The following is a 444223-nucleotide window of genomic DNA, read 5'->3' on the forward strand; positions in this document are numbered from 1 at the left end:
TCTAGTTTGTCTTTCAGCTTAATTCATCTATCTTGGGTATATGCTGTACATTTTCAGAGCCTTCATTGCCTATGAAAGGTCCCATGATCTTTCATTGGTGTCATACATTTGTGATGTGATCTCGCAAGGTCCCATAAACTCCTTCTGGAGATGATGTCTTTAAGCTCCAGTAATCCATCATTTACCCTTCAGAAGATGATGCGACAGGAACTGAATTAGCTCTTGTCATTTCAATATCGGCACAATTCCCAGTTTTTCATCTGTCCATGAAAAGTTATCAGTGAATTAGTCAATTATGGATTTTCTTCCTTTATTAAGTTGCATGCAAGCCAGACTGTAGACCATTGTATGCTCTATAATTCCCTCTTGACTTCTGTTTGTCTAATCAGTATATACAGTGAAAGAGCTTCTTCAATACCAGCTGAGATTAGCTCCCTGATGTAATACTTAGGTTTTATTGTGGTGCCTCTAATTGTCTTTATTTGCTTTATTACACAATTAAGATTTCTGCTACGTTTCCATTATTTATGTCTTTAATACAGATCCAGCAGGTCAGTATGAACTGAATGGCTGAATGGTACAAGAGTTTTAATATTATGCTGGTTACATTTAAACCAACAACTACAAAATTTCTAGAAAGGTTGAGGGTGAGACCCTTGCCCCTGCTCTGGCCCCTTTATGCCAAGTCAAAAAGGATGGAGCAGCATAACTGAGCCCTAAAAAAGTCCCACTTCCCCTGGGGCAGGCAGGGAGGAGAGCAGCTGTAAGGCTGCCTTTTGAGACTCTCCTTGCAAGCGGTAGTGTAGGGGTCAGGCCAGGAGTGGGGCTGGGAGGGCTGGGCTGGAGTAGGGCAGCTTGGGGGGCTGCCGTAAGATGTTCCATCCCCTGGTCTCTCTAAGGTACCCTTCTGGGGTCCACTTCAGCCCCAGAGTAACCCAAGAACAGGCAGGTGCAAAGGTGGCTTAAATCTGCCATCACTCTCCTGTCCCTGGACTGCTAGTTCTGGGATGTGCCTCCTGGCCCTGGTCTACACTACGAGTTTAGGTTGAATTTAGCAGCATTAGATCGATTTTACCCTGCACCTGTTCATGCGATGAAGCCATTTTTGTCGAATTACAGGGCTCTTAAAATCAATTTCTGTACTCCTCCCTGACAAGGGGATTAGCGCTGAAATCGACATCGCCAGGTTGAATTTGGGGTAATGTGGATGCAATTCAATGGTATTGGCCTCTGGGAGCTATCCCAGAGTGCTCCATTGTGACTGCTCTGGACAGCACTTTGAACTCAGATGAACTAGCCAGATACACAGGAAAAGCCCTGGGAATTTTTGAATTTCATTTCCTGTTTGGCCTGCATGGCAAACTCAGCTGCACAGGTGACCATGCAGTCCTCCTAGAATGTTTCTGCGCAGGGGCGGCTCCAGGCCCCAGCATGCCAAGCGTGTGCTTGGGGCGGCAAGCCTTGGAAGGCACTCTGCTGGCGCTGCGAGGGCGGCAAGCAGGGTGCCCTCAGCCGCTTGCCTGAGGGGGGTTCGCTGGTCCTGTGGCTTCGGTGGACTTCCTGCAGGCCTGCCTGCGGAGGGTCTGCTGGGCCCGCAGCTTCAGAGGACCTCCCGCAGGCACACCTGCGGGAGGTCCGCCAAAGCCACGGGCCCAGCGGACCCTCTGCAGGCAAACCGCTGCAAGCAAACCCTCTGCAGGTAAACCGCTGGAGGCAGCCTGCCTGCCGTGCTTGGGGCAGCAAAATCCCTAGAGCCGCCCCTGTTTCTACGCTCCGTCCCTGAGGTTATTACAGATTAGAAGGCGAAAAAAGTGCACTTGCGATGACATGTTTTCCGAACTCATGCAGACCTCCACACTGATAGGGCACAGCGTAACGCATGGAGGCATTCAGTGGCAGAGGCCAGGAAAGAATTGTGGTGTTTGTTTAAAGCAAAAGTATCATGTCTTGCTAGCCATCCTGCCCGAGCCAGGTCGCTGTGTCACATGCACTCCACACTGTGTCAGCCTTGCCGGGGCATGACCGCTTTGTGAGCCAGAAGGTCATGGATATAGACATTGCATTAGGTAGCTCCTGAAGCTAGAGAAAACATTCCTGTGCATTCGGCAAAGTCTGTGACAAAAAAAGAGAAGCCCCGTAGTGTAGTGGTTATCACATTCACCTAATATACAAAAGCCGTGTAGTATAGTGGTGCTCACGTTCACCTAACATGCGAAATGTCCCCAGTTTGAAACCAGGTAGAAACAAGTCACTTTCCTTTTTCTGACTCCCCTCCTGCATTTCTAGTTTTAGAATAGTGAAATTTTACTTGGAATTATGTCAGTTACGAGTTAAATAATATGGAAACTCTCTCTAAGTTATAATCCCAGGTTCCTGACCCTTTCAGCTCCTCTGATAAATTAGCATATTTGTTGGGGAGGGTCTGTGAAATTTTCATGAAGCCTTTTATAGGGACTAAATGCTGTCTAGGACTCTGAAATAATCTTAACGTTGCCCATAGAGTACAATCCTTCATTCTGGACTTGTCATTCCACAAGTTGAACTGCTCCTTACTACTGTCCAGGCTTCATGAGCCATGGGAGTAAGCGATAGGCTGGGGTAGGTGCGACCGCATGGTGCTGCCAGCTGGGAGAGCAGCCTGAGGCAGAAGCCTCCAGCTCTGCAGGACTGAATCTCCATGAGATGAAACTTAAAGAAGAGAATGACCTGGAGTCATCCCATTCAGTGCTCTAAGAGGAGGATAGCCATGTCTGGGGCTCCTCCCGCCGGCTCCGCTCAGCCTCCCGCCACACAGGGGCTCCGCCCACCGGCCCCGCTCAGCCCGCCGCCGTTCTGGGGCTCCGCCTGCCGGCCCCGCTCAGCCCGCCGCCGCTCTGGGGCTCCCCCCACCGGCCCTGCTCAGCCCGCCGATGCTCTGGGGCTCCCCCCACCGGCCCCGCTCAGCCCACCGCAGCTCTGGGGCTCTGCCTGCCGGCCCCGCTCAGCCCACTGCCTGCATGGGGTTCCGATCATCCAGGCAGGCAGGGGGTTGAGTGGGTCCGGCGGACAGAACTCCGGAAAAAAGGAGTGAAATGATTGTCTGCTGTTGCTTTCACGGAAGGAGGGAGGAAGGGAGGGAGCCTGACAACATGTACCCAAACCCACACATGACAAAGTTTTTGCCCCACCAGGCATTGGCAGCTTAACCCAGAATACCAATGGGCAGCGGAGACGTTAGGAACTGTGGGATAGCTACCCACAGTGCACCACTCTGTACATCGATGCTAGCCACGGTAGTGAGGATGCACTTCTCCAACTTAATGTGCTTAGTGCGGACATACGCAATAGACTGTATAAAATTGAATTCTAAAAAATCGACTTCTACGAAATCAACCTAATTTCATAGTGTAGACATACCCTTAGATTTTACCCCAAGTAAAAGATTTGTGGGTCACATTCTTCGGTGTGGTCAAACTGCAGAGAATGCCACTCAGGGTGTGTGTGTGTAAAGGTGGCTAATCTCTCCCTGATCCTGCTGCTGCTCTGTGTAGGTCAGTTCCCCTATTCAGCGTCAGAGTGGCCCGAGGGTGACTCTCATCTATGCCAGGCTGCAGTGATTACATGGCTGAAAACGCAGCTGAGGATCCGCATAGCATAGGGAGGCCCCTGCCACATCAGTTTCCACCAGCCACTCTCCCTTTTCCCAGCTACCCCACCAGCGAGGAGGGTGAGGGTGAGCTCCATCAGCTCTGTGCTACCAGAAGGTCACCCTGACACTAGGCCAATTAGCTGTGGCACAGTCAGGCTGTCACAGCCAGAGTGCATGCAGCAGTTGCACTGCATTGGAGTATCTGTCTGTGTGCTCTTCTTTTACACGTCCACTAGCCAGGTCCTAGGCATGTCCTTTTTCAGAGCTGTATATCACAGGCAGCCAGCTGCCTCATCCCATGTCGATTTTAGGGATAATGCTGTGCGCGTTGGTAAACATTTAAATTCCACTCAGACTATACTCAGGAAAGAGCCTGGAGGCCTTGGCTTAGGGACCGTAAAGGGCCAGAAGAGAAATATAACCTATGGGTAATGCAAAGATTACTCTAAACCCCATTGAGTCAGGCTGTGGAGACGTACCTGTCCGCACTCTTTTCTCAGGGAAAATTTCTGCTTTACAAGCCTCTAGAAGCATTAGGTCAGTGATGGCTCTTCTAGGTACCAGCATATTTTTTGCTATAGGATGGGAAAGCACAGGGAATGAATAACTTCGAACTCCATCTTCACTGTATTGCCAGACCACTGGGGCATGGATTTTTCAGCACACAGCTGTCCTTAATTCCCATTTTACAGTTCAGTGTTTTTTAATTAATTGCATTTAATCAATGCTTTTTATGTTCAGTTATTTTGCTTGTTGCAGGTTACTTGACTTAAAGCCAAACTCCTAAAAACTCTGTCAAGAAGCAATTCTAAGAGCTTGAAGTTGGATCCGACATATGGGTTAGCAATAGACCTGTCTGGAGGACGGCAATTCCATTTGGTGGCAACTTGCAAGGTTTCAAAATTTCTTTTAGTTCCACACAAGGATGAAAACTGAGCCTTTTGAATGTGTTCACGAAAGAAGAATTGTGTTGAAACCATCTCCTTTTGGATCAAACCCCGAGCTCTTTGATCCAGGAAGGAAAGGGAGAGTGCCTGTATGCTGGCAGTGCAGATTCACATCCCTGCTGCAGAGTAACTGGGGTGGAGAACAGTGTTCTGAATTAGGGACTTGATCCCAGCTCCCCTACATCCCATGATAGTGCCGTAACCACCAGCCTATGGAGAGTGATATCTTGGTTGCTCTTTCCTTGTCTGTTGAACAATTCTGCAAAACTGAAACGTCTCAGCAAAATTTCATGTAGCTGAAAATGTTCTGACCATGTCTAGCAAGCAATTGGGATTTGCTGCTGAGAAAACCTTGGTGCACGGAACTGATTTAAAAGTGACAACCATTGCTGCTAGAGTGGATTAATTAGATTTGTGGCCCAAATTACAGAGATTCCTTTGATACCAGGTGTCTGCTGCCCTAGTTCACAAGCAAGGTGACATTCCTTGAGAGTGGAAAAAGTGCAGGATTTCTTCCATGATTAAGATGTTTACACTTCTCTTGCAACTGTGTGTGTGAAAGGAAATCAAGAGAAATAAAGAGTGGAGTCTGTCTGTAAAAGTCTAGATGTCATGGTGTTGTAGCTGTGTCAGCTCTGTGTAAGCTTGAAAGCTTCTTCTTCTGCATGGGTGATCGTAACTGTTAGAATAAGTTTCCAATATGAAAATTTAAGAGAAAAATTTGCTTTCTGCAAATATTCCTTAAAGTGCGTTTTTCTTCTGTGAACACTCCAGGCAATGAAATCTGTCTCTAGCAAAAGGGACATTTACACAGTCAGACCAAATTCTCTGTTTTCACTTTTTCATTTGAGTAAATATTTCCAGATATTGCTTTCAGGCTCCAGTTGTTACATTTTCCCCCAAGGTCCTCTCCTCATGCTCTCTTCCTTATTAGCTCTGCCTTTGCCCTCTCCCCTCCTCAAAAGTGTTCATGGGCCAGCAAAGCATGTGTTAAAGTATGGGGGACAGAATGATCTTATCTTGTTCCTAATCAAGGAGGAGAGATTAGAAAACGGGAACAAAACCAATGGGGATTCTTTGAGATGTTTTGATTGTTATTTTAGAACTTTCTCTTCACTTGGCAGGAACATTAAGGTTAGAATCTTTTCCACCTCCAGCAGAGGAGCAAGGAACCCCAGAGTGAGACAGCTGATGCGACTTATCTGAAACATTAACTGCCATGCTGGCCCCTATCTCTTGTGCATATAAATACTTGACTTCAGCGGGGCATTTGGGTGCTCCCATAATATAGATATTTGCTACGGCTACTAATTACTCACCTAAGAAAGGGCTGCAGGATTAAACGTGTAGTTTTATATATATCTTAATATTGAATCTAGGAGGAGAAATGATTAGAATGAATGAGAAGATGAGCCAACTGAGAAACAACTTCCAGGTGGAAAGGTTTGTTTACTTTCAAAAAGTACCTCACAAAACTCTGCCTCTTCTTTTTCTGTTAGAATTCCTAACACCTCTTTGTCTTTAATTAAACACATGAGACATTTGTTAATAAGAGGAAGAATGGCCAGAGAGGAAGAGGCTTTTATACAACAGGAGGAGGGGTACTGAAAAATCAAATAGCAGAGGGAGATGTAGCTGTGTTAGTATGTATCCACAAAAACAACGAGGCGTCCGGTGGCACCTTAAAAACTAACAGATTTATTTGGGCATAAGCTTCAGTGGGTTTTTTTAACCCACAAAAGCTTATGCTCAAATAAATCTGTTAGTCTTTAAGGTGCCCCCGGACGCCTCGTTGTTTTTGAAAAATCAAAGCACTCAGGAGTACTTTTAATTTGTAATGACAGTGTTAATGCCCTGAAGAAGTTAGACTTTGCCTGGAATCACTGAACCCAGAGAATTTAAACCTGCCTTGCGTGAAATCCTGATCTTTGAAGCATCACTGCATTGCAAGTGAAGCAAGAAATAACCCATGAACAGGTTAAGGGTTTAGGGAGCATTATCAAGACTTGCAAAATTTATGACTCCCTGCAGGGCATAAGAAAGCTTGTAGATATGCAGTAACTGTGGCAGAAGGCTTTCTAGAAGATGCTAGAAATCGTTCTGATACAGTAATAAGGCTCATGTTAAAAAATAGTTTCAAGCATTAGAACTTTTAACTCCTATATTCTCAAAAAATAAAACTGATGAGTAATAATAGGCACTAAGGTAACACAGTAATGGGCATGGTATAAAAATGCTGGTAGATTCAACACATGAACATTCTTGCAAAAAATGCTTGAAGTTTCCAAGTGCCAATCTGAGTCATTTGATTAGTTGTTCTGGATCGTGGTGGGTGCAGGGTGGATGGGGTCAATAGATAATTCTGTCTGACAAGAAATGTTGCCATTTTCTGCAGTAGTTAAATAAGGCATTGAGAACCTGTTCCTTACAAGTTACAGTTAAAGATTGAATTACCTCCCAGGGATCAGAGTGAGAGGAGGTAACATCCTTGTTACTTTGTGTATTCTCACAAAAAAGAAAGTATCAGCTATCCTGAATTTCCTGCTGATTACTTCTATAGAAATTTTTATGCTCATGTAAACAAGAGAATTAATTGTCGTCAGAGCTATGCTTATATAGGCTACAGTATATTATATAGAGTACAGTATGTTTAACTGTTTGAAATAATTTGACTTTAGGGGGAAAAATGGGTTGGAAACTCGTGTATAGTAATGATCCCAGTCAGTTGTGTTAATAAACATTTTCCATCATAAATTGCAAAATATGAAAACAATGGTTTAGGAGTCAGCTGCTCAGTTTTATATGAAGTATGATAATTAGAGAGAAATATCTCCATGCCCACTCCCATTCTGCCCCAGGGCTAATTGTATAAATTGACCAATCTGTAATCTGAAATTATGTATGCTGGGTGAATGGAACAAATATGTATTACTTAACAGGGAATAGCTGAGTTTGTGCGGAGTGACGTTATTAATTTCTGTTAAGTCCATTAATGGCTATTAGCCAGGATGGGTAAGGAATGGTGTCCCTTGCCTCTGTTTGTCAGAGGGTAGAGATGGATGACAGGAGAGAGATCACTTGATCATCGCCTGTTAGGTCCACTCCTTCCGGGGCACCTGGCATTGGCCACTGTTGGCAGGCAGGATACTGGGCTAGATGGACCTTTGGTCTGACCTGGTACGGCCGTTCTTATGTTCTTATGTATGTTATGTTCTTATGTTCCTTAACATGCACAGAAGAGAAAATCTTCAGTACAGGAAGAAATAGGCAGGCATTGTCTTCGAGGAAGGTGGCACACTTTAAATACAGTGATTCAAGTCCATGCACTAAATGCCCCAGAGTGAGAACCAGGGTTGTTGTCAATAATCCTGGGGGATGATTTTGGAGAAACTCTGCCTTTGAGGCTGGCTGGAAAGGCTCCCATTGACTTCACTGGAGGTTGGATCGGGATCTGAGAGTAAGAATTTCAAAAGGACCTAAGTTCTATCTTCAAAAGTGACATAGGCGCTTAGGATCCCAAATTGTATTGTAAGTGAATGGAATTTAGGTGCCTGAGTGCCTAAGTCATTGTTGAAAATGTGACCTAGGCTCCCAAGACACTTGGGTGTTTTTAACATGTTACTTGTAGTGCCTGGCTATATCCTTCTCCCTCAATGAGTCATCTCAGCCACAGCGGCCCCAAAAGCCTGGTCTCAGTGACACCACGAAACACAAGCTGTTTGTCTTCACTTTCAAGGTTGGACCTAGCTCCACCCTTCCTCTCATCTTCATTCGGGTTCCCAGCTCTGATCAGCCAATGATGCGAGCCTGCAACTCCCACTTGTCAAATGCTCAAACAAGCATCTTTGTGTTTTCTCACCACTGCCCCTCACACTTGGGAGAAGCTCCCATAAATATCAGATCTCTCCTTGAAACTCTCCTCTGCTGTGATGCCTGCAAAAAAGCTTGATAACGGCAAGGCTGCTGGAGTGCTCAGCCAAGTGCCTGCCATGTTGACCAGTGTTGTCTCATTGCTTACTTGTACTCTGCTGTCTGACTGTGTCCATCTGCTGTCTCCTGTTGAATACTTCTGTTGTAAGCTCCTTGGAACAGACACAGTCTTTTCGTTCTCTATTTGTACAGGGCCATGCACTATGGGGTCCTGGTCCATGAGGAGGGCTCCTAGGTGCTACAATAATACAAATACATAATACTACTACTAATCATTAATAATACATTGGTCTCACTCCACTGACTTCAATAAAACTATTCCCGATTCACACTAGTGTAAGTGAGAGGGGTATCAGGTCTAGCACACTTAGTATTTAAGAATGGAAACATCTTTCTTTTAGAAGTATTGATATCAGCGAAGTTGCAGTGTTAATCATTTCATGCTACTCTTTGCCTCTGGCTAGCAGAGTCTAGATTGCTCCATTTTATATATTTATTTCTATTACAATGCAAAAGCCTTGCTATCCAGTCATAGGGGATGCAGAATGTCATCATGTCCTAGAGTCCAGTCAGTCAATGCATTAGTAGCTGTTTGCCTGTTATAGAAGAGCATTATTACTATAATGAGTGCTGATGGGTATGGACAGTTCTTTGTGGGGAAAAAACTGCAGGTGATCCTCTCCTATTCCTTCTCGGCCCTCAGCAAACACACGGCACAAACCATCTGAATGCTAGCTACTGCTGCACAGCTAGGCATTTGTACATATGGAATGCTGATCCACCAGCCACACTTCCTGTGCTAGCTGCTTGGACAGGTCACATCAGGTTTGGCAGAGGATCCAGCCTGTTGAACAGTTTCAGGAAATGCTTTTTTTTTTCCTGTTGCCGTCCCTCAAAATTTGGAAAGACATCATGATTTACATCTTTTGTCAAGTGTTGCACAGAAAATGCATGCAAAAATTATGCCCCACTGATACCTCAATTCGGGACAATTCCTCAGATTTGTCGCCTAAAAAGAATGGCTCAGGGTTGGGAATTTCCCTCACATCCTCAACTGTGAAGACCGATGAAAAGAGTTCATTTAGTTTCTCCGCAATGGAATTATCGTCCTTGAGTGCTCCTTTAGCACCTCAATCGTATAGTGGCCCCACTGGTTGTTTAGCAGGCTTCCTGCTTCTGATGTATTTCAATATTTGTTATTACTTTTTGAGTCTTTGGCTAGCTGTTCTTAAATTCTTTTTTGGCCTCCTAATTATATTTTTACACTTCATTTGCCAGAGTCTATGCTCCTTTCTATTTTCCTCATGAGGATTTAACTTCTACTTTTTAAAGGATGCCTTTTTGCCTCTCACTGATTCATTTTTTTTGTTGTTTAGCCACATTGGCACTTTTCTGGTTCTTTAACTATGTTTTTTTTAATTTGGGGTATACATTTAAGTTGAGCTTCTGTTATGGTGTTTTAAAAAAGTTTCCATGCAGCTTGGAGGGATTTCACTTTTGCCACTGTACCTTTTAATGTCTGTTTCACTAACTTCCTCATTTTGTGTAGTTCCCCTATCTGAAATTAAATGCTACAGTGTTGAGCCACTGTAGTGTTTTCCCCGCCACAGGGACATTAAATTTAAATATATTATGGGCCCCATTACCAAGTGCTCCAGCTATATTCATCTCTTGGACCAGATCCTGTGCTCCAGTTAGAACTAAATCAAGAATTGCCTCTCCTCTTGTGGGTTCCAGGACTAGCTGCTCCAAGAAGCAGTCATTTAAGGTGTCAAAATACTTCCTCTCTGCATCCTGTCCTGAGGTGACGTGTATGTAGCCAATATGGGGATAGTTGAAATCCCCTATTATTATTGAGATTTTTATTTTAATAGCCTCTTCAATCTCTCTGAGCATTTCACAGTCACTATCACCATCCTGGTAAGGTGGTCGGTAGTATATCCCTACTGCTATATTCTTCTTATTAGAGCATGGAATTAGTATCCATAGAGATTCTGTGGTACAGTTTGGTTCATTTAAGATTTTTACTTCATTTGATTCTATGCTTTCTTCACATATGGCGCCACTCCCCCATCAACATGACCTGTTCTGTCCTTCTGGTATATTTTGTACCCTGGTATTACTGTGTCCCACTGATTAGCCTCATTCCACCAAGTTTCTGTGATGCCTGTTATATCAATATCCTCATTTAATACAAGGCACTCTAGTTCACCCATCTTATTATTTAGAATTCTAGCACTGGTATAGAAGCACTTCAAACTCTTGTCACTTTTTAGCTGTCTCCCATTACATGATGTAATTGAATGAAACTTTTTTTTTCATTTGACTGTTTCTCATCAGATCCTACCTGTATGTTATCATCTTCCATCCTCACCTCCTTACTAGGACATAGGGGAGGATCTATTAATGGAGATTCTCTAAGGGATGTCTTTGTCCGAACCACATGCTCCTCTGCACCTGTTGGCTTTCCCCCAGCCCTTAGTTTAAAAACTGCTCAACGGCCTTTTTAATTTTAAGTGCCAGCAATCTGGTTCCATTTTGGTTTAGGTGGAGCCCATCCTTCCTGTAGAGGCTCCTCCTTTCCCAAAAGTTTCCCTAGTTCCTAATAAATCTAAACCCCTCCTCTCTACACCATCATCTCATCCAGGCATTGAGATCCTGCGGTTCTGCCTCTCTAACTGGCCCTGCGTGTGGAACTGGAAGCATTTCAGAGAATGCCACCATGGTGGTTCTGGGCAAAGCTGAGGCTCAAACTTCTTAATTATTATTGTACTTAACACTTCAACCAGTGGCATTTGTAGAAAATCTCTGGCATGCTTTTAATGAGATTTTACATTTGCTTCATCATTTTTGGTGTATTATTTAATTAAAATTTTTTTCATTAGGTGGAGGAGTGAAATTTAGTAACCAGAGAACCCAAACCCTGAGAGAATCCTTGGCACACTGCTGGTGTAGTCCTGCCCAGCTACGGACATGTTTGATAGTCTCCTGGTTTAGGTACCTCATCCTTGGTATTTGACATTGTACAGCCTTGGAGAGAATGCAACAAAGTTAGGGAAACAAAGCTGTAACTTGAGAAGGGGCAGGAAGTTGCACAAGTTTCAACTCTGTTCTTAATCTCTGTCCCTACAAGATGCATTTCAAGTTAAACTATTACAGCACCGATGTTTGATGGTGAATGACACTTTTGGATGACACCCAGCTATATTTTCTAAGAAAAAATATGGTCTTATAATGGTGGCAACTTGCCACAAAAAGGCATTTATAATTGTTCCTCATGGTGCAAAGATAAAGAACATGAAATAGTCTTCCTAGAATAGTCCTTGAGACTCCTTCACAAAGTGATTCAGAAAGAAAATTGCATTAATACTTAGGGATGCAAAGTAGAGGAACTCTACAATTTCTTCAAAAGGCTGGATTTGGTGGCCACTAATATCCCATCTTTTCTAATATCTGTGATGCATAGTTCAATGGGACTGAGAGCACTACCTCCCAGCGCTATTCCATTAAGATAATTTTAAGCTAATTAAAAATAACTTCTTAAAATGATCATTCTGTAGTCATAGACTGTGCTAAAATTTAGAGGCTACATTGTAGTTTTCATACATAATAACAAAGAAATTGAATCCTTACTTTGTCTTCCCTTAAAGAAGCATTAATCAGATGGACAGAGACAGACAGACAGAAGAATCATGCAACTAGAAAGACATGGTAAACTTCATCACTCAGACACTCCCACTCATTTGTACATTGCCTCTTTAGATTACAAGCGTTTGGGGGAAGGGATCTTGTTGTCTTCTGTGTCTCTAATCAACTGTTCTATTCTGTTCAGGTTATTATAACACCCCCCCAGCCCACCCTCCATCACTGTAGTATCTGAGTGGCTTCCAGAAATGCATTAACTGATGTGACTAGCATCTGTGATGTCTGGTACTCTTTTCTCCTTTTTTCTCTCCAAGGGGAAATTGATGTGAGGCATTTTTTTTACAGTTTGTTTTAATTTTTTTGTTTGATTTCTGTTAGCACATTATTTGTGTTATGTAAATAATAATAATTAATAAATTGATACCAATAATAATACTGAACTTTTCCTCTATAAAACTTGTTCCAGGAAGAATGCATTAAACAAACGGAATAACTGTCTCATTCTGTCATAGCATGTACAAAGCTGAATGTGTAAGGTTCGAGTCCCCCTACCCTCTCACCTTTTGTACCTTGAGCGATGGCTCCTGTGGGTATATCCCCCCTGTTCAATTTATAAAGGTAGGTGGGGATGTGTGTTGTTGGAGCTTCTTCTTTCCTGGCTTCTACATTTCTGATTTATATTGATTATTACAAATAATTATCATTAATATTTACTTAGCTCTTTACATTCTCAGAGCACTTTATGGACATTCCTTGATGGATGCTCACAAACACTCAGTATGTGAGGTAGGCGAGTATTGTTTTCACTCTGTTGAATTTGATCCATGTTTTCTGACCAAACAGGGTTTTCCCTCTCAGCTTTCAATCACGTCATTATTTTCAATGCAGAAGGTAGAGAAGGTGGCAAAATGTAACTTCTCTGTTTGGCAGCTTACACAGATAAAAGACCAATAATCAGAGCCCTTCTGATCAAGAGCCAAATGAAGTAATGACGGAGGGTATCTTTCTAGACATAATCTTCATGACACTCCAGCAGAGGGAGGTCTTTCATGCAGCTATCCGCTATAATCAAGTTGTTCTCTAACAGCATTTCCCACAAAGATATCTCCATGAAGGAGACTCCCAGTCATTTGCTTGCTGTCTGTGCAGTTGGCAGCAAAGTTAACAGTTGTATAATTAAAGGTAAATACTGTTTACTATCCTTTAAAGCAAAAGTATGATTCACTTCTGTACATTCATACTACTCGTAACTGTTAGAGATGTTTTCAGAGTAACATTTAGCAATAATTTCTCTAATATAAACACTCCAAAATTTTGAGTTATTTTAACATTTTATTGTACACAGATGTGGTGAGTGTGTTCTTATTATCTGAATGTCTAGAAGTCTAATAAGAATACAATAAACAATCTCGGTTGATTCTGTGCACAGTTAATAATTGCTTTGATGTAATGAATATCCAACTGAGAATATTACCAGAAAAATCACCCTTGCCGTGACGATCTGTGCAAATACCATTCTCTGAGGTAGAGAATTTCCAATACAAAATTAAAATTGTAAACACTATTAATTTGGTAGTGGGGGGAATACCAGATGGCAGTCAGGATTTCTTGGCTCCTGCAGATGCATGCAAAATCCTGTACTCAGTCCCACTGAGGCCATGTGCCACTTGTAAAATGATTGAATTGTATATCTCTATACTGGCATTCATACAACTGCACTGACATACTTTAATACAGATGCATCAACAATGCACAAATTTATCTTCATGCCCAGCCACAGCTAACAATTGCACACATGCATTCGTGCGTGTATATTTGTACTCACACATTCTTACTCTTCTGCACATCCATACTCATGTGCAGTGCATTTGGTTCCCATATAGGTATACATATACAGTAAGGAATATGAGGGGGAGGCTTTACAGAGTCAGGTATAGTGAATCTAACTTCACTGTGGTGTATGTTAGGCCTCCATGTTCTATTTTATTTATTTATTTCAATTTCCATTGGTCCAACAAAGAGCATCCACCTGAGCTCTCAGGGTCTTTGTTAGTCTCTTAAAAATACATGCTTAAAATAAACAGACTCTATCAATTACCTCCGAATCACTGCACCCCAGAAACTACCATAAATATAACAAAAAATTAATAATCCCTCTAAGAGAAGCTGAACAAGAGTATTCCTATCACCACTACATAAGAACAGCCAATGGTCCATCTAGACCGATATCCTGTCTACTGACGGTGGCCAATGCCAGGTGCTCCAGCATGAATGAACAGAACAGGGTAGTTATTGAGTGATCAGCCACTGTTGCTCATTCCCAGCTTCTGATAGTCTGAGGGCTTAGGGACAGCCAAAGCATAGGATTGCATCCCCAACCATTTTGGCTAATAGCCATTGACTGACCTTTCCTTCATGAACGTATCTAATTCTTTTTTGAACCCAGTTACACTTTTGGCCTTCACAACATCCTCCAGCAATGAGTTCCACAGGTTGACTGTGTGTTGTGTGAAGAAATACTTTGTTTAAAACCTGCTGTCTATTAATTTCATTGGGTTGACCCCTGTTTCTTGTGTTATGTGAAGGGGTAAATAGCACTTCCCTATTCAATTTCTCTACACCATTCATGATTTTATAGACTTCTATTATATCCCCCCTTAGTCTTCTCTTTTCTAAACTGAACTGTCCCAGGCTTTTAACCTTTCCTGATATGGAAGATGTTCCATATCCCTAATAATTTTTGTTGCCCTTTTTGTACCTTTGCCAACTCTAATATATCTTTTTTGAGATGAGGTGACCAAAACTGTGTGCAGTATTTGAGGTGTAGGTGCACCATGAATGTATATGGTGGTGTTATGCTATTTTCTGTCTTATTATCTATCCATTTTCTAACGGTTCCCAACTTTTTTAGCTTTTTTGACCGCTGTTGCACATTGAGCAGATGTTTTCAGAGATCTATGCACGATGACTCCAAAATCTCTTTCTTGAGTGGCAATGGCTAATTTAGAACTCATCATTTAGTATGTATAGCTGGGATTATGTTTTTCAATGGCATTTCTTTGCACTTACCAACACTGAATTTCATCAAGCATTTTGTTGCCCAGTCACCCAGTCTTGTGAGATCCCTTTGCAACTCTTCTGAGCAGGGCTGGCTTTATGAACTGCGGGGCCCGATTCGAATACCCAGCAACAGTCCAGGGGTTCGGCAGCACTTTGGTGGCAGGGGGTCCACTCTGGGTCTTCCATGGCACCGAAGAACCCCCCCCCCCCGCCAAAATGCCGCTGAAGACCCCAGGAGCGGACCGCCGCTGAGTGAGTAAAAAAAAAAATTAAAAAGGTGCCTAAGGCACGGGGCCCTATTAGGCAAGGGGCCTGATCCCGAGGAATTGAGGGAATCGGCCTAAAGCCGGTCCTGCTTCTGAGTCAGCCTCAGACTTAAGTTTCTTGAGTAATTTAGTATCATCTGCAAACTTTACCTCATCGTTGTTTACCCCCTTTTCCGTATGATTTATGAATATCTTGAACAGTACAAGCTCCAGTACAGATCCAAGGGAAACCCCACTATTTACCACTTTCCATTGTGAAAAGTGACAATTTATTCCTACTCTTTGTTTCCTATCCTTTAACCAGTTACTGATCCATGAGAGGACCTTTCATTTTATCCCATGACTGCTTACTTTGCTTAAGAAGGCTTTCTGAAAATCCAAGTACACTGTATCAGCTGGATCACCCTTGTCCACATGCTTGTTGACACCCTCAAAGAATTCCAACAGATTATTGAGGCATGACTTTCCTTTACAAAGCCATGTTGTTGACTCTACACAGCAGCACCTATCTTTTGTTAGTTTCAGAAAGTATAATCTGGGTTTATTTGGCTGAAATCTGCATTTACTTCAACTAATGTATTCAAGAGACATGGTGGGTAAGGTAATATCTTTTATTGGATCAACTTCCCTCACCAACAGAAGTTTTACCAAAATGATGCAGAAACTAGTGTTGTATGCATTCTTAACATCTAAATTAGGTCTTGCCCTTTATAGAGATTATGGCTTTTTACTTGTAATCTATAGATGCACTAACTCATATTCTGGCATGCTGAATTCTAAAACATTTCCATTCAGATCTCAGAATGTATCAGTATTTTTAAAAAAAAAAAATCAGAAAGTTCTCTTAAAACCAGGCTGACTAGGAGCAGTTTGTCTAACTGATCCGTCCCCTCAAATATACTGTTCTGTGGTGCTGTGTTTCTAACATGCTATTTCTACTTTTAACATATATTTTCTGTACAACAGGTATTGGGGGTAGCCGTGTTAGTCTGTATCCACAAAAACAACGAGGAGTCCGGTGGCACTTTAAAGACTAACAGATTTATTTGATCATAAGCTTTCGTGGGTAAAACAAACCTCACTTCTTGAAGAAGTGAAGTTTGTTACCCACGAAAGCTTATGCCCAAATAAATCAGTGAGGTTTTTTACCCATGAAAGCTTATGCCCAAATAAATCTGCTAATCTTTAAGGTGCCACTGGACTCCTTGATGTTTTCTGTACAACAGTATGGGGTACTTCGGACAAAAAGGTAGAAAAGTTGTTTTTATTATTGTTGTAATCGCCATAATTTCACCATGTTTGCCCTTGCCCCAGGGCTAGTCTAGTCCTTTTAACTAGAGTAATTAGTTTTCATTTATAAACTTCTATTCAAATCTTGTTAATCTGGTCTTGGCGAACCCATATGGATATCCAAGAGGTTCATGCAGCAACTAGTCTAATTACAGCATAAGTATATACAGAATGTACACTACCTTGCCGCAGTTAAAAATACACAAAGATCTTCTGTATTGCCAAGATCTGACTGTATAACAAATATATATTCAATATTAATCGTGAAAAGAACAGCATTTCTTACAAGATTTGTTTTATGTTCTGTTTATTGCTATAGTGAAAGAAAGCATCAATAAAACCTGCAAGCATTCAAAAGAAAACAAGTTGAACTTGTTTTTAACATTAGCTATTATCAAAAGTGACTTCACACAAATTTTCACAGAGAACCTTTTAAAGTGTACATGTCAAGGCTATCTAGATAATAATGGCAAAAAACACCATTTGAGAATAAAAAAAGAACTTTATGAACCCTAAGTGGTATTGTCTTAGCCATTATTGTAATCAACATCATTTTAAGTATTTTTTCCCCTTAAAAAAAGACTTCGTACTATTAGGCGGAGGTTAATGGGTTGCTATCTGTTTTTTTCTATATATGATTACACAGGGGTTTTGATGTTTAGCAACAGTATCAAGCCAGATCAGTTATGACAAATTCATTGCTGCCAGAAACTTCCCTTGCTTACTGCCTTTCAGAAGAAGAGAACAAACTCTCTGAATATCTGCAGATCTTGTGGTAATGCTGAATGATAAACGGAGAAAGGGGGTTGGTGTTGAAGTAGTTAGGACTTAAATACCCGTTCTTAAAGAATCAGTATAATATCCATGGATATTCAAATATTCCCACTAAAATTGTGGATAGGATTGAAACCTCCCCCATGAAGGCTGCTACATTGGAATATGTCTTCCTATTTTACTATCTTTACCTAATTAGGCCTTGCAGATGCTCAGCTTCATGCAGTCTAACTGAGGACAATGGTTAAGCATGTGTTTAGGCTGTTTGCTGCCTTGGGGTAAGAGTGCTCAGCACTTTTCAGGAGTGAGCCTGAGAAGCACATTTTTATGTGACACAGAACTGCTGGTATCCAGGTTAATGTTTTTGTTTACTACCTTGGTATGCTGGTATCCAGGTTGAATGGCTTTTTACCCTACAACCACAAAAATGTTAAGTCATTGACATAGAGTTTAGAATACAAGAGATGGGCTTGGTTTGAATCTGAGGATTTATGGAAAACAAATTACAGTACTTGCCAGATCCAGCTTTCAGTGCCAGCTCAATGGAAGTAGGAAAATTAAAACACTACTTTTAAAATTGTATCTAGATTAAAAAGATCATTTAAATCATCTGATATACAGTTTACATAGCTTTAATCAGATCATTAACTTTTATATAGACGTAGTGGGCAAGAAGGCACCTATAAAGAACTCTAAAACAGCTTAATTTAAAACTTCAAACATGTAGCCTTTCATTTGCCAGTTGGCTGACATGTTTGAAGAAATGTAGCTTAAAAGGAACAAAGTTATACTATATTTGAAAACTGCATATCTCAACTGCAGTAGGGATCCACTACATTTTAACAATGCACACAGATGAGACACTCCAGATATAATGTTTGTTCCAACATTTGAATACATATACATGTGTAAACACATTTGAAACTCACATTGTAGATAAAAATAAAAACATAGTTTATTTCAATGTGCAATAATTTAATTTTAACTTTGCACATTTATTTTAATGTAAAAGAATTTCAGATATATGCATGTATTTCTATATGCAATAAATCTTTTTTTCTTTTAAAATATGACAAGGATATTACATTTACAAAAAAAATGAATGCAATTTTATAGCTGAGCTTTGTATACACACCAAAGGCAGGATATTAAAGTTATGCTTACTAATGCAAACAACATGTGCTGCCAGGGCTGGCCTTACCATGAGGCAAACTGAGGCGGTCACCTCGGGTGCCAGACTGTGGGGGTGGGGGGGCCACTAGGACCCAGAGTGTAGAAAATGGTGTCCGCTGCTGGTGCATATGTAGTCTCTTTGCTCGAGATGCACAGAGATGGTGGAGGGCTGTGCTGGAGGAAGGAGGGCACAAGAAACATAACAGGCAGGCAGGAGAAAAGGTGAGAGGGGCTAACATAAAGCAGCAGGAGCTACAGGGAGAGAGAGGAGGAGGAGCGTCTTATGTACCTCTACAGCACCCCCTGGACTGTTTAACACCAGCTTCTCAAGGAGCTTCCTGTTTCTTGCTGTTTCCCTGAACCCACCCAAAGAGAACAGGCAATCAGCTGAAGAAGTTGGAGCCAGTTAGGCCCTTAAGATGCTGATATGTTCCCTCACTCAGGCCCTGCTACCAGCCTGCTTATTTGTCCCTTTCAGTTGAGTGTTGAGAGCCACCCTAGCTGGCACAGAAGAGCAGTCATGAGTGAAAGAAGAAAACGCCCCTCTGGGGCAGCATTCAGAAAAAGAAAGAAAGCAAAGGAAGCTTTTCTAGCTAAGCAGGAAGGAGCTCTCTTGAGATACACAGACACAAATGTTCATGGTGAGCCTACCGGCCCCAGTGAGGATGTGAGTGGTGAGGAGATGCCTGATCTTCCAGTTAGTCAGAGTGCAGGTGACCTGGCAGCTACTGCAGCATCCATATCTCCATCTCAAATGGATGTAACCATGCACATTCCTGAAGAAAAGTGTAGATCAGAGAAGAGTGTGGTGGAGGTGCAATAAACAGCTGATGCTGAATTTAGTTCCTTAAGTCTAGATGATCCAGGACTGTGGACCCACTTGAGCAGTAGCCCGAGGGACTTCCTTGTACTGCCTGGGCCACAGCAAGTGAAAAACTTCATGTTCCCCAAAGACCATGAAAATAGAAGTTTCCATCCAACACATTACTGGTGTGAAATACCCAATGGTGACAAAGTGGAGAGGCCATGGCTTATGTACTCAAAAACCCAGAATGCTACCTACTGTTTTTGTTGCAAACTCTTCCAGTCTAATGTTCCAGCCACATTGGGTTCTACAGGAACAAAGGACTGGAAGAATCTGGCTAGAAATCTGGCATGCCATGAGAAGGCAGTGAATCCCCAGAGAGCATTCCATAGGTGGAAAGAGCTTGAGATGAGGCTAAGGTTAAAGGCCACCACAGATGATCTGCATCAAGAGAAGATTGCATGAGTCTCTTTACTGGCAAAATGTTCTGAAAAGGCTCATTGCCATTGTGATGATGTTTGCTGCCCAAACTAGCACTGCGTGGCACTTCACAGTCAAGATCAGCTGTATGTGCCAAACAATGGAAACTTCCTTAAAAGTGTGGAGCTGATGGCTGTGTTTCATGCTGTACTCCAGGAGCATCTAAGAAGAGTCACCACCCAAGAAATATACACACACCACTACCTTGGAAAAACAATTCAAAATGAGATCATACAGTTACTGGCAACAAAAGTCAAACAGAAGATTGTGGCAGATCTGAAGTCAGCAAGATATTACCCTGTTATTCTGGACTGCACACCTGACATCAGTCATACGGAACAAAATACTTTAATGGTGCGTTTTGTAACAACAACAGAACCTAGTGAAAATGTCCCTGCAATGGTAACTGTCAGAAAGCATTTTCTAGAATTTACTGACACTGATGATACTACAGGAGCTGGTATGACAAATGTGCTTCTTAAAAAGCTGGAAGATATGGGAATTGTGATAGCTGATATGAGATAATGGGCTACGATAATGGTGCCAACATGAAAGGAAAGAACAGAGGAGTGCAGACCTGGATCCGAGAGTTAAACCCCTCAAGCATTTTTGGCCAATGCAGTTCTCATTCATTGAACTTGATGGTCAGTGATGCAGCATCAGCTTCTAGTGAGGCTGCTGAATTTTTTAATGTAATTCAAAGCATCTATGCATTTTTCTCTGCATCAACTCATCAACGACAAATTTTGAAGGAACATCTGGGAACATCCTCTCTGACACTGAAACCACTGAATGCCACACGATGGGGAAGTCGAGTGGAGGCGATAAAGCTATCAAACACCAAATTGGGAAGATAGATGATGCCATAGTTGCCATTATGGAGGATAATGTTATGACAGGAACTGTTCGTGGGAGAACGGTGGCAGAGGGAAATGGAATCACCAGAAACATACATAACTTCAAATTTCTGTGTGGCTTAGTGTTGTGGCATGACATACTGTTTGAAATAAATGTTGTAAGCAAGAGACTTCAAGATGTCAACCTTGATATATCTGGAGCAATGGAACAACAGGACAAAGCAAAGTCATACCTACAATCTTACTGGTCAGATGAGGGATTTCAAAATGTTCTGAAGAGTGCACAGAAGTTGGCAGAGGAACTTCACACTGAAGCTATTTTCTCACCCATTCAGGAATACAAGAGTCACCAAAGAAGAAGACATTTTGATTATGAGGCACGGGATAATCCCATAAGAGACCCCAAACAACAATTTAAAGTTGAATTGTTTAACCAGGTGCTAGATTGTTCAATACAGTCAGCTGAAGAATGTTTCATGCAGCTCAAGGAACACAGCAGTATATTTGGGATGTTGTATGATATTCCAAAACTCCTCACTATATCTGAAGAAGACCTACACCAGCAATGAGCACTAGAGACAGTGTTAACACATGATGACATGCGCGATATGGATGTAAGTGATTTAGGTGATGAACTGAAAGCCCTTTCAAGATACATTTGAGCAGGATCAACTCCAAAGGCTGTTCTGGAATATATGTGCACAAATAAGATGATCACTCTCTTTCCAAATGCTTTTGTTGCTCTGCGCATACTTCTAACACTTCCTGTAACAGTTGCAAGTGGAGAACGCAACTTCTCCAAGTTGAAGTTAATAAAAATGCATCTATGTTCCACAATGACACAGTAGAGGCTGGTCGCCTTGCATCCATCTCAACAGAGCATGAGCTGGCCCAGACTGTGGGCCTTCAGCAGGAAGCAGTTCAAATCTTTGCAACCAAGAAGGCATGGAAAGCACCACTTTGATTATTCAAACAGATAAAAATGCCAGTGTTTACTATACAGACAAGAAAAGTTACATTTGCTGTTCAGGTGTTTGAAAGTTAAGTGTTACTTAAAATTTCTGAACAAGGCATTTACGTTGTTAGTTCTCCTTTATTGGGGTAGGTAGCAGAGCAGTACCATGAGAGGAGTAGAACAGGAAGAAAGCACAGTTGAGACTTTCGAAGTTTTAGCCCAAGCGAGGGGGCATGGGGGTGTCATTTGAGCCCCTCGCCTCAGGTGCCAAAATGTTGTGGGCCAGCCCTGATATGCTCATTGCACAGATATATACTATACAAAGCCAAATTCTGTCTTTGGATTTGTGTGTTTAAAATCTCATTGACTTCAATGGGATTTACACATGCCTGTCTCAGAGCAGAATTTATCCCTAAAGGTGAGCTGTGAAGCAAAACCAACTAAACTACATTGTGTTTGTACCCATCATTGCTTTACTGCTTCTTTATGATGTATAAAAAACAGTCTCAAGGAATTTTTTCTGCCTTTTAAAAAAACTAACATTAGAAATATCTGGTCGTGATGTTTTTGGTAGAGGACTTCAGAACTAATGGGATATTGACATCACAATGGACTGTGACACAACCTGAGCTGCTGGTTTCCTAGCCCTCAATTGCAGGAAAAGGAGATGTTTAGTCAGATTGTGCGTTAGGCCCCAGTCCTGCAATCTGATGCATGGGGGTGAATCCTGCCCCCTTGCAGAGCCCCAGTGAAATCAATTTATTGTGATGGTAATATTTCATCCCTTTTTACGACTTTCAGCAAAATCCTGGGTGGTCAAGACTTGATATTCCTGATACTTCTAAGGGAAAAACAAAACAAAAATCATTTGTGACTGATGGAAAACTTTATAAATCACTCTTTACTCATTATAAACTAAGGAGCAGTAAAGAACACAATTTAAATGTTTTCCTTTGGTATTTGCATAATAGATATTAATACAAAAATACTAAATGTAAATAATGACTTTAATTTCTTGACTTGTGTTAAAACCTTAATCCTAATGTATTAGTCCAGTTTCTCCCCTATCTTTCATAGTAAATGTCACTGTGTTTTATTTAGCTGTCAGCAGAGGAAGTAATCACACAGTAGATCCTATTCCACATTCTACCCATATATACACCGTAAAAGAGTATTTTCTGCATCCAGAAGGCAGCAAACGAAGCCAAGCGTTGAGAAAGTCCAGGTCCAGATTTTGCGTGAGCCACTGTTTTCTCACCCAGGAGAGGAAGTCACTCACATCGCAGCTTTTCTGTTAATAGACATACAGCCCTAGCGCCGCCGCAGCTGTAGAGCTGTCAGCGAAGAGGAGGAGGGGGGGAAAGAGAGAAAACAAGAGCTACAGAGGCAGCCGATTAAAGACCCCCCCCCCCCCCGGCACCCCACCCTGCAGAAAGACACTTTGCAATAGGCCGTGGTGGGGGATCAGCTGCTGGCAGAGAAGATCTCAGCCTGGAAAAACAGCTGCAGCAGCTCTGTCTGTGTAACCGACCGGGGCTGCGGGAGAGCGGAGCGGAGCAGCTACTTTTCTGGAGGAATTTCGTCCTTTTCTGGAGGGGCTGGTGCTGGTGCTGGTGCTGGTGCGGTGCCTGTCAAGCCCTGCGGCGAGGAGTCCCGGCTCGCTGCCCCTGCCCCGGTGGGACTCGCGCGTCCTGCTGGCTGCGACCCGGGGGTCCCCCTGCGCTTGGGGATCCGAGCTGCGCCTGCCCGGGGACGGGAAGGGACATCTCGGCTCGTGGGGACGGGAACAGTTGCTGCCCCTCCTGCCCCAGGGACGATCCCGGCCTGTCCCCCAGGCCTGGGGCTGTGCAGCGGGCAGGATGGGCGCAGGGGCAGGGCAGGAGCCCGTGGCGGGGCGCTAGGAGAGCGGCGCCAGCGCCTGCCCCCCGGACCAGGACAGCGGATGGCTCCGGGCAGCGCCTGAACCGGGCCCGCGGCCGGGGGACGGGGGGTCGGTCCCGGGGCAGGGCGGCTACACGGCCCGGGGGCGCTGAGCGGGGCCGGGGAGCAGTGGAGCTCAGCCCCCCGGGGGACGGGCCCGCGCCCCGCTGTGGGGCGGGGGAGAGAGCCGGGGCCTGAGGGGCACCCGGGCCTGACCCCCCCCGCCCCGCGGCCGTTGGAGCCGGGGGCGAGTCCCCGCCGGGCTAGTGCCGGGGTCGCGGGTCGCTGCCCCCGGCGGCGCCTCCATCTGCAGCCCGGCGGCGCCGGCCGGCGGGAGCGGGAACATGGCGGACCTGGAGGCGGTGCTGGCCGATGTCAGCTACCTGATGGCGATGGAGAAGAGCAAGAGCACCCCGGCGGCGCGGGCCAGCAAGAAGATCAGCCTGCCGGAGCCCAGGTACCGGCCCCGCGCCCGGTCCCCCGGCGGTGCCCGCCCGGGGACCCCCCCAGCCCGGGGACCCCCGCAGCCCTGGGACCCCCCCAGCCCGGGACCCCCCCAGCCCTGGGATCCCCCGCCCGGGACCCCCGCCCGCAGCCCGGGACCCCCCCTCACCCCTAGCCCGGGACCCCCCGCCCGGGGACCCCCCCCAGCCCGGCCGGGACCCCCCCGCCCGGGACCCCCGCCCGCAGCCCGGGGACCCCCCAGGCCCGGGACCCCCCCAGCCCTGGGACCCCCCGCCCGGGACCCCCGCCCGCAGCCCGGGGACCCCCGCCCGGGGACCCCTACAGCCTGGCCAGGACCCCCCCTGCACCCTCAACCCAGGGACCCCCCACAGCTCGGCCGGGACCCCCGCCCCCAGCCTGGGGACCCCCCGCACCCTCAGCCTGGGGACCCCTACAGCCCGGCCGGGACCCCCCCCGCAACCCTAGCCCGGGGACCCCTTGCACCCCGGCCGGGACCCCCCCTGCACCCTCAGCCCGGCCGGGACCCCCCCTCACCCCTAGCCCGGGGACCCCTACAGCCCGACCGGGACTCCCCCTGCACCCCCAGCCCGGGGACTGCCCACAGCTCAGCTGGGACCCCCGCCCCCAGCCTGGAGACCCCCCGGCCGGGACCCCCCAAGCCTGGGGACCCCCTACTTCCTGCCTAGGGACCCCCTACTTCCCGCCTGGGACCCGCCCCGCACTCCCAGCCCGCGATCCCCGCTCCTAGCCCGCGACCTCTTGCAGCCCCCAGCCCAGGGATCCCCTGCATCCCCCCCGCGACCTCTTGCATCCCCCAGCCCGAGGATCCCCCAGCTGGGACCCCCTCTGCATCCCGAGCCTGGAGATCCCCTACAGCCTGGCCGGGACCCCCGACTCCCAGCCTGGGGATTCCCAGCCTGGGGATCCCCTGGCCGAGATCCCCCCCCGCACCTCCAGCCCGAGGACCCCCTACTGCTCAGCTGGGACCCCTGCCCCCCAGGCCAGGGACCCCCTACAGACTGGCTGGGACCTCCCCCTTGCACCCTCAGTGCGGGGGACCTCCCGGCTGAGACCCACCCCCGCACCCCAAGCCCGGGTACCCCCTACAGCCTGGCCGGGATCCCCGCCCCTTAGTCCAGGGACCTCCCTGCAGGGACCCCCCTGCTCCCTGAGCCCGGGGACCCCCTACAGCCCGGCTGGGACCCTCGCCCCCCCAGCGTGGGGCCCCCCAGCTGGGACCCTGCTGCACCCCGAGCCCTGGGACCCCCTACAGCCTGGCTGGGACCCCTGCCTCCCAGCCCGGGGAGCCCCCGGCTGAGATCCCCTCCGCACCCCCAGCCCGAGGACCCCCACCTCCCGCACGGGACCCCCTGCACCCACAGCCCGGGGACCCCCTACAGCCTGGCCAGGACCCCCGCTCATCAGCCCGGGAACCGTTCGGCCGAGATCCTCCCCCGCACCCCCAGCGTGGGGATCCCCTACAGCCCGGCCGGGACCCCCCCGCACCCCCAGCCCGGGGACCCCCTGTCCAAGATTCCCCCCCCCCACACTCCCAGCCTGGGAACCCCCTACCTCCCACCCGGGACCCCCCGCACTCCCAGCCTGGGGACCCCAGGCTGAAATTCCCCCTGCACCCCCAGCCCGGGGTCCCCCACAGCCTGTCTGGGACCCCCGCCCCCCCAGCCCAGGGACACCCTACAGACCGGCTGGGACACCCCCTCTCACCCACAGCGCAGGGGACCCCCACAGCCTGGCTGGGACTTCCCGCACCCGCAGCCTGGGGACCTCCTACCCCCTAACCCTGGACCCCCCACACCCCTAACCCTGGGACCTCTTGGCCGGGATCCTCATACCCCCAGCATGGGAATCCCCTACCGCCCGACCGGACTCTCCCACATCCCCAGCCCAGGGACCCCCCCATCCTCAGCATGGGGACCCCCTACCTCCCGGCTGGGACCCCTCGCACTCCCAGCCCAGGGACCCATTACAGCCCAGCCGGACCCCCCTGGTACCTCCAACGTGGGAACCCCCACAGCCTGGGCTGGACACCCCCGCACCCTTAGCCTGGGGACCCCCTATTGCCCGACGGGGTTCCCCTGCACCCCCAGAATAGAGAACCCCCCCACCCTGGGGAGCTTCCCCAAGGCACTGGCTGGCCCCATCTGGCGCTGCTGGGTGGCTCTGCTTCTCATTTCTCCAGGCCCTGACAGCTCCTCAGCCAGGGGCCCATTTCTCAGGGACCTGCTACCCATCTCCTGTCCCTTGGTACCCTGAGCCAGCTGGTCTTGGGGAGCCCATATGCTGGGACCCCAAGGCCACACAACCTATGCTCTGAGACCCCCGGCAACAGGGTCTTCTTAGACTAGAGTCTTCTAAGAGGATATTTGTTGAGTCTGCTCTTCTTGCTCCTCTCCAAGGGGTATGCAGTTCTCCCCTTGCTCGCAGGCTCTCAGGGATCTTCTCCCAGCCTTGTGGTGAGCGCATGTCATATGTGAGATAGGGAGTGGCATGTGCCATGGTCAGAGCATAACCCAGATTTCAGGGATGAGGGCTGGTGTACATCAAGGTATAACTCAGCAGTGAGGTTGGAGGACTCATATCATGGTGTAACCCAACCTTAAGGTGTCAGGAGATGGTGGAGGGAGTGCAGGTACCGGCCATGTTAGAGTGCAAGTGTTTAACCCAGCCGTGCAAAAGTGCATATACATTTACCAGTCCATCTGTAGAACCGGCTTGCCACTTTGACTGTGTCCTTAGCCTACTGGGATGATGGAAAAAGAAACCAAAAAAAAGACATTTTACTTGCCCATCCAAAAAAATAAAAAAAGAACACTGTAAGAGCTTGGAGTAATAGAGTTTTGCCAGATAGTGTAACCTCAGTTCCTGCAAATGGAGGGTGTGGGTGGTGACAGGCATCCAGAGACCTAGCTAGAGGGCATAGCAGCCTTTTAACTAAATAGCTAATCCTACATGCACACAATCCCACAGGGGGGATAAAAGCAGATAGTCTAATTTAAGTGTTAAAGGGCCATCATTATTATTACTGTTACCTTTTTGCTGAGGAGTGATGAGACAAGATACGGTATTAATCTAGTTCTAGACAATCTAAGTAGGAAAAGGTATACAGCTTGCATGCCAATTACGTTGTGCATGGAAGATGCGGACCTGGGGAGAACCATCTTAGATAGCTTTTGATGAATACAGCGTATGTCGAGATGTGAGTCCACTGATCATATACCAGAGTGAGACCTAAATGAAAAAGGAAACACAGATCTCTTATAGCGTGCCAAGCTGTTATACAATAACTCAGTACTGCTCTGTTGTGATCATTATGATTAGTGAGTCTGGATTGAGGCATTTATTTAAAGCAATATCTGGGGGCATTTTTTGGCAAATATAAATATTCTCTTTCAAAAGAATTTTCTAGACATTTATTTGATGTCAGTATTTATGTAACTGGCTGAAAAACTAGTTGGTTGGCAATATAATACATTTTGGGTGTAATCTAATAAATTGATCCTCAAACTGTTGTGATCTGCAGAACCATTTTCTTGTGGTCCACAGAAATTTGAGAACAAAGCAGCAGAATGCGGGAGAGAAGACTCTTAGGAAATAGTTCCCAGAATGAATATATTGTATAATTATTGAACTAATACAGAACCTGATCCTGCAATGAGCTCCACTTGTGTGAATGCAAATTTCACCGTGATGGTTGGGGCCATAGCTGTCCCCTCTCTTTTTCCCTTTAATGGCAACACTAGATTTTCCTCTAAAACAAAATTCCCAAATTATGCATGCACTGTGGAATTCTCCTAAGATCTCGTGCTATTCTTAGCTATTCTTGTCTTAGTAGAGATATTTTGTTTCTTGGCATAACCCCCCCCCCCCCAAAGTTCCCTCCTTTGTTCTATGCATTATCCCACAAGTAAAGGTTTACCAGGCAAATTTTGAATGTAGTATAGTGTTCCTGACTGTTATCTATGCCATGTGTAACTGCTGTGGTGTTCTGATTCCACATCCCTACCACTCTACATAGACTTATGAAGTATAACATAAATAACAGATTACTAGAACTCATTTTTCCACATATTTACACAGCTCTGTAGCTCCATGCTTTGAATTCTAAGTTTTGCTATGAGGATACCAAACAGGGAAAACCCAAGAGGCTGAGAGACTGTAAGAACGGTGGAATTAACAGGATACCAGTGGGAGTAGAAAAACCGCACAATAAAAAGCTTGCTATTCATTTTTAAAGTCCAGTAAACGTTTTCTTACTGGAGAGATTTAGGGGCACATTTTTCTCTTGGTGTATGTAAACACTAATAATAATTTGAAGTATTTATATGCGTCAAGGGTAGAGTTTATCCTATAATATTAACCAAACTCCTGGAGACCTTATTCAAAATGTTTGTAGTACTACATTCTTCCGCATGATGGTTAATTATATTATTTTGTTCAGTGTCACCTCTCCGTGATGCTTTGTAGATATAATGGCATACATGATACATCTAATGATGGTGCAATCTTGGATGATGGTAACATGTAGGAGAGAACATGATTGGGAGGCTTCATTGAATAAGTATGTTTTAAGGAGATTATTCTTCTACTGCTGTTTGTATCATGGTAGAGTTTGGATGCCCCAGTCTGGATTGGGACCCTTTTGTGGCAAGTGCTGTACAAACTCCTAGGTAGACAAAGCCCTCGCCCTAAAGAGCTTGTAGCCTAGTGCTCTGATTCTGCAAAGAGTTAAGCATCTGACTTCAAGGAGATTGCTCATGTGCATAGTCTTTGCAGAATTGGGTCCTAAATTGAAGCCAGATGCAACAATGGAATTTAACAAACAGTAAGAGGGAAGCAGGGAGGGAGGATGAGGATAATTTTAATTAAGTTACATGGTGATAGAGGTACTGAATAGCTTGGTTGCAAGTTATTTTGTGCTGTTAAAATAAGCCTCAGTAATCCTCAGTTGAGCCATCCTGGTTTAAAGGAAATAAGCTACCAGAAGTTGCAAGTTGCAGGTATAAATGATGGCATAGAAAAGGCACCAGAGTGGGACTGGGAATGTTTAAGGAGACTTGGCAGGTGGAAAGAGGATGAAGAGGCATAGGTATAAATGAGAGCAGAGATTTAAGTAAGGGTGCTTTAAATGGCTGGGACCAAATTATCATCAGAACTTTTAACTGAAACCAGGGATTTCCTCATTCAATAGGAAATGTTGACAACTTTCCTGGTGTCAAATGTCTTCATAGTGAGCTCTGCGTTTTTTTTTAGATCCCTTTCATTAAAATGTACATGATATGCCAGGAGCATTTATAATCTTGTGTGTCACTGATACATTGGTAAAATTTTAAATAATATAAATCAGACAGTCGGATGCATGTCTGACACCCTACTTTACTGATAAACAGGGGTCCTAGTGTTCTGTGATAAAACCCCCCAAATTATCCAATAAAAACATAAAAATCCATGTTTTTCTGCAAATAAAATGAAACTCTGAACTTTAGTTTTTCTAGCCACAATATATATAGGTGTCAGTCGAACACAATGTTTTACTGTTATATTTACAATTTTAAAGCTGACAGCCGGAGCCTTGCTCATTCTCCTGATTATCTGAATTTTTGATTGCTCTGGCTCCGGTCCCAATTAGATCAGATAATTGGGGTTCCGTGGTATACGTTTTTATTTTTTCACAAAGTGTAAAAACTAAAGATTATCCATAAAGATGCAAATTCCGTGTTTTTCTGTGGCAAATGGATTCTATGATCCCTGCTGATAATTTAAGACCTTAATTTAAAAAAGCCAGCTGAACAGAAAACTTTTCTTTACAGTACAATTTTGAGACCAAATATTTTTGTGAATATATTTCCGATTTCTCTGGTTTTGTGATATAGCAATTTATCAAGCCAGTCAGAGCACAACTTTCAAATGTTGGGCTGCAAACAGCTGTTCTTTTACTGCAAAACTGTCTGTCATGGAGACTGACAATATCTATACCCTTAATCATTTGTTAGAACAGAAATAAGGTTTTTGGAATAGAACATTGACATGGGATAACTGGATCCCACTTTGGAAAAAAACAGTGGTTTTTGCCTCACTGCAATATTCTTTTTTTAAAGCGATACATAATTGTGGTAGTTATCTGTAACAGGCAGCCATTGTCTTGTGACAACGTGCTATTCCACTGACATTATCTCGCTAAGAAATATTGCAAATGTTTTACTACTATATTGCAGTGTGTCATTTGAATGCAGCTGGCATACCTGTTGTCATAATCTTATTTTCCTCAAATAAAACTGACACAAAATGAAGTGAGTTTATTGTAATGAAAATTTGAGGGGCATTCCTGTTTACAAGGAAATAACCATATTGCAGACAGAATAAATTCCAAGGCTGCCTGCCAAGACTTAAACTCTTCACCCTCAGAGTTTATTTGCTATTATTGGCAGTGAGTAGGGTTATTACTGAGTTTACGTAAAGAACCCTCAAATTATTATTTACTGAAATTGTTAAATATTAAAATTTTAAATGAAAGAGAAGAAAAAACATAAGCTTACAAATTGCTAAAGGAGAGTTGTTGAAAAAGTTTTTAAATAGGCATCACAACAAAACCCTTTGGTCCTACTTTCTCTATCTCCCTTCACTGGCCTTTCTTTCCCTTCTCTATTTCTTCCTTCTTGCTCTTTCTTTTGGGTCAGCAAAGCTCTTCTCCCCAGAACAACTGCAGTATATTTTATTTTATATTGTTTTTCCAATAAAGGTCCTGATTCTGCAATCGGATCTGCACAGGTGGACTACTATGGGGCATTGAGTGGGTGCGAGAGTCTGCAAATGCTGATTGGTTTGTAGGATTGGGGCATAAATTGGAAGGAAGAGGTAAGATTCTCCCATTGTAAACAAATAATGAAACCACCAGTGTTTGATGGTTATTCTGTATGCAAAGAGGGGAGGTTTGAGAGTAAAGAGGGATTTAAAGTTTTTAAAAACAGTTTCTCTTTCAATAGCTTCAGAACCCTTTAAAATTTTTTTTTCTTTCATGTACATTTTTAATTTTTTCTATCTCGGCTAAATGAGCAAAAGGGTAATGGGGCATTTCTGTTGCTGGCAAAAAGCTTGAAAATTCTGAGGCAGGGTAGGAGCAGAGAGCTTGTATTGACCATTCACAGCAGGGAGGGAGTTGAATAGTCACATTACAGGTACTGACAAAAAGCCATAAAGTGACTGTATACATGTTTGCATTCTACTTAGCAATGGCTTGGCCATTTTGAGAAAAGTGATTTACATTATGTACCATTATTGAGAAATAACTATATAATGATTCAGCAAATTGAAGAACCAGAACCAATATGAATTTAAGGAATTGCACCATTGGAAAACAGCTGTGCAGCATCCCTGAACTTTGTGACCTTTCTAATTCAGTTTCTGTGAATGTCACTTAAGTATGGTTTGCTCTTAGGATACAAATACAAAGGATTTAGTAACAAAGCATAAGCTACATCTATCCATGCATCTTTGCTTTTTCTGCCCTGTCACAAACACAGAAGTTTCTTGTCTCTTCTCCTCCTCTAACTTCTCCACTTGCTCCAGTGACCCCATCCCACCTCCTGTGTCTCTTTCCCCTTACAATACAAACATGAGTTGGGGTATGTCTACACAGGGATAAAAGACCCGTGGCACAGCTGCGACTGGCAGGTCAGCTGGCTAAGTCTCATGGGGCTTGGACTGTGGGGATAAAAATCGCTGTGTAGATGTTTGGGCTCCGGATGGAGTCCCTCGCAGCAAGGTCCCAGAGTTTGGGCTCCAGTTCAAGCCTGAATATCTGTACAGCAATTTTACAGCACCAGAGCCCAAGCGCCGCAGAGCCCAAGTCAGCTGACTTGGGCCAGCCTCAGGTTTTTTATGTCTGTGTAGACATGCCCTTAATCTCTCTCATCTTAAAACCTGCCCCCCAACTACCCATGATTCCACTAACATCTTCAGCTGCCACCTCTTCTCCCTTTCAACTTTCAGCTAATTGAATACAGTGTCTACAACTGCTGTCTGGAGTTCCTGTCCTCCAGTTCTATCCCTGACCCGCTCCTATCTGGTTTCTGCTCCTTGGACTCCACTGAAACTGCTTTTGCTAAAGTCTAATAACTTCTCCCTAGCTAGTTCTAAGAATCAGTACTTTATTTTCCTTCTCTTTGACTTGTTACCTGCCTTTGACACCATTGACCATGTCCTCCTCCTTGAAATCTTGCCCTCTCCTGGCTTCTGTGACTCTGCCCTCTCCCGGTTCTCCTCTTACCTCTCTAATTGTGCCTTCAGTGGATCCTCTTCATCCCCCTTCCAACTTTCTGTGGAGGTTCCACATCAATGTCCTGGGCCCCCTTCCCTTAGACTCATAGACTCAAGGTCAGAAGGGACCATTATGGTCATCTAGTATGACGACCTTCACAGTGCAGGCCACAGAATCTCACCCATCCTACCTTTACACTTTATCTCTGGATAATCTCATTTATAGCACAAATTTAACTGCCACCTCTGTGCTGACAGTTTACAGGTCTAATTCTCTACTCCAGACTTGTCTCCATTAGGAGCCTAACCCTCATTAAAAGGAATTATTTAAGTTTAGTACTAATGTAGGCACGAGGACGAATGGGTACAAACTGGATATAAGGAAGTTTAGACTTGAAACTAGACGAAGGTTTCTAACCATTAGGGGAGTGAAGTTCTGGAACAGCCTTCCGAGGGAAGTAGTGGGGGTAAAAGACTTTTCTGGCTTTAAGACTAAGCTTGATAAGTATATGGAGGGGATGTTATGATAGGATAGTTTAATTTGGGCAATTGATCTTGGATTATCACCAGATAAGTCTGCTCAATGGTCGCAGGGAGATGTTGGATGGGATGGGAACTGAGTTACTGCAGAGAATTCCTTGCATGCTGGCTGGTGAGTCTTGCCCACATGCTCAGGGTTTAGCTGATCGCCATATTTGGGGTCGGAAAGGAATTTTCCTCCAGGGTGGATTGGCAAGGGCCCTGGAGGTTTTTCGCCTTCCCCTGCAGCGTGGGGCATGGGTCGCTTGCTGGTGGATTCTCTGCAGCTTGAGGTCTTCAAACCAATTTTGAGGATTTCAATAACTCAGTCCTGGGTTAAGGGGTTGTTATAAAAGTGGATGGGTAGGGTTCTGTGGGCTGCCTTGTGCAGGAGGTCAGACTAGATGATCATATTGGTCCCTTCTGACCTATGAGTCTATGAGTCAGTGGGACTTACAGACTTTTGAAAATTTTACCCATAATCCGTATATTATGCAAGCAAGTAAGGCTGCCCACTCTTCCTTCTCCGCATATAAAGTGGACATTCTGGCCACTATGTCTTACATGTAATATTATTCTGCACAGATTAAATAATGATGGGAGAAAGAAAGTATTAGAGGTATTATTCTGCACAGATTAAATAATGATGGGAGAAAGAAAGTAAATTAGGCCCTGATCCTGTAAATATGCACATGCCGATCTTTACATGTCAGGAGTGCCATTGTCTTCAGTGGAACTACGTGCATCACTTTGCAATTAAGCACGTGCCTGAATGTTTGCAGGATTATGGCTTAATGATAAACCCCGATATGTATGTGTGTTGGGATAAATTCATTGCTGATGTAAGGTTGTGTTACTCCCATTGAGGTCAGTTGTACCCACTTATATCAGTAATGAAGTTTGCCCATTTCTTTAGTAGAGCTTCTTCGTGTGACGTCCTAACACCAAAATCTGTGGTTAATATAGTGGTGCATCTATAGGTTATGGGCACATTCTTAAAACAAAACAAAAATCCCAAGTTGTTTTAAAATTATTTTAGCGTTAAATCCAATTTATTTTATGGTCCGAATGTTGAGTGTGCCGGATTTTTTCTTCAGTATTTGACATCACTTTGTAGCTATTTATTTAAACTTTAATTTATTTTTCCTTTGAGTTTTATTTTTAGGTTAGCTTCAAAAGTCATCAGTAACATATGCTGGACAGTGTTCACGCACAAGAAATTCACATAATAAGCATTTGTGAGACAGAGGAAGAGAGGAAAAACCAGGAAAAATATTCTGAATTAAATTGTTTTGTATTTTAAGGGAGGTGTAAACCATTTTATTATTACACCATATACTATTGTTTGACGTGAGAGTTAAAAAGCAAGTAAAGGAAAAGAGTATGAGGGGTGAGAACTGAAAAACAGAATAATGACTGTAGAGATGGTGGTAAGAATCTGGGCCAGTTTCCCGAAGCAAGTCTTAAGTGGACATACTTTTGAGGTGTGGCAGTATGGATTTGTATTTTTCAAGGCCAAGGAGTCTAAATTGTACAGAGGAGTTGATGGGCTGGTTGGTGTTTCTGCAGCTTCAAAGCAGATAGATGACCAGATACATTAATATACACTGTCATTTTGTCATGCTCACTAAACATTAGGGATAGAGTTACCTCTCCATTCTGTAAAAGCAGCAAAGAATCCTGTGGCACCTTACAGACTAACAGACGTTTTGGAGCATGAGCTTTCGTGGGCGAATACCCACTTCGTCGGATGCATGTAGTGGAAATTTCCAGGGGCAGGTATATATATGCAAGCAAGCTAGAGATAACGAGGTTAGTTCAGTCAGGGAGGATGAGGCCCTGTTCTAGCAGTTGAGGTGTGAAAACCAAGGGAGGAGAAACTGGTTTTGTAGTTGGCAAGCCATTCACAGTCTTCGTTTAATCCTGAGCTGATGGTGTCAAATTTGAAGATGAACTGAACTCAGCAGTTTCTCTTTGAAGTCTGGTCCTGACATTTTTTGCTGCAGGATGGCCGCCTTAAAATCTGCTATAGTGTGGCCAGGGAGTTTGAAGTGTTCTCCATTCTGCTGATTTGGGGCATGGCTAGTATTGATTGGGTAGGCTGCAACTGCTGTTTTTGAAGTGGCAACTGTTTCTCTTGTTAGTCCAAACCCTGTGCAGTTACATTAACTTCAAATGCAAAAAATTATGTTTATATTTCATTTTCTCCCCAGCATACGTAAGTGATCAGACTGTATTGTTGGTTAATTCCTTGGCAAATGTCTTATTTAAAGCAAATTGTAGAGGTTGTATAGGGAGTGAATAGATAGACTGAAGATGGACATCCACAGAACAGAAACAGCACTGATATGCAAGCTCGCTCATATCCACCAGGCCAGTGTGCCTCTGCCTTCATCAAATCCTCTCTCTTGCTCTGAACTGAGATGCTACTTTAGTGCTAGCTGGGATGGTGTATTTTTCTGATACGAACACTTGTTAACCGTGAATTAGACTGAGATTACTTAAGGGCTTCATTCTTCTCCCAGTGAAGTCAGTGGCAGATACACCATTGGAAGGGAAGGATAGAAACCTATTAAAGGATAAAACTACTGTCATGTACTGATTCAAAGAAGTGACCTCATGAGCTAAAGATTCCGTATCCAATGCCAGTCCCCTGAGGCATCCAGTCGCTCACCAAACTTTATTTTTGAACTGGGAGCAATATTGGGATATAATCACCAAAAAGCATCTTGACCTGATGATGGCTATAAAGAAATTTAGCAGGATCATTAGGTTTTTCTTTAAATGGTGGAAAAATACATTACTCTTTAGCTTTAAATCTGTAGGGCAAACTTTACCAAAGAGTAAATGTTATAGCTGAGTTACAAAAGGGTTATAATAGATAATGATTGAACCATTTGTTTATTATTACTGAAAAAGTGCTGTCAATGTGCTTTCGCTCACTTAATATACCAAGCGAGTGTTGTGATGAAAGAATATCATGTATTTTGGTTTAGTGTAATTCATGGTAGTATCTAAGTTGTACAGCAGGTTAGTTTGTACATTCAAATACAGTAAACTATGCAGTCTGACGTATATCACACAGGTATGTAAGAGACAACGCTGGGCTGAGTTTTCAGTGGTTGTGTCCACATACACTGTTTTGGGGAAATCTCCCTTTTGCTAGGCACTTGAGGAAACATACAAAAAGAGATAGCCCTGTCCCAAAGAGCTTGCAGTCTAAGTAGACAAGAAAGACAAAGGCAAGAAGAAAGGAAGTATTCTTAGCCACATTTGATAGATGGGGATCTCAGGCTTAGAGAACTTAAATGAATCACTCATGGTCACACAGAAAGTCTTTGGGAGAATTGGTAATTGAACCTAGCTCTCCTAAGTCCCTGACCACATGACCATCCTCCTGTCTAAAATGAAATGCTACTCTCTCTGAGGCAAGAGGGAGGAATAGGAAGGCCTTTGGAGAGAAATCCCAATAAGCCCTCTCATGGGGCAGCTCGGAGGCTAAGGCTTATGTTTGTAAGTGTAGACCTGCCCTGGGGCTTTGTTATTTAATTATGAATAAAATTAAATCTTGGGACAGGGGGTGACATTGGACAATATCAGTGTGATATGTTCTGTGTTGGAAACAGAGGGGGGATGCCGCACCTAGATTTAGAGGGATATTTGAAGAAAATGCTAATGTAATCTTATCTTGTGTGAAATGTTCAGAGGTCGTATGGTATCTTATTAAGCTAGAGAGCCAGTGTCTAATGCAGACAGAGTGCTGCTGCCGCTATTCTTTTGGGAAATGCTTGGAACGGTAATTAGTGCTAAGTAAATTGCCTGTAGAGAATTAAAGAACTGCCATGATGAACATACAGAACCCCCAAATATAGACTTGGTATTTCTAATGTGAAATATTTTAGGCAGATTCATTTTTCAAAATAACGAACTTTACAAGAATAATTACTTGGGATATGACTGTCAAAGACCTTCCTTTGTGAAGTGCTTCCAACTGAATGCTGGGGCTGTTGCATCAAAAATGAACACGTGTAGCCCTTAATTCCCATTGAAATGAAATCAGCTGCTCATTTTGGAAAGCTTTTTTAAAACAATCTCCTTTAATTTTCTAATCAGTAACTACACGCTTTTTCTAATTTATAAGTGCCTATCAGAAACCTTCAGGTGCATAAATTAAATCTCATAGTTTAGTCTAACTAAATTGACAGTGTCAACAAATCCCCTTTCCCCTCTGCAGCAAGAGCAAACACAGCCCTTTTTGCACATTAAAAAGCACAAAAACCTCCTTAGCACCCCGCAGATTGCATCTCCAGGCAAATTAGCCCCTTTTTGAAGCACTCATAGAATCGTAGGACTGGAAAGGACCTAAAGAGGTCATTTAGTCCAGTCCCCTGCATTCAGGGCAGGACTAAGTATAATCTCTAGACTCTCCCTAACAGGTGTTTGTCTAACATCTAAAGAAACAGCTCTTGCCTTGATTATCAACAAAACCAAGCTCTGGTAAACTGGCAGGGGAAGCAAATTCCAAAGTTGAGGACCCTCCAGTGTGCCTGCAGTGTATCAATAGGAGGGACTGTCAACTCAAGTGCCATATATGATTGATCACCTGTTCGGGTGGAAAGAGAAGGGAGAAGCAGAATTGCCAGAACCCTATAGACAGTTTGTGAATCAAAACTTAAATTGTACCCAAAAACTAATAGTAAGCCAGTGAAGTTGATGGAGTGCAGATGTAATATACCGTATGTGAGAAACACTAGCCAATAAATAAGGTGCTGTATTCTGAAGCAGCTGGCGTTTCTGAGTGGTCATCAGTAGCAGCCCTATGCAGAGTGTATTTCAGCAATCTGATCGGGAGCTGAAAATGTCCATCCAAGAAGAAAGGTTGTAATTTCTTGGACAGGTGCAGATGGACAAATTGTACCATTGGCTGCTGCTACTATCTGGAAAAGAAGGATTAGCTAAAAACCCAACAATTATAAATCTTATTTCCAAATGTGAGAGAACCTCCTTGCTGAAGGGATCAGATATAACCTTTGCCATCTCCTTTAGATGTCTTCTCCAGCCAGCCAGTATCACTTTAGTGTCTTTTGGCACAGATGTCCCAGCATACATGACCTTCTACTGGGACACATTGCTAGTCAGCTGTGTAAGTGCTGCTCAGTTTCTATTCCACAAGACATATCACAACTTTTGTCATCAATCAGGAAGTGAAGGCAAGGGTGCAAACTACAAACAAAATATCAATTAATCTAACTTTAAATAAAAATAAAACAAAAACGTTGATAGGAGTTTTATTCCCAAGGCTTTAACTTGCTCATAAAATGTCTCTAGTTACAATAATACTGTAAATATAATTTGTTTTAAGCAACAGAGGGAGGAAATCAAGAAAGCAGCTTGCTTTGTCTGAATGGCTTGCTACTGCTGATGAAGACAGAAACATGCTTTGGAGGGAATGCTCTCTAGTGGCTAGAGCAGGAGATTGGGAGTCAGGGCTCCTGTTTTTAAAAAAATAAATATCCTTAGTTTGCAATCTAAACATGCAGCACTGAGAATCTGAAATGGAAACAGACTAAAAATAAATGTAAAATTTATTCCATTCTTGGGATTGGTACTGATTTGCTTAGTCACTAAGTCTTGCTGAAGTCACTTAACTTCTCTTTTCCTCAATTCACTAGAGTTGATTCCATCCCTTCATCCTCTTTTTCCTGTGTACTCTCTCCCTGGGTATTGCATAATTGCTTCTCCTCCTCACACAAAAAAATTCTACAGCTTCTTTCCCAGCATTTCATCTTCTTTTATTAATTTAACATGCAAGATATCTCATTACTTCAGGTTTTGTACAGTGTATCTGTGATCTACTGTAGATTGTTCGCTTTCCTTCCTGCCCCCTCCCTCTCACCTATTCTCTAACTTGAGCAACCACATCATTGTTCTTTTCCCTTCCCCAAGTTCACAATCTTAGGGCTGGTCTACCCTACGAGTTTAGGTTGAATTTAGCCATGTTAGGTTGATTTTATAAGCAATGCGGCCACACAACCAACCCTGTTCTTTTGACCTAAAGGGCTCTTAAAATAGACTGCTGTACTCCTCCTCGACGAGGGAAGTAGCGCTAAAATAGACCTTTTTGGTTTGAATTTAGGGGAGTATAGACACAGCGTTATGCAATTCGATGGCATTGGCCTCTGGGACCTATCCCCGAGTGCTCCAACGTGACCGCTCTAGACAGCACTTTCAACTCTGATGCACTAGACAGGTACACAGGAAAAGCCCTGGGAACTTTCGAATTTCATTTCCTGTTTGGTCAGCATGGAGTGAACTTGAGACACTGGATCTGATTGCTATATGGGGAGATACATCTGTTCAAGCAGAACTCCAATCCAGCAGAAGAAATGCTAATATATATGCCAAAATTGCATGAGGCATGGTAGAGAGGGGCTACATCAGGGACACACAGCAGTGCCGCGTGAAAGTTAAGGAGCTCAGGCAAGCATACTACAAGACAAAAGAGGCAAACGGTCATTCTGGGTCAGAGCCCCAGACATGCCACTTCTATGATCAGCTGCATACCATTCTAGAGGGGGGACCCTTCCAGTGCCCCACCACTGTCCGTGGACACCTGCAATGGCAGAGTCTCATGCAACATGGAGGAGGATTTTGTGGATGAGGAAGAGAAGGAGGAGGAGGTTTCGCAGCAGGCAAGCAGACAATCCGTTCTCCCTGTCAGTCAGGACCTTTTCATCACCCTCGCCAAGTTCCATATTCTCCTCACCCAGATGCCCAAGAATGTGTGTGTGTGGGGGGGAAGTTCCGGGCACCCAGCCACTCAACTCCAGGAGATGGCCCAAGCAACAAGGAGCAAGGTGCAAGGAGTAGACTGGGTCCCCAAGGATAACTATTGGCATTTCAATGTCCCCAATGGTAATTTTCTGGTCTGGGAAGAAAGTCGCTTCTTGCAGCTTTTCGAACAGCCCAGAGTTCCTAAAGATGCGAGCGCCATGCAACATATCGGTGAAATGTCCCTTGTGATCCACCATTGAGAAGTACCCCTTGTGGTTTATGTACTGGTTGGCAAGGTGGTCCAGTGCCAAGATAGGAATATGCGTTCCATCTGTTGCCCCACCACAGTTAGGGAACCCCACTGCGGCAAAGCCATCCACGATGACCTGCACATTTCCCAGAGTCACTATCCTTGTTAGCAGAAGGTCGCTGATTGCCTTGGCTATTTGGATCATGGTAGATTTGCCCACTCCGAATTGATTCCCAACTGACCAGTAGCAGTCAGGCGTTGCAAGCTTCCATAGGGCTATTGCCACTTGCTTCTCAACTGTCAGGGCGGATCTCATCTTGGTATTCCTGCTCTTCAGGGCGAGGGAAAGCAACTCACAACATTCCATGAAAGTGGTCTTGCACATGCGAAAGTTTTGCAGCCACAGGGAATCATCCCATACCTGCAACACCATGCAGTCCAACCAGTCTGTGCTTGTTTGCTGGGCCCAGAATCGGTGTTCCACTGTATCAACCTGCCCCATTGCCACCATGATGTTCCAATTGCCACATAACGTGCTTTCAGAAACGTCTATGTCCATATCCTCCTCACAATCATCCTTGTGCTGGCAGCTCCTATCCAGGCTCTGCACATACTGCAGGATAATGCTCAGGATAATGTGTGAGGTGTTTACAATGCTCACAACAGCAGTGCTGAGCTGAACAGGCTCCATGCTTACCATGCTATGGCATCTGCATGGGTAACCCAGGAAAAAAGGCGCAAAACGATTGTTTGCCATTTCTTTCAAGGAGGGAGGAAGGGAGAGGAGACTTACAACATGTACCCAAAACCACCCGCAACAATGTTTTTGCCCCATCAGGCATTGGAAGCTTAACCCAGAATTCTAATGGGCAGTGGGACTGTGGGATAGCTACCCACAGTGCACCACTCCGTAAGTCGATGCTAGCTATGGTATTGAGGACGCACTCCGCTGGCCTACTGCGCTTAGTGGGGTCATACACAATAGACTGTGTAAATTCGCTTTCCAAAGATCGACTTGTATAAAATTGACCTAATTTTGTAGTGTAGACATACCCTATATGTGATCCTGCTTCTTTTTTTGTTATATCTGAAAAATTAGTCCCTTCTTTTTTGTCCTGACTGCCACAACTCTGTGCTCTGGTAATTTCCTGCTTTGACCATCACAGCCTTCTCTTTGTTTTCCAGCCCCTAGTATCTCCCCATTGGATCCAAATTGATGCTGTCTAGATAATTTTCTATTCCCACTCTCTGATAATATTTCTCCCCTTCTTGACTGTCCAGGCTGGCTTCTCTGTCACATTCAGTTTGCTGTTTCTCCTCACATTCAGAGTTCTCCATACCTCTGCCCCTACTTATATCTCTGCCCTTAACGCTCTACACCATTCCCCTGAAGTGTGCCCAGTCTTCTCTCCTGACTGTTTCCTTTGTCCACTCCTGATTTTGTGCATTTGTTTTTGTTCCCTTTATTCTTGGAATATCCTCTCAATTAAAGGGAAAACATCACCTCAAAAATCCCAAAGGAAGAATGAAAAATCAGTGAAATAAATTTTACATTTATTTTTAGTCTGTTTCCATTTCAGATTCTCAGTGCTGCATGTTTAGATTGCAAACTAAGGATATTTATTTTTTTAAAACCAACTATTTCCTGTGGAATTAAAAAAATCAGGGGAACATTTCTATTGGTTTTAGGTTTTGTGAAAAACAATCCTTAATAAATCTGAATTTTGTGCCAAATTTGCATTAACCATGTCCTTTTAACCATGCATACTTCCTCTCCTTCAAAAACTTTAAAAAATACACTTGTTCTATGAAGTATTTCAGCTATAATGCCCACATCCCACTCAGTGTTTGTTTTACGTTGTACTGTATTGACTCTCTCATGCCTTTACATTGAGGGGTTTCGGGGCAGGAGCTTTATTTGTTTAGCATGTTTTAACTGTTCTGTGGTATATCCTGATACTGTCAGGTAAACATTTACCTCTGGAAAGCAGGTGTAAAGATTCCTGTCTCAGAGGTGCTGTGAAGCATATTTTAGTTGAGTTACTTCTGCATTTGGTTGAATGGCCCTCCTTAGTTCTGTGAAACTCAATTAATATTTATATTTCATAATACCTTTCATGCATATCCAGAGTGCTTTATAGATATAAAAAGACAAAAACCATTATGCATGGATCTTGATACAAATTCTCTACCATCCCAAAAATACATCTTAAAGATGATTTAAAAACCATTAAAATCAACAAATGTTTTAATTGCAGTGGGAACTAAGATTTGTGTTTGTCTCTCTTCTTCCTTCTCAGTGGCAGCATTCTGTTGAAAGGGCAAATCCTTGACCTACCAATTCAGAAAAATTATTCTTGCAAAATGAGATGCTTTTATATTAGTTTCAGGTTTTGGCAACAATTATTCAAGTGATACCCAAGACACATGGATAGCATAGCATAAGCACTCAACATCTTTTTCTTTCACTTGTCATGACTTTTCTTCATTCAAGTGATTTGTATATGTGAAGTTGCTTGGGATTTTGGTCTTGTATCCGCTTTAGAATGGGGGAGAACTAAGGAATGCCGTGTAGTGCTATAATATTGCCTGTCAAGGGCATTGTTTCTTGAGTACAAAGATCATTATGAATCACATAATGAGAACATTAGTTCATTCAGAGTATATGTATTGACAGATCTCTGTGTGCTTAATATAAACTTGAGAAGCTTTACAATTTTGAAAGGGGGCGGATGTTTTGGATCTTTGAATCATTTGGGTTGAGAGGACTTCTAGCGGGTCATTGGAGGAGCAAATTTCTTCAGTCTTAATTTGCTGTAATATGATTGTAAGGAAATGGTTGCTGTAGCAGCTGGGTGCTCACTGATGAAATTGGAAAAACAGAATACATTTATATTTACATGTCTGCAGTAGGTTTGGTATTTTAAAATCACTGATGCTTCTCCTAGGATTCAAATCAGTTGGATTATTTGTTATAAAAAAGACAAAAACTAAACAAAGATCAAAGTATATAACTATCTCTTGGTTCTCAAAATATTTCAGGGGTCACTTATGATCTCTGGCTCTTTAATGTTACAGATGATAAAGAAGGGGGAACTTTGCTATAAAAACAGTTTTTCATAATTTAGTTTGTTGTTTACCTTTGTACTTTATATGTAAAAGAAAGGAATTAATTCACTGTCTGTGTGTATTTTATTGTTTTTATCATCCTAGTGTTTGATGACTGTGTTCTTTGGGTTTTGTATCTTATTTTATTATCTGAATATGCATACCAGCTCTCTTATATTTATTACACTTTCCCTTCCTTGGTGAGTAAGGATGCCCCAGTGATTAGGGCATTGGCCTATGGCTTGGGAGACTAGAGTTCAGTTCCTTGCTCTGTCACAGATTTCCCGTGTGACCTTGGGCAAATCATTTTGCCTCTGTGCCTCATTTCCTCAATGCAAAATGGGGAATGATAGTACTGCCTTTCAGGGATGCTGTGAAGATAAATACATTAAAGGTTGTGAAGTGCTCAGGTGATGGGCCATATAAGTACCTAAGATGCTTTTAACTGTCATGAACCAAATATTATCTGAGGCCCCAATTCATTAAACTACTATTGAAGGTAATAGGACTGCTCACATGCCTAAAATTAATCATGTCTTTGATGTGCTCTAGATGAAGATGTACTATGTGTGTTGTAGCACTCAAAAGCCACAGCTAGGATTGCATCAGGTCCTGTACATGTGGTAGTCACATTTGGACAGGTAGCAAAATTATCTGTGAATGTAAACTTTTTTGGTCTTGCATCAGTAATGGTTCTACACATTCAAGTGTTTTATTTTTCAGTTTTAATTTAATTTTTAATAGAAATGAAAGGGGGAAAATGTGGGACCCCCAGGAAAGGAATATAACAGATATAAATGTTCATGTTAGAGCCTGACCCTCAGTCAGATGCAGGTGGGCACAGGCATTTGGCTGCACCAACCCAGCTGCATGATCAAGACCTATATTAGCAAAAGCGCATACAATTTTGAGATGTTACTATAATAAGATGCAGATTAGCATCTGGTAAAGCATATAGTTTTGTCTGTAAACTTGAAGAGAAATACTTGGTTGAATATAGACTGTCATTATTTAATCCCAAATCCAAATGAATTAACCACATCCATAATTTACCACAGAGACAGCTGAAAATAAATTTATGTAATAAGATTTCAGGATTGTCACTCTGAAACCTATTAGGTCTGTAGAGTCAGTATGAATCGGTGGAAACAGCTGCAGGCATGGTTGAGGGCTCTTTTTGTTCATAATATAAACAGATTGAATCATCACTTGTTTTCGCAGAGAGTTATCAACCAGTTTGACTTTACACGTTACACTTGTGAAGTGTACAGCTTCAGTAAGGCATGTATGAATGTCATGCCCGAGAGTCCTAGACCATTGTGGTATCAGAAATAACTCAGCCAATCACCACCCTTACCCTATCGCTAATTTGGATGCAGTTGTTTCAATTGGTTGTAGGAGAGAGACTGCAGGGATGGTGGATTACTTGGCACACTGCCTCAGTGAAGGCCACACCCCAGGATTGCCACTCACACAGAGCCACACCACTTTCCCAACACATCGCAATCCACCCACAGCAACAGAACCAGAATGCACAGTAACTCCCGAACACATAGCCCCTCACCTCCGCATAGACCCCTCATTTAGTACCCTCACAAATCCATGCAACGATCCCCACACAAATCAACACAACCAGCACACACGAGAAACTCACACATCACTCTGAAGCCTAGACTGTCTGTTGAATCAATGTGAAGCGTTGGGAACAGCTGTAGCACGACTGAGCTCTTCTTGTTTAGAGTATCACCAGATTTAGTTGTCACTGGGATCCATATTCTTTTATTGTCCATTTTATTCTCAGCCATTTTTGGCTTTTTTTTTCTGAAATCCCTTAGAATGCATCTGAATTCTGAGTGTATAAACTAATACATTTTTGGGCTCCAAGCGTTGATCTTAAAGGGTTCTCTGTTCTCTCTATAAACAAAGTAAAGATTTTGTTTCCTGTTATAGAATGTACTGCAGCATCCTTCTCTTCTAATTCAGTTCCTGCCTCTGAAACAGCTCTTTATTTCTGGGTGAGGTTTTGCATCACCCCCCTTGTCATAGAGTCTAAAGAATGTAATTGCTTCTCTTTGGGATGTCTGATTGGTAAATTTTGTCTTGGACTTAATTGCTTCTTAACAACACAGTCCTTCATTCACTCTCTAATGCTATATATATTTGCTTGTCTTGACTGACAGCTTTTGGCTACCCCAAGCTTCCAACTACTGATTGAGCTGAATGCTGAAGATAAGATAGAGGAGATGATGACCTCTTCCACATTTTGTTGCTGAGATTCATTATCTAGGGATCTTACTGGATCCTTTGCTGCTTCTGGATGTCCAGCTAACCTGGAGATGATGAAAACATGGATCTCTTTGGCTAGATCCTCATCTGCCAAGAATGGGAACAGTTTTCTCTCTTGGTGAACATGGATTTCTTGCAGTTTGCATCTATAATAAATCCCAAGAGTGGACACGACTAGATAACCTTAATAGAGGATGAGGTCAGCATGCTGGCGAGCCCCTCAGAGTGTTTCTCACTTGTACTTAATCTTCTTCCTTTAAATGGAAAAGTAGGACTTTACACTTGATCTCTTCTTTATATTTATAACAGAATGCTTGTCCTTCTAAACTAATCTCTATCCTTACAACAACAAGATGGAAATGATGTTAATTCTTCATAAAAGTTGAGGTGTATCCATTGTGGTGCCCTCTGTGTCAAGTACAGATTGTATTCCTACAGTTTATCTTTTTATGCCTCTAGTTTGAAGCACAAATAAACACATGTTAATATTGCCTAAATCCCTTTGCGGCTCGATTTGGGCTATGGCTGCTGGGTCTCTTCAGAGACTCAAGGTGGGTGAGGTAATATCTTTCATTGGATCAGCTTCTGTTGGTGAGCAGGAATAGCTTTTGAGCTTACACGTAAGCTTGAAGACTTGTTTTGCTTACCACCAGTGGTTGGTCCAATAAAATCTATTGCCTCACCCACCTTGTCTCTCTAATATCCTGGGACTGACATGACTACAACAACTCTTCAGAGTGTATGATCTTTAAAATGACTTTAAATGAAGATATATCAGGTATATAGTTATATAACAATGAAGTAGTTAACATATTTTTTGCATCTCTTTTATGAAGAGATGAAATTAGAAAGCTGGCAGTTGAGTGGCCTCTGAGTTTGACCTACCTTTCTTCTGAACAAATTAATCTGTAACTGAGCCACTATCATAGGCTTTCTGAGGCTGGTGATGGCTCAGGATGCTTTGCAGGCTCATGGTGAGCACTCTGTTTGAACAGCGTAGCCCTTTATTAGCTGCTCATCATTCATCCAGCTTACAACCATTTATGCTCAATATTTCCTTTTAAAAGTATTTATTTGTATGTGTGCATATGTTCATGTGTATGCATGCATGTACACGCAAACACAAGATAGCCATTCCAGCGGACAGTATACCAGAGTAATGGACTCCATCTTGGCGGAAATGGACAGTCTTGGTGAAAGGTATTAGGTAATAGACGTTCTTTACTAGAAGTAAAACAATCTATTAAAGTAGGATTATGAAACATTAGAATAATGCCTGCAACAACCTGGTGTCAACGGGTGATGAAAGAAATAGATGAATGTAATCTTGAAATCTGTGGAGTAAGCAAATGTTGATAGCCAGGAGGTGGCAAAAAGCTATTTAAAAATGAAAACAAAGGCATAATATACTTGAGGGGAAGGGAAGACAGAAGGGGGAAGATGGTTACCACTCGAGTGAGTAATATTAAATATGACTTACAGAGCAGGAAAAACAAAGTGGGGAGCCAAGTGTCAGTGGATTGCTCCAAAGTAGATTTCAAATACGAAACATGAAAATGACAATTATGCAACATTACGCACCAGCATACAACTACAAGGATGAGATCAAAGATCAATTCTACAGTTGCCTACAAACTCTGTTGACAAAATTCTCAAGCTTGACATTTAGTTAGTATTGGAGGACTTCAATGCTAAGGTTGGGCAATGGAGAATGCAGGAGGCAAGCACAGCCTCGGTTCCCATAATCTGATAAAACTGTGCCTGGTCTTAGGGCTCAATTAGTGTAATGCTATTCCCCTACAAAAGTATCCATAAAGTAACTTTGGAATTTCTCCCAATGACGTTTTCAGGAACCACACTGACCATCTATCTATGGGAAGGAAATTTAGATAAAGTGTTTAGGATGTCTCAGCATACACAAGCGCTCTTATCGGACCTGACATAATTATGTGTCGCAAAACTGAAGCTCAAACTAAAAAAAAAACTCCAAATCCCAAAAAGCATTAAGAAAATTGACACTAACAGCCCAATCAACAAGACATTATAGCAGCAATTTCAAATTGAACTGAAAAACAGATTTCAGGTAGTACAAGACTTAGATCTATTTCTTCTTGGCATATGCGCAATGTGCCTCAGGTGGCATATGACCAAGATTCATCACCGAATTTGGTCCGCTGTTTTGATCATTAGCTTCCCTGTCCCGGGCCATGTACTGATTGGGCGTGAGACATGAATTACTACAGGAAGTCAACACTGATATTTCTTGCTCTTTTCTGTGTGACAATATCAGAGATGTATGCAGTATTGTTGTAGCCAAGTCAGTCCCAGGATGTTAGAGAGACACGGTGTATCAGGTAATATCTTTTATTGGACCAACTTCTGCTGGTGAGAGAGACAAGCTTTTGAGCTTACACAGAGCTCTTCCTCAGATCTGGGAAACATATTTACTTTAGAAGGCAAAGGAATGCAAGAAGTGAGTCGATTCACATACCTTGGCAATAAAGTGTAAGCCAATGGGATTGTCCAGAAGGAAATAATGTCCTGAATTAGCAAGGTGACAGTTCCATATACCAACTTAAACAAGATTTGGTCATAAAAAATCTGCAATTTAAAGACAAACTATGAATTTCCAACTAAAAACTTACTTCTACCTTTACATATGGATGTGAAAGCTGGAAACCCCCAAAGGTATGGACAAACATCTAAATGCCTTTGAAATCAAATACTTCAGGAAAATACGAGGCACTAATGTCTTAGTTCTGGGCAATTACACCTATTTTCCCACTCTGTGGTCTATCAAGGGCTCCCCTTCTAGGCTTTTGGCTCCCTCGCTATTGCTTCTCTTGGGTGGATATGCACACCTCTCTCCCTTTTGATCAAGGTATTTTCAGGCTGCACAGTCCCCTACTATCCTGTGATATCTACAGCAAAAGTATTGAACTTAATTCAGTAAGATTTACCCAGGATATTGTAGGAGATAGCCCCACTCGCCCCAGCTAAATGGCATGAATTTATAACAAATACTGAGATTCCTCAGAATGTTCAATAACCCGTTTTCTCTAAAGTGATCCAGAAAATAACTTGGAATCATTTGGGACCTGCATTAAGAATGCAGCCAGCATGTCTACAAGGGCAGGCATACCATTGGGCAGTTGGGGAAACATGCAAAAGGAGCTGGCTGAAATAATTCCTCAACCGAGCACTACTTGGAGTGGGAAAGTTTATGGGACGTAGCAATGTAGAAGATGCAAAGAGCAGCCCAAGATAAACAGGGATGGCAGAGTCTTGTTTGTGCACTAAGTAATGTCCGATGCTATGGGAAGGATTCTGATATATATAAAAGAGGGGGAAGCAGCTTCAGTCACAGCTGTTTATTTAGCAGGTAATGAGAAAATGAATAGAACGAGAGTGTCTGTTAGTTAATTTAGTGTCCAGAACCTCTTATTTTTCAATTAAAATAATGTATAAGTCAGTTACATACTGCATAATTGTTAGGGTTACCCTAGTAATATTATAGAACACACACAAGTAAAGGGCAATCAGGAGCATAGTTTTATTCCTGTTTTCAGTGCAACAGTAATCTGTCAGCCATCCAAACGTGGATTATCACTGGCCTTTCAAGACTTTCTCCTGTGTTGCCCCAGGAGTTACTTGGACAGAAACACCCATCTATAAAATACGTGTCATTCTCTCTAAGAAAAAAATGTATAAAATAGCATTAACTCCTGCTGCACCTTGCATTGGATAAAAAATTTGAATGGAAACCCAGTGGACGATATGGGGCACTGGTGATGTGTGCTGTCTTTTGTCTTTATTGTATAAGAGTCAAGCTAACGAATGTTGTATCAGTTGCAACTTCCATCTGGCCTTTGCTTTTATCCCCAAATAGAGTATGTCACAATAATCTATCCTGGAGATGGTGAATGCATGGCCTGCTCTAGTTTAGATTTTCATCCAAGAGGAAATGCAGTTTCCTGTCCAGCTGGAGAAGACATTTCTTGCCACTGGTTTACCACAATGATAGATATGGTATAAAAAGCTAAATAGAGTAGAATAGTCATCTGTGTGACTGAATAATGATGGCTTTAATTGTGCACTATTTTGGAGTCCTATCTTGATAGTTAGAAGGCATTCTTCTTCAGTGGAGGGTCAGGTGTTTCTCCTCTTCTGGAGCATATAATTTCTTCCACTGTGCAAAAACTCTGTTTCCAGGGCAAAAAGTACTTGTAAGGGAAACCCAGATTAGTAATGGATTTCAGACTTTCCAATTTCTTTCTTATTTTAAGTGGCAGGGCTGAAAGATCTTGGTATATGGCTATTTTCTGTGTATGTATTTGATGGACCTCTTCTAAAGTGATGCTTTTTTTGTGAGCATAGTAGTGATGTCTCACAATCCTTGGGTCTAGCTGTGGGATGAGGGAAGGAAACAGGTCCCAGACAATACTTCAAAACTCTTTAAAAAGTTTTGCACAGACAAAATTAGGTTATCCTTCTCATTCCCTTGAGGGACAGCTTTTGAGGTGCATGCTGATTATATGCTCGCTAATTTGAAGGTAATGTGTTTTGCCTGAGTTTGTCATTTCCTGTCCTCCATCTTGTTCAGATGAACCATGAGTTCCATCTTCAGCTGTGGATGCTCTGTTGCCTAGGGACACAGTTCTTTTATTGTGATTATGGTTATTGATTTATTTTTGCATTCATTTTATTTCTATTACTAGCTCTTTGAAATTCAATTTAGCAGTGAACAAACTGTGATCTTTGTCTGCCCTTGGTGCCTTACCTGGAGTCCTGCTCCTTATCACCTGTTTTTAAAGAGTATCTCTCTATTTAAGGCACCTTATTCAGTCATACTGCCTGATACTCTAATGGGGAATGAGAAAGTGAAGAAAGGAGAGGCGGTGAAAGCACAGGGAGGGGACACAGTAGAAAACTGGGGTTGAAGAAAGCAGGCTGAGAGGAATATCAAAGTTGTGGTTCAAAAGGGGAAACAAGAAAAGACCAAAGGAGAGGGCGGAGCAGGTGCTGATTTTGCCTTTAATTCTGGGTTCTCTGTTTAATCAATGATCATTTGTAGATAGGTGAAGTATTTATGGACCCAATCCTGCTCCATATAAACTCATCAGGATTTATGCCTTTGACTTCAGTAAGAACAGTAGCAAGCCCAGTATTTTGGAGCTGCTAGAAAATTCACCAACATGGGATTATGTAGTCAATTCTAAGTGACTATTTGTCCAGATCAGTAGCTCAGATTCTGTACGTTTTCAATTTAGTGAATATTTTAATATAAAACTAATTTATTTGAAACATGTTCTTGAAGAAAATAAAAGCAGAACAACTTTTTGGCAAATATGTGGTATTTAGAGTTTGAAACCCTTTTTGGACTTGCATAGCCACTGATCACTTTACATTTACAAATGTGTTCAGGTTCACTGGCTGAGAAAACATCTTGTTCCTTTGACATTGTCCATTAGATCGAAAACTATTAGATAAGGTACAGACGAGTAATAGTCTTGAAAAGGTTCATTCAGAGCACAAACAGAATATTTTGTTGAACACTGACAAGTGAGATGTCTTACCTTTAATTACCTGCTTTAAATGTCTGGATAAAGATATCTTTATGTAATTTCTCTGAGCATACTTGACACAGCAAAGAAGAGCTTCCATAACTTCATTATTATTGTTAGTAATCATGTTTGTTACAGTAGTGTCTAGGGACCTACTAAGAACAGGGCCACTGTGCAAAAACAGTAATAGAGGGTTCCTGCTCTGAAGCGCTTACAGTGTAAATAGACAGGAAAGGGACATAACACACAAGCAGAGTAAACACTGGGGTGGCGATAAATATCACATTAGTTCCATTATTTATTTTTTGGCGGGGAGGCGTTGGACTTACTTAAGGTGGGATAAATGGAAAAGTAGAGGAAGGGAGAGGGGACATTGAAGGGAAGTGGGTGGGGACAGGGCATTGGAGGAGGAAGGCAGGTGGAATGATGCTGAGATGAAGAGCCTGTGAGGGAGGAAGCAGGAGGACATTGAAGGGAACAGCCAATCAGCACAGGTTCAAAACTGTAGAGAATACTCTGATGATGTCACCAGTGTCCAAAGGCATCCTTAAACTGCTGCTGCCCTATATTAGAAGCATTTCCTCAGAAACTTGATTCCTCAGCTCTCTTTGAAGTTACTGGAGTTTTGTAGCTCTAAGGCCTGATGCTGCAGACACACACATGAGTTTCGCAAATAGTCACGATTGCACAAATGGTATTACAGTGAGCATCAGGTGAGAAATAGACTGCAAAGATTTAAATTGTATGAAAATGTGTGTTGTAATAGACCAAATCAATACAAGGTATACTAGAAACACTAATGTCTCTCAGTAGTTTGTTTTTCAAATTTCCCCTGGCACAGCAGTAAATTTTTGGAAACATATAGGGACTAGGGTTTTAGAATTCAATCCTGTTTCCATTTAAATCAGTAATCAGCTCCTATCGACTTCAGCTGAAGTATGATTGAACCTTACATGAATGGTGCTAATATGCACCTGCTTTTTATATTTAAAAACAATGGGGTCTAAAAATGCCACATTCTTTATTGGAACAAGAAAAAGTGTGTGTGGGGGGGAGGAGAGTGAGAACAGGACGTTACTCTGCTACTGCTAACCTTTTCCTGTAAAATTCTCTGCATACAAGCAAATGCTATGTATTTAACTCATTAGCCATTTGTCTGCCTGAGAAAGGACAGTAGATTTGTGCAGCAAGTGGTATTAAAATGCATACACAATTGTTGTCTTCCGCGTACATTTTTATGGTACCATATTCTGCAAAAATAAATACCATGGTTTATATTTAAAAACACAGATTAAAACTATGTTAATACTATGTTAGGGTCGCAAAATTCAAATGTAAATTAGGCAAAGCGGAAGTTTAGAATCTTGTACTAATGTTAGATTACCCAAATTGCACATATATAGTGTTTTCTGTTATTGGTTAAATATTTACATTGAGTTACAATGTAAGCAAGTGAATGTGCAGTGTGAGCGGGTTAATATTGTGGTGAGAAACCTTTGTATCTATTTGTAAATACAGTGTACTGCTTTATTCTAAATTCATGATTTTAAAAGTTTATTAGCTTGTTTTTTCCCTGTTTAATTTCTCTCTCTTTCTTTTGCTTAGAGAGAGAAAGAAAAGGCTAAAATAAAACCTAAAAAGAAAAATACAAAAAGGGTGGTAGTCTCTGTGTGTAAATGAACTGAAATAATAACCATATTAGAGGTCTTTTCCTGGAGTGCATTCTGACCTCCACAGTTCAGATAATTTGAAAGCAATGGCTTGGCTTGGCAGTCAGTAGACCTGCTGGACTCCGTCCCCTTCTACCAGATGTGTGTTCTTATACTCTTCCACTCCCACCTCTGCATTTCAAGAAGAATACCCAGCAAGTATGGCAGCCCAGATGCTGAATGCCCTCTGTCCGTTTTAAATACCTGTATCCTGAAGGCCCTGAGTGTATGGGGTGGAAAGTTATAGAACATGAGAGTTTGAATTGACTCTGCAATCCAGTTATTTCATTTAAAAGAACCAAAAATCTATCCAAGAATCCAGTTTTGGGCAAAAGCTGCACACGTGTCTCGATCCTGTTGTATGCTGTCTTTCAGAGTGGCATATGCATGCACTAGGCATATATTGGAACTGTGCAAACATAGTGACAGTTTCATCCTTTATCATGCGTGTACTCAGTACAGTATTTTCAACTCTTAATAGAAAAATACAGGTTTTGAATGGGGAACCTTAGCAACATTACATTTCTTGGAGTAGGTTACTGAAATGCTAACTTTGAAGCATAAAAGCTCTGCCGCCATTTAGTCTGCGCTAAAAAAAGGAATGATTATAATGCGTAGTAGTATTATTTTACAATGGAAAAAGTGATTTTTTTCATTCTCTCAGAACTCAAACTGCCGGATAAGTTTCCACAAACCTTAAAAATTGTCCATTGGTTTAGGACCACACATGGAAAATTTCAGTGTAGAGGAGCAATGTTCAGAAAGTTATTCAGAGGTGGAAATAGAATTTTGAGAAAATAATTGTGTTATACTGAATACTGTATTAGTCAGATTGTTCAATTTTTTTTGCTCGAGCTACAGAATGACTTTATTTAAATGTCTGCTTGTACCGCTTTAGAATTCTAATATAGAGCTTGATCCACAGCCTATTGAAGTCAATGGAAAGATTCTTGTTGACCTCCATAGGTTTTGGATTAAGCAATAAATAGTCTTTAACTGTCATGGTTTGAGTTTCAGAGATGCATGCACACCTGCACCCCTACATTCATAAATCTGGTTACAAGACCTTTTAACCTCAAGACTCCTTCCCTCCAACATACGTTCACTAGCTTGTTAAGCAAGTGCAACTGATAAGTAACTGTTCTTTAATTTTTTGTCTTTCAGTATCCGCAGTGTGATGCAGAAGTATCTTGAGGAGAGAGGTGAATTAACCTTTGACAAGATTTTCAATCAGAAGATTGGTAAGTTCTGTTTTGAATCAAATGTCCTTGTTTTATGTTTTTAAGCTGGATTTGTTTGTTACTGTTTAGTGCAGCCTGTTGAAGATAGCACTGTAAACTTAGTTAAACATAGTATAGTACAGGGTTTGCAACCTTTTTGTTTCTAAGGCCTCCCCAACATGCTATAAAAACTCCAGAGCCCAGCTGTGCCACAGCAGCTGGTTTTCTGCATATAAAAGCCAGGGTTGATGTTATGGGGTAGCAAACAGGGCAGTTGCTCAGGCTTCGGCTTCAGCCCTGGGTGGCAGGGCTTAGGGCCCTGGGCTTCAGCCCCATGCAGTGGGGCTTCAGCTTTCCACCCTGGTCTCCAGCAAGTCTAACACTAGGTCTACTTGGCAAACCTCCTGAAACCTGCTCATGGATCCCAGATGGCCACAGACTCCTGGTTGAGAGCTGCTGATATAGTAAACTATGGACAGGACTTAAAAGAATGGTTGAACTTTGTTTAAGGTTGAAGAATTATAATTATCTATTGGCAGCCATTTCTGGGCCATTGAGTGAAAGATTGGAACTGTGAAGACCAAGAGTTTTGTATTCCTCTCATCTCTCAGTATTTCTGTTGCAGTCCAGATATATGATATATACCATCAAATCAACCTTGTTACTCCCAAAGATCATGGAGCATCCTCTGTGCCAGCATGTATCCCACACATGCTGTCTGTGGCACCTCTTAGGGTAAAGAAGTTTTCTGGACCACTGGTGGCTTTGGCACCACCCAGTTGGTGGATTTCATCTGATTACTTTCCTTCTGAGCTCAGAGTCTTTCTAATCTTCAGTGATGGACAGTCAGCACATGTTCTCTCACTGTTCATCATCAGATCCAAAGGATAGCTGCTGCTAAACCACATACTATTTATTTAAGAAAGAAAGAAAAACTATTACTGATAAATAAGAGTAAAGAAACACACTTGCTGTTACTCACATATAGATACACTAAGGGAAAGCTGGTTGGGAAAAATAATGTTACAGATTGTTTAACAGTTTTCTATTCCAACCAAAAGTACTGGACTGCAGAACAAACAGATCCTCCTTTTGACAGTACTAATGCCTGTTTATGTGGCTCAGTTTAGCACTTCCCTTTCTGAATAATTGATGTAATGTTGCATAGCAGAGGCAGAATATAAACAAGGGGATCTTTCAGCAGCACTGCCAAATAGAATGATTTTAATTCTCCACATCAGTATGGTATGAGTCAAATCAGACAGTTAAGGAACCAAGGAAACTTGTATTTGATTGTTCATTTCCACTCATCTGGTTAAATGTCGTTTAACTTATAGTCTGTTCCAAAGAACAGTACATGTGGCAATTATTTTTAGATATTCTGTTGTTACAGTACTAGTAGATAGTTAACTCTAACCTGAGAAATTAAAAATAGATGTCTTCTTATTTATCATTTATACTTTGGTGGCATCCAGTCAATAACTGGACCCCATTGTTCAGTATAAACTCATTAAAGATTAGTCTCTGCCCCAAATAGCTTACAGTAGAGTATTCAGACATAAAACTCAATATGTTCAAAGAGATGAGATGCATATTTCAGACATGTTGTGAGATTATATACTTTGCTTTTCCCTCACAGATACTGCTTATATTATTTACTTTTTTCATCCATGTTAAATACTTATATCTCTAAACTCTCATCCTTAACTGTGAAGCTTCTAACCAGTTTCTCCATAATAACAATTTTGCTAGAATGAAGTAGCATGGGGAGAGACAGCATGTCTTTTCTGAAGACAACGTTGGAATGAGGGGAAAAGATTAAGGATAAATGTGGGTGTTTTTAACTGAAGAGACTTTACGTTTTGCTGAAAATACTGTCTTTATTTTGGATGTTCATTTATTTTTTCATTGCTGTTTTCTACCTTGTTCTTTGCTACATTTGTTCTGTTTCTATACGTTAACATTATGGCTTATGGTAGAATATACTCATTCTAATACGCAATGATGTGAGAATGAAGACAGTATCTAATTGTTAAAAATCTAACAACTCACATCTGGTGTTTATTATTATTTATTTATTTATTTGGTTGTATTCTGGTTGTGCCTAGAGGCCACAGTTAAAATTGGGCCCCATTATGCTGGACAAACATGTAGCAATTTATCCTTATTCTAAGGAACTTAAAACCTAAGTTGAGATGAGGCACAATGAATTTTGCAAATGAAATTGGAGAGAGGACATAGGAAACCAAAATAAGACCCCATGGTTACATAGGTTGCCATTGCACTACTTGCCATTGCACTACTTGGTAGTTCCAGATGGATACAAAAATTAGGTTTTATTTTTTTAGTAAGTTAATATCAACTATCCCTGACTGGCTGACCCCAACTACCAGTGGTAGGCTGGTTTCTTGTAAGCAGAGGTGGGTCGCAGCAGTGGCAGCATCTTACAGCCCAGGATGGGTTTGGAGGAGGAGCGACCCATGGCCTTCAGATGCATTCACTATGTGTGTACCATGTGTAGAGCTGTGTGGAAGAACTCAGAGACAGTTGTGACAGAAGATTGGTGGATGAGGTTGGCATTGTGGACTGGCTGGAGGAGGTAGATAAAGGGCAAGAGTGGACAAGCAGGAAAGGGCAGACTTGTGAAGGACCTTATAAATGAAATGAATGTAATATTTGTTTTACATTTGAACATATGGTAAGAACATACAAGAAACACTTTGAATTGTAATAATGCATGACATTGTCAATGTGCTTTAATTCTATGTAGAGTTAAAACCGTATTGTCCTCTTCACTGACCCTGCCTGCCCCCCAGCCATAGATGATGAAACTCTGTTTTAATGACAGCACTGCTAAGTATAATAGTACATAAAAGGTTGTTACAATGAGGAGAGAGAAAAATTGTTTTTCTTAATCTCTGAGGAGAGGACAAGAAGCAATGGGCTTAAATTGCAGCAAGGGAGGTTTAGGTTGGACATTAGGAAAAATTTCCTAACTGTCAGAGTGGTTAAGCAGCAAAGAATCCTGTGGCACCTTATAGACTAACAGACGTATAGACTATAAGGTGCCACAGGATTCTATGCTGCTTTTACAGATCCAGACTAACATGGCTACCCCTCTGATACCAGAGTGATTAAGCACTACAATAAATTGCCTAGGGAGGTTGTGGAATCTCCATCATTGGGGATTTTTAAGAGCAGGCTGGACAAACACCTGTCAGGGATGGTCTAGATAATACTAACTCCTGCCTTGAGTGCAGGGGACTGGACTAGATGACCTCTTGAGTTCCCTTCCAGTTCTATAGTTCTATGATTTCTTTGAATAAGGAGCTGGGGGATTAGAGAGCTGCTGTGAAGGGACAGACCCTTTGCAGATATCCTTAGTGCATAGATTCTAAGGTGGGACGGGACCTTTATGATTCTGTAGCTTGATCTCTGGCATAGAATAAGCCATAGATTTCATCCAGTGATTCCTGCAGCTAGCCAACAGATTGTGGTTGAACTGGAGCATATCCAGCCTTGGATTTAAAGACTCTCACTGAAGGAAAATTTACCATATTCCTTGATAATTTGTTCAAACGATTAATCATTTTTACTGTTAAAAACGTGCATCTCTTTTTCCAGTTAGAACCTCTCCAACTTTAACATCCAGCCTTTGGTTCTTATTATGCCTTTGTCTGCTAAATTTTAAAGTCCTCTAATATCCGATACCTTCTTCCTGAATAGATAATTATAGCCTCTAATCAAGTCACCTTTTTATCTTTTCTTTGATAAACTTTGAGCTCCTGTAGTCTCTGTCATGTTTCCAGACCACAAATCATTCTTAAGTTGTAATCCATTTCTGCATCCTTTCCAGTTATTAAAGTGTGGAAACCAGAAGTGGACACAGTTTTCTAGTACTAGTCCTTGCAATGTCATATACCTAGATTATGTTGCCCCTCTTCTCTGGTTTCATGTTTCCCTTTTATTATGTCTAAGTATTGAGTTAGCTGTTTTAGCCACAAGCGTCCCATGGAGCTCATCTACTGTTAACTCTTAGGGTTAAGAGTCACGACTTTTTCTGCGTCACAACTTTCCAAAATACATTCCTGCAGCTTGAAAGTGTGATCTGTGTGTTTTGTTTCCAGATGTATAGCCTTGCCAAGGATCTCAGGGGATCCTTTGGTTTTGGAGGTCGAATCACTTGTTACTTGCTCTGGGGGGGGGGGTGGTGGGACAAGAGAAGAATGTGAAGGAAACTGAGTAAGAACTTCAGGAATATCCAGTTTGCAGTGGGGCAGCAGCTTCTTCAAGGATGAGATAGCCCTGAACCTTTACAGGATGTGCTTAAATTAGCGTAACTCTATTTACTTCCCTTTTATCGAGGAAAATAAGTTGCTTCATTTGCTTTAAACTGCTCTGGACACCTCTAGGATCATGGGATTCTTGTTTAACTGCTGTTTGATCTTAAACTCAATCGGAACTTGTGCAATGAGTTTAAGAGAACACACACATGATGTATCCAGCTAGAAAGCTGCTATACCAGCATTTAATTAAGTAGCCAATCTGTTGTGCCAGGCACAAGTTACTTCCTGTGTAATAGCAGCTTCATGGGGAAGTACAGTGTGTATCTAAGTGGAATGAATAACCACCTTTAACTAGTTTTCTCATTACCACATCCTGTTTGCTACACAACAAGTAGATTGTGTCTGCACTGGAAATAGACTCTTTTCCAGTTCTCAAACGATTAGTTATAATTCATAAATAGAATCTATTTTGCTATGCTTGATTATTAAAATGGTATTTTAATTTATTTTTGCATTATATTTTACTGTTGATCATGCACACTTGTAAAAATTGTTTCATTCAAGTTCTGATTTTGTAGTTGACATATGCAGCAGGTGCATTTTCTAAGAGTAAGAGATTTTAAATTAGGCAATAAATTGGAACAAATGCCATATACACTTACACTGCAACAAATCTAAAGAAGGGATCTTTCTTATCAGTGCAGCCAAATAGTAGATAGAAGATAATGTTGGTAAACTAGAGGCTCTGGATATGGTAGAATACAAAGCCTTTCAGCTCTTGGTCACTGATTTGGATCTGGTTCACATCTGTCTATCAAGTAGTTTGTATAGATGCTGGTGGTACTTAACAGTTTCCGTTAAAACACTTCATTCACAGTTGCTTGTAATTTTCTGTAATAACCTTTTGAGATGAAATTTCCATGTTTGGCTTTTTATGGACAATTTGAGCAAAACCAGGTTAGTTGTTTTGGAACTTGATCATAGTATAATACTTACCCTTTTCACATTGTTAAAAAAAGCTCTCTCATTTTCCCTTTGGCTTTAAGGTTAAACCTGATTTCCACCCCATCTCTGTTGTCAAGTACACAGGTGGATAAACATTAAACCTACTGCATGTCAGTAGTTCCAGTGAGAAATACGTTTGCTTAACTGCAGAAATTGTGGTTGTCATTTATCAATTTACATGAACATTTTCTTCCGTTTTGCGTTACCTTCCTTTCTGTTAGGGGGACTGTTCTTTCTAGGACTGGTTCACTTGGCTGTTCTTTGTGTTATCTTATGTTCAGCTTTCTCTGTATTGGAGCTCTATTCTAGGTTAAGAATTCTGCCATCTGTCTCAATGGTTCTTCCCACACATTCATGTCTGTTTTGGATCCTTTAGGAATTTCATATCATATTAACTCCCTTCAAGAGTGCTAGAGCGCAGGGTGATTATTCTAGTTTATGGTGGCTTTTCAGAGCAAAGTAGTGTTAATTCATCTTAAGCTCAGTGTACAGACAGGCCTTGCAGCTGTGTGAATGGACTCTGTAGTACAAGATCTTCCTGTCAGCTGTCTGCCACGAGCAGGAAGTAAACTTGCAGTTGAGAAATCCTCCCTGCCCTTTCAATATGGGAGCAAAATGTGGTGCAATCCCCTGGGTATCTAAATATAACACGTTTTGAAGACTCCCTCCCTAGTACATTATTTAAGCCCTTGTTTAATGTAAGCATGAGATCTGTGTGCCAGTGGCATTTTGAACTAATTAAATAATCCTCTGAAGAAAGAGCAGTGAGAGCAATAAAACTTGGTTGTAAGACAAAAACACCCGAGTTTTTAGTGAAGTAAACAAGGAGTGCATATAAAATATGTGCAATGTGTTAATGGTAACGGATATGCTTTTTTTTCTAGTTGCTTGTGATGACTTTAAAGTCATATGATGCTTACAAGTGGTCACAGAAGCAGAATGAATGCTATACAGATTTTCTCTTTTTTAGGGTTTTTACTGTTATATGTCCAATAGTGCTAGGCAATTCACAACATATAGAAAAGATGAGGGCCCCAATCTAGCAAAGACTTAGGCACATGATTAACTTTACAGATGTGAGTAGTCCCATTGAAGTCAGTGGGACTAACGTGTAAAGTTAAACATATATGTAAGTCTTTGCAGGACAGGGACCATGATCTGTGGGTTTATAATCCAAAATTAGACATAACTAAAGAAGAAATAAGGCAAGAAGTAGAGATTCGGGATCAGAGAAAGGGGGAGAATTTAACAGATACAGCGTGCAGTTGCTATACTTAGTTATACGTGTGTCTTAAAGGCCCAGGTGTGTATTAATTTATTCCAGGTGAAAAACTACAATTCTGTGTGTATTTTTGGTCAGGATGGGATGCAGAGGAGTGTAAAGAAGAGGAAATGGTAGTCATGGAGAATAGGAAGATTGAGAGGAAATATGAGATAGGGAAAGAAGAACGGCTGCGTTGTGCGTGCATGCATGCATATATATGTACAGTTCACTGAAACTAACTTGCTATTTGAGTCTCTTCTACTTTCTGTATACTAAAGTAGCAGAGACTACAAAAGTACCTAGATAGATATGCATATACTGTATTTGGTTTTTGTGTTTATGGAAAAGTGCATTTATTTTTTGGTTCATTTCAGACATTTGGAAGATATAAAACATAAGTGAGACTCTGTGGAAATTAGGAAGTGAAAAAAGTGGTAAAAAATGACACTTAAAGCACCCTGTAAAAACTGGTTTCTCTTTCCTCCTATTGTTATTTCATTGTTAGTACTTTTCAGTTTATGCAGCAGGTTCAAAAATCAGACTAGAACCTGGATTACGGCTGAGTTGCATGATTCTATTGGATATCAGTTGGACATAAACCTCTCCTTGTTAGTCTGTTTAGCAAAACTCATATTCTATATCTGTAAATCTTTGAAATGATGATTGGAAACAAAACCAAGAAACTGTGAATATATGACATTTTATTAGGGGTCTGTTTTCCTATATGCACAGATGTCCTTCCGATGTCAATGGGAATCATGCATACTGAGGTAGAGGAAAACAGAGTAAACTAGAAGTCATTGGAAGTGTAATTCAACATTATGAAATACCTTTTTTTTTTTAATTGTAGTTCTTACTCTTGTAAAAATCCTCACAAAATTAGTGTTAATTTTAAATCATTTCTACAGTTTTAATTTAATTTCTAGGCATTTTAGGTTGGTGAGTTTTTATGAATATATTTTTGTGTTTTTTTTAAATAATTTTGATTTTGGTGTGGGTTAAATTGCAAGTTGCTGTAGAAATAGAATATAAACTGTACTGTCTGTTGAGCCATTACCATTGACACTTTCACTCTGAACAGCCTGCAAAATTTGTGCAAGAGATGATCTGTCCAGACATATTTAAATATGTGAAAACTTGCTGTTCCATTGATTTTATTACATTTTCATCAGTTATTTGGTATGTTAAAGACAAATTTGTCTGGTGTATGTGCAGTGCTGTGACAGTTGCTTTATTGTGTTATTACTGATTAGCTGCAGTCTCATTGTTTTAGAAAACACAAAAATATTGTGTAGTTCAACCCATTTGGTTAAAAGTTGATTCATAAAGTAGAAACAATAAAGATTATTTATTGAAAAAGCTGGTTTCAGATGAGCCAATATGTATACATTAGCTAATTATACTTCTTGCTGGCTGGCATAAATTTCTTCTGGTGTACAACTATAGAAGTTATTTCTCCATGAAAAATCCTGAGGGTAGATGAAATGTGGCTAATTGGGAGAATTTCTTATACTGTCTAACTTGGTTCATTACATCTCTTTCAAGGGTTGGACATGGAGAAAACACCATACTTAGATGTTTTATAAAGAATATTGTTGGCGCTTGAGTGCCTGGTACCATACGTTATTTAAGTACTTTTACCTGTGCATAATTTTAAGGTAGAAAAAAGGCCTGCTTTTGTCGGTCCAGAGTTGAGTAACATCTGAAACCAACTTATAAAATGTTTTAATTCATTCTGTTTTTTTCATTATAAATAATTTAGATCTTGCTTTATCAGGCTGCAGCCTAAACCTTTTCTTGTTAAGTAACAGAATGATTGAATAGCTGAGGTCTATATAAAATCTGCACTTTTAGATATAACAGATAATATTATAGAAACTGGTGTTCTGTAGAACCCGTATACATCATAGTTTTGGGAAGGATAATGTCATATAAGGAAAAAGGGGAAAAACTTGTATCTCAGCAGAGCAGCCTAATTATACAACATTTCTTTTGTACTGTCAAGATTTCTGAGTGGACAGGAAGCTTTAAACACTAGAAGTAGGTTATTTTCTTCTCATGGAGAAATTAGTGGGTACACATACAGGAATAATAAATGATGTAAATCAGCCCTGTGATTTTTTTTTTTTAAAGTTTCTGCTGCATTGTCTTTGGTGACAATACAATTGTACAATTGTACCTCAATTTGGTGAGGTACAATTAACCTGGAGTAAGTGACTGGTTCTTTGGGACTAGGAGTAACCTGAATATTGTGATTTTTGGTGCAAGGGAGGGGCCATCCATCACAAAGGCAAGTTTGCCTGGGTGGCAGGATTGTTCAGGGGCACTCTGTGACTCCATGTTAAGGCTGTTATAGTGCCTGAGGAGTTTATTCTTGATATTTAGTTGATGAAATGTAACCATAGAACACACAACCAATTTGGAGTTTGAGCCCTGGTTTGAAGCAGTCTGCCAAGGGGATGGCACTCACAGTTGTGAGCCACCCAAGACATCTTGACACCAGGACCATAGGATGTTGCATGCTAGTCTTTTGGATTCAGTATTGCCCCTGTTGCAAGACACCAGTTTTCCTCAAGTCGTGTCCCTGCAGGTGCTCAACTTCAGTGCACGTGCACACTGTGCCTTGGATTGGAGATTTTTGTTAGCAGTGGCTGCTCGTCCTGTGATGCTTCCTACATATCTTCATGCCCTGTACTGAGGCTATATAGGGCTGTGCATGTGAACCACCCTCAGTTCCTTCTCAGCTGCCTTGAGATGGAGTTTAGTGTGTGCCTATTTTCCTCTTTAGTGATAGAATGCAGTAGATACTGTTCGTTTGTAGGATACTCAGTAGTTGAAACTGCTGTTCCCACTTTCCTTTTTCCCCCTAAAAAAAAAAAGTTGTTTTTTCCCCCTTTATTGAGGAGTCAATTTTTTTTCCTGTATCTGGGATGTTGGTCTCCCTGAATTTTTAAAGGTGCCTTTCCTGCCGAGAAGCTGTTCCCATCAGCAGTGGGCATTCTCAGAGTATTCCTTGTTTGCGAGACTCGCATATCTGCAGCAAGTGCGAGGTTTGCAATTCTTTTAAGAGACTGTCCCATAAAAAGAGGGATATTAATTACAGACTATTAACATTGGAGCAAGTCTTAAGACTGGCTTTGGACCTGGGCCCAGACCTTCTAGTTCTGTTATCAACAACACCCCCTACATTCAAGTGTGCCAATAAACAATACTACGTCCTGGCCAGGGATTCTGAGTTTTCATTTGCACACCCGGCACCAAATTCTCTTGTCATGGGTGCAGTTAATGAAAGGGAGAGACAGTATATTCCAAAAGCCACCCCATATTACTGGGACCAGAAGAAACTGGATCTTTTTGGTCATAAAAGCTACTGTTTGATGATATTACAGTTCAGGATAATGACTTAGAGCCCATTCCACTAGGGCACACGTGGTCTCTGCGTCTTCCTTGCTAAGCATCCCTGTGATAGCAAAGCAGCCACTTGGAGTTCCATAGAGACCTTCACCAAACACTGCTCCTTGGTAGAAGCATTGAGAGTGGGTCCTACTTTTGGCAGAGCTGTATTGCAATCTGTTTTTAGATAGACTCTGAGCACCTACCTCTGTGTGTCAGATTGCTGCTTGTGAGTCTGCAAGAATCTAATATAAATATGGACAGTGCTAAAGAAGAAAGAAAAGTTACTTACCTGTACAGTATTTGGAATTCCACGACCTGCCCTCTTTCACTGCTAGTATGGAGTCTTGTTACCAACTGGATTCTATGGTAGCAAAGGACCTGAATGATGGTTGGATCTGCATCACGATTTATGCATTTGGGATGGAAGCAGAAGAGCATTCAGGGCACATGCATGGTCCCAACAGATGCTGTTGGCCAAAAGACTCCAATTAAAACTGCGTGGAAACCAGGTGTGGGATGTACATGTGAACAGCACCTCTCAAAGAGCTCTAGTTACTGGGCAGGTGAGTAACTTTATTTGTTTAGGCATCTTGCAATTTATGCATGTGGTGGTGGCTCCAGCAATGGCAGCTCCTGGGAGACTCCCCTCTTTCCATTACAGCAGTTCCAGCAGATATTCTTCTGACAACAGTGGGTCCTTTGGAATCCTCGTATGGCCACGCCAGTGGCAGCAGGGCTCTTAATGGCCCCTCCTGGTCCTCTGTAATCTGTGTGGGAGTAATGTCCAGCTAAGTTCTTTCAGGTATCCTGGGTGGAGCCACGCACAAGGAGATGTAAATAGCAGTATTTAGCTGCTGGCTCTCCACACACCAGCATTCAGGAGCTCCATGAGCCCCAGTTTGGGAACCTCTGCACTAAAGTGTTGTGAACTGTGCTCATCCTATTGCAGGGTGACGTTCCATGTCAAGGATAAAAGTGTGTTAAATGCCTTATTTTCCACCTACTTGAGCTGGCTTGCTTTTTTGGAACCCCTTTCCGAATGGATTTCCATCTTGCGTATAAAACATTTAATGATATCTTAAACTCTGATGATTTTTGCTATAGTCATTCCTGTAAGCAGAAAACAGTTGCACGCTCATAAAGCTTTTAATCTATGTACTTTAAAGCACTTCGCAAGGACTAATTAAGCCTCAGAACACCACTGTGAGGTAGGTAAGTATTAGTTTTAAGCCTCTGCAATGTACTGTAATTAAGGCTGCGAGTTTGTCACGAAGGTCACGGAAGTCATGGATTCCATGACTTTCTGTGACTTTTGCAGCGGCTGGTGTGCCTGTCTCAGGGGCAGCTCAGGCAGCCCCTGTGCCAGGCACACCAGCTGCTGCTGGGGCAGTCTCAGGAGTTTGAATTTGGGAGGGGAGGTGCAGAGCCAGGTAGGGAAGCCTGCTAGCTCCGCCAACCTGCCCCCCTCCAGCACCAGTGGGGGTCCCAGCCCATCCCCTCCCCCAGCACCAGCAGGGGTCCCAGGCTGTGTGCTACTGCCCGCCCCCTCTCCAGCACTAGCGGAGGTCCCAGGCAGCACCCCACTCCCTGCTTCAACACCAGCACCTGTGGGGCCTCCAGGCAGCCCCTCAGTTTTAGTCACTGGTATTTTTAGTAAAAGTCATGGACAGGTTACAGGCTGTGAATATTTCTTTACTGCCTGTGACCTGTCCATGACTTTTACTAAACATACCTGTGACTAAAATGTAGCCTTAACTGTATATTAGTTGTACTGAGATTTCCTTCCCTGCCTTACTGTGCATGTACTGGTGGGGAAGAAACAGAACCTCTGGGTACTACTGATGCTATTCGTTTATGTCAGTGCCATAACTCGTTAGTAACAGGAGTAGAGCTCAAATCTCTGAGTTACAAAGTGTATTTGTAGAGTTATAAATTACTGTTACTCTAACTTTTTGTCACTTATTAATATTGGTCTTATAATTTACAATGATTAGGGTGTCGCAGGTACTGTTGCAAACAGGGGAAGTTAGAGACTTTTACTTTCTAGACAGTCATTGAGTTTATTCCTGCTTCTGAATCAGGGAACACGTGTGTTTATTATAAACGTACAAATATTTGATTATGTTTGATGGGACTGTAAAGGACTATTGCACAATAATACTCACGGAAGGACCATAGAGGGTCCAATAAACACTGTAAAGCTCATCTGGCAGAAGAACCAACTTGTACTCGTCTTGGGGTGAAATAAGGGACATGACCCTAAATCCTAGGGATCCTCAAGATTCAGTAGAAACAGAGCACTAGCTTCACATACTGTAGGAGCCTTTCTCTATCTTTCCTTGCCCTCTTCTACTGACAGAGTTCTGCTTTGCATTATATGAATGAAGAGATGGAGTCAAAAGCACAGAGCAGCAGTTAATATTTTTAGGTGCTTAAACTTTTTCACAGATATTTTCTTGAAGAAGGGAAATATGTTGAGGGAGAGAGGCTGCTACCTGTTTCTGAACCTTCCATTTGCAGCAGTTCTCATCTGCCCCCCAAGTCACAGAGTTCTGACTGTGCAAGAGAGAGGGTCTTCAAAGATACATGTGCCAGAACCACTATGTTTTTTCCTCTCCATTCCACTCTCCTTTACTATCTTCACCCATGTAAGTACCATCCACAGGCAAACTGAGTTTGTTATTTGGGTATTAGCCATACAGTAGTATATCTTGGATAAAGAAAGGTATGTCAGAAGCCACTGGATGTTTTATAAGGTCCTTACGATATTAAACCACCAGTACTAAGGAGAATGCTGGTTTCAGGAATCTGTGGAAAACAGTCTTATGTTGTGAAATTGTTTAACCTCTCCATTAAAACATCATTTAGTACTAAAAATAAAGCAGAACAGATGTAGCCTCTTTCTAAGAAGCAGCTGCAATCTCTTACTTAGAAAGTTTTCCATGTTCCTGTTCTTTTTTATGTCCTTGTACTTTGTTCACTTTTTCATTCCCCCCCCTTAAAAAAAAGTACACCAATTTGTATATCTTAAAAATTATAATTATGATACGTGGACATAGATTAGAGTATTTCAGAGTACATATATTTTTCATTGAATTATAGGAGTGCGTTCTAGAACTAGATAAGTTCATGGAGGATAGGTCCATCAATGGCTGTTAGCCAGAATGGGCAGGGATGGTGTCCCTAGCCTCTGTTTGTCAGAAGCTGGTTATGGGTGAAAGGGGATGGATCACTTGATGATTCCCTATTCTGTTCATTCCCTCTGGGGCACCTGGCATTGACCACTGACAGAATACAGGATATGGGGCTAAATGGGCCTTTGGTCTGACCCAGTATAGCCGTTCTTATATTCTTTAGAAAACCATCTGACTCATGTATGTGCTTTAAATGTTTTTTAAAAAATTTACATCGTTAAATACAATATATATTTCTAAATTTGAAGCATGCCAATCTGTGTCGTTTTACTACGAAAAGAAATGAATACTAAACAAAATGAGTTATTTTGAGAAACATCAGTTCTCTACTATCAATACTTTCTTTTCACAGTCACATAAATAAAGGCAAGAGTATATTTGTCTGTCAGTTCAATGCCTCTCAGGTGTACGTGATCATTTTAGATTCCAATTTACCTTTAGCAAATCCAGAACTGGTGTTACTTCATTGTGTATTTGTCAACAACAAATGATGAAAGGAGATAAATTGGACTGTTATCCATTTCTCCACAGTAACATCAATACCTGGGGTGCAGGGAGGCAACTGACAAAATAACAAGAATGGGATTATTTGAGTACTGTAAATGAATGTGAAAATGGGGATTTCATGGTTCACATTTATTTGCTATTAAAAAAATTATTCGTATTTCTTGAGGTGACACTTAGTAAAGGAATTTAACTCATATTCTCTGTAACAACCAAATAGCTGAAATGAAATGACTTGATTTGAATATAGTTGTCTTTTTAATGTGCACGGTGTTTACATCTTTTTTCAATCACGCAATTTAGTTGTCATTACAAAACAAACCTTAACACTCTAATTAGATGCTTTCTTTTTTCTGTAGATCAGTTATTTTTCTTTCACATCTTCAGCGTTGAATTAATCTTTGATATTTAGCCTTCCCTATGTATGTGGATCTCCTTTTTCAGGCATTTGGAATTCTGCGCATGGCAGGGAATGCAGAATACGAAAGGTACGTGTTACAGTGAGGTTCACAGAGAAGACCCCCTTTCCCCCCAGTTCTGTCATTTTCATACATTTTTTAAAAGACAACCTATGATATGTGTGATATGGAAAGGGGCAAATCCTGAAGCTCTTATTCAGATCATGGGTTTTTTTGAGGCAAACTCTAAGGGACTTCAGTGGGAATTTGAGTGAACAAAGTCTGAGCACATACACTGGGATTTTGGTTTTAAGTGATTCACAGCTGCACATTGGAAAGGCAGCACATTTTCATTTTCTTTGGAAATCCTTTTCTCATTTGAACTATGGTGTCAGCACAGATGCTTTGACGGCTGTCTTTCCGAACCTGTTGGAAGTACTAAAATCTAAGCTGCTGTCATTGGATGTGGAAAGCAATTTACAGTGTAGATAGTCATTTGAAATTTAGATTGCACAATTTACATCAGGTACTTGCTGCAGAAAACAGCTTTTTTCTACCTACATCTCTCTGGAGCAGAAAAATCAGTAATCTCCATATGTTGCTACAATAGGTTCCAAAAAAGAATCCCTAGTCCTCTAGCCAACACATTAAAATATGTTATGATATGCATTTCCCAAATTCTGTGTTCATTGTCTTGTTCAATTTGTATAGTAGATAACAAACAGCTTTTCTGCTGCGCTGTGCTCTCTGTATGCAGAATTCTGAAGGCATACTCAAACACATAGTAAATGGGTGACTAAGACAGTTTATTAATATGCCCATTGGGTGCTTACAGTTTGTTAAAAATATATTCAAAGGTATATTTGCAAATAGTGATTTTTCTTTACAGTACAATATAGCTTGAAATGTTCCTTTTGTCTTTATTGATTTCTACAGAGACATAAGCTAAACAAGCTATCTGGATAACTCTGTTTGATTAATTTGAGTCCAGTTGTGTGTTATGTTATACAGGTTCTTATGCTGCCCTCATCACTGTAGTATCTGAATGCCTGCCAGTAGTACTTAACCAACATGACTAACATCAGTCATGTCGTCCATTATTTCTCCCCTTCTCTTCCTAGGGGCAGAATGCTCTGTGTTGCTGTGTTTTGAGGGTTGAGTTGTTTATTTTTTACTATTTTTATTTCAATTTTTAAAAAAGTGTGCATGTAGATCTGTGTTTATATTAGAGAAAGCAAGTTGAAGAAAATATGCACTGGGGAATAATCCTGTACTGTCAGGAGAATAGCTTAATGTGTCCCAACAGGTCTTTTCCATCTCTCTTTGTTATGGCATTGGGTCTCCACAGTTTGGGGTAGGAGTTTTGCATTTTAATAGTAAACGCTCCAGAAATTCATGCTATCGAAAGGTTCCAAGCTATTGAAGAGCAGAGCCAAAAGCAAGTTTTATATATAAAAGATAAGTTAAATCTGCCTTGCTTCCAGTTAGAAATAACAGTGGAAGATGATTTCAGATACTGACTGGATTTATACATTGGCTGCTTATGTTTTCATCCAATTTTAGTGTTAATTGTTATGTGCTTAAATTCTCGTTTTACTTGGGATTTTTTTCAAGAGTGTTCTTTTGTTTTTATTTATTATTTTATATCCATGGAGGCTGTTTAGTTAGCACTGGGAAACAACTTGATATTATTTTTGTTTTATTAATTTGTGGTCATTGATTTACTGGGAAGATACTATATTAGCATTTTGGACCAGTTCAGCCCTGCTTCCAATTAATGGAGTTGTGTGCATTTATACTGGGGCTGAATTTGGTCCTTTGTTAACGGTTTGTGACTGATATACATAGCCAGTTTTGTCTCTTTCTGCTTTAGGAAGATTTCTTGTTGTTCATAAAATCATAGAATATCAGGGGTTGGAAGGGACCTGAGGAGGTCATCTAGTCCAACCCCCTGCTCAAAGCAGGACCAACCCCAACTAAATCATCCCAGCCAGGGCTTTGTCAAGCCAGGCCTTAAAAACCTCTAAGGATGGCGATTCCACCACCTGCCTAGGTAACCCATTCCAGTGCTTCACCACCCTCCTAGTGAAATAGTGTTTCCTAATATCCAACCTAAACCTCCCCCACTGCAACTTGAGACCATCGCTCCTTGTTCTGTCATCAGGTACCACTGAGAACAGTCTAGATCCATCCTCAGTGGAACCCCCCTTCAGGTAGCCGAAGGCTGCTATCAGATCCCCCCTCACTCTTCTCTTCTGCAGACTAAATAACCCCAATTCCCTCAGCCTCTCCTTAAAAGTCATGTGCCCCAGCCCCCTAATCATTTTCATTGCCCTCTGCTGGAATCTCCAGTTTGTCCACTAGGATGAACTGTGGCATATGAAATTGAAAGTAGATTGGTTTTGATAACGTTAAGAGTGTGTGCTTTGATTATTAGGCTTAAAATGAGAAGATACCTTCAATCTTAAATATGCCCCACCATTGTATAAGTGAAAGGGGGAAAGGAGAGAATATCTTTTAAAAAAACAGCAAAGGGGATGTCGATTACGGAGATCATACAGGAAACAGCTCATCTTAATGACAATTAAATGTCTAGCAAAAATGGTACATATTTGCAAAGCAAGGCCCAGTTCTCCCATTCTTAATCATATTGAGTAATATCTTCCTCCATTAATAGTTGTTTTCAATAGGACTTCCTGTGGAGTAAGGTAATGCTCAGCATGAGTAAGGGTAGCAGGATAAGGCCCACAGAAGTCATGTTAGAACACAAGAGTTTAGCAGCATTACAGCTAAAAAGAAGCAAGTTAATGTAAAGCAGTGGCATTTGCAGAGGATTGGATACAAAATTGCTAAGAGAAAATAAAATACATCAAATATGTTAAACGTCCAGTCAATAAACGTGCCAGTCCATAGCTGCTTGAGAAGAGCTCACAGCCTGTCACGGAATCACTGCATATCCATGGTAACCCACCTCAAGGTATCCAAGATTATCTGTCAAGCAGCTAGAGGGGAGTGATGAACAAAGTAGAATGGAAGGCTTGGAAACCACATGGTAACTTCATAGGGGGATGTATGCTTTAGTATAACAAAAACAGAGTTGATAACCAGATGTAACCGATAGTAAGCTCCTAAATATAGAGCCCTGGGCAAGGTCGGGGCAGCAATGGATCTATTAATTACAGGGTTAGGGTAATTATAAACTGTACCTGACGTCCAGTCTCACATTTCCCGATTCCAATCAAGAACAAATAATAAAAGGTAAAATCATTGCTCTGTTGAAGTCACTGGGAGTTTTGCCATTGATTTTCCTGGCATCAGGATTTCACCCAAAGTTTCTGAAATCGGGCTACAGAATAGTAATTTCAGGTAAAGAGAAAAGCTATCAAATTCCTCCATATGTGATTTACAAGTCAGAGGTCGATTGAAGAAAGTCCAATGTAAGATAGACATAGAAGTGAAGCTTTCTAAAGTGCAATGTATGTGAAGGGGAAACAAGAGTCTTGGAAAGCCAGAAGTCATTTGAACAGTATCTCAGCATTTCTGTGGAAACAGTTCCTGCATTCTGTGCTATCTGACAACTTGTCAGAGCTGGTTGATATTTTGGGCATAAATTAAAGAGGGAAATATTTTCCAAAGACTTTAGGTTATGCAAACATTATTTAGAGAGTGGAAATCTGGAGCCATATGATATTGTACTCCTATGTATATTGTTAATGTGGTCTGTATTTTAAGTAACAACAGGAAAGGCAGAAAAACATGCATTGTACTTTTTGCTCCAAACAGACACTGATCTAGTTGTTCTACATATTGTACATAGTATAGGTAGAAGCATTCTTTCAGGCAAAACTATGAGAAAAGCCCTTTCTGCTAAACATAATTTCTGGTTCATAATATTAGATTATCATCTTTAATCTTTGCTTTTTGTGTCTTAATCATCTTTTTCTGTGTGTCGTTAACTGGGCTAATTGTGCTACTCATTAGTTCTTGAATCTCCTACAGTTGTTATTATTCAGTGCTGCTTCTGTCAGTTAGTTTGGCTATTGATTTGAGAATTGTAGTTTCCAATTAATACATTTTGAACTTAAAACACGTAAAAGGAGATTGACTCCTGACAATGAGATGAACTCACTAAGGATGAAAAAACCAGGGCTGTGGCATTCTGTTCTTACTGTGAACTTCAGTTTGAATTGCTGCCTGAATTTGGGGCATGATGGAAAGTTATAAAAGTTCATATAGCATAACATCTGATTATACTGATTACGTGTCAGCCTCATAAAGGGCAATTACAGAAGTTGTGAAAACCAAACCAAGACTAAAGAAGGCGTGAGCAGCATGTTTGTTTTTGCAGATGAAACTAATAGAATGTGATAGAAAGCTTGTTTTCTTTCAAAGGCTGATAAGTCGTTGAAGCAACAGAAAAAGTGAACTAGACTTTCCTTAAATATTCTACAAAGTGCATGCAATTAATGTTGACAATATGGAAGGTAAATATCACCTAATATTAAGATATATGCAGAAATTCTGAAATAATTTGATTCCTGGCAGTTAAATTTAAAATGAGCTATTGTAATCTGGGAAAAATGCACTGCCCCAGGAGGCACTATAAAAAGAAATGACTATCCAAATCTGGGCTCTTAGGACCTAGGCTTGCTTCATTCAAGTCAAATGGTAACACTTCCATTACAGATTCCTGGGAGTCCACAGACTGTCTAAGATTTCCAAAGAGGTCTGCACTTCCTTTTGAAAATTTTTAGAGGTCTGCAAATTAAAAAAAGTTTAAAAAATTTAAAATGAAAACCACTGCATTAGAGAGACAAGGGGGTGAGGTCATATATTTTATTGGGCCAACTTCTGTTGGTGAGAGTGTCCAAGGTGATTTTAAGTGTGTTAAGATTTATATCCTGGACTTTCTCCTTGGAGCATATTCTTTGGTATCTGAGTGCCTGGCTGTAGATTACAGGTTTCTTGATGTGTTTGGGGTGATCACTGGATCTGTGACTATAGGTGTGATGACTTGTGGGTTTCTTATATATAGTTTGTCTGTAGCGTTCTGCTATTGAAGCTGATCGTATTATCCAGTAAGTTGATGCTAGTGTGGGAGTGATAAGGTTGATAGAAAGATAAAACACAAAAACACCATATCAGCTGGGGGTGAACTCTTTTCATAAAATGATCACTCTATATCTGGCTTCTCAGTTCTCATCCTCAAAGCAAATTTGCACAACACCTTCAAAAGACGAGCCAGGGAATTTAAATTCAAAACTTTTCTAGATACTAAAAATCGTGGACTGAATACAGACCCTGGATTTATGGCTGCTTATAACAATTTGTAACCCACTAAAAATTCCCTCCTTTCTTTCTGCCCTCTGACTGGAGCAGTGTTAATAGACCACTTCACCTTGAATGGTAAACACTCTGTTCCACCTTGTATTTAGCTGTGACACTCTGAGTATGTTTCATAGCCCTGAAGAAGAGCTCTGTGTAAGCTTCAAAGCTTGTCTCTCTCCCCAACAGAAGTTGGTCCAGTAAAAGATATTTCCTCACGCACCTTGTCTCTTTAATATCCTGATAGGGCTACAGCAGCATTGCTTAAAACTCCTGTTAGGGTATGGCTACACTTGAAATTTCAAAGCACTGCTGCGGCAGCGCTTTGAAGTGTGTGTGTGGTCGGAGCGCCAGCGCTGGGAGAGAGCTCTCCCAGCGCTGCACGTACTCCACATCCCTTACGGGTGTAGCTTGCAGCGCTGGGAGCCGCGCTCCCAGCGCTGTGGCACTGATTACACTGAGGCTTTACAGCGCTGTATCTTGCAGCGCTCAGGGGGGTGTTTTTTCACACCCCTGAGCCCGAAAGTTGCAGCGATGTAAAGTGCCAGTGTAGCCATGGCCTGAATTACCATGTGAGTAGAATTAGACAAGTATTCCACTGCAGAACTATTATTGAGTTCATTAATTGGTTATCCAGTGTTCATGGTCTAGTTGAGATTTTAATATTTTCATCATAAAAACAATACATCTGGCAGTGCTTCTGCCACTTGTTCTGATGGTATCACATTGTACTTGGATCTTGGAGTATATGTTTGTTCCAATTATAAACTATGAGTCATATTTGGAACTGATATGGGAAACTTGTGTTTTGGTGAATGAAATAACCTCACATACTTAACTGTAAGGTGAAATATGCACCCATTTTTATTATCTGTTTAAAGAAAGAGGGTGATATTCAAGGAACCAGTTCTTTTCCCCTGTAGGTTCTTGTGGGTTAATTGCAGTTTATCCTTTTAAAACAGAGAAATCCTTCTTTCAAAGGAAAGTGTTTGTGTGAAATGTACCACATAGGTTCTAGAATGTGTTACTTCGAATGTTATACTGTCCTCTATAGATTCCCATTCTTGGGACCTGTCCCATCATAAGAAAGAAACTGTGTGTGCTAACTAGCAAGTTTTAAGTGGCAAAATTTAGCGCCTCTGAGATTAGGCAGTCAAAACATATGTCTCAAGAAATGCCTATGTCTCATTTTATATAAATATCATGCTAATACCACTGGCAGATGATTTTTTATGCCTGAAGACCTCCAGAGCAAACATGAAGAACTATATTTTCACCTGTGGAATTGGTATTGTACAGTGCTGTTCAGGAAGGAGGAAATTTCCTTCTCGGTCCCTGAAAGGAATAATTGACACCTGAAGTCATGTAGGTTCAATTCCTAAGAACATTAGAGCTTAGACCATGGTCCTTCTTGCCTAATATTCTGTCTCTGACAGTGGTCAATGCCAAAGCTTCTGGGGTAGTGTACAGAGTGGATGGAGTGATCCACACCTGTCTTCTGGTAGTCAGAAGTTTGCTGTCACCCTGACCATGAAGCTGTGTCCTTGACCATCTTGGCTTCTAGGAACTGATAAATCTATCCACTATGAACTTATCCAGTTCTTTTTTGAACCCAGTTTTCCTTTGCCATCACATCATCCCATGGCAGTGCCATTGCACACATTAGTTGTGTATTGTGTGAAAAAGTATTTCCTCTTGTTTGTATTAAACCTGCTGCCTGTTAATTTTGTTGGGTGACCCTGGTTTTTGTGTGAAAGCGTGAATAGTACTTCTTTATTCATTCTTTCCTTCTTCATAATTTTATAGACCACTGTTATATCTCTCATTAGCCATCTCTCTTCTAATCTGAACAGCCCTAATCTTTTTACTCTCTTCTTGTATGGAAGCTGCTCCATATCCTTGATCAGACATTGTTGCCCTTCTCTGAACCTTTTCCAGTTCTGCTATATCCTTTTTGAGATGGTGTGACCAGAACTGGATACGGTATTCAAGGTGTAGGCGTACCATGTATTTCCATAGTGGCATTATGATATTTTCTGTCTTATTTTCTATTCCTTTCCTAATAGTTCCTAATGCACTGTTAGCCTTTTTGTCCGCTGCTGCTCATTGAACAGAAGGTTTCAGAGAACTATTCATAGGGACTCCAAGATCTCTTTACTAGGAGGTAATAGCTAATTTAGAACCCATCATTTTATATGTATAGTTGGGATTATGTTTTCCAATGTGCATTACTTTTCATTTATCAATGTTAAATTTCATCTGCCATTTTGTTGCCCAGTCACCCAAAATATTGGCCCTGTGTCCAGGTATGGGAGCAGGTATTATGGTCAAGTGCTTTTCCTGGACCCATTTTTTAAAAATTCAGCAAAATTGTCTTGCCACACTCTTGTCAGTGAGTTGCACATGGGGGCCAGGCACGGCCTCCAGTAAGTGGAAAGGCAGGCTCCATTGTTTGGAAACAGTAGGTATGTATACTGATTCACTCAACTTCTGTTGCTAAGCATTCTGCTTGTAGGTACACCATTGAGATAAAATGCTTTATCTTCTTTTATAAAACAATTACCATTTTTTTCTAAATATTGAGTGACACTGATGTGGAACCAAAGAAGGTTTTGAACTGAGAAGTTGATATGAAGTATCATATATGTACATATAGTCTAATTTCTGGTTTCCAGAACTGAGTTTTCTCAGAGTATTTTCCATCCGTTTCTAGGAGTAGAAGGATGCAGTTTGGCTAAGGAACTGTTAGGGTTACATTTCTTATTGTCTGTTTTCTACGGTAGATTCTCAAGTATTTTATCCAGCCTAATTGTGAATAATACGAGCAATGGCACTAAATTTGGGGGAAGGAGCTGCTTTTTACTGTAATTGGCTTTACTTTTCCAGATATCCATCCATTTTCTGGAATAATTAATACAGTTAATTATTCTATTTATCTTTAATAAATGTTTAGTAATTAAATTTTCTTTATGCAGTTTCATCCAGTTACTTCTACTTATTACTCCCTTAAACATCAGAAACTGGTCTTGTCCTCCTTAGCTCCTGACTCTTGTCAGTTACTCCTAGCCCTATGAGAAAATGAAAAGCTAGCAAGAAGAGATCAATATAATGGAGGCAGGTACAAAAAATGTTGTTGTTCCTCACACAGTCCTGCCACCAATCTTTACTTTTCTATAACTCAGTGAAAATTTTGGGAAAGTCTAAACAGGACAAAAATATTTAGCATAGCATTGATAGAAATTTTTTTGCTGGTATATTTTCACACTCTCCTCCTTCCAGCAGCTGCCTTTGTTTTCTTTTGAGTAATGACCCCATTGCTGGGAACATGCCTGAGATTTTTCTTTGACTGCATTCATCACCGTTTGTGCCACTTTTTAATAGCCTCTTAATACTTCAGTAATTGCATGACTGTAGTCTTCCTTAGTTCATTGTTCAAATACAGGTCCAATTAATTCAGCATTATTTTGCTGTGTGTTGTTCATTCTTTCTATCATGTACAAACTAAATTAAAATATTTAGCAAATGAACTTTAGTTCTGTAAGTGTAGCTGCTGAGAGATCCACAAATATGAATTTCACTTGCAATTTTTTAGCTTTTGTGAGGTTCACAAAAAAAAATTTATCAATTGGATAGATGGTCTAAGGCAATATTCAGTGGTCAAAGATATAAAAAAAGTCCTTTTGACTATCAGCCACACCATTACCTGCACATCTACTAATGTGATATATGCCATCATCTGCAAGTAATGCCCTTCTGCCATGTACATTGGCCAAACTGGACAGTCCCGGTGGAAAAGAATAAATGGACACAAATCGGACATTAGGAATGGTAACATACAAAAGCCAGTAGGAGAATACTTCAGTCTTACTGGACATTCTATAACAGATTTAAAAGTAGCTATATTTGAACAAAAAAACTTCAGAAAGACACTTCAAAGAGAAACAGGAGAACTAAAGTTCACTTGCAAATGGAACACCATTAATTTGGGTTTGAATAGGGGCTGGGAGTGGCTGGCTCATTACAAAAGCAGCTTTGCCTCTCCTGGAATTGACACCTCCTCATCTGTTATTGGGAGTGGACTACATCCACCCTGATCGAATTGGCCTTGGTAACACTGGTTCTCCACTTGTGAGGTAACTCCCTTCTTTTCATGTGTCATTATATAATGCCTGCATCTGTAATTTTCACTGCATGCTTCTGAAGAAGTGGTTTTTTACCCACAAAAGCTTAAGCCCAAATAAATCTGTTAATCTTTAAGGTGCCACCGGACTCCTTGTTGTTCTTTTGACCATAGTCCACCACATAAAGAAAATGTAAATTAAGATAAATGTTACAAATTAAACAAACTATTACGTGGATTTACGAATCCTGGCCTGTAACTCCTCCAGTGTGGGTTTGCAGAGACAGCATACGCAAAGAACTCTTGTCACTGGTAAACAACCTGTCCGTCTGTGCTTCTGTTTAAGCTTCTTCAACAACTATGCAATCAATAAAAAGTAACAAAGTTGATGGGCCAAATAAATGAAAAAGCATTTATCTTGGAAGAGGATGCAGTTTGCTTTCTAGATGTAAACCTGCATCAATACGTGCTCAATTTCTATACTAGCGTTTTTATTTTATTGAACTTTACATCGTTAATTACACATACTTTGTAATCAACAATATTCCTTACTACCACCAGCTGAATAACTGATGAAGTATAGGGTCTCTTCAGGTTTTCCTGTGGCTGGCTGGTCAATCTGTTCTCTGAGTGCATCCTAACGTTGTCTCCCCTAGAGTATTAGAGATGGAGGAGGCAGAGTTCTATGAGGAATGGGTGATCTGGCTCAAGTAAAATAAAACTGAGACAAACTTTTTTTTTTAAATTTCCTAAACTCAAAGTAATCTTAAATATTGAAAAAATGTGCCTTACTTCTAATTTTTTAAAATGTCATAATCTCCAAGAAAGGTGATTCTTGCTGGGCCGAAAGCAGGAAGTCATGGAAATCTTGTCAAGAAGCCTTGTCTAGTGAGACTTCCATCCTGATTACAGACAAAGAGATTTAAACTTCAGAATGACATGCAGATATGTTATCTGAATGAAGCATGGCACTGAAGATTTCTAATCAGAATCCCTCTATGGACTTGGGAATTATTGCATCTTCAGGATAACTGGCTAAATCAGAGGCAACCCCATAGGACAAAGCATATGTAAATTTGAAATCCAAGTTGGGTTTTAACTAAAACTAAATATAATAGTGCACCAAAAGGCTGATAGACCACTCTGATATGTGACTAGACAGTAAGCTTTGAATTCTAAGTAATGCTTTTGTAGGCTATGATAATAAATGACTCACAGAGTCATGCGTATGAATGATTTTCTTATTTCATTGATTTGATCTGTTAAATATGGGTTTCCTATGTAATCTGTGAAAGATTAAGGATAGGGGAGTTTCAAAGAATATGTGTATGCTTTGGAAAAATTAGATTTTTAAAACAATTTTGACAGCTACTATTGATTTTTATTTTAAAGCTTTTTTTTTTTTGCAAGTTGTGGGAAATTTGTGGGGGAGTCAGACAGTGGGGAAGTCAGACTGTAATTATTTAATGACAGTAGATGTTGAGATTCAAAAAGTTAAATCTTTATAACCATTAAGACAAATTGTCAACATCACGTCAAAATGTACAAAATAAATACCCTTAAATCAAACTCTAATAAAGATCTCAAGCACCATTTTTATTACTTTGCCTATCTGGAAATTTTGATTATTATTGATGGAAATATTGTTTTGTCAGTTTGTGTGTGTACGGTGAAATTGACCTTTACCAGTAAAAACCTGACATTTCCAAGCCTAAATGTATGGTTTGTGATCAGCACTTGATTGCTTTTGTTATATGTAACATTGCAAAAGTGATGATCTGTCACATTGGTTAAAAGAATACAGTATGGGCAATCTAGAGTAGCCTCTTATGTTTTTAAGTATGAAATTCTTCAGATTCAGTATGCTGGCTGTATTATCTCTTGATAAGGTAGCAAAGAATCCTGTGGCACCTTATAGACTAACAGACGTTTTGGAGCATGAGCTTTCGTGGGTGAATACCCACTTCTTCAGATGCATGATACTTGATAAGGTAGTCAATACTGATCTTTTCTTAATAGTAAGAAGTTGTTTTTGTTGAAATGTTTTTGTCCTCCCTCTGTCCAGCCAAGAGTGCTGTTGTCTTCTTTTGTCTTTTAAAAACTATAATACAGTAGTTTTCTCTACGCTTCAGCGAACATTTGAAGCAATAGATTGCACCTATTGTATAACTTTGGGCTGAGGTATGTTTATATCAGGCTATAATATGGTATTGTATTAAATTTTCTCCCATGAAAAACATATAAATCAATCAACCTTGAAAAAAGCATTTTCCTGTGTATTAGATGGTAGGGATGATTCATCTGTGGTTTATTTTAGTTTAACCAGGATAAAATGATCCCTCCCTCTCCGCCCCACCCCTCTTGGTATAACAAATGCAACATCCACTGGATTCTTTTATGTTAGAAAATAATGCATATCTCTTCTGATAAGAGGCAAAAGAAACATTACAATGTTTCCTCACCCTCAAATATTTGCATTGCTGAGTCAAACAAAGCAAGGGTTGCCCACAGATCCAGTAATAAATGTCACATTATTTCCTACAGTTTTGGTGTATTATGTTCCTGAACATATTACAAGACTTCAGCAGTTCTCAAACTTTTTCATAGTATGGGCCGCATGTTAATAGAGAGTCTTGCTTCTGGATCATGTCCGATTCCATCTTTGATTTGCATGGACTACTTCCCTTGCCCAACATCTCATGGCAACTACAGCAGTTGCTTACATGGGAAAGCAACATTAGCAAAGTGTTTAATGTGATACAGAAATAGAATCAATGCATTGTTTCTGATAGAGGAGGCCCATTATATTTAGTTTCATATAGGGAGTGGAAGAGTGCAGGATATTTTTCTGAAGTGATTATGAGTGAAAACAATAATCGTTTAACAATCATAGCATCTGGACTCATGGCATTTTTTACTAGGGATTATTGGTGATTTTAATGCTAAAGCTACATGACTGAATGTTGAATGATTCCTGATTAAGTTGTTTCTAAATTAATGTCTTTTCTTATTTTGTGTTTTCAATTTGTCTAATTATGATTCATGTTAGCAGCATGCTTTTTAAATCGTGTTAGCATTTCTGTTATAATTCTGTTTTTAAGTAATTTAAAAGAAAGCTGTGATGTAAGTTGCAACCTTGTATTTTATTTTGAAAAAGGAAGGAAAATGTAATTTAAGGTTGTTTAACTCAAAAATATTTGATTAAAATATAATTTGGTAATCAGCTATAAGTTAAGTCTTGACTCTTTGCATTGAGAATGAAACTGAAAACAAAAGATATTTAAATCAGACCTAGTCCTTTGCTCAACCTACCTGCTGGAAAAGAGAGAGAAAAACTTTTGTGCTCTCAAATGTGTTGTGTATTGTTGCTTTACAGAGTGGGACAAATGTTGGTTTGATACCAGAGCTAATATCAAATCCTCTTTAAAGGTATCTTTCTTTCAAGTGTATCGTTGAAAATGTCTTTTCCATGTTCAATAAGCCTTCTTCTGCACAGTATGATTTTCCCATCTCTTCACCGTGAGCTGCATAAATATCTCATAGATAATTCTGCCAATTCTAATCAGTTGTTTTCTATTGTTCAAAGATTAACAATTTTTTAAAAAGTAAGATGTGTTTGTGGTGACTAGAATCTCTGTTGTTTAATGAGGATATGGAGAATGTTAGAAAGAAACAAGTTTGAATGTAAAGTATGTTGCCTTTAGATTTAGTATTTAAAACTGCTAGGAATTAGTAGACTTTTCCAATTACATGTTTGTGATTTAAAGAGACTGATCTTGTCTCTGACTGAGACAATACTGGCACCCATTGAGGAGCTCCGGGACCGGGAAAACTGTTGTCAGCTTCCAAGCTACATGGCCAGCTGTAGAGGCCCTTTGCTGCCACCTATTGTTATAATAAAGAAGCTACTTCCAAACATAAAGAGAACAGGAGTACTTGTGGCACCTTAGAGACTAACAAATTTATTTGAGCATAAGCTTTCGTGGACTACAGCCCACTTCTTCAGATGCATAGAATGGAACATTTAATAAGGAGATATATATACATACAGAACATGAAAAGGTGGAAGTAGCCATACCAACTCTAAGAGGCTAATTAATTCAGATGACCTATTATCGGCGGGAGAAAAAAAACTTTTGTAGTGATAATCAAGATGGCCCATTTCGGACAGTTGGCAAGAGGTGTGAGGATACTTAACATGGGGAAATAGATTCAATGTGTGTAACGACTCAGCCATTCCCAGTCTCTCTTCAAGTTTAAGTTAATGATATCTAGTTTGCATATTAATTCAAGTTCAGCAGTTTCTTGTTGGAGTCTGTTTTTGAAACTTTTCTGTTGCAAAATTGCCACCTTTAAGTCTGTTACTGAATGACCAGAGAGGCTGAAGTGTTTCCCTACTGGTTTTTGAATGTTATGATTTCTGATGTCGGATTTGTGACCATTTATTCTTTTACGTAGAGACTGTCCGGTTTGGCCAATGTACATGGCAGAGGGGCATTGCTGGCACATGATGGCATATATCACATTGGTAAATGTGCAGGTGAACGAGCCCCTGATGGCGTGGCTCATGTGATTAGGTCCTATGATGGTGTCACTTGAATAGATATGTGGACAGAGTTGGCATCGGGCTTTATTGCAAGGATAGGTTCCTGGGTAAGTGTTTTTGTTGTGTGATGTGCGGTTGCTGGTGAGTATTTGCTTCAGGTTGGGGGGCTGTCTGAAAGCGAGGACTGGTCTGTCTCCCAAGATCTGTGAGAGTGAGGGATCATCTTTCAGGATATGTTGTGGATCTTTGATGATTCTCTGGAAAGGTTTTAGCTGGAGGCTGAAGGTGATGGGTAGTGGCGTTTTATTATTTTCTTCGTTGGGCCTATGCTGGAGTAGGTGGCTTCTGGGTACCCTTCTGGCTCTGTCAGTCTGTTTTTTCACTTCAGCAGGTGGGTATTGTAGTTGTAAGAATGCTTGATAGAGATCTTGTAGCTGTTTGTCTCTGTTTGAGGGATTGGAGCAAATGCAGTTGTATCTTAGAGCTTAGCTATAGACAATGGATTGTGTGGTGTGTTCTGGATGGAAGCTGGAGGCATGTAGGTAAGTATAGCGGTCAGTAGGTTTCCGGTATAGGGTGGTGTTTATGTGACCATCGCTTATGAGCACAGTAGTGTCCAGGAAATGGACCTCTTGTGTGGACTGGCCCAGGCTGAGGTTGATGGTGGGATGGAAATTGTTGAAATCATGGTGGAATTCCTCAAGGGCTTCTTTTCCATGAGTCCAGATGATAAAGATGTCATCAATGTAGCGCAGAGAGTAGGCGCATTAGGGGACGAGAGCTGAGGAAGCATTGTTCTAAGTCAAAATGTTGGCATACTGTGGGACCATGCGGGTACCCATAGCAGTGCCGCTGACTTGAAGGTATATATTGTCTCCAAATGTGAAATAGTTATGAGTGAGGACAAAGTCACAAAGTTCAGCCACCAGGTTTGCTGTGACATTATCAGGGATACTGTTTCTGATAGCTTGTAGTCCATCTTTGTGTGGAATATTGGCATAGAAGGCTTCCACATCCATAGTGGCCAGGATGGTGTTTTCTGGAAGATCACCAATGGATTGTAGTTTCCTCAGGAAGTTGGTGGTGTCTCGAAGATAGCTGGGAGTGCTGGTAGCGTAGGGCCTGAGGAGACAGTCCACATAGCCAGACAATCCTGCTGTTAGAGTGCCAATGCCTGAGATGATGGGGCATCCAGGATTTCCAGGTTTATGGATCTTGGGTAGCAGATAGAATACCCCTGGTCGGGGTTCTAGGCATGTGTCTGTACAGATCTGTTCCTCTATTTTTTCAGGGAGTTTCTTGAGCAGATGTTGTAGTTTCTTTTGGTAACCCTCAGTGGGATTAGAGGGTAATGGCCTATGGAAGGTGGAGTTAGAGAGCTGCCTAGCAGCCTCTTGTTCATATTCCAATTTATTCGTGACGACGACAGCACCTCCTTTGTCAGCCTTTTTTATTATGATGTCAGAGTTGTTCCTGAGGCTGTTGATGGCGTTGTGTTCAGCACAGCTGAGGTTATGGGGCAAGTGATGCTGCTTTTCCACAGTTTCAGCCCGAGCATGTCAACGGAAGCAATCTATGTAGAAGTCCAGTCTGTTGTTTCGACCTTCAGGAGGAGTCCATGCAGAATCCTTCTTTTTGTAGTGCTGGTAGGAAGGATTCTGTGGGTTACTATGTTTTCAGAAGCGTGTTGGAAATACTCTTTGAGTCGGAGACGTCGAAAGTAGGATTCTAGGTCACCGCAGAACTATATCATGTTTGTGGGCATGGAGGGACAAAACGAGAAGCCCCGAGATAGGACAGACTCTTCTGCTGGGCTAAGAGTGTAGCTGGAAAGATTAACGATATTGTTGGGTGATTTAAAGGAATCACTGTTGTGGTTCCTTCTGGCACGTAGCAGTTTCAATAGTTTAGTGTCCTTTTTCTTTTGTAGAGAAGCAAAGTTTGTGTTTTAAATGGCTTGTCTAGTTTTTGTCAAGTCCATCCATGAAACTTTGTTCCATTACCTGTGATATGTGACAGTCTAATAATTATTTTGTGTTCATTGTTTGTTTGTTTTTGTTTTCAAAACTATTCGCTAGTGTCCATTCAGAATGGAATGTGAAACTCTCACTGATATTAAAAGGAGTTAGGTATTTATCTATGGGAGAATAGACCCTCCTCAGTACTGCTGCTGTAGATTGATAATAGAAGCCTTAACTTTGCACATTACAAATCAAGCTTTTCTTTTTCTGCTTGACACATCCTCAGGAGCTGTCTTCCTCCTGCTCTCTCTCTCTCTCCTGTCTTTTTCTCGTGGGCGTAAAGTGACAATCTGAATACGTTAGCAGCATTGTAATTTAGTTTCAGAGGTCAGGTTAAACTTCAGTCATGTTTCAGCAGCATTGTTAATTAAATCACTCCTTGGTTCTCAGTTTTTCTTCTGGCATTACATTTTTCTGTGGTTTTGTTTCTACTGAAGTCAGTAGCAAACCCCCCTTTGATTTCAAGTATCAGAGGGGTAGCCGTGTTAGTTTGGATCCATGAAAAGCGACAAAGAGTCCTGTGGCACTTTATAGACAAACAGACGTATTGGAGCATGAGCTTTCATGGGTGAATACGATGCATCTGACGAAGTGGGTATTCACCCACGAAAGCTCATGCTCCAATACGTCTATTAGTCTATAAGTTGTCACAGGATTCTTTGTTGCTTTTCCTTTGATTTGAGTGTGATTAAGATTGAGCTATGTGTCATGTAAAATGAGTAAATAAAGCAGATGTGTTAGTTTTGGATTTGTGGCCTTATTTTAGCTAACTGACACACAACTTTGACTCAAAGCAGTGAAGTTGAATGTAATTCCCTGGTTTCATTCCCCATAAATAATCACATGATGATCAAATTGGCTTTCTGTTAGCCTCGAGACCAGTATCCATGCAGTGAAGCTCCGTAAGGTTCCTCCCCCCTCTCACCTCCCCTCAGACTGCTTACTTAAGCTAAATGCACCTGAAAGAAGGTTATAAAAGGGTTTGAAAAAGAGAGAGTGCAGATACTTTGTACAGACCCATTAAAGAGGATGCACTAACTATTCCAAATGTTCTATGGTTCTTTCAAGCCAATCAGCTCAGAGCAGTAAGGAATTGGGGGCTCTCTAATCCAGCCAAACAGTTTTTTTTTTAATTGAACAAGAAACTTGTGGCAGTGAAGATATCACTAGGCTATCATAAACTTATAAAAAATCATGTCTTCCAGAAATGTATACACATCCTGATGCTGCTGTACGGCTGTGAGATAGAACTTGGGAAAAATTAAGTTCTTTCCCCATGCCAGTGACTCCCATTGGAACCAGTCTAGATCTTAACCCAAATTGCAAAGCAGAGAGCTTTAAAGATTGGGTGAGCCATGAAATACAAATGGTTAGCCAGCTATTCAGCAAAGAAACTTTTCTAACTTATTTAGTGATCAAAATTACTTTTAACTGTCCACTCTTCCATGATACCAGTACTTTCAAATCAGCCATTATGTTCCTCAACTTTCTGGAAAAGCTGCTTTATACAGAAGGCTACCTTTAGTAGAAGTGATTTTAAGGTGATTCACTCCTATGCTAGGCTGTGGCCAATCCGCAAGCCAGGAATTGGTCTGGTGACTCTCAGGGCAGGTATGTCAACTTCACAGGAAGAACAGCAGCTCAGTCTGCTCAACATCACTCCAGGGTTGGAACTCTCTCTTGCCTGACAGTGGCAAGAGACCCCCACCCTCAGGTGTTAGCCTGCTCCAGCCTTGCTCTTCGTCCAACCCTGTTCCTCGTCTTGCTCCTGCTCCTGCCCTGTTCCTTGCTTTGCTCCAGACTTGCTCCAGCTCCTCTCTGGACTTCTGATTCTGTCTGTAACACAATACAAGAAAATTTCTTTATACTGTTTCAATGGTGCCTTATGCCATTCAGGTTAAAATATAGATAGATTGAATGGGAATACATTTTGGAGAAATTGTGCTGAAAGAGGAGATTTTATGCATCTATGGTAGATATGTCCAGGTCATTAAAGACTATTGGGATGAAATTCAAAAGCAATTATCACAGCTTATTGGATATTTATTACCAAATCATCCTTTGGTAACCTTCCTGGGCCTTCCTAGAAGAAATGGTCACACAAAAGGAAATGAAGAATTAATCCTTCATCTGCTAGTAGCTGCTAGGCTACTGAAAGCTTCTTATTGGAAAAAATGGTCTGGCTCTAGAGAAATGGTTTAAAAATATGGGCGGTGTTTGTTATGAAAAAATTAATGCACCAGTAATATACTCAGCAAGATAGAGGACAAATAAATACTTAGATATTTGGTTACAATTTATTCAGTAGTCAAAGTACATTCATCTGCAACAAACAAAACAAAACAAAAACCCAAGCACACCTGTCCAGGTTTTTTTTTAATAGTAACATTTGCTGGACATGCCTGGTTTGTTAAATATGGGTAATCAGAGATTTCACTCAATTTAATTAAACCACTAGAAACAATATGTCATAGGTAGTGTAAAGATGCTTACTCTGTAACTTAGTAACCTCTGTTAAATAGGGAGAGCCAATGATTCTATTACTGTATTATGTTTTTCTAGTCAAAAGCTCACTGTAATAATTATTGTATTTCCTCTCATATTTACGTGTATAGGATTTGTAAACTTCTTAAAACTGCCTAAATCAAGCCACAATTTAAAAATAAAATAAAAACAAGCAATGGGGAGTAAAAGATGCGCCACACTGACAACATTAAAAACAACCATCGCCAACAAAAAACCAACCTCATGCTGTGTCACGCTGTCTGGAGTGGCTCACAACTCTGAGTGCCAGTCTCAGGTCTGACCGTAGGGAAACAGGGCAGATGCTCCCCAGCTGGTGGTATATTTTATAATTAGATTTCACCAAGTCAGTAACAAATATTAGCCTTACCATGGAGTCAGGGAAAGTGCCCTTAGGCTCTCCAGCCAATCTTACCATCCAGACAAACTGCACTTTGTGATGAATGCACCTGTATTAGTAGGAGCATTGCCAGCAGATCGAGGGAAGTGATTATTCCCCTCTGTTCGGCACTGGTGAGGCAACACCTGGAGTACTGCATCCAGTTTTCGTCCCCCCACTGCAGAAGGGATATGGACAAATTGGAGAGAATCCAGCGGAGGGCAATGTAAATGATTAGGGAGCTGGGGCACATGACTTTTTAGGAGAGGCTGAGGGAACTGGGGTTATTTAGTCTGCAGAAGAGAAGAGTGAGGGGGGATTTGATAGCAGCCTTCAGCTACCTGAAGGGGGGTTTCAAAGAGGATGGAGGTAGGCTGCTCTCAGTGGTGGCAGATGACAGACCAAGAAACAATGGTCTCAAGTTACAGTGGGGGAGGTTTAGATTGGATATGAGGAAACACTATTTCACTAGGTGGGTGGTGAAGCACTGGAATGGGTTACTTAGGAAGGTGGTGGAATCACCATCCTTAGAGATTTTTAAGGCCTGGCTTGACAAAGTCCTGGCTGGGATGATTTAGTTGGGGTTGATCCTGCTTTGAGCAGGGGATTGGACTAGATGACCTCTTGAGGTCTCTTCCAACCTTAATATTCTATTATTCTATGATTTTATGAAAGGTTATTAGGTCACTCCTGTCCCCAAAGGGCCAATCACTTACCTCAAGTCAATGGATGCTCTTGTTCTCATGCCAAAAACAATCCTGGTAGCCATGGGCACTGACTTCTGCTGACGTTAGTGGGTGCTCGACCCCCTCCCATGGGCCCACCTTGACTCCACCCCTGTCACGCCCCCTCCTGCCCCATACTCACTCCTTCCCCCAAATCCCCCCCAACTCTGCCCCTCCCTGCCCCATTGGACTCCTTCCCCAAATCCCCACCCTGGCCCTGCCTCTTCCCCACCTCCTTCCCTGAGCGTACCGCATTTCTGCACCTCCCCCCTCCCTCCCACAGCTTGTTATGCCACAAAACAGCTGTTTTGCGGCGGCAAGCCCTGGGAGGTGAAACAGGGACGTGATGCGCTCAGGGGAGGAGGTGGAGGCAGAGGTGAGGTGAGGTGAGCTGGTGGGGCGGGGAGCTTGGCTGTAGGTGAGTGCAGAGCACCCACCAATTTTTCCCCGTGAGTGCTCCAGCCCCGGAGCACCCACGAAGTTGGCACCTATGCTGGTAGCTAGTTCTTTAGTAAAGTAACTGAAGATGTATTAGCTAAGAAAATAAATTAAAGTTATTGAGAAGTTAAATCAGGTAAAATATATAAACAGTTGAGTCCAAGTTTGTAGGTCCAAAGTGGTAGCAGAGATGTAGTAATCTGCTAGTTTTCCATAAATCTCTTAGGGTTGCCTAGAATGGCTCTAGGGATCTCTGTCCAGTTTCTTAGTATTCCTCCCTGATAGAATCCACCAGTCCAGAGATACAGGATCATTCTCTTAAATCAGCAGTTATAGATCATGCTCACAGAAGACAAGCTGACAGGTGCTTTTGCCCACATGGGCGCTTCCTTTGATGAAATATGCATCTTGAATCTTTGGCATCAGGTCCCTGCATCAATGACCACTTGCTTTGAAATTAGCATTTGTCTGCTGAAGTCCTTAAGCACTTATTTAGCTTTCACAAGATTTCTTAGATGAGTAATTTAGTTAGTGATATACATTATGCAATTGTCTTCCATTACATTACTATAGAAATAGATAAGTGAGAGCAATACAGGTAACATTCATTGGTTTTCAGGAAGTTTACACATGAAGTAAATTTTCAGCTTAATATTTAACACAAACCTTTGATATAGGGTTAATTAAGTACAGGATATAGATAAACGAAAACAATACAATCAACACCTCTGTTGATTTCTATTAGCATACGAGTGAATTAGTTTGAACTCAAACTAAGGCTCAATACTACTTTGATATTCACAAACAAGTGAATTGACCTATTGCTTTGATCTGAGCTGGTTTGTCAGTGTCAGAGCCTATTCAGCTGTACCTTAGTGTTTCATGACCACATCTGTCATTGGTTATGATTTCAGTGTGCACTTACTAAGAGCAAGTAAGGAAAAAGATATTGGTTGCTGAAGTGAGCTAAAAAGCATGTACATTAACAGCTCCTAGAGCAGGGGTAGGCAACCTATGGCACGTGTGCCAAAGGCGGCACGCGAGCTGATTTTCAATGGCACTCACACTGCCTGGGTCCTGGCCACTGGTCCGGGGGGGCTCTGCATTTTAATTTAATTTTAAATGAAGCTTCTTAAACATTTTAAAAACCTTATTTACTTTACACACAATAAGAGTTTAGTTATACATTATAGACTTGTAGAAAGAGACCTTCTAAAAACATTAAAATGTATTACCGGCACGTGAAATCTTAAATTAGAGTGAATAAATGAAGACTCAGCACACCACTTCTGAAAGGTTGCCGACCGCTGTCCTAGAGTCTTGGAGATAACCATAACAGTTAGCTCTGGCAAGAGAGATCCATGTTAAGCTGAGCAAAAAGATAGTTCGGGATAGCAGATAACAGCTCAGACATACATAAAAACAATATGTTTTTTGAACACTGCTTGTGAAAGAACACTCTGCTCAACATCCCATCTTGGAAATCATGGAACAAACTGCAGTAGTCATGTTTTCAAGTCTTTATAAATGTCTTTGAAAATAACGTTGTTATGTTGTTTATAAAATGTATTTGAAATATTGGGTAAAAAAGATCTAAGTATTAGTAGGTTAGAAAAGTGGTGCTGGTATTTTTATTACTATAAAATGTGGTTTGAATTGTTTAAAACAGGAAAATATATGTATAATTTCCCTCCTTATTTATGGAAAACTCAGAGATGGATATTATTCAGGGTTTCTGAAAAAAATTCACCTTTGGTCAGAGACCAGGCATGAAAATTTTCAGTGCACAATGTGAACATTTTATACAGTTATGAACAAATGAAAGAGGATTGTTTATTGCAACCCAGGGGAAATAAGTTAATAGCAATACTTATATATTACTATACATTTTCAAAATAGTGTATAGACATTAAATAATTGTAATTGATATACTTCAGCCATTAACAATACTTACAGAGGTACAAACAAATTCCAAAAGAAGATTGCTTACTCTACATCCTGCCTGGAAGTGACCATGTTAATTCATGTTTTTCTCTCTAAAGTATTTTTTGTTTTTTTTTAGGATTTTTGCTTTTTAAAGATTATTGTATGAATGAAATTGATGAAGCTGTCCCTCAGCTGAAATTTTATGAAGAGGTAAGAAACCCTTTATCTTCTATTGTTGTTCTATGTCATAAGCTTAATTACTGGCTTGCCAGGACCAGGTGTATTTGTGTTTGGGGGGTGGGGCTTGGTAGGAAGAGCATATGGGTAGCACTGGTTGGGGGCATAATGGAGGAAAAGGGGGGGGTCTATTATGGTAGGCATTGTTCTGATACATTTCAGTTTCCTTAAGTAGATTAATGATTCCTAAGAAATGGTGGTAAGTAACATTTGGATCTTACAACAACAGTGCTAGCTTTTTAAACATATATCAGAGCCTTTTTAAAATAAAATGTTAGAACAAAGTATTTAATTTAATTGGCTTTTTTGTATAGTTTTCAAATCATGCTTGTAAGGTGATTACGATGTTGTCTTTGGTATCACGTTGATAACGATCGCACATTTAAACAGTACAAAATGAAATGCTGAAAGGAGAAATTATTTTGCTGGCTTATGTTTCAGCTGTGCTATCATTTGGCATAACTGTACATATTGAGACTCAGTCTTTTTATTAAGCTTCTTGTGTTTTTGTAACAGTGGATTCATAGAACACTTAAAGAAGTGCAGTTGTAATAGATATCTTCAGTTGAAGACATGTTGAGTTTATTTGGTCTTTGGTTTCATGATGCCACTGCAGTGTGCAGGCTTTTGGCTGATGAAAATGATAATGTAAGAAAAAACACGTTGACTGAAACCTAACCATATTGGCATTTATCAGGTCCATGCACCCGAAGAAGGTTTCAAAAATACCAATAGGCTGATGGGAGGGCTGGGGGGAAGAATCATGATTTATGATTGGAATAGTGTAGGTATATGAATTCCTTTTCCTCTTGAGCATATGGTGAAGTTATTGTATGTATTGTACTGAAGCCAACTATTTCTGGATACTGTGACTCATTCTAAAGCCGAAACCGAAAGCCAGCTGCAGGCTGGACTATTAGGATTGTCAGGCCTCTAGGGTATTTTTATTCTTTACAGATTGATTCAAACATTTTTTTTTTAAAAGAGCAACCTTTAGTATACTTCTTTTAAAGTTACATTTAGGGGCTATATTCTTCCTTCAGATGTGCACATGCAATCTCTGTTGACATTACTGAATTGCGTATCTTGCACGTCAGTGAGTTGCATCAAGTTGCATACCTAGTTGCATATCTTATTATTTAGTATTTATTTAACAGTAGACTGAGGGGCACCAATCACGACCTGACCTCATTGTGCCAGCTGTTATTTCTGTATATACATATGAAGACTGACACAGTCTCTACATTTTAATACATTTATAATCTAAGAAGACAAGTGGGGCATAAAGATTTATAGAGAGATGTATACAATTTTGATATACATTTACATGATTTTTGTTATTATAAAAACGCAAAGTAAGAGTCAGCTATCTGCATATACCTCTTAATCTAGCCATCAGTAATTGGTTGAGATCTAGGAGACAGGCTGATATGGAATATTCTGAATATCACCATTTCTCATCAAGAAACTTCACCTGGGCTAGGCAAGGTGGGTATGTAACATTGCTGTAGAATGAGGATTCTGTTTGGTTTTTTTTAAGCTTGAATTTTATTATATTTTCCTGCTCCTTTTCTGCAAAGTTTAATCAGTAACTTAGAAAATCAGAAAATAAAACGACAAGAAAGTTAAAATGAAGACAAGAAGGTTAAAATGAAGACTGTCTCAGTTCAGACCCATTCAGCAAAGAGTTGGCTGAAAAATGTGGACTTGCACATTTCTCAGAAGCTAAGAAATATGGACTCTGACCAGCTTGCTATTCATAGATTCTAAGGTCAGAAGGGACCGTTGTGATCATCTGGTCTGACCTCCTGTATAACATAGGCCAGAGAACTTCCAAAAATAATTCCTGGCACAGATCTTTTAGAAAAACAGCCAATCGTGATTTTAAAAATTGTCGATGATGGAGAACCCACCACAACCCTCAGTGAATTGTTCCAATAAGTAAGTACTCTCACCCTTATAAATGTACACTTTATTTCCGGTTTGAATTTGTCTAATTTTAACTACCAGCCTTTGGATCATATTATACCTTCCCCTACTAGATTGAAGAACCTATTATTAAATATTTGTTCCCCATGTAGGTACTTATAGACTGTAATCAAGTTGCCTCGTAACACTTTGTTAAGGTAAATAGATTGCGCTCCTTGACTTTATCATTATAAGGCATGTTTTCTACTCTTTTAATCATTCGTATGGCTCTTCTCTGGACTCTGTCCAATTTATTGACATCTTTCTTGAATTGTGGGCACCAGAACGGAATACAGTATTCCAGCAGCGGTCGCGGCAGTGCCAATTGCAGAGATAAAATAACCTCTCTGCTCCTATTCGAGATTTCCCTATTTATGCATCTCACAATCGCATTAGGTCTTTTGGCCACATTGTCACACTGTGGGATGAAGTTCTACCATTAGGGATTCTGTCTCCAGTCTTCAGAAACGCACATTAGAGACTGTCAGCAAAAACACTTCAGTTTATATCCATTGTGATAATGGCGTACATAGAGAGAAAAATGATATCTAAGATAGTCAAGTCCCAAATAATATAGGTCTTTATATGTGCAGATTAAAGCCAACACCTTGAAATGCACTTGGAAGAGTATTGAGAGCCAGTGTATTGGATGGGGCATAGGTGCAGTGAGTGCATGTCATCTCGCTCTACCAGTTGTTTGGACTGCTGGATTCTACACAAACTGAAGCTTCCTAGTAGTTTGAAAGAGTAGTCTTAAGGAGAATACATGGTGTTGAATCAATCTAGCGGTAACAATTGCATAATGGATTATGCAACAGTGAAAGGTAATTAACTGCAGATGAGATATAAATGACCACAGTTTTGCAGTGCATGGAAATTCAAGATCACTGGCACTGTGTACAGAATTTTAAGAACTATGGCGAAAATAGTTGCTGCATCTTCATGGCCTGGAGCATTCTATGTGGCAGAATAAAAAAGTCTTTTCAGTTGCAACTGGAGTTGAATTAAGAGCTTGACTCAAGAATGAAGTGTGACTGCTTGTAACTCACTGCATTAACGTGATTGATTTTTGTTTCTGTAGTTGTTCTGATCCAATTATAAAATCATTATAGTCAATTTAAAAGGCATTTGAATTTGGAGTCGTAAAACAGGGTCCAAACTTACCCCCAAGGTTGCTAACCAACTTGACATGAAGTGAGACACCAACAGAGAAAGCAGTCACATCTACAGTCAGTTTCTGTAAATAATATTCTGTGCCAATCCGCATTAACTCTGTCTTGTCTAGACTGTTTTTCAGCCAGTATGTTTTTGTTTCTCCGTTGCGTGATTTAAACAAAATCACTAAATTAGCAAACTGCACCATCTGCACTTGTGAAAAAGATGATGTAAAGTTGAATTTTATCCATGTATTGTTCACACTGCAGCCCCAAATGCTTCAAACTTCCTTGGCAGCCTCTTACATGTAGAACGGAAGGGGCAACAAAGTATAATCCTCTAGGACTTTGCATAAGAGGGACCTTAGAGTGATGAATAATTACTTACTATCACCTTTTGAGACTTCTTATAAAGGAACAAACAAAACTATTGCAGAACAGTCCCATCAGTTCGTGACAGATTCTGCAGGTGGGTAAGCAGCACCTCGTGAGTAATGTTATCGAAGACTGCTGATAGATTTAATAAGGTCAGCTGTTTTCTGTTGCCAGAAGGAAATAGTTGACTAAGGATACTAGTACAGCCTCTGTACCAAAACCAGACATCAAGTTAGAGTACTAGGGATCTGGTATATCAGAAGAATCCAGATGAAGCTGGTATTGTCCTTCCATGACTGCCTCAAAAGAGAACTTTCAAAATAGGATAATAACTAGCAAAGTCATTAATCATAGAATCATAGAATATCAGGGTTGGAAGGGACCTCAGGAGGTCATCTGGTCCATCCCCCTGCTCAAAGCAGGACCAGTCCCCAACTAAATCATCCCAGCCAGGGCTTTGTCAAGTTAATGTTAAGTGATTGCTTCTTCCTAAGCTGTTGTTGGTCTAAAGATAAATGCTTAGAACTCCAAAACTGCTAATTTGAGTTAAGAAATGTTATACATTGTAAAGAGGAATACTGAATACATTTTTCTATGATTTCCATCTGTTTATACATATAAGAAATTACTGTAGTATCTAACCAAGAAAGCAGTTTGTATAGATACTATTTAGAAACATGAGTTATTGCATGTCACTTATTTATCTTTGAAAAAATTTGAAGTTGCACTTTAAGGGTTAGAAAAACATGGCCTAAAAATATTTTAAAACGTATTTTTAGAGAAGTCCCCTTTAGATATTTTAAAAAGAGACTTGCTGTATTTCCTACAGTAAAGTATTATGTTTGAAAGCTTTGAAATGTTTATATGTTTGATTTACTTACCACATTTTTCAGGTAGAATAATTTTAATAAATTGTTACATAAAAATTATCCTTAGATGTAAAAAGGTTTCACGCTGAAGGGATCTCGTATGTTATTGCAACGTGAGTCACGATCGTGTGTTTATCTGGATGAATGATTCATCCAGATCTGTCAAAAATCATTTTTTAGGTGCTTGGTAACTTAAGCATTCTAATTTCAGCATTTGAAAAGATATATTGTCAGATAGTATTTCTGAAGGTGAGCTGTGGTATTTCAGTCTGCCAGAGGACTATCATATATGAATCAGTAATACCACCATATTTATGGGACAGTACAGTAACTCATGAGGGAGCTGTTACTACTATATGTCAGTTATCAGATAAACCATGACAGTTTGTGAGCTCTGCCCATCATCGTGTTCCTTTTGGCTCTGTGTAGAAGTGTTCTATTAAATAAACCTGTAAAATTAGCTGAATTTGTATGCCATCCATGATCTGAGATTAAAAAGTGTCATCTTCTATCATCTCGCTTGCCTGCAATAGAGTCAGAATATTCTTGATGACACATTCTCATTTCCCTAGATGGAAAGAAAGGAGGTAGTTGGCCCAGCACTGTTGAATTGGTTTACCATTTGTGACTCAATGTGACATTTATTCTTAGACTATTGCTGCAGAGAGGCTAATGTTGGCCAGTAATAAGAGATGACAGTGTTTGTGCTACACTTTCCCAATCCTTCAAGGTTCTGATTCAATCTTAGAACATATTTAAAAACTCTTAAGTGGTTATAAAATTTTATTATCATGCACAGGTTTAGGAAGAAAGCTCTTCTGAGCTCCCATCACAAGAACATATTCTTCACTCTGACAAGGATTTATTCCAACAAGCTATTTGAATTTTATCCCCTTGAAGAGTACGTGTTGTTTAATCTGTGTAGATGGAGTGCAACAAATTCTACTTGAATTTTGCAAGGCTTCTGTGAAGAGCATGGGAATTATCTTTATTAATTATTATTGTTATATTTCTATATCTGTGTATCTAGCTTTAGTGATTGCTTTGTGGGCTAAAAGATAAGTAAAGGGTAAATCCTACAGGAACTCCCAAACAATTTGTAGACGGAATTCAATTGCTTGGTGCTCAGAACGACAATCCCAGGAATGCACCGTTTAAAGTTATCCTCCGGAGAAATGCATAAGCCAGTTTGATCAGTTTCAGGGGCCCTACTCAAAATCACAGGACATCTTCAAGCAGGAACTCTGAACAAAGGGACTTTGGAATGAATAAAAAGAAAACCTGTGACTTGAGAGATACAGAATGGAACATCAGACTTTCTGAGAGGCAGCAGTTGCAGGGGCAACCTGTCTCACCTAGCCCAATGCTTGGCGGGCCTGAGTTAAGTGGAACCTTCTTAAACTCGCAAGGGAAGTCTAGGCTTAGGTAAGACTATGTGTTTAGGCTTTTCTTATTTTTAACTCGATACTCTAATTGCTATGGGTCTTTGGATTCATAGTACGTTTGTGTCACTTTAATCAGACTCTGGTCACAAGCTCCAAATACAGTTAGAGCTGTGTCATTGTAACAGTTGGTAAAAATGGGGACTGTAACCAGAGACCCATTTTAAGCATGGGATGAATTGTGAAATTCTACCCTGAGAAAAATGTAGTTACTTGTAGGGCTGCACTTGAGAGGGACTGCAAAGGGATCTAAATTGCTGCTTGCCCTGTAACCATGACAGCTTCCAAAAGAAAAATGTGTTCTGAAATGGCGGCAAAACATACCCTTTTGTGTCCGTCAGTTTTAAATCTCCTGAACTACTTGCTTTCTCTTAAATCTGGATAACCTTTTCCACATGTTAAAGTGGTGATCACAGATCCTTGTTTTTTCCCCACCTGTATGAAAACTTTTTCCAGAGTCTGGTCCATGTGTTCTCTCCAAGTGGAGACTCACCAACACCAGCCTGTCCAACGTTAGTCTCAATGACAGATGTGTGACTGGACACTACATCAACTGTGCAGCCTTTACTTTGTAGGTCTGGAAGTACAGGAAACCATAGTGCTCTGTTCCTTCTTAAAGAGGCTTTGAAAAGGGCCAGATTGAGTCTCAGCCCTGGAATGCTTTGATTTCCTTGATTCACAAGCTGATGGATGGATCCAGTGCAAATCAGCATACTCGGTGCTTCATTTGTATCCTGGGTCTTCACAGAATGAACTGGAGGAGCTTCAGTAGATCAAAACTAAAGCCGTCTTTCGGGGATATTAAATTATCTCTTTCTTTTCCTTCTTCTCCATGCCCTAGTAGGAGTCTTGCCAGTAATCCTCCCATTGAAAGATTTGCATTGATAAACTCTTCATCAGAACAGAATGGATCTGAGGTCTTTCGGGGTTGACCTCGCTGTCATGAGACAAAGTCTAAGGTTCATCCTAACAGAACCTATATCTTATGCCTCTTCCCTGGATTTCTTACTGCTTTAGTAGAGCGAAACCTGTCTGTAAGTCCCCGTGGTTATCTGTTGCTCTCACCTCGATTTATCCGTCTATACTATCTCTTCTGTGAGAGTGCTCCATGGATGTTCCCAAATTTGTTATGACCTAGTCTGTTCCTGTATCACAGAATGAGCATTAAGACTCTTATCTGCCATGTCTAATGCAGTTTTTAGACCTTGATGAGGCAATAATCTCATCTCTTTATGCAGCACTAATGCGGCTTACTCACTAAACAAAAGTCATAGAAATTGCAGTGAATTTGTAAACCAGTCATTCTTATATTTCTTACAGTATTCTCAAATATCTTAACCTAAATTCTGTTGTTCTGACTACATATTTAATATGGTTAATTAAATTATAAACACTATGCTGGAAGCAAGTTCACTTAAATTTCCATTGCAACTGGTGGTGTAGTGGTCTATAGTAAACAAGATCAAACACAAGATCCTTCTGTGAAGGGGCTACTAGAAATTCCTGAAATAGGTCATTTTCCCCAGCAGATATCGATAATACAGTATCTCCTCTTAAGAGAAAGTCAGTGCAGTAGCCTCTTCATCATAAAAGTTGTTTTCCACTCTCAATATTTTAAAAAGCTGACGTAAACAGAGAATTCTTTTTTCCATGGTAACTGATTAGAAATTCATATAACTGATTCAGCTCAGCCCATTGAGAGGCCTGAATGCTGCCCCAAATCCCAGTCTTCTAACAAACACTAGGAAATCACATTTGTTTCAGAAATAGCACAGTATCTCAGTAGTTCCATTCTGTAAAAATGGGATTGCAAGGACTGTAAAATGGGATTACACTCTTACTACTGTCATAACAGGGAATGCACTTGTTATCTATATTAAACCTGTTGAACCCCTAATGTGTTTTATCCAGTTCTCTCAGTACTTGCACTCAGGACTCTGGCATAAAATTAGAAGTTAATTTTCTTCAGAGCTACAGCCGAGCTACGTATGAACTCTGATGTGTCCAATATCAGTATTTCTAGTTAGAGATCTTCATTAAACAGGGTGATCTGATCACTCACAAACTCCATCTCTAGTTTCCTTTGTTTTGTGGTACTTCCTACTTATAGGTGGTGTGTGTATTTCAATGTATACATATAATATTAAAGTGCTACTGCTAAGGCCTACAGCATAAACAGTGTTGCTCATTTGGCTTCCACGCTGCTGGTTCTACTTTATGCATATCCTCCAAATACATCTCAGAAATTGGGGATCAGCATTCGTCATTGTAGGAGAACCAGGGTTGGTGCTCTGACTGGGTGGAGAAGAACAAAGAAGGCCTCCTCAAAAATAGTCAATCCGATACATATTCCTCTGCCTGTCCCATCCCAGCTGCCAAGTCCATCAGTTCCATGATCACCTTCGCACAATTTACAGCCCAGCTAATGGTTGAGGGAGGAGTGTGCATATGTTTTTAATCCAGAATTTATTAAATTTTCAAACAAAATTCTTCATACCCCATTTTAAGCACCACAGTCTGAAATCAAATTGGTTACTCCAATCAAAAGTTACAGGGGGATAGCAAATCTCTTCTCGGATTGGAATCCGGAAGTCATCCTTAACTATAGAATTGCAATGAGCACCTCCATAAACCCTGTCCTGAGAAAGGGATGAAGGGAAATAAGGTTTCTACCACAGTGAAGAATCTTTCTTTCCTTAAACAGTGTAAAGGTTTAGAAATAGGTTAATTGACTGATTCCTTTTCTTTCATATTACAGATAAAAGAATATGAAAAACTGGATTCTGAGGAGGAACGTCTTAGCAGAAGTCGGCAGATTTATGACACATACATAATGAAAGAGCTGCTGTCTTGCTCACATGTATGTATGCTGCAGTTTCACTCTATAATTTTCATATTTAAATATTTCCTTTGACTTTAAGTTCTTTAAAATATTTAATAATGGAAGGATAGTGAACAGAGGAAAGTCTGACAGGGAAATTACACAAAACACTGTTCAAGGAGTGACAATAGCAGTATCTATTATGGTAGCAGTGTCTACTAACTCAGTTGGTACTCTTTGTATAGCATAGCCTTATTTGAAAGAGTGGATAATCTACAATAATGACATGATCTGAGCCAGAGAGAAATTTATCCTGTTATTTAAGATCTTGAATCTGCAAGTGCTTATGTCCATGCTTTGCTTTACACATAATTCTGTTGAAGTAAATGGGAATACTCATGCCTGAAGGTAAGCATGTACTGGGATGTAAGTGTACATTTTTCTTAAAACTTGTGGGACTACAAAGAACCAGCTGATGGTTTCATGTGTTCTGTATTCCTGGTGCCTTGCAATTACTTGATGGATAATCTCCACCATGCATGGCCTGGTCTGTGATTTTTTTTTTTGGGGGGGGCTTGGAAGTAGGGATTGGCGTAACTTTCAAAGTGTTATGCAACAGGATGTTTAATAGACACTAAGTTACTTTCATTTTGAAGTTTGTGTATTTTTCATATAAGCAACATTCCTTTTTAGTTGAAAACTTGTATTGTGACCTCAATAATTGAGAACTTAAATATCTCTTTTCCAGCTATTTGTCTAAAATCTTACTTTTATTTTTCCAAAGCCATTCTCAAAGAAAGCTGTAGATCATGTACAAACTCACCTTGCCAAGAAACAAGTGCCACCAAATCTTTTTCAGGTGAGATGAAAGCACTCAGAATGTCCAGGTTTTATTTAATTATTTGAATGTAAGCAAATTCAGGAAACCTCCTTTATGTACATATTATAATTACAGTTGTGACAAGAATTGGATACTGTATTTCAGAAGTCGATGAAAACAAAATGATACAGGGAAAGATTTCTGTATAGAATAATCAGAGAATGTTTCTAATTTCATTGTCTTTTTGAAGATAATAAAAATTGTGGATTAGTCGTCTTTAGCTAGAGGAGTCTTTGAGTACATTTTTGAAAATAGATTACTAACTGTTCTATAACTTTACTGACTGAAGGGATCTAATATTAACATTTTATTCCTGCTTTCCTCCAAAATCATGTGGGGATTTAGAATGAACAATGATTACAGCTCGCTCTTTTTTGGTGAGATCAGTGGTTTTTATACCTATGGTTGAGGAGTGTGCCAGCAGACTAGCAGTGTTTGAAAGAAATCCGCATCCCTTGGGGGCTTGTGGCACCAGGAGAGAGTCACCTTGGGCAGTCGGAGTTTGGGCATGTGGTCAATCCATTTCCCCGCCTGTGATCATTAATCTGCAAGGTGCTGAGAGCACTGGTCCTGGTCCAGGAAAGCATTTAAGGAGGCTCTTGAGTGTAAGCATGTGAGTAAGGAATGGGAATATATAAGGGCGCTGAGTGTAAGCATGTGAGTAGGGAATGGGAATATATCAGGGCGCTGAAGGTAAGCATGTACCTAAGTGTTTTTCTGGTTTGGGGTCAGAGGGCTCAGCAGCTTGCAGGACTTAGCCCTTAGTTTCTCTCACTGAGGGCTCCTTAGATAACTGTGAAACTTTCATTCAAAATAGAAGAAATTCAATTAAAAATATGTACCCAGTTTCAGTTAACCACTTGGTAGTGTTGCTTTTTCACACATTGTCCTAGAAATTCAGGTCACGCTCCATTTGGATCTATGCTTTCATATGCTGGTTCCAAGTGCATTCTAGGTAACCCAATTAGCAGAGTGTGAGGAATTTCACACAGACACTCTAAGTGACAGTGGGCTGTAGTTGCTTTACCAACCACTGATAAATTACATTTTTTAAATATAGTGTAGAATAAATCCCTTTTACATCAGGTCCTTATGCTTCCTTTCAACATAAATCAGATCATCAAGTACAGAATTCAACTTCATGTTTCAGAAATCTAAAAGCATAGCAATGCACATACTTTTCTGTTTAGTGGATCCTTTGCCTCTAGCTAACTTATATTATATAGCACCATATTTTTGAGGTATATGAGTACATGGCTGGAGTTAGCAATATTGCAGTTTCACACGAGGGTTTTAGGTGTTGGTGTCAATTTATAGTTCTTACATTATTCTAAATACAGTGGGAAATTGCATTCCGAAAAACGGCTATTTCTCCTCCTCAGAAATTAGAGTACCTTTCTATAAAATGCTGTAAATGTTTTAGAATTATAGGATTTCTATGTCCACAAATTTAGCACCAAAGTAAATAATGGATTTTGGTTTATTGGTTTAAAAAGTGCACCTTTTATGTTTTTTATTTATTCAAACAAATTGAAGGTGAAATAAGTATTTCGATATTATTACAGTTCTAACACAAACTGACCTAAGCAAGAAAATTCAAATTGAAGTTGTTTGATCACATACTTAGACAAATTAAAGATGGAATTTTTGCTTTAATGCTGAATGTCCTGGCTTTCTGTTAATATGAACCTATGCGATGTGGCAGTGACTGCAGGTTTAAATTAATTTGCTGTACTTTTATAGTAATTACATTTACTGTAGCATTTAAAGTACTGTTATATTAAACCTATTTGACAGTCTTACTGTGTCAGTGGATTGTCTTTGATGTTAGAACCAGAGAGACTGACAAAGTGGTATCTATATTATGTGATTTGAATCTCGTGTAACCACTGCTAATTGAGTTGAGATTTGAAATCATTGTGCACTATGTCAAATCAAGTAACAGTGCTCCTCTTTCACTTGTGAATTAAAGCTGCTGGTAGTAAGGTAGAGGAAATAAAGGAGAGGGAAGAGAGAAGCACTAATAAGGAAAGATTATCTTGGTGTTCCTGTGCTGGCTGGTCTTTGAGTTTCACAGCCTTCACCATAATTTCTAAACTGTTATTTAATTTAAATAAATGAGAAGCAGTGTTTTCAGCCTGATAATTCTGGTGATTAATCCATAAAGTTTCAATGCTCATTTCCTGTTGTTGGCTCATGGGCAAAGACAGCAAAATTCTCTCCAGTCCCTCCCAGGAAAATGCTAAGGCCGCTGATTCAGAAAAGCACTTGAGCAAATGCTTGTCTTTAGTGCAACTACAGAGGTTCTTAAAGTCAAGGCCATGCTGAAGTTCTCTGCTGGATCAGGCCATAAGCCAAGAAAGTCACCACAAAATATTGCAGTTACTTAGGGGCCCTTTTCTGTGGGCACTGAGGATGCTCAACACAGTTGTTCTTGCCAGTGGGCGGTAAATGCTGGAGCCTAAACATGTAATTTGTTTTCACTGGACAATACTGCATGTTCAGGTTATCATACATGGAAAAGTTAAATACAATTTTGTATCTTTTTTAGCCATACATAGAAGAAATTTGTGATAGTCTCCGAGGAAAAATATTTCAGAAATTTTTGGAAAGGTACGAATCTACATACTATATGAACTACTGTGTAATCTCCTGCAGTTAGACTGGTCCCTTGAGTATTATTGCAAAATAAGGCTAGAATTGTTTAGTTAATTAATAGTGTATTATCAGCAAGCTTTTCCAAAGAACTAGCCTTGATACAGATACCATGTTAAGTATCAGGATAGCCCAGTATTGTATTCAGTGTAGTTGTGACAGAACTTGTAAGGATGTTAAGATGACACAGTTAGTGGACCACTCCACTGCACCGTGTAACAGTAATAATGGACTTCTTACAGTTTGATCTTTTAAAAGTCTGAAAGTCTCTAACTCCATTCATTTGAGTGATACTCCTACAAATAAACTACAGTATTATGGAGGTGAGCTATACAGCAATTCTTGTATGTAGCCCAAACCGTTTACAACTAACAGTAACTGTCCTGTAAGGAAATGTAAGGCGGCAAATCCAGTTAATTTTACAGATCTGAATAGTGCTATTAACCTTAATGAGACTACTGGTGGGAGTAAAGTGCACAGGATTTGACCCCTAATCTGCTACTGACAAATCATATATCAGATTATGTAGCCAAAATAATGTCCTCAAAAGATCAGTTTTTCCTACCCTGAAAATAAACATCTTATAACTGATATAGCAGCAGAAGACAATTATCCTGTAACAACATTCAATAGTATTGACATCTTCTTTATTTCAGGATAAAATAGGTTTACATTATTCCTCAATGTATATTAAGGTTAATTAAAATTTGAAGTTACATTGCATGCTTTCAAGTTTAATTATCTTGCTTGTGATACAGTTGAAATATTTTTTAAAATTTCCTGAAAATTGACTGTTAGGAATAGGATCTAAAGGAAATTATGTAAATAAATATGGGTGCATTTGTAACTGAAGAGAGAAAATAATCAGATATATTTTATAACTCGTTATTAAACAAAACATATTGAGAGTGAGTTGCTAAGAAACAGTCTAAATTAAAATAAGCATAAAAGATGGCTAATCTATGAATTTTTTTAAATGGCAATTTTAATCTTCATAAATTACCTTGTGCTGAATTTAATTTTCAAAACTAGAGTACTTGGCATTTTTCACAATACTTTCTGTAATTCTTTTGGATAACCTTTTAACTTCACTTTTTAAATTTTTTTTTAACAGTGACAAGTTTACTAGATTTTGTCAATGGAAAAATGTAGAACTAAATATTCATGTAAGTAATTACATTTATCTTGTCAAAAGCTGATGTAGGAAAGAAAACGTGTTAGATTTTAAAGACTCCTTCTCCTTGAAAGGCCTTAGTAAGAAGAACAATGAGTATTATTCTGATATGCTGTTCTATTCTTAGATGTATATAACCTCCAAGCACCATTAATGATTCCTCCCTGGCTCACCTCTCTGGCTGTCATGACTTAATAGCCTTGTGCTTTTGAAATAGGTGGTTACAGGAAACAGATTGTTTGAGCACTACTTTTCAGCAGGAGAAGCCAACCCAAGTACTATTCTGTCTCCCTCTGTTTTTACCCTTCAAAAGTCAGACCTGCTTGCCTCCATATGGTATATTCTTCGCATCATCCCTTAGTTCTAAAGTGTTTTGCTCCCACAATTTCTTTGTCTGCAAGGCAACATTGCTCATGTAAGTTTCTGTCTTGGTTTTATCTCCACTTAAATCCTCAGCCATGCCTTCATCTCCTGTCATCATGGCTGTTGTAAATATCATCTCTCTGACCTCCCCAGATTCTAGTGCTTGCAGACATAGGGGAGCATAAACAATAAGAGAACTACTTTCTGAAACAGGTAGAGAAACCATAAATCCAACAAATAAAGGACAAATATCCACTTTCATACATTCATGTCAAATGAATTTAGAGATTGTAAAGAGGAAAGGTCCTGGGCATTGGAAAATGAAATTTGTGTGTTTTGAATTCACAGCTGACCATGAATGACTTTAGTGTACACCGAATAATTGGGCGAGGGGGATTTGGTGAAGTATATGGTTGCAGAAAAGCGGACACTGGAAAAATGTAAGTCATATACTGTGTTTTAATGATAAATATAAACTCTAAATATATAAGGAAAAAATCTCTGAATTTTTTACAACATCTCTGCAGAGCGGAATGATCATCTTTGATTGTATAATTAAATTGGGCAATAGAGTTTTGTCCTAGAGTCCAGTCAGTTGAAGAAGAGTTTGAATTTATAGAATGGCTTAAAGCCTCGTTGGAAGTTTGATTCTCCAAAATGCTGGACACTCAGGCCACAGTCTTGCAAAACACTTAGGCATATTCTTACTGAAAACACCCGTATGGTCCCTCTGAAGTCACAGGAGACTTCTCATGTGCTTAAAGTGAAGGGTGTGCTTAAGTACTTTGCTGGCTCAGGGCTAGGAGTGCTCAGCACATTTCAGAATTGAGCCCTGGGATAGAGATGTGTGGGCAGTTTAAGAATCCAGTGTCCTAAATCTATGTAATTAAAACTATTTACACTCTTGAGCCAGGGGGTTTGAAGGAAAAAAACAGCAGCAATGGTTTCTTCTAGTTGACAGTTGGTGCTGCATTGTTAGAATTGCAGCTAAAACACATTTGTGGGTTCAGGTTCCCAAATCAAACCCTTTGTTTTCTCCAGCACTGCCACTCACACGCAGCTCCTAATTTCTGCATAGAAAACCCCTGGCTATTAGGCACAGTTCTCCCATCACATGGTCATCTTTGATTTTCTGGACATAGCATGGGTTTTCCACATGGTTCTGTCTACCTGCTCTCCTACCCACTTGAAGCAGGGATCCTTCTTAGATGATTCCCGCCTATCTGAACAGAACATTCCTGATACCTGAGGTGCTGAGTATTTGTGTTTCCCTTGGGTTCAATGGGAGTAGTGAGTGCTAAATACCTTTGAGATCCTGACTCTGAGCTATTAACAAGTGAAGGGTCCCTTGAAATGACTGTCATGTTTAATCTTTCTGCAGCGACTTTCACCTCAAGTATTTATTTCAATAATACTATTAATATCTTCATTCCTGTTGCAGTACTTTTGTGCGCATATTGATTTATTCTTTTTTAGTTTGAGATTTATAAAATGGGCCTGCCATGTAGTCTGTAGGCCATGCACAGAAATGTAAATGATATCCATCTCTTTTGGACAAAAGCCGCACTAAATAGGCTTCCACCTCAGAGATAGAGTTAGCACCTTTGCCCATTCGCTTTCTCTGAAGAAGCCTGAATCCCTAAACTAAGGAACTCAGAACCAATAAGGGAAGCAAAAGATGTTCCTCCCCTTTCTCCCCCCCTCCCCAGTTTCCCTGAAGCACAGAGGCATGAGAATAGAGAAAGGTAATGGGGGTAGAAGCAGAAAAGTCAGCCAAACTTTTCCAAACCTGACGTAAAGCTTTAGGTTAGGTTCATCTTTTGGGTAGAGGTTTGGATTAGTTTTTACTTTATCCAAACCTGTTCACCCATCCCTAATCTAAATCCCATTCACTCTAGATGGCTGCCTCTGCTGCACTTATCTGTCTGCAAGGACTTTGAGAAGCCATCCTGCCAAGGTAAATGCCATTGGTGTTCCAATAACCCAGAAACAGACACCTGAGGCTGCTCCCAAAGCAGCTCCTCCAAGAGCAGTGTAAACAGAAGCCAACTTAGTGTTAAAAGCAGCGTATCTTAGAAGAGAACATAGTGGTGCTATATCAGAATGATGAAGTGAGATATTGACATCAACTAGCCGTATATGACCCCAGATCATTTACCACAGTCAGTAGCCCCAAGGGACAATTAAGGGCTAATGTTAAAAAGGCTGTGCTAGAAGTAATTTAAAAACTTCCTAATGTAGCACAGAAAGCAAGGACAAGAGCATCTGTGGTAAATACACATTCCTGGCTTAGAAATGTAAAATGTGTGTACTGCATACACATGACCCAGCTCTTCTGTATTCTCTGGAGTACTGATGGTATGTGGTGGTTGCAAAGCAGGGCTGCTTTGAGGCCTTCTGTCTGCACAGAACATGCACACTCTGGATTGTTGTTAAACATTTACATTATGCTGCAACTTGTATGGCACTTCTATAAAGAATATTTTTAATGACACGCTGCTGGTTTGCCCTGAGAATTCTGGAGGAGCATTGAAAGGCCTGGGAGGTGGAGGGGCAGGGCAGTGACACTGTGCTTGAAGAATCTCATTTCTGGTAAGAGATACAACATATGATCTCCTAGCACAGATGCTGACAGACATATGGAGGAAAAGATGCAGGATCCCGTTCATGCCCTTGTTCCAGTTGACCATGTCTCTTTGGAGACATAGAACACTGTTGGATGTGCTAGCCAGACCCCTTTGTACTTAGAGAACTAGGGTCACCATTCTGCCTTGGTCATCTGGGGTGTGGGGGATTTGGAATGAAGGGTCTCCCTACTTCTTCCCCCACTCTCTCTCAGCACACCTGAGCTGGATAAGCCAGAATCTAATCTCGTATATATAGTGAACCCACTTTTCAGAGATACCAGGTTTGCACAAACCTTGGGCATACAGGAGCTCCAGGCATATCAGGAGGTGTAACTGCCTTTTAGTTTATTACAAGAGCCGCCTAAGTGTGTTGGGAATTGCTGAGTTGGCTGTGTGAGCATTTCTACAGACAAACATCCTGAGCCTTTTACCTGTAGTGTCACTGACAGTTTTTAGCAGATTTCTATCAGATTCGTAGACTTGTTGGGATCCATGTCATTGTGCTCTTGTTATTCATTAAAACATTAAACACTCACGTTCCATGTCTAAAAATGCCATACAGTCATGATATACGGTAAGGGAAGATAAACACAAAAGCCTTCTCTTGTATCTCTGACCATCTGTTATCTGTTGTGTAGTAGAAAACAAACCATTTTCCTTTTTTAAAAAATGTCTGAACCTAGCAGGCCTCTTCTGGGTAGAGGTGAAAGCACGGATTTATATGGAATCAAAATAGGGTCCATGTAAACGTTCTTGTTAACTCATACTCCAAATATACTGCTGATATTTATCTAATCTGTGTTTTTATGATTCCTTGATCATGCTGGTGTCCGGATGCTGGCCACCTTAGACTTTGTTATTTAGATATCCTAGGAAAACCTCTCTGTTGGGAGATTGAAAATAATATGTTAATGCTCGGAAGATGTTGGAGTAGATCTCTAGGGGTTTGTTTACACTGTACTCTAAGGTGCAATTGCAGCTCATGCAGACATACTTGCTCTAGCTTTAGCCATGCCAGCGTTGCCAAAAATAGCACTGTAGATGTGGTGGCACAGACTTCTGTGCAGGCCGTACAAACATGTACTTACTCGCAATGTTAGTCTGCTCTGAAGCCCGCACCCCTCCTCATCGATGCTGCTATTTTTATTCATGCAAGCCTGGGTAGAGTTAGCCCGGGTATGTTTCTCCAAACTGCAATCTCACCTTGGATTTCAGTATAGACATACCGTCTGTCTAGATGCTATTTTGAGACTTCTGATATAGATAGCAGTTTTCAGGTATCTAAAAGGGTGTCATCAGGAGGAGGGAGAAAACTTGTTCACCTTAGCCTCTAATGATAGAACAAGAAGCAATGGGCTTAAACTGCAGCTAGCGAGATTTAGGTTGGACATTAGGAAAAAGTTCCTAACTGTCAGGGTAGTTAAACACAGGAATAGATTGCCTAGGGAAGTTGTGGAATCTCCATCTCTGGAGATATTTAAGAGTAGGTTAGATAAATGTCTATTAGGGATGGTCTAGACAGTATTTGGTCCTGCCATGAGGGCAGGGGACTGGACTCGATGACCTCTCGAGGTCCCTTCCAGTCCTAGAGTCTATGAGTCTATGAGATGTAGGTCTTTAAAGTCTCTGCTCAATATACTGTAAATATATCTGTCTATATAGATGGCATGGATTGTTGGTGAAAAATATTGAGGGTGGGGGACCTTTTCCAATATGCTTTTCTGAATTATTAATATTTTCAGGTATGCAATGAAATGTTTAGATAAGAAGAGGATCAAGATGAAGCAAGGAGAAACATTAGCCTTAAATGAAAGAATTATGCTGTCGCTAGTCAGTACTGGAGTAAGTATCCTGGAATTTTTTTCTCAACTTCTATAATTCTTTTTTGTAAATAGTATCAAAAATACTGTGTAAAATACATATTCCAATAATTCATTCATGTATGGTGTAGGGAAAGTCAAAGCAGACATAAGGATAATGGTGTTAAGTGCCCAAAGATCAAAAACAAAAACAAAACCCGAAACCAAACAAAAAGTAACTGATGATGATACCACCTAGTTCTTACATAGTGCTTTTCATCAGTAATTCTCAAAGTGCCTAACAATCTTTAACGTACTGATCCTCTCAAAACATTAAATTAGCTTGTCCAGTTTTTCTGTTATTGCTTACTTCTGTTGTTTTGGTCCTTTGGCCCTGGAAGTAGAATTAACTGCCAAGTTTACACAGGAAATTTGTCTATGTGATATTTAGATCAGTTTTAAATCAAAAACTTCACAAACGTTGTATATAAAAGGAAACATTTCTGGTATTTATTCTACAATTCTGGAGTCTCACAGCTCCTTCCATATAAGGAAACTTGAGTTATGTAGAAGAGACGTTCAAATGGAATCCACAGAATGAATGTTGCCCCAAGTGATTATAAAACAGTGTTCGAAATGGTAGAACCTGCAGAGTACAATAACCTCATTATATAAAGGCTAAAATCAGCTCTTGTCACCATGGTTACAGAGGATGTTGGTAGAAACGTTAATTTTGCTCATGATGATTACTTTGTTCAAATGAGATTCCAGTTTACAGCTCAGTGTAAGCACATCCTCATCGCCCAGCCCAGTTAAAAAATGAAAAGGATTGCCCATAATTTTGTTATAGACTTATTGGATAATGTGTGTCTGTGCTGTCAAAATTATTACTACTGCTGCTTGGTAGGTATTAAAGAACTCCAAAACAAATACAGTAAAAGCTGTATTATCTGGCACTTTATCAACTGGAAAGCTCTATTAACTAGCATTTCTGATATCTCCCTATACAAATCTTTAATCTAGTAACTGGGACTAGTATACTGCCCAGGAGGTTATGCAATTGCACATTCTGCACTCTACTTTTATGCAAAAGAGGCAGAAGACAAGTAAGTAAGTTGATATCAGGGATTTATTCAAAAAAGCAGCTTCCAGGGTGTGTCGTAGGGTCATTACAGATTCAGCCCAATCTCCTACACCTTCTACATCTACAGTGATAATTGATGTTGATAATGATGACCCTGAGGCACTGCAAGATCCTGAAGTGCCTTCTGAATCATCAAAGATTCAATTATGTTCAGTACAGTTTTAATGTTAAGTGTATTTTTAGTGCGCTGCCCATAGTGATATGTAGTGTCATAAGATAACCTACTGTATAGAAAACTTTACCTGTATATACCTAAGTGCTTCAAAAAACTAAACACTCTGCAGTGTAGTACTACTACTGGATTGGTGAGTACCCGTACACTATTCTATACTTTATTCATTTTATTGTTTTCTAATTCTTTGAAAATTGGGATTCCATTGGTAAGTAGAACTCTTAGTTAACTGGAATTTTTGATTAACTGTCACCCCCCATTCACCCAACATGCTGGATAACAAAGCTTTTACTGGAAAAATTTGCTGTATTCTCAAAGAGAAGATATTCTGTATCTCAGTGCGATTACATACAATTGACTTTTGTCTCTGCATTCTCAGCAATGTTTAAGAGCATTCATTTCTTGCTGAACCTTGTTATTATGACATGCTTAATGGTAATTTTTCTTTTAAATGCACACTGACTGTCTTCACCAATGGTCTATGGCTGTGCATGTGGACCATGTGGCACCTGGGCTGTCAGCCATGGAATCCACTCATGTAACAGAGCATCATCATGGTCTGCCTCCCACCAGCAGCTTGAATGCTCTTCTAATTGTTTCTCTCTCTTGTCTCTGCAGCCTGTGGTGGTGATTTGGTGGGGTGGAGGGTATATTTCTCTAAGTGACAATCCCTTTCTCTCCACATGCCTTCATTCCACATGTCCTATGTATTCATTCTTGCTCCTGTTTTTCTTCCTCACCCTGAGTCTTCAGAGAACACAAAGAACTGTCCCCACAAATAGGGCTGCTCACATCAAGGAAATTTACAAGATGCAAAATGGGTCTCCGGTTTCAGAAGTACAGCTTGCTCCCAGGCACCTGATTTTGAGGTTGTTTGGCTCAGAGAGAGAGAGCCATCAAATCGCCCTATAAGCACAGGGCAAAACCAGTGATAGACACTGCTGAGAGGCATAGATAGGAGTGCCAGTCTACCCCAGGCAGACTTCTCCCTGTTCCGCTGGAGTGACAGATTTTCCCCCTGAAGAACACAAGGAGCATTAGCCTCCATAAGTCCTCTTCCTCTGCAGCCCATGTAATGCCTGCACATGCTTTTCAGCCGCACAAGGTGTGTCTACATTGCAATTAAAAACTCATGGCTGGCCTGGACCAGCTGACTCGGGCTTGTGGGACTCGGATTGTGGGGCTGTGTAATGTGGTGTAGACGTTTGGGCTTGGGCTGGAGCCTGGGTTCTAGGACCTTGTGAGGTGGGAGGATCCCAGAGCTTGGGCTGCAGCCCGAGCCTGAACGTCTACACCACAATTAAACAAAACTTAAATCTTAGCCCTGTGAGCCTGAGTCATCTGGCATGGGCCAACCACGGCTTTTAAATTGCCATGCAGACATACCCACAGTTCCACAGGCATGGCTTAGAATATTCCACCAGATGTCTCAAAGGCTGGGGATGTGATTCCCAGCTTGTGCAGACATACTTGCCCTAGCTCTCATTGTGCCAAAATAGCTGTGTAGCTGCAGTAGCATGGGGAGCAGCAAGCAGCAGCCCAGGGTAACCACCTCATGGTTTCCAGGCAGGGCGGTACTCGGGAATAAATGCAAAATAGAGAAAATCGATATGGTTCAAGGGTGGGGCAGGGTTAAAAAGCAAAAGCAGCTTCTTGTCATCTTTCTCTCTGCTGTCTTCTTCTGCAGAAGTGCAAGAGCTCCTGACCATATGACCTTGAAAAATCTGACCCAGTTGACGGGGGAGATGTCCTTTTCTGAATATTTTGGTTTAGTAGCTAAAAACACAATTTATTCCTAGAATTTGAGTCAGAAACCTGATGCCTGGACTGAAGGGCTGGGTTTCCCTCTGAACCTAGCTCGAGGAGATGTTCTCAGGGCAGAGTGGAACTCCCAGCATTGGATCAGAGGCGCATAGATGAGCCATGTGTTTTTACACGTTCGAGAAAGCCAACTATATCTTGTCCAAAATAGATACAGCTGTTGCAGCAGAGGCCAGAGTATCAGCCAGCAAAGAACACTTGGCTAGGAAGTTTTTATATTTCATTTTTAATATCTCCATACAGATTTTTGGCACTCTTCACCGTTCCTCTCTGTACCCTTCATTTAGTGTATGTTTTAATCACATAAGCAGCAAAAATGACCAGGCAAATAATGTGCTGTAACTGCTGCTTTATTTGGTCACCTTGTGTCCCCTCCAGATGTATTCGCCTATTTCTCATCTGATAATTAAATGGTGAGCTCTTTGGGGCAGGGATCATCTTTTTGTTATGTGTCTGTGTAGTACCTAGCATGGTTGATCCTTGATCCCTGACTGGATCCTTATATGCTAATGAAATACAAATACTGGTGTTATAAAAGTTGCCATTCAGAGTAGCCTGTTACAGAGACACCTTTTATTGTTTTAAAAGATATTTTCAGTACGGGATTTTATATGTCTTAGTCCTCCCAAAGATGTTTTCTAAAGCCTTTTACATTTACCCCCTAAATATACAAGAGAGTAGTTAGAGCACACCTTGAAGTTTTATCTCAAACTTTTGTGCAGCACCGCATATTCCTGTGAACAGTCCTTGCCACCATGTTTGTATGGGGCAGAGGAGAAGGTTAATCTGGTTCAATTAATACATTCCATGGTACAGTGGTCCTTTGTCTTGAGCAAGGTTTGTTTTAATATGTTAAAATCTACATTTTTACAAGCTTGAGAAATGTAAGAATTGTACTGAATATTGGTCATTCACTCTTAGACCTTGTCTACACTGCCACTTTACAGCGCTACAGCTTTCTCTCTCGGGTGTGAAAAATCACCCCCTTGAGCTCTGCACGTTTCAGCGCTGTAACGTGGCAGTGTAGACAGTGCACTAACACTGGGAGCAGCACTCCCTGCATGGAGGTGTTTTTTTTAGCGCTAGTGCCGCGATTACACAGCCACGTTAAAGCGCTGCTGCAGCAGCGCTTTAACGTTGCTGGTGAAGACTAGCCCTTAAACAAAATTGTATGGCTTTGTCTTCATTTTTCCACATTGTTTAATCTCAGTGTGAACAGCTGAGTGGGCAGAACAATGAGGCAGATCAAAATTTCATTGCCCTCTGGTGATCATGTGATATCTTTTCAGCTCTCCCATCTGCTTTGCCTTACAAGTCACTATTTTTCTCATCTGTCAGAAATTTTCAGGCAAAGTAAAATCTCAGATAAAAAAAATAAATGTTGAAGTTTTGCAGAAAGGTGCTCATCTTGGAATTTAGTTTCTTCTTGGGGCGAATTCTTGGGTCCTCTCAAAGCAGACTGGTTTGCACCTCTCTAGTGCATTTTATCTAAGGAAGTCATACTCCTTCTCTTCCCTCCGTTTTGAGAGAGGGAGGCAGTCATTGACTGTAAAAGGTAATGCCTTTCCCTTACCACTGAACTGAATCAACATGTGATGTGAAGTTAGAGCTAGAAAATTATGTCTTGAAATAATACTCAGTTGTTTTATCATTGAGAATAATTATCCTTTGGAACATTTACCAAGTGATGTGGTAGAGTCTCCATCACCTGCAGTTTTTGATCAAATTAGTTATTTTTCTGACGGGTATGCTCTAGCTCAGCCAGAACTTTTGTGGTTGATGCAGGAATCACGGGTAAAATTCTATGGTCTGTTATGCAAGAGATCAGAATAGATGATCATAATGATCTTATCTGGCCTTAAATCTGTGAATCTATGGCTTCGATTTTGAATGTGGATTAAATTTTTTCAGTGCCATGTCTTCAAAAATAAAATTTTCCACAAAACTGCTAATGATAGGATCTAATGCTTTGATATGACGAAAAAGTCCATGAACATCCTTAGATGAATGGCTAATGAAAGTTCACTTTTTGTATTAAGGATTAGCAACAGTTTCTGTAAGGTAGCTTCCTTTCAGTTCCTAGGAAGAGTTCTATGAATTTGCTGCACACTTTCCCTTGTAACTGAGCAGGTTAATGCAGGAAAAAATATTGTGCCTTGGTTTGCTATTCTCTCCCTGCCCCACCAACACAGAACAAGTGTTTGACATAATTTTCTAGGTTGAAGTCAGAAGAGGAGAGAAAAACTTAATTCTTGTAGATATTAGGGCATTCTGAGTGCTCAAAATTAATTGCGCTTGTTTTGAAAATGGTAGGATAAGGTCATTCATAAAGGACTCTGTGATTGGAACATTAATTACCTTGAGCAGCACTTGTCTTTCCTGGTGGATAGGACATATGTGGTACACAGATAAATTGTGGCGCTTCAAGTTCATCTTAGAATCTCTTTAACTGTAAATCCAAAACCTTTATTAAATGGATTCCTGGTCTAGAGAGAGAAAACGCAGGACTGTGCACTTTAACTCCTTTTATTACTTGCATTGCCACTCACTATCTGCATGACCTGAGGAAGTCAATTCTTAATACATCTTGGTGCCTTGTTTTTTCTCATCTGTAAAATAAGTATAATACTGTACCTCAAAGAGGTTTTCTGAATCTGAAGGTTTAAAAAGTGCTCTGAGATCTTTAACAGGTGCTATGAAAGCGAAAAGTACTATAAGTCAGAAAACCATGCCCAGTATTTGAGTTGAAGAAGGGCTTGTACAAAAAAACCTGTTAAAATTTTTTTGTTTCTCAGTAGTAGATTTTCTACTAAAAAAATAGCAAATTGTCATCCAGATAGAATAGGTACTAGGTCAGTGGTCCCTCAGGTCTGTGTTAAAACACCATTACCTCCCTTAACTTTCCTTTTCTAATACGAACAAACTACATTCCATTGTAGCTTATCTTATTACATTTTCAAATATATTGATTTTAATTACAACACAGAATACAAAGTGTGCAGTTCTCACTTTATATTTATTTTGATTACAAGTATTCACACTGTAAAAAAACCTAAAAGAAATAGTATTTTTCAGTTCACCTAATACAAATAATGGAGTGCAATCTCTTTATCATGAAAGTTGAACTTACAAATGTAGAATTATGTAAAAAAAAAACTGCATTCAAAAATAAAACAATGTGAAATTTTAAAGCCTGCAAGTCCATTCAGTCCTACTTCTTGTTCGCCAATCACTCAGACAAACAAGTTTGTTTACATTTTCAGGAGAAAATGCTGCCTGCTTCTTATTTAGAATGTCACCTGAAAGATAGAACAGGTGTTCTCACAGCACTGTTGTAGCCAGCGTCACAAGATATTACATGCCAGATACTCTAAAGATTCATATGTCCCTTCATTCATCAACCACCATTCCAGGGCGCATGCATCCATACTGATGACGGGTTCTGCTCAATAACAATGCAAAGCAGAGCGGACCGATGCATGTTCATTTTCATAATCAAAGTCAGATGCCACCAGCAGAAGATTGATTTTCTTTTTTGGTGGTTCAGGTTCTGTAGTTTCCGCGTCAGAGTGTTGCTCTTTTAAGACTTCTGAAAGCATGCTCCACACCCCGTCCCGATGAGATTTTGGAAGGCACTTCAGATTCTTAAACCTTGTGTCGAGTGCTGTTGTTATCTTTAGAAATCTCACATTGGTACCTTCTTTGTGTTTTGTCAAATCTGCAGTGAAAGTGTTCTGGGTCATCATCCAAGACTGCTATAACATGAAATATATGGCAGAATGTGGGTAAAACAGAGCAGGGAACATACAATTCTTCCCCAGTCACAAATTTAATTAATGCATTATTTTTTTAATGAGCATCATCAGCATGGAAGCATGTCCTCTAGAATGGTGGCTGAAGCATGAAGGGGCATACAAATGTTTAGCATATCTGGCACGTAAATACCTTGTAATGCCAACTACCAAAGTGCCATGCAAATGCCTGTTCTCACTTTCTGGTTACATTGTAAATAAGAAGAGGGAATCATTATCTTGTGTAAATGTAAACAGACTTATTTGTCTTAGTGATTGGCTGAACAAGAAGTAGGACTGAGTGGACTTGTAAGCTCTGAAGTTTTACATTGGTTTGTTTTTGAGTTATGTAACAAAAATTCTGCATTGTAAGTTGCACTTTCACAACAAGGAGATTGCCCTACAGTAGTTGTATGAGGTGAATTGAAAAATACGATTTCTTTTGTTTACAGTGCAAATATTTGTAATAAAAAATAAGATACCCTTTGATTTCAATTACAACACAGAATACAATATATATGAAAATGTAGGAAAACATCCAAAATATTTCTTTAAACCACCCTTTCATTAACTAGGAGACAATGCAGGCAGAAGCCTAGCAGCAGAGTGAGGGCTATCCAGGTTATTGCACCGAGCGTAGCATGTATGATTACCTGCCTTGTGGGCAGGTGGCATATGTGTGCAGTTGGTGCAAGGAGCTCCTGACCCTCAGAGACCACATACGGACTTTGGAGGCCAGGGTGGCGGAACTGGAGGAGCTAAGAGAGGTAGAGAGGTATGTTGATGAGGCTTTCTGGCACACTGTAGAATTGTCCCACCTCCGCTCAGACAGCCTCTGTGCTGTTGAGGAGGAAGAAAGGCCCAGGGAAGCAGAGCAGTCAATGGGAGCAGAAGGAAATCTTCCCATAGTTGGGACCCTCCTTCCAGATGGTGCTGGGGTTGCCTCTCGCACTGAGGTTACCTCTCTGGGGGAGGGAACTCCAGTTGCTAGGAAAAGGCAGGTGTTAGTAATGGGAGATTCGATCATTAGAAACATAGCTGGGTTTGTGATGACCGGGAGAACCGTATGGTGACTTGCCTGCCTGGTGTGAAAGTTGAGGATCTCTCGAGGCTTCTAGACAGACTTTTGTGTAGTGCTGGGGAGGAGCTGGTGAGCATGGTACATGTAGGTACCAATGACATAGGGAAGGGTAGGAGAGATGTCCTGGAAGCCAAATTTAGGCTGCTAGGGAAGAGACTGAAATCCAGGACCTCTATGGTGGCATTCTCAGAAATGCTTCCAGTTCCACGCTCAGGGCCAGGTAGGCAGGCAGAGCTTCAGAGTCTCAATGCGTGCATGAGACAGTGGTGTAGAGAGGAGGGTTTTACGTTCATTAGGAACTGGGGAAACTTTTGGGATGTGGGGAGCCTATACAGGAGAGATGGGCTCCACCTAAACCAGAGTGGAACCAGACTGCTGGCACTAAACATTAAAAAGGTTGTAGAGCAGTTTTTAAACTAGGAGATGGGGGAAAGCCAACTGCTGCAGAGGAGCATGTGGATTGGACACAGACTTCTCTTAGGGGAGAGTCTGATGATAGGGAATCTCCAGGTTATAGTCAGGAACAGAAGACGAAAGAGGATAATGTAAGGGCCGGATCAGATGATAAACAGTCACATAAAAAAGAATCTGGCGCATCAGAAAAGGGCAGACAAATAAAGAGGGACAAGTTTTTAAAGTGCTTGTACACAAATGCTAGAAGTCTAAATAATAAGATGGGTGAACTAGAGTGCCTTGTGATAAAGGAGGATATTGATATAATAGGCATCACAGAAACCTGGTGGAATGAGAGCAATCAGTGGGACACAGTCATTCCGGGGTACAAAATATATCGGAAGGACAGAACAGGTCGTGCAGGGGGAAGAGTGGCACTATATGTGAAAGAAAATGTAGATTCAAATGAAGTAAAAATCTTAAGTGAATCCACATGTTCCACAGAATCGCTGTGGATAGAAATTTCATCCTCTAATAAAAATATAACTTTAGGGATCTATTATCGACCACCTGACCAGGACAGTAATAGTGATGATGAAATGCTAAGGGAAATTAGAGAGGCTATCAAAATTAAGAACCCAATAATAGTGGGGGATTTCAATTATCCCCATATTGACTGGGAACATTTCACTTCAGGACGAAATGCAGAGATAAAATTTCTCGATACTTTAAATGACTGCTTCATGGAGCAGCTGGTACGGGAACCCACAAGGGGAGAGGCAACTGTAGATTTAATCCTGAGTGGAGCGCAGGAGCTGGTCCAAGAGGTAACTATAGCAGGACCGCTTGGAAATAGTGACCATAATACAATAGCATTCAACATCCCTGTGTGGGGAAGAACACCTCAACAGCCCAACACTGTGGCATTTAATTTCAAAAGAGGGAACGATACAAAAATGAGAGGGTTAGTTAAACAAAAGTTAAAAGGTAGAGTGACTAAAGTGAAATCCCTGCAAGTTGTGTGGGCCCTTTTTAAAGACACCATAATAGAGGCCCAACTTCAATGTATACCCCAAATTAAGAAACACAGTAAAAGAACTAAAAAAGAGCCACCGTGGCTTAACAACCATGTAAAAGAAGCAGTGAGAGATAAAAAGACTTCCTTTAAAAAGTGAAAGTCAAATCCTTGTGAGGCAAATAGAAAGGAGCACAAACACTGCCAGCTTAAGTGCAAGAGTGTAATAAGAAAAGCCAAAGAGAAGTTTGAAGAACGGCTAGCCAAAAACTCCAAAGGTAATAACAAATGTTTTTTAAGTACATCAGAAGCAGGAAGCCTGCTAAACAACCAGTGGGGCCCCTTGACGATCGAAATACAAAAGGAGTGCTTAAAGACGATAAAATCATTGCGGAGAAACTAAATGGATTCTTTGCTTCAGTCTTCACAGCTGAGGATGTTAGGGAGATTCCCAAACCTGAGCCGGCTTTTGTAGGTGACAAATCTGAGGAACTGTCACAGATTGAAGTGTCACTAGAGGAGGTTTTGGAATTAATTGATAAACTCAACATTAACAAGTCTCCGGGACCAGATGGCATTCACCCAAAAGTTCTGAAAGAACTCAAATGTGAAGTTGCGGAACTATTAACTAAGGTTTGTAACTTGTCCTTTAAATCGGCTTCGGTACCCAATGACTGGAAGTTAGCTAATGTAACACCAGTATTTAAAAAGGGCTCTAGAGGTGATCCCGGCAATTACAGACCGGTAAGCCTAACGTCGGTACCGGGCAAATTAGTCGAAACAATAGTTAAGAATAAAATTGTCAGACACATAGAAAAACATAAACTGTTGAGCAATAGTCAATATGGTTTCTGTAAAAGGAAATCATGTCTTACTAATCTATTAGAGTTCTTTGAAGGGGTCAACAAACATGTGGACAAGGGGGATCCAGTGGACATAGTGTACTTAGATTTCCAGAAAGCCTTTGACAAGGTCCCTCACCAAAGGCTCTTACATAAATTAAGCTGTCATGGGATAAAAGGGAAGATCCTTTCATGGACTGAGAACTGGTTAAAAGACAGGGAACAAAAGGGTAGGAATTAATGGTAAATTCTCAGAATGGAGAGGGGTAACTAGTGGTGTTCCCCAAGGGTCAGTCCTAGGACCAATCCTATTCAATTTATTCATAAATGATCTGGAGAAAGGAGTAAACAGTGAGGTGGCAAAGTTTGCAGATGATACTAAACTACTCAAGATAGTTAAGACCAAAGCAGATTGTGAAGAACTTCAAAAAGATCTCACAAAACTAAGTGATTGGGCAACAAAATGGCAAATGAAACTTAATGTGGATAAATGTAAAGTAATGCACATTGAAAAAAATAGCCCCAACTATACATACAATATGATGGGGGCTAATTTAGCTACAACGAGTCAGGAAAAAGATCTTGGTGTCATCGTGGATAGTTCTCTGAAGATGTCCATGCAGTGCGCAGAGGCGGTCCAAAAAGCAAACAGGATGTTAGGAATCATTAAAAAGGGAATAGAGAATAAGACTGAGAATACATTATTGCCCTTATATAAATCCATGATACACCCACATCTCGAATACTGTGTACAGATGTGGTCTCCTCACCTCAAAGAAGATATTCTAGCACTAGAAAAGGTTCAGAAAAGGGCAACTAAAATGATTAGGGGTTTGGAGAGGGTCCCATACGAGGAAAGATTAAAGAGGCTAGGCCTCTTCAGCTTGGAAAAGAGGAGACTAAGGAGAAATATGATAGAGGTATATAAAATCATGAGTGATGTGGAGAAAGTGGATAAGGAAGTTATTTACTTATTCCCACAATACAAGAACAAGGGGTCACCAAATGAAATTAATTGGTAGCAGGTTTAAAACAAATAAAAGGAAGTTCTTCTTCACACAGCGCACAGTCAACTTGTGGAACTCCTTACCTGAGGAGGTTGTGAAGGCTGGGACTATAACAATGTTTAAAAGGGAACTGGATAAATTCATGTTGGCTAAGTCCATAAATGGCTATTAGCCAGGAAGGGTAAAGAATGGTGTCCCTAGCCTCTGTTCATCAGAGGATGGAGATGGATGGCAGAAGAGAGATCACTTGATCATTGCCTGTTAGCTTCACTTCCTCTGGGGCACCTGGCATTGGCCACTGTCGGTACACAGATACTGGGCTAGATGGACCTTTGGTCTGACCCGGTACGGCCGTTCTTATGTTCTTAATACATTTCAATTGGTATTCTGTTGTTTAATTGTGCAATTAAAACTGTGATTAATCGCAGATTAATCGACCTAGTTCCTAGTTGTTGTAAGGCAACTGGGGAGCTGAGGGAAGTTTTACATGACCACCAGAGGGCACCAAAATTCTAAATTGCCTGCTCTTTATGATTGTCAGAGCAGCCCAGTTGATTGGATTGAATTTCATCAATGTATAGAAACTTAATTTGCATGTAAGGATAAAATTACCTGTTCTAATTATCAGAATTTCCCATATGAATTCATTCCTGTAATCTCAGTCTCCCACCCTTCTTTTCCATTCCCAAAGGGACCCTACTGGTTACTTCCTAGGCTCTTGCATAGTTTACGAGCTTTAACATATTTTTTATAATTATAAGGCTAGTGGGAACATAGGTCACACTTCCTCCTTCTGTAGAAATGTTGGAACGTGATGTGTGAGAGTGCTTCTTGGGGATGCAAATCTTCAGAAGAGAATTGTGTCAGTAGTTGCAGTGTTTGATTTCCTATATTCATTTTGTATATTTGTTTTGAAAACAAGAAAATATTAGCATTTGCCAAACTGCATATAGAGTACATCAAAGTGTAGAGATAGAAAACAGAAATCATTTTAGAAGATATCTTAATGTAGCAAGGGCACTGCATATCATATGAGGTAAACTCTTCATTGATTTCCTTTACAGGACTGCCCTTTTATAGTGTGTATGACCTATGCCTTCCACACCCCTGACAAACTCTGCTTCATCCTGGACCTGATGAATGGTAAGCAAAGTTGATGAAAGGAACCGTTCTGGTAATGTTGAAGGATACGACAGGGCTCACGAAGAGCTTGATAGAAGAGGGGAAGAAGGAAGGTGAAGAACCAGAGAAAACCCTGAGATTGTGAGCCTGTGAGAAATGGGAGGACAGTGGAGAAATAGAAGGGAAGAAATGGAAAAGGTTTAGAAAGAGATTGACAATGTCTAATTTAGATAACTTTCAGATGTTCAGGAGAGAGATCTGAGAGGCAGCCATAGATAGAAGAGGAGAGAATAGGGAGAGGTAGGTTGGGAAATTCTGGAAATAAAGGTGGCAGTTGATAAGGTCGTCTTGAGATAGCATGCAGAAAGATTGGATGTAGAACTCAAGGATGACAACAGAGAATACGGGGAGGCACCCAAGAAAATAATGAAGGAACCGTCAGCAAAGCAGGAGAATGAGGAAAGCAGAGTCATGGAAGCTTTAGAATAAAGGTGAAGTTGAGACACAAAGTGATCCACAGTGTCCAGGGCAGAAGATCTTGCAAGTTAGTGGTACCTGACGTTCCTTAGCAGTTTGGGGGACTGCTTTTTGACCCTGATCCTGTAGTGAGATGCCTTCAGTTGCTAGGGTGCACCGTGGCACGTTGCTCTGTAATTTAAGGATCAGATCATGTAAACAATTAAGAATGTCTGTAACTGTATGCATATGAGTAATCTCATTGAAGTCAAAATGGTAGTTGATTATTCAGATTGCCCTAAAAATTATTTTGGGACAGTTCTCTGGCCTATGTTACACAGGAGGTCAGACTAGATGATCACAGTTGGCCCTTCTGGCCTTGCAATCTGTGATTCTGTGAAAGTAGTCACGGCTCATTATTTTAAATCTGTAGTTCGATCATGAACAGTTCTATACAATTATTCATCATCTTGTAGTTGTGATAAGTCACCTTGTGTTGTGTCTGTTCCCTGACTGGATGAATCTGCAAGCTCTTCCAGCATGAATATTTCCATGTGCAAATAGAGAATTTAATTTCTTTGCAAACCCACGTATGTGACTTGGAAATTCACTGCACGTGACACTTAATTTCTGGAGTGTTCACTGAAAGCTGTCACTAAAGAGGAGCAAACATGAGTGATATGAATTCATGTTTAAAATGAAGTGATATTTGCTCTTTATTTGTAGAGTATCTACTTGGATTTATTAATTTCTTGGATTATTGTCAACATGTACGCTCAAATGCATGAAAGCCTCCCCTGCAAGTGCCTGAATATGTGAATCCAAGCTCCTTCCTGTCACACAAGTCGACGGAACCTACAAATTAGTAAACTTTTATCTTCCTCCTTACATAGCTCTGTATAATACAGCTTTCCACCTGCCAATGTAACGGGACTTTACTATTCCCATTTTTATGAATTACATCCCAGTTTTTCTAATTCTAGGAGGAGATTTGCACTATCACCTCTCACAGCACGGGGTGTTTTCTGAGAAGGAGATGAGGTTTTATGCTACTGAAATCATCCTAGGCTTAGAACACATGCACAATCGATTTGTTGTATACAGAGACTTGAAGGTAACCATTTTATTTATACAGCCAGTTGTAGGGTAGTGATGAACAACCTAGGTAGGGTTACCATATGTCTGTATTTTCCTGGACATGTCTGGGTTTTTAGTTGTTAATCGCCATCCAGGAGAATTTTTTAAATATATAAAAAGTCTGGAAAATACGGACATATGATAACTCTACCCACTGCCCCTCTCTCCTCTTGGGGTGTAGCTTGCTGCAGCCTGCAGATTGCAACCTCCTCTCTCCCCCAGTGCTGCTGCAGCTCCAAGGCTAGGAGTGGTGACATCTCTGCAGCCAGCTGCAGGTGCAGGGGACCCGCGGCTGCTTCTCCCTCCTCCGAGCATCTCCCGCGGCTCTGGCAGATCCTCAGTCTTCCCTCTATGCCTGGCCGTGCCAGGAGCCCCCCCGCCAGTGGTCTGTGCAGCCAGGGCTGCCTTCTCCTGCCCCCCCCCCCGAGGAGCCGCTGGCTGGGAGGAAGGTCCTGGCACACAGGAAAGTTTCTTGGCGCATGGCGGTGGCTCCCAGGAGCCTGAGCTTCTTCCCCCTCTGCCGGGAAGGGCCCACGCTGTAGCATCTCCTGCAGCCGCCCGGCCTGAGCTGCCTCAGCCTTGCTGGGCCCGACTGGGAGCGGGGTGAAGGCCCCCAAGGTTGGGGGCAAGGCCTGGGCCATGCACGCAGCACCTCTCTGCTCCAGCCCAGCCAGAAAGGGAACCCGCTGCTGGGGTGCAGCCTCGCAGATGGAAGCGCGTTGGGGCTGGGATGCCCAGCTTGGGGGCAGGCCCAGGGCCCGAAGCAACTTCCCGTCCCCTCAGCTCTGGCTGCTGCTGCACGGGGGAAGCGCCCGGCTGGGGGCGTATGGGCTAGAGAGCGGCAGGAGCCGGGCAAGTTGGAGCCCAGGGAGGAGGTGGCTGTTTCGGGTGGCTGGGAGGAACTGGGAGGAGGGGGAATGTGGCGCGCTCAGGGGAGGAGGCGGGGCCAGGGTGGGGATTTGGGGAAGGGATTGGAATGGGGGTGGGGAAGGGGTGGAGTTGGGGTGGAGTGGGGGGCTTGTGGAGTGTCCTCTTTTTCCAGTGTTCAAATATGGTAACCCTAAACCTAGGGAATATAAGAAACTTAATGAAAACCCTTTTTGTATCCAGAATCATTTCTGTCACCAAATGTTGGGAGAATGTTGATTACTTCTTTCAAAGTTTGTTTTGAATTTTCTAATAACTGTTTCACATAAATGACTGTAATGCATTACAATAAAGAGTAAGTTTCGGTTAGGTATCAACCGTATCAGAACTTCTGATAGAAAGGAAAAGAAGGGAAATCACAAGAAGAAAGGCACATGGTCAGTAGAGCCCTGCACACGTACAAAATGTGTATCTGCATCCAATCCGTGATCTGCTAACGTGATATAAAGCGGATAACCACAGATTTGCAGGGCTCTAATGGTCAGCCTCGAGGGAATATGTTTGTTTGTTTGGGGAGGGGAGGTGGGGAATTGCCTGAATACCAGCTTATAGTACAAACGTGTCTTAAGGGGATAGAATGGAATCAAAAATAGCCTATTTACAGTTTGAGAGGCAGAGGGTGAACAAAAGGCCCTATGCATTACTTAAGTCTTTAGGCCCTTGTCTTTGTACCGTGGAGTGAATTTCACCTTAAAGTTATAACTTGAGATTTAATTAGTAATTAAGAAAAGAGAAACAAAGAGTCCTGTGGCACCTTATAGACTAATAGATGTATTGGACCTTAAGCTTAAGCTATCGTGGGTGAATACCCACTTCGTCAGATGCATGCGTCTAACGAAGTGGGTATTCACCCACAAAAGCTCATGCTTCAATACATCTGTTAGTCTATAAGGTGCCACAGGACTCTTAGTCTGGATCTGTAAAAAGCAACAAACATGGCTACCCCTCTGATACTAAGAAAAGAGAGTAATAGGTTAGACACCAGAAAGAACTTTTTCACCCAGAGATTTATTACTATGTAGTATATGGTATCCGGTGATATTGTGGAAGCTGATAATGTAAGAGAGTTAAAGCTCAATATGATGTGTACTTAAGGAATAATTTCACTAGAGAATACCTGCAGAAAAGAAGAGGTTCCCACTGAATTAGCATTTCGTGGATCAGGTGACCTATTGTCCTTCCCATTTGAAAACTTGTATATTTTAATTCTAATTCTGAATCTTACTGTTTTCAAAATGTTTTGCTGGAAAATTAGTAGCTGGCTACATAGAAGAGAAATAGCCTTTTAGGTTAAACTCTTCTGGCAGGCATAACTTAATCATTGCCTTTCAAAGTATTAGACAAAGAAAGAGGTTAATATCCTTGTGTTACGTATTTTACTCTTTCTGTAACATGTACGTACATTCTTTTTGGACCATAGAGATCCCAGGTTCCAGAAGGTTCTGAGGCCCACAGATATTCTCATAAAAAGGAAACAAAATTACCAAGTTTCCATCTTGGTTCTTGCCAAACAGAAGGTTACCAGTGTTGGCAAACTCTAGGTAGCAAGATAGGTAATACTTATTATCAAATTGGAATAGTAGACGGCTCCCCTTGAATTCAGCCAGTTCTGGTCTGTGAGGTCTTCACTCATAAAACCCTAGCAGTTTTTGGAGACCCTGTACTAAGACTTTTCTAAAACTTCCTCACCACCCCTAAAAACAAGTTGAAAAATTATTTCTTCTACTTCCCGCTGCTAACTTGTTTCTATCTAATCTATTTAGATACTCTGATGGCCTCCTGTCACGGAGTCCCCGGGCGATGCTCTGGAACTGCTCCCCACCAAGCCAGTCCAGGACTTTGGGGAGCCTCCTCTCCCTTGGAGCAGACTTGTTCAGGGCAAGAAGCTCACACAGCTTCACCTCCTGGGTCTCTCCTTGGAGCATTCAGCATCCTCTGCCCCTCCGTGCGCTTCCCACAGCGAGTCCGCCCCAGCGGGGTCCTGGGGAAGCCACCGGGTTCTGCACCCCCACTTTGCAGTCAGACGTGACTCTCAGCCAGCCAGTAACACAGAGGTTTATTCGATGACAGGAACAGGGTCTAAAACAGAGCTTGTAGATACAGCGAACCGGACCCCTCGGCTGGGTCCATTCTGAGGGGCAATGAGCCAGACCCCCAGGTCTGCCTTCCACCCTTGACCCCAGCCAGCTCCAGACTAACAACCCCTCCCAGCCCTTCCTCTCTCCTCAGCCCCTTTCCCGGGCCAGGAGGTCACCTGATCCCTTTGTCTCCAACACCTTCAGCTGGCACCTTTGCAGAGGAGGGGCCCAGGCCATCAGTTGCTAGGAGACAGAGTGTCAGGCATTTAGGTGCACTGGCCCTTTGCTCTGCCAGATACTTAAGAACTGCACAGGGGACACTGAGGCACCAACACAGTATTCAGAGAAAACATTAAGAACTTTCCCAGTTCGTCACACCTCCATCACCGTTGTATCTGGAACTTGCTAGTACTACATGTTCTAAAGACTGTATTTAAAATTGCCAATTGGAGTGTTATCCTGGACAAAAGAAACCCTAGAGAGACAAGGTGGGTGAGGTAATATATTTTTATTGGACCAACTGTTGGTGAGAGCAACAAGCTTTCACAGAACTGAAGAATAGCTCTGTGTAAGCTCGAAAGATTTTTGTGCTCACCAACAGAAGTTGGTCCAATAAAAGATATTACCTCTCCCACCTTATCTCTCTAATATCCTGGGACCAACACAGCTACAACAACACTGCATAAAAGAAATCCCTTCAGATGGAAAAGCTTTGTTGATTACTCAATATCCACTGTAGTACCCACTGTTTAGCAGTGCTTTGCAGACAACTTCTTAATCAAATGCTGTTTACTGCTTCAGAAGAAAATAGCTATGGAAATGCAGTAGTTTCATACCAATATTTACACTGTCAACCAAATAAAGTGAAAGTTAATGTAGATGAATTAAGACTTAGTACAATTTAGTTTGGTTTAAATGTTGGCTTTAAATTTTATTAATCAGATTAAATAACTCAGGAAAATCTTTCTCTGGTTACTTGGTAATAAATCCTGTCTATCATGTTCACCTTTCAACCTATATTAATGATTATGTTCACTTAGTGAATGTATTAGTTTGTGGGAACAACGAGACGGGGAGTTAAGCGATGGAAGGCTAATGAGGAGGAGTGGGTCTTGAGGGGGTATCTCATTAACATTCATAAGGCTGAAGGAAGTGAGACAAAGAGACCAAAAGGAGTGACAAGATGTATTGTGTAGAGATTGAAAAATGGGGAGTGCAGGTATGGAAGTAGGGGGAGAGAAGATGTAGGCATGGACACGTCTGTGCAGGGCCCAAATGGAATGCGAAATCCACATCTTGAAGTCAAGTTAGTTTTAATTCTGTCATATACCTCTCTAATGGGTCTCACTCACCACTGGGAGGTCGCCTCGTGGCTGAGATTGGGGATCAGCTCTGACCTGGTCTGATGCCCCCTCCTTCAATTGCTTGCCCCATGGTATCTCTCTCTCTGGATTTAGGATGCTTCCTTTTCGTGACTCAGCCCTATGGCCAGGTCACTATAGTACACCCCTTCCAGGGAATCAAAATCCGATTGGCATACTGTCTACCTGCGGTCTCAGACAGTCTCCCAAATCTGTGCTGCTTTCCCTGTGGCCGATAGGGGAACCTGGGCCCGCCTACTACTCCAGGTTCCAGCCTAGGGACTCTGTGCTCAGTCTGTTCAAGTTCTGACCTTGTTACTGTTTTCTTGTGCTCTTTCCTGTCTCTCTTCTCTGTCTTCCAGCTTACCTCCTGGTTTCCACTGGAGCTTCCTCCGCTCCCCATGGCTTTCACCCTTCTCGGCTTCTTGCCACAGTCTGTTGTCCAACTTAGGATCCCAGGGCTTACTTTCCCCCCTATAATGCCTCCTTGTACCTAGTCAAATCACCTCCACCGTAGGTGGGAACTTCAGAGCTCCTCCCTGCAGCCTTTCTCTCACCACCAACTATCTCTCTATAATCCTAGATCCTCCCCCGGCTGGGCTTCATTAGCCATTAGGCTGTATCAGTCCCTGGCTCTCCCTCAGATTCAGCCTGTACGGTTAATTGGCCTATTTTACCTCATCAGGCTATGGGGAGGGGGAGTAGACACCCCATAACAGCCTCATGTTTCAAACCTGGTTTATTTTCTTGCCTTGTGTAACCTTTGAGGTTTTCCTTATTCACAGAATGTTGGTACAGTATAAAGGCCAATCCAAACTCATGTATAATCATGCCTTGATTGTACAAAATTGTACACTTATTGTGTATAGAGTTAGTAACAACAGAAATTGTCATAGACTAGAGGTGCATAGAAGTCAGATTTGTTGCTTTGTGAAATTGTCCTAGTGATCAAAGACTTGTATTTTTCCATTGCCAGTAACACTTCTCTCTTTGTGTGCTTCTAGCCTGCAAACATCCTGTTGGATGAGCACGGACACGTAAGGATATCAGACCTTGGTCTTGCTTGTGATTTTTCCAAAAAGAAACCACATGCTAGTGTGTAAGTATTGCATGAACTCTGATATATTTAGTTATACGAACTACAAATCCTTTGCCCTGATTTTAGTTTGATTTCATGGTGCTAAATCTCTATTCTTAATCTTATATATTTTTGTCTTTTAAGCTGCTCATTTTCTCTCCCAAAGAACTTTGCTATTGAAAGGAAATCACAAGAGTGCTTAGGAACACTGGTTTCTGCTAGCGTGCAGGTCACCATCTTGAAATAGACCACATATCTGAGTGTGCCTTTTAAAATCAGCTATGTACATGCCCACGTATCCTTATTGATTTCAATGGGTAACCTTTTCAACTTATTTTTCATATTAATTTTGTATTTAGTGCCATGGATGTGATGGCACTTCATGCATCTATAAGAAAACCCTCTAAGGGTTATAGTAATTATAATATAAAGGTATTTCTTTGATCAGAATTTGGACAGATGAGAGTGACAAAATTAAAGTATTGACATTTGGGCTCTGGGACAGTTATTAAATATACAGGAGTTTGAGCAGTGGAACACACATTTTGAATCTTTGATTTATCTTAGACTATCAGAAGACAGTTGCTTTTCTGCTCTGTTACTTGATGTATCTGTGTATGAAGCCAAAAATTGCATTTGTGTTCTTTGAAGGTATTGCAAGAGAAGGTTCATATAGAATGCTAGAGAGATATTGACAAAATGGATAGAATTCAGAGACAAGCAACAGACTTGATCTGAGGCAAAAGAGACTGATTTAGGTAGAAAGATTAAAAGAGCTAAATTTGTACAGCTTGGCAAAGTGGTAGAAAAGAGGAACATAATAGTTTTACAAATAACACAATAAATGAGAGTTTCATAGCCTACATATATTTTGAAAGGCTTAAGAAAGAAGGCTGGAAAAGAATTATTTGGGTGGTACAAACTAGGTGTAATGGGTTAAAACAAGGAAAAAATATGGCTGAATATAGAGATCAGCTTTCTCATAATAAGCTCTATTAGGCTGAGCAGTGGTCTTCCCGGGGAAGGGGTGGAAGCCCTGTTGCTCTGGACACTGAAAGCTCTACATGTTCTGTAGGGAGCAATCTGGCTTTGGCTGGGAGAGAGACTAGATGACCTATTCATTCTCTTTCATCTCTAATTTTTAACGTCTTGTGCAATTGTAACAGCTGATGTGTAGGCATAGGCTGGAAGATGACCCATGATTTCAGGATGATTCAGTGTTCAGAGTAAATAAGAACTCTGCTTGATTTGAAGCACCAGATTGTTTTAATTATCCAAAGTTCAGAAATGAACTAAAATTCAGCGTTTTTTGTGCTCTTATGTGTGTGTGTCCATATTTTTGCTAGTGTTGTTTGGGCCATATTGTGATCCCATTTGCACCCGCTGGCTTCAGTGGAATTACAGAGGTGTAACTGAACTCTGATTTTTGTGTGTGTGTGGGCAGTTATCATATTTTTTGTGGCACTCTGTACTCTAAGGCCAGATTCATCCCTGGTATGACTACAGTGGATTTGCACAAAGGATGAATTTGGTCCCTCATGTTTAAAATGATTGGCCATTCACTAAAGTCCAGGAAAAAGTTACAGATTGGAATTTGTATGGGACATAGGCAGCACACTGGGGCTAAGTTCTGGCTGTGAGTGACAAGGAGGGAATTCCCCTGAAGTAGGTGAATTTTCTGCTGCTCTAAAGCTGATGGGTAGAGCCTCCGTGCCAGCTGCCCCCATCCGTTATCCTGGTAGAAGGGAGATATGAGAGAGAACCGGAGTGTGGAGGGGTTATGGTGGAGCAGAGTTCAATTTCACCAATCCTAGACCTGCAGCATGAGTTACAGCAGCCTCCACCTGTCCTGACTCTCATCAGGGCCAGAGCTCGTGCCTCCCTGGCTTAACAGAAAATGGAAATCCAAAAGGGTGTAAGTGTGGCCAAAGCGACTTCAATTTAAAATGACCGTGAGACGTCACCCTGTTCTAGGTAGATTTTCTTGTTGGGATAGTGCAGGATTTCATAAGAAGTTAATTTTGTTTTGTAATCAAGATTCTGTTGACCTTCCTCCCCTATGTCTCCTTTCTCCCCCGTTTCCACCAGTGGTACCCACGGATACATGGCTCCTGAGGTGCTCCAGAAAGGAACAGCATATGATAGCAGCGCAGACTGGTTCTCTTTAGGCTGTATGCTTTTCAAACTTCTGAGAGGGTGAGTGAAATCTCTTGCCTTTTTAATATGGGCGCCTTATGTTCTGTCTATAAAACTAGTAATATGCATTCTGTTAGTTATTTCATACTGTGTATCCTGCAGTCCCTCCTACTCACCCCAGCTCTGCACAAAGAAATAACATTAGGCTTCTGGCATTTCAAGGTTCCTTCTGCTCACAGTGTTTCTGCTTTTCATAGTGGCTACAGATATTGCACTGTGGGAGAACAGGTCAGGTTCTTATTTGCTCCTCAGACATATCACTTCAAAAGACTGACTTTTACTGCTAGACCTACAGGCACTAGCTTCCCTCACTAAAATATCATCTCCATCATTTTTAAAGAGGTAGATGAAATTAAAAAATATAATAAGCTTTACAATTTAGAATGTTTTAACTTCTCCTTTTGGGTTTCTGGAGCATCTTGTCTTATGTGTGTCTACTTATTTGTTGAAGAAGTGGGACTTCAGGAGGGATTGTAGTGCAATTTGCTCCCCACTGCACTAAAGGATATTACTGGCATTAAAGTCCCATAGTGGAAGAGAATAGGTATCTATAAGCCATATTCAGTGCTTGATCTATATGTGAAACTCTCATTGACATCAGTGAGACTTCGACATGTGGAACAAAGCTAGAGTTGTCTACCTGAGCTCTTGCTACTCCTGGCTCCTTGAAGCCATTTGAAGCTTATGCATTTGCTTGAAAATACCTAGTCTTAGCTGGGTCTAAAATTGCAGATTAACAGCAATAACAAAAAAAATGTGTGATGCTGAAAAGCTGAAAGCTACAGTAAACCAAACAAAAAAAAGGTAGAGAGACAAATGCTAGAATCATACCTCGTGTTAGGCCTAAAATTATAATAATAAAATACAATCTTCCACATAGCATGAGAACATTTGTGCCTGGGTATAAATATAAACTATTTCAAAAATATTCTTCGCACATATTATGTTATATTGGTGCTCTTTAGTGCCGTTTCACTGGATGAAAAACAATCTAAATTTATGATGTGAAATTATGTCTATTCTTTTAAACAAGTGATGGATTTTTTACAGGTAGCGCATCTTGATGACTCTTGGTTTGCTTTCTAAAATGTTTTTATTAGAGTAATTTCAGCTGTTCTTTTATATATTATATTTTCGCTAGCATCTCTACAACTCTTATTAGTTATTTTAGATTTAATGTAATAATTTGTATAAGTGAAATTATACCATGTTTTTATATTAGTCTTAAATGCCAGATGGAAATGATCTAATAAACAAAAGGGTTATAACATAAAAGTAAGTTTATTAGGAAAAGAAGTAAATTGATTTGGTACAGCCTTGGAAAAGCAGGGGTCCATCAGCACATCAAAAATAGAGAAAGAAAAAGAATGGGGTTGTTGTAGAACAAATTATAGGTCAGTACTTAACTTTACAGTAGCATAAGTAATAAGTATTGTTCGCTATTGAGAGCTGATTGTGTCCTCTCCCTTGTAAGTAGTTACAGATTTTTAGTAATGGTGGGGGGATTATTTGGTCAGTAGCGAAGGGTCAAAATGTTTAGGAAAGCTTGGCTGTTTCTGAACAGCTTAGTGCTCATCCATTTCTGGCTAGAAATGGATATTTTACTACTTGTGCACCAGTTTGCTGACAATTGTTGCGAATTTTAAATAACATAAGGTTGCTATACTTTAGAAAGACTACTAAGGCATTAGTGGACTTCAGGTGATGCTTTAGACTTCTACTTGTGGGTGAGAGTACCTCGCTCTGTTTTTTTCGGTAGCATCACATTAACTTTTCTCATCTATAGATTTTAGATAAGTTATAATGTATCCTTTGCTTGGGTGCATTTGAAGGCAGAACTTGTCCTTGAATCATATGTGAGTCCAAAAACATCTTACTCTCTCCTTTGTGAAATTTCCTTTATCCATAAACATCTGTGTCTACTTAGGTTTTATGAACACTGATATGTTTATCTCATCTAAATTGTAATTAGATGAAATAATCCATTTTTGAGGCTGTCAGGGTCCACTGGTATTTGTTCAAGAATATTGATCATATGTTAGATTTTCCATTGGCCCTGTCAAATTGGGTGGATGTGCTAGCAGTAATAATTAATAATGAGCTCTTACATAGCACTTTTGTTCGTGTTGCTCAGAGCACAAAGCAAGGTAAGTGGATAGCTCTGAATATCAGACATTAGTTCATTGCTGACCCAATTTATGTAGGTAAATAGACATAATTAAAAAGTTGTATAGATATAACCATATAGGAGACCTTCTGTAGGCAACCACATTCATTTATTGGCAAAGCCTTCTTTTTACTTCATCTAAGGCCACATTTAATCCTTCAAACTCCAGTCATCATCCCTGACACAGCAGAGTATCACGGGAGCATAACATAGTCTTCCCTCCGTCAAATCCATGCTGCAGAAATCTCTTCAGGTTAACGGGAGAAACAAACACCTAAACAAGCCAACAGGGGCTATGGAACAGTGTGATGTGTGGTAGCACTAAACACAAAGGACATTACCATTTTTAATCATAGAACCATAGGACTGGAAGGGACCTCGAGAGGTCATCTTGTCCAGTCCCCTGCACTCATGCCAGGACTAATTATCTAGACCATCCCTGACATCTGTTTGTCCAACCTGCTCTTAAAAACCTCCAATGATGGAGATTCCACCACCTCCCTGGGCAATTTATTCTAGCGCTTATCCACTCTCACAGTTAGGAAGCTTTTCCTAATGTCCAACCTAAACTGCCCTTGCTGCAATTTTTCTCCCTCCTTGTTACAGCCTTTTATGTACTTGAAAACTGTTAATGAATAGGTTAATAGGAAAACAGGGATTTTGTTTTTGAAAAATAACTTTCTGCTTGGATTTGGAGACAGGAGACAGTGAATAAATGTCAGCCATAGTAACCAACCTGCCCCGCTCCACTTGATTCAATAGCCCTTCAGGTTGCTACTTAATATTACACTGAAAATGTGTAATAACCAAGGACTGCTACAGAATATCAAATACTTTCAAAGTTCATACAACATCTAAAATATATCAGTATAAATCAGTGCGTTGGATATTCAGACAAACCAGCTTTGTTCCCAAACAGCCTCATTTACTAGAAATATTCTGATACCAACCTCAAATCATGCATTTCAGGTAGGGGCTCCACACACTCTCAAACTGCCAGCCATCCACTGCAGACTGTCCACAGACTGTCCTTAATTTCAACCATAGATTCTAACCTCTTGCTACATACTTTCCATATATAATGGAGTCAACAGCTCTGTAGAATATGTTAGGTTTCCATTTGTAGGTGTTTATTTTACAGATGTCAAAGTTTTGGTAGCTTCTGAGAATTTCCCCGTTAGATGAGGTCATTTATTTTATTGGAGATTTACTCAGTGAGGACTTCAGTGCTTGATCCATAAGTACTGGAATGATTGATTACTCAAACTACATTCATTTATAAACCAACCCACTGCATATATACTTACGAAATAACAGTATTAGGCTTTCCTAAATGTAGTAACCTTGGTGATATTTGTGTGGAGTCAGTGAAAGAGTTAAAAGACCTGTTTTCTCTAAAGTTGATTGTAAAGACTATTATAGAAGTTCAAGTAATATCAAAGTGACAGGAAGTATTTATTTTTGCAAAGTATTGCAGGTTTTTACAGAAAATATAATGTCATAAAAACAAACTCCTACATTCCCAGGGGATTCCCACCTGTAGTACTGAATTCTGTCAGTATTTGGCCAGTCTAGTTTTCACTGGAAATGCTAAAAGTTTCACTGCTTGTTTTACTGTTCTGCAGGATAGGATTGCTGAGTTTGAAGAATGTGACTAACAGGATGCTACATTCTTTTCTGGGGTTGCCACAGCTTAAATAAGCAGATATGTTATGGTTTTACATTTATTAGTGTATTTTCTTATTTCTACAGTCACAGTCCTTTCAGACAGCACAAAACCAAAGATAAGCATGAGATCGACCGGATGACGCTCACCGTGGTAAGGATTCTAATGAACTTTTGATTTAAGCTTTTCATTCTTAGCTAATTACATGTCCTTTAAGAAGTTCTGTACATCACTTCTTTTTGAGAAACAACTTTATTCTCAATGTGTCTGTGCAGGATTCATGTCATAATTCATTTTTTTATCCCTCAGAATGTGGAGTTACCAGATTCATTTTCCCCTGAACTAAAGTCCCTTTTGGAAGGGCTTCTGCAACGTGATGTTAGCAGGAGGCTTGGCTGTCAGGGTAGCAGGTAGGATTTAGCTTCTCCATTAACCAAACCCTGCGTATATCTCTTCTTTCCTTTAAATGAGGGATCTAGTTTTATTTTAGGTCAGAATCTGCTTCCTATTGCTGTAACATGTTAATGTTAGAAAGAAAGCGTTAAAGTTCAGTGTAGTGTCTGTTCAACTTCCCATTGATTTTTGGTAGGTTCAGAAATCTCTCTTTTATAAGGGACCCTTAGCCAGCAATTATTTCTAAGTTTGTTCTAAGCATTTTTAGGTTTTGTTGGCATTTTAATTATTTTATTTTATTATCTATGTTACATATTTTTTGTTGCTCTGTAGTTTTCCTGCTCTGTGCTTTTTGATACAAACATTTTGATGACCATGATTATAGTGCATAGTTTAAATTGTGGTGTTGTTATTAAAAAGTCAGCATTTGTGACTGTTCCCCTATGGTGGCATTTGAGATTTTCATAGCTTTCCAGTCTTCTGAAAATAGGACATTTGGTAACTGTTGACAAATACTGATTTATTTTAAATTACTTTTACCTCATTCCAAGCAGTCCTGTAGCCTCTGATTTTAAATGAGTTAATTGTGGGTACAGTCATATCACTTAGATGTCCAGCTGCCTGATTTGCAGGTATTACAGTAGAACCTCAGAGTTACAAACACCTTGGGAATGGAGGCTGTTTGTAACTATGGAATGTTCATAACTCTGAACAAAACATTATGTTGTTCTTTCAAAAGTTTACAGCTGAACATTGACTGAATACAGCTTTGAAACTTTACTATGCAGAAGAAGAATGCTGCTTTTTAACAAGCACAGAAACTATTTCCTTACGTTGTCAAATCTTTTTTTAAACTTTCCCTTTATTTTTTAGTATTTTACGCTTAACACAGTACTTGCTTTTTTTTGTCTCTGCTGCTGCCTGATTGCGTACTTCTGGTTCCAAGTGAGGTGTGTGGTTGACTGGTCAATTCTTAACTCTGGTGTTTATAGCTCTGAGGCTCTACTGTACTATGAAAGTTGACATCAAAGGGCTCTGAACAGCAGTCAAAAATGAGAGTTTCATTCTCCCAATATGTTGGTAATTGTTGTCTTAAAGTAGAAACAACGTACATTGAGTAGTGCAGGATATAGTATTTGGGGATCATTTTACAGGTTTTGTTAGCAGAATGGTTTTATGTGCTATTTAAGATAGTAATATGCAGTAGAAAGTGAGTGTGGGTGCTTGTCTGAAAGTATTGGTTTAGGTAGAAGAATTTTTCCACAGTGGGGTTCTTAAACATAACTTGAAAAGCCTCTACACTTTGTTATGTTAAATTATTTTTGCAGCACGCAAGAAATAAAAGAGCATCATTTTTTCCAAGGGATTGACTGGCAGCAAGTCTACTTACAAAAGGTATACATCAAAATGTAACCGTACCTCTTGCTACAAAGCAATAAAGCTTAAGCAGGGTGGGTAACAGCAAATTTAGGTCCTTATTCTCCCTTCCTTGTCAAGTATATATGCGCATAGTAAGCACAAAGTAGATGTAAAATGCTATCACCAATGTGAGTGAAGAATTCTCATCTGTAGCATTGTACAGACGCGTAGGTTCAAATGATTGCACAACGTGTCAGGCAGGGAAGACTCTAGGCCTTCTATCTTTCATATGGTTCTTCTGTATGACTGTATATAAATAACAAAACTAAAATTCTTTCAAGAGCCTTTCAGTAAAGGAATGCATACTTAAGCCTAGTTTCATTTCAATACATTGTTTACTCTGTAGGAATACCTTGCATTTTGTTTGGCATGTATAAATGCAGAATGGATTGAAATAATTACAGTAATTGTCTGGCTATGGGCTTGGCTACACTCAAAACTCCAAAGCGCTGGGGATTAGCTTGCAGCGCTGGGAGCCACACTCCCAGCGCTGGGGCACTGTTTACACTGGCGCTTTGCAGCACTGTAACTTGCTGCGCTGAGGGGGGTGTTTTTTTCACACCCCTGAGTGAGAAAGTTGCAGCGCTGTAAAGCGCCAGTGTAGCCAAGGCCTGTGTAACTAGCCTGCCCTGCCTTTGATTTCCAGTATCCTCCTCCACTGATTCCTCCCCGGGGAGAAGTAAATGCAGCAGATGCTTTTGATATTGGCTCCTTTGATGAAGAGGACACTAAAGGCATTAAGGTACATGTGCAATATTTTTCCTTCAGCTGTTGTTTCCTTTACACTTTTAGATGAAAGATTATGAATGATGCTTTCAGGCTGCTGTTACAGGTCCCAGTCATGTGAATGCTTAACTTTAAGTGTGCAGATAGTGCTGTTTACTTCAGATGGATTATTCCCTGCTTAGATTTATGCATGTGTGGAGGTGTTTGCAGGTTTGGGATCATAATAAGTAGAACAAGGTATAGTGAATGATGTTTTTGTCAAGTGTGTATATCTTGTGTGTGTTTAAAATTATAGTTGGACTGAAATTTGGCATACATACTGTCACAGAGCCACAGGATCTAGGCTTTAAACAACTCCTTGGAGGTACCCTTAGCATGCCAGAACCCAAGGGGGTTCCACTCTTCCTTAAGGATAGGCCATTTGCTTTAATACCTTTGAGCCTGAGCCTGTGGGCTCCAGCACTCCTGTTTCATACCGTGAGCCCTGCCCAGCAAATCCAACTGAGGCCAAGTCTACAGGTCAAAATTAAGTCAACCTAAGTTGCATTGCCGTACAGTCACTGCAGTAATAAAATTGCTTTTGCATGTCCATACTACGCTTCTTGTGTCAGCGGTGCATATACTCACCAGGAGCGCTTGCACCTATTTTAGTGTACATTTTATGTAGATACTTATAGAGTTAGGTCAGCATGATGTCGACCTAATTCTTTAATGTAGACTAGGCCTTGAGAGACTCCATTTCAGAGTTTTTTTTTTGCCCTCTTCAGGGGTTAGTGCCCTTCAGCAAGTATTTGCAGTGTCACCAGGCAGCTTTTATCAAACAGAGGAGGGTTCATTAGTCGACTGGAACACAGCATTTTGAAATCATTAAGTTGGCATAGAGAATCAAAGGTTAAGACACAGGTCTGGTTTACACTACGGAGTTAGGTCTACGTAAAGCAGCTTACGTCGAGCTGACTTGGTAAGCATCTACACTAAAATGTCGTTCCCACTGATGTACCTCGCTCACCACACCGACTCAATAACTCCACCTCTGCGAGAGGCGTAGTGCTTAGGTCGATGTAGTTAGGGTGATACAGTGTCAGTGTAGACACTAAATTGCTTACACTGACTTGCTGCCTTTGAGAAGCTGTCCCACAAAGCCCCACACTGGCATTTAGATTGGTGAAGCACTCCTGGTGAGGACGTGCACCGCTGACACAAAGAGCATACAGTGGACATGCAAAAGCGATTTAATTACTGCAGTGGCTGTACGTCAATGTAATTTAGGTCAACTTAATTTTGTAGTGTAGACTTGCCCATAGTCTGTACTGGCCAACTCCAGGGCTCCACCCAGCCAAGCTGCTGTGGAAATCCATCTTGGCTCTCTGTCCTTTTATCTGTCAGTCCCAGACACAGCTATTTGGCACCTTACCCAGTTGTTCTCCAGCTCGGGGCCTTCTTGCAGAGAAGTGGGGGAAATCTCCTTTCTTTTAGCTGTTGGTTGTTAGTTGTGAATGTCCTGGCTGTTGGGGTTGCCATTATATTTCGAGATCCTCCATTAGTATGGGTTGGTTTCAGCCAGTAACAGCCCATTCATACCACCCAGACAGTTACATGACACACACAGCTCAGGTCTCTTGCTGTGCCCAAGGAACATTTTAACCCATCTGCACCTACTGGGTAGCACTACATAGTAAGTTATGGCCATTTATACCATTCCTAAAAATATTACAGAAAAGTTCTACTTTTGTCACTGATATTATCAGATGTAGGCAGTTTATTTTTACAAAGCAAGTGTTTCAGGTGGTTAGATTACTTTTGATTTAGAAATCATTCAGTCAAAACCCTCAGTTTTGCCATGATATTTTAGTCGTGCTACTGCCAAAACAACTTAAGTGAAAAGAAGTTTGCACACACTCAGTCGTCAGGGTGGATAAAACCAAACTTTTGCAATGGGTAAAATATTTGTTTGACTTGTAGTGACTGAGTATGTACACTACTTTTTAATAATTGTTGCCACCTGTTATATACTTAGGATGAAATTCTTCTCTCTGATAATCACTGTGGCAGTTCTTCAGTGGGTTATTCATATATAGATCTACTAGCAATATCAGTGTGAAATCAGTGCATCAAATGGGGGTAGACTATACAGTAGAGGCCCCCAGGACAGATTAGATGGGAAAGTTCTTTTTTAAGTACTACTACTTAGCATTTATATTACACATCATAACTTCACAGCATGTTGTGAACATTAATTAATCCTTTTGACACTCCTGTGAGGTAAGCAGTTGTCATCCTTTTTTCTGCATGGGAAAATAAGGTAGATAGGATACGTGACTTGTCCAGGAAGTAAGGGTATGGCTACGGTGGCAAGTTTCTGCGCAACAAGTTATACCACTTCTATTAGAGTGCTGGAATTAAGCCCCTGTTGTGTGTCCACACTGTGTTCCTTGTGACGGTGGAGTGCATCCGCATTAGCAGCTCTTGCAACCGCAATGAGAGAAATGCATTGTGGTAACTATCCCACTGTGCAACTGGCCAGAGAGTGCTTTGGGAAGGGTTTGCAATGCCTCATAGGGCAGGCACAGCGTTACATGATGCAGGTTTCCTAATCCCATTGTTCCATGGGCATCCTACTACATTGCCAGCTGCTTTTCAAGTGAAGTGGGGGGTGGTGCAGAGTGTATGACAGGGGGAGTGTGTGTGTGTATGGGGACGGGAGAGAAACAGTGTGTTTTGGGGGACAAAGTGTGTGTCAGCATGCTGTCTTGTAAGTTCAGACAGCAGCAGAAAGCAACCAGTCCTGAGGCAGAGGGAAACCCCAACATCAGCCCCCGTCTCCCTCCCCAGCTCTCTGCACAGCAATCTCTCTCTCACACACACACACACGCGCCTCTGTGTTCAGCAGCACAAGCATTAACGGTTTGCTTTTTCCCCGGGAGCAGATCACAGCACACAACAGCTATCAGAAGCAGAGCTTTGAAAGGGGAGGGGCACATGTGTCCAGGGCAGCCGAGTTCGAAACAATGAGTAGGGCAGTCACTTAAGGGATTATGGGACACTTCCAGAGACCAATTGATTGCTTTCTGTGCTGTAATGTGTTTACACTGTCAATACAGCTCTGGATCCTCTGCACTGTAAAACGTACGACTCTCGTCAAGGTGGGTTTTTTGCAACACTGCAACTGAGGAGTTTCTGCACATTAAGTGGCTTGGCCATGTGTACACCTTGGGAGTTACACCACAGAAAGCTGCTTTACTACGCATAAACTTGCCTTAGAAGAATTTATTTTCAGAGCAGTGCTTTGAACACAGGAGTTTCTGGCTCTGATTGTTAAGACTTATAGTCCATTTTTACTCTATAAATAACAAATCTATAAATACATTTCTCACTACTTATAGATTTATAATGAACGTTTGTGCATTAACATCTATGATAGCATAAATATAGGGGAAATACTCCATGGACAGAGACCTCATATGTAAGAATAAAATAATGATTAGTGAGAATTCGGATAAGGTAACCTTGTTTCAGCAATAGTGTCTTGTGTTCAAACTACTCCTGTACCCACTTGAACACTGATAGCAGGTCATACCTTATGTGAAGGGTTCATTTCCATTGGACTGGATCTAAAGCAGCCTCAAAACTGAAGTCTTTTAATAATAATGTTAAAATGTAAATTATTACACAGAACTATTGAAAAACAACATTAAAGGAAAGAAATCTAGAGCAGTAGTTGCTACTCCACCCTTATCTTAGTTTCTTGTGCCCACCTACTGTGGTATATAATACGCTATTTCATCCTCTGTTCTGAAACCTGCTTAATACCTAGACAAAATGATTAACTTAGAATCTAAGGTATATCCCCATTATTATTTCAACATACTTTCTTTTATAGGTGAAACTTTATTTTTGTTATTATTGCAGGTATAACCAAGATATAATTACAGGTAGTGAGTCAAGAGAGAAAGAAATCACTCCAAACTCCCTAAACAGAAATATATTAACTACCCATTGTTACTAAAAAGGGGAACTTATCTGTCAGTGTCACCCACTGCAATGACTAGCAGCTGGCATAAGACAGTTTTTAAATGTTGGGAAAGAAATACAAAGAACAGAAAATGTTCTTTTCACTAGTAAACACCACAGTGCCAGCTAACAGTAGGGTAATAAGTCTCTGATTTCTTGAAGCACAGGAATGCCTGACTGATAATCCCAAGCACCATTTTCTGGGGAGAAACTAGGTTAAATTGTCTTCTTTAGCTATATTATAGAACCTAAATTCTCAGCAAGGTGTATACTTGTAATGCGTGTTGTTGACTCATGACTTATTCTTTGTACAGGTTGCCCTTAAGGTATATGTATTTCCTCACTCATGACTCTATGAGAGTTGCAATGCACTGTGCAGTGCCTGTGCAGTTTATGCTCGTGCTAAGATTTTATAATCTCTTTTGAGAGGATTGACTAATCCCCTACATCTGAGTCAAATACAGAGGAAATTAGGGTTTTCATAAAACAGCACCAGCCTTCTCAGTTTGCTGGCAAGAAGGTGACAGTTTTGGAGACTGAACTGCTGTACTTTCTTCTCCATTACCTATGTATATTGGGGAAGATCCCAAAGGCCTAAATCAGAATCGGGGTCTCTTTGTGCTTCTTACAAGTAGATATCTTCCCTGACCCAGAGATTATAAACCAAAGAGACACAAAACAGACACAGACTGAGGGATAGGGATGCAGTTTAACAGCAAAGTGTTCAGGGAGGTGATAGGCAGGTGTCAGGTTAGGGTTTCTTTCTGCTTTAAATAAGTATCTGCAATAACCCCTTTACTAAGCTATTGCTAGTTCCTTCTTTCATATCAGTTGTTATCCAAAGCCTGTTTTCTAAATTTGCTCAATCTTCTTGATGGTTTTTGTTTCATTCTTTTGCACAGAATAATTGCATGTCTGCTCACCAGACTGGAAATAAGGCATACGTTTTTGACAGTGAGGGTGATTTAACCATTGGAATCATTTCATGCATTCGAAGGCCAGAAGGGATCACTGTGCTCTGACAGCCTGTATAAGAGAGGCCATTGAACTTCCCCAAAATAATTCCTGGAAACTTATCTTTTAATTCCTAGAGCATATCTTTTACCAAGGAGCATGGTGGATTATCTATCACTGACCATTGTAAATCAAGATTGGGTGTTATTCTAAAAGATCTACCCTAGGAACTATTGTGGAGCAGGTCTCTGTCCTGTGCTATACAGGAGGTCAGACTAGATGATCACCGTGGTCCTTTCTGGCCTTGGAATCTATTAATCTATGGCCAACCTGCCACACTACAGTACTTCAACTAAATCGTACTGCAAGTGACTGAAATGATTTGGTTTTTCCTTTGTTTCATGGACAGATAGTTTGTACATGACAAATAATGTTCCAGCTGTTCTGTAGGAGTTGTGTGTTTGGTTTTAGGGTGGTTGTGTTGTGGGGTTTGTTTGGGTTTTTTTTTAAGTAAAGCGAACAATAGTGTATCCCCCTCCTATGTCCAAGTTTTCTGTCACCCAAACTTCATTGAATTTTTGATTCTGGGGCTTTCAGTCTCACTCCTTAAGGCTTCTTTATAAGCCCCACTGTCCGCAGTCACCTCATTCAGCCTAAAATTCAGATTGGCACACAAGATGTAACAGGAAAGCACCCCTAGGTCTGAGAAGTTCTGATCCCAGAGTTTCTGGCCTTTATAGGGTCTGATCACATCCCTTTGAAAGTGGTGGGAGGATGAATTAGGCCACTGGGGCCTAAACTGAGGGGCAGGGGCATAAAAAGAGAATTGATTTACTTTCCCATTAGGAAGGCAAAGCTTGTATTTTATCTTGTTTCTCTGAAAGAAAGTCCAATTTCTCAGCAGGGTTAGAAAGCAACAGAGGAAAGAGAAAAGTATAAGAGTTTAGCTATTGCGAGAAAAGGTATCACCAGAGACTAACCCTGAAACCCAAAATATAAATAACTTTGTAGAGAAAAATGTGATCATTCTTAGCATTGTACCAAAACCTCTGTGCCCAGTGCTGTCAGTCCTAAAGGTTGCTATACCAACTCACAGATGATCTTTTTTTCCCAAATCAAATGATTTCAGTTATGTTCAATACAGTTCAGTTTAAGTACTGTAGTTAATGTGGGAAATAAAAAGGGCAGTATGACATGAAGCAGTCTGAAATCAGTAGCATACACAACCATTGTAAAAGTGCATTATTAACAAAATTGTAAAGTTACCATGGAAGCATGGAAAAGTATCTGTGTGAAAAATGCCTTTTCATATCAGCACAGTGACTGGAATCTGGAATTTGCTGCTTTTGACAAACTGGTTTTGCTGAGCTTCAGGATTCTCTGCAGCTTGAGGTCTTCAAACCACAATTCGAGAACTTCAATAACTCAGACATAGGTTAGGGGTTTGTTATAGAAGTGGATGGGTGAGATTCTGTGGCCTGCATTGTGCAGGAGGTCAGACTAGATGATCATAATGGTCCCTTCTGACCTTAAAGTCTATGAGTAAGGCAAATGTGTCTGTCTGGCCAACCTTTTACTTAGTGGGATCACCAGTGCAGCAAGGCATGAGGATGATATAATATTTATAATTTTTGTTTGAATTGTTGTAAGGCTCCCAGGTAATGCGCTACATTAACAACTATTTAAATAATAAACTACACATTTTTCATCTTTGCCTTATGATATGTGGATTGAAATAAATTGAAAAGTTAGTTAGTTCCCAAAAGAATGCTGTTTCTGAGAGCTGGAGCAGATTTAATGGAGTCAGTTGTTGCTAGAGAAGTTGGCAGAGGAACCTATTATATAGTTAGGTATTTTTTGAACAGGGCAGCTAAGAAAAGTAAGAATTTCAGAAGTCCATCTTAAGGTGGCAGTTAAAATTTTTATATTCTTTTTCAGGCAATGTACCACGTGTATAACTTACGTTGTATTGCTGGTATAAGAGTTTTTGAGCAATGTCTAAAGAATTGCAAAAAATCCAGTGTCTGTATATTATGATCTGAGATAAATTTCCATACTGTAAAATACGATGCTATCATTTTAAATACACCAGAGCTTGAAAACTGTACAGTGCGCTGTATAGCTTTGCTTTCTCAAGTTTGTACTGCATGCAAAATGGGAATCTTCGTCTACTTCACAGTGTCAATTTCATTCTCACATTTTTTAAACGATCATTATTGCTGCACTGGAATCATTGAGTATATTGGTAATGGTAATAGAACTTATTAAAATCCTTCGTTTTATGATATTTTTCCCTCCTAGCTGGTTGATAGTGACCAAGAATTGTATAAGAACTTCCCTCTGGTAATATCAGAGCGTTGGCAGCAAGAAGTAGCAGAAACTGTTTATGATGCAGTAAATGCGGACACGGATAAAATGGAGGCCAGGAAGAGGGCTAAAAATAAACAACTTGGCCATGAGGAAGGTAATGTGTCCAGTGCATATTTTTTCACTCTTTAATGCTAGATAAGGTTATTAAATATGTTCCAACAGGTAATCTTTTATTTTATGTTGTTAATTACCTGTAATTCAGAGAGTTCATGCTTTAATGAGTCTTTTAGGTTTCATTTAATTCAGTCTGTATTTCTTAAAATACTTTGACATATTGTATGATGTAATTTGACCTTTTAGAAAAGTTATGAATGAGTCCATTAAAGTCAAGAGGGATTACTGTATGGTGCCTTTGATTATCCATAAGTTTGAGGTATCTTCAGTAATGTGTATCTGGGATTTGATTTTATGGGGAAGATAGCGTCTGAATGAAAAAACAAGACCCATTGTATCAGATGTAATTCTTTGGTATGCGGTAGCCCTCTAGTGTGTTCATCACCTTAGGACAAGTTGGCATTGACCTACATCTTGTAGAAGTCCGTTGACTTCTGTCATAAACAGATTGTTAAGGGTTAATGTCTCTTCTACCTGTAAAGGGTTACAAGCAGGGAACTGGACACCTGACCAGAAGACCAATCAGAAGACAAGATACTTTTAAATTTGGGTGGAGGGAAGCTTTTGTGTGTGTTCTTTGTCCGTTGTGTGTTCTTCTCTCGGAGGGTCTGAGAGAGACCAGACATTACTACAGGCTCTCTAAGTTTCTTTTCAAATAGTAAGTAAAAACAGGCAGTTTAGGCTTTTTGATTGTTTTACTCTGTTTGCAATTGTGGATCTGGCTGGTTAACTTTTATATGTGTAGTTGCTGGGAATATTTTGATTTGTATTGGTACTGGGGGGAAAGTCTCTTTCTGGTGTCTGTAAGCTATAGGACCCTGTAATATTTACATCTTGAAGTTACAGAGATAATTCTTTACTTTTTCCTTTCTTTTATTAAAAGATTTCTTTTTAGAGAACCTGATTGATTTTTTTCCCTTGTTTCCCTTGTTTTATTCCAGGGGATTGGGATAACTCACCAGGATGGGTGGGGGAGACGGGAGGGGGGAGAGATAGAATCTCTCTCTGTTTTCCTTGAATCTGTTTGCCTCTTTGTGGAAGGGAAGGGAGATGCTTCTCTGTATGGTGATTTAAGAGGTTGGATCAATATCTCTCAGGATAGCCCAGGGAGGGAAATTCTGGGAGGGGGAAAGGTGGGGGAATGGTTTATTTCTCCTTATTTTAAGAACCCAAGGGATCTGGGTTCTTGGGGTCCCCAGGGAAGGTTGGGGAGGTCAGAGTGCCCCAAAACACTATATTTTTGGGTGGTGGCAGTGCTATCAGATCTAAGCTGGTAATTAAGCTTAGAGGATTCAGGTGCTAGTATCTCATTTTCTGAACTCTAAGGTTCAGATCTGAGAAGGAATGCTATGACAACTTCAGAGAGGCTGCATGAGTTTGTCAGTGCAGAATGAGCTCCTTCACTTGTCCCTACCCCTCAATACTGTGTCCAGTTGTAGTAGTTTGGAGTGAGCCCGTATTTCTTCACAAATTCCCTCTCTCTCTCTCTCGTCTTTTGTTTTCTGATTGTCCTCTCATAGTATTTCCATATTTCTTATAGTATTTTAAAACAATTTATAAATGATGGCGCTGAAACATGGGCACATTTCAAAATGCAAACCAAGACGTGGATAAGTTTCTGGAGGAACGGTCCATCAATGGCTATTAACCAAGATGGTCCAGGACACAACCCCATGCTCTGGGTGTCCCTAAGCCTCTGACTGCCAGAATCTGGGAATGGATGACAGAGGATGGATCACTCAATTATTGCTCTGTTCTGTTCATTCCCTCTGAAGCATCTGGATAGAACATTGGTTTGGCCCAGCATGATCATGCTTATGTTCTTAAAGCAGAGCAGCTCTCCCTTCTCTGTAGTGTGTTAACTGTTGCCTTCTTTCTGCATTGTTATTTTTGGCATATTTTCATAAATTCTCAATTAAGTGAATCAGGGAAAAAAGTAAAATTGAACTGATGGGGATCTCTCTGGACGTTTGAACAGTTGAACAGAACATTCCTCTTGTAAAGGCAGATATGCTGTTACGTAAGATGTTCAGTGTTAATTCTTTCAACAGTAAATCAGGTGCCTTCTTTAATAGAGCCAAATTCTATTTTTGGTTACTTCAGTGCAATTTCATTGACCTCAGCTGTAGTGGGGCGCAGAATCTGGCTCAGTGTGTACTTGTGTGTATATAATAATTTGACGACAAAAGGTAACACACTGTACAGAATATTATGTGTACTGAATCTGCTGCTGAAATTTAATAGGCTGTGAAAGCTCTAGTAAACCTTTCTGAACAAAGCACATTTCCTGAACACTGGGTTGTAGCTGATTGTGTATAATGAAGTTGTTCTATTCACAGATTATGCACTAGGGAAGGACTGCATTATGCATGGGTACATGTTGAAATTGGGGAACCCATTCTTGACTCAGTGGCAACGTCGTTACTTTTACCTCTTTCCAAATCGACTTGAATGGCGAGGAGAAGGAGAATCACGGGTGAGTCTGAAATTAGTATAACAAGCACAGTTATTGTAAATGTACCAAATGTAGATAGGCATTTTTGCCAAATCTTGAAGTCTATACTGAGAAAAACTCCCATTGAAGTCTGAGTTTTTCTGGAGTAATTATGGTGGGTCACATTCTTATACCTCTGCTCACATGGAGTAGTACTTTACTTTGTGAGTAGGCACATTGATGTCAAGCAACCTAAAATAGATTTTACAGACTTGTAGGGTTTTTTAAGAATTGGGAGTTTATCAATGTATGGTTTTTTCATTTAGGACCTCTGGAGTATTTATACAAAAAATCATAAAATGGTAAGGCAATAGAAATACTATAGCATTGACCTCAAAGATAGTGCTATAGTATCTATAGTTCAGTCCAACTGTGATCGTGTTTTAGGGATGTCATCTGTGTATTTAGCTACACCACTGTAAGAGATTTTGAAAATATTGTTCTTCCATTGCAGTATTTACTGAAAACTTTTATACAAAACTGCTTTTATACAAATCTGTACCTTTGTAGTGCTTCAATAATCCTTCTCAGCTCTTTGACATAGACAGTAAGATTGTCTAACAGTTGATTAAAGTGTTTCACAGCAATACTGTTTGAAAGAAAATAAAGTAAAATGCAGCTATTATTGGGGAAAACACTCATTTAGTTCATAATGACATCCCTTTTTTGCAGTGTCTTGTTTTGTGCTGTTGAGTTGATCTTTTAATGGTTTTTTGCGACTAAATCCTGTGGTAAATTTCTTTGACTATTTTCTCTTTATGAACTATTTTTCGTTAGTGTATATCTAGAAGCTAAGGGTCAGATCATGCTAACATTTGCTCCTGTAAGTAACTTTATTCACGTGTCTATTCTCAATTAATTAGGATTCAGCTTTAGGTCTGTTGGGTAACAGCTTCAAATTGTAATTCAGCTTTCTGTTTGCAATGTGTGGTAGCAAAATCTACTGACAATGGAACAGATAGTCTCAGTGGAAGAAACTCAGATTAAAGATAAGAAATGCATCTTGCTGAGAATTAAAGGAGGAAAACAATTTGTCCTGCAGTGTGAGGTGAGCAATGGTAATTTTTCAGTGATGACTAAAGCAGACGTTTTGTATACAATGATAAAACCCAATGGTAAAATTAAATACTTTTCTTAGTTTTCAAGTCTACACTAAACTCATAAAGTATTTGCCGTGCTTTATATGTGAAGTGGAGAGGGTACGGCTGTAATAGGTCAGTGTGTCACATCTGAAAACCTGGATTTCAATGGGACTTACATCAGAGTTAATTCAGTTTAATAAGAATGGATACAATTTTCAAAGCTGACTGACTAATTTAGGAGTGTAAGTAGCCTAGTCTGCACATACAAACAAACTATTTTCCCAGCAGCTCAGGGTAGTTATCACATTCGTAAAGAATGGGGTGCACAGTCTCTCTCTCTCTTTCAAGAGAAGTAACAGCTTTGGTTACTACCATGTTGCCTGGGTTTGACTCAGTGCTTAAAGATGAAAGGTTGTGTGTTACCATACCCTGAGCCATTCATTTTCCAATGGAAAATAAAGGACATTGTTTAAAAATGCTAATAGGAAAAGCAGTATTGCCCAGTATGTGCCCTTGATTATGAAGTGCTTAACGACTTCTATATCCCTTTCAGAGTGACCCAGAGTTTGTTCAGTGGAAAAAAGAGCTGACAGAAACCTTTACTGAGGCACAGAGGCTGCTGCGTCGGGCTCCAAAGTTTCTCAATAAATCTCGCTCAACAGTTGTAGAGCTTTCAAAGCCACCACTCAGCCATAGGAATAGCAATGGGCTGTAGAAGAGATGAGAGAACAAAAGTCACTTAGGGAAAGATACTCCGTCACCTTGTATGAGGGCCACAGCATCATTAGTTACTTGTACAATCCTTGAACCAGGAAGTACTTAGAAGACGACGCCTTGGAGGTTTACAGCATGGGATGATGACAGGACTCTACATCTGGAGGTTGTGAAGACTAAAGCTATGACAAGGTGAATTCTCACTAATAGCAGTAGTGAAAGTTGCCAAATGTAGAGGCTGCTTATTGTTCCCATGCATCGTCACACCTTGGTGGTGTTCGAATGGTCTGTTATCCTAGAACTATCGAAGGAAGGAAGATAATCTTTTATTTGCAATACCCTTGTTTTGGTATGTACCAAACCTGGAAACTGAAATGATTACTACCCTTTATCATTTACATGTCGATGTCTGTTATTGACGTATCCCAGACTTTGGAAGGAACCGCAAATTTGTCATGCGGGATAACAGGTAATCCTATGTGTTGCCTTGTTCTTTCCAGCCATCATTATTGACTTTAATATATCCTTGCTCCATACTGCTGGTGATCAACAGTGTGACTCTTATGCACTTCAAAGTACTGAGTTCTAACTGTCCTGTGGTTTGAATGTTGTTGATACTTCATGGAAACATTGAACTCAGATTATTCACTTGGTTTGTTGTACTCACTAATAGTAGCTACCACCATTTTGTTTCTTTTACTTACATACAAAACTATAACTGACACAACAGAGTAATAATTGGTGAAGAGGAATATATGGTAGCTTCATTTAGTGGTCGGTTGTATAAGTTGATTATTTTAGCACAGTTTTTAAACAGCAGATTCCTTTGACAAGTTTACAGTGAATACAAAGACAGTTCTTTTCCATGTCAGCTCAACTGCACTTTTTAAAAATTAAAGAATTCTGTAAATCCAGTGCATACTAGTGCACATACTGGATTAAAATGTATGGATAACTTGGTATGTATTCTTCTGGATCGCTCTTAAGTTGTTGGACTCATAGACCCTTCTCTCTCTCTCTCTCTCGTAAAGTAATGTGTTCTCATAGCGTAGTTATCCCAGCCAAGCACTTAATATTCACATGCACATCAGATGGCAGGAATTTCAAGCAGAAGTCCAAATTTCCTTTGATAGAGAATTCAGACATTCACACTGAAAACAGTCTGAGAATAATGAGGATGAAAATGCAAAAGATAAGACGATTATATGCCAAATGTATGTAAATTCTCCTTATGCCATCATTCATATGTCACATGTAAGGTGATATTTCAGGGAAGTAAAAATATAGTAGATAATCTTTGGACAACTTTGAACATTTCAGAACAATTTCTACCCTGTTATGCATACTGTGAGTCTCATTGAATCTAATGGGTTTGCAAGAGGTGCAAGTCAGAGGAGAATTTGAGCCTTCATCTAATTCTGTATTACGTTGTTTATTGTGGGTCACATTCTGCTGAGTTACATGGGTATAACTCTCATAAAAGTCAACAAAGTCAATGGGACTTGCACCTGTGTAAATGGGAGCAGAATTTGCACCAGCTATCTGTTTTGCCCATCCCTTCTGACCAGTTCATTTCTAGCTTGTCTGGCTAACAGTCAACTGCAGAGCTTCAGAACAGTTTCGTGGACAGCAAAGTATAAAGTGCCAAAAAACTCAAAAATCCTTTTTTTTTTTAAATTCCTCTATTTATCCTCCACATTCTTGTGAAATTGGATGTATGAGCTACTAAAACTGAGATGGCTTAATAAATCTGACAACAATGCCAACCATTTTTCTTACACCTTGTTATAGTGTGAATTTTAAAAAATATTTTATGCTTGGCAAGTGGTAATTTTAAAAGGATATTTTCACATTCATTTTCTTGGAGTACATTTTAAAATGAGCATGGAGTTCCATTTTCATCTACTGAAAAGTAATGTTTGAAGGCCAAGTATATTTCTATGAGCAGTAACTATGGTATTTTCCTAAACTCATGCCACTGTGGAGTGGCAGATTTTTAATGTAATCTACTGTACACTGGATATTTTTTAATTGTTTTCCTAGACTACCACACACACACGCCTATTCTGATTTGTGTTTTGAATAAAAAGAAAGCTCAATCTATTATAAAACCACATTAAAAAAACTCTCATATCATCTCTTACTCCTTTCATGTTTTATTAGTTCAAGGTCAATTTGATCAGTTCCATTTGTTCTCTTTTAATTATTTCCAGTAGCTGAAGTTTTCTGTCATCATATCCTTTGGGAACATTTGTGGGTCTATGGTTGATTCTGATAGTTTCATCATACTAAATTCTAAAATGCTATTTTCTGTAGATAAAAGGAAGATATATTTGCAGCTCAAAATGTGTGCCTCTAAAACATTCATTTTTTTGAGTCAAAGCTATGTAATAACTTGTGGAAGATATGTTTATTTTTAAAATTAAATTACGAAACAGAGTTGGTTTGACACTTGAATATACTGTAAGCTTTGTGCATTATCACCTCATTTTTGTAAGTTATCTGGATTTTGATTTTTAAAATGGCAGCTAAAATCATCTGTCATTTAATATTCACTGCATTCCCTTTGATGATTGCTTATAGGAGTCAAATATTAATCTGCATATATCATTATTTATTTTCCTTCAGTTTTATTTTTGCCCAGAATATTAACATGAATTGTTGAAGCTTTGTAGAAGTTGTGTTTTGCACCATTCCACTGTCTTAGTCAGTAACTTCACATTTCTGAAAGAACAGTTACCTTAACAAAACCCCTACACTTGTATTCGTGGTAAAGTATTTTATCACTAATAAATGAAGGTTTTGCTTGGAAAACTCAGAATCAGATTTTATACTGTAGAGAGAGATTTAAAATTTAAGAATTCCAAAGTCAGAGATTTGTTGTTCCTAACCAATTGTTGCTATTTTAGATATCAAATTCTATAATGTCTTTATGGGACAAACAAAACTGTTTTTTCATGAGGATCTTTAAAGAATATAAATATGTTGTAAAACTTGTTAAAAATGGAAAATGTGAGATAAGACTTGGTTTTGTCTTTTAGACATCTGAACCCCCTTTGTACACTCAGTGTGCTTATAAAATGTTCAGGGAACTAAATTTTGATTTTAAAAATGCTGCTTGCGTCAACAAAACTAACTGAAACGTTAAATGCAGCTTTTCAGTATGTTGCTATCTGCAAGGCTGTAAATGTTTGTTCAGCTCTAGTGCAGACTTTTATTTTATGCATTTGTGGGTAACTTTTTTCCCTTTCATTTTAGAGCGAAATATATTCCAGATAATGTCAGATTCACCCTCCTACACCTTGGGTGTTGCTGGGGATATTTCTCAGTCATTCTATATATTAGTTCTTCTGACATATGAGCTGATGAATTTCTGAAGGCCCTAACCCTACAGAGACTTGTTTATGTGCATCAGTGTGATCAAGCCCATGAGTATTGTGATTGAGACTGTTCACATGATTAACGTTAAGCATGCATGTAAGCTTTTAAAGGCTTCGGGCCTAACAGGCTTCAGAATTGTCCTTGAAAGACATGGGGCTCACTGTGCATTCTTTGCTTACTACAGTTCCCCTAGTGACGAAAGACCATGGCAGTTTGAGTGTGCAGGGAATAAGTTAGACCCGGGGTGGCTCTAGGCATTTTGCCGCCCCAAGCACGGCAGGCAGGCTGCCTTCGGTGGCTTGCCTGCAAGAGGTCCCCGGTCCCGCGAATTCGGCGGCAGCCTGCTGGAGGTCTGCCGAAGCCGCAGGACCAGCAGACCCTCCGCAGGCAAGCTGCCAAAGGCAACCTGCCTGCCACCCTTGCGGCGACCGGCAGAGCGCCCCCTGTGGCTTGCCACCTCAAGCACACGCTTGGCATGCTGGTGCCTGGAGCCACCCCTGCTTAGACCTTCCAATTTACTGTTGTGAATTAGGGCCCCGATTTGGGACAACACTTTAGCAGATGTGTAAGTCACATTGACTTTTGTGCTTTAACCGCTCTCCCGAATTGGGATGCTTTCCTGAATCAGGACCTAAGTCTGGGATAAGCAAAACATCATTCATTTATACTGAAAAACGCAAATATAACTGTGGAACTCTTCAGAAATGGTTATTTTCCATTAGTTGGGAGATGCTGTGCAGCATTTCAGTGAACATCTTGTAAAATGGCCCAAGGCCTCATGGTGTTTAAGCTAGACATTAGGGGCAATTTATTGTTCAAATCTATTATGTACTTCAGTACAAGCTTGCAAAACTGTAGAGGAAGATCTATAGTGCTGTTAATTTCTTTACCCAGGTCTAGGTCATCCTTGTAGTTTTAAGTATCATTGTTTAAATGCTTCTTCAGCAAAGTTATGCTTTAGCTTCATTTCATTATCATGCTAGTCCAGCTAGATTTAAGGCTGAAATCTAATATTTTTAATAATGCTTTTTGGAGATGAGCTTATTTATCATCATCAATACATGAGTGTACTGAATGTTCATTTGGGGCTTAATCCAATTCCTACTGAAGTCAGTTCTTAGAATGGAGAGGTAAATAGTGGTGTCCCCCAGGAGTCTGTACTGGGACCAGTGCTGGCCAATATATTCCTAAATGATCTAAAAGAGGGTAAACCATCAGGTAGCAAAATTTGACACAAGAAAAAATTACTCAAGATAGTTAAGTCCAAAGCAGACTGCAAAGAGTTACAAAGGGATCTCACAAAAGTGGGTGACTGGGCAACAAAATGGCAGATGAAATTCAATATTGATTAAATAGGAAGTAATGCACATTGGAAAACATAATCCCAACTATATATATAAAATGATGGTAAATGAGCTGTTATCAATCAAGAAAGAGATCTTGCATCTTGGAATCATTGTGGATAGTTCTCTGAAAACATCCACTTAATGTGCAGCAGCAGTCAAAAAAGCAAACAGAATGTGGGGAACCATTAAGAAAGGGATAGATAACAAGACAGAAAATATCATATTGCCTCTCTATAAATCCATGGTACACCCACATCTTGAATACTGAATGCAGGTCTGGTCGCCCCATCTGAAAAAAGATACATTGGAATTGGAAAAGGTATAGAAAAGGGTAACAAAAATGATGAAGAGTATGGAACAGCTTCCATATCTGGAGAGATTAATAAGACTAGGATTTTTCAGCTTGGAAAAGAGACGACTAAGAAAGGACATGATAGAGGTCTATAAAATCATGACTTGTGTGTAGAAAGTAAATAAGGACGTGTTATTTACTCCTCATAACACAAGGACTAGGGGTCACCATATGAAATTAATAGGCAGCTGCTTTAAAATGAACAAAAGGAAGTATTTCTTCACAAAACACAGTGTCAACCCGTGGAACTCCTTGCCAGACGATGTTGTGAAGGCCAAGACTATAACAAGATTAAAAAAAGAACTAGATAAGTTCATGGAGGATAGGTCCATCAATGGCTATTAGCCAGGATGGGCAGGGATGGTGTCCCTAGCCTCTGTTTGCCAGAAGCTGGAAATGTGCGACAGGGGATGGATCACTTGATGATTCCCTGTTCTGTTCATTCCCTCATTGGCCACTGTCGAAAGACAGGATACTGGGCTAGAACGACATTTGGTCTGATCCAGAATGGCTGTTCTTATAGTAGGTTTTAAAAACAATGGCACTGAGCATGTTGTGTGAGTTTAGCACATATGTGGACCGTGCTGTTCCTGTATGCAGGCCCAGCCTCCAGAATTCGACGTGTAGAGTGTTAGTTACTTAGCTCAGTTACATTCAAGCTTCCTGTAATTTCAATGAAGTGACAGAGCTCTCCCCCCTGTTCCCTGAAGAAAAAAATAAAATAATATGGCAGTAATATTGCCACTGTTCTTATCAATATACATTTATTCACAGTCTTGTACATTGACTGCAGGACACATAGTGCATTTGGTGCTAAAAACAGAGAAATCAGTTCATTTAGTCCCTGATCCTACAAACTTTTAAGCACATAAACACTCCTACCGAAGTTACTTGGACTGGATTCAGCGGCACCATTAAGATCAATGGGAGTTTTGCCATTGACTTAAAGGAATGTAGGATCAAGCCCTATGTGCATAAAGTTACTCGTATACTTTACTTTTTTAGGGTTGAGGCCTTAAATATTAGTAAACTCTTCAAGAAAGATGAAGTACCTGGAGCTCTGTGTTTGTTGTGATTTTCTTTGGCTGTTGTACAGACAGCTAAAAACGACATTCCTACTTAATATCATTTACTTTTACGGTGTGTAGATGTGCACAAATCACTTTCTTTACTTTTCCCACACAGCAAATATTGCTGATGCAGTTACCTTAATTCTAAAATTCCCATCCAAATACTTATGGGGACAGGTTATTTTGAACTGTGCTGTAGAGAGTAAAGAATTCTAGTTGTGTTATTTTAATAAATGAGTCAATAATTCTACAAACTTAAAAAACCCTGAAAATATTATTTTTAAAAAGTATTGTATTTCTTAATTTGTAATATTGTACAAAATGGAAAATATCTAAAATATATAGAGAAGATATATATACAAATGTCTGCACAAATTGCAAATGATTTAATTTTGTGTTTCCTGTTGATTTGTATTCCATGATGTACATATTATGTGGATTGTCATTTATTGAACATTGGCTGTTTTAATACTATTGTTAAATTGTATTTTTATTTTATTATAAACTAATCATCACAGACTCAGCTTTATTTTGTTAATGTAAAGGTTGCTATGCTGTGTAGGTATAAAACCAAGAATTCTATTTTAACAAGAAAAATTTTATATTATTTATTGAATCCATATGTTTCTTCAACTTGTGACATTCCATAAAATTCCTGCTCCCTATTGTATAGCTTGTTATTTAAAGAGATGGCAGTTCCTTTCAGAAAGAATTGAACAGCTTTATTCTGTTTTTCATAAATAAAGTCAAATTAATTTCAGTAACAATCTGTCCAGTTTACCATTTTATTGTAAAAATAATAACACACCCTTTATTGCAGTTTCCTAGATCATTTCTTCAATGCAATGGCTGAGTGAATGAAGCATCATATAAACATTCTTGCCAATAAAACCCATCAGCTCAATTTGCTGGTATTCACAGCTTTTATTCCTGAACATTCCAGTGAACGAGGTTTTATTCTCAAGAATGTTCATGGAAGGGAAGCTGTTACAAATGCTAGCACAAATAATCACAAGAGGATTTACAGTGGCAGTGCTGTCTCAGCCATTTTAGTCATGGAAAACATTATGATGAGTTACAAATGTTCGCAGTTTGTTTGTGAACAGAAAAAGGGACTTATCCTGTTCATAAAGCTTACATCATCCAATCAGGAAACAGAAATAGTACCATGGAACATAGGTGACCAGCTAGCAAATGCTCATAAGTTGAAGTGGTACTGCTTAACTTCCACTGATACCTTGAAAATGGCATTTAAATTGTATTTAAGTGGCACCTGGTTCTTGGTAGCCCCTCCTGCACCGGGAGTGCATTTCACCTATAGTGAAAAGTTTGCAATTAAACTACTGGCTGACTTGACTTCTGTCTTCACAAACTATTGTGACTATCAGACAATTCTGTAAAATTATGATCGAATAGTGGATAATTTACTAACAGACAATAGGGCTAAATTTGTTAAATAACTCATTTGCTAAAACTCACCCATCTCTAAGCATGCCATCTACGCTTTGAGGAATACATTGCCACATAAAAGAATATGTTTTTAATCTCCATATGTTGAGAAGCTTCAAGTACGCATTCTTTAGTATTTCATTAAATAACATCTTGCTTATGGAGAGCTCACCATCAAATGTTCCTTTTCCCCACCATTGGACCTAAGCCTCTTCTTCTCATTAACAAACTAGCACCAGTGCTTTATTCAGAGCTGGAGACAGCACTGTGTAAAGGTACTGACTTTTCTTTGGTTTGATTGTTTTTGTTTTGTTTTCCATTCTCCCAGTCTTAAATTGTTTGACCACATTTAATTGCTATTGCTATCAAGCAAACCAGAATTTTGAGCAGTCCTGCCTCATGAGCATCCAGAGAGAGAGATTAGGCCACGGCGAAGTATGCACTGCTGCCATTATAAAGCTGCTCTCTGAAGCCCTCTTTAAAGAACACTTCTTTATACTAATGAGAGGTTTGAGTTTGGAGTCCTGCACTAGAGGGTAGATTGTACCTTGGCATCAGGATTTTCCTGACATGCTTTGTATTTCCATTCTAGTTTATTAGGCAGCAGAATGGGGAGTTGCATAAAGGGGTTTTGGTAAGAGGCTGTAGCTGAGTACAGTGGAAGGATAAAGTTTTCCCTGTTGAAACATGGACTTGTTTCTTTCTTAGATGAAAGAGGTGACTGAGCAGGTGAGGGGAGTTAGTGCAAATAAAAGCAGCCTGAAAAACAGAATAAAGTTAGAACTTCCTGAGAGAGGCATTTTCTTACTCATTTTATTTTTGTGACTTAATTCAGAAGCAGCAGTAGAGGAGCAGATTTATGTTAATATCAATGAGTGATTAAAAAAATGGAAAGAGAACCTTTTTTCAATGTGTGATTTAATGGTAAGAAAAGCCAGTATCTGTAAATAACTTTAGATATTGTATCTGAGAAACATTTGTTTTACATGTTTTGCTCTTTTCATATTTATTGTGCAGAAGGAGGTTTTATACCTCATCGATATACTACTAGTGCACGTTTGAAGTAGTATCTTCCACAGAGACTGTGTGTTCACAGTTTACAGTCCTCGGCAGTTTATGTGGTGTGCCACACTTAGTTAATTCTACCATTATTATTTTTTTAACAATTGGAACAGCTGAGCTGCTTTTGTGTGTTGGTCAACTGCTCTCATGCAAAGAGAATTCCAATAAAAAAAAATCACATAAGCATGTTATTGTGTTTCATTCTTTCCAGCTTTTAAAAAAATAAAAATAAAATAAGATTGCATGAGCTTTTCAAGATAAGGGTACACTGGCCTATTGGGCACACGGACACCATGACTCAAAGTAAGGCAGATTTTTAGATCCACCTAAAGAAATGTTTTGGGCGAGAAGAGTTGGAGACGGTTACAGAAGCATTACATGCTTGCGCCTGTGCAATGAGACTGTTTAGAAAGCTGAGGTCATGATCCCTCTGCTGTGCTTTCTAGGGCAAAGAGACACCTTATTCTTTGTGAATGGTATTTGACTTGGCAAGCTGGGAAGCAGTTCATCCCCTTTTCTACTCTCCCATAAAACTATGCTCCATATCAACTCCACCCCTGCCAGGCAGCAGGAGACTAGATGATTGCCAGTCACATCAGGTATATAAAGGCAGTTTCCCGCCCACTTTCCTTCTCTCTGCTTTGCACCCTCTCCTGGAAGCCTGGAGTCTTTGTTTAGTCTTCTACTGCTTTCATCTCCGTGTTTCTTGGAACAAAGAAGTAAAATCTCATGAAAAAGAAGGCTCTTAAAGGAATGACAAAGAGAATGATGGGTTTTGGTCCCATCACTGAGACTTCAGGCTACCAGTGCACAGGGGGACGGTGACTTTTCTTTAGCTATTCCTCTCCCTTCCTCCTGGCCACCCTGAGTCCTTCAGTCCCCAGGTTGATCCCAACAGACTGTAGTTCTCTTCTGTGGAGTATAGTTAAAGCAGATGCTGCTGATGCTTCACAGGGCCAGCAATGTGAGCCAGTGCCATCTCCTTGGGATGGGAGAACTGTGCTCAATTTGCTGTCTCCCTCACCCTGCTGAACTCTGGAATTCTGCACGCTGCCCTTCTCCAGGCTGGGAGTACAGGCCCTGAAGAGCCTGCATGCTTTTTTCTCTGGATAATTCTGCTCAGGATTTTCTGAGGTGACGTGGGGGAGGGGGTCCAGTTTCCCTTCCCCACTACTAACAAGCCCAGAGAGCTGCCACCCACCACAAGACGCAGTGTGCCCCGGCCCAGACAACTTCTCTGCTCACTCCATCATTTCAGAGCAGCACTTCCTTCGTTCTCCTGGAACCTGCTTTCTGGCTCATCAGGAGGAGCACGCTCCTTCCACAGCTCTAATGTGGCAGGATGATGGCCTGGTTTCCCTGCAGGGAAATGCATAACTCCCAGGGTGTCTCTATCAGCATCTGCAGTGGATATGGAAGGCCCCTTCACATAGCAGTGTGGCCTTCCCTGCACATGAGAGTGACTGATCAGATGGTATCGATTGGAAGATAGAGGATTCCCTCAGGAGGGTTTTGTGACCCTCTGGATGTGCTCCACACTGCTTTTATTACATATCTGGCCTCCTCTCTGCATTCCTCTCCCTGGTTCTCCCCTACGCTGAGACTCTAGGGACATAAAGCAGCCCTAAGGCCTATCTAGTTGGTACTATCTAACGTCTACATGGCAGTAGGGCTAGAGGCTAGCCACGTCAAGGTTCCGTTGTGCTAGGAGCTGCACAAACGTGTCGTGAATGCCCTACCATTCTCCAGGCATGTGAGGATTACTCTCATCTTTGCACTCTTTGAGACAGCAGCCCAAAATGCAATGCTTCTGTGTCACCGTGGCTGAGTTTCCTCCCAGGCCTTTGGCTCCTGTCAGGGTTTTATCGCTTCTGCTCTACCTTTATTTGAGACGTGTGTTGGGTTGGGCAGTGCCTGGCTCACTAAACAAAGATAACGCACGTGCACAAAGGAGTTCACCAATATCATGTCTTCGGTTCCGGTTCATACAGCAAGTGGTAAAATCAGCTGATTTACAGAAATGTAATGGGCAAAGTTGATGAGGTTTATCCTATCTGTTCAGGTCCCTGGAGGCCTCCAGACAGCTTAGTCAGAGACATCTAGAGCTACCAGAGACACATTCTGCCATCCAAGAGGCTGCAGTACAGACAGAACTTTGCCTCTGAAAATCCCTTGTCCAAAATATCACTGTGAAAGGCTACAGAGTAACAAAATGGCAGGAAATGCCGATGATCTTCAAGAGCCTTGTTCCTTCAGAACAACTCCCTCTTGTCACTTCCCTGGAATGAGAACCCTGGGGCACGCTAAACCGAGCGAGACTGGTGACAATCTGACCAAGCAGAACCCCAAATGCGAATGTAGAGAGACAAGGCCTCAGGCACTGCCCTTGCCAACATCCTGCACTCCCAAGGATCTGCTGAAGGTAAGTGAGAACAGCGGGGCGAGGCTGTGGTTTTGGAGCAGCAAGCTATGAGGAGTTAGGTATGGATGCAGCTCTTAGCCCACTTTCCCAGGCAAATGTAGGTAATGGGATTGGAAGTGGAGCTGGGGCAGGGGCAATGGAGGCTTTTTAAATGACAGGCCCCAGCTGAGATGCGTAAAAGAAGAAGAAAGGCGTGAGGGCAGCCCAGATCCAGCCGGATGGGGCTGCAGGTCGGGGGCTTGTCCCCGAGAAAGGAGGACTGGTCTACCCCAGAAAGAGAGGGAGCACTTTGTGTTTATGTTCTGGGGACTCCTCCAAGCGCTGATGGGGGGTCCCTGCTCCTCTGTGAGACAAGGGCATCCAGCAAGTCTCATGCAGCTTATCCCACTCCTTCTGAAGGTAAAAAAAACCTCCTTGTTCTCTTGCTAATTGGGCGGTGCTCTCCCCTGGCTCCGATTGGCTGCACCCCGCCATCTGTCAAAATGCAGCGAGAGATAGCCCTGCCAGCAGCTGCTTTCCTGGGCCAGTGTGGTGCATTATCTTCCTGCTGTGTGGGGAGCAAAGCAAGGGATATTTAGTAGAGAACAAGAGCCTATGCTGTGCATCTGAGAGGATGGTTTAACCGGGGCCATTGTTTCCGAGGGAGCTCTGTCACCACTGGGACACCGGGGGGCTATTACTGTACCACGCACCATGCTGTTACCTGGGCAAGGACACAGGTCCAGTTTTTGCAAACAATTCTTCTACAGTCTAAGGGCCCCGGGTAGATTTTAGTGATGCGCTGCTATCCCTGCAGCTAAGGGGTTATTTTATTTATTCATTCATTCCCTGTAGCTAGTCACTTCCCACAAAAGCTAGAAGGAAAGCTACAACTGACACAGTGGGTCCCATTCTGTGTGTGCTTCCTGCCCAACATGGGCTAGTCATACCTGTGAGATCTGTAAGTGTCCATAGTGCTTTACAGTTCTCCAGGGAAGATTATAACCTTGGTTGCAAACACTGAAAGTGATAGAAGACCATTTCTCGCTTCAGCAGTGGGTTTTCTACAACTGGATGAAATTTTTTTAACTGCAGGTGTGTTTTTGGTGATAAAAAGCAATTACATTTCTTGAAAACAGTTGATTTTAGAGACATTTTTGGAAGGGGAAAAATCAAAATGAAAATACCTTAATTTTGAATTGAAATTTTTGTTTTGGTTCTCAGAAAAAACCCAAATAAAAATGGTGATTTGAAATGAAACAAGATGGGGAAAAAGGGTTTAGTTTTAAATCTATTGGAAATACTGAAACTTCCAAAAAAAGTGTTGCATTTGAACTTTTCTTTGAAATCAAATGGCATTTTTCAAACAATTCTGTGTCTTTGTGCATTTGATGGCATTTTGCAGCCTGTGAGTTTCACTGTTCCCTCTGTGCAGTCAACCAGCTGGTTTCCCTTTTTCATCTGTGACCCTTCTATAGGGCACACAGAAACATGTTAGTGAATAGGAAAATATGATTATAAACCCACAAAATTTGGCAGCTTGAGGCTGTTGCAGGAATAGCAACTGAAAATGCTCTTAAATCATATTTTGAAGTTCACTAGATTTCAGTCTGACAATGTCCCTTTTAATACATCGATTTCCGTCATGAAATTGCGTCTACAGAAACCTTGATGATCGTTGGAGGCAGACGTACTGATCCAACTGTCAAACCATGGCTATAAATGGCACCTCCCTCAATGTCTCTTCAGTGCTTCTGGTTTTTTGCTGCTAATAGTGCTCCTGTAATATTCCCATTTACCATCAGGCGTTACAATTTAATGCAGTTTCATCGTATTTTAGGCTAAAGTTGCTGAGACTTTTTTATCTGTCAACCAAGAAAGCCTCACATAGAGCCATCTAGTGGGAAAGAGTTTTAGCGGCATCTGTTACTCCAATAAATCTATTTCCCAACAATGGATGAGATGCAATGACTGAGCTCAATCCTAGTGATGTTTGCTGGTTTAAAAAGAATTATAGCTTTTTGTTATGCTTATAAGCCCAAAAATATACTAGATAAATGTGTGAACAGATCTCTACCCCACATGTGAATTGGTAACAGAGCTTGAATCAAAACGGCTATGCAAGTGATAAACAAAGCAGCGTGGCCTAGTGGTGGGAGATGTAGACTTGGGAGAGCTGCACTCTCTTCCTGCCTCCACCCCAACGTGCTTGGTGACTCAGAATCTCGCTGTGCCTCTCATTCCACTCTTAGTCTGTCTTGTCTTTGGGCAAGGGGTGTCTCTTCTGACAGATCGGGATGCATTGATTCGCTGGTGAAAGTGCTGGCCCGAATGCAGAGCAACAGAAAATCAGACTTATTGTTTTCTATGCTAAGGGTGTTTTGTTCTTTTTAGTACTTTTCCAGGATCAGGGTGAGAGAGACAATGTCAGCAGGTGACACTGGCCGATTAAGAGAGAAGAGGCCAGTGCACCTGGGACTGCTCTGTTGATCCTCCCGCACCCGTTAGGTTTAGGAGAGGCCATCTGGGCCCTAGAAGAAAGGAGACCTGGAGACTCGTAGAGGAGTCAGACACACGAATGAAGCTGAGACACAGGGAGCAGTAAGGAAGAGCTGGCGGGAGCTGCATGGGAGTCCTAGGCGAGGGAGCTGAGGTTGGATGGGAGCTGTAACAGGAGTGTTGGTGAGAACTGACCAAAGATGGGGACTCCCTGGGTAGTAGCCATTGGGAAAAGGGCAGATCCAGCTTGGTCAGAGGAAGCCAAACCTGGAAGCAAGAGGTTTGCTGCAGGAGGGTCGGTCCCCTGAGCAGGGGCAGGACTTACAGGCATGGAGGTCTGGGAGCAGAACCTGTGGGGAGCCCTCTGGGCGAAACCCTGAGTGAAGAGCTGCATGGAGACTGGTCACTCTCAGGCAGGGAGGCCTGGAGACTGTGGCCGTGGATCAGGAGCAGAAGGAAGTGGCGACACCGTGCTGCTTCTGACTGTTGGGTGGGTGACCTGGAAGAATTGCCCATGAAGTGGGGAAGGGGGACGCTGTTCTATCTTTTTATGTTAACAGTGGGTTTGTCAAGAATGGTTTTACTGCAAGGGTTGGGAGGGAACTACTGCACTGGTGTGCATGCATAAATTATACCCCGAGGTGGGACTTTGTGTTGGACACTGACAGACTGTTCCTTTCATGGGCAAACAGAAGGGGAAACTGAGGAAGACACACCTGTCACACTGTAGCCTGCTGCTTGGAGGGTGCCCCGGGCAAGGGTCACTCTGCTAGACAGATACGTGATCAACAGCTGCTGTTGAGGCCGGTGCACTGGGATTCACTGGCAAGGCAACAGTTTACAGCACTCAGCTGCAGCACTGTGGCCCATTCTTTGCTCCTGAGAGCAAACGGCGGCACTCACTTTGCAGAAACGTCGAGGCTTGGCTGTCCTCTTGAGTGCTGCCGAGCAGCTTTTAAATTCTACTTTGGGTCATTCACCAACCTAAGCTTATGTTACCCACCTTGTCCTCTGCGTCTCACAGACTGCCCAGCCGCTGGCTCTCCCTTGGCAATGGTTACAAACATCCCAGATCACACAGGAGGGGCACCCTGCATGCACACAATGCTAAATCAGCCTAATCAGAAACCTCTGAAATCACATGCCTTCGAACTATTCAAGTGGGACTGGGAGGTATTTTTAACAAGTGTTTGTGAGACACTTTGTATAACTGTCAACCTTGCATGCGGGAACTGAAGTCTGATATTCCTGTTTTCCCTTCTCACTAACAGTTCTCTTGAAACCTCTGGCACAGGCATTCTGGAAATGTTAACCATCACTGATCCCTTGGGAAACAGAAGAAAGCGAGGGCTGGGTACTGTGTGAGAGAATGTGGAAAAGACGGATAGTTGGATACCTCTTGTTGCACAAATTTAATAGCAGCTCTCTGAGTCCAGAATCCAAAAATCCCAACCCCACTGGGTGTTCTCCCACACAAGAATGCTTTCCCTTAAAAAAAAAAATCTGGGACTCCTCTGGCCAGGCTCTGAGATCCCAGGTCATTAAATGACTTGGAATGGTGTGCTTAAAAATAGCAGCGTCTGTTCAGTTCTCTCCCGTTGGGGTGAGAGTTCTACGTAAGAGCAATGTCTGACTATGCGGGATGTAGGCAGTAAATAAAGTTGTTTGTTATGCTCAGTAAGAGGCTTCCTGAGCCTGGCACATAACACTCCTCAAACCCAACACGGGCACCCAGGAAAATGAATCTAAATTAATGTAAAGTGTGAATATTGAAATAATTAGTTAACCTGCATTAAATCCCTGTGTGGACGCTGTTCTTCAGAATTGTGGGACTAATTCAATTTATTTTAATTCACTTCAGAATTATGCCAAGTTAGAGAAACTCCTCTGGGAAGCTGATGTCGGCAGAGAACCCAGACTGCTGTATTTCACAGCTCAGGTATAGGGACAGTTTTCCACTCTGTCCTACAATGAGTAGGGCAAAACCTTTTGGCTATATCAAGCTTGCTCAATATTTTGGCACCACACTTGACATAATCTTTTTTTTCCATTGTAGAGAGCTGGACCTGTGCTATTTTAAGTGTTGCACACAGGTCATCTGCCTGTCTGAGACTGTGATCTCATCAGGTCTCACGCACTAAGCACCGTGAGGCATGGTCAGTGCTACTTGTATGGAAGGGAAACCGAAGGCGCTGCAGGAAGCAGTGGTGGTGATTAAGTACAGACTCCGTTTGGACCCACCCCTCAACCTGAGGCTGGGGAGCACTTTGGCATTAGAGCTGCCTTTTGAATGAGTGAAACTAAGGTCCTCCTGGCCACATGAAATCATCAGCGATCCTGGGCCATGCACTGTTTTACAAGGGGTGAGATGTAAACTTGTGGGGGGTTTTGTCCTATAATTTAAGTAATTTAGATTGTGAGTTTGAACGCCCCCTACAGCGGAGTAATGTTCTTCATTTCCCAGTTTTGAGCACTGTTGCTCTGTGCTGTTAAATAACTTTTGAATCCCAACCCCTGAGCTGGCTGCCTTTCTAAGGCTGCTTAAGTGATTTGTGTACATTTGTGATCAATCATCTAATCTAGATAGATAATTTCAGATCCAAAAGATTCCTGCCCAGTGAGTGCCTTCCCCTGCATTGCTTTCTGGCTTTCATTCTATTTTATTTCATTTTTAGGGATGTGGCCAGTCCCCCATGCCCCCATTCTATCAGTTCCAATCAGAGTGTGTTTCACCAGCACGAGCAAGTCCTAGCACTGTGTTATGTGCCCTATTTCGTACTGGTAAAAAACACCTTCAATTACCAACCTAGTTTGAATTTTCTTTCCTTCTTACTGTGGCCTTCTGCTCTTAATTGATTTTCTGCCTTAGCCTGAAAGTAAACAATGATTATTGATAGATTCTGCATTCAGCAAGGGCAATTGTGATTGTCTAGTCCGACCTCCAGCATAACACAGACCATTTGACTTCCCCAAATAATTGCTGTTTGAATTAGAGCAGATTTTGTAGAGTGGTTTTCAGCCTGTTGTCCGCCGAACCCAGGGGGCTTTGCAGACTATGTCTATGATTTCCAAAGGGGTCCGCTCACATCTTCATTTGAAATTTGTAGGGCCCCGCAAATGAAAAAAGGTTGAGAACCACTGCTGTAGGACAACATCCAATCTTGATTTAAAAATTTCCAGTGCTGGCGAGTCCCCCACGTCCCTGGATAATTACCCTCGCTCCCCTCAGACAGAGGTATCCAATTAAAAGAGTGGCACACTCCTGGAACGAGAGCAGTTTTCTTGGGGTGAGAACCATTACTAGAAGTGGAATGCTGGCAGACAGGAGTCGCCTGGCAGCAGAACTGGACCAGCATCCTTCTCATTCAGACCCAGGCTCTATCAGCACAAAGCTCTCCTGCATTTAGCTTGCTGCCACCTTTGCAGAGACTGTGTGTGAGCCCAGTGATGGTGTGAGAGGCTCTGGCTGCCTGAGTGGCTTTAACAGCTGTATCTACTCCTTGGGGCTCTGACTGGGGTTGCTGGAGTGCTTCTGAAGCCAGCAGGCTCTGGGCAGAATTGTACAGCTCCCTGCCGGGTGGAGAAGAAACACACTCCAAGCCATTCCCCCGGCGTATTTCAGTGAAATCCCTCCGGCAGTTCGAGCAAAGTTGGCAGGGCTGCTTGGCAGGAGCTAGGTGCAGAGCGAAGGGCCTGCAATGCTGCTATGCATGCCTGGGAGCCAAGGTAGTTGCAGCCAGAAAGGGAGTATCTTGGGCTGTGGAGCAGATGAGGACAGCGCTAGTTGGAAATGCCGCTGCTGATGCCCTTGGGACTTGGGCACTTCCTGGACTCTGTGCTGCATGGCAGCACCATGATGTGTCACCACCAGGGTGCAGAAACCAGCTACCACGACGGTTCTTCTCATAGACTCTAGGACTGGAAGGGACCTCGAGAGGTCATCGAGTCCAGTCCCCTGCCCTCATGGCAGGACCAAATACTGTCTAGACCATTCCTAATAGACATTTATCTAACCTACTCTTAAATATCTCCAGAGATGGAGATTCCACAACCTCCCTAGGCAATCTATTCCAGTGTTTAACTACCCTGACAGTTAGGAACTTTTTCCTAATATCCAACCTAAATCTCCCTTGCTGCAGTTTAAGCCCATTGCTTCTTGTTCTATCATTGGAGGCTAAGGTGAACAAGTTTTCTCCCTCCTCCTGATGACACCCTTTTAGATACCTGAAAACTACTATCATGTCCCCTCTCAGTCTTCTCTTTTCCAAACTAAACAAACCCAATTCCTTCAGCCTTCCTTCATAGGTCATGTTCTTAAGACCTTTAATCATTCTCGTTGCTCTTCTCTGGACCCTCTCCAGTTTCTCCACATCTTTCTTGAAATGCGGTGCCCAGAACTGGACACAATACTCCAGTTGAGGCCTAACCAGCGCAGAGTAAAGCGGAAGAATGACTTCTCATGTCTTGTTTACAACACACCTGTTAATGCATCCCAGAATCACATTTGCTTTTTTTGCAACAGTATCACACTGTTGACTCATATTAAGCTTGTGGTCCACCATGACCCCTAGATCTCTTTCTGCCATACTCCTTCCTAGACAGTCTCCTCCCATTCTGTATGTGTGAAACTGATTGTTCCTTCCTAAGTGGAGCACTTTGCATTTATCTTTATTGAACTTCATCCTGTTTGCCTCAGACCATTTCTCCAATTTGTCCAGATCGTTTTGAATTTTGACCCTGTCCTCCAAAGCATTTGCAATCCCTCCCAGTTTGGTATCGTCCGCAAACTTAATAAGCATACTTTCTGTGCCAACATCTAAATCGTTGATGAAGATATTGAACAGAGCTGGTCCCAAAACAGACCCCTGCGGAACCCCACTTGTTATACCTTTCCAGCAGGATTTGGAGCCATTAATAACTACTCTCTGAGTATGGTTATCCAGCCAGTTATGCACCCACCTTATAGTAGCCCCATCTAAATTGTACTTTCCTAGTTTATCTATAAGAATATCATGTGAGACCGCATCAAATGCCTTACTAAAGTCTAGGTATATCACATCCACCGCTTCTCCCTTATCCACAAGGCTCGTTATCCTATCAAAGAATGCTATCAGATTAGTTTGACACGATTTGTTCTTTACAAATCCATGTTGGCTATTCCCTATCACCTTACCACCTTCCAAGTGTTTGCAGATGATTTCTTTAATTATCTGCTCCATTATCTTCCCTGGCACAGAAGTTAAACTAACTGGTCTGTAGTTTCCTGGGTTGTTTTTATTTCCCTTTTTATAGATGGGCACTATATTTGCCCCCTTCCAGTCTTCTGGAATCTCCCCCGTCTCCCATGATTTCCCAAAGATAATAGCTAGAGGCTCAGATACCTCCTCTATTAACTCCTTGAGTATTCTAGGATGCATTTCATCAGGCCCTGGTGACTTGCAGGCATCTAACTTTTCTAAGTGATTTTTTACTTGCTCTTTTTTTATTTTATCTTCTAAACCTACCCTCTTCCCGTAAGCATTCACTATATTAGACATTCCTTCAGACTTCTCAGTGAAGACCGAAACAAAGAAGTCATTAAGCATCTCTGCCATTTCCAAGTCTCCCGTTACTGTTTCCCCCTCCTCACTGAGCAGTGGGCCTACCCTGTCCTTGGTCTTCCTCTTGCTTCTAATGTATTGATAAAAAGTCTTCTTGTTTCCCTTTATTCCCATAGCTAGTTTGAGCTCATTTTGTGCCTTTGCCTTTCTAATCTTGCCTCTGCATTCCTGTGTTATTTGCCTATATTCGTCCTTTGTAATCTGACCTAGTTTCCATTTTTTATATGACGCCTTTTTATTTTGTAGGTCACGCAAGATCTTGTGGTTAAGCCAAGGTGGTCTTTTGCCACATTTTCTATCTTTCCTAACCATCGGAATAGCTTGCTTTTGGGCCCTTAATAGCGTCCCTTTGAAAAACTGCCAACTCTCCTCAGTTGTTTTTCCCCTCAGTCTTGATTCCCATGGGACCTTACCTATCAGCTCTCTGAGCTTACCAAAATCCACCTTCCTGAAATCCATTGTCTCTATTTTGCTGTACTCCCTTCTACCCTTCCTTAGAATTGCAAACTCTATGATTTCATGATCACTTTCACCCAAGCTTCCTTCTACTTTCAAATTCTCAACGAGTTCTTCCCTATTTGTTAAAATCAAGTCTAGAACAGCTTCCCCCCTAGTAGCTTTTTCAACTTTCTGAAATAAAATGTTGTCTGCAATGCAGTCCAGGAACTTATTGGATAGTCTGTGCCTCGCGGTGTTATTTTCCCGACATATATCTGGATAGTTGAAGTCCCCCATCACCACCAAATCTTGGGCTTTGGATGATTTTGTTAGTTGTTTGAAAAAAGCCTCATCCACCTCTTCCACCTGATTAGGTGGCCTGTAGTAGACTCCCAGCACGACATCACCCGTGTTTTTTACCCCTTTTAGCCTAACCCAGAGACTCTCAACACTCCCATCTCCTATGTCCATCTCTACCTCAGTCCAAGTGTGTACATTTTTAATATATAAGGCAACACCTCCTCCCTTTTTCCCCTGTGTATCCTTCCTGAGCAAACTATACCCATCCACACCAACATTCCAGTCGTGTGTATTATCCCACCAAGTTTCAGTAATGCCAACAATGTCATAGTTGTATTTATTTATTAGCACTTCCAGTTCTTCCTGCTTATTACCCATACTTCTTGCATTTGTATATAGGCATCTAAGATACTGGTCTGATCTTGCCTCCCAGCTTTGCCCTGACCCTCCTTTCTCTCTGCCATTATAGCCCGTGCTCCCTCCTGTTTCCAACCCATCTCCCAGGTCTTGTTCCCCACTTACCTGTGGCTTTGCTCACCTGTCCCCGTCGAACCTAGTTTAAAGCTCTCCTTACTTCTGCTGCGTCTTATTAGCAACAGGGCTGCTCGGATTCCTTCCGAGCCAGAACAGGGGTGGTGCAAGGGCCTCCCGGCTGCTGGGCCAGCAGGCTGCACCTGCCAAGTGCCAGCAGCAGGATGTGCAGCCTGGGCGTGGATGGCTGGAGCCGCTCCCGCCCGCTGAGCTCGCTGCCGGGACTTATCCCATTAGGACGTGTTTCACCAAAGAACATTCTTAAACCGTTGATGGAAACTTTCTTCCCTTTGCATCAGACCTTCTTCAGTCCCCAAATATCTGGTTATGTTCAGCTGTGTGCTCACACGGGCAGGTCGGTGTAGATGAAGAGTGTGTGTGAGTTGCAAGGAGAGTGGTCTGGGGGGGGGTGGCAGGTGGGGAACGATGTCCCCCTCCCTCATCTTCCCCTTTATAGAATTCCCCAAAACTCTCCTGCCTGCCAGCCCGTTTGGCTGTGGGCCTTGGAGCAGCCAGTCCCCTCACTCAAACCTGGAGCTGGGCTTTATTTTTAGCAATGACATGTGTCAACTCAGCAGCTGCTATGGCAGGGGGCGGGGAAAGGGAGGGGCGGCCGAGGGGGAGCTCCTTTCCACTGGTCTCTTGCTCTCTTTGCTTTTTCTGCTTGGTAGGATCTTTTAGCTGCTAATAGAACCGGGCGTCTGTCTAGGACTTTAACTCCCTGAATCCCACGGAGCCGCTTGTACAAAAGGTAGAGTCTCTGCTTGGCTTGTTTGGTCAGTTGGTTTGGTTTGTGTCCTGAAGGAGACATGTGTTGCTTTGGGATCCAAAATGGGCTTTTTTGAGTGTGCTTGTTGCTGGGCTCTTGACTTTCAAAAGCGGGTGGGGGGCTATTTTTAGCTAGCTATGAAGGGCTACAGTAACAGGTTTGCCTTTGGTGGACTGCATCCATTGGCTGGTTTTTCTCTCCCAGCAAACAGAAATTGTGTGTGTGGGAGGGGTGTGTGGGGGAGGTGGTGTGTGTGTAGGAGGGTGCATGGGGAGCTGGTGTTTGTGTGGGGGGGGCGCGTGGGGGAGGTGGTGTGTGTGGGGAGTGGGGGGGTGCGTGGGGAAGGTGCTGTTTGTGGGCAGGGTGTGTGGGTGAGGTGTGGGGGGCTGCATGGAGGAGGTGGTGTGTGTGTGGGGGAGATGGTGTGTGTGTGTGGAGGGGTGCGTGGGGGAGGTGTGTGTGGGGAGTGGGGGGGTGCGTGGGGGAGGTGGTGTTTGAGGGCAGGGTGTGTGGGTGAGGTGTGGGGGGCTGCGTGGAGGAGGTGGTGTGTGTGGGGGTGTGTGTGTGGGGGAGATGGTGTGTGTGTGAGGGGGTGGGGGAGGTGGTATTTGTAGGCAGGGTGTGTGGGTGAGGTGGGGTGTGGGGGGGATCGTAGGGGAGATGGAGTGTGTGTGTGTGTGTGTGTGTGTGTGTGTGTAAGGACAGCACAGGGTATGTCACTCTCTTGGTTTTTAGACTACATGATTCATTCACCAGGACTTTTGTTGTTTGTCATCACTATCTGCCCTGCTCTCCTCCCCCTGCCAGGATCACCAGTTTCAGTAACGCTGCAGGGCACTGAACTCCTGGAAAGCAAAAACAAACCGCTTTCTGGCCAGAATCTCATTTTGAGAACTCTTGCTCATATCCATGATCCTTCTAGCCCAGTAGCCTGTCTCTGACAGTGGCAGCACCAGCTACTTCAGAGGAAGGTGTAAGAACCTGGCAGTAGCAGTTATGGGATCATTTGCTCCCCATATTAGGTCTCCAAAAGCCAGAGATTGGCTGAAGCCCTGAGGCCCGGAGTTGAGTAGCCCTTCTGCTTGTTATCCTTGACGGTAGCTCTGGAGAGAACTTTGCAGCGTGGCTGCTCTTAATAACAAGTTTAGCGTAAAACACCTGGGACCAAATGTCCTGCCTGACGTAATTACTGCTCGTAAGGTTTGCAGTCCGAAGCCGCAGGACAGTATCAGTGTCTCTAGCACCTGAGTTTCATGTGTTAGTTTTGGAAGCTGCTTCTCAACTTCCTCTGTGAGCTGTTTGCTTCTGAATGAAGTGTTAACTTCGCCAGTAGACGTCTGGCCATAAAGTGATGGAAAGTCTTTATCGTGTGGAACCCTCACTCATGTTCAGCCTCTCAGCAGAGCGATTGGCAACTAAACTCACCAAGGCTCACAGCTCAGTGCTGCTTTTCAGGATAAGGGAGGAAGAATTTTCATTTGCTCGGAGGTAACATGAATTGTGGCAATGAAATGTCCCCTGAGGCCTGTGTCTGGTCTGCCTGTGGGTTACATTCCAGTAACCTGTATTTAGAGGCTGCTGACACTGCTGCCTTGAATATGCAATGCACGGCAAAAGAGTTAAGGAAAGTTCTGACTGGGGAGGCCGTCATGCCCAGACTTCAGTCTGTCAATGAGGTCTGGGGGCATCTCCCATTCAAAAATCTATGAGACAATTCATCCCAATTTGCATATTAATAAGCTACCAGGGCAGTAGGCATTGGGTGAGCAGCACAGAATCTTAACCTCCAACGCCCCTGTGCAGCTCCCAGCTGGGTGTGCCACTCCTGCCAGCGATGGGGGACATGTTAGGACTGCAGGAGTCCATGTGAGGGACGCTGGGGAGGGGGATATGCGCGGCGTGCTGTCCCGTGGCAGGGGGAGCTGCTCTCTCCAGCTTTACAGCATACCTGCAAGTACCACACATTGTTGGAGCCCCTCCATGCGGCTAGGCCTGGGGGATACATGGAAAACCTCAAAACCACTATTCTAGAGAGATCTCCATTGTTCTCCCCCTCACTATTTGGTGTAAAATGGACCCTGTGAGGCAGGGCATGGCCTTTGCTGGCAGGGAGCTCACGGGCCCTCACCTGGCTCTCCATGCAGTCACGAGGAGCTCTTGTCACTGGCTTCAGCACGAGACAAACCTCGAGATCAACAGTCGCTGTTGAGAGCAGGGAAGGAGGTCAGAATCTGGTGGCAGATGGGATGATGTCGCCCCTCCTCCTGGCAGGGGTTTCTGCTTTGACCAGCCAGGGTGACCATACTGGTGTGCAGTGCCCGTGCTCCTCGCACAGCTGAGGAAGGGGAGAGGGTGGTGCAGTGAGCCAGGGTGTCTGGGTTCTGTTCCCAGTTCCTCTGCTAAGTGCTAACACAGCTGTAAAATGGGTATAATATTCAGCTCACTGCCATGTTATGGGGCTAAAGTCATGTCTGTGCAGCCCAGAGAGCTTTGGAGGGAAGGTGTCAGAGAGAAGTGCTATGTCTGCCAATTCCCCAGGCCCCACTCCTGTCTGGGGAGCCATGGGCAAGGCTTATGCTTTTGTTGCACCCGAGCAGTTAATGGCAATCCTTGGCAGCCTGGGGATGTCTGGTTAACACCCACCCCTGTGCACACCAGCAAGCTGAGCCTGTGCTGGAAATGGCCCCAGAGGAGGACGGGGACAGCTACTGCCACGGCAGGGCAGAATGAGGACAGTGCTGGCCAGGGATGTCTGTGTCGCCTTTAATCAATTGTCAGCCCCAGTGCAGATGCCGACAGCAGTGTCCGGCCTTGGGCTACCCAGGCCCTTTGCCTGCCTGTGAAGAGCCTGGGGATAATTCAGAGCCCCAAGAGAAAGGGGAAGACTCTGCTCTGCTCGCTGACTCCGAGCACGTAAAGAGCAAGCCAGCTTGAGTTCTGCCCTGCTGATCTAGGCTGGTGTCAGTGCCAGGGGCCTCTAGCCATCCACTGCCCAGCACCCCCACCGGGCTGAAAGCAGGGGCTGGGAGTCAGGACTCCTGGGTTCTGCTCCCCGCGCTAGGAGGCAGTGCTGAATCCTACAATATCAGGGTTGGAAGGGACCTCAGGAGGTATCTAGTCCAGCCCCCTTCTCAGAACAGGACCAAGCCCCAGACAGATTTTTGCCCCAGATCCCTAAGAGGCCCCCTCAAGGACTGAACTCACAACCCTGGGTTTAGCAGGCCAATGCTCAAACCACTGAGCTATCCCTCCTGCCTAGTGGTTAGAGTGGGAGGGTGCTGGGTGTCAGGGCGCCAGGGCTCCACTGGCATTTTAACCACTGGTTTATCTAACTATATTCTGGGCAGACCTAGCCAGCGTGCGTGCATGTGTGTCTGTGTGTTGGTGGGTGTGTCTGTCCTCTGTGTGTGTGTGTCTGTCGGTCTCTGTGTGCGTGTGTGTCTCTGTGTGTGCTAGAAAACCCAGACACTGGCAGCCACCTGTGCCCTCCCTAGGCCACTGCTTCCCTCCCCGCCCGCCCGCCTCAAGGCGGCTCCCGTGGTAGCAGCAGTGGAAGATTCGAGAGCCGGCCTGTGACCCAGCAGGGGTAGGATGGGCGCCCCCCCGAGAACTCCATCACGCCTCCCCACTGGGCTCATTTCGGACAGGCCTAGGGGCTACCGCGGCAGCCACTGCCGGGTTTACAGCGGCTCCATGGAGCCGGGCCCATGCTAGAAGGGGCCCCAGCCTGCTCCGCTTGCACTGCGCCCCGAGACCGCACTGGCTCCCCCCACCCACCACTTGCTCCTCTCGGCCTGCCCCCCTGGCCGAGGACTCTTCTCCACCCACCCCGACCCCCCCCCTGCTCCTCTCAGCCTCCCGGCCGGACCCCAATGCACTTCTGGCTCTGGGCAGTCTGCTTCCTACCAGCTCTCTCCCTGGAGCTGAGCCACCTGGGACTGGGGCAGAAGCCTGGCCAGTCTCAGCCAGGTGTGTGTGTGTGTGGGGGGGGAACAGTGTGAAGGGCTTGGCTGGGCCCCCCAGGGAAGTGTGTCTTGAGGGACCCTGGCCGGGGCCAGGGCAGGTCCTGGGCTGGCTGATTGCACCACTCCCGAGGGGCTGCAGCGATTCCTGGCCCTGGGACCAGCCCTGGCTGTAGGGTGACCAGACAGCAAGTGTGAAAAATCGGGACGGGGTGGGGGGTAATAGGAGCCTATATAAGAAAAAGACCCAAAAATCTGGATTGTCCCTATAAAAATGGGACATCTGGTCTCCCTACCTGGCTGCGTTGCTGTCTCAGCCCAGCAGACACAGTCACCTCCCAGCAAGGCTGGTGACTGCAGCTGGGAGGCAGGGCTTGGGGGAGTGGGTCTGTGGGGAGCCTGGGGTGGGAGGTGCTGCACTGTGAAGGGGTGGGGAAGATCTGTGTGTGCTGGGGCACTAGGGAGTGGGGGTTCCGTGGGGGGTGCTGGGCAATTGTGGTGGGGCTGTGGGCAGGGGTGGTGGTGTGCAGGGGGCTGTGGATTTGTGGGTGGGTCTGGGGGAACACTGGGCACAGTGGGTCTGGGGGGGCTCTAGCCATAAGGAGTCAGGGGGTGTTGGGTTGGGAGGGGGCTGTGTGGCGCGGCATAGGCCCACCCTGAGGGGAAGTGGCATGCTGGCAGCACAGGGCCACGCAGGCCACTGTGCGCCTGGCAGCTGCCAGTTTGTAAATAGTGCCCTTGCCTTGGGCGGAGCAGGGCCACCCCTGCCATGCCATACCCCATTGCCTCTCCATAGGTGCCGACTTCCCCTCTGCCTGGTGGGTGCTTGACCCCCCCCCCGGCCCTGCCCTTGCCCCACCCCCATTCCACCCCTTCCCCAGAGTCCCCACCCCACCTTTCCCAACCCAAGTCCTGCCCCAAACAGCTGTTTGGCAGCAGAGACATGGAGCGCTCAGGGGAGGAGGATGCAAGGAGGGGGCAGAGGGAACTTGGCTGCTGGTATGTGTGGAGCTCCGGAGCACCCATGGAGTTGGTGCCTATGCCTCTGGCTGGCCCCTTGCTCCGGGGACTGACCTCCCAACACCATGCTCCATTTGCTCCATGGGGGATCACAAATATGTTTGGTGCCGGCCCACAAAAGGTTAATTCAGCCCTGTGGGACTGGCGACCGGCAGAGCGCCCCCCGCTGCGTGCCGCCGTGCTTGGGGCTGCAAAATGTCTAGAGCCGCCCCTGCTGCTACTCCCCCTGGGGCGGCATCACTGGTTGCCAGGCTACTTAGAGGGGCCTGCTCAGCCCGCTGGGTCGGACCCCACGTGAAGGGTGAGATGGGGCAGAGCAGCTTGTGTGTTTCATACATCTCTCGCTCATGGACTAATGACATCTTTGTTTTTTCTCTCCTCCCGCCTTCCTATGTGTGTGTGTCTGGTCCGGGGCCCAGGTCGATGTGTCATTTGTCTTCATAAAGCATCATTCCTTGTATCACACCCGAAGCTCTCCAGCCCTCAGGCACGGTCACAGCAGAAGCATGGCCATCTCATCACGCCTTGCACTGTGGGAGCAAAAGGAAAGTGACGACACTCGTGCTGCTGCGGGGGCAGGGTTCCCTCCGGCACCCACCTAACGTGGCATGTCTCTCCTGGGTGTGGGGCCTCGGGCTCTTAGAAGGAGCAGATCATTGAAAGGAGCTAAGAGCTCCCAATTGCACAGTAGCAACGCTTTCAGCAGGGGGGCAAGGAGCACGCCTGGCTTTAACCATTTGCTAGCCAGCACGATCCATTCCTTTGGTTTCACTTTACCCATTAGATTTGGCATCTCATAGTCAATGGCTCGCTTGTTGCCCCCTGTGCATGTCCTGCTGCCTTCCACAAATGCCCTTTGTGAGCATCCTAGCTCCTAGCACATCGGGGGCCATTTGTGTGTTGTGTTTTGTGTTGTGAGCTATTTCTCTACTGCCTTGGGAGCAGATGGCTCCTGCCAGTAAATTCCAGGTAGAAGAAGAGAGTTAAAATATGCTTGAAAAGTAGAATAACTATCCTCACCTGAGGTTAAAGCCATGTGCAGGTGCGTGTGAGAGGACATCATGGGTCTGAAGTTCCAGTCTTCTTTCAGACACAAGTAAGAAGGTTTAAAGGGCCTGAACTGTCAGAGCTTTCCTAGGTTTGAAAATGGGACTGTTCCTGTGCCTCTTTGCAACAGCCACGTCCTTTGCGATGTGTGTGGGGCCAGATCCCAAGCCCGGTGAGGGCAGTGCAAGTCTTTCCATTGGCTTCAGTCAGCTTTGGAAGAGGCCCTTACACATGTCCACTCTTGTAAGAGGAGGAGAGGATAATGGTTTATGGAGGCCTCGATCTGCTTCTGCAAGCTACCCTTGGGGCTGCTTTGCCAGGGACACTAGGACATTGTAAAGCCAGTACTAGGCATAGACAGACTAAGCAGTTGCTTAGGGCCCCAAGCAGCTCAAGGGGCCCCCCATTAAGTATTAGTATGTGCTGTGTGTGGTGAGAGGGACACCAAAATATTCCATTTTAAAGCCCACCCATGGACTTGCACTGGCACTTGTAAAGGTGCTGGATATGTATCCTCAGAAGGTTGGACGGCTTCTGCCTGCATACAGGGGAACAGATGAAAACTCATCCAGCACTTCTTTTTGTCCACTAAATAGCTAGTGGCTTTAAATCAACTGAAGGTAAACACAACAACAACAAAAAACCCAGCTGCACATCTTGTTCAGCACAAATGGGGAAACGTGTAGGAAACGTCTGAAATGTCATAAGCAAAGGAGGGAGCGCTAGTTAATGGGGCAATGACTAGGCTAGATGGCCTCAAATTAGACCACTCCGGCAAAGTCCCCAGTGATTTTCAGAGGTGCAAGGGGGAATTGCATTGGGGGATGTCATCTAACTGCCCTTGGTCCTTTGGAAAGCTCCCCTGCAGTTCCATGTGGGGTATTTCCCTTAAATTTGCTTAGTTGTTTGGAAAGAAATTGGTGCTGCTAGTCTGGTCTTCATGAGTGACCCTACGACAACAGTCGTGTGCTCATAGGCAACCCCACAACAACCCAGCAGGTGCAACCCCAAGACTCTCAAGCAACCCTACAATAACAAGTCAGCCTACACATACCTGTAGTAGATGCAGCCCTGGGGAGGGAATAAATTCAGCAAGGGGAGAGTCCAGTTCCAGATCGTGAGTGATGGTGGTATGATGAGCGACGAGAATGTCTGATTGTTGGATAGAGCTCTGCAAGCCTCCAGCCATGTCTCTCTCACTTTGCTACCCCCGTGTGATGCTATAGCAGAGTACGGGACTTGGTTGCGTCATGTATGTTGACTAACTGCTCTCTGAGGGGGTTGTGATGCCGTCTGAGCCCGAAGAGCAGACCTTTGCCAGAGCCCACGAGGCATGCTATCAAATAATGTAGCCTCTGCTTGTGCAAACAGATCAGGGAAGAGGACCAGAGTCCACCCCCTTCCTCGCCATCTCTGCTTTTCTCAGTGATTCCTGGGGGATTCATCAAACAGCTTGTTCGGGAAACAGAGAAAGAATCCAAGGTAGCTAAACGGAAAGAGAAAGGCACCTTGAACTCCAAAGAAGATGTAAGTACCGAACGAATTGTACCCCGCATTCAGTATCCTGGGGGTCAGCTGTTGGTGTAACCTCCTCCATCACATGTGTATGGCGTGGCCCCCTCAGTTTGCTGGGCCACAGGATACCAGACTACTACAATTTCCTGTTAGAGGAGTTGCTCCTTTAGCTCAATTAGTAATGGCTGGTGCTTTTAGTGCTGGATGTCCCAGGTTCATCCCCCATTGACAAGCTGACAGGGCCCCAGTATCTGTGCACCTGGGATAATGAGTACACCTTGAAAATGCCTCGGTGCTAGAAAGGCAGAATGTTGTTGTCCATGACATTACAAGTGCTAAGATTTGGGTTTAGTGAGGGCTGCCGGGAGCAAGAGGGGAGAAGCTGCTAGTTTTACTCTTGTTTGCACAATTGTGCTACTAACAGATCAAAAGTGCTGGAGCCTCACTGCAGAGGATGAAAACACTGGTAATGAATCTTCCTAACAGAGCTAATTGTTAATAGACAATAATATCAAAGCTTGCAAGGCTCCTCAACCCAGGTTGGTAGTTGGTCCATGAGTAGGCTGACCAGATAGTAACTGTGAAAAAACAGGGTAGGGGTGGGGAGTAATAGGCGCCTATATAAGAAAAAGTCCCCCAAAATGGGACAGTCCCTTTAAAAACAGGACATCTGGTCACCTTGTCCATGAGCAATACCAAACCCAAAGTCCCCAGTGTCTTTCTATGACAGCTGCTGTCACTGGAGTGTTTGGTGCTAGTTGCAAAGTTTTTCACGTGAGATGCAGGAATCTGAATCAGGGCAGTGTCTTCAAATGGGTAATAAATGAATAAGTTGGAGAGGGTTGAGAGAAGAGCCAAAAAATAATTAAAAGGTTGGAGAACATGCCACATAGTGATCCACTGAGCTCCTTAAGTCTATGTAGCTTAACAAAGAGAAGGTTAAGGGTATTCACAGTCTGTAAGTACCGACGTGGAGAACAGAAATTTGCTAAAGGGCCCCTCAGTCTAGCAGGCAAAGGTTTAACAAGATTAAATGGTTGGAAGTTGAAGCCAGACAAATTTGGACTGGGAATTAAGTACCGTACATGTTTTTTACAGTGAGGGTAATTAACCACTGGAACATTTACCGAGGGCCATGATGGATTCTGCATCGCTGGTAGTATTTAAAGCAGGATTGGGTGTGTTTCTGAAAGTTCTGATCTGTTTCAAACAGGACTGAATTCAGTGAAATCCTGCGGCATGGGCTATGCAGGAGGTCAGACTAGAGGATCACTGTGGTCCCTTCTGGCCTTACAATCTATTAACCTAATCAAAGCTATTTGAGCTTGGGAGTCAGTGGGAGCCAAATGCTGGCCTGACTTACACTCTTTCCAGCCTTGGGACCCGCCCCAGGAGGTCCGGCTTGCCGTTCAGACCAGTTGCCTTGATCCCAGCTAGATTCCCAGGGTCCTGAGCAGCCACAGCTGTGAGAAAAGATCAGCCCCATTGATAAAACTGCCCTCCAGATCCCAAGGAATCTCTGTCTTTTCTAGTAGGCAAAGCAATCTGTTTGTACAGGTGCTCTGGCGGCAGGGCCAGGCCAGGTCAGTCAGAAGGCAGCCAGGGGACGTGTGCACTGGAAGCAGCACTTCCAATGATGTTACCAAGGGAAGGTTCCTCGGGAATGTGCCAGGTAGCCTGTGGTCACCGGAAGGCCGCGCTGTCCTGGAATTTCCCTTGAAGGTACTGGGCTGCCTGGCTCCGGGTTGGAGTTTGCTGGGTAGCGATGAAAACAGGGAGTTAGTCCCAGTGAATGCCAGCATTTTCCTTGGGCAGAGACTGAGCACTATTAATGTATATCTGAGGCACTATTTACTAGTGCAATTAGCCACCCTAGACACGCTTCACAGCCATTCTAGAAATTGGGCAAAGTGAAAAATTCTCTGTGGTGCACGTTGAGCCTCCTGATCCCTGGATCACTGCCCAAAACAGAAGGTTCAAAGGTGCAACTAGCCAGCAAGGGAAGTGCAGAGTCTGTTCGATGACAGTTCCATCCCTGTGCCAACAGAACTTCTCCTGGGAGAAGAATTCTGTCTTCCCTAGCTAGATACAGCCCCAAAGGGTAATGGATAGATAGGGCCAGGTGACAAGGCTGTTGTTAATTCCCTCACTATCACCTCCACTGCCTGAGTCATGGCCAAGCAGAGAATGGAGCTAGACTGGACAGGCTAACAGGGAGTGCTTGGAAGGAGAAACAGGGGTCTCTCAGACTGTGTGCAGCCGGGGATGCGACTGGCCTTTCTGCAGAGGGCCAGCTCAAGGCCTCCGTTCTAATTAAGCCCCAGGGGTTTGGGCTCCAGCTCACACGTTCGAGTTAAAGCAAGCATTGTATGCTTCCCTGGGTCAGGGCAAGATCCTTAGGTCCCTAGGTGTCCAGCCCTGCCAGGCGTTCAGCATGCTCAGCTCCACCGAAGATGCTGGCACTAGGGCTGGCATGAAATTTGTCCACCAGCTCTGCTCGGCACCTTGCAGGATTAGACCCTGGGTAACATTGTCAGAAGGGCCAGGTTTTCACAGGTATTTGGCACCTGAAGGACTAGATGAGCGTCACGTGGGGTTTTCCAAAGCACCTGGGCACCTAACTTCAAAGTGAAATCAATGGGAGTCAGGAGCCCGGGGCCTTTTCCAAATCGCATGAGCTGCCTCTCTGCTCATTTAGGCACCTAAATAACTTTGGAAATCTGGCCTCACTGAATTAGGATCTAGGAGCCAACATCACTGCTGAAAATGAGACATAAGGACAAAGCTGCTTTTGAGACGTTGCCCTGAGTGCGTATTGCGGTTCTTGCGATTTGTGATCTGACCCTGCAGTTTATCCCTATCAATTGGAAGATACTTTTAGTTGCTCCAAGTCTCTCTCTAAAATCAAACCCTCCTCAACCCCCAGGTGAGGAGAGCACCTCACCAACCCCCCTGTAGCTCTGTGCCTGAGATGAGGCTGGGTCTAAGTTTCTGCAGAGACCCTGGTGCCTGTTGGCTGCCAAATCCGGGCTGATGAATTCACCGAGTGAGTTATTCCTCTGGTATCACCAGGCTTAATGCTAACAGGCTCAGCTTCATCTTGATTTTGTTTTTAGCCTCCTGGGAAGCCTGATGACAACCACGTGCAGCAGTTTGTGATACAGGATGAGAACATCCTTGAAGTAAGAGGAGAAATGGCAAGTGAAGGGCAACTGCTGCAAAACGGCCTGAATGGAGAGAAGCACGAAGGGGAAATGGCAGCGGAAGTTGCACCGAGAAAGCCTCTTCCCTTCAAGAGAGTCGTGAAGAGGAGCAACATCACGAAAGCCACCTCTCCAGCATCTGAAAAGGCAGCAGCCACTCCCAAACTAGGGGAGACAATCCCGCCAGATGAGCCCAAGGTTGCCAAACCTCCATGTCCTGAGCAGAGCTCTAAGGAACAAAGTAAAGGGGAAAATGCCCCTGCTGGTGCTCCAACTGTTAAGGATTTTCAGCGCCACTCTGAAGATCCTGCAAAGGAGGGCAACTCACTGAGGAGAAAACCTCCTGAAAGTTCAGGGAAAGAGAAGGCAGTAATGAAGAAGCAGCGGGAGCCCCAAATCAAGGCTGAAATCAAGAAGGGGCAAGAAGAGATTAAGGAGAAGCCTGGGGAAATCAAGGAAGAACCAGTGGAAATCAAGGAGGAACAAGGGGAGGTCAAGAAGAAGCCTGGAGAAATTGAGGAGGAACCAGTGGAAATCGAGGAGGAACCAGTGGAAAATAAGAAGGAGCCTGTAGAAATCAAGGAGTCAGGGGAAAGCACAGACTCAGACAAGGTGATTTTGTGCCCTGTCCATGTGTCCTGCTTCTCAGCTAGAGCATAGGGCAGGACTCTCTATACGCCATGGAGTTAGAGTAAAAACCCCTTCGATACGGGAGAACTGAAACAAAATAGAAGCTGTTTAAGGTCCCAGATCAGAGGACTCAGTATGTTATGTAGACTTAAAAGTGACAAGTTGATTAGAATGCATGCAGATGTTAAAATGTGGAAGAATGTTTAGTATTTAAATTTCATGAAAACCAGGTGGGATGTTGCATGCATTGTTTTCATGTATCTGTACCCAGTTATAATGTAATAGCAAGCATTTGCAGTCTCTATACCCCTGTAACTAAGTAACCCAGCAAACAGGAAAGAAGTCTTGTGTAATACAAATGAAGATCTTTAACAGGAAAGTGCTAATTCCTGCGGCTGGAAAGCAAATGGTCATTGTGTGTGAGAGCAAAGGTCAAAGACTTTGTTAAAAGATCAGATTAGAACTGCCTCTACTTCACTGTCTCCTGCTGCAGGACTCTGACTCTCTTTTTGTCTCCAGGTTCATGACGACGTGTGGTATGAAACAGAGAAAGTTTGGCTTGTCCAGAAAGACGGGTTTACACTCGGTAACCTTCATTTTCTCCGCCTGCACTCTGTGATGCCTAAGCTGAGTAACTTGCTTTGGTGTTGTTTGGAAGGGAGATAAACCCTCCAGCTTTGGATGCACCACTGGGGGCTAGGAGGACCCTCCCTGGGGAAGCTAATCCCAACACTACAGACTACAGGGCTTCTTCCTCTGAAGCAACTGGCACTGGCCACCCTTGCGGCCAGGGTGCTGGACTAGGTGGATCTCGGGTCTGATCCAGTCTGGCTATTCCTGTGTGGCCACTGCTGAGACTCAGACAGGAGAGGAGCCTCTCCTAAGAGCTGTGACCCCTCCTAGTCTGGCAGTTACAACAGGGGTCTGGGAGCGAGGCTCCTGGTTCCACTCCGGGCTCCGTCAGGACTCAGTGTGTGGCTTGGCCAAGTCCTGCCTGGCCTGGTCTCTAAAGTGCCAAATGCCTCCTGCCTGCATGGCCCCAGAAAGGTTAGTGGGAGCTCAGCCTGTCCAGAGATTCATCCATTAGGTTTGGATGACTTGCTTCTCCTGATCTGTGAAATGGGTTGAATCTTGTCTGGCTTTCTCACGGGCAGGAGTGCGTGAAACAGGATTATTATGTGTAAAGGGCCGTGCAAGGTGCAAGTGCCACTAAGCCTCCAGATGGTAGTGGGGAGAGAGGCAAAGTATCACCCTTGAAGTACAACAGCAAACCTAATACCTGGCAGGATCTCTTTCCTGTTAGTCGCTCTCATTGAAGGCATACAAACATTGGAGCCCATATTGCCCTCCCCCGTATCGTTCTTCCAGTACCGGCAGCATTTCGTATTCTTTAAGGTATTTCCCATGATGCTTTTCTGTGCACACTGTTGTTAACTCTCAGAGTTGGTTTTATAAGCTAGTCTGAATCCCTCGTTTATACTGTGGCCTCTTTCCCTCGCTCTGGCAGTACGTGTACGTAACAGGAAATGTGACTCACGTCTCCTCTGCAAGTGGAGGTGTGAATGCAATGGGGGTAGACTTAACTGTGCTAACGTGACTCTAGTTAGCATGGGTGACAATAGTGGTGATGAACTGTCAGAACAGACTTCAGCATGGACTAGCAACCGGAGAACAAGCCATCTGGGACCCTTAATATGTACTCTGGTGCTGGCCTGTGCTGAAGCCTGCTCTGCCACATCTCTATACACTGTTACCCATGCTGGCTAGATTAAATGTGCGTGCCGACCTGTGCTGCCATCATACCTACGCTTGCAGTGGAGACAGAGCCCTTTGGGCTATGCACATTACAGCATTGTGCACTGCTTGGGCTGTGTAAACCTTGCTGGGGCGCACAAGAAGTTCTTAGTGCACAGTGCTGGGGCGAGATCAGAATTGGCTCCCCTGTAGTTCTCTGAACAAGAACCACACCTTGTGCTTCAGCTACCTCTGTAATTAGCTGCCTCTTATTTAGGAAAGAGCTCATCTGTGGGCTTTTCTTGCAGCTACCGTGCTGAAGCCGGATGTGGGGACCCCGGAGCTGCCAGTTGGGAGGGTAAGGATTCGCTTAGAAGCTGACAACACTGTCATTGAGGTGGACGAGGAGGACGTTCACCGGGTGAGTACCCAGAAATAAAACCCCACAGATGCTGTCAAACCTGCCTGGAAAGTCTCTTCGTCCATCCCAGCCGAAATGGTCTCTTTGCCCCAAGGCAAACCTCACTGCTCCTGCAAGGTGGGGGCAGCTCTGCTGAAATCAGTGGAGCTGCGCCAGCTTATGCTGACATACGTGGGCCCCCATCCCTACTGGATGTCCTGTCCAGGGCCGGCTCCAGGCAGCAGCTAAAGAAGCAAGTGCTTGGGGTGGCCAATACCAAGGGGCGGCCCTCTGGCTGCTATACAGGCAGCATATCTGGGCCTTCGGTGGCAATTCGACAGTGGGTCCCTCAGTCCCTCTTGGAGCGAAGGACCAGCAGACGAATTGCCGCTGAAGAGTGGAGCGGCGTGATCATGCTGTCGCGGCTTTTTTTTTTCCCACTTGGGGTAGCAGAAAACCTGGAGCCGGCCCTGGTCCTGTCTGATGGCTGGAGATTCTCCCTGTGTTTATGAGACTTTTTGGCTGTTCGGTAATTGACTCTCCTTTGTGATCGGCTGCAGTGCTTGGAATCTCTTGCACATCAGGCTGCAGTTTGCAATTGCAGAGGTGGAGTAATGCTCTGGCTGCCACATGGCTCTATTCATGGACCTACTTTGCAAGACACTACCAAGCTCTGCAATGATTTTGGTTCCTCCTCACAGTTAATTGTACTCAACCCTATTAAAATGTGAGCTCTTGGGGAAGGGACTGTGGCCTCCGATTGGTTTGGAAAGTGTCTAGCATGTTTTGGGTGGTATGTCTGTATGCATATAAATGTAGCAGCACCAAAACTGACCACTTCTCTACCCCAGGGAGTCATATCTCATGAGGTCTCTAGCTGGGCACCCTCCCCCCATTCCAAGGGTGATCACAGGAAACTCTGGATTGAGCTGGAGAAATGTTAGGTTTCCCAGGTGATCAGTGTTATCAGCTGTGCGCTGCAAGGAATGAAATGAATCTCTCCAGCACAGCTGGGCCATCAAGCGGCTTCTTGTGCATTATTTTTTGTAGACCAATCCCTCCAGACTGGATTACACGGAAGATCTTGCAGCACTTCTCAGTCTGAATGAATCGAGTGTCATTAACACACTCCAGCACCGGTACCAGTCCCAGCTCTGCCACACTTATGCAGGGCCCACCCTGATTGCCCTCAAGCCCAGCTGGGCCACTACTAACTACTCAGGAAAGGTGAGTGGTGGGCTGGCCCTGTGACGTGGCTCAGCAGAGGCTACATGATGGTGTGATGTGGTAGATGGGTTCCCTAGCTTGGATTTGGGACAGCTGCAAAGCCTACACTATTGGCTGCTCGGTTTATGCCACGTATTTCACAGGGAAGCTTTTTTAGAAGCACATTAGAGGGTTTTATTTGTTTGGTTTGGAAAGTGATCTTCAGTGAATGGGGTCCTGTTCCCTGGTGGCCTTTCTTAGGAGAATCCCTTGGATTCCATCAGTGTCCAATAGGTGGTGCCACGAAACCATCATAACCACAGAACGGGGGCTGGGAAGCAGAGTGTGAGGGAACTATGCACAGCTCGTATCTGGGGAAGCAGGACTGGGGCTCCTGTATTGGCTGAAAATAATACATAGGGCTCCATTTTCTTATCAGCATACGTGGGATTTATCAGCCTGAGCATCCTCACTCCTTGTGGTGGAATCAAAACCTGGGTCTTTGCATAGGGCCTGGCAGAGCAAACTGAGGGGAGTGAGACATGTCCGTAATGAAATGCAAAGCGGTACGAAAAATCAAGGGGGGAGATTGCCTTGCATCAGGCACTTGAAACTAAGCCCAGTTCACATGAACTTTTCAAACAAAAGCGGACCCATTTCGAAGCAAAAGCTGGGTGAAGCTAAGGTGACCAGATGTCCGGATTTTATAGGGACAGTCCTGATTTTTGGGTCTTTTTCTTATATAAGCTCCTATTACCCCCACCTCCTGTCCCGATTTTTCACATTTGCTATCTAGTCACCCTAAGTGAAGCAGGCCTTTCTCTTTCACCCTTTTGAATGCACGAGGAGATGGTTGTTCTCATTAGAAGTGTGTGCTTGCCTGCTTTGAGTGAGAAAAGAGCTGTTTTGCTAGAATTGCAAAAAAAGCGATGTATTTTGCAGAGGTGTGCACTGAAAACGGAGAGAAAACTGAAATTCTGCAAAACAGGAATTGGGTTTCCCAGAGCTCTGGGAAACTGGGCCAGTGGGTGACATGAAGGGGCAGAGAGAGGAGGAATCCTGTTAAAGGCACAGCTGTTCATTAACAGATGGGCTCGTTAACAGTGGGCTTTCTCTGCTCGCATGCGCCTATCCTGTGATCTGGAACCGTCTGTCCCTCCAGTGCGAGCGTCAGCCAGGCTCAAGGCGAGGGAGGTGCTTCAGGGAAGGAGCGGTGAAAGGGCCTGCTGCAGGGAAGCCCACTGGGGTTACAAAGCGCAGCCTAAGTGGAAACAGACGGGCTTGATGTGAAAACCTTTGAAATCTTTCATGTCTGAGAACCCCACCAGGCGACTCCGTGTTCAGCGAGATCATTAGAGCAGCTGCTTCACGCGGCCCTTCTGTCTCTAGGTGTTCAAAGGGAAGAGAGACAACATGCCCCCTCACATCTGCTCCGTGGCACAGAAAGCCTACTGGAGTCTGCTCATGCACCAGCAGGACCAGGCAATTGTGCCCTTGGGGAGAAGTGGTGCCGGGAAAACAACCTGCTGCCAGAGCGCTCTGGAATACCTGGTGGGCGCCTCCCGCAGCGTGGACAACAGAGTCTCAGGTACTGCCAGCGGATGGCTATGTCTGCACGTTATTGTTCTGGGTACTGCAGTTCCACCTACGGAGCCCACTGATGGACCAGGACTCCGCTGTGCTAGGCACTGTACATCCACAGAACAAAGAGACAGTCCCTGCCCCAAACAGCTTGCAATCCAAGTATAAGTGAAGAAACAACTGGTGGAGACAGACTAATGGCTGGGGGAGAACAATGAGACGATACTCCTCTGCACTTGTGCTCTCCTTCTGTCTGTCTGCCTGTTGTGTCTTGTCCGATACTTACATTGGCCACGTGCAGAACTGGTCTGAAATCAAGATGAAATTCAATAAAGACAACTGCAAAGCACGTCACTTACGAAATGCACAGTTACAAAATGAGGAATTACTGGCTAGAGGGTAGCACTGCTGAAAAGACTCTGGGCTCTGGATAGGAGTCGGCAATGTGCAGCAGCTGTGAAAAAGGCAAATATAATTCTGGGGTGTATTAGCAGGAGTATAGTATGTAAGACAGAGGAGGTAATTGTCCCACTCTGCTCGGCACTGGTGAGGCCTCAGCTTGAGTTCTGTGTCCAGTTCTGGGTGTCCCACTTTAGGAAAGATTTGGACAATCTGGAGAGAGTTCAGAGGAGGGCAACAAAAATGATACGAGGTTTAGAAACCCTGACTTATGAGGGAAGGCTGGGTAAGTGGTACCTCAGAACAGTCTTCACATATGTTCAGGGCTGTTATACAGAGGAGGGTGATCAATTGTTCTCCCTGTCCACTGAAGGTAGGAAAAGAAGTCATGGGCTTAATCTGCAGCAAGGGAGATTGAAGTTAGCTAGTAGAAAAACTTTCTAGCTGTAAAGTAGTTAAGCTCTGGAACAGGCTTCCATAGGAGGCTGTGGAATTCCCATCACTGGAGGTTTTTTAAGAACAGGTTGGACAAACCCCTACCAGGGATGGTCTATTTACTTGATCCTGCCTCAATGCCGGGGCCTGGCCCTGACGAGCTCTGGAGGACCCTTTCAGCCTGACATTTCTACATTTCTGTGTAAGCTGTTGGGGGCAGGGGCCTCTCCTTGTCCCGTGTTTGTTCAGTGCTTAGCATAGTGGGGCCTGGTCTCTAACTGGGGCTGCTGGGTGCTGCCATAATACAGATCATTATAATTAATTTTAGCCTGGCTCAGCATTGCAAGCAGTGGGCTCAGCATACTGCGAGAGTGAGTAGGGGCCAGTTTTATGAATTTACTGAGGTGCTGATGGGATTTGTTTAAAGCCAAAATCTAACAAACTATATTTTCCAACTGGATAAATGTGATAGCCACTATTTGAATAGAATTTAATAAGGATAATTCCTTTGTATGGAATCCAAGGAGCAGGAGCTCATTGGTGTTAATCCTAGATTCTTTTTCAGGTCTACTTTTACCTTGGACAGTATTTCCCAGATCAGGACATGTAGTTATTCTGAACCAATCACCAGGTTTATTACTTCAGTAAGAACCACACGGGTCTGTAAATGCCAAGGTTTTGTAGACTTCAGGGCTGAGGAAAGTGTCAAGGAAGGATATGAAGGAGGTGGCTTTGTGTGGCTGTTTATGGGGAACTTCTCCCATGTGTGCACAGAACTGATCACAGATAGGAATGAAAAGGGCCGGACTGTCCTCTCCAGGGATGTGAATGGAATCCCCCAACCTTTGTGTTCCTATTCCTGCTAAGTCCGAGCACCATTCTGACTAGCAGAGGTTCTTTTGTAGCTCAGGTGGTAGGAACCCCTGTGCTTCTGATACATGAGGTTCTAGGTGTTTTCCGAGCTATTGATGGTAAAGTCCATGCAGCTACAATGTGATGACTGTGGAATCTGACACTGTGGTTGCATTTTATTTTATTTTATTTGCACAAAGGGGAAAGGAAGAATATGTATCAATTTATCCCTTTTACTTGTATAATGTGCCTGTCTCAAATGCTCCCGGTGCAGTAACATTTTGGAATGATTTTAGAACTTGCTCCCACACCCCATTTCCTATGAGCCTGGGTTTGTTAGGCTTTCCTGCATCTCTTCCCCTCCCTCTGGTAAGGCTGTGGGGGAGGGCGTGGACTGAGATGGCTCCTTTTTTGGATAGTCCCTGGTCTACATTTACATTGTATTGTTTGATTGCTGGGGCAGGAGGCCGCAGCCTGGGTGGTGCCTACAGGTGACTTTTAAAAAATCAAATAAATTAAACGTTTTCTGATCCAGGTTTAAACAGGGTTAACTCCCAATGACCTTGCATGCAAAAATGAAGGCCCTCCCTAGGTATAAACAGAATGATGAGCCACAGCACACCACTGAGCCAGCGGCCTCCACTGTGTCATCACAGCCTTCCCTGCTAAGAGAGTCTGCCAAGCGGGCCCAAAGAGATGGCCTTGGGAGTTGTGACTTGGAGGAGGGTCTGGTTTTCAGTGAAGAACATGAATGCTTTTGGGATAGCAGCAGCCATGTGTAGCTGTCGCACTGGGGCCCAGGGAGATGGAGAGCTGGGATTCGAACCGGGGAAGCATGCAGTGTTCTGTTACAGCCAGCCACAGAGCTTGTTGCAAACTGGACTGTTTGTGTTGATTTTTGCAGTGGAGAAGATTCAGGCCATGTTCACAATCCTCAAAGCTTTTGGGACAGTGACCACCTGTCACAATGGCGCTTCCACTCGCTTCTCCATGGTCATGTCACTGGATTTCAACAGCACAGGCCGAATAACAGGCGCTCACCTCCAGGTAACTGCATACACCTGCCACCGCACCCAGGTCAGGTGCTGTGCAGTGCCAGCCTCCTCCGCTGGGAAGATGAGAGAGCTCAAGTGGCCAAAGGAGACCTACTGCAATTCTTTGGTGCCCTTGTATGCCAGGTGCAGGGTTGGTCCCTCTCTAGCAGCACCACACAGTGTCCTGCTGGGGATGCAAATGGGTGGAGGTTTATAGGAGGTAAAGGGGAATGTAAGGGCTGCCCAGTAAAGCATCTCTATAAAACTTCTCCCTTCCTTGGAGTCTAATGGGGTATGAGAATTCTGGGATCTGTTCCTGGACCATGTGCATTGCAGGTCAGTGGTCAGCTGCCTTCCACGCAGACCCCTTCACTCCATGGTTGGTTCAGTCATCATCCGACTGAGTCCTTGCAGAGCACTCTTCTAGTGTCAGCTATTTAACCCTGGCAACCCATGCAAGGCAGGTCAGCATTGTCTGGAGACCAAGGCAGAGGGGAGCAGCACGCCCAAGGCCACTGGGGCCACAATTAGAACTCGAGTCCCTGCTTTGAGTCCAGCGCTGGGTGCCAGGCGACGCCGAAGGAGTGTTGCCAGACCCGGCTAACAAACCAGAATGTGTTTGCATTGGCCTGTGGAATACGAACTCCGGAGAAAATAAGCTGATTTAAAATGAATCTGAACGCAAGGCCACCCTGTCATAACATTTCTTCCCGGATCTGGACCTTAGCGTCCAAAATATGGGTGTTAGCATGAAAACCTCCGAGCTTAGTTACCAGCTTGGACGTGGTAATTGCTGCCACCAGCCAGGAATTATACAATGTCTAGCTCACTGTGGTCTCCCCAAAACCTTCCCTGGGGGACCCCCAGACTCAGATGCCTTGAGTCTTACAACAAAGGGAAATAACCCCCTCCCCTTGTTTCCTTGTTACTTCCTCCCAGGCTCCCCTCCCTGGACGACCCTAGGAGATTCCCTGCTTCCAGTCCTGGAAACACAAGTACCGAGAGATCTAATCTCTCTTCTCCCTCACCCAGAGGGTATGCAAAGTCAGGCTTAGTAACTCTAACGCAAAGAGATTTTCCCCCTGACTTCTTCCTCCCACCAATTCCCTGGTGAGCTGCAGACTCAATTCCCTGGAGTCCCCACTAAAGAAAAACTCCAACAGGTCTTAAAAAGAAAGCTTTATATAAAAGAAAGAAAAAGGACATTAAAAATAGTCTCTGTATTAAGGTGACAATATACAGGGTCAATTGCTTAAAGGGAAAAAAATGAATAAACAGCCTTATCCAAAAAGAATACAATTTAACACATTCCAGCAACTACACTCATGTAAATACAAAAAAACAATATAAACCTATTGTCTTACTATTATTGTACTTACAACTTGGAAACAGAAGATTAGAAAGGCAGGAGATAGAAAAATCACTCTCAGAGCCGAGAGGGTCAGACCCAAGACAAAGAACAAAGAACTCACACCCAAAACTTCCCTCCACCCAGATTTGAAAAAGTCTTGTTTCCTGATTGGTCCTCTGGTCAGGTGTTTGGTTCTCTGTGTTAACCCTTTCCAGGTAAAAGAACATTAACCCTTAGCTATCTGTTTATGACACACCCCTGCCGGGAAGAACATTCTGGTGGAATATTCAGTTCATAGGCAAAAAGTAACATCCGCACCGGCTGTCCAGGGCTCTGGCTTCTCCGCTGCTCTAAGATAAACCAAAGTGCCTCAGAACCTGGGGGCGGCCTGAGCTCTGACTGGCAGCTGGTTTCTGTGTATTTAATGGAAATTGCCTCTACCTGTTTGCTACCAGGAGGGACAGTGATGGTAACTGCAGCCCTGCACGTGTCCCCAGTCTCTCGTCTGTCCAGCATTGGAGTCATCCAAATTCCTGCCAAACAGGAGCTTTTTTAGTGATGCCACCGGGCTCCACAGCAGCCAGTAACCAGCCATGTTGTCTTGGGGAGACGAGCAGAATGTGACTGGTGTGAAATATGCATAAGTAAATCTCTAATCTGGCATTTAATTAGCAATACCATACATGTTGGCCATGAAATTAAACAGAAGCCTCTATCTGCTTTCATTATCACTGCAGCTAAGGGAAGCAAAGCTCTCCCCTTGCTCTCAGGAGCTGAGGTACTTGGGTGGGAATCCCAGGGACCAAGAATCTAGCAGCATATATCCCTTGCATGTCGCTGGCACATGCTGACTACTGCTCTGGCCCTGCCTCGGAGCTAGCAGACCTTGCCTTAGGCCTGGAACCGTCCCCTGAGTGCATTAGCTGGGCCTCTCTGCTGAGCCACAAGATGGGAACCAGCCCTGCAGCTGCCTGGGGAAGGGCAGACTAGAAGAGACACCCCTGGTGCAGCTCAAGGCTGACTTTGGCTCTCTTGCTATTTCTATTTCTAATGCTCCTTGAAATCCACTGCATCGATTCTTCTTCTTCTGAGATTAAGTTCCCTGAATGCCTGAGTTTGAAAGAGGCCAGCTATTGTGTGCACAGCGAGATGCTCCAGGCAATGGAGGCTTTTCTGTCTTTCCTTTCCCTTCAACTCACCAAGGTGTCCCATGTGGGAGCATAACCCCCTTGGCTTCCTACTTGCACAGGTCAGAATGCCAGGGCTAACGTGAGTGGGTTGAGAAGTTAATGGCAGAGTGGAACAGGCTGTTCCCAGCACATAGGAGAGAGCAGCAAGGAGTCACATACCGGGGGGGCCTGGTTTCCAAGAGCAAGTCTTTGTAGTAAGCAGTGATGGCGAAGCTGCCGGGCTCCACCCCACTTTCTGCTGGCAGGATTGGCTTGTCTTGGCTCAGCACTGAATGTGTGGTGAGGTGTGTCTGAGCCATTTGAACATGCACCGCTGTATGGCACTGCATAGCGGATAATCACCTGCAGCTCTAGGGGAACCATCACAAGAATCGGCTCTTTGCAGTAGGTTGGCACTTCAGCTGCAAAGGCACGGGCACTCAGCCATAACGAATAATAAAGATCAGAGAGTTTGGTTCAGGCTCGTTTCCAGTCCGGGAATGGTTTGCCTGTCCCTGGGATAAGAAAGGAAGTATCACTTCAGAGTGGCCATTAGTGTTTTCAACAGCGCCCAAGTTCCATTGAAAGGCCCTTACATGCTGTTGAAAGTTTTACCCCTTCGTGCCTTGGGCTAAATCCTCCTCTCAGTTACACCACTTATCTTGCAGGGGTGCAGGGCTGGTGTAACCCAGGGAAAAGTTTGGTCTCTCAAATAATTCATTTTCAAAAGCTTTAACCTTTTGTCCACATAGAAAATATGTAAAAAATCCAGGTGGCATCGTCCTATCCCCAGGTCTGTGGGTCTGGCTCACTCCTCAGTGACTCTAATCTGGCCAGTGATGGGCGTTCGGCGTAAAGAACCCCTCCCATCACAACGTACGAGGGTCATTTGGCTAGTCCCAGCCAGTCTGGGTTTCACAGTCTCTGGCTGGCCCTGGGCGGGGATTGCAGGCTGGGGAGTGGATGCTGAGCTTCTCTTTCTTCCCTCTGCCAGACGATGCTGTTGGAAAGGGTCCGTGTCGCACAGCAACCAGAAGGAGAGAGCAACTTCAGTGTCTTTTCTCAGATGCTGGCAGGCCTGGACATGGCTCACAGGTATAGCTGAGGCCGTGTGTGTGGGACGAAATCTGGTGTGTCCGTGTGCGATAGCTTTCCGCCATGCACTCGTGGCTAGATGCCGTGGGGATGGAGCCACTGGAAGTGACGCATCCAGCACAGACGGGTCTAACGAGATTGGGTGAGGGAGTGTGACGTGTTAATATGTACCCTCCCCAGGGGATGGGTTCATGAAGACAGTTCAAGGGACAAAAGCAATGGGACCAACCTCAGCAAGGTCATCACGTGCAGCCGGGGAGATTGAGGTTTGATTTTAGGACAAACTCTCTAGCTCTAAGGGTAGTTAAGCTCTGCAACAGGCTTGCAAAGGAGGTGGTGGAATACCTATTTCTGGAGGTTTTTAAGAACAGGTTGGGCAAATCCCTGCCAGGGATGGGCTAGATAATACTTGGTCCTGCCTCAGTGCAGGCGACTGGACTAGATGACCTCTCGAGATCCCCTCTAGTCCCACATTTCTATGATCCTGTAAATACCCAAGTGAGTTCCTGGAGGAGCTTTGCTGAGGATAGGATTGATCATGAACCCAGAGGAATGCATGGGGGCCTCCAGAGAATGTGCAGCAGTATAGAGAGGTGTGAGGAGGAGGCAGTGATGGGTGGGAGGGGACAGCAGGCAAGGAACAGGCTAGTTAACTCTTGCATTGGAGGGGCTGTCAGGAGGGTCACTGAGCTCTGTGCAGAGGCTTCCAGGTGAGAATGGAGCCTGTGAGAAACACATATGGACTACGAGGGACTCTAGCAATCTCTCTCCTGTCTGTTTCTGTTTGTGCTGAGAGCTACTGGTCTCTTTGGCGGGGTTACCAGTCAGGGAAAGATGTGCCTCTCTAAGTAAATAGGCTCTGTTAGCACTTCCTGGCAAACAGTCCCTATTATGTGATGGAAAGCATCAGCCAAGGGATGTCAGGTCTTGGAGCTGCTTTGTTGCTATGTCTGGTGTGTGAGAGAGGCACTGCTGGAGGAGACCCTGGGCTGGGGTCCTGTCAGGGCTGAGGCCCGCTAGCTCCACAAGGAGCACTGGGGCCCAGAGGTCAGTCTACCCAGAAGGGCTCCCTGTCTCCTCACTGGCAGGTCAGTCTCAACGAATAGGGCGGCTTCTTTGCCATTGTGGGGCAGAGGCGTGTTTGTTCAGCTCTCTGTTACAGAGAGAGGAATGAAAAGCAGTTCTTTCCTCCCAACTCCTGAAGGAATATTGCACACACTGAGTCCAGGAGCCATTCCTCAGGGAATGCCAGGAAAATCCTTCCACAGCTGTGGGAAACAGAGGCCGAATTCATGTTCTCTAACCAGTAGCTGCCTCTTTAGTAACAATGTACAGAAGTTCTGTTTTTGCAACATAGGTTGCACAGGCAAATAGCAGGTCAGGAGGAGATCTTCACTGCATAGGTCCATTTAGACTCTTCTAACCAATTGTGCATGCCACTCTGATTACACCCAGAGAATGGTTTTCAGGTGTAAGCTTTAAAAAAAGGCTACAAACCACAAAATTTCAGTGTGCTGGTCACTTGGGTCATCCCTTGTGGAGGTACAGTACTGCCTGTGACTATAACCTCACCACTGCAAACCTCAGCACACAATAGATTGAGATCTTCCACCCGATCAATATTTCACACAGCACATTTCCCCTCACTTGCTCCTCTGATGTTCATTAGTAGTCAGCTGTACCGTGACCCAGTGCCTTCGAATGTATCAGTTCTCGGCTAGGTGATGGCACTGCAGTTTCCATGTCCCTTTGTTATTACAAAGGGTCCATTTCAATAACCAAATGTATCCCCTGGACAGAAGGGTGAATACTTCAGCAGCCCGATGTGATGATGTTTCGGCTGGAGCTGTGTGTGTGTTTTGGAGAGAGATGCTAGACAAAAATGACACACTTAGAAATATGGGTCAAAGAAGTGTTACATCAGTGAGAGAGTGGGCCTGATTCTTCTCTTGTGTACACTGGTGTAAATCAAGAGTATAGCCATCTAGGTCGATAGGCACATTCAGAGCACAAAATGTGTATAGGCTTCAGAAGAGTCAGGTCACCGATTCTGAGATGTTTCTCCTCAGTCACAGAGTTGCTAATGGACATGGTTGGCCAATCTGCACAGCTTTCCATTAGATAACTGTTAGACCCTTGGGATCTGCTTCCAGGCTCCTCTGTCCCCCGTCCTCCGTTTATACTCGAGCTGCTTTGTGAATAGTGTGTTCCAGTTCTCTGTGATGAGGGCTGAATACAGAACAAAGACTCTTGGAATGTCTGGTGCAGATCATCCAGGGTACCTTGCACTAAGCACAATGTTTCTGTGCTGATAAAGAAGGTGAAAAAAAATCAGTCTGGCAGAGGCTTTGTTCTAAAGGTCTTTTGATAGGACTGCCCTTGACAAGGCAATTGTTAGAGACAGATGGATTGTTACGGGCTAATAAGGGAGACTTAAACAAGAAATGTAGGATCAGACAAATCAACATGATATTGTCAGGGGGTGTGAATTAGGCTCTGGAACCCTACTGAGGGACTCTGATTTCCCCAGCAGAGGGAGCAGAATAGCTATGAAATGATTTCCCTTCACAGCATTTGGTTTTAGTTTTGGCCTGTTTGTTAATCTGTTGTCTGATAGAATGAGATTGGACAGCAAAGACACATGAGCAACAGAAATCAGGCATTGGATTATATGGAGTTCGTTTTCGGGTGTCTTTTTAGGGGAAGTGAGCAAACGTCAAAGGTTCCAGGTGTGGAGTGATCACTTTCAGACACTCGAGTGTGGAACTGGGTGAGAAATCTTCAGAGAACAGGGTCGGGCAGGAGACTTCTTGTGCTTTTGCATCTTGGCTAAAACCAGGATTGAGCAAATCAGAAGAAAATGAAAAATAATTCCAAAAAATTTAGTTAACAGTTTCTCACACACACAAATAATTGAGTTCTGGATGCCAGTTTGGGTCACTTATAATTTTATATGAATGATTTCACCTCCCACCTAACAACTCTGGGCTGCACCCGACCCAAGTTAATTCGCCCCCTACTACAGAAATAGTCCCATTGAGTGTTAACTCCGCTGGCAGGGCCATTTCCCCTTGTATCTGCAGCGCTCCATACACACTAGTGGCACAATACAAGTAATGAATACCCTTGAACCCAGGAGGCCAACATGAGCTCTGTTTGTTTGAGTTTGCCCATGAGCTTTCTGGAATTCCCCATCTCTCTTTCACAGAACCGTGTGGGCACCCTGGTTCGTATCTGCAAAGCGGGGTTGTGACTGCAATGCTGACCCTGTGTGATACCGTACAGCATGGTAGTGAATTCACACTACAACAGAATAGCTCACTGGGGTGTGAATTGTATTGTGGTGGTGGTGGTAACTGTAGGATTGGAGGTATAAACTCATTCATGGCTAGGAGCCTTTATTAAACACCTCACCTCCAAACCCAATGAGTTACTTATCAAAGGGAGGGAAAGGAAATGCCAAGTACATTTGTACGTCTTGTGCTCGCAGTATGGGACTGCAGGAGGTGAACTAGCACTCAGAAATCAGAAAACACAGATGGGAATTGGAGAGAATCTGCTTTGGTGAAAGGAGTTGAAACTTCTGGCCAGTGAAGACCTTTCTAGAGTTAAGTTTACAATACTCCTTTGGGCTTGATGATCTCGAAAGGGGCACAGAGAAGCATTTCCAATAGCACGAGCCTTTAGGAAACACATCTGAAAACATGAGTTTAACGTACCCACCTCCCTCTAGAGTGACATGCTCTCTCTTTCTCAGCGGAGTGATTGGATTATCCAAGCTCCTTCAGTGGCTTTGAACACTACTCCGTGCTGTTGCATTGGGTAACATTTTCATTCACCAGATCCTGCTCCCTCTGGAGAGCAATAAGACCTATTTGGTAGCACTGAGATGTGGTTTAATTTTCATTCTGCTTTCAGGACGATGCTGCACTTGCACCAGATGGCTCAGAGCAACTCCTTTGGTATCGGGCCATGTTCGAAGGTAGGGCTTTACAAACCAGTTGCATTACCTCCTGCTTTGCCTGTATTGCTTTTCCCTGGACTGTTCTGCACAGCGCTGTTTGGTGTGCATGGCTTTGTTCCGACACACTAGGTGACAAGAGCATTGCTCCTAGGAGTGAACCTTTGAAATGGCACTTCCCCTGGTTTTAGAAATATGCTGCAGATGGAGAATTTGTGAGCTGTGCATTAACAGAGGAATACACCTCAGACCAAATTACCAGCATAGCCGAGTTAGACTCTTCCCACGTACTGTTATGGAGGTCTAGACAGGAAATTTAGGGGTCATTGTATGATGTATGGAATGCACAGACCCTGAATTTTCCTGAGACATTTTGAACCTAACATGGCTCCTGAACAGGACTGGCTGGAAAACAAGAATTTGGTTTTGTAAATTTTTTTTGAAGTTTCCACATTTGTTTTTGTTCCATGTTCATATAAAAACTAGAGGTTGTGAAAAACCAGAGAGTGAGCGCTCCTGCTTCAGTGTCAGGACTTCTGTTGTCTCTCTCACATCCCAGGGGAGTACCCTCAAGGCTACTGGCCATTCTCTCTCTCTGACCAGAAATATCCTGGACCTGAGAAACCTCCCCAATGACATTTGCATTGACAATGACACTTTTCTATGGCAAGTTTTGTTTTTAATGACTCAACATTTTCTGATGAAAAGACATTTCACTGAAAAATTCGGACAGGCTCTACTTCTCAATTTCAGAGTTAGGGTGCAGGGGTCTGAACCAAATCCTGGGATAAAAAAAACCTCTATTATTTGCACAGCTCCTCCTTCCTTGAGTAGACGGTTCATCTCAGGATGGATGGATGGTACATTTTCTTTAAAATACAGCTGTCTCTCCTGGGAGGCTCAAGAGCTAGTGCCTTCATCACACCCACTGGCTCCCAATTCGGATGGACTTTGCATTTCTTCTCAGTCTTGGATGGCAAAGTGGGTGGTGTGTCATTAACTTGGGGTGCACAGGAGGGCAAGCGAGGAGCCAGGGGGTGCATCAGAAGGAGCTGAGTTTATTTGTCAACTAGTGTGGAAATGGTTTTCCGGGCTGCAAGATCCAATCTCTTCATATCGCTCTGTGGGGAGAGAGAGGGGTGACTATGGAGTCTCCAGTGGCCTGATGTGCTCCTGGCCTGTCCCAGACCAACATCATGACACCAGAATGTCGACTCCCACCTCTGACCAGCCAGCGGTGCCAGCCTCCATTGCCTACTTGGTTTATTTCCCAAGAGGCACCTTTGTGGCTGCTTCTACATGGACCCTTGTGCTTCGGAGGAGCTTCCCATAATCCCCTGCAAAGCTACCTCCTTCTCCTCCTTCAGATCCCCCCATAAAACTCTCCTTTGCCAGGCTGCTTACAAAAAAACTTGACAATGGCTGGTCCCGGGTGTGCTGAGAGTACTGGATATCGTGCTGACGGATACTATGCCATTGGTTCTGAGTGCTCCCCAGTGGTAGCTAATCTATTGTCTCCTCTCTTGTGAGCTCCTTGAGACAGGACCATCTGTTCACTCTGTCTGGACAGCACCAAGCACAGTTGGGTCCTGGTCCTTGGCTAGGGCTCTTAGCCACGCTGGTAGTATCAATAGTAAATACTAGCAGTCAGGGCCGGCTCCAGGCACCAGCAAAGGAAGCAGGTGCTTGGGGTGGCCAAGAATGAAGCGGCACAGTAGCCGCCGATCGCAGGTTTATCTTTTTTGGCTTCACCACTTGGGGTGGCAAAAGAGCTGGAGCCAGCCCTGCTAGCAGTAATAGATGTGGTAACGCAGTGTGCCTCTGTCATAAACAGAGAGCTAAGGGTTAATGTCTCTTTTACCTGGAAAGGGTTAACAAACAGGGACCCAAACACCTGACCAGGGGACCAATCAGGAAACAAGATAACTTTCAAATCTCGGTGGAGGGAAGCCTTTGTTTGTGTTTTTGGGTTTGGCTTTGTTCTCTCTGGACTCTGAGAGTGGCCACACGTGCCTACAGGCTCTCTAATCTTCTGTTCCCATTTTGTGAGTAAAAAGGTAGAAAGGCGGTATAGTCTTTTTATTTCTTTTCCTTTATTTGCAATTGTGTAGTTTGCTGGAAGTATTTTAAATTGTAATTGCTATGGGGAGGCTTCTTTTTAGTTTCTATAAGCTGACAGACCCTGTAACTTTTTACCATCTAAATTGCAGAGATAGACCTTTTACTTTTTTCTTTCTTTTTATTAAAAGTTTTGCTTTTAAGACCTGTCTGTTTCTTTCCCCTTGTTGAGGCTCAAGGGAATTGAGTCTGTACTTAACAGGGAGGGAGGGGAGAAGGAGGAATCCCTTTGTTTTAGATTCACGGAACTTGAATCTGGATTGCCTCTGGGGGAAGGTATCATTCCTCTCTGTGTGGTGATTCAAGGAGTTGAATCACGGTGATCTCCTACTGTACCCAGGGCGGGAAAGAGCTGGGAGGAAGAAAGGAGGGGGAAGGGAAATGGTTTATTCCCCTTTGTTGTGAGACTCAAGGAATTTGGGTCTTGGGGTCCCCAGGGAAAGTTTTGGGGGAGACCAGAGTCTATCAGGCGCTCTACTCTAAGTCCTGATTGGTGGCAGCACTACAGGATCTAACCTGGTAATTAAGCTTAGGGGAATTCATGCTAGTACCCATATTTTGGACGGTAAGGTTCAGATTTGGGAATTATACTATGACAGCCTTGGCATCCAGCTGGCTAGTTAGGTAGAAGACTTTGCATGATTGGGACCCTCCAGTCTGGAGATGTCCCCTTGATCCTGGCATGCACTGACTTTGACACACACTTTTTGCTTTGGCTCCCAGAGCTAGATACTGCAATAGGATCCAGAACGGCCCTTGTATTGTGCTGGGTTATGCTGAGCTCTGTTGGGGTGGTGAGAGATGAGGCTGTGCTGTGCAGTGGGACAGAGTACAAGTGAAGGAGCTGAAATTCCTCAGTGCAGCTTTACCGTGGGTACTGAGAGGTGCTGCTAGCTGATCAGAGGGAGGGCTGGTGAAGGGAAGCAGAGACTGGGCGATTGTGGGCCACTGGTTTCTTGGTGTCTGTAATGGAGCAGTCTAGCACCCTGCTGGATTAGTTTGTCTCAACCTTGTATGTCAAAATTCAGCCCTCATTGCGACACCTTTAAGGAAATATGTCTGCCTCTGTTATCCCTGATTCAGTTAAATCAGAGGGAATGTACTGTTCTAAGTGTGTGTGAATAATTCCTGATATTTCTGTGCGATTGTACTTCTCAGATGGGTGAGATCGTGCTTTGGAGAACATCAGAATAATATTTTTAGGGGCTATGACTACACTTGGTTTTCATCATCTGCTCCTTATTAGTTCTAGCTGTTTGCGAGGATTAGGCATTTTACCAATGCACCAAAGCACTGGCCCAAATCACAGCAATTTATAGTTGTATCAGCTTCTGGTACAATTCAGTTTTCAATCTTCATTATGTAGCTGCTAATCAGATCCAAGAGCCAGACAAATTAGCTGCTCTGCAATTGATCCCTTGGCCACAGGCTGGGTGGAGTTTCCAGGTTTGGCAGGGCATGGCCTGTTATTGATCACTGCTAATGCCCCAGGCAATGAGCTCAGCTTTCACAGCCTCACCAAAGGATTAAAATGGAAGCTGCCTGTTTCCCAGCGCAATGACCTTCTTTCATCATCCCTTTCTCCTGTTCCGGAGTGCCCAGGTTTGGATAGAATTGCAGATATCCTCCCTGTGGACAATTCCTGTCAATAATGCTGCTGGCCCATTTTTTTCAGCCCCACGGTGCATTACATGGCAGATGTGAGTGACGGGCCAGTTCTGCAGGTGCACTGTATCTTTGGCAGCAGTGGGTGGGGAGGGCTGGATCCACTTGCATGTGTAAATCTGAAATTGACAAGGAAAGGAGGCAGGTTTGGGGTATTTCTTTTCTCCTTTCTTCACTGTTGCTCTGCTGCTGATGGGATTAAACAGGAATTCAGGCTGCGATCTCTGAGACGCTGCACCAGGCAAAGGGCTTCTTGAGTTACATTTTAGTTGACGCCTGTGTCAGAAAACCAATATGTGATGCTCTTCACTGTGCCAGCTGAAGTCTTTCAGTACAAAGTGTTTTTTTTATTACATTCTCCCACTCACTGATCTCTCTAAATTTCACTTCTTCCTCCCCAACACTCTTATTGTGGCGAATATATGAAGGAAAGTGACCTGATTAACAGTCAGTATAGAAAAATGAAAATGGCGCATATTTAAGCCAGCCTGTTAATGTTGCCTCAGTTCCGTCAATATACCCTTCAGCGTGCACATGTCATTAGTCTTAGCAAATCAGCAAAGTGAAAAGAATTAAATGCAAGGAATCTCCCTGGAAATGCAGGCAGGATTCCGACAATCTCTGGGCAATGCGACCGTGAAGTCTCTTGGCTCCTTCAGCGCTCTACTGAGCCTCTCTGCCAGTTTGTGCCATCTGGGACATTCAGTCTGAGGATTAGTGGTTTGCTGCACTGCAGCGGCATTTGCAGATGCCTTGTGGTCCATGGTGTCAGTGCCTGTTGGAGAGCTTTCATCTGCAGATTGCTTACATGCTGCCCACCATGCAGTGGGAACTCGTGCACTGCAGAATGAGTTTTCTAATCTCTGACCCATTCCAGTGCATGTGTGCGGGGGTCTGTGATCTCCGATAACTGGCAAATGTGGCATGACAAACAGAAATGCACGTCCTCTCCATCAGCTTTTCTTCCTGGTCATGGAGATCAGTCAAGAAGCTTTCCCTGCATTGCAAAAGGCCCTTTTTTAGCCAAATTCAGATGTTAGGCTTAGATTGGGCTGCAGGAGCATCCACTGCCGAGCACCACCAGATGGCCTGTGTGATCTCTGGTTGGGTTTGGAGCTGGATCTGTTCCTGAAACAGTATCACCTTGTTCTACTCAGACGGAGCTCCAGTGATTTCCCTGCACCCCCCCCCGAATTCCCCCCTCCCCCCCCCGCAGTTTTATGAGCTATTTACATACCAATTCAGTGACTGTTTGGAAATCTGAATTTAAACTGAAACATTAATACACACTTTAAAAGCTTATACAGTGTATGATTAAATGTGTGTGTCTGAAAAAGTATAATAGATTTGAAAAGTATGAACATAGACTAGCTTCCTTGCTTCCTTATACAGCTTGTTATTATGATGTCAGTGCATTCATTTCGGTGATGTTGGCCAACCTAAGAATTTCAAATGACGATTTGCAAGCAAAGTCTAAATGAGCTCTCCCTGACAGCTAGAGATGAGCTGGGGCTGCTGGGAAAGGCTTCAGGGCCAGATTATATTTACATTCACACGTAATCTACCTAGATATCCAGCAAACAGAGCTGTGTTGTCCACGTGATAGATTTTGGCTGGGGTTGGGTTACAAACCACTTGAATGTGGGGGGAATGGGGGATGAAATGTTGTTCTTATTGTATGAGTAAAGGGCAGTAGAACTGTAGCCTGTGATGATTTGAAGACATCAAGAGAGGGGGTGGGGACCTGTCCCTCTCCACTGTTTAAAGACAGAGCTGATTAGGCTCCATAGAGAGTCTTTTGTTCTGTTAAGTGACCACTGCAGCTGAAATCACTGACAATCAGGTCTAAGTGCTTAGTCCTGTTGTGGGGACGGTGTTTTAGTGTAAGAGACAGCCCAGACTGCACTAGCAGCGAGCGAGGTTCCCCCACGGAGAGCTCAGCTGAAATCACTGAGAGCTGGGGAACCTCAAGAGACCAGCTCGCAGAGGTCACAGTGGCAGGTGGCAGCCGAAGGTGACTGCGCAGGGCCATTGGCTATAGAGCGGTGCAGTGAACGGTGGCACAATGAACAGCCGTGGCCAGAGCGAACAGTGAGCAGCTGGAGGAACGAGTAAGGTGCCTTCTTGTTCCCCACCTGGGAGGTGTACTTACGTGAAAGCACCTCTGAACTCTGAGTCTCCACTGACCAAGGACAACACCGGTGAGTGGAGTGCGGTGGAGGGAAAAGTGAGGGGCATGTTAAATAAACATTTGTTTGTTGGACTATATTTTAGTCACTTTGCTCCACAATGCTAGATTTGTGACTGGGAATGGAAACTTATATAAATATGTTTCCTAGTAGGCCAAGATTTTTAAAATGCATTATTTGCCAAGGTTGTTATCTCAGATAACACAGAGAGAAATACAAAGCATCACTGAGGGAGATGTCCCGTCTGCTTCTCCTCCAGGACTGCCCTAATCTGAATAGGAGGCACAATATACGCCCAGGCTTGTACATACAGTATTGTAACAATAGCCAGAAATGCAACTGGGCTTTGCTTCATCCACTTTAGGAAACCAGCTCTCTCACAGCATGCCCCATTGCAGAACACAACCCGCAAATCCAACCCCGGGACTGGTGCTGTCGGGCTGTAACACAACTTGTGCTCACAGCGGCTTTAGAAAGTGCAGCCAATGCAAGGGCAACCAAGCAAGCCAGCTTGAGGGGTCATGTTGACCTATGTTCTGTGGGAGAAGGAGCCCAGGAAAATGTCACCTGTATAGCGGGCGCTTCGTTTCACAGTGGCTTTCACAAAGTAAAATCACTTTGAATCGACATCCACGCATTGGTTGCAGAGGAGCACTTCACAGCATGGCATAAATCAATTTTTTTATGGCCAAGGCATAAACCCCTAGAAAAAAGGGGATTCACTTCTGATGAGCCCAGCACTGGCCATGCCCATAAAGCCACTCTAAGGAGTGAGAAGAACCAGAGCTGATTGAATTTGCCTTTTTTACTCTGAGCCAGCTAGGAAAGTTCTTTTGCAGAGCTTGCTGCTCTCGCAGAGCATGCAGGGCTTATTAAGTGACTGAGCTGAGCGGGGAATGAGGGGAGGGTCCTCTAAGTTTCTTGCCTGTTGAGAATAAACTCTTTTAAATCATGCAGCCATGTTAACTGGGAGAGGAAACCACAGCTGTGCCACTCATCCTGCCACTGCACCAAAGAGCTTGATGAGTTGCCATGTGCAGTATTGCAACATGCTATGCTAAACAGTGCAGATTGAAAGAGAAATGAGGCATCAGGTATTCCAGAGGCATTGACTTGCATAAAACCCTGGAGATTGAGTCTGTTTCTGAAAACCATGGCTGGGTTTAAGGGAAATGGCACAACAGTACAGGAATCTCATAATAAAACAAACAAAGTCAATTTTAAAAAGCCACCCACAGCTCCCCGACACTTCCTTTTTTCTAACTAAAACATTTACTGCAGTTTATAGTTTGTACAATGAGAAAGCCAATGGCCGAGAGTCCCAAAAGTGGCTGGTGATTTGGGGTTTCTCCGTTTTTGATTGGCCAGTCTGAGACACCTTTCACTGGGCCTGATTTTCAGGGGGTAGGTACTTAGCGCGTTTTGAAAATCAGACCCCTTTAAGTTGTCTCAGAGAGGGTCTCCACAATCACGGATCGCTTTGGAAAGTCTTGGCTAAGCTGCTGGCTGATCATCACAGAGCCATGTTTCCATAAAAGCTGCAGAGCTTTAAAGGCTGCATCTAGAGCACTGAAGAATTTTGCCCATTTTTTATCATAATTTGAATGATGGTCACCTCCAAAGTGTTACTTTGCATGAAATTTGCAGGGATATGGCTATTCTCATAACGTTCACATGTGAATATTCACGTGTCGGAAGCAAAGCCAATGTCACTGGAACTTGGATTAATTTAACTTGAAACTAATTTAGTCCACAGAATGAGTCACACAAGTGGTTCCACGTGTGCTTGAATTATTGTTCATCCTGCTGTTTGTTTATACCCGTCCCAGTGATGCTCTTTGCTGCAGGTTGTTTTCTCCCACAGTAATTTGTCTATTTCATATTCTCCCTCTGCTTTCAAGGCCTTGTATCCTTCTCCTTCTACCAGCTCCTTTGTCATATCATGGATTTCTGTCTAGCCAAGACAGCCCAGCTCCAACCACGTGTTTGGAAAAACTGCAGACTTTAAATGGGTTTTCTCATCAGTAGCCTTATCATAGGCAATAGCAGCAGCAAAGACCCATTAGATCACACAGTCTATCCACTGCCAAGGCAGCGGTGCTCCCTGTAGATGCTCCCAAGTGTTTTGTTTTGCCTCAGGGCGGCATGTGTCTGGATCGAAAATCTTCTTTAAAAGGAAAAGTTCTGTGACATCACAAGCATCTGCATGACTCTCCTGGGGGTGGGTTTTTTTGTAACAAGAGAGAGGCACCAGCCAAATTCCTGGTGGTTTCAGCAGAGTTGCGCTGGGATGAACTTGGCCTGACAGTCCAGAGTAAAGAAGAGTTCAGGAACTTAATAAAGCCGGGAGTGAAGGAGAATTGTGACCAGCTGTGGGATGGTGGCAGCAAGGAGAAATCTGCTCTCCTGCCTTTCTCTGGGGTTTGACAAGGGGCGGACAACCAGTGGCTATGAGCCCAGGATTTCCTTGTGTGGCAGGCGGGAGTGGAGAATGATATTTACAGTGCCATGGGAAGCTATTTGTGGGCTGATACAATGGAATTAATACACTGATGCGTAAGCTGCGGATGCCTGTAGCAGGTGCTTTCTAGTAGGTCATCATATAGAAATAAAGGAAGCTCACAGAAGTTTTCCTGGTTAGCATCTGTGACTGCATATGCGAGCTGCTATCCTTCCCATTGCCTGCTCCCCTGCTGCCGGCAGCCTGCCTTTGTGCTTTGAACCCCTGCAGCGGAGGAAGCAGGAGCTTAGTGCCTTCAGTGAGAGCTCCTTGACACTGTTTGCCCTCGGTGTCTAGTTCTGATGCTGCTGCCCTTGTGCCAGTGGGACACTACTGCAGCAAAGTACTCCTCCAGGTGAGTAAAGGAGGCAGAACTGGGCCCTTCGTTAGCTATGGATCTGAGCCAATAGCCAACAATTTGCAGCACTAGGGAGTTTGAAATCCAGATCATCATTAGCGAAAGGCACCAGCCAGGATCAGAGTCCATTGGGCTGCATGCTGCACAAAGAGGCAGCCTCAGCCCTGGTGATTTTTGTGGCTTGGGCTCATCTCGCCCGTTAACAGAACTCACCCCTGGAGCCAAGGTGGAAATGATGAAGAGTTCCAGCCGAAACTGAAGAGGAAGAGCCCTTTGTGGAAGGTCTATTTCTGGCTAGCCCCCAGGGTGACTGGATGGGTGAGGGGAGTGATAAGGAGAGGTGGAACTTTTCATCTTAAGTCACTGGTTCAAAGCCATCACCGAATGGTCAGACCAGATTTTCAAAGGTATTTAGGCACCTAAATACCTTGAAAACTCTGGCTCATAGTAATTAGAGGCTGTTAGTATATGACATCGGCTTGGTGAAGTGACATGAGTCAGTGAGGCTCTGAACGTTGTACAGAACACACTCATGCAGTGATCTGTCTGAATCCACCCAGGGGTGCAGCATCTACTGTGGGTGCAGCAGCGGGGCTCAGAGCCTTCATGAGCTGGCAAGGGTCAAGGGGCTACAATCCGTGATAGGCAAGCAAATGGAGGGGTGATGGCAAAGAGCGACTGCCATGCTGAAAACTTACACAGTTTTGAGGATCTCCTATGTGGGCTTGAGGGCTGAAATGACGTTCTGTGTAGGTCAGCACCCAGGGATGAAATATGAAGATGGTCCATCTGCTTGCAGTGGGTGTGATGCATGGAGACAGCAGTGAAATCAGTTCCCCCTGCCCACTCCATAGACAACTCTGCTTATGATGGGCTTAGTCTGATATATTTCCTCTTGCAAAGACTCCTCACCACTGCTCGCGAGGCTGATGCTCTACTTTTCCTTGTCTTGAAAAGAAACAAAGATGACAATGTGGAGCCTGCTATTGGGGAACAGATAGCCCAGGCAGCCTTTCTGCTGCTGCAAGGATTGGCGGGATTTAAACCCAGGCCTGCAGGGCTCCCTGGCAATGAACATCCCCATATGGCCACCGCTGTAACCTGGTCACTCCCTGCAACCCCCATAATCCACCACGATTGCACACCATGGGAAGGTCCACCTTGGGTGATCTGACTTACAGTTGCTTTAGCTATTCCTGATTGGCTCCTTGATCCTATATCAGCTCATGGGATGGACCAGAAAGTATGTAGGCAATAACATGGTTCCCTAGCTAGCCACCACAAGGGCCCTTCTCTGATCCTGGAGCTCTGACTTGGATTCTGATCCCTGGTCAACCTCTGGAACCTGTGCACAGACCCTGATACTTGGTATTGACCCTCTGCCCAACTTTGACTTCTGTTTTCTCAAAATTTTCCACTTGAAACCCATTTGTCTGCATCCATTGGAAATGGCCTTTGTAGGGAGTCCAGTCTGTGTTTTTCCTGGGTCACTGGGGTTTAGTTTTTTGTTGTGGGTGTCAGGGGCTGGAGCGTGGCCATTCAGTTGCATGCGAACACTGCCTGCTGCATCCATTGGGGGATCTCACCACCTCATGGGCAAGAAGTGAGTAGAGGAGGGGTGGAGGTTGTTCCTGGTTCCCTTCTAAATGGCTTTCCCAGCCTCTGCCGGTCCCTGAGGACTGCATGGCTGACTTCTTGGACGGTGGACAGTCCTGAAGCCAGAGATATAAAATATGATTCCCCGTACAGCAATACTGACCCTGTCGTATGCTGGTGATCCGCTTTTGTGCCATTTTATTATTTTGATCTGGTCCCACGCTGCTAATATTTGGAATGAACTTTCCCTGGAAGTGTGTGTACAGATAGTGTCTCTTCTGTTTGTTAAAGCTATTTCATTTCTGCAAGAAGCCAACCCACCATTCATTTATATGCTTCTCTAATCTGCATTGGGAATTTACTCACTCAATCTTTCACTGGCAAGCAAGATTAATATCCTCAATAGATTCTATTGTTTGCAGAAAGAGCCAAAATAACCTGGTGATGGCGTTAGAATGAGAACATTCAAACAGTCCCTCCTCCCTGTTCTGGGCATGGACTGCAGCTCACATTGTGCCGCTGTGGCAGTCTCTGGTTTTCATCACAGTGCAGATTTGGGGCACCTGATTTTTTTGCCATTCATCACATCAGAAAAATAAAAATATAACTTTCCCCGTGGGTCTGACATTTGTCCATTTCCCAGTCCATGACATACGAAGCTCCTGCTTAGATTTAACTCCTGGACAGGGGAAAGGAAATCAGGTTTGTCTTATTTGTTAATATCACATCATGGAAATATTACTGACACTAAGATCTACAGGGCAAATAGTATATTGGAAATGAACGGATAAGGATGTAGTCCGGGCTGCTGGGTAGGCTGAAGCAATTTAGCTGACTTAATTTAACAGCAGGCTGGAATATTTGGCAAGAAGAGAGAAGACCGATGGTTAGATTCCAAATTGCTGCGGCAACATACAGAATTATATAAATTGTATGAAAATATAAATCAGCTGATTAAATCATTAAATTGGTAGCCAACCCTCCTAAATACAGGGTTTAATAGAATCACACAAAACATTTAATTAAAATCTGTGACTAATTGTGCATTGAAATTCTAATTTTTGTAGCATTGGAATTGGGTAACACATATATTTAACTAATAATAATTGTGTAACTAATCATAATAATTTTCACTTCTCTGCAAATCCCAATTGCAGATACTGTGCTGAGAAGAGTCAATGATCTTTTTCATAGATTCATAGCTTTTAAGGCCAGAAGGGACCACTGTGATCATGCAGTCGGCCCTTCTGTGTATCACAGGCTGTTGAGCTTCTCTGAATTAATTTCTGCTTCAAGTCCAATCGTTGTGAACCATGCCTGGAAATAGGTGCCCAGGCCAGGTCGGGTGGTGGTGGAGGTGATGCCACTTCAGACCCAGCAGACCAGAAGTTAGGGCACTCAGCTGGGAAGTGAGAGACCTGGTGCAAATTTCTGCTTTGAATAAAGCAGAGTGGGGATTTGAACCTGCTGCCCTCACCCCAGGTGAGTACCTTCACCACCGGGCTATTGGGTATAAGAGGAGCAGCTGCAGCGCCGCCTCCTCCAAGAGTGCTGGTTAGGTGAGCTTGTGGCATGCATGCGGCACCGGGCCCCACAATGAGATAGCGGAGAATGCCTCACTTGTGAATCTGGCTGGGGCTTAGACCCATGCTAGGTGGTGAGCAGGTCAGTAATGTCAGAACTCAGGTGCCTTTGCACATGCCCACTGGCAGAAACAGGTGCCTACAGGATTTCACTGGTGGAAATTTAAGCACCTAGAGAATTTAGGTGCCTATAGGTGTAGGTGGCAGCTGAGAGGTGGTTTTGTGAATGCCAGTGACACCTAAGGGGGCAGTTAGGCGGCTCGGTCCCTCTCGTGAGTCTAGCCCCCAGTATGTATATTACTGGTTGGGATGTTATTTTGTTTGCCCATCACAACCATAATCAAGTCACGATTGCTTACCCCTCAGCAATCACTAACTCAGTTCTGTGAGCACCACAACAAAAACCAACAGCAAGTGGAGTGTAGCCATGGCTTTGCAAGCTGTGGGACAGGCTGGCTGCCATGAGGACATACCTGTCTGAGACCCCAGGCAGGGACTTGGGGTGGCTCGCCCTTCCTGCTGCTCACGCCATATCAGCTACACTCTATTTTTAGTGCGACTATGTCTCCTTGAGCAGGGAATCACCCCTCCAGTTCGAAGTGTAGCCATCCCCTTAGTTCACAGCAAGCTGGGATGTAAACCTATCCTACACTAGCCTGCCACACACACAGTGTCCCTGGGGACCCTGCAGCCCCACACGAAAAGTTCTGTGGTGCCCACTGATCTAGCTGGCTTTGAAATAGGAGAAGCGCACTAGGGAACTGGTAGTGCACAGCTGCAGGGGTCGCTGGTTAGTGCATGGCGGGGTAGATTTACCCCCAGCCTTGCTGTGAACGAAGTATTTGTGTAGGGTTCTGTAAACGTTCCTAACGTAGAATTCTCTCATTCTGTAGGGTGGCCCAAGAAACACACTGATAAAGCAAAGTGACCATTTTCCCATCTTCAGGGTTTTTCCTCAAGGATACTCACACCTCTCATTGACTTCAGTGGGTTCTCAGCACCTCTCACAATTAAATATATGCGTTTAATTCATGTACAGCAACCAGGAGCCTTTAAAAAAAGATTGGTACTGTACTTTCTGTCTTTGTGAAGAGCATAGGTAGGATTAGCTGCATATAAGGAGAGTAGTTGATTTCTGAAGGGTCTAATAACAGCGATGAAGATTCCTGTATTAAAGAGGTCATGGTGCTGGGTTCAAAGGCATCTGGCCAGTCCCGGGCACTGTCTTAGCACAGCTATGAGTGCTGCTGCCTGGAGGACTGAGTAGAGAAGGGCAAGGATAAAGACCCTAGAGCTCCACTCCCCTGAGCAGAAGTGCATTTTGAAGTCTAGATCTGGACCTGACGCTTGTAACTGTTTTCTCACTCTCTTGCTGTTATGGATGACTGCAGCGAAACCCCGGGTGAGGACCGTCCTGGTCTTTGGTCGGGGGCTGGAATTCAGATTCAGAACTGAATTGTGCAGCACATCCCTCTCCAAGGCAGATGGGAATTTTTGGCAATGCCTCCCCAAAAAACATGCTGCATGTGCTTTCCCATGCTCTGAACATTAGCAAACTGACAGTGCCGCAGTGAAGCCAGCCAGCCCCGTGCCACCAGGGCCTCTACTACACGCCTAGTGTTCCATTTGCCAGCTTGAATCTGCATAGGCATGTTCATACTCTAGGGGGAATCACCAACATGCTGAGCTTGGTGCTTGCGGCAAAGTTCCATTCAAACTCTCATGCCCAGTTTGCACTGTGTTTGGCAGCAGAGCCAGTCTGACGTGAAGACCAAAATGACAATAAAATCTGACTCAGCAGGAATTGCCCTGGGGTTGCCACCCTTCCTGCCCGTGCCTCTTGAACTGAATGCGACATGACAGCCCAAGACATGACTAAATGTGCAGTCGCATTAGCAGGCAAAGTGCTGGGTTCATGAGACCTCCTTCAGCCTGGGAAGGAGAATCAGTGCAAGCTCCTTCGGCACTCGGATGGCATCTCTACACATACCAGGCTAATTGTGATCTTTAGGGCTTGTCAAAACTCAGAATTTCCACTTTGAAACTGGTTTACATTCTGATTCAGAATGAAATAAAAACAATGCAGAATTTCCCCAAAATTTCATTTTGGATCAATTGATACATTTTGTTTAGATAAAATTGAAATGTTTTGTTCCAATTCTAACTGTTAAAATATTTATATTATAATTTATAATATTTATCAAATTTTGAAATGGAAAGTCATTTCAAAGTGAAAAATCAAAATGCTGTCTTTCAACCTTATCAAAATGCTTTTTTCAGGTTTTTGTTGTCCCAGAACAAAGTTTTCTCCAAAATATCACGTTCCCATGAAATGCTTCAGTTAGGACATTTTCTGAAGGAAAAATGTTTGGCTGGGAAATTTTCGAGCCTCGCTAGTAATTTTCCACCATTTCCTCTCTTGGCATCTTGGTGCCCTTTTTAATTTCCCACCGGGGTTGAGTCTGAGTATTTGTGTTTTCAAGAATCCCCTGCTCTAGCTTTAGAGAGAATTACATTTCTCTTGTTGTTTCTTTCCCCCCCTTTTAGACTGAAGAGAAACAGAAGGCTTCTGTGGCATTTGCCCAGCTTCAAGCTGCTATGGAGACTTTGGGAATCACCGTGGATGAGCAGACTGCCATTTGGCGTGTGTTAGCAGGGATCTATCACCTGGGAGCTGCAGGGGCATGTAAAGGTAAAGGAGTGCTTGCACCTCTCATCTTCCTTGTTTTCCTACAACCCTTATCAGGCTGCTACTTGTGCAGGGGGAAGCGGAGGGGGAAGGCAGCCCAGACGGATACAAAATTTGACCTGAGAGAAAAAGTTGTAATTAGATTGCATAGTCCACGCTTTACAGTCTAACTAGATTTCAGTTAATTCCTCCTCTGCTTCTGTGTGCTGGTCTTTCTGTGAGTTTCCTGCTTCTTAATGCTGAGGTCACCATGACAGGAATGCAAATGGAGCTGAGAGTTCTGTCACCTGAACTGAGACAGACTGAAGCTCTCAGGTTACATGATCATCCTGCTATCTCCCTGACTTCACTGGCTACCAGGGGATTGAACAGGTGTTACTGTCTCAAAGTAAAGAAATAATAGGCTACTGGCTTGGCCGGGGTGATAAGCTCAACACAAACTGAATGCTACAGATACTAGATAACAAAGGCATTTCTCTTGTCAATATCCATAGCAACTCCTAGATAACTGTGCCCTCAGCCACACTGTGGTGTTAGTCGGCAGGTTTTGATACAGGGCCCAACTAGCCCCTCATGCAGTTTAAATCTAGGGCATTATGCTGGTGTACAGCTTGTGTGAGTGAAGAGTCAGACCTACAGAGCCCATCATATTGTGTCCTGGCTTTAGAGACTTTATGTTCTGGATTGTAGTATAGACTATACCTTAGACAGTTACTTCCATTCCCATCATTTATCCTTTTCCTAGGCATGTTCAAAAGTACACTTTACTTTTCACCAGAAACGAGCCATTCCCAAAGCAATGGGAGTATGAAATATGTGCTGCCTTCCATTACAAACTTGTGACATGCACAAAACCAAAAGCCCAAGTCCTCAGCTGCTGTGAATCAGCGCAGCCCCACTGATGTTAAATACCGGGGTCAGTGGAGTGACACAGATTTACACCAGCTGAGGACTTGACCCATATATCTCCAGCAGTTTGCCACATCACATGACTTAAGCATTCAGGAAGTAACACCTACTAGGAAGCCTTTGCCACTGGTTCATCATTCATGGGAGTTCCTTGTTAATTATTTGGGACCTGAATATTGACTGTGGGGCAGGGGAGGGGAAGACACAAAGAAAGGCATTGGTGAGGCCTCATCTGGAGTACTGTGTCCAGTTTTGGGCCTCACACTACAAGAAGGATGTGTAAAAATTTGAAAGAGTCCAGCGGAGGGCAGCAGAAATTATTAGGGGACTGGAGCACATGATTTATGAGCAGAGGCTAAGGGAACTGGGATTATTTAGTCTACAGAAGAGAAGAATGAGGGGGGGATTTGATAGCTGCTTTCAGCTGCCTCAAAGGGTGTTCCAAAGAGGATGGATCTAGGCTGTTCTCAGACAGAACAAGGAGTAATGGTCTCAAGTTGCAATGGGGGAAGTTTAGGTTGGATAATAGGAAACACTATTTCACTAGGAGGGAGGTGAAGCACCGGAATGGGTTACCTAGGGAGGTGGTGGAATCTCCATCCTTAGAGGTTTTTAAGGTCAGGCTTGACAAAGCCCTGGCTGGGATGATTTAGTTGGGGATTGGTCCTGCTTTGAGCAGGGGGTTGAACTAGATGACCAACTGAGGTCCCTTCCCACCCTGATATTCTATGATTCTAAGGCTACTGGAGGAATTCTCTGGAATGTGCTAGTTCCTTATACAGCCTACTGAACACAACCATCAGTACCATCAAGTGGTCCAGGGAAATCCCATTTCTTTCTTACATCCAGGTTTTGCCAGACCCACCCATTATACTAATCCCACTGCCTCCTGTCTCCCTTCCGGTGTTCTGCCATGTTTGGGAGGATCGGTATACGTGTATGGAAATGTATTATCTTTATTGAGCTTGTTCACATTCATGGCCCTTGACTTTGACAATGAAGTTAGTTGTTCCGTCTCACCTCAGATTGCTGTGTCTGTCATTCCTTAGCATTTCACCAGTGCACCCGGTGAAGAGGCATGGTCACTGAAGGAATTATCCATCCTGGTTTGTAGTATCTTACAGTGGTTGTGTGGAGCTGCAGGTTCAGTTAGCAATTTTAGCTTCTCTAGAATGTCTCGTGTAATTGAATTACAATGGTAACAATCGGAAGGAAGATTATAAAGACATCGTTACTATTTGCATACAGAAATTGTCTTTTCCCTAATGAAGTATTTAAGCTGTGTTCTAACCTATTCTAAAGTCAGCCACATATGATTTACACACTTCAATTTATAGGGGCTTAATAATGGGTTGCTTTAAAATCAGCCATAGGCGTCAGTAGAAGTCTCTGCAACATATCATAACACATCTCATGGTAATTTATGCCATTCATCATTTATTAATTATTTTAAATGGATGAACTTTTTCATCTGAAGTGTGCTCTCTCTCCCTCTCCCCACTCCTTTCCCACTTGGTAAATCTGTTCGCTTTATTTCTCTACAGTGCAGCAAAGTCTAGTCAGCAAGGACACGGGTCTGACATTGATTTGAGCTCAACCTGTCCTTTGGGACTAGGTTCCTCCAGCCTCAGAGTTTCCAGCAAAAGGCAAAATTGGAAACAGTGACCCCTCATTTAAAAATGAAAGGACTTAAGCACAAAGCTACTCAGGCAGATAGGTGCCTGCACTGCCCAGGGAGTAGGATGCTGATAGAAACATTGCAGTCTCACTGTATTAGAGTTGACCAATGGTCCATCTAGCACTGTATCTTGTCTCTGCTTCAGAGGAAGCTTCTCCCTGACCCTGGGGAGCTAGTGGATGAAGTATACACTGAACCTTGAGGGTTTATATCACTTTCACCTTTATAGTCTTCTAAAGAAATGGTGGGTGGCCTCTTACTGTTCATCTAATTGGCTGCTCCTGACGACATCCTGTTTAAAAAATGCTCCCCATCCATTCACAGTAACAGCTGTAGAGTCTGGATGGGGGTGCGTTCCCTCTTTTAATCAAGTGATTATTATTTGGGAAGGGGGAAGGGAAGGTTTGCAACTGTCAGGACTTTGGGGGATACTCACCTTGACTTTTTTAGAATGCTCTCAATTTGGAATTGTGAATCGCCTAATGCAAACACAGGAGACCCAGAATGGCCTTGTCTTCCACTTTGGTTCTTGAGGGTCACAGCTCTTGAGCCAACTATGCATCCGTGTCAGAATATGCAGAGCAGTATATCTACTTTATGAAGGTGGGAAAGGCTTTAAAAATTCCCTCCTATCATAACTGGAGTTGATTTACTCAAACTTATTGAACTTTCAGCAGGGGCCTTTTGTCCCCTGTGTCCTGTGAGTCAGTTTAAGGTCAAGGGTCTCCTGTGTTTGAAAAATCTGGTAACTACTTGAGCAAGAATTGGACTATTTAATAACGGGCCCAGACAGGGCTTGTGACTGCTCACAGAAGTGACTCAGATACAGGATTAAAAACCAGAGCATGCCTCAGCTCCACTCACTGTGGTATCGATTCCCCTGTCATGTGTCAACAAAAGGAGAGAAATGAAAGGAAATGTGGATAAAAAATGGATCAAAGCCAGGTGGAGGAAGAGTCTCTGAGGGGCACTCTTTTAATGTGGTTAAACCTGTCACCCTGATAGCCATCTCTTCCCTCCCCCTTCTCATGAACTTTGAAGTTATGTGTTCAAAATCCTTTGCTTTTGGAAACGTCACCAAAGAGAGCTCATCCATGCCTTTTTCATTCACGTTCCTGAACGCAGCCAGACACTGCAGCCCTGTGGAACAGCAGGAGCAGGGGCAGCCTCCCTTATCTCAGAAACAAAGGCACTTAACTTGTGGCACATACTACATTCACCACAGGGGTATGCGAGTTAAATCATTTTCTTTGCAGATTGTCACAAATTCGGTTTGCCCAGAAATAGACAAGTGACATCTATTGCTGGTTGAGAATGAGAAACTAGTTTGTAGCTCTAAAGACAACAAAAAAGTAGGATTTCAAAAGCCTGTGCCATTTGGTGTCAGCGCCTCTTGTTGCCTTTGAAATGTTGTGACATTCCCTTTGTGGGAAACGAGAATGACATCCAGAGGCCAGCAGGCCTCCCAGGGGCCCATTCACCTAAGCATTTTCAATCCCCTTTGTGAGTCCCAGTCTCTTACATGTTTTCATGTATTCATTAGTGTTTTAACCAGGAAGGAGGTTTCAGGTGCAGCTGGAGGTCTGGAGTCAGCCCATTCTCAGTTGCAGTCTGTCTGTTTTGCTGACTGGTACAAAAATCACAGCGCTGATGTACTCCAAGCTAGGGCTTCCCACATCTTAGCTTTAATAAACATGGCTGGGTTTCCATGGGCTGTCTCTGAGGTGAAATATTTCTTGAGGTATTTCTGTCCCTGCTGCAGTATACTGGGGATGTGCATTGTTCTCTACCCTAGGCAGTCTCTATCTCCCTGGGGTGCTCAGGGTGCTCATCTCTAGCATTCTTAAAGCTGCATCCTTTGTGGTTGCTGTCACGGAGTGTGGGGGATTCCGGCCCTGCACCCCTTTTCCTGGGACCCACAGTGACTCTTAGCCAGCCAGTAAAACAGAAGGTTTATTGGACAACAGGAACACAGGTTACAGCAGGGCTTGCACGCACAGTCAGGACCCCTCCATCGAGTCCTTCTGGGCTTTCAGGGTGCTTGGATCCTAGCTAGGATACCCTGAATTCCACCCATCCAACCCCAAGCCCAAACTCAAAATGCTTCCCTCCTGCCACTCCCTTCCTTTGTCCCCTTCCTGGGCAAAGGTGTTGACCTTTCCCCTCCCTTACCTAGCTCAGGTTACAGGCCCTGGCATCGTCCATCCCCTAAAGTCCTTCCCTGCTCTCCCGTTCCCCACACAGACAGTCCCTACTGCATCACAGTTGCTAAGCACTGAATTTAAATGTCAGGAGCTGAAGAAAGGGATTAGGGAGCCCATCTGAGGCAGGGATTATTAGGTGGCATTGTGCACAGCCAGTCCATTTTCAGTTTCTCTGCCAGGTTCCAAGGCCTTGGCTGGTGTCTGTAGCAGGGTATTCTGGTTCTTTACGGGCAGAGGCCTAGGGCCGGCCAGCCCACCCTGTTCGTTCATTAAATGCCGTTAAGGCGGGGACAGGAGTTCTCTGTAAAGAGTGGGGCTGTCATTAAGGTGCAGGGAAGAGGAGTTTCTGCCTGGGTCCCCTTGGGAGGGGAGCAGTGGGAACCTGCTGGGGGAAAAGGGGCTGCAGCTCTGGGAGGCAGGGCTCAGCCTAAGGAATCTTGCACATCCCGGGAGAAGGAGCAAAAAGCATGCAGAAGGAGTGTCCAGGAAAGGAGCTGGATCAATGTCTTCCTGTGGTTAGTAAGAACACAGAGAGCCCATTGCTGAAGATCAGCATGGAAAGGGCTAGAGTAGATGACCCAAGTTTTTCCAGCAGACTGATCCTGTTTGTGACTCTGCCCTGGTTGCTCCCACCACTTCCCCTTCAGAAAAGTGAGCTGGCACAGTTCTGCATGGTGCAGAACACCAGGAAGGAAAATCTCTGCATCTGTCTTTTCAGTGTGTTTATTCATTTTTTTTTACATGTTAAGAAAAGTGATTGTTATGCCTGGAACATCCTGTCATGGCAGGACTTTGCTATAGGTTTACTTTTTAGTCTTTGATAGGAGTAGTTTATTTTCAGAGAAGTACATTCTGCATAGAATTGCCCTCCACTGTAGTAAGCAAGGCATTATGGACTGCTGTTTAATCTCTTCCTTTCTGTCTACGAATGCTTTGCTAACATCCCCAGATATCCATGCCTGGCACAGTTAACAGAATGTATTTCACTCTTTGTTCTGGGAGAGCTGGAAACTGTCCAGTGCCATCCTGCACGTCAAGTGCAGCTCTGTCTAGAAAAGTGATTAACATTTCCACTTTGTTATTGCCCTAGCCTGCTTTCTGCAATTACTCTGGGTCATAGCTGCATAGTTTCATGAGAAAACATTTCTACCACCAGCCCTGTAGAACTCAGTGGGGCTGTGGAAGGGTGAGCTGGTTTCCACACTTTCTTGTATATCACAGAGAATATTGCCAATAAAATTCTGCTCCCAGAGCTATCTATTGGACATGAGGAGGAGGAGGATATGCACATTGGGAGGAACCCAACATGGTTTTCAGGTACTAGAAAAATCTTGCATTGTCTGATCCAGGGGTATTGGAATCTCCACCAAAGTGCTGCGGAAGTTAGACTTCAGGGCTCGGAATTGTATCTGCATCTTAATAGCAGTCTGAGTCTTGTGCCTGAAACAAACTTTTTTTGTGCTATTTCCATCAGGGGAAGGGAAAGGAAACCTGGGATTAGGTCCCCAGAATACATCTATTGGAGGTACAGTCCTAGATTATATATTGAAATCTAGGCTTTAGATTATCTACCTGGTTACTTACTTATTGCCCTAGTCTGATTGCTGTAGTATCTGAAAATCAGGCAGGGAAGGATTATTATCCAATTGGGAAACTGAGGCACAAAGAGATTATGTGACTTGCTCCAGGCCACACTGGAGGCATGATACAGAGTCCCCGCGCCTGGATCCATTGATGTGAAATAATCTCTCAGATGCCTACAGGGAGAAGTGACTGGCAGTGAAAATGAGCTATAGAAACCCCACCTGAATCCCTCTTTTAGCTTTTTAAAATGGAAAGTTTCCAGAATCGCTCAGAGCCATTTAGATGAGTAGGGTAATGGCGATGTCAATCAGAATGTTAGAATGAGGGCAGCTTGCAGAATCAGGCAGGCTCTAATTACCCAATTTCCTGTGAGCACGAATGCCAATCAGGAATGGCCCAGTCTGACTTATCTCATCCTCACCAGTAGAAAGAAAATCCTTAAACCTGCATTACAGCTGCTGTTTTACAGCTGCGGAGATATAGTGACCTTTCAATAATTGATGTGGAAATGACACTTTCTTAATTCCACCAAGGCTCAAACCCACATTTACCCAAATTGTTCATTATTGTGGGTTGCTAAAAGGATAAAGTCTCCTGAATCATCACTGGCTCAGAGGCTGCCTTTTGTGATAAATGCAATATCAGATGTATCCCTAGGAGGGTGGCAAGGGAAGAAACCCAGCAAGTTTTGGTGTCATCTTTAGCATGTTTCAGAATGTTTATCATTGTCCCGGCTAGAGTCCGGCACTGGCTGACATCTGTGCAATGGATGGGAAACTCCAAATGAAGCAAGAGCCCAGTGTGTGAGAGGCTGGGTTTTGTGTGTAACGTCATAAGGCTTTACACGGGGCAATTCTTCCCCTCCCAATGTTTTCAAAGAAATGCTTAAGGCTTCAAATGTTGCTTTCTAAACATTTTTAATCCTGTTTGCTGGAAAGCCAGTGCCAGGCTCCTTCTCTGCCAGCTGAATTTGAGGAAAGGGAGAGGAGAGCCGCTGACTTGCTAGGACCCATGAATAATCTGTAGCTTTCTCTGACTCCTTGAGCTTCTTGCGCAAGCACCAGGGTGTTGAGTGGGGCCCAGATCAGACCAGTTCTGGAGTGGAGAGGGCAGATTAGGGTCCTCAGGTCCAACCACGGCCTTGCTGGTTTGATTTTGGCTCAGATGCAGCCCTAGTGGGCAGAAGTCTTGTGAGGTCAGACAGCTGATACAGGGAGATTTTTTTTTCTTTTACCAAAGTCAAAATCTTTATAGAATGCAGGAGCATTTTCATCACCATCAAGATCCATCAACCTTCAGTTGTGGGAAGATGGTGGGCTTTTTGTTTTGTTTTGTTTTTGTAGAGCTCGCTTTCCTGATAGTGATGCTAGAACATTAACATTTGGCTTAGCTAAATCATATTCTGCTGTGTCTCACTCCATTGCAACATCATGGAAAAGGCTAGCTACCTCTCTGGCTGGGGAAGCGGTCTCCCTGCTTCCTTCCATCATTCATGAAGACGCTGCTTTGATAAATTCCATCGAGGCCTGGAGTTTGAATCTATGACTCTCTCCATAAGTTCTAACATATTCCTCTCTTCAGCACCTGGGCTTTCTTCCTTGTGTTCTTTAAAGGAACAGGATGCAGTGAGCTCATTCCTGTCTTATATGTTGCATATGCTAAATCCACACAGGCTTCATGGGAAAGGCCTTAAAAACCACCTGAGAACAATCTTAGTGGATTTGTGGAAACCTGCCGAGTGCAGTGCTGAAAGGAAGCGGGTTCTGAGCTTCGTTCGCTTCCGTTTGTTTGTTCACCTTGGAGCCAGGTTTGATTTGGCAGGGGGAATGTGCCAGGAGAGAAGATTTGTCCCCTGGCAGCACAAAGCCAGCAGAGCCTCCAGAGGCCAAGGTTGCTGTGGGGTATTTCAGAATGTAATAGCTCTCTTGGCACTGCCCTGATGAGTGATGATAAACACTTCGTTTGTTGCGATTGCCACACGAAGAGTCCTAGAGACAGGGTGTGCAGCAGCTTTTCCTCCAGCATCAAAAGATCAGTCACTAGGTCACAAGTGACATGAGTTTTATATTCTCAACCCTTGTCCCTAATGGATATTTGTCCCTATCACAAAAGCTATGTGGTCTGCCTGGCCTGTTAGCACCTTGGCAGAGCTGTGTGGAGCAGAGATCTCCAAAGACTGTGGCAGGGAAACTCAGTGGGTTTTAGGTTTTTCATGGCAATCCCGAATCTCAGCTTGGATTAGTGGAAAGGTTTGCTCAGATATGTGAACCTGGGCCTCATTCTGGGTCAAATGTGCATTTCCTTTCCCACTTGTGGCAGAGGTAGGGTTGTTTGTTTAAGATATTGAGTGGGAAACATGCAAAACTCCAGGACTTGGGTGGAGTTTATGCTTTGAGTCATTTGAAACATAAAGTCCAACTCAGGTGGTGGAAACCCATATAAACAAAAGCCAAAATACAAGTATGGGCCAGAAACCTCGGTTAGATAATAGCTATGGATTGGGTAAAGGATTTTATTTGAACCTGCCACCCTGCGTGCCCTTATTCTGCCCTTCCTGCCATCCAGAGAGCGGGCATCTGGAGACAATGTCACTGCGGAGAGTACACAGGGCATTGCTGTGGGTAGCAGGTCTCTCACATTTCTCTGCTGTGTTTGCACTGAGGGTGGGTATTGGTTATACTTGAACCTCTCCTAAGGGGGCACCTTGGTGTTTCAGAGCCATGAGAACAAAAGCGGGAAAGTACAGGAGCAACTGGAGAATTGACACATCTGCTGGTTTGCAAATAGCTCTGATAGATTAGAGCTCACTCAAGCCCTGGACTGGTGTTTACTGATCAGATCTGCACTCACCAGATGTATTATTTTCTGGGTAAGAAATATATCAAAGCTGCAAATCAGAGAATGTGCAGGAAGGGAATGCGGCTGGAAGCTCCCACTGATCTAGTGTTTGCGCTCAGCTACCTCTGCTGGCATGGCTCTTGGAAAGCCTCTGGCTGTGACTTAAAGCATCTCCCCCCCGAGACCTCATGCAAAAGGAGGGGCAGGGCTGACAACAGCCCCATCTGCCCTGTTTCGCAGTACCCTCCCCCGTCCCCCCAGGTATGGGGCCGGTGCAGCTCTGTGCTGTTCCTTGAGTCCTCTGCACTGGGTGAGCTGCAGCAGCAGCCCTGGTGCTGTTCCACCCTGAAAGGGGCAGGGAAGGGGAAAAGAGTGCAGATGCTCCCCTCACCTCTCTACAGGCTGGAGCAGCAGTGGTGCTGCTCAGGAGCTGAGGCCCAGTAGGGCTGGTGCAGCTGCACTGCCCAGCTCCCGTGAGGTCTGTAACTTTGCCACAATGTCGCCCGACATGAATATTTTTTCCCAATGCAAATGATATTGTTGGTCGCCCCGATGTGGCCAGGCCTGAGAATTCCCCCAGTGATGTTGTCAGAATGCGTTCTCATTTCCTGGGCTGTTGTAGCCCGTGCGGTGAGCACTACTCCTGACCCTCAGCTTCACTGGCTTTCTCTATGTCTCTGAAAGACTTTAGCTGCCTTTCCTTCATCCATTCCCCTTTAGTCCCACAGCCTGGCTGTTACTATTGCCAAGTCACTGGCGGTGTGGAGGGGTCTGACTCCAGAGGCTTGTTACTATTGGTGTTGTTTCTCCTTCCTGGGATTGTTTTTTATTGTTATCATGGCTCCTCAGCCAGGGCAAACTCTCTCCTCGCCTGGAGACTTGGCACTATCTGTCCAGCTCTCTGACATCTTCATTACAAACCGTCCACGAAATGCAGCCAGAATGGCAGATTTCTTTAATCAGGCCATTACACGGCTCTTCCCATTGTTATCCATATGCGTTAATGGGTCGTACATTAGCCAAGGGGTCAACAGAGAATAGACTGCAGAACTGAGTGGAAGACAAATAAATTAAACATCCAAGCAGGGATCAACCCTCCCAGTCCTCCCGCACCCGCCCAAAGCCATGAAAATGGGCATCTGTGTTAGTCCCATTATCAGTGATAAACAGAAACATTGTTATAAAGTCGGTGGAGAAAAGTGGCCGAGGTGACAAACTGGCTCAGCTGCTCGCTTGGCACTGTGGCTGAACTCTCCTTTCACAGAGCGGCAGGGTCCTACAGCATAGATGAGTGGTATGTACAGTGAGAGAGATATTGTACTAATTAGCTGGGGGTTTGAAACATAGCGAGCGCTCCTTACAGGCTGCAGGTCCCTCTTAATGTCATGTGCTGTTTAGAATGAAATGACCCCGTGGACAGCCAGTCCCACTCTAGCCATGAGTACAGAAGTAGAATAGTAAAATAAACCCATCCCTCCACAGGAGCCATCCTATCTCTGCTCCATCCCCAAGTTCCTGAGATGGGCATTGCAGTCTGGCCTGTGAGCTACCAGAGTCAGTCTCCCAGACCATGGCAGTAGAGTGGGCTCCAGGGTCAAGGCCCCCACCCCGTAAATGCTGGGCTAGCACCTCCCTCTCTCCTATGTGGAGGATGCTCCATCTCAAGCCCCTCTGTGGACTCTGTCCATGGATTATGGCACAGGGAGGAAAGTGTCTCTCATATAACCAACTCCTGGGTTTCCTCATGGTTGCACCATTCTTAACCAGCACTGATGAGTAAAGGGCTCTTGGGCACGAAAGCTGCCTGGCCATCCAGCAGCAGTGCAGGGTCTGACAGTGTCCCCCATGCTGCACGCCTGTGCCACGAAGGGCCGTCCCAACTCCCAACTCAGAGGCACTGATATAAGTCCTGGTGTCTGCTCTGGCTGCTTCTCCCAACTAACCATTACCTGAGTCTCATCTGGATTGAACCCATCCAAGTGCCAAGCTCATCTAGATGCTGGGTTACACAGTCTGCTGGACAAGACAAGTCAGGTCATGTCCCGTCACTGTTCCTCCCAGCATCCTCCTATAGGGAAGGTGGCAAAGCAGCCCCCCATGATACCTAAAAGCAGAGGAGCAATTGCCCAGTTACCCTCTGAGCCCTCTCAGAACCAGAAGTTTTATTGGCATGAATGGCCAGCCAGGGGAGAGTGAGTGAAGCAGCTTATTCCACAAGGGGGCTGATAAAACCTCCACCACTCCCCTGCCACACTCTGGTGTTACTTGTCTGTTCAGTTACTGTTTTATGCAACATCCTTTGCAATGGCATCTAAGTGCAGCCAGCACAACAAATGCAGCAACCATGAACAATCGCAGAGGAAACCGGTTGAAATGTACAAACTATAGCCCTTTGTATGCAGGCAAAACGATGTTTTCCACTCCAGTTAGCTTAATGAGCACTCCTCCCCCCAACACCTCAGACACGTGAGTTATCACCTTTAAGATCATCTGAGCTGGCCATGGGTGCAGCCTTGCTGGATGCTCAGGGGGGTTTCAGTCAAGTTAAGCCAACTTGATTGGAATCAACACCATTTCTTCCCATAGGCAAGTCAGGCACAGGGTTTAATCAAAAGCCTTCAGAGTCCAGCACTGCCCGAGGTGCCCTGATGCCAGGCTCTGGAAGGCTGCTGGGTGTGGAGAGAGTGACTCACGCAGGCAGCAGCGTCTGCTGGGAATGTCATACTGCTTCTGCGGTGCATACGCACATGCTTTTGCTGGCCTGGCTACAGCCAAGCACGAGCAACCAGAATTCCATTTATCGAGACTCTGCTCCTTACTGTTCCTTTTCAGATATGTCTCCTGCCCTTGCTTTCCCTCGTCCACACAGTGAGCCAGATCTCCATCTGACGTAAATTGGTGTTGAATTTAATAGGGCTGTGGTGATTTACACCAGCTGGGGATCTGGCCCTGTTAATATCAGTGGAATTGTGGCTGATTTGCACCAGCTGGGTATCTGGGCCCTTTGCGTCCCATTCCTAAAACATCATAGAATCGTAGGACTGGAAGGGACCTCGAAAGGTCATCTAGGCCAGTCCCCTGCACTCATGGCAGGACTAATTATCTAGACCATCCCTGACAGGTGTTTGTCCAATCTGTTCTTAAAAATCTCCAATGATGGAGATTTCACCACCTCCCTAGGCAATTTATTCCAGCGCTTAACCACTCTGGCTGGAAATTTTTCCTAATGTCCCAACTAAACCTCCTTTGCTGCAATTTAAGCCCATTGCCTCTTGTCTTAATTTTATGAACTTGTGCGGATGGGGGGCAGAGTGGTAGATGTGGTATATCTTGACTTTAGTAAGATTTTTATGCTATCTCACATAACTCTCTCATAAACAAACTAGGAAAATACATCCTAGATGGAGCTGCTGTAAGGTGGGTGCATAAATGGTTGGAAAACAGTAGTTATTAGTGCTTCATAGTCAAGCTGGAAGGGCATTTCGAGTGGGGTCCCACACTGATCAGTTCTGGATCTGGTTCTATTCAATATCTTCATCAGTGATTTGATAATGGTATAGACAGTGCACTTATAAAGTTTGCTGACAATACCAGGGTAGGAGGGGTTGCAAGTGCAAGTGAAATTCAGTAAGGACAAATGCGAAGTACTCCACTTAAAAAGGAACAATCAGTTGCACACATACAAAATGGGAAATGACTGCCTTGGAAGGAGCACTGCAGAAAGCGATCTGGGGGTCAGAGTGGATCACAAGCTAAATATGAGTCAGCAGTGTAACGCTGTTGCAAAAAAAAGGGAACATTGTTCTGGGGTGTATTAGCAGGAGTGTTGTGAGCAAGGCATGAGAATTAATTCTTCCTCTCTACTCTGCGCTGATACAGCCTCGAGTGGAGTGTTGTGTCCAGTTTTGGGTGCCATTTTTCAGGAAAAATGTGGACTAATTGGAAAAAGTCCAGAGAAGAGCAACAGAAATGATGAAAGGTCTAGAAAACATGACCTGTGGGAGATGATTGAAAAAACTGGATTTGTTTAGTCTGCAGAAGAGAAATAGTACAGTAGTCTGCCTAACCTTCCCTAGATATGGGGGATTAAGGAAAAGTTATGTACACAAAGCAGATGTTTCACTGGGCAGCAGCTTCTCAGAGCTTTCCCTGCTTTCTTGGTTCTCAGTGGGATTTCCATCTCCCACTTGCTGTCTCTGCTCTTAATTAGCCTGCATTCCCTCTAATAGACTGGTAGCGAGGTGTTTGGTTCCCCAAGCACGTTCTCATTTCCCTTAATTGTTTCCCACATGCACTGATTAAAGGGGAAATGTGAGGCGTGCATGTTCCTGACTAACTCCTGATATCTCAGGGCTCTTAATTAACAATTATTAATTCAGTACATTGTTGGTGAGGTGAACCGCAGGAACTGCAGGGGGTATAAGGCAGGTGGCTGGGAAGCCTGGTGTTTCCACCACTGAACAAAGCGATGCAGCTCTGCGTACTTCCTTCTGATGTAATTACCCACTGCCATTACAGAAACACCAAGTACAGCTTGAAATACCCAATTGCTGCCCACCATTCCCCCCACCCCATCCCAGCCAGGTTGCCTATGGAATTAAGATGAACTCAGTGTATGCAGAGGCTTCTGAGCATGCATGACAATGAGAGCAGCAAAACAATCAGCTTTAAGACAGCTGCTGTTCTCACCGGTCAAGTGCCCTGTTTAAGGCCATGGCTACACTAACAGTTTTGCAGCGCTGGTAGTTACAGCTGTGTTCGTACAGCTGTGTAGGGCCAGCGCTGCAGAGTGGCCACACTGACAGCTACCAGCGCTGCAGTGTGGCCACATTTGCAGCACCTGCAGCACTGTTGGGAGTGGTGCATTGTGGGCAGCTATCCCAGCATTCAAGTGGCTGCAACGTGCTTTTCAAAAGAGGGGGGTGGGGTGGAATGTGACAGGGAGCGTGGAGGAGACAGACAGATTGGATTTTTGGAGTTGACACTGTTCTCAGCTCCCTGCCTTGCAAGTTCTAAGGACTGGAAGACACACAGTGGCTACCTTCAATCATTTTAAAAGTTCTAACTCCCTTCCCCCACTCCTCTCTCATTCACTAAATGCAAATTATGTACTTCTAAATACCCATCAGACCAGATAAGCAACTGCTCAACATGGACTTCCCCCTCCCCCTCTGCCGTGTGAGCGTGCTGTTTCTCTCTTCAAGCAAACAGCTGTGAACATTCCAAAGTAATTTCCCGGCCTGCCTCCGCTCACTCAGCAAACAGGAGCTGTGTTTGTTTTTTAAATAAGCAGTTTGGCTGAACTCCAAGCTCTCCCTTTCTTCCGGTTTGTTGTGGACAGGAATTCTGGGATACCTCCTCATACCCCGGAGGTCAATAAAAGCGCTAGTGGGCGTCCACACTTGCTGACCAGCGCTGGATCACCAGCGCTGGAATCCCTACACCCGAGGCTCGACCGGGTGTACAGCCAGCGCTGCAACCAGGGAGTTGCAGCGCTGGCCGTGCTTTGCAAGTGTGGCCACATCCTAAGTTGCAGCGCTGTAACCCCCTCACCAGCGCTGCAACTCTCTAGTGTAACCATGGCCTAAGGAACAGACGTTGCCTTTGAACTTTCAGTGCTGCTCCATAAGTTTTCACAAGCGGTTTGAGCAGCGTAGGGTGTTAAATCAGCCTGACTGGTAGATGCTTGAGGTGCACTCTCTATTAATATGTTTCTCTTGGATTTACATCTCAAAATTCCTGCTCTTATCCTTGGACTGGTCACAGTTTGTTCCATTTTCATTGTAACTCCCTCACACCAGTGGCATGAACTGACAGGATACTGCTGTGAGACGAGAATCAGAGCCAGCCTGATTCTAGGAAAGTGAAGGAAGAAGGTTGTGAGTAACAAGCCTGGCCTCTGGGATGGTACCGCTGGGTTTAGGCTTCTCCCAGGAATACGTGGAAAGACTTTGCCGCAGTGCTGTAGAAATACCACTCTATCAGTGCTCTCAAAACCTGCCCAGATTAGCACCATTGTTTTGCTGCTCCACCTTGTGCTGTTAATGCCAGAGCTCATTGCAATAGGGAATTAGCATTAAGGAAAGGTTAAAAGCGATGGAATCTTATTAGACAGTTCCCATTTGCATAAGGTAGAAAAAGTAACTCCAAGTCCAGTCACCTCTGAATCATCTGGGTTTTCCCCGAAACTTTGCCATGTGGCCTTCCAGGTTCCTGGGCACCACTGGGTTATGCTGTTATTACATCCAACGAAGTGCCATTCCTGGGATTTAATAATAATAGCAACAACTTTTTCAAACAACAGAAAGAAACAAAGCTAACATTCAAAGAGTGAGTCATGGATCTCGATTTTATCCTATGGGAATGTCACATGGCCTGTTCTATGGAATATGGTAGAATTTAACTGCCATTTTACCACTCTGGTGTACATGCTATGTGTGCGCATGCATGTAAACAAGCACAATACTGACAGTGTCGCTTCCTATTGCCTCTCTTAAATATTAAACTGGCTGAAATAATTACCTGTTACGCGCTGAAGTTGTACAGAAGTTGTACAGAAGGCGGATTACATACCAAGGTGACTGCACACTGCTGTTTTTATTTATAATTTATGAGGCGGAAAAAGCCTGCTTAGCACAACACAGAACAGGCTGAAAATAGAAAGGAAAATTGCTTAACAAATCAACAGGCACAACGCATGGAAAAAAATACCAAACAAATCGGGATTTCTGTGAGGATTTTTTTCGTGAATGTTAATTTGCTTGTTCAGGATATGTCAATTGAGTAAAGTTGATGTGCCATTTAAGGAATATTTTTCAGTGTGAAAAGTAATAGCAGTATGAAGAGTATCTCAGAAATTATTTAACGTTTATTCAGATATGTTCTTAGAACAGTCTCCAGAGAGAGAATCTGAGGCATGAAGTAGAGAGTAGCTGGTGTATATTAATAACTTAGTAACATTTCCCCAACCTCAAACAATGTATGCATTACAGAGCAACTGCTTTTATCTCATTTTAATAAGGTTCAGTGTTTTCCCTCTTAGGGTAGCTGCAAGATCTTACCTACGAAGCAGCAGAAAGCAGGCCTAGAAAGAAATCCAAATATTTCCAAAGTATCTCACGTGAGGCAGCCATCTCGTTATGTCAAGATAAACATTGTACTTATCTGTCCTGGGACCAGCACGGCTACAACAACACTGCATACAGTACATCATTGTGCTTATCTTTCCGTTTACCCCTTCGTTTCCAGAAGAGGACGCTAAGCAGAACTACACAGAATTTGCAGGTTTCAGTTTGAAAGAGAGATTTATCTGGCGCTTGGCTTGTGAAAGAATGGCTGCGAACAGCCTCCTCATGCTTACAAGGACATTCAAGTCTGATTAACTCAGGCATTCTGGGAAGCAAGTCTTGTACCTTGCAATGTTGTTATGCAAGGGTGCGTGTACTAGAAAGGATGTTTGAAAGAGGAACTGAAATATGGGAAGAAAGATACCTTGTGGTTAAGGCGCTGCATGTGGAGTTATAAGGTTGGCTTCAATTGAGGAAGTCACGCAGGCCTGAAAAAAGCGGCAAAGAGTCCTGTGACACCTTATAGACTAACAGACGTATTGGAGCGTAAGCTTTTGTGGGTGAATACCCACTTCGTCAGATGCACGTAGGCCTGATAGTTAAAGGTATTTAGATGTGTTGCCGTTTGATATTGCGACGCCTAACTGACGTAGCCTAAGTCTCACTGAGAGGATCTTGTCACAGATCCTAGCAAGTGCCCCTTCCTAGTTCGCTGTGAAGGGAACCCAGGCCTCCGTGTTCTGGATCCCTTGGGCAGAGTTAAAATTCTACAGGTTGAACGGAGTCCAGCCACTGCCCCCATCTTGGGGTCCCTCCACATACTCAGAGTGCATGCCCTGATGTTTGGAGCTCTTTCAGAGTCAAAAACAAGGGAGAAAGAAATGTGCACAGAGAAGAATGGAGAGATCCTCTTGACTGTGCTTTGCTAATTGTCCATACTGTATCTTGGACCCAGCACTTCTGCCTGGTCTGAGTCATTCCTTCCCTTTCCTTTTGCATTCACTTTCTGGCCACAGATTATGGAAAAGCCTAGTCTAGTATCCCTTTACAGCAATGATAAATTCCTGTGGGATTTTGTCCGACTCTTCCCTTTTCTGTCCATTCCAGCGCAGCTTTGCTGTTTTCCTGCCAGCTTGCTGTCACAGACGCATAGATATTCGTCAGTTATGAAGGGATCTGGTCTGCATTTTGCCTCCTTATGGATTTTAATCATTAAGATGGAATTACTGTTGTTGCATATAAATAATTGTCATTGCAAATATATGTCAGTTTTATTTGCTGTGGGAGACTACAGCATTATGCCCTCCAGGGCTGTGGGGACTGCAATCATTGTTGAGCTTGAATAAAACAATCCTGAATTTGAAGACATTGATTGTGAGCTCATCAGCTTCCATAAACACATCTGTTAGTTCAGTCTTCTGAAGCTCTTAAACTATGCAAGAAAATGCTATTTTAGCCTTTGCTAGCAGCAACTACTAGATCGTTACAATTGCAATTCAACCCCCCTGTCTTCACTCACTCTGAACTTTCAGAAAATAATTTCCTTTGGGCTTGACATTTTCCTTGCTTAGTCTCTGCCCAAAGGCAGAATCTCTTTGGAAGGTTTGAGCCAACTACGCATGTATCGTTGAGTTGCTGTCTATATGGTATGCTTAAGCAGGGCGATGGAATAGATGACCCCTTGAGGCTCTTCAGCCCTACGTTTCTATGATTCTGTGGTTCTGTTCTATGATTCCTTGAAATCAATGGGACCATTCATAATGTAAAAAGGACATGCCTACGTCTTTGCAGAATTGAGGCTGTAGTGTGCAGCTAGCTGTGCTGAAGGTAAATGATGGCTTTGCTAGGTTTGAAAATTAGTGGTTTTAAATTAAGAAAAGTGTGAACCATCTGAAAAAGCCATAGGAGCATGACCAGTTGGAGAAATCACTTACATCTAGAAGTGTGTAATTACAATGCGCCATTAACTAAGGACCAAATCCTGCAATCCTTACACAACCCAAACTTCCATTAATGCCAATGGAAATTTTCAAATGATTAAGGAAAAATGCTATACTATTTATTATTTTATTTATTTATTATTGTTATCACTCTCAGAGGTAAAATTAATGAATATAGGGCTCTAAATATAGACAATATTCGGAATATATTCATATTGTAAGCTCTCTGGGGCAGGGACAGATCAAAGAAAGACAAGATGGGCAAACCCAAGACAAGATGCTTGGCAGCTAAATGGGGGTGTGGGATTATTACTGAGAGGGGATGGGGGTTGCTTGGAGAGGCTGGTTATAAGGAGGACTATTTAACTTCTCGGTTGGCACATAGACCCATTGATGTTATTCCGCAATGGGAGTGCAATCCAAGCCACCATGGCTTAACAACCATGTAAGAGAAGCAGTGAGAGATAAAAATACTTCCTTTAAAAAGTGGAAGTCAAATCCTAGCGAGGTAAATAGAAAGGAGCATAAACACTGCCAAATAAAGTGTAAAAATGTAATAAGGAAAGCCAAAGAGGAGTTTGAAGAACGGCTAGCCAAAAACTCTGTTTGTGGGCACCTGTGCTCAGCACTTCAAAAATAGTCAAAGGCTGGGTCAGATTTCCTATTGTTGTGGCTGCGTGTATCTCCAAGACCTTTTCAGAGCAGAGACCCGTATTGCTGAAATATTTTTTTAAAAAGGCTGGGGGCTGGAAAATGAAATATTAACCCTTGAAATTAAAAATGTTACAAAATAGATGAAAAAGATGCTTAAAATGTCCGACGTGGATTTTTGTCAGTTTTGCTGATCTGCGTCTTACTGGCATAGTTTAAATAGGAGAAGGTCTTTGGTTTCCAGCCAGTATCCTACTTCCATTGTTCAGATTTCTCTTGAATTATCTGGAAAACAGAATTCAGAACCACACCCATCCCTGTGTGTGTGTGTGTGTGTGTGTGTGTGTGTGTGTGTGTGTGTGTGTGTGTGTGTGTGTGTGTGTGTGTGTGTGTGTGTGTGTGTGTTTTAAACCAGCCTTGTAACTGGAGCTGGCTGGGTTGCAATAGACAAACCCCACTGAGTCAGAGCTCCTTTTGCCCAGTTCTCCCAGACCTTCCTGTCAAGGCTGCAGTTATAAGGAAACACATTTTGCTAGTTATCAATGCTGCGGGCTCTTCTCCTCAGGAACGCTAGCATCGTGTCATTGGAAGTGATGCTTAGGGGCCTTCTTGGGTCCAGTTCACCTGGTCATCTTGCTTTGCCTTCTGAGAGAGGTTTGTCACATCCTCAGCAGGACTCGGCTTTCAGTGCCATCCAAGCAGCTGGAACTTGGGTTTTATTTTTTGTCAGATGTGACCATTTTTCTTTAATAAGCTTCAGTGCTCATTACAATCTTTGAATAAGCTGAAGTAATTAAAACCATTGAAATGAACTTTGCCTCAAAGTCTTCTCCCAGTTAGTTATGCTGATGTAAATCCAGAGTAACTCTGCTGAAATCAGTGGAATGACTTCTGAGTTACACCAGGGCAACTGAGTGCAGACTATGACCCGGGCAATTCATTGTGGCTAGCTGACTGAGCTATTCACTGGATTTGCTTGAGCCCATGATCCTTGGCAGAGATTGCTTTACTGATATACAATGTGCCTGGCTGATGCCACGTTAGGCGATGCCAGCCACTACCCTGGCATTGGATCATGATGCCATGGTAGCTTGGTCCTCTTTGCTTCTCCCAGCCATTGGATCCTGCTCAATCCTTGCTGAAGAAATTGATCTAATAGTTTTTTTTAAAGACTGACCCAGTTCCTCCCTGGTATAATTCTATTGGTTTCTCCTTGGACTTTCCCCAGGGAGGAATTTGGCATAGCCAAAATGTAAAGGTATAAGGTAAATGCACAACTGTCCTCTACCGGACAGAGTTAGACTTGCTCAGCTGTGTGTCATAGATTCTATACAGATATTAGAAAGGAACTTCTTCAGTAACTCAAAGGTAAGAGGGCCTGGGCTGGTGGAGGGAGGCCTGAGTCTAACACCGGCTGTCTCTGTGACATTCCAAGCAGCTACAATGTGTGGTATAGAGACAGGTTGCCACCGGCTTGCTATAGTATCTTCTCTAGCTGATTCCAGTGCTGGGTTCCTGCCTAGTCTCCATGGCACAGCTCAGTGCTCCCGGAGCTCAGGTCCTTGCCACTGAGCTGGAATAGTAACTTGAGCAGTGACACGTACATATGAATAACATGCAGCCTGCTTGTCTGTAAAAAGCAACAGAGAGTCCTGTGGCACCTTATAGGCTAACAGACGTATTGGAGCATGAGCTTTCGTGGGTGCAGCTGCATCCGACAAAGTGGGTATTCCCCCCCGAAAGCTTATGCTCCAATACCTCTGTTAGTCTTTAAGGTGCCACAGGATTCTTTGTTGCTTTTTACAGATCCAGACTAACCCGACTACCCCTCTGATACCTGCTTTTCTTTAGCATTCCTATCTGCTGTGCTGAGCTGAGGAAGGCTCCTGAGAAAGGCTCTGGGACACTTGGCTTCTCTCCAGTTCCCTTTCCTCCCACTCTCCCAAGCCTTTTCAAGCCCCACATTTGCCCCCAGTGCAGAGGCCTACTTAATCCTTTTAAAACACAAACGCACAAGCAGTGATTCTTCCCAGACTGAATGGTGCCACCCTTTGCAGCTGGCACACATGCCCCTCTGTAAGCACTGGGGGCTAGATCAAAGAGTGGTGTCTCCACTAGATGTGAGGCTACAGGGAAAACTGCAGGAAGTGCCATAGTCTGGAGGTGGTGCTTCTTTCCAGCATTTAAAATATGCGTGGGTTTGCTGCAGCTCCAACTGTAAATACAGGTTTTAAAATATAAAGCGCTCTGTGGAGGTGAAATTAAACCTAATTATAGCAGTCAGTTTTATTCTACTCTGTATTCTTTATGAATGGGTTTCATCATGCTGTAACTAATTAGCTCTGCCATATTACACCTGAACAGCAATTTATTTTAAAGTACTTTCTATCGAAAAAAATCATTTCCAGATCACATGACCTTGCATTTGCAGATTTTTTCCTATCTTTGTTTAGTGTGTCACTGTTATACGTACGACCATCTGCCCCATTTCTTTTGTTACTTGGGGTACGTCTACACTACAGGATAAATTTGAATTAGCTTAAACCGATTTTATAAAACAGATATTATAAAGTCGATTGTGCCCGTCCACACTAGGCACATTAATTCGGTGGTGAGCGTCCGTGGTCTGAGGCTAGTGTCGATTTCTGGAGCCGTGCACTGTGGGTAGCTACTGTAAAATAATGAGGCCAATAATGTCGATTTGTGTCCACACTAACCCTAAATCGATATAGTAATATCGATTTTAGCGTTACTCCTCTCGTTTTGTAGGAGTACAGAAATTGATTTAAAGAGCCCTTTAAATCGATATAAAGAGCAGTGTAGTGTGGACGGGTGCAGCGTTAAATCTTTTTAACGCTGTTATAATCGGTTTAACAGCGTAGTGTGGACCAGGCCTTGGTCACCGCTAAAATCTTTACCATTGTTATTTGTGAGTAATTAATGTTTCTGTGGTATTTGTAGTGTTCTCTCCACCAGGTGCAGGGAATAACAAGATAATGGCAATTATGCAAAAGGTAAAATTATTAATGGCAACCACAATTTCAAGGTGAAAACAAGAACATTTATTTATAGCCTTTACCTGAGCATTTAGCACTATAATGTACCTCAAAACATGAATGTGAGGTAGGCAGGCTCTCATTCCATGCTCAGAAAACATTCAGGTCAGAAGGTCGGGATTTGTTTTGATTTTTTTTGCCTGTTTTCATCTGGATGAATTCTTTCCAGAACCTTCCCTTAGCATGTGACCGTGTCCATCTTATTCTGAGGTCAGTGAAGGCAGTGGGGAGGGGGGTTTGAAAGTTGCATGTGAGGAACAATTTATGTATTCAGGGAAGAGTGAAATCCTTCTTTGCTTGGTGGGGAAAGAGTAAATAGGTCTCGCCAGGAGGATGATCTTCCACCCCACTCCACCCTTTCCATGGTAAACGATGGGTTTGCTTTCTATACCTATGAGTAGACATGGGTTGGGAATGGAAGGTGGTCAGATGTAGCTGTTTGTGATCTTCTGGCTTGTTTTGTGTGATTCTATTTTCTTTTCTCCTCTCTTGTCAGTTGGCAGGAAGCAGTTCATGAAATTTGAGTGGGCTAACAATGCTGCAGATGTACTGGGTTGTGATTTTGAGGAGCTCACAACAGCAGTCTTCAAGCACCATCTGAAACAGATAATAGAACAGGTCACATCTGGAACGAGTCGGCTGAGCAAAGATGAGGAACGAAATGCTGGTATCAGACTTTTCCATCCTTTCCTATAAGTATCATTGATGTGTATTGTTCTTGACTTGACCAAGGAATAGTTAGAGTATTTGCGGCGTGTTCTCGAAAGATATACATCACCCATCTCTCACCAGTGCTGTGATCCTTTAAACATAGTTATGTTAAAGATTTTTTTTAAAGATAATTAATGTAATTGTCCTCAATTTATAATACTGATCATATATGTGACTTCTTCAGAGCATCTTAAGATAATTAATCCTACAATCCTACTACAAGGAAGGTCAAGTAACATGGTCTAAAAATCAGTCTTTGCAAAGTGAAGATACATTTGTCAGAAAGACCCTGTTTCAATGAGACCCTGCTCCATTTTGCAAGTGAGATCCTGCTGGAGCACGGCTATCATGGGCACACACAACTTCTTCTCTCCTCCTGTAAATTAGGGTGAGCTAGATGATATTTGTTTCACTATCTGCATTATCAGATGTGTTGAACATCTCCAAAGTCATTCGAATCCCTAGGACTAGGCTATGCCCTTGCCATCTGCATGTCATTCGCACTTTTCTTTGTATGCCACAAGAAGAAACAGCACTACCTGAACAGAACAGGCAAATGAGCCCTCAGAAGAGGCAGTGACACTCCAAAACAGGTTGATGCCTTTCCCAAGACCAGCAAGCTGCCACACCTCTGTCATTTCTTTTGTTACTCACGTGTGTGTATTTTTGTAACAATTTTGCATTGTGCTGAAACCAACAGGAGAACTATTGAACATGCACTTGCCAACTATTTCCTGCAAGCAGGCTGAAAAGCAGCAGTGGAGGAGGGGAGCATCAGTCCTAACAAATAGTTATTTGAATTGTAAATGTCAAGTATTTTTAAGTAGCAAGTGGAAATCATTTGGCTGAGAAGCCAAGAATGTTTTGCTCCCTGCTGACATCTGGGCACTGAGTGTAATTCACAGCCAGTATCCCTCTGATTTCAGTGTGTCTGTTTTATTTTTCTCCCTTCTTTTGGTGATATTTTCCTTTTGAAAGTTGTTTTTCCCCTTTGTGTGTTTGCAGCCAGTGTTCACGGTTCTCAGACTCTGACATCTGCCATGGAAAGGACTGTCACATTTGAGAAAGGTGCTAGGAGGCTATTTGTTTCCTAGCAACCAGCTCAGGTTCCAGGGTTAAAGGAAGAGTGTAAAATGTTTTAAGAGCTATCAAAAAAAAAAAAAAAAGGCAGTATGTAAAGGTAGCCTCTTTTCATCATGCAGGTAGAGAGAGAGAGAGAGAGAGAGAGTGTGTGTGTGTGTGTGACTCTCTGATTTCATGGAAATTAAGAATCAGCCCATACTCATATGAGTAGTCCTAACTGACTGGAGTGCACTCTGGTAGGATATACTTGTGTGAGTAAGAGTTTGTGAGACCAGTCTCTATACTGTAAAGCCTTTATTACAAAATACAAATCAGGTAAGAGACATTGGAGCAGTTCAGGGAAGCTCATGCAAATATTTATTCCTCATGTAAATGGATTTATATAGTGCCTTGGACATAGGAATTAGGATTGGTGCAAATTATATTCTATCGGGAGCAGGTGATGGAGTTATTATCAAGTCTGTCTATGGAAGATCAAAAAGGATTGAAAATAAATCATTCAGTGTCTTGCTCTGCTGTCCTCTTTTCTCTTTGTATCCTCTAGGGCCCAAGATGACTGGAGTGGAATGTGTGGAGGGGATGGCTGCAGGTCTCTATGAAGAACTGTTTGCTGCTGTTGTCTCTCTAATCAACAGGTATTGAGTGTTCCTAAGCCAGGCAATTAAGAGAACAAACAAATAAGTCTCTCCTGGGCTAGTAGAGAGCGGAAGGCTGTGATAAACAATGTATAAATACATAGAAAGATTTATGTCCTTTATGTTTGTCCCTTATGTTCCCCATCCCTGACATTAATACAGAGAAATCTTCACCGAATGCACTCTGAAGAGATGCACGTGGTATGTAGCCCCTGGTTGCTGCAGAAAGGTTATCTGAAGAATATTTCTGTAACAGAAGAGAATCATCAGAAAGTCAAAGAATGAACTTGTTAAAGGATCCTACAGCATGCTCGATAGATTGTTCTGCTCATCGCCAGCCGGGATGTGTTTGGCCGCCTGGCAATGAAGAAGCAGGCAGAAAGGCTCCTGGAGCACAATGCAGCAGCTACTTGCTCACGGATGTTTTTGGTTCCTTTGTGTGCAGGATGCTCTGTATCTTGGGTCGGATTTTCAAAAATAGCCATGCGACTTGGTCATTTTTGTATCTATTTGTCTGGATTTAAATGATAAAAGCTGGTACCTGGACATCACGGCACTTAACTAGCATTACAGCCCCATACCCCAGCCACATTACAGGACAAACATTCAGGCTGGAATCAGCACCGCTCAGCCAGCCAGCTATAAATAGCTCCTTTCCACCGCCTCCCATCAGTCCAGGGCCTGACTCTCAACCATCCTCAGATGGCCCCTCTGGCCTGCTCGGCAGATCACCAAGGCTCTGGGACAAGGGGAGACAAATCCCAGCCTCCTGGGGCCCCGACCAAGAAGGCGGTGCTGGCAGCCCATTCTCTTTGTAGCATGAGGGATCCAGCTGAAGGGCTTGTGCTGAGCACCGCTTTGGTCAGGCTCTCCTCCAACAGGATAGGTGCCAACCTCCAGACCAGATGCACACGGTAAAGTGTCTGAATTATTGCTGGGCTGTGATCATCCAACAGCAGCTGGGTGTCTAAAATCACCCCTGCGTTGTGAGCCCTAGTAACTAACAGCGGGCGCACTCCCTTATGCAAAGGGATCTGCCCAGCTCCTCCTAGGAGCATAAGTCCTACTAAAAGTCATTGGAACTCTTTCTCCTTGGTCCAGAATTTTCAGAAGGACTCAGCCCCCAGAATTGGAGTCAGATTTTCCCAAGAGCTCAGTGCGTTGGAAAGTCTGACCATAAGTGTCACACTGGGAGATGCCTGGAGCCGAGTGCTTTGACAGATCTGGTCTCAACTGTGGATACAGAGCACTTGAAAAATCCAACACAGAGCTTATGTGGCCCTTAGCAGATAGCAAGCTGCAGTGCCATGGGCTGTGGTCAGACAGTGAGTAGAAGGGATGTTTTGCTAGGTTAGGCAAGCGCCCCAAACATTCAGAGGTTTCTCTGATTCTTATTTGGACTCTTTGGGTCTTTTGAGTTCTTTCCTCTGCTCCCCAGGCTCCCAGTGGTGCTGATCCGCCTAGCACTCACTTCTTATTTGTATTCTGCATTGTGGTGGTTGGTGGGAGCCCCTGTCACGGCCCAGGACTCTGCTTTGTTAGCTACTGTGCTCCTTCTGTGCTACCTCTCTTCTCTTGTCAACTTACTTGCGCTTACTAGTTTCACAGAATCAGTCTGAGAAGTTTCACGATTTTTCTTGCTTTTCCAAAGCATTCTTTATGAGCCTAGGTGGAAAGAACTCCTTTTCTTAGTACTACCAGAAACCAGCTTTGCCTTCAGGCTCTTGAGTTGCTTCCAGATGCCCCCTTATGAGTCCCACTTTGTAGATTATTTGCCCTTTTTCAGCTCCATTGCATCCTTTCTATTTTAAAATATTTCATTTTATTAAAACTGAAAGTGCAAGTTGTCAATATCACAAACCACGACTTACGGAACTGAGTATTTTACAAATGACATGAAATTAAAGTTAAGATTTTACCAGTTTACTCATACTCATACCTACCTTTAGTTCAAAGCCTTCCAAACCTTCCTGATCCCCAGGATGTGAAATCTTCTCTTTGATAGTCATGTTTATGTGGATTTTGGTAGCCAGAGGATGGTAATCAGATTCGTTTTTTCTATGACAAAAACACATTCAGTTCTGTTTCTTATATCCAGTGTGCATCTCGGAGACTGGAATATCCAATTAGCACATTTTCTGCTGAGGTGAAGTATTCTCCACAGTCAGATGGGCGTGTTCCCCTCATTAATTCCACTCGCCTTATTTCCCTGTAAACCACACAGGCACTGGAGCACTGCAATGTTGAGAACTGGCTTGTTTACTTGTTAATAATTGTTGTGTCTTTGCAGGATTGGAATCAAGGTTACCAGTACGTACAGAGTAATAAACTGGTTGTGGAATCAAAGATTGAGCCATACAGATTGCGTGGTAGGATTCATTCTCTAATGAAAAGCTTGACTATGAGCTGTGAGCTAGCTCTTAAGAATTATAGAGTTTGTATCCAAACTCCAAAAGCGGCTGATGATTACTGGACATTTAAATCAGCCTCTTTCTGGTGCTTCTAACAGTTATAATGCTGCCTTCTGGCCTGGAAACCCCAACTGCACCATCCCAACATCTCCCACTTGCTTCTCAGCAGCGATGCTGCAGCTGCTATAAAAGAAGGAATCCTGGGAACTGGTTCCTGTCTTTCTTATCCTGGTGTAAATCAAGGCCAACTCACATCAAGACAATAGGGAAAACCATGGAAGTCTCTTTGTTTTTCATTCTGATTTACAGCTCGAGTTGTCAAATCCAGAATCTAAATTCAATCCTGTGACTGGAAATACTCCAGGTTGTTGCTTCTGATTTATTTCAGCCTGTCCAAAGATGATTCTCTGAGATCTCATGGAAGAGCAAACTGCTGCTGGCTGTCTAAAATCCTGAATAATGAAGCATTAGCTCAGAGAATGTGTCTTGTATTCCTCCGTTCCCTTTAACACCAGCTTTGTTTCACTTGTTTTTATTTTTCAAGCCAGCCCATCAAAGCCTTTTAAGCCATTGCAACAATGATACATGATGTCACAGAGCAAAATGTATGTTTCAATGCAGTCAAAAAAATGTTACTAACTCTCACTGAGTTGATGAGGTACCATGAATTTAAATCACTTTCAACTTGTACTACAACTTCAGAATCACAGGACATGTCAGTGGTGCTAGAGGAAGGTGCTGATAGGAAATTCTTTAAGTGAATTCTAAAAATACTTTTGTTTCTTCCTGCGAACTTGTATTTTTCAGGGAGACTTCGGGATGCTAATGCCTAGCATTTTTTCCTTCAATTATTTTCAGCAATTTTCTTCAGTTGGCATTTGTCATCTGACTGAAGTACATGATTTTACATCTCACCCCTGTGCAGAATGTGCAGCTATACAAATCGTGTTGTATCATGCCATGGGAGGAGGAGATGGGAAACGACATAAAACAATTCATCTGAAGGAGAGCAGAGTAACTCAACCTTTTCAGAAAAAGATATTCGAAAAAACCACAAAGCTTTCTCCAGGTCATGTTCCCACAGTTATTTTTATGTGAAGTATTTGGCATGGATGGAAACAAAACTTAGAAGAAGTTGTTGGAAAGATGGTTTCTCTCCCAGCGACCTACAATATGACTCTCTCTCAGAACATACTTGCTGCGCTCTGCGTTTGCGGTTATACATTTCCTCAATCATTTCCCCAGCATTCTTCCACAGTAGCAATATCACACCCTTTATTTTCCTACAGTCGATACTTTGGAACTTAAAACTGCCATTAACATAGTCAATGTGGATCAATTAACCATCTTTAGGACCAGTTCTGCCACCCAAAGTTAAGACGACTTAGGTCTGAGGACTCCATATTTCAGGTATGGTGCCTAAGAAAAGGCGTCTCAACCCGTCATCCTTGAAAAGTTTATTAGTCCAGGTCAGGAACAAGCTATGCCAGATCTTCTGTTCTGGGCTGGAAGCAGTCACCAGTAATAAATAAAACAAGGAGGACTTGGATAAAGTTCAAATTCTAAAGTACTGGAAAATATCAGTAGCTATGTGGTTATTAGCACTGTTTTAAAGACACAAACATATGCCAACCAACTAGGCATTGTTGAGATATTAAATGTGGTGTTATTATTTCTTAGGGTCATAGGACTGTAATGATTAAAAGTGCCTCCTGGAATGATAGTTACAGGAGGAAAGAATATTTACATTTGGGGAAGGAAATAATTTCAATTAATCAAATAGGACTCAGATATGTTCTTGTCTAAAGCTTCCACACTATTTTTACTGTGTTTTCTCAGGTCTTTTTCATCCAGTCACCTCTCCATGGCTTCCATCATGGTGGTGGACACCCCTGGTTTCCACAACCCTCGACACCAGAAGAAGGAGCGAGCAGCTACTTTTGAAGAACTTTGTCACAACTATGTGCATGAGCAGCTGCAGGCACTGTTCTACAAGAGAACGTTCATGTCCGAGCTGGAGAGGTACAGGGAGGTGAGGCCCCTGCTCTGACCCCCTCTAGAATCTCGATTGCTGTTCCACTTGATGCATATCAGCTAGAGTGCCCACGGCTTTTTAAACACTGGCTTTGAATGAGAGAAATACTGCTAAAAGCATCGCAAAATCTGAATGGAGATTGAAGTCTTAAGCAATGTCCCCTTCCCCCCTTGTTTGTGTGGTTCTCCTTCCCCATCAGCTCCTTGTGGTCCCAACAGAAATCCTGTTAGATTTCATCACTGGCTTGGACTTTCCTTTGAGTGGCTTTGTCACGTTGGAGGTGGCTTGAGGAGGCCCTGCTAGTGACAGAGCTGAGCACTTCTCTTTGTACCCCCGTGTGCCAGGTAGAGAAAAGAAAAGAAAATGTTCAATTATCCAGGAAACAAGTTGATATAAAATCCACAAACAATTGCAGCAAGTCAAAAATTAATCTGCATTTTAATATTGATGTTACTTGCCTCACTCATAATGTTCAGGCACAATTTGTCTTGATATCAGCCTGTGTTTTTAGTCTCCATTTAAATCTGGGACCCCGCCTTTGAACTGGTTCGATCTCAATGTGTGGGAGCAGGTCCCGTATCTGAAATCGCAGTCAGCTGCCTCACTCACTTCACCTGGAAAAACATTAAATCTGTGAATTCTGCTGAAAACACCTGATTCATCTGCTGCTGGGGCCAGGAGCCACTTAACTCACGGCTGCCCTGAGCATGAAATGGTTACATTAGCTGCACAAAGCCAAAGCATGTGTGTAAAATGATGTTTTTCAGAAGTGCTGAAATCCCCTTTGGGGAGCGGCACAATTCGATGATGTAGCACAAGGAAGATGCTGTCAGTAATGAATGGCTGGCTTGTGTCTATGTGGGGCAGTGAGGCTGAGAAAGTTAACAGCTGTAGAAACAGGCGCCTGGTAACATGGGGTTGTTGACTTAGAATTCTCAGCTTGAGAGGAAAACTGAGTAAAAACAATAAAAAGCCTGCAAGCTGCAAATTAAATAATTGATTGTTCTCAAGATGCTTCCTTGTTAAGTCCTCCTTTATTATCACTTCCATTATTTATGCAACTTCTCTGCCATTCACCCAAACCACTGCAGAAACCTTGTGAGCACCCTCATCGTGACAGAATTACCCAGTCATGTCAGGTGAGGCTTTGCCAGTGCAGTCAGCTCAAAGATTTCTGATACAGGAGCTTTGATCAGCCAACTTCAGGCTGTCACTCAGCAAGGGGGGAGAAGGAGCAGACACTGTTTTTCTTCTTGCAAGTTTATTTCCTCTTGGATTTCAAATGTCAGCTTCTCAATGAAGCAAACTTCTCACTAATGTTTTCCAGGAAAATGTTGAGGTGCCTTTTGATCTGCCAGAGCTCTCTCCAATGGCCACGGTGTCTGTCATCGATCAGAACTCCTCACAGGTAACATGGCCAGGAAGCAGTAGCAACAGCTGGTTGTTCTCTGTCCATCTCCAGGCTGGCGGCGAAGGGAATAAGTGCTAGGAATGTTGCTAGTTATGGATCTTGCATTTCACGAGGATTAGTCTCCCTTTCGCAGTGAACAAAGGATTTCCTGAGGCAATGCGCTAACATGAGGTGCGCTGACATTGGGGTGACAGGAATGGAATAGTGACTTGGGCGGGCGGGCGGGTTGGCGCAAAGGCTGCAGTTAGGTTCTTAATGTTTCATGGTATGTTCCCTGTGGCTGCTTTTTTAAAGCTATGGCCTAGTGCTAGTGAAGAGCCCAAATAACAGCTACAGAGAAGGAAGTATCTGGTTGTCCCTAAAGCACCTAAAGCATGGGTGGCAGCAGTGCCTGCTTCCCCACACACACTAGCCGGTCCATGCTCCTCAGCCTTCACCTGGATGGACACCATCATCAAACTTCACAGGACTTCAGTCTCTATGGTCCAGTCAGTTATTGGCCTGAGACAGCAAACAGTCTGAGCAGAGGGGCTCCTTAGTGCCTGCTGAGTTTTTGGGGATACGGGTACATAATCCAAACTCATTTTACATAAGTGACCAAAGAGCCATCACTAGAGGGTAATGTAATGCCTCATTTAACAGGACCGGCTGAACTCGCGTCTCCACTTGCCTCCCCTGCCCTCCTCACTGCACGTGGGAGATGTTCTGATGGGTTGTATCATTTTACCAGCTGCAGGTGCCGCCTGGGGGCCAGGCAGAAGAGCCCAAGGGCTTGCTCTGGATTCTGGATGAAGAGGTTTTGATTCCGGGCTCCAGCGACCACGCGGTGCTCAACCGCCTGTGCTCATACTTTGCCAAGAAGGGCACAGAGAGTGAGGGTAAGGAACAAGGGGGCTCTGCTGGTAAAGTCTGCAGAGGCGATGGGCGCTGCCCCTCCGTTGGCACCTCCCCTGGGCTTGGAAAGGTTCAGAAATCATCTGGCAAATCAAATGCCTCAGTGGGCTGCACTCTGCTTGGGGACCAGGGCTGGTGATTGTTCGTTGGCAGCAAAGGGCCGGGCTCAGCCTGGGTCTGACTCTATTGGCTACTGCAAGCAAATGTGACTCCCAGCATTTTATCTGGGGAAAGCCCGTCGCTGAGCTGGGGGAGGCACTTTGGTTCAATGGATGTTACATGCAGTATACCCTTCCCCCATCCTCTCAGCTTTCTGCCAGGTCTTTGGGCAGTCAGTGTCAGCATGAATCCTTGAAAGTGCCCCATGAAAGGGCACGGAGAGGAATGGAGGCCTCAGAGTCTCTGACTGCACAATCATTCTAGCCTTTCTCCAGTTGGTGCTATAACCTCTTCAGGGGCCTCTAGCTGCACTTGATCAAACCTTAGCTTTCTGCCTTTGCATCTCCTGAATACGATGAATAGCAACTATTAACAGAAGGTCCATATTTACAAAGGAGGGTGTAAAGGGGGAGCCACAAAAAAGCACATTGGCCCACTGAACTCACAACACACACATTAGTGAGTAGAAGCAGGCACCTCTTTATGTTGGGTTGGGTTTTGTGGGTGCACATGCATTTTTGTGGGATCACCAGTCGTATTCTCTAACAAAGTGGCCTTAAAAGCCTGTGCAACTACTGAGATAGCATTTTGGACTCAACATATAACTTCTTAATACCGTACTGCCTGGCCTAACATCTCATCCATATATGGGAACCAATAATCTCTCCATCCCTGCTGACCAGCTGGCTTGCCAGGCTGCAGTGGCATTCCTGGTGCTCTCTAGTGGACATGGGATGGGATGAGCTTGACTTTAATGGAAGTTCCAGATTTTGATGCATGTACAGTATTTACCTTTGCATCATTGAATAAATCCTCAGCATTGGAACTGGAGATGAAATTTTGTGTGAGCAGATGTACGGTGCCAACTAAGTACATTTACTCCAATCAGTGGATGCTTTGCCATTTGCTTCCAGGGGAGCTGAAGCAGACTAGAGTCAAACGAAATGATTAAGGTTGGTGTCCGAGTGATGGTGCATCTAAAGGAAAGCCAGTTTCCAGATGCAATACCCACATTATTTCTGGGTAGGTCAAGCATAGAAAGGATTACCATGTGTTCAGCACATCTGTAGTCACCCAGTCATACAGTGTAGAACAGTCTGCCCATGCTAACCCGGACAACTAGACTGAAAAATTCCCAACATTCTCATCCTGTGAAATTGCCCAGGTTAAGGGTGGTAGAAGAGTTTGTGACAAATATCAACACCGCTGAGAAAATAGTTTTAGTTACTGCCCAGCAGCCTGCTGGATTCCTTAGGTTAGCTGCAGCATGTGCCTCTGACAGCACCTTTGAAGTTGGGAACAAGACCAGTAGTGTGTCAGACTCAGCTCTAAAATAACTTAAAATCCAGGAAGCAAACTTAAACGTATAGAGCCCGAGCCACAGCTGGTGTAAGTTGGCACTGAAGTCAGAGGAGCTGGGCTGATTCATGTGAACTGAGGAGCAGGCCCATGAACACTGTCTTCTCTGCAGTGTGCAGGAAACTTAAAGAAACCTTAGTGCTGCTAATCTGAGTGACCCAGAAAAAAGACCTTTTATATAATATGTGCTATAGGCACCATTTATAAATAGACAGGAAGCGGGAGTCTGCCCAGGCAACAAGTGTGAGACTTTGAGCATGGCCAGCTCCATTTTTTTTGCCACCCCAAGTGGCAAAGAAGAAAAAAAAAAGCAAAAAAAAAAAGCTGCAATGGGTGGCACTTCGGAGGCAGCTCTACCGCACTGCTTCGTTTTTCAGAGGCAATTCGGTGGCCGGTCCTTCCCTCCTAGAGGGACCGAGGGACCCACCGCCAAATTGCCGCTGAAGACCCAGATGTGGTGCCACAAGCACCTGCTTCCTGCGCTGGTGCCTGGAGCCAGCCCTGACTGTGAGCATCTCCACCTCCCTGTCTGCTGGGTTGGTGGGGGCCCCACTGGCAGCAGGGGCTATGCCTGGGCATGCTATGCCCTAAGGAAAGGCAGCAGCATGCGGGGGTGGAGAATGGCACAGGTGGCTGAGTTTTTTCAGGCTTCACAGCTGCTTTCTAGCTCTATTGTTTTCCAGAAGTCAGCAGAACTGCACCAGGGGAAAGGCCAGTGTGGTACCTGTTTGAGTATTTTAATTTAATATGCATCCATATGACACTGCACTTCACTAATCTGGCTACTTTCTCTGCTGGGACAGGAATTGGGAGGGTGCAGGACAGAGGTTCCATTCCAAGGTCAGGGATACAGGAATGTACAACCTGCAGGCAGAGTCTCTGCCCCTGCTTCTCTTGGACAGGTGCAGCTGTCGGCACACAAAGGAGGTGCAATGTACATTAGCTGTTATGTCAGTGCCACCCTTCACAAGCCTAACGCTGCAGGGTCTCTTACTATACTGAGCTACCTCAGATTTGTGTTACTGGACACATCCCATAGAAACTCCAGTCATATTAGCTGGACAATAGCCCCCTGTTTGTGCAGCTTTGCTGACTTCACCCCATTGACCTTGAATAACCTCTGCTTGCTGGTGTATTGACATTCCAGAGGAAGGTTTCCTTCGCAAGTGTGAGCAGATGCTGCAGTTTGAGATCTTCCACCAACTGGGCAAAGATCCCGTTCGTTACGACCTCACTGGCTGGATAAATAAAGCCAAGCTGAACCTGTCAGCCCAAAACTCCATTCAAGTCCTGCAGCAATCCAAAATGTAAGTATCAGGAGCAGACGTCCTGGGCAGTGTGCAGTAGAGAAGCAGATAGCTCAAGCAGGGCATCTTGTGACAAGGTAAATCAGAGCTAGGAAGCAGGGTACATCCGCAGCGCGCTCTCTGTCACTGCAGCACTAGCGATAATGATCGTCGCCAATGAGAACTGTTCTAGGGATAACATCCATCCTTAATGAAACAAAGTGTTTTAACTGGGACTGGAATTTGTAGAACTTTTCCCTGGGGCTAAAGCAAAGTTAACGGAGGGGAAAACGATTCCATTTTGGAGGCAGGAAATGCTGCATGTGGTTTTTCCTCCCATCTTTTATTAAGCCTAAGACTTTTATGGGTATTTTTGAACCAACTGGGGATCATAAAGTGGAAATTATACCTTTTGTAGCATTTATAAAGATACATCAAAGTGGTTGGCAGGTCGTCCTCATTGGCTGTTTTGAGAGCAGCTTCAGCCTAGCTCAGTCCCAGAGAAGTTAAGGAAAATAATTGCCCTAGTTGCATAATCCTTCCTGAAGTCGGGGATAGCTTACTGGAATGTTTGCCACAGTTAAACCACCTGTCTCCACGGCCGCTTCGTGCTATAGAGAACAGATTTCAGTTCCTCTTTCGTCACATCAGGAATAACCGTTCCATGTTTTCATAACAGATCAAGTGTGAATTTTTACTAAGAAACCAGAATTCTGAAGGGCGTGCAGTCATTTACACAAGTCCCAAGGGCAAATCACAGCAGTTAGTAGCAGCAATGCGCAAACTGGTTTGGGTCATCCAAGAGCTCTCTCTCCCTTCCTGAAACCTCACCTCAAACTCAGAGCCAAACTTGGCAGAAGTTTGTGAAGGTTTGGTTGCCTTTCCTGACATCATTTAGGGGAGAGAGGGGCAGGATCTCATGGTCTGAGCGCTGGAGGGGCAGCCAGCAGTTTCTGAGTTATCATCCTAGCTGTGATATTCACTCCTCTTTGATCATGGTGGACAAGTCACTTCACTTCTCTCTTTTAGTGTCCCCATCTGTGAAAGGGGGCTGATAATACTCTCCCTTACCTAGCTCCCTGAGGTATTTTGAGTATTCACTACTTTAGGTCCTGATTCTGCAACCCTTAATCAGAGTGAGAAGTACCCATTATCTTCAATGGGACTACTCAGGCAAGTGCTATTTGGTGTGAATAATAGGTGCAGAATTGGTCCCTTTGGGTTTCTCAAGTGCTTCAGACATGAAAAGCAGAATGTAACATCAGCACTATTGCTATTGTATTTTGTTGCTGGAGTCCAGCTGGGATCAGACATGAAAATGCTGCAAAGCCAGCAGAAATGGCATTTGGTTGACCCAGTCTTGCAGAAATTCTTATCATTTGGGTAAGGCTGGAGAAACAGGTGCCAAATGATTTGAGGTTCGGTACCTAGTTCCAGTGCTTGCCTCTAGCATATGTGCTGGGATACAATTCCTGGTTAAACATCCAGAAGGAAACTCTGGTTCTTGGCACATCATTCCAGGAAATACTGCATTTCAGACAATGATGACACAATGTGGCAGATTCCCCATAGGTAAGGAATCTACAGTATCCAGTCACTTTCCTTAGCAGTGTGCTTGCCATTGCACAATCATGGTTTTTATTCCGTTTTGAAGTAAGTTGAAAGGAAAAGGTTTTCCATTCACCTTTGGGCCATTATTGTGGCATTTCTGTGATCTTATCAATCAGCCCGTTTGTGACCATGGCTGGTTTACTTCACTGTTTCATTTCTGACAGAGATGCTCTGAAGAAGCTGTTTCTGCCTCGGTCCAAAATGCCCCTGATTTGCCGATCAGTGGCAGGTCTGGAGGGAAATTCCCAGCAAGCTTTGCAGCGTACTGGTTGTGTGAGGAAGACCTTCACCAGCAGCTTGGCAGCTGTGAAGAAGAAATCTGTGTGTGCTCAGATCAAACTTCAGATGGTGAGTAACAGAGTTGTCTTGATACCCTTACGTATCATAAGGGGTGGGTCAAAGTGCCTTTATATTATAGAGCCCCTTGCTGCTTATTTCATGAGAGCCTCCTGACGCCTCGTCTGGCTCGTTGTCTCTGTTGCACTGGGCATTGTACAAACACGGTAACTGACAGCTCCTGCTCCACACAGCTGACAGTTCACTCAAACAGTGACACTGACTTGGTGCCAAATTTCTCCATTGGCCAGTTTAGTTTCTGATTCCTAGTTATTTGAAGAAACTCCTTGTATGTGGCTGAGAAACCCATCAAGAGGGGAAAGGGAATTCCTGTTCTTCCGTTACTTCAGTCCCCAACTCAGACTCATCTAATTTATCTTTTATTTATACCACAGGATGCTCTCACAAATCTGGTAAAACGATCCCAGATACACTTTGTCCATTGTCTTGTTCCAAGAGTGGGAGCAGATGGTGCAGAAGGGAAGCCCTCCCAGCCCTGCATCACAGGAGAAGTAGAGCTGACTTTGGACGTACCAACCCTGAGAGTTCAGTTGTCTGGGGCCCAGCTATTAGATGCATTACGCTTGTACAGGATCGGTATGGCAAGCCTACGCTGTGCTATAGTTTTTTAGCATGTTATCGTCTCACCCTCCCTTAGCCGCTGTCCTGCAAAGCAGCTCAGGAATGCAGTTACTAATACAGGGAGGGCTGCTCCTCACTCCTTCTCCTGATTAGCCACGTCTCAGCATGTCCTGTCTTCATCTGTTGCAGTGCAGTGATTGCCCACTTGTCTTTTGCTTTGGCCGTCGGAAAGAGGTTGATTTACCATGGCTTCTAGCTCCTTCACCCCAGGCTGAGGTTCTTCAGGACCTCTCCACCCCCTCGACTGCAGTTCTGCCTAAGGGTGACCAGACGTCCCGATAAAATTGGGACTGTCTTGATTTTGAGGAGTTTGTCCCGCATCCCGACCAGAGTACGGTCGGGAAGCCATTTGTCCCGATATTTTGTTTCCTGGTCTTCAGTGGCAATTCGGCGGAGAGTCCTTCAGTCGCGGACGGTCTTCAGTGGTATTTTGGTGGCGGGTGCTTCTGTCTTTGGTGGCAAAGTTTATTACCCGCCACTGAAATACCGTCAAAAACCGTCTGCAACTGAAGGCTCTCCATTGAATTGCCGCCGAACTCCCAGACGGGTGAGTGTAAAAAAATTAACTAAAACGCCCCCTCTGCTGCAGTCCTGATATTTTCCCCTTAACGTCTGGTCCCCCTATTCTGCCTACTCAGGAGCTGCAGTCCCCTCTGCCAGTTTACAGTCATGGAGCTGTGCCCACTGAATTGTGCATAACCTCGTCAGTCCTAATGGCTGCCTTTCCCTTATTTCCCCACTGAGATGGATGAGCATGACATGCTCCCAGCTGAGCAACTGGCAACACAAATGTTTCAGAGGGAAAAGTAAATCAAGCCAGGCCCTGCCTGTTCAGATTCTCCTGCTGGGCAGAGCTTTCCTTATTGAGCCTTTACATTAAAAATTGGATATCCCGGACATTCCCTAGCATCAGGATCTCCTGTCATTTGAACAGTCAGAACCAAGGCACACAAACTGCCACTTCCATCCACACATCAAAACTAGCACTCCCTGGGCTCTGCAGTAATGGAGCTCCCCGGCCAGTGCCTGCAAGAACTGCAACTCCGAAGGCTTGCAAACATTTCCCACACAACACAAGGCAGTTTGCCAAGGGGAGCCACTAAAGAGCCAGGATCTGTGTAGATTGTCCCAGTTCTGAGGCTGCATGGTGCTCAGACCAACTTCCACTCAGTTCTGGTAACTGTTCTATTTATCTGGATGCATCTTTCATCTCACCTAGAATGTGCCTGGGCTGGGGCCGGTGGGGCTGATTCCAGGGGCGAGTAACTGTTGCTGAGTGAGTCCCCTGCTTCTTCTGACTCATGTTAGTGTTAATCAGCCAAAGTGCCCCCTCCAAGAGCAGTTGCCATGGTGGGGGCTAAATGGGCAGGGACAGTTGGGGGGTCATGCTATTTAGTGCATTGTAGAGCTTCCCCTGACAATGAAATGCCTGGCAGTGGGGAGTACAGAGCACAGACCATCTATGTTCTTGGTGCCCTGCTGTGCCCACAAGGTGGGGGGCCACGTGCTGCATTAGATCTTGTTTGTCCATGGCCTTGAGAGCTGGGCACAGGTGTGGAATCTCCCAGTGGTCTAGACATGAGGTGTCCAGGGATAATCATCCGTACAATCATCTCTCCCCACGAGCCAGGCAGTGTTATTGACTTACAAACCACTGCAGTGTCTTTAGCGACAGAGGTGTGAACAGCAGAACCCAGAGACTATTTGCAGGATATTATTCACTGCTCCGGGTACTCGTTTGTTAGAATTATTGGGCTAGGTGGAGAGTTTCTGATGCCGAATAAATCCTGGCTCTGCAAGCTGTGCGGTTGCCTGTCTTCTGCTTGTTAATAATAAATATAACTGGATTCGAAAGCACTTGTGAGAGCGAGTGTGAGCATTTGGTACTATCAGGAACAAAGAGAAATTATTCTTCCTTTGGTGCCTTACTGAGTACTGCTTTGCTCTCTTTGACATCAAGCGGAATGAGCTGGGAGCTGCCACGGGGACATATTCACAGCCGAGATGGCAGGCTGACCCGCTGGGTGACAGTCCCTTTCAGGTCAGGAGCTGGGACTCCGCTAAACTCTCTCTCTTGGCCAATACGGCACAGTGAAAAGCTTTTGCATATATTTTAAATTGGCACCTTGTCATGTTAGCCCAGCCATGGAGTGTAGATTTGGCTGGGTGAAGATGATTTGTATTATGATAATACCTACCGGTCCCACATCACACCAGGCCCCTTTGGTGCTAGATGTTGTAGACACACCTAGAAAGAAACAGTCCCTGGTCCAGTCAAACAGACGAGACTGACAAAACGGGGGAGAGAGAAGCTCTGATCAGTCCCCACCTAATGCGTGACAGGACAGAGGCACAGAGAGATTCAGTGACTTGTCTGAGGGCAGATCATTTGTGGCAGAGCTCAGACTCAAATGCAGCTCTCTTGAGTCCTGAGGCAGAACATTAACCACAAGACCAGCCTGCCTTTCCAGGGCTACGGTTTGTGTGCACTAAGGAGGAAGGATGACCTGGCACTCTAGAGACCCAGGGCTATTTCCCTGCTCTGTCAAAGGCTTTCTCTGTGTCTTTGGGGAAACCACTTATATTCTCTGTGCCTCAATTTCCCTGTAAAAAGGGTATAAGCATCATACTTTCCCACCTCACAGATAGATTGTGAGGGGCAGAGATGCCTCAGCAATAGGGGCCAACAGGTCTCTTTAGTAGCTGGCAGTAAGGTTGTCACTACCTATTTAAATGGACAATAAGGCCTATCCAGCTGTAGATAGAAGGTGAGCAATCCCTGCTGTCACCACTCCATTGAGAGGTTGTGGTGATGAGGTAACACAATATGCTTGCAAGCCCATGTTCCTTCTTGTCTCCCAGCCTTGCTTCATGGCGAGCTTCCTCAGGCCTTGCTTTCTCTCCTACCATTTCAATCCCTTGCACTAGCATGTTCTCCCCTGCGCTCCCCCCCACCCCCCGCACCTCTGCTTTTTGGAAGGCTTTTTGTAAAACAGAAAGTTATTGTGTTGTTCTCCACCAGCCGCCCCAGCGTAGCCTGTCAGCCCAGGAGGAGGAGAATTTGCTCCCAGTTTTATGTTTTCTGTAAAGATTGATGGAATTGCCCCCATTCTGATTCACTGATTAGCTAACGTGCAGCACCCCTCTCTGAAATCTGTGCCCTATTCCTCTCCGTCTCCCAGGTTACGTGGATCGCATGGTGCTGACTCAGTTCCGCCGCCGCTTCCAGGTGTTGGCTCAGCCAGTGATGAAGAAATACACATCAGCATATGAAATACCAGATGAGAATAAGGTGCGTGGATTGCCCAGTGTGTTACTGGGGAGGGAGCGACCTGCAGTCAGATCCACTCTCATGCAGCATTCCCAGCTGCAAACATTCATTCACAAGTTTGAAAAAAGAGTCTATTGGGGGTTCTTGTTATTTCTCTCCTGGCTTTTGAGCCCTTCAGCTGTACTTGCGAATGTGTTCAAACTTCTCTCTGGGCTGGGAGCTTGCTTTTATTACACAGATGAAAGCTGAGATTCTCAGATAAGGACTTGACTGTAGGAGCTGGGGCTTTAAGAAAACACCAAATACAGAGAGACTGACTATAAAGTCACAGAAGCTGGCAAAACTGCGAGTGAAGTGATAGGCCCATGGATCTGCAGAGCCAGCCCGTGTATTGTTCAGGCAATGCGCCGTCAGAGCCCTGTGTATTCATAAACAAAACTTGCCGAGGCTGCATATGGGGTGGTGATGGCTTCACTGGGGTATGGCTGGTTTTTATAAGCCATGGACACAATAGCGAAGGAACTAAGATTTATCTACTAGCTTCCTCTTAGCCAACCATTGATTCAGCCAGAGTATTCATCTCAGAAGCCTGAGACTTTCTAATTTTCCCCTGTAGTTCTCAGCTGAGGATTAATCATGGGGAGAAGAGCTCCTGAGTGCATGCTGCTTTTGTGCACTGAGATCTAGATACTCTGTGCAAGGCTCTTGCATGTTTCACATGGCGCAATGCAGAGATGGGGATTAAATTACCCTCTCTGGCTGGTGGAGGGCAGCTCTCCATTCTTCTTGGCTTTATCCTTCCCTTTTGTTAATGAGGGTGTAGTGACCTGAGCACTTTAGCATCTGTCTGAACTTGACTGGAACAACAGCAAGGATCCTGGCTAGTCCCAGTGCTTCTCCTCACTGGAACTGGGTTTTCACAAATGCAATAGACAATCTGAGTCCTAGTCACACTATCAGCATTTGCCCCTGTTATTGCACAGTGGAGAGGCCTTGGAGAAACCAACTTGGAAATGAAACTTGCTTTGTTCCTTCTTAAATACCAGAGAGCAATGTAAACTGATTTAAAAGTCCTGCTCGTGGGGGGCTGACCAGTGTCCTATTCTGCAGTGGTCTGGGCTGCAGTCCCCTTACATTACAGTGTAACTTTATTTTGTACAGTTGGTTCCATATACTCTGTGGAAGGTGAAACATGTGGGTGGGTGGGTGGATCGTCTCAGCTTGCCAGCAAACAGCCCCAGTGTGGAGCAAGCAGAGGGGGCAGACCAAAGCTCGCAGTAGCAGCAGCAAGTTTGTCTGCCAGACCTAAGCTTAAAGGGTCACTGTCAGGGAACCCCTGAGTGCAGAGGGACTTGTTTCGTTAGCCCTCAGCCAAAGAGTGGGCTGTGTTGACCTGTGAAGAGACCCACAGCTGCCTCCGAGATTATATTGAGAGAGCCATAAAAACTACAGCTTCATAAGCTTCATCGAGGTGATGCTTCCTCCATCTACCTCCCCAGCTTGGCCTGTGCAGGAGTGTTGTATGACTGATGGTAGCACCGCCTGTCTATTTAGCGTGATGACAAATCACCCCAGATTCCCGTTCTCCCTGCAGCGATTGGGCCTGGCACCCTTTCCCTCTGCCTTCATCCAACACCGAGGGGGAAGTCACCCACAGATTCCCTCCAGTTGCGGGTGTCTGAGAAGAAAATAAGGTAGCATTTATAGAAGGGAAGGTGGATAATTTAATCAACAACGTCTCTCTCCATTTCTTCTCATAAATGGCCATGTTAGTCACCCACTTGCCTTTGGTGTAGCAAAGACTTCACCGAGACACTTACCATGGGGTTCATCAGTGTCGTGAGTGTTATGGGCTGCGGTCTGTTCTGATGGAAAATGATGAAACAAGATCAGCCTGTCCCCACGTGCAATAAACATAGCAGAAAAGTGAAGCTGTTGCTCACTGTATAACCAGAGCGGCTTATCGGCCGAAGATGGGGCTTTCCAGGGATGTGTCCAAAGCCCATTGACATTCTTTGGCAGTTGGGAGCCAAACTGTCTTGGGAGCCTATGAAAATCCCAGCTCCACCCAACTCCTTCCCTTTCCCTAAGAAGTGTGAAAGGAGAAGGATGCTCAGGAATAAAACTACTGGTTTATTTGCTTGCAGATTTCATTTGCTCCCTCGTAGATTTTGAGTGAAAATGGGGGGTGAGGGAATGTAACTTGTTATGAAAAATCTGATAAATATTCAAAGTCTATAAAGGCCGATAGGAGATAAATTATACGTAGATGTGCCTGTTGTGCAAACTGTCAGTGTGCAAAGTCAGTTCAGACCTCGGGATTTTATCAGACAACTTTGACGGCTGGAAATGGTCAATATGGTTATTAAATGCTGTAGGAAGACAGAGGCTGACGAGTCAGCAGAGTGTAAGCAGAGGATTGGAAAAATTCATCCTCCCTGCTGCTGGCTGTAATGACACTGTGTTCTAGGAAGTCTGCATTAAGCTGCAATTAGCTGCATTAACTCAGCCACTGGAGCAGAAGAGATGTTTTCTTTATTCTTGAGTTCTGGAGATCAGTGTACTCACTCTGTAGGACCCAGTCCTTCACAAACTGAAGTTAATGGGAGTTTTATCATTGATTAGGGAGCGCAGCATTGGGCCTTTGCAGTATAAATGTGTATTCTGATTCCACCTCTAAAACACTCCCACCAGGCAGTAACTAGAGCTTGGCAAATAACCAAATTGCATTGGCAATTCCAAAAAATTGGAAAAAAAAGTTGTGTTGAAATTAAAAAAAAACTGTTTGGGGTTGAATTAAACATTTTGGTTGGGTTTGGAGCATTTTGAATCATGTGTGTTGTTTTTTAAATAAGGAACCAAAAAATAATATTGATTTTTTTTGAATTTATATTTACTGAAACAATTAGGTGAAACCAACGTCAATTTGCAGAACATTTGGGGGTCACCTAATCTATGTTTTTTCTCTGAAAAAATATTTTGTACAAAAAACTTTTCCCAGGTCTACCTGTAGTACAGTATTCACTCAGCTCTAGGTTATCGATTCCCAGGTACAGTTCCCCCAGGCAGTCTCTGTCCCTCACTGTCCCATCCTGCTGTTATGATTATCATTGTTATTGGTTCTGTATGTATTTGTTGTACTGAAGCTCCTAGAAGAGTATCGGGGGTGGCCGTGATAGTATGTATCCACAAAAACAACAAGGACTCCGGTGGCACCTTAAAGACTAACCTTAAGCGAGGTTTTTTACCCATGAAAGCTTATGCCCAAATAAATCTGTTAGTCTTTAAGGTGCCACTGGACTCCTTGTTGCTCCTAGAAGAGTTGCCCAGGCTGGGTCCCTGTTGCGCTACATGCTATGCAGACACAGAAGACAAAACAGTCTCTGGCTCAAAGCGCTGACAGTCTTAGACATTCTGACTCACGCTTGGCCAAAGTTAATAATCACTTACGGATTTAAAACTCACTTGTGAGCGTAGCACTAAACACAAAGTCTCTTCTGCCCCCACACTCCCCAGCCCCAACAACTTGGAATGTAAGGAGGTTGCATTTGCTGAGCATGTCCTGGCCTCCATGCCTGACCTCAGTCAGATATCTTGTGGCCACGTTTCAGTGTTGCCTCATTCTGTTTGAGAATGGGCCTAACAAGGAAGAGGAAGCAAGGATGTGTACTTCAGAGAATCACCCGGAACACTCAGAAGCTAGCACCAAAGAAAACACGCACTCTTTCTTTTCTCGTAGATTTTATACATCCTGGCTCCACATGGGAATGTGCATTGTTGCATACTCAGAAATGAATAATATGGTATCTAACTGCATTACATAGTGGGTCTGACATCCCCCAGGAAGCTTATGTCAGGCTTTCATGGGCAAATCTGCTTAGCTCTTCACAGAACTCAATACAGAAAGATCAAAGCAATGCAGATGTCAACAAAACTCCATGCTGGAATGGATTTGTTAGACTTTGACATGTTAACTTAACAAATATAAGATCTCACACACATACAGGCCTGTGTGAGCACGTTAGGTCAACAAGATACTCTCATTTTTTAATATGTGAATGAAAAACGATGGCATATATAGTAGTCCCACATAGATCTGCAAGGCCTCAGAGGAAGTGTCAGTTAAGTACTGATATGAAATCTTCGGTGACGCAAGATAATATTTTTTGCCAGCTATGCTAGAGCAGAGGTATTGAAAATGCAGGCTATGTCATGACTGAAGGCAAAGGGCATCACTGAGAATTAACCAGCCTTTTATATCTGTAACAATTGTGAAAGCTCTTTGAAATACTGAGCAGTACCTGCAGGAAGGTATTAGGATTAACTAGTGATGTCATCATGGATGTTGGGTGGAATTTTCAAAATTGCCTATGTGATTTAGCAGCACAAATTGTATTGACTTCTGGTGGTGACTCAAGGAAATTAGCAGTTCAGATTCAACCTTTGACCTCGGTGGGTTCTCCGGTTCCCATGTCCATTGGCAGGTTTTTCTGCTGCTCATGGTTTCGATTCAAGGTCACTTGTATCTCTGAAGGACTATTTCTACTCCTAATAGAAAGATATGTTTTGTCCTGTGTATGCAAGTCAGGTTCTGATCCCATGTCCACTGAAATCCGTGTGAGTATTTTCATTGTCAATTAAACCCTAGAAGACTCAAGTAAAATATGGAGAGATCTATAGACAAAGAGCAACTTCCACCCAGCATAACAAGTTTAGGTTCCCTGTAGCTTTTCTGGGAATGCTCTCTCGCAGTTCTGCAATAAGCACTCTGGCAGATCTTTCAATACTCTCTTCTGCTCACAACCTGAATGAGAGACTGCGCAGTCACAGAATGATTACAAGTTGGAAACTCCTGAGGCCCTCAGCTGCTTGAGCCTCTATACTCCTCCTCTGCTCTTCTTCTTCTTTTTAAATAACTTTACTGCTGGATTCAATTCAGCTCAGAATATTATAATGGTTCCTGAATTAAATTAATAGCCATTCCTATAGGCTTTTGATGTTTTCATGAATGACTGATGAAACCTTGGCTTTGTTCTGTGATCTTGCAGATTGCAGAGCATTTCAAAGGAGTGAGCCAAAGGTGTGACTTTTGTATTTTTTATAATTTGGGAACCAGATTCTCAGTGATGTTGTTTTGTCTTCAACCAGTCTTTAATGCCAGCCCTGTATACTAGAAGGCTATGGAGTGCTTCAGAGAGGTCACATATATTGCTGTGGCTTTTAAATATTTCTCATACAAATGTGTCCCTAGTGACAGAGGGGTGCCTGTCTGAATTTAAACAAGGAAAGAGACTATTCTGGGAAGGTTTTATGTGGAATGTTGTTTTACTGGAGGTTTTATAGTAAAAACTCCCCGAGGCCTGGGATTTTCAAGCAGCCCTTCTTTTAAATCATATTCATCTTCATCAGGATGTGCACTATGGTTTTTTGGCCCTTTGTTTTTCACTAGTTTATTATCTTGACTCAAAGACCAGAGCATCTGAGTTCCATGCTTTTGCTAATACACGAACATGGGTATTATTGAGTGGTGCTGTGATCTGCACTATCCAGAAAATCCTCCATCCTCCTCCTTTTATGGGATTTGTGAGAAATATGGAGCTGTCTCCTCAGACTCCCTGCAGCTCTTCCTAAATGTATAGGCTTTCGGTAAACAAAGAGATAAGTGGCCTTGGCGCGCTCTTCTAAAGACTATAATTAAAAGCTGTCAATCTAGCCTCTGAAAGTCATCCTGCTTTCTCTCTAATGGTTATGTCACATTTTCCAATTGCCAGCATGTCAAGGAGCCTTTTTGTACTGCAGAAAGCAATGAAAACCTGAAGACACCTTTTAAGACAGTGCAGAACTCCATCCTCTGATATTTTCAAATAGCTCTCTCCCTCTGAGGCTGCTGAATGGCCTCGTCTTACCTTGCCTCGGTATTACAGAAGTCAGCTTCAGAGATGCCTTTCTTGCTTTGGTCTTTCTGCTGTCCGGGGAGTGGAAGTGGAATCAATTATCAATTCTCATTTCATGTCAAAGGAACTCAGAGACACGATCCAGGAAAGCCCATCTATAACGGCCCTTTTTGAACAGTGTTGGGGGCCTTTCTTTCACTTTTTAGGGAACATCCATATGGGAAGGGTTTCTGATTAAAAAGAAGTATAAAGTATTCCGCTACATCCCTCATCTCCTGACTGCACATCACAGAAGGCAGTACAGAAATTGTGGCTTGTGGGTGCCCCATTACTGGGATGTTTTCAGAACTCATGAGACACACTGGCATGTTCTTACTGGATTCAAATTACATTTTCATAACCAAATTCCAAACCACTGAAGCATCCTGGGTTGAAGGTTTGTTGCAAACCCAAATGGTGAGCTAGGTTCACTGCAGGACTTGTTAAAGTACTTGAGCCTGCCAAACTTGGCCCTGTTTATTAGAAATAGTCCTAAATCCATTAGAAGTCACTAGGAGCCCAGGTTGGCCATCACAGCTGAAAATCAACCCTTTGAGTTTGGGGGTGAAATCATACAAAACTCAGTTGGTTGGGCTGTGTTCTGCATTGAGGTTTGGGATTTGTTTAAACCCCAAACTGAATGGAAATGGGAGGTGGGGGGAGCTTTTCCTGAAATCCCAGCCCACCAAGCTTTGCATGGCATTCATTGCTATACATTTCTCTGTAATGAGATGCAGTCTTCTCTTCGACAAGACTAGCTTGGATCTGTAAAAATTCTCCAACAAGCCGTGTTTATTATTTTCATAGTGAAAGTCCTAAACCTAAAATAAGTTCAGTTACTGCTCTTCTAATTCTTGTACCTCATGATTAATAAGTAATGTGAGCAGACGTGGGGAGTAAAAACGCCTAAAAACTAACTTCTCATTTTTTATCTGGACAGGGACATGTATTGTTTGATGCGTTATACTGAGAAGGCACAGTTCTCCTCGGTGATAACAGCATAGTTGTGATTCCACAGCATAGCCATAGCTGCAAGGGAATGAGAAAGGAGAGGGCATGTACCTTGTGCACTGTATAGTGGGGTCATTTCTGCTTGCATTGCTTTGGAAATATTTTTAATAAACGTTTTGCAAGTGAAGCCAAAGCCCAGCAGGAGTGAGGGCATGAAATCCATCTGCTAAGTCGCTGTTTGCAAAGAACTAAAAATTATTTTTCTGACAGGTTCACTTTTAAAATAAAAGCTTGTTTAAAATGCACCCTTGCTGGAGACCTGTGGAAGAATTCCCTCTTTGGTATTTGCAGAGTGGGGCAAGGGTGTGTCTAAGGGAATCATTTCAAGTTGCCCAGGGCGAGAGTGGGCTGTAGTTCTGGGTCTTGCTTTCTCTTATGTGCAGTTGTGCTGTATTTTGATAGGGAACATTCAGCTCTTTGCTTCTAAGGGCCAGTCCTGACGGGCTCTGAGCATCTCAAGGCTCAAACCACTAAGGAGTTGATTCTGCGCTCCCCTGAATCAAAGGCAAAACACCTGTTTGTGTTGTGGTGAGCAGGAGGGAACCAATCCTTTTGGGGCAATCCAAAAAGGAGCTAAGCACCCTTAGATTTGAGAAGGAATTGTGGGTGCTCAGCATCCCTCATGTGGGACACTGTGGTTGTCCTCTAGTGCTTATGCACCAAAACCCTGCGCCCTGTAAGACTACATCATTAATCTGGCCACCCCCCTCCCTTCAGCATGACACTACAGGTCTGTTATAAATGGCAGCTCTCTGTCAGTTTTAGTGGAAGGTAATTCAGGTCTGGTTCGGCCTGAAGAGTACAGTATATACCAATTCCCTTGTTGTTTCAATACAAGTCAAACCAGGTCTCTGTGGTCAATGAATTCACCAGTCCAGTCCTTAATGTGCTCTTTCTCTGCAGGCAATAGAAGAACTCTTCCAGGTACTTGATCTGGAAAAGAAAAGTGTAGCAGTGGGACACAGTCAGGTATGTCGTCCACAGTCCTTGTGTCGTAACTGTGTAAAATCCAGGCTTGTGACCAGGAGCACTTTAGATTTAGAACCTATCCCCTAGTGACCTAATACAGTGAAAGACATTTTTCTTGCTTCCATGTTGTAACCTAGGAGCCTAAGTCCCAATGGAAATCAATGAGTCTTAGGCTCCTAACTCACTCAGTCACTTCTGAAAATGTTACCCGATGTGATCTATACATCAAGCCATCAAGATCCTACATGCAGGACATTTCCAGATGAATAGTTGCCACAGTAACACGTTCAAACTTAAAGCTAATTGCAAAGAGAAATTAATTATATATACACTGCTGCCTCTGTCTTGGGGATGCTATAGAGGAGCAGAATAACTTTCTTTCATCCTGCATACAATAGTTTGCAATTATCTCTTCTATGAATCCCTCTTATTTTATCAATAGCATGACAGCAGCACCAGTCAAATCTTGTTATATAGGAGTTAGTATTGTCATCACTCTGAACATTGATTTTGTACTGGATTGTGAAGTTAATATAGCCATTAATGAGACAATCAAATGGGGTGATGTAAGCCGGTCGTGTTGGGGCTCGTCCCTCTCAGGCGCGGCGGGGAGCCAGGGCGCCTCCTAGCGCGCCGCAGTCCGGGTAGGCTTAGCCCCTCCGCAGGTGTGGAGGGGGGTACAAGGTCTGCAAACAAGGTAGAGCCCCGGCCCTCTAGCCGGGGTCGAGGCTCTCAAAGTAAATAAGCCCCAGCCCTTGGGCAGGGCGGGGCAGTAGCAGTTCAAGCTCAGGCCTCTAGCAGGGGCTGAGCAAACAGTATCAGCCCAGGCCCTTGGCAGGGTGGGGCAGTAAAAGTTCTAGTTAGCCCTGGCCCTTTGGATTGGGGCAGAGCAGTGGCAAAGTCAAAGGGGCCCAGCCCTTGGTTCGAGTGGGGCACCAAACACAAGTCTAGTTGGCTCTGGCCCTCTGGCTCAGGACAGAGCAGTGGCAAAGTCAAAGGGGCCCAGCCCTTGGTCCGGGCGGGGCACGAAACACAAGTCTAGTTAGCTCTGGCCCTCTGGCTCAGGGCAGAGCAGTGGCAATAGGCGGGAAGAGGGGGAGTCTGCCACCCGGTTACGGGTGGCAGGGGGAACGCAGGCCCTCCCACTCCACTGCGTTCCAGCCCGGGGCCCTAGCAGCGGTCAAGACCCCCTGCGGTCAGTGGGGATCCTGGCCGCAACACACTGACATGGGTTCAGGCTCTTCAGGAGCCAAACCAGGGTCGGCTATCCCCGGGTCACTTCCAACCTCCCCCTCTCTGGGTACCTGGTCCTCGCCGGCGTCGTCTGGGGGGTCCCAGACCATGGGCTCCTCCGGGTACCGGTCATGGGGAAGCTCAGGCCACTCCTCGGGGTATCGGGCACACGGCAGGTCAGGCCGACGTTCCTCCGGGTACCGGGTCTGAGGCAAGTCCAGCCAGCGCTCCTCTGGGTAGTGGGCGTGGGGCACGTCCGGCCAGCGCTCCTCTGGGTAGTGGGCGTGGGGCACGTCCGGCCAGCGCTCCTCCGGGTAGTGGGCGCGGGGCAGGTCCGGCCAGCGCTCCTCCGGGTAGTGGGCGCCGGGCAGGTCAGGCCAGTGCCCCTCTGGGTAGTGGGCATGGGGCAAGTCCGGCCAGCGCTCCTCCGGGTAGTGGGCGCCGGGCAGGTCAGGCCAGTGCCCCTCCGGGTAGTGGGCGCCGGGCAGGTCCGGCCAGCGCTCCTCCGGGTAGTGGGCGCGGGGCAGGTCCGGCCAGCGCTCCTCTGGGTAGTGGGCGCGGGGCAGGTCTGGCCAGCGCTCCTCCGGGTAGTGGGCGCGGGGCAGGTCCGGCCAGCGCTCCTCCGGGTAGTGGGCGCGGGGCAGGTCCGGCCAGCGCTCCTCTGGGTAGTGGGCGCGGGGCAGGTCCGGCCAGCGCTCCTCCGGGTAGTGAGCTCGGGGCAGGTCCGGCCAGCGCTCCTCCGGGTAGTGGGCGTGGGGCAGGTCCGGCCAGCGCCCCTCTGGGTAGTGGGGGCGGGGCAGGTCCGGCCAGCGCTCCTCTGGATAGTGGGCGCGGGGCAGGTCCGGCCAGCGCTCCTCGGGGTAGGGGGCGCGGGGCAGGTCCGGCCAGCGCTCCTCCGGGTAGTGGGCGCGGGGCAGGTCCGGCCAGCGCTCCTCCGGGTAGTGGGCGCGGGGCAGGTCCGGCCAGCGCTCCTCCGGGTAGTGGGCGCGGGGCAGGTCCGGCCAGCGCTCCTCCGGGTAGTGGGCGCGGGGCAGGTCCGGCCAGCGCTCCTCCGGGTAGTGGGCGCGGGGCAGGTCCGGCCAGCGCTCCTCCGGGTAGTGGGCGCGGGGCAGGTCCGGCCAGCGCTCCTCCGGGTAGTGGGCGCGGGGCAGGTCCGGCCAGCGCTCCTCCGGGTAGTGGGCGTGGGGCAGGTCCGGCCAGCGCCCCTCTGGGTAGTGGGGGCGGGGCAGGTCCGGCCAGCGCTCCTCTGGATAGTGGGCGCGGGGCAGGTCCGGCCAGCGCTCCTCGGGGTAGGGGGCGCGGGGCAGGTCCGGCCAGCGCTCCTCGGGGTAGGGGGCGCGGGGCAGGTCCGGCCAGCGCTCCTCGGGGTAGTGGGAGCGGGGCAGGTCCGGCCAGCGCTCCTCTGGGTATTGGGAGCGGGGCAGGTCCGGCCAGCGCTCCTCGGGGTAGGGGGCGCGGGGCAGGTCCGGCCAGCGCTCCTCGGGGTAGGGGGCGCGGGGCAGGTCCGGCCAGCGCTCCTCGGGGTAGGGGGCGCGGGGCAGGTCCGGCCAGCGCTCCTCTGGGTAGTGGGCGCGGGGCAGGCTGGGCCCGGCAGGAGCCCGGGCACCAGCGTCTGTCCTCTCCAGCAGCCTGCTCCCAACTGAGCGCTGGGGCCGGGCTTTTATACTTCCTGTCAAGCCCCTTGACTTCCGGGGGGCGGGGACAGGCAGTGCTGACTCCGCCCACTGAGGCACCTGCCCTGGCTTGTCCCTCTCAGGCGCGGCGGGGAGCCAGGGCGCCTCCTTACAGGTGAAGCAATCATAGAATTATCTCAAGAAAGCCAGTTTTCTTGGATATGCTCTCTGATACCATTTTGGTTCTTTTAAAATATAGATTTCAATTATAAATACACTTTTATTTTAATAATTTGTTTTCAATATAAAAAGGGTAATATGGAGTATTTAAATCATATTGGTCAAAGCACTGAGCGTTTTGCTTGACTAAGGAGTGGAACAGGATCTCTGACTTTAGCGTGCTATTGATCTTTCAAAATACAAGTACATCAGCACAATCTATGTTGTTTGAGGCATGTTTGTAACAATTGCAGGTAAAGTAAATGACACGGTTTCTTTTGTTTCTTCCTGACCTATGCTAGTATGTGTCTTCCTATGATACCACTTTGTGCATACACTATTGCAAATGCATTTTGCAACAGAGAGTCCAATGTCATCTGCCCATAAAGTAGGTAATGACCAAAGATCCTCGGTCAATGTCTCAACAACATGCAGCTTTGAATAGGAGTTAGGGCATGCACCCGTAAAAGAGAAGACCGAGTAAACAGTAGAAACAGTGAGTGAACTGCAAGTTGAATACAATGAGGTCCATTCAGGCTCCTGGAGCCAGAGTTGAGAGGGCAGGTTCACTGCCATAGTGACAGTGGTGGAGATGCTGTGTCTGGAGAGAGCAAGAATAGTGCCTCGAGGCGGGGTGGGGATGGGCACTCATTCTTAATTACTGAAAAAGCATAGCTTATGCTTCCTTCAGACAGCATCCATCTGAGGTGAGGATTTGCTGCTTCCGGGGGGCCATCAGGACATGAGCATGGCTACAGCATACTCAGCTCTGAGGGGTTCACTGCTGCTGCTCCCCACTTGTGCTGGGGGGACAATGACGGCAGTGCCATGGCACAGCAGCCTTAGGCAGAGGGGGGACTCTTCCCACTTTCCGTATATGGACCATTAATTGTTACAGACATAGGGCTAGAGTTTGGAGACACGCGTGTGGGGTTCCTGCTGATCTCAGCGGAAGGCTGGCAGGCAGGGATCAGAAGCCAGAATATGGCCTTTTGGCTTTAGCAGGGGTGATCACTAAGCCACGGTTAAAAGAGCAGCTCTTATTTCCTTCTGGACAAATGCTGGTGAGAGGCCACATTTCTGGTAGTGATCGATTTCCATCCATTGCCCTCAGGTTTTTCTGAAGCCGGGCGTAGTCTCCAGGCTGGAGAAGCAGCGGGAGAAGCTGATATCCCAGAACATGATTCTGCTCCAGGCAGCTTGCAAGGGCTTCCTCTCCCGCCAGAAATTCAAGAGATTAAAGGTAACTGCCTTCCTGTGCTCTTTGCCTCGGCGATGTGACAGGGGTGGCCCACTTCTTTGGGAGAACCCAGCTGGGCCGGAGGTGACCAGTGGCTCTGCTGCTGCGCGAATGGGCTGGGCATTCCTGTTTTCTCTCCTGTTGCCCTAGGTCACCCTGGGCAGGAGAGAGGCCTCAATTCCCCAGGCAGGACATTGTCAATACACCTGGAAAAGCCTGAAATGATCATATTGAATAAGAGATGGAACAAATGTCTGCCCATTAATCATGGGCCATCCGATGAGCCCCGTACTCCTGTTGAATGGCACCGTGAGCAGCCCCAGGGAAACTGTTGGGGCAGTTCCTGGCGTATCCCGCGCTGGCCCCGATATTTCAGAATTCCTGGGTCTTTGGTAACGGTAATAACAGCCTCTCGAAACATATACGCACACAGACACACAGCTCACTGCTTTTAAACAGTTTGCAGGTTTCATTTTTAATTTGTACATTCTAATTTTCAAGCTAAATCTTGCGAAGCCAAATGAAACTTTACTGAGCAATTAGACACAGGCCAGTCAAACCACAGCTCAGGGCCATGTGTGCTGACTTTCTGAAGTCAAGCAATGCAGTCCTGTGCAGCTTGGGAAATGAATGATCCATTCCCAAAGCCACATGTTGATGTTAGTTGGTAACATCTTTCATACCTTCTTAATACCGAGCTCTTCGGCCTTGTCTCTGCTGGAAGCAACACATTCCCATGCTCTGTTTTGATTCTGGTGAAGCACTCCATGTTAGCATTCATCTGGAACTCTTGCTCATCTCTTGCTATAATGTAGTGAGACTGATGTCATTGCTTGAAGAGTGCCATTGTTTCTGATGCTCTAATTTCAGATTCAGCGCTTAGCCATTCGGTGCATCCAGAAGAATCTGGTGGTGTTCCACGTGGTGAAGGACTGGCCATGGTGGCAGCTGATGAACTATGTTCGGCCATTGATTAGTGTGAACATAGTGGAAGACCAGCTCCGGGTCAAAGACGTATGTAACAGTAGAGCAAAGACACCAAATGGGATGCTCAGCACACTAGCCAGACAGGAAGTAGGTTTTATTGCCAGAAGAAAGGCACATTGTGTTGGTCATACCCAATTTTTAAATCCTGTTTCCAGTCCTGCACCGTGTGAGCCGTGTAGTGTGTTTTTAGCTTTTCTGAGAAGCGGAGGTACAGAAATAAGAATAAGGCTTTTTCAGGGACACATGGGGAAAGTGGGAATCTGAACCTCTGCTTAGAATAAAACAAAACACACAGGTGACAAGTTGGTCTGTGAAATTAAATTTAAGCCCATTACAAAGGCATGACCAGCTTTTGGATGCAAATATGAGCATTGGACCCAGTCCTGGTTCTGGACAAGAGGCCCCTTCTAGCCTTGGTTTAGACATGGCCCCATCACTGGGACGTGGGAGGGTCCAGATATAAAGTTCTGGAACAGGTCCCTCTCTCCCATATCCTAATGGAGACCTGGGAAGCGGTCCTCACCTTGCCTGGAGAAGGGGCAATTAAAGCGGGGGACTTTTCCATGCACAACATTCATGGAGGTCCTTTTCCAGGGGCCCTAAACAATCTAACATGGAGCCCAGACTCTATACCATGAAAATGAACTTTCCTGGGACTCCGCCCCCACCCCCCATGCTCTTTCCAACTCCAAAGGCTCCTGAGGAACCACTAGAATATTGGCCTTCTGGTAAGCAGACCACCTAGACCATGGAGGGACCACTTTCAGCAGCTGATTTCTGGCCGCCAAACACTGGGTTCTGCTGGGATGAACAGGGCTAGCAGGTCACATTCACCCCTGACAGACCAGGCTCAGCTCTCTGATGTCTGTGGAGTGATGCCTGCTGCAACCATAGCTCCATTTGGTCCAGTGAGTCTATTTCAGCTGGTACTCACCAGCTTTCAATCTTTCTCACAGTTCGTGGCTTGTGCTAAACCCTCAGCATATCTTCCTTGGCTTTAGCTGTTCCTCCTCCTCCCTTAATGGGTTTGAACTAGGGATGTGTGAGCTGGGTCAGATAAAATGAAAACTGACCCAAGCCTTTACTTATCCCTCAAAACCTGTTGGAGGTTCCAAAAGGCCCTGCTGCCCTTTGGGGTCTGCATTTAACCATGTCTCTGTACACTCTGGTTCTGTTCAGCATTGAACATCAAACGGTCAAGACACTGCCAGGCAAAGCTTTTCTTACAGTATAGTTAACCTGCCTGACAAGAGGAAAGGCTGGGATCTCACAAGTGTGTGCGTGTGTGTGCGTATGTGTGTGTGTGTGTGTGTCTTTGCAGCTGCTCCCGCCTGATAGCTGGCCAGGGTTTCAAGAATATTTATTAGATTAGCAGCGTTCAGGCACTTGGATGCTCATCCAAAGCGTCTGAGGTTTGCTTCTTTCTAATTAAATGTGTGCTGTGCATACACCAAAGCTGATGTTCCCTCCATTTAAATTAGTGTCAGAAACCACATTCCAAGCAATTAACAGCGATCAGTAAATTTTCTTAATAAGGTAATTATGTCTCTCCCATTTATTTTTAACAGAAAAGCTAGATTTATAAATAAAGGAGGCTAGAACTCTAAGTTTGTGTTTGGCAATTTTATTTAGGAGGAGCTTGCAGCACTAAGAAGAAAGCTCGAAAAATCAGAGCAGTCACGTAGTGAACTTCGGCAGAACACAGAACTGTTGGAAAGCAAGGTAAACCCTGACAAATTAAGTCTTTGTGCCTCTTTTCTATACGGTTTTATTAGATCACAATTGCAAATTAAGGTGTGTCCCAAAAGACAGAAGTTGAATTGTACTGGCTATGTGAGGTGTCAGACAAGTCTAAAACCTGCTGGTGTATTAAACACGTCTGGGCTCATGCCAGTTGTCTCCCTGTCAGAGCCTTGCAGATTGTTTAGAGAGAACACTGTGATGCCCATCCACATCCATCTCCTCTCTCCCGTACTCCTCTCCAGCCCGACCAGGAGAGCTGGGCTCTGAAAACCCTCATGTTGTCATTTGTGAACATGGGTTAACAATCCTTGAAGAGTTGATTTTATATTTAATCTACCAAGAAAATTATCCACTGATTAATTTTATCAGGTCAGGTGCATGAAATGGGCCATTTGGGAAGCCAGCAGCTTTTGCTGTTCCCTATTAGGATATCTGAGTGGGGATGGGTGTTTTCTCTTCTAGCAGATGGAAGAATCGTTGTACACTGCCTGCCATTATTTTGGCTGCTGAGCAATTTTAAAGGCTCCCTGTTATTTTGAGGTACTAGTACTGATGCCAGATGCCAGACCACGAGATTAGAAGTAACTAGCAGGTACCCAGTTCATGTAAGAGGGATGGGCCTTGTGCTGCCGAAGCCCCAGGGGCCAACACAATGAGTATGACTAGTGTTAACACAGTTCTCCAGTATCATCCAGATCATAGGGCCAGTGTCTCCAAAACAGCTTCCTCCTGGGCCACTTTGATGCTCCTTTAATAAACACCATCATAAATCTACTTCTCAGCACTGAATGCTCTGTTTGCATTTCCTCTCGTGTCTGCTCTGGTGCTCACATATCTCTGGCTCCAGCCCCTTTGTCTTCCCCCTGTTCCCCCCACACAGACCCCCGCTGGTTTGCAACTTCATAGTCTGACTGCAAGGGGCAGGGTAACAGCTATGCAACCAAAGTGAAGAGTAGTGAGGAGGTGGCAGCAGTCCCCTGGGGTCACAGCTCACCAAAGACACAGGGTATTTGGGTGCTGAGAAACGACCTCACGGGTGGAATCCAGCCTCCTGACAAGGACTCTGATCAGACTCAAAATTGTACACAAATGTAACACCTTCTCATCTCACTCTCCAGATTGCAGTCTCAGCAACCTCTGCAGACAGCAGGGCTGGAACAGTTTGTGTTGTGGGGGTGCTGAGAGCCATTGAACCAAACCCTGGATATGACGGAAACCACTTCAAGCCAGGGGCTGCTGCAGCACCCCCAGCTCCAGTGCCTATGTCTGCAGATACCAGAAATAGCTTAGTTTAATGGAACAAATGCTAACAAGGAGAGGAGGAGGCAGGCAGTAAAATAGCACACCAATCTGTGGGCACAGAGTGTGACCCCACTGTGAGCTGGGGATGTTAAAAGGTGGAAGCATTGGAGCAGATATCAGGATTCTGGAGATAGCGGCGGGGGCAGGGTTATTCTGCTTCAGAAAGAAGGGGCTGGGAGAGGGACTGAGGACAAAACAGGACTTGGCTTGGGCAGCTTGTAGGAGTCTGCACTCTGGTCCCAGACTTGGCTCCACATTGGGAGTATGTGAAATGAATAAACACCTGGCCCTTGCTACTCACCAGGTCTCTGAGCTGCCTATATATGGATCCTACGTTGTCACAGATTGAATTCACTTCCTGAAGCTACTCTTGTTCCACTGCTGGAGCAGTTTGTACAGCCTTACAGCAAACTGTAAAGTGCCTTACAAGGTTGTCCGGGAGGCTTGCAAATAGGGAAAGAAAATGGTTTTAAGCCTGCATGTTTCCATCTTTTCTGATTTTCTGGACAGTTTGTAAGAGTCAATGATCTGTTTGGAACTTCTACTTCTGGAGCCTTCCAGATGCCTCCAGGGGAACCAGCCAGCCAGGTCTGATTGCAGGGCCAGATCCTGGTCCGACAGACATTGCAGAAAGGGGAGATCACACTCTCAGTTAATGTCTTATTCCTGTAGCCACATGCTGATTATTTCAACTGGAATTGAAGCCTGGTCTGTCTGAGCAGTGAGAGCAGTGTGGAAACCTGATTAACCCTAATCGCAGCACCCAGTCGATGTCAGATGGTTTCCGCAAGGGGCAAATTGCATGAAAATATATTGCTGCAACAGTTAGTTGCTTTCCAGTGCATAACTCATGACCATGTGTGGCCTCAGTCTTCAGCTGTCCTCAGTATCCACTGGGCACAGCTCAAGGGGTGGAAGGGAGGGTGTTGTTTGCAGTTGGAGCTGGTTCAGCCCCAGAACTGCTCTATATGAGGCCTATCTGGCTGTGGCCCCAAAGGCCAGCTGGGGGATAAGCAGAGCACAGTGTCCTCCAGCCTTTCCTCCTCTTCCTGGCAGAATTCTTGGCATGATCCTTTGCAGGGGAGAGGGGTGTTACATAAGAGTCAGCTGCATGGCTCTGCTCCAGCAGGGGAGCGAGGTCTGGGAGAAACCTGGCTCCACTGAAGTCAGTTAGAGTTTGACCATTGACTTCAGCGGAGCCAGGGTTTCATCCTGGCTCCTACCAACTGGAGTGGGGCTCGGAATTGAGGTCACAGAGTGTGTGCGCATGGGCACGCACATAACACTGTAATAAAGTGTATTGCAAATGCTCAGAGGCTGAGGATGCATCTGGAAACTGGTAAATTGATCAGGCAAATATTGAGTGTTCACTCGGGGGATGACAATGTTTTTATGTGAGCAGCAAAGAATGATTTAGCTCTTATGGCAGAGATGTTTTTCTGTCATTTGCACAGATCCCCTAGGAGCAGGCTGAAGGTTTTGCTTGGAGGCTGACACAAGTTTGCTGTCCCCAGGCTCCCACTAGTACAATTATCATGTTAATGAATTAATTGCTCCAAAGTGGCATTTGTGTGGAGTAGAGAGGAGATGCCCAATTTATGGCAACTTGTCTTGTAGAAGCAGGGCCTTTTCCCCCAGTGCCTGTGCAAAGGGTGTGAAATACAGCCACAAGGAGCAAAGCAGAGGAGGCTCAGACCTGAACCTTGGCCAATGCTTTCCCCTCTTCTCTAGAATCCCTGGGGAAGAGAAGCCAATTTCATTTCATGGTGGAAAATCCTTTATTGACTGCTCCTTCCCTTCCTCCCTTCCCCTTGGCGGTGAATTGGATTGTTGATCACAACCATCCACCCTATGTTGATTTAGTCATTAATGGCTTGTGGGAACGTTCATGGGTGTACACACACACACACGCACACACACACACACACACACACACACATGCACACAAAAGTTGTGGAACTAATGGGCCATGTGCCAGTCATTAAACCAATCACACTGCTTGTATGCCATATCCCTTGCACCTGCTTTTTTTCTGTTTTTGCAGTCAGTACATTCTTCTTCTGTCTGCATAAGACTGTGCACATTTTAGGGGTTACTGTAATATAACTAACTAGTTGCAAACATAAGCCTACATTAAAAGATCATTATTAAGGTTGCAATTTTCAAGGTTTAAAAAACAAACTGAAAAAATAAAAATTCCATCAGGTGGCATTATGTTGGCACCCATGTGGATCATCTGTTGGGTTGGAACCATCAGCTCCTCCATACAGACCTCTGCCATTTGAACTAACAGAGTAAGCATTAGCAGTAGTAAGTTGTCATCCTCTATGTGGACCAGCACTAAAGGGGATGGGACATTTTGCCATTGAGTTTCACAGTTATTTGCTGGTGGCAGACGGATGGTGAGACTCAGGGATCTTGGATTCAGGCTGTGAAAGAGAGTGTGCTCTAGTGGGCACAGACTCTTCTACTCACCTTCACCAAGTTTGACCCTTCTGCCTCATCCCCTCCAACCTATACCTGTCCCATCTCTTCCGCATCCCTGGATGGTCATCCCAGTCCCATTCTCCTCTCCTCGCCGGTTCTAGTCCCAGTTCTCCCTCCACACCCAGATCTTTGTCAGAGCTTTCTCTCCTTGTCCCTCACCTACTTTTCTGACAGGAATAGCCAAAAGCACCTCCCTGACACAAGATCCACCCACCTGCCAAATTTCACATCACTGCTCCAAAGTATGGGGATGCTAGAGCTTCTCAAAGAGAAGGTTGCCAAATTTTTTTTTAATGTGGGCAAAACATATTTTGCCCAGCTTTGTTCTTGGAAATGGCTGAACTGTTTTGGCTGAAAAATTCCAGTAAAATTCAGCGTGAGGCAGATACATGGCATAGAAAATTTCAGCTCAAGCAGTTGTAGTTTGGCAAAGTTATAAGCAACTGAAAAGAGTTGAGAAGGGAAGTGTCTGGTAACAGTAATATGTGGCATTTCCAGCCCCACCTGTAGTAATCGTTGTATGTAAATAACATAGTCTGCAGTACAACTAACTGCGGGACTGGAAGGGAGCTAAGAACATGAGACCAAGGCGCTAAAGAACAGGTTGGATTAACTGGGCTTGACCCGGTGGGTTTGTATGGGTGTATGGGAGGATAGACTGAACTGTTACTGTGTCGTTCAGGACAAGAGAAGGTGAAAAAATAACCTAGTGCAGTCGGCAGAGTTCTGAGCATGAGCAAATAAAAGAGGCAGCAGGTGGAATAGCAAACAAACAAATGAATATTACCACAGGGAGCTTCTGCACTCAGACAATTCCAGCTTGTCCACGCAAGGCAGCCTTAGGTTCTAGCCAGGCTTCCAGAAAGATAACAAGCATGTTTCAAGGAGGAGTATGAGAGTCAGTCAATACTGTGCATTGATCCTGTCTGCATAGAACAAGTGGGGCAGCTTCAGGACCCAAACCAGCTGTTAGTACATGTCAGTAGCTCATCTTCTTCATGTCAGTTGTGCAGCCCTAGCCTCATACACTGAGCAGATTCAGTTGCCCAGATTGAGCCAGTTCAGCCCGGGCTCTGTTAGTAGGCAGAGGGGGACCAAAGCGACTCTTGTTCCAATCAAGGCGCCTCGGTTGGCTTCCCCTAGAAGAGCGCTGATGTGCTAGGCCAGCTCAGACTTCACTTTGTGTTATGCTCCCCCAGATCTTAGACTTGATGACCGAACTCTCGGACGAGCGGTTCAAAGGTGAAACGGCCTGCCAGGTCCTAGAAGGTGAACGGGCTGAGCGGCTCCGGGGGTCACGAGAGATAAAAGAACTGCAGGTGAGTGTCAGGCTTGAAGAGCATGGCCATGGCCAAGGTGGCATGTTTGTGCTCTCCCCAGACAGAGCAACTCCTGGCTGAGGGCAGCCCAGCGTGCACCTCCAGCACTGAGCAGCGTGGCCCCCTTTCACTGTGACTGTGCAGAGTGCCCAGCCATGGGCCTCAAGTCTGCGCAAATGGGGAAGTGCACTCTGGGGGCTGGTTACCAGGGCAAACACAGTACCAGCCATTGCGTACCGAGACGTGTGAGAAACATTGGGAACCTTCACTTCTTTGGGCAGCCGCCAGCCAGGGGTGAGTGGCCTAATGTGAGCATGACCTGAGAGGAAGGAGACCTGAGTTTTGTATGCATCTCTGCCACTAACTCACTGGGACCTTGGTCAAGTCACTTCTCCTCTCTGTGGCTCGTGCTCCCCACCTGTAACTTGAAGACAGCACTTGCCCTTGTCTGTGAAACTCTTGGAAATCCTGGAGGAAAGGCACTAGGGATGAGTATATATGATCTCATTATTATTTATTTCAGTTTCTTACTCGGTTTCACTCACTGTTGACAGTGTGAGTCAGCTGCCAGGGCTGGAATCTCTTATTTCTGATGGAGTCAGAGACAGTGGAAAAGCGGGCACTAGTGGGACCTTTCCTGTCAAGGTCACAGCGGGAAGTGTGGCTGCGCTGGGGAAGACAGTCTGGGTTCCATTTGGTCTGTGCAGTTTGCTTGCAGCTGGCCCACTTCTCCCTTTCAGAGTAAATACGATCACGTGCAGAAGAAATTGGAGTCTGTGGAAAAGCAGCTGGAAGAGGCTCAACAGCAAATTCAGTTGCGTGAAATTGGGATAAGTGGAGCTGCTGGAGGTAGGGAACACTGACCACCAAGAACAGTGACGTGCTTCAGACACAACCTCAGACCGGGTGTAAATGGCTGCACCCCTGTTGTGTTCAGGGGGATGGCACCTCTGTAACCCAATGAACGGGGCCTCCAGCATCCTCTCAGTTTTACCCCATTTGCATCTGTCTGGTTGTTGGGAGTTTCAGGACTCCCCAGTGCTATTTCCTTCCTAGAACTTTGCCACCAACCACCTTTAACCCAGTTGCATATTTACCGCCATCTGTCACTCTGGATTGCCCAGTCTGACATAGCTCGGGAGTGACATCTCCTTTCTCCCGTCACTGCTGCTACGGCTTCGGAATGCAGGACGAGCGAGGATGGAGACCGAGTGTGTCAGCCCAAGTGGCTGTTGGTGCTTCTCTTTGCTGCCCTGGAGACTCCACGCTCCAGAAGTGTCAGGAGTATTTAAACCAGAGGGTTTTACAGACAGGCACATCACTTGTGACGAGGCGAGGGCACAGTTGAGGTTACTGGATGGGGAAGACTTAGCTCCCTAGGGTCTACCTACACCGCAATAAACACCCGCAGCTGGCCCGTGTCTGCTGACTGGGGCTCGCAGGGCTGTAAAATTGTGGTGTAGAGGTGAGGGCTCAGGCTGGAGCCCAGGCTTTGGGACCCTGCGATGGGGAAGGATCCCAGAGCCAGGGCTCCAACCTGAGCCCGAATGTCTACACCACAATGGTACAGCCTTGTAGCCCAAGCCTGAGTCAGTTGACAGGTGTTTAATTGCAGGGTCGCATAGCCAGAGAGTTTAGTGAGCAACATGAACTCCAGAAGAGAGATGTTTCTATGTCCTTGATGGGTCAGCACTGCGCAGTGCACCTGCATCAGGCCAGCATTCTCAGACTGTCTTGGAGGTGGTGCATTTGGCTAGCTGACTTGTTGAATAAAACCCTTCACTCATGTCAAAATGGAATTAGCTTTCTTAGAGTGCTTGCTGTCTGGTTCCAGGCTGCTACCTGGGCACGCTTTCTGTTTACAGATGAGGAGTGGCAAATGCGATTTGACTGTGCTCAGACGGAAATCACGTTTCTCAGAAAACGCCTTGCACAGCTTGAAGAGAGGCTGGAATCTGACCTGAACTGTAGGAAAGAGCTGGAGCAAAAGGTAAGTGCTGAGAGGTCAGCGTGGTTCCTGTTCCGTTGTGCACATGAGTGGGGATCTGCTCGGGTGGGGTAGGGGAGAGAGAAGGTTCACATCCTGAATGTCCTGAGCTCGGAAGAAATCTATTGTCATGGTAAAACCATTGCCGCTAGCGATGGGGGTTAACACAGCCTCTAGAATTGGTTTGAGAGCTTTGGGGTCACCTCTGTGCCTATCTAACTCCTTGGGGCTAGTTGCATGCACAAGGATTTCTTGTCAGTAAGTGTTTGTAGGATTGTGCTCTTAGATGTGTAATAATGTCTCCCCAGCCACACTCTTGCTACCTGAGAAAAATCACCAAGTCTTTGTTAATCTGAGAAAAAAACAAAGTCATTTGGTTAAGCTGCATTTACACAAGAATACATCAGAATTCAGCCGGAGGTCACATGTGCAAATATGCATAAAAAGATGCATGTACACACCTGCAGGGCCTTAAATTCCCAGTGAGTGTCGGTTGTGTTGGGAAAATGTGGCACTGGTTTTAAAAAACAACAGGTCATTTTGTGGGTCCTTGGCCCATTTTGTGGGTGCTTGTTTTGAAGCACCGAGTAGGCCTTGGAGGTGGGAGACAGCCTGGACCGTGTCTCAAGTGGAGCACCCCAAAATGGAGGTAACCAAAATCACTGTCCACTTTTGTATGTTTTGGCTTCTGCTGATCAAAAAGTAAAGCAAACAATTGAAACCTGAACATGGCAATGTCCTGGGATGATGGAATTAGAGTCCTCTCCTTCATGCAGCCCTGAGCCATGACCAAGCCTCCGCATGTCTTGAGCTGCATCAAGGAGCTGATACATTTAATCTCCACATCGTCTTAGAAACTGGAATGACATTTGACGTATTAAGCTACATTAAACTACATTAAAAACCAAGGCCACACCTCTACAATGTTTGATCAAAGGGTATTTGTTGCCATAAGCCTCATGGGCAGATGTTAGCTCTAGGAAGAGCTCACAATGCCACAGAGGCATTTTGAGAGTGTGGTTCTCTCTTTACAGCAGATTAGAAAATCAGCTCACTTGCCATTAGGAGCAAAATAAAGAAATAAATACCTTCACGGTACATTAACAAGTTATAATATTGCAACTCGTTCTAAGGAGCGAGGGTGAAAGAAAACAGCCCATTTGCTTTCAGATACTTGGTTCAGAATTACAGGCTTCATTAACTCAACGTTTTGCTTATTTAAAGTTATTTTTTAATGATTCCACTTCTTCATTCGTGAATGCTCTGGATTTCTCTTCTTCCCAAGCCCAATGCGGACCCTTAGCAGAAACATTTTTCCATGTTAGTAAGTTAAAAGGCTCCCTTTCACATCAAAGATTGGATTCAATGTTCTTAAATATCACAGATATGAGGGGACTAGGTCCAAACGGGCATTTATGCCATCCTAAACTCACCCTGATAGACACAGAGTAGCAAGGGTTAAATCATTCTGAACCACTGCTGCTGGAAAAGGGACCTCCGGACGGTGAAATGCGTCCCTAGATAGAGCCCTAGCAGAAGGCCTTGCACCACATAAGTCCTGCTTCAGCCCACAGGGAGGTGGTGACTTGGCCTTGGTGGATTTAAATGGCACCTAGTAGCCCTTACGCTGGGTGTCTGCACAGGATGCATTTCAGCCTGGGAGAGCTTTGCCAGCAAAGTTCAGCTTCAGCTCTGAATTTCTCACCAAATCTTGAGGGTGTTTTGTGCTGGGGTTCAGGTTCAGCCCATCTTAGAGGTTGGTGAGCTGGCTGCAAAGTTCAGAGCAGGGATCCAAACTTGCCCCAAAGCCTGGGTGCTTTTGGACTGGGGTATTTGGTTCAGGCTTCTCTCTCTCTCGGATGGACTGAGGCCTTAGGCAGGTTCCATGTTGGGAATCCCCTAAATGCTGAATTTCACCCCCTGGTTATCACTGAGCAGAAATTTCAGCTTGATATTTCTCATTGTTGTTTGCCCTGCAGCTCGGTGAGGTGCAGAGCACCTATGAGGGTGCCAAGAAGGTGGCACAGCAGATGAAGAGGAAGTGCAAACACTTGGCCTGTGATCTGGAGGACACGCGGGTCCTGATGGAAAGTCTGCAGAGCCGCAATCATGAACTGGAGAAGAAACAGAAAAAGTAAGATTGTGGGGACCTAGCTTTGGGATCTGCCATCAGAGGCAGCTCTGGCTTTAGAGCCGGCCTAGAGATACCTTATCCCCTTGAGCTCCACAATGCCTGAAGGTGCCCCAAAAATGTTCTCCCCAAGTGATTCTGCAGAGCTAGAAACATATTGTGTCCATCGCCTTTGGAACCATCACTTCCCTGTTTGTCAGTTGTTCCACATTTCCTTTTCTAGTGCTGCACCAGCCTGGAAGAAGCCCTAAATTTTCCATTGTTTTAAATTTCTCTAACTGTGTTTGCTGTTGGAAAAATTAGCCCTTCATTTGGGGACTAGCGTCTGCTTCCCCAGCCCTGTGCTGTGAGCGCACACACAATCCAGACCCTTCCCTCTCAGCAGCCAGACAGGGTGTGCCCAGCCTGCCGCTAGAGGGAACAGGAGACCCCACTTCTCTGGGTGCAATAGTTTTCTCCACTGAAGCAATAAGAAAGTGTGTGTTGGGAGGCTTTGAACCAGATCCTGAGATCAAGACCTTCCCAGCAACCTCGGCACTGGCCAACAACCTGAGATCAGAACATTTCAACAACCTACCACTTGTCCCTTCTTGGGGACCCCAGCTCTCTGATCTATAATCTGGGGTCAGCTCCCAGAGCAATCGCTGTTAAGCAGAAGCAAGACCAGCCATCCAGCCACTAAAAATGTGGATGGAGCCTAAGAAGTGGATAACAGACAGCAAGACGCCCTCACACAAAAAGCCTTCCAAGCAAGAGTGACTTTGATCTCTGAAAATAGGACAGCTGTTTGCCCAGTGAGGCAGGCATTGTCTTTCCTGAGAAGGATACTAATGAGATGACAACATGTAAGTTCATTTATAGCCAAAGGCTGCTAGTCACACGAAATCAGGAACATCTTAAGGGAACCCCCATGGAAGGCAGAGGCTGCTGCTGTGACTCCTCTGATACCCAGAGTTTAAATACTATCTCCATTAAAGGGCACCAGGCAACAACCTATAGCATGTAGCACGCCAATTGTGAATCCTAAAGTAGGCATCAAACACTGTTTTTTCTTTTGGAGGCTGACATTCCTGGTGGGGCTCTTTATTTTCACCTGCTTTGAATGTTGGATATTGTGCCTGGCAAGACATTCTGTTGCTGTGTAACTATAACACATTTCCATTATAAACATTGTTCTGTAAGGAAAATTTCAGAGAGCTACATACTGCATTTTGAAGGACATGGGGAAGGTGAGGCAGGATGGGGACCCTTTCCTCACAGGTGGTGACTACTTCCGTGAGATGCAGCAAATAGAATTTGTATTTCAGAGGCAGGGCCGGGATCGGCATGTATTAAAGATCTACCATTAGTGATGATCCCTGGGTTTGCCCCTGACAGTGTAAGTCCCCCATGCTGGGAGCAAAATACTGTATGTCCTTGTGTGGGATAAAGGAAGCCCTGGAGCCCATGTTCCAACTCCTGCACCACTGCCACCATGTTCTAGCCAAGAAATGGGTGCAAAACTCTTTAGTGCTGCTACTTATTGTTTGTGAAGGAAGTGGGGCGCTGCCTCCTCCCGAGGAAGTGAGAGACCAGGACTGAGTCTTCTGCATCACAGCACAGAGAACAAGATGATGTACTTTGGCTCCCTTATTGGCTCCCTCTGTGTTTTTTCAAAACATTTAATTGCCAGTATCCTTCATTGTACTATCTCCATGGAGCTCAGATCCCAAGTTTAGATCTGAGGGGTTTGGGTCAGACCCATATCTACTAACAAGCCAAGGAAGTTTTATCACCTAATTAGTGCTCTGAAATCACAAGGTTCGTAGCGCGGAGAGGGCAGCGCAGAGTCCTAGGGTCAGCGCAAGAGGCTGGTCTCTGAACTGCCTGCAATGTTGTGTGTGCTCAGGCAGACTCCATGCACGGGCTTACTCTGCGTGGCTGAGTGGTTTAAAATATTTCACATTAGTAATGGCCACTTAGAGCTCTTGTTAATGTTCTGCTCTTTGCTGAGTGCTGCTTTAGGTGTGTAAGTGCAAAGGGCTAAATGTGCAGAGCTGCTGTTCAGGAGCCTTCAATTTCACGAAGCCAGCACGTAAATGGAGTAATTAACAGTTCACCAAATGACAGCAACACTCCGCAGATTCTAGATCTGTTGTGTGGCCCCGATGAGTTGAGTTCACCTCGGAAGCACTTGGCAAGTCCAAGGCCAAGTGGATGCTAATTGCCACTGTCTTGCCCTCTCCTTTGGAGTTGTTCCCCTGCTAACGCTCACTTGTAGTCGTGTTCCTGTCCGGGCTGCTGTCTGTAGAGCAGTAATGCGGATGTGTCACACGTGGCAGGTTTGACATGCAGCTAGCCCAGGCCTTGGGAGAGTCAGTGTTTGAAAAGAGCCTTCGTGAAAAAGTGACCCAGGAGAACACCACCATCAGATGGGAGCTGGGTAATCTTCAGCAGAGGTTAGAGGTAAGAGGAAAATATCCCACTTTGCTCTTGCTTGTATGGCTGCTCTGGAGAACTGGCATCTTCCAGCAAAGCTCTTCTAATTGTAATTACGGTCATGATAGTTAGACACCAATCACTCTGCTAGAGACATCTTTATTCTGTGATTTCTTCTAGCACATAGCAGGATGCATAGGGCTCTCCCAGATCTGGCTCCTCTGAAAGACAAGGAACCCAACTGCTACACAGAAACCCACTGAAGTAAATAGAGCTTTGCCCAGGCTTCGGGGTCTGTCCGTAAGTCTGTCTGTAACAAGCAGCAGGACTGGGGCCCCAACGCATTGTGAGAATGATCTCGGGACCAGAGTCAGCCTGTCACTGTTCCAGTTTTATGCTGGCATAACTCCAAGTTCGAAGACTGTGTAGAATGGGAGCAGCCGACTGTTAAATCAGCCCCTGTTGGTGTAAAGAGAGAAGCAGAAGAAGGGTATTTTCAAACTGAAGTTGCCCTTGTTTATTTGGAATGGGGTGTAACTATTGGGGCTGCTCAGTAATGGAGGACCCCAAGCCTCTAGGGTGCCAGGTGTACCCTGACTTGCAGGCACACCCTGTAGGTGCTTCAGCAGCGGGACCTTGTAGGTGCAACCCTTGGTGGGTCCCAATAACCACTCAGGCACATGGCTAAGGGAAGGGTGCTTTGCTCTGGCTGACAGGAAAGGGGAAGGTTGCAGATACCTTAGGTAAGAGGCGTAGACAAAGTTCAAAGGGAGTGATAGTGTTTCCTGTTTAGGTCCTGGGGGCCAGGCAACTGATGGCTCTTCAAAGCTCTTCAGCACTACTGCCTGGGGTACCCTCTCCAGCCTGTTCGAGCAAATAGCAGTTTGCAGTTCCCCAGGCCAGACTCACTGGGGCTCCTCTGCTCTGGCTTCCTGCCGAGCCACTGCTGCTTCCCCATAAGTCCCACACAGACTTGCCCCCAGCTGAAACGTCTGTCAGTCACTGCCAGTTCCACAAGCCACTCTGCATTCAGTTCCTGGAGAATATCCTTTTTGTCTCTAGCTCCTCTGCAGCTCCTGGCTTGCAATGCCAAACAGAGACTGGCCACCACCTGGTTCATGATCTTAGCCCTTAAGTGGCGAGGAGGAAAGGGACGGGGAGGGAGCTGATGGGAGCTCTAATCCTTTTCTTAGCAGATCCAGTGTAGGGGTCTTTCTAAAAAGATCTCTAGCTTTAGTCAAGGGTATTGATAGTGTTTATTAATACACCGTAGCTCTTATTCTGGAATCTCAGAGATACGATAGCTGCTGGGAAAATTTTGCAGTAAATGAGGGTATTCAGAATGCCAGTTAATCAATGAGGCAGGTCCATCAAAGCTTGTGATAATGCAACACAGCTTTATTTTGTTAGAGAAACTTTCATACCCCTCATGTCCCAAAAATCCTTACAGAGCTGAGAACTACAATGACAGTTAGAGAACAGAGACCAGCAGAGGAAGAAGGGAATTAAGAGAACTAGGCAAAGGAGAGAGGTCATGCTTCAGTGGAGAGCTGAAATGAGATGCAGGGCCAGCAGTGGAGAGAAGTTAGCACCAGATGGCAGGAGCTGCCAGGAAGGCACTGTCACACCCACAACAGTGACCTCATGTGAGAGTAAGAGAAGATGTCAGTGGTGGGTGGGCAGAGAGAGCTAGAGAGGAGTAGAGAGAGAGAGACAAAATGACTGCTCAGATGAGCTGGTCCGAGTTAGGTGCGTGGGTTCATGGAGGGTGTCTTAAAATAAGAAGTAGATCCTGCAATGACTGGGAGCCAATGGAGTGGTCTGAAGAAGTGATACACCACTACCTCTATATAACGCCACCTGAAATAACATGAATTTGGTGGATATAAAGTGCTCTGGGGGGGTGGGGCTGCGCACTCCAGTGGATCAAAGCAAGTTCAATATAACACAGTTTCACCTATAACGTGGTAAGATTTTTTGGCTCCCAAGGACAGTGTTATATCGAGGTAGAGGTGTAGTTATTTTCATTGAGTGACTGCTGCATCAGATAAGTTCAGAGTCCACCTCCCATCCCTTGCAGGGGCCACTGTGTCCTGAGTTGAATCCCCAGGGTATCTGTAGCAGATTGCAAAAGTAAGGTTAACGGCTATCATTAAGGTTGTTTAGATGCTGCATGAGAGAGAGAATGCCTCTTCCCTTCCCACTATCCTCCTTTGCTGTGTATCACTGAAAGGGAAGTTTTGAGAGGCTCCTAACAAGTCAAGTTGAAAGCTATTTTTTCACATTTTAATTTAAATTATCCACATGCCCGCAACATGTTCTGACCAGTTCTGGTTTCTCAGTCAAGCCCTGGGGAGGCTGTTTTCTTGGGAAAGCAGATGGCTGCACTGCTAATGGGGCTAACGGGCCTACTCTGACTCTCTACATTTGTGAACTTTCTTCCCCCCCGGCACAGCAAAAGGACCTGGAAACTTCTAATCTGAATCAGCGAATTGCAGTGCTGGCCACCCGAGTGCAGGAGCTCACCTCACCGGAGGCCTGGGACGATGATGCTGTGGCTACCCTAAGGAAGAAGCTTTGGGAGCTGGAGTCCAGTGCTGCTGAACAGCAAAAAGAACTGACCCGACATGCAAATGCTGTTGACCAGCTGGAACAGGTAAGATCTCCTCCTTATGCTATTCTATCCAGTAGGTCCAAGATCAGTGCCATGGTCTCCAGCCACCCTGAGAAGCACAGAACAAGTATTCAGCTCCCCAACCTGAGATTGATTGTTAGGGTCTTCTGCAGCCTCTCACCTTATAGAAACTCATTGTTCAGTTTATTGATTCTTCTCCCTGTTTAACTATTTTAATATGATTCATTTGTTTCATTATCAAGCCTTAGGCTCAGAAACCCATTCAATTGATGGGTAACAGGTGTTTTGAACCGTTATGGCTGAGTCTTGCAAGGTGATTGCAGTACATCATGGTGAAAGGCTGACAGGATGCAGGTGGTAACTTCAGCAACTTTCTGCTTGGAAACGTTGAGCTCCTGGCAGTTTCTGTCATTCGAAGCCCCCCTGACAGTGAGGTCTGGATCTGAGATGTGATAGGTAGTTGTGCCCCTCCCACGCAGTTGCGCTGCCTGGGCTGCCCACCTGGCATCCTTCTTAAATCTTCAAAGGAAAAGTGCTGCAATTTCCTTCTCGGTCAGTGAACTGGGGAAGTGCTTGTAACAATTCCCCCGGCTTATCTAGAGCTCTTTGTCTTGGGCCTCCTCAGCTCCACATGCGGCTTGAAATGGAAATAGAACGAATGAAGCAGATTCATCAGAAGGACCTGGAAGACAAGGAAGAGGAGCTGGAGGATGTTCGCCAGTCCTGTCAGAGGAGGGTATGTCAGCGAACTGTTAACTGAGATGGGAGTCGCTGAAGGGTGTGACCACGGGACTGCCTTTGGGGAGGGGATTTAGAATTCTCTGCTACATGTGGCTTTGACTGGGAAACAATTAAGGAATTAGGCCCAGATTTTTACAAGTATTTAGACATTGCACTGCTCAGCATTGCAAGGCCTAAATGATTTAGACAGAAAATGGGACTGGGCAAATATAGCTTGTAATCTAAGTGCAATATTCTGAAAGGTGAAAACCCTATGTTTAGCATCGTGTTGACATGCTGCTTTCAAGCAGACAGTGTGAGCCATGCATCTTGAGCACCCTGTTGTCAATAGCAAATTATCTCTGTTGAGGATGAATTTATCTGTGCTTTTGTATAAAACAAAAAAGAGGGGTTTGGGTGTCAGGACACAACGGGAAGCAAACGCAAGTGGCCACAGCCAGACATTTGTGGAGGAGTCGCATCTGAAGGATGAGTGGGTCACTGACGCATGTATGACTCCATTATTGTCAGGGCCGTGGTCCTGCAGAGAGATCCTCCATATTACAATGTGCTGGTGAAGAATCATGGACAGCTTCTCATTCTACCCAGGAAAATTAATACAGGGAGGTTCAACTGTTGGCCATGCTCATCACATTTTCTATGATTCTCTCTACACATGTCCCCTCTTTTTCTATTCCTTTCTACTTATTCTTAGGCCCAATGGCTTTCAATTACTGGGCATTATTATGCTGTATTCCACTTGGAAATCCTGTAGTCACAATTCCCAGGCTTTGTCTGTATTTGTTATGTTAATTGCCCTCTGTGAAGGGGTAAGATAGTGTCAATTTCACTGAAAAAGTTTTGAACAGGTTCCAAGGCTGCTCTCAGCTAAACACATATTTTTCTTCTTTTTCTTCCCTTGCCCCAAACAGATTGAATGTTTCTTTTCCAAATGCGTAAATGGCAGAGACTCTCAAGAGAGGAATCAATATTTAGTATCTCGCTTGCTCGCTTTTCCATTTTAAACACAGTTGATGAGCAGCTTTTCAGAGATGCAGAAGGAGGCTGGTAGATGATTTGAGAGAGCTCTGATGAGCCATGCCAGCCACTAACAGGTTCAGAGATGGAGTCTTCTTGGCAAGTTTGCTGCTCTAGGCCAGGTCCTTCCAGTGGCTTGAAGGAACAAAAACCATGTTGTGAAATAAACCATTCTGATTTTCCCCACCCCATTTAGGGTCTAGCTGGTCCTCTGTCAGCCATGGAGCAAAGCTCTGAACTGATCATCAGGATCTTGTTTCATTGCCTCAACAAGAGGTGATAAGTGGTGCCTAGAGAGGGGCCAGTTCGATTCCCCTAACACTTACCACTTCTTCAAGCCTCTCCCTCCTCCATCAGCTGTACAAACGTGGCCTGATTAGTCCTCACAACATCTCCGTGAGCTCACAGTTGTGACCTCTTCACAGGTGGGAAAACTGAGACACGCAGGTTACGTGACTCGGCCCGAGGTCAGACAACAAGTCCTTGTCAGAAGTGCAGGGAATATGGCCCTCTCTTCTCTGGCCACAGTCGCATTAATTCTCAGGACCTGCTGTGGCATCTCTAGGCCACCTGAGGGTTCCCCTGCGGGGGGGAATCCCCTGTTGTCAGGATAGGCTCCAATTAGAGCTGTGCAGAGCAGCTGTGAGAACTGGAGCATCTGGTCTGTCTGCCTCTCCCAAAGGATGAGGAAGCAGAACAGAACTGATCTTTGTAGAAGAGCATTAAGGCAACAATAATTATAGACGTGAGAGGTGCTTCTAGCCATGCGCTTCAAATTCACTCGGGGTAGTGCCATGGACCAAGCTGGAAGTGGCCTCTGGAAAGCTTTGTGGGTTGGGAGGAGGCCTCCCCGTCTCACTCTCATGGTTGCGTTGCCAAGAAGGTACTGGGGTCATCTCGCCAATACACAGCAGGTACATCTACACAGCCCCAAGCCCCCGTGGCAGTGAGTCTCAGAGCCCATGTCAAAGGACTCAGGCTTGTGGGGCTTCTGCTACAGGGCTGAAAATAGCAGTGGGTGGGAATGTCCACACTGATTATTTTGGCCCCTTAGCGCGAGCCCCGTGAGCCCCAGACAATTGACCCAGGCCTGAGACTTGTTGCTGCAGGGTTTCTTTGCAGTGTTGACATATCCATAGTGTCCTTAAAGGACAAGAAGTCTCCCATCCCTACTAGCAATGATGGGAGTGTTCAACTGGCTGTCAACCTACTGCCTGTGTGCCAGCAGGGACCCTTACTTTGCTGCTGCTTTGGCCGTGCCCGGGCAGGCCAAACCATTGGGCCATATTATTATATTTTCAATCAGAAATGAGGGACTTCATGTAACATGAATGGCTAGGCCTGTGATTGCCTTTGCCTTTTTATACGGGAAGGTGCAAACCGTTGAGAGACCGCTGGAAAAAGCAAGCAAAGTAGTATCTGAGACATAGTTATTAAGTCAGAGGCAGCCCCCGCGGCCTTCTGCTGGCCTCAGCTGGGGCAGGAGATTGCATTCTGAGCAGTCTGTGTGCTTCTCACCTGTGTGCAGCTTCGTCAGTTGGAGATGCAGTTGGAGCAGGAATTTGAGGAGAAGCAGATGGTGCTCCACAAGAAGCAGGATCTGGAAGGGCTCATTGGGACCCTCTGTGAGCAGGTAGGAAACTGGAATCCATCAGTGGCCTTATTTTACCAGCTCCTGGGAGATGGCTTATGAAACTGCCAGCTAGACAACCGTATGTGTCTCCAATCCTTGGCATTGCCATCTTGCATTCGGGATGCCCCCACCCAAACACTGTTGCCTTTTTTTATTCATATGGGACAAGTTACAAAAAACAAATGAAGCCAGAACCAGAACACAATGAACTCCCTGCTATCAAAGATGCTGCGAAGGGGCAAATCCCAGCTCTTCTTCCACCAAATATTCTCCTGGCTATTAGAGCACTATCATCTGCCATAGCAGTTCTAATGCTGTGGTCCCAGTATAGTCTGAGAACAAAGGTGGGGCTGGGCCCACAAAGGGATCTTGGAGGTGCAGCTTTATAGTTTTTCCCAGGATAAGTGTCTGGATAACTAACCATAGGAAAGGAATGCTTTCCTTGTACTATTTTTGTGGGAGCAGCAAACAAGCCAACCCGAATGCTGGAACAGCTCCTTCTTCCCAGAGAAGCCAGGTATCAGATTGTTATGTACTGTAGATGTCTATCCCTACCACATTCATTCAAACAAACATTTTGTTACCCTCTAATGTGTGAAGGGCAGTGATTGGAGAGCATGTGCTGGAAAAAGCATACACAGCTCTTTCATGTTAAATGATACGATAAGGAACTTGAAGGTAGCTTCGTTAGACGACATTTCGATTAGGTGACCTACGAACTTAGCCACATTTCGAAACTCTCTCATGCACCAGGTCCTGTAGCAGTAGTTCTCATTAAAGGCCAGGGCCATGTTGGCCCTTACCTGGATGTTCAGGGTAAGAGCCGGACAGAAGAGCAGCCTCACTGGACAGTTGGACATGCTGTCTCATCACTTCCGTACGGAAAGACAGCAAGACTCAGGGCTGTAGCCCAGGATGCTGAGTCTGTTATACGAATGTTTTCAAACTGCCTGTGGGCATCTCAGCATTATATTGCAATTAAAATAGCTTTAAAACAAGGGCACACTGAGGAGAGTGGGAGCTACTTAGTTGGAGGTATGGTCATAGTGGGGTTCATGAGGTCTGGCACTTCTGTATGTTCCTTACATTTTGGAGAGAAGATGAAGAATTTTGGAGTCTAACGACACTGTGCAGTGGTGGGGAGATTTCAGGATAGATGTAAAATTGTGTAATGGGGCCTATCCAGAACTTCCCACAGGCTTTCAGCTCATAAAATACTTGTTAACTGTCAGAATAAACACTGCTATACAAATGCAGGGTATCGTTATTACTACCACCAGTCAATTCAGCGTATTCCTTCTGTTTGATAGTTTACAAAAATTAACACAGGTGAATGAATGTAGCATATGAGCTGCAGAGAGAATTCAGTGCATGGGAGGTAGGTAGTGTCAGATTGTCCTTATCAAAGGATGCTGCCCTGCTGGTACCCCACACAAGGCATTGCCAGGACTGTATAATCTCTCTCTCCATGCCCTGCGCTATATGACCACATTCACTGTTGTGATTCTTCATTTCCTGTTGTGGTTAGCAGAAAGGAAGAGCAAACGTGGGCATGAAAAACACTGTATTAGTCAGCTTTTCTGGCTTTGATTGCAAGTGAAAAGGCACCTGTCGGTGATGACAGAGGGGGGCAGGCAGAGACTGGCGTTCTCTGTGCACTGAAAATGGCAAAGTCAATAAACCCAATTTGTATTTATGACACAGAATTAATCTGCTGTGGCAGACAAGTGCTGAGATAGAACAAACAGTACAGTACAGCATGCAGGAGATAGCCTGTCGGTGGGGAGAGAGAATGGGAGAAAAGCACATCTGCTCTGCCTTAGAGTTACTAGGAGCACTACGCTTTGATTTGCAGTGGACAGTATGCTGCAGACCTGCTTATCAAACAGCTGAAATCCAATTAAGGAAGCGGAGATACCACCAGTGTTTTCAGGTTACAGAAAAATGCCAAGCAGCTTTAAAACAGGTTCCAAGGTCAAGTCTGTGTAATGAATTTTAACCAGTGAACAGATGATAGGAGAATAGATCTGAGACCAGAGGAGATACGTAAAGGAATATTTAGAAGCACAGAGTGCAAGTGCTGTCATATTCCAATTAGTATGAAATCAAACACTGAAACCATGTCCTTGTTTGCTCGTTTTTTTTTCTAATTCTCGTATCTTGTGTCCATGGATACTCATAAATTCATTTGGATGTAGAATATTTTAAACTCACTTCCTGTTTCCCTTCGTTAAAGGGCTTCAGGGTAATACACTGGCACAAAATTAATTCGTGAGGAGCCCCTATAATAATGCAAACCTCTGCCTATAGGGCAAGCGACACAACTCAAATTGAGTAACTGTCATTTGCAAAGAGTCCTTTCACTATCAAGACAGATGCTTTGCATTAGCGCTGTGGGAATAATTCATACTGAATATTTATTTGGTGGGGCTTTTCCCTGTTTTTTTTTTCTGATGTGGAATTTCCCAGATAAAATTGTATATTTTCTTGAATTTTTTTTCATTCTTCAATAACTTGTGATAACTTTTACATTTTAGCTGTTCAGTATTTGAAATTTGAGATGTTGCTTAATCATGATTGGGTCATAAAGCACAGTGGGTAGTTTCTGTTCCCTGATTGGATGAGTGTAATCCTAGTAACCAGGTTTTAGGTGTGAATGCCTGTAGAAATCAGAGATTCAATTTCCGTGAGTCTCCATGTTAGTATTTCTCAGATGCATCAGTATTAACAGAAGGCCAGTGTGCAAGGGGCAGAGATCCAGGCAAGGCCAATCCATTTCAACATTCAAACTAGGATTTGCAGGACTTTCCCCCCACTGTTGTTGGAATTCACCCCTGATGCCAGCACAAAGCCTGGCAGAGAGGCCACATGGGTGATTTGCAGCCTGGCTTGTAGAGGGGAATTCACTTCCCAGCTGGCTCACGTTCCATGGGTGTAAGGCCCAAATGGTCAAATCTGGAGCAATGACAGTGACCATGAAAAATACATTGTACAGTCCTCCATGATTCCAGACTGATATTCTGCTGCGTTGCTGTCTTGGTCTTCCTCGAGCCATGCTGTTTTTTCTGTATTAGTATCCTTGGTAACAATGTTCTCTAGCACTCAAAGTGGGATAATATTGCTGTAAGACTCTTCCTACTGCAGAGGAGAAATAGCTCATTCCTGGTGCAGGGTTTACTCAGAAGTTTTTCTGTGTAGGAAGCAGGGCACTGGACAGCAGCACCAGGTGTTTCAGATATGCCAGCTCTATGTGAGGGCCAGGTTTATAGCCATTTTTCGATGGGCGAGCAGTTCAGCATGCAAAGCCTGGCGCGTTCCGATGGAAGATACCCATAAAACTTTCACTGGCATCTGTCACTCCTGAGTGGGGTCAACAGTAAAGATGAAATCGCTTAAGAGTGGCGAGATGATGGATAAAATCTAGACTCGCTGTGGATCTCAGTAATCACTGTGCACACATGTTACATATAGGAAATACCACAGACTGAAGAAACTTTAAAGCACCTGGGTCCTCGACTTTGTCGTTAGTTATTCATTTGATCTGTTGGGTCACTACAGATAGTTTCTTTGCTGCTCCTCTGAAATCTATTGCTTGCGCTGGAAACTGAGGCAGACTGCATCTCTGTACGAACAAGATGCTAACAGAAATTCAATCTAGTTGGCAATTTTCTAATGCAACAGTTTTCTAATGGGGAAACGTAATTTCATCAAACTCGAAACGTTTTGTGAGGGCAAGTTGATTTTGACAAAGTTTTGTTGAACAAAATGTCGAAGTGAAACATTTCAACAGTCCCAGTTTGAAATGTTCCTGAGGTTTGGTTCCCTGGGAAATTTTGAAGTGTCACCTTTTCTTTTGATTCAAAAAAAAAACCCCTGAAATGTTGGAATTGCCTGAGGAACGGGGGACTGGCTCTAATGAAAACCTTTCTGCTCCTAGATTGGTCATCGGGACTTTGACGTAGAGAAGCGGCTTCGGCGGGACCTGAAGAGGACACACGCTCTGCTCGCAGATGTGCAGCTCCTGCTGGTGACAGCGGGAGAGCCCAGTCTGTCTGTCAGCAAAGAGGAGCTTGAGAAAGTTCACAGTCAGGTCAGAGACCTTAACGCTCTGGTTATTGATAGAGTCTTGACAGACACATTTGGTTTTCTTTTCTTTTCATTTGGCACCTCTCACTTTGTGATGCTGCGATGCTGGAAACGCTCTAGCACCTACACGCACAGAAATAAGACACTCCTTATGGGCCTATCCCAGGTCCATTATAACATCACTACACCCAGGTGACCAAGCCGTCATGGACCCTCTTCTGTAAACATGCACAGACATGCATACAAATTGGCCAGTGCCCTGCCATAATGACTTTGGTATGCATCAGTCAGGGCTAGGAAAGAGCAAGCTTCAGCTCCAGTAGGACTAGACTTTGTGGAGTCATTAATGGAGTTATATCCCAGCCATTTTCCCACAGAAATTAATTCTGATATTTTGCAGCTCTCCTTAGTATCTAAAATCTTGTGACCTGTGTCTTCTTGGCCTCCCTGCTTTCAAATGGAGATAGCAGAAGTAAGAAAGGGAGCTGGAAATGTGCTCCAAAAAGTAATGTTTTGTTATTAGGAGTTCAGTCAGGAAAGCAAAGCTAGGAGTGCAGTTGCTGTCTCCCCAGGTTCTCTTTGCTGCCATGAGCTCTAGAGGAAAGATGGGAAGTGTGTTTGCATGCAGGACACAGAGTGAGCTCCAGCCAAATCCTTGTGTTTCAAAGTGCTGTACCTTTTACTTTCGGGGCGATCTCCATGCTGAGACTAAAGTGCCCTCTGACCTTGGGTCGCTAAGTGAGCATCGGAAAAGATAGGGCGCCTCTTTGTGGGACAGGTTTTTCACAAGCTCCACTCAAAGCCTCTCATAGCTTCAGCAAATCTCTGGGCTTGAAACTCCTTTTCCATCTCTCTCTCATCTGAAATACTACAAGCTGGCCCATGCTGCTTGGACTCACTCTGTGGGCACTTACAATTCAAATCAATAGGCATGAGTGTGACTTTAAATAATGGGGCACCTCTGATTTTAGGGTTCCTACTCATGGGTCTCATGAGGGGCCCAATCCAAAGCCCACAGAAGTCAGTGGAATGACTGTTAAAGGCCCCGGCTCATGCCCAGCACCTGGATTTGGTTCTGTGGGATTTCCAAGGTCAAGAAGGAATCTAGTCAATTCCACAGTCATTCACTCTGTCTCTAAACCCTTACTAGTTACCAGTCACATCTACTATGGAAAAAATTGTGAAGAAAATAGAAAACTCATTGAAGACCCCTGTAAAAGGCTTTTCTCTTCTCTCTACTGCAAACTGAAATCTTGTCTTAGGAACAACAGGTATCTAAGTAAGGCAACTACAGTTAAATAAAATGTTCTGGTCTTTCTTTTTACAGCCCATGTTAATTACCTTCTCCTCAATGTGTTTTCTGCCTTTCTATGAAGTTCCTTTTCATATCTGTTGTCATGGAAATGGTTATAAGTATTGTGTGTTGTATTATAATCTGTGCAAGGATCAGAGTTTAATTTGCTTCTGTTTTAAGCACAGACATCTTGCATTCCATAAATAGCCTAGAGCAAAACAGATGTGAAATATACACACCCCCCTTTCTTTATTCATTTTTGACTGCTCCAAAGAATTGAAAATGGTGGTGAGGGGGAAGATAATGAAAGGATGAGTAAGAGTCTTTCTAACAAACCTCACTCAAGGTCTGTGAGCAGTGTCTGAACACTGGACCTCCAGCACTGAAAGCATTAGCTTCGACTACAGGAATTCAAGGAGTAGCTCTCTTACCTGGCAGCAATAGTAGGTTCTTATCCTCTATGGAGATTAGTCACTGGAAGGGACTATGACACACACAGCCTGTGTGTTGCAGCTCTGCAATGATATAGGGGATGCTGCTTTTGAGAAATTAATCTCATTGTTATAGAAATGGAAAAGACCTGTTAGGTCATCTAGTCCCTCTGCTGCAGCCAGGGCAAACCTGTTTCCTACAGCGCACTGGATAATGTTTGCATCAGTATCTTTTTAAAAGTTCCAAGTGATGGGGTTTTCACCACTTCTCCTGAGGCACTATTTCCCCATGCTCACAAATCTCCCTGCGCTGAAGTTCTTCTGGAGGTGCTGCTCCCATTTCCCCAGGCTCATTCCTAGCCACTCTCCTGGTTATGTGAAGCTCAGAGCCCTTTGGGATGTATGGCTGATGAAGAGAGAGAGACAGAGAGGAGGCTCCTCACCCCAGAAAAAAATTAAAAGCCTGGTGGAGCAGCCTACTCCTCCATGGAACACTCTGCTTATGTGGGTGTGACTTTGGGCATCTGTCTCCCTTTGTATAGCTGCTCCCAAGCCTCCAGGAGCAGGTGCAGAGCAAGTGCCATGGATGTTCTGCTCTTTCAGAGGTAGCTGCTTGCCATACCGAGAGGCTGGAGCAGTTAGTGCAAGGTTTTGGGAGACAGCTTGAGAAAATGGCAGATCCGAGTGAACGGGCTGGTGTGAACAGCCTTAGGACCCTTGCTAGACTGCTTGGCTATCCCAGTAAGAAGATAAGGGCTTCCTGGCCATTTGCTGTCATCGGAGACAATAGAAATGCCATTGGAAGTGCATTGGCTTCCACTCCAAAAAGCCCAGCACAGCAGATATAACAAGTTGTGCCATTTGGGCGTGGAACCTCACACTATCTATCACCTGTGCTGTGCTTGCTATTGCCACGTTGGTATCTATTCACGAACACAACACAGAAAGGAGAGGCAAGAAAGTAATGATGATTTAATGACATCAATCTTCAGACGCCATTTAGTAATTAATCCACGTTGTACATTTCCACTGGAAACAGACTAATCTGGAGACATAAGCAATTCTAACAACATACATATATAATTGAGATAATAGTTCTGCATAAATAACATCTGTGAGCTGCAGCTGTTTCCACCTGGCACTGGGGGGGCGGGAATGGAAGGGGATCTTGATTTAAAGCAATTCTATTTGCTGAAGAGAAATATCTCTAATAAAGCAACTCATTAATTTCTGGTCAGCGGCAGGGAGCAGAGTGAACATCAGCTGGCTGATTTCTAGTGGTACTCAGCACCCCCAATATATTCTGCTCCATAGGTGACAGTCTAGCTGTGACCCGCTTATAGTGGGGTTTGGGAGGACACAGGTGGAGTTTGAAATGATGCCCACAGGGGCTTGAGACAGTGAAAAGCCCACACCAGTTGATGCTGAATCAGAAAAACAAACGGAAGCTCAGCCCATATCGTTCAGCACCTCTTTCTCTTTTTGACTTGGAAGGTCTTTGTTTTAGCTGGAAAAGGGGATCAAAAACAGTTGAGAGTAATGCCCCCTGTGAGCAGTTGTGCAGACCCTGCGCACCTGAGTTACTGCACTAAGTGGGTGACTTACAGCACTTAAGGCCTGTCTCCTGGTTAGAAATCAAATGTCCCCCAAACTTCTTCAGCCACCTCGGGGAGACAGGCCCGGGACTCACCCCACTCTCCTGTGCGCAGTGTCTTTTCTAGTCTTCCTAACAGCAATTGCTCTTTACTATTGGTGCCTTTTGTCTTGGAAACAACACGCTATGGAGCATGCTGCTCAGCTCTGTCGTCCTGGATCCCTCATCAGGGTCCATCTGTGTGGATTGAACACGAGACCTCTACCCTTGCAGTGAAGGGGTGAGTCCGTTACCTGCTACTGATAGTAGCCGTTCGGAGCAGGCGGACACATAGCACATTCTGAGCCAATGGGTTCCGCACACGTTCATCCCAGTCCTGATTCACCACAACACCCTTAGTTAGAGTATCAATCTAGGGACTCCCATCGTCACCATTCCTCAGCGTGACTGGGCTCTGCTACGCTTGCTGTGCAGCCCGCACACTATCCGTCAGCATCACTTGTTGTTGTACAGCCCTCAGAAGGGTGCTGGCTGCCTTGCAGCGAGGGGGAGGAGGCACAATCCCTGCCTCGTACAAGCCAACATGGCCGATAGTTTGTGGCTGGTTGGTGAATCTAACTACAGTGTTAACCCTCAGCGTTAGGAAAACCTGCTCTCCTTTGTGCAGCCTGCCCTGCCTTTGGCATTTTCAGTGTGGGCGACCTGAGGCACCTCAGGTCACAGCAGTAACAAACCAGTAAAAATAAATTGCTGTCCAGTGCGTAGAGATTCTCTTTCTTTCCCGGGCCTGTCTGGACCAATGCTGCTGGAGGTGGGGTGGGTGGGGATGTCATGGTACAATTCCCCAGTCTGAACCTTAGCGTCCAAAAGATGGGGTACCAGCATGAATTCCTCTAAGCTCAATCCCAGCTTAGAACCTGTAGCGCTGTCACTAACCAGGAATTCCAGTGCCTGGTACAGTCTGGTCCCCCCAAGACCTTGCCCGGGGACCCCCAAGACCCAGACCCTCTGGATCTTAACACAAGGAAAGTAAACCCTTTCCCTCACCATTGCCTCTCCCAGACTTCCCCTCCCTGGGTTACCCTGGAAGATCACGGTGATTCAAACTCCTTGAATCACAAAACAGAGAGGAAAATCCACCTTCCCCCCTCCTTCTCTTTCCCCTTCCCAGACTCTCCCTGAGAGAAAGTAATCCTGGCACAGAGAGAAATCAGCCTCTCTCTCCCTCTTCCCTCCTTTCTCCCCACCAATTCCCTGGTGAATCCAGACCCAGTCCCCTGGGGCCTCACCAGAATAAAAAAAAATTAGGTTCTTAAACAAGAAAAGCTTTTAATTAAAAAAAGAAAAAACAGTAAAAATTATCTTTGTAAATTTTAAAAAAATGGAATAGGTACAGGGTCTTTCAGCTACAGACACTGGGAACACCCTCCCAGTCTAAGTATACAAGTACAAATTAAAATCCTTTCAGCAAAATACCAATTTGCACTCCTTCCACCCAAATACACATTTGCAAACAAAGAAAACAACCATAAGCCTAACTCACTTTATCTACCTAGTACTCACTAGTCTGAACTTATAAGAGCCTGTATTGGAGAGATTGGAGAGAAACCTGGTTGCACGTCTGATCCCTCTGAGCCCCCAGAGTGAACAACAACCAAAACTAACAGCACAGCACAAAAACTTCCCTCCCTCAAGATTTGAAAGTATCTTGTCCTCTGATTGGTCCTCTGGTCAGGTGACAGCCAGGCTCACTGAACTTGTTAACCCTTTACAGTCAAAGAGATCTAAAGTACTTCTGTGCTATTAACTTTTCTTATCTGTTTCTGACAGGGGGTGTAAATGTTTGGCTGATGCTGATCATTAAAATATGGGTGCTCATGATTTTTAATGTTTCATGAAATTTGCCCTGAAAAACACAGCTTTTCCCTGTTAAAAACAAGTCGTAATGGTGTGCTGCTCCTAACGCTACATCAGAGCCTCCTTAGTGGGGAGTGTTGTCCTGCCCTCTTTGTGCTGGCCCCTCCCTGCCTCACCTTGCAGGGCCGAACGGTGGCATGCTATCAAATTAGTGCAGCCCTGAACTGCAGCTAATAGTCCTCAGTGCCTGTGTGCTTTCCTCCCGGTATGCACACATGCGGCTGCTCTCACTCAGACATACATTAATTCTCTCACATCATTTATTGATCCCAAGATGCATCTGTTTCTTTCGGATTGGTGGGGAGGGGGCTGGCTGCTAGTTTCAGAAATATTCAACCAGCTGCTCATCTCCATGTCAAACAGAATAAAAGATGAAAAGTAACGTAGGAGCTCCGGGAATGTGGCGGTTGGAGAAGGTGCTGAGGCATAAACAAACAGAACTGGAGGAGACTTGTGGCTCTTTAAGCATGTGCTGTCATGTTCTAGCCGTGCATGTGCCAAGGAACCCTAGGAAAATGCACAAATGCCTGACCCCTGTGCTGTGACAGTCCTACACTCTTAATCAGGGATCGTCAACGCCAGTAGTTTCAGATACATCTTACTTAGCAGACAGCACTGCTTATGTAGCTATACTCTGAAGTGAGAGATACCAATTGCATTGAGGACAGAGCAGTTAATACAGAATAAAGCACTTTCCCCACAAAATTGGCTGGGTCTGTCCTGCACAGACTGTTAACAAAGTAAACCTCCTTTGAGTATTGTTCTTCTCATGTTGTATCATAAATGAATCCAGTCTTTGTTTTCCATGCCTCCCAGTCCTTTCTGAAGGCAGGCTGTCTGGGTGGTTTAATCTGTCCTGCTTCAAGCAGTCAGGAGTCCTGTTGATTGCAGAGAGGGCGGTGTAGTTTCCTTGCCTGGTCGTACAAAGTGCTTGGGCTCAGCACAGCCTGGCACTGCTGTTCATTAGGACTAGTATTGATTTCATGCCAAAGGAAGGGCTTCAGAGTGGCAGCTGGAAGGCGTTTGTAAGGAGTTGACACCTGTGGGTTAGCTCTTGCGGTACGTGATATTGTGGAAACCACATGAAAGCGTAGTGCTCCTGAATCAGTGGCTACAGATAAGATATAGCTGCTCTGCTCAGGAAAACTCACTGTTCAATATTCTCAAGGGATCCCTTTCTTTTAACTAATAAGTTCTTTCCCCCAGACATTCACAAGCTATTTTTCTATGGTTTTTCCCGTTGTAAAATCGTATTTAAAAACGAATCCCTAGTAGTCTCTTATATCCTCTTCAGTGCTGAAGACTGACGATACTCATTCACTTGCTTCTCCCACCCCCACCTCTTGTGTTCTTAATTGGGCAGTTTGTCACCATTTTGACAGACATATATATATAGCATTTTAAAGAATGAATCACAGTAACCTGCGTAACTGACCCTTACACAGAATCCTTTCACATGCTGAGGGAATAAATAACCAGGCAAAAATGGAGATTGCTGACTGCAAGAGGGACTGAAATGTGCCACTTGACTCTTTATTTGTGCACAATTGTTGTACCATCCCTTCAAATAAATTGATTCAACATTACCCTGGCTGGAGGGGTTCTCATGTAGTAGATAAATATATCATATATAGCTGGTTAAACCCGGGATTCCTTCTAAATCCTTTAATTTAAGTGATGACATTTAAAACCACCAGTAAGTAAGAAAAGATGCAGTGATATTAAGGGCATGTAAGAAAACTGTATTTCTGAATGAAAGGGTTTTTAGTACAAAGAACACGCCTGCTAAACAATAAAGTAGCGACTGGGATTTATGGATTTATTGAGGGCGTAGGAAATGCAAATTTTTATATAAACTCTTTAACAAACTCCAGAGACTCACTCTGCAATTCAGAAGTAATGTCTGCACCCAGGATCAACTACAGACCATTGTTCATATTCTGATGGCCACTGGCAACTGACAGATAATTACATGAAGTACCTTGGAAATGTGAAAATACCTTTGGCTCCGTGGGAATACAAAGCACTGAGAAAGGAAGAGAAGAGTCCTGTGTAAGAATTCTATGGGGCATCCTCAGGCACAAACCAGGCACCTTTTAGCTTGACAGGATTATGTGACAAGTGTGCTGGACTGACAATGAAGACATCATGCTAACGTCCCACTGTGCCCAGCGAGAACCTTCAGCGTTCTCCAAATGGAATTGAGAGGGCCGAAGAGTTAACTAGTCGTCTACGTGAGCTACTTCAAACTTGCAAAGGACTTACCTTTGCTGAAGCAGCTGGAAGCTGGTTTTCTGATCAAAGCATCAAACCGGATATAGAAGGACTCTGTGGTGTCCACTTGGGGTGGAATGTTTGTGATGGATGGAGTTTTCTAAGTTCCATTCAGTGCTATGAAAGGAAGTTGGTCAGCAGAAGTTATGCAGACGCTGGGAAGAAGTGTGTCTACTAGAGTCAAGGGGTCCTTGCTATTCTGGACCAGAGAGGAAGAGCCAGACATAGCCATCTGCTCTAATACTGTCCATAGTGCAGTGGTTCCTGTCTTTTTTGTGCTGCTGAACTAGTTTTTACAGTGTACAGTCAGTAGCTCCCACCTCTCCTCCTACTGCCAGTAGAACTTGGGCTGTGCCAAACACCCCTCGCTCACTGCCAAGAGAACTTCACCCTCCAATGGGGGTCGACACTTGCAATACAGAACAGGAGGTGGCCAGTAATGATGCATCCTGGCCTCATTAAGATGAGGAAGGGAATCCCAGCGTAGCAGAAATCAAGAAAAATCCAGAAGTTCGAGTACTTGGGAGCCATTCTCATGAATGTGCAGAGACCTTTCTAGCAATGTCCTGCCGAATGCTTTTCTGCACTATTGATGAAGATACAGCCCTCCTGCCATAGCTGTTCTCTTACCATAGCTTTGCATCATGGCCCTTCTTCATCGATTGCCTTTATTTTAGGGGCTGGTGCCTGCCCTGGAGACTGATGTTCTTGAGAGAGAGTCTTGATACTGTGAATATTGACTCCTCAATGTGCTGACAACACTGCGAGGCAATGCATGTATTAAAACAGCCTCATGAGTACCCCTTTCCTCAGATTTCTAATGTCATGCATGACAAGGCTTTTGAAATCTAATAAATTCCACAATCAGCTCCACAGATCACTGGTAGAACAAAAACTTGGAACAAAAATGCAATATTTTAGCAAAACCTGCATAGTCTTGGAGTGTTGTTTGGTATCTTAATAAGTCTGAAGCATCCATTTTACACAGGTATTTAACAGATGGCTTAGCATAGCAACCTAATGTTATTCATCAGTTCATACATAATGCGTTTGTGACGGGAATTTCAATTTACTTTCCCCAAGTGGGAAAATTCCATTATGGAGAGAACAAGGGAGCTGGGTATTTAATGGGAGACAGTGGAGACAGTTGAGTTCAGATAGAATGAAATCTGTGTTCATAACCTGGATGAAGGATGGGGAGGAAGCCTTCTGGAGAATTTCTAACCTATTTAATTTGCCTGGGATTGAACACTTCCAGCAAATCAGAACCTATGAGGGCTGAAATGCCATTAGAAGCACCACTGCCTCCTTTAGGCGGGATAGTATGGCATGAGAAAGCGAGCCTGAACTATGGGACAAGAAGAGGTTGTGGAGGAAGAGCAATGAAGAAAAGCCAGGCCTCTGTGAAAGAGCAAGTTAGTAACAGCGAGCAGAAGACCAGGAAATACACCTCAGCAGCCCAGTTGCCAGCAAAGAGTAACACTGACATTATATGGGCCAGCAAATCATGCTGCCCAAGGCAATGTCTTGATTTATTTTTAATGCCATAAGAAAAATCAGGGACATTCACTATGTCTTCATGGAGTTTGAGGAGTTTCTCGTGGAAATCAGGGTGGCTTCATGAAAAGCACTGATGTGCATCTGTGAGCACTGAGATTGTGTTTGAACATTGCATGCTGTCACAGGGTTGAGCCATCTTCTGCCTGTGGGATCTTCCAGGGCACACCCAGCACTGCAGCAGGAATGGTTTGTCAGGAGCACAGGAGCAAATAAGACACACATACAGCATGATTTTAGAGAGAGAAGAAGAATGCCTCCTAAATCTACCATGCAATGTTTCTTCGCCATCCATAGGAACTTCAGGACTCCACACTGTCGCATCATCCCCTGTTCCCATCAGCTTGCTTTCCTGCACACTAAGAGACAGGGGAATAAAGCATGAAGTAGCAATGGTGTGTTTTGCACAGTACAGGCTAAGAGCTGTCATGGCGAGCTCCAGATGCAAAGCACAGGGGCAGGGAATGTAATACGCATGCAGCCATAGCACAGGAACTTGGTCTGCATCCAATGAGCGACCCCACATTCCGATGCTGGGTCACCCTTGGCACAATTTCAGATGTTTCTATTTTCTAAAGCAATTAGTGCTATACCCGAGGCATGCCGGTACTTCCATCCCTGAACTGAAACTTATTAGAATATGGAACCTCCTATTATGCCATGAATATGTTCTAACGATGTTAAAGGAACACCAGAAGGAATGGGCTGGGTACGCATTCAGTTGTGCAAAGGGGAGCCAAGCAGCTGTGAAAACGAATTCCTTTCAGAGAGCAGCATCTCTATGGCACAAACACAAGTACACAAAACCTGCCTTACTTTCATCCAGTCTTCTGATCTTTGATATTTTTTTTGGTAGTACAAATAGAAATTGAAATTTGAAATGAATGATGTTTAACTCCTTCTAGGATCCTTCACTTAGGTAATTTCAGTAATTTATTGCCCAAGCTGTATGCAAAATATAGACACTGTCCTGAGTTGTGAAGGAAAGGAAATTCACAGAGCCCCACTGTGAGACTACTTCAGCAATAACTCTCTGTAGACACGTGCTTGTACTGTTTCTAGACCACTAGACATTTCATCAAATTGGGCTGACTTTAGACCCGGGAATAGCATTTTAATAAGAGTTTCACAGGACTTGAACTGGTAAATGCCTTGGCCGCTCATTTCCCATTGTATTTCTAGCTGGAGAGAATCCCAAGGAAGTTTTTTTATTTTACTGTAATGATAAAGTTGTTATGGCTGTCAAGACTGCAAGAGCAATACCACCACCAAAATCTGGTGAACCATCTGGTCCCCTACTTGAAATGCCTCCTCAAAACCCACCTCTGCAGTGATGCCCACTAGAAATGCACCAATCAATGATGGCTCCAGGAGGCAGATAGGGAAAGCTGAGAGTTGTTATTGATTTTGCAGTAGGACTTGGTGCCCAGTCAAGGATCAGAGTTGCAAAGACACTCACTGCCCAAGAGAACTGTGAATCTAGGTGTGTGACAAGATGCCAGGCATAGATAAAACAGCAAACGGGATGTGTGGAGGGGAAGAAGATGGCTTTGTGCCACAAGCACACCTCTCTGCTCAGTTGCTTTTTTAAATAAAAACTATAGTTCAAAAATGCATATGTGTATGGAAATTTTACCCCTCTTCCCCACCCACCGTCTCTCACATGCCTTCTTACATTGCAGTCTCCTTGGGGTATGGACTGTGTCTTCCTAGGTCTTAATATAAAGAGTCATGGATCCTGATTGGGGTCTCTAGGCACCATTGCAATGTGTATCACAAAATTAACAATAATGTGGTGTCCCAAAAGGGAAAAGAGATGAAGCCTTTTTGATTTCTACGAGGAGAAAGCTCACTGGGTGATGGATGTGTAGCAGCATCATTAGAGAGATTAACACAACATTCTGGACACCTTTGGATTTGCTATGGTTTTAAGTAGTAGGAGACCAACCTTGTGTTTGCAAGTAGAAGAGCAGTTTTTTTTCAGATCGAAGGAGTTAGAAATAGGAGGAGAGGGATGCAATTAAGTGAATGAATATCAGGACAGTGAGTCCCCTCTGAGTGTGGAAATGGGGGTGGAATCTCAGCGCCTGGGACGCTGAAAACAAGACTGAACATGGCATTGAAGCGTTCAGAATGATGGCGGAAGGAACAGTCCTCCAGCAGGAGGCTGAACTGAATAAACTGATAAGTGAGTTTCATCATTAATTTCCTTTGCATCTCACAGGCAGTTTAAATCCAGGCCTGCAGAGTTTATGAATTACTGTGACACCCGGCTGCTGTGACCCGTCAAGCCATTTGCGTTCCTCAGATTCATTCTGAAAGCTCAGGGGTCTATTCAATCAACACTTCTCTGGCATAGGCAGATCTTAATGGTTTGACGTGGTATTTCTAGGGGCCCAATAGACATAATCAAGAAAAATACCAGAGTGTGTGAGTACTCTTCTGAATGCATTTCACATGCTGTGCAAATATCACATGGACTTGATCCCCTGGGAAGACAAGAAGCCGCTATGAAAATCATTATGTAGGATTGGTGCCATGAGTGCTCCCATACAGTGGAGTAGCACTTACTGACAATGCACTGCCGTTTCATCTCACTATGTTGCAGCATGTTAGAAATCACACTGGTGCTAGTTATATAAAAAGAATCTGAGACTTTAAGGGGAAGGAACAACAACTGACAATCAATTTCCTCTGAAGACTAGGCCCCAAGGACACAAATTATCTATTTCTGCCTTCAATCACTTTTCCAAGTGTGTCTCAATCACCCAGTATTATTGAGCAAAATGAACTGAGAAAAGCTGTAGTCCCAATACTTTATAATTCTCCTTTTTGTGTTAAAAGAAGAAAAAAATTAAACCATTTTTGTGTTTTGAAAAAATCAGGATGTTTGTCTTTCTTTAGCTATTATAAAAACATTGGCTCCTGGCACATGAGTTTTCATGCATTAAACGTGGTGGTGTTTCATCAGTACTAGAAAGAGGAAATGGCAAAGGAGCCTATATGTAGCAGGAAAAACAAGAGGGAAGTTCAGTAGGTGATGTTCTTATCTCTGAAGCAGTGTTGAAGCAAGGCCTCTGCATGACAACCGGGGAACATGGATATTGAGCCATCATCTTTTGAAGGAGAGCCAAACTGCTGCTGACATAAGAAATCCCATGGTATTTTTTACAATAATGTTGTGTTAATCTGTCTGAATAGGGCCATGACTACGCGTTTAATACATTCTGCCCTTCTACAGTTTCATCTGTGGTGTGAATTGAGACGTTATTTTTCTTCCCTTCCTTTCCTACGCTGTTGGGTGCTGGTATCATTCATTGTTCCTCGCTGCTGTGGTTCTGCCCACAATATCACATTTGTAGATGTGTTTTCATAAAACAGGTGCTAGGTTCTGACTGGATCGGTGGAAGGAGAGTGGGATCAAACAAGGATACACAGTAGCTTCCTCTTTGCTGCAGAAGACACATATGGTCATGCCAAACTTCACTTCCTGACAACTGAACTAAAACAATGAGCACATGTATGTGTGGACTGAGGGAGTGGGCTTTTCAAAAGCTCTCAGCATTGAACTAACTCTGCTGACATTGAAGTCAGCAGTAAAACTCCTACTGACTTCAAAGAAGCGGAGCTAAGTCAAAGATAACCTCCTTTGAAATGCAAGCCGGAGTGTGCTACTGACTGAACATGGCATTAGGATTTCTAAAAACATTTCCAGAAGAATCAGCCAATATCAGTGTCAACTGTTAGGATGAGCCAAGACAGAGAAAAGCAGCAATGGGTAGGAAGGTGCATGCAGCAGGAGACAATCTCTTAAGACACAAACTAAGCAAAGAAAGAAAGAAAGAAAGAACGAAAACCAGAACATAAAAGGTGACAGGGGAGCTAGACTTTACCCTTACTGTCCTGGGAGCTGGCCATGCACCCTGCACTGAACTGCAATTGTCTTTTGAAAGATTTTAGAATGACATTATGTCTTCCAGATGTCTGTAACACATTTAAGATCACTGTGGTTGTAATAGCTGGGCAATAAAAATCAAGAGCAAATTAGCATTTGTAAATGTGAACTTTCATGTGTATTTGCAAATGCAATTTACACTACATGAAAAGACAATTTGCATACTCCAAATCATGAATTGCTCTAATCACAAATTACATGTAATTCATATAATTTTGCAAATGAATGATCCCAGCTCTACCTTACTACACAACTGCAGAGACAGACAGTAGAATTTCAATATGAGGCACTTGCTTCACTGCTCAGCGAGATGGGGATCTATTTTAAGGATTTCTATTTATGAAGGGAATTGAATGACACCTGAAGCAAGTGGTACCGCTGAGAGACAGTAGCATTGCACATGTTATTCTGGAGTCTTATTTCATGGCACTATAACCAATAGAAAGGAGGTTTTTAGTGTAAAATAGAAACCAAATGCATCAAGAACCACATAAATTTTAAAAGGCCGAGTTACAACGTGTTCAATGAGTGAAAACGCTCTGGGAGTAGAATGTAAATAAACGTTGCTGTGCAGCAAAGAGGAAAGATCGATCAGTGAAATGACTTCTGGCTGTCAGTGTGATCTGATGTCATTATCCCTTTCCTCAATTCTCTGCAGTGGGAAGAGAGCAAAGCCCAATGTGCAGAGGCCCAGAAGTCCCAGAAGGCGCTGGCTCTGGAGCTGGAGAACCTGCACGTGGAGCTGGAGACGATCAGCAGGAACAAGAACCTGGTACGTGCCCTGAACAGCAGACATTATTGAAACCGCTTATTCCCCACCCAGCACCCCAGGGCACTATGGTGCTTTGTTGATAGTTTTACATGTTTTATGGACTTTATTATTGAGACTCTGAGACCCTCAGGGCTGGGATTTGCCGATGTCATTTGCTTATAAATTACTTTAAATTGTCCAACCTTTCAGGGGGAACCCAGCCCAGGGGCCTTTACTGTCTCCAGGGATATATAAAAGTGGCGCAAATTATCCAGAACACACAACATACCCTAAGCTGTCTGCAGAGATGTGGTGAACACCAATAAAGCCTTGTTTGCCTCTCCCTGCCAACATTAGAAGTGCACGGACTTTCAAAATTTGAGTAGAAATGGAAAAGGCCTTTAGTGAAGTGCCACCACTGAACACAGCACGTCTGCATGTGAGGCAGAGAATTACAGCCCTGAAAACCCACCACTACCACCGGCTGTACTTGGAACTTGTCGGCACCCTACTGTAATCTCTGAGTGAGCAGCACCCTGTTTGTCCTCCGCAGGTTGATGAGCACCTATATCAGCTGCAGCACGAGAAAGCTGATCTCCTGAAACGCATTGATGAGGACCAGGAGGATCTGAACGAACTTATGACAAAGCACAAGGCTCTGATTGCACAGGTAAAGAGTGTGATGAGGAGGAAATACACACAGGCACACGGAGTGAAAAGGGGGTTGCTAGAAAGATATCCAGAGGGCATCATGGCTTCACACCCCAGGGAATCGCACAGACATATTGCTAAGACTTTTCAGACAATTAATTCTAATAATTCTAATGAGCAGCTTGAGCATGCGTACCCAGATACACGCACACGGAGAGTCAGTCCAATATGGTTTGCACCAGCTAGTTTATTACTCTCCTGAAATCATGTTTTTTAGTAAAAATGGCAGCTAGGGATCCTTTATCAAGTGTTAACCCTTGGATGTCTATGCAAGTAATCAAAGTAACACCTCAAGTCCATCCACAAAAGTTGCTGCTTAGAAGAACAAACTGGCTTGGAGTTTGTTGGTCATGAATTTATGACTTTTTTCCCTTGAAAAATGTCAACCAAAATGAAAAAATTCAGGTTTCCATTGAAAACCTCAACACTGATGTTTTTTCTCCAGGTTTCAGTGGCCAAACTGCAAAGTTGTTTAAAACTGAAAAAGTTTAAAACTGAAAAGGTTGTTTTCCATTTTCACTGGAAATTGTATGATTTTCACTGAAAAAATTTATTGGAAAAATTTCCATTTAAAAAAAATTGCAGAAAAAAGTTTCAAAGAAAAATATTGACAAGCTGTGTTTGGAGGTCCTTTGTGAGGTCCTCAGCCTTTGACCAGGGAGAGATTGGAAGAGGACATTGATGTGTTGAAGGTACTGGCTATGTGCTGGGAGTGTATATGGATTTTATTTGAATAGCTTAAACATATTGCGACAGCACCAGAGATCTGACCTGTCTCAGCATAGAAGAGACCAGAGACTTCAAAGATATAGAAAGGACCCCATTTGGCCAGAGGTCCAGTATTTTCCAGAAATTTCCTGGACTGTGAAAGGTCCATAGTAGTTTTGCGAGAGGAACAAGACTAAGGACTTACAGAATCAGCATTTGGGGATGACCCCGGTGTTGTTATTGCTGATCAGCTCTGCAGAGAGCTATCCCCAGAAGCTGAGAAATCGGGTGAGGTCAGTAGATTTATGCTTGCTTAATTCAGGACAGGAGCAGCTGCCCATTCAGATGTACTAAAAATAGCCTTTCCCTTGCCAGTCTTCAAAACAGAATTTCCTTGTGCATTTCCAGTTCTGCTCCAAGTTCTTTGTTTTGTTGCTATTGCTGGGGTTTCTGTTTTCACAGTCTGCGGTGGACATTACTCAGATTCGAGAGTTACAGACACAGCTGGAGGAAGTGAAGAAAGAGAAACAAAGTCTTCAAGAGAAAGTAAGTCCTCCCCCTTCCCCTTAAGACTTGAAATATCTGGCAATAAGGTACGTCTGCCCAGTCACTAACTCAAACCTGGAGCAGACAGGCAATGAAGGGCTTCAAGAATCACTCTGTCCTTTGGCATCTCATTGCCAATCCCTTTATTGCCCGTAGATCACAGGACTTATTGAGTATCAGAGGATAGCCAAGTTAGTCTGTATCCACAAAAACTTAGTGAGATACTCAGATCCCCTGGAATACTCCCATACAGACATGTATAAGCATCCACTGAAGTTCTGAATGTCAGTACTGAAATATAAGCTTTATGGTGAGCTCATGTCCTGGGGGTGAATTCAAGTGAAATGTTTACGTGTTTATTGTCAGGAAATATCTTCTCTTTACGATACCACGGTCCCACTCCTCTAAGAGCAATAAAACACGCACACATGTAAAATCCTCCTTTTAACTGCTATAAACACTGCTCAGTATCGACTTTCCTCAGGGCAAAGCTGGGAAACTGGGTCAAACTGCATGTTCAGGAAATCTATGGAAACCTGCTGGTGAACTTTCTTTGTGACTGGGGAAAGTTCACACTTAAAAGGTTCTTTGAGAGCTGGAGAATTTACTGCTCATTCTCTTTGCTGTTGCAATTTCTTGAATTGTGATGTTCTCTGTGCAAGACCACAAGCCAGCCTCATGCTGTGCACCACACCAGGGACAGAGGGAATATACCTCCTTTCACAACCTGAATTGGGAACTGTTTTCCTTGTTCATGGCACCCTGGCTCCAGGCCTGTAAAGTGTATCTTTAATATTAAGCACTCAAGGAGTTCCACTGACCGCGTGCTTTGCTATCCCAGGCACCAGGAGTCGGCCTCACTCACTGTGAGACAGTGTGGAGGGTTTGACAGACAGTTTGGAGAAAATAAGAAATACTTCCCTTGTCTGGGCCAAAAATAAATTTTGAACCAAACTTTGACTGAGATTTGAAAAGGGCTGGTTAATTTTTCCCCTCATTGTTTCTGAGCCTTGGTCTAATCTTCCTTCCAAGGCTGCCTCCGGAGTTCCAGGTGCCAGCCAAAATCCTGCCCTGGGACAAAGTGCACAATTTCACACATACACCGTCCTCAAAAGATTTTAGAGGAAACTTCCCCACCCAATGGGGTGAAAAATTGCTAACATTTTTCTGTTTGTAAAACCACAGAATGTAATGAATTGTTTGCACAGTCTTCACACAAACAATACCATAGGAAGCTTGGGAGTATGGCTGCCACCTCTGAGGCACAAAAAAGTGGGACATCAGGTATAATCCTGAGCCCATAAAACTAGACAGTTGGCAGTGTGTAGTGAGCGCCCTTACAGGTTTCCCAGCTCAGTTACCTCAAAAAAGTGATGTTCCTGGGAAAACCTGGGCAGATGCCAACCTCCCTTGGGCAGCAGAATCTTTCTGTACAGCACGGCACCTAAATGCAGCCATTGCACTTCCAGTGTGCTTTGAGGCGGTACCGCTGAAATCTCTCTATTCCCAACGGATTTGGTGCCTCCATGAGAAGTCCATAGCGCTGAGCGGAATTAATAAAAGAGGGCTGAAAGGGGCTGAGGAGTGTTTGAGCTGGTTCTGACATTTCCAGCCAAAAGCCTGATGAAGCATGACCCCCGTCTTTCCCCCACCCTTTTCTCTAAAATAGCTGCAGGCAGCTCAGGCCCGGATTGCGTACGTGGAGCAGTCGATGGTCGAACGCTCAATCGTCAGTCGACAGGAAGCGCTGATCTGCGATCTGGAGAACAAGCTGGAGTTTCAGAGTGTGCAGATCAAGCGGTTTGAGGTACGGCATATTTCTTAGCCTCTTTGCCTCTAACACACAAAGGGAAAATCTCTGTGAAAAAAGTGGCTGCCTCTGGGACAGGCATGTGCACTGGCAATGCCTCCTCCCATCCCTTTCATGCAGTGTCAACCATCCTGTCCTGGCGATAGATTGGCCTGCATCGTGGCGTGCTCCAAAGCAATGCAGCTAGTTCAGGTGTGGAGGGAAGAGACCAAGTGGCTCACAGCGCAGTGCAAACCAGTAGGACAAAAGGCTGTAGAAATGAGAGCAGACTCCTAGTCTTATGAAAGTTGCCCTGGGATCTTTCCTACCCAGAGCAGAGAGCAGCTCGTGTGGTCACATCTGTAATGCCCCCAACACATGGAACTGTTTGCATTGCCCTTGGAAAGATGACAGGCCGAGTCAGCTCAGGCCTCTATTTTGGAATCTGTGGCTCTGACCAGTCTGTGTATTTCATACCAGTGAGGTTAATTATTCCTGCTTTATTTTATTGCTGTATTTACTGCAAGCCAGCAGCGTGCTCAGTGCTATAAAAACATGGAAGGAATACGGCCTCTGCCTCAAAGTGTATAGCAATATATTTATTTACTACTCAGCACGTTGATCAAAGTGCCTTTCAGACAGTGTCACAGGGCTTTGTGGCAGAGTCCAAAATCCAGCACGTTAAAATCAGTCAAGGTATGGTAGGTCCATCAGTATAATCTAGAACAACCTCAACGCTTAAACCCTGGCCTATATTCGTTTATGCTCATTTCCTTTCATGTCATGAGATAACATATAAATACCCATCCCCACCCCCACCCCACTTACCTGTGACTAATTGAGGGGAGGGCAAGAAAATGTAGTAGGGTCACTTCGCAATGATGGCGACATAGACAGCCTGGAGCAGCTGAGCGCGGCCCAGCAGGAGAGCAGTCCCTAGAGAAAAGGCATTTCAGAGTTACCCAGGCTGCACTGGTGGCTCTTTATTTCCCTCATGCGGTTTAACCCTTTGTGTCTGTGAACCCCAAAGCTCATTCTCTGGCAGCCTCCTGTGAGGTCATTGCCATTGCCCTTGGTGCGGCTCACCTGCCATCACCCCCTCTTTGATCCCATCCGTCCTCTGACACCAAAGCTGAGATACAGACACCAAGAGGCCTTGGGAAATGCCAGGCCACTTCCACATCGGAGCCTCTCTGCTCACATTGCCACAAGCCTTGCTTTCATCCTTCCTTCAGTTTCTGTCTATCTAATCCAGTCCATCAGCTGCTCTGTGGTGAGATCTAGCTAGGACAGGCTCTGTGACCTGCACTCCATTGGGAGTTCCTGGAGTGACTCTGCAGAGATCATGCCTTCTGTCACGCCGTGTTTGCCAGTTATGCTGAGCAGTGCCAGCCTTCAGTTAGACCTGTCGAGGATGCTGTGATTGATCCTGGAGCTGAAGGCTGGGAATGTTAATGTGAGCTGTTGTTTTAAATGAAGGATAGCTGAGAGATCAAAATATTTGTACAGTACCATGTGTTTGTCTCAGTCTGGTGAGTTCTAATGTGTCTGCCTTAAACATGGGGAAAGGGAAATATACCAGCAGGATGGGAAAGGAGAGAGGAAATGTGATGCAATGCAGCGCTTGCCTCACAAATTGTTTCCCTGCTCTAGGTGATGGGTAATGAATGATGGGACACAGAAGGGCCACTGTGTGCCACTACTGTATCCACTGCATTCCACACAGTGATTGCAATGTGATTGGAGCACTGCCGAAGCTCATGGGGGGGTCTTAAAACTACCCCAGTAAGTGCAATGGGCTATGCAATGAAATTAAAGAGCCATCGTTTTAAAGGCCACCCAAGGAAACAGTGCTTTCTGGAGTTCACAGTCAGCCTGTATGGAATTCATTGCATCACAGGGCCACTAGAAAAAAACCAGCTGCTTAATATCAGGACCATTGTGAGCATTTGCGGCAATGTTTGATACAATAATAAGTATATATAAACTTCATGCTTCAAGGCATCAGCTGACCTTCTGTAGGGATCAGGAAGGGAGAGCATTCCTCCAAGTACATCACTATAAAAGACTAAAGAATGGGGGGAAAACTCTTTGTAATCTTTTATTTAAGAAAACCCCTTTGCCTTTTGTACCCCTCCCTATCACTCCAGATGCTTGTCCTTCGGTTGCGAGACAGTGTAATAAAGATGGGTGAGGAATTGGAGAAGGCCGCAGAGTCGGAGGCTCGAGAGAAGGAGAACACCAAGTATTACCAGATGCGCATGGAGGAGATGAAAGCAGATATGAATGAGCTAGTGCAGAGAGAGCTGGAAGCCAGTCGCAGGCGTATGGAGCTGGTAAGAAGAGGATTCGGCTATCATATAAGAGAGGGTATTGCCTTGTGTCAGATGCCAATGGACTCTCCTTGGCTGGGGTGCTGGGAAAGGCACATTGCGGCATCAGTAGCTCTTTACGCCTCATGGATATGGCCCGTTTTTTTTCAGATAATCAAGTGTGGTTACCACTTGAGCAGCTCTGTATTGTTCTGCGATATCCATCACTCGGGTGCTTAGATACGTGACTGGATTTATTCTGGAGTTGTGTTGCCTTTTAGTGGTTAGTTAGAACATAATTGCCAGAGTGCGTGTACGGTCTGGTGCATGGGAAGCAGAGACAAGTCTGAGCTGCCATGGCACATGCAGGTTTAATTCGTCCTGCTCTACATCTTGGGGCCTTCTAGATATAAATAATATATATAGAAATAAACCAGTTTCTATCCAGCAGTCTTTCACCTGGGCGATGCTGTTACTGCGCTATGACATCTAAGAGTTGGTACATATCATAACAACATACACTGGTGGGATGCTGTGATGCTGGAAAATAAATTATGTCCTGAGTTGTGCTAACTAATTGGCCTAATCTAGCCAGTTTGCTCTTGGTCCTAGCATGCTGGGAGGGTCCTGTAGAGTTTGCAACACCCATTGCTGTCTGTTGCACACAATTTTAATTTGGAAGCTTCCCAATAACCTGCGGATTGGCCCAAGGGTCCTGGAACAACAGGTAATTTTCTGCTTGATGTTCTGTGCACTCGATAGTTCGAGATAGGTCTAACCAATTTATTGTTAGATCTGGCCCTGAAGCAGGGTAAGTAATGTTTTACGGGCCACCTCCTCCCACTGCTTGTCCTGGATTTCTCTAATGTCAGCCACATCAGGTTTGGTTTTGACAAGCAGAGCACTGCGAGCAATCAGTGCAGCTCTCTGGTGGTGCTGTATATGGCTTTCCCTCCTCTCTCATCCCCAAATCATTTAGCTGAGCCTGTTATTCTAGCTCTCTAGCATCCCACTCTTCATGTAGCTTTGGCTGTGCAGCTAGGCGGTCCCGGTAGTGATTGGTTTTATTAAATAAAGGAATTGCTTTGCCTCCTCATCTCCAATAAATACTGAGAACTTTAGCCAGCTGAGAGCTAGTTGGGAATTTTCCAACAACACAGGGGTTTTTCAGACAACGCTGATTTGCCAAAGCCAAAATGTTTTGTGGAAATGTTCAGTTTTGATGAACTTTCATTGACTCACAGGCAGGATTCCAGGTGGGCTACTAGGTTCTGCAGCTCCAGAGCATCCTTGCTGTGCAGACTGGGGCCTGCTGGCCTGAGAGTCTGCATGCCCTGGGATACTCTGTGTGGCAGAGCTGTCCTGAGGCCAAGGGCTCTGGGAGCCCCAGCATCTGCTGACTGAAATTGATAATGATTCTTGTCTGTTTCCCAGCTGCCAGTGGTGAAACTGATCAGAATCCAGACAATCTCCATCAGCAGCTGCCGGGGCCCAGGGAACACATTTTGTTTCAGAAACGCTATGTATTGGTGTTTCCAAAATGAAAAGTTTTCAGAATTTCATGTTCCCAGGAAATTTTTTATAAATGTGGTTTATTGGACGAGGACTGAGAAATGGGAGGAGCAGCCTTAGGCCAGCATATGCCCTTGGTCATCCACCAGGCAGAGGAGCTGACCATAGTTGTGTTTCTGCTCTTACCCTGGAGATCCTGAACGTTCGTGTGTTTGCAGTATCATAGAGGATGTTTTTCTGTGTTAATTTTCAAGGGAAGGGGTGGATTTGGGGGATGTTACTTCACAAGTGATTATTATTGATGTAATATTTGATAACAGGCTTTCAGTAATAGGGTATATCTTGTTGCGTGGTGTGACTTGTTGACTTGTTGCGTGGTGTTCCCTTCTCCTCCATGCAAGGGGAGGATGCTCTCTCTTCTCATCCCTTCTCCCATTCATAATTGTGCACCCCACATACTCTCCTGATCCTCACTGCATAGCACCCCTGGCAACCAGAGCAATTGCTACATAGAAGAGTAGAGCTCCATTCATCACTCTTCCAGCTTGTTTTCTGTTGTAACATGGGGTTACAATATGGAAAAGGTTGCAAACCACTGATCCAGAATGATCAATAGTAAACTCTTCTATATTCCTCCTTCTCCATCTCGTGATGTTGAACAGAGACACAACTAGGAGCATCCACAATGGCCAGTGTGTCTTGATGCATTGAGAGAGGAAGGGAAAAATTTGAATGGAAAGAGACTTAACTCATGTCATTAGTTTCCCTTTGCATCCATTCATCAGAACTGTACAGCCCGCAAAAGAGAGGACTTTCTCCATCCAAGTAGCACATTAATCAGTTGTGATGAACAATTTACCTGCTCTAAATATACAAAACCCAGGAAAAGGTGTTTTAGTCTGAGTGATTTTTGTTGCAGGAGGTTCAAACAAACTTTGTCTTAGATATGTTTGTATGCAAATGTAGTATAGATGGCCAGAAAATTCTGTCTAGAAAGGACCCAGTCTCCCCCAGGAATGAAAGGAAATCTATGAAATGTTCCGATCAATTCCTTAATTCCATCTGAACCAGCTCTAGGCTGCACTCACAATTAAAGAGCATTGGATACTTGGCTAATTCCAAGAATGTGTATTTACCATTTTTGCAGACTCTAGTGGTTTAGTTAATTCAGAAGGGCATTCAGTAGAAATGCATCATTGTTGAAACCTTGGATGTTTTCTTTTAGAAGAGTGCACAGATTTTGTTAATTGCATTTGGAAAATAGAAGTGTAAACATAAACAAAGAATTTTTGAATGCTTCATTGAGACATTTATGGGGTTGATGTAACACAACACCTGATACTTCAATTTCTCGGACTAGGGTTTTGAAAAACCTAAGGTATCGGAGAGAATCCTAGTTTAGTTGTCTACCTGAGGCAACACAAAAAATCCCGTAAAAATAACAGAGCCATACGCAAAGGCTAAAAGATACGTAAGTTGATTCAAATTTACCCAGATACCAAGGTATCTGAGTTTGTCTGAAATCTGCTGCCCAAATGCATGAGCCTAATGGAAAGCAGTTAAGGAACACTGCTGTGCTAGGAGGTAAGGCCCTTCAGAAAACATTCAGGCACATCCAATGCCCATTGTCCAGACTTGTGAGATGAGCCCAAAAAAAAATCTCTTCATCCAGTGAAGGTGGGGATGGACCATTGTGTGTGGAGGGGTTGAATAAAGACCTTCTAGTGAGTTATGATGGAATCCAGTGAGTATTTTGAGTAAACACTGATTCCCTGAGAGCCAGAGGCTTTATCACAGCAGAGTCTAATATTCCCTGAAAGCGAAGGCATTCTTTAGGACTATGTGTACTTTTAATAACGTTTAAATAAAACATTGCAGGAGAGCTGTGATCTCAGTGCCCAGCCATGCTTGTCAACTGGTGGTGAGAACATAAATAGTTAATAGACAGCAACTTATGGCTCTGCTCCTGTTAAATCCAACGTAAATTATAACTACTGCATGAATTATTCGCTTAACAGTACTTAAGCCCTAGTCTGCATCTACCAAAATAAATAAATAAATGAAATAAACACAATTCTTCCTTTGTCCTATGTGGGGTGTGACCCCTCATTCCACTAAGTGAATTGGAGAAATGGATGGAAGAGACTTATTTATTGTGCAAGTGGATTTTCAAAGTTCAGTGTTCCTTCTAAGAGTGCTAAAAATTGCATTTGCAATGCTCAGATATGTGTGAATACATCAAATGCCAATAGGTCACGTCTAGCAGTGATGAAGCCGTATGAAAATTTATATCTAAAGGGAAATTGTTTTCCACCATTCCACTAACTTAAATCAGTGGCAAACTTGCCCAAACTCACTGTTTCCTCATGGAGATTTTTTGTAAAAGGTCTGCACAGTGGAATAAAAATAATGCTGTGTGCCAGGAGTGCGGGCTGGGAACGTGCTGCTTTATTCCAGCTGCCTCATAAAAAAACAAAATCAAATTGAATGTGCTGGGGGTGCGGGAGGGGGGATGGCTCCCACTGACAAAGAGGAAGTAGGGAGGCGTGGAACATAGATTCATCCCCTAATACTTTGGGTAATCCAGGTATCCCTATGGTGACCACTTTACTACAGAGTTCAGGTTGGTATCAGTGCCCTCAGTACTGACTTGTTCTTAGTGGAGATACTACCTTGGCCTCTGAGCTGGTCTGAAGGGCTGGAATTTCAGTCTGAATCCACAGGCTTTTGGTGAGTGACTCAAACCTGGACATTTGGTGGATAGGAGCATCCAGGTTCCTATTCCATTATCCATTGTGGAAAATTCTGACAAGGCACAATTGTTGACCCCAAGGCAAAGGGCCAGGAACTATAACATTTACTTTGCTTTATTAATCCTCCACACAAGAGGGCCTTATTTACAAGAGCCCACTCCGATGTTAGTTAGTTTTTCGGTGCTTGCTTCCTTGTGAAGTGAGTAGCGTGTGCTCAGAGGCATCTTGCTCTCCTCTTCTGTTGTGTGTGGAAAAAGTATCCACCCAGAAGCTATGTCTCCTCCTCCTGAAAGATGTGGATCTGCAGGACATGCTCAGGGCTGCTGGCTGCTTCTCTTCTCTCCGGGGCAGTGCTGAGCACCCAGAGGTTAAAAGACTTAGTCTCAGCCACCTGTTCTCTCTGTGCTACAGTGGAAACTTAATTCCTCTTCTCTTTTTTGACATGACTCTAAGTTATCTGACTATTTAGAATAAACCCTTGGGAGCTTAAAAGCAAAACCAGCTCTCTCCTAATCTTATGTGCACACTTGTTCATTATGGGCTTGATAGGGGATTTACAGGGTGAAATTCTTTGGCCTGTGTTATACAGGAGAGGTCAGACTAGATAATCATAAGGATTCCTTCTGGCCTTAGATGTCACCAGACAGATCTTCAGCTGGGTTAAACTGTCATAGCTGCAATTGAGGCCCCAATAGAGCTATGACCGTATACATCAGCTAAGGACCTGCCCCTAAACATCTGTTAGTTATTGCAGGCTACCGGGCGCATGCTGGTAGGTTACATGGCTGTGCTGTTAGATAGGGGTATGCATGAGTAGGGGTAGGCTGTAAGCTTGTCATGGGCCTTAGAGAGTCCGTGATGATTTTCAGGATGCCTATTCCCAGCTACCCTACTCTGGAGGTGAGTGAGAAGATGCCTGCTTGCCCAAGCATCCCAGGAGCAGCTGCAGGTGTCCGGCATTGTGTCTCAGTTGCTATCTTTGAAAAGGCAGAGTCCTCTGGCAATAGCTGTGGGGAGTCCCCATTGCCTTGTCCTGGCCCTGCAGTTTTCAGTGCTAGTTTGTGCAGTTCTGGCAGGGCATTCCCCTTTGCAACTGCAGATTTTCTGGCACAGAGATGGCTAAATGCCTGACATAGACCCTAATTATAATAACTACAGGTTTCCTAGGTCTGATTTTAATTATTCATACTATTGCTACAAATATCAAAGTTAATACAAAGTAAATTTAAAGCACTTGTTGAAAGCAAACCAGAGCAGATATCTTGCAGTGGAGGTACCTGTTGTGCTTAACATTGTTACTTACTGAACTATCTATAGCTGTTTGTATTTTAAGAGAGGAAAAAAACTCCCTGAGGGCTGGGATTACAGCTTGAAGTGCAAAGAAGTCAACAGCACCAGTGGGAGTTTTCCACATGTTAAAATGCCCTCAAAGGCCATGCAGTGTAATGAAATTCTCTAGCGGAACAATCAGTAGTCATACAACATGCCCAACTGACATAACTAGGGCCCTACCAAATTCATGGTCCATTTTGGTCAATTTCAAGATCATAGGATTTTTAAATTCGTAAATTTCATGATTTCAGCTATTTAAATATGACATGTCAGGGTGTTGTAATTGTAGGGGTCCTGATCCAAAAAGGAGTTGTGGGGGAGTTGCAAGGGTATTGTAGGGAGGGTTGTGGTACTGCTACCCTTACTTCTGCACTGCTGCTGGCAGTGGTGCTGCCTTCAGAGCTGGCCAGCTGGAGAGTGGCAGCTGCTGGCCGGGATCCGGGAGAATGACTTGCTAAGTTAGAACCCTCTAGACCTTTACTCAGGCTAAAGCTTCCAGGTTGTAATTCTGATTCCTGATGTAATAATTAGTTCTCAGCCTCTGGACCTGGTTAGCAATGTCAGCCACTGCCCAGCCTTCCCCTGGCTTTCAACAAGTTCAGCAGCACACAGGTGGCAAGATTCTGATCTCAGTTAATGTGATTCTGAGATGCAGTCGCTCCCACTTCACACCAGCATGGCAGAGAGGAGAATCTGACCTATATCTTAAAACCAAGCATGTACAAGTTTACTTTAATGTTTCTAAATGTTTCTTCTATTAATAGGCGTGAAACTTCGAGCACTGTTAACTATTTTAAGTGAGATCTCAAGTATTTCTTCAAAAAATCCCATCTGGAAGGTATTTTAGGCTACAGTCACAGTGTAAATAACACCTTTTATGCTTCTCATGACAGAAGATAGCCTTCCTAATTACAGTAGTGTTATCAGTGTGCTTTCCAGAACAGCTTAGCACATTATAGCCTTGGTGTTTACAAATTGTTTTCATTTGCAAGGCTTAATGGTTTCTCAGTCTTTGCTGGGAGCTTGATAGAAGAAACACAGGATATTTATATTCCTAGTGAGGTGTATGGACTGCTGCTGGATTCTCAAAGGGGTTGCACTATAAAGCAAATTAAAGGATATCTACAGAATTTTAACTAAATGCGTTGAACAGCCAATGACCAACTTACAGCCCCCACCCCTGAACATTCCTGGCACAAGTCTTTTGGAGTTGTGCCTTTCCCTAAAAGCTAATGACTTTGCTTGATATCATCTGTGGTTAAATTTAGCTAAAGTCAATCTCTCTAAGCCCCAGTTTGACATGAGAGAGCATGATATGAAAAGCTTTTATTGGGTAATCTACCTTAGCATAATTAGATCCATTGCATATAAGATATGCAGTTTTGTTTCGTCATTGGGAAAAAAAATTCTATAGCAATTAATCGGCACTTGCAGTTGCTAGTACCAATTACAAATAAAGCCTGTGTTTGAAAGATTAGCAACAGATACTAATCTTGTCTCGCCTGAGAGTTAGACTGGAAATTTTGTCACTTCAAACTTGCTGAAAACCTCAGAGTTAATTACTTAATTAAAAATAATAATGATTGATGAATGCTGCAGGTGTATGTTAAGTTATTCAAATAAAGCCAATCCAAACATCTTTAATTAGATTACACTTCACTTAAAAGTGGATAGGAAATTTGACAAAGTTTATGTTGCGACAGCAGAATACATACAAAACCAATAGAGAGACATGAAGGAACTGTAATGAATTTTCCAAGTCTTCTGACCACAGATCCATTATAGACTAAGTCACACTAAATTATTTCACTTGGGCTAATCTCTGCTTTGCCTTATCTTGAAATGCTTTCGAGGCCAATTGAACACCATTTGAGCTGTAAGAAAGAAAGGCTTGTAAATCCCTTTTCAGAGCCTTGGCACTGGTTTAGGCTGATGAGGCAGCAAGTAGGATGGGAAGGTAGGATGTTGTTCTTAGCCATTGCCTGGGTGGTTATTCCCATGCAGGAGCCTGGAAACTCTGTGGGCTGGATTATTCTGTTTAGAGCACTCAGTGGCCTTATATCAGCCAGAGACTCCTGGTGGAGAATTGCCCCTGTAGGGAGAATCTGCACTGGTGTGGAGCAGACATGGTCTGGTGTAAGAGTGGCTGTGTCATGGACACGGATGTGTGCGGGTGTGGAGGACAGTTTGGGGGTGCCAAAGCTGAGCCCCACTCCACTCCACCTATCCTCCCCTGGCAGAAGGGACCTATCTCCAGCGCTGTCAGCAGCCATCTCCAAGAGGACCCCTCCTGCTGGCCCAGGTGCCTCTGAGTAAAGGAGCTGGAACCTGCTCCCATTTTTCACTGCACCCGAGCCCAGCTTTGACCTAGCAGAGAACTGGGGCATGTGAGCCAGCACTTGCAGCTTCCTTTTGATCGTATCCTTGGGCTGCTGCCCTCACACCCTGCCCGAGGGGGCCTTGCCAACATTAACTTCCTGGAATTGCCACCAATGTCAGTGTGAGCTCCCTCTCTGGGTGTTGGCAGGCTGAATCTATGGAGAGTGGCTGCCTTTCTGCTCCAACTCCTACCACTGCTTCTCCAGGCCCAAGAGGTTTCCCAGCCCTTCCAGCTGGTCTCTGCCTGGATCCATCAGATTTTCATCTCTTCTTTTCCACAGAGGCAGAGGGGAGGATCTGTCCTTCTAATACAAACATACCTGAATCCGGGGTCTGGCAGGTCGAGCCACAGTCAGGCCTCAGCATGGCTCAAACCTAAACATGGCCCAACACCACGTGTGGTTCTCACCACAGAAAAAACATCTCACTGTCTAGCAACAACTTTGAGCTTGACAAGATGGTAGGCCGAGCCCTCCCACTCCCACTTCCAAGGAGGGCTCTCTGTGCCAAGAGGATGCTATCTCGCATCCAGGTCTTGAAGACCACAGTGCATGGGTGCACTCAGTCTAAGACAAGCAAAGGAAAGGCAGAGTAGGCTTGTGATTTGGGTTTTCTCCTGCGTGTCTGTAAAAACTGCCATCAGGTGTCAGTAAATTAATGTCTTACTAGTTCCCTGATGCCTTGACAGAGCCATGCAACTCCATTTGCAGGCTCAGCGGGATTCTGTCATTCCCTATGTATGGTTTCATCTGTTTTTAAAGGAATGTGTTTTGTATGAGTTTTATCTTAGTAGTGTTTTCTTTCTGTGATTATTCCAGCTGTTGATAAATTGTATAGTCAATTGCTTGACCACACTTTGGGCCATTATGAAATATACTCTAGAGCCCAAATAACCAGTGTTAATAAGCTTTATTAATATGGTACAGGAAAAAGATTCTACGAGTCTATGAAGAGCAATCCCATGGAGTGATGGTGCATTCATCTTTCATAGAAGGTGTGATCCCCAAAGTTACATCTCTAATACCATTTTTATATACCCTATTTGTGTACCACTAAAAGGTACTATATACGTGACCTGAAACTAGATTCAGTTAATCAATTTTTTACCTTGTTCGTTACCAGTATCATGGTGTGCTGCCCATTTATCTTTTGTTCTGAATGCATGTGTACCAGGTAATGACGCACGTTTATCTTTGTTCTGGCTACAAGCATTCCAGGCACTAAGGGATGTGAAGACAGCTCCTAGGCTGGTACCAGGATAAATAGATTTGTGAGAGTAACTTCCTATCTGTTGTAATGAGGAAACAATTATGTATCCTGATACTGATGGTTTTCCTATCTTAAAACAAAGCTTACTTCAGTTAATGTAAGGTATTATGGGATATTTAGCATAAGTGAACATGATTATAGTAAAGATACAGACCAATATGGGATATCTAACTGCTATATTAATGCTTAATAGCATGTATGCTTAAATGCTTGGAATATATATTGTGGGTAGTATTATCAGCATAATACATATGTATGCTAGCCAGCGTATATTACTCAACATAGCCACTGTGTTCACTGGCAGGAATATTCATGGAAAGAACACGTGTTTAAGTGAATTTTGTTTGTGGAAAGCAAATTCTGAATTTGCAGTCTTTGCTATTCACACCAGAAACCTGACTCTAAAAGTTATGCTCAGCCAGTGGGAGGAGCAGAAACAACACCATGTGACCCATGTATCCAGTCAAACCTGAGCAACATAGTTTGAATTTCAAATATGGAACATTTGCAGCAAACTCCCAACAGACGATCAACTCCCCAAGAAGATTTTGTTGAAATAATTTCAAATGACCTTGAGGCCATGTAAAGCTCTTGTCGATAGGTCACTAACCATTAAATGAGGCAAATTGTGTAAATTATCCACCACGAACTGTTCACTGCACTCTGATCATGCTCTCCTTGTCCTCCAACCCATTGCATCCAAGGGGCTGAGCAGTTCTCATCCTTTTATTTGCAGACACCTTCACTGCTGGCTTTGCTTTGCCTTCCCATTTCCAACAAGCAGAGGAGATTCTGCTCAGCTCTTGTCTCAGCTGGATTCAGTCGTGATTGCAAAAAGAAACCCAAAGACAAAGCACCTTAATTTGGCCAAGTCAATAGCACACTGTGTTCTAACAAATTGCCACAAGTACTCCTGTTCTTTTTACAGCCTGGAAAGAGGCTTATCACACAGCTTTAAATCATGTCTTCTTCTAGGCACTGGAGATAATTCTGCATAATGTTATCAAACTCTAGAGCAAAAGTGCCAGGTTCTGATCTCTGTGACACCAGTAAAGGCAATGCAGTTACTGTTCTGGATTTACACCGGAGTAACTGAGAACAGAACCTGACTCACCATCAATAATTAAAGACAGTAAGAACTTCCAGCCTGGAAAGTGTTTCAAGCACGTTAGCTTGCATAATAAAACCCCATTGTCCTTGCATTCTCTCACTACCTGTTATGCACACTGCACTTGTCTTTTACTCTTTTACTTCACTGCTTGCTGCCAAATGGAAGGTAATCTCTGGTTGGATCACTGGTTTGCTTTAAAATGTTTCTGTTGAAGCTAACAGAGTGTGCTGCATGGCTTGGATTCATTGGACCTAGCTTTGCTATTTTTTTTCTGGAGCATTCACAAAGCGGAAATAATATTTTCCCAGCACAGTGTGTCTCTTTATGCCACACTGGAAGATGTGTGGCAGATCAGTCTGGGAATCGCAGTGTCCACAAAGGACAATATGAAAGGGGACTTTCAAAGGAGTATTTGAGGCAAAGGGCGATCTCAGGGGAAGAGCATTGGGATCATTTTCATAACTGAGCAGCATTGACAATTGCATTAGAAGGGCAGTGTTCCTTGCTTTGCTGATGACATATATTGCCAGAATTTTGATGTTTAATTAGATCAGCAGTAAATGGTATTGTATGAAATCTTATTTGAAGAATGTCGAGGCTGGGAACTTTAAGCATGTGACAACAGTTGAATTGCAAAATTTTCTGTATAGATTTTGAAGACAAGGTTTCCTCACTGCGACAGAGTTTTTGCTACATATGGCTTTTGTTATACAATAACAATGGCAGCCTGAATTCTCTTCCCTATTATCTTGGAAGACTTTAATTCATATTCCAAGTCAGGTAATCTTAACCTCAGCTTTTTAAAATAAATGCTTTTGAACTATTGACTGTACGGTATTGTACAGGGGTTTTTGACAGGGCTGTGCATTAAGGCAATTTATCCACCCACGTAGTTGGTAGGAAAATCCAATTTGGGCCACTTTGCATAAATAGATGGTACGTCTATCAAATAAAGTCATTTTAGGAGGAATTGCAGTAATAATCGGGTGATTTCCACATGGAATAACTGGCAGTTCTTCTTCGATCCTGAGTAAGTAGCATTAAATAATTACAGAGTAGATACACGTAAGATTAGTACAAACAGGAGACCGAGCTTTAGAAAAGCTGCAAGTGTGGAAAGGTTCCTGAATCCCTTTAGCATCTCAAGACATATATAGAGCAACCCCTACTGGTTAATGCCACCTTGCCAGCGAACACCCAGCACCTGTCCTGTGCGTTACTGCGACAGCTTCGTCCTCCATACACCCTCAACAGACTCCTTCTCTCTGCTTCCCGTTAGCTCAGCCAGCTCCCCTTGGCAATCCCAGCAGCCTTGCCAGCTTCCTGAGATTCCAGTGGCCCTCTCAACTAAACTGGTCTCCCTTTAGGACCAGATGGGATGCTGCATGGGACAGTTCTGTCCTGAATGAGAGGATGGACTAGACGGGAGCTGATTGGCCATCTCCCCTTCTAACCCTCTGTGAAACGGAAAAGACAGCCAAAGGCAGAAACAGCTGAGCTAAGAACAGAACAACTGTAAAGCAGCAGAGCTTTGTTAGTCTTTCCCAGGGTGTGGCTGATCTGTGAATAGCTGTTGGCTGGTGTCAGTAGCATCTGGGCTCTCTGCGGCTGTACAGTCTGATATCGACAGCTTCGTGTCATGGCAGGTGATAATCTGCTTCTGTGGAAAAGAGAGGGAGAGAGTGTTTTCCATGGCAGGCCTGGTGAGCTGATAGAGAAAAGCATGGAAGAACAATCCCACACCTAGAATCCCTTCCAGCCCAGAGCCCCATGAGTTGTTTCCTTGTATCTGATAAGCCTTGCAATACGCAATAGAGCAAATGGTCCTTTCAGCTGTGATATTCGTTCCACCTGTGCTCCTTGCTGTGACTTGAGGTAAATGAATTGCAACACAAACCACTGGAGGTCATGCAGGCAGCAGGAGCGGCTGATTAGAGTAACATTCATGCACTCTGTCACGGAGTCCCCGGGCAATGCTCCGGAACTGCTCCCCACCAAGCCAGTTAGGACTTTGGGGAGCCTCCTCTCCCTTGGAGCAGACTTGTTCAGGGCAAGAAGCTCACACGTCTTCACCTCCTGGGTCTCTCCTTGGAGCATTCAGCATCCTCTGCCCCTCCGTGCGCTTCCCACAGCGAGTCCACCCCAGCGGGGTCCTGGGGAAGCCACCGGGTCCTGCACCCCCACTTTGCAGTCAGACGTGACTCTTAGCCAGCCAGTGAAACAGAGGTTTATTCAATGACAGGAACAGGGTCTAAAACAGAGCTTGTAGATACAGCGAACCGGACCCCTCGGCCGGGTCCATTCTGGGGGGCAGTGAGCCAGACCCCCATGTCCGCCCTCAGCCAGCTCCAGACTAACAACCCCTCACAGCCCCTCCTCTCTGCTCAGCCCCTTTCCCGGACCAGGAGGTCACCTGATCCCTTTGTCTCCAACACCTTCAGCTGGCACCTTTGCAGAGGAGGGGCCCAGGCCATCAGTTGCTAGGAGACAGAGTGCCAGGCATTTAGGTGCACTGGTCCTTTGCTCTGCCAGATATTAAGAACTGCCATGGGGACACTGAGGCACCAACACAGTATTCAGAGCAAACATTAAGAACATTCCTAGTTCGTCACACACTCTATAGCCCGAGGTTCTCAGAGTCGCCTCTCAGAGTTTTCGAATGGAGAGGGTAGATCAGTCTTCATCAGTCTTGCTTGCAGAAGAGCAAGGTGATAAGAGTTTCCAGCTTACATCACTCTGGAGAAGTGGTTCTCAGCCAGGACTACACATTCCCTGGGGTATTCAGAGGTCTGCCAGGAGGTACATCAGCTCATCCAGATGTTTGCCTAGTTTTACCTGGTGAAGTCAGTACAAACTAAAATTTCATCCAGACAATGACTGGTTTACACTGCTCTCTATACTATACATTGAAATGTAAGTACAATATTTATATTCCAGTTGATTTATTTTATAATTATGTGGCACAATTGAGAAAGCAGGCCATTTTTCAGTAACAGCGTGCTGTGACACTTTTGTATTTGTATGTCTGGTTTTGTAAGCAAGTCTTTTTGAAGTGCAGTGGAACTTGGGGATACACAAGACAAATCAGACTCCTGGAAGGGGTACAGCAGTCTGGAAAGGTTGAAAGCCACTGCTCTGGAGGGCTCTGCTCTGTAAAGTGCTGTGCTGAATTACACTCAAGCCAAATTGTTCTTCAGATTGAGAATAGCGCTTCCTACTTGAAAGCGCTACAGCAGTGCTTCTCAACCTATTTACCACTGTGGGCCGCATCCAATACTACCTGTATGGCCCTGAGGATGTCACATGGGCCGCAACTCTGTGCTGATTGGTCCTCAAGCGGCCTGCGGGCTGCAGGTTGAGAACCACTGCGCAACAGGAACGTCCTGCGGGAGCACTGACGTCTCACACTAGGTACGTGTGTATTGAATGAAGCGTTTGGGCAAGTGGATGGAACTGATCCTCCCGTTGGAGACGCTGGCCCGAAATCAGCCAGGAAACCTGGAGAAAGTGTCAGAGACATCACCCACACCTGGGGGACATGTACTGGGGCGGAGTAAAGAGTTACTGGGGAGAGTGAGAGAGGGAGGGAGCCGACAGCTCGACGAGAATGAGTGAAGGAGGTGCCTACACCAGGGCTGCCACCCCGAAAGGTAGAACAACAGCACCAGGCTCTGGCCTCCTTCAGACTGATGCTCGGTCTGCCAGGCTTAATTTTTAAAGTGAGTTTACTGCAGATGGAAGGAGCTGGCCTGGCAGCCTGGGAAAGCAGAGAGGTGATCTATGCCATGGGCTGTGGCAGGGCACGCATTTCACCCTGCTCACCGGTGAGCCCTGGAAGCAGTGACTGCCATCCATGTCCAGTCAGACTTCGGCCTTCTTCTGGGGGCCACTGTGCATCACCCCAATTCTATCCACACTGCACAGCCTCGCTTGCATCCTTTCTTTCGGCTTCGCACCCAATTTCTCACACGCTGCAGAGCTTTTATGGGTTGACAGTGCAGTTTAAATATGCTTGAATGGCGAGATATGTAAGAAGGAGACACCCCCCCCCCCCACGAGCTAGCTAAGCTTGCAGTGCTCCCTTACATTCTGGAGCACAGCTAAGATCACCGGGAAGGGATTGCATGTTTTGCTGGGGGCAGTGTTACGGTCACTGAGGAAAAACCAGGTGTCATGCTGAGAGCATGGATGGGGTGTTTCAGAAGTAACTGGATGCCCTGCATAATTACCCAAGTTGTGCTGAGGAGAGGGGTGTTGTCTCTTTGGTAAAATGCTCCGTGTCCCGCATTGAGCTCCTGTGGTAGTATTTGTTCTGTCTCAACCTCCTCTCTGACTGAGATGTTACAGGGGCAGGCTTTCTCTCCACCCGTTTCTCTTAGATGCCATGCTGACAGGTGCTGTTCACCCCCAGAGCGCTTCCTCTGTGGAGAATGCAACAAGAATGAGTCATGTGGAGATGTGTCTGGAGGTGCAGAAAGGCCACAAGGAAAACACAGAATCAAGAATGATGCTGGAGAAAGGAGGACGGGGTGGCTGTTTTGACACCTCTCGGCTGGTGAGATCCAGCTTTGGGGCCAGCAGATCTGGCCCCAGGAGGATCACCCCTGCTGGCATAGAAGGTCCTATTCCATCTCCTCTCCCTGCCAGGAGGGTCTGGGGATTTCCTAGTCAGCTGCCTGTGAGCTCCTCCTGGCTGCTGCTGCTCATCTCCTTGGGTCTTTCTTCCTTCGTTTCATGAGCAGGAAGGATTTGTCAGAGCAATAGAAATGGGTGCTTGGAGCATTTCTTTGTGTTTCCTCTCAATAGGAAAGTCAGAGCCTCTTTCCAGTCCGTTCTCAATGAATACGTAAAATTCACAGGGTCTGGTGTATTAAAAGGAAAATGCTTCTTGCATTTACATCAAATTTGAAACAACATGTGTCAAGGTGTCTTTCTAATTGTTATCTAGAATAATGATGTTCTGATGTTGGGAACTTTATTGTCAGTTTATGCAAAGAAGATAATTTTGGCATTTTAAATTTAATTATGTTGATATGATTATTCCTTTCCTCAAGAAAATTGCGTGGTACAGATATGCCATGTTTGAATGTAAGCAGAAGGGCAAAATAGGTACAATTGTTGCAGGCACCAACTATGTTGATAGTAGCTAAAATCCCAGGCATATGCTAATAGGAAAGCCCAATATATGCTATGAACAGTAGTTTTTGGATAGCATCATCCGTTTGAGGCTAAAGGAAAGATTGTCCTGCTTGAATCATCTGGAACTCCTGTCCTATAGAATGTACTTAACTCCATTCCCGTGGACTGGAGAGAGAAATAATGCCATAAATGTTGAGCATTGACCTGCTAAACTAGGGACTACTCTCAAATCCACTTTGCAGACCTTTTATCCATCCAGATCACTTCCACGCTCTGTGCATGGAACTCCCCAGGGTGCAGCCTGAGAGCAGATTCACCATGTGCAGTCTACAGCATTTGGCTGTGTCTGCTTCTACCATAGCTTGTCTCTACAAGGAAAGCGCTTGATTCTGGGCGATTGAAGGTAATGGGAGATTTGCTATTGACATCGGTGAAGGATCAGGCCCTCGATGTATGTACAACATGGGATAAACTAACAACTTATTAACTTGTAGGATGGAAAGCTATGAGTGTTACGATCTCTGAAACCTTCCCTAATCTGTCATGTCTTTTTTTACATGGTTTCTTTACAAATTCAACTATCCCCGTGTAAGGATGTTTGAATCAGTTGGGAAAAAATAAGACCAAACCTAGACCTCTGCTCAATCCATAAACTGCAGACGTTGTTTTTGCTTATTCAATTCTGCTCAACCTAAGCTAATCATTTACTTGACACATTTCTCCTTTTTTCTGTTTACAAATTGCCTACAGACTGGTCATGAAATCTTCAAATTCCTTTAATTCTTCAGAAAGTACTGAATATTCTCAGTTCATGCTGAGTGGTAGGTTCCATAAATCATTTAGTATCGTTCTGTTCCCCAACTGTTCCGACTGCATATTTATATAAGTGAATGTACAATTCAGAATTAACTTTCAGTGAAAGTTGGAGCATTCAGACTTAAAATTTACTTTTCACGTGGATTTGCACAAGTGACTTACTTGAAGGCTAATGAAGAGCGAACACAAATTTGCATGACATTTTTTGGCAGTATTGGAACAGTTCCAGTACCTCTAATAATAACAATAACTCGACTGCTCTGAACTGTAAACCCATCTGTTTTAGGAACAACGGTATTGTTAAGCCCTGCTGCCAGCGTTCATTAGAAATCTCTGTTTTCCAGCCTACCATTAAATAACCACTCTGTCTAGAAGCTGCAAAAAGAATCCCAAGCTCATTGATATCATTAGCACAGTGGCAATGTAATGTATTAAGTCACCTGCTCAATACCATCCAATGTTAACTCCCAGTCTCCACAAAAGGATTGGTAACTTTGCACATCTCTGGTGCCTTCGGCCACTGGCTCTCAGAGCTCTTTACTAACATGAATTCCTCCTCGCACAGCTCCTGCTTGGAAGGTGAATTATATTGGCCTCTCTGGGTTTCCCCAACAGTAAAAGTGACCTTCCTGAAGTCACCCCCAGAGCAAGGTGCTGGACCCTCCCCTTCCACTGAAGTCTCTGGGAGTGCAGTTCGTTCAGCACCTTGTAGGATGGGTCCAGAGTCCTTTAGAACCCAGCTCTCCAGCCCTGAAATGGAAACACTTGAGCATACAGGCCTAAGATGTCAGAAGGAGGGCCGATTTCAGCCCCACATGGAGAGCTAGCACAAGACCTAGGCACCACTTAAGTTCTACCTCATCCACCAGGAAAGGTTGTGTCCTGGTCTATGCAAGGGGGGCATAGAACCGATGACTCAGTATGAAGCTTACTAATTAGGTGGGAGAGAGAAGAGGTTGTGCAGCTGATACCCCATAGAGGAATGAATGGGGTAAGGAGGGGTAGAGCCATGGGTCTGCCGTCTTGTGTGCCAACCAGCAGAGCCAGCTAGCTGCGAGGAGGGAGGTAAGCGGTACTCCAGAAAGGGGTGTCACAACTTACTTCCCCGTGCTAGAGACTGAGCTGAGCAGGGGGGAGACTGTGAACTCGGGGTGAGTTTTGTCTCATTACTTCTGCAAGGGGCTGCCCCATCCTCCAGGCCGACCCAAGGTTCAATCTACCTCTGTGGCTCTGAATGGAACTTACGCAGTCGCCTTGTGCTGGCACTGGTATACGGGTGAATTTCACCCGACAGTCTCACTTCCTTTCTGGGGGCTCTGTTGGCACTGCTTTTAAGGGGAACGGGCGGGCCAGAGCCCTTAGAAGCAGCACTGAAAACTGCAGCCTTAAAATTTGGTAGACACTCATAACAACATGTGAACACAATGTAAAACAAGCTGATGTGCACAGAGCTGCCCAAGGAGAGAGAGCATCCTCACAATGCAAGCTGCTGAGATTACGTTATTTGGTAATATTTCACCTCTATAGAAGACTCCGAGGCCTTTTATTTTCACCAAATTGAGTAAGAAAGCGGCTGAATTCCCAGATACAGAGAAGTGATTCCATCGCATTGTGTTGAGGGGGGAGTGCAGTCCTCCGTCGGTAGGTCAGGAAAATAATAATAGAATGCAGCAAACCCAGAATGCAGCCAGTGAACTACATTTCATTGAGTCATATCTTCCCGGAGCGGAGGAATTATTTTAATTGGGGCTGTTATCGGTATATCTGAAGGTTTGCTTTTTTATCAATAGAGTTTTTTACTGCTGCTTTTAAATGTACAAGTAACTGATTACGGATGTGGTTTCTAAAGCTCTGCATTTTCTCCCCATGGGATTTAACACTTCCCTGCCTAAGTTCCGAGGCTAGAGTATTTTGCTTTTTTTCATTTGGGTGCATCTCCCACCTCAGTTGTATAGTGTCTGCTACTGTATGGCCTATAATGCCACAGGACCAGAGCAGAACGCCATATCACGGGGCACTTTTCATACCCAGCTGATCTGCATTGGCATGAGGATGAACAAAATGACCTGCTATGTCCTTTCCTACTCTAACTCCTAGGCTGGGGAGTTCCATGAAGGGAACCAGTCAGATGTCCACTCATATTTCCCCCCTAATAGGCAGAAAATAAAGGCCTGGAAACGCTAGATTTGAAAAAGATCTGGGTGGAGTTATAGTCTCTACAAGTATCAGAATGTTCCCCAATGCGACTGTGATTGTGTGCAGTCCCAACTCAGACATTTCTTTGCATGTTTTATGAACTGAAATGCTATTCCCCTAAGGGCCGCTCACCCTGTGATACCAAGGCTTTCATTATTTACTCTGACAGGCGGCTGGCTCCTGCACTAAGGCCTGTCGCTGCCTGCACTACAAATCATCTTTCACCTTGTCACCACAGAGACGGCAATTTTACAGCTGGCACCTTCAATCAAGTTAAATTTGCAGCTCGCGTGCTCTGTCTCTGTCATGTGACGGTTCAGGAAAGCGGGCTGAAGAATGCCTTTCTAGATGTGAGCTGAAAAGACGCAAAAGCAAATTAAAACTGCAAAGTTAAGACTGCGAGTGGTAAAAGAGTGAAATCTCTATGTGACTAGCGCCAGCTCACGCAGCCATTATATCAATTATGATGGGAAAATCTCAGCCACAGCCTGTTGCTGATGTTGACGGTGAACAATAGAATCCAGGATTGCGACACTCCCCCCCCCACATTAGTTTAAATTGAGCTTCTGATTTTCTTACAAGATGGCAATGTTTCAGAAAAGAGCTTTGTCTTACAGCAGTTTGTACCGTGTTATGTAAGTGGATAAGCAACCCAGAAATACACAAAAAATGTCCCTTTGGCCTCTGCAGTCTCAGCAGGTCTGTTCCCAGATTAGTCTTATGAATGAGCTGCTTCCTTACTCACATCTCGCCTTGATAAGAACTTCAGAACATAAGAACGGCCGTACCAGGTCAGAACAAAGGTCCATCTAGCCCAGTATCTGTCTACCGACAGTGACCAATGCCAGGTGCCCCAGAGCAGGGCCGGCTCTAGCAATTTCACCGCCCCAAGCACAGCGGCACACCGCGGGGGGCGCTTTGCCGCTCGCCGGTCCCGCGGCTCCAGTGGACCCCCGGCAGGCATTTCTGTGGAGGGTCCGATGGTCCCGCAGCTCCGGTGGAGCTGCCGCAGGCGTGTCTGTGGGAGGTCCACCGGAGCCACGGGAGCAGCGGACCTTCCGCAGCCACACCTGCGGCAGCTCCACCGGAGCCACCTACCATCCTTCTAGCAACCGGCAGAGCGCCCCCCCACGTGGCGTGCTGCCCCAAGCACGCGCTTGGCGCACTGTGGCCTGGAGCTGGCCCTGCCCCAGAGGAAGTGAAGCTAACAGGCAATGATCAAGTGATCTCTCTCCTGCCATCCATCTCCATCCTCTGATGAACAGAGGCTAGGGACACCATTCTTTACTCTTCCTGGCTAATAGCCATTTATGGACTTAGCCACCATGAATTTATCCAGTTCCCTTTTAAACCCTGTTATAGTCCCAGCCTTCACAACCTCCTCAGGCAAGGAGTTCCACAAGTTGACTGTGCGCTGTGTGAAGAAGATCTTCCTTTTATTTGTTTTAAACCTGCTGCCTATTAATTTCATTTGGTGACCCCTAGTTCTTGTATTATAAAGCACAATTTAACTGAATCTTAAAACCTGAGCGTTAAGAGAGTTGTGGTGGAACCAAATCCAATGGGTCAAAGACTCAGAAGATGGGAAAGGCACCTAGAGCATGGAATCTGTCCTCTGGCCAGATCAGTGTAACACCACCATACAGAGAGCACAGGCACAACTGCCCGCTGCACCCCAGGAGGTAAAGAGGATCCTGCATTTGTTTCATTTTATTTTGAGGGATAGAAAGCTGGTAGGTTAATGCAGTTCTAAAGGCTGTTTCAGCAAAACCAGAAAAGAACATGAGGCCAAAACCCAAGGTCAAAAGCCACCAGAGGATGTAGCTCTGTTAGTATTCAAAATGAGAGGAAATGTTCAGGAGTTTGGGGGTCTCCTTACAGGTTGGAGGTGCACTGTAACCTCTGCCATAACACTGCTGCTCTTGAAGGGAAGAGGAGCTAGACTAATGGTTAAAATCACTAGACTCTGCAAACCTGGGTACAGTCTTCTACTGACTTCCTGGGTGACCTTGGGGAAGTCACCTCACCTCCCCGTGTCTCAGTTTCCCATCTGCACATCAGATACCAGTGTTTCCTTTCTTCCACCCTTTGTCTGGCTTATCTTATCTATTCAGACAGTAAGCTCTTTGAGGCAGTAACCCGTCTCTTATCATGTGTTCGCATATGACTTAGCACGATCTTGGCTGGCATCTCTAGGTGTTACTGGAATAATAACAAATACATTCTATAAGAAAATACATCATGTAAGTGAATGGTTTGTTACCCTTCTTGGATATGTAGGTCCATGGCTGAATGTCTGCAACTTTCCTGAGCAAAACCTAATCTTAACATATGTTTTTCCTAGGAGAAGCAGGTAGATGAGCTGTTTGCCGTGAGGCAGACCTTGCAAGCTGACCTGGAAACCTCGATCAGACGCATTGCGGATCTGCAGGTCGCCCTCGAAGAGGTGCAGTCCAGTGATGAAAGTGATACAGAAAGGTATCTAGACTAAAACCAAAGAAACAAGCCCAAACAAAGAAGGCCAGGTTCATCCCTGGGGGAAGTATTCTAAAGTTAGTGCAGATACACTAGGCACCATGTGGGCCTGATGTCTCTAATTGTGATGGAAATAGTCTAGTCACAAAAATTCTTGGTCCATTTTCTACATTCATGTAAATCATCCCACTCAGCAGTTTGTGAGTGTCATCTACTAAGCAAAATTTTTCCTTTAAGAAAAAAAGACCATTTATCAATGAAAAAAGATTTTTGGTTCCAAATATCACTGTTCCATTTTCCACCAGGTGCAGGGTTAATCCCCCTGTGTTTGGTGTCATGAATATAGCGGTGGCTGTGTTTTTTCAGAACATGAGAGCCTGCTGCTTCATGGCTCTTCAGCTTGTGCAGTCATTTGAACCAGTGCAAAAGAGGAGGCGAATGCCCCCAATGCAGCAGAGCAGTGTTTTAACACAAGTGGCAATGGCTACACAAGGTACAGGGCAATGGGAAAACCAGGCCCTAACTTTGCATGTGTCCTTCAGCCTTTGGATAACTTCCTTTTACTGTGTCACAACTGAAGTGGATTTAGGCCAGGATCGAAGGGGGCTAAACTTAATGATAAAAATGGCAGTGTTAAATAGTTAAAACTGTATGCTTAATTTTTAAAGTTTTCCTCCTGTTTGTTAATCAGATATTAAAGCCACTGGGAAAAGCATTTCCAGTTTCGGATGGGATAATCGTTTTAGTGCCAGTGTCACAAAATGATCTCACTTTTCAGAAAAATGCATGTTCCCAGCAGGAGGCTCAGAAATACCAGTTGGAATTGAAATCTTTATTCAACACATTTCCTTCCTGCAGAGAAGTGCTTGTGACCTTGTGCTTTCAGACTGTTGGGCAAAATGAATCCAGTGCAAGTCAAATTTACTACCTAAAAACCTTGACAACAAGCCTTTAAAAAGGCTGTTACCAAATAAATTTAAAAATAAAATTCTCCAACAAATTAAAAGGCAAAATAATTCCAGCAGTGAATTTTGTGCTAAACAAAACAAATGACTGAATAATCTCCAGATCAGGGGAATTTGCCCCCAAACCCATGATGCCCTGCTGTCTCTCTCATGCTAATTATCTAATTGCTCTTCCCAGATCTGTGTTTGAGAGACCTGTTCTTACTCAGCTAAAGTCATTCTTTTCCCCATGGCTTCACATATACAGTCAAATACCTGAAATGTTAGTTTGACACCTCCCTTCTATTACTCATCTTCACACAACCCTTATAATATTTGTTCTTTAATGGTAAATCAGTCCAGTGCCATCTGTCTTTCTAGCTGCTTTTTAGTCTCTTTGACTGCTTCGGAGTGTCTCTTTCCCAGACAGCCTCCAGACAAGGCCATTGCTCTTGCAACAGATCTAATAGGATGTTCTTCCTGAAAATAAATCTGCTCTGTCTCTTCCTGGCTCCCCCTGCCCTGAATACAGGGTTCCTCTCTCTTTGCAATAGGAAGTCTCCTGCAAAGCCTCAGTCTTAAAGGGGCACACACTGGGTTACCCCAGCCATAGCTGCTAATGTGAGAGAAGGACGTTTCCACAGATCATCTAATTATCAGACTTCTGACAACTAGATGCTCAATAAATTAGAGTTATTGATTTTAAAAAATCAGACAGCCCTGTGACGTTTCCTTGCCTTCAAAATTGAGGTTGGATGGGGAGAGAGAATCCATTTTTGCAGGAGAGCTGGCTGAAAAATATTGACAAGAAAAAATTTCCATTCCTCATTTTTTAAACTAGCTTCATTCTGATGATTGTTGTTTCCTCATTGCTAAGAGGGCATTATGACAAAGAGAGAGAAGGGTTATGCGCGCGCACACACACACATGCCCCATTCTTTGAAAAGATATACTTATTCAATATTATACAAAGATTATATATTTTCAAAGAATGGGGCGTGTGTGTGCGTGTGTGTATATATACATACATATATTGATACCATTCTTTGAAAAGATGCAGTTCTTTCCCTAATTATTAAACTGGGTAGAACAGGGTGAAACCCAAGAGCTCAGAAATGCCCTTTCTAATCAGAACTGTTTTCAGATACAAGTCATGCTTTCCTTGGAGACGAGAAGTAATTCTCAGCAGGGACTCCCCAGGCTGCTGTGCTGAAGTAAATGGTGTTCTGCCCTTTTTACAGTTATTTACCCCTCTTCTACATCCATGGCTTCAGATTTTCTCATTTCCCTGCAGTCTTTAACTTTTAACCAGTGGATCCTAAAACAAGCTCAACCTGTTACTAAGTTGAATTAGTAAATTCAGTCCTTCTGGAAGGTTCATTGAATGCTACCAGATCTATAACAAACCAGGTTTATGATGCATTGCAGGGGGCTCAGATTTACAGCTGATTGGTGCCTGATGTTGTGTCTCCCCTCTGACTTCCATGGAGTTAATTCTGATGCACGCAGGCAGGAGAGCAGCATCAAGCCCCAAACATATTGCATTGAGTAGATCCTAGGAAAACCAATATGCTCTGATGCAGAAGAACTGCAAATAGCATTGTGGCTCACAGCAGGCATAACATATACTTGTCACATCTGTCCATTAGTCAGCCTACACATATGGGCTGTGTGTTTGAGCATGTTACAGGATAGTTAGCCATCCAGCTGGCACAACTTGCATTACCATCAGTGGGCTCTGGACTGACATACATCACTCTACCAGTATACCTCTCCCCCAGTGTGCACAACTGTGGCCTTTGTGTGTGTGTGTGTACGTACACACACCCATATGCCTTTATTTCCAGTATGTCTGATTTTTAGGACATATTTTAGACAGATAGGAAAAGGCCCTGGTAGCTCTGCTCCTCCTTGTAATGACAGCTGGAGAAGAAAGTTGTGCTACAATGAATCTGAAATATTTTTGGTCTCCTCAAACAGAAGCTGATCCTCTGACTTCCACTGTGATTTAGTAAAGACAGCACAATCCATCACCAAGTGCAATGATCTTTTCTTTCTTCATTACAGTGTCCAGACGGCCCTGGAATCTGTCTGTTTAAGAAGAGATATGTAAGTGAACCCTAAGATTTGCTGAGTGGTTAAAGCGTTTCACATTTTTTGTGATATTGACTCATAGTTGTCAAAATCTCGTTTTCCAAGGAGTGTCAATACCTGGTGAAAATGTGATTGTGTTCGTATTAGATGTGCTTTGATTAGTTTCAGATGGAATTTCAGATGTATTGCCTTTACATACGCTGCAGCTACATTGATCTTCCACATTTTCCCTAGATATTCTGCCTATTAATCCAAGATAGATGGTCTCAATTTTTTTTCTTTGCCGGGTCTGATTTGAGAATATTAAACTGGCTTGTACTTTTAAAGGAAGTGAATCTCTTAAAGGGAATCAACCTATCACCATATCAGGAGTGGACACTAATGACAAATGAATACAGGACCAAACCCCTAACGTAGTGTGAAACCCTTTTGGAAGGTTTGTACCCACCTCTGATACAGACCAAGAGTACTGGTTCAAATGTGACCTTCAAGTCTATGATTCTATGAACTGTGTGTTACGACTAAAGCCATCTTCCCACAGCTGAACATACAGTGAATGAGATGGGATTGTGTTTGCACACCACCAGGCCGGGTTACAGAGCATTTTCACCAGCATAAGGAAAACAGCCATCTGAGGCGGCAATTCCATGAAAATCATGTTTCCTGGAAAAGTTTGTTTCATGTGCACTGAAAGCAGACTCTGAGCCAATCTGTGCTGATGTTGTGAAAGACCAGAACAGATTCAGTCATCTAAAGCTGCAAAAAAAAAAAAAAAAGGGATAAAGGGACCAATACAGCTCAAACAAAAGCCACCCCGAACTACCACCCTGAGACAACCCATCTAGGTTTTAGTCATCTTTCCCCCACTTCACTTTTCATGTGCATGGCTTGGTTTGACTTGGGTCTGGAGCACAAATTCTGCAACACAGTGAGAGGCTGGCATATGATTGTTTCCAGTTCAGGGAACCTGCAAAGCCAGATGAGATAGCCTACTCAGGATAAGGTTTTCAAATACCCCATTTGTCAGCTTACCTCAGGTTTCTTTGCTGTCTTTGGAGAAGGAGGGCATGCCAGAGTGAATGCAAAGTAAAATGGTGATGTGTTCTGCTTCCAGGGACAATCGGTCTAGTTTAGGCTCCACTCTAAATCTGGAGCCAGAAGAAAGCACCAAATCCTGGACACCTTCAGGTCCCAGCGTGGCTGGAAGTCTCTCAAGGCAATCCCTGGGCAGCTGCAGCACTCCGAGCCTGAGGTAAGAGCTGTCCAGAACTTTCTTAGACTGAAAAACATCAGTGGTAATGGATGGTATGTGCTGCAGGTCGAGTTGTGAGAAACAGAGAGCTCACATCAAACATATCCTCTGTAGAAACTTTAAACACTAAATGCCAACTGCCACACACAGCAGGATGTACAAGGCACCGGAGCCAAGGAGCTTCAGGAGCTGCAGCAGCCAGCTTTGGAATCAGTTACTTCTTTTTAAAAAGCCATGCAGGTTTCTGATTTTGCGTGCTTTTAAACATGGCAGATTGCAACAAGACAGCAAGGCGCTATGAGGCTAATGGTATGTTAAGGGTACAGTATTTCCTGTGTAAAGCTGCACTTCTGCGTCTTGCCCTCCTAGAATTACAGAGTAAAACCATGTCACCAGCCAACATCAGCTCTTCCACCCCAGTACCTGTCACTTGACCAGACCTCCAAAGCAATTACATTTCGTTGTGACGTAGGTCACTATCTGATGTTTATTTCTGATGATCGTTCATTGCCCTTTTAAATACAAGGGATTACATTCAGCTGGGTAAGAACTACCGACTGGTGAATGTTAAAAAGCTTTGGACTTTCTGTTCGGATCAATATCCAGAACTTTGAGTCACAATAACTTTGGAAAAACTTAAGACTAGTATTCAGAGTTCCCTGTTTCACGCAGTCTTGGTCACATCTTTATCTTTAGTACTCACCTCATTACTGCAGTATCATGTTAGGACAGTGGCTCTCAACCTTTCCAGACTGCTGTGCCTCTTTCAGGAGTCTGATTTCTCTTGCGTACCCCCTAGTTCCACCTCAGTTCAAAACGACTTGCTTATAAAATCAGACATAAAAATACAAAAGTGTCATAGCACGCTGTTACTGAAAAATGGCTGACTTTCTCATTTTACCATATAATTATAAAATAAATCAATTAAAATATAAATATTGTACTTACATTTCAGTGTATAGTACATAGAGCTGTATAAACCAGTCATTGTCGGTATGAAATTTTAGTTTGTACTGACTTCGCTAGTGCTTTTTATGTAGTCTGTTGTAAAACTAGGTAAATATCTAGATGAGGTGGTGTACCCCCTGGCAGACCTCTAAGAACCACTGTGTTAGGAAGTACTCTATGATTTCTCTAAATAGATGCTCCTATTGCAATTGGTAGCTGCCTTAGCACTATTAGCAATGGGAATGTTATGGAGCAACAGAAAATGGTGATGTTAAAGAGAGACAGAGGCATTTACTGAATGAGTTGGAAGACCATGACCTAACATGAGAGGATTTCACATTGCTTGTACTGGACACTGTAATAGACCCACACCTAGATGTTCTCAAATTTATTTACAGTAATTGTGTGGCTACTCTCCTTCAAGGAAGTAACGGAATCACAGGGTGAAATCCTGGCCTCACTGAGGTTAATGGGACTTTTCCCATTGACTTCAGTGGGGTCAGGATTTCACCCATAGCGCCTGTGCGCAGAAGCTTGGTGCAGGTGGAGATGGTGGTACGAAGGAAATGTGTGTGAATCAGTGGCTGGACAGGCCAGTTTTGGTCAGATCACCAAGCATGTCACAATACTACTGATCAATTCCAGAAAAGGGAAAAGAGGAATTGTGGCCTACAGCACAAACCAAATTACGTTTTTTAATTTATACTTCTTCCATGGTGCATTTCACCTCGTGCCTTAGCACTTCACCAGCATGCCAGGGAGGGAAATATTATTGTCTCTGTTTTATAGATGAGGAACTGAAGCACAGAGAGTCTAAGTGATTTACCCAGCTCTCCTGAATCCCAGTCCACCGCTTTAAGCACAAGATCTTTCTTCTACTCTTGAAGCAGTTCAGTGGCTGTTTGACAGCCTTTGCAATGTAGGGCATGCTTATTTCGAGCCCTTTCATTTTGGATACTTGGTCAGATTTGCAGCAGAATGAAGTCGGCAATGGAAACCATATCTGCAGCTGCTGCTGAAATTTCTCTCTGTTTGACAGGACAAGGTAGGCCACATGGACATCTCATGTGCCACAGACCATGTATACTTTGCTGGATGCTAATGAGAGGGGTTTGCCAAGCTAAGACTACTGCTGTACCTTCTGTCAGTGCAAAATATCTATCAAGTGTGTACAGACAGAATGAGCCCCATAGGAGAATATAAGAGGGGCCCATAGGAGAATATAGGAGGGAAAACTCAAAATCAAAAGTGCCCGCTCTGTTCTCAGTGTGAATTGTTAGGTCTGGACTGAAGTGTGGTGCAGACACTGAATAGAATACATGGGATGAACCAGCTGTCTAAAAAGACAAATGTTATCTAGCTGGAAGGTAAATCCATGCCACGGACAGGCTTAACATTGCAGCAAGTTGTATCCAGAATAGTGCCCCAGTGCTTGTGATCAACGAACAAGAACAAGACTGACTTTGAGCAAGAACCACAAAAATGTCTACCATGGCTTTTTAAAACCACATTTTGGAACAAACAAGCTATTATTTTTCTTCTTTGACAAAACTTTAGAAGTTCTACTTAGCAACAGAGAAGAACAAATAGTAAATACATGTCATGCGTCTGACGAAGTGGGTATTCACCCACGAAAGCTCATGCTCCAATACGTCTTTTAGTCTATAAGGTGCCACAGGACTCTGCCGCTTTTTAGTAAATATGTGGTTTTGTTCCTGGGTCTGGCAGAGGTCCATTTAATTGGTTCCTACTGGGCTTTTCCTTCTAGGTCTCACAAATAGAGGTAGCTGTCTATTGTCTCGTATGGGGCTTAGTGAACAATAGAAGAGCTAGAAGAAGAGAGAAGCTGTGATCGCACTTGTTGCAACCCTGGAGGAAGAAGCATGATGTCTTATAGAGACGTTGCCTCCGCTTCTGTGACTGATCTCAGCCCTGGCTTCACATGAGCAGCCATGCTCAGGAGCCCCTACACCTTCTGTTTGGCTGCAAGCTCCCTATTCTGATGGAGTTGATATTGCCTCTGACGGACACAGTCATGCCACTGAAGCTCAGCAGAGCTCGAGGTTCTCAGAGCAGGCGCACACTGAAGACACCTGGCCCAGACGCTGATATTTTGGTGACATCATCTGCAGTCCCCTAACGGGCTGGCTCAGGTCTAACATTCTGCCCCATCGGAAAGTGTGCAGCAGCCGTTCACAATTTGCTTCAGAAACAGCTTGTTGTTTGTGGAGGCGTCAGGGGTGGCTATATAGCCACAGCTGTGAAGCAAGGAGTAAGGAGAGATGCTTGGGTCTCTGTATGCTAGTCAGACTTCTAGTGCTGTGATGCCAGTGGCTTGTGTTTGCCCTTTAGCAATCATGTGCCTTGTCAAAAGCTTTAGTTACAACTGGAGACACATGCAAACTCACCCACCTAGGCAGAGAAAAATGACACAGTGAAATATGTGCCATTGTACAGTAAGTGATTGTCTGCATGGCTCCATCTGTGCCCCAGTTGGTGGTGGGAAGGTAAAAGGCGTAGGGTTGGAGTGCTGTCTACTGCTGCTCACAGAGACTCTCATGCCTGTTCCCACCATTTAATGGAGGGAAAAGAGGGAATGAACAACTCCTTCCATCTCTTGACTGCTTCAAACGACATGGCACAAGAGCTGCCTACCAGACCTTTTCCTAAGCTATGCACCAATATCTCAGCCAGAACCATTGTCACCCATTCGGTGTGGACAGTGGAGGGCAAACCCTCAGGAGATGTGATTCTAATCTGAATGCAAAAGCAACTGCAGGTCCAAGTGAGAACCTAAACATAACTGCTGCAGGTGCCTTACTGCATGTCAGTTGTTATTCAGTAATAACACCACATCAGTGATTACTGAGCACCAGGATTGTCTTTTGAATCAGTTTCAGTCACCACAGGTGGTGGCATCTACTGATTTCACGTCTATTTTTCTTTTAAGCCAGTGTATTTTTAAAACAGTAGGGGGAAAAATCAATCAATTTGCAAACATTGCTGATGGATTCATCAAAGTGGCTTATCTGGCATAGATATTTTATTATATTTTCAATACTTGTTGTCTAATTAAAATATACACAATTTCGTATTTTGTTCAATATGCATGTTTGTATAACACATCAACTAATAAACTATTTTAGTCTGCTAAACTACAGCCTTCAGCAAGCACTCTTGGAAAGTTTTTTTCCAATCTTCTCTAGTTTGCAGGTACATAGAGGGGAACAGAGGAAACACCTGTAAATGTTGTTATACATGAATGTTAAAAATAGAGAGTTATCACACAATGGCAAAAGAGTACCAAAGGCCATGAAGAATGTCTCGTCAAGTATGCATTTTACAAATATGTCTTGGTTTGACAGATCGCACCATCATTTAAAGTAGCTGCCATTTCATAGGCTGAAGAGTAGAGAAAAGAGGTGGAAACAGGAAAGTTACATTGTGGGGCATAATTGAGAGGTTAATCTGTTATGTATTAATTTTAATACATTATTTAAAACCGCTGTAGAAAAGTGACTGCCTAATCAGGTCAGGTACTCTACAGTCATTGGCCCAGAGACTGGGAAAATGTTTCAGGCTACATTCTTTTCAACATGTGGAGAAGGAAGCTCAGTGGGAGAGCGTGGTATTTAAGGTTCAACCATCAAATCAAAGAAGGTAGTTGGTTCCAAACCAGGATCAGTGCACTGGTAGATGAAAGCCACTACTTCAAAAACACACTTCAAGCAGGATAATATTCCTTGATGTATTCTCTAGAGGAGATTTAAAGAGGTGATGCCGTCTATCTGTGGATTTGTGTGCCATACGCTCACATGTTTACCACTGAGGGAAGATTTTATATTAAAGTCTGTAAGTGTCTGACACGTTAGTTTTTGAAGAAAACGTAAACAGGCTGTAAGCAAGTTGGACAATGGCATATATAAGCAGCCAGACAGCTAGATACTAAATGTGGCTCGGCTTGGCTCCCAGCTGTGAGGGACTAGAAACTGAGGAAATTAGCCCCAGAAAAAGTTCGGAACATAAAACACACACAAAATGACATTAGCACAGATGCCAAGTGTACAGCCTTTGCTTGCAGGAATAGAATTTATTCCTGAGAACAGGCCAGTTGAAACCAGAGAGAATCCTGACATGAGAAAATGCTACTCTGCATGAGGAAGGGTTCAGAATTGGGCACCTGAGTGTTAAGGATTTGACTGAAACCTTCCAAATAGCCCTGGAAATGAAGACACAAGGCGGGCATCTTATTTGAAATTCCTCCCTGGTATTATGGGGATCTTCAGACAATCATTAACTTTACATCCCAGATGTGAAGCACTTACATGGGCTGGATTTTCAGAAGTCCTCAGATCAAGGTCTATGCCATTGCTTTGCCAGGAGCCCTGTGTGGGAGAAGGTACATAGCTCCATTGGTCCAGGGGCTGCACAGGGAAGGGAATCTCTCCAGGATCCCAGTATTTATTTGCAGTTCCCCTCTTCCCATATCAGCTGCACCAGCCAAGCCTTTACCCACTCACCATCCATCTGCTTTCTCCAGCATACCCAGAACCAAGGCCAGGGAGACTATACAGGAACATAAGAGATTTGTGAGTGTGGTCAGGCAAGGGGAAGGTTACCTCTTAACACATCTCATGCCCACACAATCCATGGCACAATCTAGCTCCAAATCGCTTTTGCTTGTATTGTGCACTAATCTTTTTCATTACCTGACTTTCAGACTGCAGTCATTGCAAAGTGGGGTTTAGTGCCTACCTGATGTATAGTCACCCTGTAGTTGTGTGCAGAGTCTGATATGTAGCTACACTGAGTTTATGTGATTTTTCAAGATTAATAGTAGTGTCTTCCATATAATGTTAAACACTCCATTCTTATTGTGCAGAGGTCTGAGCCCTGTCAATTCAGGTTTACATGGTAAAATAAATATAAACCAGAATTAATTTCTGAAGAGCAAGTCCCCACGCAGCTAATATTTTAAATCATTTTTGTTATAGTTTGAAAATGCCTTTCTGAGCCTTGTCTATTGCAGGTATGAAATGGAATTTAAAACCAATAAATGCAATGGTTAGACTTAGGCATAGGAAATTGACGAGTCCTTCATCAAAGAGCAGAGCATCCTTAGTGTGCAGAATTCTACTCTAGCATTGTGTTTAAGAATGCTTTTATCTTAATTCCTATGGATGTCTTAGGTCTTTGGTCTAAATTACTTAGGCGTAACTGCAAATGAATGGCAATAAATCAGAAATTATGGATTAAACTACATTATTGAGATGAACTGTGCTGGATTTATAATAAACGGGCAGCAATGTAGACTGTGGGCAGCACAATATTTATCTCTATAGAGAGATAAATAAAAGCAACATATTGGTCCAGCCATGGCTTAATTTCAAAATGATCCTTTACATTCAAGCTGGAAGAGATGTCACAATTTAGAGTCGTTCTAAAGTCCATGGAAAGGCAGATTCCAAATCCTAACCTTATAACTGCAAATGGCCTCAGATAATCTAAGACTGAAGTAGTAGGCAGGAAGCTGTATCAAATGAAAACAAATGGAAGATGATGAATCTAGTGAGTTAATGAGAAAGAGCCCATGTGTCTTGTCTCAGTTGATCTCAGTTTTATTAAAATTTCGCTTACCCAAATCCCCAGTAATGAGAAACAAAGCTACCTAGCATTCATTTCTTGCTAATATATGCAGGATAGTTTTCCTTTTCCGAACTAGCAGCTCCCAAAAGGGAGTGATATAAGGCTGTTATATTCAGCCCCGTGTACAGAGACCAGGAATTTGATTAACTTTTTCTGTAATTCTGTGATATTAAGTTTTTGGACAAAAATGGCTGTCAACTCTGAATCCCAGTGAATCAGAGACATCTCACAGTCAGAATAAAATGTCAACTTTTTATTAGAAAGTGACTTCAAAACTATGTGAATTTGCTGCATCCTTGGGTAACAAGATTGAAATTGCTGAACTACAGAGCTTCTAAGCCTAGTTTGCAGGAGATAGGGGACTATTCAGGGGGCCTTCACTTGGAGGGGTCAGTATCCAAACAATTTGAACAGTCCCAGAGTGACTGGACACACACATAAAAATCATAACAGTTTTGGGTATTTGTCACATCCCTACTAGACTTAGGTTATACTATAGCAGTCATCTCTTACACTCTGGGTTCCTTGCAGATACTCTTCTGTGGGATGAAGGGTCTGTCTTTTCTCTAGGCCCACTGATATAGTAACAAGCCCACTGCACCCTGGAATCTTCATGATTCTCACAATGATGCATACTTGGAGCTTCATGGTGATGGTGGGGACAGAACTTTGACTGTCCTGCTGCAAAAGGAGCAGCTCCATTAGCTGTTACTAGTGTGTGACCTGTGACATGTGCTTCTGGTTCCATGCAGTAGAGGGCAGGAGTGTTCAGTCATGCTCATTGCAATATTAGTATTGACTCTTCCAAGACGAGTGATGACGAAATGGCACAATGTTTACGTTTGTCTGCAGTGGTAATTTTGGCTCGATTGGCATCTGTGCTGACAACCTGGTAGTAAATATTTACATTGCTCAAGCTTTAAATGTCTCTCTGCAAGTTCCAAAGATGAGTGCCGCCCAGCACTGGTGATTATGGGATCTGCAAAGATTTTCTGCAGACCTTGTTACAACAAGTGAGTGAAGCTACCTTCAAGAACGAAGGGGAGGAGTAAGAGACACAGTTTCACTCAATCTCTTTTCATGTCATAGGACAACTCTTCTTGATGAATGAGAGCTACTTGCTCTGGTCCCTCTGGTGCTAGTCTTCCTGCAGGGTCTTGTTCGGAAGCTGTCAGTTTCCTCTCTTGAAGCAGAGTTCCCCTTTCCCCAGATGATCTCAGTGAGCTGTTACTAGTTTACGAGACAGCAGGAGTAGAAGACAGACATATATTTGTGGCATTTAGCACATGCTATGTCATCTTGGGAATCTTGTGGCACTATTCACTGCAGCTACGCTGCCCTTGTGAATGCAAAGCATCCAAGGATTTCAGTTCCAAGTCAATGGCTGATGAACATCACTAGCTATTCTTTTCCCCTGGTGCCTCCTTGGCATTGTTAGACCCTGCCGTCCAAGGGAGTTCTCGGAAACGAAGCTTAGTCTCTCTCAGATGTGGTAGCACATATGGCAGCAACACTGACCACATAGAGCCATCAGCACAGCTCTCAAGTGTAGTTCTGGAGTCTTGAGAGGACAGTGTCACGCTTTCATGTCCATGAAAACAGGTCAGGATACATCCAATTGTTCTTAAGATCTTCTGGGGGGTCACTGCTTGTATCGGATGATAGCCAGAGCCTAATCCCAGATAATAAATTACTTTGAACTTTATAATTTATTTATATGTTTACTATCATAGGGAAAGAACCGCTTGAAGACACAAAAAAGGGAGATCACCTAGGTTTGGATTTCAGTATCTGAATATTCTTATTATATTAGAACTGGAGGTCTTGGAGCAGTCAGGAAATGGCCATGTTACTTATTTTATTTTAAAACATTGTATTATCAAAAGCAAATAATTTCTATTAAAAACTTCAGAACTGCCTTGCATTGATAGCGTGACAGGAAAATTTCTTCGAGAAATCTGGACAAGTTCTTCTCTCTTACTGCCTTGGAGCTGTACTGGTTTTCATACATGCAGAACCAAGAGCATCATTTGGTTGATATTCTTTTTTCTCTGGACATGCATTGTATTGCAATGCAAGTGTGAATATTATGGTATAAATTATTTCAACTAGCATAATCATAATCATGTTAATTGCTGTGTAATCTTCACTAATTAGTGTTGTATGTCATTTGCTTTGGTGTGGATTGCACACTACAGAATTCTATTTGGCTTGCAAATGCTTTTAGATTTTTTTGTATCAGGTCTTAGTTTGCCTCTAATTTAGGCAAAGCATTTTCTGTGGTGTTTTCAGTGTTTTGCTTTACAATTATAATGTGCTTAGGAATTGTGCTGCTTCTAGCACTGCCCATATCCCTAATTGAAACAATCAGAGGAACAGACACACTGAGCTTAACTGACATTCAGGATGTCGCTGAAACCAGACAAACATGAGGAAATACATGGCTAAGGCCAACAATCCAAACGTTTATTTCAAGCTCTGTGAGTTATTGATGGCACTTCAGTCTTAAGATTTGAATGTACATACTAACAGGGGAACATTTCAGAATGGGAACTGACTATCTGTCTAGTACTTTGCCCTGTAATGCAAAGTTTCCTCTAACTCAGTGGTTCTCAACCAGGGGTACGCAGACGTCTTCCCAGGGGTACACCAACTCATCTTGATATTTGCCTATTTTTACAACAGGCTACAGAAAAAGCACTAGCGAAGTCAGTACAAACTAAAACTTCATACAGATAGTGACTGGGTTTACGCTGCTCTATATACTAGACACTGAAATGTAAATACAATATTTATATTCCAATTTATTTATTATATAATGATATGGTACAAATGAGAAAGCAGGCCATTTTTCGGTAACAGTGGGCTGTGACACTTTTGGATTTTTATGTCTGACTTTGTATCCAAGAAGTTTTTAATTGAGGTGAAACTTGGGGTACACAAGATAAATCAGACTCCTGAAAGGGGTACAGTACTCTGGAAAGGTTGAGAGCTGCTGGTCTAACTCCTTGCTTAGATTTGGTTGGGTGAGCATTTTATTTTTTGGGGGTGATATTTCTTTTTTTCATGGCCAAAAATTTATGATAAGAATGGAAAGTTTAAAAACAGCAGTTAAATATGAGCTGTGGTTCATGAGTGTGCACTTGGACCATTGAAATAGGGATTCAGGCTTTTTTTACATGTTTCTTTTATTCAGTCAAAAACATGTTTGGCTTAACAGTGTGTTTTCTGTATTTCATTAGTTAGTGTGCTTATCTGTTAGGCTTCCATGGCTCTTAAGAGAAGGTGGCTCATTTATGTTATATAACTGTATTCAAAAAAGATTGTGGGATTAAACTGTTTTCATTGCTTCTGCAAATCTCATACTGTTTTTAGGCTGAAATGTGGTACGGCAGTGATCCCAGGTTAATGGGCTAAATTAGATTTGGTATTGTCTTATTGCTTCCTCCTCTGGACCTTAACGATACATGCCCAATGGCTGTTCATAGTCTGTGGCCACAGTGAGAATTAATGCCTTTGCTATATTTATTTCTAAATGCCAAAGGCCACAGCTGTTCATTGGCATGCATTCATGGGGGGGACAGTACTGAGAGACAGCACTGTGCGACCAGTGTATTGACTCTCTAAAAAGCTTGGCGATGAGGACGAGACTTGTCCGAGTGATTGTAGCAATTCACACCTCTCTTCCATTTTCAATCCTGGCTTTGCAACTCCCAGAAACAGCTGCACAAACTCTGGCTGTACTACCCTGTAATAAGAGCATCTTGGGTGAAATCTCAGCTCATCTCTTGATGAGTGTGAATTTCACATGGGTAAGCCCACATTTCAGAGAGACGTGGGATTTACTGCAGAGGGGTGCTTTTTCAACGGACGTTTTACACATCGGTTCCATGCTTGGCTTGCATGCTTCTAAAGCAGCCGCTGTGACATGAAAGCTCATCATCACGGTACATCCATTCCAATCCCTCGGGGGTCCAGTGCACTCTGAGACCATCTGTCCAGCCACTTGTGTCACTCCTTTTACAAAGGAAGCCAATGTTTCATTGCAGTCCCTTGGCATCGCTGCATTCGCAATCATGTTTATTCTGTAGCGTAGCAAAGCCAGGAAACAGGAGCCGAAGATCATTGCACAACTCTTTATTAAACGAACTCCCAGAATACACAGCATATGGACCCTTTGAATGAAATGTATCTAGAACTGAGCTGAATTGTCCATCTTCATGAGATACTCATCTCATTAACATGAGGGTCTCAGTGCTCATACTCTCTCTTCTCTGGCACATTTCCAAACATTCACCTGAACTGGGATGCATGATCCTGGCTTTGTCTCTTGTGAGGCGAATCAGGCACACACACACAGACATCCGGGGATGTGCTTTCCATTGGCCTAGCTCTGCTCCCGTCGCCGTCAGAGGGAGGATTCACTTTGCTTTCAGTGCAGCTAGGTCCGTCCTGAGTACTTCTGAAAATGCCACTCCTCGCTGCAAAGCTTTCAGTCTGAAAGTGGGTTTTTGGGATGGCAGCGCTGGTGAGCGGAGGGGAGAATTCCCTTTCCATGAATTTTGAAGATAAGTTTGGGAAGGCAAGGTGGGGAGGTGAACAGCAGGGTGAGAGACGCGCGATTTAAGCTACAGGACAATGTTGGCACAAGAACAACAGGTGATAAACTGGCCGTGAATAAGCTTTGGCTGGAAATTAGAAGGAGGTTTCTAACCACCCAAGGGGTCAGGTTCTGGAAAAGTCTCCCCATAGCAAGAGTGAGGAAAAACAACTGAACTGGTTTTAAGATGGATCTTGACAAATTTATGGATGAAACTGACAGGGCTGCCTATGAGAGCAGGGGCTGGACTCGACCCAGAAGGTCCGTTCCAGAATCATGTCCCATGTCCCTAAACTTTCCCTCTTGCTTCCAATCAGTTTTCAGAGCACTGAGAAATGAATTGTGGGAATTGAGCCCAGAGCCGCTACCCGGCTGTACATTTCAGAGTAGGGTCACTGGCTCTACACTGTCAGGCTAGGCCCACAGCCCTTATGAATCCCAGAAGGAAGGGATCACAGCTGAATGTAGAGGTTCCAGCATCCCAGACAGAATTTCAAACCAGCTGTTCTTTGGCCCAGGCAGGAAAATAAAGAGGATATGACATCACTATTAGTGGGAATGTTCCCAGAAACGATATATCAACCTGGTAATCAGAAACTTGTTACAAGGGAGAAATTAGCCTCTGGTATGCAAAGTGCTTTCTCAGAATGTAATTAATTGTAAATGAAATTTAGTTTCTGTCTCTGTATGTGGCTAGAGAGTGAGGATTGAAGCCTCTTTTAATAGTCACTACGTCAAATCAAGATAGCAGATAATACAGAGAACCGCTTCAGAGCAAGAGAAATGTCAGCGTAGCACAGAACTTCTCAGTGCTGGATGGCAACAAGAACCGAGGGATATTTCATTCAGGAGAAAGGACCTCTTTGTCATGCAGCACTTCATAACTGCTTGCTAAAGGCATATCAGCTTCCCCTCTGCTTGTCTCTGGATAAAATGCAGTGCAACATACTAATCTCAGATACAGACATTACTAGATTGCTTGATATAATATTAAGCACTGTCACAGTCCGACCATCACTTAGTGGTGGCCAGATTGAAGCTGAAGCTGAAAAAGAACTGGATAGACACGTCAGACAGAAGAGTGAAGTACAACGTCAGCCTTCTGAAGGACCATAAGACCAAGGAAGATTTTGGACTGAGGCTGAAGAATACATTTTCAGTATTACAGGATCGGTCTGAGGAAGAGGAAGACAGTGTACTAAACAGATGGCAGAAAGTGAGAGAAACAGTTAGGTCAGTATGCCAGGAAGTGCTTGGAATTAAGAAACACCAGCAGAAAGAGTGGATCACAGCAGAGACCTTGATCAAGATAGAAGACAGAAAGAAGAAGAAGGCAGCAGTCATAACAGCAGGACTAGAGCAGCAAAGGCCAAAGCTCAAAAAGAGTATGCTGAAGCCCACGGAGCAGTGAAGAGGAATATCAGGAAGGACAAGAGAGAGTATGTGGATGAACTGGCAGCAGAAGCGGAGCAGGCAGCATACAGCGGTAATAGGAAACAGCTGTATGATACTACCAAGCGACTGTCTGGAAAGTTCAGCAAGCCAGAACGTCCCGTTAAAGACAAGCAGGGAAAGTCTATAACAGGAATAGAACAACAGATGAACAGATTGGCGGAGCACTTTGAGGAACTCCTGAACAGACCAGCACCACCAAATCCACCAGATATCAACCCAGCCAACGAGGACCTCCCAGTTAATTGCGATAAACCAACCAGAGATGAGATCAGAAAAGCCATCACCATGATGAAGAATAGGAAGGCGGCTGGACCTGATGACATCCCAGCAGAGGCCCTGAAAGCAGACCTGGATGCTTCAGTGGAAATGCTGTACCCACTCTTTGAGAAGATATGGGAAGAAGAAGTGATTCCAGTAGACTGGAAAGAGGGATATCTCATCAAAATCCCCAAGAAAGGAGATCTTAGCAACTGTGCCAATTATAGAGGAATCACACTCCTGTTGGTGCCAGGGAAGGTCTTCAACTGAGTCCTCTTAGAGAGAATGAAGGATGCCGTCGATCCACAGCTACGAGATTAATAGGCAGGTTTCCGGCAGAATAGATCATGCACGGACCAGATAGCAACGCTTCGCATCATAGTCGAGCAGTCTATGGAGTGGAACTCCTCGTTGTACATCAACTTCGTTGATTATGAGAAAGCGTTCGATAGCGTGGATCGAGAGACCCTCTGGAAGCTCCTTCGGCACTACGGCATCCCAGTAAATGTGGTCAACCTGATCAAGAACTCATATGACGGTATACACTGTAGAGTGATCCATGGAGGGCAGCTTACTAACAGCTTCCAGGTGCAAACTGGAGTCAGGCAAGGATGCTTGTTGTCACCATTTCTCTTTCTCCTCGTCATCGATTGGATTATGAAGACATCCACTTACGAGCGTAGGAACGGAATCCAGTGGATGTTGTGGACCCAGCTTGATGACCTGGACTTTGCTGACGACCTCGCGCTCCTTTCGCACAGTAAACAGCAGATGCAAGAGAAGACCAATGTAGTGGCAGCCACGTCATCACAGGTTGGCCTCAACATGCACAAGGACAAGACCAAGATCCTTAGGATTAACTCCACCAGCAATGACCCAGTCACACTGAATGGAAGCCCCCTGGAAGAAGTGCAGTCCTTCACCTACCTAGGTAGCATCATCGACCAGCAGGGTGGCACAGACGCAGACATCAAAGTAAGGACTGGTAAGGCAAGAGCAGCCTCCTTACAGCTCAAGAACATCTGGAGCTCCAGAGAGCTGTCTTTGACAACAAAAATTCGACTGTTCAACTCCAATGTGAAATCAGTCCTACTGTATGGAGCTGAAACCTGGAGGACAACCAAAACAAACATCAGGAAGATCCAGACCTTCATAAATAGCTACCTCAGAAGGATTCTCCAGATCCGCTGGCCAGACACCATCAGTAACATCCACCTCTTGGAGAGGACCTGTCAACTCCCAGCAGAGGAAGAAATCAGAAGGAGAAGGTGGGGTTGGATAGGACATACACTACGTAAGCAGCCAACTAACATCACCAGACAAGCACTGCGGTGGAACCCCCAAGGCAAGCGGAAAAGAGGCCGTCCAAGAAACACCTGGCGACGCGACCTTCAGGCTGATAGCAAAAAAATGGGCTATACCTGGAACCAGCTAGAGCGAATGGCCCAGGATAGAGGACTCTGGAGATCTGTGGTTGGCGGCCCATACCCCGATTGGGGTGACAGGCATGAGTGAGTGACTGTCACAGTATGAAAGAGGCCAGTTAGATTTCCTTTACACAGCTACGATAAAGGATCAATGTATAGTAGGAGGTGGTAATCTGTCTTGATTGAATTCCAGCATCTAACAGTTTGTTTACAGATAAATTCAGAGGTGCAGCAGATGGTTGTAGACCTACAGGGATATTCAGCACATGGACAGATCAAAAGTTTTAACTTATGTCATTATAATTTGACAAATTCTGGCAATTGAAACCAACATCCTAGAGAAGACTTGTCATAATGCAGGACTGGGTAGGAAAATACAGGCTGATTCTGCCACTATCCTCAAAATAAAAACGCCTGCAGCATGCAAAGCAGGCTGGTGCTGGTGCTGACCAGGTTTACAGAATTCTCTCCTCCTACACTTGCATCATGCCCCCCGATGGTGCGCACGTTCTAACTGAAAATATGTTTAGATTAAATCAGTAGATGAATTGACTGACTGCAGTGTGCGTAGGCTGCTAGTTCTTTAAGGGTATTGGCTCTTTTTTTTCTTCAAACTTAGTGCAAAACTACTAAGATAGCTGAATTACACTCCATGGAGTCAATCTCTTCTAATCTGACACCTTTGTCCTTGCTGAGCTAGAAGGGACCTTGAGAGGTCATTAAGTCCAGCACTGAGGCAGGACCAAGTATACTTAGGCCAGCCATGACAGGTGTTTGTCCAGCCTGGTCTTAAAAACCTCCAGTGACGGGGATCCCACACTCTCCCTTGGAAGCCTATTCCAGAGTTTTAACTACCCTGAGAGCTAGAAAGTTTTTCCTACTATTTAACCTAAATCTCCCTTGCTGCCAATTAAGCCCATGACTTCTTCTCCTGTCTTCAGTGGACATGGAGAACAATTGACCCCTGTTCTCTTTACAACAGCCCTTAACATATTTGAAGGCTGTACTCAGGTCCCTTCTGTGTCTCAAGACTGAACATGCCCTGTTTTTTAAACCTTTCCTCATAGGTCATTTCACCATTGTTGCTCTCCTCTGGACCCTCAACGGTTTGTCCACATCTTTATTAAAGTGGGGCACCCAGAACTGGACACAGAACTTCAGCTGAAGCCTCACCAGTGCTGAGTGGGATAATTACCTCCTGTGTCTTGCATATGACACTCCTGTCAATATACCCCAGAATGATATGAGCCTTTTTCACATCTACATTGCATTGCTGACACATATTCAATTTGTGATCTACCATAATCCCCAGATCCCTTTTAGCAATACTGCCACTTAGCTAGTTATTCCCCATTTTGTAGCTGTGTATTTGATTTTTCCTTCCTAAGTGCACTATTTTGCATTTGTCTTTATTGAATTTCATCTTGTTGAATTCTGACCAATTCTCTAGTTTGTCAAGGTTGTTTGAATTCCTCCAAAGTGCTTTCAACCCTGCCAAGCTTGGTGTCATCTGCAAATTTTATTTGCACTCCACTCTATTAGCCAAGTCATTAAAAATGCACTGGGGCAGGGAGATTTTCCCCCTGCAGGGCATGTCTGATACCATAGTCTGCATTTGCCCATGTCTGCAGCATCATCTCCGGTTCGCATGGATAGGGGCATACTTCTGAGCTATTTCATTACTAGGCACTCTTGCCTGAAGTGCCAGGGCTTTAAGAGCAGTAACGTTAATGAGGAATTCTTTAATCCATGTGAGTACCGTCTGACCTTCCAACTATCACAGGAGGACAATCTGTACAATTGGGGAGAGATGGCTCATCCATGGTGGAAAGACAGATTGGGCTGGAGGTGGCTGCTGGGTGTGACCAGAATCCTTGCTTCCTGCTAGAGGAGTGATAACAACTGTTCGCTGCAAGGACCCCAGGGTGCTGGGCACTGGGAGGAAAGGTGACACACCTGTGCAGTGTTTCCTTACTGCACAAGGCCTTGCTGCTGTTGCACTAAACCACATTCATTATTTGCATTTTAATGTAAAAACCAGTCAGGCCCTGTGCTAACCAGGCAGCAGATGCTGCTTTGAATTAATAGGGCTTTTGCTCCTTTGGCATATGTACCTGCAGTGCAGCCTCATCGCTGCTTCAAGACAGCACGGCACTTTACCTGACAAATGGAAATACTAGTCACTGTTCTCTGTGTCTTTGCTTTGGATTTGTATCACTCTTAGCACCTTGCTACATTGATGATTGTTTCGTAAGCAAAAAGGTGACATCCAAGTCCTAGGTCACAGCACAGAACATTGTGAGGGTGATCCTAGTGCACCTCCGTTGTCTTGAATTGGCACCGCAGGTAGGCCTAGCCTGTGATCCTGGCTGCTTGGGAGCCAAGCCACTATTTGCAATGGGTTGCTTTGTTTTTAAACACATAGAACACAGTTTGGATATGAGCTCACAGGCAGAACGTTCGTCTTCAAGTGCCATTTGCCCACTTATAGACTTTAAGGCCAGAAGGGACCATCCTGATCATCTGGTCTGACTTCCTCACCCAGCCACTCCTGTAATAGACCGCTAACCTCTGGCTGAGTTACTGACATCCTCAAAGCATGATTTAAAGACTTCAAATTACAGAGAATCCACCACTTACCCTAGTTCACATCCCACACTGCAGAGGAAGGTGAACCTTCTCCCCCCTCAGGTCTCTGCCAGTCTGACCTAACGGAAAATTCCTTCCCAACCCCAAATATAATGATTAGTTAGAGCCTGAGTATGTGGGTGAGACCCCCCTCCAGACATGTGGGGGAAAATTCTCTGTTGGAACTCAGAGCCCTCCCCATCTAGTGTCGCATCTCTAGCTGTTGGAGAGATTTGCTAATAGCAGTCATGGTTGAGCCATATGCCATTGCAGGCAACCTCATCATACCATCCCCTCCAAAAACTTCTCCATTTCAGGTTTTTTTGCCCCCAGTTCTCTCCTTGGAAGAGGACCTTCTTGATGGCCAGTTTATATCCATTTGTTCTTGTGCCAGCATTGGCCCTTAAATTAAATAACTCCTCTCCCTCCATGGTGTTATCCCTTTGATATATCTGTGGAGAGCAATCATATCTCCCCTGAGCCATTGGCTGGTTGGTTAGGCTAAACAAGACAAAATACTTAAGCCTACTCCCCTGAGGCAGGTTCTCCATCCTCTGACCATGACTGTAGCCCTTCTCACTGATCAGGATCTTCCTCACAAGGAGATTACAGAACTGTAGGCTTTGTGTGAAGGAGCTGCTGCAGGAGCAGCATTATAAATGAGCCAGGTGCACCTAGAGAGCAGGAGCACACAGACCACTTCACAGCGGCCGTTTTAAAAAGTCACGTTAGCTCTTCCATACACAAGGTGGGATGGTTCCTCTGCGTCTCACAGAAGCTATGTTTATTCATCAGGAAAAGAGGCACAGATGTTGCTGTTGCCAGCATGGAGTTTTTAAGCACATTGATTATTCCAGGGTGCATCTATAAATATAAATGTTTGAACAGTACATGTTTTTAATGCAGTCTTTGTTTTTCAGGATCTCAGCAGAACAGAAATGATTGTTGTCTGTTTCAGTGGTGGGGGAGATGCTGCCCCTGGCAGCTCCAGTTTCTGTGTTTATTTTTCCTTCTCCTGCTTTTCCCACTAAAAGAAAAACTCTAACTACATATTTTGTCAGCAATTCACAGAAATTCTGTTGACAAACAGTAGATGGAGTGGTCAACAAATCCCATTGCTATGGGGCACTAGGACCCAGAATTGCATAGCGTAGGAATTGCCATTCTGCACTGGGCAAATGATCCATTTTTGCCAGCATCCTGGCCAGTAGCAGATAACACAGAAGAAGTGCATATCTGTCCACTTTGGGATTTGCCCTGGAGAATGCTCTGCTGACCTCAGTGGTTTGCTGGGGCAATGAGTTCCACTGGTTGATAAAAGAGATCACTTCGTACACAACACAGTGTTACATGAGTCATCTTTCAATTCTACTGAACATCCCTTGTCCTGGTACTATGAGAGAGGCTGACTAGGGGCACTTGATCTGCTCGAGTACCTCCGTCATGTCAGCTCCCAGCTCACTCTTTCACACACGTGGGCTTCAGGGCAGAGTCTTATGAATGGGGCCCTGATCCTCTTCTGGAGTAGAGGGAAGGGAGAATATTGGTGGCTCTGGATCCCATTGAGTTTAAAGCCGCTTGTTATGAGGACCTGTGTCTGCAGCTAGGTGTGTGGAGCTGCACCTGAAGGGGTTAATTTGAAACCTAGAACAGAGCCCAGGCCATTGTTCCTTGCACATTTGGCTTCAGCCCTAGGCTGAGCCTGTTAAGTGCTCTTCTGTTAGGTTAAACGCAGTGCTAAGAATGGAAGCCCTGCTGGGGATTCACATCCATGCTGTTCCTCAGCAGTGACTCACAGCCGTGTGCGACGCACGTTTCATTCTCCCCAGCGGGGGCCATGTTTTCTTCAACCAGTGGGTGCAGTCACTCTGCAGGCACCTACACACCAGTGCTGTCACTCGGCCCCCTGTGTCACGTCACCTGCTCTCTGACGGGGCCTGGCTAGAGCCAGGAATCGGCCTGGGGCAGCAATAATAGGCAGCAGCAGAGCTCTCTGTTTTTCTTAAGCAAAAGGTCTCTGTGAGCGGTTGTGCTTGGAGGCGCCATGTGGGAGGCCCTGCTTTACCCCTGCACCACAATTCAAGCCTTGGACTCACCCCACACAGTCCAATCCAGGAATCCCAGTTCTTCTCTGAGCGCTCGTGTTGGGAGCAGTCTGCAGGTCATTCTGTCTTCTTGTTACCGGTTGTCTCGAGGCATTTTCAGGCTCCGGGTGAAAAGCAAGCCAGCCTGAGAACAGACGTCCGGCTTCTCTGCACTGCAGCTCCCTGCTGACCAAAGCGCTCTGTGGTGAGCAAGCGTGAGCTGAAGAAGGGAACACTCCAAACCACTCTGATTCAGGATAAAAAACAGAGCTCGAGCAAGAGCGCCAAGGCAGGCCAGTTGGGCGGTCAGCCCTTTCCGACAGCTGGCCTAGACTCCACCAAGCTTGGGAAGGGCCAGAATTGCCTTCCTTTAAAGCACAGCTCAGTAGCCCTACTAATGAGCCGAAGAGTCTGAGCTGAAAGGATTCCTGGCGGCCCCCTGCCAGTTGTCTTCTGACTGCAGACCCAGTTGTACCCCATGCTGTGGGGCCTGCGTGCAGGAATGAATAGGGCAGACGGCCGCAGCAGGGGAAGGTGCACTGTGCAAGAGGCACAAGCCGACAGATTTAAACAAAGAATGTAATTTCCACTGAGTTGTGTGCAGGGAGCTGGGAGTGATGGGCACTGCCTCGTAGCAGGGTGGCTGGGTGGTCTTCGCTTTTACTTCTCAAGCTGCCAGAATCTGCTCACTTGGCTATTTTTAGATGCCCAGTAACTGGGGGAGAAAAAGTAGAGCCATATGTCAAGAGCGCTGTTCTCAGGCGAGGACAAAGCTCTGGGAATATGCCATGTTGTGAGGAGCTCTGCTACAGCGACTGGCAGAAAAGCTTCAGACCTTGAACTACCTGTTCATGTCCCTTGGAAGAGACTGGCTGGGTAGAAAGTCCACATAGGTCACCACTATGTGCAGAGAAGACATGACACGTGTTTTCTCAATACAGTCCTTGCTGTTTCATTACTTTAGAGCAGGGGTAGGCAACCTATGGCACAGGTGCCGAAGGCGGCACGTGAGCTGATTATCAGTGGCACTCACACTGCCTGGATCCTGGCCACCGGTCCAGGGGGCTCTGCATTTTAATTTAATTTTAAATGAAGCTTCTTAAACATTTTAAAATCTTTATTTACTTTACATACAACAATAGTTTAGTTATATATTATAGACTTATAGAAAGAGACTTTCTAAAAACGTTAAAATGTATGACTGGCACGTGAAACTTTAAATCAGAGTGAATAAATGAAGACTCAGCACAGCACTTCCGAAAGGTTGCCAACTCCTGCTTTAGAAACTCACTTGCAGCTTAAACTGATTTCCAAGTACAGTGTGACTTGTCAAAAGTGTCACAATGGGCCGACTCAAGGGTTTGCAGAAGAAAGAGACGATGTTTGTTTCCTAGTAAATGCAGCATGATAAATCCTGAGCCCTCCTTGAGAAGAGTGTACCCTCTGCATAGGCTTAAGTGCAAGGCATGACTTTGTTAATCCAGTCTGTACAAGGTCTGGTTCATTCTCTCTTCCCGGTGATCCTTAACCCATCCACATCCTCAGTGCTAATCTCCCCAGGGACTGATCTGTGAGCAGTAGGTGCTACCTGTGCTCGCTCCCTTACTGGATTCATCTTGGTCTAACCTGTTTCCTTGCAGTGTCTCTGGTTTCTGATGTGACTCTGATTTCTCCTGTCCCCTCACTGTGACATTACCCATGGTGTAATCTGGAAAGATAGACAGCTGTGCTTCCTCAATTCTCCAACCTGCAGTGCCTTTTACACTGCTTTGCTGTGAGAGTAACCACTCCTGGTCAGCTCACACACAGCCTTTAGCTTGTAAATTACTCCCAGTTGAATTTACATGAATGCTCTGATCAGTCAGTCATGAATTGCATGACACCAGCAAATTCCCAGTCCTAGAGTTTCCCCCAGAAACGTGTGTCTTGTACTGCCCAGCGCTCTTCTTCTGGATAATACAAGCTCATAGAAAGTTCATCATTTCATCAATGGAAAATGCTGTGCACAAACCCTGTTATCTCAAGTGGAGAGTCCCAAATATATCAGTCCAAACACACTTGTTTAGATAACAATCAAACAATTTTATTATCTACAAAAGAGATTTTAAGTGATTACAAGTAATGAGGCATAAAAGTCAGAATTGGGTACAAAGAAATTAAAAGATAAAATGTAAACTAATGCCTGACTTAACAAGCCAAATTAATTCAAAGGAAAGGTTTTTCTCACCACATGCTCTTTGCAGTCTTTCACTGGCTGGAAGCTTCCAAACCAGGACCCCTCAGCCAGTTCAGTCTTACAGGTGCTGTTGATGGCCTGAGCAGAGAGAAAGGGAGGAGAGAGAGGTAATTTTTGTTGTGTGTTCTCTCTTCTTATATCTTTTTCTCCTCTTTGAGGATTATCTCCAGATGGAGTTCAGGTGAGAGGAGGTCTGTGGGAGGGACCTCCAGCTGTTTCTTTGCCAACATTTAAATTTCTTGCTTATACTGTTCTTCCTTTCAGAGAGTGCCCGCTTAACTAGGTGATAGTCCATTCGGCTTTGTTGACACCTGGCTTAGGTGTTGGTTCATCTTTTGTTTCTGAGGAACTGGTTTGTGCCTCTAAACTTGAAGCATGTTACAGCAATGTTATACAGTAGAATCTTATCGCTTTACATACAATGTTGATGCACATGTTTTACCAGGAGAATAATGTTCAGCAGATTATGAGTTTTCAAATGATGCATCACAAGGCACACTTTGTAAAAAATTTCTCATAGTCCTGTAAAAAGGGTGAACATAAGAGTATAGCTTGTCACACCCTCCCAAAGCCCACTGCATGTATTTGCAGCTGGGTTTTCTTTGGAGGTGTTTACACAGGATTACTTCACTTCTGTTGTCTGAGAGCAAATATTGTTATAAAGTTCTGCAGGACAAAACACAGGGTGACTGTTGCTGCCCCCAAATAACAGTACAGAAGCAGGTTTATTCCATGTACAATCACCTGACAGACATTGAAATACAGACAGACCACTCATCTTCCACCCAACGCAGTTAATTTGGGAGGCATCTTCCTGTCTGTGCTAGAAGAATGATTTCCCTTCATTTTAGTGTGTGTGAAATCCAGACTCCTTTCCGAGAGTGCTTTGGAGGACTGGGAAGAAGCTGAGCATGTCCACCCCATGGTAAGAAGCAGGGAAGAGACAGGAAACAGGACCCTGTTGTGTTCTGGGAGGTGTGGAAATGCTGTTAATAAGGCTGGAATAATGAAATTCTGCCCTTCTCACTCACATGTCTGTTCTGACTACATTGTTGCTTGAGTCCAGACTCAGGCAACAAAGCTAGTCTTCCCCTCTGCCATTCTGTTAGAGCCAGCAATCAGCATCTGACTGTGGCTCCAGGCTTGTTTTCTAATACTTTCAACAGGTTTCAGGCAGCTGTTACTAGTCTGGAATGTAATTCCCTCCAGCAGAACAGGTCAGGCATGAGACCTAGACACTGCTTAAGATTTAGGTGGGGTATTGGCTGCAGAGGTGGATTTCACTCTTGTTCATTAGGGCAAAGAGCTGAAACTGTTCTTTTCAGGCAGTTTTGGCTTACACAGAGCTTAGACTACAGCACTTGCTATAACAAAGATCGCAGCACAGAGATGTCAAGTCCGTCTTCGTTTTGAGATGCAGAACTCAGAATTCACTCTCTATCCCTTCACCCCCTGAATCCCATTTACACAGTCTCTGTGCTGCTCTCACTCACAACGCTTATTAAGATGTACAATGGCAACTGATTTAGCCTCAGATCTCTTAACTCATCCCATCATCCCTCTGGATGGCGTAAAGTAGTGATTATCACTGAATGTTGGTAGGTTTTAGCTTAACCTTAGATTACACAAACCCCAGAGCAGAAATATTTATATTCTATATTATTGGAAGTTCAGGCTAGTGGAGCAAGAAATGCTCAGACTGGTTTCCCTATCCTTTGTGCTCTGTGGAATGCCTACAGAGAGCAAAGGGTTTTTTCTCAAAGGGTGCAGATTAGTAGGATTTGGAACTATTTTATTAGTGTGATGATAGGATGTAATTGCTTGTGATAAGGGGCAGGCTCAGCAGCCCTGGGGTTCACTTCCGGGTTCTGTTTTATGGTCCTAAAATCTCATGCTTCAGAGTTTCAGCTGGCCACCTGCAGGGGTCAGGAAGGGACTTCTCCCCCCTACCCCCATCAGGGATGGCCACGGCTGGTGATGGGATATTGGGCAGGGCAGACCAGGGCTCTGAGGTGGCAAGGAACATTCTCTCTCTTGGGTGGTTGGCTGGCTGGCTTGCCACATGTGGGGTCACAAAGAAATTTTGTCCCAGGTCAACTGGCAGTGACCTTGGAGGTTATTTTGGATTTTTTTTTTTTTGCTTTCCTCTGCAGCATGTGGGTGCAAGTCACTTGCCAGGATTCTCTGGGTCTATCTCACTGGATCATTTCCCTGCCATTAGAGGGGCCTCAGACACTAGTGCAGGGGTTGGCAACCTTTCAGCAGTGGTGTGCCAAGTCTTTATTCATTCACTCTAATTTAAGGTTTCGCTTGCCGGTAATACATTTTAATGTTTTTAGAAGGTCTCTTTCTAGAAGTCTATAATATATAACTAAACTATTGTTGTATGTAAAGTAAATAAGGTTTTTAAAATGTTTAAGAAACTTCATTTAAAATTAAATTAAAATGCAAAGCCCCCCAGACCAGTGGCAGTGTGAATACAACTGATAATCAGCTTGCGTGCCACCTTCGGCACACGTGCCATAGGTTGCTTACCCCTGCACTAGTGCATCTTGGTCCCTCCTGTTTTCTGCCTGAGGCACATAAAAATCTAATCTGGTCTGTAATACTTCGGTCTAATTTTGGTTCCTGGGTTTAGTACATGAATGCTGGATGGTGGTGGTGGCCTGTGAGATGCAGGAGGCTAGGCTAGATGATCTGGCAGTTCCTTCTAGCCTTAAACTCTGTGACCCTGATTGGGAGACATTAACAGCTGGATTCTCTGCTTTTGGGGTATGATTAAGGCCCTACTTGAATTGTAGGATGATTGTCAAAAAATTGCAGCTGAGTGGCAGACAAGCCATGGAAAATTGCAGACAAGTAATAATGGACCTTTTTATTTGCAACAATAAAGTCCGTTATTACTTTCCCATGATTTTCCACGATTGGATGCCCAGGGCTGAGAGCAGGGACCAAGAGCTCTCAGCTCTAGGGTGGCTGGGGTCCCACTTTTAGCCCCACACATGACAGAGTTACTGCTGACAAAATTGCGGTGAAAGCCTAATATTGCAGAATCCACAATTTCCCCAGTATTGCAAGTTAAGTAGGGCCTGAGGTATGATTCATTTCTTCGCCTTAAAAAAAAAGAAAGAAAGAAAGAAAGCAAGCAGCAGCTAATGTTGCACATGAACCAAATAAGAATCTCACAGTTGCTCTTTGGACAAGGTCTAAAAGCAGAATGGTTCCTCTTATTGAATTTTATAATATCACAGATAGCGAAAACAATAAACAAGTGAGCGGTTCATTAAGTTTCAGGCTCCAAACACTTTCATAAGATAATGTGTCTGCTACATTGAACGGTGCAGTGAATATCCAGTTCTAACCCCTTCATGTTCACGGGCGGTTCGAGTTTCTTGCCTCTTTAGTGCAGTTTTATCTAAGCCTTGAAAACCAGAAGGAAGAGTGAAGCTGCTGTACGAAAAGCTGGCTGTTAAAATGATGAAATCCAGTGGCTCTGCAATTTACAACTTTGCTTGGAATCATAGAAATGGACAGGAACATTTCCCATGTACATCCTCTTGGAAGGATTGCACCAGCGTTTCTGTAGGATACAATTTAGGATTCCAAGAGATGGTGTGAATGGTTTGGGACCTGCCATGAATTGGCTGTGAGTGAAAATGGCATGAAAGCCAGGGCTACAGCAATAGTATGTGCAGCATACTAGTTTAGTCTTGTCACATATTCCCCAGAATTTTATTGTATGCTAGAAAAATTGAAGTTATTATGGCTCAATTCATTTAGTGAGGGAAAGTCCAGCAGCTTGGGACCATTCTGGGTGAAAGCAGAGCTGACTCATGGCCAGGGGCAGCTCCAGGCACCAACACGCCAAGCGCATACCTGGGGCGGCAAGCCACGGGAGGCGCTCTACCGGTCTCCGCGAGGGCAGCAGGCAGGCTGCCTTTGGCGACATGCCTGCGGAGGGTCCGCTAGGTGTCATATATAATTCCCAATTCTGGACCTTAGCGTCCAAAATATGGGTATTAGCATGAATTCCCCTAAGCTTAATTACCAGCTTAGATCTGATAGGCTGCCACCAATCAGGACTTAGAGTAGAGCGCCTGATCGACTCTAGTTTCCCCCAAAAACCTTCCCTGGGGGTCCCAAGACCCAAATTCCCTGACTCTCACAACAAAGGGGAATACACCATTTCCTTCCCCCTCCCTCCTTCCTCCTCAGCTCCTTCCCGCCCTGGGGACACTAGGAGATCACCTGATTCAACTCCGTGAATCTAACACAAAGAGGAACTTTACCATTCCCTCCCTCAGGCAATACAGACTCAAGCTTCTTTGAGCCTTAACTAGGAGAAAACACTCAAACAAGTCTTAAAGCAAAGCTTTTAATAAAAAAAGAAAGAAAAAAAGTAACAGGTTTATCTCTGCACTTTAGATGGTAAAAAGTTACAGGGTGTTTCAACTTATAAACAATAGAAAGAAACTTTCTCCAGCAGAAACACAATTTAAGCTACTTCCAGCAAGTACACATATGCAAATGAAAAAGAAAACAAATTAAAAGACTATGACCGCCTTTTCTACTTACAATTCTGAACAGATAAGAGACTGTAGCAGGGAGATTGGCAGAAACCTGGTTACACCTCTAGCCCCATCCAGGACTCAGAGAGAACAAAGCCAAACCCAAAACCCACAAACAAAGGCTTCCCTCCCATGAGATTTTAAACTATCTTGTCTCCTGATTGGTCCTCTGGTCAGGTGTTTGGGGTCCCTGTTTGTTAACCCTTTACAGGTAAGAGAGACATTAACCCTTAACTATCTGTTTATGACAAGGCCTGCAGAGGGTCTGCTAGTCCCGTGGCTTCAGCGGATCTCCCGCAGGCGTGCCGCCGAATCCACGGGACCGGGGACCTCCTGCAGGCAAGCCGCCGAAGGCAGCCTGCCTGCTGTATGTGGGGCGGCAAAATACCTAGAGCCACCCCTGCTCATGGCTACCCTCTCCATCACTGCTAGCCCCAGGTGTCAAGAAGAGTTCTTAGGGCCTAATCCCAGGCTCACCGACGTCAATAGGAGACTGTCCGTTGACCCAAAGGGCTGGTGGAGTGAGACCACGAGATGCTCACGAACCAGTCAAAGGGGTGGGGAGGCCAGTTCATTTGGACAGGTGCTCCCATTTGAGGAGCCTTTCCCTTCGCTCCTCAGTTTGCTCAGGCCTCCTCCTGCTGCAGAACCTTAACGCACCTTGTCTCACGTTGCTGGCTTTGGGAAATCACAGGCCCATGACTGCACGGAGCAGCAGTTGTTGTACAGAGGCTCAGCCCTCCCCCGCTTGGGATTTTGTTTATTGATGTCACGCAATAAGGAAAGCAGCTCAAATGCACCCTTATAGACTCATAGACTCATAGGTCAGAAGGGACCAATCTGATCATCTAGTCTGACCTCCTGCACAAGGCAGGCCACAGAACCCCACCCATCCAATTTTATAACAACCCCTATCCCAGGACCGAGTTATTGAAATCCTCAAAAATGGTTTGAAGACCTCAAGCTGCAGAGAAACCACCAGCAAGTGACCCGTGCCCCACGCTGCAGGGGAAGGCGAAAAACCTCCAGGGCACCTGCCAATCCGCCCTGGAGGAAAATTCCTTCCCGACCCCAAATATGGCGATCAGCTAAACCCTGAGCATATGGGCAAGAGTCACCAGCTAGCACCCAAGAAGGAATTCTCCGCAGCAACTCAGTACCCATCGCATCCAACATCTCCCCACAGACCATTGAGCAGACCTGTCTCGTGGTAATTCAAGATCAATTGCCCAAATTAACGATCCTATCATAACATCCCCTCCATATACTTATCAAGCTTTGTCTTAAAGCCAGGAAAGTCTTTTGCCCCTACTACTTCCCTCGGAAGGCTATTCCAGAACTTCACTCCCCTAATGGTCAGAAACCTTCGTCTAATTTCAAGTCTAAACTTCCTAATATCCAGTTTATACCCATTCGTCCTCGCGTCTACATTAGTACTAAACTTAAATAATTCCTCTCCCTCCCTAACGTTAACCCCCTTGATATATTTATATAGAGCGAGCATATCCCCCCTCAGCCTTCTTTTGGCCAGGCTAAACAAGCCAAGCTCTTTGAGTCTCCTTTCATAAGGCAGTTTTTCCATTCCTCGGATCATCCTCGTAGCCCGTCTCTGAACCTGTTCCAGTTTGAATTCATCCTTCTTGAACATGGGACACCAGAACTGCACACAGTATTCCAGATGGGGTCTCACCAACGCCTTATATAACGGTACTAACACATCCTTATCCTTGCAGGAAATACCCCGCCTGATGCATCCCAAAATCGCATTTGCTTTTTTAACAGCCGTATCACATTGGCGACTCATAGTCATCCTGCTATCAACCAGTACCCCAAGGTCCTTCTCCTCCTCCGTCGCTTCCAACTGATGCGCCCCCAACGTATATCCAAAATTCTTATTATTAATTCCTAAATGCATGACCTTGCACTTTTCACTATTGTATTTCATCCTATTTCTATTACTCCAGTTTACAAGGTGGTTCAGATCTTCCTGAATAGTATCCCTGTCCTTCTCCGTGTTAGCAATACCCCCCAGCTTCGTGTCATCCGCAAACTTTATTAGCACATTCCCGCTCTTTGTGCCAAGGTCAGTAATAAAAAGGTTAAATAAGATCGGTCCCAAAACCGATCCTTGAGGGACTCCACTGGTGACCTCCTTCCAGCCTGACAGTTCACCTTTCAATACAACCCTCTGGAGTCTCCCCTTTAACCAGTTCCTTATCCACCTTACAACTTTCATATTCACTCCCATCTTTTCCAATTTAACTAACAGCTCCCTGTGTGGAACCGTGTCGAACGCCTTACTGAAATCTAGGTAAATTATATCTACCGCATTTCCTTTATCTAAGTAATCCGTCACCTTCTCAAAGAAGGAGATCAGATTGGTTTGGCACGATCTACCTTTAGTAAATCCGTGTTGCAATTCGTCACAATTACCATTGACCTCTATGTTCTTAACTACTTTCTCCCTTAAAATTTTTTCCAAGACCTTACATACTACAGACGTCAAGCTAACAGGCCTATAATTACCCGGATCACTCTTATTCCCTTTCTTAAAAATAGGAACTACATTAGCAATCCTCCAGTCATATGGCACAACCCCCGAGTTTATCGATTGCTTAAAAATTCTCGCTAACGGGCTCGCAATTTCACGCGCCAGTTCCTTTAATATCCTCGGATGGAGATTGTCCGGGCCCTCCGACTTCGTCCCATCGAGCTGTTCAAGTACGGCCTCTACCTCAGTTGCGGTAATATCCACTTCCATATCCACGTTCCCGTTTATCATCCCTCCATCATCGTAAGGTTCCTCACTAGTCTTATTAAAAACTGAGGCAAAGTACTTGTTTAGATGTTGGGCCATGCCTAGGTTATCCTTAACCTCCATTCCATCCTCAGTGTATAGCGGCCCCACTTCTTCTTTCTTTGTTTTCTTCTTATTTATGTGGCTGTAGAACCTTTTACTATTGGTTTTGATTCCCTTTGCAAGTTCCAGTTCAATGTGGCTTTTAGCCTTCCTCACTTTATCCCTACATGTTCTGACCTCAGCAAGGTAGCTTTCCTTACTGATCCTGCCTTCCTTCCACTCCCTGTAAGCTTTCTGCTTATGTCTAATCCCCTCTCTGAGTTGCTTGCTCATCCAGTTTGGCCTACAACTCCTGCCCATGGTTTTTTTCCCCTTTCTCGGGATGCAGGCTTCCGACAGTGACTTCTTATCCTGTGACTTCTTCAGTTGCTTTTGGATGCCAGTTTGTTATCAACTCATCTCAACATTTAAATTGCTTTGTGGTCAGTAGAGTCAGGTGTCAAGTTGCCCTGCTTTGTCTCTGCGATTATTCACTACCATAATGTTACCATAGCAACTAGAATGCTTCCCTAGTCAGGATGGTTTATTATTGTCAAGGTAAAACTCCACTGGTGGTTTTGAAAACATCAGCCCTCCCATCACACATGGGTGTTTATTTATCTTAGTTAATCGATTATCCACACATTTTCTTCTTTTCGTTGTTAGACAAATTCAAACGCAAGAAGCTTTTTCATTATAGAAAATTATAGGTCTTAACTGATGATGTCTGACTGCAGTGTCGCAGTACAAAATATACTTTTGTGTTAGAAAATTCTAGGCTTCTTTTTCAGCAGTATTTCCTGCTTCAAAACACGAAAAAATTCTTTATGGGCAAATACATTTTGACAAACTCCATTTCTAATTTCACAGGCAAGAATCTGAGAGAGATCACTCTAAAGATTGTTACTTGATATTATTGATCCAAAATTATATACCATGAAGAAACATCAACAACACCTCAGAATGTCAGTCATGCTGCATATAAGAAACAAAGCGAACTCCCCCTCTCAGATATTGTTAAAATTAAATAGGGGGGAAAATGTGTTTTCAGGCCTTCAGAAGAATGTGTGCAATCTTTTTTGAAGAATTTCACCCAGAGCTTTGTGGCACAAAGGGTAACACTGATTGCAGTCAATTTTTGCAGTTTTTCTGCAGCAGACAAGAGAGGAAGGAGTGCGTGTGGTGGTGAGGGGTGGTCTTGCTTCTTTAATTGATTGCCTTTTTGTAGTAGTTTTGCATCCCGGGCATTTCTGGAGTTATGCTACAGCCTGCTCTGCAAAGGCAAAGGTCCACCAGCTCAAAAAGGACTTTTCTTAAATTACAACTAATTTGAAATGGTGGCTGGGCCATACCCTCACAGGCTACACATCCATGAGATCCCACAGCCAAAAGGAAGGTTCATAATCTCACCAGGTACAAATGGGATAAAGCTTTCCTGGTCAGTGGTATTGTAACATCGTCCAAGCGCACCTGCAGATCCTACCTGACTCCCAGATTGGGAACATGAGTCACAAGGGGTGGGCACAAACCCTCAGGTAAAGCTAGGGCAAGAATAGGTTCTTCATCATCCAGTCACTTCCCCCAGCCTATCAGCCTCATCTCATTCTTATCTGGATTGAGCCACCGGCAGACCACTCATCGGTGCACCAAATCAGCCTCCTTATCCACCCTCCCAACAGCCTCAGACACCCACCAAACCATCAGGGAGGCAAGATGGATCTCTGCAGAGCACCACATGATAGTAAAAGCTCCCTCCTCATACTGCCTCCTCACAACACTCAGCCAGGAAAGAGCAGACATAACGATATCTGCACGGGCACTCGATCCGCTTTCATCTGAGAAGAGATCGCCCTGGTGGTGTCTTGGACTCGGGGCTGTACCCAAATGGCCCAGAGTCAGAGACATGTAGTGGCGACAGGGCTGTCAGGGAGTCCTCTCGCCATCACCTTCCATAGGATCCTAACCAGAAATGCTGCTTGACCGCCAGGCAGGCTGTCAGTATCAAGCCTTGGTTTTGAGTGGCTGCTTTCAGAGGAGCTGGCATCTCCCATTCCTAGTGGAGGCCTGGAGAATCTCCACGGACAGTGGGAACTGTTACTTCACCAATAGCCTTTCTCAATGAGGCATGTCACCTGATTATTGCATTTCCTCCTGCTCAATGTGTCTGCCCCTAAAAAAAAAAGCTCCAGAGTCAACAACAATAATGTTCCATTCCGATACTTGCTGATACTGTTTACCAAAAGATAACATGTCCTTGTTAAGAGAACGGTAGGGAATTCTAAAGACACGCTGTATTCCTTTACTAGTGAAAGCTACTAGCTTTAAGAGCATCATCCCATTAATAATAGCTACGACAACGATAGCTGTCAGTTGACAGGGATTAATTAGCAGAGCCTGCATCACTCCTGTAATTAAAAATCAGCATTTGTGGTTGTTTGCAGAAGGAATTCCCATATCCCCTCCACCCCCGCCCCTCAGGTCTCTGTGGCACCATCTGCCAGCTCTGCTCAAGTCTTCCATTTGCTGGCGAATGGATTCTCCCCAAATTGCGATGATTTTAAAAGGGCAATAGATGACGTTCAAAAAAGCAAAGGTTAACTAGCACCACTTGCTTTGCTCTTTCATTGGAATCTAATTTTACATCACAGCTAGGTTCCTATCTCCTGGGAGCAGGTTTTGGTTTTATCCTGTGTTCCATTCTAAAAAGCTGTTTTTAGAAAGGCAAATCCTGAAATCCCCCAAATGGAAGGAGTTTGTCCCATGGTGTGTGCTGTTCATATCCAGCCCACAGCCAGGCATTTATTTTGCTCTTATCAATTATAATTAGTTCCTCCTACCAAAGGGAGAACTGGAGAAACATACCAGGGAGTAGCATTGGGATAGTGCGCTATAATTCAGCTTCAGGAGGATTCAGTGTATCATCTTTGGGTAGTGACAGAAATCAAATAAATCCCATGTATTGCTAAAATGTATTGAGAAAGCAACCCATTTTGAGGCATGTCTTGGTATGTCAGATTCATGAAGTGCACTGTCTGTGACGTGATCTACCTTAACTCATGCATTTTAGTGTCTCTGGTTTACTCAGAGACATTTATGATGAGTTCAATTATGCTCAAAAGTGACATTTAATGAAACAGCTAGAGTTTATTTACCTGCAATAAGCAACTCCAACTTAGAGGCAATGGTTCAAGTGAGATTAGAAGGTAAGAACAGGCTTCTGGATACCAGGACGTGGCCTTTCTGACCGATGTTGCGGCTACATCAAGTCATGTAACTTAAACTAAAATGTATCTCTTTCCGTTGTTCCTTAGGATGAACAAAGAAATCAAAGATCAAGAAATGAACCAACCAGCTTCTGCACTGAGTGCTTGGAGAGGGCAATACAGAAGAACTATGGATGCGACAGATTCTGGCAAGGATGTAAGCCATTTAGCTGGCACTCAAAGATGGGAATTAGGAAGAATTGTGGATAAGGAGATTGACAGTCAGAAAAAAGCCATGGATAAATTAGGAGCTATATCTCCATCTTTGATGAGAAGGAGGTCATCTCCTACAGCAGAAGAGAAGTTTCCAAGCTCTTCATCTGCACTTTCTGAATATGTAGAAGAGCTGAGGAGGAAACAAGCAACAGAGAAAGAGCAGGGAACATTAGGATTAGAGGACACCTCTCCCCTGCCAATCTACCAAACAACTGGTGCCTCCTCCCTGAGAAGATGCAGGACTTTCAAAGAGGATGATGAGTTCCCAATAAAGTTTGGAGTCAATGAAAGTACAGGAAGTGAAGGAGCGCCTGCAGGAGCTAGCCTAGTGCGTTCATCCAGTTTAAAATGCATATCATCTGAGAACACAGAGCCAGCGTGCTCCTCAGCTCTCAAAAGAATATCAAAGTTTGGCTCCTGTGACTCACTCTTACAAAATATTGATACTTCCTGCTTAAAGTTGAGTTCACCAGCTGTAGGAGCAGATAGGTTCAATACATCGAGACTTAAGCCATGGAGAAGTTACCTTGAGCCATCACTAGATGACACAGCCAGCGCTGATCTGGGGAAAGATTCTCTGGTATTTCAGAGTAAGAAATTCAGTGATGTTATGGCTGAAGGAAAGGAAAGCGACCCGTTCACTTGGAAAATACCAACTCTCAACTATGAAAGGAGAACAAATGTTGATTTTGATTACTTCCTTCCAGCAATTCGCAAATCCCAGTCAACAAGCAGTTTGTCCGGACCTGTCAAGGACAGGAGAGAAGGCCAGAGGCCAATGAGCGTTCATTTTGAAGACCAGGATATGGCAGTCAGCACTTTTTTGTCTGAAATAAAGACCATTTCAAAGGCCAAAGAGGATGCTGGAAACCTCTCCGACTCATCTTCATCCTCTGGCTCGATCGTTTCATTTAAAAGTGCTGACAGCATCAAGAGCCGACCAAAGATTCAAAGACCAGAAGGTGAAGGATGCGCCGGAAAACTGATCATTGAAGATGCTAAAGATGAAAGGCGATGGGAGGCAGAAGGGAAAGAAGAAGATGTCAATAGCATTATGATGAAATATCTAGGAAAAGATTAAGGTAAACTTGCTGCTATACTAACCACGGCCCGTCTGTACGGTTACCTTGGGCCGGCTGTTATAGGTTTGCTATTTGTGACACTCAGCTAGAGGTTCTGCCAGCATTTCCACTGCAAATTCTCATCTCCAGAGGCTTCTGGTCTGGAATAGCCTAGCCTGGCTAATAAGCAAAACTCTACCAGAATCTACCTTTTTACTTGGCTTTATTGATAAACGGCATTAACATAACATCCCTTGGCAGTCCCTCCATACCAAATTAGGGCTACATCCTGGCCAGAGCAGAAGTAGCCCCAAGACTGCATACGCCTCCCCTCCCTCATGTGCTGCTCCTGCTCCAGGAGCCAGTGTGCAGAAGGGAGAGACCAGGGCTCCCCTCCCGCAACCCCATTTGTAGGGCATGGAGAGAGCAGGCTGTGCAGCTGTCCTGTGCGTGCGGAGTGCCATTGTGCTTAGCCCTGACTCAGGCTGTACAAGGGATAAAGGGAGGCTCCTTGCCCTTTCCTGACCCTCGTACAGCATACAGACCAGGCAGGATCTGGTCCCAAGTGAGCAGTTTAAGAACCTGGCCTTTGCTTTGCACCTGGCCAGAGGACGAAGTGTCCTGCCCCGTGAAGTGATGGCTCTGACAGCATTAGATGCAGGCAGCCCAATTCCCCACTGACACCAGTGCGCGGTGGGCATGACGCACCACCATTTGGAGCTAGCCGCGTTTTACACCCACCTTGCACTGCTGTCGGTGATGGAAGAGCAAGGGAGTCTCTTCTGAACAGACTGCTTTGAGCCTCACCTAGCCCCTTGCCCTTCCCTATTCGCTGGAATCTCCTCACCTAGCTCTTCTCACGCTGAATTACATCATGTGGCTCTGGGACGTTTTGAGACTGCATCTCTACCGTTTTACTTGTTTTATTAATCTAAAACATTGATGAGCCTGGGCCCCGAAACTCACCCCTCCAGAGAAGGTAGGTTTTGCTTCTAATCCCTCTCACTTCCTGTATTCAGCGTTTGATTCTGACAACCAGTTGAATACAATTCTCTTACTGTCTTTGATGCTTTCAGAATTAAGATTTATTACTACAATCCAGGTTTGAAAGCAAACTCCCTAATGAATGCATCATAACCGGAACTGTGTTTGAAATAGATTAGAAAAATGTTTTGTAAAAATGCAGCCTTTAGAAAAACTTATTGGATGTCAAGCTGTGACCAAATCTGTGAAGCCAACACAGGAACGGAGGACGCCGTAATAAAATATGTCTTTATGGGAAGCTGCATTTGGATAATAAGATGTCTCACTTTCCCCCAGATTTCATTTTAATAAAGTAAGTGGGGTCTATAAACTATAAAGCCATCAACCAGCCAAAAAAGCATGCCCTTTGCTCGGAAAGGAGAGTAGGAGTGCCCAAAAGGAGAAATGTCACTTCGATGCTGTTAGCTAGCACGGAAAGGACAGATGTTTGTTCGCATTAGGAAACTCTATAGAATAACCAGTGAGTGGCTCTCAGTATTGCCAGTCCCACGTGGGAGTCAGCCTCTCCGAACAGAATGTGGCATCAGTAGCTGCAGTTACATTTCAGCTGGTAGCTTGAGAATTGTTTTGTTCTGAGTTCTGTGGTATGAACCATGTCACTGAACATGCCTCTTCATACGTCTTTTTCATTTTTTAGTTTCAAGAAGTTGAGGCCTTATTTAAAGCATTCATAATTTCATGGTTATTAGAAGACAGATACATAGATGCCTGTCATTGGCTCCTCCTTGTCTGGAGCATGCTATGCTATGCCTGACCAAAAGACAATGATATGAGAAACAGAGATTCGATGTACGCTGTAATGGGAAGCTGTGTTCTGACCTCTGCTTGCTTTATACCAAATAAAATATTTGCTTCTTTGACTTAAGCCTCTTCTCTTCTTTCCTTTCCTTGCAGTGAGAACAGGCAGCTGAAAACAAAATGCATGTATTGAAAAGTCCACCACTACGTAAGTGCAGCCCACTGCCGCGGGGAGGTTTAAGAGACATCTCTCAATGTATACACACTCCCTAGAGTCATCTGCACTTAAGTCTTAATAAACAAAGTTCTTGGCAATTTTTACTTCAAATAGATTTTTGCTTTGTCATTGGATCTGTGCATTCTAATAATCCCACTCACAATTCTAGCTTCCCAGGAAAGGGCAAAACTTCCAGGGTTTATTTTACTAGGTGTTTGTAGCAAAACTGTGAAGTTCTTCAGAAAATGTCTTTCACTGCCAATGTCTAAGACACTTTTTCAATCTGCTGGCACGGTGACTGGCTCTTGTAAGGCTGAATGAGGTGGGTGTTATTACTCATTTGCTAAATACTTTTTGGCATGAGCAGAAATTTTGCACTTAGGCAATTTTCAGCGTTTCAGCCTTTAGAATTCCTCACACTCCTTTTCTGCTGCGTTTTTAGTTTAAATTAAATCCTTGTAGCAAGAAGCATTTTCTTTCTCACAGATGACTGCAAAACTTTCATATTACGGTTCATGTAAGCAGTTACACAAAGATGTTTACAATATACACAAAAGTAGGCAAATTTTTCCACGTCCTCTCCGGCTTTGTGCAGTCCTTAGCACCTCTGCCCTGCCAGCAGAGAGCATCTGATATTTTCATGTTTCCTCATGCCTGTGTCTGGTCCCGTGGTAACTTTTCCTGAGTTCTGGTGCAGTTTTTACAGCAAATAATGGAAGAACTGTGCAGTGGCATAGATTACCTCTGATTGCTGCCACACAATTTTAACACACCTGGTTAATGGCCCTGCCATTATTGGAAGCAAAACCAATCCATTGTGTAGGTTTTCCACTTACAAAAATGATTTAAATGAGATACGTGCCATTGACCTTCCAAAGTGGCGCTGAATAAGCTCATCTGTAAGGGCTGAAGTGTCATGGGCTCATCTCTAACTGTGCAGTTTAGTGGAACATGGGGCTTATTTTAACCTGTGCTTTATGTGCTACAAGCTTTGTGAATGCGCATGGCTTGTGTCTTGTCTGATGTGGCTTGATGGCAATTGCTCTGTTTGGCGAACTCCTGCTCCTCTCTCAGAGAGAACAGTCCTATTCATGATGCACCCTGAGGTATTTGCGGAAATGTCAGTTTGTCACCACCACTGATTGGAGAAGAATCACGTCTTTCTGTCTTGCTATCTAGAGGAGAACGAATGCCTGGCTGAATTTCTACTTATCAAGTAAGAATATTATTAGAGTCAGGTTGAACAACTAATAACCGTATGGGGAGCATACAGCAGCGGGTGTAGGAATACACTCCCCCCTTCGCCATTCTGCACACAGCCTTGTGGGTGGTACATGAAGGTGTGAAAGGGAAAGGCCAGCAAAACTCATGTGTTAGAGCAAAGAACATAGATGCACAAGCACATTTCCCTGGTGAAAGGCAGGTGCTAGTAGCTCCCTCCAGGCCAAGGCAGGTGGATGCTCAGTGTGGGGTTTATGGTTCAATACTGAAACATTCCCTACCAGCTCACCCCCATTATGGCGCTGCACCTACTTTTGACACAAGCTGGACAGCAATCATATGCTGTCACTGTCTAGCAGTCTGCTTTTAATGACTTTGGCAGCTGGCCTGGCTTGTTTCTGGGCACAGCTTGATTCCTAGTCCAGATAACATGATTGCATGAAGAAGTTCAGTTCATAGGATGACCTTGTTGGACACTTTGCCTTTAGTGGAAGGAAACACTGATGCGTATCTGATATGAAATGCAGGGTAACGCAAGGCTTGGGATTTGCACAGGCTGCTCGGGATGGTCAATGACTCCAAAGGAACATTGCAACCAAGCCACCTGGCATCATTGCTTGTTCCATTCATAGTAGCTTTTATCCCTTGTTTAGAAATTAAGCTCCTTAGGGCAGGAACCATATCTTTTCCTTTGTCTTATTCAAATCCATGCACATTTTCAGTGGTTAGCCAAGGATCAACAGTAAGAATAACATTAAATTCCAGCATGGCCAGGGTGTAGGAGCTATTATATACTCTGATATTACTACTAGTGAGAACTTCCCACATTCACAGTGCTCTCCAAATATTAACATGCTCTTACCACACCCCTGGGAGTTGGGGTGAGTAGGTATCATTGCCTCTGCAATTAGGATGATTTCTAGTTGTGGAACAGTTTATGGGGCACGAATGTTACCTTTGGAAAAAAGGATCCTGCTTTCAGAGCCGAAATGTATTCAAAATGTTCCTTGTGGAGTTCTTCATTGAAAGAGTTTTTTATGGGCATATTAAATTCCTCCAGAGTTCTCAGAGCAATACCGTTAAGAAATCATGGCTTTTTTTAAAGATCTTTTTCCTCTTAAAACTGACAAAATGGATCACCACAATGTACTGCACACTTATTATAGCTTTTGCAGTTTCTGAAATGGAACCATGTCTCTTTTCAGTTCGCATTCTATTAAAAAAAGAAAGAAGCAAATGAAAAATGATTTAAAAAAACCTCAGTCCCTCCTTCTTCTCTTCATTCATATATTACAAAAAAAAGCACAGACTGTGCATTTCAGAACAGAGAAATCTTTGTAGTCTATCCTTCAAACCAGTCTGAACGTCTGTGCAGCTTTTATAGCTAATAGCTCTCTGGGGAAAAAAACACAACAGGACAGAATAGACTGAACATGTCAAGATCCCTGTGTTTGCCTGAGACTTTTGTCTAATGAAATTCAGCATCCGCATAAAATGTATGCGGAGAGGGGGTTCTCATGCAATTTTTCAGTGCAAATTAGATTAAGTTGCTCCCACTTTCACACATGCCTGCACATATTGGACTAAGCAACAGAGTTCCCTGGTGCTAGGGACGGTTGTATACACCCCAAAGGAAGAACAGAGGCTGAAGCAATGGAGTTGGCTGCAGTACCTCATTCTAGGGAGTTCTTGAGGTAGCATTCTGAAAGAAGAGGCTGCGAGACTCTTGGCAGGACAAACATATGACCTTGGTGGCCTTACAGTGTGGACCAGCCCACCATTATGATGATGTCGGGGTTTTTTGTTTTGTTTTACTATCTCCAATGTATTCACCATGGATGAAACAGCTTTCCTGCCTGTATTTTGAGTTCTGCCACATTTATTATGGCTGCAGTCAGGATCAGGGCTTGGTGATTCTGCCTTCACAAACTGTCCCATGGAGTTGAAGTTGGATGGGGTATTATATTTCCACTTAGTATTGCACTGCACTGTTACCTGCTACTGAATTCCCTCACTCCACCCCAGAGGCTGCTGCATTTCAGGGGCAAGGAAAATATCTCTCTTACCGTGATGTCTACTTAGTTAATGTCTGCACAGAGCATCGAATGAAAGGTGCTATCGAAGTGCAGAGATCTCTAAGTATTATATTATTAGTATTGGCTGGAACCCATTGGCCATTCATATAGGGTACCATAACATTCACATAAGAGCAAGGCTGATGGCCAATTGTACGGCTCACTTTGCCCAATCTATTCTCATGTTCAATCTTAGCACCTATTCAGTCCTTCATCACAACTGTAAGAAGCTGAGCCTCAAGCTGGCCCCCACATTATCCCAACACATTATAATGAACCTTATAAATAATGCTGAGAAGAAACTCTGCATAGTCATGTACTGCCCACGTCGCTGCTTTTTGTCATCACAGGACCCTGTGAGAAACTACTTTAGCTTGTCACCACACTTACTTTCATCTGTCAAGCCTGGCAGACAACACTAACATCAGTCATCTTGATTCAAACACAGAGAAGACTTATCAGTGCTCATGGTCTGAGAAATGATTCATTCTCCCCGGATAGATATTTCCTATTTTAACTCCTCCAGGCTAGAAGGATCCCTGGCGCCAGGACATCTACATTTAGGGCCCCATTCAGCAAAGCCCTTAAACCGTATGCTGCAAGTTCAGTGCACTGATGTCCAAGTCAAGCACCTGCTTCACTGGTTTGCTGAACAGGACAGATGGAAGCATGGGCTTGAAGGTAGATATGTGTGCGCTGAACCAGGGCCTTGGGGCTACATAGAAAGTGAGGGGCAGAGGCCAGGTGATCCCCCAAAAGAAGGGTCTTGTTACCAGAGAACCAAGAGGTCCTGCCCTCCAAAGAAGTGCTGGCAGAAGGAAGCCAGAGATGGAGTCGTTCATTAAAGGCGCTGACTCATCAAATCATATTCAACCCTAGTTCCCTATGAGTACATAGTACTCAGCGCATCTGAAGTCTTTCCCTCTACAGCAGCCATAGGCTCTTTCAGTGAGCAGACCCCTCCCAGCACAGTGGGGTCCTGGTTAGTGACTAGGGTTCCTAGGGGCTACAGTAATACAAGTAAATTATATTAATATGAATCTCTGCTCTGCTACGGGCTTCCTGTGTGACTCTGACTTAGCAGCTCTGTGCCTTGGTTCCCCGTCTGTTCAACCACCTAGACCTGGCAGTCCAGATATCCACCAGTGCTAATAGAAGTTGGTCCTACACAATTGTGGGGTTAGAAAACAAGCAACGATGATGAATAATAACATGTCCAGTGTTTCAGGCACAGTACCTGCTCCTGGTACTCCTGTGCTGTCTCTTCTCTCCTCGTCCTTCCAGCACATCTTTCTCTGCTGTTGCCTATCCTAGCAGTGACTGAGAGACAGAACAGCTTGTGTTATATAGGCCCCAGACTCTTCCCACTCCCAGCATGCTTTGCTAAAAGGATGCTAGTAGTCAAACTTCCCCCCCCCCCGCCCCACCACACACACACACACACACACACCTTTCCCCTGCTCTGCGAGGCAGCAAAACCAGCTGGTCTAATTGCAAGGCAGGAACAAAGCTTCCTGATTATTCCTTAAAAAAAACAAAAACAAAAACAGAGTAAAGACAAAGGAAAACAAAACCCACTTCTTAAAGAGTAAAAACATGCTAGTCAATATTTTCAAACAATACTTTTTTCACAAGTATTTGTATATAGTTTGGAAAAGCCATTTTTGGTCCCAGTAATGACTGCTGTAATATTATATCCACCAGCCCATCTGCTGGACAAGACAGGATTGGTTCTACTGGACATTCACTGATGTTTGGCCCAGGCTAGGTGGAAACATTCCAGGTGACAGAATTTGCATTGCTTTTCTTGGACCCCACTGCTTCAGTGCAGGGAGTGTCGAAAACCACCTCCTCAGGAGAAAAAGGGAGTGGGGCGGAAGAAATAGCAAATGGCTGTTTTGGCAGGATGTCAGCTGTATACAGGCACCAAAACATGGAGATAAAAGGCACTTTACCAGCAGGACTATTGACTGGATTTGTTACGTCTCCAGAGTTCTAATATGTTCTCCTGTGAGCTAGCAAAGAAAGCCCCATGGCAACCCGAGCTGATGGAATATTGTTTGTGATCTTCTTACAAACAGAGCTGTTTTTTTGGTTAACAGTTTTTTTAATACATTAAAGGACATTAATGTACTCGGTTATGTTAAATCTTTGGGAACAAACAAGTGAAAGATATTTTAATGGAAAGACTACACAGGAAACAAAGGGCCCAGTTCATCCAGATCTCCAGGGAGCTGCACCACACATGACACATGATTGGATGAATGTTTTTGACTAATCTGTACCCGGAATGAGGGTTTGCTCTTAATGCAGAGGATAGAGTGTGCCGTATTAACACTTTTTATGTGCAAAGAGGCTGGTGATGACTAGCTTAGGGAGGAGTGGGATATGCAGCCCCGAGAGAAACACTTACTGGAAGGTGATGGGAGAAAGGATTAAGGCAGCCAGTGTACAATCAGTCAATCATAGGCTCATAGAAATCAGAGCTGGAGAGGCTGATAAGGAGGGGTCTGGGCTGAGCCCTGCTCACATTACACTGGCCCAGGAGCATAGAGCCAGGCTAGCAGCACTGGCTGGCAGGGCCGGCTCCAGTGTTTTTGCTGCCCCAAGCAGCAAAAAAACCCCCAAACTGAAAAAACCCGTGATCACGATCAGCTCTACCGCTGCCGCTTCAGTCTTCGGCGGCAATTGGGCGGCTGGTCCTTCCCTCCGAGAGGGACTGAGGGACCCGCCGCCGAATTGCTGCCAAAGAGCCGGATGTGCCGCCCCTCTCCATTGGCTGTCCCAAGCACCTGCTTGCTGGGCTGGTGCCTGGAGCTGGCCCTGTCGGCTGGGAGGCCTGAGACTCAGAGCCCTGCACTTGTTCTCAAAGTACCATCAAGAGCTGAGTATAGTTAGCATCTCGCATGCAGCCCAGTTTCCCCTGGAATCCAAGCACCAATGTTTGTCAGTTTAGCTGTGTTCTCCTTCTGACCTTAGCAGGGCCCTTAGCTTCCCAACTCTCTCTGCTCTCCGGAGCTCCTTTAGCAGACCACCTTTCTCTTTGATTAGAAGCAGGAGGCCTTGGAGCACTTTCTCACTGGAATCCGTCACAAAAAGCCAATGCAATTATATCCCCTGCACCGAGACCCTGATATGAAGGCCATGGTAATTATAGAACAAGTGACAGACAATGTCTTAACTAAAGCCCCCACAGAAGAACAATTAGGTGGAAGCACATGGTTCTGTGCCCTGACGGCTGCCCAGCAAAGGGATGGACCGCAGCTGCTTTCCAGCATTCACTTTCTAACCAGCCCTCCAGTCACCAGCTGTGGGCTCCGCCTGCACTGCTGCAGCCCCCAGAGGAATAAAGCCATTAAAAGCGCTGGTACAATAGTGAGCAAAGCCCACATTTCAGTTTCTTTGGCCATTAGTCAGGGGCTCCCTGCAGCCACATTTACACGATTGGCCTCCCAAGGCTCCGCGATCCCTGTGCAGCTGGTGGGCGTCCTGCCTCCAGCACTGTGCCAAGACAGCGGCTGACTGTGGTGGGGAACGGGCTGCTGGGAACAGCTGTCTTCTTGGCCTGTTGCCAGGAGGGCGTGTGGCTCAATAGTGCTGGTGTGGACAGAATATTTTTGCAATAGAGTGGAAAATACGCCACTCAACAAGCTGTTTATTGCAAGGACTTTTCATGTCCATGCACAAAAGGAGTGCTGCCCTGGGAAGTTCATTACATAGATTGATCTAACAACGTTTAGCTGTGCACACTAATACAACCTGATTAAACTTTAATGAGCCCAGGCTTAGCTCTGTGGCAATGCAGGATATTACATAAACCATCCAGGATGCTGCGCAGTGGGAAGGGATGGTGGATAAATGAGAAGAAGGATGCACCAGTGGTTAGGATACAACCCTCAGATTTGGCAGGGGCTAATTCCCAGATCTGCCACTGGTTTCCTATGTCACCTTGGGCACACAGCAAATCACAGAAATGTCTGGCGGGAAGGGACCTTGAGAAGTCGTCACATCGAGCCCTCTGTGCTGAGGCAGGGCCAAGGTAACAGACCATCCTTGACAGGGTGCATAGAAACCTTCAGTGATGGTGATTCCACAACCTCTCTTGGAAGTCTGTTCTAGTGCTTAGCCACCCTTACAGTTAGAAAGTTTTCGTAATATCTAATCTAAATCTTCCTTGTTGCAGATTAAGCCCATCACTTCCTGTTTTACCTTCAGAGGACATGGAGAACAATTAATCACCCTCTTCTTTAGAACAGCCCTTAACGTGTTTGAAGACTGTTCTCGGGTTCCCTCCTGTGGCTTCTTTTCTCAAGACTAACCAGGCCCAGTTTTTTTAACCTTTTCTCACAGGCCAGGTTTTCTAAACCTTTGGTCCTTTTTGTTGCTCTCCTCTGGCCTCTCTCTTGTTTGTTCACATCTCTCTCCAAGTGTCGTGCCCATTACTGGACACAGAACTCTACCCGAGGCCTCACCAGTGCTGAGTAGAGTGGGACACTTACTGCCTGTGTCGTATGTATGATACACCTGGTGAAACACCCCAGAATTAGATCAGCCTGTTTTTGCAACTACATCATGTTGTTGGTGCTTATTCAGTTTGTGATCCACTGTAACCCCCAGATCCTTTTCAGCAGTACTATGACCTAGCCAGTTGTTTCCCATTTTGTAGTGCTCCATTTCATTTTCCCTTCCGAAGTGCAGTACTTTGCACTTGAATTTCATTTTGTTGATTTCAGGCCAATTTGTCAAGGTTGTTTTGAATTCCTCCAGGGTGCTAGCAACCCTTCCCAGCTTGAATTTTATAAGCATATGCTCCACTCTGTTATCCAAGTCATTAATGACAGTATTGAATAGTACCAGACCCCTGACAGATCCCTGTGGAAGCCCACTAGTTACAACTCCCAACCCCCCAGTTTGACAGCAAACCATTGATAACTACACTTTGCATACAGCTTTTCAACCAGTTATGCACCCACTTTGTAGTCATTTAATCTACACTTCATTTCCCTTGCTTGCTTATGAGAATGTCATGTGGGCTTGTGTAAAAGTCTTACTAAAATCAAGATATCTGTATTGCTTCTCCCCATCCATTCACTAGGCCTGTAGCTCTGGCAAAGAAGGAAATTAAGCTGCTTTGACTATCATTTATCACTCTATTATCCTCTAGGTACTTATCTATTGATTGCTTAATAATTTGTTCCGTATCCTTCCTGGTATCCTGGTCTAGAATTCCCTAGGTTCTCTTGTTTCTCTTTTTAAAGCTACGTTTGCTCTTCTCCAGTCCTTTGGGACTGCACTTGTCCTCCAGGAGTTCGCAGAGATAATTGCTAACAGTTATTAGATTGCTTCAGCTAGGGCCTTCAGAACCTAGGATTAATTTCGTCAGACCCTGCTGATTTGAATATGTCCAACTTATCTGTATAGTTTTAACCTTTTCTTTCCCTGTTTTGGCTTGTGTTCCTTTCCCCCCATTGGTCACAGTACTTGTGTTAAGTATCTGGTAACCATTAACCTTTTTAGTGAAAACTGAAGCAAACAAGGCATTACACCTGAGCCTTCTTGATGTCATCAGTTATGAGCTCTCCATCCCACCTGAGCAGGGGACCTACATTTTCCTTTGCCTTTCTCTTGCTCCTAATGTATGTAAAGAACCTCTTCTAATTGCCTTTTGTGTCCCTTGCTCAGTGTAGCTCTTTTTGTGCCTTAGCCTTTCTGATTTTGTCCCTATATGCTTGTGCTGTTCTTTCGTGTTCCTTCTTAGTTATTTGTCCATGTTTCCACTTTTTGTAGGATTCCTTTTTGATTTTTCACATCATTAAAGAACTCCTGATGGAGCCATATTGGCCTCTGACTGTTCTTCCTGTCTTTCCTCGCACCAGAATAGATGCAGTTGTGCTTTTAATATTGTCTCGAGAAACTGCCAGCAATCCTGAACCCCTTTATCTCTTAGAGAACTGGTAGATAAGGTCCCATGGGAAGGAAGATCTGAGTTTCTCTGCTTTTTTAAAGTTCATTGTCCCTAGTCTGCTGCTCTCATTCCTGCTTTTCCTTAGATGAGTGAATCAATCAGCTCACGATCACATTCACCCAAATTGCCATCAACCTTGAGATTAACAATTTATTCCTCCCTGTTAGAACCAAATCTAAAAAGGCTGCACCCCTGGTTATGTTCTCCAACTTCGGAAGCAAAAAATTGTCCCCAATACGTTCCAAGAACCTCCTGGACATTTTGTGTTTTGCTGTGTTACAGCAGATGTTTAGGTAGTCAAGGGCCACCATTACTATTAGATCTTGTATTTCTGTTACATGTTCTAGAAATACCTCTTCCACCACCTCTTCCTGACCAGGTGGTCTATCCTCGATGTTGTCCATCTCCGCTCCCTGTTTATCTTCACCCAGAGACTTTCAGTTGGCCTGTCTCACACCTCCTTTTGGGCCTCAGAACAAGTGTATATATTCTTGACATATAATAAACACCTTCTCCCTTGTTTCTTTGCCTGTCCTTGGTGAGCAAGTGATATCCCTTTATATGGATAGTCCAGTCAGGAGCTTCATCCCACCCTGTCTCAGGGATGACAATTAAGACATAATTTAGCTTATGGCCTAATAATTCTAATTCTTGTGGTTTATTCCCCGTACTGTTTGCATTTGTATATAGGCATCTAAGACACTGAGCAGATTCCCCCACTGCTATCACGTCTGTTTCTCCTGTGACCCTGGAGTAATTTTCCGTCCCTTGCACCCCAATGTACAGACCTCTGTTAAAGGAAGGTCACTTTTTTTAATATACTGACCCATGGGCTTTTATTATCACCCCCTTTGAACCAAGTGAAAAACCCTTCTCACTAGGGTCCTGAGTTGGTGTGCAAAGATGTGCTGCCCTTCCTGGGCTGGTGGCCCCTCAGCTCTTGCCAGCAGACATCCTTCCCAGAGCAGCAGCCCATGGCTGAGGAAAGCCCTCCTGTCGACATGTCCGTGAAAGCATGCATTCGTGCCCAGAGTATGCATATTCCTGCCTGCACCCTTATGCCCAACCAGGAAACATTTAGCCTCTGTACAATGGGGATAGTTGCTCTGGCCCACCAGGGTAGTGTGAGGATAAATACATTGAATATTGTGTGGTCTCAGATCTTCTGGTGATGGGAGTCAGACCTGTGATAGACGTGGAGGCTACACATTGATAGACAGAGCTGGAACCAATTTGTTCCCTCCTCCTTTGCTACGGTAATGTCACAGCCATACCTGATGGAATGACATGGGATCGCTCAGAGGAGTGACACACACCAATATTGGTGCTCAGAATGTTGCCTGCTCCATCACTAGATTTATGATGATCAGTGTTTGTCGTAAAGTCCCAGCTCCCAGAGCCAAGTGACCGCACTGGCAGATCTCGTATCAGACTGGACACACATGCACCAGGCCAGGGCTGCAGGAGCTAAGCAGGGCTCTCTCTGCAATTGCTCCTCTTGCCCAGCAGATGCTATGGTACCAGGCACAGGTACTGAGAACAGGGAGAGTGTTTCTTCTGGGCTCTCAGTGCTCCATTGCTGACACTGGCTGAGGCAGGGAGCCTATGTAAAAACGAGTTTGTGCGCCTGTAATCACAGTATGCCTCATACTGCATATGCACGGGGTGGGGGGGACCTGAAGTTGCACGGGCAACCTTAGCTCTGGCTTTTCCAACATGTGACTGCCTGACTTTGTGTTTAATACGTATTTAAAAGAACATTATTAAGGTTACAAAAAAGTGACGTGAATGGCACATGTACGGCGCCACACAGGCTACCTGGGTCCATGTCGGAATGCTCATTTTGGAGGCACTGTGCAGCAGCATCATTCGCTCGTGTTACCATCTCTGGTGGTAGCAACCAACTGAACCCAAGGCCCTGTTGTGCCAAGCACTGTACAAACAAAGTGAGAATTAATCCTGGTCCCATGGATTTACAGTCTAAACAAACAGGCCACAAGACGAGGGGATCAGAGACATGCTCAAGGTCACACAAGTCAGTGGCAAAGTAGCCAGGGTCTCCAGCGTGTTAGTCCAATGCCCTGTTTGTTCCAATGTCCTGCTGTCGCTCTACATTAAGCACCTTCTCGGTGTTAAAAGACGAGGCCAGCCATTTTGCTCATTCTTGTTCCTGTCATTTTTGCCTGGCTAGAAGCACATTTTGCCTCAAGCAAATTGGCTGGGCCACAGGAGATGTGACCCTGTCTTGCATAATCACCAAAGTTTGTGTGTAAAAGAAAATCTCCACACAGAACCTCAGTTTACAGTTACTGTTAATCCAGAATTGCTGTGTGCAAATAACTAAATGACCTCAAACCCTTACCTAGATTGTTTGTTCTGTAGTGCCAGTAGCAAGGCACGATTCCTTAGACTTTGAGCTTGTCATTTGGAATCAATACAACATCACTCCACTGCAATGGATTCACTGCACAATAAAATGTGAATATTTACATTTGCAAAGGAAAAGCCTATTTGAGCCTAATATGAAGACATTTTAATTTATTTATGTATTTTGGCTTTGCAGGACACAAAGGAAATTGCTTGAGCAGGAGAAAATGCTTTGCACATCATCTAACAACCACTCAGGGGAAAATGCCTTTTATGCTAGCACGTTTCAGCCTCAGTCCACTGAGTTGCGTGCCTTTGAAACACCCAGACTGTACAGAGAGCTATGCTTATGGAGCTGACAAAGACTGTTGATCACTTACTAAGCTCTGGCTAGGAATAAATACTGTCATCATATTGTGTAAATGATACAAACACCTTTTTTTAACTTTATGTGCTTGTTAATGCACAGGAGGCAAACAGGTGCTGGGCTGGTTAAGTCATAGTAGGAAATATAGGACAGTGGTAGTTTATGGCCTTGTGGGCCATAAATTGCTAGCATTCACCACCACCACATTTTGTAGTTTGTCCGTATCAATGTTACAGCATAACTTTCCTTGTTGTGGAACGCAATGTTCCCTCCTTTCTGTCTCATGTGGGGCTCCCATCTGCCTTTCCTGAACTGACCAACATAATCACAGCAGGCTAGTAATAGCCTATGTTGCTAGTAAAAAGCTGGTGTGAAGCAGGTCCTCAGCTGCTACAAATCGGCATAGCAACGTGACATCATCAGGGCTAGTCACATGCTTACTGCTAGGCACGTACTTAAGTGTTTTGCTGGATCAAGACCAGAGGCTCTGCACCATGCAGGATCTTGTCTGCTAGGAATCAAAGCTGAATTTGTAATTTTACCAGTGATGGCATTTAGACACGGTGCTCAGACGTTTAAAGGCAGCTACAAACAGGCCATAGCGGCTGGAAGAGTGTGGGAGGAGTAGCCTGCTGGAAGCCCTGGAGGGCGAGAGGGTGACTTCTGAAGCAGCATGGTCAGGAATTCAGGCTTCAGTGCTGCACCTCACTGGGTGTGAGCAAGGAAAATAGCTTGCTGGGGTTGGAATGCTGCAAGTTCCGAAATAGCCATCCTATGCCTCAGGGTGCTGTGCTGTCAAATTGCTTTTTTCGGTACATTAGCCTCCATGAGACCATCATGCAGGGCCAGGCTCACAGCTGCTGCCAGAAGAGTTACTGCCGTCGACTAGTTATTAGATCAGCTGCTTAGTGCTTTTTATTTCTAGCTATATTTAGAACGCATCAGACCAGCTTTAGGCACTTTAGCACACAGTGGGCACTTTTTCAATTGTTTCCTCCTGGTTTTATGATTCCCAACATTTTGTAAGGCTCTGTTGGGATGGAATCTGTTCCTGCTAACCCAGAGTCTGACCAGCTCTCAGGCAAGTCAGTGGGATTTTTTTCTTTTGACTATAATGGAAGCTGGAGGAGGCCCAGTTATTATAAGGAATATCCTTCCATGCATCAGTTTGCGTCTCCAGTGCTTTTATAACCGCCAACGATGCAACATTAAAACCATCTCTCTTTGAGTAAGGCAGACATTTGAGAACAGAATGTCTCCATGGCAGACTGCAAAGGCCAAGTGATGGTGTTTGCCAGGTTTCTAATTAAGGTAATTAAAGTGTGCTTTCTTTTCCAATGGCTACGGCTTCTGAGAGCATCCACCAAGGCAACACTTTCTGTAAAGAGCGCCTTAGTTTGCAAGGCCTACAGAAAGTCAGAACACGTGATGGCCAAATCAATCCTAGCTAATATTGCACCCAATAATGGATTTTGTTTATAGGAATTAATTTGGCTATTCATCACCACGACTGATCTCTGCCATATATTAATAATGCTACAATAATTCTCTATCTCATTTTATAAATGAAAACTGCTGTGAAAACACTGACTTTGTGGCCCTTGGAATGTTGGCTTGCAAGTGTGATGCTGGCGGGGGGGAAATATGGATTTGGGTGTGGAAGTTTAGGAGCCCAGCTTTGAAAACTTCAGCCTAAACTTCTACCACATAACTGTGTGTGCGCGAGAGAGATCGAGGCTGATTAATGGCATGAAGAAATCATTGGATTCATTTTATTTCCCCGATGCTCACCCATATCTCACTGCAGAACTATTTTGATTATATAGATCCCTTTAGCCTGGCCTTCCTGACGACTTGCTGTCACGCTTGAGAGGCTATTGTATGTATGACAGCTTCAGGCAATGGAAACACAATCACTGGCTTGATTGAAACAGGATTTTAAAATCATGCTGCCCCCTTAACATTGGTCCTTTCTTGTAGGATGGAAGGGTCTTTAAAGATTTTAAAGAGCCTAGACTGAGACAGAGCATACAAGAATAGGCAGAGAAGTAGTGTTTGCAAGTCAGCAGAAAATCAATGAGTTACCAGTCCAACTACTTCATATGGGGATCAAGCAGCAACATTGGAGACTGTCTGTTGGATGAAGAACAGAAGTACTTGTGGCACCTTAGAGACTAACAAATTTATTTGAGCATAAGCTTTCATGGGCTACAGCCCACTTCATCAGATCTCTGCTGGACATTGGTTTTCAGCATCGTATCCTCTGGGTACTGAGTCAGCAAGCTCTAAGAGGGGCAAAATGAAATGCAGCAGCTCCAGGAGCATGGCATGCCCAGGGACGGCTAGGACATCCAGAGGATACTTGCGTGTACCATGGCCTCCTCCTCCTGTCCTCTGTTTGATGGGATTGAGTTTCATGCCTGTTGGATACACTGAGAGAACTCACAATTGCTGTGGTGCATGGCGCCTCTCTGCCTGTTAGATGAGTTCTTTCTGTAAACGGTGATGTAATTGAAATTATTCTCCCTGCAGGAGGTTCAATAGGCCAGGAGCCATCCTCATGCTGTTCTCCGTGTTTGCCATTGTGACTGGCCTCATGCTTCAGGGTCTAATTCCCTGACAGCAGCTAAATCCACAGCCAGTATGTTGGTGTTTTGGTAACCTTCAAACAGACGTGGGCGTGGTGGATTCCCTTGGTAGGTAAAAGGGCCGAGGCTGAGCTGGTGTGCTATCCAAATGAGAGCACTGCAGGGGAGAAGAAATCAGTTCTCTGCCTGTAAAAGCAGTAACACGGTAGGAAATCTGCTCTTTCACAATCTGGGCAGTCATCACAACTGGGAGGAGGCCGAGCCTTAAGCTGAGAGAATCTACACAGTGACTATGAATGAGGCAGAAATGTACCCTGCTCACGCCACTCCACAGGCTCCACTGGATTCCCCGGCCCCACTGCCCGTGTAGTACTTCACGGTTGGCCCGACCAAGTGCCCTGTGCTAGGTCCCATTTTTCTCCTTGACTGCCCCCCCTCAAAGGTCAGGAGGTCACCTTCTCACCCAGGGTGCATCACAGCATCTTTACCTTAGCACAACCGAAGGCTCAAATGGTCTCATTATAGACAAGATCTACTAAGAAAGAAAATCAGATTGGGCCTGGGACACGGACCATTTTAACGGTGAAACAAACAATAGACTTATTCTCCTCTGCCCCTTTCCCTGAGAGCCTCCCCGGCCCAACCGTGATCACATCGCCTGCTGGGATTCCAGCCCTTACATGCCGCTGGCTGGTTCTGCTACGAAAGGCATGACAGACTGCTGTAACATACCGGAGGTGAGCTCAGTCCAGGGTTTGCTCAGGTGTGTGCCATGAGTGGGGAAGTGGAGAAGTTCTTGATTCTCCAGACCATGGCTAGTGCCCTGTATCATCTAGCTCTGGATTCTTTCCCCAATTTCCGCTCTCAGAAATCTGACATTACAAATATTCCTTTGAGGTTACCCGCCTATGGGATCAAGATGCCTGGATCCTGGTTTGTTAGTCAACGGGCCATAGCCGGAGATGACTGAGTCAAGCTCAGATCGATGCTTTTCATGCAGCTCCCTCTTACTAGCCTGTCAGATAAGTGTTAGCAACAGATTAAAGCCCCACTGTCGCAGACTTAATTCTGATAGGCCAAAACTCTCAGGCTGGTTTTTATTCTGGTTGAAACCCTGGTGTATTTTCCGCACACATGATAACTCTCTCAGTCCCCGCACCCCTGGACTCAGCACCATTTTCTGGCGTTCTCATGCCCATTCCGAGTGCCCGGTACTGCCAGTCGGACGCCTCAGCACAGAGATGCCCTGGCTGGAGTGGCTAATACTACGCAAATGTCATGTGGTGCTATGGGATTACCTCATGCATAGCGAATGGGCTTCAGCTGGGAGGGCTCTCGCCCCTGAGCCCAGCCCAGCTGCTCGAAAAGGTGTTTGCTGCTCTGAGGCTGTGCCTCTGCTGTCTGCCTCTTTCCCCCCATCCTGGCCCATCTGCTGCAAAGCCTCTGCAACAGCTTCTGGCCTTACAGGTGAGAGTTACTAGAAAACTAGTAATAATGGGCTAAACCCACAAAGGAGAAACTCACCTAAAGTGTTTCATTCCAGCAAAGCCCCCTAGGTCTGCTTGGCTGATGAGGACCCAGCACTACTGACACCAGTGGGAGTTAGTGATGTTACTGGCTTCTGTGGGGGAGGATCAGGCCCGATGTGTAACTCATTCCTGCTATGGGATTGGCCAGCTCAGGCACATGCTATTGACTGGGTGACTCCCAAGCACAGGTGCTGGAACTAGGAGTGCTGTTGCACCCCTGGCTTGCCGTGAATTCCATTTGATCCAGGGTTCACAGTTTGATTCAGTGGTTCTCAGCACCCTCACGATACACATTGTTCCACCAGCCCTCTGCCTGAGATGGGAGCTGGGATGCTGCCGGCCTGGTTAGCTGTAGGGTATTTGCGCAAGTGGACACCACACATCCTCTGTGAGTCTGAACAGATTTGTACAAGCGACTTTGGGTTCCCAGATGTCTGGGAAAAGGGTCTGAAATGGAATGAATCTAGTGATGTGGTTGCTGGGAATCATTCCCCCAGCTCTGCTCATCACTACTTGAAACTCCGCTACCTATGTACCTCTGACACTAGCCAGTATTGACAGCTAAGGGCCCTGGGCTCCTCCCCTGAGAGGAACAAATTAATTCCAACCCCAAGCTGCAGGGCTCTCACACCAGTGCTGGTCTGTCGGGAGTGCGGGTTATTTCACAGCTGGCGGCCATCAGTGTCTGGGTCGCCAGGCTGATGAGCCCCTGGCTAGCTGTGTACAAGGATGAAATGATTATTTACTCAGCAGATCCTCACTCACATAAGCACCTGGTTAAAGCCCCAAGTAAGGACTCGAGAGTTTGTCCCTGCATTATCAAATCAAATGGGAACCCTTTTGGAGACCCTGCTGAAGCTGTGCATGACTTGCAGCCCAGCAAAATGATGCTAACCTCCCATGGTACTTACAGAAAACATGTTGTTTCTCTACGAGTCACAGGTAAGCTGCTCAGATGACTTGAAAGCGAGTCATTGCTTTGAATTAAAATCCTGAAAGAATAGCTTGAGCTTAATTACAGGGAACCAACCATGTGCTTGCAACAGCAGCACATTGCAAACCAGCTGGTGGGTGAAAAGTTTCTACAGCAGGAACTGTTCTGGAGAGTAGCACACAGTGTTAGGAGACCTTAGTGAAAACAGAATTAATTTTTAATGGAAATAACTAGTGAGAGGCTCATTTGCATTCATATTACAAAGCTTAAGCTTTGACGGTACAAATTCAGTCCACCCAGACATCACTTATGCTGAACAAGTGCACAAGCTAAAACTGGGGCAAACAATTGATTCTGCAAATGCTGTGCCCAGGGAATATTAACGCTCCCTTCCATTGGGCTTTGAAGTGTTGGGTGCAATGCATGTGCCTTGGTCAATGGATGGAGACATAGTGGCAGTGATAGTCTGGTGGTTGTTGCAGAAGGATAGGAGCAATAACGTGAATGGCAGAATATAGATGCAGAATATAAAATAATTAATTAAAAAACATGATTTTTAGTATACATCCATTTGTTCCAACTGGGAACACAACCTCTGGCTTGGATCACAGGCCTGAGCTGGATGTGAGTTTATTGCCATCCAAACTGACCCAAATAAAAGAAAAACCTTTTCTAATCAATGCCAAGAAGGAAAGTCCTGTAGTTTATTCCAGGTGGGGAAATTCAGCATGTTTTGAAAAACTGGTGAAATTCATCCCTGTTTGTGGGTCAGCAAAAAGGCCAGGTACCTTCTGTTTTGGAGTTAATTTTACCCCGTATTAATAAAGTGGTTCAGCTGGGATTTTTTTTAATGTCCTAATCAACACACCGTAAAGCGATTTTATTTTGTAGAGTTCAGTCTCCTAAATGTCACAAGTGAACATTTGGGGACCCTAGCTATGTACAGTGTATGAATTCTGTTTGAGATTATGAATCCTCTACTGTATGTTTAGCAACTATCCTATTCAGAATCAGACACTCAGACACCCTTCCCTGCCTCCATGGCACAAGTATACAGGCTAGCTAGCCAGAAGAGTTTAAAGATCATCAACTCCTGAATAGATCTTGCCCAAACAAAAACAACCACATGGCTGCATCCTAGGGGAAACCAGTTTTCTCCAGCTTGTCTGCAGAGAGTGAGGGTTCTATGGAGTGGAAAATCTCCAGAGGGGGCAAAGAGCCAGAGAGGTCAGAGCAGAGATTTAAAAGCACACAGAAGACTGCAAAGTTGAGGCATCATTCAAAGGGCCAGGTTTCCTGAGTCAGAGGGGATCCGTTGGCTGAGGGACTGCCTAAGCTAAAGGAAGCTGGCTGCAGCTGCTGAAAGGCAAGCCGTGATTCGGAAGAGAAGTCTGACCTGGAGGAGTGATGTCTTGGAGAGGGGACCTGGAACCCTGAAAGGATGCTGCCCCAAATCCTAATGAATGCTCCAGAGCGACAAGGCAACAGAAGCAGCGAATGGCATATACAGGTGTTTATTGGGTACCTAGACCTGTATTGCTCTTCCTCTAGCATAAAGAGTCATTGTTTTAGAAATCCTTTTGCAAAAGGAAGTTTGTGTCTATTTATGTCAACTATCACATATCCCTCCAGTATAAACCAGAATGCCAACAAGGGTAGAGATACTGGGTGTGGTGGTGCTGGGGGAGGGGGAGACACAGCACTAGCCTTAGGTGTCTGGGTCCGCTGGGTCCCACTTCCAAAAGGGGCACCAGACAGAGAGCCTGCCCCAAAAGTGTGCCTGAGAGGCCAGAGTCAGAGACGGTGGCTGAAGCCTCCCCAGTGACCAAGGGGAGGTGAAAGGGACATGGAGCCATCCTGAGTCCAAACACAGTGGCCTGGTTAATGTCCAGCAGGGGGACCTTGGCCAGGGCAGTGTTTGTAATTATTATTTAATATTAATACTGCAGCTGTGCCCAACAGCCCCTCTCAAAATCAAGGCCTCATTGTGTCGGGTGCTGTACAACACACCTCGGACATGGCCATCTGATTTCTATCCAAAGTCACTTTCCTTGGAACAAATGAGTAGCAGTGGCCTGTGTCTAGGGACTGTCCGGTGTGGGAAGGAGATGGAGTCGATGCTCTGGTAACGCTTTTCCAGGTCTAACGTTGACAACGGCACAGACATTCTCATGAATTCTATAGTTTAACCGGAAGGGCTAAATGGTACCAAGCTCTGCTTTGTGGACGGCTTCCTCCCAGTGCTGGCACTGCATGGAGAGGGCGGGAGTGCTGTCCGCTGGGGAACAAGGAGCTGAGCTCTGCTGCTGACTTGCTTGTCACAATGGGGCTGACTCTCTGAGCTGAAAGGGGTCACTCCAGTGTGAGCGAGTGGAGAATCAGGACTTTATCCTCTCTGTGCTTCAGCAGCTCCAGTCCCTCCCTGACAGGGGGTGGTCGGAAGCAGAAGTGTGCAAAGTTCCCCTCAAAACTGTTCGGCATGTTATAAACTCAGATGTAGCTCCCAATGTGGGAGGATCCAAGCCAACTGAGCTCCTGCATTGAAAACCCGGCAATATGTGCTTTATGGAACGTGCCAATAAAGCAATAGAAATGGCATAAAACAGACTTTTCATGTGCAGTTCTGTGAAAGGATGACGGTGAATTTCACAGCACACAAGCTGTGCAGCTTTGATAATTAATTAATAAATTCTTCTTCACACAGCATACAGTCAACCTGTGGAACTCCTTGCCTGAGGATGTTGTGAAGGCCAAGACCATAACAGCATTTAAAAGAGAGCTAGATAAATTTATGGAGGTTAAGTCCATTAATGGCTATTAGCCAGGATGAGTAAGGAATGGTATCCCTAGCCTCTATTTGTCAGAGGTGGAGATGGATGGTAGGAGAGAGATCACTTGATCATTACCTGTTAGGTTCACTTCCTCTGGGGCACCTGGCATTGGCCACTGTCGGTAGACAGGATACTGGGCTGGATGGCCCTTTGGTCTGACCCAGTCCAGCTGTTCTTATGCTTGGGGATCCCAGAGGAAAGAGTGTCAATTATTATCATCATGGGAGCTGGCCTACCACAAAGCAGGAGAATTAACATGCAGCAGACAGGAAGTTAAAGGGCAAGGAAACGAGGCTGGAGCCTGTCTGGGGTCAAGGCGGCTATAAGACCAAGCTCATCCATTTAAGGGTAGCTGGCGAAAGTGCTGTTGGAGAGACCACGTGCCCAGCACAACTTTTTAAAGCAAGGCTCAGAGGTTAGAGAGCACCGAATAGGCGCTCAGGAGAAAAGAGTCCGCTGCATTTCATTCCTTTATTATTGTCATGGTTTCCATCAGACCGTTTCACCATCTTGAGTCACACTGGCCCCCCTGCTGGCCAAAATCACTAACTGACTTTCCTCTGGAGGGCAGGGTCTCATCCTCCACTGGCGAGGCAATGCTAATCTGAACTGAGAAATGATGTTCAGCAGCCAGGCAAATTGCAAACTCTGAGCTCTCTCTGGGAACGAAAGACACATTAATAAGCTCCTGCTTCCAAGCAGGGCTGTGAACTGTGCACCCTTGAAACATTTGTGAATTAACATTACCAGTTGCAATTTGGAGCCTCAAACACCTCACAAATTAAATTATTTATTCATATGAAATGTGCTTACAATTGCAAAAGGGAGTTGCTTAATTGAAAGCGCAGCTAGCATTTTAATAGAGCTATAAAAGGATGAAACATGGGCATAAAAGGAAGAAAAGCATTTAAGACGATTACTTTTATGGTTAGTGAATATATTGAGGAGCCAAAATATCTAAGCAAAGAGCATTGAGCCCCCAGAAGCGCTGAGGTATTTTATCTTTTATGTACAAGCCCTAGGTTTAAATTTCACATAATTCACAATTATGATGTTAGTTCATTACTATAGCTTCAAAAGGCTTTGACCAACTAGCAGATCATATTAATAATATCTGTCCCAGGTTGAGTAAACTTGTGTTTACCTTACAGTAATCCATTCACATGCACATAGGGATAAGAAACCATTACTCAATGTACATGACGGCTCATTGAATCCAATAGTAACAGCACAAGACATTGTGGGGAAATTATGCATATAGGGTCAACAACAGAAATAGCCATGCTTAAAGTTCAATCAACTTAGTTGACATTATCTGAATTAGTTCAAATAGATCATGAGAAATACAATCTATCTGGCATTGGCCACATGGCATTTCAGTGTCTTGTATTGACCACACATTCAGGGGACTCTGAAGCGAAGATGAGAGCAGATACCACAATTGGCAGGAAGCCCCGCCAGGCACTTTTTTCATCTGCACCTAGACAATATGACCGTGCAAGGAAGTGGTGTGCAATTTCAAAAAAAGTTCTTTTAAACCTTCTTTCCTGACTGGCGCTGTCCCCTCGTCGCTTGCAAAGAATCAGGCCCCACGCGCTTAAAGGCGGCGGAAAGCAGCTCACCTAAAGGATAAAATTCTGTGTCAGTCAGACTGTTGTAGTACTGCAGTGACTCGGGGCGGTGTTAGGCCCCTTGGCTGCCTAGTAAAATCTGTGTAGGTGTAGGCATGAGAGTCACAGGATATTAGAGAGACCGGGTGGGTGAGGTATTATTTTTTATTGGACCAGCTTCTGCTGGTAAGAGAGACAGCATGTCTCTCTCACCAACAGAAATTGGTCCATTAACAGCTATTACCTCACCCACCTGGTCTCTCTAATAAAATCATACCTCGGTTGAGGGGGCCAGAGGTTGTTTTTTCGACAGACCAATGAAACAAAGACTTGGTGTAGCTACACTGTGTTCAAAACTGTGTTACACCCAGCTCCAGCATTAGCCCTAGGACAAGGTCCTTCTGGGTTGGCCAGCCTCCCGGTGATTGGAGAGTTCATTTCCATCGAGAGGGCCGAGACAGCTGAGGGAGGTGCTCCCAGCTGGAAGCAGTGTTCAGCTGAGTCTTTATAGGCTCAACACCTTAAAATAAGGAGGGGGGGCTGTTAACCCTCTAAGGGGAGGGAGACAAGGGGGCTGTGTTGGCCAGAAGCCAGGCAGGGCACTCGGGAGCCCTAGGAGTGACCCGGCATGGCTTGCGGTTGCTGTGTGGGTTGGTATTTCTGAGCTGCCTGCTCGTACCTATGCAGGGAGGGGAGAAATGTGCAGCTGGGGACGCTGGCCAAGCAGGTGTCAGTTTGGGTTAAGCCAGAGCCCCTGTAACTAAACCCCACTGGGGAGGTGGGGAGGGGGGCGATTGGTGGGCAAACCTGAGCCTCCGAAAATGGTCTCTCTCTCACTCAGTTCTCACCCCAAGCTCTGAATCCAGAGCTACCCCAGGGCTGCACTTGGCCCAGTGCGCATCTCTCAAACACGATCCTGATTTCACTTAGAGAATCTCTCCCATGTGACCAAGCAACAGTCCCGGCTCTCACAGAGCCACTTTCCCAGATCCGCACACCTGGCCTTCCCAGAGTCCAGGGAGTCGTCATGTTCTTAAAAAGGCAGCATGTCAGCCCGTCTGCTCCCTCTAAGGGAGGGTCCAATGTGCCCAAAGACGTCGCTCCTGCTGTTGGTTGTGGCTCAGTCCCTTAGTGGCATCTACAGGAAGTGGAGAGCTGGGTGACAGCTGATGCAAACTGATTTGTGGGCCAGATCTGAGAGTGGTGTGTGTACGTGTACACACACACACACACACACACACACACACACACACACACACACACACACACACACACACACACACACACACACACACACACACACACACACACACACACACACACACACACACACACAGGGAGGGAAGGACAATAGGGCGGGTAGGCACTGCAGGGCTGCTGAAGGGCAGCTGCCAGAGAGGCAGGGATGTCCTCATCGACTAGACCTTTTCATTCTGTCAGCTATGCAAACAGTGACTCCGTCTGCATTTCCCTTGGCTGGCGTAGTGGGATTCATTTAGAACATGGGCAGTAGGGCGAGGGGAGCTCTGGTAGTAGGGGAATTGGTTCATTTCCAAGTTGATGAGGAATGCAACAGCTGAAAGATGAGACAATATGTCAACTGGAAACAAGTTGAGTCATTAATGTGGTGCCTACGTGGTGCATCACTGTTGCTGTTGTTGATATGAGCCCAGCAGGCCCAGTCAGGCCTGGGCACTCCACAGTCACGGAGAGGAGGCAGTCTGTGCCCCGGACAGCGTACACGCTAGTCTGGGCGTGTGTTACAAACAGAGGGAACGGGGAAAGAGGGCTAGGGCAGGAATGAAATATCTGTACAGCCCCAGTACACTGGGGGGCTGGTTCATGACTGGGGCTCTTAGGCCTTACCACAACAAAGCAATAAATGCACTGTTAACAGGTTGCAAATCAACTCATACACCGGTGTAATTACACCTACCGACAGTTTCTGGTCCCAGCCAGCACTCTGAGAAGATGCAGCACAGCGGGTGCCTGCTCTCAAAGCAATGCTGCAGCTCTCAGCCAGCACAACTTCCCTCTCAACTCCTTTACTGGGGTTTCTCTTCAAGAAACCGAGCTGGGGGTGGGTGAGCTGGTTTAGAGACTGAAGCTGTGCCAGTGTGCGCAGATACGGCTGGGAACGTAGCTCTGGGATCGAAGCCTAGAAGCAAGGAGGAACAGAGCAGTGCTTGCCCCAAACCCAGAGTTGAACAAGCTCCAGGACCTTTTAGCCCCTTGCTGTTCATTTAAAAGTGAGAGTCACCCCTGTGCCACTGACGTCTGTGTTTGGTCCCATGCACTGTGCCTCTGTGCTTGGGTAGGCTCAAAGCATTGTCTCCTTCTTTGGCCACAAGGCTCACGCCTTGGGCATAGACGCTCTGTCTGGCAGCCCTTCTCAGCAGTGGGAGGCTGCAGACAACCCATCCCAAACCCGGGCTGAGCTGACCTCACCACCGGACTGTGCAGTAGCGCCAGCGCACCCTTTTCCAGCGCTCCACCCTGGGTCACAGCTTACCGCCTTGAGGGACAGTTGATATTTGAAGCAAACAGACACAGACTTTGCAGAAGGCTTTCTACAATTGCTCTGCTCGCTAGGCAGTAAAAGAGCTATTCAGCTCCAGGCAACATAATAAACACCTGCGCACAGTTCCTGGCCTCCGTTTCCTCACCACTCCTGAGCAGTCTTTAGGCTTTCGCCAGGTCCTTTAGTGAATTCAGGGTCCTACCTCTTCCACTTCTTGTCCTACACAGACTTGCCATCTGGTATTGTGCCTCCATGATCAGTGAGAGATGCTTCCTTTTATAGACTTCCTGTTCCCCCGCAGTAGACTGCTGTGGTCAGCCCCAAGCTCCCAAGAGGTGATAAAAGTCCTTCATCAGATGATCTACTGTTAGGTCACCACCCACCTAAAGCATAGACTTAAATAACTGGTTTGCCCTTGCCTAGCTCTTTGTCCCAGGGTGTCTCCATGTGAACGTATCTGCGGGGTTAGTCTGGATGTGCATCTGACGAAGTGGGTATTTACCCATGAAAGCTTTTGCTCCAGTACATCTGTTAGTCTATAAGGTGCCACAGGACTCTTTGTCGCTTTTTCCATGTGAATGGATGATCATCATGGTTTAATGATCTTCCATTGTCAGCCCTCTGGTAGGTGAAAGAATTTCTCCTGATACCTCCAATGTGTTTCAGCTCATTTTAGAAGCTACAGAGCCAATGTGAAGCCAGAGAAGAGTATTCTAATCAAAACTGGGCTAAGACAACAAAATGAAGCTGGTAGTTTGATGTAGATCCATACAGAGAATACGTAATATCCATCCGAGTTCATACATTGGACATAGACAGATCTCTCAAGCTGTCACACCCTCCAGCCTGTTTTGGGGATGGACAAGATGTAATTGGATGGCTGGTGCATTTATATACTTCCCTCTCTCAGCCTGCATCCTGCTATTCCAAATTAAACAACTCATTTAACACATTGTAGAAGCTTCTCAGAGATCATGCTAGCGACGGGAATAGTAATTAAACCCCTTTTTTGCTTTCCCATTATATAATTGTGTCATTTCTTTTCTAACACAACCCGTTTAATCTCACAGTATAAAATACAAATGTATGTGCTCAGATGCTTTCTCCATTATAGAGCCATGTTTACATGGCTTTCACAACAGACAGAACATTTCAATTTTCTCAGTTTTGCTTCTCTTGCTCAGTTTAATATCCAAAGCTGGCCTGATTCTCAGCTGACTCACGTGGTGGCAGACCAGGGATAAGCCACTCTGCTCAAGGGACTGCAGCTACACAGCTGATGTAGAGGTAAGAACAGAATCAGGGCCTTCTGAACTCATGTGTGTGATGCTATCACATTGCCGCCTCCCTTTCTATACCTGGATATATCGTATATGTAACCGTACATGCTCACACGTGCTTCTTTGCAATTTCCTGGCGTGTTCTTTATATACGGTTTCCTAGAAAAATGATTCTTGACAATCTTTGTCAACGTTGTTGGTTTAGGGAAATAGTGTCAGAAAGTCATTTGCTGTGATACCCTCTTGGCAACTATCATTATCCAGGATCCACACTAACCAGGCATTGGGTCGTTCCCAGCTACTGTCACCAGCAAGTCTCTAGTCCATTAAAGCAAAATTATTGTCAGAGCCATAGAGAGCAAAGCCCTAGCAGAACAGCTAGACGAATTCGTGCCATATTTCTCCAAAAGAACTGAATTCCCTCTGATTCTCTGCTCCCCCCTGTAACTGTCCTCTGTGGCCCTGTCACTGTACTATCTGAGCACCTCCAAGTACCGACAATAGAAAGAATGATCATGCTCCATTAATAACTAACCCAGTTATTTGTTGACCCTTTATAAACTGTTTATAAAAGCATCTATTTATTGTTGTGGATTCCAGCCCTAGTGTGAATATAACCATCAATAACATCTTCCGCTGCTGTGCTTTTAGTCACTGAAAACACATACTACTCTTCTCTGCAACATTTATAAGAGCTAATCATCATTTATTAATCTGCTCGATACTATTTACAAATATAATAAATTAAGTTTGCTGCTATTATTCTGGTCACACTTTATACTAAGTAATCTGCCTCACCAGCCTATATGAGAAATGGCTTTTTAATAGTTGATAAATGTCCTTTTGTGAGTATTTTGTATGTGTGGGTGAAAGAGGCGATTCAGTGCAGGTATGCGAACTCAAAGCAATGAGTTTTGTATTTAGTTCTGAGCATGGTGGCTGTCTTGTGGCAGTGAGTTCCACAATCCAGTTCTTATGAAAGTTCTGTCTTCTACGTTCATGACCCTTCCCCTACTGGCTAAAGTTACATCTTGATGGAACATAGTCATAGGGGGTTTTAATGGTCACAAATGGAGATGCTCAGATAGCCAGGGCCACTGCATGAAAGTCTTTGCATATCAGGACAGCGATCATGAACTGGACTTTGTTTTCTCAGGGGAGCTCATGCAGACAGAAGCCCTGGGAAGATGTTCATCCCGATGAGTGTTACTAAGCAGATGGGCTGGTGCATTTCATAGCATTTGCAGTTTTTCATGGCTATAATGACTTGCGACAATCCACTCTGGAGCTCATGAATGAATGGGTCACTGAGGCCAAGCCGATGTCTCCTAGGATGGGGAATTGCAGGTGTGTGTGTTGTGTGTGTGTATGTGAGGGGGTGTTTTGCCTGTTGGCCATTTAGGAATGCAAATACCATATTTATGTGGAACTTACACACTAATAACCTCTAGAAGAGGGCCAGGAGAGGTCTCCTCAGGACAGGCTGGCTGTACTTTGTCTACCCAGCTTTGAGTCTGATGCACTATGATCTCTGCTTGTTCTTTTGTACTGATGTTGAGTGGCATTTTAACGCGTCTCTTGCCTGTTGACCTTAAGATATAACTCACAACCTATGGTTCACTGTTCATTAGAATTACTTCTCCAGCAATGAAGGGCAGAGGGCTAAGGGTGGGAACATGCCACTCTAGCTCAAAACAAACACCCTCTCACACCCTCTGCCAAGTGTCTCCCAGGAGGGGATTTGGCCAGGCTGGGCTGTTGATGGAACCAGTAAAGGAGATTTAGTGGGAATGATGCCTCAGTTTCCCATCCATACAATCACTCCACTGCCCTGCCTCATGGGGGGCAGAGGGTTAAGAAGTGCCTCAATCCTACAATACCTTTAGTGATGCAGAGACTAACCCTAGCACCTCCTAGCCATGCCATGCTTAGTATCAGGAATGTAACAGGCAAGACTTCATTCTCCAGCTCCAGCACGGTTTGGAAAACACATGCGGTTCAGGGGAGGTCAGAAGAAGCATTTGAACTACTGGATGCTCATCCGAACTGCAATCTTTTCAGGTTTGCCAGTCACTGGAAGTAGCCAGACTTTTAAGTGATTACTTAGAGGATACATGCTGATATGTCTGAAATTGACACCAAGGAAGTCTAAATCGGATGGCAGGCGTCAGTGCAGTATTCAGTTCTCGTCGCTGGGCTCTGGGGGTGTCTGTTTCAGAGTATTTGATAGACAATCATTACACGGGGCTGTCAAAGGGCTCAGTCCGAGGGCCCCAGGTGTGCAGCCTACATCCATTTGTTCCACTGAGCTCAATGCAGCACAGTAGGTCATGTGACTTTAGTCCTTGCTCTGTGGTGGTACCTCAGAGGTTGCATGGGCATAGGATGACCCTAGTTCCCAAAGGGAAAGTGGGACACCCTGTGGGGCTAGCCTGAGCCCTCCCCACCCCCTCCCCAAATGGCACTGGTCCGAGCTTGTCACCCAAGCCCTGCCCCCCATCTGCGAGGCTGGCATTCCTGCTCGCCCCCTGCACATTCCTCTACACCCCACTTCTTTGAGAAATGCTCACTTTTGTCCAAAAAAAAAGTCAGGAAAGACAGGACAGGGCCTAAGAAAGGGACTGTCCCGAACAAAACGGGACATATGGTCACCCTACATGGACAGAATGAAACAAATTAGTCACCAAACCAATTGCTTTAGTCTGGTGCCTGGTACCCACTGCAATGCTGGGGCGGGGGGTGGGCGTGAAGGCAGTTCTCTCTGCCTTTGGTTGCTAGCTGCAGCCAGTTCATCCATTCTGTCAGTAATATTCTAGAGCAGCTCATCCAAGTTCTGAGAGCTGCCTGCTTCCCGATGAATAACGTGGCCCTGCGGGGAGATTGCTGTGGAATTACAGGGCAGTTATAATGAATGGAACAAATGGAGAAGTGAGACATTGAAGGGCTGTTCTTCTGGAGGCTCAGGGTGGCGAGGGAGGCAGAGACATCACAGACACACTGTATACAAAACACTGCCCAGTATGCACTAGTCTCATGCTTCCACAGTGTGTGTGGCACATCCCAGTCTGTTCTCCAGGTCACAATCTGCCAATCCAAGGGGGTTTCACAGCAGTTAAAAGGCAGTAATAAAACCTGTGCAGAGTGACCAGCTTGACTTTGCTAGTCCTCCCCTATGCTGTTGTCAAAGATCTTGAGGAATTTCTCACAGGACCGAATTGGGCTGTTGCTGCCACTAAACATGACCCGTGGGCATGGTCTGCGGGAACGCCAGAGGAGGAACAAAGAACTTTGTGGCTTTTACACCAAAATCCCTAAAATGTGGTTCCTCACTGGATTTTCCAAGCCGAGCTCGAGTGCAAAGCTAGGGGAACAGGGTGGTCCACGTAGGAACGTTTAAGAGCCAGTGAATAGGAAAATATCAGGCCGAGTTCTCAGGTGGTGTAGCCCAGCATAGGTATGATGGTTTCAATGGAGCTGCACCAACTGACACCAGCTGAAGACATTACCCAATGATGCCAGCAATGCAGATGGACATTCAGGGACAATAGGTGAAATATTCACGCTTCACCACATAACACCTGCTTTGTTTCAGTCCACACTACTGCTGCAAGAAAGAGCCACCTAGTCCTTCGGGAGTGATCAGGGGACCTGTTGCAAAGTAATGTGCCCTGTAAGTTGAGAGAAATGGAGGGGACCAGAGAGATTGAGCTGTTTCCGGCAGACTCTCCCAGGAACATGTTATGGAGGTCATCCCTCTGCATATCAGTACTTGTGAGCAACTCCCAGATGTGACGAGCTTTAGCCTGGCTCTGCTTAATGGCCAGAGAGCGGCTCCCTCTCTCTCACCCTGTAGAGTTGCTGTCTTTGCCCACATGGGCCCTGGTTTGAGTTCTGGATACGCTAACGTGCAGGAGATGCACAGTCTCTGCCCCGTGTTCATCATTCAAAGCAGCTCAGTTCTGTTTGCACCAACCAGGGTGCGTCTGGGCTTGTCTGGCACTGCTGCCTTGCCTGGGCAGGGAGTGAATCAAGCCCAGCAGTCACTATTTTTAAAGAATTCCCTCCTTCTACAGTTTGTTGTGGATAGAAGATCGTATTTCCTCTTCTCCCAGTACATTCAGCCTTGTATAATCCCAGGGACTGCACGTGTCTCTCTTTTCATGGTAGTGGTTCTGACAAAAGAGAGGAGAAAGAAGGAGGCTCTTTAGGGTTTTCTAAAGGGAAGGTCATGCCAGGCTGGCAAAGTTGCTTTGGAAGAAGAAATCTAAGACCGGAAATTGGTGGGCTGATCCCCAAATAGCTTATTGAGCACTGTCTGGCGGACGTAAGAGTTCTGAGCGGGGTGGGGGAGATGTCTGGTAACGTGAACATGTGCACTGCAGAGAGATTGCCACCATATGGGGCGCCATGGCTGGCCACTACCTCTTTAGTGCTACTCAGAACCGTGGGTGCTGTGTTGCTTTTCTGCCTGTAAGAGGAATTAGGCTGACCCGAGGGGTGCCAGGATTGCAATCCCTTATTTCACCATCCCTAGGTGCAGCAGCCTCAGAGACGCCAGAGAAGCCAAGCAGAGAAACAAGCAATGCAGCAAGCCAAGTTTACCTTCCTCCTTGCTCTCTGCTTTGGAGAATTAAATCCCCCCCGCACAAAGCTGCAAAGGGGTTCTTTGATTCCTTTTTGTGGATGCTGCCACTTGAAATTGACAATTGTGGTTGGCCCAAAGGGGCTGTGAATAAAGAAAGGGACATTTCTAGTGTGCTCATGAGTCTTCTGCGTAAGTCATTACCCAGGACACCACCAAACGCACAATGACGTCTATTCCTAAATAGGTGGTAAATAGAACACGGGGCATGTGGGAAGGATTTAAAGAGTCCTAGTCCCTCCTCCCTCAAAGAATCTGTCCTTTTAACACTGCTGGCCTTGGCGCTCTAAGAAAATCATTCTTGGTGCAACGCTGTCAGACAGTTATCCCTCTGCTGAGTCCTTGGAGCGATAGCCCGGAGCCACCAGGAGCGCCCCTGGGTCCCCTGTGTGGGCAGTGTCAGCAAGTTCCATTTTGCTAAAACTTGTGATTTAATTGAGAGTGTTCCACTAACTGCTGTTTTTCTTAAAACCCCAGCTCCTGAGGTCTGTAGATAATAGGAGAATCTCCCCCTTTCGTTTAAAAGAAAAAGTAAATTGCTAGCTCTTGTGGTTGTGGATAAAAGCTTGAAAACATGAACCTAAGAGGCTCAGAAATGAGGCAGTCAATAAAAAGAACCCAACATTTATTAGTTTTTAAAATCTCATGATTTTTAATACAGTCTCATGATTCTGGGGACCTAACTCCTATTTTTGAATATTTGTGAATTAATAATACTGGATGAATGGTGCCAGGAAATAAAGATTAGTCTCTTACCCGGACATCATATATTTATTACACTGGCCTCAGCTAGTGTTGGGTGAGATTTGGGAGGTATTACTTGTGTCAGACAGCACCATACATAAGCATGACACTTTACCTGTCTTTTAAAAGATGATGGGCGTATGCTGAGCAGCTCATAAGCTAATGGGGAAGTGCTATAGAAACTCTGCATCCAGTAATAAAGTCAGGGCAGCTAAGCAGGGGGACACAGACACCTCAGAGTTTAATCAAAATCTAAAGAAAGGAAGGAAGGAAGGAAGGAAAGGCTGCTAATCAGAAATGCAGTCACTCGAAAAGCAGCAGGTAGGGCGGATGAGACTGATTTTAAATAATTAATTGTGTTAATTGAGGAACAAGAGGGGAAACTCTCTCTGCTCTTTTTAAACTCACATGGAGTCATCGTTTGATCTTCACAAGGGATTTGGTTACCCCTTGCCATGGAAACTGAAGGCTGACAGACAGTGAAGTCCAACAATGCTGGAGCATTCACCATTCATGCCATTGCAAAGAATCTGATGCACTTATGTGGCTCCCTAGTGAGAACTAAAGACTGTAGCTGGAGTGAGTGAATCCTCCATAAACAGCATGTGGAAAATGAGCCTACTGCGTCCTGCTGAAGAAACTCATATGGTTTCAAAATAGATCCAAATTTTTCACTTTTCTCTAACGGTTATTGGAGCTGGTGTATCTGCTGGTGGGGTAGAGAGGCCAAGGAAGCACGGCACAAAATAAAAAAGGAACTAAGAAGAACTAGACCCTGATGCTACAGGTGGTTTGGAGCCTTTGTGTGTAACTTTAACGGATTTATTTTTAACTTCCCTGTGGAGACAGAGATCTCACTGACTTTGTATTCCGGAAGCCCATGACGCGTCTGAGCAAGCTGTTCCAATATGCATTGCCTGTCCTCAATGCATCTGCAGGCTCTGTGGCTTGCATGTAAATGCATCTATATGAGTGTTTTAAGCTGTGCCAGATAATTAGTGCACTTAGATTTTGTGTATTACAGGCTGTCACGGAGTCACCGGGCGATGCTCTGGAACTGCTCCCCACCAAGCCAGTCAGGACTTTGGGGAGCCTCCTCTCCCTTGGAGCAGACTTATTCAGGGCAAGAAGCTCACACGTCTTCACCTCCTGGGCTTCTCCTTGGAGCATTCAGCATCCTCTGCCCCTCCGTGCGCTTCCCACAGCGAGCCTGCCCCAGCGGGGTCCTGGGGAAGCCACAGGGTCCTGCACCCTCACTTTGAAGTCAGATGTGATTCAACCAGCAAGTAAAACAGAGGTTTATTCGATGACAGGAACAGGGTCTAAAACAGAGCTTGTAGATACAGCAAACCGGACCCCTCGGCAGGGTCCATTCTGGGGGGCAGTGAGCCAGACCCCCCACATCTGCCCTCCACTCCTCGACCCCAGCCAGCTCCAGACTAACAACCCCCCCAGCCCCTCCTCTCTGCTCAGCCCCTTTCCCGGGCCAGGAGGTCACCTGATCCCTTTGTCTCCAACACCTTCAGCTGGCACCTTTGCAGAGGAGGGGCCCAGGCCATCAGTTGCTAGGAGACAGAGTGTCAGGCATTTAGGTGCACTGGCCCTTTGCTCTGCAGCAATCACATGCCCTTATCCCACCACCTAGATACTTAAGAACTGCCATGGGGACACTGAGGCATTAACACAGTATTCAGAGGAAACATCAAGAACATTCCCAGTTCGTCACACAGGCATACTTACTCCTCCTGCCCACGGCGAAAGACAGATGATCTGTGGCAGTTTAGGTTCTCACTGCCAGCCCTGAGCACTGGATAATGGGTCCCATCTGTGTGTGATGTCTAGTTACATGTCTTTGGATAAACACTATGGTATCATGCAATCCAGACCAGTAAGTGGGTGCATCACACTTGCCTTGTGACCCTGCTCCGTTGCTGTAGCTCCCTGCCTAGGATGCTCACAGTCAGCGCAAGCATGCACTCTGCCTGCAGAGTGTGCAGCCCTGACCCCGTACTCTAACATAAGCAGTTTGCCTCTTGCAACAACACAGTCACTCCCTGGTTTCCATGTGCCTGGTTACACCTAGCACGATGACCCCAACACTCCCCAGCCCTGAATTTTCCCTGAACCACGTGCTCTGAAATGTCCAGCCCTGCTCTGGGCCATTCAGAGGAATAATAAGGTTCATTTGCTCCTCTAAAGAGACAATGTGCACAATTTATCACTTTAACCAGAGTTAACAGCCACTGCAATTCAAATACAGCACTGCCTGGTGTTAGATTAAAAGTAAAACAAGTGTATTTAATTACAAAGAGGTCAGTTTTAAGTGAGATGGCTTAAAGATTGAAATGGCTACAAAGACATAGATGTGAAAAACACTTTACAGTGCTCAGACTTTAACAAGCTACTGTCTAGGTATCAGATAAGATTCTTACCACACCCTTCGTCCAGCAAGCTGGCTGACCACCCCTTGGTCAGGATCTCTCCCCAAAGACAAAGTGCTCAGTTTCTTTGTCTTCTTAGGTGAAAAGATGCTTTCCAAAGGTTAACTGGATTATAACAGAGGGAAAGTGAACACATAATATCAGAGGACATCCATAACTCCTTAGGCAGCATTGTCACATAGATTCCACAATGATATTATTGATCAATATGTTATTAGTTTTCAGATGACACCTCATCAGGGATAATTTAGACAAATATCATTGCAGTAGTGTGGGGTGTGAACACAGGGGCTCTGAGCGTCACAGATGGCTGCAATCCATCAGACAGGCAGTGCATTGAGAAGATATTAGAAGCCAGTCTAGACAAGGCTAGTGACAAGCACACAGGCTGCGAAGAACAGGCAAGGTCTTGGAGTGGGTTTGTTGGCAATTCACGTGCAGCATTCAGTGTCAGTTGGGCCAGTTTAACCATTCTCCCACATGTTAATCATGCCTGAGATTGCTCAGGGGCAATGCTCTGAGGACAGGAATGCTGTAACAATCCTGTCCATGCTGAGTGCTCCGGGTGAGAGCAGCTCAGCCCATAACTCATGGTGACTTTCCAGGCAGCGCAGAGTAAGTCATACTCCAGAGTGAAGTACAATGGAGCCTCACTGCTTGAATTCTACCAGAAACAGGAAGTCAGCTCTGAGTAAAGCTGAAACCTGACTTCCATCAACCCTCTGGCAAACAGGTCCATTTAAATCCGAGTGCACAAAGTACACCGGTTCTGCTCTCTCTTGCACTGGTGTAAGTCACTGAATTCAGTGCAGTTACATCCAGGTAAAACGAGCATGAGAGGAGAATTAGCATTTCTATGGCACCTTTCACATACAGAGTGATTCACAGGCACCAGCATTAGTCCTCACAGGTGCCTTGCAATGTGGCAAACTGAGGCAGAGAGCTTAAGTGTTTCACCCAAAGTCATATGAGGGGGGTCGCTATCAGAGCTGGAACAAGAACTTTCCAGTTTCAGATCCCCCCATCCTCCACTCAGACCACTAGAGTACACGGGCCTCTCAGAAATGGTGTTTGCACCGAATGTTGGGCTGAAGTAGCTGGTAACCAAGGAGACTGGGAAAGGATAGAAATTGCTTCTTCCAGTTATAAGGGGTGTTTCCTCGTCTCTGTTATTACACAGAGTTATAATCTGTATTAATAAAACTATGGCAAACTCTGCAGCCCTTTGCAGACACAGAATACCCTCCACTAGGGCCACTTCCTTTCCCCCCCGCTGTGCTCAACAGACGGACAGGCTTGGAAATTGGCATGGAAAAGGCAGCTAAATCCTTGCACAGGGACCTAGGTCCACATATGGGACTAACAGACCTCATGCAGAAATTATAGGTCAGCACCACAGCTGGTGTAAACTGCCATGGCACCAGCAACATCCAGCTACACCACATGAGACTCTAGCCCCCAACGTTGTCATGGAAGGCTTTGATTTGGGAACACGGGTTACTGTTCATTACCGTGACTTGTAGTAAAATGCTTTTGCTGTAACATACCAGATTTAAGCAGAGTCAATGTCACTCAGACAAGGACCTTGGGGAGATTCACACTCAGTTCCAGTAAGGACATAGCCCTAGGTTACAAAGTATAATCCACAGATAGATTTTAAATAAGGCCAGTGCTGAACTGGAAAGTTCCCACCATCTAATGCACAGACATACTGCATCCTGGCTGTACAAGGAGAGCAGAACACAGCCATCAGCTGATTATACACAACTATCTCAGACCAGCCTTGCTGTATTTATCAGGCAAATCTGGCCAGATTCTTCCTGGGACACCGATCAAAATGTCTAGCAACTAGGAGTGGACTAGGATTGCTCCTGCCATCAGCCTGGCATTACTTTCTAAGGAGTCTGTCTCCTCCGTGATGAGCAGACAGCTTGGTGCTGAGACCTGGCCCAGATCTGGATTGTAAGAGACCAACATCAAACCACAGACTTGGTGCCTTAGCTGTGAAAAGGGCTCCAAGGGCCACCATCTGCTCCCAATGCCAGGCCAGCCATGGGTGTAACCAAGGGCAGAGCTGAGCCCTCGTCTTCCCCAGGGAATTAGGGAGACCATCTCATTTGACTCAGTCCCATTTGCAAGTGCTGCAGCCAAATGCTGCCCCGCACTTACCTGGACTCCTACCCCCCACAGCGGCTGCTCGTTGCTGCCATTGGGGCGTGCTAGCCTGGTCATTAATGAGCTGTCAAGCAGGAGGTAACAGTTATGTCAAGTGACAGCCCAGAGGCGCCCAGCGGTCAGTAGAGGAGTGGGGATGGATTCGCACTGTGGTGATACAGATGGGACCTGACACTCCTGCCGCCCTTGGTAAGGACACTGCTGCTGGGCTCTGGCTCCAGGAGAACCTGCCTTTGCTGTTGTCACTTCTGTTTCCTCGGCAGCTACAGCTGCCGGGAAGCTTCTGTAACAGGGCGTGGGGGTGGAAGTGGGACTGAGCTGGGGAAGAGTGGGAGAGGAGGCTAACACCGCATGAGCCAATCGAGGGGACACCAGATCCACAGGACACTGCTAGGCCCAGACTCCTAAAGCTCAGGGAGTTCTGAGGGGAGCAGTGGAGCAGTGCAAGCTGGGCTGTTACCCTGGGACAAAGCAACGTCTTCAGGTGGTCATAAGTCCGTCAAAGCTGCTGACTCCCCAACGCCAGGGCCACGTGTCGCTCGGAAGCCAGCTGGAGGCACTCGGGGCTCACACACTGCACCATGTGCTGCGTAGTAGGGAAGTTAGAAGTTTGCCCTTAAAGTCTCTTCTCCAGCTACCTACACTACAGCACAGTGTCACGCACCAGGATGTAGCTGACAGAGCTGATTTGGGGCAAGTTTGCAGTTACACAGAGCTTGGTGCATGGATCACATTCCCCTGCTGAGCCCAAAGAAAACATCACATCTCATGGCTGAAACACTATAGAGAGCAAAGGCTCAGAGGAGGCCAAGTGTATAATTTAATGCAACAATAATATATTCAGTGCCTGAGGATGGAATAATGCCAGCTGCAGCCCTGCCCCATCAGCTTCCTTTACATCTCGTCTGGCAGATAACCCAAGGGTGCTTCTTGCACCCGAACTCCCAGGCGATGGCATTATTACTCAGCTAACAGAAAACAATCCCTCATGGGTGGGATTTCAGTAGAGTCCAGATCATTCAGGTTCTTCCCCATGTTTGAGACATTACTGCATTAGTTATAAACGCACTGGCACAGCAGCCTACGGCTGGGCATACAGCTGGTGAGTTCTGCCGGCAAGACCCAGTCAGAGTGCGAGGACTTACAGCACAATCACCTATAATCATTACCAGTCTGCTGCTAAACTGCCGCCGGATTCCACCCCGGCAGGGACTGCAATTATATAGTACAGAGGGAACGATGCACCTGAGGCACCCAGTTCAGAGCTTGATTCCAGCTTCCCAAGCTCAGGGGGCCGGGATGTGGCATGTGGCTCAGTCACACCTCTAACACAGACAGGGAGATGCCTGGGGCAGGAGAGGCACTTGAGATCTGTGAGAGACTAGACAAAAGGGCAGCTCTGGGATGACCAGCTAGTGTAAGAATAAAAATAGGGGCAAAGCTAAAGACTGAGTCACGCCGTGGGGTCAGGCCCAGAAGTGTTTTCTCTCTGGCCCTTACTAAGCTCAGCCATAGCTGGGGCTTGCCAGGGGGTGGGATAAGAGTTTTCAGAAATGGAAGAAGAGCAGAAGCAAAGCGTCTCTCCTTGGGGCCTTCTGCTGGGGCGAGTGTTCAGCTGTACAGCCCCTCCGTTCGGCTTCCTCCTGTCTTGTTAGGGGGACAGGAAAGCAGAGTGAAAATGTGGGATTCATGTACAATTGCAAAAGTGTGTGTGTGTGGTGTGGGAGGGGATGTCAATGTTGTGCATGTGTCAAGGTACCAGTTAGATTTTCAAAGCTGAACTCTCATCAGTTAGGTTTGCCGTTTGGAAAAGTGTGATAGTGAATATAACAGGAGAACCCCTTTGTATTGAGTCCATGGAGCAGGAGCTTGCTAATTTAAAGCTAGGTTCTTTTCAGGGCAACTTTTCTCAGGACAGTGTTTCTGAACTCGGAATACTTGGTTACTGTTAACCAATCAAAAAATTGTTAATTCACACAGAGCCACATCAGCATACAAGCAACAGTTCATCGATCAAGTGCAGACACAACCAGTGTTTTAGGCATGTATCAAACACACTAATAGAGTCTTGCAAGCAATTGTCATAGACTAAGGTTGAGTCTCAGTATTTACACCAAGGAACAATGCGAATCACCAAGATGTCTTGCAATCTTTACTTATGATCATCAGTCATCGCTTATTTTAGTGCATAACACATTTAGGGCAATCAGCTGAACAGTTTGTAGCCTTAAACCTCATCCAGCCTCATCAAAACATGGTTTCAGAGATTAACAGATTTTAATGCTGATCCAAGAGATCATCTAGTCTAACCTTCTGTATATCAGGCCATTACAAATTTCACCCAGTTATACTTGAATTGAGCCCAACAACTTGTATTTGGCTTAAGCAGAACTGCTAGGAAGGCATCCAGTCTTGACCCGATGACTTCAGGAAATGACTAGACTTGAAGACTTCCCCAACGAGTTTGTCCCGAAGGTTAATTGCCCTCACTGTGAAAAGATTTGAGTCTTGTTCCTCATTTGAATTTGTCTGGCTTCCTCTTCTAGCCATTGGTTCTTGTTCTGCCTTTCTCAGCTAGATTAAAGAGCCCTTTAGTGCCTGGTATTTTCTCCCTATGACATTCTTTATACATCATCACCAAGTCACCTCTCGATCTCCTTTACGATAAGTTTAGTCGATTGAACTCTTTACAGCTCTCTCTGTGAGGCATTTTCTCCAGCACTCAAATCACTTTTGTGGCTTTTTTCTGAACCCTCACCCATTTTTCAACATGCTTTTCCAAGCGTGGACAGCAGAAATGCATGTATTCCAGAGTCGGTCACACCAGTGTGTATTCAGAGGGAAAATCACCTCTCTGCTCCTACACATGGCTCCCCAGTGTACACCTCCAAGGATCGCATTAGTTCTGTTGCCACAGCATCACACTGCGGGGCTCTTGTCAAACTGCTTATCCACCATGACCCCTAAATTCTTTTCAGGTTCATGGCTTTCCAGGATACTGTGCCCCGTTCTGTAGGTCAGGCCTGCATTCTTTGTTTCTTGCTGTATGATCTTGCACCTAGCTATATTAAAATGCATTTTATTTGAATAAGCCCAGTTTACCAAGTGATTCAGATCACTGACTGGCTGCCCTGGTTTCATTAAGTACCATTGCACTGATTTTTGTGCTGTCCACGCGTTTTACCAGCAGCAATTTTATATTTACTTTCAGCTCACTGATGAAAATGTGAAACAATGTTGGACCTATTACCTAGCCGCAGAATACTACTAGAAATACCCCTATTTGGTGATGATTCCCCATTCTTTTTGAGATCTGGCAGTTAGCTAGTTCTTACTGATATTGTATAATGCTTTCTTTTTATCAGAAGCACATGCACTACGAAGTCAAACGCCTTACAAAGGTCTACGTATATTATTTCTACAGAGTTACCATTATCAAACTCTCTGTTTCTCTGTAGATTTTAGGAAGTGATCCAGGCTCATATCCACACCTCAGGGTTTCTTAGGTTCATCTGTCTCCTGCATGCCTTTAGAAATCAGTGTTCATCAGATGGCAAGCCAGGATTTTCAGAGAGGAAGAAAACTGGTGATAGATACAGCCAGCTCGCAGGAAATCCACTGGGGTTTTTAAGTCTACTAATTATGTTTGTCCTGACCACCGAAAGAGTGAGCTCTGCATCAGAAACAGATGGTGCACTAGAGTCCTGCAGTATTCGCACAGAGATCATTGAAAGAATCTGTCCTGTGTTGACAGAATTTTATTTAAAACCTGGAACCAGTTTCCCTCTGTATTTGGTGTAGGGGTTCCATGAACAGATGCCAAGACTGTAGATGTGATTAAAAGGTGTTAACCACAGTTGGAGAGGCTCTTCTCAAATCTTACACCAAGGTCAAAAAAACTTTTAGGGGAGATTAATCATCATTTTCAGCAACTTCCAGGACTGAAGCTTGAAATTCACCAGCAGTCAGAGGGAACCACAGAAAAGCCAGTGAATAGTGGAGAAAATGTCTTATCCCAATCTGGCAGCAATAAGCCCCAAGCATGTGTATCCCAGCTTTCGTTAGCTTTTCCAAGAACAATTCAGAGCCAGGTTTTGGTCTGCAGCAAGTAAAGTGAGGAGGCCACACTGGAAACAAAAAGTTGGACAACAGTAGCTGCAATGTGCTACCCTAATATGTCCTAGGTCTGCTCATATCCTGCTCTCCTTCCTTAATGAGGTTCCCATCCTCTCCCTCAGCGATCCAATGCCCCAGCGATTTTTGAAGGCCCTGATCCTGTTAGTAAAGGTGGAGTCATTCAATCAGAGAACAAAAAGAACACCAGATGATTCTGAATATTGAATGGCTGAATGAGCACTTGAATTAAACAGCTTGCAAAGCACAGAGGTAGAAATATGTCTGCGAAAACTATTCATCACACAGTGACCATGACAAACACATTCGTCAGGCCAGGGTCATGGTGACGGACACCTGTTCACAAGAAACAGCTCCCTTCCTGGGCATTCCTTGCTTGGAAAAGTACCGCAAACTCTGCTTTGCAAAGTTTCTGCTCCAAGGCAGTTAGATCCCCAGAGAGTTCATTGTGAAGGAAACACACGTTAGGGCTGAGTTTTCTATCCACTCTTAGGGCACTTCTAGTCTCCCCTGCTAAAACCCAGGGCATTTACCTTAGCTGGGCCTTTCTGGTTTTGTGCTCTGCGTAAAGGTCATTGTCTCCAAACAGACCCTGAAATGACATCCTGCATATGGGATCTCTCAGCAGAAGGCAGTGGGAAAGCAGAAATGTCAGCATTCTGCCCTTTTCACCAGAGCTCTGGATAAACATGACACCCTGGATTAGAATCAGCACTGCTGGATGGACAGCTCTGTTCCTCAATCAAATCCATCGCCTCCATGCACATGGTTAAAGGGAAGCCTGAACAGACTAACAGGGAGTCATTTCTCTGCTGAGAACACTTGCTCACCCCGAAGCAGGGCCTTTGTAATCTGCTCAAGCCAACTTTACAGATTCTAGCCCATGCAGGATGCTCCCTCCATGGTGAGTTACATGCCGGTGAAAGGTTCTGGGATGAGAGCAGACCAGAGAAGCTCCCTGCACTGCACCCTGGGCCCCCTGCCAGTGTATCTAGTGCTCTGTAGGAGTAAACCACTCACGGGGGAAGGACGGGAGCTCAGACTCCATGGCCCATTCCATCCTGCTGAGACTCTAAACATCAGTAACGTGACTGGTCAATGGAGAGAGCAGAGCTGCCCAGAGCAGAGCATCACCCAGAAATCGGATCCAGACTCCAGCCTTCATCTCATGCTCACTTTGTACCTTGGGCTTGGTGCTCTCAGCTGTTCTCCGATTCCCAGAGGATGCCTCGTGCTCTGGTAGTTATTGCTGTTCTGAGTTAGAGGCTCCAGAAAGGGCTCATTTTGGTAAGCAGTGTGGCCAGCAGACAGGGCAGCAGGCTGGAGGTCAGCAGAGTTGGGGATTATCACCGGCTCCACCGTGACTCAACTGGGACAAGGCACTTCCCTGCTCTGTGCCTCCATCCCCACCATCTGACTGATAAGGGCCATAGTGGCCCCTCCTTTGGTCTTCAGTGGGGTCTGTGGGTGAAAAGCAGATTGCCTGGGAGTACAGTAAGCATATGACTCGGGCTACCAGGGATGTTTTTCACCAGCATACAAATATTATCAGGAAGCCAAAAATACCTGCTGGAGCTAGAGTGGTTTCTCAGTGCTAGAGAAGCTTTCCGTGCATTGATATTTTAACAGCAAGTGGATAGGCCACTAGATTTTTCTGTTGGCTCTAATAGATTTCCTGTTGGGTCCATTAAATGGGAATGCAGGATTTGGGGTGAGTTCCCAGGGCTGCTCCTGGCTGAGAGTTCAGGATCTAAAATCAAAGTGTGACTGATGCACATCTGAACAAGTGGGAGAACTGCTGGCTGATTAGGGTGAGAGGTGTCGAAGGATCTGTTCACTTATCAGGTGGTTTAACTGGGAGGGGCACAGGGCGTGACTGCAAAACACGGGACCGGTAAAGAGGTTCTACAAAGACGGCTTCTCATCTGGCTCTGGAAGCTAACGGAAACCCACAGCAGTGCAGCCTCCAGCCCCAGAAGAATCAGAGCAGGAGCCTGCGGAGCTGAGCTTCCCCTAAGGAGTGTTTGCAACAGGAATGTGGAAGATCCATGTGCACTAAATAACAGTGGGATTGAAGGTGAAAAATTAGCCCTGCTTCACCTCTGCCGAGTGAACTAATGGGACTAATTAGTGTGGGACTAAGACTAATGACCAGTAGCAGGGCCCACAGTGACTGAGCCCAGCATTGCCCCCGACTTTGGAATGCTGAGCCCACTTCCAGGAAAATAACATCGATCCTAACACCCTGGGAGAGCTGCTGGGTACTGTCAAGTGCCTTCGTTTATATGTCCTGCAGCGCCATGTGAGTCACCCACAAGCCACCAGTAAAAAATCAGCATCTAGTCTGGCCAGGGCACGGTCGTTACTTGCTCCCGTGGCACCACCCAGAACAGGCACTGCAATCTCAACATTTTCCTCTTCTTCACTTCTGTCCTAGATGGAGGGCTCAGGGCTGGCTCTATAATTTCCCTCCTGGTCATTTTAACCTCTCTGGGAACCTTGACGTTGCTCCATTTTTCCTTCTCTTACATATTTCAGCTGAGATGTCAAACACCAGCCCATCCAGTGAGGCATTTTTCCTCACTGGATGGTGTGTGGTTTGAGATTGCTCAGTGCATCAGCAATGCTCCTGAGGGCCCCTGTGAAATGCTAGGAGCTGGTCCTGCCCCACTTGGTCCCTCTGCACTGCTAAGAGCCCCCCTGGCTGGATGGCTGACCAGACACATCTTCAGTCTGACAGCAAGTTGTGTTACCACATGACTGCTGGGCTGGCCGCACTCTGAATACTTCTTACTTTTACTTGGGCTCCTGTCATAGCGCGAAGCCAGTGTCATTTGACATCACAGAAGTTGTGAGCCCGAGGTATCTTTCACTAATTATCTGTCACCTCTAACAATGTCTCCAGTCAATTACAGCATCATTAGCAGCTCAAAGCACACTCCAAACAATACAGCTTCCATCAGTGCATCCGAAGGGAGGGGGAGCCCACAGGGATACTGTTAGCACCATCGCCCTGTTGTTCGTTATCACATATGCTAATAGATAGCTATATTCAGTGCTTGCCTTAATAACTGAGTTTCCCTTTTTATCTCTGGGCCTATCATTACTATTGCTGAATGAACTATTCATTTCAGATACTCGGTGGGTTTTGTCCCTTGTTGATTAGCACAATATTCACCGGTCAAGCCCGATTTCTCGGCATGGCTTTGACATTTATCAGTATTCACCACATTGTTTCAGCAGCTGATTTCCAGCTCATGGGTGGCTCATGAACTGTTACTTGGGCTCGTCATGCTTTATGGCCTGTCTGGTGTTGATTGGTTATCTAAATCACATCGCATCATCCCCGCTGCCTGACTGGACGACTGAAACTTTTTAAACAGGAAAATCAACAACGTACAATGAAAAATGCACTTGTAGCTGTTGGTTGGTTTTACCATAAACAAAACACATTTCTGGCCATTTCCCCCACCGGTGCCTATGCACTCGCTTCCAGGCTTCCCCTTAAGCACATGACACCTTCTCCAACCAATACTGGACAGCCACTAGCCAGCCCTTCAGCCCACCTCAAGGATTCTGGGTAATGGTGAACCGTTGCCGAGTGGAGGTTACCCTTTCTATCACCTCAGTTTTCACCTGTGACTCAGAACAATGTCGCTGTTCGCTAGGGTCTCTGTGTAACCATATATTCCCACCGCACCTCATTCCCCCTCGGGTTGCAGGCTTCACTCCCTTGTGGCCTCTTGACTTAAATTAGACTGTAAGATCTTTGGGGCAGGGACTGTATCTTACTGTTGTAGAGCCCCAGCACGATGGGGTCCTGATTGTGATTGGAAGCAAAGTGATAAATAATAACCATAGCATGGAAGTTACCAGGGAAGGAGACTCTGGAAAAATTCCACCACAATTTCAACAGCTTCCACCCCACCATCAACCTCAGCCTGGACCAATCTACACGGGAGGTCCACTTTCTTGACACCACGGTGCAAATAAGTGATGGTCACATTAACACCACCCTATATCGAAAACCTACCGACTGCTATGCCTACCTTCATGCCTCCAGCTTCCATCCCGGACACATCACACGATCCATTGTCTACAGCCAAGCACTGAGGTACAACCGCATCTGCTCTAACCCCTCAGAGAGAGACCAACACCTACAAAATCTCCACCAAGCATTCTCAAAACTACAATACCCGCACAAGGAAATAAGGAAACAGATCAACAGAGCCAGACATGTACCCAGAAGCCTCCTACTGCAAGACAAACCCAAGAAAGGAACCAACAGGACTCCACCGGCCATCACATACAGCCCCCAGCTAAAACCCCTCCAACGCATCATCAAGGATCTACAACCCATCCTGGACAATGATCCCACACTTTCACAGGCCTTGGGTGGCAGGCCAGTCCTTGCCCACAGGCAACCTGCCAACCTGAAACATATTCTCACCAGTAACAGCACACCGCACCATAATAACTCTAGCTCAGGAACCAATCCATGCAACAAACCTCGATGCCAACTCTGCCCACATATCTACACCAGCGACACCATCACAGGACCTAACCAGATCAGCCACACCATCACCGGTGCATTCACCTGCACGTCCACCAATGTAATATACGCCATCATATGCCAGCAATGCCCCTCTGCTATGTACATTGGCCAAACTGGACAGTCTCTACGGAAAAGGATAAATGGACACAAATCAGACATTAGGAATGGCAATATACAAAAACCTGTAGGGGAGCACTTCAACCTCCCTGGCCACACTATTGCAGACCTTAAGGTGGCCATCCTGCAGCAAAAAAACTTCAGGACCAGACTTCAAAGAGAAACTGCTGAGCTTCAGTTCATCTGCAAATTTGACACCATCAGCTCAGGATTGAACAAAGACTGTGAATGGCTTGCCAACTACAGAACCAGTTTCTCCTCTCTTGGCTTTCACACCTCAACTGCTAGAACAGGGCCTCATCCTCCCTGATTGAACTGACCTCGTTATTTCTAGCTTGCTTGCTAGCATATATATACTGCCCCTGGAAATTTCCACCACATGCATCTGAAGAAGTGGGTATTCACCCACGAAAGCTCATGCTCCAAAACGTCTGTTAGTCTATAAGGTGCCACAGGATTCTTTGCTGCTTTTACAGATCCAGACTAACACGGCTACCCCTCTGATACAGGGAAGATGGTCTCTGGAACAGAGTAGGTGCTGCTAAGCGAGCAGGGCTCTTGAGATTTAAATTGCTTTACTTCAAATTTGAATTAAAATCCCTTGTTAATCAAAACTGATAAATCACCGTGGGAGTGACGGCATTTGGATGGCAGAGAAAGCAGCCAAAGCAGCAACCCAGCCAGTGCAGATAAATGCATTGTCAGGAAATGGAAGATTGAAACAAATTACTAGAGTGGGGATGCAGAATATTTTGTGTAAACTTCCCCAGCTTCTGGAGAGTGAAGTTCTGGTTCCAGGGTTGAGCTCCCCTTGACAGTCACTTCTAGTACAAGGAGAGGCTAGCATTTGGGCAGGGGCGGCTCCAGGCCCCAGCACGCCAAGCGGACCCTCTGTAGGCAAACCACCAGAGGCAACATGCCTGCTGTGCTGGGGGGGGCAAAATCCCTAGAGCCGCCCCTGCATTTGGGTGGAGATGCTGTATAAAAATAACTGTTTGCTAATGTCCCCGAAAAAGTTCCCCAGATGAAAGGCCAGAAAGAATCCCCTCTTCCCTTCATGGTACGGAGAAGATTCAACATAGGAGTTTTACACCTTCTTCTGACGCTTCAGGTATTGGTCACTACTGGGAATGGGATCCTGGACCGTCGGCCAGTTTGGATGTGGCAGATGCAGAAGACCGGACATGGCACAGCACCAGTGTTGTGGGACAGCACTGCATGACTACATACTGAAGTGAGTCATGGGCAATGCGGAATCCGCCACCTGTTCTGGAGGTGGGAGAGCACATCCACAAGGAGGTGGATGTCAGAGGGTGGAGATGTCAGAGAGTAGAGATGGATGGCAGGAGAGAGATCAGTTATGAGATGTCCAAGTGACTGTTAGACAAGAGCAGGAGAACTCACTGGTGAAGGTTGTCAGAGCCAGAGGAATAGAGGAGCTTGCCCAGTGACAAAGTTTGGAGGGAGACGAGGAGGGGCCAAGGACACGCCCTTGTGGCACTGCCAGAAAGATGGAGGAAGTCTCTCTCTCTCCCAGGCCTACCACACACATCCGAGGCAGCCATGGGCTATCTGCATGACACTGGTGATTGTTGGACTCTGAGCAGGAGAGGGCTGTGGCTTTGCTATTAGAGAGCAATTGTAGGGTGGCCATCAGTCAGGGCACTTCAAACACCTTCCCACATTTAGGAGACAAGGACCCAAACCTCACACAAAGGTCAACCCTACCCCACAATTCCATTCCCCAACCCTGCCATACCGAGTGAGCTTTTTGACTGGCAATACGCTCTGCACATGCATCTGGAATCTCTTCTCTGCCTACTGGCTACATTCTTGGAATAATAGTCTCATGCATTTTTAATCTTGTGTTTTTAATTAAAAACTAGAAGATATTTATTTATTCTACTATCACATCATGAGCGAATCCAACATGGCTGCCTTCGCTTCTGTGAGGCAAAGTTACGTTGGGGCTTGGACTTAGTCTGGTCAGTTGGTAGATGTGCGGCTCTGAACTGCCCTGAGCGGATAACACTATGTGGACAGGGGAAGGGGGCAGCTGACATTAGGGACTGATACTTCCAGAGTGCTGGAGCAAGGGGATTCCCAATCATGTCTCAAGTTAGAACTCTTATGTACAGAACCCATGGTTCAAGGGAGACGAACACATGAAACTAATTATCAGCCGAAAGTGAAACTGACTAGATCTATCAGTCTGGTTTTACTGTCCAGTCTCAGTGCAAGCAGTATAAGTAAATGTGTTTATTAAAATTCTGTCAGTGGCAATAATCTCAGATGCTGATCATTACAGGACTCAAAAGCTCACCAGAAAATGAACCTGCCATGGATACAATCTACCCTAAGAGATTTATGCCACCACCAGCAGGATACTCAGCACCTCTATTGCACCGTACATGCATCCTCCGTACAGTCTCCTTGGATGGTAGGGTGGTGGTGTTATCCCCATTTTACAGGTGGGAAATGGGGACACAGAGTTCCTACGTGGTTTGCCCAAAGCAAACCAACCAGGGTAAGTCATGACTAGACCAGGGACTAGAACTCCTGACTCCCAGCTGCATTCCCAGCCTCCGAGACACACATGGACAGAGAATGCCGAGACCTGGCATCTTAATCGCAACCTATATGCACTGCAATGAACAGTCCTTTAAACCAGGAGCACTTTATTTAAGCTTTAATAGCACAATTGCACTAATTAAAGAGACGATAAACCAGTTCCCTGTGTTGAAAAACCATGTGGGCAGAAGCCAAGTACTTAATTCCAACAGGGAAACTGCATTAATGCCTCATAAAAGCGTGGTAGAACTATTGCCACTGTGTGTTGGAAGTCTGCACAAGCATAACTGGCAGATGTTAGAGGTGCCAATCCCTAGCACCTCAGCTACTTTTCCTCAACTCAGTAAGCAAGTGAGTCCTGCTGAATATTTAAAGATTCCTCAGCTAGTCTCATGGGACCATCTCCAAAGCTCCACAGCTTATTTTGAATGGCTGCTCAGAGTGTGACAGTCTTGGCAGAACCGTCGTTCCTCCATGCACCAGCTGACCTCAGCCATTTTCTCTTTGAGGTTACGCTCTTTCCGGCATTTTGTGAAACACTGACCTATCCCCTCTGAGCCTCCCGGTGTCACCCATCTGCCCACAGTGAATTCCACTGTCTCAGAAGGATGTTTCTCCCAGGGCCGCCCAGAGGATTCCAGGGGCCTGGGGCCGTCGGCGGCAGGCGGCTCCGGTGGACCTCCCGCAGGTGTGCCTGTGGAGGGTCCGCTGGTCCCGCGGTTCCGGTGGAGCATCCACAGGAGTGCCTGCGGGAGGTCTACTGGAGTGGGACCGGCAAGCAGCAGGGCGCCCCCTGTGCGGCGAAATGTCTAGAGCCGGCCCTGTTTGGCGGTGGGAGGCCCCCGCCGTGGGTCTTCGGGGCACTTCGGCAGTGAGTCCCGGAACGGAAGGACCCCCCGCCGCCGAATTACTGCCGAAGACCGGGTTGCACTTCAGCGGCAGGTCCCGCTTCGGCGGTAATTCAGTGGTGGGGGGTCCTTCCACCCTGGCGCGGAAGGACCCCCTGCCAGCAAACACCGGGAGCGGAAGAAGCTCCAGGGCCCGGTCCCGCAAGAGTTTTCTGGGCCCACTGGAGCGAGTGAAGGACCCCGCTCCAGGGGCCCTGAAAAACTCGAGGGGGCCCCTGCGGAGCCCGGGGCCTGGGGCAAATTGCCCCTCTTGCCCCCCCCCTCTGGGCGGCCCTGGTTTCTCCAACTGTAACTAGGTTGTCACTGAAATGGCTATTGGCGAAACTGAGGGCATGCTCCGATTGTGAGGTCACCATGGGGAGATATCACCACATCTCAGCTGCATACAGGGCAGCTCGCTAGCTGCAGATGTGTCTGGGATATAATGGGACAGGAAGGGAGCGTTGATGGAAAAATTACATGACAAGTGAGACTGATTCACATATGCCTTGAGAGGTACCATCATAACCATCCCATATTCATTAATGGTCTAATGGTCAAAATCAGCCAGAGGATCTGTTAGTTTTCACAGATTAGCAACAAACATTAAACTCCTGGATACTGGGTAGGATGAGTGACAGGTATTAGACTGCCTGGTAGGGACCTGTGCCCATATTTTGTCCTCAGTAGCAGCTAATCTCACTAATGTGCAGAGAAGGACTTCTCCCATAAACCTGTGATCTGGAGGATGAGTCAGAGAGCAATCCAGCCAGCTTTGCTAGTGCTCTAAGGCCCTCCCTGACATGCTGCTCTGTGGAAGTGGGATATATATTATGGCAGAAAGGCACTTGTTCTCATCCCAATGATAGCACCTGCACACCCGGCCTGTCCAGTTACCACTGGGGCTGGCCAAGCTCAGGATACTTGGATGTCAAGAGATACTCCACGGCAGAGATGCCTGGGGATCCCCCAGGATATCGCTCCATTATACAATCTCACGTATATTGTTTAATGACAAGAGTATTCAGAACAGTTCATTCTGCTTGTCACACATTCCAGGGTTGACTGCAGCTGCCAATCAGAAATCAGTGTTCAGAGGGAAGGGTTTGGGGGCCATAGAACTGGAGAGGGAGCAGAGGGAAAAGTGAGGCAACTTGGAGGCACTTCCAGACCCTGCAATGCTTTCTCCTAACCCAGCTGGTGGTTAGTCTGGGTGGCTGGATGTGTTTTGTTAAATATAATCAAATCACACCGAGAAGCTTGTACGATGGTAGGTTTTTCTTGCCCTAATACAAGTCAAATGGATCTCAACAACATCAGTATAGAAGCGCCAGCCTGCTCCCTCTGCCCACATGTGAAACTGACTGCAGCTCCACAGGGCAGGATGCTAAGAAATGCCAGTGCATAAAACAGTGGTGCCACAGTGACTTAACCTCCAAGGTTATTTGTCCATTAATAAGTAAACACAAATTTAGCTGTTGGATTTCCTGTGTTCTGTTGCCGTATTTAGACCTCCCAAATGCCACACAGACCAGCTGATCCCAGCACTCGCTGCACCAGGAAGGAGGTGGTGAGAATTTCCTGATCAGTAAACATACTGCCGTCAGCCAGCCCTCCCTGCCAGCTGCATAGTTTGGTGGGATGCAAAAAGAACAGGAGTACTTGTGGCGCCTTAGAGACTAACAAATTTATTTCAGCATGAGCTTTCGTGAGCTACAGCTCACTTCTTCGGATGCATCGAATGGAACACACAGACAGGAGATATGGTGGGACGGAAAGCCTGTCTGCAGAAGTAAATGTGTGAATCTTACAGATCTGTGGGCTGCAGTAAGAACCAGAGCTGCTTCCTTGTCCTGGGGTCTGATCAGCCTGCGGAATTCCTTGACACATGAGGCTCTGAACCTACTGAGACAAATCCCAGGGCTCTAAAGGACCGGGTGACTCGAACACCAGCCTCCTGGTGAGAAGTCTAGGGAAAAAAAGAGAAGGGGGTGCAGGTGAGCAAACAATTCCCTGTGCAATTAAATAACTCAGCCAGCTGGAGGAAAGAAAACTGAAAGTGGTGACAGAGCAAGGAGAGAGAGAGAGAAGCCAAAGTGCACCAGGTGTGGGGATAGAGAGAGGGCACAATATCACGCCAAGGCAGAACATTCATTTCATTTGTTCATTTACAAGTGCATTAGGACATTGTGGGTATTATTTGCCATCTTGTTCCTTATGCACCCTAGCATTGCTGGCTTGTTTTGGCCTTTGCTGTGCGTTGTCTTCATTGCACTGCCCGGGACTTTTCCCTGAATGGAGACAGCTCATTCAAGTCCCCATATCTGCCTTAATTGCTGACTGTAAAAGGAAGCAAATGGAAAATACATTCCAGGAAAGGGCTTCATCCAGCGAAATGGAGCCTCTGCCAGCCAAGCTAAGTACTGCATACTGAAAAGGTCAGGCTGCCTGTCATAACCTAGTCCCAGATTTGGACCTTAGCGTCCAAAATATGGGTGTTAGCATGAAAACCTCCAAGCTTAGTTACCAGCTTGGACCTGGTAAAGCTGCCACCACCCAAAAAATTAGAGTGTTTTGGGGCACTCTGGTCCCCCCCAAAAACCTTCCCTGGGGACCCCAAGACCCAAATCCCTTGAGTCTCACAACAAAGGGAAATAAACCTTTTCCCTTCCCCCCTCCAGGTGTTCATGGAGAGATACACAGAAGCAAACTCCGTGAATCTAAACAGAGAGAGTCCATCCTCTTTATTTCCAGTCCTGGAAACACAAGCACTTCCCTTTTCACCCAGAGGGAATGCAAAGTCAGGCTAGTAAATCTAACACACACAGATTTCCCCCTGACTTCTTCCTCCCACCAGTTCCCTGGTGAGCTGCAGACTCAATTCCCTGGAGTTCCCCACTAAAGAAAACTCCAACAGGTCTTAAAAGAAAGCTTTATATAAAATAAGAAAGAAAAATACATACAAATGGTCTCTCTGTATTAAGGTGACAAATACAGGGTCAATTGCTTAAAAGAAATATGAATAACCAGCCTTATTCAAAAAGAATACAATTCAAAGCACTCCAGCAACTATATTCATGTAAATACAAAAGAACATATAAATCCCTATCTGATCTTTGGTACTTACAACTGGGAAACAGAAGATTAGAAAGCAGGAAACAGAAATCACTTCTCATAGCCGAGAGAGCATACAGGCAGAAGACCCAGAACAAAGGACTCACACACAAAAAACCCTCCACCCAGAGTTGAAAAAATCCTGTTTCCTAATTGGTCCTCTGGTCAGGTGTTTCAGATACTTCTTTCCAGGTGAAAGAGACGTTAACCCTTAGCTATCCGTTTATGACACTGCCGCAGCACCGTCTCTCCATAAACGATCCCAACCCCCTCGAGTGTTACTGGCCCAATCCCCTCGGCCTGTTGGGTTATTCTTTGCACTGGAAAATGTCCCAAACAGAAATTTCTCTGAAATGCAGGAGAAGTGTTAAGAGCCACAGAACAATGCAGTGAAAACAAACAGCAAGGTGGTTACACTGCAGAACCGTACCCCATGTCCCCAAAGGCTGGAGCTGCAGAGAATTAGCCTGATACATCAACACACGTTGTTATAACAATGCAACACACAGGGGTTATTTCAGTACAGGCAGAATTTACACTCTGATTTCTGCAACATGGAGTCCATCTCTGGGCAGTTAATGATTAGAGGCCACACAGTCAAAATAGCTGTTAAGAATGTAGGTATTTCTTTTAAGAGTAGTCGTTTGCTCCATTAAGAATATTTCCCATCTCTCATTAATCTGCCAGTCTAATCAGCACCCACTTCTTGAGCAAAGATAAGAGCAAAATCCAACAGATTATGATGAGAGTTTTTCTGGAGAAACCTACGGTAACGAAGTGGGGAAAGCACAAGGAAGAACTAGGCTCCAGTGAAACGTGGGCCATAGGCCGGGGAGGGATTTTATTCAGGACATGACTGGGGCTGCATGGCACTACCAAAATACTAATAAACTATAGAAAGCAAAACCACTGCAAATCCTAGTGCAAACAACGGTGTGAGAGCGCTTACGCAAGCCGATTTCCTCGGCCTGCCCTGACAAACGCTGCTTACTATTTACACCCTGGACTTGTCCAGCATGAGTGTTGATATTCATGGGAAGTGTATGAACAGCACAAAGATCTTCTCCTGTTGAAATCTTTGGAGACAGAAACAATACCACATGATACAGATGACCAATCACATGGAACAAGTCGTGTGTAACGTGGGAGAGTTCTCTCAACAACAAACTGGGGCGGAGGGGGGGGTTGTTGAGACAAACGCTTCATCGAAAAATTGTGACCAATGAATCATTTCATAGAATCAGGAGCTATTAATCTGCAAACAGAAGGAACCGCAAAATTCAGCAGGGTGGTTATTTGCCACAAATCATGTTACCAGCTCATAGCTTCTATATGGCAACAAGACGCAGATGCTCAGTGCTGTGCTGAAATAGACCAATGGCCCATCCAATCTGAGCTCTTCTCTCCAACAGTGCCCAAGAAGCCATAATCCCTCTCCCTCTCTCTCTCTCTCTCTCACACACACACACACACACACACACACACACACACACACACACACACACACACACACACACACACACACACACACACACACACACACACACACACACACACACAGCGATATCCTGGGAGTGTCCTTGACCTATCTTTTGTCGTTATCAGCTTCTGCTCTGAAGCATGAGGCCTAATCAGAGTCCCTGTGCAAGCCGCACGAACAGCCAACCCCATGTAACATACCTTAGACGGCTGTACTAAACTGAGTCCCCCTATATTACTAGGGACGCACCAGATTGGTGTGATTAAGAATTGGGTCAAATCAGCACTTTCCTTGAGACTCAAGACAGTTCATTATAGGTATTTTCACAATCACCAGGGCTTCTTGGCTTCCACCTACTGGGGAATTCTGCGAGATGGGGATTATTCAAAGGAGATCAAGACCAGGAGGTGTGGAGTCTCAGGAGAAATGAAACCTCATGTAACAAATTCTGGCATAGAGCAGCCAGTCTGAAAGTTGCCCTTTAGGAACTCAGCACAAGTCCAGGGCCGCTGTCACAGAACAAAGTAGATAGGCTGTCTGTCAGAGTGTAAAGAAGAACATTCAGAGGCACTGCCCCCACGTGACTGTTTAGAGCTGTGATTGTGCATTTAGAACAGTGTCTAGCTGCACTCTGCAACGTTCCCTTCCTACCCCTCAACAAATGCCATCCACTGTCTTCTTTGACTATTAGATGAGTGAAACTAACACATGATCGGGATGCCAGCTATGTGCCTCAACAAAGAGTTGGTTTCACCCTGATTAGAAAGACTCTACAAAGATACAGCTCTATAGGAGTCAGTGTCCACCATACTCAGACCCTTATGCAGGAGAGTGTTTGATGGTAACTGGAGGATTACAGCCAGAGAATACACAGAGCTGTATTCGGGGTGGGGTACACACCACATGTATATATGCGTACACACCTCTGTGCATGTGAAAAAGGAAGCGAGCACAAGGGAGAAATCGTTGCCTACGGGTTACAAAAACTACCTTCCCGGGGTAATATGCCCTCAGCCTTTGGCTTCAGGCACTAAGGCTTATAAAACAATCTGTCTATCTTGTAAACCTCAGGCACTATTACTGACCTCAAGTCATGCATGAGAGCTCAGCCCTGGAAGGTGTGCCAGCATCCTGGCAGTCTCTTCTTGCACATGCCTAGGGCCTGCGTTTCTCTCTGTGTGCATGCAGCAGAGTGGGCTCGCCACTAATGCTCCCACATGGCATAACAGTTCTCCCCTGCATAGTGCCCCCAACAGCTGCTCTGCTTTCACAGTGGTTCACCTCTTTTTGTGACTCAGCCTCCCAGCCAGGTCACTTTCAGTCCCATTGTCACGGAGTGTGGGGGAGTCCAGCCCTGCACCCCTCTTCCTGGGACCCACAGTGACTCTTAGCCAGCCAGTAAAACAGAAGGTTTATTGGATAACAGGAACACAGGTTACAGCAGGGCTTGCAGGCACAGTCAGGACCCCTCCATCGAGTCCTTCTGGGCTTTCAGGGTGCTTGGATCCTAGCTAGGATACCCTGAATTCCGCCCACACAGCCCCAAGCCCAAACTCAAACTGCTTCCCTCCTGCCACTCCCTTCCTTTGTCCCCTTCCCGGGCAAAGGTGTTGACCTTTCCCCTCCCTTACCTAGCTCAGGTTACAGGCCCTGGCATCGTCCATCCCCTAAAGTCCTCCCCTGCTCTCCCACTCCCCACACAGACAGCCCCTACTCCATCACACCCATCCCTTCCAGAGTAAACAGAGTGCAATAATCTCAAATACAGACAACGCTTCACCCTTTCCCAGGCACTGCGGGGTTGTGCAGGGTGACGCCTCCCAGGGCTTTTGCCTCAAGCCCCAGTTCCAAATTCCACAGTCCTTCTGCCTCTGCTGGCAGGGTGTTTCTATGCCCCCTTTCCCAGCGGCTGGTAGATTCCCCCAGACCCTGCCACCACACTAGGCTCCTGTCCAGGGTCCCTAGGATGAACAGTCATTGTGTGCTCAGTCAGACCCCTGGCTGCTACCTCCCTGGATTCCTTCCTACCACAAGCCTTTTCCCCAGGCCTGTCCTAGGCTCCTGCAGGAATCTCCTTGTTCCCCTCAGGTCTCTCCACCCCAGAGAGTGACGGCAGAGTTCTCTCCTCTCTTTCTAGTAACTACCCAGCTCTCCTTCCATCGGGCCTGGCCCACCCTCCAGGTGTAACATTAACCCTTTCTCTGCCTGCTTGGGGTAGACCCTGCCCCTCATGATTCACTGGTGCATGCTTGCACTCTGTGTATGGCTCTGCTTGGCGTGGTGTATGCACCTGTGTGTCCACGTGTACGCATCTCTCTGTTAGCGCACATGCGGTGTATGTACTGTCTGTGTGCGCCTGTGCCTGTGCTCCATGCAGTGTGTGAGTCTGTGTGGACACACCATCCCCCTCTGTGTTTAATATAGGACTTTGCAAATCACATCTGTTGAGGATTTTACACACACACACACACACACACACTATCTCTCTCTCTCTCTCTCTTAAAATGACCTAGTGCCATTTTAAGCAGGAGTTGCTTCGCCCTCCAAGTCCATCCTCTCCAGGAGGTGCTGGCTGCAACACAGTAGGACTGGGCATATTTCCTGTGCCTGGCTCTCTCTGTACCAAGAAACAGAAAGATTTCCCATTTAAAATATGATTTTCCCCTCTCCAGCAGCCGATTCCCAGGGTGCTTCTGTGTGTGGAGCCAGGACTGATATGTCCCCCAAAACCACAGACAATCTCCTCCCCTGCCAGTCAGGCCTATGCCACCATTAGCTCCAGTTCACATCGATATTGCATATGTCCAGCCTCCCCCACAGCCTCTCCCCAGCTGACTGATGATCCTTGGCAATGATCTGAGTGAGATGGGTTGGAGCAGCGTCTCTGTCCCACCTGGCTGCCATCATGCGTGTAGCCCAGAGAGAGGGGCAAGTCCCCAATCCCCAGGTGAGCTGACAAGAGCTTGTTGGCCCCCCTGGCTCCTGCAGGCAGAGCCGTACACTGCTCCTGCAATAGCTGCTTGGATTGTACTCTGGATTCACTGAGTTTTTGAAGGATTAATTCATTTCCTCCTTGCAGTGACAGTTTGACAGCATAACAGACGCTTGCATGGGGTGTGTTGTTTGTGACATCTACCAGCCTGGAAAGTGAGTGGGTGGGGGGCACCAGTGCCGTGGAGGGAGATGATGGGGCGCATACATTTCCATAGCTCTTGGAGGGTTCATGTCTGTGCAGAACCCTGCAAACAGCCCAGTGCATTGCACACCTGCCTTACTCAACGGGAGAACACAGCCAACACAAGAGAACAGCCAACCGGCTACAGTGCTAGAACAGAGTCCAGCAGAGCTCATTCATTGCTCTGCCTAATGCTCCCCTGAGAGAACGCACAGTGCTTACAATGGGAAAACATAACCATCAGAAAGAAAAGTCCTGGTGCTAAAACAATTACATCTGGCGAGCGGAGTGCTGGCTGCAGCAGCATCCTGAGTGCTTTGGACTGGGCTGGCTAGAGAAACCTCCTCTCAAATTCACCGTGGGCTTTGTACACTTCTTGGTGCATGTGTCTGGCTAATCCTCCCCGGGGTAACTGTTAACCCACTTTCATCCCCATGGTTTCTGAGTGCCCAGATGAGACCTGTACAGCAACTGGGAATTCCACACACACACCGAGAGCCAAGGAAGTATCAGACAGGTCACAGTTTGGCCTCCAGGCACTGTCCCTTTGAGTTAGTTCCCACAAAGGAGACTGATTCCAAAGTCTATTTGATTGTCTCAGAGATGTCAGACTCCCTCCCCTGATCCCCTCCGTACACTAATGCACTGCCACACTGGCTGGGTTCCCTTATCTGCCATGAGGCTGAGCCGTTCGGGCTGTAGTTTCATGCAGTTGGAAGCAATCACACTTGCAGAGCATAAAATTCTACTCTGTGTTTCTCAGCACAGAACGTAAAGTCTCACTATTAACAGTCCTGGGATGCAGCATCAATGCCTTGCTCCGCTGGGCCAGAGGGGCCAGGGAAAAGGCACAAGCAGCCTCACATCACTTGGAAGGAATTGCCCATTGAGCTGAGTGCATTTTTGGCCGAGCCGCAGGAAACCTCTCACAGGCTCTTCCCACCTTCCTGAGCATCTTGCTGGGTGTTCACAGAATCTCTCCACCCTTTCCCCAAACCTCATGTTTCCCCCAGCAGACACAATTCACAATGTCCTGAAAATACATTCCACTCTACTACCTACACTGAAGCCCTGTAACGTGTTATCACTGTCATTAATAATAACACAGTAACTTCTGTTGTGTAGTTGGAAGAGAATCATGAACTAACCATTGGGAAGCAATGCCAGAGGGCCCCTCAGTGCCTTCACAGAAAGAAACTACGAAGGTATTTTGCCATAATAATTAGGCCATGTGCCCATTATCCCAGAGCAATAAGAAAATTAAATGCAGCCTGCCCTGGGGAGGAGCATGGATTCCAGCACAATAGCAGGCAGGAAAAAAAGGGAATTTAGGCCAAGGAGACTGGGGCAAATCCTTTCTCGTACAAAACTTGGGGTAAAATGGGATGGCAGTGGTGCTCAGGCCTGAGTCTGTCTCCTTGTGAGGGGGCGGCAGTGGTATCCAGGCGCAGCACTGGCTCTGTGCATGGGGCAAAGGGGATGGCAGTGGTGCCTGGGCCCAGTGCTGGCTCCGGTCACAGGGATGAGGGGGTGGCGGTGGTACCAGGCCTGGCGCTGGATCCGGGCAAGCAGGTGAGGGGGTGGCGGTGGTACCCAGGCCTGGCCCTGGCTCCAGGTAAGCAGGTGAGGGGGCAGCAGTGGTACCCAGGCCTGGCACTGGCTCTGTGCGTGGGGCTGAGGGGGTGGCAGTGGTACCCAGGCCTGGCACTGGCTCTGTGCGTGGGGCTGAGGGGGTGGCAGTGGTACCCAGGCCTGGCACTGGCTCCGGGCACGGGGGCGAGGGGTCAGCAGTGGTACCCAGGCCCGGCGCTGGCTCTGAGTGCGGGGCTGAGGGGGTGGCAGTGGTATCCAGGCCTGGCCCTGGCTCCAGGCATGGGGATGAGGGGGTGGTGGTGGTATCCAGGCCTGGCGCTGGCTCCGGGCAAGTGGGTGAGGGGGAGGCCGTGGTACCTGGGCCTGGCACTGGCTCCAGGCAAGCGGGTGAGGGGGCGGTGGTGGTATCCGGGCCCAGTGCTGGCTCTGGGCATGGGGATGAGGGGGTGGCGGTGGTACCCCGGCCTGGCGCTGGCTGCGGGCAAGAGGATGAGGGGGCTGTGGTGGTACCCAGGCCCGGCACTGGCTCTCTGCACAGGGGTGAATTTCATGCACAAAGAACACTGACAACAGAGACATCGCAGATAGGAACAGAAACGTTTGGATTCCCACTGAAAGTTGCCGCCCGTGCCCGCTGGTAGAGGCCCAGGTCGTTGCACTGTCTGGCTACTGTTACTGCTTGGTGAGTGCAACCATCCTTGGCCTCAGGAACCTGCTCTTCATCTCTCTCAGCCCCCAGCATCTCTCTACTCTTTGTCGCTATTGCATGGCAACAGCAGGCCTGTCTCATGCAAACCTGCCAAGGCGTGAGCATTTTTCCATCTCGGGGGGCCCTGACAGGAGCAGCCCAGCCTGGGCTAAATAGGGGAAAGCAGGGAGCAGAGAGCCCCAGGCCTCAATCCCTTTGGAAGAAGCTGTCTCCAGTGCTCTTCCCCTCTCGTTTGTCTTCTAGAGGCAACAGTGCGTTGCCAGAGCAGCACCCTGCTGAGGGCTGGGGCTCGTTTTAGAAACGAAGGGGACAATTACAGCTGCACTTCGGAACAATTCATTTGCGAAAGTAATTAGCTAGATAACACACACTATTACATTCATCATTTATTTTTCTAACTGCCTATCCCTGGTGTATGCTGCAAAATGCTTCACTAATTACTGATGCCACAGACATGCTGCCTCGCTGGGCCTTGCACCTCTTGGGTTACCTTATTAACAAGACCGCTGTGTCTGTGCAGTGATGGGTCTTCCTCCGTCTTGGGCTAACCAGTGTCATCTCACTGCTTCCTTGCCTTCTCCCTGGCTGTTTGTTGCATCCACCCATTGGCTCTCTCGCCTTGTTCTGCGAAGGCAGGGGCCATCTCTTTGTTCTGTGTCTGTACAGCACCTGGCGCATTGGGGCCTGCTCCATGAATAGAGGCCCCTAAAACTTCAGGGTCAGGCACTACCATAGTACACATAGTAAATGAGAAAGAAATATATGTAAATTCAGGGCTGGTGGGGAGGTAGCGCTACAAACCAACACTTGTTTAGCCAATGAACATGAGCAACATCCGTGCTCACTACCCTCCTACTGTCCCCTACCAACAGGCCTCTGCACCGATCCAGAGGGACCAACTGCTCCAGAAGTGAAAGGGGAAATTCAGACTCTCTTTGGTCAGTTGGCTGCAAATGCTGGGAGGCACAGGGGAGGTCGGGTGACGTGGATGCCTGTTCACCAGGTACCTGTTTGAAACCAAGAGGCCCAGACCTCCCCCCCAAGGGGATGAGTTACTTCAAAGGGGCTCTTGCTGAACACCACCCCCCATGTCTTCTAGCTTAGGGTAGAGGCATAGAGTGTGTCTACACAGCAAAGTAAAAACCGCGGCTGGACCATGCCAGCTGACTCAGGCTCAGGGGGCTCAGGTGTGGGCCTGTCTCACTGCTTTGTATACTTCAGGGCTGGGGCTGCAGCCTGACTCTGGGACCCTCCCACCCCGCAGGGACCTAGAACCCGGATTCCGGCCTGAGCCTGCAAGTCTCCACTGCAATTGCACAGCCCCCCAGCCCGGGCCCTGCAAGTGTGAGTCAGCAGGCCCGGGCCAGTTGCGGGAGTCTAGCTGCTGTGTACACACACCTATAGTGTCTTCTTTCCAGCCCCGCTCCCCCCAAGACACAGGCCACTCTTGGACACAGACCACCCTGGGACACAGACTGCCCTGGGACATAGACCGCTTTTGGATGACCTTAGCCTCCTCCCCAGAGGCTGGGATGGCTGGGAGAGGCTTTAGAGCAAGATAGTACAGTCCCTTAAAAGTTACTGCTTAGTCCAGAGTGGAAGCATTTATGGGGTGTCATATACAGATGAGCAAGAGGCAGCCGAGTCTTTGTTCAGGCCAGTGGGAAATTAAGTTGGAAGGAAAATATCTCTGTTGTCCCTGTTCTCCAGGCCAGCCAGGGACAGGAGACCCCTGGGAAAATCCACCTCCGTGATGGATAAACACTGTTTTAGAGAGCGACATCCCCATGGACCCAGAGCCCCATCCTGCTGCCAATGGCAAAGTTCCCTAAAACTTCAGGATCTCACCCAACGTTATACACATCACGCAGCAGAACCACTGCCGGGTGCTTCCTGATCCTGCCGAACGGTGGAGAGGGAGGTCAGAGAGATGACAGGGACACGGCGTGAGAGGAGGCTTCCCTGAGAGTCAATTCCAGGGGCAACGCAAAGGTGTTAGGGGAACAAGCTGCATTGGCCTCACACTGCTTCCTTTCTGCATTGCTCCACTAGCCTTCACAACCTCGCTTTAGCTGGCACCTCTGTCAGCTGGAAACTCGCCCATTGTGCAGGAGTGAGCATGGTGCCGCTCAAGCAGATGGCCGCGAAGGTAGAGATGCCAGAGAACCAGAAGGGGAAACCACGCTGAAATATTGCGTCAAACATGGAATCTGACTCCTGGCCAAGAATATCGAAAGAGCAGCCCCCAGTAGTCCCTGCACAAGGAGAGATGGACATGAGAACTGGAGGTTATTGCACATGTTAAAATACCTTCCGTGGAAACACAGGCCAGCATTTTGAGGGTGGCTCAGTGCTAGGAGCTGCACTCTTTGAAAAGTGGGCTCTGAGGTAGGTACCTCCGGGGGAGTTGAACCAGAACCCAGCTCAGGATGGAAATCTGACTGATGCCTAGGCAGGAGTGACACAGTCCAGCACTGTTTACTCAAGAAGAATCAGGGTCTGTCCCCAGGGGCCACTCAGAGACCTCCCCAAGGATTTCATCCTGCAGCCTCCTTCCCCTCCCCAACGGCATCAGTGCAGGAAGAACAGTGGGGGGAAGCAGCCTACAAGCCAGCCACAGAGCCCAGCTTTGCTAATGAACCAGGCCCTTGCTCTCTTCCCCACCATTAAACGCTGTGCTGGGGATTTGACTGGAGCTGGGACCAGCTGTCACCACAGACAGTGATGGCCCAGGGTCTGTGCAGCTCAGTAGGACGCTCACGGGGTCCGTGTGGCTTTACAGAATTACATACATGAGACCCTTAGGAAACCAAAGGAACAATTCATTTAAATAGGAGCCTGTGGCCACACTCCTTTCATGCAGCTTGTCTTCCTGAACTTGGAACCGGACCAGAGCCGCCGCCTGCCTTGCCCAAGAGCAAGCTGCCAGCCCAGCCAGTCCAGCCCGGCGTCTCTCCAGAACCCGCCAAGCCTCTTGTAACAAGGCTCAGCTGCAAGTGACTATGGCCCCATCAGGAGGCCTCCCTGAGCTGCCTGAGATGGCCTGCGGGGATGGAGCTCAGCAGCTCCTTCCCTTCTGCCTGGGTGGGGTCAGACCAGTTGCACCAGCACATGCACCTGGGTGAGCAGGGCCTGAGCAGAATAGCCCCTTGCCTGTACTAGAGACCAAGCTAGCTAATCCGACCTTAACACAGGCTGCTCTGGAGAGGGATTTGAGCACCAGGCTCCCTCGGCATCCCCTCGCTTTCCCTCGCAGCAAGCTGTGTATTTCGCTGCATGCAGGGCGTCTCCCTGGAAGACCTCTGGAGGGACATAGCTGAGAACTCAGGAACTCAGGGCTGTGTTTATACATGAACCCATTCCCAATGCAATTCAGGCCTGTCTCCCACATGTAAAGGAATCTGCATCCGTTCTTGTAATTTACCCAGCAGCAAGTTACACCATGGGCCAGCAGAGATGGCCTGCAAGACAGCACAGGCTCAGGGCTATTCACAGCTACTTTGCTATCAATTTGTGCAACTAAGGGAAGGCCCATCACTGCGACAGTAACATTGTGAGCAGCCTGTCACTGCAATTTCCTCACTCTTACAGCCACAAGCAGTATAGGGTTGAGCACCTGAACAGGACTGAATTTATTCTCCCAAGCCCTAGCCAGGGAGATAGGGAGGAGCCACTCTCCCCTGTTTATAGATGGGCAGCTGACGCACAGGGAGAGCAAATGACTTGTCCAAGTTTGCACAGGGAGCCTGGGCAGAGCCAGGGCCTGAATCCAGATCTCGGAGTCTCATCCCTAACCACAGACCAGCCTTACTCACTCCCTACCATCCTGTTTGACAGATTAGTTTCCATTCTGCTCTGTTCTCCGGCACCATCCATCCCTAATCAGTTAAACCAAACATTATCATCCAGAATATTATTGCTATTACAGCTGTGAGTGATGAAAACAAATTGCTGTGGCTGAGTCTAATCCATCAATGGGCCCAAAATGTGCCACAAATCTCCGAAATGTCCCCTGGTGCTGGGCACGGAGTTCAGAGCTCTGATTCTGCTGAAAGATAAATAAAAACCCATGAAGCCAGACGGCTCCCTCTTGACTCCATGTTTGAGGAGACTCAAGGAGAACATAAATTATTCCTTCCCAAGTCAGTTGTAACTTGCACTTAGTAAATCATCCCTAGGTAGGATCCCTCGTGCCCTGGGAAGGCAAGTGGAATAAATGATGTGTTTGGGAAGAAAGGCTCCTTCTGGAATTCTCACATCCCAAATGCAGAGGATGCTTTGGTAGGGAAGATGGTCTAGTGGGTAAACACAGGTTCAATTCTTAGCTCAGCCTTCCTTGGGCAAGTCATGTAATCTGCCCTGTGCCTCCGTTTCCTGTCATTGCAAATGGGGCAGACTTCCCTTCCTTGTGGCTATGTTGACATGAAATCCATCACGGGTTGCGAGGCACGCAGATGCTATGTAAGTGGTACGTTCCATACAAATAGATTTGCAGTAGTAGAGGAACACCGGCAAAGTAAGGCTTAAATATTAGATCTTCAGGCATTTTAAATGTCTGCTCTGCTGCATGGCTCTTGGAGGAGAGGAGAATTTCCGTCTAACCACAGACAGGAATATAACGTCCCTTACAAAGATGTGTATTTTACTTACCACTAATAAGAGGACAGAGCCTTGCTAATGTGGTATTATTAAATACGAACAGACTGGATGCCAATTACATCCCATCCGTCAGCTGGGCAGGAGCTTTCCTGCCAGTCCCTTGGTTGGTAGGTCGTGTTGTAAGCATTTGATTTCTTTTCTGGAAGCAGATTGGCTGTGGACCCTGGCTGGCACTGGGACACAGGCAAGCCCTGTCCTGGGAGCCTAGATGGTAGATACAAGGGGACAACAGCTGAGCAGAGACGTGATAGTGAGAGTCTGGGAACTGGCTGGGTGTGGCTGCTTGGAGTTATGGCTGGGCAGGATGCTAACCCTCAAGCCAGAGCCTGAGTCACAGAAGTGCCAGGCATCCATAGCTCCATTTGGGTTTGTGGGAGCTCATCACCACTGAATGTCTGGTCCCTAGCAGATAGAGAGCCTGATTCTCCAGGGGGCAGCTTCTCAGCCCGATGCAGCCACTTTGCACCACTTTCAGGGTGCCCGCGCCCGGCAGTGAGGATTCCCCGCAGTAAGGCCCGTTTCACACTGGCGTCACCCCACTGACTTCACTGCCGTTGGTCCTGTTATACACCATGCGTGGAGGAGAAGATTCATTGGCTGGGGTTTGGTTTGGCAGGGAGAGGCTCCTCATTATATGTCCCATGTGTTTTATTCACTGCTGTCATCATTTGTCCCATCCGATTGTTTTTCTCCATCGTCTTTAATTAAATTCACTGTAGCCTTGGCAAGCCAGGCCCTATTTAACAAGGAGCTGATTTGACAGGCTATTATTTTCCTACCGGCTGCCATCGCTCGCAGACTGATGGGCTGATATTTCTGGGGACCACTCTGCCTTCGGATATGGATGCGCTCTTGGGAGAAATATGTGTTACTAGATCCATAATACTGAGGGTCACTGAGCAGCAAACACAGGTATTTGGAGCAGCCAAACACTTGCTTTTGTTGTGAGCTTGTACACAGGATGCATTTGACCTCTGGAAACAAGGATGGCATTTAAGTGACTCTGTGGGATTGTCTATTGGAGCTTTGCTGCCTGAAGAAATATTTTAAAGGGTGCAGGGCTGATCCCGCAAGGGACTGCAGTTAAGGGAACTCAACCCCTCTCCTGAAGGTGCTCAGGACCTTACGAGGTCAGGCCCTACAACTGGATAAGCTGTACAGTCTTGTGATCACCTGTATGTCTGAGAAGTCTGATCTCCTTGATTTGAATGTATAACTCCCAACGGAGTTCACAGCCCCCTGGAAAACTACAGACCATTCCAACAACCCCACTCACCTGTGTAGCTCAGCTTCATGTAAACAAGGCTTGATCTCACAAGTAAGGGCTGGCATGATCAGATCCTATGTGCACTATAGAGAAAGGAGAACAGAGAGGCTTAGAAATGGAACTGCTCAGCTCATTCCTAGCATTGTCCACTGTCTTCCATGTTCACTCGGTGATTTCTGGGCCTGCCATCCCATTGCTACCCTGCTGATTGTCTCTTGGTTACTTAGTCAGAAAGGGATCGGCAAGCCAACGTGGAGGCTGGGCTTTTAAACAGTAGACATGCTGGGTTCCCTGGGTGAGCGTCTTCTCTTGACAGGTGTGTGTCCTTTTAATTACTAGTTCACCTGCCAGTGGGGTTGCCATAGTAACAGAGATCCTGATCAGTGCTCTTCTCTTTCACAGACCTTCCAACCTTGGAGGAAAAGGGTTGACGTCAGCATCCCCCGGTCACCCCGAGCTGCAGGCGCCAGTTGGGTCGTTTGAACCTTCTCAGTGTCTCTGGCATCTGTTCTATGCCCAGGCATCAAGGGCAGGGTTATTTGTTAGGATGTCAAAGAGAGTCCAACCAAACAGGCCCAGTAAAGACTTGGAGAGACTAAGCTGACACTGGATGTTTTCTCTTCGTTGTGGTAATTGACACAAACACACTTTGCTGTTGCCTGAAAAACAGCAATTTTCCATTTCTTTTTCCACCAAGAGTAATTGCTGCCTTCAATCGTCTTCCTAGTTACAAACCTTAAACTGCCATCCAAACAGCCTGTTTATTAAAGGGCCATTGACAATCTATGCTGATAGCAGAGGGCTTCTGCCAGGACTTGTCGGAACTGGGGGCAATTTGTATTGTGCCTGAAGCATTTGAAATAAACAACCTGTCATCATTTGAGTTACAAGGCAAATGTAAAACCCTCACAGTGCTTTCAGCCTCATATTTGATCCCCAACCAGCTGATGCTGCCTGTAAAGATCACTCTGCAAATAGGCAGGAATTCAATAAACTCATTTGAAATGCAAGGGCTTAAACCCCAACCAATCTGAAGTCAGCAAAAATATTTAGAAATTCATTTGCTAGAGTTTCACTGTATTTGGAGATGCTAATGCTGATCACAGAGGCTGAGAGGGGCTTGGCCGGCATCTATGCAAACTCCCGAAAGTGATGCTTCCAGAGACAACAGTTCTATGTTAGCCAAGAGCCTTTGCAGAAGCCCCTGCAGAGGCAGCATGTCACAGAACCGTGCTCAGGACTGCAGGAGATGTGCTGAAGCCAGGGGAAAGGAGGATGAAGTAGAAACGTGAGCTACTAACTGGGGCCACTGAAAAACTGCAGGGATAGCTGGGCAGAAATGGTAGGACTGTGGTTTCTTTCTTGCAAAATGATACAGGAGAAAAAAGAGGTGGATTATCCAGGATACTTGCTCCCATCCACTGGGCCCTTTACCGGGGACAAAGAGCAGAAATGCAGAAACACGCATTAGCCCAGTTTAGCTAAACCCCAAGTTGACAGTGGGTTTATGGGTCTCCATCTAGTTTCTACTGGCCAGGCTTCTACATTACCAAAAATCACCAGCACATTCTTGCCCTTGATGGCAAAAAAAGTCAAGGACTAACACCTCTCTCAGCAGTTCTGACCTGCCCCCATGACACTGGTATCTGAACGCCTCCCAATCGTTCCATGAATTTCTCCTCCCAGCACTCCTGTGAGGCGGGGCAGCACTTCTGTCCCCATTGCACAGATGGTGAGCTGAGGCACAGAGAGATGACATGACTGGCCCAAGGTCACACACAGCTAGTCTGCTTGCAAGTCCCAGGCTAGCACCACCACCACTGGGCCTCCCTTCCCCTCTCTTCCTGTAGGAGGTCGCTCTGCAGCAGGACTGGTTGGGGTGGTGGCCGGGGAGGAGGGAATGTGCACTGAGGGACGAAGCTTGCATTGGGGTTGTAAAGAGTACGTCTGCCATTAGGGCTCTCGACCCAGCTCCATTCAGCAGCAATAAAGTCACTTTTAAATATAAAAAGAGAAGAAAAGAAGAAAAGTCCCAACCAATTCGTCTGTAATGTAACTCGCAAACCCATTCAAAGTGCATTCAGGGCCTGAAGCTCCCAGGCCGTGATTCCAATCAGCAGTTCCTACCCTAATGCAGGCTGCCAAGCTCACGACATGAGTTAGACGCACACAGAGAAGCAGTCACATGCAAACACTTGCATTCTGTTATTTTTAACTTGCTGCCAAGATAAAGCTTGTGGGCATTTCACACCAGTTCCCGATCCTCCTTGGATCAGCGCTTAGCCTGCTCCCCAGACAAGCTCAGGAAATGAAATGTTACCCAATTAAACAGCAAACCCAGGGATTCCTCTAAGTTCACTTAGAAAACGGCAGGCCAGCAAAACAAGGTTGGGGCAGTCTGTAGCCTGCTTTATTCCAGACACATACATCTCAGTGTGTCATTGCAAAAGCTTTTTCTTTAACACGCATTGTCTTCTCAAAAGTCACTCCCTTTGTGCTAGAGGTATTAATGTGACAAGCTGCAGCTGCCTGGTACTGAGACCCATTCCGCATGTCCAGGCTTTGGTCAAACTGGGCTAGGAGATGACAGAGATCACCTCCGTGCTGCAGGAAGTGGGCCTGGGGAATCCAACATCTGACTTTCTTCCCTGTGCATCCCACAAGCTGATGCTGTAGATTGGTGGGAGGGGGAGCCTCTCTCCTGGGAGTGCTGTATTACAGATGAGACGTGTAGGTAAGACCCTGACCCCTGGTGGTCATCCAGGGCTGGAAGGGCAATACCTTGGCCAGTTTGTAAAAGTGAGTAATATTCCACCTCCCTATGTTTCTCCTCTAGTGCCTTCAGCGTCCGTTTATACTGCTTTTTGGAGCTGCCTCTTGGAGATTCATTCAGCCCCCTATTTAATTTCATCCCCTAGGAGTGGCTGCTCAGCTCGGTACTTGGCATCCCTCCATGCCAGCCTTGTTCCCTCACTCGCTGGCAGTGGGGCTCCCAGGAAAGGCAGATGGCCGGTGTGACAGATGGCCTGCGGTGGGGGGAGGCAGTCCTTGCATACGTTTCATAAAATAATGGCAATGATGCGTATGGAGATGATAAGAGATACTTGAATTCTGGCTGCAAATTCTAAACCAGCTTTTGAACAACCCTCTCAGAAAGGCAGCGTTAATTGTACCTGAGGACTCATTGGTGTCTTGGGGATGAGTGTGGACCCCAAGCCCTGTGGGGTCCTAGTGCCAGTCACACAACCCTTCCCCACTTGTGAGCAATCTCGTAGCAGAGTGTTCCCGGATTCATGTTTCCGTGGTCAGCCTAGCACCGCAGATGACAGTGGACATTCTTCGTACAAAGGAAGAATCACCGATGTGCACTAGAGACCTGCGCTGAGAGGTACCTGCATGGCCCTCATCACCGTAATATCTGAGCACCTCATAGTCCTCGCGGCACCCCAGGAGGTGGGGCACTGCTAGCCCCATGGTACAGAGGGGATCCAAGTCACCAGGCAGATTAAATGACTTAGCCAAGGGCACACAGAGAGTCTGTGGTTGAGCCAGGAACTGAATCCAGGTCTCCTGAGCCCCAGTCCAGTACTCAGTCCCCCTCAACATCTGCACTGCAAGGAGTCAAGAGAACGTCAGCATTTCCTAGGTCGTTTTTTAAAATATCACTACCTAGGGGCCCTCTAGGTGACTTTTGTCAGGTGCAATTAGCATCTAGTCATGTTAATTAAGGGGAATAGTTCTCCTCTTGCTGGACCAATTCTATAGGCTCTTGCTATAGATGAAGAGCGGTTTTCAGTGGGAGTGTTGAAGTCAAGTTTTGCCAGACGGTAAATTGTGCTGTCAGCAGCACCCTGTGCTGAAATTCAACTGCCCTTCAGTGTCTTTGACATTCCTCGCCTTATGCATTAAGACCGTCAATACTCTGCAAGAAGAGTAGTTAGAGTAAGTTGTTTGACCTACATCTGGGTTGTTAGGGGGCCGCTTACATGTTAAGTCTCTCCCAGTCCTGTTAACTCATTCAGCTCACATTGACGATACAGATCCGGGGGTCAGCACGTTCAGAAGCTTGCAGCATGCAGGAATTGCCTTCTGTCTGCTGAGCTCAGCATCTTGCGAAGGCCCATTGGAGCAGTGCCCTGTTCCCCAGGGACTATCTTTGTTTTATGAGCATATTAAAGATATGTAATGACTGGCAACATTCCAGTCTGATTTCCTGAAAGTCAGCGCTCTGCTTCTGAGCAGTGCTGTGGGTGATGTCACACTGGGATATTAGCTGGAGACAATTCTTCGTACAGATACTCATAAGTAGACATTTGCTGTTGTGCTCCTTGTGAACAGAGGTTGGTCTATTTCCTGTCACAAGCATTGGCCACAATTCCTTTAGAATATGGCCTCTTCGTGAATGGATGCTGAGGAATAGTTCCTTGAAGAGGGAAAGGTACTTCTAACAGGTAGGTCCAAAAAATTATTGATCAAAGCAGTGCTGTAGCTAAACGAGAAGATCAAATAGCTCCTACTCTCACTACCTTGAGGGAAGATTACTACAAAATGAAGATAATGTCCAAGGGTCAGATGTAACCCTGGGGTAATCGGTGAAATTAAATTAACTTCAATGGAGTTGGATATGCCTGCATCAGCTCAGAATCTGTTGGGTTTGCTCTCAGACCCTGTTCACACTATTCCATACAATACACTAGGGCCACGTCCACACTACAGAGTAAAATCGAAATTAATAAAATCGATTTTATAAAACAGATTTTATAAAATCGATTTTACGCGTCCACACTAGGGCACATTACTTCGGTGGTGTGCGTCCATGGTCCCAGGCTACCATAGATTTCCAGAGCAGTGCACTCTGGGTAGCTCAGTAAAAGAATGGGACCAATAACTTCAATTTCTGTCCACACTAATCCTAAATCGATGTAGTAATATCGATTTTAGGGTTACTCCTCTCGTTGAGCAGGAGTACAGAAATCGATTTTAAGACCCCTTAAAATCGATTTTAAGTGCCTTGTAGTGTGGACGGGTACAGTGTTAAATCGATTTAACGCTGTTTAAATCGATTTAACGCTGTAGTGTGGACCAGGCCTAGGAGATCCTCTAGTCCTGTGCTTTTGCAGAAAGGAGCTTGGGCAGTGGAGATGAAAACACTCATTGTGGATGGGGCTAGATAGGTCTATGATGTTCAAAATGCCAGATGTTTGTTCTGAATGACAATTGCTTTGTTTTCATTGAATCCAAACTAGTCAGGAGCCTGGTGTATTTAGCATTCCCAGTCTCGGCCCTGAGCTCACTTCTACGCAAAATCATGTATAGTAGATACTATTCACATTTTTATTGAGCTAAAAGGGACTGAAGATGATAACCAGGCTGCCTCAGGTCTGTCCAGTCAAGTAGGAGCAAACCCAGACCTTCCTGCCCTGAGCAGCTGTCTCAAGCCCAGATGATTTCATAACGATTTTTCAAGCTTAAGCTTTACAGAAAAGTTTTGTAAAACTTTTGGGCCCAGAAGAGGGAAAAATCCGCCACCCAGAAGCTTCCATAGGGAAAGGACAAGGAGAGCACAGCTCCTGTGCCTAGCTGCTGAGCAGCATGGAGCTAAACACACCTTTAGCTTATTCAGCTCCAGAAATGATCCCATTCTGACCTAAGTGGGTCTGTGGGCTAAAGTGATTTCTGATGTAACTCCAGTGACCTCTAGGGAGTTACATCAGGGATAAATATGACCCCCTTGTTATAAATTGACACCCACAGCCTCCACATCTACAAATCCTTCCCACTCCTCTCAGCTCTCTCAGACTCCTCTAACACAGCATTTCTCAATGCCCAGAGGGGGGTCACAAGCAGGGCCAGCATTGGGGTGGGGGCGGAGGGGGGAGAAACAGGGCAATTGCCTGGGGTTCCATAGCACAGAGAAGCTATTTTACGTGTTTCAGCCCTGAGCTGTGTAGGGCTGAAACCCTGAGCCATGTGGGGCTGAAACCTGAAGCTCCAAGCCATGTGGGGCTGAAGCTTGAGCTCATGAGTTCTTTTAAATCCAAAGGGAGTCAGCAGCACCCCAAGGTTGAGAAACACCTGCTCTAGCATGTATTTCCTCTTCACGTCTAGCCAGATTCCTAGTTCTAGCTTCAGCAACAACCTCATCCAGATTATTGCACTTTATCTTGGTCCTGGAATGGGGGCTGTACAGGATTTCTCTTTAAAGTCAAAAAGAAATTGACTTGTCATTAAGTGTGCTCGTGTCATTCAGTGAACAATGACACGAGGCACGCTGGTTTGTAGAGTAATTAGCTGCAGCAGGAAACAGCTTTTGTATCATTCACAATAGGATCAGAGTGGCAGGGAGATACTGAGACTCTCCGGGCAGCCAGCACACCACTGAATGAATCTGAAATATTGCTTAATAACAGAGTGTTATGCTGATGGGCAAAGCAGCCCTCCAACGTCACCAGACTGCCAGAGTCATTAACTGCTGCGCAACAACACTTCCCTTTGGCAGTACAGAGGTGCCAGCATTGGAAGCATAAACTGAAAGTTCAAATGTTTCCCTTGCTAGGGCCTGTGAGTCTAGCAGCTTCCAGCACTTCACAAACTGCTTGAATTTGGCTTCCCAGTGCCCCTGTGGGTCCAGGACGCGTTACACTCCCCGTTGTACAGATGGGGAGTCCGAGGAACACAGTGGGGATGTGACTTTCCCCATGGCAAGTTAGCAACAGAGCGAATTCCTGACTCTCCCCCCGGGCTCTCCAGACAATACTCCCTGCCCTAGCTGGGAAGGGAACCCAGGAGTCTCCCCTGCCAGCCATTAGTCCCCACTCACTTGCAAAACTCCCAGCCACCGGAAAACAACATAAAGTCTGGCTTAAAAAGACATCACACTTCTCTCTCTTCCCCTGGTTGGAGAAAGCCAGTCCCCAAAGGATCTCAGTAAGGCCTGGCTCTTGGGTAAACTACATCCTTGGGAAAGGTTTGCTTTCAAAGCCCCCTAAATGGCTGAGTACAAAGGATGAATTCCACCCCTTCACGGGGTCTCTGCCAGGCCCATGAGACCCCTTGCCTACATGATGCCCTGAGGGTGCACTAGGTGTGTGTGGGGGGGTCTGGATTGTCAGTGGAGATGCAGCACTGAAAGCTGTTACACTCCATGAATCGTGTAGAGGTGGGGTCTGTGCTTATCAGGATAGGCTGGAACGGGGAGGGGCAAGAACAAACCCCTGGATCTGAGCTTACATATAAACTGCCGTCTCCAGAGGCGAGGTAGTGTGGGTACAGAAGAGCATTATTCCATCATGCAACCCCCACTGCGTTTCCTTCACAAAGCTTGTCTGCTCAGTGTGTGTATGTATCTGAGGGGAAGCGTCACCCCCTAACGGGTGTCATCCCTAACTACAATCATTTATTATTATTGTAACTGCTCTGTATTATTTGTGGGAAGAGACCCTTTATAGAATATCAGGGTTGGAAGGGACCTCAGGAGGTATCTAGTCCAACCCCCTGCTCAAAGCAGGACCAATCTCCAGACAGATTTTTACTCCAGTTCCCTAAATGGCTCCCTCAAGGGCTGAACTCACAACCCTGGGTTTAGGAGGCTAATGCTCAAACCACTGAGCTATCCCTCCCCCTTCGAGTTGCATGCATTTCTGTAGTCAGTGTGGGACACAAATGCCCCAGCCCACTCAGCCTCATTCCATGAGGGTTGGTTGTCCCTCTGCAACATCCTTTGTGTGTGGCCAAAAACGTCCTCTGACAATATGCCACTTCGCACTGATTGCATTTCAGGGGCCAACCCAGGGATTTCCCTGTATAATGTCAGACGTCCACCAAGGAGCTGCTGCCCTGGTACACAGGTTCTCCTCAGCGGGTTACAGGACAAGGCTGTATTGCCCTGATGGTGTCTGCAGTGCTGGCCAAGCACTGTTAACTTACCCAGGGAGGTGAGACCGTGCATCCAATGAAAATGGTGCATGTGCCATCCAGTCCTTCAGGCCAACAGTGAATGAGAGAGAGGAAATCTCTGTCTGGGGTCAAGTCACCCCACCACCTACAACTGCCAGGTCTGTTGTCTCAAGCAGTTAGTTGGAGATATGTCACCCCTCTGGGGTATGTACCCACGTTCTGCTGTTAGCATGCAATAGCAGGAAAATATGCCTTGGCTGCTTGTATTTATTTAAAACAGTCTATTTAAACCCTGTTCCCAAATCCTTTTCCCTAGACTAACGTTTCCTGAAAGCCTCATTCCCTAACCTCCCCAGTGTACCCCTCGCCCCCTCTGGGAAGCAGGCAGAGGAGAAAGGTTAATGGTTAACATTAAACGGTAAATTAGGCATAAAGATTTACATTGGCTAAAGAGTGAGATTTCCTTAGTAGATGTTTGTGTTTTCAGTACATTGACTAAATTCATTTCAGCTTGATTTATATTTCCCATCACACACACACTCCAGCAGCTGCTGGAGTCTCCACACATGTGCTCTCCAGTCTGCCCATTTGTGCTACTTTGAACAATCCCCAGTCTCATGTCTGAATCACACTCTGGCTCTGGCTATCTCCAACAGGCAACCATAGAGATTCCAGACTCAGGAGTTCTGCTGCCATTACATGCATTGTAACAACAGACCCTTCCTGGGCTGTGCATTCCCAGAGGGACAGAGTCCGAGTCCCAGCCCTGATGTTTACATCACGCGTCTCTCCCCTGTTTATAACTCTTTATGGACAGATTGAAGCCTGGATCTGTTTTCTTAGCAAAACAATGTTTCCTCTGTCATGTGTAAAGTGGCCTGTTTTTGTGAGGTTAGCCCTGGGATGCACGCGTGGGCCTATAATTGTGTACATGTACCCTGGGCACTGGGATGCTAGTAGTGATATTTTAAGAGCATTAAGCATTTATTTTAAGAAAACCCCTATAAAAGGATTGTTGAAGTGCACACCCAGCTGCATTAAATAAGGCAGGGCAAATCTGGGGCTTCCAGGTCTTGACAGATCCCTTTTACTAAGACTTTAGGTGCTGGAGGGCTGAAGTGCTGTTCTTTCAGAAGAGCTGTTTATATAGCAGCACTTAGCGAATGCTGCTTGGTTTCTTATCAGCCCCTAATCATAGTGACACATTGTGCAGTGTGAGGTTAGAGAATGCTTTAATAATAATCTTACACAAGTGTAATGTTGTTCTTTTGCTTAAAATGTCTGGTAATAAATAGAATTGTAGCCTTGTAATGCTATGGTACTACAGGGACTGACATCGCTAAAATGGTCCATACAGATGACTTCCTGAGCATGCAGCCAGAGATTGCTGGTTAAACAAAAATACCGACGTTGCAAAGGGCATGAATCCAGGCAAGCCACAGACCTGGGTTTGAATGCATGGCAGTGGGGGCCAGGCAGGTCATGCTTACTGGAAAGGAGAATTGTTTTGGTTTTCCAGTTCCAAATTAAAACCGTTGAGAGGTGTCCTTTGCAGGAAGAAAGGGCCAGGCCTGAAGACTGTTAAAGTGGCTTTGTATCTAGGGGAGCAAGTGGGGAGGTTGCAGACAATCTAAAAACAAAATACTGGATTTGTTGTGAAGTGCTTATGAGTGAACCAATGAAGCTATAAAAGCCTGAAAGACGTGCAGTCACTGAGCATCAGGGAGGCAGCCCGGCCTGGGGATTGTCTTCATAGAAAGAATGTTGTGATCTAACAAAACACTCAACAGCACAATTATTCATTTTGGAGAAAAATGGTGTTATGGGCGCAGAGCCCTGATGTTCCCACTGCAGAGTCCAAGCCACAAAACTCCCCATCCAAGTAATCTCTGCCCGTGTACCAGACACTGGCTAGGCTTGACCTGGGGGCTTGGGAGGCACCTACATGAAAGTGTATTGATAAAAAGTCTTCTTGTTTCCCTTTATTCCCATAGCTAGTTTGAGTTCATTTTGTGCCTTTGCCTTTCTAATCTTGCCTCTGCATTCCTGTGTTATTTGCCTATATTCATCCTTTGTAATCTGACCTAGTTTCCATTTTTTATATGATGCCTTTTTATTTTGTAGGTCATGCAAGATCTCGTGGTTAAGCCAAGGTGGTCTTTTGCCACATTTTCTATCTTTCATGAGTCCCAACACCTCTTTGTGTACAAATTAAGCCCTGCTTGTGCTGCTAACCTAACATCAAACAACAGTGCTGAATGTCCAGGAGGAAGGAGATGTTTGGAAACCACTTGCTGCTGGATCACTCTGAAGCAGACCATCTGGGTGACATTGGCAGAACAAATCATGCTGCTGGCAGGTTTCTAAAAGCAAATGATTTTATGGTTTTCTTAGACACATGGTCAGTTACTACAGCTCTAAGGGACTCAGGCTCGGGGCTGGAAATTCACCTAGCAAACAATGTCCAGCATCCAGTGGCTTATTCAATACACCGGAACCTGGCACTGGCTGTTAAATACATTGCAAGAACATGTTGCTTGAAGGTGTACCCCCACGTGCCTCCGCCTCTGTCACCCATCTGCCTCCAGCCCTTCGGTCTCCACCATCCTTGTCTGTGCAAGCTGGCCTGAGCTTCTCCATCTCTCTCCTTGGTCTCCCTTCATTTGGCTTCTGACTTCCACACTCCCCTCCAGCAGCTTCACCATGGTAACTAGCAACCAAGTTAAGCGAACAGAAAATTTCTCCATACTCTTTTTTTCTTGATCTCTCCGCAGCTTTTGACAACGCTGATCACTCTGAACTCCTCCACGTCACTTCCTCTCTCTGTGCCCTCCTGGTTCCTTCCCCTCCTGTCTTGCTGAGTGCTCCTTCATCATCTCCTTTGATGGCTCCTCATCCTACTCTCTCCCCAAGCTGCTAGCACACCCCAGAGCTCTGTCAACATCCCCATCCCTTCTCTCTGTTTCTGAATCCTAAGCAGCTCCCGTCTATGTGCTAATGACTCCCAAATCTCTCTTCCACCAAGTTTTGCCTCCTTGTTTCACCCTATGTTGGTTATCTTTTCTTTAGGCATGTCTCATCCCCCCACACACACCCTCGTAATCTCTCAGAAACCTTGTGCATCTCTGCACAGAGCCTTCCCCTTCATCAGTCTCTTGCCTTTGATCTCTCTCCAGACCCTCCCCCCTCAACAGCGGCCCTATGCTTCCCTGCCTGTCTTAGATGGTAAGCTCCCTGGGACTAGGAGTGGGGCTTTCTGAAGCAATGTAAAGCACCAGGCACATTTCTGTTGCCCTAGAAATGTTTATTAATAACGAATTTGCAATAGTGGGAATGATGTACTTGCAAAGAAGAGCTATGAATATTCATCAAGGCCGTCACATTTAAATTAGCAGTTATATATTCTCATGAAGTTTTCCAAACCCATGAACACGCAGGATCCTAATCCACTTTAGAGAACCATCAGCCTTTAGCTTGACAGCAAAGCAGAGAATGGCCGAAGGGACTGCCTGGCTTTTTGTCTGAATCATGGATGTGCTACTGCATACTGCAAATGATTGTCTGCTGCATTTGTGCACAGAAAAGCTGAATACTGTACAATGTGTCCCTGTGCATGGAATTCAAACCTTAAAGTGCCTATGCATGAGATGCATGTACACTCCAGAAATCTGTCTGTTCGTATCAGCAGCCTGTTCTAAGGCAGGCTGGACTGCTGCATCCTAGACCCCCTTTGCCCTCAGACATTCAAAACTTTCTCAGAAATGTTCCGGTCAGACTTGCTCTGAAGGAAGAAAGCTCCCTACAGCCAAATCACTCCTTACGCTGCAATGTGGTATTGGCCAGGACCCAGAGAAGAGCAGGGGGTTGGACTAGATGACCTCCTGAGGTCTCTTCCAATCCTAGTCTTCTCTGAAGAGCATACATTACTGATAACCAAGACAACCTCCTCCAGCACCTGAGTTTTTGTTTGGGGTCCTCCACCCACATACTGAGCAGGTCCAGTTCTGCTTAGCCAGACATGTACGGTACCAGGAAGAAGACAGTCCCTTTGCATTACATTGCAATTTATTAGGCAAATAATGTGTGACATAGATTAATAGATTACAATGCCACAAAGGAGCATTAGCTCTTCAGTCTGACCTCCTGCACAGCACAGGCCAGAGAATTTCACCCAGTTACGACTGTTGCCTAGTGACATGTACTGAAAAGCCACAGTGTGTTCCTCCAAGAAGGCAGACATCTGACTTCTGCACTGTTCTAACTCTCAGTCTTTATTGATTTAACACTGTTTTATGCAATGAAACATCAAACACAGGAGTAAACTTGATACAACCCTATGAACCAACATGGTCCAATGCGCACTGGCAGTAAAGAGAGCCCCTAGGAGCTTGACTTGAATCAAGATATGTTATGTCTTGGGATATTGTGAGATCATAAGGAAATGGTTAAACAGTGGTATCAAGTGCCAAAACAGACCACCTTTCTTGAGGAGAGTTAGAGCTAAGCCAGAGAAAGTTCAGCATTGGGCCACGTGGATGCTAAATGCAGTGAAGGTGCTTACAAATGTGAGAGTGACAAGACTTTTGATGAAGTCCTGCCAGGGTTCAGCTCATATTTTTTAACTTAATAAAAACCTTTTTTTTAAAAAGAAAATGTATCAGATAACACGGCTCATGAAAATATGTAAATTCTGTGCGCTTATGAATTCCACAAACTCAGTCTCTTCTGCAGTGACACAGAATCTGGTGCAGAGTTTATCTTGAGCTTATCTTGCAATTTATAAGGGCTGCAATAAGTAAAAGCCTGCAGTGTCCTGCCATACATACCAATTTTGGAATAAACGCAGAAAACTTAGACACAGCTAGGAAAGTCATAATAATGCAGGCATTGTGCAAAATGGAGTATCCTTCGTGCATCAGTGCAGAAAGATCGATATTTTGGCTAACTTGCCTTCTCCAAAAAAGAAACACAGGAAGAGTAAGTAACCATTTACGGGCTCATATCAGCAACCCTCAGGCTGAAGGAACTGGTCCTAAAACAATGAATTCCTTGAAGATAAGTTCCATCTTCCTTCCGCAGTTTTGCCATTGGCTAGAATGAGGATAAGATCCAGTCTAACATGAAAAAATAACACTGCTGCAGCAAGACTGGAGGATACTGAAATGTTATAAACCAAGTTCTAAATGCAAAGCCAAAGAAACATATCAGACTTTTAAATTAGAGCTCTTCCTGCCTGCCATTCTTGATGCTGTGCAGAATTACAAACCCTACGGGACATAAACTGAACTCCAACTAAAAGTATTTAAAAGTATTTAATAACTTCTAAATAACTTCTAAAAAGTGTTTAATAACTTCTACACAGTAGAATGCACATGACTACATAAACCTACGCCAGAACTATCCCAGCATGACGTTCAAATCCAAGGAT

General features: G+C 44.6%; 2 protein-coding genes across 3 annotated transcripts; both read left to right on the forward strand.

Annotated features, from left to right (window-relative positions):
* Positions 1 to 24038: 24038 nt before the first annotated feature.
* Positions 24039 to 156887, forward strand: GRK3 (G protein-coupled receptor kinase 3). 2 transcript variants are annotated; one of them, XM_050924045.1, is made up of 22 exons: positions 24128 to 24187; positions 30953 to 31068; positions 53844 to 53920; positions 90086 to 90159; positions 98753 to 98854; positions 99600 to 99674; positions 102247 to 102308; positions 103465 to 103516; positions 104236 to 104327; positions 108257 to 108356; positions 120644 to 120722; positions 122141 to 122271; positions 127665 to 127759; positions 129827 to 129934; positions 133854 to 133920; positions 134077 to 134177; positions 135489 to 135555; positions 136226 to 136321; positions 143572 to 143734; positions 146094 to 146230; positions 147183 to 147296; positions 147884 to 156887. In XM_050924045.1, exons 3-22 carry the CDS (start codon positions 53857 to 53859, stop codon positions 148043 to 148045), a joined length of 1941 nt encoding a protein of 646 aa, XP_050780002.1. In that variant the 5' UTR covers positions 24128 to 24187; positions 30953 to 31068; positions 53844 to 53856; the 3' UTR covers positions 148046 to 156887. The 2 variants fall into 2 exon arrangements, with proteins under 2 accessions (XP_050780001.1, XP_050780002.1); XM_050924044.1 differs by lacking the exon at positions 30953 to 31068 and having other exon boundaries at positions 24039 to 24187.
* A 12215-nt stretch (positions 156888 to 169102) lies between these two features.
* Positions 169103 to 367446, forward strand: MYO18B (myosin XVIIIB). The gene is made up of 44 exons (XM_050924023.1): positions 169103 to 169224; positions 174644 to 174767; positions 176641 to 176798; positions 179903 to 180601; positions 181139 to 181205; positions 182662 to 182774; positions 183804 to 183980; positions 185349 to 185547; positions 188131 to 188273; positions 191775 to 191875; positions 195794 to 195857; positions 210393 to 210537; positions 232958 to 233128; positions 234800 to 234890; positions 239141 to 239333; positions 240664 to 240744; positions 241478 to 241625; positions 244307 to 244466; positions 246221 to 246404; positions 246788 to 246989; positions 250217 to 250326; positions 258153 to 258218; positions 262398 to 262526; positions 263394 to 263537; positions 265143 to 265232; positions 270242 to 270361; positions 271102 to 271210; positions 272227 to 272351; positions 274328 to 274482; positions 276801 to 276924; positions 279353 to 279553; positions 280158 to 280268; positions 282819 to 282923; positions 286861 to 287013; positions 300690 to 300803; positions 301336 to 301452; positions 302664 to 302747; positions 304417 to 304554; positions 306687 to 306872; positions 327700 to 327833; positions 330842 to 330883; positions 331983 to 332120; positions 364121 to 365370; positions 367288 to 367446. The coding sequence occupies exons 2-43, from the start codon at positions 174731 to 174733 to the stop codon at positions 365367 to 365369; spliced, it is 7077 nt and encodes a 2358-aa protein (XP_050779980.1). The 5' UTR covers positions 169103 to 169224; positions 174644 to 174730; the 3' UTR covers position 365370; positions 367288 to 367446.
* The last annotated feature ends 76777 nt before the right edge of the window (positions 367447 to 444223 follow it).

The sequence above is a fragment of the Gopherus flavomarginatus genome, chromosome 15 (genome assembly GCF_025201925.1).
Source record: "Gopherus flavomarginatus isolate rGopFla2 chromosome 15, rGopFla2.mat.asm, whole genome shotgun sequence".
Classification (NCBI taxonomy): domain Eukaryota; kingdom Metazoa; phylum Chordata; order Testudines; family Testudinidae; genus Gopherus; species Gopherus flavomarginatus.

Coding starts and splice junctions, on each gene's coding strand:
- GRK3 (XM_050924044.1), top strand. CDS start 24,075: ATGGCGGACCTGGAGGCGGTGCTGGCCGATGTCAGCTACCTGATGGCG. Junction 108,357..120,643: donor TGTCGCTAGTCAGTACTGGA/GTAAGTATCCTG, acceptor TTTCCTTTACAG/GACTGCCCTTTTATAGTGTG. Junction 129,935..133,853: donor CTTTTCAAACTTCTGAGAGG/GTGAGTGAAATC, acceptor TTATTTCTACAG/TCACAGTCCTTTCAGACAGC.
- MYO18B (XM_050924023.1), top strand. CDS start 174,731: ATGGCCATCTCATCACGCCTTGCACTGTGGGAGCAAA. Junction 233,129..234,799: donor AGATGAGGAACGAAATGCTG/GTATCAGACTTT, acceptor TGTATCCTCTAG/GGCCCAAGATGACTGGAGTG. Junction 270,362..271,101: donor GAGAGATAAAAGAACTGCAG/GTGAGTGTCAGG, acceptor TCTCCCTTTCAG/AGTAAATACGATCACGTGCA.